The following is a 576,716-nucleotide window of genomic DNA, read 5'->3' as shown; positions in this document are numbered from 1 at the left end:
GCAAACATGGACAGTCCAAGCCTCTGCCTCACTTTGGTACTGACACAGAAGACCAGAAATGTTGCCCATTCTTGTTTCAGAAGAAAATTTCTTGGTATATAGTGGGTTTTTTTTTCTTAAAGCCCAAGAGCCTACTGTGATGTGATTATCTGAGAGCCTCTAGTTTCATTAAAACAAGAATAAGTTTCTAGAACTCATGGTTGCAGATGAAGTCTTGGAAACAGAAGGCAAATAAAGAATTCACACTGTTTTAATACTCTCATAATTTTTATGGCTGAGTTTGTGGTGAATGGTGATCAGACAATACCTGGAACAGGAGGTTAGAACATGGGCCTCAGATTTTACTGGCAGGGTTTTTTCCAGTTGTCTCTCCGTGCCTGGACAAGAGACCCCGAAGCCTTTGGGTGGAGGGTATGGAAAAGGAAAAAGGCAAATGCACTTAGACCCATGGACTGGTTCCATCCAGTTCCTCAAAGGTAATTTGAAAAAGGGAACTATCATTCTGGAGCCTTCTGGGAAACCGTGGCTAATATGCGAGGGCAGAGTGAGCAGCTGTAATCTAGATTAGGGTAAAACCTACAGAGGAGCAACAGGGAAAGCAACTTTTTCGCTCCTTCCCTTCCCTTTCCTCTCCCACAGTTTCAGCAGAAGGGCTGCCTTCCCCTCTGATCTGATCTCTTCCTCTTTCCCTTGCTACAGATGAAAAGGATCTAGAAATCTTCCTCAATGGGGTAGACGGCAATTCTCCTACAGTTCCCTCTCTTGCACTGCCCATCCCACAGCCTGGCATTGAGGACAAACCAGGGATATGAGCGGATGTGGCAGAACTCAGACATCTCCAGATTACACAGGGATTAACCTCTTGGCCTGTCCTGGGATTAGATTTGCACAAAGGTGACTTACCATCAGTGACCTCCATTAGCTGTGCACTTGGAAGGCCACCCAGGAGAGATTCAGGTGCTGCCCACCTGATTAGCAGAACGCTCCCTGCTGCCCATGGCGGCGCACATCCATACATGCCTTAGCGCACATAAAATTTATTCCACACGTGGAATATTAGGAGCTATTAGAAGATTATGGAACTATTGGTTTTATTGTAAACATAATTACTGAGTGGGGAGCATAGACTATGAACTTTTGAAATACTTTTCTATGAATAGTGTTGTTCCAGTGCTCATTGTATCAGTCATATGTGGTGAATTAAATGAATTCATAGTGAGCCCTAGATTTTTTCCCCAGTGGAAATATTTGCTTAGTTTCATTTTTACTTACTATGTTCAGGCCTATTTGGAAGTAAAGCAGAATGTGAGGGAGAACCAAACGTTTCAAACTTTGCACTTTGGCCTCAGGTACACAGTTCAGCTTTCACTACTGCCATCAGAGAATTATTTTGTGATGCTTTATAAATGAGGAAATCTGCCTTAGATCATTCAGTATGGCATTTTAGACTAAATAAATAAGAGAAGATTTCGAACAATGATTGTCGCTTGAGTATTGTTACTATCATAATATGGCTTTCCATGCCTTGTTCTGGGACAAGATTCAAGTCTTATATGATTTTGAAAATATCCCCTTAACCAAAACAAAAAGTAGGCCATGCAGTGAATAACTATCAGGATGCTGGCACAAGCATCATTTTTGACACATCTCTCAACTGCAGGGAGGCTGATCGAAGCCACAGTTGTCTCTGTTGTTTAGAAATGCTTAAGACATAATCCTAAAAGCTAGAGTTTAAGGCTCAAGCGTTTGGGAGAAGTGGGAAAACAGCTGTCACTCATGGTTTTCTTTGATGAGCATCATCTTGACAATGTCTAAACAGGATTCTTTCCAAAAAAACCCATCAAATTTAGTGAGTAAGATCAAACCCCAAATCAGAAAGAAACTGTGGTATAGGGATCATTTTATGGCTGTTGCCTAGGATTCCATGAACAATCCGGGGTGATATTTTCCATTGACTTCAACAGGACTGTGATTTCACTGCACTGAGATATATGCACATCATGACATTATTGCTCAGAAATATTATGTGGAATCCTCCAAATGCACTCTCAACCATTTGTGCCTACTTAATACTTACTGGGTTGTTCCTTATAATAAGCAATCCCATGTCTTACACAAGGATATCATAGCTGCTGCAAATATGGTAGCTTAAGCCAATTAATGGAGATTACCTATGCCCATGAATGGAAAGAGTATTTGATACAGGAATCAGGGAGAGTAAGTGGAACATTAGAAATAGGCAAATGAGGAACACACTGAAAAAAATGATCCAAGTTCTTCCAACCTCTGCATTTAAAAACGCATAAAATAATAAATTCCATTGGTTACTATTCAATTTTGAAAGGATAATAGCATGCAGTAGATCTGGTTTACCTACATAGGAAACTGCCACTAAAATCCATGTGGCAATTCATTTAATGTTTAACAAGAAATTTAACAGATGAATACCACATCTGCTTTATTTCACATCACACAGTATGCTAAAGATTTGTTTGTGCTCTCAAACTCAAGTGGCTTTAGAAAAAGATGCAAACTTCTCAAATTCCATCGTGGAACCTAGACAAAACTTCTGTATGAAAGAAAAATACTGCATAACATTTACTGAAATTGACACTCACATTCCTCTCCTTTCTATAATAACTTTTCGGAAGCTTGAAGCAGCAAACCAGTTTCCTGCTGAACTGTGTTCTGGAAATATAAATACTGGACTTTATTATTGCGTAAGCCTAAGAGCTGAGCTTTCAGCGTTTGATATTTGAACAGAAAAATACTGGAGGCCTATTTGTATGAGATTTTAAAGAGAGTTTGTAAGTGTTCCACCAGCAATCTAAAGTCTCATCCATTTACAAAGATTCACATCTAAATATTGCCACGTCCTGAGCAGCTGAGGACTAGGAAGAACAATCTACCTAAACACTTTGGGTAATGCTGCTATTCAGGGAAGTGGTGGCGTGGCAATGTGACTTACCAGTTGGTGAGCTACTTGTTAGCTATGAGTGGTGCTGTAGTGTTTTGTTGTCTAGTGCTGTCATGTGGTATTCCGCTTTTGACTTGCAACTTGGCTCTCTGGCCAAGTCACTTTTTATCTCACCTCTTCAGTGTAAATAAGGTTTGCGTTTAATAGTCCCAGGTTCTCAGGTCAGGTTGACAATCCTGGTTCAGGACCAGTACTTCTTCTGACCCCTTGTGTCTGAAGTCTTTCCACTAATCCTCCAAATGATGCTGTAAGGAATCCCAATCCCTTCCTCTACTCTGAGTCCCAGTGCCAGGACCTTGTAACGAAGGGCTAAAGTCTGTTTGTTCAGACCTACTGCTTCTTCCCTATCCACCTTCTCCTCAGGTAGCTCATAGTCTCAGCAGAGCTTTACCACAGAACCCAGACCCAGATCTCCACACTTACAGTAACAAAGAAAAAGAAACTAAATTAACAGGATTTAGTTTGTCCTGCCAGGATCCTCCAGCCTTGTCTTCTAATGCTCTGTGCTCACAGCCAGCTTAAGATAGTTTTGCTGTCTGCTGTGCTCGTCTCTGGGAGCTGAGGATGAGAAGTCTGTCCATATCCCCAGGCTGGGCCCTTCTGAGCTGAATTCCTCCCCCACTAGAGGGAACAAGCTTCACAAATAGGGTTCATTTAATGGGAAGATCCTTCAGGTAGCACTCAAGAGTCTACATCAAGGTTCTGTCAAAAAGAGTCACTGATGCCTTATAACAAATGATAACACCGGGGAATGTCACATTTCACAAATAACATGGTATAACACGACAGAAGACTTACTACAATCTTTGTACACATGCATGTATGAGCTATGAGCTCCGCCCTTTGATTTAATTTGCCCTCATTCTTAAGGATATGACTGGAAGTTTTGGATGCTGGTTCTAACCTAATTTCATTCCCAAAAACATGTGAATGTGACATGTCTTGCTGAACACTAAGCTCCAAGGAAACCCAAAAGGTACAAACCCACATAAACCAAAGACTGAAAAGAAGATTCTGAAAAACAATTTTCACACCTATACTACCACATCTTGGTTCATGACTCCACAAATTCTATTGTTAATTTTAGGCTTGAGGTAGTCCCCAAATTCCACACAGAATTTGAGTAATCCCTGGCAAAATTAGGTGCTGTGTTATTGAATTTAGATATTGAACTCGGCCCTGGCTGCTGCTGGCTCCACCTGGCAGGAGGGTTACAAGAGATTGGGGGTGATGAAGAATCTGAGGCATGGAAAAGAAGGTGCAGCCAAATATTGACAGGAGTTGCATATAAGCACCCAGTTGAAAGCTTGATGACAACAGCTAGAGCACACCCCACAAACCCCCAGATAGGCTCAGTGGTAGGTCCTTCTTGACCAGATCCATGAAAGAACCTGCAGAAAGGGAAACCACATCAGACAACATGGCCAACATATTTGTGCTCATACTCCATGGCCATGCTTGGGAGCTGTCTATACACTTCTCTACAGATTATGTGGCTTCATAACAAAATTAATCTCTGTATGGGGAGATTGTGTATGGGGCTGCTGCCCGCTACAATACAGGTACCCATGAACACTACATGTCTGTGGCTATATTGCCTGTAACGACCTTGGCCCACGGCAGCTGTCTGTTCCAGACAGCGCGGGCTGACACAGATTGCCCCTCCGTGTCCGGCCGACCCTGGGGCCTTGTCCCCTTTAAGGGATGGCTGGAGGCAAGCCTGCAGGTAGAAAGCCCCACCCTCAGTTCAGGGCAGGGCAGCAGTCAAACAGGTTGGAAGCCCAGCTCTTGGTTCAGGGCAGGGCCACAGGTAAGCAGCTATCCACAAAATGGGGTGGCTTTGGAAAGGCGAGGGGTTGCCCCTCCAGGTAGGTGGGGTAGGGGGACGCAGGCCCTCCCCCTCCACTGCATCCCAGCCCAGGGCCCTACTGATCACTCCCACCATCAGCTTGATAGTGGGGATCCAGACCACGACACACCACCATCGGCTCAGGGGGAGCATTCTCCGGGCCACTTCCTACCTCAGCCTTCATCGGCGCTGAGTCCCAGTCAGCTGGTGGGTGTCTTCTGGGTAGGTCGCCCTCGGTAGGTCTGGCCAGTGGGACATCTCAACGTCGTTCAGGTGGTCCACAGGTGGCAGGACCGTGGGCTCCAGGCGGTCGGAGGCCTCACTGCTGCGGGCATCAGGCAGGACTCCAGGACTGTGGTCCTCTGGAACACCAGGGTAACTGCCCACAGGCAGTGTCTCCGGCCCTGGCAGGACCTTGGGGAAATGAGCCCGCCACTGGTGTAAGGGCACCCATAGATCAGAGAAGTCAGGCACTGACCCAATGGCAGGCTTGGCTGCGGCTGCCCAGGCTGGTCTGGGCCACTGGGAAGCAGCTCTTGCCGGCTGGCTAGTCGGCGGTGGGACCCCTGGTCCTGGCGACCAGGAGCCTGGTCAGAGCCCTCCGCCCTGCTTGGAGGCCAGGCATTTAATGAGCCTTGAGCCCTGCCCCTGGCCCTTTTGGCTCCAGGCACTGCACTCTGAGGTGCAGGGGGCACAGGTGTTCCAACTCTGGGCCCTCCCACCGGAGTCTCTGAGTGGCCTTCTCCACTTCTGAGTCAGGGGGAGGCCACAGCACCTCGCTACACTGCCTCTCTTTTTTGGAAGGGACGTGCAAATGCAGTCGATCCGAAATACAAATGATGCATGTATTTAAATATCTCATGCTTCATTTGCATACTCACACATACTCACTCGATTCCTGATTTTGAAAACCCAAACATCCATGTAGACGGGGTTCACTCAAAAGGAAAACCCTCTCTTGAAAGCACCCGTCTGCCTGAAAAAATATCCTGTATAGAGTAAGTGCACATATTTGTGGGTCCAGCCTAACTGTCTCAGAAATCTGGCCCCATAACTCCTTTTAACTGTTTATTACATTTCCTGTGTACATCCATTTATCCAAAATGAATAAATAAATGTTATTCTGACATATGTAAATAAGAATTGAGTATTCTTAAAATAATATATTGAGCCAACAAATCATTTCTATCATCTTTACCCTTAATAGTATCCATAACATGGGTTGGGTAATGATTAGTGCTTGAATTGAGAACACAGATCTGTAAAAGCCTGTGTGCCAGTAGATTTTCAAGTGTACAATGAGTACCATATAAAAAAAACCATAAATCTTTATCACATTGAAGAATTTAATTTACTACAGTGTTTGTGGCATTCTCTTTACTTAACACAGGAAATTGTCTAATACCTCAACTACTTGCACCATTGAGGGTTGAAAACGCAGAGTTTTTAGCAGTGTCCTTTTGAATATGTGCAAAATTAACACATGTTCAGCAATGCTGGTTTCAAAACTTCCTCATTAAAACACATATGGTAATATATTCATGTGTAACCTAGATCAGCCAAGACCTTCATTTGTCTCACATCCAGCCATCCTGTTCCCCGTCAGAAATCATCTAACTCTAAGCAACACTGAACAACCAGCATCTACTGTGAGTAAGGGGAAAGAAGTCTGGGTCATTCTCCTTAGTAACCAAACCGAAGAGTGTGCGTTTGTTTGCGTGAGCACACACGTCTAGTCCCCTTGATATTTGCACTACTTAGATATATGCTCCCAAGCGCAAATGAAAATAAAAATGGAAAAGTCAGCGACTGGAAACAAGGAAGAATATTACATTTTTAAAAATCCAAGTACTGAGATGATTTTTTCATAATTTGGAGTGTATTACTTATCTTTCATATCTTACTAGACAGATTGTCTGATGAATTATCCTCCCTTCAATTCAAATCACACCAGATCTCTGTGCCAATTACAGCACTCACGATCTGGATAAATAACGGTTGGAAAATATTTAATGTATTTTTAACTTCTTCAGCACTATTTAGCAGCTCCAAACAAGGAAGTGAGTCAGCACTCTGTGACCTGCCAGCTTTCTGCAGAGTACCATCAACAAAACACACAGCGTGACAGTTTCTGTATTAGAAACCTCAATATGGTAGTGAGAATTAGTTAACTCATATAAACAGTAATCACATCTCTATAATATAGTATAAAACATAGCTTGTAATTTATGTGATACTTTACAGAATCAGATGTTGCATGGTAATATCTCTAAACAAGTAACGTCACCAATAGAACGTCATTCATACTTTCCCTTTCCTTGCTGTTAAGCTTGTTTACTTATGACCACATAGGGTTGGTTCACCTCCGATACAGTCTGAATAAGGAGCAGGTTCTTGAGTAAACACATTTAAAACACACATAAGCCATTCATATTTTCCATAAATGATACAAGCCAGCCTCCCTCCTGTTAAAAAAGCGAGGCACGTAAACAGAAATAACTGCTACTGCTAAAAACCTCAGCTGGCTTTTGGCTTCTTCGGCCACATATTTTGCAGTCGGAAAAGAAATGTGTATGGAGCACGGACACTGCTAGCTCCTGTTTGCTCAAAGTTAATTCATAGCCTAGTCTAGCTAGGTAGGATGGGGTCAAGCAGCTTGAAAGGACAGACAATAGACAGATGGGGAGCCTAGTCTAACACATATGAAAACAGGTTGTATAACAACAGTTAGTGTCTGGTTTCTGATTTTTATTTATTTATTCCCTGTGCCTGGTAAGTTATTTATGCACAGAAAGTACCCAGCAGTTGTGGAGGGGCCTGAAGTAAATGGGAGCTTATGTTTTGTTTGGGGTTTTTTTGTTTGGTTTTTTGGTTTTTTGGTTTGGCTTGGGTTTTGGGGTTTTTTTTTGTTTTTTTGGTTTTGGTTTTGGTTTTGCATGAGGGAGAGTTGTGGCCATGTAGGTAATTGCTTTTACTTTTGAAGTGTTTTTAAGGCCCTGAATAAAACATGTTTTATTTTTGTGGATGCCAGAATGTATTTTCCAGGCTTGTTTTCAGTCAAAGATCCCATGTGCCCGTGACACCTCAGTGCAAGTGTCTCACTGCAGTTGCACATGCAAACAGGGACATTTCAGAGAAATAGAAGAATGAGGCAATTATTGCTTTCCTGATGGTCATGTTCAAAGTCTGGGAGTGGGGCAAAAAGTGAATGCGGTCATCCACATACAGACCTATGACAGATAGGCATGGGATGCAAACAAAGGTCTGGGAGTGGTAATTGCCCCCATTCACCTCTTGCAAATGATGCCGTTGTGCACAAGGTATGAAGGCCATTCTGTGGGAGGCTCAGAGTTTTCTGTGAGGGCTCTGGGCAAGTGTACCTAAAAGCTTCTTTATAGTCAAAGGATAAAAAGAAAGAAAACCCCTACACGACGCAGAAAATGAAATACCACTCACTGCACTAAGGTGTCTCTGCCAAGATTTGGGGCTAGTTTATATTTGCATAGCTCCTCTGAGTACACAAAGTATGGGGCAACAAAGAACCAGGTCCCAGCAGCTAACCTAAACACGACGGCCAGATTTTCAAAGGTCAGCAGAAGCTGCTAAAGGCTGAACTGCTCTGCAAACCTGGCCACTTCAGTTGGTTGTCAGACGGAGAACTGAGCCCCTTCAGAAATCCCCCAACAATTACAGATACTAAGCATTTTTGAAATTCTTTCCTTTAATGTGCACAGCACTTTGATACTAACGTTGTAACACCATGAAGCATACTTAAACATTCTTCCAAACCATTATCTTCAAATCAGGGTGCTCAGACTTAGCTATTTTAAAAAAGAGGCCTGGTTTTCAGAGGTAGGCTGTGTCTACACGTGCCCCAAACTTCGAAATGGCCATGCAAATGGCCATTTCGAAGTTTACTAATGAAGCGCTGAAATGCATATTCAGCGCTTCATTAGCATGCGGGCGGCAGCGGCGCTTCGAAATTGACGAGCCTTGCCGCCGCGCGGCGCGTCCAGACGGGGCTCCTTTTCGAAAGGGCCCCGCCTACTTCGAAGTCCCCTTATTCCCATGGGAATAAGGGGACTTCGAAGAAGGTGGCGTCCTTTCGAAAAGGAGCCCCGTCTGGATGCGCCGCGCGGCTGCAAGGCTCGTCAATTTCGAAGCGCCGCTGCCGCCCGCATGCTAATGAAGCGCTGAATATGCATTTCAGCGCTTCATTAGTAAACTTCGAAATGGCCATTTGCATGGCCATTTCGAAGTTTGGGGCATGTGTAGACACAGCCGTACTGAGCATCTGAACAGCATTTTGACAGGAGCTGGGGCTGGTTTTAGTTATCTTTCAGAAGATGCTCAGATACTTCTGTTGTAAGCTGTAGTGAGACAGATAGCTGCTCAGTACTTTTCATAGCCACGCCATTTATGTGTGTAACCCTTCTGTTAACGCCAGATGCCTGCCAGAAGGGCCGGGTTCAACTTTTGTGGGGTTTTCCTATCAAGGGTGCAACCAACCGGCTTGAGCCCCCACCCAGTGGCCTGGGACAATTTTACCCCCATGCTGGGTGCCTGTAAGGCGGTTCTCCCCCACCTCGCAAGCACAGAGTCTGAGATAGAAATGGCTTGTTTAATGACCGTAACCTACCCCAAGGTTACAGCGACAGATGCAGTATATCTCAGCACAGAAGAGACAAAACCCCTTTTACCCAGATACCATCCCCATATGCAGTAGAACCCAGTCTCTTGCTGGGGCTCTTGGCCCTTTTCCACACATACACAGTTACAGGGTGTACCCTCTGCGGTGCAGTCCCAAACTTAAAGCCCACAGATACATCACTAGGGCAATACTAGCTGTCCACTTGTCTGTAGCCTCCCCTTGCTATCACCAGCCATCTGCCAGTCACTGTCGTCCGCCGCTGCTCCTACCGGCCACCCGCCGGTTGCCGTTGTCTACCCCCGCTCCACCGCCGCTACTTCTACTGGCCGCCCACGAGTTGCCGTCATCTGCCACCGCTCCTACCAGCCACCCAGCAGTCGCCACTGCCGCTCCTACCAGCCACCTGCTGTTGTCTGCCAGTCATAACCCCACTGCTTGGAATTGCCCAGTGATTTCAGCTCTTGGTATCTCTAGTGTGGGGTTTCACAAATACCCTAGTATCCAGCTCTATCTTTCAACAGGTGGGAAGGGTTAGTCCAGCCAGGTTTATAGCTATATAGCCAAGGCATAGGCAGGGCCAAGGCACTCAGCAAACTGGCTCAACCAGTACCCCTCCCCTTCTCTCTCACAATGCTTTAAACCAGGGAGCCCTGTGTAATCAATGTCTTACACAGCTAAGGCGACTGCCCTGTCCCCCACAACAACCCAGAACATTGGTGAGATCTCACAACTCCCGCATTAAGTGTCAGCTTAAATTGTGATTTTACAACTACATGTTCACAATAGACCAAATCTCATGGCTTACTTGCTACCCATTAGGCTTTGCCTGAAAAGGTATCACACATGCACACCTTTTGCATTCTTATGCAGATGACCTCTGGGAGACTCATTCCTCCCAGCCTTTAGCAGCACTGCATTCCTTCTGCCACATTCCCTACATGTGGTTAGGTGTCTAAATATGTAGTTAGATCTCTAACATTAGACAGCCAACTTTGAAAATATTGGCTCCGGTGTCTTAAGTAAAGGGAAGGCACTTTCTTCTTTTTCCTGATGTCAGCCAGGCAAAAATATGTATGCCAGACAGTTGCCTTTGGAGGCCCTTTCTGGCATATAATACCCACTTACAACAATATAAATCAAACCAAAGATATAATGAAAGAAGCACTAACCTGATTTAAAATGATGAAATCATTTACTCTCTGCATTTAAAGTTCCTATGTATGTGGGCCACAAAGGTATTCTCCCCCTAACACCACCACCACACCACCCTAACCTCATTCACAGTCTCATAGTGGAGTTCATCTGATTTACAAGTACAGGTTGAACCCCTCTATTCTGGCACACTTGGTACCTGACCAGTGCCGAACAAGAGAATTTGCTGGACCACAAGAGGTTAATATTGTTGAGCAAAATTACCAACACTTCCACACCTCTGGGTGCCAGCCATAGGGCTGCCACCCTACCTGAGGGATGGGGGCTCCCTGCCTATGGAGAACAGCTGTCCAGCACATGGGGCTCCTGGCTGCCTCATGCTACAGAAGCCCTGGGAACAGGGCTGCCTCCCTGCAGGTGCTGCTACCCAGCTGCCCCATGCCTCAACACACTGGTAACATGGCTGCTGCCCTGCACGGAGTGGGGGGCGCTCCCCAGATGCAGAGGGTGACTGCCCTGTGGGGAAGGTCCCCAGCTCCATGGGTGGCTGCACTGTGGTGGGGATGGGGCTGCCGCCCTGTAGGTGTTTCCCTGCTGCAGAGTTCACTGCCCCATGGAGGGGCTCCTTGGCTGTCCATCATTGCTGGGCACCAGGTCCCCCTTAGAGTCTTAGACAAGGGGGGGGCACACTAGACCCCCCCCAACATATCCTGCCTTATGCCTACGGTTGGACCCCTGGCTTCCTCTCCTGCTGCTGCCTGCACACCTGGTCGGTCAGTACTAGCTGAACGTGCTGTCCAGCTGGCAGCTGGTGGCTTTTTCCCTTCTACCTGGGAGAAGGGCCACTCAGCTGGCGGAGTGAATACGGGACAATGAGCCCCTTTGTAAAAAAAAAAAGTTGGGACACCTTCCGGTGCCTGAAATACAGGACTGAGCTGGTGAAAACAGGGTGGATGGGCAGCCTATTTCTGCATTGGTCTGACTTACCAATACAACAAAAAGCCCCACTCTACTTCCTTCAGTGGAAATGATGAAGAAGGTTCAAATTACATTCTGAAAGAAAATGCTTTAAGTGCAGAACACCAAGTTTTCAAATATTTTGCAGATTCTATACAAATCCTTCTTCAAAACAAAAAAAAGAAAGAGAGTAGAAAGGACACATTAACCTTAGTTCCTTCGGGATCTGAGATGACCTTATTTTACAACATAGACATTTGTGCCATACTTAGACGCATAGCAGTTGTGCTGAAAACATTTACAATTAAGAAGTATAAAGAATGACCTATTAAGAGAAAAGATCAGGATTTTGTACCATAGACTTTTTTAGAAAAACCTAAACATATGTTATCTAGAAAAAAATCATCTTTCTGTTTCTGTAATAATGAAGTTCTCTGCACAAAACAATTTAATGTCCAGCACATTTTCACTTCAATTGAAAAGTTGGAACTTCAAAGTCATTTTTTCACTTCAGTTTTTGCTGCCATGGGAAAGAACTCTCTGCACAACAAAGGCATTATAAGATGCAGCAAATGAATCTGGGACAGTGTTCCCCAGGTAAATGGCTTTTCAAAGAGAAAAATGCCTACAGACACATTATTTCACTAGCACTAAAAAAGGCAGAGTATGACTCAACGCTCCAGCCCAAGTACAACAGCTGATTCAAAAATCGGCAGATCTCTGAGAACCTGATTCTGCCACCCTTTCTACACTGTGTACTATATACCATTTGTTTTAGCCAGTTTCCCAAAATCATTTTAAGTTGGGAGAATGGGCAATCTCAAACGATAGATAAGCACGTATGGGGCCAATGTACAGGAAGACACATAGCAAAGAGGGAGTAAAGGTGATTGGAAAAAGCACATGATAATTCATTGAGAGACTCCTACAAATGAGGACATTCAAAATTAGTTTTATGACCCTTTCCATCAACATAGCACCAGCACCATCCTCTGAAAAAGCTTGACTCCATATCTTCCTGAGCTTCTACCTGTACTAAATTATAATGGCAGCACAGTCCAAGGTCAACCTATCTGTGATAAATATCAGTGGTAAAATTCAAAGTGGAAAACTTTTTCAACAACTTATTGACTGACTCTCAAGACATGCAGTTGTTTTGTATGGAAGTTGCTAAGAACCATCAGGAGTATGTCCTGCCAGCTTTCTTCACACAGTCACGCCTTGAAGTTAGTGGGGCTATATATGGTAAGGTCTTACTCTGTGTAAGTAAAGATGGCAAAATTCTAGCCCTAGACTTTATAGTTTTCTTTGTTAGCCACTTTGTGTTCAAAGCTGCTCAAATAGCATATTCCACTGACGTTGGGAACTACAGTTATGCCAATAAGGACTTCTTACTCCATATTTCTGAGAAGTTTGAAACTGATTTTTTCACTGAATATTGAACTGCAACCTAGTATAGACAATGATGATTTATTTGCATTTGAAAAGAAGACGTTTCTTATGGTCACTTTGGCACAGTAGAAACAAAATACAGTTTTGGGTTCAGTATTCCTTTTCAAAATCTTTCACCAGCTTGTCTTGTAACTTCAGTTTCTTTTCTTTTACTGTACCCAATCAATATAGTAACGAGAGCTGGAACTGAAGAGAAACTTGTATTCTTCTTGCTAAGCCAACTCAGTCAACTGAGACAGAGAACCAAAAGGAAGTAAAGTCTCTTTCAGTGTTAGATATTGATCATTCAAGCCATGATTGTGACTCTACCATTAATTCAGATGACATATTCTTACTTTTTAAAAGCAGATCTTGAATCTCTCTTCTCAAATGAATCATTATCTGAGTGAATGTTGTGCCATCTGCTTACAATCAAGAGCCAAAATCAGGGCAGACTGAAAAGCAGGTCAGATATCCCAGTCTGGTAGTATGTTGTACAAGTAGAATACACCAACCTTATATCAAAAGCGAGCTCTTTGATCACTGTAACAGTCTGACTATGGAATCACAGGCTTTCCCTGTTGGGCTCTCCAGTCTCTTTTACCATCCACCCAAGCTGGACTTAGAAATAGACACACCAAAAATCCCAAGATTTTCAACTTGCTCTCTGCCCCAAGTGACCAGTAGTTTAGTAGGTAGTAGGCATCCTTCAGTCTGCATAGGCTATGGATCGTGCCCCTTAAAGTTTCAATTGAGGACTTCATTTACAGCGTCTACTGTGACTATAAAGACTCACACGAGAGTGACAGTCCTTGCTGCATCTCTTGCAGATGTAGTGGATGTCTGGCAAGTCCTTATTGTGCTTTCTGTGCTCTCGCTTCTTCTTTGCTAGCTGTCTGATCTTCATCTCGCCCTTCTGAAGGCCCTTGTGTAACCCCTGCCTCCATCTGCTGCAGTCGTCTGCTAGCTCTTCCCAGTTGTCCAGCTCAATGTCTACCTCTCTGAGGTCTCTCTTGCAGACATCTTTGTAGCGCAACTGGGGGCGTCTGGAAAGTCTTTTGCCAGAGGCTAGCTCACCATACAGGATGTCTTTTGGAATCCTTCCATCATTCATCCTGTGGACGTGGCCAAGCCAGCGGAGTCGAGGCTGCCTGAGGAGGGCGTGCATGGTTGGGATTCCAGCTTGCTCGAGGACGGCGGTGTTGGTCACTCTGTCCTTCCATGATATTCCAAGGATGTGCCTGAGGCAGCACAAGTGGAAGACAATCAGCCTGTTTTCCTGGCGGGCATACAGGGTCCAACTCTTGCTGCCGTAAAGGAGGGTGCTGAGGATGCAGGCTCTGTAGACTTGCATTTTGGTGTGAGTGTACAGCTTGTTATTCCACAGTCTCTTGCTGAGTCTGGACAGAGTTGTGGCTGCTTTTCAGATCCTCCTATTTAGCTCAGACTCCGATGACAGGGTGTCAGTGATGGTGGACCCGAGGTAATCGAACTCGTGGATGACCTCTAACGTATAGTTGTCAATGCTGATTGATGGGGATTCAGCAACATCCTGACCGAGTACATTTGTCTTCTTTAGGCTGATGGTAAGCCCAAAGTTCTTGCACGTGTAGGGACATATTGGATGCTGGGGGAGTGAGCAGGCATAGCCTGCCCACGGCTACAAGGCTGCTCTCACGATGAGAGGGGACCCATTAAAAACAGACCAGTTCCAAGTAAATACGGGGGACAATGAAAGAAAAAAACAGGAGCGGGAGTGAGGGTCAAAGGTTTAAAATGAGGGAGCCAGAGGGGGACACCAAGCAGAGGACCCCGGACAGTGCCCACCGTTCCTCAAAGGCATCCAGGGAGTTAGTGGACGCCGCCCAGAGGAACTCTGCTCGAATTCGTGAGCGGAGGGAGGAACGGAAGTAGGCCCCAGAGTCGCAGGTCACCCCCCCTGCCAGCCTCCTCTCCCTGTATTTTTAAATGGCCATTTTGGCCGTGGCCAGGAGGAGGCTGACGAGGAGGTCCCGCGCCTTTGAGGGCCATGGATAGGGTGTGAGAGAATGAGAAGGTGTGGGGAGAAGTGCAGCCAGAACCTCAAGAGGAGGTTCTGGAGGAGCCGGAAGAGGGGCTGCAGCCTGGCGCACTCGATGTAGATGTGCGCCAGGTTCTCCCTCGTGCCGCAAAAGGTACAGGTGTCCGGGATGGGGGTGAACCGCGCCAGGTACACGCCCGTGCTCACCGCTCCGTGGAGGATTCTCCAGCTGATGTCCCCGGCGGGCCACGGGACCAAGGTGGAGTAGAGGCCGGCCCACTGGGGCTCTCCACCCTCCGATGACAGCAAGAGGTCCCGCCATTTGTGATCGGGGCGGGACACGAGGGTGGGGAAGTGGAGCGTGTGAAGCACGAGCGCGTGCAGAAGGTGTCGAGGCGCGGTTCGGAAGGGAACCGGCTGGAAGTGTGCAGCCGGCTGAGGTGATGCGGGGGAGAGGGGCGGGCAGGATCGCGAAGCCGGGGGCCCACGAAGAGGTCCGGAGGGCTAGGAGTGGGAGGGGGGCGGGGTTCACCCTCTCGCAGGACCCGGCCGAGGTAACTGTGAGCGGTGGAGGGCAGGGCAGCCTTCACCTCCCGGAGTACGAGACGGGGGGAGCGTAGGTCGGAGAGCCCCATGCGCCGGGCGAGCGCCGGGGCCTCCATCCAGTCCCCCCGCTCGTAGTACAGGCGGTCTCCGACCCTGGTGATTCCACCTAGGACCAGCGTCCGGCGCACCGTGCGAGACTCCGCCGCCTGCGCACGAAGGTGGGGGTTGTGTAGCAGGGGCTCCGCGAGGAGGTCTTCTCCCACGGTGGCCCCTAAGGACCTGGAGGCTGCGAGCAGCCGCCAAGTGCGGAGGAGGTCCTGGTAGAAGGCCGGTAGCTCCGAGAGGCCTCGCGGACGGTCTCTGCAGGATAAATAGAAGAGCTGCCGGTCGCATCGGAGCCCTCGGTAACGGTGGAGGAAAGCGTGCGCCAGCGTGCTCCACGCCGGACTATCTGCACTGTTGGTGTTGAGAAGCCTCTGCAGGGCCCAGAGGCGGAAGACATGGACCTGAGTGCGCATGCAGGTCAGGCCCTGTCCCCCCTCCTCCGGGGGGAGATGGAGTACCCCGCAGGGACCCAGTGCAGTCCTGGCCAGAAGAACTCCAGGATTAACCTCTGGAGCTTGTCCAGGAACCCGGGGGGTGGGACCAGGGTGCTGAGGCGGTGCCATAGCATGGACAGGACTAGTTGGTTCAACACCAGCGCTCTCCCTCGGAGGGAGAGACACTGGAGTAGCCCTGTCCACCTCCGCAACCGCTCAGTGACCCTGCTCTCTAGGCCTTGCCAGTTTTCCGGCGGAGAGGGATGCGTGGCGGAGAGAAAGACGCCTAGATAGAGCAGCGGACCCGCACTCCACCGGATGGCCTGAAGCGCGGGTGGGAGGGGGCTCGTCTGCCATCCGGTCCCGACCACCAGGCCAGAGCTCTTGACCCAGTTGACCCGGGCGGAGGAGGCTGCCGAGTAGATAGCTTGGCAGGCCTCCAGACGCGCCAGGTCTCCCGGGTCCTGGACCACGAGGAGCACGTCGTCGGCATACGCCGAAAGGACTAGCCACAGCCCTGCCTCTGGAAGCGCCAACCCCGTCAACCTTCGCCGAAGGAGGCAGAGGAAGGGCTCGATGGCCAGGGCGTACAGCTGTCCTGAGAGTGGGCAGCCTTGTCGTACTCCCCGTCCGAAGCTGACCGGAGCGGTCAGGGTCCAGTTGAGCTTGACCATGCACTCCGAGGCAGCGTACAGCACCCGGAGAAACCCGACGAAGCGGGGTCCGAACCCGAAGGCCTGCAGGGTGCCCAGGAGATACGCGTGGTCCACCCTGTCGAACGCCTTCTCCTGGTCCAGGGACAGGAGGGCGAACGACAGGCCGTCCCTACACCCAAGCTCTAAGAGATCCCGGACCAGGGACAAATTATGCAAGATGGTGCGGCCCGGGACGGTGTAGGTCTGGTCGGGGTGGACCACGTCCTGCAGCACGGACCCCAAGCGACGGGAGATGGCTTTGGCAATGATCTTGTAGTCCGTGCTGAGGAGCGAGATGGGATGCCAGTTCTTGAGGTCGCGGGGGTCCCCCTTCTTGGGTAGCAGGCTGAGGACTGTATGCCTGCATGAGAGGGGGAGCACCCCGCTTTGCAGGGCCTCGACCCAGACGCCGAGCAGGTCTGGGCCGAGGACGTCCCAAAACACGTGGTAAAACTCCACAGTCAGCCCGTCCATGCCCGGGGATTTATTGGTGGGCATGAGACGGAGGGCTTCCGAGAGCTCGGCCAGAGTGAGAGGAAGCTCCAGCCGGTCCCGGTCGTCCGTGCTGACCGACGGGAGTTGGTCCCAGAGCGCCCTGCGGGCGGCGGCGTAGAAGGCGCGAGCCCTCTCGCGCATCTCCACCGGATCCGTAAGAGGGGTGCCATCCTCCGCCAGAAGGCAGAGGATATGTTTTTTGGCACCCCTCTTTTTCTCCAGGGCGTAGAAGAAGCGGGAGCCGCGGTCCATCTCCCGGAGGAGTTGGATTCGCGACCTCACCAAGGCCCCCTGTGCCCGATGGGCGTCGAGGGTCCTGAGCTCGTCCCGCTTCTCCTGGTACGTGCCGCAGAGGGATGGATCTCCGTGGCTGGCGGCTAGATGCCTCTCCAGCTCAAGGACCTCCCGTTCCAGCTGCCCTATCAACGCATCCCGCCACCGGCTGGCCCCCCGAGTATAGTTGCGGCAGAAGAGCCGCGCGCGCACCTTTCCCAGGTCCCACCACCGCCGTGCCGAGGGAAAGGCGTGCCGCTGCTCGCGCCAGGCCAGCCAGAACTCCCGGAAGGACGCCACGAAGTCCACGTCCTCCAGCAGGCTGTTGTTAAAATGCCAGTAGGCCGACCCCCGCTTCCCCGGCAAGAGGGAAGGCTTCACAGCCACCAGATGGTGGTCCGAGAAGGGGGCCGGCCGTACGCTGGAGGCGTGGGCCTGGGAGAGATGGTGCCGCGAGATGTAAATGCGGTCCAACCGGGAGTGTGCAGATTTATGGCCCACCACCCGGACGTAGGTGAAACCGGCGTCTTCGTCCAGGTGGTGGCTGCGCCAGACATCCACCAGGGAGCGACGGTTAATGAGCTCCCTGAGGACGTCCGCAGCGACCTGGCACTTCTCGGTCCCCGTGCGGTCCCGCTCCTCGAGGGTGCAGTTGAAATCCCCGCCGAGGACCAGGCACTCACGAGGATCGATGGTGTCGAGGAAGGCCGCCGCCTTCCGGAAGAAGGCGATTCTCTCCGGGCCGAGTGTCGGGGAGTAGATGTTGACAAGGTGAAGAGGCAGCCCCTCCACCCGCACCCGGACATACAGCAGGCGGCCCGGCACGACCTCGACGCTCCCCAGCACCTCGGGCTGCAGGTCTGGGGAGAACAGGGTCGCTACCCCGGCCTGCTGGGCCTAGAGATGACTAAAGTGGACCCCGTCTCCCCACTCCAGCTGCCACTTGGCTTCGGCGGCCGGAGTAGTGTGGGTCTCCTGTAGAAAGGTGACCGAGTACCCGCCCTCTCGGAGGAAGGAGAGCACTCAGCACCTGCGGAGACCCGACGCGCAGCCCCTGACGTTTAGTGTGGCAAAGATGAACGGCGCCATTTGGAGGGCTGGGGAGGATCCTCGCCAGAGGGAGCGACGGCGGTTCCCGTGGGGCCACGCAGCAAGCCGTGAGCCACGCCAAAGGTGACGAGGGCGTCACGGAAGCCACGGGCCCGTTGGTAGACCGCGGCGTCCCTCTTCCCGGTCCCCTTGCCCTCCCTCAGAAGGGCCCTTGCGGACTCCAGGGCAGAGTGAAAGTCTCCCCAGCGCTGGAGGGCGAGAGTAACGTTGTTCTTGGAGCCACGAACGTCCTCCAAGAACTGGCGCATCTCGCCCGCCAGTGCGTGGGGTGCCGAGGTCTCGGGGTCTTGAGAACCCGTCAGCCTCGCGTTCTTTTGGGCCCCCCGGCCAGAGAAGAGGTTGGGGTAGGGACTGGGGCCTGAGTTTGGGAGGGATGAGGGCGGCGGGGGGAGAGCAGCCCCGGAAGTGCTGGGAGAGGGCAGTGCAAGAGGGGCCTCCTGAGGGGTTACGACCTCGGGGGCAGGTATGAGTGGGCAGGGGTAAAAAGGAGGGGGAGGGATGGGGGCAGGGGAGGTAGAGATCAGTGGGGGAAGAGAGGGGTCATGGGGGGGAGGGAAAGGAGGGAGTGGGGGGGGAGGAGGAAGGGGAGGGTTTAGAGTGGGGGGGATTGCGGGTTCTGGAGCGGGGCATTGGCCGGGAAGGGGTATGGCGGGGGTGGCAAGCAGTGAGGCCAAGGTGGGAGCAAGGGCGGAAACACGGGCCAAGGAGGTCTCCAGGAGGGGGGCTTCCTCAGGCAATGGCAGGGTAGAGGTTGAGGTGCCGGCACTCTCAGCGGGAGGCGCCGGCAGGTCGGGGGAGAGAGTATCGGGGTTTTCAGTTGTGGGGATGAAGGGGGGTGCAAGGGGAGCCCTAATTCCCCTGGGGCGTCCGGGGGCTGGCCGACCTCCACCGGTGGGTCGTCCCTAGTTGAGGGAGGGGTTGCCCCTTGGGACAGCTCAGGGCAGAAGGAGGTGGCAATTGAGGGATCACTGGTGGGAGGGGTGGGGGAAAGTGGGAGGGGTGGGGGAGAGTCCATAGGCGGCCCACAGGCCTGTAATAGTAGGCCTTCCATGTCCAGGGCCACCAGGGTGGGGCCCAGGGCCTCGACCTCCTGCGAGAGGAGGGCGAGGCCGGGAGCCACCTCCTCCGGGCGCTCCATTACAGCCACCTGGGTAGCAGCCGGAGGGGTGTCGGAGGAGGGCGTGGGCACAGGGAGGGCCGTCTCGGCCTCTTTTGGCTCTGGCCCCAGGGCCGAGGGGGTGTTAATCTCCTCGGCCGCCGCGGCGGCAACCTCCATCGCCCCCGGCAGGTGGTTGGTAGCTGGGGGTTCGGCGGGTGGAGCGGGGCTGGCGGATCTCTTGGGTGCCTTGCGCGGCACCTCCACCCCGTCCTCCGGCGGGGTGGGGTGCCGGACGTGCGCACCCCCTTTTTTCCTTTTCCCCTGCACCAATACCCAGACCTCCGAGGAGGCAGGCTGGGCAGTAGAGAAGGAGGGGCCAGGGGATAGGGCCGACAAGGAGGGAGGGAGGGAGGAGGGGGGTGGGGCGGCAGGGGAGAGGGGCGACCCGCCCTGGGGTGGGCCCTCTTTTGGTCCTGCCGCCGGCCCTGCCTCCTTCTCCTCCACGGGCCCGGCTTTTGTGCCCGCTCGGGCACCGGCGCCCGCTTCTTCTCTCCCGGCACCATGCTGCTGGGCGCCCTCCGACGCCCGAGCGGCGATGGATCCGTCCGGGCCTAAAAGAGGAGGGGCGGTCCCAGGGCCTGTCGCGGTCGGGGCGCCGCCGGTCTCGTGGCTGACGTCCCCCGGGTCGGAGGAGGTCCCGGGCTCCTCTTCTTCGTGCCGGTCCAGGGGCAATCCCTCTGGACATGCCCCGCCGCCCGGCACCCATAGCACCGGGCCTCCACCAGGGTGTAGAAGACCCAGTACTGGGCCCCTTGATAGGGCACCAGTATAGTCCCCTCCTGGGCCACCCCGCCCTGTGCTGCCGCCGGCGGCAGTTGGACTCGGGCCTGCCGGCGGAATGAGAGCACGTGCCGGAGGGCGGGGTCTTTACAGCCTAGGGGTAGGGGACTCAGGACCGTCAAAGGCCGGCCCAGGGTGGTGAGGAAAGGCAGAAGGGCGGCGTTGGGAAGGAAGGGCGGGATGGACGAAAACACCACCCGCACGCCCAGGTCCTCCAGCGGCTCCAGGGGCACGTGCACGCCCCCAACCACCAGGCCCCTCTCCACTGCCTCCTGGGCGGCGGCCTCTGAAGCCAGGAAGAAGACGATCTTCCCGAACATCCGGGAGGCCGCCACCACGGCCGCGGACCCCACCACCCGTGCCAACGCCCGCACGTAGGTTTCCACGTGGGGCGAGGCAGCCACCAGGAGGCAGCGGACCCCGTGCCTCCTGGTGAGCGCGGGGAAGGGGCCGCGACCGTCAGGGATGGTAGTCCTGGCGGAGGCGGAAGGAGCAGGGTGCGGGGCGGCGGCCACCACCTGGGTATACGACCTGGGGGCCGAGATGTCGGGGCCCCCAGGGGTGGTGGAGGGAGCAGGGGGAGGGGGAGAAGGGGAGGCTGCGGCGAGTGGTTGGGCAGCCGGGGGGAGAGTCCCCGCCGTTGGGGGTTTAGCCTTCTGGGCGGGTCTCTTGCCCTTTCTTTTCCCCTGGCCCTTCCTGCCCTTTTGGGGGGGTGGGTTCGGGGCCAGGTTGCTGGAGGACGCCGCGGCAGAGGTGGTGGGAGCCCCGGAGCCTGTGCCCGCACCCTCAGCCGACATGGCGGCAGAGTCTTGGGCGGCCCTGGATGAGTGGGCCGCCGTTTCAGGGGTGGGAGGGGTGACAGTGGAAGACGAGGGGAGGAGGGGGTCACTGGATGACTCTCCGGCGGGTGTGGGGGTCATGGTGGTGGGTTTGTAAGATGGGGGAAGTTTGTTGGGCGTGGGGCCTTTAAGAAAGAGCGGGGGAGGGGAGGAGAGTGGAGTGGAAGGAAGGGTGGAGGCGTGGCTGCCCTTCCCCCACCGGCCAGGCTGAGTACCCAGTCAGGTGGGGGAAGGGCAGAGCAAGGGCAGTGAGGTCAGGGGAAGGTGAGACCTAAGATGGCCGCTGCTCCCAGCACAAGATGGTAAGATGGCTCCTTTTCTGCACTGGGATGTGAGGGAGTACAGTTTATGCGTGTGTGGGGGGGACAGCCTCAGGCGCTTAGGTGAAGTGAAAAATAAAGGGGGGTGGGAGGGGGCGTTGGCACAGCCAACCTGGTGGAAATGGGGGGGTGGGGGTGCCCACGTGCACCTGAGGGTGGGGGGGGGCCCACAGCAGCTGCTGCAGAGCCCTCAGGAAACCAGGGGGAGAAGGAAGAGGCAGCTGGTTAGAAGGGGGCCTAGGTGGAGGAGGGGCCCCCAGCAGCGGCTGGGTGTGGGTGGGGGGGGGGCAGTAAGAGGGGGGTGGCTGCAGGGGTGGGGCAGGGGCACACCCTAACACCCCACCCCTGGCTATGCAGCCACCCCTCTGGAGCCCCGGTGGAAAGGAAGGGCTCTGCCCAAACTCACCCCTCCCAGGCCACTCCACAGGAGGAGGCCTGTGGAGGGGGCCCAACCGCTGCTTTCAGAAGCCCCTTACCTTTCCTGGGGGGTGAGGATGCAGCAGCTGCTGGATGAGGAGGTGGGCTGCTCAAGTAGGGGGCGGCAGCAGTTCCCCTGTCTTTGGTAGTGTGGGGAATGGGGAGCAGGAGAACGCAGTGCTGCTGAAGGCTGGGAGGAATGTGTCTCCCAGAGGTCATCTGCATAAGAATGCAAAAGGTGTGCATGTGTGATACCTTTTCAGGCAAAGCCTAATGGGTAGCAAGTAAGCCATGAGATTTGGTCTATTGTAAACATGTAGTTGTAAAATCACAATTTAAGCTGACACTTAAGGTGGGAGTTGTGAGATCTCACCAATGCTCTGGATTGTTGTGGGGGACAGGCAGTCGCCTTAGCTGTGTAAGACATTGATTACACAGGGCTCCCTGGTTTAAAGCATTGTGAGAGAAAAGGTGAGGGGTACTGGTTGAGCCAGCTTGCTGAGTGTCTTGGCTCTGCCGATGCTTTGGCTATATAGCTATAAGCCTGGCTTGACTAGCCCTCCCCACCTGTTAAAAGAAAGAGCTGGATACTAGGGTGTTTGTGAAACCCCACACTAGAGATACCAAGAGCTGAAATCACAGAGTAGCAGCTGAGGCCACACAGAGCTGAAATCACTGGGTTCTGCCTTAGGGCAGTCCCAAGCAGTGGGGTTAGGACAGGTGGAGAACAGCAGGACAAGTGGGCGGCTGGTAGGAGCGGCGGCAGACGACAGAGACTGGCAGAGGGCTGGTGACAGCAAGGGGAGGCTACAGACAAGTGGACAGCTAGTATTGCCCTGGTGATGTATCTGTGGGCTTTGAGTTTGGGACTGCACCGCAGAGGGTACACCCTGTAACTGTGTGTGTGTGGAAAAGGGCCAAGAGCCCCAGCAAGAGACTGGGTTCTACTGCATATGGGGATGGTATCTGGGTAAAAGGGGTTTTGTCTCTTCTGTGCTGAGATATACTGCATCTGTCGCTGTAACCTTGGGGTAGGTTACGGTCATTAAACAAGCCATTTCTATCTCAGACTCTGTGCTTGCAAGGCGGGGGGAGAACCGCCTTACAGGCACCTAGCACAAGGGTGAAATTGTCGCAGGCCACTGGGTGGGGGCTCGAGCCAGTTGGTTGTATCCTTGATAGGAAAACCCCACAAGAGTTGAACCCGGCCCTTCTGGCAGGCATCTAGCGTTAACAGAAGGGTTACACACACTTTGGAGAACTGATCCAGCAGTTTTTGAAGCTGGTCTTCTGTGTGAGACACTACAGCAGCATCGTCTGCGAACAGCATGTCTCTGATGAGGACTTCTCGCACCTTAGACTTAGCTTTCAGCCTTGCAAGGTTAAACAGTTTCTCATCAGATCTTGTGTGCAGCAAGATGCCCTCCGTTGAAGATCCAAAGGCATGCTTCAGGAGGAGTGCGAAGAAGATCCCAAACAATGTAGGAGCAAGCACGCATCCTTGTTTACCCTGGACCTATCCATACTTTAGATCTCACGCCAAAGGCAAAGCCTGCAGCCAATCCTGTAATACACAAACTAAAGATTTATTGACTAGGAGAAAGGATCAAGAGTTATTTACAGGTTAAAGAAAGCAAGCACACATGAGTTACAATCTAATTCCTAAAAGTGATCAATTTGTAATGATCCATCAACTGGAAATGTCTTCCAAGGTGAACTGGGTGGTAACACTGGGGATCTCTTCTTTAGACCAGAATCTCTATATCTGTGAGAGTTCAAACAGCAATAAAAGTTAAACAAATCTGTGTTTGTTATTTTTATTTCCTCATCCAGCGTTCAAATTGATGGGATGAGACCTTCTACATGTAATTTTCCATGGGTGAATGGGGCAATTAACAAAGCCCACTTAACTTTTGATAGTCTGCTTGAATAGACAGGGGAGCCACTTTTCATCTGAATTCTCAAGTTTAAAGCAGATATTTTAAAATTATAAAAAAAATTTAAAATTTTACCTTGCAGCATGGAATAGAGACATTACAAGTAAGATTAATATATGCAGCAGCTTACAAGTTTACAGTGCCTAAATATATCCTTACAAGTCTAACCACTACAGAGTTGGTAAAAGCTGGCACCAGGTTTACCAGTGTCACAGTAAGTGTTACTTCATTAGAAGGTTGACTGTATGGATGCTCTAAGAGGTACACTGCATTTGCAGTGCCTGAACTGAAATCGTACCCAGCCTCTTCTCAAGCTGTTCTACAGCTTTATCCCTCCCCTGCACTCTGTACTCCCATGAAGGGACTGTGCAGAATCTAGTCCTAAATAAACACGTTAATGGAAGGAGAAAAAGGAGCAATTTCTCTCTCTCTCACTCGCTCGCTCTCTCTGTTGCTCACACACACACACAAAATTTGATGCAATTATCAGCGCAAATAATTTGTGGATGCAATTCCATGCTGTTAAGGCTAAAACTCCTAGGTTTTTCTGTGAATATATGTTGATGGCAGAGATTCCATTTTGTGAAACAAAAGGGTCATTTAGTCCAGTGATCTTTAGGTTGACTGTTAAATCTTCCCACCTTTTTCTTGTGGTAAACAAATTCCAGTCATAACTGGATTCCAGTCAGAACTCCTATGGAGTTTCCCCTGTAGGGGCAAAATACATGAGGTTGCTAGCAGGGGTTTTCCTGCCTTAGAATGTTTAAAAGTTGAGCACAGAATCAATTCAATGCTGCCCATCCCAGTGGCAGAGCTGCGTGGGTCATCACTCCAGCACAACACACAGACTCCAGTTAACAAACCAGCCAGCCAACAACTCTGTTCCAGCCAGCAGCCTGTCACTCTTGGCACAACTCAAGGTCATAGAATCACTCAGCTTTCCTCTCTGAAGACTCCACATGAGCAGAGAGACTTGAGTCCTGAGCAACCTAGTGAAACTTAGAAGAAGGATTTTATGAACTGTTTTCTACTTACCTCAACGACTAGCTGCCACAGATGTGAGCGAGGGGATCTATGTTGCTAGGGGGTCCCTTACAGCCTTATCTTAAAATCCATAGCAGCCCAAAAACATCTACATTTAAAGACCTATGAATATCAACTGTCTGATTTGCAAGCAAATCCAGCACACTGCCTACGCACCAAGTGACAGTAAATACACGTGGAAGTAAATGTGGAAATAAAACTGTAACCCAAGTTATTTGCTGTTTGTGGGTGAAAAAAAAGGAAGGTCAGCTTTGTGCCACTACTGCAAGCATATATGGGGCATCTGTACAAAATGTGCCACATGGTTTGTATTGGATCTCATCATAAATCCACATAGCAACAGAAGAATAAATGAAAAGCATGTTTTGCATTTTTATTTTTAGAGATAAATGTTCATTTGCTCAGCAAAATTCTAAATAAATTTCATAACTGCAGAAAATTTGCAAGGTGTTCGTGACAGAAAACTCTAACTACAATTTTTTCCTTATTGCAGGACACGTGGGCACCTTTCTTATCTTCTCAGCTGATAGCATCAGCTGAATCCCTCCCAGATTCAGGAGCCTGGTTTTAATCTAGTTTAGGAAGAAAAAAGGTTCCCTTTAAGTTTTATTTTACCTGGCCTGACAAATACCAGGTATTGCTGAGGTGCCCTGTCATACACTGTAGCCTTTTCACATCCAGATAAACCAGCTCCTTGAAGAATGTTTTCATTTAAGAATTCAGCTACCACATTGCTGTGGTCCTGATTTTTCCTTCCCCACCAGAGCCCCCTCTTCTTTGTTCCAGTGGGTGGCTCAAACCCAGATACATTTTTCAGCATGTTCTACTATCAATCATTTATAAGCCCTATTGGCAGGGGGTAGCAAAGCTGAAAGAAAGGACCAGTCTCACCACCCTCCCCCCCCCACACACTTCCAACTGTTCTACTGTTTGCATTTTCTCTGGAGGGATAGCCTTTTAGCGCTCCGGTTTTCTCACATCTTTTTACCCTGCTTATTTGTCAGGCTTCAGGGGACATTTCCTTCTCTCCCTGCCACAACCCTTCTCACTCTCCCATCTTCAGATCTGAGGTGGAAGTAATTCCTGGACCCTGGGTCAATGGGAGGAGTTCTGTGCCTGTCCCCGCTTTACACTATGGCATTTCCTCCTGTCATGCTATGTGAAAATTCAGTGAAGTTATACACATGTCCCCATAACATGAGGTTTATGGATGTACATGTGCCTGCTTGGTTTGTGCATGTTTCCCCTATAATTTAAAGAGGTCTTTTTAAGGTAGACTAAAGTTACAGTTCACAGGCACCGCCTGGAGAAGAAGATGGCAGTTTTTAAAGGAAAGATTTTACCACGGTGAACTCAGGAAAATTCTTTAAAACCATGTCAGCATCACCTGCAGTTCAGCAGCAGTCTGATTATCTGGACCATCCTCAACTTCCTCTGAGGTAAACCAAGACTTTCAGGCACGTTTCAGCAGAAGGTGCTGCTTCAGCCTGCACCTCCAGTGAGTGACCGGCATGTATAGCAATTGAAACATTAACTGCAGGAGCTGAAGGCTTCTCTAAAAGGGAGTACTCTGATCATGCTTATCACAGGGTGCCCTTTTCCTGGAACAAAATAGAACTCTTACACATTGTAAAGCAAGGGCCATGCCCGCCAGGTATCCTCAAAATGTTTGGAAATATATTGGACTCATTTCATGCGGCGTGGTATAAATACCAGCAGCAGCCTCTGGGCTTGAAAATTCAGAACAAAATGAGAGAATTTTTGTTTCATATGTAGGAAGGAATGAATTATCCACTGCCAGATATCTCTGGCTCAGTCTAGAAAAAATTTCCAAAGTTGCTGGTAGGGAACAAATAACAGTTGCATTTTAGCATGTTAGCAGCAGTGACTGTGAAATTATGGAGAGGATCATCAATATGCAAGATACCTCCAGTACAACAGCTGAAGACATGTGTCATATTTTAGAGAATATACTTATTAAAAGGAACCTGTCTGTTAAGAGAACATGGCTGTGATGGGGCAAAACTGTAAGCATTCATGTACCAGGGTTACAAATGCTTGTTCGGAAACAAAGCCGCCCAAGTCCTGTTTACTCCCATTGCTATGCACATTGTCTAAATTTACTTGTTTTGCTGCTGTGAGCTCTAATACCATTTCAAAGAACTTTTTTGGACTTGTTCAGAATTGCTATGTCTGCACTAGAGCGATCTGTTGACGGAAGTTACTGTTAGAAGATATCCTCCGCCAAAACTTCTGTTGACAGATTGCAGCCACACACGAAAGCAGATCATTCTGTCGATCCACTCTGTCGACAGAAAGTGGTCAGACTGCCCGGCTGCTCTCTCGACAGAGCGGCCAACCAGAAGCACTGCAGACAGGGCTTCCTGGTGTCCGAGAAGCCCTGCCTGTTGACAGAGAACCACCTGGAGCGTCTACACTGGCTTTCTCTCGATGGAGTCTGTCAAGAAAAGAGTTCTGCCTCCTGGAGGAACAGCAGAACGCTGCCAAACAGAAGTGCCGCTTTCTGTCAATTTACTGTTGACAGAATGCTTTTGTAATGTGGATGCTCTGAGTTTTGTACACAAAAGGCCAGTTGTATCAACAAAACTCTCTGGTATAGACATAGCCAGTATGTATACATACATCCGTGCAAGCAGTCACCACAACACTGGTTGCATCTACACTATAGTGATTTGTCGACAGGAGTCACTGTCGGGAGAAATCTTCCAACAGAAGCCCTGTTGACAGAATGTGTCTACACCTAATAGAGGCTCGTTCTGTCAACCCACTCTGTTGACAGAGAGCATCCACACACCCCAACGGCTCTGTTGACAGAATGGTCCCTGGTGACCTGGAAGACAGGCTTTCATGGACATCAAGCCCTTCCTACAGCAACAGCCCTGCACACCCTTAAGGCCCCTTTATTTAATGGGAAGAAGGATTATTTCAAAGATGGGGTTTACTTTCAAAAGAGCAGCTTCTACACTGGCTTTTTATTTTCGAAAGAAGCTCTTTTGAAATGAGAATATGCAAATGAGGTAATGAATATGCAAATTTATACTTCATTTGCATTTTATTTACCTCATTTGCATACCCCTTTTGAAAGAGGAATGTGAGTGTACACACACCTAGGGAGTTGTTTAAAATTTTTGCACAACCTGAGGATGAATAGTTTGTAAAAGCTGAACGTCAGGCTACTGAGCTGAATCTTTAATTCCTCACTTTCCAGAAAAGGTAACAGCCAAAGAATAGTGGTTCACATGTATGGGAACCACACATAAGATCACCTTTATGAATTTTTGGGAAAGAAATATAAAATTAATTTCTTTCTCCCTGCAATTGGTGCTGCACTAAGTGAAATGGAGAGGCGATTTAATCAGAAAAGTAAATAAATATTCAACAACACATTCTATCTCCCTGCAAAAAGCCTGCAAACAGTTAATACGCCAAAAAGAAAAGAAGCACTTGCCAAACTAATTTGAAAAATTTCAGTGCAGAATTCCTGAAAGGTGGTATGACTCATTTGTGCACCACAGTGAGCCTGTTTCAAACAGTTCTTTTCCGGAACTCACAAAGGTCTGTAAAGAACATGACCTGGAGCTTTTGTATTGTGATGTGTTTGACTTATTTGTGTTTTTGGCAACATTGTGTGTTACAGTTGGAACAGCAGGAAGATGTTTTAGTGCTAAAACCAGCATCCTTAGTAGACTTTACAGCAGACTGATGAAGCACATCTTCAGCAACTGTTAATTCCTACAGTACAGAGTAACTTAATCACCAGTGTTAACACAGAAGAGACTGTGGGTACATTTATTCAGATGACACCATGGCACAATTACTTTCATGGGAAGGCTGCATATACTACTGTTTATTCCTTTGGCATATAATGTATATGCATGCGTTGATATGATTTTATGTGTTTAACGTGCCACCAAAAGACAGTAACATTTAAATTGTTTTTTGCACCCTAAATCAGGGATTTGGGGAGGGACCTTTCACAGACTGATGAGGCTTGTCAAAACAATTATTTTTATGGCTTTTTTTATACAGAGATATACAGATGGCCAGTTAAAGGAAGCCCTATTCTCAACCTGTAGCCTGGGGCATTGAAGAGTTTAATTGGATGAACAAAACAAGTACCCAGAGAGTTTTCCTTCAAAAACCTGTATAAAGAACTGCATCTTACTTGGATACATTTGACATGCCAGCATGGCAATCTGTGGTGTATCTTAGTAGTTGTTTTAAAATATACTTGGCATTTAAATTAATTGCACAGCTCTTTTTTTCTCCTGGCAAAGCACATTCTGTACAATGCTCATTATTTTTGGGTTCTTAGTAGGTACATATTTGGAAAAGGTTCTTGATTGCATGAGTTTTGGAGGCAGGCTTCATGAGGTCATCTACAATAACCATATGCCCCTTATTATAAAGAAATCTACATTCATTGTTAAGCATACCAAATAAGCCTTCCATACATTTGGTACAAGTAAATTTATGTAACAACACATTATATAACTGCTCCCAACAGCAACAGCAACAGCAACAGCAATATTTTTAGGCTTACACAATAACTATCCACTACTATTTTCTAGAAAGTACTTAGTAAAAAATGTATGTTCCTGAATCTGAAGAGCCACAAAGCAAAAAGGAAAAAAAGAATGCACAGACTGGGTATTTACCTAATATTCATTGAGGCTTGAACAAAAATCCTAGATAAGTTCTTTGAAAGTCTAAAAAATTTATTTCTTTCTATTCCCTGAGTTAAGCATGATCTCTTTAACCCTCACAAAAGTCTTAAGCTACATCCACACTACAAGATAAATTCAAATTTAAGGTAGTTAGCTCAATATTACCACGTGACTGTCTTCGCTGTAAATACCATTAGCTAGATTTAGGGATCACTAATATCAATATCATAATATCGTTGGTACCTACTGGATGTAGTGTCAAGTCTGAATTTAAAAGTTTCAATAAAGGCCAGTGTGGAAGGGCACATCTTAAAATTGAATTTATTAGCCTCCAGAGGTGTCCCATATGTAAACCACAATGCCCCACAGTGCTCTGCTCTGGTCACCGCTCTCCGGGTGTTCAGGAATTAGTCAACAGGAAGACTATGAATTTCAAAATCAGGACAAGAAAGGCTGTGGCTGTGGGGTCACGTTTGTATGAAAGGCTGAGACATGTCTTTCTTTCTTTGCTGTTAGCTCTGTGAGTGCATCTGCCCATTACAAATAGCCCCAGCACAGAGTGCGTGGTTGTGTCTCTACACTTTTTTTTTTTGCAATGCCTGGAGCCAGGCAGCGAGGCTGTTGTGGGGGTCGTGCTTGCATAAGAGGCCAAGAAACTTCTTCTCAACAGTTTATATTTGTGTGTGAACCCTGCATCCTTCCCCCACAGACACCACACAGTCAGGGTCTTTCCTGTGCTTAACCACACCACACTGCTAGCCCCCAACCCAATAAAAGGATGTGCCTGCCATTTGGTGCTGACCATGCTACCAGGCAGCCCCATGGCCTAACTTGCAAGAGATTAGGGGTCTGAGGGCAGGAAATTTTCAGGGGCTTGCAGCCGCTGGGGGTGGGGGGAAGTCTCTCCCAGTGACTAACATTTTCAAGGCCTTTTTGCTGCACAGGGGGGAGTATTTCAACTGCCCCCCCCCACTGAAATCTCCTCTCCCCCCATCCCAACAAGGACCAGGGGGCTAGTTGCCTTTGGTGGGAAGTCTCCCCCCAGTGGCTAAGATTTTGGGGGTCTTGCTGCCACACGGTGGGGGGCTACTTCAACTGGTCCCCCACTGAAAACTCCCCATCAGCCCACACCCCAAACAAGAACCAGGGGAGCTGCTGCAATTGAGGAAAGTCTCCCCCCAGCAGCAAAGGTTTGTGGGGTGTTGCTGCCCTTCCCTGTGCTGGCAATTTTTGTATAGTGAAGAGGGAAGACAATAATCTTTTTTCTTAGCCTTTCCTATCCTCTTTCTTCTAACTTTTCACTCCTTCTTGCAGGGAAGAGTGGGCAGAGGGCCAGCTAAGAGTATAGCGGGTGCACAGAAGCTGTATAGTGAGCTGGGAACCCAAAAACCCTCCCCTTAGCAACCCTCCTTTTCAAAAACTTTACTATCAACTCTCTCTTCATGCTTTTCATTGTCCCTGTGTTATTTTCAGAGATCAGATGCAACCAAGTGGGGAGGGACAGTCAGTGGATGGGTAGTTGAGAAGACACACACACACCTGCTGATTTTTATAAAATCCTTGATAATTCAATTACAGAAGAAAGAAATTTCTGTTAACTTTGACCTCTTTGTTGATGCCCTACTTTTCCTTCCTTCCGAATGGAAAAATGGATGTTTGCTTACCATGGGAGGGGAATGAGGGCAATGAAATGTGGGAAGATGATGTCAAATACCAGTGAACATACTCAGAATGCTATAGGGATTAGGGAACTTGGTGATAAGTTCCCACAATGCACTGCTGCAACAGTCATTTGTCAATTGAGTGCGGCAGCAATAAGTTGACCTTGTGAGAAGCACATGGGGAGGTGAAGATAGTCAAATTTAAATTTATAAAATCCAGCATTACAAAATCAATATTAATAAATTTGAATTTATCTTGTAGTGTAGACATAGCCTTACCGCCAACTACTAATTTCTACACATATGCGTTAGGACCTGCAGATACCAAGTCCATTGGATGTCCATCTGATGTGATCTTGCTGATCAGATACCCTTCATAATCACCAAGCAGTGGATAGCTTTTCTCTTCTTTACTGAGAAAGATCACAGAATCTAAACCATGTTGTGGACATAATTTCTGTAAGCGACTTAACAAACAATACAGCTATTGCATAATCAGTGGTGAAACATGCCATGGACTTATTAGTGCTACTGGAAACGTTTCAGTTCTTTTGCATGTGTCTAGTACACTGAGACCATATATTAATATAGTTGCACAATGATACTTCATAGTTAGGCACAAAGATGTATTAAGTAACTGTGTATCCAGAGAGGTTAAAGAGAGAGCACTTTGACCGCCCTAGTCACACAGTTACTGACTTGCAAGTTACCATCCTTAGACACAAAAAAGGGAGGGGCAACAAAACCCCAAAACCCAGAGTAGTGCAATGCAAAACTGCTGAACTGGAATTCATTTGCGAATTTGACACCTTGGCTATGTGTACACTACAGTGATCCTTTGAAAGAAGTTCTTCTGAAAGATCTCTTTGGAGAAAATCTTTTGAAAGAGTGAATCCACACACAAAAAATTAGATTGAAAACTGGATCTGCTCTTTCGATAGAGAGTGTCCACACAGCCCCCCACTCTTTCAAAAGCATGGGCCAGGGACCAAAAAATCTGGCACCATGAGGACTGCTCTTTTGAAAAAAGGTTCATGGGACATCTACACATTTTTTCTGAAAGTATCTTCCAGAAAAAGGCACTCTTCCTCATCAGGGAGACGAAGAGGGCTGCCGGGGAAGAAGTGCTGCATTCTTCCAATTTAATATTAAAAGAATACATTTTGTGTGTAGATGCTCCATGGGATTTTTCTAAAGAGACCCAGCTTTTTTGAAAGAAATCGCTATTGTAGCCGTATCCCATCAGAATGGGTTTGAATAGAGGTATGGAATGGGTCTCATCACAATAAGTTATTTCCCCTTCAGGTACTCTCACCTGCTTATCACTGCTGGTGGTGAGCCACATCCACCCTGATTTAATTAGCATGGATATTACATTCCCATCTCTGCCTTTCTTTCAGTTCAGGAGGTGAGTTGTATCTCATGAAAGCTTGTGTGCTAATAAATGTAAAAGCAGTTGTGTATGACTTTAAAGACCAACAAAATAATTTATTAGGTGATGAGCTTTCATGGGGCAGACCTGCTTCTTTGGATCTGGAGTGGATCTGCCCGAAGAAAGCTTATTATCTAATAAATTGTTAGTCTTTAAAGTACTACATGACTGCAGGTTTGTTTTGTTAGCGTACAGACTAACCTCCTGTCCTTAATAAATGTTTTAGTCTTAAAGGCGCCATTGGACTCCTTCTTGTTTTTGAAGAAGTATGGAAGTTGCATTTTCTGCAGACTAATTGTATTTCTAGAGATGGGCCTAAACTCTAAAATATAGAAACAGATTTCAAAGACTTCTGAAACTGTGGTTTGCCCCATTGTTGTGATTCTGACAGTCCATCCCTACGAACTTGAAAGGGTGGGTGACTGACCCCAGACTTCCAGATGGGTACACCTCTTGCTTATACTTAAAACAAACAACACCCCCCATCTACAAACAATACGTACTAAAGAATAGCATAACACCTCCGTGTATCATTATTAGGTGACAGGTTTGTACCTGTCCATGCGTACATGTACAGTTATGTTAAGGCAGACAGGTTCCTCCCTATGGTATAAGCTTTCTCCCTCCAAAGTTTCACTGATGTACCACATTTCATGCAATTGGTTTTACCACCAGCTTCTCTAGCCCTGCTTACTCTCTATGAGATTACAGAAGCAAGTGATGAGAGAGTCATCATTCAGAAAATTGTCCCACAAGATTATAAACAAATTGACCTTCAAATGCACAGATCATAAAGCCAATTCAGAAGGCTAAGAAATAGTTCATTTATTCTATCAAGGAGTGCAATCCTGAAATCTGTTCCACATGGAACAATGAAATTAGGTCAGTGAAATTAGGTATCTACAAAAATTTATCATCAAGGTAACATTTACTCTACAGCCAACAGAATATCCACTGTTATATTATTATCCAATTGATTAGAGAACTCTCCTTTTATTAACCCATTCATGACATTGTCTTCATTTCAAAAAAATAATGATTGCAGTGCCTGTAGTTAAGGCTGAGGGAAAGTTCCCATTCTAAGCCTGAAATTTCTGATGTTTAAGATCAGACAAATGGGGAGGTTATATTTTTTGAGAATTTAAATTCATTATAACAAGCTTTAATGTGGTATGACAATTAGAAGATTTCCGGGTTTCTTCCAACGTTGGAAATATGTGTTAGCCTTTGCCCATCTACTCGTAACCTAGTGCCATCAGGTTTGCTACAGAGTGTCCAGGCGCAGTGTGTTCTTGGTCTTACATAAGAACTTGTATTCAGAACTAGTTAAAAATATGCAAATGACATATAGAATTTTAAAATTAAGTGGTAAAACTGTAGCCTCCACAGAGCTGCAGCTAGGATTTGTAGGGCCCATTACAACATGTAGAAGTAGGCTGTCTGTGCTGTCTCTACCCTCTGCTACTGCTCCTCATCTCTGAACAAGTGGCTTCTCCAGCATTATTTCACAGACCCCCCCTCCACACACACACACACACACACACACACACACACACACACACACAGCCCCCATGGAAAATCTCAGTGCTAAAATGATCAGATTTTCAAAAATGAAAAGCTGGGACATGTGCCACATAGGCTGGAGGATGGGAAGGTGAAAACACATGAGCATATGGGTATAGCATTTTAGTGAACAAGGAAAAGTAGCTCTTTCCTGAAGATACTGATGTACTGAAAGTTTGGAAGCACGATAGGCAGTAGTGATTTCTATGAGTGAGCCACTGAGGAACTAAGACAGGAGAGGCAAAAAAATGCACATCGAAAATTTTCAATGTCAAGATAGAGGCCACAGAATCATATTAAACCAAATTTATCTGGCCAGGAGGAACTTTTGTCTGCAATGGGCAGGTGTGCAGGTAGTAGTACACATTTTCAAATTAAATATTTAGAGATAAAAGAGAAAAATTGGAATAAAGCCAAGAATAATTAAAATGAAAGCAAGAGATGTTTTTTTCCTGTACTAATGAGGGTTGCCAACCCTCTAGGATTGGCTTGGAGTTTCCCGGAATTGGCATTGATCTCCTGGTGACTGTTGAAAGCAAACCAGGAGATTTTAATAGGATATTTTAAGAAAATTATGTTACATCATGCTGTAAAGATAAATCTTCCAGAACGGTTTCAATCAGAGTTGACAAACCTAAAAGTAATTCAGGCAGTACCTTTAATTATATTGGATTGCGCTCCCTCTCTCTCTCTCTCTCTCTCTCTCTCTCGCTCTCGCTCTTCAACCAGGATGTCCTCTAGCTCAGAGGTGAGCAAACTTTTTACATTGGGCCCCACTTTTCATCCCTGCAGTTAGTAGCCCCTTTGTTAGATAGATAGATAGATAACAAATCTAAAGCATAGAATTATAAAAGATTAGGCTTGGAAGCGTCCTCAGGAGGTCACATAGTCCAATGTCCTGCTCAAAGCAGGATCAATACCAATTAAATCATCCCAGCCAGGGCTTCATCAAGCCTAATTTTAAAAACCTATGAGGAGGCAAATTTCACCCTGTCCCTAGCCATCCCATTCCAGTGTTTCTCCGTCCTTCTGGTGACATAAACTTAATTAAATAATTGTACAGAACTGTTTGTATAATGCTAAACAAATTAAATGCTTTCAAATAGCTTAGTAATAAAAGAGGAAAAGGAATATTTTATATACAGATACCTTATATGCATATATAATTGTCTTCATTTTAGAGACAATGTCTCTTATATGCAGCTAGTACAGGTCTAAAATTCAGTTAAATAGTTGCACAAAGGCTGAAAAGTATTAGTGTTAAAGAAAATATGAGTAAATTACACATATATAGACAACAGTTGTTCTAGAGCTTCCTTTCAAAGGTATCCTGGGCACATCCATAATATATATAAAAGGAAAAGAGGTTGATTGAAGAGAAAAGCAGCCAAAAGACAACCACAATTAGGATCCCACGGGGAGATCAGGGTATCTGAACCCAAAGCAAAAACAATAAAACAAGCTGATTTTACACATAGTAACAAATGTATGCACATCATGCAAGGTCTTTACGAAAACATGTATGGTTCTGAACTTGACAGTCAATAGGAGATACATTTTTAGGTTATGGTTATGCAGCAGGGACACATAATTGGAAGTGAGGGGACAGGAGACCTCCTAAAACCTTAGGTGGAAGGGACAAGGGGCTAGAGCCTCTAGGCAGCCTGGGGGACAAACAAGGGTCCTGGCATCAGCAGTAGGTGTTGCCTCCTCCTCCCCCACCCCACACACACAACGTTCAGTAGGAGAGCAGGTGGGGGAAAGCAGAGCAATGCAGCTTCACTCCCCTACCTCCCAATCATGTCCCTCAGAGGAGGGGCAGGACCGTCCCCACACCCACTAGTGGGAAGTGGAGTGACATGGCCAGGACTTGAGGGAGGAAGAGAGAGCAGGGGCCACGTCCCTCCACTTTTCTCCACTCTCAATGATGAATGTCCTGGCATCAGCTTGCCCCACTCAGCCTGGCTCTGCCATTTCACTCCTTCCCCCAAGCTCCCACCACCACCCTGCCTCTTTTCAGCTTCTGCCCCCTCTCATGAGAGATGCTGGGAGCCAACGGTGGTTGTTTCAGTCCATCTCATGGACAGGATAGCTCTGCTTGGACCCATTCGGGGCTTCACCAAAAATCATACAAGCCTGGTACCCGATGACTATGACCAGGCATTGTTTGAGCACTAGCTCTGATGGCATCTAGTAAGTGCCGTGAATGGTATGGCAGCAGCAGATTTCAGTCATTTGTCTCCACATGTTCATTGCAACAACAGAACAGTCAGTTTTCTGAAGTACCCATTAAACATTCTCCTTCCAGTAGCATATTGTATAGATTTGTTAATAGCAGGATGGTCTACTAACATTAAAAACATCTGTTGAGTAGGTGCTCTGTGCCCTTTAATTTGCCTTTGGTTTTGAGAAAGCTACAGCAACCACCCTTTTCCTCATACAAGAATGGTTTGCTCCATTAACCAGAACCTTCTCCTGCATAGTCACCAGTCTTAACAAAACACCATTAGAAAGTATAGCGGGTGCTCCCTTGTTTTGATGTATATCCTATCCCTTCAAGCATTTTGGAACAAACTCAAATGTTTCTTGTATGGAAGTTGGGGGTACCACTCAACAGCTGAAACCTCTCGGAATTTGTTTTGAAAAATCCCTCCTTGGGAGTCCTTCTTCCTTCTGAAAGCAACAGAAATGAGCATGGTTAATATATAGGGTTGGATATTTTGGATATTTTCTGATTCTACATTTTTCCATTGGAAAATAGCAATTCATTGAAGGTGAAATGTTTCACTGTCTTTAAGGAAAATTTTCTTGGAAATAAAAATTGTGAAAAAAGAATTCTGATAAGATTGAAACATTCCATGTCAATCTTTCTTGAATGGAGCATTTCAATTTGCTGTTTCCTTATTTTTTTCAATGTTATGATATCGTATAAAATTAAATTGTTAAAATGGGAATGCAACTTTTTGATTTTCTCAAAATAAAACAGATCAACAGAAATTTCATTGTTTCCAGAATTCAGCATGCGGCACATTTTGTAGATTGTTTTTATTCTTTGTCTGAAATGAAGACATTTCAAATTGTTAAATTTTCCCAAAACAAAACAAAATTAGTTCTAAAAATCACTACTCTAAGGATTAACAACAATGTTCTTCAGTTGTTATATACTCTCCATTTATTTTCTAGCTAGTGCGAAGTAGACTAAAGTGAGCCAGTTTTGTAACCATTACCCCCTTTCTGTCACATTTTGAAACTTTATACTGGGTATTATTCATATAATCACCAGCCTCTTTTAATAACTCAGCTGTAATTGCGTTGCCTTTCCCAACCTACTCTGTTTGTTTACTGAAGTTTTAAAACTCTTCCCACATAGGCTTGATGTTCTCTGGTGAAGATGATTATCTTACCACATTGAAATATGAGATCTCTTTTTGACTCACACTTTGTCACAAGATTTTCTCCAGCAATTACTTACTTGCAGTAGATTTTTTGTAAAAAATTGTAAAAAATTATAAAAAAATATAATAAAAAAAGAGGAGCTGGTACTCAGCCACCACCCCGCCACCACCTCCCAGCCAATCCTGCGTCTGGAGCTGCTGAGGTGGTGGTATTCAGTACTACCAAGTACCAGCACAGAAAAAGCACTTCATACTTGCCAGTTATTCATTTCTTGATTCTGAAGAAAGAAGGGAATGCTCAGGAGATTTAAAAATAAAAATTATTAAACAAATGAAATGTTATGCCCTTCTCACTGGGCTGCTCAAGTTCCAGACTTCATTCCTGAATGAATCTCTTCATAACTTATTCCACCACTTGTGCTATCTTTCAGTCTTCTTTCACTTACTTGACACATTTTCACTGAGAAGCCACCTCAGCGATTTAGTTTACACTGACCATGTTTACTATCACATATATTATCAACTGCTGCTCTTTTATCGACCTTCCTTAAGCTAATTTTAGCATATATTTTTCAGGGTAGGCTTGCCCATCACCAATAATGGCTGAGTTGAGCTTATCCCCCTGGAGAAGAAGCCTTATCCTACAGTAGTTTCATGCATAGGCCTTCCAGTCACAGAGGGGAAACACGGTGCCTTTGTTAGCACTCAAATCCTCTAGTTCATTTCTGCTTAGCAGCCATCCTTGACATTTGCCATGGCAAATCAGATGCATTGTGGTAGGAAAGAGTGGTGTTTTGAACCAGTCTGCCTGTGAGAGATGCAGCAAGTCAAGTGGATTAGACTTAGCTGCTAAAGTAAGTGCCACAGGATTTCTAAGAAATGTATGCATGCTTTAGTGCCACCGCAGAATAAAATGGCAACTCGAAATTCATTATTTAGATGGAACAATGATGCCCACGAAAGCTTATGCTCCAAAAGATCTTTTAGTCTACAAGGTGTTACAGGCCTTCTTGTTGTTTTTGTGGATACAGACTAACACAGCTACCCATCCGATTATTTAGACGGTTTACCCACATACATGGAGCAGCAGCATCAGCTGTTAAGATGAAGTTTCCAGTGACCCTATGAAAACTTAGCTTCTGAATTGGTTCAGTGGCATTCCATATTACATAAGCTGTTTTATCTCATATCATAGTCTTTTCAGCAGCTGGATTTCATTTACATTTTAATTTATTCACATCCTCTTGGTCAGTGTAGTTGCCTGGTTCCACTACAGTAGAATAAAAAAATAATTTTTAATATAGCAATTGGCTCTGATGGCATATTTGAGTATCATTCTTTCTTAGATTAAGAAGACTGCCAATATACAGGAGTGAAACAATCAGAGGGGGTCTTACCATCATCACATGCTTTATACCTGATAGTTTGCCAACTGTAAATTAACATTTGGGCCCAAAATCAAGTGGGCGCTTTGCCTGCATTAGGTCTGCAGAATAAGAACCCTTGTTTTAAAACCCTAGAGTTATTTTGTAAGCAACAGAGCAGTACAGTTGTGGGAAGCATACTATGTCTACAATGGGGTCTTGTACTTTTACTCCATCAGGGAATTTGAGGTATATGTTCTCAAGGCCATTTAAAATGTCATTTTCATTTTTCCTGTTGTTTCTACTGAATATTGTAGAGTAGCAAAAACTCACCTGACAGAATGAATAGTTGTTCTTCTGTTTCTTAGCAGGAAAGACGCTCGCATGGGCAGCCAAAGGTACTTCTTTAACAATTCAATATTAGATCATCTCTATCAAGCAAACTGATCAGACCCCAGTCTCCACAAGTCTTTGATCTAGAGCCACGGTGCCCAATACGTTCGCCACTCACCACATGTGGCTAACAGGACGCTGCGGTGTGGTGATTCTGGCTCTGGAGCTGTGTGCAACTCTTGGAGCCTGTAAATGAGGCTCCTCCTAGAGCCACATGTGGGGAGTGCCCTCCACCTGCTCTGCACATGTGCCCCAATGCTTGGTGCGAGAAGCAAGCAGCAGTGGCAGCCCCACCGGCGGCTGTGGCCCCAGCAGCGGCTGCAGCCCTGGCACCAGCGGCTCCAGGGGCAGCAGCCCCAGAGCTAGCAGCTCCAGTGATGGTGGCTCCAGTGAATCATTGGCCTTGATTTAGAATGGTGGGAGCTGGGGGAGCATGGCTCTGGGGGAGGGCATTTATTTAGAGCAGGGTGTTGGAGCTGTGGTAAGTGTGGAAGGACAACAACCACAAGTGTGGCAATTTTTGAACTCCTATTGTGCACCACTGATCTAGAGAGATTCTGAGGGCACTATTCTGCACAGTATGTTTAAATAAGTGGATGAGAAGGCGGAATAACTGAGAGATTCAAAGTCCACGACAGGAAGCTCTTACACGCACATATAGGCCTTCTGAGAATCATCTCTTTGGAAATAATGTGTCTTCTTTTAGGGCTAATTAGATAAGTAAAGTTTTTCAGGATAGGACCTTATGTGTATCTGATACAAGTGTAAACAACAGCCTTTATGAATCCACTATCTGAAGCCGTATTTGCAATGCTTCTTCCCCTTTGGTGTTCTTTTCCATCCATGCAAGGATTCCTGTTTTAAAAATCAGTAGGTGCCCCTTATTGTGTACTGTAATTAATGAGTATGTTGAACAAAAAATAATGCCAGAAACCCCTTAAAACAGGAACTTTATACTGTGGGAATAGAATTTTAACTTCCACCCAATCCTTTGAAATATTTCTACTGATAATTAGACTTTATTTTCCAAGTAGTTAATATTCAACCATTTCTCTTACATGGCATTTCATATAGTGCACTTAAATATTAGCTGCTGTGCTTACTTTTCTGGTGATTTTCTTATTTTGGTGCTTGAAAGCCTAAATCCTTTTGCAAAATTCCCAGGGATGAGGACAGAGATTCCAGCAAGAAAGGCTGAGATTACACACTTAAAAACATTCACTCTTAGTTTTTACTGTTTATGAATTTTCACAATCCTTGAGGAAAAATAAACAGAGAGACACAGGACACACTGTTAAGAGCTGAATTTAAATTGATTAATGTCCTCACTGATGTTTCCTGATGAAAGGCAATCATGCAAAGAAATCAAGCTTAACAATCACCAACAAATTTGGCTTATGGTGAAGAACAATAAACATGTAAAACCTTCAGACTATCAATACAAAGCCAACAGATGACAAATGAGGCTTTGTGAATGATGAATGAGGGAAGCTTTTGATGACAACATTCTATGGTCTAATTGTAAAGAAATAAAAGGACACTTGTAAATTGTAGCATTTCCCAAAATTGATTTTTCAGGAGTCTATAACTTAACCTCTTGACATTTCCCTTTGGACTAATATCTGCTTTAAAAAAAAGAGCTCAAATATAATTATAACTCAAAGAAATCACTATAGCAACTTTTTTGATGGTTTTATACATATATATGTAGACAAGAAGAAAAAATATATTTTAGAGCTAAAATATTCACCATATCACCATTCATTGTTAAATATCATAATTATAAATCAACAGAGATTGACTGTGATTTTAACACATTGATGGACTATCCAGAATGTGTTATGTTGTCTTCATAAATAATTATTTCTTTTGTATAAGTAGACCTTGAAAAATGTCTTCAATTCCTTTGCAGCTAAGGATAAAGACTATTAGCCCAGGTTAGACATACTTGAGCCAAGCTGATCCCTCTTCCCCCAAAATAGTTCTATGCACTCCCATTGTTGAGATTCATTTCAGTCAATGCCAATTTTGTGATCTTCATTTTCTGAAAAGAGATTATTTTACAATAAAATGTCTTTGTGCCAAAAATTCAACTACTAATCATCAGAGAGGCTGCCGTGTTAGTCTGTAGCTTCAAGAACAACAAGAAGTCTTGTGGCACCTTATAGACTAACAGATAGTTTGGAGCATAAACTTTCATGGGCAAAGACCTGCTTTGCATGAGTGAGGGGTGTGGTTTCATTGCGGTATTTAAAGAGTGGGTTCCCAGTAAGAGGGAGGGCCAGAGCTGACAAGATCTATTCAGCAAGGTGGAAATGGCCCAGTATCAAGAGTACTTATCAAAAGAGGAAAAAACAAGTCAGATCAGACAGGGGGATGTGCGCCTTTGTCAGAGTCTAATGGGGAGGTATTAGCACCCAGACCAGAGAAACTGCCTTTGTCAGCTGCGAGCCACTCCCAGTCTCTGTTTAATCCATGGTGAATGGACTCAAATTTGCAAATAAATTGCAGCTCAGAGATTTCTCTCTCCATTTGATTTCTGAAATTTTTTTGTTTCAGGACTGACACCCTTAAATCTGCTACTGAGTGTCCAGGGATATTGAAGTGTTCCCTCACAGGCTTCTGTACATTACCGTTCCTGATGTCTGATTTATGTCCATTTATTCTTTTACGGAGAGACTGTCCAGTTTGGCCAAAGTAAATTGCAGTGGGGCATTGCTGGCACATGATGGTATATATTATATTAGTAGATGTGCAGGTAAAGGAGCCCCTGATGGTATAGTTGGTGTGAGGTCCTGTGATGATGTCACTGGTGTAGATATGTGAGCAGAGTTGGCAGGGAGGACTGTTGCAGCGGCTAGTTCCAGGCCTAGAGTCACTGGTTTGTGATTTGTAGTGGCTGGTGAGGATTTGTTTAAGGTTGACAGGCTGTCTGTAGAAGAAGACAGGCCTGCCTCCCACGGTCTGTGAGAGTGAAAGATCATTGTTCAGGATGGGTTGCAGATCACTGATGATGTGCTGGAGAGGCCTTAGGTGGGGGCTGTATGTGATGGTCAGTGGTGTTCTCTTGTTTTCCTTGCAAGGCCTGTCTTGTAGCAGGTGGCTTCTGGGTACCACATCCCCCTGTCTGATCTGACTTATTTTTTCCTCTTTTGATAAGTACACTTGACACTGGGCCATTTCCACCTTGCTGAATAGACCTTGTCAGCTCTGGCCCTCCCCCTTTACTGGCACCCCACTCTTTATATACCTCAGTGAAACAAGCCTTCCACTCACGCATCTGATGAAGCAGGTCTTTGCCCACCAAAGCTTATGCTCTAAAATATCTGTTAGTTTATAAGGTGCCACAAGACTTCTTGTTGTTCTCGAAACTATTAATCATGACTTTCTCTTTATGCATATCTCACTGATTCATTGAAATATTATATTTCTCTGAAGCAGTTGTAAAATATCTACACTGTCAGATGTCAACAAGGTTCACCTCTCTTTTTGAAGATTGGAATTGTACCTTATTAACATTGTTTGATATTGCATTCTCGAAGGCTATTTTATCATAGATTTATTCTGCAATTTAATGCATCTTTCAGAAGGGTGTCAAGATCTACTGTACATGAAGATTTCTTTTAGCTCCTGATAGTACTCCTGGGCTCAGGTTACAACCATATAATGTGATAAGCTTACAAAGTTGGTTTGAGAAATTTTCTTTCCAATACCCTTTATCAATTTTATTTCTCTGTGGTTTGAACACAAAAAAAGAGACTCATGGATTTCAGATGTGTCACCTTTTAAGCTGTGATGTTTTTGATTGTTCACGAGCCTCCCGTGGCTATTAGTTTTACCTTATTATCCTTTTCTAGAGGGACCATGTCCTATGCAACCTTTCTTGCCATATCACTCAGCTAGTTCACGTAAGCACATATTTTCCATCTAAACAGGACTGTTTGCATGCGATATATCCAGGGAGTTTGTTAAATAAATTTTCACTTTCTGGATTAGCATCTGTAAACATTTCTACAGCCCATGTTAAAAAACTATATCAATTGTGTTTGAAACCTATATTAGTAAACCCTTGCCCTTCTGGTTTTCCATAGAGATTGGTTACAGTGAGATAATTAGTAGCCTCATACACTAGATATCAGTAAGTTTGTTTGTAAACCAGAAGTACAAAGTCTACTGGCAACAGTTAGCAGAGTAGACATTTCATTCTACAGATTGTATATTTGATTATATTCCGTACAAAGATGTGTACCTTGCTAATGCATTACCAGCTGTAAAAAGGGAATCATTGGTGGAGTTCCAACCTGAGAGGACAAGTGGCTTATAGTCATTTGTATAAGAGTCACTTTGGTAGCACAATGGTAGCCTTGTTTCATTGATTTTGTCTTTAAGCGCTAATAGCAGAAAAGGTCACTCATATCACCAGATGTTGTACTTTTGCAAGGAAACCCAACCTTACATGTAATATTGTACTATTAACTATTTGACAATGTATTGCATTTATGTCTTTGGAACAACTGTACCAATGCAGTGGGGGTAGCTCCCTTATATATATTTTGTAGAAGAAAAGAAGCAGCAGCATTTCATATTTCCATGTGGTTTCGTGAGTATTTTCACCTTGCAAGGTATATTTGCACCATGTCAAACCCATAAATATGTGATGTACTTCCTGTCCTACAGCACAATGACTTTTTTTCTCTCCTAATACAGGCCAATAAATAAACAGTAGGAAAAGGAGCATTTCTGATGGTGAAATATTCATCTGTTTTTTAACAAGCATATTTCTCCAGCAGACAGGTACTCACCTCTGCTCCAGCCCCTTTACACTGATTAAAACAGTCATAAAGAAATCCTGAATGTCCTATATCCAGCACAGGGGGAGGGGGAGTGGGGAGAGGGAGAATTTTCTTCTCAGATGCACAGTGGAACACAGGCATAAAGAAGGCCCTCATGGAAACTCATTCACAAGCTGTGGGCACACTAGAGGATGGGTATGGATGAATGTGTCAGTGGTGGAGCTACATCAGAGCAGTGTGGAAATTCAGGACTGAGCCATGGCCACAGCACAGCCCTGAGAAGCTCTCACAAATTAATAAGCCCCAGAGCCATCTCAGTATTCTAGGGGCCTCATCTGCTCATAGAGCACCCCAGGAACTGGAGGGTATGAGAATGATTTGACATTCCCTCAGCCTCGCCTTCCCTGGGCTATAAAGTGTGTGCTGCACCTTTGCTCCCTGCTGGTGTGTGACAGTCTGCATCAGAACTGGCCTGTCTTAGCAAATGTAAAAGGTCACCAGAGCTGTATTCAGCACAAGTAATAGTAGGAAACAATGCAGGAACCCCAGGGTGATTAAGCATATGCTGAACGGTAGAGTTTCATCTCCCCCAGTGCTCCCTTTTTTTGTGCCATATTGCTAAAACGCTTTCTTAACTCCTCCTGACTATTTTTACTTGGTAATTTAATAATTAAGGCTAGAGGTTTCTGTCATCACTCTAATTTCCATGACAAAAATTGTGCTTTGTTGGGTTTTTCCTCATGAACAGCCCTAGTCCTTTTTAGCCCCGGTGACTTCTGCTGAATAAGAAGCGTCCTTGAATTTATACACATTTATAACTCACTTATCTTGGCTTTTTGCTCACTTTTATATGCTTAAATTCATGACAGCTGATTAACACTTTCCTCATGGAAAATGAATGCAATTATAATTGAAATATTGCAGACCGTGCCTTTTGAAAACTAACATAATGCCTCTTGCTTCCCTCCTTTACTCCAGCCCCCAACAATTCGCAGTCTTGCTAAGCTGTAACGTTTACAAAAGGGGAGTTTAATGGCAGAGGATGACCTATCTTTCCTGACAGATACTCAATTCTTTGACCCCCATCACAGGAGCAACAACTGTGTTTTTCCCTAAATCTTGGATTTACGGAATAGAGACATCCAATATAGTAATACTTTTTGTTAATCATATTACCCAATCTTCTGTCTCTATGCTTTCTGTTTAACAGAGCTGGTAGGATGGAGAGCCTCAGGTGATATTTTTTCCCTACACACTGAGACATTTGCCAAAAATTTTTCCTACTTAATAGAAATCAACATAGATCTCTTACTGAATCCTCGTAATTCAGGGGATGAATTGCATATGGATCATACAACATGCTATCAGTGTTTCCATGTGCAATTTTTATCAGACTTGTTTTTCTGTAAAAGTTTCACCAGTGTCTGTAGTGGGGCAGAGTGGCTACCCCCCTACCCAGAAAAGGGAAGAGCCCCTCCAGGAGCCTTTTTGTGCAGAGCCTGACCCCTCCCAGTCACCTGACCAGAAATCAGGAGGCGGGGCCAGGACTATAACAGCCCAGCCTCCAGAGGACAGATCTGTCCTCCGATCCTGGGAGGCTAAGTCCTGAACTGGGGGTACCTGGGTACCTGCTGGTTCTAACACCCCATAGACCCCAGTAGAACCTGCTGGCAGAAGACTTGCCAGACCTAGAGGACTGGCCTGAGTGCTGGCCTCAGCCTGCATCCTGAGCCTGCAGGCCTGGACCAAGCTATCTGGACCCTAGCCAGACCTGGAACCCCATGAGCCCTCAGAAGTTGGCTGGACAGTGTGTGGGCTGTCGGGGAGACTGAGAGTGGCCCAGGGGATAAGAGGACAGTTAAAGGGCCTTGGGTCAGTGTGTTGCAGTGTGGATTCCCCCTGACCCACATAGCAGACTGTGCTGCTGCAACCAGTGCCCCTGGGCTGGGAAGTGGTGGAGTGGGTGGGCCTGTGTCCCCTCACCCGCTGAGTGGCAGTCTCCTCCCGCTCTGGCTAGCACAGCCCAAGTGTCTGTGCCCTTTGCGAACTGCAAACTGGGTTGGGTGCCCCACCTTGCAGCACGGCCCGGGCCTTTGAGACTGTTGGTTTGCTGCCCTGCCCTGAGCTAGGGCCTGGGTGCACTGGAAGTGTGTATGAGCTAGGGCTGGGGCTCGTTAACTGGTGCTTTGCTGCTGCACTGAGCTAGGGCCAGGCTTTTCTTAGACTGGGTGTTTTGCTGCCCAGCCCTGGGCTAGGACCTGTGTGCATTAGGAGTGTGTGTGCACTGCCCTATCCTGAGCTAATTTCCCTAGAGCCCACCTGAAGTAAGGCCAGGCTTTTGAACTGTCGCCTCTCACTCATCTGAGGCAAGGTAGGCTAAGAACTAATGACTTTGGGGTTGTGGGGGTACCTGTGGCAGTGGGGTGGTGTGGTCACCCACTGACCCAGAAGGGGAGGAAACCTTCTGGGAGCCCAAACCAGCTACAGCGTCCAATATGCAGTACTGTACAAAACCTTTTTCCTCTTATACAAATCATTTTCTTTACCTTGTAACTGGTGCCGTACAACATGGGTTTAGGATGGGAGTTCAGTTCATCAGGATATTTGTCTCTAAATTCTGGTGTTTTCTGATTGAATGATTCATGGTAATTGTTTTGTTTGGTTGGTTTTTTTTGATCCTGTTGACACACAAAATGTCCATAGTTTGATTTTTCTGAATAAACGTTTGAATTCTCACATTTTGAACCGTTTCTCAAAGCTTGTTTTTCATTTCACATCTAGGACATATTTCATTAATGTGCCAATAGCAATTTTGACAGTGTTCCAGATCACTTTCTGCTATGGAAGGGGTGTCCTGGGGAGGATATATCACAGAGGTCTTCCCCACAGTGGTCAGTCATTGGGTGTGATTTGTTTCCCTGAAGGAAAAGCTGTCAGCCCGACTCCAATAACAGACATTTTTCTCGCCCTCACCCCCAACATCTGTGGGATGCCAGTGGTATCTATATGCATTGCCTCCAGTTCTTCCTGTTAGTACAGCACCATTAAGCAGAACCTCCAGGGATGCTCTGCAGTCAATGTAGGCCCCAGCAGTCAGGTTCTATAGGAAAGATAATACAACCTCAAACTGCTTGTCTGCTGTAACAATTTCTTGGAACCTGAGGAGATGAGCACACATCTTAGCACCTCTCACTGCCTCCTTCCCTGCCAGCACACACACCCTCTTCCAACCCAGTCAGCCCTATGATCTGGCTCGGGGCAAACAAACTTTTTACATCACGCCCCACTTTTCAGCCGTGCAATTAGCTGGGCCCCCTCAACCTGTGGGAGGACCATGGGAAGGGATGTGGGTCGGACACGGTGGAAGAGGGTGCTGGGGGGGGCTTCAGGGGGTGCCCCAAAGGAGGAGGGGTTTCCAAAGGGAGGACCCCGAGGGCTCAGCTGCTTCCCCACCTCATATGTGTTGCCCTTGCTGCACTGCTGGGCACGGAACCTAGCGCTGCCGTAGAGCAGGGAGGTGGTGATCCTGGGCTGTGCCATGTTGATGGGTGGCAGCGACACCAGGCTGAAGGCAGCCCTGCACCCCCACAGGCAGGAGCACTTGCCCCACACCAGCATCTCAGTGGGTTCCTGGGGGCCAGCATGAGATGGGCTGTGGGAAACAATAAGGCAGCCTTACCAAGCCAGGAACTCAATGGCTGCTCCCACTGTTTGGCTCAGGGCCTCTAAACATTGTCATTGGCCTAGCAGCAGGGAGGGTGTTCCCTTGGTAACAGCGGGGTTGAAAGCCATGGGGGAGGCAGCAGAAGCCATGGGGGGGTGCCAATCATGCAGCACCCAATTAAAAATGTTATGCCCCCTTGGGGAGGCGCGCACCCCTGCTCTGGCCCACCATACCCCGCCACTATTTCTTCTCTAAGTCACTCAGAATTGCCTGATAGGGCCCAAAATTCATGAAGGATGATGGAGGTAGTCTTATCCCTGCAGAATCAGTGTTAATTGCACATGGAGCATTCCTTCCACAAGTGGAGCTGTGGAGGACTATAGAAGAGAAAATAAATAGTCCCATCAGTCTATAACAGATCGATGTCCATTCATATCAGGTACAGGGTATACATACATTTTTTCTCCTCACAGTTTTTGAGTTCTTGTTCATTGATTTCTAAAAACCTATATACATTGCTAGTTTTGACTTTTTCCACATTCTGCCAAGAAGCCTCATTGACCCTAGTGTGATCAAATAATCCTAACATGTATTCCTAGGTTGTATACACTGGTGCATTTGATACAATCCAGCTGCAACATATGCTTTCAAATTTCATTGGTCTTGTATTACAGAAATCAGCTCCTGAGAACTGGATGTTTTGAAATTTGGTTTTGTTTCAAATCAGAACCCTGACCTAGATTTGAGAAAAGTTAGTCAAACCCAACCCACTTTCATCAGAAAACTTCTGAACAGTTCTTTTTAGAAAGAATCTTTTTTTTTTATTCTGAGCAGATGTCTCGGCAAGAGTGTGGGGAAGTATGGAATACTGACACTGGCTGAATATTGTACTTGCACTGCTGCAAGTTTTGTTGCAAAAACCAAGTGACTGGACAAAAATTAACAATGCAATGAAACAAAACAGAAGAAACTCAAGGATTTTAAATGTCTGTTTTTCTGTTAAGACTTTCACTTGGGATGGGTGCAAACTTTTGCTGAGACTGTCTAAAAATACTTTGCTATGGAAAGTTTTCGGCTTAGCCTTCACCACCCAATACCCAAGTGCTACAGGGTATTGCCAGTCCATGCATTTAAACATCTTGGATATGTCTACAGTAGCGCCTGCCTTTCAAAAGGGGAATGCTAACGAGACACTTTGGGTTATGCTAATGAGGCACTGCCATGAATATGCAGCAACTCATCAGCATAATGGCAACCATAGCGATTCAAAAGTTCCGCTTTTGAATCACACGCCGCCTGTGTAGATGGGGGCCTTTCAAGAGGACCCCCTACTCTTTGAAAGCCCCTTATCCTATTTGGTTTTAGGAAGAAGGGGCTTTCAAGGACAAGAGGGTCCTTTTGAAAGGCCCCTGTCTACACAGGTGGCACATGATTCAAAAGTGGCACTTACGAATTGCCACGGCTGCCATTATGCTAATGAAGTGCTGCATATTCATGGCAGCACCTCATTAGCATCTCCTGAAGTGTTTCATTAGCATCCCCGATTCAAAAGACAGGGGCTAATGTAGACATAGCTCTAGAGACCAGCTTAAAAATTATGAGGTAGGTTAAACTAATAGGCTGTGGCCATACTTAGCCAAAATTTCGAAATGGCCATGCTAATGGCCAAATTGGAAAATACGAATGAGGCGCTGAAATAAATATTCAAAAGTGCCGCATTTCACTCGCGTGCGGCTCGACTACACAGCTGGCAACATGCTAATGAGGCACTGAATATTTATTTCAGCATCTCATTCATATTTTCCAATTTGGCAATTAGCTTGGCCATTTTGAAATTTTGGCCAAGTGTGACCACAACCGTAAATTTTTACTTTCTTCTTTTGGAGCCTTTAGAGTTCATGCTTTCCAGCCTTTCTCTACAACTCTGAGGGCTTAGTACTTTTTATAATTCTCATGAAAACCACCTGGCTCTAGGGGCTGAGGCTTTACGAAGAATACAATATATTCCAAGACTATCATATCAATTCTGAGAAGTGGCAACAATAACTGCAATATTGCTTGAGGTTAGGCATTAATTTTCTCTCTTTTAATTTGCTTGAAATCCACCCATCCAGGACTCTGAGCACATACACATACTTCAACAATAAAAAGTGAAGAATAATCAGACAAATATCCAACACTACAGTGACAGATTCCTCTAACATGGCCGTTATCCCATGCTACCCTCCTCCAATTCATCTCATCCAACTCCAGAAGTCCTCAGAAAATAATAAATTGGAGATCCTACAAGCCAAATATAATTACCCAGAAAATGGAAAAGCCTCAGATCTCTGGAAAGAGAATTATTTATAGCATAGTTGCTTTTTCTGCTATAGATACTATTACCAAACTGCTGCTGTAATATGTTTGGGTCTCCTTGTATGAGCCATATTACTTGTTTTATGTTCCATGGCCATTACCTAAAAACTATACTAAAAGAACTTTAAGGTTGCATAATCAAGGACGCATGGTCTGGTCAGTATGTAGATGCTGTGAAGGGAAGGAGCATGTTCAGCACAAATGGAAACTTCAGAAAACTAAACTGCCAAAATGCTAACAGTTCTCTGAGCATGCACAAAAAGATGATGAAACTGAGATGACTTTTCACAGCAATAACAAAACATGTCTCCCATGTTAAGGCGACACCTTCCCCTGATGTCAGACTTCTAAGTCTCTGCTCCATATCATGAAGGTAGTTGATCTTCTCAACAAGACAGCTGTAAGAATTTTTAAATGCATAGAAATCCCCCCACCACCCCCACCCCGCACGAACCATCTCCTCCAACCTTATTTGCTAAAACAGGTGAACCATTTTACTTGAAATTTCCCATCCCTGAAGGTTAGCTTCAAACGCATCCCAGTATGGAAAATTTCATCCTAAATTGCTTGGCAAAGTAATAATCAGCTAAAAACAGGATTATAATGGAACTTAAGTTGGCTCTACCAGCTCAGTCTGTAAGTATTAATACAGTGCTATGATGCAATAATGTCTGTTCCATGTAATTTACAGCACTTTATGATTGCAGCATTTATTCTGCTTGGATAATCACACTAACTTTACTTCTAAGGTAAAGGCCATTATTTTCAAAGGATGATTTGGGGCAGTGAAAGTATAGTGACAGTGTAGTTTAAGTATCCATTACACGCTCATGATATAGTTTTATTGAGAGGAAATATTAGCTATGGCATGGAATTTCTCTCACTATTTTTGAGAAGTATCATTGGAACAGACCCTTGTAACTTCAGAATGGACTTTAGTTTACATTTCATCTGAAGAAAAGACCCTCTCCTTGCAACGTTTACAGTATGGTGCATTCTTTGTACCATCCCAGAAGTGGTAATTAGCAGTGTGACAGCCAAGAAAAATACAAGGCCAGGGATGGTTATAATATGATGCATGATTATCCTTAAATAGTGTAGCCATAGAATTTGTACAGCAAATCAAGAACAGTACATGCTTAAAATTTATCTGCCCGGCAGAACCTTGCAGTTAATTCTCAATTCTCTAACGGTCCATCTACACTACAGCACAACATCAAAGTAGCAGGCACAACTTCGAAATAGCATGTGCCGCATCTACACACGCTGCATGTGACTTCGAAGTTGAAGTTGATGTAAGGTGTGGAGACGTTGCAACTGCTATCCCTATGAGACGATGGGAATAGCGCCCTCCTTCCATGTCTAACATGGAAGTAGGATGTGTGCAGACAATCCGCATCCTGCTACTTCGAAATAGCGGGGTCCGCCATGGTGGCAATCAGATGGGATGCGGAGACATGCAGTCCAGCCCCTGCAGGGCTATATGATCTCTGTGCCCAGCAACTCTTAAAATCGCATGGACCTGGAAACCCCATAACAGGAAGCTGAGACCATGCAGGCAGCAGCTGTGCCATGCATTGCCCCGCACAACCTAGAGGCAGACCATGGCAGCCAGCCAGCCAGCCCCCCAAGCACTCCCAGGGTTTCCCCTCTGTGCCATCCCAGGGCTCCCAGACCTCCAGCTGGCAAGGCAGGAATTGGGGCCCCTGTTGGACTGACGCCGAGCTCTGTGACCAGCTGGGGCTCTGGAATGAGGAGGAGGTGCTCCACATAATGTGAAGCAAGCGGCAGAATACAGATGTGTTCGCACAGCTGGCTGAGGGCCTGACTGCCCGGGGTCACCCTGCTCCCACTCCTGACCATGTAAGGAGTAAGGTAAAGGAGTTGCAGCAGGGTTATTCCTGGGCACAGGACTCGGACAGCCAGTTTGGGGCCAACCCCACTGCCTGCCCCTATTACCAGGAGCTCAGAGCCATCCTGGGTCCCCAGGACACTTTGTTTCCCCCAGCTGTTGCCAACCCCATGGCCGAGGAGCCCTAGAAGGACATGAAGCTGGAGTCAGGACCGGAGGCCAGCCCCGCACCCGCAGGGCCAGAGCCAGGACCATCCGCCCCACCATCTGACTGGTCCAATGAAGAGGGAGAGCTGGTGCTGGACCTCCCTTCCCAAAGTGCCAGCTGGGCATCTGTCCGACGGGCCTCCCCCGACCATGGGAGTGGACCGTCAGGTACATACACCACAGGGCACACACTCCTGGGGCATGGGGCAGGGGCACCATACGTGACCAGAGGATTCCCTTCCCCCTCAGCAGATCCTGGCTCACCAGGGCCCGGACAGACCATGGCCCTGGGATGGTGTCATGGCCGCCAGTGCCCATCAGCACCCTCACTCACAGATAGTGCTACACCCAGCCCCTGAGAGGTGGGGGCAGACCACACAAAGAGTCTGCCCACAGGGATACCACATGCACGGATGGGGGACAGGGGACGGACACATGATGCCCACAGAGGGATGGGGGGCATGGGCCATGGGGCAGGGCTTGGTACTCACGGCCTCCCTCTCTCTTCCCCCGTTTCCACAACCGCACCATCCGAGGGCCAGGACAGCATGGCGCCATCCATTATCCTGGACAGCCCTTCCAGATCCCCGGACTGCAACCACCCGGGGCCACTGTTGGTGCCAAGATGGGCCTGCCCCCACCAGGACTAGCCACTGACCACCATAAATCCAAAGGTTGCCACTGCCCTCCGGTACTAGGTGGACATCATGGAGCAGCAGCTACGGTTTGAGGAACAGGAGGCTGCCTGGCACCAGGAGGCCTGATGGGACTTTATGGCCACCTTTAACTGGGTGGCTGCCTCCTTTGAGGAGCTGATGGCCTGGCTGCTGCCCCCTGCCGCCCTCCCTGCTTCCACACCTGCTGCCCCACCCGCCAACCCCCCAGGGCAGGAGCCCAACGAGGCTGACAGCCAGGCTGAGGACCCACCCCACCCAGACCTCCCGCAGCCCAGCCAGCCTTGCTGGGGATCCCAGACAGTGGGATGGGGGCAGCAACTCAGGCCCAGCGGGGTCACTCCCATCCACCTCCACCCTGGAGTAATGGGCCAACAGCCGGCCCATCCATGGCCCCCCCCCATGTATATAGTCATCCCCCACATGTATATAGGTCTGATTTGTTGTGCAGAAATGATAGGCAAAAGTTGACCATTATCAACAATTTAAAGTTTTATTTTTCCCACACCCCTGTGTGACATGTGCTTGTTGGGGAGACAGTGTGCAGGTGGTGGGGGCGGTGCACAGGAGGCCCAACAGGGATGGCCAGGGAGGTGCTCACTGGGCTCCCAGATCAAAATATGCCCTCAAGACCTCTTCGACACAGACCCACTCTTGGTGGGCCTGGCGGCTACATGCAGCAGCTAGCTGGGGGTAGTCCATTCCAACCTCAACTGCCCATCCCTGCATGAAGGCTTCTTCCTTGCTTTCCACCAGGTTGCAGAGCATGCAGCAGGTGCCCACAACCTGAGGGATGTTCAGGAGGCCCACATCCAGGTGGGTGAGGAGGCAATACCACGAGCCCTTGAGGCGCCCAAAGGCCTACTCAACCACCTGCCAGGCGTGGTTCAGCCGGGCACTGTAGTGCTCCTGGCTAGCGTTGAGGTGGCCTGTGTAGGGGCGTATGAGCCAGGGCTAGAGCAGGTATGCCACATCTGCCATGAGGCAGAGGGGCATGGAGGTGTCCCCCAGTGGGATCTCCTTCTGGAGAATGTAGGTCCTCGCCTCCAGCCAGCGGCAAAGGCCCGAGTTCCGGAACATGCAGCCATTGTGGGTGCAGCCAGCCCAGTCCACATACATATCCTGGAACCAGCCCCAGCTATCCACCATGGACTGCAGGACCACTGAGTGGTAGCCCTTCCTATTTATAAAGCATCCACAACTGTGCTGTAGGGCATGGATAGGGATGTGGGTCCCATCGAGGGCCCTGAAGCAATTTGGGAGCCCCAAGGTGGCAAAACCCACAATGGCCATGTCCAGGTCCCTGACTTGGACAACCCTCTGGAGCAGAAGGGCATTTGAGCACACAGGCCACCTGCTGGGACAGGACATGGGCACCTGTGAGGGTGTGCAGAGTGCACCTGCCCCCCAACCTGGTCCCCCCCCAGCTCCTCCCTCTCTGTCCCCCAACCCCCAAGTATGTGTGTGCCCAGGCCTCCTTACCTCCATCATGACGGTCCCAAATGTGGCCTTGCCTACACCAAACTGGTGTCCCACAGAGCGGTAGCTGTCCAGAGTGGCCAGCTTGCAGACAGCAATTGCAACCCTCTTCTTGACAGTGAGGGTGCACCGCATTCGTGTGTCTTGGTGCCTCAGGATGGGGGTCAGGCACTGGCGAAGCTCCATAAAGTTATGCCGCTGCATGTGGTAGTTCTCCAGCCACTGGTCATTGTCCCGCTCCCCCATGACCAGGTGCTCCCACCACTCAGAGCTGGGGGGACAGCTCCAGAGCTGGCAGAGCACCCAGTTGGGGGGACCAGGAAGGCCTGATGGTCTGGGGCATCCCCTTCTGCCCCTGGGGAGGGCTTCCCTTCAGGAGCTGCTGGGCGGCCACCCGTGCAGCGTCTAGCAGTGTGCCTTCCCCATGGGTGAGGGCTTGAAGGTTTTCCAGCTGCTGCTGCTGGGCATCCATATCTGCCAGCACTGCATCTGCGAGGCTATTGTCACCAATGCACGACTCCTGCTGTGCAGACCGAGTGCGTTTGGGAGGGGCCCTTTAAAGGAGCAGCTAGCTGTTGCCCTGGAAGGGCTAGTCTGCCCTGTGACCCCGTCCGTGGACATTCCTGGTCCCTTATTTCAAAAGGGCCACTAGTGTGCACAGGCACTCCCTTTCTGCCTCCAGGGGGGCCCCTTTTGATGTACCACTTTGCTACTTCGACACTGAACATCGACAGCGCCAGGCCTGGCGGGCGTGTAGACACTATGCGTCGAAGTAGCCTATTTCAATGTCGCTACTTTGAAATACGCTACTTTGAAGTAGCACTCTAGTGTAGACATAGCCTATGTGACTACAGCCAAGAGTGTTCCGTAATTATCACATGTTCACAGCTGGCTCTAGTCCTCAGAGTGGAAGGCAGCTTCAGCACTTAGAAGCTAATTCAGCCCTATGGTAAGTGAAAACATGATATCTTTGAGACCATAGTACCTTGCTTACCCAATGGGAAGTAAGGGAGATAAGGACAACACAGGAAATTACAGACCAGTCAGCTTAACTTTAGTGCCAGGAAAGATAATGGAGCAAATAATTAAGGAATTCATCTGCAACCATCTGGAACATAACAAGGTGATAAGTAAGGGTCAACATGGATTTTTCAAGAACAAATCATGGATGAGGTATACGTAGACTTTAGTAAAGCATTTGATTTTCTTTTCAGTAAACTAGGAAAATGCAACCTAGATAGGGCCTCTGATGATAGGACAAGAAGCAATGGGTTTAAATTGCAGCAAGGGAGGTTTAGGTTGAACATCAGGAAAAAATTCCTAACTGTCAGGATGGTTAATTGACTTAATTACTGGGATAAATTGCCTAGGGGGGTTATAGAATCTCTGTGATTGGAGATATTTAAGAACAGGTTAGATAAATATCTAACAGAGTTGGTATAGGTAGTGCTTAATCCTGCGTGACAGCAGAGGACTTGACTTGATGACCTCTTGATGTCCCTTCCAGATCTTGTATTCGATGAGATAGGATGCTATGACCTCCCATTGACTTTCTTGCAACTTCTGCCTCTAACATCAGGTCCAAACTTGGGCCATCAGCAGGGCTCAGATTTATCTAAACACACCTGGAATTATATTTAAGTATGTCTTTAAAGTAACTCAGTATGGGTTCCACTTCTCTTTTAAAATAGAATTGGAATGAATATTATCTGAATTACTCACATGTATCTGCAGAAATCATATTTTAACCGTTATACTTAAAGATTCATCTACATTGTACTTCAATATTTACACGACACATCACAGAGTAGATGTTTTGTAACTCTTCTGCTGGGACTCCCTCACCCCATGTTTACTGTGCCCTCCATAGAATGTATGGTATCGGGATTTAGAATTCCTGGTGTTTCTATTCTGTTCAAACCACAGCTCTCTCTGGGTTTCAAGTGGCACCTGGGCCTTGTACTCAGGGCTGAGTTACCTGGGCCGAAGATTAGATGCAGACTAGTATTTTCTTCTCCTACTCCTTTTCATAAGGGCAAAGTAGCAGCACATCTTACTGCTGCTTTTATAGCTGCCAGACTGAGTGCCATGTTGCCATACTCACCTCTGCACAGCAAAAGAAACAGTAAAATAAACATTCTTGCCAACACAGAAATGTTTTCTTACATATACCGAGAGAAGGATGAAATGTTAAATTTGTGCAGTGGCTAAATCTCTTGAAAAGAGCTGAAACCCATTAGAACCATTCAAATATCAACCAGGATTAACCCCATGCATTAGATACAAGTAAGGGATTATTGTCAGAGACAGTGTGGTGTCTGCAATAAAACTGACACCATTACAGCTTTTGGTGGTGTATCTTGTATTGCCAGGAACCATATAGGAGTGATCCACATGAGGCCAGAGACTGTGGCAGCCACAGCTGTATTTATAAAGTTACTTTGCTTGTCAGGTTCTACAGTGGTTTTTACACCAACGCTTCTAGGATTTCAGTTCTGAAAAAACATGCTAGGCTATTATGGTGTAAGCTCCTATGCCTTACTGCTCCTTCCTGAAATGGAGATGCATCAAGTGCATGCAAAACAAAGGATGAGATCACTGACTACTGATGTGCCTTGACAAACAAGCATCTGCTACGAATTCATGAAGCATATGCCATACTTCTACTGAAAAAAAAACCTGGTATTTCTGTGGCATACTGCAGAATTGTTGGTATAAAGGTAACTCCTAATGAGGAACAATAAAATACAAATACAGCTGCTTTTCTGGCATCACATGTTTGTTCCTTTTCATTGCTGTTCTGCTTACAGAAATGAAATACAGCTGCAGGATTTATGTCATACTGTGGATGCCTGCTGAAGGCAGTATGCATCAACATTGAATTGATGTTTATGAAAGAAGTTTCATTTTTAATCAGTTTCCCTGTGTGGCTAAGTGGGTACATTTGCTGCAGAATCTTAAACTACATGACAGCTAAATATAACACAGCACCATTTTTACTTGTGGACAAGGTTTAGCCTGGTAATCTTAAGTGAACATTTTAAAATGCACATAAAACCTCTCTTCCCCCATACATACAGTTCTTGCCACAGAATGGGACAGTGCAACGTGTAAAGCTAATGCCTGTTAAATTAGCAGTATGTGCACTTTCAGCAGTTGTAAGGCCCAGCAATACTCAAAACTGGGCAAATGCTAAGCAACAAGCACCAGCCAGTCTGCCACCCAGTAGCAGCTGCAACTACTGCTACTTATGACCAGGTACAGACCACATGAAGTTCCAGCTGAAGAGGTTCTGTGCACCAAAATGTAGTAGCTTCTATGCACCAAAAATAACTCCCTGCCCTATGTAAACCCAAAATGCCTTTCAGGAAGCATCCAGGTAACATGAAGCTCTAGCTAGCTATCAAGAACATCCAGTACTCTTTGTTCTTGAACTGCTGGTATTGATCTTGGATCTGACTTGCTCCTTAACTCTTTCTTGAACCCTTGAACATGCATATTAGGTTTGCCAGATTTTTGGAAAACTTATGTGGGAAAGGCAGCCCCAGCTGCAGGAACCCTGGCCAGGCACAGAGTGTCCATGACAAGACCCATATCCTACATTTAAGTAGGATTGCCCCATGGGACATTTCTGCATAAATGCAGGACATTGGACTTGTCATGGAAATTCAGGACTGTTCTGCAGATTGCGAGACATCTGGCAACCCGAAGTGGACCTTGATACTTGGAACTGACTCTCAGCCTGATGTCTAACCTGTCTTCTCTCTGCCCTTCAGTCTGACCTTCAGCTTGACTATAGACTCTAATACTGCCTGCAAACTCCTGCCAATGTTCCTGCCTACTGACTGCCTGCCACAAGCCCCAGCTCTCTTCACCCAGGATCCTGGCAGTTAGTCTGAACTATTCTAACCTACAAGAAGTCTGGGCCTGTGGGCCTGTGGGATGTAGAGGCACTGGGGTATTCTTATTAAATATGTCACAAAAAGCATGCCTGAACAGCTTGCCAGCCCCAAGGAGGAACTTACCGTGTTGTGAGCCCAAGTGGTACATCTCTCATATAAGGACTAGGCACTGCAAGTACAGATCATTCAGTTATTTGAGAAAAACTCTTTGCCACGATCCCAAATAGCAGCTACCAAGACCCATCGTGAAAGCAGGCTGCCTGCACACTACGGCTACGTCTACACGTGCACCCAACTTCGAAATAGCTTATTTCGATGTTGCGACATCGAAATAGGCTATTTCGATGAATAACGTCTACACGTCCTCCAGGGCTGGCAACATCGATGTTCAACTTCGACGTTGCTCAGCCCAACATCGAAATAGGCACAGCGAGGGAACGTCTACACGCCAAAGTAGCACACATCGAAATAAGGGAGCCAGGCACAGCTGCAGACAGGGTCACGGGGCGGACTCAACAGCAAGTCGCTCCCTTAAAGGGCCCCTCCCAGACACACTTTCATTAAACAGTGCAAGATACACAGAGCCAACAACTAGTTGCAGACCTTGTATATGCAGCACGGATCCCCAGCTGCAGCAGCAGCAGCCAGAAGCCCTGGGCTAAGGGCTGCTGCCCACGGTGACCACAGAGCCCCGCAAGGGCTGGAGAGAGAGTATCTCTCAACCCCCCAGCTGATGGCCGCCATGGAGGACCCCGCTATTTCGATGTTGCGGGACGCGGATCGTCTACACGTCCCTACTTCGATGTTGAACGTCGAAGTAGGGCGCTATTCCCATCCCCTCATGGGGTTAGCGACTTCGACGTCTCGCCGCCTAACGTCGATTTCAACTTCGAAATAGCGCCCGACGCGTGTAGACGTGACGGGCGCTATTTCGAAGTTAGTGCCGCTACTTCGAAGTAGCGTGCACGTGTAGACGCAGCTTACATGTTCTAGGTACTTGCTGTGTCTCTGAAGTCTTCCTCCATAACATTTTCATGGCAACTGTGCTTTAGGAACTAGGAAATGCCTTGGCTGTGCTTTCCAATGCAGGGGCTGGTAAAAGAACCTGTGTGTATGTAGCTGCAGCTGGATGTGTCCCAACCCATCCCATAGGTGTGCTGGTGAAAATACAGGCTGAAGTCTGGAGGCCATGACAGTTTATCACAACTGTGCAGGGTGAGTGGAAACACAGTCTGACGGGTCAGGAGGGCTTGGTGGTATTCCAGTTCCATCTGGCAGCCAGTGGGGGGACCTGTCACAGGGACCACATGGGGAAGTCATGTGGTAGCCAATACCCATCTAGTTGTCTTCATTGCTTTCACTGTATGCTTTGACAACAGGCTGCACAAATGAAGCAAAGAGGGAAAGTTGGCTGCACCATCCCCTAGTTCCAATTGTTCCCTAGTACCTACCTCCAGCCAGTCCCAGAAGCTGTGAATTTCAGCCTGGTATGTCATCAGGTGGCCTCCAAGAAAAGGAGTGTAGCTGATATCATGGCCTGTGTTTCTCCTGTGCAGAATCTGACCACAGCTTTCAGGTGCCTGTTGCAGGCTGTCACTGAAAAAGTTGGGAAATGACTAAGTCCACGCCCAGTGAGTAGGAGCAGCCTGGACAGATGCTGGGGCATCCACATCTGCCTCCCACTTCCTACTGAAGTACATCCAAGATGTATTTACTGTCCATCGTGCATACAAGAACAAGGTTGCCAGCTCACCCCAGTGAAACCACAATAAAATATCGTTCAATGGGCATTTGTGATGGATTTTGTGGACAATTGCATGACATCTATATGGCACAAGCCTGGGACATCCTGCTACATCAAAAAAATAACTGACAACCTTACAGAGACTCTGATGGTTCACTCCTGTCTTCACACCCAATAACACTAGATGAAGCATTCATAAAAGTTGCTATCCGGGACTACAAATAAATCTTCCAGTACAGAGTGATCCACTTACCACAATCCCTCATAATTCTCAGCACAGCAAGTCTATTTCTGCTCTGAATTCCCTCAGCAAATTTGCCTGTATGTACCTCAGGATGAGACTTGGGTTCAGTATAAATCCCTCCAGCTGAGTCCATAATGCCATCAAGGAACCTGGGGTCCAGGCCATGCTCCATCTGGGACCTCAGTCAGTACCAGTTGCTGTTCTTCCAATCAAGTACAATGAGGGCATGGATGCTTCTGAGAAGAAGAATATGAGTGCCCTACCACTACACCATGACATGGTCATCCACTTGAGCTGGAACAAGAGGTACCTTTCAGCAGCGCCAGTACTACATCTGATCTGGACCTGGCTGCTTTGCAATCCTTTTTTCCAGGAGAATCTGCCCAAGGGATTTATCTGTCCCTCCAACTCTCCTGCTAGGGCACCAATTCTTTAAGTTAAAAGGAGAGACAGGACCCTATGCTTATATAGGGATTACAATGCAGACCATCATCATCAAGACCATGGCATATGATGTTGCAGTTGGACCAATGCTTTCCCAAAGATCTTGGCCCCAACATCACTGGTTTCCTTGTGCCCACTATTCTCAGAAGCACACCAAAACAGAAGAATATTATGAAGTTTTAGATAGGAAATTCCAGCCACCTGGAAATCAAAGCCACCTTTGTGGAATCATGTCATAATCTCAAAGATGCTCAAAGCTTGATAGGTGCACACCAAGCATTTTAAAAAAAAAAGGAAAGAAAGGAAGAGTACCTTCACAAGATAAAGGCATGGACAAATACATATTCAATGGATCATATTCTTCACACACTTTGATTTTACTATTATCTGTCACCCTGGACCCTGGAACAAGACAGCCTCTCCCTCCATCACCCACTCTCCCCCACCCTCATTCACTTTCCTCAGATGGGGAAGGGTTCTATGGTGCGGGAGGAGTTGAGGGCTCTGGCTGGGGGTTCAGACTCCAGATAGGGACAATAAATTAGAGGTTATGGCCTTGCAGAGGGGGTGCAGGTTCCAGGGGGTTATGGGTTCCAATGTGGGACAGGAGAGGAGGGGTTTGAGTTGCAGGAGGAATCTCAGGGCTGCCACAGGTAATTAGAGGTCTGATCTCTGGGAGAGATTTAGGATGTAAAAGAGGATTCTGACTTGAGGCTGAGAGTTGTGGGACATGAGAGAATTCAGGGTGCAACAGGGTGCAGGCTCCGGCTGGGTGGGTGGTGCTTAGTTCTGGGTGGGCAGCTCTCAGCCAAAAGCTCAGCAGAGCTAAAGCAAGCTCCTAGCCTGACCTGGCACTGCCTGGCTCCCAGAAGTGGCTGACCTGTCCATCTCCCAGACACAGGGGTAGCCAAGTGTTTCCATGACAGCAAGCACTGGTCCCACAGCAGTCATTGGCTGCAGTTCCCAGCCAATGGGATCTGTGCATCCAGCACTTGGGGCAGAACAGTGTGAGGAGCCTCCCTGGCTGCCCCTGTGCCGAGCGGCCCCTGGGACATGCCAGCTCTTTCCAGGAGCTGCACAGAGCCAGGGCATGTAGGAAATCTGCCCTAGCCCTGCCGCACAGCTGCAGGGACTTTTAACAGCATGATCAGCTATGCTGACCAGAGCTGCCAGGGCCCCTTTTCAACCCGGCATTTCCAGTCAAAAACCAGACACCCGGCAACCCTACACTGTACCTGCCCCTGAATTCTCACTATGGACCTTGGATGTAACTTGGACTTTGACTCTTGCTTGAGTTCTTGAACACCCACCTGGACCCCAGAACTTGCTATTTGAAGGTTGATCATCTCTGACCTTTGGCCTGACCATTAACCCTGATACTGACTCTTAATCCTGACTTTTGTTCTTCTCTACCACTAGTCCCACCTTCCTTTGCCCAAGATCCTGGTAGCAGTGGTATGGAACAAAATAATACCATAGCCTAGTAAACAGTATGAGAGCAATCCCCACATGTTATGATTACCCTATTTCCGGTGCCCTAAAACAATTGCATGGTATCTGGCATTTTACCAACCAGAAAGCTCTAGACACTGACACTTCTGAGTCGGCTTGTGCTGCCCACCCTCTCCTCCACTGACTGCTGTCAGCAGGCATGTTCACATTGCTCTGGCTGCTGAGCAGGCCCTGGGAAACCTGGAGAAAGTATGGGGGCCCGGCACCCTGGGGAGACCTTCTCAGGGGGTGGCCTCCAGCTGAGGGTCCCCAACTTTTAGTTATCCAGAACTTTACTAACCCAGCACCCCCGTTTCCCCCGACTTGCCACATAACAGCACTTTTACTGTATTTGCATAGTGACACAATTTTTAGGTACATGAGGAGACATGGCTATGTCTTGTATTTTATTTTCCTCTAGAGTTATAGAATTAATCTTTAAAGAAAACATCACATTTTGAGTCTTTTGGACTCAAAATTATATACATGGGGCCACTGTCTTAACGTACAGTTTAGACTTGATTTTGCCACATGTTGGAATAAAGTGCCACCCTTAATGCTTGACATCATAAATATGTAGGCTATGATTGAATATATATTAAATATGTTGCATAATAGATACACAGTATAAACAATTACATATTACAGAGCTGTGTGAATTATACTGTTGCCTCTTTAGACAATTTCTCCTTCCTGCCTCACAGTAGCAGATGTCCAGGGCTTTACAGGCTGGTTTCCCAATGTGCGGGGGAATAAGTAATGCAAGGTCTGGGCATATTCTAATGTAACCGGCTTTATTTACAGACATTAATCCTGAAATAAGATGAGCAGGTAGCATGCCAAGCAATCATTTCTTGCAGGGTTTTCAGAGCAACTCCAAAGGCTGGTTCCCTATCAATGGCTGACTCAAGAGTTCACTCTGATTCAAGCCCATGGGAGAAAGAAAACCTTCTTTCTATTTGCACAGCTTTCTTTCAAAGGAGATTCTACATTCACTTTTGCAAAATCCAAAGTGAACACCTCTCTGGCAGGATTTTCCCCAAGGTTCAGAACTCATTCACACATGCAGGGCTTGCCTACCCTGGCTGTTCCCATGCAGCAAGATTAAGTGTGAATCTACTTGCCATGCTGTCACATCCTCTGTGGACATTGCTGCAGTGCGGTGAAAGCTCTGTGATGTTCATGGCTTGGCGGGCTACCACCTCCACGCACAGTGTGCTAAGGCAGGAGTGAGCAACCTGTTTGTGTCGGGCCCCACTTTTCACCCTTGCAATAAGCAGGGCCCCCCATCCTGTCTCATGTCATCCCAACCGATGGAAATTTTGATTATGTTCATATGAAAAAAGCCACCTTTGGCACAGGTAAGAAAATAGGTCTGTAGAATGTAAAAACAGTATTAATCGGTGCGTAAGTGTGAACACACATGTATAAAACCAGTAACGTATGTCAACATTTTCAATTAGATGGATGAGCCTGAGACTCAGCATCAGATTGTGCTGTGCCCCCCTTAAGAAATTTCATGTCCCATTGAGGGGGTCTGCCCCCTACTTTGCTCGCCTCTGTGCTCAGGCACAGTCTGAGGCCTTTGGTCTGAAGTAGCAGTGTCCATATACGACATTACTATGCAGCAAGCTGTGTGCTGTGGGCTTGCACGCTGGCTTGTCATTGAAAACATGCTGTGCAGACAAGCCCTGAGGAAAAGAACCTAGAAGAGTACGTCACAGCACCCCCTGGTGAAACTTGCCATAAGAATATTTTAAAAGTGTGTACAAGCAGATATTGCCATACATCCTCAGAAGCCACTTGTTATGTCACAGATACAATTAGTAGAAATGTTACTGAGTTTTTCAGCCAAAACTTTTCTACTGTATAGCTTATTTTAGAGCTTCAGTGTTTAACTTGGATGCTAGCAAAATAAATAAGCTGTCATTTTTTGCACGCACCATATGATAAAGAGTTAGTTCCTTCCTGGAGCTGGCAGGCACATTTCATCTAGAAGACCAATTGCAGCCTCTAGAAATTACTGGAACATGTTTGGGGAAAAAAAAAACAGGAAAACGTCATCATCAGTAATGTCAGGGCTTTCAATCTCTGAATCAGTACAGTTATGGTTTAGTACTTAAAGACAAAATATTGCACACACATAAAAGATGTTTACCAGTAAATTTGAAAATATCTAATCCAATGAAGAAGATGCAGAAACAAAGATAACCAGTGCTGGTAGAGAGGCACAACTTGCAAAATATTTATATGGGAAGAGAGATCCTAGTATCTCCTGTGTGGGAGGGAGCAGTGTCAATATAATGCCAACACCACAGAAGTCAGTGGGCAATATATCATCGACTTCTGTGGTATCAGGAGTAAGTCCATAAAGAACAGGGGAAATAACATTTATTTACCTGAAAGCAGATCTTCAAAAGCCTGTCAAGTGAGAGTTGCATTCCTCAGGAGCTGGCGGAAGGGAAGATTTCCAATGCAAGAGACTTCAGTGCAGAGGAGATGAAAGGCTTCTTTGAGTTTCTGGAATTTGCTTGGAGGGAGCACAGTGTTTGGAAATAGACTGGAATACAGACAGGGAGAGCTCTTTGCTAGAAGGCATGAATGGAGTTTTGAGGAGAATTGTTTTCTTTTGCGTCTTAATTTGCCTGTACTATACACATACAGAAGAAAATAGAGTTACTATTACAAGGGCAAAAGAGTCAGGAAAATGCTGCTTGTTTATGTGCCTTCCACGCTCCAGATATGGATTATTACATAGCTCTTCTTTGGATTGTCTTTAGAATAAAACAGTGCTATCCCCTTTGTGGCAATTGTGCTCAGGCACTGAGCCCTTGAGCCTTCCTTTTAGGTATCCATATGACTACCATTGCCTTAATCTCCAAGTCCTTCATGCTTATTACAGAATGCATCCATGCTGAGCTTCTGACACTGTCTTCAGGACCTGATATACCAAGATGAAGTGGCTTGCCCCAAAGGTCACAACAAAGCCAGGAATTGCACCTGGATCCTCCTGCACCTCAGCCAGAAGGTCTAAAGTCTCTTAAAAGTATATATGTCTGGAGGTAGATTGTGTAAATCCCAAGGTTCTTTAAATGCTCGAATCTGCTGTTCCTTCTACAAGCAGTTACAAACAGCAGCTCACCAGTAAAAGAGTCTTGAGACCACCTAGCTTTCTTTGAGCTTTGCACAATTTAGAACTCTTTCCAGGTCTAGGAATGTGCCTTTTTTACCTAAATTACTTACTCCATTTTTTTACTGTTTTTAAACCTGAACTTATTTAATTGACTGTCACTGAGCCTTTACTGTCATCTGATTCACTCCGTCAATTGCTTATTTAGGCTGCCATGTAGTTCAGTTTTAGTTCGTGGTTTCCGGTTGTCTTATTCTGCAGAATTCAGTTTAGTGCACCTTCTTTCACTAACTCATTGTTATTATTTTACACCACTATTGATTTTCCTTCCCTGGGAAGTTAGTAACCCACATTAATCCTGCTTTTCTTGTTTTGATATGACCACACTTACAGGATAAGTAAACTGAACAGTTCATTTTTGGATCTTCATCTTTTAACTTTTCCTTCCATACTTCTTCCCATCTCCACCCTTCTTTAAATGTGGAATGCTTTGTAGACCTCACTGATACTTTGAAAAAAAAAATCAAACTGTTTCTGAAGCCTGTGTGTCCTGCACCATACCTGGTTGCATGTTAGGTTGTGTCAGAAATTCCTGTTTGTATTATTTTAATTTACAAATTGTTTCCAAAGATACTTTAAAATATGGTCTGACATTGTATAAAGCAGCATGTTGGCTTTTCATCCTTACATTTCCTGACTTTTTGTGTACTTGGTTAGTCACCGTTACTATTGCTTCAACTCTATTGTTTTCTCTATAAAAATACTACTTACTACTATTATTTAACCTTTGCACTCCACATGGAGCATAGGTCATCTACAAGTCTCCTCCACGTCACTGTGTCTTGGGACAAAACTTCTAGCTGGCTCCAGGAGTACCCCAGTTGTTATCCTTCAGTCTCAGTAGACCTTTTCCCTGTTGTCTGAGGTCTTCCTCTTGGGTGTTTTCCTTGTAGATTCCATGTGAGAGCTTGACAGACTATGCTGGATAATGGTTTCTGAGACTGTGGCCTAGTCATACCCACTTTCTTCTCTTGATTTCAATGTCAATTGGTTCTTGTCCTGCTCTGTTCCAAAGCTCCTCATTTATGATGAAGTCTTGCCATTTGATGTGAAGGATGTGCCTCAGGCATCTGTTTATGAATATCTGTAGCTTGTACTTTGAAGACTTTTTAGTATGCCAGGTCTCACATCCATACAAGAGCACACTCTTCACATTTGTGTTGAAGAATAAAAAATCTATAAAAATGCTAATAGTAAAATAAGTTAATCACGTCACCCACTTAAATACAATCACATCTGAGGTGAAGTATGGTAATTCTTTAAACAGACAGCAATACGACAAATGTGAAGAGCAAAAAACACATGGAGTGAAAACTGCTGTAAATCAATTGTACAAATAATAATTGTACAAGTAATCAGAGTTTATTTACCCAAACTGAAGCAAGGATACAAGTTGGAAATTCAGTTTGCACTTAAACGTCTAATTTGGGTTTACATGGGTTTTTGGCTAATTGAACCTGTAGGTTTTCCTCCCATGTTGTCAACATTCCCCAGCTTTGCTTTTAATTTCCAACATCTGAACACCTTAAAGTCAAAGTGAGAATGTGAAAACCCCGGAGTGTTAACAAATACAATTAAATGTGTCAACATTCTTTTCCTCTCCCCAAACACACAGGAGCACCCTGCACCCAACTACTTAAGTACCAACACCCCCACTCTTCAGGGACTGTTCCAGGTTTTTAAGCCACTGAAATTTTGAAGGGTGGTCCAACCTCTCCTACATATCTATTCATCTGACCTGGTTGGGAGATGGTTGTCAACAGGTAAGCTTGATGCTTACTCCTGCCTGTCACCCCTGGTCAATCAATTGCAGGATAGGGAAATTATTCAAGTCTTGTAGCTTCCTTACTAACGGCCCTTACTGTAATGCCACACACTGTGCTGCATTAATGGGCGTAATTTCCTACACACATTTGAAGATGTTCTGAGTGTGTGTGCAGACCAGTGCATTCAGAAAACCCTGGACTGACTGAGAACGTCTATCCATAATCTAAGTTGTAATTGTGGTGGTAAAGGGTGACAGTGTTGCCAATATAGGATCGTTTTGAAAATAGAAGTCCTGAGTGAGCTGTCTTGATTAAATGTATTTCATTCTGCTAATAGCCAGCATTCTTTAAAAGGCATAGCTGGGTGAGTAACCTGGGGAACTAGCCATGAGTGAGTTGAAGACCAGATTCTGACCTGGCTCTTCCTATAGCCATGAGAGAATCAATAAATTGCAAATAACAAGCAGTCCTGTGTCACCTTAAAGACTAACCAATCTATTCATTAGGTAAATCTGAAGAAGTGGGTCCTACCCATGAAAGTTCATTCGTTACCTAATAAATAAATGTGTTAGTCTTTAAGGTGCTACGGGACTACTTGTTATTTGTGAAACTACACACTAACACGGATACACCTCTGAGTCAATCTCAGTATGTTTTGTGTCCCCATCTGTTAAATGGGGCTGACTGTACTACTTTCCCTCCCTTGGGGTCTCTGGACATTAAGCGAATGTTTGTAAAACATTTTAATGCAACTGTGCACTGTATCATAAAAATATTATTCATGTCTGGAACTCCCTGAAGTGCCAGAATCTCACATGTCATGGGAAGATTATGCCCCTGTGTGGAATTTGCAGCTCTTAAATCACTCTGGAATGGCTAGGATCACAACAACAGCATGTTCTCATTTAGTGATCAAAATAGCCTTGTGTTCCATCCGGCCATGTAAAACGTTCCAGCGTTTTGAGCCAGTTCAGAGGAGCAACATTGTTTGCCAAAAAGACCTTTCTGGGGCAATCTCTTAGATGATGTTGAATACAGGACTCAAGCCAACTGAAAATTGTCCAAGCAGAAGGCATTTTTCCTGTCTGAAAACTGTGTATCCAAAGGAAAATAAAAGGCCAAATGAGAACATTTCAAAATAAAAGCCACTATATGCCCAATTCTTAGAGGAGCTGGACACCTTCAGTTCCCACTGAAGTAATATTTTGGTGGGAGCTGTGAGCACTGAGCACATTGACATCAAAATTCTCAGATCTCCTCTGATGGTATTTCTGCCATTTGAAGCAAAAATCTCACAGAAGAACATTTGACATACAATATCAAACTTCTGGCTTGCTTTGGCCTTGAATCAGAACTCTTGTTTAACTCTAATCCAGAGCCAGACAAAACCACCTCTGCCCATGTCTGACTAATGCAAATATATACCATATTAAAAAATAGGGAAATGTGTGAGACAAGTCCTTACCCCAAAGACCTTACAATTTAAAAAACAAAGAGAGTACAATGCAGAACAACATGTCATAAAACAACCAAAGTGTGAGGTATCATTGGCAGGGTTGAAATACTTCAAGGAACAAATGAGTTAACAAGAGGTTATTTTGGAGAAAAATAAGAGCATTTGAGTAAAAATAACTGGGAAGTTGTGACAAGCAAAAGTTGGGGCAATAAGGAGGGTGCAAACTTACATTTGGAAGAAGCCCTTCAAAGGAATATGTAAGAGAGGCTTAGAAATTGCTATGTAGTGCTCATTTTAAAAAGACCAAATACTCAAAGGCTGCGTCTCAACTAGCCCCGAACTTTGAAGGGGGCATGGGAATTAGGGTGTCGGGAGATTACTAATGAAGTGCTGCGGTGCATATGCAGCACTTCATTAGGCTAAATCTCCCACACGCCAACTTCAAAGTTTGAAGCTTCAAAGTACCAGCTTGCATGCAGCCACGGGTCAAAATTTTGAGGAGTAAAGGGACTTTGAAGTAGTGCAGACACTTCCAAGTACATGCAGTTGACCCGTGGCTACACACAAGCCGGCACTTCGAAGTTTCACGCTTTGAAGTTGCTGCGGGCAAGATTTAGCCTAATGAAGTGCTGCATATGCACTGCAGCACTTCATTAGTAATCTCCCGACACCCTCATTACCATGCCCCCTTCGAAGTTGTACACAGAGGCTACGTCTACACTAGCCAAAAACTTCGAAATGGCCATGCAAATTCCCATCTACTCATAAGAATAAGGGGACTTCAAAGTAGGCAGGGTCCTTTCGAAAAGGAGCCTCGTCGGGATAAGCCACGCAGCGGCGAGCCGCGTCAATTTCAAAGTGCCGCGGCCGTCCACATGCTAATGAGGCACTGAATATGTATTTCAGCGCTTCATTAATAAACTTTGAAATGGCCATTTGCATGGCCATTTCGAAGTTTTTGGCTAGTGTAGACATGACCGGAAAGTGCTAAAAGAGCCTCCCCTATTCTGCAGCCACTGCTGACGCTTAGGCTCTGATATCTTCCAGAAGATATATTCCAGCAAAACTTCTGTTGACGTATCATTCCCAGAGAGCAAAGTGGAACACTCTTTTGATCTGCTCTTTCGACAGAGAGCAGCCAGACTGCCTAGCCAGTCTCTCAACAGAACGGCCCCTGGAACCCAGTCGGAGAGGGTTGCATGGCTGGCAAGCCCTTCCAGGAGCCCTTGTGAGGCACACCCTTAAAGAACCTGACCCCCAACCCCCTACCCCAGTTCCTGTTCCCTGTCCATGCTGAGGCATGCCTACCTCATTGAGGGACAGCACTACTTCAACAATGGAGCTTACGTGCTTGCTGAGAGATGTTTTGCACTTTCTAGATAACAAGGGTGCCAGAACAGCCCTGGGCTTACGCTGGCCTCACTCAGAGATGCTTCAGCTTCTGCTGAATCTCTTCACAAGCATCCTTCTCCTGCTCCCCAGGGAGGATGACCCAGACACCGCCATCAAGGAGCATGCCCCGGCTGCCACTGGGGTCCACCTGTGCTCACCTCCCCAGATAACCAGGTGGGTGTGGAGGCACAGAATCAGTGCCGACTGGTGGGACCAGCTGGTTTTGGAGCAGTGGGACAACGAGCAGTGGCTCCACAACTTTTTGCATGCAGAAGGACACCTTCCTGGAGCCCTGTGCCTGGCTCACTTCTGCCCTCCAGGGACAGGACACATGGCTGTGGCATGCCATCCCTGTGGAGAAGTGGGTCACCATGACCATCACCCTCTGGAAGCTCACCACCCCCGACAGCTACCGCTCTATCAGTAACCAATTTGACATGAGGAAGTCCACCACTGGGGCCATCCTCAGGCAGGTAGGGCACTTTTGGGCTGCAGGCCCTGCACAGGGGGAGGGGGTTGTGCTGACCAAGAAGGACCCTCAGGAAGTGGGGTTGGGGGATACGAGGGATGGAGAGAGGGAGCCCCATCCCTGTGGGACTATGCCATCCTTCCCTCACACAGCCCTGCTGCTGCAGGGACAGCTCCATGGGGGGGGTGGTTGCCCAGAGAGCTTAGGAGGAAGGAATGGGAGGGGTCAGGCTGGCATCCTAGAGCCCAGGGGCTCCCTCCCTCAGTCCCTGATGTGTGAGTTTGGTCCCCTCCCCTTGCAGGCTGTGACAGCCAACAACACACTTCTACTGCTGAGGGTCATCCATCTTGCAGACAAGGATGCAGTCGTGGCCAGATTCACCGCCCTGGGGTTCCCCAAGTGCTTCAGGGTGATTGACAGGACCCACATCCCCATCCATGCCCTGGTCCACAGCTTGGCCAGGTTCAGCAACAGAAAAGGATGTTACTCCATTGTGCTGCAGGCTGTGGTCGACCACCATGGACAGTTACTTGATGTGTATGTCAGGTGGCTGGGCTGGGCACACAACGTGTGGGTGTTCCAAAACTCTGGCCTGTGCTGGAGGATGGAGGTGGGCACCTTTGTCCCCTGCTGGGAGCTAACAGTCAGGGATGTGCACGTGCCACTGTGCATTGTGGGGCACACCATCTACCCTCTCATGCCCTGGCTTGTGAAACCGTACACCAGGCAACTGGACCCGAGCCAGAAACTGTTTATGTTCAGCTCGACATGTCTGAACACGGGGGATCAGAACATCCCCCAAGTTATGTCAGCATGCTTTGCCCTCCACAACATTGTGGAGGAGAACTGGGAGTCCTTCCACCCAAGGTTGGGGGGCGGGAACAGATGCCAGCTGTGGCTATGAACAGCTGGGAGTGGCTCTGGTCTGTGGATCCAGAAGGCCCTAAGGGAGACCTTCTCCCAAGGACCCCAATGACCCTCCCCAGGGCACCCCTGGCAGGGGCCATGGTTCCACAGGCCTACCCCTTCCCCACCATGACTCCTCCCTTCACCCCCTCGCTCCTTCCCTCCCCCCCAGTAAAGATTAACGAGAGAGTTATGAACAAATAACTCGTTACTTTAACATAGATGCATATGTTCAAAATAAATGTTGTAATGAGCAACTATTTACAAGGTTCAATAAAATTAACTATATACAGTGGGGGGCTTGGACCAGGAGGGTGGGGGCATCATAACTTGGATGGGGGGCTTGGGACAGGAGGTGGGGGAGCTCAGTGAATGGAGGAGGTGGGGGCCATGACCCTGCAGGGGAGTGGAACCTCAAGCAGTGTCAGCCTTGGGATCCCATCCTGCCATAGGATGAGGGTCCCTGTTGGGGCAGGGTTGGAGCCAGGAGCATGGGGAGGTACAGAGGTGGTGGGGCTGCAGTGGGGACTGGGTTGGCAAGGGGCTCAGTGGGGACTGCGGTGTAGGGGCCCTGACCATCGCCCACTGGAGCAGGTCCAGGACATCCTGCAGGATAGCCAGTGGGGGCAGGAAGGTGGGGTCAGGGGGAACAAGGGTGGTGTGGGAACAGGGTTGGCAGCTATGGGTGGCTGGGCCAAGAGGTCTCAACAGATGCCAGTGGCAGCATCAAAGCAGGACATCAGTTGGTCCCATGCCCACGACCACCACTCCCGGTCTGTGCCTGCCACTCCAGTGGCCGCCACTTGAGGAGGTTGGTCATTCTCTAGCGGGCAGCAGTGTGGGCCCTCTGGAGGTTCTCTCCAGCCCACCAACACCCCCTCTAGCTGGGGGCCTGCCCTCTCTGGGGGTGTGTGTTGACTTGCTCCAGTGCCACCTCAGGGCTGGTTCACCCTAGCGTGCAGGTTGGGATGGTTCAGCCCTTGCTCAGTGTGGGTCCAGCTGTAAGGAAGACAAGGAGGGGAGATTTACTCAGCTCAGCCCCTAAGGATCTGCCCCACCACCATGAGCTGCAACTAATACCCCTGGGTCACAGGATGGGAACGTCCCAGGAGCACTGCCGTGTGTGGCCTGCACAGGGGAATGCACAGTGTCTCCAGGACTAGGCCAAACGTTATGGCCCCTCCCCGCTGCCCAAAAAGCTAGCTACCAAGGGGGATGTCTGACCATAGAGGCGTCCTCTCATGGGTGGCAGGTGATCTGGGTGCAGCCTGGCCATCCCTGGGGCCCCTACACATACATGCAACTTGCAGTGCTGTATGGGGGAGCAGGTGCTGACTGTCACCTGAGGGCTTGCCCATGTGCCAGGAGCCACACTCCTTGGTATGTACAGTGTCCAGCCAGCGCTCATGTGGCTGGCCTCCTTGGCTGCTTCCAGCCCTGGCAGGGGCTGACACAGCCTCTCCCACAGGGCCTGGGGCTTGTCCAGCCTCCCTTCAGGCGGGCAGCAGGATGAATCCCATGTCCAGGGCCAGCCTGCTGGGTCTGAGTGGGACACGCAGCCTTGCGCGTGGTTCCACATGCTGGGCCTGCAGAGTGAGGTCCTGCCCAAGCTGGCCTGGTGAGGCTAACAGCACATCCCACCTGCGCCTGTCCCGCACACCCTGGGGTGTGAGACGCACATGGTACTTACCAGAGGGGCCTTTGAACAGGTCTGGGGACACACTGGAGGTGACCTGGCTGGAGGGGCCTGAGTCCAGGGTGATGACCAAGGTGCTGCCCCTGTCCTTGGACCCTGTGTTCACCTCCAGCTCTGGTGAGTGTGAGGTGCTGCGATGCTCCAGGCCCTTCTTCTCCTCCTCAGGCTCCAGCTGTGAGGGGCCACCTCAGTCATGTCCATGGCAGAAGCTGGGGGGAGGTGTCGTTGCCCTCGGAGGAACCAGTGCATCTCCATGTGGTGCAGGCAGGTGTTCAGTCCTACCCCTGACCTGTGCAATGCGTTTCAGGCCCGAGTATACCCCTGGTGCAGCTTCTTTGCCTTATCCACACCTGTTCCATGGTGCAGGAGGGGTAGCCATGTGCAGCCAGGACGGTGGTAAGCTGAGCGTTCCTCCTTTTGGCTGAAAGGTCCAGGAGAGTGTGTTCCTTGCCCCATATGGCCAGGAGGTCCTGTACACTGGACCCTGTCTATGAGGGGGCCTGGCATTTTGTGACCCAGGGGGGTTCCTGGGACCCCTCCAACTGTTCCCTAGAGGGCCCCAGGGGGTCATGTGCTGGCTGTCTCACTGCCATCTCACTCGGATCAGCTGGGTGGAGTGCCTCAGGCATGGAGCAGACAGCGGACTGCTGGGTCACTTCCCCATTCTCAGCCATGAGGTTTCCGGGGCTTTGTGCACCTTTAAGAATGGCCAGAGGCAGGGACCATAGAGCTCTGCTTGCTGTGGTCAGGGCGTTCCCCAGGGCAGCTGGATGGTGTCATGGAGGACTTTTCTGTTGACAGAAGGCTCCTGGGAGTGTCCACACTGGCTTTCTGTTGACAGAGATCTGTTGAGGGAGGCATTCTGCCTCATGGGGGAATGGCAGAATGCTGTCAAGAGAATTGCTGCATTCTGTCGATTTACTGTTGATTTATTGTAATGTGGCTGCTCTGTGAGTTTTGTCAACAAAAGTCTCTAGTGTAGACATAGCCTTAGTTTAGAATGCTAATTCCATACAAAGTCTGATCTTCTGCATGACACAGGCCACAGAACTTTTCCTCGAGCACAGCTTTTAGAAAAAAAAATCCAATCTTGATGTAAAAACTGTCAGTGGTAGAAAACCTGAACCTTGGTATATTGTTCCACAGGTTAATTACTGTCACCATGAAAAAAATGTACATTTTATTTCCTGACTGAATTTGTCTAGTTTCAACTTCCAGCCCTTGGATTGTTATACCTCTCTCTGCTAAGTAGACTGAGCTTGTGAGTCAGTCATAATAAAGTAGGTGTTCTCATCTTTAATCATTTTCATCTCTCTTCTTTGAACCCCCCTCAATTTATCAACATCCTTCTTGAACTGTGGGCACCGCAATTGGAATTACCAGTAGTGATTGCCCCAGTGCTAAACAGAGGCAAAATAAAAGCTCAGCTACTACTCAAAGTTCCCTTTTTTATGCATCCCAGGATCTCATTAGCTGTTTTTGGTCACAGTGTCATGCTGGAACCTTATGTTCAGCACGACCCTCAAGTCTTTTTGAGAACAACTGCTTCTCAGGACAGAGTTCTTCCTCCTATAAATATGGCCTTGTAGTGGGATAGCTGCACCCACTCTGGCCAGAAGGGGTTAAAGCAGGCTAGAGGGAGCCTGTGCAGAGCTGGCCAATCAGAGACCATCTTGTAGGGAGCCAATGAGTTGTAGGGTTACTGAAGCAGCCCTACTATAAGTAGCCAGTCAGTGGAACAGCAAGCAGTTGTGTCCTGACCCAGGGGTATGCAGGACTGGTTCCCAAGAGGAAACACCTTGGAGGGAGCAGTGCTGGCCAGACTCAGGAGAGCGGGAGATAGGCTTCAGCCTGATACCTGCCAGGCTGCAGATCTTGATACAAGGGCCAGTAGTGTGGAAGGGTCACAGGGGAAGTGGACGAGGGACCAGGAGGCAGTTAAGGGAGAGTGATGGAGGACAGGACAAGACTGCTGCCCGAGGGTCCCTGGGCTGGAACTCAGAGTAGCTGGTGGGCCTGTGTCTCCCCACACACGCATTTCCCATTATACCGTACCTTGCCAACTGGGAGAGTGACCTATACAGGCTGTGACTTGCCTGGGAGATAAGGGGCTAGACTTTGGAGCTAGAGCTGGCCACGGTGGCAAGTGTACAGACAGATGACTGCTGATAACCCCGGAAGAGAGCAAGAGGTCAGAGTGGATGTCATGGTCCTGAGAGCAACATGGGCCACAGTCAGAGAAGAAGGGACTAGACAATGGACCAGATCAATGCTGGGAGAGACACCAGCCAGAAGAGGGTGCCCTGCTGAGGACTGGGCTAATTCCCAGTGTGACCAGCAGGAGATGGCACGGTGGTGAGCAGAACCCCACTACAGGCTTACATTCTTCATTATTAGAGATATACATTTAAACTTAGCTATGTTATAACATGTTGTTATCATTGAGTAGACTAATTATCTCCAGAATTCTTTGGAAAAGGTTCGTCGGCAATGAAACAAGAAATTCCAATATGAATTCATGTAATACAGTAGGACTGAAAAGTTCTCTGTTTACTCTCTCTGCTTGTATTTACCTCAAAAACATCAGGAAGGTTAAGCCTTGCCTTTCTGATTTTAAACAGTCTACAACAAAAAAAAAATTTTATTTAGATCGGATTGCACTTGTATAGTGGCTCTGAGGCTATAATCTGGATAGTTCTCCAAATATCTATGGCCTTGTGGGAAAATCCTGGTAGATAAGACTTCATTTTATGTACCTGACAGTCAGAAACACTTCCTCCCCACCCATGTCTTTAAAATTAAATAAAAATATTTCAAACATCTGTGGTACATCACAAGACAAGAAAAGAAGAGAGATTGATTCTTTTCCTTTTACAGAACTGTAAATTCCGGTTATGATAATGATTATGATGTATAAAGTCTGTGCCAGAAGTAATATTCATTGTGATTTACCATGTTGACTGCCATAGAGAAAACTCCAAAATATATAAGGTTTTATATGGCCCACATCATGAAGGTATTTAGAAAACATACAATGAACGGACATGCATTTTCCTTGAACGTATCACCCCTATAAATTTGCTGACTCTTATGAGTCTGTCTACAGACCTGAAACTTTATTTTCATTTCTATAACAGTGAAGCAATCACTTCCTAACAGCTCTATTATCTTTGATTTTACAGCTAGTTTAAGCTTAACTCCATCCTGCATAGACCATAATATGTTTTGCCTTCTCTCCTAATTTCAATGTTAAACAAAACAAAAAACAAAACAACAAGTAACTGAAGTTCCTCTTGTTTTAGTAAGTCTTGCAGAAACTGTCTCTAGATTTTTTTTATCTAGATTTCACTTTAAAAATGAAACATTGCACTCAAACATCTGGAATGTTTAAACTGAAGATTCCACCTGCAAACCTAATTTGATTCGCTTTTGTGTAGGCAATATTTAATTACAGCATTACGAACACAATATAATATATCATACATACATAGAAACTTGGAAACACATTTAAGCATCCTCTATCATGGATTTCTGTGTATGAAAGTCACTTATAAAGTTACTCATATACAAGCCTCTCAGTGAATCCCTCTGCACAAAACAACATCCAAAGTGAATTAGACATGGCCTCTGCAGAACTCAGCTTCATTCACATTCCAGCTTAAAAGACTGTAGGAAAAAAGTGTAGTCCATTATTTGAAACAATAGTATGATCATGTAATTAAATACATTATCATGAGGAATCTGCCAAAGATAAATAAGTTCTTTTAATTTAGAGAGAATAAATAGGCCAATGATGTTAACATATCCCAGTTGCTGTCCAACATTAACTGTTGTAAAGAAAGTCCAGGGTTTAGTATAGATGAAAATCAGCCTGATAAGCATCATCACAAACAGACCATTCAAAAAAAAAAAAACAGAAAAGCAGGAAGAATTTAAAATGTAAAGAATATCATAAGGCTTTCAATTTAACATTTTTTGACCCCTTTCTCTTTAGCAGGAGTGATTTTAAAAGGACAAAAACCCTGTTTGACAGCCCCTTGGATGGTATTAAAGAGGGTAGTAATTGACATCTCAGGTTTTATTTGGGATTCCCCTGAAGCCAATATGGGTAGAGATGTTATCTGGGTTCTTCTCACCCTGGCCCATTCTACCAGGACACCTCTCAAGATCAGGTGGAATGAGGAAATAATGCAGCCCTGATGATGAAAGCTTGTTTCAGGAGCCTTTGTCTGTTCTTTTGTATGTTCACCATAAAACTGCTTTATTTTAAGGACCCGAAAAGGATGTACTGGGTGAGGTAGCTAATCTCCTCATTATTTTGTCCACTAATTACCTAATGGACTACTATCCACCATGCCAATTTTCTCTTATTAGCTTCCCTCTCCTCACCTCTTGTTTAACAACCATAATTTCATCACAGTCCTTGAATCATATCAACTTGGCCTTTTTGATCTGATTAATTCAACTATTCTCCCTGTCATACCTCTTCCCCATCAACAACCACAATATCTGATGAAATTTTCACAACTGAGCTTTGCAATTAAGGTAATTTTTAGTCCCAGTTTACAACAGGGTATTCCCCATTACTGCATAATTGACAACATTAGAAGTTGAACTTAAAGCTTGCAATAGCAGTCAGCACCCCTTTTTTATTTAACAAGAACCCCCTCCAAAAAAAGATAAGAAGTTTGGGTGAAATCCTATGTATCCAAGGGCTTCAGCAGAGCCAATATTTTACCGTTATAGGTTCTTCTGTCATTATTCAGTCCACAAATCACTTGTAGCAACAAAGAATTTTGTGTGTGAGGATCATGGTAAGAAGCTATATAGAAGAGATTATTCCTCTCTAGCATGCCCCTTCATATCTGAGATAGAACAGCAACTCTTTCTTGATCCATCAGCCTCAGGTATTGCAATTCTAGGCTTTTGGTTGTCTTTCTTTGACTTGGCACTCTGGTCAATTCACTTTAAAGTCTCTCTCCTTTCAGGGTATCTGTAAGCTCAAATGGCAAGTGTCCCCTTGACACTGGCCATCAATGATGTTTTCCACCCTTTTGGATCTCATCTTCCATTCCCCTCTTCTGTGAGAGTAGTAACCCCAGGCTTTCTCCCTGAAGTCTCCTAACCCAGCTCAAAACAAAATACCAATTACAACAAAAGCACCTTGTTCTCCCTCTCATACCCTTCCCACAGACTTGTATATCATCTTCCCATCACCTTACTGCTGGGGGGTTCACACCACCTTCCCAGCAGCTGGTAGAGAAATCTAGATCCATCATCTACACTGGAATTTCTGCCCAGAGACCCTAGAATAAGCAATGTCTATTCTAATAGGAACCTTGCCACTGCAGCCATGGACTGCTTGTTCACTATAGAACTGAGACCAGTCCTCTCCACTCCAGTAACCTCCATGCTGGTCCCCTCTGTGCTGGTCCTCAAGCCCCCTGGACCAAGCTGTTTGGGTGAGTATTTATTCTGCATGGTAGAAGCAGGTAGTGGGTGGGTATAGGTGTAGGTTTGGGTACAGGTATGCTCTGGATCTGTGCCCCTCAAAACAGTGTGTTCAGGTTTGTTGGGATGGAGTGCCTCTCCTTTTTTGGATGCCTCTTTGAAGGCCTCATTCAGGCACTCTTGTATTTTTTTCATGAGGTTCTTTAGTGGGCCTGACTTGTTGCAGCTTCCATGGTAGCACACCTTGCCAGCCAGGCAACCAGATAGCAGCATGGCAATTTGCATCAGACTTTTTTTTATCCATGTATCCTGCCCTTTTAAATTTCCCTGGAGCAGAAAATGGGCACTCCATTCCCCACCCCCAACACAGTTTGCAGGCTCTGTGGGGCTTCTCCGCTTGCATGTCCCTTTCCACCTAGCATTTCTTTTTACTTTACAGGGATCCTCCCTGCCATGCAGCTGCTGGGCTCTGCAAGGCTTCCCCTAACCCATGTCCCTTTCCATCCAGCATTTCTTTTTTATGTTACAGGAATCCCCTGCCCCATGGCCCCCTGAAGGCTTCCTCTGCTTTGCAGCCTTTCTTCCCCTGAATCATGGACAATTGCTTATAGCTTACCATGTCCACAAAGAAATGTGCTGGATAAGTCATGGTAAATGATGTATGGTGAAATGCATGCTTAGAATCACATCCTTAATAAGCTTTTAGTGGCATTCCAAAAAGAAACTTTCCCTAGTAGTAGGCACAGAGACCCATTCATTTCATTTGAAAGCACATTGTATGAAATATATCTTTATTTTGACCTCCACTTTCCAGGTGCCATGCACAGCATAGGAGACAGGTCTAGAAAAAGAAAAAGGTGCAAGCAGGATCTCATCCTACAGTACAGGGGGTGGAATGAAGCAGAACACAGTAAGCTGACAAATGACAGTTCTCATTGGCGTCATAGTACAGCTCAGTGGCGTTAGAGTCAAGCTGAGTTTCAGCACAGAATGATTGATTTACAGCAACAGCAAGCTGCAAAGCAAAGTGAGGCCATGGCAAAGCACAGAGAGGCTGGGGCAAAGCTCATAACAGCAATGATGGAGCAAATTGAGGTACTGAGCTCTCTTCAGCTGCAGAGGGTCCCCCAAAACAGCACTGCAGGACCCGAGACCTGCTCCCCAGGAGTCCCCTGAAGAGAGGTTGTCCATCCCCCATTATTGCAGTCCCTGAACATGGGAAGGGAGGGCAAAGACAGCCTGCCAGTCCAACCCCAAGCACCGCTGCAAAAGACTATTCAAGAAACCTTGACAGTGCTTCCTTTCCCTGCCACTTAAACCTCTCCTCCTCCAAAAATAAAATCATTCCTTTTGTGCTTAGTGTGATCTTCTGGCACGCAGGAGGGGTAGGGAACAACATCATTGTGGGAAACTGGGCAGGTTAGAGCAGGGCTGAAAGCACAGCTGCACATGGCTACACCAAGGTCCACAGCAGAGGCACGGCACAGGGAACCCCAGTGGGTTGAGTGGGGCTGAAGGCACAGCTGCCCGCCACATGCATTCTACTTACTGTAACTTAACCCCCTCCCACCAAGTAAAAGCATGCATTCATTAAGACGCTATATGATTCATTGGCATTACAACAGCAAAATACATCGGTAGTATGTGTGTTACAGATTGTTCCTGAAGCTATGTTTTAAAGTGTCCCTTATTGCTGCTTCCTCAGTGTGGTTATGGGTGAATGGTTGTGCAGGTGGCTGTGAGTAAGCCCTGACCATAGCCTCAGATTTGGAATTCCAGATGAATGGGAAAGTCTCCTGCTTGGATTCACAAATGTTGTGCAAAATGACACACGCTGTAATCACAGTGGGGGTTAGTTTCAGAAAGGTACAGCTGAGCCAATAGACATCTGAACCTTGCTTTTAAATGGCCGAAGGCACATTCCACCACCATTCTGCACTTGTTGAGTCTGTGATTGAAGTTTTCCGTGCTGCAGTCCACAGCTCCTGTGTAGGGCTTCCTAAGGCAAGCGAGCAGAAGGTAAGCAGGGTCACCCAGTATTATAATAGGCATCTCCACATCACCAGTTGGGATTTTCTGGTCTGGAAAAAAGTCCCAGGAGCTTTCTGTATAGCTAGAATTTTGGAAAATGTGCATGTCGTGAACTGTCCCTGACTATCCAACTTTAAAGTTGATGAAACAACCTTTGTGATCTACCAACCCCTGCAAAACCATGGAGAAGTATGCCTTTCAGTTCATATACTCAGAGGTCATGTGGTCAGGGACCAGGATGGGGATGTGCATGCCATCTATTGCCCCATTGCAGTTAGGAAACCCATGGGCAGCAAAGCCATCCAATGTGGCCTGTACATCTCCCAGGGTCATGGTCTTCATGAGGAGATGCTGACAGATTGCATTGGCCATCTGCATCACCACAGACTCCACTGTAGATCTGCCCACCCCAAACTGATTTGCTATTGACCGGTATCTGTTGTGCACTGCAAACTTCCACACAGCAAATGTCACTCGCTTCTGAACTGTTAAAGCCAGCCTCATTCTTGTGTTTCTGAGCTTCAGGGAAGGTGCCAGCACATCACAAAGTTCCATAAAAGTGGACCTGAACATGCAAAAGTTCTGCAGCCACTGCTAGTCATCCCGGGACTCCAAAATGATGTGGTCCCACCAGTTTGTGCTGGTCTCATGAGTCCAAAACCACTGCTCCACTGTCAGCAGTGCATCCAGGGCAGCCAGCAGCTGTTTTTGGACCACAATTGTGAGATTTCCTCTCCAAAACCATCATCATCATCATGATACTGAACCATCACTGAGTTTTGTAACTGAAAGCAAAATTGCGCAACAGCCAGTGTGGTTGACAAAATGATGTGTGCTATGAATTCAAGCATTTGAGGATCCATGTTTGCGCTGGCTGAGAAAATGCCATAGGAAATGGAGCAATATCCAGTTCGGTTTTGTGTAGTTACTGGGTTCTGTGAATTCTGGGACAGTGCTTTGCATTCGAGGATTCAAACTTGAAATACTCACAAGCAGCTGCACAATGGGGATGTGCATGCCGTCTATTGCCCCACTGCAGTTAGGAAACCCATGGGCAGCAAAGTGGAAACTCGACATAGAAAAATGATGCGTCGAATTTCAAGAAACTTTGTGGACACTTGAATTTGAATTCATAAGAACGAGGTTTAAATCGAATTAATTGAATTTATCTTGTAGTGTAGACATAGCCTAACTGTGCTATCAAAGGCATGCTCCACAGAAGAAGAGTGAGGTGTGGAAGATAAAAAGGAAGGAGAGGGATTAACATGGGAAAGAATACAGCAGCAAATGAGGGTCTGAAGACTTTATGTCTACACTCAGGTCTTGCCTTTAGAAGGTGATTTCACTGCCAAATTTCCTCTTTCTAGCATAACCACTTCTATTTTGGAACCAATCAAAAGATGTAAGAATCTTTACATTGAGAAAAGCTTTTTTTTTTCCTGGGGGTGCTTTTTTTTTTTTAAATTCACCCTTGTATTAAAAGGGCCGAACCTTTTTACTTAGACCAAAAAAAAAACAAAAACAAAGCACATCAAAAAAAACCCAGCCCAACAAAAACCTCTTTCAGGCAGAGACCTGGCTTGGAACAATTTCAGCCTGAAAGATGAACATTCCATACAGCTGATAACAGAAAATCATAATGAAACGTAATGAAAACAGATAGGTTACCCTAACTGTAGCTGTCATTAACACTGTAGTTATAATAATTTTTATCTTACATTGGCTGTTTTTTCCCAAAAATATCTAAAAGCCCATAATTGCTTAGCTTAAGGATCATATCATCATCATCAACAATTGGCTCTCACTATTTCCTTCTATCTTTCCCTGTCCAGCATGGAGTGTCTTAGTTTCTGTAGACTAGCTCTGCACCAATCTACTATATCATCTACCCATTCTCTGTGGGGTCTGCCTCTCTTATTCAAATAATCCATTATGCCAAATACCAGGGTCTTGTTTTTTCTTTCATCATTCATTCTGCAAATATGCCTGAATAGCTGTAACTTCTGTTATATAACCTTCTGCAGTAGGTTCTCTTTTGGCTGTATCTTCCTGGCCGCGTCTACATGTGCAAACTACTTCGAAGTAGCGGCGCCGACTTCGAAATAGCGCCCGTCACGGCTACACATGTTGGGCGCTATTTTGAAGTTGAAATCGACGTTAGGCAGTGAGACGTCGAAGTCGCTAAACCCATGAGGGGATGGGAATAGCGCCCTACTTAGAAGTTCAACGTCGAAGTAGGGCACGTGTAGACGATCCGCGTCCCGCAACATTGAAATAGCGGGGTCCGCCATGGCGGCCATCAGCTGAGGGGTTGAGAGACGCTCTCTCTCCAGCCCCTGCGGGGCTCTATGGTCACCATGCGCAGCAGCCCTTAGCCCAGGGCTTCTGGCTGCTGCTGCTGCAGCTGGGGATCCATGCTGCATGCACAGGGTCTGCAACCAGTGGTCGGCTCTGTGGATTTTGTGTTGTTTAGTGCAACTGTGTCTGGGAGGGGCCCTTTAAGGGAGTGGCTTGCTGTTGAATCTCCCCTGTGACCCTGTCTGCAGCTGTTCCTGACACCCTTACTTCGATGTGTGCTACTTTGGTGTGTAGACGTTCCCTCGCAGTGCCTATTTCGATGTGGTGCTGCCCAACGTCAAAGTTGAACGTCGACGTTGCCAGCCCTGGAGGACGTGTAGACGTTATTCATCAAAATAAGCTATTTCGATGTAGCGTGAACGTGTAGACGTAGCCCCTATGTACTTCTTCATTGATGACTTTCTGTGTTCATCCTATTCTCAGGATCTTTCTATAACAACTCCTCTTGAACGCCAGTATTCTTCTCACTGAATCTTTTGTTATCACCCACATATTACATCTGTACAAGATGCTGCTGAATACACACACTTTCAAGCTGCTCAACTTTGTTCCTAAGCTAATCCCTTTGCTTTTCCAGATCTTATCCGTCGCCTTCAAACTTGCTCTTGCTTTCGCTATTCTAGTCACTATTTCCTCCTGACAGTCTAGATCAGACGTTATGTTGCTCTTCAGACACATGAAGTTCTCTACGTTCTCTAGTTCAATCCCACCTACACTGATCTTCCTACCTATTTCCTTATCTCCACATACCATTCTTTTTGTTTTATCAGTGTTCATAATCAGTCCATACCGCTTCCCCTCCTTGTTTAGCACCTGCACCATTTTTGCTAGCTTCTCCTTATCTTCCTCAATAACTATATCATCTACGAATCTCAAGTTGTTAATCCTTATCCCATGCATACATATCCCTTCTACCTCTTCCTTTATCTTGATCTTACTCTGTCTAGATGCATGACGAAGATACTCAGCAATATTGGATGTGCAGATGTGGTCTCCTCACCTCAAAAAAGATATACTGGCATTAGAAAAAGTTCAGAAAAGGGCAACTAAAATGATTAAGGGCTTGGAAAGGCTCCCATATGAGGAGAGGCTAGAGAGACTGGGACTTTTCAGTCCAGAAAAGAGGAGATTGAGGGGCAATATGATAGAGGTATATAAAATCATGAATGGTGTGGAGAAAGTGAATATTGAAAAGTTATTTACTTGTTCCCATACTATAAGAACTAGAGGACACCAAATGAAATTAAGGGGTAGTAGGTTCAAAACTAATAAAAGAAAATTTTTCTTCACACAGCACACAGTCAACCTGTGGAACTCCTTGCCAGAGGAGGCTGTGAAGGCCAGCACTCTAACAGAGTTTAAAAAAGAGCTTGATAAATTTTTGGAGGTTAGGTCCATAAATGGCTATTAGCCAAGGGTAAAGTATGGTGTCCCTAGCCTTTAGTCAAAGGCTGGAGACAGATGGCAGGAGACAAATCACTTGATCATTGTCTTCGGTTCACCTCCTCTGGGGCACCTGGCACTGGCCACTGTCAGCAGACAGGATACTGGGCTGGATGGACCTTTGGTCTGACCCAGTATGGCCGTTCTTATGTTGTTATGTTCTTTTCTCATTCCTCTACTTGTTCTAAACCAACTTCCCAACTCTCCGCACATTCTTACCACTGCTTCTGCATTGCCACTGATATCCTTCAAGAACAGTATCAGTCTGCTATCCACTCCATATGACTTCAACACTGCCTCCAACACAACACTGTAATTTTCTGATCTATACTTTCAAATGCCTTCTGAAAATCGACGAAGCAAGTGTAGATGTTCTTGTTCTTTCATCGAGATTTCTCTGCTATCACTCTTAAGCCACGTCTACACGTGCCGGCTACTTCAAAGTAGCCGTGCCAACTTCGAAATAGCGCCCACCACATCTACACGTGGCAAGCGCTATTTTGAAGTTGACATTGACGTAAGGCGGCAAGACGTCGAAGTCGCTATCCCCATCAGGGGATGGGAATAGCATCCTACTTCGACATTCAACGTCGAAGTAGGTCACGTGTAGCCGATCCGCGTCCCGCAACATTGAAAGAGCAGGGTCCGCCATGGCAGCCATCAGCTGAGGGGTTGAGAGACGCTCTCTCCAGCCCCTGAGCTCTATGGTCGCCGCGTGCAGCGGCCCCTTAAAGCTCCCTGCCCCCTGCCTTCCTGTGCAGGAAGCTGAGAGCACGTGCAGGCAGCAGCAGTAACACACGGCTAGCCTGCATGCCTCCTTGCAGCCCCAAGACACCCCCCCACTGTAATGGCCACCTGCCAGCCCCCCAAGTGCCCCCGGGCACCCCCCCCAAGGCGAGCCAGGGCTCCCAGCCAGGCAGCCAGCCCGGGAAGAGGCAGTGGGGCCCCCCTGGACAGAGGCCGAGATCCGGGACCTGTTGGGTCTCTGGGGCGAGGAGGAGGTGCTCCAGGTAATGGGGAGCAAGAGGCAGAACGCAGATGCGTTCGCTCGGCTGGCCAAGGGCCTGGCCGCCTGGGGTCACCCTGCCCGCACTCCTAACCACGTCAGGAGTAAGGTTAAGGAGCTGCAGCAGGGTTACGCCCGGGCCTGGGATGCGGCCAGCCGATCTGGGGCCGCCCCTGCCACTTTCCCCTTTTACAGGGAGCTCAGGGAAATCCTGGGCCCCCAGTACACTTCCTCCCCGCCGGCCACTCTTGACACCTCGGCCGACGAGCCCCAGCAGGACCCGGAGGTGGAGTCCGCCCCGGAGGCAAGCCCCGCACCCCAGGAACCCCCCCAGAAGCCCACCCCTGGGACACTGGAGGAGGAGGAGGGGGAATCCTCCTCCAGCGACGAGGGGCTCCAAATAATCCTGCCGTCCTGGAGCTCCATCAGGGCGTCCGCCCAGAGGGTGTCCCCCGACCATGGGAGTGGACCGTCAGGTATGTACCCCCCCGGTGCACACCCCCGGGGTTGAGGGGTGGGGGCAAAAGACGTGACCAGGGCCCTCCACATGCCCAGATGACCATGGCCCCAAGGACAGCAGTGGCATGTCCCTCAGAAGAGTGCATCAGCCCCTGCCCCCCCAGCACGACAGAGCCATGCCCCATCCCTGGGGATGGGGGGAGTGGAACCTAGGGTCCCCTGGTGGGGGTGGGACACCCATCAGCAGCAGCAGCATCTCCTGGGGACGGGGATGGGGAACTAGCAGCAGAGGGGTGGGGGGACAAGGGCCACGGCTCGGGAGCCACACTAACGGCTGTCTCCACTCTTTTTCCCCCCCGTGTTCCGCAGCTGCACCATCGGAGGGCCCAGAGAGCACCGGCGAGGTGTCAGTGGTCCTGGACAGCCCACCAGGGCCATCACTGCAGGCCAGCCCCTCGGCGGACCACTGACCAGCCCCAGGACGGGGCCGACGGCAGACCCAGCACCACCAGAGGATGGCGACGGACCCCCAGCTGCTCACGACCCTCCGGTGGCAGCTGGAGGTGTCAGAGCGGCGCCTGCAGGTGGACGAGCGGCGGCTGCAATTGCAGAAGCGGGTGCTGGCCTGGCGCCAGGAGGCTTGGGGGGCCTTTATGCACACTTTCGAATGTATCGTGGATTACCTGGCCCCCCCATGCCACGCCGCCCTCCACTCTGCCTGCCCTGCCTGCCCTGTCCGCTGCTCCATCCACTGCTCCACCCACCATCCCACTGCCGTCTGCCACCGCGGGGCCTTCCGCCGAGGGGGACCTAGGGCCTGCTGACACCTGCCGGTCGTATCTGCTGGTTCGCCTGGCCCCCAGCCAGCCTCGGCCAGGGCTGAGGCCAAGGCGAGGGTCGCACCCGCCAACCCCAGGCGCTGGACAGTAGGGGGTGCGGGGCCCAGGACATGGCCCCCCCCTTTGTACATATCCCCATTATATTTGTATATAGTTTGTGTTAGACCCCTGTTCTTTTATGATACCTGCCCCCCCATGTAAATAGTTCCCCCTTTTGTTCCACTATTTTTATATATATATATATATATATATATATAGTATTAATAAGAGAATTCACTGTTTTGTGGTTTCAAAAACAACAGGTCTATTTTTATTTGCAAGAAAAGTGTGGGGGGGTGCTCTTGGGTGCTCTGTGGTGTGGGCGTGGGGGCAGGGAGTGTTGTGGAGGATGGGGGGGTGCAGTGGGGGGCCTGCCAGTGTTCACCCCACGGCCTGGTCGAAATGGGCCCGCAGGGCCTCCTGGACCCTGATCCCCTCAGGGTCCACCTGGCAACTGGGGGCAGCGGGTGGCTGCACAACAGCCCTGCCAGCCTCCACAGCCCAGCCCTGAAAGAATGCCTCCCCCTTGCTCTCCACCAGGTTGTGGAGTGTGCTGCATGCACCCACAATCTGGGGGATGTTGGTGGGGCCTGCATCCAGGTGGGTGAGGAGACACCTCCAGCACCCTCTGAGGCAGCCAAAAGTGCGCTCAACCACCTGGCGCACATGGTTCAGGCACGTGTTGAAGCGCTCCTGGCTGGCTGACAGATGGCCCATGTAAGGGTGCATGAGCCAGGGCCGGAGGGGGTACGCCGCGTCTGCGACGATGCAGAGGGGCATGGTGGTGTCCCCCACAGGGATCTCCCGCTGGGGGATGTAGGTCCCCGCCTCCAGCCAGTGGCACAGGCCCGAATTCCTGAACACCCGGGTGTCATGGGTGCTGCCAGGCCAGCCAACATAAATGTCCAGGAAGCGGCCCCGGCTGTCCACCAAGGCCTGGAGGACCACCGAATGGTAGCCCTTCCTGTTCAGGAAGCGTCCTCCGCTGTGCTCTGGAGCTCGGACGGGGATATGGGTCCCATCCAGAGCCCCAAAGCAATTTGGGAAGCCCAGGGTGGCAAACCCCGCGATGGCAGCATCCAGGTCCTCGAGCCGCACGAGCCTGTGGAGGAGCAGGGCGTTGATGGCGTGGACGACCTGCAGGGGAAGGACATGGGAGACCACCAATGAGGGGTGTGCAGGGTGTGTCTGGCCCTCCCACCCCAGGGCTCCCCTCCACCCCCAGGGCTCCCCCCCCCGTGGATCCTCTTATCTCCATGAGGACAGCCCTGATGGTGGCCTTGCCCACGCCAAACTGCTGTCCCACAGATCGGTAGCTGTCTGGAGTGGCCAGCTTCCAGACAGCGATGACGACCCATTTCTCCATGCTGAGGGCACACCGCATGGCGGTGTCCTGGTGCCTTAGTGCGGGGGTGAGCCACTGGCAGAGCTCCAGGAATGTCTGCTGGCTCATGCAAAAGTTCTGGAGCCAGCGGTCGTTGTCCCACTCGCCGAGGACCAGCCGCTCCCACCAGTCAGTGCTCATGGGGTAGCTCCACAGCCGGTGGCGTGTGAGGCGGGGGGGGGGCGGAGGACAGTAGGGTCTGGGGCTGCTTCCTCCTCCCCTGGGGGCAGCTCCTCTTCTGTGACTAGAAGGTGATCAGCTGCCTCCTGCATGGTATTGTGCAGGGCAAGCCCTGCTCCTGCAGGGGCGGCTGTGTGGACCTCTGGCTGCTGCTGCTGCTGCTGCTGCTGCTGCTGCTGCTGGGGGTCCATACTGCTTCACCGAGGTGTGCGTGCCTATGGCTCTGCAGACCGCATGCTGTGCAGGCTGGGTGTGTCTGGGAGGGGCCCTTTAAGGGAGCGGCTAGATGTTGCCCCGGAAGTGCTAGTCTGCCCTGTGACCCTGTCTGCAGCTGTTCCTGGCACCCTTATTTTGATGTGGGCCACTTTGGTGTGTAGACGCTCCCCTGCAGCACCTACTTCGATGTGGTGCTGCCCAACGTCGACATTGAACGTCGACGGCGCCAGCCCTGGAGGAAGTGTGGATGCTGTTCATCGAAATAGCTTATTTCGATGTCACTACATTGAAATAAGCTATTTCGATGTAGCATTCACGTGTAGACGTAGCTTTAGTGCCAATATCTGCTGCATGGTTTTTCTATCTCTCCTGAACCCTGCTTGCTTACCCGCTAGATGTTCTTCTATCTGCAATCTTAGTCCGTCTGTCAGTATCATCAGCAGCACCTTGCCTAGATGACTCCTTAGGGCAATCGTTTGTAGTTCTTGCACTCCAATGCACTTCCTTTCTTGTGTACTGTCAGTAGCATGAATCTTGTCCATTCCTTAGGTTCCTTCCCTTCTTTCCATGCTGTATTACCTTGTTGGTGTATTTTCTGAGTCATACTTACTCTGCTGCATTTCATCATCTCTCCCGTGATCTTATTATTTCCAGGGCTCTTGTTGTTCTTTAGTCGTTTCACAGCTCTTTCTACTTCCTCCTTTGAAATATCAGTCTTGCTGTCAATGCTCTGGGGAGATATCTCTTTCAGTTCCTGGATCAGTCTCTCTAAGACACTTGGGTCCAACTGTGCTTTGTATAGATTGGTGCAACATCTTGTCCATTGCTGCGCAATCTTTTCCTTGTTCATGAGCACCTCTTAATTCTTGTCTTTGATTGCCATCTGCTTCAGCTGCCACCTCCTATTAATATTCCACCCCTCCCTGGTCTTACATTCGCCGTAATGCCTCTTCATATCTTCACACTGTTCCTCTAACCATCTTGCCTTATCCTTTCTGGCTGCTTTCTTTACCTCATTGCATTTCACTCTATATTGCTGTTCTGCCCTCTCGGAAAGATCCCTTCTGATCTTCAACACTCTCTTCTCTTGGACCAACTTCAGTATCTCCTGCATAATCCACTTCTTATTGGTCTTCTCTTCTTCTGGAACTGTCTGCTCAATTGCCTCTTCTATCACCATGGCTATCCCTTCAACTCTGTTATCTAGGTCCTTCTCTGTGGCCCCCTTCCTAATCTTCTCTTTGAATGTTGCTCTGTACACATTCCCTATGTCTTCCACACCCAGCCTTGCCAAGTCTGAGCTGGCATCTTTTATCATTTAGTTGTACTGGCATCAGATTTCATTCGTATTGTTGTTTCATGGTCAGAACATCATCACTCATCTGACCAACCATCCTCCTTTATCCAGGCTTGGGGCTGGTATGAAACCCTTACAGACTTCATGGTGTAGTTGATAATATTCTGTTTAGTATTATTACCTCAAAAGTAGTAAAAAGGTAATGCAGAAATCACAGGTGAAATGTTATTTTCATATTGTTTACAGTATGAAGCTATAACAACAATAACAGTTTGCCATACAACTTCCTCCTAGTTACCATTGCTTCCAGTGTAGTTTACTGTATGGTTATCTCAAATTAATGTGCAAGGTTTCTTGGTAACAGTGTAAATAATTGTTATGACCGGTATACACATGTCAACTACATATGGGATTTACAAAGCTTGTGTACAATAAGGCATCAGAATTATTTGTTTCTAAAATAATAAAGTTCATTTTTTGAATGTATCATTATTGCTAACAGACCTAACTCATTGTACTTTAGAATTAACTTAGTATCATTATATAAGTTGTCAAAGCTTGGATATTTAAAAAAACCATCTATTGTTAATGCACATAATTAGACAGTGTTAAATAAAGAAAAGGACATTATGTCACGGTCAGGTAATACCTGAAAGGCATCTTGCTACATTTATGGACTTAAAATAATACCTGAAACATGTAAGATTTAGCTTGTGCCCTGGATGTTGATAAAGAAATGTAAACATATCTTATAAGGAGAATTAATTTAATCGTTAATTATAGTGATATTATTAGGTGTTTTTTTAATTTGTTTTTTACTGAGCGTGACATCAACTTATATTTCTGTAGAGCATTTCATCCTGGAGGATCCCAGAGTATTGTACAAGTACAGGAATCATTTCACCAGTCATTATAGTGAAACGCAGTGCTTAACAGAGCAAAAATGCCATACAACATAGTTAAGAATATAAACTGGAGAAGGAAAAAAAGTATCTGAAATTGCAGTGAGACTGTGCATGTTATTATTTTATTTATTATTTGTATTATCGTAGTACTAAGAAATCTGAGCTGGATCTGGTCCATGCTCCAGAGAGCTTTCTATTCATTTAATACAGAATGCAAAAATTGGATGTGACATGTAGTCAGAGAGAATGGGAGAGTCTAAGGGTATGTCTGTCTTGCAATTAAAAACCCACAGCTAGCCCATGTCAGCTGATGTGGGCTCATGGAGCCTGGCTAAGGGGCTGTTTAATTACTGTATAGCTCTGTAGTGTCCCATATGCTCCCCGTTTGCCACATGTGGTGAATGGGGCAGCATAGTGTGGCGAAGCACAGTTCAGAAGAGGTGCACATGTGGGGTACCCCGCCAGCCACTCTGTGCATGTGCCCCACCACATGCACATGGCGGCAGAGGTGGAGGTGTCTCCTCCAGCCCCAGAGGGCTTCAGCCCCAGGGGCTTGTACAGCATTGTGTGGCTTCAAGTGAGTAATCTCAGGGAGTGTCTGAATGCAAGGGTGGTGCCTGGCTGGGGTGGGGTACCTGGTTTCGAGGGGCAGCACCTGGCTCGGGTGTGGGAGCTGCAGCAATTGATTAAATTTATCTTAGACACCACTGGTGTGCATGTTTGGTCATGAGCTGGAGCCCAACCAATGGGAAACTCCCCCTTCGCCTTTCTCTCCCCACTCCCCACCAGAGGATCCTAAGCCTGGGATCTAGCTTGAGCCCTTAGCATTGTTTCTTTCATAATTTTGGTCCCCTGACTCCCAACTGTGATGCAGTTCTAGAGTGACCTTTCCATCTGGTGCTTCAAGTGTCAGGCCTAAACCATGTATTCAGGAGAAATCCCCACAGCACATTGTGAAGGCTAATAGCCACTCAGAATACCTCATAATTTACTATTCAGCTTTTTTAAAACTACTAGAACCTCAAAACCCTGGAAAAAGAAGCTTTTAAAGTAGTGAATAATTGTAATACTTGGTAATTGTACAGAGACTTCCACCTGAGGATGTCACAATACTCTACAAACATCTATTAATCTCACAGAATCCTCATGAGCCAGACAACTATTATTATTGTCCCCATGGCAAGGATGAGGAAATTGAAACTGTGAAGATGTGTGAGTTGCCAATGGGCACTCAGGAAGACTATGGCAGAATCAGAAGTAGAACCTCTATCTTCCGACTCCACATCTTATGCCCTAATCACAGGACAATCCATATAAAGTACACGTACAGAATGGGTTAGACGGGCAAATCTGGAAACCAGTAGAACAGAAATTATGAGGTAAATCTACATTTTTCTTTCTCCATTATCCCACAAAAGATCTAGTCCCACAGTAGAATGTGCATGACAGTGGAGAAAATAACTGAATCATTTCTTCTTTCCTCTATGGCTACGTTTACACTAAGAGAAATCTTTGAAATGGCCGTGCAAATAGCCATTTTCAAGATTACTAACGAGGCACTGAAATGCATATGCAGCACCTCATTAGCATGCCACCAGCTGCAGTTCTTCAAAATTGCTACGTTTCGCTCCTGTGAGGCTTGTCCAGACATGGGTCCTTTTCAAAAGGACCCTGCCAACTTAGAAAACCCCTTATTCCTATCTGCTTAAGTTGATGAGGTCCTTTTGGAAAGAATCCCCATCTGGATGAGCCGCGTGGGAGCAAAACATAGCAACTTCGAAGAGCCGTAGCCAGCAGCATGCTAATGAGGTGCTGCATATGCATTTCAGCTCCCCATTAGTAATCTTGAAAAAGGCCATTTGCTTGGCCATTTCAAAGTTTTGTGCTAGTGTAGACACAGCCTATGGAAGTTATTCCTCATCGTCATATGCAGGGTAGTAGCCACAGAAATAGTGGCTGCTCTTTATACCTATTCATACAGCTGAGTCTATGGCAAACATAAAGGCTGTGCCTACAAGCACCTCAATTGCGTATTCTCCTTTCAAAAGAGCTTCTTTCAAAAGAAAAAAAGCAGAGTAGATGCAGCTCTTTCGAAAGTAAACCCCATCTTTGAAAGAACCTTTCTTCCCCTTCTTTTTCTATGCTGCCTTTTTTCTTTCAAAGGAAGAAGATGCACATCAGGTGCCAGATAAGTAAATCTGCACCTAATTTGCATTTTTGATTTCCCTCATTTGCATGCCTCTTTCAAAGGAGGAATGCAAGTATAGACACAGCCAAAATGTCTTTCAGATTCTAAATGGGTCTGTCACACCTACAAGGTAAAAAGGATGTTAGATCACAGCATAAGAGGACGTCAGCATTCCTGATGAAAGAAATAGTAATGTTGCTGATTCGTTCCTTGGGGCTCTTCTCCATGGTACAAATGACAGAACTCCCCCTGCTTAGGCTAATGGGGTCTGGGAGCAAACCTCAGCTTCTGGATCATGATTTTGTTTTCTTTGACATATCAACCATTTTCCCCAAAGCTGACAGCTTATCAGGAAAATGGTCCCATTTAACTACTTAGGCCATATCTACACTAGTCAAAAACTTCAAAATTGCCATGCAAATGGCCATTTTGAAGTTTACTAATGAAGCGCTGCAATACATATTCAGCGCCTCATTAGCATGCAGGCAGCTGCGGCACTTCGAAATTAACGCCGCTCGCCACCGCGCGGCTCGTCCTGACAGGGCTCCTTTTCAGAAGGACCCCAGCTACTTCGAAGTCCCCTTATTCCTATGAGCAGATAGGAATAAGGGGACTTCGAAGTAGCTGGGGTCCTTTCGAAAAGGACCCCCATCTGGACGAGTTGCGCGGCAGCGAGCCGTGTCAATTTCGAAGTGCTGCAGCCGTCTGCATGCTAATGAGACGCTGAATATGTATTTCAGCGCTTCATTAGTAAACTTCGAAATGGCCATTTGCATGGCCATTTCGAAGTTTTTGGCTAATGTAGATGTAGCCTTAGTGTAACTTCTTGAGCGTCCTCATTGATAATCAAATAACTCTTATTTTTGCAGATATAGAATAAATTATCCTAGGACTTTTTCTCTTCTTTCTGCAACCATCACATTGTAATAAAGCAGCGGTTCCCAAACTTTTCAGCGTCATGCCCCCTTTTTGATATTTGAGAGCCCCTCATGCCCCCCCACCTCTTCTTTATCATCATCCAACCCCCCTTAACAAAAAATTCAATTCATAATTTAAAATAAACACAACAACTTGATATGAAAATGTTATTTAAAATTAAAAACAAGCACAAATAGTTTTTCTTGGCTCAACAATTTAATAAAAATGTAATTTAACATCAAATAGCAGAAAGAAAATGAATTGAATGTGGGATGACACTGCGTTTTCTTCACAAGTTGGGAAATCCTAGGTTTGAAAGATGAAAGAGTGCAACACAAATCATTTTTGACATCCAGTCAATTGCTTTGTTTCATTTTTAATGTGAGTAAACTTGAAAAGCTTTTTTCACAGGGGTACTTTTACAAAAATGGAAGAATAATACGTAGCACTTCTTCCCCAGCTTTCAAGTACATTGGGAAATATTTTATCCAGAATTCCTCCACACCTGAGTTTTCAAAATTCTTTTGCACTTGAATCATGTTTTATTTCGAGTGCTTGTTCTTGCAATACTTCTGGCAATGTATCAACATCAATGCTGAATGGATTGCTTACTAATTGATGAATGGTGTTGCCAGAAAAGTTTGTCTGGAAAATAGTGGATAGCAGACTCAATGGAGCTGTGCTTCCCTGCCCTGAGCCACACGTTGCTGAAGCCTTAGCGTCCCCCTCAAGCCCTGGGACCCCTTACCTCCTCCTGGACCATGACCCCTGCTGGGCTGACACCAGCCCAGCCACAGTCTGTGATGGCTGGTTCCAGCCTCATGCTGGACATGGCCTGGGCCCTATGGGCACCAGCTCCACCTGAATGGGCTGCTGGCATGGCCCCAGAGCTGCAGGTGCAGCCCAGACCCTGCAGATGCCAGCTGCATCCCTGGCTGGAGTGCTGAGCACTGTGCTAGCCCCAGCTCAGCCCAGCCCAGAGGCCAACTATGGACCAGCCAGGCTAATGGCACAGCCCCTACCTTGCAGATGTCCGGTGCAGCCCCAGCTGGCCACCTGCCTGAGCTCTGTGCCAGCTGCTAGAGCTGCCCACACCAGCCACCCACCCACCTGATCCATGTGCTGCCAGAGCCACCTGTCCAGCCACCAGTGGCTGGGGCCAGCTGCCTGCTCACCCGCCAGCCACTGGGACCAACCGCCTGCCCACCAGCTGCCTGAGCTGCCCACCCAAACAACAGGTCAGCTGCCTGAGACACATGCTGCTAGGGCCAGCTGCCCACCCATCAGCCCAAGCCGGGGCCAGCCACCCGAGCCCCACAAGCCACCCACCCAAGTCCCTCCCCTCTCCCAAAGCCAGGCACTACTAGTCCCCTGCTCTTACCCCATCTCCCTCCCTTCCCCTGGAGCCAGGCTCCCAGAGCCCCCATCTAACCCCACGCTCCCCCTCCTCCCTCCCTCTCCAACCCACACATCGTTGCAGGATGCAGCTAGCTCCATGAGGGTCTTTGCCAGTATCCTGCTTTTTATAGCGGCTGCACCGGATCACCCATGTAAAATAGCAGGGGCTGAGAGCCGGAAGCAAAGGCCAGCTCTTTCTTGGAGTATGGGGAATGAAAGGAGGGGGGACTGGGTCGTCTCACATCCACCCTGGAATTTCTTCACACCCTCCAGGGGGGCAAGCCTTTCTCCAGCTTGGGAAACCATGTATTACAGGAAGCCAAAAATTGTATATTGCTTTTGTTGGTGCAATGTAGATCCCTAAGTGACAGATATGATAATGCCCCTTACTCCTACAGAGATAGAAAGCCCTGTAAGATTGATAGGCATAGGAATTATAGATAGACTTGCAAGTCAAGTTCAGAACTGGATCCAAACTTCTTCAAAATATGAGAATATTCAGATCTACGGTTCCGATAATAAAATGGTTCCCCGTAACTGAGGAAACTTTAGAAGGCCTCACTGGGAATCCACAGAGATTAGGGATCAGCTTTGTGTGATTTTTAAGAAGGCTTTTGAAACTGGCATATGTTTCTTTTGTCACTTTTATTTCACACACACACACACACACACACGATCTTAAAGTTACAATGTTAAAGTTGCAAAGTTGAACATTCAAAAGTTAGCAATTGCCAAAATTAAGGTTGTTCTATTCAACCTTAATTCAACCCCTTGTGTATGCATTATTATTTTGAAGAAGGAATCTTCAGAGAATTTAGGTGCCTAATTCTATCAGGTCTGTACTGAGCAGGTGTGAACTGAGATTTTTCAGAGGCTTATAACTCACTTGGCCAAAAATGGGTGATTTTTACAGGGATTTTTTATGTTAATGAGATGTCCCTTTTGTAAACCATGAAGGCTTTAGAGCAACCTTACAAGATTATGGAACATAATTCTTACAGTTTTTGTTGTTGTTGTTGTTAACATCTGAACTGTCTTGGCTAACACTTTCAAAACAACATAATTGATCTTTAGCAGACACACAGCATGGAAAATCCCAACTTAGTTAAAACTGAGAAAGTTATAAGCAAATAAACCCAAGATTTTATACCTGGATTTGTCAGACAATGTTGACAGCGAATGGTGCTACTCACCCCACCTGTAATAAAAAAAGAGTTTCTCAAGAGCTGAGGAATTAAAGATTTTGCAGTTTTATAAGGTCATTGCCCTTGTCAGAAAACAAAATGGGAGAAAATGTTTTTGTTATGTTTCCACAGAGTCGAAAACTCAGCTAAAACATGGCCTGATCATTTTCTGAAAAACTACATAAATGTTTTTTCCAGAAGTAGGCTGACTCTCCTGCTCACATAGGACAGTTTTAGCCACTTAAGAAGACAGGTTATGTCTTGTGACATATCTACATGAACAACTGTCAAACTCAGAATAACTTTTGAACAGCAACCTGGAAAGTTTCACACATAGATTGTAGAGAATGAATCCAGATCTTAACAAAATCAAGCAAATCATCACTGGCTTCAATTTGCAGTTCAATTTCAGGTGCAGTTTATTTTAAATGCATAGAGCAGTGATGGGATGTTAAAAAAATCTCATGGTTTCAAGTGTTTACATCTGAAATTTATCAGTGTTTTAACCATGAGATACCAACCCAAAAGCCTGTCATGGAGGAGTGGGGATGGTGTCACAAGACTCTTGTGGGGAGGTCATGGGATTGCCACCCTTACGTCTATGCTGCTGCTGCCAGGGGCACTGCATGCAGAGATGGGCAGCTGGAAAGCAGCAGCTGCTGGCTGAGCACCCAGCTCTAAAGCTGACACCACTGCCCACAGTAGTGCAGAAGTGAAGATTGAAGAGTATGGCAGGGTGCCATATATCTGGGTTATCCTAGCAGCCTCCCTTCGAGCAGCATGGGAAAAGGAAATCAGATTTCCTTGTGCATGATACTTTCTCCACAGCTGTGAATCTGGTAGGGCCATGATTCTCCATGTGCTTTATTACTTATTTATTATCTTTTAAGCCATTTTTTCTGCATATAAGGCTCATTGGTTCATAACTCCCTCAATCTCTCCTAGGACTTCTCTTAAACAGATGTGTGACAGGTGCCATACTCCAGTCCTTTGGATTAATCATCATCTGCAGTATGCCTAGGCTGTTAATGGTGTCACTAACCAAGTGGTGAGCCAGTAGCCCACTCTCAAAATAAATCAGTGAACACACAACAACTATGTGCAACATGGTATGAAGTTGATTGCATCTCCATGAGTCAATACAAAAGCCTCTTTTAAAGAGACTGACTACACAATTGCCTTGTCCTGTTCAAAAACAAATGGTTTCTGGCCCTATGTTTTTAACCAGAGTATGTATTTGTGTTGACAACTCAGTCACTTTCTATGTAAGCTCATTTAAAATGCTTAGAGGTACACCACCTAGGGCTGGGGGCTTGCTGCTTTTTAAATTATTTTCCCCTCTTCTTCTGATGCACCATCTCTGATATCACCTTCGCTGTGTCTACACTAGCAAGTTCTTTTGGAAAAAAGAGCCTTTTCCAAAAGAACCCATGGAGTGTCTACACACGAAATGCACTCTTTTGATCTGAAATTGGAAGAATGCAGCGCTTTTTCCAGTGGCCATCTTCTGCTCCCAGATGAAGAAGAGCACCTGTTTCCCAAAGATTTTTTCGAAAAAAAGCAAGCGTAGGTGTTCCGCGGGCCCTTCTTCGAAAGAGCAGTCCTCATGGCACTGGTCTTTTCAATCCCTGGCCCATTCTCTTAAAAGAGCAGGGGCTGTGTGGACACCATCGAAAGAGCAGATCAATCTTTTGATTCACTTTTTTATGTGCGGACATGCTCTTCTGAAAGAAGTTTTTTCGGAAGAGATCTTCTGGAAGAACTTCTTTCAAAAGATTGCTGTAGAGTACACGTAGCCCTTATGTATATCACCAGAAAAGACCAGGAGTGGTGTAGGATGCTTCCCAATATCCTCTGCAGTGAAGGAAAACACTGAGAAATTGTTTAGTTTCTCATCAATGGCATTTTCTTCCTTATAGACTCAATTTAATCTCTGATGAGCCAGCTGATCACCCATTCTTTCTCAGGTTTCCTGCTACTAGCAATCTTAACTAACCTTGTGTTTGCATTTATACCTATAGCTTTAATTTATTCTCCTGTTTGTCTGTGTTAGGATCAAAGCTGAAAATGTTGTGGGACTTCTATCTGTCTCAAATAGCTTTTTTAACACTGCCAGGCTACGTCTACACTAGCCCCAAAATTCGAAATGGCCATTCAAATGGCCATTTGGAAGTTTACTAATAAAGCACTGAAATGCATATTCAGTGCTTCATTAGCATGTGGGCGGTCGCGGCGCTTCGAAATTCCCATGAGCAGATGGGAATAAGGGGACTTCGAAGTAGGCGGGGTCCTTTCAAAAAAGAGCCCTGTCTGGATGAGCCGCGTGGCAGCAAGCCGCATCAATTTTGAAGCGCCGCGGCTGCCCGCATGCTAATGAAGCGCTGAATATGCATTTCAGTGCTTCATTAGTAAACTTCCAAATGGCCATTTGAATGGCCATTTTGAAGTTTGGGGCTAGTGTAGACACGGCCCCAGTGAGACATACTGCCATCCTAGGTTTTTGTTGTTATTCAGCACTATCTATCTGATTGTATTTATTGTTTTGAACTAGCACCAGACCAGCTCTAAGGAATTTACCTCCTTTACTTTTAAAGCCTGTGAATAACTTTTTCATTTTATCATAATCTTCCTTTCTACATTTAGTGTTACTTTGTTGCGTTTTGCCCCCAAGATTTTGAACATATTATGGTCACCACTATCCCAGCTCAGGTATTGTCATTTCTTAAATTAGCTCCTGTATGTTCCTTAAGACTAGGAACTTAACCACAGAATCATAGCATTAGAAGGGACCACAAGGCTTATCTAATCTAAGCCCCCACCAAGATGCTTACGTACACGGGAATGTTAAATTATATAAATTTTAGTTAGTTTGCCTTAAAATGCATTGTATTTCCAAACAACCTTTTCTAAAAGCAAATTATTTGCCTTAGATAACAGTGAGTAATCCTTCTTGAAACAAGATTAAATCCACTTCACAGTTCAGTTTGTTTGATTTAAAGTTTGGGTGGACACTTCTTTAACTTTTCCACAGCTCATCCAACAATTATCCCATGCTACTTGTGTGCTCTTCACTGCTCTGTGGCCATGTTGACCAGATGTGACCCTGCTATTTAAATGTTGGCAGGCAGCCAATAATACCTCTTTTCACACCAGGTAGCAGTGATTACATGCCCCCAAAAGTGAGATATCCCCTACAGCAGCCATGTCCCATCTCCTGGTCCCTTGCAGAGGTCCTGGACTTTATTGCCTTCTCTAGATAGCTGCATGTCTGGTCCCCTCTGGAGAAGAGCCACTGAAATGCAGCTAGCCACAAGACTTTGTCATTTCAAATAAAGAAGTGGGGGTAATCTTGGAGCTGTTCCAAGTGCCATGTTGGAGCAAAGAACACTGTAGATGTACTGGTACCTGAAAACCAGGGACCAAAACAGGATACCTGGTAACACTCCCACTTCCTGCTCACACATTGGGGAACTGGACCACACTGTTTGCAAGCACTTTACCGAAGAATGATGTGGTGGACAGTTATCCATAAAGCACTCACCGCACCATGGCATCACCAAAAACCCCACAGAAGGCTCATTTAACCCTCTGTCAATGTGTTCAGAGTGGGGGAGACTTATCAGGGCTGCCAAGAACTGTCCAACAAACTTGGAGATTACACAAAAGCTCCCAGAGCCATACTGAAACTGATGTGGAGGATAGCTCTACCAGCAGCCAGCCAAGAAATGATAAGGAGAACTGCACCAGTAAGTACTGTGTTTTGTATTACAAGGCAAATGCACTGGAAGTAGTAAACAGCTTTTTCTGAACACCAGGTATTCGCCATATTGGGCAGAGCCAGGAGTCTCTCTCCAGCTGCTTAGTATTTAACTTCTTCTCTCAGTATGCTCAAAAAGGCATCACCACTAGTGGCTTTAAATTAAAGCTTAAAGTATTATTTCCCATTGTGACCAGAGTCCCAGAAAGCTAACTGAAGTCACATAATTAGAGTGAACTGCAAAGAATAAGGTAGCCAGTTCCCAAAGCTGGTAGATATTCCAATACTTAGATTGACCGAATCAGCACAAAACAAGCTTTATGATACCCTAGGGACAACCCAGAAGCCAACAACACAGTTCCGTTAAAACAAGCCAGCCTTAGGCTTCCACCTAAAGAATTAAATCAAAAATGCTCAGGATCCCAGAAGATCTTATTCATTGTAAAGGAAAGTTCTGCCAATCCCAAATGATCAGACACAGCACCCAGATACACACTCAGAGCCAATTCTCATTAACTAAGTTAAATAATTAAAAAAAGAGAGAATTAAAAGATCAATATACATACGGACATGAGTACAATGCTGAGATTAGTTTAAAAGTAGAGATAGAGAACTTTGTTTTCAAAGAGTTCTTGAGGTTTTAGTCCATAGGTTATAGTCCAATGTCCATATTGAGGATGAATCCAGGCAGGCTTCAAGGTCTCAGTGTTGGGACTCATACATTCCCTGGTGAAACATAACTAGATGTGAAACAAATGTAAGGACCCAATGGTCTTTTATACAGATACCTGTCTTCTCTTGACAGGTCATGGTTCTCAGGCAAAGAAAAAGGGAGTCTGAAATAATTCTGTTTCCTTATGGATTAACCTAAGACAATTGCTGGTTTTCCACCATTCTCAGGTGATTTTTGTATATAATTCAAAGAGTCAAAACAATGATTTTTCAGTGTTTACAGTTTATCTAAATATTAATATGTTCTTTTGGACTCTGAATCAATAAATATAGTGACAGTCAGGAGCTTTCTTTACATGGCTACCATCAAACAAGATATGAGTACCCAAACACAATTAGTATTGCCTCTCATTTCTAACAGTTCAGGTTTGCGCTTCAGAGTTGTAGCCTGTCGCTATAAATGGCCCCAATTACCACTTACAGCCTTTTCTAACGTGTCTGTTCAAGTAGACTCTGAGTCGGCTACCCTGAAAGATGCTGAACCTTTCTCTGGCCATATGTCATGCCTGGTATAATATATGTTGCAATTATATAACAGTGATAGCAACAATGGTTTTTATGGCCATATGTTAATCAGATAATGTCTCACCTGTCGTTATTAAATCCTACATCCATTGGCCATGTTTTTCACCTCCATATCCTCTTTTCTGAGCTCCTTGTTTTCTCCTCCCCCACATCCTGCCTACTTACTTGGGCCTCTTTCCAGGGAGTGGGGCTGGGACACGATTTGGGTTGGCCTGGATGTTATGTGGTTGGCCTGCTGCCCATCCAGGCCCACCCATGGCTACACCCCTGCAATGCAGAGCAAAAATGCTCTGATGGAATGCTTCTGTTACAAATATCAAGTGCTATGAATTAACCTTCCAATGCCCTGCAAATTATAGGGAATGCACCACGCTAGGACAACCAGTTCAGTCAATGTAATTACAATTCCTTTATGCAATAATCAATCCCACTGGAGATGGTGAAGGAGAATGCTTCTGAGCTCATTAACAGCAAGACTTTTTGAGTACTCCATAGTTTGACCATGCCTAGGTAGCAACAGATCTTATATCTGAGCCAGGCTATTATTTAATTTTTGTTGTTGTTATTCTTATTCAACAAATGATGTTATTATGTCATTGGCTATCTCAGTACATTCATTTTGGTACATACTTGAAACAATTTCACTGAGATTCAAGCTCAGCCCATACCTGACACGGCACCCCTACCCCCTTGCTCCAGTAATGTTATCCCTTTTGTCCCAAATGGCTAGTCAAAGTTCAGGGACCTATGGCTTGTTCTACCTGGGAGAAGAAATTGAAGATGAAATGTGGTACCCTTGGTGCAACTGTAATTGTTAACTAAGAATGCACAGAACCCTGTTTGCCTGAACAAAGGAGCAATGAAAACAGCAATAGACAATACCCTCTCTCAAAGAACAAAAATCTTTCAACCAACCCCATTAAAAGCTCTGTCTCAGGGCTTTTCCCATATTTAAGCTTCCTCCCATCTGCTTATTCAGACTGTCTGGTTTTCTCTGTCAGTCTTGCATCTCCACACATTCTCTCACAGGCACCCTCTTACCCAAAGATAATACTTAAAACTCCTCCAATTACGTTGTTAGAATTCCTGATTGACCTTGGGCAAGCTTTTGTCTTCGAGATTGCAGACATTTCTTATATTTAACTGAATGGACGACAGCTGTTACACTCATCAACTTATTGGGTTTTAAACCAACCTATAAGTGTATCAATTCCTAATAAAATCAAAACATTAACACATTTATCTCATTTTCTTTGTTACAGTATATGTTACTTGCATCTACTCTATGGCTTCAAATGCTCAATGGATCCTTGACTTTATTTCCTTTATCACCTGTGACATTTTTAAGAGACACTCTCTGGCTGCATGTACTGTTCAGAAAGTTCCCGTACCTTCTGCTTCTGCCTATTCTCCCGGATTTCTCCATTCTTCTCCCAGATGTTGTGCAAATTACAGCAGGTATTTATCATAAGAAGTACACAGTCTTTTACCAAGGCACCTCCACCTATCCCTGAACTTTCAAAAATACACTCCAGACATTCTACAACTATTCAGGGTAAAGCTAAACTGCTTCTTTCTCTTGTCCAAGCATCCTGTGAAAGTCTTATGCCAAGGAAGCAGACTGTAACATGGGCTTCCCAGAAAGATACAAGGATTCACAACTTTATTAATGTCCATGAAGGTCTGGGATCACAAATTCCCTTGCTCATTCCAGCAAACAGACCTGAGTTTCTAAAGGCATTGTGGACTTTTTCAGTCCTGGCACTCAAGAGTGAGCCTTCCATGGTGATCATCCAAATCTTGCATTACCATTTCTATTGCTAAAAGTTTTTTGTACTGGTATAGGTAGCAAAGAACGGGTATATGTGTCCCATCAATAATTCCTGTACAGTTTGCAAGCCTGATCCTTCTATAGATTGCCAAATTTTATGACACTACACAACAGCACTCTTCTGACAGCATCATAGACCTCCAGGATAATGGCCCCAACAATTGATCTATGAACTTTAAGCTGGTAAGCTGCAGATGGCAACAATTTGGTGTGGCAAGCTTCCATGCGGTGATGGCAACACCTTCTTTATGGTGAAGGGAATTCTTATGTTGATGTTCTGTCTTGGCTTTCTAGGAAAGTGGTCTTTGTCATTCTGAAATTCTGTCACCAGTGCTGGTCATCCCAGTTCTGCATTACCATCCTCTCCCACAGGTCACTCCAGCTGAAACAGTCCAGAAGCAACATTCCAATAAATATAGCTGCTTCATCTAAATGGTCTTCATGAATAACTGCTTGATTTCATTCCCCTCAACCTGTTCCTCCTCCTCAGCAATATTGCTGCAGCATTAAAAATACTATACAGACACAGAATCCAATCCAACCACCTATGAGATGACGAATGTTTTGTATCATCGTGTTTGTTTTAACAAATTCTATTATCATGGTAGTCAGCAATGAGTCCACTACTCCGCTCAACACTTGTAGGCATATGGTGCTGGCCAAATTGATGGAGGCTGGGGAGAAGTGCTGGGTAGTGTACCTTGTAAACTGAATGCTTTGGTGGCCATTGAGGAGAGTTTCACAGGCTGGTCACCTGATTAGAGTACCCACCATGCCCAAATCCAGCAGCATGTGTTTCTCCTGGTGGTGCACATCCACACATGCCTCAATGCATGTAATAAAATGTATTCTGCACATGGATGGAAAACGTTAGAATCATAGAATGCTGGGACTGAAAGGGACCTTGAGAGGTCATCAAGTCCAGCCCCCTGCCCTGCCCTCATGGCAGGACCAAGTACTGTCTAGGGCATCCCTGATAGACATTTATCTAACCTGTTCTTAAATATCTCCAGAGATGGAGATTCCACAGTCTCCCCAGGCAACTTATTGCAGTGTTTGACCACCCTGACAGTTAGGAACTTTTTTCTAATATCCAACCTAAACCTCCCTTGCTGCAGTTTAAGCCCATTGCTTCTTGTCCTATCCTCAGAGGCTAAGAGGAACAAGTTTTCTCCCTCCTCCTTATGACACCCTTTTAGATACCTGAAAACCACTATCCTGTCCCCCATCAGTCTTCTTTTTTCCAAACTAAACAAGCCCAATTCTTTCAGCCTTTCTTCATAGATCATGTTTTCTAGACCTTTAATCATTCTTGTTGCTCTTTTCTGGACCATTTCCAAATTCTCCACATCTTTCTTGAAATGTGGCACCCAGAACTGGACACAATACTCCAACTGAGGCCTAACCAGTGCAGAGTAGAGCAGAAGAATGACTTTTCATGTCTTGTTCACAACACACCTGTTAATGCATCCCAGAATTGTGTTTGCTTTTTTTGCAACAGCATCACACTGTTGACTCATATCTAACTTGTGGTCCACTATAACCCCTAGATCCCTTTCTGTCATACTCCTTCCCAGACAGCCGCTTCCCATTCTGTAGGTGTGAAACTGATTGTTCCTTCCTAAGTGGAGCACTTTGCATTTGTCTTTATTTAACTTCATCCTGTTTACCTCAGACCATTTCTCCAATTTGTCCAGATCATTTTGAATTTTGACCCTATCCTCCAAAGCAGTTGCAACCCCTCCTTGCTTGGTATCATTTGCAAACTTAATAAGCATACTTTCTGTGCCAATATCTAAATTGTTGATGAAGACATTGAACAGAACCGGTCCCAATACAGACCCCTGTGGAACCCCACTTGTTATACCTTTCCAGCAGGATTGAGAACCATTAATAACTACTCTCTGAGTACGGTTATCCAGCCAGTTTTGCACTCACCTGACAGTAGCCCCATCTAAGTTGTGCTACCTAGTTTATTGATAAGAATATCATGCAAGACCGTATGAAATGTCTTATTAAAGTCTACACATCTACCACTTCTCCTTTATCCACAAGGCTCATTATCCTGTCAAAGAAAGCTATCAGATTGGTTTGATATGATTTGTTCTTTGCAAATCCATGCTGGCTGTTCCCTAACAGCTTACCGCCTTCCAAGTGTTTGCAGATGATTTCCTTAATTACTTGTTCATTATCTTTCCTGGCACAGAAGTTAAACTGACCAGTCTGTAGTTCCCTGCATTTTCTTATTCCCCTTTTTATGGATGGGCACAATATTTGCCTTTTTCCAGTCTTCTTGAATCTCTCCTGTCTCCCATGATGTTCCAAAGATGATAGCTAATGGCTCAGATACCTCCTCTATCAGCTCCTTGAGTATTCTATGATGCATTTCATCAGGCCCTGGTGACTTGCAGACATCTAACTTTTCTAAGTGATTTTTAACTTGATCTTTTTTTTATTTTATTTTCTAAACCTACCCCTTTCCCACTAGCATTCACTGTGTTAGGCATTCTTTCTTCAGACTTCTCGATGAAGACCGAAACAAAAAAGTCATGAAACCTCTCCTCCATTTCCAAGTTTCCAGTTACTGTATCTCCCTCCTCACTGAGCAATGGCTCCACCCTGTCCTTGGTCTTCCTCTTCCTTTTACTGTATTGATAAAAAGTCTTCTTGTTTCCCTGTATGCCTGTAGCTATTTGAGCTCATTTTGTGCCTTTGCCTTTCTAACCTTGCCCCTGCATTCCTGTGTTGTTTGCCTATATTCATCCTTTGTAATTTGTCCTAGTTTCCATTTTTATATGGTTTCTTTTTTATTTTGAGATAATGCAAGATCTCCTGGTTAAGCCAAGGCAGTCTTTTGCCATATTTCCTATCTTTCCAGTGCACCAGAATAGCTTGCTTTTTGGCCCTTAATAATGTCCCTTTGAAAAACTGCCAACTCTCCTCTGTTGTTTTCCCCTCAGTCTTGTTTCCCACAGGATCCTACCTACCAGCTGAGTTTACCACAATCTGCCTTCCTGAAATCCTTTGTCTCTATTTTGCTGTTCTCCCTTCTACCCTTCCTTAAAATTGTGAACTCTGTGATTTCATAATCACTTTCACCCAAGCTGCCTTCCACTTTCAGATTCTCAATCAGTTCCTCCCTATTTGTTAAAATCAGATCTAGGACAGCTTCCCCTGATAGGTTTTTCAACTTTCTGAAATAAGAAGTTGTCTCCAATGCAGTTCAAGAACTTATTGGGTAGCGTGTGTGTCACTGTGTTAGTTTCCCAAGATATATCCCCCCATCACCACCAAATCATGGGACCTGGATGATTTTGTTAGTTGTTTAAAAAAAGCCTCATCCACCTCTTGCACCTGGGTAGGCGGCCTGTAGTAGACTCCCAGCAGGACACCACCCGTGTTTTTTACCCCTTTTAGCTTAACCCAGAGACTCTCAACACATCCATTTCCTATGTCCATCTCCACCTCAGCCCAAGTGTGTACATTTTTAATATATAAGGCAACACCTCCTCCCTTTTTCCCCATCTATCCTTCCTAAGCAAGCTGTACCCTTCCATTCCAACATTCCAATCATGTGTATTATCCCACCAAGTTTCTGTGATGCCAACTATGTCATAGTTGTATTTATTTATTGGCACTTCCAGTTCTTCCTGCTTATTATCCATGCTTCTTGTATTTGTATATAGGCATCTAAGACATTGATTTGATCTTGCCTCCCAGTTTTGCCCTCACCCTCCTTTTGCTCTGCCATTATAGCCTGTGCTCCCTCCCATTTCTGACCCATCTCCCAGGTCTCCATCTTCTCTACTTACCCATGGGCTTTGTTCCCCATCCCCGGTGAACCTAGTTTAAAGCCCTCCTCACTAGGTTAGCCACTCTGTGTCCAAATAAGGTCTACCCTCTCCTCCAAAGGTGAATGCCATCTCTGCCTAGCAGTCCATCCTGGAATAGCATCCCGTGGTTGAGGAAGCCAAGGCCCTCCTGGCAACACCATTTACGTAGCCAGGCATTCACCTCCAGGATGCACCTGTCTCTGCCTGGGCCCCTACCTTTGACAGGAAGGATTGAAGAGAATACTGCCTGTGCCCCATACTCCTTCGCCTGTACTCCCAGAGCCCTGCAGTCACTCTTGATGTGCTCAGTGTCACACCTCGCAGTATCATTAGTGCCCACATGGATGAGTAGCAAGGGGTAGTAGTCAGAGGACTGCATAATCCTCAACAACACCTCTGTAATGTCTTGGATACGGGCCCCTGGCAGGCAGCAGACCTCCTCAGACAAAATGTCAGGGTGACAGATGGGCGCCTCTGTCCCCCTCAGAAGAGAATCGCCGACCACCACCACTCTGTTTCCTCCTCACAGTGGCGACACAGAGGGTACATATCTCTTGGGGCATTGTTCATATGACTTTTAGTCTCAGAATTCCTGTCATTTTCAGCAGGCATTCCACAATGCATCATGTAAAAAATCACAGATCATAGAGCTGAACAGAAGACAGGTGAATTGTTAATTTGAACAAGTGCAGAGCTGTATAATGCAATAATTAGCAAGGACAATGCCTTAAGTTGGCAAAACAAAGCCGTGTGGTTGGAGTTCAGTTTGTAATAGTTTGAGCATTGCACCTGGAGTGAACAAACTGATGTGCTGTAACATCCCTATGAACACATGGTTTAAACCAAGAGTGGCCTGTCATCTTCAAGAGTCAATAAATTGTCTGGATTTTGTTCTGTTGCGCTGTTTGACCAGTGTATGCATGCTTACTTGAGCCCCCCACATTATCAATTTAGTTAGATCTTGCTGCCTTTTTCATCTGCGTCAACACTGTTCTCTTCAATGCCTTTTTAATGCACAGCTTGGAACTATTGCCTTACTAATATATTTACATTGTTACACCTTGAAATTGCATCCATATAGAATCAACTGGCTAGTCCCCTCCATGCAGAATTTTTAATATGCTAGATTCTATAGAATCATTTACATATAGTGCTGTCCCCAGCTTTTCAGTGTAGTCTGTTTTTTCTGAATAATTTTCCCAGACATTACAATATCCATATTTGTCAATCTATTATGTCTAATACTTATTGTTACCAAAGTAATAATTACCAAATAATTACCAAAGTAACATTGCAAGGCATTATATATAGTTCACCTTTAGAACTTCCTGTATTTGAATATAAAGAGTTATAATTTTTTACTAGATGTCAGTTTCCATGGACTGTTTCAGGCTACAGTGCAAGAACATATTTCTCAGACCCCCTTACTATTGCATATTTATTATTCAAAAACCAAAATAAAAATAAACAAAAACAGAGTTTCATGACCATTACAGGTGGGGCACATAACAATGCCTATAGTTAAGGCTGCATGTCACTTTCCATCTTAAATTCCTGTTTTCAGTTGTAAACTTACAATGCTGTCAAATTTAAATGTCTGTGGCTGAAATTTCCCATGTGAGCTGTTGGCCTCAGGCTCAGTTTTGGTGGGAAAAGTTTCATCTAAAATTATTGTACCACTTCTGAGAATAAGGTTCAGGGGAAAATATGTTGTTTGGCTCAGATCAGATATGAAATCTTACAAAGGTTTGTTGACAAAGTTCACTGCTCCTGTGGTTTGAGGCAAGAACTTGACTTTTGGCAGCAGGAAGTGTCTCCTTGGTGACAGGGATGTGTCTTGTGCTATTCCTCTGTGAATCTGCCCCAATTTGGTCAAGTGATGACTGAAAAAAAAGATAAACAAACCAAGCTCAGTTTGGAATTGTTAAGAGTGTGACAGATAATTTTTCTGCAGATTTCATCTGCTCTTGGTCTTAGTACTGACCAGATTGCATGTACCATCCCACAGAATATCTGAGCTACTGGAGCTGAGAACAATTTTCCCTGAGGTTGCTCTCCTGTCTTACTGAGACTACCAGGGTGGTGGCACCAGACATTCACAGAATCACAGAGTTAGAAGGGGCCACAAAGGTCATAGTTTAACAACCTTCCAAGATGTGGGATCTGTTGTGTCTAAACCATCCAAGACAGATGGCTACTTGAGAGAAGGGAGACTGTGTCTTCTGTGCTCTGAATGCTACCTTAGCTAGCACTCAGGCAGTGAGGAGACGGCAGTTTAGCTCCTTGACTGGAATGTCCAGACAGAAGAATTGCAGACAGGGAGGAGATGCAGAGCAGTAGGGGACAAGTATAGCAAATACAGGCCTGCCAATAGCAAGGGGATGGGGGGACAGGTGTGTAGGCAGGTGGCAAAGGAGCAGTAGCCCCAGAGACCAGTGTTTCAAAGGGACCCAGTGCAACTTTGGCAGTGGCAGGAGCTGGAGCTCTGGGCCCCGTTGCAGTACTGCAGCAGTGCTGCTCCACCACTCTGCATGGCTGTGAGGCGGGGACAATCACCACCCCTTCTGCCCTTGGCCCCAGCCCTTCTGGGGGCACAGAGCACGGCCCTCCTCCTTCCTGGCCCCATGGTTGTTGTCAAGAAATCCTGTCAGAAAAGCCCCTGACAGGGTTTCAAGACGCCCCCAGCCTCTGGTGTATTGCAGGGTCTCCTTGGTGACAGGTCATGCTTGATACATCAACAAAGCACAAAGTTTTACCTCAGAAATTTCTTCAGAAAGTGATTTTAACTTAAATCAATACATAGCCATCCATTTAATCTGAGGGGGTAACTTTAGGTGGAAAAGCAACAGCCTATGAATATTAATGAACTGTAACTGCCACCTATGACCATAAAAGGAAAACTTCTGGAAAGGTCTGAAGTCTCCGGACCTGTTGGGGGTAGTTTTCTATCAGGTCTGCACCCAGCCCCCAGACTCATGAATCATTCATGAGCTGGGTGTATAAAAGAAAGTTGCTCAGCACAGAAAGGGCTCTTCGGGAAGGTCCTGTGTCTTGACCTGGACCAGTCCCTTTCAGTAGCCCTTTGGGGTAAAGCAGCTGAAACACCACTGGACAGACAAGCGGCACTGAGGGGACCTGGAATGCCGCACCAGGTGTCATCTGCAGCTCGCAGCCATACCATCGCAACAAAGCCCAGCAGTGACGGCAGTATACTATACCACCTGACACCGCTCCCTGGCAGGGGCCTACCGGGCCAGGGCCAGTCCTCGCTCCAATGAGACTTTTTTAATGGACTGGACAACTCATCAACTAAGCAGCTGTGAGCTGAGGCTACAAAAGAAAGGCCGCTCCAGCTGCTGTATCCTTCTAATATTGACTCTTTTCTTTCCCTTTACTCCTATTCACAGTTGCTGATATTATTGTTAATTATTGTTAATTATTACTGTTATTGTTATGGTTAAGTATTGGGTATAGTATTACTAGTAGAAGCTTATTGTTTAGTGTCTCTTAAAGACCTTTTATTGCTGTTAACTTAGTGCAATTATATGTATTTACAAATTCGTAATAAATCACTATTGATGTCAGGAATTAGCAACCCCTGGGCCGAACACTTATAAATAAGGGGTGTTAGGAAGCAGCAGCTCCACCCCACCTTTAGGTAAATGCAGGGGGTAGCAGGGCCCCCAAGCATATCATACCTGAACACAGTATTATATTTTATTTTTCGGTCCCTGGGGAGTAGTGCCCCCAGTGGACTTAATTGACAGCAGGGATTGTTGTCTGATTTAACAACACCCTGTCGGTCTTTAATACTTTTGCAAATAAGACATGGGATTGGCAATCGGATTCATCTTTTGTGTAAGTAAATGTAAATAACTGGATTAACTGTAATCAAAAGGTTTCTTTGGTGAACCCTTATAATAAACTTCCACTTTGTTTTCGTAACAGTTAATTACTCTCAGCCTCCATTTTCTCTGGGCCATACAGGGAACTGCAGGGACCTAACACCAGGGGACGCCCTCTAAGGAACTTTACTAGCTACTGCTGACACCGGTGTTTCTTTTAATCTGACCACCGTGCTAAATTGCCTTTGAGTCTTTCTAATTCAGTTAGGCATCACTATGTTTTATTTTTAAAGCAAATTGTTTTTTATTAAAAGAGGGAAACCCACGAGGGGTTGTGTAGCACATCCCGTGACGCCCAGCCCCTTGGTCTAGGGCGGGCGGCAACAAAAAAGGGGGTTAGGGCACCAGCCCGTACTCACTTCGGGCAGTCAGCGGCTCACCGCTACCACCGTACAGGCCCCCAGCCCTCCGTCTAGGGTGGGGCAGCAGTTCACAAGAGTTGTATAGTTCTGGGCCCAGCCCTCAGTCCAGGGCAGGGCAGCAGTCCCACGTAATAATACAGTTCTGGGCCCGGCCTTCAGTCCAGGGCGGGGCAGCAGTTCACAAGAGTTAAGCACCGGCCCAGCCCTCAGTTTGGGGCGGGGCAGCAACACAAGGGTTAAACACCGGCCCAGCCCCTCAGTTTGGGGCGGGGCAGCAACACAAGGGTTAAACACTGGCCCAGCCCTCAGTTTGGGGCGGGGCAGCAACACAAGGGTTTACAGACAGGCTCAGTGGGGGCTGGCCCTGTCAAGGAGTGGGTAGGGGGCCGCAGGCCCTCCCACTCCACTGCGACCCGGCCCGGGGCCCTGGGGATCACTCACATGCAACCCCGGCAGTGGGGATCCAGACCGCAACACACTGCCATTGGTTCGTGAGCGACGTTCCCCGGGCCACTTCCTACCTCACCCTCTGTTGGCGGCAGGTCCCAGTCCATCTGGTCGAGGGGTCCTCCTAAGTCGGTCTCCTCTGGGTCATCCACCTTTGGGGGCTCCGGCCAATCGTCCATAACAACGTCGTTAGGGTAGTCAGGCGGCGGCAATACAGGAGACGCAAGGCGGTCCTGGGTCTGAGTGCCATAAGGATCCGCCGGGACTCTGGGGCAGCCCGCTCCCGGGGCCTCTTCCAAGGCGGGGGGTCTCCGCCGGCGGGAAGGTCCTGGTAGGTCCGGGAAGTCCGGGTAGTCTCCTTGGGGCATACGGACCCGGGATTGCGTGGAGCCTCTGGGGGCCTGCTCCTCTGGCCTGGCCAGGCGGCCGCAGGCCCTCTCCCTTTGGCCCTGAGGAGCCTGTGCAGGCACGTCCTCCCTGCCCGGAGGCCCAGCCCCGAATGGTTCCTGAGTCCCGCCTTTGGCTCTTCTAGCCCTTGGCCCCGCCGTCTGAGGGGCGGGCCTCTGGTCTCCTGACTCCGGCCCCGCCCACCAGGGCTTCTGCATAGCTTCCCCTGCCTCCGGGTCTGCAGGAGGCCATACTGACTCACTACATTCCCCCCCCTCAAGTCCGTCTCCCATGCCATGGGGGCGGGCTCTTCCATTTCCCCCAGGCGGGACAGGAAGTCTGCATTTATGTGGTCCTTACCTGCCTGATGACGTATGTCGAAGGCATACGGTTGTAATGCCAAATACCACCGCATAATACGGGCATTCGTATCCCTCATTCGCGCCAGCCACTGTAAGGGTGCATGGTCTGTAACTAGGGTGAAGGGGGCACCCAGCAGGTAGTACCTAAGGGCGTCGCAGGCCCACTTCACCGCCAGAGCCTCCTTTTCTATCACGGCGTAGCGCTGTTCCCTGGGGAAGAGCTTCCAGCTGATGTAAACTACTGGGTGGTCCTCTCCGTCCACCTCCTGGGACAGGACAGCTCCCAGGCCTACCCCCGAGGCATCCATCTGCAGGATGAACGGACGGGTGAAGTCGGGGCTGTAGAGAACTGGTTCCCTTATTAGGCATTGTTTCAGTGCCCGGAATGGCTTGTCGGCAGCCGCAGTCCATACCACCCTTTGTGGCTGGGTTTTCGTTAACAGCTGCGTCAGGGGGGCTGCAACTGAGGCGAATTCAGGGATGAAGCGTCGATAATATCCTGCCAGTCCCAGGAACTGTCGTACCTGCCGCTTGGTACTGGGGGGGCGGGGCAGGCCACTAGGGCCTGTACCTTGCCCACGAGGGGCTTTACCCGGCCCCCTCCTATGGTATACCCAAGGTAGGTCGTCTCCTGCCATCCAATCCAGCACTCCTTTGGGTTCATTGTTAGGCCCGCAGCCCTCAGAGACCTAAGGACCGCGGCCACCCGGTCTAGATGTTCCTCCCAGTGACGACTGTATATAACGATGTCGTCAAGGTAGGCCGCAGCGTAGTCCCGGTGGGGCTGAAGGAAATGGTCCATAAGCCGCTGAAAAGTTGCCGGGGCACCATGGAGACCAAAAGGCATCCGGGTGAACTGATATAGGCCTGATGGGGTTGCAAAGGCGGTCTTCTCTCGTGAGGAAGGTGTCAGGGGGATCTGCCAGTACCCCTTGCTGAGATCCAGGGCACTAAAGTAGCGGGCGGCCCCCCGACGTCCCAGCAGCTCATCGACGCGGGGCATCGGGTATGCATCGAATTTGGAGACTGAATTCACCTGCCTGAAATCGATGCAGAACTGCTGGGTGCCGTCGGGCTTTGGGACGAGCACCACGGGGCTGCGCCACTCGCTTTGGGACGGCTCTATGACTCCCAGGGCCAGCATCGCCTGTACCTCCTCCTTTACTACCTCACGCATCCGAAAGGGTAGTGGGCGTGTGGCGTCGCAAACCACCTTCCCTGTCTCAGTGCAGATGACATGGCAGACCAGGGAGGTGTGTCCTGGGAGGGCCGTGAAGTTCTCTCGGAACGCCTGGAGGAGGCACTGGGACTGTTTCCGCTGCTCCCCCGTTAGCATTGCCCCAAGGGCCGGTTGTACAGGTTCCTCCCCATGAGGCACCTGGGATCCTAGTTCGGGTTCCGGGGGGCAGGGGTTTATCATGAAGCCCTCCCGGTCCCGCCATGGTTTTAAAAGGTTAATATGATACCGCTGTGTCTTCTTGCGGCGGTCGGGTTGGCGGACTTCGTAGGTGACCGGCCCTACGGCTCGAACAACCTCGTAGGGTCCCTGCCACCTAGCCAACAGCTTCGATTCACTGGACGGCAGTAGGACCAGGCCCGGTCACCTGGCTCAAAGCTGCGGCTCCGTGCCTCCTGATCATACGATCGAGCCTGGGACACCTGCACAGTTCTCAAATTTTCCTCTGTGAGGGTCCCTACCTGTTCCAGGTGCTTCTGGAGCTGGAGGACGTATTGCAGCAGTCCTTTCGAGGGAGACGCGGTTTGTTCCCAGACCTCTCGCACCAGGTCAAGAACTCCCCGGGGACGCCGTCCATATAACAGTTCAAATGGCGAAAACCGCGTAGAGGACTGGGGAACCTCGCGGATGGCCAAAAGCAAGGGGGGCAACAACTGATCCCACCGTCGCAGGTCTTCTGGGGGGAATTTGCGCATCATTTCTTTTAGCGTGCGGTTGAATCGCTCGACCAGGCCATCTGTCTGAGGGTGGTACACGGAGGTGTGTAACTGTTTGATCCCCAGGAGGGCACAGACCTGTTTCGTCAGGCGTGATGTGAAGTTAGTTCCCTGGTCCGTGAGCAGTTCCCGTGGTAATCCTACCCGGGCAAAGATCTTCATTAGTTCCCCCGCGATGGTGCGGGCCGTGATATTGCGCAGTGGGATTGCCTCTGGGAAGCGACTGGCATAGTCCACGAGGACTAGCATGAACTTATAGCCAGCTACGCTCTTGGGGAGCGGGCCCACTAGGTCCATAGCCACCCGCTCGAATGGGGTCCCCACCACTGGCATTGGAATCAGAGGGGCCCTAGGGACCCGCGGGGGCGCAGCAAGCTGGCACGCGGGGCAAGAACTACAATAGTCCTTCACATCTTGGTAGACCCCGGGCCAGAAGAATCGGGACAGTATTCGGGCCACGGTTTTTTCTTGGCCCAGATGGCCTGCAGCAGGGATGTCATGGGCCAGCTTCATCACGGCCTGTCGGTGGCACTTCGGCACCAAAAGCTGTGCCCATTGGCCCTGGGTCTGGGGGTCCCGATTCACCCAGTTGAGCCGATCCTGGCGTAGCTCAAAGTGGGGCCACTGTGTCATGAGCTGGGGGTTTGTCGCCACCCCGTCAATGGCCGCCACCTGAGTATAGGCCCGACTTAGTGTGGGGTCGTCTTTTTGATCTCGACAGAAGTCCGAGGTTGCCCCATCGTCGGGGCTGGTCCCTTTTGGGCCTTCAGCAGGTCTTTCTGCTGGGGACTCCAGGCTCGGCTCCACACTCTCCTCGGGTGGGTCCTTGGGCGTGTCCCCTTCTAGAACAGGGGCCGCCTCTTCGCTGGGTCCTGTGGCCGGCCGGAAGATGTCTGTGAAGCCTGGCCAGTCCCGACCCAACACCACAGGGTACGCTAGTTGGGGGGCTAGGCCGACAACCAGATAATGGGTCACCCCTGCCACTGTCAGGGGCACTCGTGCGCTGGGGTAAGGGCGCACATCGCCATGGATACATTGGAGCCGGATAGTCCCTAGAGCGGGGTCAGCCTCCAGGCCGGCACGTTGTCGTATTAGAGTCTGGCTGCACCCTGAGTCCACTAAAGCGATCATGGCTTTGTTTCCCACGAGGACTGGGACTGTAATTGTGGGTGCCTGAGGGGGTCGCGCCCTCTTTTCAGCCGCCCACACTCGGCCAAAACTACAGATGCCTTCCAGGCAGTCCTGTTGGAGGTGCCCCCATTGACCGCAACTGAAGCAGGGTCCTACCGCTGGTTGGGCCCGCCCCTGGGTTTGGCGCCCCTTAGGACCTGGTGGTCGCGTGCTAGTAGCCCCCTCCATTCGCCCCTGGGGTTTACCGGGGTCCTGCTTCAGGGGTGTCGTCCGACACGGATTGGGTGGGTCCTGCAGCTGGCCGGACGATTTGGAGCGGGGCTCCTCCGGCTTCCCAGCTCCCCGACGCGGGGGCCAGGACGATGGGACCAGGCCCGTGGGTGCCTCTGGCTCCTCCGCCACTAGGAAGTCTTCCATGAGGCCCACAGCAACTTGCACGGTGGCAGGGCAGTGGCGCCGCACCCAAGCCCGTCCTCGAGGTGGGAGGATGCAGAGGAGTTGTTCGAGCACAACCTGCTCCATGACCTCTGCGGAGGTTCTCACCTCCGGCTGCAGCCACCGCCGGCACGCGTCCCTCAACTCCTGTGCCACGCACCGTGGCCGGGCTCCCGGGGGCGTAGGTCAGGGACCGGAAGCGCTGGAGAAAGGTCTCCGGGCTGACGTCCAATGCGTCTAGGACGGCTGCCTTTACCCGGTCATAATCTCGGGCGTCTTCCACCGACAAAGCCCGGTAGGCTCTCTGGGCCCCCCCGGTCAAATAAGGGGCCAGTAATGTGGCCCACTGGCTCCGGGGCCACCTGGCCACCACTGGGCCCTCCCCTGGAGCTTCTTGCCGTGGCTCGGTGGGTAACGGCACCAGGGCTGCCAGCTGCTGCAGGCACCGTTGCTGGTGCTCCTGGCTCTGTGCCATCAGTTCCGTCAGGAGCTGCTGCTGCTGGGCTCCCAGCTGCTGGAGTAATTGCTGCTGCTGCTGTAGTCGGGCAGTTTGCTGTTTTTGCTGGCTTTCCGCCAGATACTGCAGTAGCCTGTCCATCTCCATTGGGGAAGCAGAGTTAGCAGCAATACAAGAACCCACAAAACAAGCACCAGAGGAAAAGAGGAGAGAGAAAAAAAAAAAGATAGCGGACAGTTGCCCTCCCTGTCCAGGGACCTTCCCCTCCGTGGGTCTGCGCCCACTTCCTCACCCCTTACGTCAGGGGTGGGGACCAGGTACCCACGTTCTCCACCACGTGTAGCACGTCCCGTGATGCCCAGCCCCTTGGTCTAAGGCGGGTGGCAACAAAAAAGGGGGTTAGGGCACCAGCCCGTACTCAGTTCGGGCAGTCAGCGGCTCACCGCTACCACCGTACAGGCCCCCAGCCCTCCGTCTAGGGCGGGGCAGCAGTTCACAAGAGTTGTATAGTTCTGGGCCCAGCCCTCAGTCCAGGGCAGGGCAGCAGTCCCACGTAATAATACAGTTCTGGGCCCGGCCCTCAGTCCAGGGCGGGGCAGCAGCTCACAAGAGTTAAGCACCGGCCCAGCCCTCAGTTTGGGGCGGGGCAGCAACACAAGGGTTAAACACTGGCCCAGCCCTCAGTTTGGGGCGGGGCAGCAACACAAGGGTTTACAGACAGGCTCAGCGGGGGCTGGCCCTGTCAAGGAGGGGGTAGGGGGTCGCAGGCCCTCCCACTCCACTGCGACCCGGCCCGGGGCCCTGGGGGTCACTCACATGCAACCCCAGCAGTAGGGATCCAGACCGCAACACACTGCCATTGGTTCGTGAGCGACGTTCCCCGGGCCACTTCCTACCTCACCCTCTGTTGGCGGCAGGTCCCAGTCCATCTGGTCGAGGGGTCCTCCTAGGTCGGTCTCCTCTGGGTCATCCACCTTTGGGGGCTCCGGCCAATCGTCCATAACAACGTCGTTAGGGTAGTCAGGCGGCGGCAATACAGGAGACGCAAGGCGGTCCTGGGTCTGAGTGCCATAAGGATCCGCCGGGACTCTGGGGCAGCCCGCTCCCGGGGCCTCTTCCAAGGCGGGAGGTCTCCGCCGGCGGGAAGGTCCTGGTAGGTCCGGGAAGTCTGGGTAGTCTCCTTGGGGCATACGGACCCGGGATTGCGTGGAGCCTCTGGGGGCCTGCTCCTCCGGCCTGGCCGGGCGGCCACAGGCCCTCTCCCTTTGGCCCCGAGGAGCCTGTGCAGGCACGTCCTCCCTGCCCAGAGGCCCAGCCCCGAATGGTTCCTGAGTCCCGCCGTTGGCTCTTCTAGCCCTTGGCCCCGCCCTCTGAGGGGCGGGCCTCTGGTCTCCTGACTCCGGCCCCGCCCACCAGGGCCTCTGCATAGCTTCCCCTGCCTCCAGGTCTGCAGGAGGCCATACTGACTCACTACAGGTTGTTACACCACAGACCTAGAGCCATTGTTAGAGCCTAGGTCTGATAGAACTTGGCATTTTTGGTCAGCTCTCGCTGCTCACACAGCACCCTCGTCTTGCAATTGCTTGCCATATTCGGTGTCTCGGCAGTGGCTGTGACAGTTGTCATCCCGCCTGAGCAGTTACAGGGACTTGAGTGGCAGAGGAAGAAGAGAAATAGTCTGAACAGCGGTAAAGATTCAGTAGCCACAGATGGCAGAAGACAGGAGCAGAGGAGGGAAGGGGAAAGAGGCAGGGCAGAAACCAGGTTGGAGAGAGCAGGAGCAGGCAGACTGAGGCAGGAGTTAGGCAGGAGAAAAACCAGCTGGGTGAGGATGGGGACAGGGTCAAGGGAGAGGTGGGAGAGAAGCAGATGTGTGGTACAGGGCAGAAAATGGAGGGATAGCAGCAGAAGACATGGGAGGATGTAAGGACAGGGAAGCAGAAGTAGAGGTAGGAGGGGACTGGGGGAGCCTAGGGAAACATGAGTATAAAGGTCTGAAGGCACTAACATATCCTGCTTATAACAGGCTGGCTTGCTGTTTAAAGGCTACAGGCATAGGTTCAGTCAAGTTTAGTTATTCAAGAGGCTCACCTGAACAGGGATTAACTGACTCCCCTGAAAAGAGCAGCAGAAAGCTGCAGAGATGTTACAGACTCAGAGGGACCAGGGTGAAGTACAGCTGGGAGCAAGTCAGATCCTGTGGAGAAAACTGGGATTTGGGAGTGAGATAACAGGCAAGTGATGCTTCAGGTGGGAAAGACCCAGGAATGAGTAAAAGAATGAGCTTCAGAAGACTTGATTTTTGAATTATTTTCTTGATAAAACCCAACCCCAAATAAAGGTGGCACTGTACGCTGAATGGAGTTTATCTAAAGAGCTACTTGAAGGGATAAAATTGAGGCAGGCTGCTTGTAGAGCAACCTCAAGTCAGGATGGAACAGAAGTGAAGACGATTCATAAGGAGGCTGTCTGCCCTATGATGCTCTTGCCTATAGAACTGGGAACTGAATCCATGATTCCTGAGTCTTAGTATATCAATAGTATAGCCATGAAACTCACTGGGAAAAAAAGTATGTGTTCTTTCCTGTCTGGTAGCATGTTCACAGAGAAGACAGCTTTTACAGCTGCCAGTTACTCCACTACCTCCTTTCTCCTTTTGCAGTCCCTGGCTTATTACTTCATACCTTCCAACTGCTGCAAAAGATGAAGCAGGGACCCCACATGCAACAGCCTCCTTCTCTATGTCTGTAACACTCATTTAGCCCCACAGTAGCTCCACTCTCTGTACTGAATGACATGGGGTTTTAGTGAAAAAGAACTGCATACGATCATGTGAGTGCATCCTAATGAACAGCCACAACATGGTCAAATGAAGTTTGCAAAATTGCATGAAATTAGTGTAACGAGGACCTAGCTGGTTCAGTCATTCATGTCACTCGGAATCAAATCAATGACCTCATTGCCATAATAGTAAATTGTTTTGTGGACTGTACCCACACACATATTCTCTCCTCTGTTCAAGTCTGGAGTGGTAGAAAGTAGCAAAAAATCCACTAAAACATCTAAAATTAACCAGTAACAGAGGTAGCTGTGTTAGTCTGTATCTTTGAGAACCACAAGAAGTCCTGTGGCACTTTATAGACTAACAGATATTTGGTATCTATCTGTTAGTGTATAAGGTGACACAGGGCTACTTGTGGTTCTCTAAAATTAACGAGCATTTTTTGAGGAGAGCACATCCAATCCAGCATCATCACTCTGGCTCTTTCCTCCAACCAGATGGCTATGAAGTAGACTTTATCAACAGATTAAATAGATCGTAGTTGCATAAACTATATGAGATGATGAAAATAATTCTGTGCAGGGTCCACCACCATCCTTTGTATTGCTCCTGCTGTGCTGTGTATTATTAGCTGGATCACACAAGTACTACAATCAATACAATGAATACATTCTACAGAAATATTGCAGGGCACTTTATGTATCAGCCACAGACTACCCCCATGCACCACGTGGCATGTGTAATTGACATTTGCTGTTAGGTGTGATATGTGCCCAAGTGTTCAATGCAGATTGAGTTAGGGGAGCGGCTGCACGTTTAGCTCCGGGAGTAGCTGATTAGGAGTCAACTTTACCTCGAATTCACGAGTCGTTAAATATGATGGCAGGGATAGGCAGGTAACATATTTGGGAACACGTGTTTTACTGTGTACTGTATGTGTATGCCACTGCCTTCTACTGGATATTAGGATGGACCTTATATAACAGTGGTTTCTGCCTTTAAAGGATCTCATGCTGTTCCCCACGTCCTCCTGCAGGAGAAAAGAGAGGCAGGTCTCAATGTTTTCAGAAAAACCCACTCATTTATACCTGCGGGAAAGGCTCGAACTGAGAGGAGGTGGAGGGAGCTAGTACTTCAGTGTCTTTCTTCCCTTTCCTTGACGTTCTTATACATACTGCATGTATGGTAGGCAGTGACACCAATCATAAACTCAGTAAACCAATCTGTCAAGTAATCTTTACAGCATTCGTGGTCCGTATTTGCACTCGGGTTAGCACCTTTCCGCCAAAGTTAATAGCGAGCTCTTCCATGATGGCCACTCTTCTTGTTTTTAATTTTCATCGCTTTCGAAACCGGTGGAAAAGACACGCGATCTGTCCGCCGCTTCTCACGGGTACGACAGCCGCAGGTTTGAGAAGCACCCTTGAAACAACCCCGGATACAGTTTCCTAGTTTGTTAGGACTTGCCCAGCCGTCCAACCAACGCAAGCCGGTTACATGACAAAAAATAAAAAGGCCACTGGCTTCATATCCCTCAAGAAATGAGCGTGATAAAAACGAGGACGCGATTGAGAGGAGACGACCTAATTAAAAGGGAAAGAAAAAAAAAGCAACGGAGCGAGCCCAGGCTGCCAAGCCCCCCCGCCTCCGCAATCGTTTGGGGGCGAGCGGGGCAGTACCTCCCTCCCGCGCGAGGAGTCGTTTTGCAGTGCGGAACTTGGTCAATTGCAAGTGTTTTCGCTGCAAGTGCCCCGCCTGGCCCCAGCCCCCAAGCGCTGCCACGCGCCTTCCCTTCTTGCATAAGTGGGGACAGGTGTGTGTGGGGGGTTAATCTTGTCACCCCCCCTTCCCCGCGTGTCACGACGCTGCACTTCGCAGAACACACGGCGGGGCGGGGGCGCTATTGGGGTGTGAGGACACCCCCAAACGCGGCTGGGGCGCGGCCGTCTCCCTCAAAGAGGCCGCTGGTTGTGTGCTGTACCCGGGGGACCCCTGCCCCGCAGCTGAGGGTTAGGACTGAGCGGGAGCCGGGACTCGTTCACACCCGCTTGCCAACTAGCCGTGCGTGCCCCGCTGGCCCGAGCGCGCAGGGGGCTGCCCGGGCTCCCCTCTGGCGGGGAGGCGGGCGCAGCGCTCCGGGCTGGCAACGTGCGCGCAGCGGGGGGAGCGTGTGTGTGCGTGTGTGTGAATGAATGAGGCGGGTGTGTGTGTGAGAGAGAGAGAGAAAGAGAGAGAGAGAGAGAGAGAAAGAGAGTGAGGTGAGGCGGGGCGGGGCGGGGCGGAGCGGGCAGAAAAGCGAGGCGCTCCCCCACTCCAGCCGCCCCGCGGGCGAGCAGCCGCTCTGGTGCATTGGGGACCCCTGGCTGTGCTGGCGGGCAGCAGGCGCCCAGCCGGCTCCGGGGCTGCCCTGGCTGCGGGCCCCGCCCCTCCGCGAGGAGGAGCCGCTCCACCGCCCCGCTCAGGCGGAGCCGGGCCGGGCATGTGCGCTCGGGGTGGCGCCCGCCGCTGCTGAGCCACAGCCCGCTGCAAGCCGGCGCACCATGCTGCTCCTGCCGGGGGCCGGCGCTCCCCAGCCCGCCGGCCGGCTGCAGCGCTGAGGGGGAACCGGCGCCGGCCACCTGCGCGGGGCCCCGGGCGGCGCGATGATGCGGCGCCGCCGTTACTTGCTGGAGCGGGCGGAGCAGGCGGGCGGCGGCTGCGGGAGCAGCGAGCAGCCCCGGGCCCGGGACTGGCTCTACGAGTCCTACTACTGCATGAGCCAGCAGCACCCGCTGCTGGTCTTCCTGCTGCTCATCGTCATGGGCGCTTGCCTGGCGCTGCTCGTCGTCTTCTTCGCCTCGCGGCTGGTAAGCGCCCGCCTGCCGCCCTACGGGGCCGGCTTCTGCCACTTGCTGACCTCGTTCCGCTCTGCAGCGCGGGCGGGGACGGGGGGCAGGTACCGCGCTATAGAAAGATGTCCGGGAGAGTCGTGGCCAGGAGCTGGGGGCCACCCCCTACCCCCGCTGCAAACTTCGCTCTTGCACTTAGCTGGAAGTTTGGGCTCCCACCCCCCAGCTGCATCCCCAGTGAAGCGGGGCTTACCCGGGAAAGCTCAAGGCCTTTGCGGCTCTGTAAGGTGCTACGGGGCCGTTTGCTTTTTGGGGGGCGCTGCAGACTGCTACGGCCACCGCGCTGAGACTTCCCCCGTAGCGCCCTGCCTCCGATTCCTTCCCACTGGCAGATTAGCCGTATCGATCCCCCCAATGTTTTTTAGTGGCAGGATTGAAATTTACAAAAGCCACGAGTCCCCCCGCAGAAGCCCGTTACAACAACCCCTTTCGTGGCCTGGGAGAGAGGCGGGGGATCCTTTTCTTCTTCTTTGTAGTCCCAGCGATTTCAGAGACTTACCCAATTTCTAGCGAGAGGTTCTGCTGCCGAGTGCAGCCTTTGACTCTTCAGGGGGATAAAAGTTTCTTGTGCTCGCTCGCTTTCCGGCGTGCTGACTGCAGGGCTTCCACGAGTTGGGAAATAAAATGTCACCACAGTGGTCTTAGTCTTACCCAGTTGACGATTTCATTCCAAAAGCTGTGGATTTTTCCCCCATTGAATTGCAGAGAGAGGAAAAGCTGTAGAGGGCAGTAAAATTCCTATTCGTTATGGCGTCTTTCCACATTTCACGTGCAGGTTTTCACACTATATACTGAGGAATGGTGCTTACAGATCTTAAAAAAATGGGAATGTGTGGGTTTGTTTGTATGGTTTGTCTGAGCGACCTCTTACAATTTCCTGGTCGTAATTAATAGCCGCCAAGTGAGGACGAAGTCGAACAGCTTTTTATCTCCTCTGTCACCAGCTAAAGAAGTGAATCCTGTAGGTACTCTTTTTTCTTACCTACTGTGTGCAGATAACTAGCACTCGTAGCATCTGAAGACTTTTCCCTTGACAGCTCAAGAAAGTGTCTTTGGGGGGAGGGGGGCCTCAGACTAGGTGAAGAAATTAATTGAAGTCTGGTGTTTCTGGTTTGTTTGTTTTGTTGTTTTAAGCTAAGTTCACAACCTGTCAAATGGAGGGTAGACACAAAAACAACACAACAGGAGCATAAAAAGCTAGCAGCAGCAGAAGTGGCTAGTGATACAGTGGGTTAATGCACTAGTGCTTCATTTCAGGGAACCATGTGTTCACACCACAGAATAAATTGATACTCTCATTCTGGTGTGTTAAAGACATTTTTGCACAGTTCAGTGTATCTTTAACAATTAGTGCTGAAGAGACCCATGACTTCAGAAACAGGTGTGTGTGTCTTGGATGCCAATGCTAAGATGTGCTTGCGTAGCTAGGTTTCCAGAATACTTATATGCAGGTTACTTGGGTCAAGGCAGTGCCATGAGGACCTCACGATCATTAGTACTAAAATTCACATTTTTAAAATAAAAACAAGCATTCATTTCTCTAATTCACTGTGTGATTCACAATTTGTTGTAATAGACTGGTCATGTTCAGTTTCATAACACCATTTCTGAAGTACTGTAAATCATCTGCAATAGTAGGAATGGCTAAACAGCAAGTCTAAACTGAAAGACTATTGAGTGTTATGGAAACAGAGCTATATGACTTGCAAAGGCTCACCGGGAGTTACAACCTCAGAAGCACTCTGAATTTTATAGTTCAGTCTGTCATTGGAATTCCAGACATACCACAGAGAAAAAGGTGCTTTTAGAAGTTTTTTTCCAAGGTTTCATTTTCCAGTGGTTGACAATGAAATGACTGAGTGAGGAGGGAGACAGAGGATTCTTCTTTGATGTTTTCAGTTGTGAGATGAAAGTAATTTAATTTTCTAGACGGAGTGAAAGTTTGTCATTGGAGACTACAGCCACTGTGCATTGAACAAAATTATTTGGATTATTGCCTAAATGTCCACGTACAAATGTTTTATTAGAATAATCTAGCCCTGATTTATTCGCAGTTAAGGAATTTTTGAAGGCTTAAATCTGTTCGTTTTAGATCTGATTTAGAATTTTCATCTTCCTTACCTAAATATAGAACTATAGGCATTTTTTGTGGGTAGAAATATGAAGGGATCTGAGCGATTTTATAAAAATTATTCCAAGCTTATCTGGAAAAGCCTTTCTGAAATACCTCCACCTGAGACTTTATTTTGAACATGCAGTATGTGGTGGTTTTATGTGCAATATTTAATTAGGTCAGAGAGTAACAGAATAGAAATGAAGTCATCTTTCAGTCCAATGCAATGCTATTTTTGAACTTTTATGTACCAGGTTTTGAATTTAAGGAAAATCTTTTAGCAATCACACCTTTAAATGTATGAGTATGCAGTAAAGATTATTTGGAAAGAATTGTAGTTGCATTGTCAAGACAAATTCCAGTTTGAAATTTCACAACGTAGTTGATTCATTTTATTTTAACTTCCAGTTCCAATATGGGAAGTGTATGATAGAGTAAAGTACCTGTTGAGTAAATAGAAGACCATGAATTACTAAATATTTTTATATTTTAGACATTCCCTAAGAAAATCTGAGTTTGCCATTCATAAGATTCCCGTTTTCATTTATTTTGTACTTGTCTTTATTTTGTTAAAATAGTTTACCATGCCTTATTGTTGACTTATTTCATATATGATTCAGATTTACTCTTTCTTTTCTGGTAATACAGTCTCAACAAGTTACAAAATATGCCCAGACTTACAGGGAGTGTTGCACTTAGTCATTTGTTTTGACCCGTCAGACTATCAGTTACAAGACGAAAAATTCATAGAAGCTCTACCAGAATTATATTATATAAGGTGGTTTGAATTTCAAATTGCCATTTGAAATCTAATTCTCTTAACTGTGCAGTACACTGTTTTTTATTTAAATTGTTTCTTTGGTGATTGTGTTCTGCAGCTTAAGAATACTGTGTTTTCAACCTTTGAAATTAAAGTTTAGAACCTCGTACACATTATATACATAATTCCTGGTATAGTGGTAGAAGAATGCTCAAAGTAGAAGCTCTGAATGATAGCTGTACATTTTCTTTCCTGCTCTGTATCAGCTTTTTAAATGTCCTATCAAATAGCCCCCTTTGTCTCTCTGAACCTTACATATTTATGTTTTATAAATCAAAGACTGGGGAAAAAGGTTGGGCTCCCGTCTTTGGCTGCTGTTTAAAAAGATGGAGAGCAAATTACTTATTCCCAGGTCCCTAAGAGGTTACCAGTACTAAGAAAGCAGTACCAGATGTCAATGTTATTTTCAGTAGCTACTTAACTCTCTTTTTGTTTCCTTATTCCATATTCAAGGAGCAGAAGGAACCTGTTTCCCACCTCCTTTTCAGTATAGAACATATTCAGTATTGTCAGCAATACACTGAATAATTCTGGCCATTTTTTTGTAGAAATAAAAAAGAGTTAATTTTGGGCTTGACTGTCACTGACGTATAATTGTGAAGGAATATGTCTGAAATATGTACAGCTGTGACATTCTGTTCCTATTTTAACTAAATGAAAAATTTTGGGGGACACTTTTGGAGGTGAGATGCTGCATATATGTAAACATTTAACCTTAGAATTACCTTTTAAAGAGCTTATGTATTTGGATGACAGTTTTGTCAGCCACATCATGGTAGAAATACCACATGAATACTCGTGGTAGAAATCCACCAACCTGTTAGATTAATCACATCTATTGTAAGTAGTAGAATGTTTTGCTTCCTTTTTTTTAAATAATAATAACAAAAAGCAGATGATGGTGTTCCATTATTACAGAGGCAGAATCTGCATCTGATCCTGTAGCCTAAATGGAGTAAAAATCTTTCATTTGAAATCATTTTGGTTCACAGGCATAAAAGAGGGCAGAATGTGTCTTTATGGGGTGAATGTTAAGAATTTTTCTGTGATATTCACTGCATTTTATAACTTTATAAAGATCTGTAGTTAGGACATGTTTGAAACGCGGTTCAGTAGTCACTGTTCTGTGTTAAATAATTTGACTGTTATTTAATTACACTGATTTTTCAAGTTTCTAGAGTAATTCTTTACTTTTTAAAAAAGTTTTAATATGGTTACCCAGTAATAGTTTGGTTTATTGCCTTTACGAAAACCCCCCCCAAAAAACAAATTAAGCATCATTTTCTTCTCCCTCAAAATAAATTTTTCATGTACTCAGTCTCAAATTTTGTTACTGCAGTAAACTCCCTCATATTCGCCATTCTATTATCCAGAACTCTCAAATAACTGGCATTTTAACCATACGTAATTTTAGTTATGTTTTCCCTAAGTACAGTATAGTGATTGTAAATACAAATACATACAGCAAATACACTCTGGCTGTGTCTACAGTACAAAAATAACTTTGAAGCAACTTTAAAGTTGAGCATCTACACACACCCTACTTCAGAGTTAAACTTCAAAGTAGGGCACTACTCCATTCTCAGGAGTTAACTTCAAAGTAAGGGAAAAATATGTGTAGGGACTCTGCTGGCTATTTTGATGTAGTGCCTAACTTCAAAGTTAGTTCCCAGTGTAGATGCACCCTATACATTTAATGTACAATGCTACTGCAGTTGGTAAAGTACTCTGCATACATTTTTGTTTGTTTCTTAATATCCATTCTTGCTTTTCTTTAGTGTTATTCATTGATAGGTATACCTCTCTGTTATCCAGAATAGCTGAATATTCAGCAACCTTCTGGACCTAGGGCTGCCACGTATGAAAGAATTTACTGTATAAACAGGTAAAACAGTTCCTGACGTCAGCAAGAACTGTACTTGATTAAGGACTGCATTTGGTTCTATATTAGGAGCAGAATTATAGACGAAAACTGCCTATTAGCAGCTGATTTGAAAGTGGGAGTCAAAGTGCAAAGTTACCATTATGGTATTTAACGGTTCAGTACTTGGATATTCATTGCTTCAGTGGTCCTGTCTTCAGTTGGTCTGCATGGATGTAAAAAAACTAATATTTGAACTTTCATATATGTAGTGAGTATTGTTAATCATAAAACCATAGCTTTGACTTTTGTGACTATCATTGGTATTTTAACTGCATGAGAATGGTGAATCACTGAACATTTTTTGTACTAAATTCATTATTGTTTAAAGTACAGAAAATTGAAAAAATATAGTTTTGTAAGTATGTCTTCAGCAATGTATTTACATGTATCAGTGTTTTGATTTCAAATACATAAAACATATGATGAATTTAATTGAAAATTTGATCTGAGAATACACAAAATTACTGGACTGGTTGGAATATGGAAACTTTGGAGGAACTCCAGAAGGATTTACCTAAACTAAGTAATTAGACAATGCACAAGGGCTTTGTCTACACTTGCTCCCAACTTTGAAGGGGCACGGTAGTCAGGGTGATGGGAGAATACTAGTGAAGTGCTGCATTGAATACGCAGCACTTCATTATGCTAATTCTCCCCCATGGCAACGTCGAAGCTTCAAACTTCGAAGTGCCAGCATTTTGAGGAGTAAAGGGACTTTGAAGTAGCACAGGCTACACACATGCCCGCACTTCGAAGTTTGATGCTTCAAAGTTGCTGCGGGGGAAAATCAGACTAATGGAGTGCTGCATATTCACTGCAGCACTTCATCAGTAATCTCCCATGGCCCTGATTACCATGCCCCCTTTGAAGCTGGGGGCAAATGTAGACAAGCCCAAGGAGATTAATTCAAAATAGACGTGTATAGTGCAATAGAAGCTAGAAAGAAGACTAATTTTGTCTGAATTCCTTTAAAATGGAATGTAATGTCCAGAAAGGGTGCTAGATTGCTTGCCTTGGACATTAAAGTACTTTGTTTAACCAAAGGGTAGGCACAGCACTTGCTTTATGTGCTTCTCTGCTAATATTCCTTTTTAGAGGAGGTGTCGGCAACGTTTCTGAGGCGGAGTGCCGAAAATTGACCTTTTGTCCTCTATGTACAGTCCGAGCGCTGGTGATACTTTTTAAAGTCACTAATAGTTCTCCTTACAACAGCTTCCTTAATAAATACATTTAGATGCAGAGCTCTACCATTTAGCTATGGCTGGTGGCAGGAGGGAGAGCTCTGGTGTGCAGAGGTGGGGCTGGCGTGTGCTGGGGGCGAGTGAGTTGAGGGGGAGGAACTGGGGAGCCCTGGGGAAGCAGGAGCTCCAAACAGCTTTCTGGAATTAACTGTCTGCCTGAAGGATGGTGGTAATGATTGATGAGGTAGAAGGACAGGGCTGAAATGGGAAGCAAAAGGGCAGTGGGGCTCAATCCCTGTCTCGGACGGGTGGGAGGGGGAAGAGGGGCTCAGTCCCTGTCCGTGGGAGAGGTGGGGGCAGATGGCAGAGTTGGGGGAAAGGGCACAGAGTGGCTCAGTCCCTATCCCCAAAGGAGGTAGGGGCAGATGGTGTAAGTGGTGGGAGGGGGTAGAGTGGCTCAGTCCCTGTCCCTGGGGGAGGTAGGGGCAGATGGCAGAGGTGGGGGGCAGAGAGCTCAGTCCCCTTCCCGAGCGTAGGGCAGATGGCAGGGGACAGGGATGGCATTAGCGGCAGGGGGAGCAGATCCACCCGTGCCCCACCTTTAACCTAAAGGGCCCAGCCTTGCGCTTCCAGCAACTCCACGCTGCCCCATCTTGCCCTGCCCCTCTGCCAGCCAGCTCATGGGCGTGGCTCACATGTCCCTACCTTCCTATGGTGGCTCTGCTCACACCAGTATGCAACTGGGAGAACTGAGCGGCACCTGTGGATTTCTGCACCCCTGCAGCATGGGAGGGAAGGGGCGGGGCTAAGCCCCACCTCACGTGCCAATGAAAATCAGTTGGCGTGCTGTGGGTTGCTGACCCTGATACAGTGAACAGTTACTGGCCCTCCAGTGACTGGCTTCTCTCTGAGACCCACCCAGCTGCAAATATAAATGTAGACACCAGTCTTTTAGAAATTGGTCTGAGATCACTTACTCATTTCCCATAGGCAATTAAATATCTTCAGATGTGAGCCACTCTTGGTTACTGCCATGCTGGCTGGATTTCGAATACTATTGTGTAAGTGAAAGACTTTGTATTCCATTACCAGTCCCCTGAGCTCCATCCAGTCCCTTCAAACCACAATGATGAATTATTTAATGTGCACTAACAGATATTATTTTATATAACATTAACAAAGTCAGGTGGTGCAAATCAATGAAGAAGAATTCCAGATATTTCTAGCTGCCAAAACATGGAACATTTACAGAATGAAAAAGAAATAGCAGGAAGAATGGATTTATAACTGGAGGCAGAAGAGTTTTGGTTGGGGATTGCCCAAGCTGTCATTAAGCACAGATCACTTTCATCAGCAAATAGAGCATAATTCATATCTCTTACACCATTGTTATGGTACTGTAACTGCATTGACTCCCATGAGGTTACTTCTACTTTGTATAAAACCAGTTTACAGAAATCACCCTGTTATTGAGGGTCATATATAGCATAGGATCAAACCACATTCCTCTGACATCTAAGCTATCAGTGGTTTGTCTCTTTTGCATCCAAAAGAATTGCAGTGGAGCTGAATTTTAACTCATGTTTTCTGTTATTTAGGAAGAAAGCAAAATACTAGTAACATGATTATATAGTTGTAAAAATAAGTTGCATTTTAATGCTGTAATTAATTCCTGCAAAATCAATTTTTAACATATCAGATATTAAATATGGATTAATCATACTCTGAAAAGTGAATAGGAAAAAATGGTATCTTATGGAGTAGATCCCTTAGTTTATTGACAGTTGCATCAGCTCACTTTAGTGACAAATACATTTTCCACTTTTCACGACTGCTAACCCTGCAGAGCCAAGACTGCTAACGTTAAGTGAGCTTAACTGTTCAGTTCTGAAACAAAGAAATTTCAAAAATCAAATGGAGAGAGAAATCTCTGAGCTGCAATTCATTTGCAAATTTGACTCCATTAGCCAAGGACTAAAGAGAGACTGGGAGTGGCTAGCAGTTTACAAAACCAGCTTCTCTGCCCTGGGCATTAGTATCGCTCCATTGGACTCTGACAAAGGCTCACATCCCCTTGTCTGATCTAACTAGTTTTTTCTCTTTTGATAAGTACTATTGATAGCGGGCCATTTCCACCTTGCTGAATAGAGCTTGTCAGCTCTGGCCCTCCCTCTTACTGGGACCCCACTCTTTAGATACCCCTCTGAAACCACCCTCCCATGCATCTGATGAAGTGGGCCTTTGCCCACGAAAGCTTATGCTCCAAAATATCTGTTAGTCTATAAGGTGCAACAAGACTTCTTGTTGTTCTCAAAGGTACAGACTAACACGGCTACCTCTCTGATATTCTGTTCCAAATTGTGCATCATTGAACATAGTTGTCCAAATAATTTATACCTTGGCCTTTCCATGGGTACCAAAAATCCCACTAAGGTCATTGTTTGTCCTGAAGACTGTTTGGTTGCTGGTGATGGTGATGCATGATGGGAGATAACCCAGTTTTGCTTCCAGATCTCCTAAATTTGCTAGCCTGGAAGTTAGAAAAAAACATCATATTAAATTTTGAATTAGTCATTCTTGATACAAGAATAATTGAATCATTTAGGGCTGATAATCCTTGAGCCGTAAAGTGCCAATTTTGTTAGTCACTTTTCAGAATAGAGCCATGTTTAATAATAAGTATGTGGAGACTAATGTACTTCACTGTTTTGGTTGAAGAACCATTTTAAAATTCTCCTACTGTGTTTACATTTAAATTTAGAAAACTTTTCATAACATTCAGCTATGGACATAATAAGCTGTTCAAGTTAGTTCAGCTTCAGCGTACACAAGGTTGATAAAACTATAGGGAGCCCAGCACCAGTCTGCTACACATAGATTGGAAGCAAATTACATTAGCAATACAGAATCCATCATAAAGTTCTAAAGGATTAAAGTAGCTGATGGAGACATATTATTTTCTAAAATTGAAAATATTAAATTTCTATGATTTTATAGAGACACTTCATTAAAATGTATTATTTACCATAAAATAGTTCAGTGCCGTACAGTAGTTCTAGTTTTTAAAATCTAAACTGAGGCCATGCCATTTATTTGGACAAAGAAATAATTGTGTAAAGAATGATACGAGCTGTAGCTTCTTAAAAAGACCTCTCAGAGTGACTCTGCAGTTTCCACCTGAGATAACAGGATTATTGCATATTACATAAAAGCTCAGAATTCTGTCCAGAACAATGGTAGACACTTAATTAGTTTAGTAATTAAAAGACAGCAAGGGAGAAAACGTTTAGAAAGATAAAGAGCTGATCAAAGAAGAACCGTATAATGTAGGCTAGGCCATTATGTTAGAAGGCACCATGCTGTCAGATTAATTCCAATACCTTCAGTGTACTTTAATCTCTGACATCAATAATAGAACAGGCGAAAATACTTTTCTTTATTTTTCGGAAAAGAGCTAAGGGAACATGACAGTCCGATTTCCAGGGTTTCATCTCTGCGCTTGTCTGCTGACTTTAGCCTTCTGATCATGGTAATATTTGTAACTTTTAATCAGTGTTTTTTGCAGGTTGTAAATATTCAGCTTTGGAATTTATGTCACTGGTCGCCCTTAATTCTCGTGAAGTGATACATCCCAAATTAAAATTGTGGGCCAAATTCTCTACCCTGAGTGACATTAAATTAACATTTATTTCTGCGTGCAGAGTTGTGAAAAAACTGAGCTTTTTCTTTTTTTTTAAAAGGAAAAAAAATCCCAATTTAATGATTTGTGTATTTTCTGGACTATTTTATTGTTTTGAATTTCTTTGATGCTGACCTGTATTTACAAAATCATAATATTTGAAAGGTATGGATATTAAATTGGTGTAACTTATTTGAAATCAATGTTGTTTTCATTTTCCTAAACAAGGATCTGTCCCATTATGTTGTAAGGGTTCTTGTTCTTCTTATTTGGACACAGCCTGTGTGGGGGCATAGCTGGTGGGTTGAATCAATTTTAATTGTCTGTTTGAAAAGAGGAGAATTGGTAGTGTTTTGAATTGCTAGTGATGCCTGGTTTGCCAATAATCTATAGAAAAACAACAGAATATAATGAAATAATGAAAACAAATATTTTCAATATTGTTCTCATTATTGAGCTGTAGCCTCAGCAAACTTCTAAGTCCCTGTTCCTCTTCGATGTTAGTTTCATTCATAAATAGCCTGTTCATCTTTACTGCTATTAATATAACCTTCTGTGAGGCACAAAGCATGCAAGTTAATGTTAATATGTAATAATCTAGTGAAATTACACTCTTGAATATACCACACTGTTTTGGTCTCAGATCTATGCAGTTCCAGAGCACAAACGTAAAAGTGAAAAATTAGCTGAAATTCTTTTTTGTATGGCTTTGATTGAGACAGTAATACACTCATCCCTTGCTATATGAGCACAGTTGGGTCCCAAATTTCTGCTCATAGGTGAAAACTCATGGGTGACACTAAATTTCCATTATCGGAGGGGTAGCCGTGTTAGTCTGGATCTGTAACAGCAACTAAGGGTCCTGTGGCACCTGATAGACTAACAGAAAAGTTTTGAGCATGAGCTTTCGTGAGCACAGACTCACTTCATCAGATGCTGGTCTTGGAAATCTGCAGGGCCAGGTATAAATAAGCCAGAGCAAAGGTGGGGATAACAAGGTTAGCTCAGTCAGCAAGGGTGAGGCTTACTAACAGCAGTTGATCTGGAGGTGTGAACACCAAGGGAGGCTGCTTTTGTATTTAGCCAGCCATTCACAGTCTTTGTTTAAGCCTGAGCTGAGGGCATCGCATTTGCAGATGAATTGTAGCTCAGAAATTTCTCTTTTGAGTCTGGTCCTGAAATTTCTTTGCTGTAGGATAGCTACTTTTAAGTCTGCTACTGTGTGTTCTGGGAGATTGAAGTGCTTTCCTATGGGTTTTTGTATATTGCCATTTCTGATATCTGATTTGTGTGCGTTTATTCTTTTACGTAGAGACTGTCCAGTTTGTCTGATGTACATAGCAGAGGGGCATTTCCATTAAAATACACGTAAAGAGTCTCCAGTTCATTCCAAGTGCTTGTAACTTGACATAAACCAGTTGAGTTTAGGTACTTTTCTGATGTATTTGAGTGGTTTGGCACCAGAAATAGGATGTAGTGTATGTACGTAGAGCAGGGATTCCCAACCTGTGGGTTGGGATCCAAACATGGGTCCCATTAGATTTGTTAAAGGCCACTCGCTGGGCAGTTCCCAGCTGCAAGTAGCTGTTAAAGAAGCTATTTGCAGTTTCTTAACACTGCTGCCTCAGGCAGATATCTATCCATAGTGATAACTCCTGGAGATGGCAGCTATCTCTATCACTAGGGATAGCAATTACTTTATGCCTAGGTGCTGAAACCTTAACACTTGAGTTAATTGCTGGGAGCAGAAGAGCTGACGGAGCCACCCAGTTTAGCACCTGTGGTGAAGAGGCTGCTGGAGGACTGTCTAAGGCTGGGGCTGTGGAGGGATGCAAGGAGGGCCTAAAGCTGGGGGCAGTGTGGGGCTACAGGGACAGTCTAATATTGGGGGTGGTTTGGGGCTGCTGGGGGCGGTGTAAAGCTGGGGGCAGTTTGTGGCTGCTGGGGGGCTCTAAGGCTGGAGGTGATTTGTGGCTGCTGGGGGCTCTAAGGCTGGGGGTGGTTTGGGGCTGTGGACGGGGGTTAAGTCAGGGGGCAGTTTGGGACCTTATGGGGGTTAAAACCTGGCTGAAGGTGAGGATTGCGGGGTCAACAGGAGGAGTTAACCGGGGGTTGTTCCTGCAACCCCTGCATAACTTGAATTTTCCTGTGAGGGGAGAGGAGCCAGGAACCATCAGAGACGGTCAGTTTCCTGGCTCCCAGAGTGGCAGAAGCTGGGAACCAGGGGAAGGCTGGTTCCAGTCTCCCCATGGCTTGGAGGGCCATGAAACTGATCAGCTCATGGCTGGTCAGTTTCACATTCCTGCCAGTGCAGGGGAGAGAACATGTCAACAGCTTTCTCCCTCTCTTCCCCCAGACGCAGGGCTGTCAGACGGCTGCATGTCTGAGGGAAGAAAGGGAGAAGGCTCCATCCATGGGGCTGTGGGTCTCTCCACCCCCTGTTCAGGGACCCCGCTCATACAAGCAGGGGAAGTTCACTCATATAGTGAATAAAGGTAGGTATATATGTTTCTCGTTTTAGCGAGTACTCATTAATAAAGTACTTGTTAAATGAGGGATGAGTGTAATTAAATGCAGTGAGGTGTACATCCAGATCAGGAATTCAGGTGCACTAAACTCAAGAAATTCAAAGAGAGCTCAGCATTAGTAATTGTACTACATTACCCATATGTAATATTTCTGCATTCAATGGACTGGTTTTTTTGTTTTGATAGAACATAGACTAACACAGCTATCTCTCAGTTATTATGCTGCATTCAGTATGTGTGATTATATTTGCGTTAGTGTTTGACCCTACTGCTGCACATGCTTAATTTTAAGCAACCGTCTTTGTTTTCTTCAGAAATGCTACTCAGATACTTAAAGGTGAACACAGGCACAAAAGTAGAGTCCAGCAAATCCACAGATGTCTGTTCCAAATCCACAGATATTGGACTGGATACAGATACTACAAAGAGAGCTCTACAGGGTGTCTTCTTCCTGCTTACCCTGCCTGGTGCTTATTGGGGAGCAGAGTCGGGGCACTACTTTGGCGGCTTATCCTGACCATGCTCTTCCACAAGAGCGCTCCAGTCCCATTCCCTGGTAGGAGCGTCTTAGCAGAGCAGGACAAACACCCTAGGACACACACTTTCCCTCCTGAGAATGAGGCACTGTGATACTGCTCTCTGCAGCTGAGGTGTAGATGAACATGCAGTGCCTTCACTAGCTAATTTTGCACCTGAGGCAAGAATATAAAATTGTGCCCCCTCGTTTATATATTCATAGTAGTTATTTCATAGAAAAAAGGGAAATACATATATATCTCAATGCATATAATTATAATATAATCTATACATATAACCTATATATTAATACGTATAATTATAAAATATCACTGCGTCAGGCACCATTACTTATTTGTTTATAATTGAACTTTGCATGCTTTTAATGAGGTAAACTCATGAATAATTGCACTGAAATTAATATTGTTTTCTACCTCATGTTCTATTGATAAGATGGACATGTTTGATAATCTCTCCTGACCCATGGATGCTCGAAGGTGGTCCCTAATTCATTTTAGTTTACTAAAATTTCTTTCTTAATTGACACAGATTTGAATACAGTAGAACTTTCAGAGAAATGTGATTAGTACATTTCTGTTTTACCCACACATTCTTTGATGCTATTCTGGTCTAAGTAATAAGGAATTAAGTCCACATTTTTAAAGGTATTTAGGCTTTGTTCCACTAAGCATTGCAATCCTCAGTGATTTATATGGTTAAGTCCTCCTTCAGTATGTGTAGTGATTTTCTTGATTCTACTTCATAATGCTCATTTCCTTCTTTTTTATGGGAAGCACAGTGCACATAGTTAATATTTTTATATCACAGCCCAACATATAATATTAAAAGTGAAAAAATTGTTCTGTGTATTCAACATTATGCCTTTGTGAGATTTAGACTCAGTGGGCTACCAATTTAGACAAAGTGATTGTTTTAATCAAATATATACGTGAGGAAGAACAGCATGTTTTAGTTGTGAGTGCAAGTGCTTTCAATTTTAACATCTTTTTTCACTTCTCTCTCTTTCCAGGAAATTGACGATCATGTGGCATTTTTAATAACCATTCCAACAGCCCTAGCAATCTTCTTTGCCATATTTATCCTTGTCTGCATAGAATCTGTGTTCAAGAAGCTTCTCCGTATTTTCTCGTTGGTGGTGTGGGTGTGTCTTGTTGCCATGGGATATCTCTTCATGTGTTTTGGAGGTATCATCTGTCCCTGGGACCAGGTAAGGTTGGGTTCTTTTGTTATGCTTTTCTTTAGGATTTTTGAGTCAGATCCTGAGAACGCTTTCATGTACAAGAATTCTCATTCCTGCCAGTGGAATAATTTATGTGAAATTCTTGCATAAGTGTTTGCACTCTCAGACTGCACCTAAATATATTTCTGTCTGACACAGGAAAAAAATAAGCTTGTGCCCGCTTTTGATCTTTCTGTTATATAAAGAAGATCTGTAATGTATCTTTTCTTTTTGCCTGCTTGTTTAGATATTGAATATACTGTTTTTCTCTGTCATGGGAGATTCTTTGGTGACTGGAAAACTAGTGCAGTTGTGGTATCAGCAAAAAGGCTAAAAGCTGAGATGTGGAAAAGGAAATACTTTTTAAAGCTTTGTTTTTTGTTAACACCTGTTTATTTCCAATGAATTCCAACTCCAATCCATTGAAGAAAAGGTGTATGTGCTAAAGATTCAATAGTCCCATCCTCCAGCTAAATCTGAAAAGCATCCAATACAAAGGTACTGAGCTCTCCAAAAGTTCTCTACAAAAACAAAATTTCCTGGACACTCCCTATAGTTCTGAGTTAATAAACAAGTAAGGAGGGAAAAGTACTTTGCTCCACAGTCTTCCAGATAAGCCAGAATTTAGAAGAAAACTATGACTTTTGGAGGCTGCACCTCCTGTTTTTTTTGTACTATCCCAAGGGTCGGCAACCGAAATATCAAGAAGAGCCATTTATTCCCAATTGGCAAAAAACTCAATAATTCAAGAGCCACAACGCATGTTAATATGAGACAGTCTTTAATAAATAACATCGAACCATACTTTTTGTAACCCTTATTTTAATAACAGTGCACACATCAAGATTCGTAATGCGACCTGTGTTTGATAAAGGGCAGGCACAGACTTTTTACATATTCTATTTCCTCACACTTTGCGTGTGTGTTTGTACCACTGTCTTCCTACCGCACCTTCTCTCTCTCGTTCTGGAGGATGCTAAGGGGAGTTATCCAATGTTTCGAGATAACATATCATTTTCTATTTTGATATGAGTAGTTCATTTTTGGGATTTTAGACATTCACCTTTTATTGAAAATAGTCAGTTTTTTTTTTAATTTGCAATTACAGTGTCGGGAGTGACAGAGAATTCCTTAAAGAGCTGCAGGTTGCAGACCCCTGCACTACGCCAATACTTCCTCACAGAGGGGAGGGTTTGAGCAATATGAAGTAATAGTATGGATAATCACAGAGATGTAGCTGTGTTAGTCTGTATCTTCACAAAACGAAAATGCAGTAATGTAGCACTTTAAAGACTAATAAAATAATAAATATAGACTAACACCCAATATGTTATTTTGTTAGTCTTTAGAGTGCTATATGACTACTTTGTTTTAATTTAATGGAGTCCTTTGCCTTATTCCATGCCAGTGTCATTCTCATGAATATCATGGCAGCTATGTATGACCTACTCCATTTGTCAAAATACTCTGTAAATCCATTTGGCACAGAACTGACACCAAAATTGATAAATCTACTGTGGTGTATTTTCATATTTTTAATATACTTCTTATTAGACCATGGAATTGTAGAGTTACATTTTGCTACTTTTATTTTCTTGCCTTTTCCCCATTGTATTGTAACAAGGATTTTATCAGGTATATCAAATTCTAGTTGACTGAACGTTTGGTAGAGTATTTACAATTTTAGTGCTATGCATATAGTGGTTTCTAATCCTTAAAGATAAACAGTAACTGCAAAAGCGCTCTGCCTTATTACTTAGGCCCTGACACTGCAGACACATAGGCACATGCTAAATTTGAAACAGATGGGCTATGTCAACACTACAAGATAAATTCGAATTTATTAATATTGATTTTGTAACGCTGGATTTTATAAAATTGAATTTGACTGTCCTCATCTCCCCACGTACTCCTAAGAGAGTCGATTTATTGTTGCCACACTCAATCAGCAAACATCAACTGTTGCAACAGTGCATTGTTGGAACCTATCCCACAGTTCCCTCATCCCCATAACATTCTGGGTCTTTTTGCTGGTATTTGACATCATCTTTCCACATGGCATTGCCATCATTCCCCTCCTGTGGTAAGCAAATGTCCATTTTTCCAGGAGGAAGGAAGGAAAAATAGGCGTCAACAAAGATCACCAAATTAACAGATATCTCTTTCTTACATAACTGAATTGCTTCTTAAAACTGTAGCTGCAACTGAATTATCAAAGATTTTGTAGAAATCAGCAGGTGTGTGTCTTCTTAACTGGCCATCCACTCACTGATTGTCCCTCCTCCCTTGATTGTCTCTGATCCCTGAAAATAACACAGGGACAATGAAAACCATGAAGAAAGAGTTGTTAGTAAAGTTTCTGAAAAAGGGTTCCCAGTCCATTATACAGCTTCTGTGCAAAGTCTGTATTCTCAATTGTCCCTCTGCCCACACTTCCCTGCATGAGGGGGTCCAAAGTTAGAAGAAAGCGGATAGAAAAATCTAGTAGAAAAGATATTTGGCTTCCCTCTTCACTACACAGACATTGCCAACATGGGGAATAGGGGATGGGACTTGCCAAATTTCATTGCCATTGTGGGGTGGTTTGAGTATTTGGGAGGTTGAATGGTAAATTGATATGGTCCCTGAAAATATGTTTTGGCTGTGGTGTGTGGCGTCTGTGGCTCGAGTGACACTTTAACCATTCCCCCAGGACAGTAGCCAGGCCCCGCAATTTGGAGAGGCCGGGGAGACTTCCCCCCCATGGCAGCTAGCCCCCTGGGTCCTTGTTGGGGCATGGAGGGGGCTGTTTCAGTGTGGGGCCAGTTGAGGTGGTCCCCCCAGGTGGCTGCAAGCCCCCACAATTCATAGCTGCCGGGGGAAACTTTCTCTGGTGGCAGCTAGCCCCTGGGTCCTTGTTGGGGCTTGCGGGTATTTTGGTGGGGGCCCAGTTCAAGCTAGGTTTATATTCTAGAATTTAAATGGAGTATATTAACTGTTAATCCAGTAAAAGGAGGATTTTCCTTAAACCTGTGTTCAGTTTGTGGGCCTATTTTTAAGCATGCTTTTATCTAGTATAACTTCAGAGTGAAGTAGATAAAAAAGGTATTTTTGTATGATCTGAAGTAGTAGAATTAATCCTCCCTATGATTTTTGGAAAGTAATTAGTAAAATCCTCATAGGTATTTAAATACCCTGATGTCGTGTGTTCTTAGAAGACATTCAGCAAAATTAATTCAAATTAAGGGAAGGTATGGCTATGAAGTGGATTTGTTAAATTATATGAAATCCTTACATGGACATTGCTATTCAGATGTAAAGGCCGTGTCTACACTAGCCAAAAACTTCGAAGTGGCCATGCAAATGGCCATTTTGAAGTTGACTAATGAAGTGCTGAAATACATATTCAGCGCCTCATTAGCTTGCGGGCGGCCGCAGCACTTCGAAATTGACGTGGCTCGCCGTTGCGCGGCTCGTCCAGACGGGGCTCCTTTTCGAAAGGACCACGGCTACTTCAAAGTCCCCTTATTCCTATGAGCAGATATGAGCAGGTAGGAATAAGGGGACTTTGAAGTAGCCGGGGTCCTTTTGAAAAGGAGCCCCATCTGGACGAGCTGCATGGTGGTGAGCCGCGTCAATTTCGAAGTGCTGCGGCCGCCCGCATGCTAATGAGGCACTGAATATGTATTTCAGCACTTCATTAGTAAACTTCAAAATGGCCATTTGCATGGCCATTTCAAAGTTTTTGGCTAGTGTAGACGTAGCCAAAGAGTCCTAACACAGTTTGGTTTGATTCAGTTAGAAAATGAAGTAAACTAAACTGAATTAAAGACATGAGTTATGATTTGGAGTGCTCCCACAGGGATTTAATATATTTTATCTAATCCACTTCACATTCATATCTTTAGTTAATGTGGATTAATTTTCTTTGATGTCTCCGTGTAGACAAGCTTTAGTGTTTACTGCCTCTTAAACTACGTCACTAATACAGTAATTCAGAAGCTAGGTGATGGAGAATATAATTTACATAACAGCAAACCCATAAAAGCATTAGGTATATTTCTTTTCAAAGCTGATTTTGTTATAAAGAAATGACTCACTGAGTTTCAGAGAGAAATTTTTCAAATGTGCTCTGAATTGGTGGGGCGTGATTTTCCTAAGGGCAAGATTATGCTGCAGTGCTACTTCAGTGCAGTTGCACTGATGCAGCTGTGCCACTGTAGGTTGGGGATGAAACACTTTTTAGGGTCAGGGGTCTCTGACCCACTGAAAAATTAGTTGGGGGCCATACACAAGTGAAAAGCAAAAAAAAAAAAAAAAAAAAAAAGGATAACTGTAAACCATAGAACCCTCACTGGCCTGGCCACCAAATGAGGAGGAGAAAATAAAAAATAATCCTCACAGATATGGCTCCCAACTGAGAAACAGGGAAAACAGGACAATCCCCTCAGACTCAAGCCTGTGGGGGATGTGGAGGAGGTGCTGAGGCTCAGGGCTTACCCCCAGGGCCAGATTGTCATCTTGGGGTCTGGGCTAGTAGAATTTGTGGAGGCTCCCTATAGGCTCTGTGATGGGGCCAAAAATGAGAAGCTGATGGGGTGTGGGGTGGAGGTGCAGGGTCTGAGCAAGTGGCAGGATGCAGGATTGCGTTAGGGTGGGTATCTGGGCAAGAGAAAGGGTGCGGGGGCAGGATGAGTGTGAGGTCTGTTTGCAGGAGCAGGCAAAGGGTGAGGCAGTGGAGTCTGGGTAAGAGGGAAGGTGCAGAAGGGAGCTGGGACAAAGAGTATGGGATCTAGGTGGGAGGGAGTGTGCTGGAGCGGAAAGGGAATGTGGGGTCTGGGCAGGGAATTGAGGCGTCTACCTTGAGCAGCTCTTGGTGCGGGGGTGGGCAGGGAGGGGCAGAAGCAAAGGTTTCTCAGTATGGCTTATTTGAGGACTAGCATTTATATCAAGACCATGTAATCAGCTTCCAGCAGCCTGACTGCCATAACTTGCAGTGGGGTGAGACAGGCGTTACCACAGGCCCCTCTGTTGGAGAAGTCGGAGCTTGGTGATTGGGTGCTTTTTTTCTCCTTTCAATGACAGTTTAGTTTTTAGAAAACAGCCAAGTTTTTACATAGTCTTGTGACATATTTAATAGTGGTCAGTCTTTTGTACAGGAAGTATGTCAGTGTGCTTGCATATGTTAAATCTGTACAAGCCATTCATTGTGCACTGAAATATGGTGTGGGGGTGTGAGTGTACGAAAAGTGCTGTTTATGTGGTTCTTGAGAAGGGAGCAATACAGACAGTATTCCTGTCATGATGCCGTAATTTCAGAATTTTTGGTATTTATCTCAGTTTAATTATAAATATGTGTGCACAGCCCTGCCACCATCATGAACATGTGTTCTTTTTGTCTCCTCGTGTATGCTAAATTATGGTGCATAAGGTAAGGTTTGATACTTCTGATTCCCAAAAATATTGGAGATTAACCTCTTTTGAATATTTGAGCATAAATGCTTTTTGTTTCTGTTAACCCTAAACTACAGTATTTTTCAATGTGTTCTGCAATCGTGGAAACAATGCTAGTTTGCAGGTGGCATGCTGGGTTTACTTTGATGTATCATACCATTTAGAATAATTTTTAGATGCTTTTTATGCATGTGAGGACGGCGTGCAATTTCCATCATACCTTCTGTGAAATAGGTTGATTTTGCTGATTATTTGAAAAAAAATATTTTAAGTGTTTTGTGGTTATGATTTCTTTAAAATGTAGCTAGATCACACAAACCCTTAGGATCATTTAATAGGGCAGCAGAGTTAGAAGTATGAATGAGATTAACTTTAATATGAGAACATTCCCTGCAGGAGGTGGCATTTATTTTCACCTAGGGATGAGTGAACTAGTTCTGAAACAACATGAATCACTGCCTGAAACTGAAATCAAAATCACATGAAACCTTTTCAGACTTATATTTCAGTTTATGTTTTTAGTTTTGAATGCTTCCATATTTACAGAGTTCTGCATCAGAAAGCTGAATTTTCTGAAATTATATTCTAGCGATATTTCTGATCCTTTCAAGTACAATAATTATTAATAATCTTGTAAGGCATATGTCTAAACCAGAGAAGATTTAATGTGATTTATTCTAAAATTATCTCTTAACGCTTCACCTAAGCAAGCTTTTGAAGCCTCTGAGATTTTTTTTTATCATTTTCTTTTTCGTTAGTAAATTGTGTATACTATAGGAGTTTCCTTTATAGGACTGAGTACATGTAAATGCAGATTCAATCAATACTGTATTTTATGGGGATTATTGCGCAGCTGTATTCACTGTGACGTTTTCCATGGAAGGATACATGTGCATTTTGCTGAGGAGACTATTATAATAATTCCATAGAAATTCACTACAAATGTAAACCTGAAATAGCCATAATACAAAACCAAAGGTTTCTGGTAGTTGGATTCACTAGACTTGATCCTGGTATACCATTCTTGATCACTATGGTAGGTCACAGGGTAGTCTGAGGACAGCTTCCATTTAAAACAGTGAAGGGTTTTGCCTAGAACAGTAACACTTTTTAGCCAGTGTAAACTGTAAAAGAAATTACACTATCAATCAAATTTATTAACTCAAAATATTTTTGCCAAGGTTTGAACAAAACAGAGACTCTCATCCCATATAATATCACACAATATTGTTTTGTCTGACTTGCTTCTAGACTGCTGACCTGAAAGTCCACTTCCACTGCAATGTTTTAAAGCTACTTCATAATTAAAGGTGGAATTGTAAGCTTCACATGCATTAAATAGTTGATTTCATGCTAAAAAGTAACTGCTTTTGTAATAACAGATATTAGCGTCAATTGCTTGAATTATGAGAGTTCAGAGAATTGTTCCAAGTTTTATCCAGCAAAAGTTCTTTTTATGAAAGTGTCATCTGGGATGCTCAGGAAAACTTTGCTGTTGTTAACTGTTGATGTCTGTCTCTGAGAAATGGGATAAAAGTTTGTTTGAGAGAATTTCAGTTAGACAGCAAAAATATGATACTATCCTTTGTGTTTGTTTGTTTTTTCTTTGTTGTGCATTTTTAATGTATTGTCTGTCTTCCATGTGTTTCTGCAATAAGATGTTGACTGGGCACACAGTGTTATATTTGTGATTTCAGCCATTATGCAATGAAACAGCACTTAACTGCAGATTTTAATTACTGCTTAGATATCTTCACAGAGTGGACGTAAGCAATCAAAAAGACATTTCTGTAAGTAAGTTTCTAATATGTCAGTAATTTAAGCTTGCAAGATTTTGCCCCGGCTACAATAAAATACAGAAGGAAAATTGATCAGAAGTCACTAAAATTACACTGCAATCACTCCGGGGAGTGACCCCCGTTTTTCTTTGTGTTTTATGGCACTGCAGGTACATCTTGAACGCTTATATAAGTAAGCTAAAGTTAAATCAATACAGTAATTCAGAATAAAACTGTAACTAAGCCAAGATACAGTATTGATACTCAGTTTAAAACATCTGTTTGCCACTTAGAAAATGAATAATAGTTAGCCATAGTTACTGAAGGATGCACACTCTATCAACAGAGTTCAGATTTCCATTTAACTGGAATCTCAGCTATTTTTAAGCGTAAGGAGATGACAGGATTTGCTTTGGAGTAAGTGTGACCTGTAATGGGTTGCTTTAAAATGAATGGATTTCAGCAAATGTCAGTCTCTTGGAGTCTGTAAAATTATATCAATATTGGGATAAGTGCTGTTTACTGTATGTTGATGTGAATTCACATGCAAGAAAGTATTGATGTGTCAAACTTGTTGAATAGCCAAACAGATCTACATATATATGTCCTTTATTATCCTAGCAATGATGTGAATAAGGATGGGTAAGTATAATGCCCATTGGAAATGAAATATATGACCAAGATTCATAGTCAGCAAGGGTTGGAGTTTTATAATGAACTTTCATTTCCTATGTTACTGAAGCTATATACTAAACTTTTAGTACTGAAAATTATTCCCATTTTATGGGTTTGATATCTTTTAACTCTACTTTTATCTGTCTAACCGGTGCGTCAGAAAAGTTTTATGGTACAGGAAATGCCATAAACTTTCAAAGGCATTTACTATTGATTCATCAGTGCAATAAAATGCTCTAAATTCTCTGTAAAATTCGGAGAAAATAGGAAGCAGAGAAGAGTCACAGCTCACTAGATACAAATAATGGCAGTTGTGTGAAAATGTGTTTGTCCCAGCTAGACTATGGTATGATACATACTTTCCAGGATGAATAGTATTCATTTTGACTTCATATCTGATGCCTCATTTACTAAGTGGCAAACAGATGTTTTTAACTGAGTATAAATACTGTATGTTGCCTTAGTTATTGGGATTTATTCTGAATGACTGTATTGATTTAACTTAACAGGAGTCTTCCTGGAAAAACAAGCAGGAATGACTCAAAAGAACCACCTCTCAGCAAACATTTATGTGTTGTTGGGGGATCATGCTAGTACTAGGTTAGCTGTGATTTTTGCTTTCTGTCAAGCTACCTGCCAATATTGATTCTAACTCTGGAGGGCTTAAAGGGACCCTCTCTCAAGAGATAGGCAGTAAGTGTTAAGGGAAACCAAGTGAAATACCTGACACTTGAATTATTTGGAGAAGTTTGGCTTGTTTAGGTCACTAGCACAGAATGGCAGGGCTTAAGGTTAGATAGCCATGTGTAGACGGTTGTTTTTAAAATCCTTTCTTCCATAAAACTTTTTTCCTACTGCTAGAAGAATAACACATTTGTTTTAAGAAAGCTGGAACGATGGATACCACTGGTCACGTACTCCCAAAAGAAAGAACAGCAGGTGCTCAACATTAGGCAGATCTGCAGGATGAGAATGGTGGACATATATAATACTGTGACACAGGGGCTGGGTCTGAGTGTGAGAAATGGAGAAAATTCATTTCTGGAACAAAGGCCGGGATCTGGGATTCACACAGGGAGACCAGAAAGGGGACAAGAGTTGCAGTTATCCCTGTGAATGTGACAGTGATAAATCTATTTTTCATAGATACAGATTTCAGAATCAAATTTGTGATGCTAGATAGAGATTTTAATAAACAACAGTTCTGTACTATGGGTTCTGTGCAGCATGCTGCATGTTGCCAAGTAGGAGGGTAGGAGCTTCCATTATTTTAATAGTATTTCTGTCTCTTAATTTTTGTGGCTTAAAACAAACAACCTGATACGTTACTTTATGACAAAGTAATATTTGTCTAATATCTTATTATAATACCTTGAATAATGCTATTCTGACATAGGTAATTATAATTGAAGATAATTTTAATACCTAATAATCATGTCTCCATATAACTTACATCTTTCCTATTTGTTTCTTGCATGTACCATCTTATTTAAGTAATATCAGAATGTAAGTAATGGGCATTTGAATAAAATAAGACAATAACCATTGTCGAACTGAGGTTTAAATTTTTCCATCACTGTAGTGCAGAAGTGTTTTATTAATATCTGATTCACATGAACTATTCAGAGAAAATTGTATGAATGCTCTCAGAATGTAAGCTTAGCAAGAAGTTTTTGTGGGTAGCAAATGAGTTTGTGGATTAAGCACTGGTTGAATCTCTCTGGTCTGGCACACTCTTGTCTGGCAACATCAGTCATTCAGCGTGATTTTAGTTAGCCGGATGTCCACATATCGTGGGCGTGGCCACATTTCCTGTGGTCCCATAAAGATTAATTATAACCACCCTGGCTCTCGGCGTTCTGTGCTGGTATTTAGCTCTAATTTATTCCACATGTCTTCTAAGAACCCAGTAAGCTGTGGAGGTGTTAGCGAAGTGCTACACAATGTTGACCTCTTACAGTCTGGCATATCCTCTCATTCAGCACCAGTCAGGTCCTGAGAAAGCCGGACGAGAGGGGTTCAACATGTATTAGAAATAGAAAAGCAGTTACAGAAGAGCTCTGAAGTCTAACATCAGGTTTTAGTTCCATATCTTTCTTTTGAGTTCTTTATTTTCATGTAAGAGCTTGAGAACTGCCACATGGGTTCAGATCAATGGTCCACCACGCCCAGTACCCGGCCTTCTGAAAGTGGCTAATGAAAGGTTCTTCAGATTGAACAAATCAGGGCAATTAGCAAGTTTATTAGCTCTGCATGAATTTATCTAATTCTTTTTTTGAACACTGTTATACTTTTCACCTCAACAACATCCCCTGGTAATGAGTTCCATGGGTTGACTGTGCATTGTGTGAAATATTACTGTATATGTTTTAAACCTGCTGCATCCTTTTAATTTCATTGGATGTCCCCAGGTTCTTATTTTATGTGAAGGGGAAAATAAAATGTCAACTGGCATATTTAGCACTTTCCTGCTTTCAGTTTAAGAAGCCTACAATGAAACAACAGAAATAAGAAGCCTGGGAGGAATCTCAAGTAGTCACCTAGTCAGCCTCCTGCACTAAGGCATGACTAAATACACTTAAATCATTTCTAGACAGGGGCTTACCCAGCCTGTTAACTTGATACTCTTTTGGAGTGAGAGTAAAAGGAACAAGAAGGACAGCGATCGGTTGTTATCCCTGTCACCAAAAGTAGGATAAAAAGTATTGGACATAATCTGCAGCAAGGGAGATTTTGGTTTAATATCAGGAAAAACTCTCCACCGATAAAGAAAGTTACACTCTGCTAAACCTGGGGTTGTGAGTTCAGTCTTTGAGGAGGCCATTTAGGGACTGGGGCAAATAGATGTCAGGGATGGTGCTTGGTCCTGCCAAGAGGGCAGGGGATTGGACTAGATGACCTTTAAAGGTCCCTTCCAGTTCTAGGAGATGTATATCTCCATATAAAAATCCACCAGTGAATTTATTACAGGGGGAGGGATAGCTCATTGGTTTGAGCATTGATCTGCTAAATCCACAGTTGTGGGTTCAGTCCTCAAAGAGCCCATTTAGGGATTGTGGTAAATAGATGCCAGGGGTGGTGCTTAGTCCTGCCAAGAAGGCAGAAGACTGGACAAGATGACCTCCCAAGGTTCCTTCCAGTCCCAGGCAAAATGTATCTCTGCAACCACTACCTAATAAAGGCATGAAATCCCTGCAATGTGGAGCTTTTCAATAAAGGGTTGGATAAGCACTGGCCCAGGGTTGATATAGGCATCTTTGGCTGTGCCTTAGTGCAGGAGGCTGGACAAGATGACCTCTTCAGATCCCTTTTTGTTTCTACAATTTTACAAAAAGATCTGGCTGACAGCCTTGCTAGACCATTGATGCTGATTTTCATTAAGCCTTGGAAAACAGGGAAGTTCCAGGAGACTAATATGCCACTAATTCAAAAATGTTAAATAAGATGACATGGGTAATTATAGGCTGGTCAGTCAGACATCAGTCTGAAATAGTGGGTAGGTGATGGCCTTAGAGTTCCTAGTGTAGTGTGATTTTTCTTTACATGTAAACAGTCTAGTATTAAATTCTAGAACCAGTAAAATATTTGCATTAAATGTTACTAATTTTCCCTTCCCTTCTCTCTGTGTATTCTAGGTTCCTAATTTAAATGTATCTGGGCCTTATTAGTTTAGTAAGATTTCAAGTTTTAGTTTTGTTTTTGAAAAATTATACTAAAAAACCCCTATTTCTTGTCTCATTGCTCAGAGCATGAATCAAAAGAAGCTCTTTGGAGCAGGAACTTTTATTTACTATGTGTCCATACAATGTCTTTAACACACTGTTCTCAAATTGTTTGAGGCTTCTCGTAGGTATGTAAAAACCCATTTAATAATTTACTGATTAAATGGGAGGGAGGGTGCGGGGAAGGCTATGTAACCAGGCTGGAGCAGCCCCCCAACCATGGAAAGAGGCTGCATTGGCCGGGCTGGTGCACCCCAGCCTGTGGCATGCTTTGAGGCTCAGTGGACTGGGACTGCTCCAGCCCTGCCCATGGTGTGGCCACGGCTGCAGCAGATGAGGACTGCTACTCCTGGGCTGGGCCTTGTGCAGCTGGAGCAAACCCACTGCACACGGGGCCTGGGTGACAGGGGTGAAGCTTACCTGTGCAGTACCCTGGGATGCTCATGGATCTGCAACTCCTCTTTCCCCTCCACTCCCAGACACCATCTTCCACTGTTTTGGTTGGCTGGAGTTCTGGCCAGTTAGCAGCAGGATAAAGCCTCCAGGTAGCGCTGCTGCTGCTCCTCCTTCTCCTCTTTGCCTAGCTGGGGATACAGCAGTGAGCAGCAGCAACACCATGCGGAGCTGCTCCCTGCTCCCTTGATTTTTGGCAGAGCCTGTGGGCTGGATGCAGCCCCACTTGCCTGGCTCTAGCTTGTGAGTCTTGGACCTCCCCAGCCCCTTCCCAGCTCCCCATTGTGGGCTGGAAGCTGGGGAGGAAAGTCCTGAGTCTCAGGGGCTGGATCCAAGCAAGCCAAGACCATGGGCTGGGGGTTCCTCACCCCTGATGTAGGGTGAGGCTTAACAGTTAATCAATTAAACATTAACATTCCTAGCCTCTAGGTACAAGTGCAATATAAAAGTTAAATTATTATCATATCAGAGCCTTTAATGGAATATACGGTATATAGTATGGCAAGTTAATTATTACAGTGTCTTCCTGTCTTTTCTGAAATTTTTACAGTCAGATTATTGCTGATGTTTTAGGTATATTACTTCATTTCATCTCCATGTTGGTTTGATAATTGTGATTGATGACAGTCAGTTATTACTGACAGCAAGAATGTGTTAGTTATGAAGTACACATTGACTTTCAAGACGTTAAAAGAAGTTCCATTAAACGTTTAATAAGAAAAGATCTTCTAGGAGAGCCTCCGTCCCTCCCTGTGAACAGATTCTTTGTTACAGTTTTATTGCTGGGAATAATATTGACGGGAAAAATATATTGGGGTTAGCACAGATAGGGCTTATGCCATGGCTTGTCAAGACTGTGGAGCTTTCACTCATATTAAACCAGTCACTTGATATGCCACAAGCATTCTGCGTAGTGTTCACGGGGAGGCCCTAGCCACTGGTGTCCAAAAGAAATTCAACGATTGTCACGGGTGCTCCCCACCAGCCAGGCTCTCTCACCCCCCCCTCCCCCCCGAGGCAGGCACCTGTCCCCCCCATGCAAACTGCCAGTGACTTATTGGAGCCAAGCGAGCTGCCCCACGGGCTGTCCCTGCACCTGGGGCTGTGCCGGGCCGCCGAAGACACAGGAGGAGCTGCCTCTGCTGCAATACGCTTGTTCCACCAAGTAGTGGGGCACATGCACAGAGCAGGCGAAAGGTGCGCCGTGTGTGACTCTGATAAGCCGCTTAACCACACCGTTTCTGCCCTGTCTTGCTACCTTACCAGTTGCTGCCACCATCCTTTTGGCAGGAGGTTAACTGGAAGCTCCGGCTTCCCCAGCGCTGCCCAGTTCCTTCCCCTCAGCTCGCTCGCCCCCAGCGCACACTAGCGCCACTTGTGCAAGCCAGGGCTCGCCCTCCTGCCACCAGCCACAGCTAAATGGTAGAGCTCTGCATCTAAATATATTGATTAGTGTAGGTGTTATAGGGAGGACTATTAGCAACTTTAAAAGTATCACCAGCGCTTGGACTGTGGGTACATGTCAAAAGGTCAAATTTCAGAACTCTGCCTCAGAAAAGTTTCTGACCCCTGCTCTAAACACTGGGCTATTGGTGTAGGAACACCACCATCTTTTTCTTTGCCCAGTCCTCCAGAATTGACCTGGAGTCTCCCAGAATCACCATCAGTCTCCTGGTGACTGCTGAAACCAAGCCGGGTGATTTTAATGCGATATTTTAAGAAAATGTCATTATATCATAGAGGGTGGGGATGGGGGCGGGGGAAATCACCTGCAATAACTTCAGTCAAAGTTAGGAACCCTACTGGGCAGGATAGTTACCTTTCCTCTCAGGGTGGGTACCAGCCAGCTTCTGCGTCTTTGCCATACAGCCACAACCTGGGCCAGGTTCTCTTCTTCACTTCCCCAACCCCAGCCCTTCAGATCTGGCATTGACTGGAGGTATAGCAGGGTGGGGCTGGTCAAGCCCAAAGGCTCTCTTTAAACCCTGCTATGCAGGTGGACAGTTTCTCCACTTCATCTCAGGCTTCTTTTCTAATCGGATATTTTTTGCACACCATTGGATGTATTTTATATTTCAAGAATGTATTAAGAACACATTAGAAGAGACAAAATATTTTTGATGCACACTGTTGGATGGTGCTGAGGGCATCTTGAAGAAATCGGTTTAGCTCTGAAGTAATTTCATGGCAATTTCAAAGTATGCTGAGCTTGTCTGTCTGAGCTGTTGAATAACTGGTGTTAGGATATATGAACACTTTATCAAGTTTGCATTATTTGAAGTCATGTGAACTGTATAAATCTTTAGATTCCATTTACAGTGACAAGTGTGACAGGGAACATTCATTTGCAAAACCTTTTTCCTTCAGTCTGTGTAACTCACTCTTTTGTATATTAAATAAAAGGAAATTTTAGAATTAATGGTGCAATTCAGGTGCATGCTTTTCTACACTTGAGTTATTAAATGTAGTTCTCATGATAACTGTTAGCTCTTAACTTTTGAAAATGTTTCAGAGGATAGCTTTATTATTGAACCACCTCTCCAAAACCAATGCAATTGTATTTGCATTATTTTAAACTTCCTTTGTTTAAATTTAATTCAGTTTAATTTAATTTTAATCATGAAGTACAGTATACATTGTATTTGAATGTTATATTGTTGCATATCAAATCATATTCAGGCAGGTGTATTTAGGTAACAAATTGCATTTAAAAGAGCTTTGAGACAGCAAAATTGTGCTTTTTCAAAATTTGTGACTTCTTTTTTACATTTGGTTAAATAACTGAATCCAAATTCTGCTCTCAGTTACACCAATAGAAGCACAGATCACCTCCATTGGTTTTTATGGAGACACGATGAATTTTCACCATTGTGATTAAGAAAAAAAAATTTCTCCCTTCTGTGACTTAGGAATCTCTTTGTGCCAGAGGGCACAGCGGAATCTAGTTTTGCAGGGATTCCCTGAGTGAAGCAGCCAGACAATAATTCATTAAAGTAACAGTGGACATAAGGTATCTACCAAGAGGAAATAGCATAATAGTTGTCATAATTAGTGCAGAATGTATGTGTGGATATTTAAGAAGTTAAGTAGCTGTGTTTGAAATTGCGTTGTTAGGGCACTAAAGGCATGTCACCAGGAGGCTTTCCTTCTCTTGTTCCTAACTTGACTGATTTTTTGTCTGCTTGCTCTCTTTTATAAATTGTTTGGCCTGTTCTGATTTGCTTGTTTCCCAATCCTAGCGTTAGCATATCTATCGTCCAGTCACCTCCAAACCCTTTCAGTCTCTCACTGATTGGTCCATACCTACAGACCATAACTGCTAAGCCTAATTGGCAATCAAATGTGATCTACAATTCTTGATTTCTTGGGATATCTACTATTATGGTTTGGGAGGACAAAGATACCAACTACATGGGTGCGCCAGTCCCACTGGCATCTAACTCCCACTTTCCCTCCTCATCTTACCTAGCCCATGTGCCCAGCTAGTCCCATTGTGTTACACATGAAGCCAGGCCATGAGTGAGAAGAAAATGAAAAAGCCTGGGTCAGTTTGGGGCTGACTGGCAAAGGGGCAAGAACTATCCAACTTTCTAATTTAGGAGAAGAGCATTAACTTGTCTGATAAGGCAGCCAGCCAAGAGAAAGCACTGTCTCCAAGGCCTGGGGTGTCTCTGGAAGAGACCTAAGAGCTTCCATCTTTAGAGGCAACTGAGTGCATGAAGCCCAAGAACACTGTGGGGCTCAGCCTCCCAAACTCACAGCCACCTGCCGAACGGAGCTGGGACCATGACTAAGTGCCACTCAGGGCTTGCTAAATGGACTCTACAGGAAGCAGGCATCTAGCTGCATGCAGTGGGTAAGGGGCATGCCCCAAACTGCACGGACTGGTAGGAAGTAATCTAGGGAGTGAATATAAACTCCTTGCCAGAAAGACTGTCCCCTGTTCAGGGGCTGAGACCCGGTGGCAAGGGAGGGTCTGGCTTTCCTTACCTTTCCCCCCCAGTCTTAAATAACGAGAACCCACAAATGAGCAGGTGGTCAGGAACCATATACTGTAACCACAGGCTGTGTGGACCTCCTGACAGCCCATTACAACTCTCTCTCTATGAAAATACAGGGTTGATGTTATTCATGGGGGTGGGGGTGGGGTTTGCTGGTACAGTTTGCGATCGCAGGTGATCATCAGGTAACAGTTTTGCATGCAACTTGGACTGTGTCCTCAACTGCTTCATCACAAATATTGAATTTGGCATTTCAGGGAGCAGCACCTAATCAGGCACTAATGTGGAAAAGGCTTAGCAAGATGGTTATTTATTTTTAAATGACATGAATATCTTGGGAGTACCAGAGCACGGTAGGATCAGTGAGAATGGTTCAGATATCTGGAAGCAAAAGCAAAGTCCATCATTTATTACGCTAACAGTAGTATTGATTCATTACTCGTTGAACTATTAATAATGCCAAAAAGGCACAAGTGTTGAATACATATTTCTGTTTCACACTGGGGGAAAAACAGATGGTGTAGTTATGTCATAAGATGATAGTAACTCTTTCCGTTTGACCGGTGTCTCAGGAGTATGTTAAGCATCCACTAAACAGCAGATCCAGATACATTACATCCAAGAGTTTTACATATTCAATATTTTCTTGCCTAATGGAGTGGAAAATATGATTATAACATTTGTAGATGAAAGCAAGCTGGGAAGGGTTGCTAGCACTTTGGAGGACAAGTTTAGAATTCAAAGTAACCTGGGCAAATGGAAGAATTGTTCTGAAATCAACAAGATGAAATTCAGTAAGCAGATGTGCAAAGTACTTTCATTTAGGAATGAAAAATCAAAGAGACAGCTACAAAAGGGCAGATAACTTGCTAGGTGGTAGAAATGCTGACAAGGATCTGGGGGTCAAAGTGAATCGCAAATTTGAATATGAACCAACAATATGATGCAGTTGCAGAAAAGGCTCGTATAATTCTGGGGTGTATTAACAGCACTGTCATATTTAAGATATGGAAGGTAATTGTACTGCTCTATTTGGCTATGGTGAGGTTTCAGTGTGAGTATTGTATCCAGTTCTAAGTGCCACACTTCAGGAAAGATGAGACCAAATTGGAGAAAGTTCAGAGGAAAGCGACAAAAATGATTAAAGATTTAGAAAATGTGACCTATGAGATTATATTAAAAATAACTGGGCACATTTTGTCTTAAGAATCCAAGGTGAAGGAGGTCCTAACAACAGTCTCCAAATCTCTGGTCCAGCAACATCCTGGGCCTGATATTTCCATAAAATAATAGAAATAAGAAGCCTGGGAGGAATCTCAAGTAGTCACCTAGTCAGCCTCCTGCACTAAGGCATGACTAAATACACTTAAATAATTTCTAGACAGGGGCTTACCCAGCCTGTTAACTTGATACTCTTTTGGAGTGAGAGTAAAAGGAACAAGAAGGACAGCGATCGGTTGTTATCCCTGTCACCAAAAGTAGGATAAAAAGTATTGGACATAATCTGCAGCAAGGGAGATTTTGGTTTAATATCAGGAAAAACTCTCCACCGATAAAGAAAGTTACGCTCTGCTAAACCTGGGGTTGTGAGTTCAGTCTTTGAGGAGGCCATTTAGGGACTGGGGCAAATAGATGTCAGGGATGGTGCTTGGTCCTGCCAAGAGGGCAGGGGATTGGACTAGATGACCTTTAAAGGTCCCTTCCAGTTCTAGGAGATGTATATCTCCATATAAAAATCCACCAGTGAATTTATTACAGGGGGAGGGATAGCTCATTGGTTTGAGCATTGATCTGTTAAACCCACAGTTGTGGGTTCAGTCCTCAAAGAGCCCATTTAGGGATTGTGGTAAATAGATGCCAGGGATGGTGCTTAGTCCTGCCAAGAAGGCAGAAGACTGGACAAGATGACCTCCCAAGGTTCCTTCCAGTCCCAGGCAAAATGTATCTCTGCAACCACTACCTAATAAAGGCATGAAATCCCTGCAATGTGGAGCTTTTCAATAAAGGGTTGGATAAGCACTGGCCCAGGGTTGATATAGGCATCTTTGGCTGTGCCTTAGTGCAGGAGGCTGGACAAGATGACCTCTTCAGATCCCTTCCAGTCTTCTTGTTTCTACAATTTTACAAAAAGATCTGGCTGACAGCCTTGCTAGACCATTGATGCTGATTTTCATTAAGCCTTGGAAAACAGGGAAGTTCCAGGAGACTAATATGCCACTAGTTCAAAAATGTTAAATAAGATGACATGGGTAATTATAGGCTGGTCAGTCAGACATTAATCTGAAATAAGATAATGGAATGGCTATTGTGGAACTTTATTAATAATCAAAGGGGCATAATGTAATATGGGTTTATGAAAAATAGATGCTGTCCAATTAACTTGATTTCTTTTTTTTTTATATTAAAAGTTTGGTTGATGAACACGATGCATGCATATAATATATTTAGATTTAGGGTGTTTAAATTGGTACAACATAATATTTCAATTGAAAAAACTAGAACAGTATAAATGGCCTATATTAGATGGATTAAAAGCTGATTCATAGGTTTCAAAATAAATAGGGAATCATCAACAGCTTTTTAAAATTTTTGGGGGTCCCACAGGGAGCTATTCATGTCCCTTTTCTGTTTAACTTTTTCATCAATCTCCTGGAAGATCGCATGAAATTTTGACTGACGCAGTTTTCAGTTGACCCACAAATTGTGGGAGTGGTAAATAACAAAGAGGATGAGGCACTTAGAGAGAGCTATTTGGATTTTGTGGTAAATTGGGTAACGCAAACCATATGCATTTTAATACAACTACTAACAAGGAAAAAGAATGGAGGCCATACAGGAGGGGGAACTCTCCTGGGAAGCAGTGAACCCTGTAAATATCTGAGAGTCCTGGTGAATAATCAGCTGAATTTGAGATCCCCCATGAGATGCTAATAAGATCCTTGAATGAACAAATAAAGGAATCTCAAAGTGGAGAAGAGAGGTTATTTTATCTCTTTTTTGGCACTGGTGTGGTGCTTGCTTGAATACTGTGTCCATTTCTGGTGTTCACAATTCAAGAAAGATGTAAATTGGATAGGGTTCAGAGCAGAGTCATTAAAATGATTAAATTATTGGAAAACATGCTTTACAATGATAGGAGCTCAGTTTATTTAGCATAAAAAAGGCTAAGGGATGACTTGATCACAGTTTGTAAGTACTAACATGTGAAACAAATATTTAGTAACAGGCTCTTCAGTCTAGGAGAGGAAGGCTGTTCTCCATGTCCACTGAAGGAAGGACAAAAATTAATGGGCTTAATTGCATCATCAGAGTTTCTAAGTACTAATAAGGGGTCTAAAGGCTGGATACTGAACCGAGACAAACTCAAATAGGAAAAAGGCATAATTTTTTAACTGTGAGAATAATTAACAATTGGAACACTTTACCAGTGGTTGTGGTGGCTTCTTCATCACTGACAGTGTTTTTTAATCAGTATTGGAGGATTTTTACAAGTTATGTATTAAGAACTTCTGAGGCCTGTGTTATATAGAAGGTTGGATTAGATAATCTTTGTGGATGCTTTGGGCCTTTGAATATGTGAATCTACATGGCAGTGTTTACCATGTGCTTTCCGTGTTGCTTGAACTGCTCTGATGATCCCTTATCTCCAATCAGTATCCTGACAGATTGAGCATGCCAGTTTTTTCATCCAGGAGGAAGGAGCTTCTGAAAAAAAAATGGAAGACTTATCTTATTTCTTGGGATCCAGCAACGTATATTGGTGATTAAAAGATTTGGAAGGATTTCATCTGGTATCATGCTTAAGTCCTTGCTGTGCCTCTTGAATGTAAAAACCTTGATTTTTTTTTTTTAGTTGTATTTAATTTGAGTCTGTCTGCCTGCAGTCAGAAAAGCTTTAGCTGTCAGTGCTGTTTGGGTTTGCTTGTTTCTCTTTACTTTTTCTTTTTCTTGAAACTTTTTCAAACTTCGGCTTTTTGCAGAAATATTGTTATCAAGTAGAAACTGAATCTGCTTGAAAGCCCTTCTGAGCCTATGATCTTTGTTCCTTATAATTACTTACTTGCATTACCACACATCTTATGGGCTCTTGCATTTTCTTCTTCCCATGCAAGTATTTTGATTTCAATTAAATTGAACAGTTGTTTGACTCTTCTTTTTCCCCTCCCTCTATAAAGAGATAAGCATTGAACATCCCATGAAAATTCCAGCCATAATGCTCATTATTCAGCTTTTGAGTGTGATTTGTTCTTTCCTTTCTTTCACCCTTCAGCTTAGAACATGAAGAAATAACACTTTCAAATCTTCAAAGTGCTGTACAAGTACTGATAATTATTCGGTTCCAGCATTAGGTGTATTCCCTCTAACCCGTCTTATATCTAAATGGTTAATAAGACCTACACAGACTGTTCTGCTTCTGTCGAGAGTTTGGTTCAAATATGCACAAGTGAGTTGAATGAGGGAGGAGAATACATTAGCACATTCCTTCCCTTCTCTGGAATACTGCAGGATTGTTTCTTTGGCTATGTCCACACTTGGGAATAAAGTTGAATTTTGTATAGCCAACATTGTGGCCCTGCAGGGACAGCGTAGGAAACTGTTTTTAACCAAAGAACGTGTTGGGTTGGAGTTACTTTTTGAAATGGACAGAAGACAACGCTCTTTAGAAAATATCCAGTGAAGCACAGTCACTTAAAAATGCAACAGCCACATGGCTCATTGGGGAGGTGTAGCCCTGTAAAATATACAGTGCACAAAACAAGTTTCTCGGCCTCTCCTGCTAAATCCTATGCAGGGAAAAAGCCCTCTTAAGCACTGAAACCCTGCACAAGATAGGGCATGCTGCTGTCTGCAAGCATAGTCTGCTTTGCCTGGCAGTCATGTGGTGTGAGGGGGCGTAGGATAGTCCACCAGCTGCATGGTATCTTGGAAAGGGCTGCCCCATAAAATGTACATTGTTAAATGTCGTAGAGAGTCATCTCTTTTTGGCTCAGCATGGTAACTGTAGTATTTCTTGCTAGCCCTGGCACAGGGGTCTGCAACCGAAATAGCGAGAAGAGCCATTTTTTTCAAATTCTGTTCCAAAATCAATCCTTCAGGAGCCGCAAAGCACATGAATATGAGAGAGTTCTTAATAAATAACGTCAAACTGTACTTTTTGTCACCCCTGTTTTAAGAACAGTGCACACAATGATTTGTATCAGTTAGAAAGTTGTAACCCACATCTACAGGCTTTACCCTCCATCTTGCAACCCTGTCCTCCTCCCCCACATTTAACCCTTCTCAGCCCCACCCCCTAATCCGATGTTTAACCCTTTCAGCCTCAATCCTGGGTATAACTCCATCAGCCACAGTATTTACCTGACTCAGCTGATGAGTTCCTACGGGGCTCCCCACCTTGCCCCGCTGCTCCTCCCTGCCGTACCTTCTGTGCACGACTTCACAGCTCTGGCTGGGCTGGCTTGCCATCACTTCTGCCAGTTCTTCTGCAGGCTGACTTCCCCCCACATGGAGCCCTGCCGGCTTTCACTTCTGGGGTTCCCTGCCCTGCTGGTTTCCCCGCTCCCGCAGCTGACTGCTCAAACAAAAAGCCTAAATGCAGTTGTAACAGTGGGCTTTGTTTAAGCGGCATCAGCCTCTGGAGCCACATCTGGAGTCAGCAGCGGCAGTGCTCAGAGCCGCAAGAGGCTCCTTAAAGAGCTGCATGTGGTTCCAGAGCCACAGGTTGCTGACCCCTGCCCTGGGAGGGAACCGCAAGGGTATACCCTTTCACCCACTGAAGCCCTATGTGGGATAAGACATGCCACTGTCTGCAAACATGGTTCACGCTGCCTGGCAGCCACGTGGTGTGAGAGGGTGGGGACTAGTGGTTTGGGAGGAGCAGCCCCATAAAATGTGAAGCACAGGGCACAAATTTCTCAGCCTCTCCTGCTAAATTCTGTTCAGGGAAGAAGTCTTCTCAAGCACCGAAACCCCACTCAGGGCAGGACGTGCCACTGTCTGGAAGCAGGGTCTGCACAGCCCAGCAGCCACAAGGTATCTGAGAGGGGCTTGATTTTTCACTCAGCACTGCTGAGCGTCCCTTTTGTTTACTCAGCACAGATTCATCTGTTCACACAGAAATGAGATTCTGGATCTCCTGATGGCTCCAAGCTGGAGCTCTTTTGTGCCCCTGAGAAATCATGGCTAGATACGATTGCTCCTGAGGGCTGTGTCTACACGTGCTTTTTAAGGTATTCATGGAATAAGGGGACTTCGAAGTAGGCGGGGCCCTTTCGAAAAGGAGCCCCGTCTGGAAGCGATGCGCGGCGGCAAGGCGCGGCAATTTCGAAGCGCCGCTGCCGCCCGCATGCTAATGAAGCGCTGAATATGCATTTCAGCACTTCATTAGTAAACTTCGAAATGGCCATTTGGATGGCCATTTCGAAGTTTGGGGCACGTGTAGACACAGCCGAGGTGTGCTAGACACGGTGGACAGAAAGAAAATGAATTTAAATTCCCAGGCTTCCTTTTACCTACTTCCTGTGCACCTGGAGAGCCACAGAGGTGAAAGTGGGCAGAGTGGACACATTTGGAACATTGTGGGATACCTCTGGAGACCAATAAAATAAATTTAAAGTATCGCTATTTCCACACTAGCATTAATTGGACCTTTTAAATGTGAACTTGTCATTATGCTGCCTGGGAGGGCCAGTGCGAGAAAGTTGACCTTAGCACCCTTAAAATTGAACTAATAGTATTTGCAGTAAAGACAGTCACATTGTAAAGTCGAGCTAAGTACCTTAAAACTGACTTTATGCTCTAGTGTACAAAAAGCCTTTGTGATGCTTCATGGAGACATCTTGCTTTAGAGTTTTGGGATAGTGATGGACGTCAATAAAAGAAATGCTGTCTGGGAAACTAAGTGGACCTGAACCTCTCCTCCTTCTCCCTTGTTCTTTGAGTTTTTCTGGTGAGAGTTGTGGGGCCATACTGTTACCACTGGTTTTACAGTTTGTAACATGACAGTACTGGCTTTTGAACAACCAAAGAAAAAAGGGATGGTGCAAATATTTTGTTCTAGTTCGCTATTGTGTGTGTGTGTGTGTGTGTGTGTAGTGATGTGGATGACAATCTAGTAAATATAGACTGATGCAAAACACATCAGAGATATAACAAGTTAAAAGTGAATAAAAAATTTTGTTTTTTCTTCTCCTCAGACTAGGTCTACACTGAAATAAATTCAAATTTATTGATATCGATTTTGTAATTCTGGAATTTGTAAGTTCAGATTTGACCATCCTCACCTCTCCAGGTGTTCCTCCCAAAATTGACTCATTGCTGCCACACTCAATTGGCAAACATTGATTGTTGCAGTAGTGAGTGCATTGTGGGAACCTATCCCACAGTTTCCCTCATTCCCATTGCATTCTGGGTATGCTCGCTGGTCTTTGAGATCATCTTCCCACATTGCATTTTCCTCATTCCCCTCCCGTGGTAAACAAACATCCATTTTTCCTGTTGGAAGGAAGGAAGAAAGGAAAAATAGGGCATCAACAGAGGTGGCAAAAATGTTTACAGAAGCGTCTTTCTTCTTTAGCTGAATTCTCAACGTCCCCCCTTCCGTTATTGCATCCAATCCCTGACAATAATACAGGGATCCTGAAAAGCTTGAAGAAAGGAAAGCTAGGGAAGTTTTTGCAAGAGAGCTGTTGAAAGGAGAGTTCTTGGCTTTCTAGTGCCCTACAAGGTTTCTATGCACAGGCTGTTCTGTTCTCAGCTGGCCATCCACCGAGTGTCACCCCTCCCGCGATTGTATCCGATCCCTGAAGATAATACAGGGACCCATACTGTAATCTCAAAATTAGCAGAAAGGGGATAGAAAAGTCTAGGAAAAAAGATTTTTGACTTCCCTCTTCATTACTCAGACATTGGGAACATGGGTGATGGCAACGAAATACCATACACTGAACTTATAATGGAAACAGAAATCTCAGCTAGTCTTCTCCCCCCGCCCCCGTGTTTCTGAGGGGGTCAAAGCATGAAGACAGATAGGAGATGTTAGCAAAAAGCCTTTGTAACCAAAATATCAAACCAGCAGGTGTCTGCAATGGACAGCAAGTTCCTGAAAATATTTTTGGTGGGGTGTGGGGGGATGCTGTGGTCTGCAGCTGCAAAGCTGCTTGGAAGGTTGAAGTACTTCCCTTGACTATCTTAGCTTCCAGGGGAGACCTCGCCCCCGGTGGCTGCAAGCTCCAGCAATCCCTTGCTCAGGGTGTGGGAGAGTTCAGTGGAGAGCCAGCTGAAGAGGTCCCCCCAAACTGTCTTAGCCACTGGGAGAGACTTCCCCCCGCAGCGGCAGCAAGCCCCTGAATATCTTAGTCACCGAGGGAGACTTTCCCCTGGTGGCTGCAAGTCCCCGAAATTCTTTCCCATCCTTGAAGCCTTAAATGTGTGCAAGCCAGGACATGGGACTGCCTGGCAGCATGGTCAGCACCAAATGGCAGGCATGTCCTTTTATTGGGTTGGGGGCTCCCCGCATGATGCAGCTGAGTATGGGAAATGCGCTGCTTGCATGGTACCTGTGAGGGAGGAAGGCGAGTTTGTGCACAAATGTAAACCACTGAGAAAAAGTTTCTTGGCATCTTATGCAAGCACAACCCCCACCACAGCCTTGCTGCCACCTAGTGTGGTGGGGCAGAGGCTAGTGCTGGGCAGCACAGAAAAAAATACTAAGTGTAGAGACAGAACCACAAACTCCCTGCAGGGGCTATTTGTAATAGGTAGATGATCTCACAGCACTAATTGCAAACGAAGAAAGACACTTCTTGGGATCTAATACAAACATGAGCCCACAGCCACAGGCTTGCTACGCCAGCTTTGAAATTCATGGTCTTCCTGTTGCCTAATTCTGGTGCACCTGGAGAGCAGCAGCCAGAGCAGAACGCTGAGATGCATTGTGGGTTGCATACGGGACAACTCTGGCAGCTAATAAATTCAATTTTAAAGCATGGCATTTCTGCACCAGCCTTTATTTCAACTTTTAAATTCAAACTCAACACTACACCCAGCAGGTACCAACAATATTATGATGTTGATATTAGTGCTCCCTAAATTGAGCTAATGGTATTTATATGAAGACAGTCACTGGGTAATATTGAGCTAACTGCCTGAAATTCGAATTTATCTCAGAGTGTAGATGCAGCCTCAGCTACCAGCTGAAAGTAGATCTTTTTAAAATCGACTACTTCTGTGTTCTACCCGTATATCCTCTTTCTCTTTTAGTTATAAGCACGCAGTTGTTAACGTAAATTTAACAACATATGAAAAGTGTGGAAGTTCTTATCTTAACCTGTGTTCCCTAGTATTTAACTCCATAATTTATTAATAAATTTAAATTTCTTTTCTCCCCAACATCCTTTAAATACTCTTTTACTTCTGTCACTGTTGAATTCTAAGGTGTATAGAAGTATGGTGAACTGGTACACATAGCTTCAATACTCCTGTCAGTTTTACTGTTCCATATCTAACAATAAAACATAATGTAAACACTAAGTTTCTAAAAGTCAATCAAATAATGTGCCAAATTGACTCCTATCTCAGATTAATTAAAATGTTTTAAAAGTACTTCTAATTTGAGATTATAACCATGGCTGTTGACAAAACAATGCAATACAATATTCTGTCTGTTGGTGAAGGAAGGTTATTTGTTAGGTTACTGACTTGATTAGAGTTGATTATGTGCCCTCTACAAACAAACAAAAAAGTTTGTTTAATGTAATATACAATAATTTCCTTCTACAACAAAAAACATTAGTAGAACATTAGTTAATACAGATATCAGTGCAAAAATATTAGAAAAATTTCACATGAGGTTATAAAGGAAACAAGCACTTCCAGGTAGCATTGGCTTTTAGTTGATTTGAGACTGAAGATTAGAAAATTTAACTTAAGTCAGTGGGTAATGTCCACTAGCAGAAACAGAAATGTCCTGGGGCGTCCCTGACAGACTGGTGGATGGTATTAATGTGGTTCTGGTTTATGATGTGCACCTTCTCATTTTCAAATGAGGATATAGTTTTTATTTTGTTTTAAAAAGGCTATTTCTGTAAGGCTGTGTGTACACTTGCACTTGCCCCCTTCTTCAAAGGGGGCGTGGTAATCAGGGTGATGGAAAATTACTAATGAAGTGTTGTGATGCATATGTGGCACTTTCTTAGGGAAATTCTCCCCTATGGCAACTTCGAAGTGCCAAACTTTGAAGTGCCGGTGTGCTGTGTAGCCACGGGCACTTCAGAGTGCCCGCACTAGTTGGAAGTATCTTTAGTCCTCAACATTTTGGGGAATAAAGGCATTTTGAAGTTCCCACGGCTGCACAGCATGCGAGTGCTTCTAAGTGTGACACTTCAGAGTTGCTGTGGAGGAGAATTAGCCTAATGAAGTGCTGCGTATACATCCCAGCATTTCATTAGTAATCTCCCATCACCCTGATTATCATGCCCTCTTTGAAGAAGGGAGCAAGTGTAGACATAGCCTAAGTGGCAATTTTAAAATGATTTTTCTTTTTGTAAAGAGTCATAACGTGTCCACAAATATTTCATTCTCTTAGAATGAAAGGAATTGACTTTTTCCGAAGGGCTATACTATTCGGAACCAGTTTGTTTTGCTGGTAAATGGAACTACTGTACTGTATCATGGTTTGAATTGTATTAATCAGATAGGAGGTTGGTCTTAATTTTGGGGAGATGACTGGTTTTCACTAGGGGTCTATTTAGTTCCTGAGCAGCAGTGTGACCAAAAAAATCAAAATATCTGGTACAAAATGTTGCTGTTAATTTGATTATTTCTTGATGAAAATTAATACTATAATTAACATAATAAACTAGTGTTTTAGATTTCTTCTAATTTTCTTTTAGGTTTTTCTTTTTTGTTAATTTCTAATGACAGAAAAATAGTAACCAGGAGAGCAAAATAAGTTGCTGCCTGGATTCAATTTTTTTCTTTTTTTTTTTTTTGAATCCACTGCCTAGATTCTGCTGCTGTAACTGATTTGCTGTGTAACCTTGAGCAAGCTACCCCATTGACTGTTTTCTCATCTGCAAAACGAGAATAATAATTTTTACAGCTTTGTAAAAGTCACTGAGCTATTTGACTGAAAGTTTCTGTATAACTGGTATGCATTTTTGTGTCTTAGTGATATAGCACAAGTAGTACAGTTTGAACCTCTCTTGCGTGGCACCCTTGGGATCTGACTGGTTCCAAACGAGAGAATTTGCTGGACCACAGGAGGTCAATATTGTCTAGTGCATAACCAACACTTCACTACTTACTGGGCTCCTAGAAGACATTTAAGGTAAATTACAGCTAAATAGCACAGAACACTGACAGCCAGAACTGGTGACTATAAACAAACCCTATGGGACCACAGGAATCTTGTCCAGCTAGCTAAAATCATACTGGATTATGATGTTGTCTGATGACAGGGTGCTGGACTAGAGGGGTTCAATCTGTATTCCCTTAAGACAGGTGTGTATGGGTATATATAAGTGTATGCTAATAGACCCCCCCCCCAACATATGCACACAGAGTTTGTGAATGAGAAAGAAACAGTGATGGTGTACAGGCTTTGAATATGAGAGCAAGGGATTAAGGAACAGCTCTGTGGCCAGGTGGCCCTGCCCAGCTACACCTGCAAAAGCTTGTACAAGCTGGAGGTAGGGCTATAAAAAGCAGAGCAGGGCAGTTTAGGGGCAGGCATTTAAAGGGAGCCACTGGCTGCTCTGAGGCCTGGGATCTCACAACACAAGTCTGTGCAAATCTGGAAAGGAGATGTTGGTGATTCAACATGCGGGTCATAGACTAGGTTGAAGTAATTTATTCTGTAAAGCTGAAAGTGTTGTGATTGGAAGTCCAGGGGGTTGTTGCTTAGTACTCCAAAGTGCTCAGAGGAGCTTCAGCTCATTAGGTCTTGAACCAGAGCCCCGTGGAGAAGGTAAGTCTGGACTCTGCTGCCCACAGTGAGAGGCCAGCTGGAAAAGACTGTGACTGTTTAGAAGTCCAGTTTGCAGAATTCTTAGGGTAAAGGGAAGGGTTGAAAGCCACTGGGACAGGAGCACTAGGGAGAGGACTGTGTTTCAATGGAGAGATGACCTGTCAAAACCTGCCTGACCACTAAGTAGGGCTGTTATTGGTTGTGCATCTTCTTCAGAGGCTAAGGGCATGTCCTCACTGCCTGGAAGATTGACCTGGTCAGGGTTGATCTTCCGGGGATCGATTTCACACACCTCAGAGGAACGCATGAAGTCGAACCATCAGGGATTGACAGTCGAAGCCTGTACTCCTCAATATCATGAGGAGTAAGGGAGGTCAACAGGAGAGTTTCTCCCCTTGACCTCCTCTGATAACACCAAGATAGGTCACTTGTAGATAACTCAATTCCAGCTATGCAGTTGCCGTAACTGGGATTGCGTATCTACGGTTGACTTTAAGGTCTAGTGTAGATCTGGCCACAGTCATCAATAATGTTTTCAATCCCAGGTTTCAGTTTAAAATTAAGGCTGATGGAGTGTTCTGCATTTGGTTTTAGATCAGAAAGGAGACTCTTTTCCAGGTGTAATTCAGATGTGGCTGACATTACATAAAACCAACTAAGTTCATGATATTTGACCCACGCCAGGAAAATTATAAAATCTCCATCAGTTGAAAAGAAGTCTTGTGAGAGCAGAACTCCCAAAACATTTGTCAGTTTCTCTAACATATCAAGAGAAATACATAACATTTGATACTGTTGAGCCTCAGACAGAATCCTAGCCTCAAATAGGGTGACCATATTTTCAAAAGGTGAACACAAGCAGGATCCCTGTCCATGGCCTTGTCCTCTGATCCTCCTCTTCCCTTAAGTTCCTCCTGTCCCAGAGTCATGTAGTTTGACACTGTGATTTGAACTCTGCATTTCAGGACTTTTCCACACAATTGAAGAGAGGTAACCACCTGAGTCTCAGTCTAACCATACCTGGAGTCTAATATTGAATGAAATTGCAATTGCGTTATTCTCAAGTGGCAAAGCAGTGCTTTGAAATAATTTGGCACAATATAACATAACTCACCTTACTCTAAACCTACAGAATGCCTTCTTTTTTTGGACATCTAAAAATACATTTGCTGTATTAAAATATTATAAACACCCCCTATTTCATGCATTTTGGAAATTCTATCATCTTGTGAAAGACTGATTTCTTTAGTAGCTCATCATGCAAATAATACCAATTAGTTTTTAGTAAGACTTTTCACTCAACTTTCAGCAGTTGTTTTTAACTGAAGGAAAATGTCTTCTTTTCTATCCTCTGTTCCCCGAAGGACAAAAATTATTCATTTAATTTCATGTAAGGCAAAGCCATTAAAACGCAAATGCAGTCTGTTACCAATTCACCCACACTTCTGGTGAATCCCTCATAGCATGGCATTTGTATGAACAAACAGATTGCAGATGTAGAAATGTGAAGTGTTGTCAGTAATACTAATTGTATTCAGACCGTGCTAAGTATTTCGCCCAAGTAACACATTTTGCATTTTGGGGTGAATAGCATGCTACAGTTCTTTTGTTTGTTGAGAGTAGGAAGCTAATGATTCCAAATCGGGAAGACACTTGGTCAGAGAGTTAAATATGGGAAAAAAATTTACAAGGCAAGTTCCCTGCGTACTGACCAATTTAATCAGTTAAATTCTGGAAACATATACCTTGTAGTTAAACAGTCTCTCTAACTTGAACTGTGAGAGAAGATCTGAACAAATGAAAGCATGTTACTTTCCTGAAATAGGCAAACTTACCGTTTTATAATGTAACCTTCTGCATATAAACTTTTATTTCTTACTCCAGTCTTTCATTGTACTTGCTTATGTGAATTAAAAGTTTATGTAGCTTGCACTTACATTCTAAGAAACCTTATACAAGTCTTGGTTTGACAAAGGCAAGAAGACTGGAGACCAAGGGTTCTTGTATTTGTGCACCTTTGGCTGCGTCTACACGTGCACGCTACTTCAAAGTAGCGGCAGTAACTTCGAAATAGCGCCCGTCACGTCTACACGTGTTGGGCGCTATTTCGAAGTTGAAATCGACGTTAGGCGGCGAGACGTCAAAGTCGCTAACCCCATGAGCGGATGGGAATAGCGCCCTACTTCGACGTTCAACATCGAAGTAGGGACGTGTAGACGATCCGCGTCCCGCAACATCGAAATAGCGGGGTCCTCCATGGCGGCCATCAGCTGGGGGGTTGAGAGATACTCTCTCTCCAGCCCTTGCGGGGCTCTGTGGTCACCGTGGGCAGCAGCCCTTAGCCCAGGGCCTCTGGCTGCTGCTGCTGCAGCTGGGGGTCCGTGCTGCATATACAGGGTCTGCAACTAGTTGTTGGCTCTGTGTATCTTGCACTGTTTAATGAAAGTGTGTCTGGGAGGGGCCCTTTAAGGGAGCGACTTGCTGTTGAGTCCGCCCCGTGACCCTGTCTGCAGCTGTGCCTGGCTCCCTTATTTCGATGTGTGCTACTTTGCCGTGTAGACGTTCCCTCGCTGTGCCTATTTCGATGTTGGGCTGAGCAACGTCGAAGTTGAACATCGACGTTGCCAGCCCTGGAGGACGTGTAGACGTTATTCATCGAAATAGCCTATTTCGATGTCGCAACATCGAAATAAGCTATTTCGAAGTTGGGTGCACGTGTAGACGTAGCCTTTGTGTCCATGCTCCTGCCTGAGATATTTGGAGTAAGAGAAAAGGAACTTACCACTTTTAAGAAAAACAAATCCAATAAAGATACACAATAAATGCTTTCATATCCAGCATTTTATCATCTGGAACTCTCCAATAACAGGCATTTTAACCATAAGTAAATGTTAGTTATGTTTTCCATAAGTACAGAATAGTGAAAGTGAATACAAATAAACACAGCATAAGTTTACTACTGTTGTTGGCAAATAAGGGGTAAATAAAGTACTCTGCATACAAATTGCTTTTCTTTAGTTTTTCTGTTATCCAGAATTTTTGAATATCTGGCAACCTCCCAGTCCCAGGGCTGCTGGATATGAAAGAGTTTACTGTAATTGTATTATGAGAACACGAAATATGTTAATGGATTTACCTGAATCTTTTGTTTCCTAAAAAGACCATTGGCAGAGGCAAAAAACTGCTCTTTTGTCTTTCATGAAAATTAGATTTTATCCAAGATGAAATTCTGCTTTTTCAGGAAGAGTTTGTAGATATTAGTGGAAGTGGCAAAATTATGCACTGGATTACATTTCTGAATTCATTGCTTAAATCTCAGATTTTACAAAAAACTACTTGAGAAATCCAATCAGTAGTTTGGCACAGTGATTTTTGTGCCTTCCTTCTTAATCACTGCCTGATGGAGGCAGAAAATCCACAAGGACTAAACCATGCAATGATATGAAGAATATTATAATAAATTCATAGAATCATAGAATCCTGGTGCTGGAAGGAACCTTAGGAGGTCATCTAGTGCAGCCACCTGCCTAAAGCAGGATCAACCCCAACTAAATCATCCCAGCCAGGGCTTTGTCAAGCTGGGATTTAAAAACCTCTAGGGATGGAGATTCCATCACTTCTCTGGGGAACACATTCCAGTGCTTCACCACTCTCCTGGTGAAGTAGTTTTTCCTAATATCTAACTTACACCTCTCCCTCTTCATCTTCAGACCATTGCTCCTTGCTCTGCCATCCGTCACTACTGCCATCAGCCTCTCTTCATTCTCTGTAGAGCCCCACTTCAGGAAGTTGAAGGCTGCTATCAAATCCCCCCTCACTCTTCTCTTCTGCAAATTAAATATGCTCAAGTCCCTCAGCTTCTCCTTGAAGGTCATTTGCTCTAGCTCCCTCATCATTTTCGTTGCCATCCACTGAACCTGCTCCAGTGCATCCACGTCCTTTATATACTGGGGAGCCCAGAACTGGACACACTACTCCAGATGAAGCCTTGCCAGTGCAGAGTAGAGGGGAAGAATAAGTATCTCTAGATCTGCTGGAAGTGCTTCTCCTGATGCACCCCAATATGCTGTTAGCCTTCTTGGCTACAAGGGCACAGTGTTGACTCATATCCAGCCTCTCATCCACTGTAATCGCCAGGTCCTTTTCTGCTGTTCTGCTACTTAGCCAGTCAGTCCTCAGCCTGTAACAATGCTTGGGATTCTTCTAATCCAAATTCAGGATTCTGTACTTGTCCTTGTTGAACCTCATTAGATTTCTTTTGGCCCAGTCCTCCAATTTATCTTGGTCACTCTGGACACTATCCCTACCCTCCAACATGTCCCCCTAGCTTAGTGTCGTCTGCAGATTTTCTGAGGGTGCAATCCATCCCCTCATCCAGGTCATTAATAAATATGGTGAACATGTTGGGGCTGGAGGAAGTGTCTGGCTATTGATATTGCCTTCCTATATTGTAGTGTCATGGTGCTTGTGGCCCCTTGTGGTGCTAGATCTATCTTCTGCTCTCTAAACCATATAGCAGACTCCAAGGCTGTGGCTATGCTGCATTCCGCTTTCAGAAGCAGAATGCAAATGAGCAAGATCAGAAATGCAAATGAGGTGTGGATTTAAACATCTCATGCCTCATTTGCATAGTTTCCTGTGATCTCTGTTCCAGAACAGCCTTTTCTGGAAGGAAAAGCAGCTGTGTAGACGGTGTTTGTTTGAAAACAAGCCCCGTTTTTGAAAGAACCATTCTTCCTGAAACAAAATAGTCAAATACCTTTGTTTTATGGTATTGGTTACTATTTCCGGTAGAAGGCACTTCTATTTGGCCTCTTCATGGTGCTGAGAATTTATGCCAGGTACATCTCTGTTGCAGCAGCACAGCTGAGAAATCATGGTGTTTTCATTCATTCCTATTTGGCTGATTGCTAGCGAATGCCTTTATGTGTGAAGACTTATGTCATATTGCATTGACAATAAATCTCTTTTTACATACCAGATTCCTTGTTATTTGGCTAAAGTCAATTTTAACCTAATTAACACTTTATATTGCTGGTGGGCAGCATGTGGCCACATTTTGTTTACTGTAGCCCATTCACATGAGATTCTGCTGGATTTTATCCATGTAATTTTTTCCTAGTGGTATTACAAAAGTGACACACACAAAGCAAGGGCACGTGAAGTGAGACGTGTGCTGACAGACACAATGTTGACTGTGAGAGCCATTCACTCCCTCTGCATCCAGTCAAAGCACTGCTATTCAGTCAACACACCTTCAAATTATAGATACGCAAGTGCGGTTAGCAAAACTACCTTATCCTGGAAGACCATCTTGGTTACGACAATCTTATGGCCAACTGAGTTAAAGGACGGTCACTCACCAGGCCAGTTCACTAGCCTAGGTTGTCCCTCACTACTTTTAAAGCTCAATATTGGACTCTGTGGAAAGGAGACACTTATCGGAAGATATATTTATCAAGATGAGCCAGCATTTATTATAAATTCAACAGTATCCAACTGAGGGAGTAAAAATACTTTTCAGGTCTTATAGTAGTCCCTACTCATGGAACTCCAATGTCAGAGAATGAGACTGACGTAGCATTGGATATCTCTGGTCAGTAGGCCAAGTTGCAAAAACTTTTCATATGGATCAGAGCAATATAGTCTTCCTAGAGCGGTTGTCAGAGTGAATGTGTTGACAGGTGTACAGCACAGTTCCCTGGATCCATCTCTGATAGTAACTTTAGATGCCTCTGAATCATCTGACAGTTCAAAGGAGTTGGTTTTGTTGGGAGACTACATGCACATAAATATGTCAGAATTCAGAGCTGTTCGTCTGGCCCTCAAGCTGTTACCTGCAGAGGGAGGGATTGTCTAGACCAAGGGTCAGCAACCAAAATAGCAAGAAGAGCAATTTTTTCGAATTTGGTAAAAAAAACTCAGTAATTCAAGAGTTGCAGTACATGTAAATACCAGATGGTCCTTAATAAATAATGTCTAAACATACTATTTGTAACCCCTATTTTAAAAACATGTTTCCTGCAGGATGTTCACTAACGTCTTACATATTCTATTTCCTCACACTTTACATGTGTGTTTGTATTACTCTCTTCCTCACTTTCACCCCTGAACAATCTCTTTCTCTGGAGGATGCTAGATTCTGAACAATTTCGTTTTTGGTTTTAAAATCACTGTAGAGTTGCTCTGATACTTTGATGAAGCACTCTTTTATATATTTGCCATCTGTGAATGGCTTTCCTTATTTCACAGTCTATTGAGTTACCACAAAACTTAGCCACAGTTGTGCTACTTGGGGATTTCCCTCCTTTTAACAAATGTGTTCTTACTTTGCTCTGCTTTGTGTAGCAGCTCCTCTACGGCTTTTTTTTTCTGGCATCTCCAGCTGGATACTGTTTGGCAAAAGTAGCGTTTTTTTTTGAGAAAATGCCTCTCGAGGTTGCACTTTTTGTTGTTGGCGAATTTCTCATTGCAAATGAGGCATAAAGGGAAACCAGCCAAACTCGATATAAACGCGAAGGATTGGGTCCATTCAATTTGAAATTCCAGTTTCCTCTTAGATTTTCTTCCTTTTTGAAGCCTTTCCAAGCCCACTTTAATTATGCCAGTTTTACCTCAAGTTTAAATTTCAATTTTTTTCTTAAAATGCATGTTGCCCTTCAAAGCACTAATGCCCCAAGCTTCCTTTTCATCTTCAAAATCAAGACTTTATTAGGAACAGGATCAAAACAGAAATACAATATAATATCCCATGATGCACTGCACACACATTAAAGAGGGAGTTAATCAACGTTTTGAGATCATGTATTGTTTGCTATTTAGATATGAGTAATTCATTGTTGAGATTTTAGATGTTTACTGTTTGTTGAAAATAATCAGGAATTTTTTTTTCGTCTAGATGGTGATGGGTATAATTCATTGAGAATGTATTCTGTCAAGAAGCAGCAGGTGCACACTTTAGTCTCTTATCTGAAGAGACTCTAAGTCTATGGGATTGGCATATCTGTCATGATGTTGATGCCATGGCTCTGTGTTTGGTTGGGGAAAAATGTAGCTGCAGATTGTCTCTGCAGAGAGAGTTAACTGATGGATGAATGGCCCCTAAAGGATCAGTTGGTTCAGACCATGAATGATCCAAAGGATCAGTTGATTCAGGGGTGGCCAAACTCTGGTTTGAGAGCCACATGCTGTTCTTTTACTGTTAACGTGTGGCTTGTGGAGCCTCCTAACTCTCCCCCCACCATTCTTTATCCACCAAACTTGTGGTGGGGGAGGGAGTGAGTGTGGGACCTCTGCCTTGCAGCAGGATGATGTGGAGTAGGGGCTTCTGCCAGTGGGAGGGGAGTATTTGGGGGCTTCATCCCTGTGAGGAATGCTTGCTGGGGTTTGGAACTCCAGGGGGAGTGGGGTTGAAGCCCTGATCTGTGTCAGGTGCATCGTATGGGGCAGAAGCCTTGAGCCCCAGCAGACATGCCTCAGCTGTTGAAGTTCTGAAGATTGCCATACGCGGCTCAGAGAATCAGTAAATCTGGACACCCCTGCCATATCTTCCTGCTGTGGTTGACCCAAGGGCAGCCTCTTTGCAATGAGTGTCAATAGATAGTGTAACATCTTCTGTTCTCGAGTTGGCAGGAATGCTCTATTCCCATTTAATGCTTTCCTTCTGTCCTGGGAAAGGTTTGACACATTACTTTTCACCCATTCCATTGATCCCTGAAGGTAGTTGGAAAGATACATCAGGACAGGGAGAGAATGATTCTCATGCCCCTGTTTAACTGCATCTACAATTTTTTTTTACTAATCTCTGCAGCTGTCTGGAAGAATCTTGGTATGTTTTCCTCTTGTCTCCTCATTTACTGTCTCAGCGGGGCTGTGTGTGTGTGTGTAAGATTTCAAACATGGTCTTATCTCCTCATTTACTGTCTCTGCGGGCCTGTGTGTGTGTATGTATGTGTGTGTGTGTGTGTAAGATTTCAAACCTGGTCTCCAGTCTCTTCACCTGATGGTGCAGGCTATTGGTCTTTGATTCTGATTCTAGCTCAGGAGCAGTTATGTTTTTTGCTTGTGCAGGACATAGTAAGTGACTCCAGAAAAGAGTGCCGTAAACTCTTTTAAAGTGAGCCTGATTTCAGACATGAATGAAGGAAAAACCTGATTTCCCTGTATCTTCTTCCATTTATTTTCTTCTGGAATATTTAATGCACTTAAAGTCTCAAGGATAATCTAACTCATTGTTAAAAGTTCATGTGGCCACCAGTGTTTCCTCTAATTTTTCCCATCCTTATGCAGAATAAATTTTGTTATGTGCATGCAAGAATGTGTGGACATGCATCAGCAATAGAAACACATGCTGCTAGCTGTGGGTGCTGTAGGCTCTCTGCTAATCAGCTGGGTGGCATTTGAATCTCTCCTGGGTGGCCACCCAAGCACTCATTGTTTGGTCAAAAGGTTGATAGGTTTATCAAATGTATATCTCCCTCTTAGCAATCCTGTCCATTCTTGGGCTGTCAATTCGGTGTTCTCCATTCTGGTGAAATTACCTTTTGACCCCTTTTCTGATTGTTCTTTTTATTATTTATCTGTCAAAATGGTTTTCATTATTACTATAATGTTGGCCAAGTGAGTGGATTAATTGAATGCCCTTATGTGCGATGCATCTTTCACTTCTTTGCCTAAGGACAAAGTAGTTCTCTGACCTCAGCTCTGGATTTTAGCCAAGGCGGTATCTGTTTTTCTTATCAGAAAATTAATTTGATGGTTGATTTCCTCAACCCTCATTCTAATAAGGAGGAACTTGTCTTACACACTATGGCTGCCAGGAGGCCCTCACTTAGTACTTAAATAGAATTAAAAGTTGTTTTTGTTTTTTTATAAATCATCTAGATTGTTTGTTTGCATCTTATGCTAACCATGGCAAGCATTGCACAGTTTCTTCTCCAACTCTCTCATGATGGAATAAGCTCTATATTGCTGACTGTTGCATGGCAGCAAAGGTTTCTATAGCAGCTTTAGTTGGACCACATTCCACTAGAGCTGTGGTTACCTCTTTTGTCATAGGTATATGCCAGCTGCTGAAATTTGCAGAGCTGGGACCTGGACTTAAGTTCCGCTAAGCACTGTGCAGATGCTGAATTTGATAAAATGATGCATCTATCCCGGTTTACTTAGGACTTTGTTTCTTCCTGCCTCCAGGTTACTTTCATCAGAACTTACCAGCCTGTCCCCTAAGTAGGAATATGCAGCACCATTTGAAGAAAAAACGGAGGGTTCTTGTTTATTACCAGAGTTCTTTGAGATGACTGTCTATATGCACACTTTGGACCTGCCAACCCCTTTCTGGCATTGTCTTTGTTTTGTTTCTCTGGCTTTGCAGTGGAAGGAAGTGAGGAGTTGAGGGCACTCTGCCTCCTGTGGAGCCTTACCTTCAGAAGATTGGTGATGCTGCAGTGAAGGGTGAGGAACATGACAGCATAATAGTATCGGCTAGTAAAGGTTTTACTTCAAGGCATCACAAGGCTGTACAGTATCTGTAAGTGTGACTACAGAAAGCCACCTTGAAGAACTCTGGTTAAAAATATGTAATCTTCATTGGCAGTATAGCAATATAAACATAATTGCATATTTTAATAGAAATATATATATCTATATTCACGTCAAATTCTATGTACTCTGTAGCATGTAAAAATGTAATACATGAAGAAAAATAACATGCAAGCAGAAAAAATGATGAGACTTCTGTGATACAGAACATAGATTTTGGTTTCTGACTTGCAGTCACATTTTTATGCTGAATCTGAAGTTGGGCCAATAATATTCTAGATAATGTAATAAACAGCAAAATGGAAATACTGAGAAAGAAATTCAGGTATATTTTTCTTAAGTGGGACAGGAAGAATTCATGTTCAGTAAACCCCCAACATGCGCAACTTCGAGTTAATGCAAGTTAAGCACAACTCAAAGCCGCTCTGCAGCTGTCTGCCGCTTGGCTTCCCCCAGCTGGGGGAAGCCAGGTGGGCAGACAGCTGCCATTGCTGGGGGAAGCCAGGGAGAAGCGGTGCCTGGCTCCCAGAGTGGTGGGGAGTGGGGAGCCAGGGGGCAGCTCTTTGCCACTCTGGGAGACAGGGAACTGACCCACCCTACTTGGCTCCTGCCAGCAGCGGGGAGATGGAAATCAGGCTGCCGCTTAGTTCCCAGCTCCTCCCCCATCCGCTTGTGGGACCTGGGATACAGACCAGCACATGGTGGCAGCTTGGTTCCCGGTTCCCCTGTGCTGGTAGGACCTGGGAAAATGACCAGCCATATCCTGGTCAGTTTCACAGATCCCATAAGTGATGGGGAGCAGGAACCAGGGAGTACTACTTTGAACCCACTCTGGGAGACAGGTGGGATGGCCAGTTTCCTGGCTCCTGCAAGCCCAGGGAAACTGCCTAGTTCACATCTCCGTAGCTGCTGCCTGGTTCCCATCTCTCCTGACTTGCATGAAATTTGAGTTATGCGGAGGTTGTGAGGAATGCAAAACCCACGTAACTCGGGGGTCTACTGTATTTTCTTTGGCTACATCTACACTACCACATATCTTCAAAATGGCCATGCAAATGGCCATTTCGAAGATTAATAGTGAGGCGCTGAAATGCACATCCAGTGCCTCATTAGCATGCCACTGGCCGTGGCTCTTCGAAATTGCTGTGTTTTGCTCCTGCGTGGCTCATCCAGTAGTATGCAATTATTTTTGAAAGGACCCCCTCTGGATGAGCCATGTGGGAGCGAAATGTGGGAATTTAGAAGAGCCATGGCTGGCAGCATGCTAATGAGGCATTGAATATGCATTTCAGTGCCTCATTAGTAATCTTCGAAATAGCCATTTACGTGGCCATTTCGAAGATATGTACTAGTGTAGTACACTAGTGTACACTAGTGGCCTGTGTGTATAGTAACATGCCAGAGCTCATTGCAGGATTGGAGCATTAAACACTGTCCTTGCCCTGCCTGTATATAAACGTACATTCACTGGTTAATGTTTTGACTTGAATGGAATTACATTGGTATAAATGAGTGCAAAATGAATGTTTTGACAAAAGTGTTTGAATTACAGTACTCTTTGGCTACGTCTACACGTGCAGCCAACATCGAAATAGTCTATTTCGACGAATAACGTCTACACGTCCTCCAGGGCCGGCAACGTCGATGTTCAACTTCGACGTTGCTCAGCCCAACATCGAAATAGGCGCAGCGAGAGAACGTCTACACGTCAAAGTAGCACACATCGAAATAGGGATGCCAGGCACAGCTGCAGACAGGGTCAACGGGCGGACTAGCGCTTCCGGGGCAGCAGCTAGCTGCTCCCTTAAAGGGCCCCTCCCACATACACTCAGCCTGCACAGCACGCGGTCTGAGGAGCCATATAGGCACACAGACCCCGAGCGCCGCGGTCATGGACCCCCAGCAGCAGCAGCAGAAGCAGCAGCAGCAGCAGCAGCTAGAGGTCCACCCAGCCCTCCCGGCAGGAGCAGGGCTTGCCCTGGCTCATGCCATGTTGGGGGCAGCTGAGCACCTTCTTGCCCCAGGGGAGGAGATGCCCCCAGGGCAGCGGGGCTCAGCCCCTACCCCTGCAGCACCCCGCCCCACCCCCCCGCCTCACACGCCGGCGGCTGTGGAGCTACCCCACCAGCACCGACTGGTGGGAGCGGCTGGTGCTTGGGGAGTGGGACGACGACCACTGGCTCCGGAACTTCAGGATGACCCGCCAGACATTCCTGGAGCTGTGCCAGTGGCTCACCCCCGCACTCAGGCACCGGGACACTGCCATGCGGCGTGCCCTCCCTGTGGAGAAACGGGTCGGCATTGCTGTCTGGAAGCTGGCCACTCCGGACAGCTACCGATCCGTGGGGCAGCAGTTTGGTGTCGGAAAGGCCACCGTCGGGGCTGTCTTCATGGAGGTAAGAGAACCCACAGGGGGAGGCCAGGCCAAGGCAGGGGGCCCAGAGCAGGCCAGGGTAGGGCAGGGCAGGGCAGGGGGGCCAGGGTAGGGCAGGGCAGGGCAGGGGGGCCAGGGCAGGCCAGGGCAGGGCAGGGCAGGGCAGGGCAGGGGGGCCAGGGCAGGCCAGGGCAGGGGGGCCAGAGCAGGGCAGGGCAGGGCAAAGCAGGGCAGGGGGGCCAGGGCAGGGCAGGGCAGGGGGGCCAGGGCAGGCCAGGGCAGGGGGGCCAGAGCAGGGCAGGGCAGGGCAGGGCAGGGCCGGGCAGGGGGGCCAGGGCAGGGCAGGGCAGGGCAGAGCAGGGCAGGCCAGGGCAGGGCAGGCCAGGGCAGGGGGGCCAGGGCAGGGCAGGGCCACGCACACCCTGCTCACCCCTCATTGGGGCTGTCCCATGTGCTTTCTCTGCAGGTCGTGCGTGCCATCAACTCCATGCTCCTGCACAGGCTCGTGAGGCTGGGGGACCCACATGCCACTGTCGCCGCCTTTGCCACCCTGGGCTTCCCCAACTGCTTCGGGGCTCTGGATGGGACTCACATCCCCATCCGCGCCCCGGACCACAGTGGAGGCCGATACCTCAATCGGAAGGGCTACCATTCAGTCGTCCTGCAGGCCTTGGTGGACAGCCGGGGACGTTTCCAGGACATTTACGTGGGCTGGCCTGGCAGCACCCACGACGCCCGGGTTTTCCGGAACTCGGGCCTGTGCCGCCGGCTGGAGGCGGGGACCTACATTCCCCAGCGGGAGATCCCTCTGGGGGACACCACCATGCCCTTCTGCATCCTCGCGGATGCGGCCTACCCCCTCCGGCCGTGGCTCATGCACCCCTACACGGGCCACCTCTCCGCCAGCCAGGAGCGCTTCAACGAGCGCCTGAACCGTGCGCGCCAGGTGGTGGAGCGCTCATTTGGCCGCCTCAAGGGACGCTGGCGATGTCTCCTGACCCGCCTGGATGCCAGCCCCAACAACATCCCCCAGATTGTGGGTGCCTGCTGCGCCCTGCACAACCTCGTGGAGAGCAAGGGGGAGAGCTTTCTTCAGGGCTGGGCCGCCGAGGCCGGCAGGGCACACGTGCAGCCACCTGCTGCCCCCAGTCGGCAGGCGGACCCAGAGGGGACCCGGGTCCGGGAGGCCCTGCGGGCCCACTTCGAGCAACAGGCTGCGGGGTGAACTCTGCCCAGGCCCCCTACTGCCCGCCCCTTCCTCCCCCACACTCCTGCCCCAACGCCCACACCATGGAGCACCCCCCCGCCCCCCCCCGCCACTTGTCCAGGAGAAATGACAGCATGAACTTGTGGGTGAACGTAAATGTTTTTTTTGTCTTAACGAATTTTTTTTTTTTGGTAAATAAATAAATATGTGAAACAGAAACCAAAAAGGAGGGACAAACGTTCAACAAAAGCAAGATGTGCACAAATAAAACAATATACAACAACAAAGCAGAGAACTGTGCGCCATCAACAAAAAAGAAAAGCAGGGAGGAGAACGGGGAGAACTATTTACAGGGGGGGACAGGGCAAACAGGGGCAGTAACATAAAGCAGTCCCCAAAGTCTGTCCAACAAGGGGGGGGCCACGTCCCGGGCCCCTCGCCCCTACAGCCCAGCAGTGGGCGTGCCCGGCCGGGAGCTCCGCCGGGCCTGCAGTCTGGTCCGCGGCTGGGTGGGAGCGGGCTCCACCGGAAGGTAGCGGTGCCGGCGAGTCTCGGGTGGCTCCAGGGGTCCCTTGGTGCGGTGGCCCTCGCGGGGAGGTGGTGGGGCGACGGCGGACGGCCCGGCGACGGCTGGAGCAGCTGGTGGTGGGGCTGCAGGAGCGGGCATGGCGGGCGGTGGCTCGGCCGGCGCGGCATGGGGGGCCAGGTAGTCAACCAGCCGGTTGATGGTCTCCATATAGGCCCCCAATGCCTCCCTGCGCCAGGCCAGCGCCTGCTCCTGCAGCCGGAGGTGCTGCTCCGACACCTCCAGCTGCCGGCGGAGGATGGCCAGCAGCTGGGGGTCCGTGGCCGCCACCGGTAGCAGGCGTGGGGTCCGCCGTCTGGCTCTCCGCGGGGCCGGTGGTTCCTCGGCTGAGGGGCTGCCCTGGAGCGAGGGTCCCGGAGGGCTCTCCGGGACAACCGAGGCCTCGCCGGCGCTCTCTTCCGGTCCTTCGGATGGTGCAGGTGCAGGTGCAGGACACAGGAGAGGAGGGGGGAAAGAAGAATGGAGACAGGCGTTAGTGTGGGCCCCGAGCCGTGGCCTCTGTCCCCCCCGCCCTGTGCTGCAGGTTCCCCATCCCCGTCCCCGGGAGATGCTGCTGTGATGGATGGGGTTCAGGGGTCCCCCTGCCCTGCACCCCGTCCCCTGGTGGGAGCGACTCTCACTTCACCCCGCAGGGTCTGACAGCAGGAGAGGTTTCTTAGGCCACAGATGGCCAGTTTCTGGCAGGAGTGACAGCACCAGCTGTCGGAAGAGACAGTCCTTCCAACCCGTCGTGGGGAGAAGACCCCAAGGGGGGCCCCTCTGGGATGCAGCTTTCCCCCTCCTCTGGCTGGCTGCCTACCAGCTCTCCCTTCCCCTAGCCTCTACCTGTGGCCCCCGCCCTCGCCCCCCAATTCCAAGCCAGCTCGGCTCCTCCCTCCTGTTTGCTCAGGGCAGAGGTGTCACCTGCCAGCTGTAGCGCCAGGATCCTCCTTTGGCCCTGGGAGCTCCTCGGCTCTGGTGGCTCATATGTAGGCTGAGTCTCCCTTTGGCACTCCCCCCACTCCATCACATGCTGCTGCTGCGGGGTCTCCCACCCCCTCCGCCCGGGGGCCCCTCGAGGTTCCGCTCCCCCCTGGCCCGGGGATGGGGCATGGCACTGTCATGCAGGGTGGCGGGGGGCAGGGGCTGATGGCTGCAGTGCTGTGAGGGCCATGGCCCTAGTGTCCTTGGGGCCATGGCCATGTGAGCGTGTGGGGGGCCCTGGACACATCTCTGTTCCCCCCGCCCCTCAAGCCCCGGGGTGTCCACCAGAGAGGGGTACCTACCTGTGGGTCCGCTCCCACGGTCCGGAGATCCCCGGGGGTCGGAGGCCCTGCTGCTGCTCCGGGATGGCAGGAGGAGGATCTGCAGGCTGGATTCTGCGGAGGAGGAGCCCCCCTCCTCCTCCTCCTCCTCCTCCTGCCGCGATGTCCCAGGGATGGCCTCCGGGGGGGGGGCCCCGGGGTGCGGGGCTTGCCTCCGGGGCGGAGTCCGTCTGCAGGGCCTGCTCGGGCTCGTCAGCCGAGGTGTCAAGGGTGGCCGGAGGGGAGGAGGTGTGCCGGGAGCCCAGGATGTCCCTGAGCTCCCTGTAAAAGGGGCAAGTGACGGGGGCGGCCCCAGATCGGCTGGCCGTATCCCGGGCCCGGGCATAACCCTGCCGCAGCTCCTTGACCTTACTGCGGACATGGTGAGGAGTGCGGGCAGGGTGACCCCGGGCAGCCAGGCCGTCGGCCAGCCAAGCGAACGCATCTGTGTTCCGCCTCTTGCTCCCCATTACCTGGAGCACCTCCTCCTCGCTCCAGAGCCCCAGCAGGTCCCGCATCTCGGCCTCCGTCCAAGAGGGGCCCTGCTGCCGCTTCCCAGACTGCGTGGCCCTCTGGCTGCCCTGGCTGCTCTGGCTGCCCTTGGGGGGGGTCCCCTGGGGGCGCTGGGGGGGCTGCTGGGCAGCCATGGCCGGTGTCAGGGGCTGAGGGCTGTGCAGGCTCGCCGCGGGTGCAGGCAGGAGCCTGCACGTTGCCTCAGCCTCCTGCAGTCAGGGCGGGGGAGGGGACCTTTAAGGGGCCGCTGCACGCGGCCACCAGTGAGCTGAGGGGCTGGAGAGAGCGTCTCTCAACCCCCCAGCTGATGGCCGCCATGGAGGACACGGCAATTTCGACGTTGCGGGACGCGGATCGTCTACACTGTCCCTACTTCGACGTTGAACGTCGAAGTAGGGTGCTATTCCTATCTCCTCATAAGGTTAGCGACTTCGACGTCTCGCCGCCTAATGTCGAAGTTAACTTCGAAATAGCGCCCAACGCGTGTAGACGTGACGGGCGCTATTTTGAAGTTGGTGCCGCTACTTCGAAGTAGTGTGCACGTGTAGACGCAGCCTTTGCTGTCTTGAGCCAGAAACAGAAAATGCGCTGTCATCACATAAGATAGCTCATTCGTGTGTGCTTTCTGAGCTGCAAAGAACCCCACAGTAAACACACAGTTAATCCCTTCATAGATTTGACATGAAGTTAAGTGTAAACATTACATTGATCGTTACTTCAATTCTTGTAATTAAAAAAACTTAATTTTAAAAGGTGTGACTTACGTATTTCATGTAGAAGAGGGAGTAGGGTAGGACAGGTTAGAGTGAAACAAAGTTGGAAGTATCAGAGAGGTAGCCATGTTAGTCTGTATCTTCGAGAACAGCAAGAAGTCCTGTGGCACCTTTTAGACCAACAGATATTTTGGAGCATAAGCTTTCGTGGGCAAAGACCTGCTTCATCAGATGAATGGGCAGGGGGTGGGATTCAGAGGAGGATTTAAAGAGGGGGTCTTAGTAAAGGGGAGGGCCAGAGCTGACAAGGTCTATTCAGTCAGGGTGGAAATGGCCAATTATCGGCAGTTAATGTGGAGTAATGAACATCAAGAGAGGAGAAAACAAATCAGTTCAGTCAGGGGGGATGTGGCCCATTGTCAGATGGAAATGTGGAGCGATATGAACATCAAGAGCGGAGAAACTGGTTTTGTAATGGGCCAGCCACTCCAAGTTTCTGTTCAGTCCTTGGTTGATGGAGTCAAATTTGCAAATGAATTGCAGCTCAGAAATTTCTCTTTCAATTTTATTTTTGAATTTTTTTTTGTTGTAAGGACTGCTACTTTTAAATCTGTTCAGAGTGTCCAGGGAGATTGAAGTGTTCTCCACAGGTTTTTGTGTGTTACCATTCCTGCTGTCTGATTTATGTCCATTTGAAAGAATATTAAGAACTCAAAATCATCAAAAGATAAGCAACACTTGTATGCACAACTTTAATTTTGGAAGCTTCTTGTGTTTGGGGCTTAATTATATGCAGCCTTAACTTTTTCTTCCATATATTTGAAATGGAATTTCACGTGTATGTTTGTGGGTCCTGAAAGATGCACACTAATGTATATTCTTTATAAGGGGTTCTGAGACTGATGAACACTTATCAAATGCTTAGAGAATGAAACAAGGCACATTGCCATCCTACTGATGTTAAGAATTATTGAGAAAACAAATTCCATCAAATGTGGAACTGTTAAGGTGTATAGGGATGCAGAGACCTTATGATGCTATGGCCAAATTGGGGGCTTGTTGGCTAGGCTTCATTTTTAAATAAAATATTCCCAATACAAATGCTTTGTCTTTTTTTTTATGGGAGGGGTGCTGCTCCTCATGTATGCAGTTCTCTGCCCTGCAGCTGAAATGGTTCTCAATTTAATTGATGGCTTAACTGCCTGACAGCTGTGAATCCAATTAAGAAGTTGAGAACCACTTTAGGAGTGTGAATGGCTTCTTAAGAGCCACCTGTGGAGCTGCCAAGCCCAGCCTGTGACCCTTTTGAACTGTAATCACGATCAGTGTTTGGGTTCTGACCCATGGGTTGGGAAACCCTGGTCTAAACAGGCTATAAAAGCTTTCAGCAACAACTAGAGAAAGATTGTAAGCTATGGCATAGAGCAGGGTGGAGGGTGGTGTATGGGGGCAGAGTTTTGGAACACCAAATATATGACATTTTCTATCCATCCACACAGCTAAAATTCTCTTCCAAACTCTCAACATCTTGAATCTCAGTTGCTTCAACATTCTTCTTTGTGGCTGTGACAGTCTGAGGTGGCTCGTATCCATTCAAAAGCTGTTGAAAGATCATTTTCCTAGCCCTTTGCTTGGACCATGTCACTCCTCTCTTTGAATACTCCACTGTCTCTAACTTCTCTATCACTAACCAAGACACCGCTTGTCTTGATTTTCAAAGCCCTTCATAGCCCTTCACCACCCTACCAATCATCTCCCTTTCAGTATTGAGATGTTGGTGCTCCAGTACACCTGTGAAGCCAGAATGAATCACCCAGTTGTTACAAGGAATCCACTCGGTGCATTCTCTCATGCGGCCCCTCGTGCTTGGGAGATGTTCCTTCCAAAGCTAACCCATCATCCCTCTTCAAATGCCTTTTCAAAGCTCTCCTGTGACGCCTACAAAATATTTTGTTAGATTTTTTAGCTGAGGCCTTGCTGACTAATACTCATTGTTCACTTGTACTATCCTGTCTGTAGCCATCTGCTTCCTTTAGTTTTAGACTTAGATTGTGAACTCTTTAGGGGATAAATCAGATCTCTTTCTGTTATTGTACAGTGCCTAGCATGGTGGAATCTTGTTGTTGGACACTGCGGGTAACAAAAATAATACAAACTCTAAGGAGTGTCATTGTTATGCTGGGGGCTTTTCCAGCCCTTGGAGTGGCCCAAAATTAAGAGAGTATAAAGGCATCTTAAAGCCACCATAGTCCTCCATCACCCAGAGATTATGGATTTCATGCTGTGCCTCTGCTTTAGTGACAATCATCAGGTATTGGTTCTGAGCACTCAAATCTAGAACTGTGAATTCAGTAAGATATGTAATTGGCATGAATGGATAACTTTAGCCCTGATTATTTCAGTTTATAAATTTTGGCTGCTACAAATTCTAATGACAGTAACCAAACGTTTAGGAAGCATAAGCACATTGAATCAGTTTCTTCATTGGTAGTACCAAGTAGCAGAAATACCAGTTACAGGGGGTACTAGAAGCAGAAAAAAAAATTTCAGGGTGGAATTCTGCTCCATTACCTTGTGGACTCCACTGGGGCCTGCAGTTCTCCCAGTATGTAAATGTAGTGTTTATATCATAACCAATTTTCCAGCTGTCAAGAGCTGAGATAAATCGTACACGTTTTGCAGTTTTCATGGACAGTGCATAGATACGTGATTTATTTCCATACTTGTTAGGAGGATCTGAACAGTGAGCTATAGTTTTCATTCCTTTTTCTGAGTGAAAGAAATCCTATTGTATGTTTAATTATGAGAAACTATTTGTTGACTCTCAATTTATTAATCAAGGCCATGAAAGCGTGTTATACATCAGTGTTTTTTTTAGATAGAAAAGGCAGAGAAAAGTTGCACGTGTTTAATATTTTATTGCTCAAAAGCAGGCTGATAACTCTGAAAAAGAAACCACAGTAATTCTGGCTGTGGTGAGAAGACTGATTATTTAAATAGAGATTGAACCTCTCTTGTCTGGCACCCTCAGGATCTGACTGGTGCCGAATGAGAGAATTTCCTGGACCACAGGAGGTAAATGTTGTTTGGCAGCATTACCAATACTTCCACTGCTTACTGGGCTTTTAGAAGATATTTAGGGATAAATTACAGCTAAATATCAGCACAGAACAGGCAAGAGAGTTCCAGATGGGAGAGGTTCAATCTGTAGTACTTGAGTAATGCGTTTATTTGCTTCTTATAGAAGTAATTCTAACTGAATAATGGCAAAGTAGCATTAACCGGTAGTAAGTCCAATGAAGTTAGTTTCTTTCATGTAAAATTTTGTGTAAAGAAAATCAGAATCGAGTTCTATGTCTCTTCCAAGTTACATCTGGCTAATTAAATCTGACCAAATAATTTGTATTGGGCTTCAGCCAGTATGTACTAATACCTCTACTATAATTATGCCAGTGAACTGCAGTTTGCTGCCCCATGTATCATCAGCAGAATTACCATCTAAATTCTGACTATACAGAACAGAAACTCAGCTCGATTTTTAGATACCAAATTGTTCATATATTGCCAGCTGGTAGAAAAATCTCTTTTTAAAGCTCAATATGAAATTTCTAGTAAATTTATATATGGAAAACTCCCAAATCTTAATAGCATAGTCACCATTCTGATCAGTGCCACTCTCAGAACTGTATCTTCAGCTGATTAAAAATATTTGGTTTTTTTGTTCTAAATGTAACTCTAAAAATAAAACAAAGTAGAATGATAAATGCTAAAAATAAACTAGTTGACGCTTTTAGTACTTTGCATTATCAAGTAACAAAATCAGCTAAAATGTATTTGAGTACTCATTACTGTACAGACACAATTATATAATTTAAAATGGAAATTTAGATGAAATGCAGTTATTTAGGAGACGTAAAAAGAGTACTTGGAGATCCTTCTGCATCCGTCTGATGCACAGACATCATTGAAATCACACATGCTTCTGACACTTTTTAAGTATTTTTTTTTCCAAAAAAGGAACTTTCTCCATGTAAAACATCACCATCACAACTAACCAAAACAAGAGACTCTGTACGAAGGGCTTTTCTAATTAAAAAAAGTGTCATTAGTTTCTTTCATTGCACTTTTAAGACCTCCAAGACACAACAAGGTTTAACCAGGAAATGCTTTTATGGAACATTTGATCAGACCACATACTGTGTCACGGTAGACATTGTCATCCAAAAGTTTAATGGGATGTGTGAGATACGAGCGTTACGGGAGTCCTGGCGATATATGTTTCTCCTTATACAAATTCCATTTTTACGTTGTCTCCTTTAAAGCCTCATTCCCTGCCCCTAGAAAATATATGAACAATTATGTGACTTAATTGCTCATTTATTTACTTTTGTAGGTAGAGGTTGAACCTCCCTAATTCAGACTTTCCTAGTTCAGCAACACTTCCAGTTTGGCACAGTCACTGGGAAAAAACAGCTGGCTGCGGCCAGGAGCGTGGCATGACCAGGGAGGAGCAGAGCCTAAAGGGGTGGGAGAGTGGAGGCTGGGGGTCCAACGACAGAGACCCAGCACTCTGGGGGCTGGCAGCCTGGCACAGAGTTCTGGAATTCTGGGATCCTGCAGTGGACCATCGACAGGCCAATGGAGGTAGTCCCGGTGCTCCTGGAGCTGGCTGGGTAGGCCTGAGGCTCCTGAGGAGAGAAGGAGACAGTGCCCTGGCAGAGTCAGCAGTCTGGAGCGGGTGGGCTAGCATTGATCTCCCTTCATCCTGCAAGTTCCCTGGTTTGGTTCTAGTCAGGTTCCAAGGGTGCTAGACCAGGGAGGTTGAGCCTGTATATGTTAGCTGTGGGGTGTCAGTATGTAGCAAACCTAAGTGCTTCGTAACAAAGTTCTGTGTGCATCACTCTCTTAGGGTCAACTGGAGATGTGGATTGCAGACCTTTGAGGGCAAAAGTGCAGCTGATGACAGAGCATATTTTATCAGTCAGCAGTGGTGCATGTGGCAGTAACAGGACATGCAACCTGTTCTGTTGAAGGAGAAAATCTGACAGAAAAGTGTAGCTCATTATGAGGTTTACTTTTACTCAGCTCCACAGTCAAGTTCAATTGTGACCTCCTTATATGTCAGTCTGAATTGCATATGCTCAGTCCTCATCAGCCAGTCAGGTTTCTATGCAAAGTGCATAAACTTTCTGTTATTATATGAATAATGCTAAAAAGGACTGTCAGTTCAACATACACATTGCCTGTCTAGCTATAGCTGTAGATATATAAGTATCTATAGACTGATACATTCATATTGTACTCATCTACTTTTGTTGCGTCTCTTCACTAAATTTTGTGAACTGGCCAGTGTTTTATAGGAAACAGTGATCAACACTTGAAAGTAGAACTATCAAGGAAAAATTTCAACCAGAGCCCATATTTAGAGACTTCTTGTTAAACATTTATGAAGAAAAATCAAACTGACTGCACAGAAAATTCAAGTCATAAAAACTGGAATGTGAAATTTCTAACTGGCTAGAAACCCACTTATATAGAAAACCAGGAAACAAAGTTGTATTTGAAGCCAACTTCAGAATATAAATCCTAAGCATAGGGTTGCTGTCAGGTGCCTCTGTAATGAATAGTGTTAAACACTGAAAGAATCCTTGTGTGCAGAAGCGTTGCCTGTCAGAATTTTAGCTGCATTTGGCAAAATCAAGAACGTAAATCATCTTAGAGAAAAACAAAATAAGTAAACTATCCCAGTGCAAATTGTACTCTTTTCTGTGTACCAGTTTAAATCCGGAGTGATTCTGTCAGTTGGAATTTGGCCATGGAAATTTTTTCCATATATTTAAACTCACATATTTCATGCACAACAAGGTCCAAATATGAAGTACATCTACTAGTGACAGTCTTTAGGGCACTGTTTTAACTTTACTGAATGAATATAGTATTGAAAGAAGCAGCGCTAGAAACGAAAGTCGCTAGTTATGAAAACAGGGTCAGTGAGATGTGTTATGCTAACAGAACACATTTGTGAGAGACAGACCTCTTTTCTTTAACCCTGGGCAGCTGCACTCCAGAGAGCAGAAGAAACAAAGGGAACTTTATTAACTCACCAGACATCTCTGGACAAAACACTGTGCCACCAGTAAATATTGACTTAAATACAGATATCTGTGAAGGATAATAACCCATTCATAACAAAGCTCTTCTAGAACCCATTATAAATAAGCTAAATAATTATCAAAATGTTTTCATATCTAATCACTAACTGTCCAACAGAACTGTTAATAAACACATTTTCTGTAGAAATGTTATGTACTGAGTTCCTCTCTTTAACCAGATGTCCAAATCTAATATTCCTTTAGTTAATTTTTTTGTTTCTTGAATTTTGTGGGTAATTGGTATACATTTCTGAAACCTTCAGGGGATTAATCCTTGAAAATGTTTATTATAGATTACAAATAGACAGTGTTAAATTGAGCCAGGCTGGTACAAAAGACCAAAAAAAATTAGTAACAGAGAGTAAGCTGCTCTAGTCTATACACTATCAAAACAAAAAGCAGTCAAGTAGCACTTTAAAGACTAGCAAAATAGTTTATTAGGTGAGCTTTCGTGGGACAGACCCACTTCCTCAGACCATAGCCAGACCAGAACAGACTCAATATTTAAGACACAGAGAAGCAAAAACAGTAAGCAAGGAGGACAAATCAGAAAAAGATAATCAAGGTGAGCAAATCAGAGAGTGGAGGGGTGGGGGGGAAGGTCAAGAATTAGACTGAGTAAAAAAAAATTACTTATTTCTGTGCTGGTTTGGACACCTGCATCAGAGTTTGATTCATCTTTAAGATAAGGCAGGCAGCATTGCCCTTGCCTATCCCCCACCCCTGGTTTTTGAATGGACAAGGGCAACATGTAGTTGTAGTTGGAACTTATAAAGGAATGCATTTTCAAAGCAATGCTGTTAAACTTTGTTAAACATGTTGACTTCTCCTTTTCAGCTGGCTCTGCCAAAGTTCTAAAGCAGCAGTTCCCAAACTGGTTCTCAGGTTGCTCGATGTTCATAGTGTACTTGCTGGTGGTATGTAGAAAGCTGGTTGGTTGCATTATGCCAGTTCTGCTGCTTGTTTAAAATTGAGAGAAGAACTATAGGTGTGAATGAGATGAAGAAAAAATGAATGAAATAAGTCTTGTGATCAGCTTTTCTAGGAAAAGGACAAAACACTGCACTAAACTGACAATTTTTCTCTCATGTATATACAGTAAGCCCACAAAATGCATGAGTTCGAGTTGCACTTAACTTGTGTTAATGTGAGTTAAGTAATACATGAAGCCACTCTGTGGCTGTCTGCTACCTGGTCGCTGGCTCCCCCCGCTTGCTGGAGCCAGGAAGCTGACTAGTGCTGGTGCCCTCATCAATTTTCTGGCTCCTCCACATTGTGGGGGAAATTTGATTTATGCAGAGATTGCAAGAACGCAACCCCCACATAGTTTGGGGGTCTACTGTACATAACTTCCTGGTGTTATTTGTCACATATTTCAGAAATTCTTGAAATTGCCACAAATATGTTTTACAGTTGTGAATGTGAGAAGTGGTCTGTGCAATGGTATATAGAAGAGAAGGCACATATCCTGGAAAATATAGGCCACACGATAAATTTTGGAACTGCTCTCATAAGAGTTAGACTTTCCCATCATTTCCCTTTTTAGGAGGCCTGTGAATGCGATTCCCTCCATTCAGATCAGTTTTGCTTTATTTTACCCTATTAATATATCTGGAAAGTGTTTCTCATGGAACTTGATGTATATTTTAATGAATTATTAGTTCATTTCCATGCCAACTTTTGCAAAGAGACAAAACATCACTCACCTCTAAAGGAGTACATCAGCCCAAGGAAAGAGTACCTATTATTTATAGAAACAACTGTACAATTTTGTTAACTTACATATATTAAAGAAAACACTGAGATTTGCCTTGGTTTTATCTGACAACCATAGAATTTTTTAATTGATTTAGCTTTATAGAGTTTGCTATCTGATTTTTGATACTTTCTGTGTTAGTTAAATCTTATGCAGAATTGACAAATAAATGTGTTAATTTGTGGAAGTGAGGACACGCTATATGTATTGCGCTGTATTGCTGCTTTACTGTCCTAATTTTTATAGTGACATTCAAAGACGGTAAAGTTTTGCATTTTCAGTGTGTGACGGGTGCAATCACGAAGACCTCTTTGGATGTTCCCTGGTGTGCTCATCATGCCACTGACAACCTCCTTCTTGTGCTCTGGGGCTCCCCACCACCCTGTGCTTTTGGGTCAGATCCTCAGATCTCCCCCAGCCCAGGTTGGCTGAGTTACTTCCTTCCCCCTCTTCCCCCACCCCCGGCCACAGAGCAATTCAGTCATTGATTTACTTTAGCTGTGGGAGGGTGCAGTTCTAGGGCATAGCACCCAGGAAGACAACTACCAAAAGGGATCAAAACTCCAGATAAATCCATCTCTGTGCAAAAGATTTGCACTGGGAAGGCTTATTAGGTAAGCGCCCTTTATTTATGAAAGGTAGAGATATGCACAGTGGTAGCTCTCCCCAGGTTATAACTATTTACACTGGGTTTTATTATAAACAGGAGAGCTTTTATTAGGCAAAACAGTAGGATTTAAGTGATGATAAGAAAAAAACAGGCAGATCAAAGTGAGTTATCAAATTTAAATAAAGTAAAAGGCATAGCTGTTTCTGTTCCACTAAGAATCTATCAAAATAAAAAAGCAGTAAAGTAGCACTTTGAAGACTAACAAAATAATTTATTAGGTGAGCTTTCATGGGTCAGACCCACTTCTTCAGACCATAGCCATACGAGAACAGACTCAATATTTAAGGCACAGAACCAAATATAGTAATCAAGGTTGACAAATCAGAAAAAAAAATTATCAAGGTGAACAAATCAGAGGGCAGAGGGACGGGGTCAGGAAAGGAGTCAAGAATTAGGTTAAGCCAATTATGCAAAAGAGCCCCTATAATAAGAATGTAGTTACATATGAGTTCCCATTGCTTAAATAGCAGTTCCCCCTTAGCAGGAACCCTTTGTTTCAGTGTTCACCTAGATGGAAAAACACTGAATTCCAAAATGGAGGCCTGTGCCAGTTACCTGGCTTTCTAGGGCAAACAAGGCCATCCACAAGTCATTAAGATGACTGCTCACTCATTAGGTTCGGTAACACAGTTTTTTGGGTTGCTCTGAGAGCACCAGATATGGCTGTCGCTAGCTCCTTTAAAACTATAAACAGACATACTCCCTATTTCCAACTTCACGCAGAAGAATCAGGCATGCACAAAAATAAGATATACAGATTCAGTGGCTTATAACATTAAAATGGTAGGCTACAAGAGGCATTTTGTCCAAAGTATCTCTGAGTTATACATGTTTATATTCATAACCCGTTTCCACAAACATGGTGAGGAGTTGTCACACAGTGGATGCAGACTTCGGGTGTTTAGGATTTCAGTGGTGCAAGTTAGCATTCTCAATGGAGGGAGTTATTTCTACGGAGGAGGTTTGATTTATGATTGGAGGTTTAATTGTAACTGAGAGTGTAAGTAGGAGGTTTTATACAGTACAATGCTGTATAGTGTGGCTCTGTTCTGTAGTCTGTGGGGAATCTTGTAAAAAAGTGCTTATATAGTTTCTGTTCTTTAATTAGCCTTATTATTAGTGGGTAAAAATCCTCTATTGTTTAAACTGCTCACTATTTTTTGTAGAAACTGAGAAACAATGTTCTTTAAAACAATTCCCACCCCCATCCCCAACTATGGAGACATTTTGTGGTACATCCTGCAGATTGGACATAGGATGTAGCTGCTGGCCAGCTGAGCCTGTCTTGATTGCATGAGCACCTCAAAGTTCAATTTCCACGAGACCCATCACATAATGGCAACAGTTCTTCTACAGCAAAGTGTCTGAGTGAGCCCCCTTTGTGTGAGACAGCTCTTCTGAGGTATATCTACAAGGCAGCAGAGACTTATTCATACTCTTGGCAGTTCTGACAGAGATGAGCCAACAGGAAGCTCAGCGGGATTGCCAAATAAAGTGTTCAGAAATTACCAGTCAGCCCCCAAAATAAAGAGATTTGCTTAAAAATCACAATTGGTGGATCTTCTTTTGTCAGCTTTCGGCTGCATTTAGATCAGATTTCTCTCTACCACCATAATGGTTAGAAACTATTTTCAAGTGAAGGCTGAGCTTATTATGTAATCATATGAATCCAGGAACTGGGCTCTTTAGAAGAGTGCTGAATATCATGAGGCTAGAAACACAACCATTCAAGTTGGCAGCACAGAACTAATATATGCAAGCGGTTACTGACTTCTGCCTTTCTGGGTGTGCCTCCCTTTCAGCAGAAGAAAGCCCTTTAGGCTCCTGTCCCTCCCTGTGCCCCACTGAAGTCTAGGGCTGAATATGAATGAGAGAATTTTGCAGAATTAGGGAGGGAATAGATAGAAGGATTGAGAGAGAGAAGACAGATGAAGAGACGAAAGTAAGGAAAAGGGAAAGATATAAATTGGTGTAAATTAGAAAGAGTGACTCCTTGCAGGAAAAGAATTTTTCACTCCTCACATTCTCTGTATACTGCTTTAATAGTGTACAGGAACTCTAAAAAGTCTATAGCTGTCAGGAGCAGAGTTTCTGCAGCAGAGGCATTGGTTTGGGGTGGTTATAAAGAGTTGCTACTCTTGTGCAAGCATTGGCATGGGGCATAGTGGGGGACAGTCTTGGACTTGAAAGTTCCAAGCACAATGAAGACTCCATGCTGCTCCATTGGCAGCTCTTGGGAAGCTGCTCTAAATTAGATGAGCCTATGGCTGCTCTCATTTGCCTTGCTGACATCTTTATCATTTGGACCAATGGTAAAGAGACTCTGGAAGAATTCCACTGAGATTTTAGCAACCTGCACCCCGGCATCAATATCAGCCTCAATTATTCCACACAAGAGAGACATTTCCTGGACACCACAGATCACTGATGGCAACATCGACACCAGTCTCTAACGGAAACCCTCTGACTGCTACACTTACCTACATGCCTCCAGCTTTCATCCAGCACGTACCATGCCATCCATCATTCATAGTCAAGCACTTACATACAATTGCATCTGCTCTGATCCTACTGACAAAGACCGAAAACTTCAAGATCTCTACCAAGCATTCGTAAAACTTAATTACCCACAAGGAGAAGTTAAAAAAAAATTGACAGGCCCAGAAAAATACCCATAAACCAGCTGCTTCAAAATAGGCCCAAGAAGATCAATAACAGACCACCAATTGTCATTACCTATAGCCCCCAGCTCAAGCCACTGCAACACGTCATTAAAAACCTACAACCTATTCTAGATCATGATGCTACACCCTGGAAGACCCTAGGTGACATGCCCATTTTCTCCTATAGACAATCTCCTAACCTAAGAAGAATTCTCACTAGCAATCACAGACTACACCACAGCAATACTAATCCTGGAATTTTTCCTCGCAACAAACCCCGTTGCCAACTTTGTCCACATATTTATTCTGGAGATACCATCACTGGACCTAACAACATTAATTACAAGATCAGGGCTCATTCTCTTGTACCTCAACCAATATTATATATGCCATCACGTGCCAGCAATGCCCCTCTACAATGTACACCAGACAAACCTGGCAAACACCTCACCAAAGAATGAATGGACACAGAGCAGACATTAGGAATCTCGGTACACAAAAGCCTGTCAGAGAGTGTTTCAATGGAGTGGTCCATTCTGTTAAAGACCTGAGCATATGTGTCCTACAACAAAAAGACTTTAAAAGCAGATTACATAGGAAGGTTTGTGAACTGGTGTTCATACTCAACTTTGACACATTAACACTTGGTATGAACAAAGTCAGTAATTATCTCATGCATTACAAGGACTGCTTCCCTTCCTTTGTTGTTCATAATTATCTCACCCCCCACCCACTTCCTTAAATTCTATATATTTGATTTGTCACTTTTTATTGCAATTTTTTTTTGGACCTCTGTGCTATATAACTGGGTCTGTACTGGAAATTCTATAGATCTGAAGAAGTGGGTCTGTCCCACGAAAGCTCATCACCTAATAAATCATTTTGTTAGTCTTTAAAGTACTGCATGACTGCTGTTTTGTTTCATGCAAGGATGATTGACATACAGTTTAATTCCACCATGTGTATTATTTCAGGCACTCTTAAATCTACTCGTCTACCATGGGTGCTGATTCTCTGCAATATTGCTCCACCCAGTGTTTGCAAAGTAGAAAGTGAAGCAAAGCATGTGATGACATTGCATGGTATATCGCAGGTGCTGTTAACTAAAGCCTTTCTTAATCCTCTACATGGTCATCTGCCTTTATGGCACTCACTGTGCATAAGATTACTGGGTGAAGGATTTATGGTAGAAACTTCATGCTCCACAGAAAAAGTAACAAATAAGTGTTTGTTTGTTTTTTTGACTCCTGTCAGCATCAACCCAAATTTGACTTACCACCAAGACAATAGAGTCTTCTTACCCAGTTTTATATTGGACATCGAATTTGCACTGCAGCAGAATTTTGATAACATTTTAAAGACAGTACTCTAATTACTTGTTTATTTTCACTTGCAGTTGAAAATTATTTTTCATTTGTGATACAATTTTTATTTAAATGTTTATTTAAACTTTTTAATTGTGTACTGATTTCTGATTTTTAAATTTAATTTTTTCAATTGATATTTTTAACATTTTTATGTGTCCATTCTATTATATCACTTTTTTGAACCATTTCATGATAATGGAAGTGACATGAAGTGAATTACTTAAATCCCTTAAACTTGATTATAAGGGTGGAAAAAAATACTATAAACACAATATTGTCTGCCTGAATTCAAATATAGACTCTACCCAATAAACCTTATCTTGACCTCACACTGCTACATTTCAGGATCAACTCCCATGAAGTCAGGAAAGTAAAATCAACCTCACCATTCAAACCACACTGAGTTTTTCCTCTTTCTTGCTGTGTTAATGTGTGTATATACATTCATGCACATGTTTGTGCACACGCATGCAGACTTATTAATGTTGTATAAGTTGTTTGGCAGTTAATGATGAAAACTAAGAACTTCTGTGGACCTCAGATTTGCATATTCATCAGTGAACAGCTTGTGTTAGGATGTAAAAGGGGCTGGGGCCCTTATCTTCCCAAAGGTTTTTCTAGCCCCACGTGATCTGATCAAACGTCAATATTTTTCATATGGAATATGTAAACATCTGTCAGGGCAGAAGCAAAAGTAGAAGAGTGATTAGTTCTCCATGTTAAGGAGTTGTCTGTATTAAGTTCCAGCTTTCTTTCCTCTATTCTACATTGTCAGTCTGACATTTTGGTAATGTTTTACTGATGCAAGAAAGAACTGTTCACCTCCCTTTCAAACAAGAGATAAAATATATACTACGATAATAACTGTCAGTGTGAGGGATGGGATTACTGAGAAACAGTCAATTGGTATTTTCTGTTAAATGATAATATAAGATCCTTTAGTCTCTTGGGACCTGATCCTTAGAAATATTTATCTAGTTCAAGGCACATGTAGGATCAGAGCCTTCAGGTCATGATCCCTTAAAGTAATTTATAGGCAGACTTCTGCACATATGTGGGACCAGTAAGTATCTGTTTAGGCATGGGACTTTGTCTCATTCTCCGCAAGGATTGAGGCCACACTGCCTGTGGTTGGGAAAGGTTTTATTTTTTACTGAAGTAATACTAATTTACCAGAGAAGAGCTTCTCAAACTTATTCATCAATTAAAAAGCCCTGATTTAGAAAGAGAAAAATTCGATCAATTGCAAACTTAAAAAAAAGGGCTCCTGAATAAAAATAGGTGTTGCAATTTTTCTGGTATAGGATGCAAATAATTAGGATGATGATGATGATGATGATCTTCAACAGAGGGCATCTTTTTGCACACAAGATCTGATGGGAAACTGTTTAATCCTGCAAGGCTGAAAGCTAAATCCAAGGTGCGGGAAGTCCTCATCAGAGATTTGCTGTTCGCAGGTGACGCTGCTGTATTGTCACACACAGAAGACCAGCTTCAGAAACTGCTGGATCGGTTCTGCAAAGTATGCGAGGACTTCGGGCTTTCCATCAGCCTAAAGAAGACAAATGTCCTTGCTCAGGACGTTGCTGACCCTCTATCAATCAGCATTGACAACTATTCGTTTACCTCGGGTCCACCATCACTGACACCCTGTCATCGGAGTCTGAGCTAAATAGGAGGATTGGAAAAGCAGCCACAACTCTGTCCAGACTCAGCGAGAGAGTGTGGAATAACATCAAGTTGTACACCCACACCAAAATGCAAGTCTACAGAGCCTGTATCCTCGGCACCCTCCTTTATGGCAGCGAGTCTTGGACCCTGTACGCCTGCCAGGAAAAGAGGCTGATCGTCTTCCACTTGCACTGCCTCAGGCGCATCCTTGGAATATCGTGGAAGAACAGAGTGTCCAACACCTCCGTCCTGGAGCAAACTGGAATCCCAACCATGCACACCCTCCTCAGGCAGTGTCGGCTCCGCTGGCTTGGCCACGTCCACAGGATGAATGATGGAAGGATCCCAAAAGACGTCTTGTATGGCGAGGTAGCCTCTGGCAAAAGACCTCCCAGATGCCCCCAGTTGCGCTACAAAGATGTTTGCAAGAGGGACCTCAGGGAGGTAGACATCGAGCCGGACAGTTGGGAGGAGCTGGCAGATGATCGCAGCAGATGGAGTCAGGAACTACACAAGGGCCTTCAGAAGGGCGAGATGAGGATCAGACAGCTAGCAGCAGAGGAGAAGCGAGCCCACAGAAAGCACAGTAACTGGACCTGCCAGACACCCATTACCCATGCAACAGATGTAGCAAGGACTGTCACTCTCGTGTGGGCCTTCACAGTCACAGTTGACGCTGCAAATGATGATCCCAAATGGAACTACAAAGGGTGCGATCCATAGTCTATGTAGACTGAAGGATGCTACTACTACTGATAGTGCATTTTTGAAATATATTGGTGAGTGCAGTACCAAAATTATCTACACAGTCAACTTTGGCATAGTTATCACAAGTGCTGCCTACATTGTCAGTTTAGTAGGCTGTCTCATTTAAAATTTGTTCTTTCTAGAGTGTCAGTGACTGCAAAAATTGCTGCAGAGTGTCACTTTTTATGCTGTCCTATTTTTAAATTTTAAACCCTTTATCTTTAATTCACACTTTTTACCATTTTTAGTTCAAGCATTCACTAAGCAACTCCTGTAGGAATAGGTAGTTTGCAGAAATGGACTGGATGCAGAATTATCACCAGATTTAGCCACAGGTATCTCAAACAGCTGAAAACTATGACTGATGACTCCAGAATTTCATTCCTAGGTCTGTCACAGACTTTGTGTGTCACTTAGGAGTATCTGTTTAATAGTTCCATGTCTTCCAATTTCAACATTTGTAAAATGAACATAATTGTATTTATCTCACAGTTGTATTCTAAGGCTCAGGCATTTATTTACCAGATAAATATTTCTGATTCTTGGGGAAGGGTGCTAAAGAAGTGAAACAATCATTGGACTGAGCATACCATTTAATGCAGTCAGAATCCTGAGGCAGCCATTTTCTGTTATTAAAATGGGTAACACTCCTAAAAGTTTGAGACATTGGTCATTGAGAACTGGTTAATACATACATCTCAGTGTTATATCATTGTTTTTTCCAGTTAGCTTACCTAAGACAGCTGTATCACTTCCATTGACATTGTTTCCACTGATGGCACTTTTAGGTGTGAAGTACCATTCTGGGTGTGAGGAAGCATTGTAGGTTTAAACTGGAGCAGAGGAAATAATTTGGTATGATTCATATTCCTTTCTTCCCCCCAGGAAAAGGATAAATATAGGTATGAAAAGTTTTGATTAGTGGTACTGGGTGGGTGGTTTTTCCTTTTTCCTTTGCAAAAAAGGAAATATCTCTGTGATAGGATTCAGAACAGAATGCTGATCATTCTTTCATAAGCTTCAGAATAACTTCCTGAAACTTTGGTAGAGGCTAAGGAAATGTATGATCTACAATAAGATTTTGTTTAATTTCCATCTTTCTGTTCACCATTAGAGTGGGAGGGAAATTCAAGAAGCCTATTCTTGGGTGATGCCCAAGAAGAGGGTAGATGCATAAACCTAGGCTAATTAAGGCATGGTGCTCTGTAGTCTAGGGAAGATGACTACAAGTTAATTGAAGCACCTGTAGCCAATTAAGACTGTGAGGAACCTAACAAAACCTCTTGCTTCATGCATACTGGGTGGAGTGAGGAAGAAGAGAAGAGTTCATGCACAGGGTTGAGAATAGTGGGGCTCAGGCCCAAATCCCTTCCCCATTTCCTTCTCTTTTACACCAGGGCATGAGCAGAGTCTGAAAAGTCTAGGAACAGGGCAAGGGGTGGTACCAGGATGCACATCACCCAGGGGAAGCAAGGTATGTGGCAGAGCCATGCTGACTCTTTGGAGATAGACATGCATCTTATAGAACTGGAAGGAACTGCAGGTGGTCATTGAGTCCAGTCCCCTGCCCTCTCAGTAGGACAAAGCACAATCCCTGACAGTTTTTTTTTTTTAAACATCTGCCCCAGACCCCTAAATGACCTCTTCAAGGATTGAAGTCACAGCCCTGGGTTTTGCAGGCTAATGCTCAAACCACTGAGCCATTCCACCCCCAAGCATGTGCTACCCATGGCTAGCAGAGAATGGTTTGCCACACTTAACACAATTCACTATCCTCTCCATATAATTAGGCTTGCTGTATTCTGGGACACTAAGAATGTAATAGTGAAGTAGCTTTGGAAGTTACCAGTGTCCTCATGTTTCTAGGGCATCATTTAATCTGACTTTGAGACCTGAGTGGCTCAGAAAAAGGCCTGCTATTATTGGTTGAGGATCACCTGGCCCTGGATAAAAACTAAGTGTCCTTGCAGCACTTTCAGAGCAATTAGCTACCTTGATACCAATAATCGTAAGGTTTTGTTGGCATCCTTGTGGACCCTGGCAAGCATAGATGGAGTTGAATTTGAGTGATTCCATTCTTTTCTGTCATAGAAGACCCAGAGTACTGGATGGTGTCTTCTGTCCTGAAGATCCGCTTGTGCCAGATGCTGTAACCTTCTATTCTGTCAGCCTTCTGTTTGACATACGAGAAGCCTCCGAAAGAGGGAGGGATGGATCAGTTCATGTTCAGAGTAAATATTGGGATGCTATTATAGGAATGACAGTGTTAATCCCCTGAGCAGGCCAGACAAGAACCATGTGCATGGCATAAAGTGGCTCGAGATTAGGTCTGTTCTTGGTCAACTCCTGTGCACTCTTCATTTAAGGGTTTTTTGCTCACTGAATCTTCCATGCATCCAAAGTCCTTTTACATATTTGCCAGCATGGAATTGGTGTGGAACCCGTCTCCATCTAACATAAGGCCTGATGCAGTGAAGGTGAAAGAAGATTTCCCACTGACTACATTTGTCCTGGTCAGCCCAGTGCATTTAAAGTCCCCACTGCATGACATTCTTCACAAACTGGAAATGGTGTATTTCTGCTGTATTCTTTCATGGTTCTTAAACTGCTGGGGGAAATTTCATCCCTTGATTCTGTTGTATCATAATGACATCGTTATCACTATGCCTAATCCCAAGAAAAGAGCTGCATATTTTCCTACAGTGCATATTCATGGCTCCAATTGACTTCCTCAATATGAGCTGTACCCTTACATTGAAGGCAGTATTTAGTCCTAAATTCATAATGCAGTTGACTGTATCTGTGTCTATACCTGTGTACGTGACCAATCTGACAGCAAAATACCTGAATATTTTACATGAAATAATTTTCCGATGGTGAATGTAACAGCAAGACCCACTTTTATCTGGGGTTGTCTTCTTACCGTTCCATCAGAACTTTGAGCATTGCTATCTTGTTGCTTCGATATTTGGTTTTCTGTCTATTTCCCCTGCTTCTCATCTTGGGGCTAGATTCTGCAGTCCTTTTTGAAACAAAGTATCTCTTGCTTGCAGTAGAGTTTTGCTTGATTTAAGGACCACAGAATGTGGCCTTCATCATGAATAACCGTGGGCTGAGCACCCAGGCCTTGATGTCCTTTTAAGCCTCTCTCAATCAGAATTTGCCATTTGTAATCTTTTGCAGCCCCAACAGTGGTTTCCTTACAGTTGTGTCTTCTAGGACCAAGGGTTTTATTTTACGTGTCTTGGGTTTCTTTTCTGTACTTTCTGGAACAGAGGCTGAATCTACACTAGCATTTCTCTTTTGAAAGAGGCATGCAAATGAAGGAAATTGAAAATGCAAATGAGGTGCAGATTTACATATTTGGCACTTCATTTGCACTTTTGAAAGAAGAAAAATAGTGTAGGCATGGCTCTTTCGAGATCAATTTCCATCTTCAAAAGAACCCTTCTTCCTATTATTTTTAGGAAGAAGGGTTCTTTCGAAGATGGGGTTTACTTGCAAAAGAGTCACGTCTACACTGCTTTTCTTCTTTTGAAAGAAGAATATGCAAATGAAGTGTCTGATATGTAAATATGTGCCTCATTTGCATGTTCTGTTTCCCTCATTTGCATACCTCTTTCGAAAGAGGAATACTAGTGTAGACACAGCCTGAATGTGTGATATTTTCTCATATGGGATATTAAATACAACTTAGATGGGGCTACTATAGGGTGGGTGAACAACTGGCTGGATAACCATACCCAGAGAGTAGTTATTAATGGTTTTCAATCCTTCTGGAAAAGTATAACTAGTGGGGTTCTGCAGGGGTCTGTTTTAGGACCGGTTCTGTTCAATATCTTCATTAATGATTTAGATATTGACATAGAAAGTACACTTATTAAGTTTGCAGATGATACCAAGCTGGGAGGGGTTGCAACTTCTTTGGAGGATAGGGTCATAATTCAAAAGGATCTGGATAAATTGGAGAAATGGGCTGAGGTAAACAGGATGAAGTTTAATAAGGACAAATGCAAAGTGCTCCACTTAGGAAGGAACAATCAGTGTCACACATACAGAATGGGAAAGGACTGCCTAGGAATGAGTACAGCAGAAAGGGATCTAGGGGGTATAGAGGACCACAAGCTAAATATGAGTCAACAGTGTGATGCTGTTGCAAAAAAAAGCAAACGTGATTCTAGGATGCATTAACAGGTGTGTTGTGAGCAAAACACGAGAAGTCATTCTCCCACTCTACTCTACACTGGTTAGGCCTCAGCTGGAGTATTGTATCCAGTTCTGGGCACCGCAGTTCAGGAAGGATGTGGAGAAATTGGAGAGGGTCCAGAGGAGAGCAACGAGAATGATCAAAGGTTTAGAGAACATGACCTATGAAGAAAGGCTGAAAGAAATGGGCTTGTTTAGTTTGGAAAAGAGAAGATTGAGGGGGGACACGATAGCAGTTTTCAGGTATCTAAAAGGGTGTCATAAGGCAGAGGGAGGGAACTTGTTCTTCCTTGCCTCTGAGGATAGAACAAGAGGCAATGGACTTAAATTGCAGCAGGGGAGGTTCAGGTTGGACATTAGGAGAAAGTTCCTAACTGTCAGGGTGATCAAACACTGGAACGAATTGCCAAGGGAGGTGGTAGAATCTCCATCACTGGAGATATTTAAGAAGAAGTTAGATAGATGGCTTTCAGGGATGGTCTAGAAAGTGCTTGGTCCTGCCATGAGGGCAGGGGGCTGGACTCGATGGCCTCTCGAGGTCCCTTCCAGTCCTACTCTTCTATGATTCTATGATTTATTCTGCTTAATACCAAAAAAACTATAGGTCTTGATTTAAAATAAAAATGAAACTTCCTAACATGGAAAACTGGAAGAAACATTTGAATATTTCTTTTAGTTAGTGGAATACTTTTCTTTTAAATCTTTTTTCTCACTTACATCAGTGTTGCATTACATCATTGTTTCTTAAACTTTTTGAGATGCCCCAGAACACCAAACAGTAGTATTTTTTATGTGGAACACCTAGGAAAGTTTTCTTCAAAAAATGTTTTCACACCAAAAAAAACCAAACAAACAAACAAAAAAAAAACCAATGAACAAACCCACAAACAGTAACATATACAGCAAAAACTAAATAAAGTAATTTAGTCAGGTATCATAGCAATGAAGAGGTAACATTGTATCTGGTTTCAATAACAGAAAATATATACCATCAGTGTATGATACCAAAAAAGTGTCAGATGCTTGCGGCATACCTGTAAGTTGTTCATGGAACACCTGTGTTCTGTGAAACATTGTTGAAGAAGCACTGCATTAGATTACTTATTGTAGCAATAAGAGAGCTTTAGGTTCTATTTCTGATGATTAGCTGAAGTGCAGGAGGAGGGCCTGATTGCCTTGTGCAAAGAACATTTTTCTGTGAAGTATACAGTACACATTCTCTAGACGCATTTTGTTTAAAAAAAACCCAAACTATTCTGATTCCCAAGAACACGCTTAGGGAACTTCTCATATGGTTCCTGAAATACTGAATAGTTGTAGTTTGCTGGGGTGTACATAAGTCTGTCAAGTACTTTGTGCAAAAGCTTCAGAGATTGAAAAGAACTGGATGCTAACAATCATTTTAATAAAATGCTGGCTGGAACCTCCTATGAAATATGCAAATTATTTGGTAGGTGGTCTAAAAAAATTTGAAACATAATTACAGGAACGGTAAAACTTGCTAAAATGTACTGGAACAAATTTTCCTCTACATACATTCCCTAGGGCTGAATTTAGTTCACCATATTTAAATAATGCTGTAGTTACATAATTCATCTTTATGGCTTTATTTTTATGCAGTAAGGTTCCCACATTCGTGAACTTCAGGTTCACGAATTCAATTATTCGTGAGCCTGGGGCTCCAGAGCGGGGAGCACCAGTTGCTGCCACTTCCTGCAGCTCCGGGGTGACAAGCGCCTGCATCCAAAGCCCCAGGTGGGGAGCATCAGCAGCCGGGGCTTGGGTGGGGAGCGCTGGTGGCTGCAGCTTCCCCGTATTCACGAAATTCAACATTCGCAAGGGTTCGCAACACCAAACCCTTGCAAATGTTGAGACCCTACTGTATACCTTAATATTGCTAAGTAACTAATATTTTGTATCTGTCACATACTGTTTTTTTTTTAGATAATGATTCTTCACATTAACATAGCTTATCCAGTCACGAAAGAAGTATTATTGGCCAAGGTAAAAGCACAAGAAGTTTTTTCTGTAATTTTTGGAATAAAGTTTGCAAAATAATTTCATTTGATTAACAGCATTCCCTATTGTGGATCTGAGAGAAAAAAGAACCAAGCAGCTGTAATTCATTTCTGCCTGCCTCCCACAGTATGATATCAGACACTTTCATTGTAATGTGTATTCTGATATTACGGAAAGAGCATGATATATGACTAGCATGCTGATGTTATGGAATATAAGGATATCCACAAATCTTTTGGAACTGAGAAAAACACCGATGAAATCTCTTTGCCTTAATATAGTGTATTTTGTAGTATTATTGCATACTATAAATAAAGGAGGAAGTCATGCATATTTATTAATGTGGAATACAATTACATACCCTAATAAAAAATATTTTGCACTTCTATGGCTACGTCTACACGTGCAGCCAACATCGAAATAGTCTATTTCGATGAATAACGTCTACACGTCCTCCAGGGCCGGCAACGTCGATGTTCAACTTCGACGTTGCTCAGCCCAACATCGAAATAGGCGCAGCGAGGGAACGTCTACACGTCAAAGTAGCACACATCGAAATAGGGATGCCAGGCACAGCTGCAGACAGGGTCACAGGGCGGACTCAACAGCCAGCCGCTCCCTTAAAGGGCCCCTCCCAGACACAGTTGCACTAAACAACACAAGATACACAGAGCCGACAACTGGTTGCAGACCCTGTGCCTGCAGCATAGATCCCCAGCTGCCGCAGAAGCAGCCAGAAGCCCTGGGCTAAGGGCTGCTGCCCACGGTGACCATAGAGCCCTTGCGGGACGCGGATCGTCTACACGGTCCCTACTTCGACGTTGAACGTCGAAGTAGGGCGCTATTCCTATCTCCTCATGAGGTTAGCAACTTCGACGTCTCGCCGCCTAACGTCGAAGTTAACTTCGAAATAGCGCCCGACGCGTGTAGATGCGACGGGCGCTATTTCGAAGTTGGTGCCGCTACTTCGAAGTAGCGTGCACGTGTAGACGCAGCTTATATGTCCTTCCAGCTGAGCCTCAGAAAGCATCTCACAAACATTAATGAACTAACCTTCCAACTTCCCTGTTACTAGGTAATAGTATTTATTATTATCTCTGTTTTACAAATGTAGAAATGGAGATTCAAAGAAGTGAAGTGACTTAGGCAAGGTCCTGCAGAAAACATTAAAGATGGGAATAAAATCTAGGTCTTCTCAGTATTAGTTCATGCATTCAATTTGGTAAAAGGTGTTAGGAAACAGAAAATAGTGGGGGGGATAGGGGGTGGAATTTTTGTTTAATTTTGTTTATTAGCAGAAGGCTATTTTAGGTTATTTGGGTTGTATTTAGGCACCACTAAGAACTACCAAAATACCCAAAACCCATGATCATGTGCCAACTGAGGCCTTTAAATTATTTTTAGTGATTTAAATACAAAGTCACATGGCTGTTTTTTTAAACTGAAAATAAATCATTTGGGACTTGTCTAGACTTACCAGTATATCGACATGCTGGCAGTCAGTCTTCTGGGATTCAATTTACTTTCCCCATCCGTGCCTTATAGTAGAATCTTATAGATCTGACTCCTGTGTCCTTGAAGGCAAGAGGTTCTGTGTACGTGTGCCTGAGATGAAATTGTCAGCTAATAGAAATTACAGTTTATTTTCAGACTTTCTCCTGAGGGCAGATTAAAGAGCTTGGGAGTGCCCAAGTGCATCTTCCTGGTTTTTAAAGGGGAGCTTTGCATTTGGGTGGTGGTGGTATCATTCATCCAAGGTCAGGAAATCTGTGGCTTTGGAAAGATTTTTTAGCAGAAGCCTTTATTGGCTACTTTAAAGTCTATTGTGGGTCCCCATCTTCGGCACTTAAAGTGCCACTGTGAGGAACAGCCTTGACAACCACTGTGGATCTTTTTGGCAGTGTTGATGAACTTCCAGGCACAGCATCCAATCTTATTAGCCGCTCAGAAACCTGACAAACTTGTTGTTTCCAGCTGCTTAAGGTTTTGTTTTTAACTATTCTTATTGTGAGCCTGAGTGTTGCAGAAGATGGTGTTGTCTTGCGTGGCTATGCCAAACTCTACATAGAGGGCAAAAGGGGGAAGAAAGGGAAAGAGAAAATAGGTGAGAAGGAAAATGACACACTAGGGAGGAGGCGGCAGCAAGACCTTCATCTACACATTCTAGTGGTTGTTCATGATTTAGCTGAAGCTAGTCAAGGTGGCAGTGTCATTGGTTCCCTCTCTGGTTAGGATGCCTATTAGGATCAGGGCAACAAAGGCCCAGTGATGTCATGTGGCTCACACAGTCCCTGAGGATTGAGAGGTGGCAGGCATGGTAGTAAAGGGTGCTGCTTCTAACTCATGCACTCCCTGTCAGCAACGAAGGGTCCTGTGGCACCTTATAGACTAACAGAAAAGTTTTGAGCATGAGCTTTCGTGAGCACAGACTCAGTTCATCAGATGCTGGTCTTGGAAATCTGCAGGGCCAGGTATAAATAAGCCACAGCAAGGGTGGGGAAAACAAGGTTAGGGAACAGATCAAAGTTCTGGCTTCTACACAACAGTAATTACACTATGAGTTCTGCTGAGTGGCAGGGCCAAAGAGGGCAATTGTCCCAGAGCACAGCAATTCAAAGGGGTCAGGGGCTCCTGGCTGCTGCCACTGTTGCTACTGCAGCAGCAGCCACTGCAGCCCCAGACCCTTTATTGCTGGAGCCCTGTATGGTGCACTGCAGAGTGCCTGGCGAATTGCTCCGTATGGTGCTTGTGGGGGAGGTGGGATCTGAGCATTGTGGAGGCCTGACTAACCTGGTCCTGCCCCTTCTACTCAAGGCCTCCCTTCTTCTGGGAGCGTGGAGCCCCCCCTGCCACCTTGGTCAGGGACTGGTGAATCTGTCAGCTCACCTGATTCTCCCTCAGTAAAGCTACTATGATTTATGGGGCTATGTATATATTTTTCTCACGTCTACTATTAAAATCTTAAAACAAAGTAATGTTCAATTATCTTAAACTAGGAAAGTCATAATACATAAATATGTAAATAGACGTGTAAGCTACTGGAGTGGAACACCTGTTCTAATGACAGTCTTGCAAATAGCAAATTATGCCCTCTAGGCTTTATTCTTGAACTGTGGCATGTATTTTCTACAGCAAGATAGCTACAGTAAACTCTTTCATATCCAGCAGCCCCAGGAACGGGAGGTTGCCAGAGTCCATTTAACTATTCTGGATAATAGAGAGATATACCTATCAATCCATAACACTAAAGAAAACAAGATTAGACATTAAGAAACAGACAAAAATGTATGCGGAGTACTTTATTTACCAACAGCAGTAGTATTGCACACTGTAAACTTATAGTGCATTTGATGTATTTATTTGTATTTACTTCCACTAGACTGTATTTATGGAAAATGTAATTAAAATTTACTTAGGGTTACATTGCTGGTTATTTGAGAATTCCTGATAATAGAATGCTGGATACAAAAGAGTTTACTATAACAGTTTTTTTACATAACTCCTACTGAAGTTTTTTTGTGTATGACTAGTCCTCTAATATCTGAGAACAGGGCCCCCCATCTTAAGAGCCTTTTCTTGTCCATACATCAACCCCCTTTTTTATTGGTAGATGTTTGTATGGAATTCTCTGTGAACTGTGATGTCTTTTTGGACCTTTTAGTTCCCAGCCCTTTCCATTACTGCTCCCCGTGTTAAAGGAGCTATCTTGCCTGCTTGCTGAAAATCAGGTTGGCCACTATATTGCATTTGTTTTTCTTTTTGGTCCTCTATGAGTTACATATAGGTTCCTCATTTTGATAGCTGGGAAGAGCAGTAAATCCTAACATGAAGTGACCCTTGTTTGGGAAGCATGACCTTAGTTTTGCACCATGGTCAGGGATCTGCAACTTGCGACTCCTGAGCCAACATGTGGCGCTTTAAGGACTTCTTTGTGGCTCCTGATGCTGTAATTGCAAAGTAAAAACAAAAACAAGAAAACCCTCCTGATTATTTTTGATATTTTTGTGAATATCTAAAAGCCAAACTATGAATAACTCATATGTAAATATCAAATGAGATGTGACATCAAAATGTTGGACAACTCCCCCTTAGTATGTGCAGTGCATTGTGGTGTGTGTGTGTGTGCGCTGTTCTTAAAATAGGGGTTACAGAAAGTACGGTTCTTCAAGGGTTGAAGCTTTTTTGTAGCAGTGCCCCTCAGCCAGCTGCCCGTGCATGCACAGAGCCTCTTTTGTGCCTGCGAGGGCAACCTGTCACCTCAGTTCTTCTCTTCTCACTGAGGGCTCCAGTTGCACTTCCCTCACTCCCTCAGCCACCTCAGACCGGAAAAACAAACAGGCAGGCAGTCAAACAGAGGCAAGAAAAAGTCTTTAAGCAGATTCTGTAAACATCAAACTGACTTTGAAAGCTCTAACAAGAAAAAGAAGAGGTGGAAAGAAACTGACAACATGGAGAGCCGCTGACACAACTTCTCAAGCAGCTCCAGCCGTTTGCTGGCTCCAGTTTAAAGCACAGGCAGCCACTCACTCATGCCTGGTTTCCTGGGCTTTAAAAAGTGCCCCGCCTCTGGCATCTCAGTCCCTCTGTCAGACGGCTGTTCTTGCTGTGTCCAGTGTTTGGGAAACCAGCACAAAACTGAAGGTTGTCAGCGCTGCAGGAGCCTTTCAAAACGGTCTTGCAGAGCCAGAGAGCAGCAGCTCCACATCTGGCTGATGGAGCAGGCTTCGGCTTCTGCAGAGCAAACAGACGCCCCCCATGAGGTGCAGCCCATGGGGGTCAAGAGCACTGACAGGGATCTGCCATGGGCAAGCCCTACACAAAGAGGGGAAATCCCCCAGAGGCCAGAAGAGGTTACAGGCCTCGTAGGGCTCTGTGTCCCAGAGAGCACAAGGGACTGCCTCGAAACACTGCGCTGCCTCCCTCCCTGCAGTTAAGGGGACAGTTGAGGTGTCCTCACCCAAGAGGTGAAAGAAGGAGAGGTCCGAACCCTCCTTATCTAAAGTGGTGAGGCTCTTTGATAAGCCCTCCACCTCAACTCAGCATACCGAGCCGGTAGTTGACTAGAGCACACAGGCATCTACTATCACTTCTCCAGCCTGTGCCGGGAGAAGCGCCGAGAAGCCGGTAGTGGAGAAGCGTGCCAAAACTCTGCTGGCCACTACTGCTGCTTCTTTCCTCTCGGTACCAATGGTGCACAGGGCTCTGGTAGCCATGCTCCCCACCCCCACCATTCTTGCCTTACACTTCGACGGAGGAGCTGTTTATTACCTCTGCTCCAGGCACTCCTTTACTAAGTGAGAGCTCTTTACACAACCATAGGCTCTCCTGTCCTGACACCCCGGCAACTAGATTTTCTAGTTCCGCAGATTTGGAGGAGAACATTCCTCCTCAGAAAAATACAAGGAGGCACCCTAACCTACCACAGCCACAACACTGGCAACACCAGTTGGCACCCCCACCTATACCACCCACTGGCTATATTGGGAACCATGGGTGACATTCAGACAACAGCCTTTGCCACAGCCCATGCCACAACGATACCTGGTGCCGAGGGGCAGACTAGCAAGCATTCATCTACCAAGTCAAGGCTATCTGATATTGCAGAATGTGCCTCACATTTAAGATGGGAGGATTGCTCGCCCTCTCCCCTTCTTTCACACCTGTTCTCTCCATCTTCAACTGCTTCAGTGGTGCAACCTGCCACCTCAGCTGACAACTCCCAGTCCTTTCAGGACCTCTTTCGAAGAGTCACAGACAGACTCAAAATATCCTTTTCAACATTAGGGGACTTCAAACACAAATTGACAAACAGACATCTGCACATAACAGATTGGCAATACCAATTAATGAGGATCTGCTAGATCCAGCCAAAGTCCTCTGGAATGCCCCAGCCTCCTTCCTGCCCACTTCGAAGAGGCTAGAGCACAAATACTTCATTGCACCCTCGGCTGCAGAATTCCTGTTCTCTCACCCACACTGCAAGTCATTGATAGTGGATGCAGTAAATCAGAGGGGAAAGCAAAACAATTACAGGATCAACCCTGGGGACAAAGACTGGAAAAGGCTCAACACGATGGAGAAGAAAGCAAACTCCTCAGCCAGCCTACAGTTTCAAATTGCCAATTATATAGCCCTGCTAGCCAAATACACTCATCATGTTTTTGACCAGCTCAGTACCTCCTCTGATGCAGTTCCTGATGACAAAGCAGAGCAATACAATGCACTCATGAGCAAAGGCTCCCTGATCGCGAAAACAGCCCTGCAATCTGCATTAGACTCAGCAGGTACTGTGGCCAGGTCCCTAGCCTTTGCAGTAATCATGAGGCAAATGTCCTGACTACAACTGTCCAAGTTTCCCAAAGAGGTTCAGGCCACGGTGGAAGTCCTGCCCTTTGAGATGTCTCTACTCTTTGCCGAGAGTACTAATGAGACTTTGCACTCCCATCAAAGAATCAAGGGTAACCTTGTGTACTCTTGGCTTTCATTCAACCACTTCAGAGCACCCTCAAAACAGACAGTCCAACTACAGATATAAGCTACCGGCCTTTAATAACAGGCAGTTTGATAATCGGCGACGCCAGAAGCAGCCTAGGAGGAGGCAATCTTCAACCCAGTCCCTGGCTCACCAGGCCCCATCAAGCCAGTCATTTTGAAGTTTTGGTTGAGAGTTGGACAGCCCCCTTAAATCGCTGGCCCCAGATAAAGCCACACACCATCTTTGGCTTGAGGCTAGCAGCATTCTACTCTGCATGGCGAACCATCACAAATGACCAATGGGTCCTGGAGATTGTGCAAACAGGCTATGTGATCCCATTTACCTCCAAGCTCCAACCCCATTCCCCTTCCTTGTCCCTTTTTAGGGACTCCTCTTGCGAGTTGGTGATCATGTAAGAGGTGCACTTTGGTTGGGAGCCACAGAAGAAGTAGGCACCAAGAACAGGAGAATGGGACTTTATTCAAGATACTTTCTCACAGAAAAGAAATTACGGGGCTGGAGCCCATATGAGAACTCAGGTACCTGAAACGGCATATTATCTGTCAAAAATTCAAGATGGTAATGCTAGCTTCGATTATCCCCGCTCTGCAAAGAGGGGACTGGCTATCCACTCTCGACCTGCAAGTTGCACATTTCCATATATCCATTCAACCAGCACACAGGAGGTTCCTCAGATTCACCATAACAAATTATTATCAATTCAGGGTGCTCCCCTTCAGCCTATGTTCAGCAGTGAGGGTCTTTTCAAAGGTCCTGGCAGTGGTCACTGCATTCCTGAGAACAAAGGGAGTAGCCATCTTTCCCTATCTAGATGATTGCCTGATAAAGGGTTCATCCCAATTGCAGAAGGAGCAAACAGTGTCATTTACCAGGACTCTTTTCTCCAACCTCAGCCTGTGCATAAACCTTCAAAAGTTCACCCTTACAACGCCCACAAGACTCGTATTCATAGGGGCACTCCTAGACTGCAAGACTGCTACAGCCTTGCTTCTACCACACAAGTTGAAGACAATTCAAGACCTTGTCACTGGTCTGCCTCTTTCACCGACTGTACCTGCCAGGCAATGCCTATGCCTCTGTGGTCACATGGCAGCAGTGATATTGGTGGTGCCACATGCACATTTACAAATGAGAACCATACAGGCATGGTTCAGAGCAGTATTCATGTCCTTCCCTACACTGGATGAACAAGACACTGAGCATCCCAGCCAAGGTCAGGAGCTCCCTCACCTTGCAATGTGTGCCTCTCCAGGTAACTTCTCCCACACTCATGATCACATTGGGCACCTCCCAATTGGGATGGGGTACTCATCTTGGGGACCAAGTAGTCCAAGGTGCATGGTCCCCAAATGAACAACTGCAACACATCAATCTCTTAGAATTGAGAGCAGTTCGGTATGGGTGCATGCACTTCTCTGCCAGATCTCCAACTCTACAGTACGCATACTAACAGACAATACGACAGCCGTACATTCCATAAACAAGGAGGGCAGGGTATGCTTGAAACAAATCTGCCAGGAAGCATTACTTCTCTGGGGCTACGTCTACACCAGCCCCAAACTTCAAAATGGCCATTCATATTGGCCATTTTGAAGTTTACTAATGAAGCGCTGAAATGCATATTCAGCGCTTCATTAGCATGCGGGCGGCCGCGGCGCTTCAAAATTGATGCGGCTCACCGCCGCACGGCTCGTCCCGATGGGGCTCCTTTTCAAAAGGACCCCGCCTTCTTTGAAGTCCCCTTATTCCTATCTGCTCATGGGAATAAGGGGACTTCGAAGTAGGCAGAGTCCTTTCGAAAAGGAGCCCCATCGGGATGAACCATGCAGCAGCAAGCCACGTCAACTTTGAAGTGCTGCGGCCGCCGGCATGCTAGTGAGGCGCTGAATATGCATTTCAGTGCTTCATTAGTAAACTTTGAAATGGCCATTTGCGTGGCCATTTCAAAGTTTGGGGCTAGTGTAGACACAGCCTGAGAGTGGTGCGTCCCCCGTCAAATCCACATTGTCATGGCTTAGATCCCGGGCAAGAGCAAAATACTGGCAGCAATCTCAGTTGCATTTTCTCAACAGACCACAAGTGGGAAATCAACAAGTCCTCCATCTGCCACATTTTCTGCAAGTGGGGCTTCCTGATGATAGATCTGTTTGCCACAGTTGCCAACACTTTTCCCCCTGGTTGGCTCCAGACATGGATTAGGTCACAACTCTCTAGGGGATGCATTCAACATCACATGGAATGCACCTTTAAAGTATGCATTCCCACCGACACCCCTCATTCAGAGGGTGATAACCAAGATAAGGTGGGATGGAGCTTGGGTCATTCTCCCACTACCCAGATGGGTCAGACAAACTTGGTTCTCCTACCTGCTGCTCCCCTTCAGGCATCGTCGTCACTTCTTCCCTCCTGTTCTGACACTCCTCACTCAGCAGAATGGCTCAGTTCACCACCCAGCCATTCACTGTCTCCACCTGCACGTGTGGTACCTGGTTGGTTGCTGGACCTGGAGCTCCTGTGCTGACTGCAGGTTTGTATGATCCTAGAAAACAGCAGAAGACTGACAACAAGAAAGACTTATTCTCAGAAGTTTTATATTATGGTGCCAATCATAATCATGTGACCCTGTGCAATCAGGGGTTCCACAAATACTCACTTACCTGACCCACCTCCAACAAATAAACCTATCAATAAGCACCGTCAGGGTCCACCTAGCGCCATATTGGCATTCTGCTCACTGATTCAGGACTGTTCAGTCTTTACTCACCCTTTGGTCAAATGATTCCTGAGTGGCCTTCAAAACCTTTTCCCCCAGTTAAGGACCCGACACCAGCATAGGTCCTTAATTTAGTTCTCACATCTCTCACAGGGAAACCCTTCGAACCATTGGCCACCTGCTCCCTGCTACATCTCTCTATGAAGGTAGCTTTCCTTGTGGCAATAACATCAGCATGCAGGGTAGGAGAGATCAGTGCTCTCATGTCAGAACCTCCCTACACAACCTTTTACAAAGACAAACTGTTACTATGTATGCACCCTAAGTTTCTCCAAAAAGTGCTCATGTCGTTCCATTCTAAAGAGCCAGTCTACCTACCAGTATTCTTCCCCAAACCACAAGCCAGTGACGAGCACAGGTCCCTACATACCCTGGATGTCCAGTGAGCACTTGACTTTTACCTGCAAAGAATACAAGATTTCTGTAAGACAACTTGACTGTTCATCTCCACGGCCGACAGGTCCCAGGGCATGCCCCTTTCCAAGGAGAGACTCTCTAAGTGGATTTCTGGCTGCATGAGACTCGCCTATGGTAATAAACAGCCTCCTGCAAATCTTTGGGCACATTCCGGGCGGGCAGTGGCTGCATCTACGATCTTTCTCCAGGACATATGCACGGACGAAATGTGCAGAGCAGCAACATGGGCCTCTGCACATACTTTTACACATCACTATGCCATACAATCCTACTTTGACTCCCAAATGAAGTTTGGCCACTCCATGCTATTATTGGCTGACACATACCATTCAAAGGTCCCACCTCCAAACCTTGAAACTGCTCTGTAATCCCCTACGGTAACCCTTGAAGAAGCAGGAGAGGTTACACACCCTGTGCAGGAACTGGAGTTCTTTGAGATGGGTGTCCCCATGGGAGCTCCACCACCCATCCACCTCCCCTCTGCTTCAGATTTCTACCTAGGTGTCTGGATCAGAGAAGAACAGAGGCGATAGGTTGCCTGCGCATGCGCAGTAGCTGTCATAGGTGTCACGAGCCTGTGCTCTGTGTGCGTGGGCAGCCAGCTGAAGGGTACTGCTACAAAAACCTTTGGCCCATGGGCGCAGTGGTGCTGACGCAGCTAAGGTGGAGCACCACTGGGGACAACTATCTCACACAACTCCAGTTACTGCACAGGGCGAGTAACCTCTCCTTTGGTGTTCATTATTAAGGACGATCTCATATTCATATGCGTTGCAGCTCTTGAATTATTGAGTTTTTTACCAAATTAGAAAAAAAATGGCTCTTCTTGCTCTTGTAGTTGCTGACCCCTGGCCGTGGTTTTTAGATGTTTGAAAATTTAAACTCTTACATACAGGAATTACAAAGGGAATGTGAAGCAGTTACAACATTTCCTCTTTGTGTAGGAATAGAGATTGTAACTTACACACACACACACACACACACACACTCTCTCTCTCTCTCCCCCATACCTAAAAAAATACATCTTATTTAATATGTATAAGCACCCTTGTATGCTCTATATACGTAAAAAAATGGAATATAAACTTAAATTTTGTGTATGGTTTTTGTAGAGAGCTACCTTTTGCTTCCTATGAAATCAATAGCTGTTGTCAAATATCTCTTTTTAAGGGAATAACTCTTCAGGAATGTCTGCTCCTTTTCCTTCTACAGTAAAAAGAATCTGGATCTGGATAAATACTTTGAGAATTATCCTTTAATGTATCAGTCAACTTAGTGAATGTATTTGCAGATGGCAACAAAGTGTTTCTAGGGGACAAAACATAAAGCTATAATTATTCTCCCAATGAAATGTTGCTGTCACTATATCTACAATAAAATATGGTCCTGTGTAACTACAAATGTTTTATTGGCATATGCCTCGTTGCTACCATCTGTCCAGAGCAATGCTTTCTTCTTGTTCACTGTAACAGTGTACAGTATTTGGGTCTGCATGACTGCCTTAGTGCTCATATGTTTCTCTTTAGAGAAATTGCTCTGGGGAAACTCTGACAGTAACATTTTAAATTGCATGACTTTTACATAATTCCAGACTAGTTAAGATTAACCCTTTACCAATAGTTCAAAAATGGCATACAGCTGGAGAGATCCTGAGTCATTTTTTGGAATGTAATTGACATAGAAAGCACATCTAACATCTCTTTTCCTCAATTGGCTTTTGGTGTCAAAAATCAATATATCCTTCTCCTAAATATTTGTGGAGCAGGTCATCTAAAATTGATCTGAGGAACAGATTCTGAGAATTTTTCCCTCCCAGTGTTCATAAAAATAAACAAAAGAAAAAGAGGAATTAAGGCCTTATGGATAGGAGATGGGAAGAGTGGATCTGGGTTTAGTTCCCGGCTCTTCTGCAGTCTTCTTAGGTATCCTTCAGCAAGTCTCTTAATCTCTGAGCCTGTGTCTTCCTTTCAGTAAAATGATACAGTGCTTCCTTTTCTCATCCTTTTAGTTGCCTATTTTATTCAGACTGTCATTTGAGATCACTATAAATAAATTAAACTATAAATATTAATTTTGCAAGAAACCCTTACAATAACAGCACATGGAAGATTAGAGCAAATGTTTTACAAATGTTAAAACTGAAGTGAGGCTTGAACCAAAATTAATATTGCTCACATCTGTTACTCTTCATGCCTTGAAGAAATGTTAGTAATCTACTGCTGACTGGTAGAGCCTCTACCACTTTTGCTTGAGATTTGTGATTTCTCTTGTGATATGCTTCCCTTCAGAGATTGAACAGCAGTTGAATTGTGCTTGTTATCCAACACTAGGAACACATGGTAAAATTCACCCTAGCATGGGGAACTAGGGCAAAATCCCATGCACCATTTAAACCTCTGTGTATACTTATGCAGAAGAGAGAGGCTGGGTTATGTCAAAAGATCTACTGGATCTACAACTAGTAGGGAGAGACTGCAGTGATTACTATATCCCAGTGATCTTTATGGGAAGTGAGAAAAGATATTAACACCACTGGCAACCATCACTTTGCAGCCCATTACCCTGTCTCTGCAGGTGGGGCTAGATTTCACCTCTCCAAACACTCTTGCTCACAGTGAACATAATAAATCCTTTTTTAATTTTTGTGGAGCTTGTGTACTTATCTCTCTTGCATCTTAATTACTCCTGTCCATGCAATGCACAAAATGTGGGATGACTGAGCCCCCAGATGTTTTGAAATATATCTTGATTGTAAAGCTGTCTGAAGCTTTTCTTAATTTTTTCCAAATCAGTTAGAGCTCATTTTTATAAGAAAAATGAACCGAAACAAAATTCTGAGCTAAAAAGCAGGTGGAATATAAACAAGGGAGGAAGAGGAGAGAAAAGTATGCTAATCTACAGCACCAACAAAAGAAATCACTCTTGGTAGGTTTTAAATTCTGCTGTCCAAATTACAGCTCCCTTGTAAATTTCCAAATAGATGCATTATTTTGTCAGTGAAATGCCACAAACACTTCCAGTCATCACTATCTTCTATTGTGTAGCAGTATCTCTGACCCACTTTTCAAGATCACCAAACAGCCGCTGAATGAAGCCCATTAAGCCTCAAACACTATCTTGACAAAGAAAAAAATCACAAGGAGAAACCATTTGAAAATGGAAATAGTCTGAATGAACCAGTCAGCTGCACAAACATTGTCAAGTCTTCTTTGCCTTGCATTTAATGTATGTAAGTCAATTGTGCTACTGTATATTTCTAGTGCTTTATGTGGTTTGTTTGTAACTTCAAAAAGAAATTCATAGATCTGACTTCTAGAGTGGAAGGGGAAGTCAAATATACTCTAATGATTGTTTGTGGTGGCAGCATTTAAATGTGATATTTATGGTTCTGCTGCTGCTCTTGAGACCCACATGTTGCATCTAAGACTGATTTTATAGGCGGGAATGAGTAAATGAAATGCAAATTTAATAACACAGAAGGGAACTTAGGGGTGGAAGCATGAGGGAAGAACACAATGTTGAGAGCTGTTGTGGTCCGTGAGGTTTCTGTTTAAATAAATCAGTTTTATTTCTACTAGATTACTTCCATCATTGTGCAACTAAACTGAAAGAATAGTGTTATCAGTATGGGCCAAACTGTGACTGTTCTGAGGCAGAGAACATGCAGGTGACCCAAATGCTCTCCTCTATCAGCATTGCTTCTGCAGAGAGATATTCAACAGGAGTCAGGAATTTAGTGTTTGCAAGAGTGGTCAGAGGCACACAGGGCTATATCTTGGTGGCCTTGGAGTGTGACCATCAACTTGCTTCCTATACACAGAAGTAGTTACAGCTGGAAGGCTGTACTAGCTAGGATATCGTGATACACAATTCATTAATTTGACAAAAAATTTTCTCAGTGCTCCTGTAATATTTGCTACTGACCTCTCTGGACATGTTTCTGCCACTGCTACATGTATGATGTAACTTCTTTTTTTCCTTTTCAGTTCAGTTAAGGTCTATAACTTAAGTCCTCTGTGTGTGTGTAATGTGTATGCACACATGTACACATATGAATGTGTATGTATAATTATTTATCTATAAAATGAATTTAAGCAGTCTTGCTGTATGGTCGAAATAGACATCTCTAACATTAAAATCCTTCTCTTTTCAGAAAGATTAGAACATAGCCATCAGTGGAGCTCTTTTTCCCACAACCAGGATCTAGAAAAACCTACATTAGTATTATAGTGAGCACATAGTACACTGACCCACAGCAGGATGTGTTGCTCTTAAATCCTTTTAGATGCTTATCAAGATGCTGTGTGCTGTAGACCAAGAAGCAACCATTGCAGGGACTCCAGATAAGCTTTATTTGCAATTCCATTGACTTAATGGACACTAACCCTGCATACACAAAGTCAGAGTGTTTTGATTAATTATATACCGAATGATTGCTGGGCCACATCCACCCTCAAATAATTATTTATCTTGGAGTATTTTCAGTTTACAAAGATTTGAATAATGTTAGTTCTATCAAATTTCAGTGCAAATGCATTTTTATCAAAATGTCTTTCCTTTATTATATACAGTTGGGTCTCAACATTTGCAAAGGTTCTGTGTTGAGAAAGCTCGTGAATGTTGAATTCCATGAGTATGGCAGCTGCTCCCCGCCTGGGGCGCGCTTGCCAGGGCTGCTGCCCAGAGCCCTGGTGAGATGTAGGCTGCTGGCACTCCCCACCCTGGAGCCCCGGAAAGCAACGGTTGCTGGTGCTCTCTGCCCTGGGGCCCCGGGAAGCAGCAGCTGCTAGTGCTCCTGCCCAGAGCCCTGGGGGAAGCGGCGGCTGCTGGCGCTTCCTGCCCCGGAGCCCTGGGGAAGTGGCCACCTGCAAATCATTGAATTCGTGAACCTGAAGTTCATGAATGTGAGGGCCCTACTGTACTGACTCTAAACCTTAAATATTTAAAAAAATACTTTTGTTAGTTTTAGACAGTCTGGAATTAGTTATTAGAATTTGGGGACATCCCTTCCTATTAGAGAAACCCATCCCACCCCTTCCCACTACAGGACTCAGCTTATGTCCAGGATTCTGGGTTTTAAGAACTGGTCAGCAGTGACCTCCAACTGTGCCATCAGTTCCTTTGAAAAGCCCCATCTCTGCAAAGGTGCTGCATATGCTGCTTCTTTCCTAGATGAATTTGGCAGCAGGAATTAGATGTAGGAAATAGCAATAAAGCTCCGTTCTGATCCTGGCTAGGCAGACTATTGTCACCATTGGAAAGAAGCACTGAGAAGTGTAATTCCTAGCAGGGCAATATCTGACTTGGTCTGACTTGGATAAATACAAAGTTCTCTGTTTCGGAAGGAGCAATCAATTGCATGCATATGAAATAGGAAATGATTGCCTAGCAAGGAGTGCTGTGGAAAGGGATCAGGGAGTTTATGTTGGATCACCAACTAAATGTCAACAGTGTAACACTGTTGCACAAAAAAAACACCCAAAAACGGTGGGGATGAGGAAGCAAGCATTCTGAGATATGTTAGGAGACATGTTGCAAGATATAACAGATAGTTTTTCTGTTCTATTCCATGCTCATTAGGCCTCAGTTAGAGTATTATGTCCCAGTCTGGGTGCTATATTTTGGGAAAAATGTAGACAAATTGGAGAAAGTGCAGAAGAGAAACAAATATGATCAACAGTCTAGAAGATACTACCTGTGAGGGGAGGAAAAAAGAAGAAGAAATTGGATTTGTTTAAGAGGAATACTGAGGGGAACATAAGTTTACAAATACGGAAGAGGTTAAAAGTAGCAGGTTAACAATTGTTCTTGTTAACCCTTTGAGGATAGGTGAAGAAGCAATCAGTTTAAATTGCAGCAAGGGAGACTCCCAAATGCACACAGAAGTTCAGGATTCCCAGAATAAGACCTTAAATATTTTACAAACTTCAAGATTATCATTTTACAAACCTATCAGACTATCATTACTCATAGAGGAGGGCACTGTAGAACGGCTTAGAACATAACATATTCCAGTAACAGAGGTGCTTACTTGGAAAAGAGGGACTTAATTTAGCCTAAGGGAACAGAGTTTTTGTTTGTCCGTCCTGCCCTGAATTCATTGGTGGTGCAAGTAGCAAAAGAGGAGCAACACCCAAGATCTACTCCTGCATATGAGCTGGCCAAAAATTTGACCTTCTGGGAAGAAAAGTGTTGATGTCTGTCAGCCTCAAATTCAGAATCTCTAACTACCGTGCAGAACTTTCAAAGTACACTTCCTTGCATTAATTGAACTTCTAGAAAGGATAATTCTCTAAGGAGCTGTGGCAGATCACAGTCTGCAGCTGGCAGGTGCCTGAGGGAGAGGAAACATTTTGGGCATTGGAGGAATCCCTTTTTGCTCCCCCTGTACGTTCCCAGAGAGTGCAGTCCTGCAGGTTGCATAGGCAGCTGGGACTCATCAAAGGTCAGCCATCATCAGGCCTTAATTAAAGCACCTGGGACCAATAAAGGCCTTCAGGCTTTTCTATAAAAGGCTTTCCCCAGGCAGCACGAAGGGAGAGGTGTGGTGCCCAGAGAGAATGAGGCTGGAGGTGTGAAGACCAGCACAGTACTGGGGGGAGGGGATGAAAGACCCCAGAAGTAGTGTTGGAGTGAAAAGACACAGGGAATTAGAGTTGTTGTGGGGCAGGGGCAAAAATCTCCACTGGCTCCCTCTCTGCCTAGGGTCCCTGGGCCAGACTCCAGGGTAGTGGCTGGGACTGGACTCTCCCTCCATCCTTCCTGGTAGGGTTGACCAACTGGGGTAGGGCCATAACAGCTCAAGGCAGGAGGAGAAGGGAACCTCCTCCACCCCAAATTCAGACTGGCCTGTGGTGAACATGGCTCAGTAGAGGGAAACCCTTGCCTTTGGGGAGTCCCAGGGCAATGAGGGGGGGGGTCTCTCTGAGGCTGGCAAGGAGCTGCCTGGAAGTGCAGGACCCTTTAGGGATGGTCAAGGGGTCTCTTACAGAGGGTGGGACGTAATGTCAGGGCATTGTCAGTGAAGGCGAGTTGGTGGCTAGATCACCATTGTAGGCTTCTGTTGATGCTGCCCGTATCACATCAAGGTCAAAGACAACCACAGTATTCAGCAGTCAGTCTGTGAAACTAGGGTAATATGCACACCTGCTGACTGCATGTGGGTGGGATTCAAAGGGGTCAGCTGTTCACGGGCCTGGCCTTTCCAAGGGGCCCAGAGCTCTGGCTGCCACTGCTGCTACTTTGGCAGCAGCAGCGACCAGAGATGCAGGCTGCTTTGAAGTGCTGCTGCATTCCAGGTGGCACTGGGGCCTGAGTGCCCTAGACCTTGCCCTATCCACCCCTCACCTTCTGGGCATGGAGCTGAGCCCTGCTCCCATCATCAGTGTACCTCTCACGTGTGCACAGTTAAGTAGCAGATAGCCTCAGCAGGCATTTCTTTACCAACTATGAGTAGAAGCTGCACAATCCCATGGTGAACAAGGTACTCACTTACTGGGGATTCTCTTCACATCTCAGGAAATGCAAAAATTACTTCTCCAGAGGGGCTGTGGGTTAGGACTCTAGGACCTGGTACCTTTTTTACACTCATGGAGAAGTCTTTTACGCTACTCGTATCTCAAGTTCGCTGAAAGATCCAACAGAATGGCGTCCTAGGTGCAGAGGGTGCTGCAATACCCTCAGGCTCTACTGTGAAAAGTTTGCTAGTGCTGTCAGAATGCAGATAGTATTATTTTGTGATCCTTGAGAATCTAGAAGCTGTGCTGTACCTGAGTGGTCTCAGCAGGAATTGTGTTTTTTTCTTCATATTGCTTTTGAACACACATGGGTTAGTTACATGAACTGGCTTTCAGCAACCTCACTTTAAAAAGCGTTCCAGTGCCATTGCATGGAGTGATAATCCTTCTGTTCCCTCCTTGATGGCCCTGGCCATTTTGATTTCTTGACCTGCTTCACATGTCAGCCTGTCAGTCTAGCAGTGTGCAATTCATAGGTGACCGATGACTGTGGGGTGGGCTGAAGGAGTGCAGAGAGTGAAACAGGGAGGGAGTACAAGGGGACAATCTACTTATCAGTTAAAGGTTTGTTAGGTCATGGGGGCCCTCCATCCCCTGTGCTTCAGTTTCTTTCCTTAATTTATGTTAGACAAGGAACTGGAAAGGTGATTGGTCTGTGCTACACTGTATACCTTTGGCTCAGTGCACAGGGAGGAGATGCAGACCAACTAACTCTATATAGATAGGAATCTCACAAAACTGTAGTTGCTGTAAGGTCAATAGCTTTTGTTTCCGAGAAAATCTCCCTTCAGATGTGAGCACGATACTATGAAACTCTAATTTTGTTTTTATAATGACAAATGCGAATGAATTTGTGAAACATCTGGGAAACTATGCAACTTTGAAATTGTGATGTTTAAACTGTAATTTATTACTCTTGTTCATGGCATCTGTATGAAAAATTTAAATTTCCTCGCTATCTTGACATAGGTTGAAATAAAGAAAATTTGCTTGTAGTTTCAGTTTACTGTTGAGTGGTAACTTTTATTTATTCCAAAGTGAATTTGACAGGTTTCTTTTTTTTGTTTGTTTGTTTTGTTTTGTTTTTTTCTGCTCTTCTGCACAGGTGTCATTTTTCTTGTTCATTATATTTGTGGTATATACCATGCTGCCCTTCAACATGAGAGATGCTATAATTGCCAGCATCTTGACTTCATCATCCCACACCATTGTGCTGAGCGTCTGTCTATCAGCTACAGCCATCGTAAAGGAACACTTGGTTTGGCAGGTAGGTGATTAGTAGCATTAAATAATTGATTATGCACTGAATTGCCAGGTAACGTGACAGCAGATGCTGTGGTTCATGCTCAGGAGCATGAATTTATTTCTTTGCATTTTTGTATTGCCAGCCAACCTAAATCATAGGTGCATATTTTCTTATGTTAAGGTTCAGCGTCAGTAATGCTAGTGGATAGGTGAACGCACACTCCACCGGTAGAATCAGCAGCTTCTCTGTATTTATCAATAGAGAAGCTAAAGTTAGCATAACCTTTGTATGTGGAATATTGGTTTTCCTGATTGTGGAATTGCAATATCATTTGTACAAGTAAAGACTATTTCTGATATTTAACTCGGTTCTGTTATTTTGTATGAAGACATTGTGTACAATTGAATTTGTAGATTTCTTTAAAATTTCCAATTATCAGAATTTTAAATCGTTTGTCGCAATATGAATCTCAGCCTTGATTTTAAAACACATTTTGAGAAGAAAATTCATATTTCATGTGGAAGACCCTTTTCATGTTATCAGTGTTTGTATAACTTTACTATTGATTTTCTTGTTTTGGAATTGGTTATTTTTCTTTTGCAGTGACATAGCATTCTTTAAAAATAATTTGCTTAATTTTTTGGAAATGTTTATGTGAAACAGGCAAGAAAATTAACATCACCACCACCAAACAATGCGTTATAAAGGAATGAAGAATGAAACAACTCGTGTTGGAACTTTGATTAGAAAAAATTAGAGGGTCTAATTCTAAGTATATCTTGTGCATAACATGTTCCAAATCACAAGTGAATGTCAATAAAGTCGATTATATATCTTGAAACATATACTTGGAGGGAAGTAGATTTTCAGGTTTAGTTCCGGTTCAGAATTCAGGGTTGTGTTACCAAGGGCATCAGAAGAACAAATTCTGAGGTTTATATCTTTGTAGGAGATTCAGGTGGGTGAGGAATATGATCTCATTTTCTTCCTGCCCATTGGGGGTGATTTTTGATCCGAAGTTTGGGGGAACACAAAGAAGATGCAGTTGTCTGGGAACTTTTTTCAAGGACAGTGTCACTTTAGGCCACAATGTTGTATGAAACATTCAACTACATTTTTTAAAATGATTGATAGAGTTGTAGTGGCTACCACTTAGGTGCGTGTGACTGTATCTGAGAAACAGAAGGAAAATGGATTCTGCTTACAGCATTCATGTGTGATTGTAATGGCAGCGACAAGATTTACTCTGAGATTTTTGTCTGCATGCTTTTCTAGCTCTTGCAAATTTAGACAAACAAATGGCTACATCCCTGAGGGGGCCACTTTGCAAATGGTGGGTGCCTACTGCTGGCTGGCAAAGTGCTAGTTATGTTTTCCTTCACTTTTTGCTCTTTATGGATGAGGAGATGGCACAGTCTCACACTCCATTCTGGTAACAGTTGTTGCGGTCACTTTCCTCAAATGACTTGTGTGTTACTTGTTAGGGAGACAAATGTTTCTACAGTCTTTAAAGGAAATTGCTTGTTCTACAAAAAAAATGTTTTTTCATGAAATATAAAGGTATCTTCTTCTTTGGTATGGAGAGTGGAAGAGTTTTTGCAGCCAGTGAATTTGTAGAGAAGTCAAATTTTCAGGGTAGTATTCCACTTCTGTTTTTTGGTAGTTTGCAGAACCGTGTGCCTTTACTGTAGTGCATTGTAATCACCAGGTTGTTTAGGTTTCTAATCTTTGTAACTGGGTACATAATTCTAGGCCAGTGTTTGCTAAGGAGGAATAAAGACAAAGTTCAACGCTGCATATCCATAGGTGAAGAAAAACTGGATCTGATACTCAGTTAAATAGGAGAAAAAATAAAGTGGATACCAGTGATATACCTCAAGCTGGATTTCATAACTTAATTTTGCTCTGATTGTAATTCATCAGTGCACTTCATTACATGAAAATACTGAAGCACAGTGAAGTAAATTTATGATTGCATATGTTGGAAGAAATCCTGCCTCCCTCTGTATGACAATAGGTATATTTTATGATTTGCTGCTGTTAATATGTAATGTTCAATCCATGCAACATACCGTTCAGGCTGCGGCGGATTCGTTGGAAATCAGTTTAATCCTTATGAACAGATCTTTAGATGTTTCATTGTATTGCACAGGTCTATAATAGCTCAGAGTTAGAATAACTCTTGTCAATTACATAACAAGACCATGCTATGAAGACTTTCCTTAAACAAAGAGTGATTGTCTAGTGAGGGAAACGTAAGGGTTTGGAATTAAGTTGTTTCACAAAGATTAGTAGTTAAAATCTGGAGAAAGGCAAGCTACTAGCAAACTGAATTTCTAGACCAGCAGAGTCCAATAGAAATTCAAGGATCACCAAACTTGTGGTTTTCGTCCTTTGATATTTCCCACAGCCCTCCCCCTCCCTCCGACTCTAATTGAATGCCCTCCCCTCCTCAAGAGCCAGGCTCCCCTAGTCTACCCCCTCTAAATAAATGTCCTCCTCCTCCCCTCAGAGACAGGCACCCTTAGCCCCTCCCTCTCCCCACAGACAGGCACCCCCCTATGCAAACTGAATGCCTGTGACTCACCAGAACCAGGGCTTAGAACCACGTGAGCCATGCCATGGCCAGGGCCACAGGAGCTGCTGCCATGTGCTTGTCCCACCAAGTGGTGGGGCGCATGCAAAGAGTGGGCAGAGGGCAACCCATGTGTGCAGCTCTGAGGAGCTGCATTTAAATGCTCCAAGAGCTGCATGTGGCTTCAGAACTGTATTTGCCACACTGCGGTGTCCTGTTCGCCACGTGTGTTGAGTGGAGAATGTATTGGACACCACGGTTCTAGACTTTGATCTCTTTTAGGGCTGAATTGGACATACTGTAGTCATAGAGGTAAATTTGGCTGATTTAAAATAAACAAGTCACTTAACTTTGGTAACAATGGATCACAATGTAGATTGACTCCATAAAGAAGACAGCAGGTTTTATTTCCAGCCTTTAATTATGTTTGCTTCTGAGGTCCCTTCCAGCCCTATGATTCTATGATACTTTATCTGATAGCAAAGCAATACATGTTTTTTTTGTAGAAAACTCTAGCTGCAAATACATAATAATATGCTCTAATTTATGTAATTGCATATTGTTGCTATTTGTATTATTTACTTACCTTACACAATAATTAGAAATGGGATGGTAGCAGCATAGCCAATTTTCCTGCAGGTAAATTTCAAATGCCTGGATTGCCATTTTCTATTAAATTATTTCTCAGAGAAGAATTCAGTTGAAGAAATGACATTTATGTGGTTTAGTGTGTAATTTCCCAGGGTATTTTTTTCAGGTGCATTATTGTCTTGTAACAGTATTCAAAATTGCATTGTGTAGTATTTTGCAAGTTATTCTGTTTCTGCACTCATCAACAGAAAGGGATCAAAGTTCAAAAATCATTTTTGGTCTACGTTGTATATTAGTGTCTTTGAGTAATCTTCAGAATAGACTACCTAACGGGCTGAAAATAAAACTTAGAATATTCCAGGTTTAACATTAAGCCCGTGTCTACACTAGCTCCCCCATTTCAAAATGGGGATGCTAATGAGGCGCATCAGGATATGCTAATGAATATGCAGTGCCTCATTAGCATAATGGTGGCTGGTGATAGGATCAAGGGGATTTCGATGTCTGCAGGGTCCTTTCAAAAAGGGCCCTGTGTAGATGAGCCACACCCGATTTAAAAATAGCACTTTTGAAGTGCTGCGGCCACCATTATGCTAATGAGGCACTGCATATTGTTTGCAGAGCCTCATTAACATATCCCAATGTCTCATTAGAATCCCCCTGTCAAAAAGGAGGTGCTAGTGTAGATGTAGCTTAAGTGCTGATCACTAACAATATAATCTGTAATGAACATGTTTTTCACTCCTTCGGTCCTGTCTCCCTCTTTTTTTTTATATAATTAGGTAAAGTAGAAAAAACACAAACTGTAGGGAAAGAAAATGACATCAGATACATTTTAGTTAGCTACTATTAGATGTCTCTTCTTGTTCCTTTTCGGGGGGAGTGGGGTTTTGTTTGTTTCTGAACCTACAGAAACACCCTGAGCCCCTAAAATAAATGTTAGTTAACATTTTTACTGAAAAAGGTAACCTTAGTATGGGTGAAAATTTAAAGTCAAGACAGATCTAATCTGATCTCTTGTATAATGCAGGCCATAGCACTTGTGTGAATTAATTTGTTTGAAATAGAATATATCTTTCAAGGGGAAAAAATCAGCCTTGATTGTAATAATTACCAGAGAGAGAATCACCACAACCACTGATAAATTACTCCATTCCTTAGCTAACCTCACTGTTAAAAAATCTTGGTCTTATTTCTGGTCTAATTTTTGACAAGCATCTGCCATTGGATCTTGTTATACTTTGGTCAGATTTAAAAACCCAGTATTAAATATTTGTTCATTATTAAGCAACTTACAGTCTGTAAATAAGTCATCCGTTACCCTTCTCTTTGATAAGATTAATAAATTGAGCTTTGTAAATTCTTCATTATAATTATCTTCTGTTTGTTCTTGGGATTCTCCTATGAATGCTCTTCAGTTCATCAGCATCCTTCTTGAATTGTAGACATGAGCATTAAACATGGTATTCCAGTAGCAGTCATACAAGTAACAAATACAGAAATAAAATAATCTCTCTATCCTTCCTATTATATATATAGCTACTTGTACATCCAAGGATGGCTTCTGCTCTTTTGGCCAATTTCACGCTGGGATCTCTCATTCAGTTAATTACTCACCATGACTCAAGTGTTTTTTTCCAGCATTACTGCTTCCCAGGGTAGAGCCCTCAAACTGTAAGTATGACCTCTGAGTAAGGTGTTTTCCTAGCTCTTTATTTTAGGTGTATTTAAGATGCACAATGGCTTACTAAGCAATCCTGATTGTTCTTCATGCATGATTTGTCCTCTTCAGTATTAATCACGCCCCTAATTTTTGTCTTACCTACAAACTTTCATTGATTCTTATGTTTTCTTCAGGGTTATTAATAAAAAAGGTTAAAGAGTGTTGTACCAAGAACAGATCCTTGCAGGACCCCACTAGAAACTCAGCTGTCCATAGGTATCCCGCCACATGTCCTGCTGACTTGTAGGTGTAGCCCCTGGTTTCTCTCAGTGGGTTCTTAATAAAGTTGATTGTCCTTGATAGACCATCAAGCAGGTTGGAAAGAGCTGATGCCATTCTGCCTGGGGGCGTGACCCCAATCCATGGCACAAGTTTGAGATAACAATATACCATACATCAGTATAAATCAGGACACATAGATGATACGTACAAACAAGTTTATCACATTTAGCAAATCATACCTTTAACGCTGATGTCTTACATGGCATATCTTGTATAACATTCATTGCTATTTCATAATACTGGTATTGATGATATTATAAATGGTCCCCTATATTTAATACAGCATCCCGTCTGGATCAGGAAACTGTTACCTGACCAACTTTTCCTCATTATGGATTTTTAGCACAATGTTGTCAGCACAGATCAACCTTCTGTTGATACTTGTTTTACTTGTGAAGACCATTACAATTACCAATAATAAAGAACTAAGCATTGGAGCCAAATTTTCACCCCAGTACCCTCTACTACACTGAATGGAATCCACCAGTTTGTCATAGAACTATCATACAAAATCTGTCATCAATTGGAGAAGATCCCTCAGTACCTCACAGAATCATAGGAGAGGCACAGTGTTACCTGTAGGCTGAGCTCTTGGGCAGGAGAGATTCAGGTGCAGCCCAGCTCATTAGCAGAGCACCCACAGCAGGCAACCTGTGTTTCTATTGGTGGTGTACATCCGCACATGGCTTGATGCACATAATACAATTTTTGCCCATGGATGGAAAAAATAAGAGTGAACAGTGGGCATAAGTAGTCACGTAGGTACTTTTATCTAATGTTGTTTCTAAAGCAAATAAAGCCTAGCCATGCTCAGTCTTTCCCTCCAGTTTTTTTCCTCCCTACTCTGTAGCAATGCCAGTACCATCTGACATGCCCTTTCCTCTTCTAAATTGCTCTCCTTTCCTAAATTGGGCTCCACCATTTGATGAATGGAATTATCTGCGATACTCTATTTCTGCAGAAGGATAATTTTTTGGTACTTTGAAGAGTCATGTATGTCATCAGTTTTGTTTGCCTATTGTTACTAGTGTAGGTTTTGTACATTCTTTTTCAATCGTCTTCCCGTTCCAAACTGTACCCCGGACTCATGCTGGATACTAGCCTAGTTCAAGGCTTTGATCTGCTATTACTTTCTCTTGCATCTTTTTTTTAATTGTCATTTTCAGCGATTGTTACATACTATGCCCCCTGTCTCAAGCTGTTGTCCTCCTGCATCTGTTACAAATCGCATATTCACTTCCTTCTTTTTGTTTTTTGTCTGGGCAATTGCATATGATTTTTTTTTTTGGAAAAAGTTGAGGGCTGTTGGTTCAACTCAGTGTACAGCTTACTTGACATTAGAGTTCTTGCTTTTCTGATTGATTGCTTTGTTGTTTGTTTTGGAAATACTATCATAAACATGTCCACCCACTTCTTTTTCTGAAGGTTTATTTTCTATCACCTTGCTGGCTTCTCTCATATTCTTTGTTTTACCATCATTCTTCATGAGACTGGGGGAAAGCCAATGGATGCAGAGGAGCACATGGATCAGACACAAACATCCTTTAGGGGAAGGTCCATTAATAGGGAGTCTATGTTCTAGTAAGGAGGAGAGGATTGAAGATGATAAGATATAGGTAAGATCAGATGAGGAAATTAAATGAAAATGAAAGAGTCTAACACATCAGGAAATGGTAGACAGATAAATAGTGACAAATTTATGAAGTCTTATACACAAATGCTAGAAGTCTAAATAATAAGATGTGTACTAGAGTGCCTCATATTAAAGATGGACATTGATTTCACGGGCATCACAGAAACTTGGTGGAATGGAGACAAATCAGTAGGACATAGTCATATCAGGGCACAAAATATATTGGAAGGACAGAACAGGCCATGCTGTTGGGAGACTGACACTATACATGAGAAAAAATGTAGACTGAAATGAAGTAAAAATCTTAAATAAACAAAATGTTCCATGGAATCTCTATGGATAGTAATTCCATGCTCTAATAATAAAAATATAGCAGTGGGGATGGGTATGATACCAATCACCTGACCAGGATAGTGATAGCAACTATGAAAAGCCAGGGGAGATTAGAAGGGCTATCAAAATGAAAAAAAACCTCAAAAGTAATGAGGAATTTCCACTATCCCCATACTGACTGGGTGCACATCACCTCAGGATAGGATGCAGAAATAAAATTTCTAGATATCTTAAATGACTGCTTCTTGAAACCACTGGTTCTGGAACCCACAAGGGGAGAGGCAATTCTTGATTTAGTCCTAACCCTTGTGTCGGATCTGGCCCAAGAGGTGAATATAACTGGACCTCTTAGAAATAGTGAGCACAATGCCATAAATTTAATATCCCTGTGGTGGGGAAAACACCTCAGTAGCCCAACACTGTGGCATTTGATTTCAGAAAGGGGAACTACACAAAAATGTGGTTAGACTAAATAGAAATTAAAAGTACAGTGCCAAAAGTAAAGTCTCTGCAAGCTGCATGGAAACTTTTCAAAAACACCATAATAGAGGCCAAACTTAAGTGTATACCTCCAAATTAAAAACACAGTAAGCGTATCACAAAGTGCTACCATGGCCTAACAATCAGGTAGAAGAAGCAGTGAGAGATAAAAAGGCATCATTTAAAAATGGAAGTTAAATCCAAAAGAGGGAAAAAAGGTGCATAAACTCTCAAGTTATGTCTAAAAACATAATAAGAAAAGCCAAAAACGAGTTTGAAAAACAGCTAGCAAAAAGCTGAAAAAGTAATAGCAAAATGTTTTTTTATCAGAAACAGGAAGCCTGGTAAACAACTGTGGGTGGGGGGCACTGGGGCTGGGTCTACATGGTGTGGCTTTCCTGGCAGGTCCATGCTAACAAGCAGCCTCGAAATTGCAAATGGCTGCTCGTTAGCATGGTACCATGGCTCATTAGCATAGCCGCACGAGAGTTCAGTCTGGGCAGAGGCAGGTGCTGTCAGTAAAGAGGCCATGTGGACATGTCCCTGCCGGCAAAGAGCCCCTCTGTTGCCAGACCCTTATGACTTCTGCCTCTTCCAGATGAGGAAGAGTGCCTTTGTCGACAGATTCTGTTAACAAAAAAGCTGTGTGGATGCTCTCAGGGCCATCTGTCAATAGACAGGGCTTCTAGGACACATTGGTAGCCCTGTCTGCTGTGCTTCTGGCTGGCCATTTTCAATCCACTTATGGCCACGCTCTGTTGACAGACATTTTGTCGGAAAATTTCTTGCAACAGAAACATCTGCTGACAGATGCTTCTAGTGTAGCTGTAACCTTGATGATGACCTGTTCTGTTCACTCCTTCTGGGGCATCTGGCATTGGCTGCTGTCAGAAGACAGGATACTGGGGCAGATGGACCTTTGGTCTAACCCATTATGGCTGTTCATATGTTCTTATTGGTTATCCAGATTAACACGTGCATAGCATCTCAGCTTCTAATGTGAATACATTTTTGAAGATTAAACCCTTCCTCTTATTTTGTTCTAGTTTGTGTGTGTCTGATCTCAGACCTTATATCTCCATCTAAATATTTCTGTAATTGCACTGTGCATTCTTCACATCATGATAGTGTGAGTTTTGTTCCAAGACACACAAGCCCATTGGTCAGTTGCAGCAGTTCCCATCAGTGGCTTTTGTTGTGCTGTGATCATCTCATTTTGGCTTCTTCTGGTCCATTAAAATGAGGAAGAAATCTATTTGCATGCCTACTCAATTTACTGAGTGATCCAGGTTCCTTTGTTTCAATGGCCACTCCCCCATTTTTGTATCCTCTGCAAAATTTCATCATTGATTTTTGTCAAGTAATTTTGTCCAAGTCATTAATAAAAAATGTTAAATAGGTGAGCACTAAGAAGCAGTCTGAGGAACCTCACTTGAAACAAACCCATTTGATAAAGATTCCTGTTCATAATTACATTTTGAGACCTTTCAGCTTTAAATCCACCCAAAGTTTGCCATATTAATTTTGTCATTAATCAAAAGTCATGCATTTACTAAGTTCACTATGTTATAGAAGTCTAAGTACATTACATCAACACTATTATCTTTGTTGACCAAACATTTAATCTCATCCAAAAATATATCAAATGAGTTTGGCAGGATGTTTTCCATAAAACCATGATGAGTGGAATTAATTACTTTAATTCTTCATTAATTGCCTCTGTATGAGCTGGTACATTATGGTGACTGGGATCAGTGGCAGTGTGGCAGGCCTTTACTTAGTTGGGTAATTTTAGAGTATTAGCACATTAGTTTTTTATTCCCTAGTCTTCTGGAACTTCTTGGGTATCCCAAGATAGAAAATCAGATTTAATGGCCAGAGGGCTCCCCACCAGCTCTTTTAAAACTCTTGTATGCAATTTATCTGGACCTGCTTACTTCAGAATGTCTGACTTTAATATCTGCTATTTAACATCCTACTGAGATACTACTGGAATGGAAAGAGTATTATTATGAGTGGCATGTAAATGAACTTCTGCTTTTTTCGCATTATTATTGATAATTCTGCCTAGTAATATACCAGTGCCATCATTAGGATTCTTTTTGGGCCCTAGTGTACTTTAAAAACTCCTTATTATCTTAACTCCGATAGCCATGGAGATCTCCTTGTGTTCCTTTTCTTCCCTTTTCTGTTTTCTACCATTCCTAATTTCTGAATTGTATTCATTAGTACCACCTTGTCCACTCTTCCATTTGTTATATATTTTCATTTTTCATAGTTGCCTCCACTTCCTGTCTAAATAAAGTTGTGTTCATAGCCACCTTCTTCAGTTGCGGGATTGTGGTCTTTGGGACATCTAGTGAAGGTTTATTAAACAATTCTGAATTATCATTCACATTTTCTGATTAAATTGTGCCTTCCATCTGATTTTGGTCATAATTGTTTTCATCTTCAGGAAACTGGCCCTTTAAAAGGACAGAGTTCATACCTCATTGGTCTGGACTTTATTTTGTTTGTACATTATAAATGTGATCAAATCATGCTCAGTTGTGCCTAAGCTACGATCAATTTTTAGTTCTACAATCAGGTCTTCTGTATGTGTCAAGACAAGGTTAAATCCAGAATCTTCCCATATTGATGTAAAACTTTGGGACTTAGGAAATTGTCATTTTTAGTAATATTTAGAAATTCCAAGGGTGCTTTCTTTAGTACTGGAACATTCGATCTATAGTACTTTACATGTCACTCAAGTCGATGTTCCCTGTTGTCATGCAGCTTTTTTCCCCTATACATTACCAATTGGTATATTAGAAGCCTGTCATACTGTTCCCGACTGTGATTTGGTGGTCAATAGCAGACACAAACTCATACCGTGCCTTGTGCTCTGTGTCCTAATATTTATACATAAGAATTCTAAATAATTGTTTTTCTTCAGTTGTCAGTGACTTGGAAGCAGTTAATGATATTTTCACACTGAGTGCCAAACTGCCTTCCCTTTTTCTCCACTTGATTCTTCCCGGTAGGTTACAGTGATACCAAATAGACCAAATTATGCTCATAAATAAACAACTCCAATTCCTGTTGTTTAGTAACAGAGAGGTAGCTGTGTCAGTCTGCATTCTAACAAAACAAAACAGCAGTCATGTAGCGCTTTAAAGACTAACAAAATGATTTATTAGGTGATGAGCTTTCATGTGACGGACAGGATCCTGGCATTACATAAGAACATAAGAACATAAGAATGGCCATACTGGGTCAGACCAAAGGTCCATCAAGCCCAGCATCCCATCTGCCGACGGTGGCCAATGCCAGGTGCCCCAGAGAAGGAGAACAGAAGACAAGTGATTTATCTCCTGCCATCCATCTCCTGCCCTTGTTATGAAGGCTAGGGCACCATACTTTATCCCTGGCTAATAGCCATTTATGGACCTGACCTGCAAAAATTTATCAAGCTCTTTTTTAAACCCTAATAGAGTCCTGGCCTTCACAGCCTCCTCGGGCAAGGAGTTCCACAGGTTGACTGTGCGCTGTGTGAAGAAAAATTTCCTTTTATTAGTTTTGAACCTACTACCCATCAATTTCATTTGGTGTCCCCTAGTTCTTGTATTATGGGAAAAGGTAAATAATTTTTCTATATTCACTTTCTCCACACCATTCATGATTTTATATACCTCTATCATATCGCCCCTCAATCGCCTCTTTTCCAAACTGAAAAGTCCCAGTCTCTCTAGCCTCTCCCCATATGGGACCCTTTCCAAGCCCCTAATCATCTTAGTCGCCCTTTTCTGAACCTTTTCTAATGCCAATATATCTTTTTTGAGGTGAGGAGACCACATCTGCACGCAGTACTCGAGATGTGGGCGTACCATAGTTTTATATAGGGGAAGTATGATATCTTTTGTCTTATTATCGATCCCTTTTTTAATAATTCCTAACATCCTATTTGCCTTACTAACTGCCGCTGCACACTGCGTGGATGTCTTCAGAGAACTATCCACTATAACTCCAAGATCCCTTTCCTGATCTGTCATAGCTAAATTTGACCCCATCATGTAGTACGTGTAATTTGGGTTATTTTTTCCAACATGCATTACCTTACACTTACCCACATTAAATTTCATTTGCCATTTTGCTGCCCAATCACTCAGTTTGCTGAGATCTCCTTGTAGTTCTTCACAATCCCTTTTGCTTTTGACTGTCCTGAACAACTTGGTGTCATCTGCAAACTTTGCCACCTCACTGCTTACCTCATTTTCTAGATCATTGATGAACAAGTTGAACAGGATCGGTCCCAGGACTGAGCCCTGGGGAACACCACTAGTTACCCCCCTCCATTGTGAAAATTTACCATTTATTCCAACCCTTTGTTTTCTGTCTTTTAACCAATTTCCGATCCATGAAAGGACCTTTCCTCCTATCCCATGACCACCTAATTTACATAAAAGCCTTTGGTGTGGGACCGTGTCAAAGGCTTTCTGGAAATCTAGGTATATTATGTCCACTGGGTGCCCCTTGTCCGCATGTTTATTAACCCCTTCAAAGAATTCTAATAGATTAGACAGACACGACTTCCCTCTGCAGAAACCATGCTGACTTTTGCCCAACAATTCGTGCTCTTCTATGTGCCTTGCAATTTTACTCTTTACTAGTGTTTCTACTAATTTACCTGGTACTGATGTTAAACTTATCGGTCTATAATTGCCAGGATCTCCTCTAGAGCCTTTTTTAAATATTGGTGTTATATTGGCCGTCTTCCAGTCATTTGGTACCAAAGTGGATTTAAAGGATAGGTTACAAACCACTGTTAATAACTCCGCAATTTCACATTTGAGTTCTTTCAGAACCCTTGGGTGAATGCCATCTGGTCCTGGAGACTTGTTACTATTCAGCTTATCAATTAATTCCAAAACCTCCTCTAATGTCACTTCAATCTGAGTGAGTTCCTCAGATTTGTCGCCTAAAAAGGCTGGCTCAGATTTAGGAACCTCTGTAACATCTTCAGCCGTGAAGACTGAAGCAAAGAAATCATTTAATCGCTCCGCAATGGCACTGTCTTCCTTGATCGCTCCTTTTATATCTTTATCATCCAAGGGCCCCACTGCTTTTTTAGCAGGCTTCCTGCTTCTAATGTATTTAAAAAACATTTTACTATTGTTTTTTGAATTTTTGGCTAGCTGTTCCTCAAACTCTTTTTTGGCTTTTCTTACTACATTATGACAGTTAATTTGGGAGTGTTTATGTTCCTTTCTATTTTCCTCACTAGGATTTGACTTCCACTTTTTAAAAGCTGCCCTTTTCTCTCTCACTGCCTTTTTAACATGGCTGTTTAGCCATGGTGGTTCTTTGTTAGGTCTCTTACTGTGTTTTTTTATTTGGGGTATACATTTAAGTTGGGCCTCTAGTATGGTGTCTTTAAACAGTTTCCATGCAGCTTCCAGGGATTTTAGTTTAATTACTCTACCTTTTAGTTTCTGTTTAACTAGCTTCCTCATTTTAGTGTAATTCCCCTTTTTGAAATTAAATGCCAGAGTGTTTGACCGCTGCGGTGTTCTTCCCAACACAGGAATATTAAAAGTTATTATATTGTGGTCACTATTTCCAAGCGGTCCAGTAACAGTTACCTCTTGGACCAGATCCTGCGTTCCAGTTAAGACTAGATCGAGAACCGACTCTCCCCTTGTGGGTTCCTGTACTAGCTGCTCCAAGAAGCAGTCATTTAAGGCATCAAGAAATTTAATCTCTGAATCCCGTCCTGAGGTGACATGCACCCAATCAATATGGGGATAATTGAAATCTCCTATTATTACTGTGTTTTTTATTTTGATAGCCTCTCTAATCTCCCTTAACATTTCAGCATCACTATCACTGTCCTGGTTAGGTGGTCGGTAATATATTCCTAATGCCATATTCATATTAGAGAAATGAATTGTTATCCATAATGATTCTATGGAACATTTTGATTCCTTTAGGATTTTTACTTCATTTGATTCTATATTATCCTTCACATATAGTACCACTCCGCCACCCGCACGACCTGTTCTGTCTTTCCGATATAATTTATATCCCGGTATGATAGTGTCCCACTGATTGTCCTCATTCCACCATGTTTCTGAGATGCCTATTATGTCAACTTCCTCCTTTGATATGAGGTACTCCAGTTCACCCATCTTATTAGACAGACTCCTAGCATTAGTGTAAAAGCATGTTAGAAAACTACCACTATTTATATGTCCGCCTTTCACAGACACGGTGGATTTTTTTATGCATGATTGTTTTACATCTGATCTTGCCCATATATTATTTCCCACGTTCCCTATCTGACTAACTTCTAGGGAATCCCTGTCTATGGAGCCTCGTGTAAGAGAAGTCTCCGTCCGATCCAGGTGCTCCCCCGCACCAATCGGCTTTCCCCCACCTCTTAGTTTAAAAACTGCTCTATGTCCTTTTTAATGTTTAATGCCAGCAGTCTGGATCCACCTTGATTTAGGTGGAGCCCATCCTTCCTGTATAGGCTCCCCCTACCCCAAAAGTGTCCCCAGTTCCTAATAAATCTAAACCCCTCTTCCCTACACCATCGTCTCATCCACGCATTGAGACTCTGAAGTTCTGCCTGTCTATCTGGCCCTGCGCGTGGAACTGGAAGCATTTCAGAGAATGCCACCAAAGATGTTCTGGATTTCAGTCTCTTTCCTAGTAACCTAAATTTGGCCTCCAGAACATCTCTTCTACCCTTCCCTATGTCATTGGTACCAACATGTACCACGACGACCGGCTCCTCCCCAGCACTGCCCATAAGTCTGTCTAGATGCCTCGAGAGATCCGCAACCTTCGCACCAGGCAGGCAAGTCACCATACGGTTCTCCCGGTCATCACAAACCCAACTATCTATATTTCTAATGATCGAATCCCCCACTACTAAAACCTGCTTCTTCCTAACAGCTGGCGCTCCCTCCCCCGGAGAAGTATCCTCGGCACGAGAGGATACAACATCACCCTCTGGAAGGAGGGTCCCAACTACGGGATGGTTTCCCTCTGCTCCCCTTGACTGCTCTCCTTCCCTGAGCCTTTCATCCTCCGTAACAGCCTCAGGACTGTCAGATTGGAGGTGGGACAGCCCTACTATGTCCCGGAAAGTCTCATCCACAAACACCTCTGCCTTCCTTAGCTCCTCCAGTTCAGCCACCCTGGCCTCCAAAGCACGCACTCGGTCTCTGAGGGCCAGGAGCTCCTTGCATCGAGCGCACACATACGCCACCCGCCCACAGGGTAGGTAGTCATACATACTGCACTCGACACAATAAACAGGATAGCCCCCACTCTGCTGCTGGGCTTCTGCCTCCATTTCCTACTCTAGTTATATATGAGGGTTAATTAAATGTTTCAGATAGAGGTTGTTATAAAGGATTTAGTTTAAGGGCAACAGAAGTCACTGGCTCCCTCCAAGCTCCCCCTCTCAACTCCCCTCTCCAAACTCCCTCCTGTTAGCACACACCCTGTTTGCCAGCACCCGGTCGCAAAGCTCCCTGGTCGCTTACTAGCAGGGTTTAAGTGCTCGGCCTCCCTGATAGCTCCTCCCTCTGCCTACAGCTCAGCCAATCAGCACACGGTGTTTCAATTCAAACCTAATCAGCTTCCAACTGCCTGCCTGCCTGCCTGCCTGCCTGAGCACACGGCCTTTCAAACAAACAAACACACACACTCAGCTCAGCACTCCAAACAAACAAACTCCAAACTCCAAACAAACACACAAGCCCAAAACCTCCAAATATAAGCAGCCACTTACCCCAAGGTGCTTTAGTTTGCTCCTTCCTTCTCCTCCTCCAGGAGAGCCTCTCCAAACTCCCTCCTGTTAGCACACACCCTGTTTCCAGCTCCCTGTCTGCTTTGGTGTACAGGTAGTTTAAAGAACTTGTGTTCTTTGATTTTTTTGAATAATTTTGTTTTCAGCATCTTGATTTTGTGCTGAGTGCTCCATTTTTGTTATTTATTGGGTGCCTTGCTGACTACTCCAGCTAGCATGTCCCAGAGAATATGGGTCCCCTCTCTGTTGAGATGAAGCCTATCCAACCTACAGCACTCTTTCCAGGTAGATGGTGGAGCAGTGCTCCACAAAATCAAAGCCCACCAATCAGTGCTATTTATGTAGCCAGTTCATATCTAGAACTGACTGGTTTTCTGTCTTCCTTTGCTTGTGGGACAGGAAGGATGTCAGTTCCTGGAAGTCATATACTATTTGTGCGGTATCCTGTGACACAATGTCATTAATGCCAGTATGAACCATTGCTAATGGTTACTTTCCTGTCTGCTTCAAGTGCCCTGTTGTCCATCTGTCCCTTGCAAAATATTAGCTATGTCTACACGTGAAGCCTACATCGAAGTAGCTTATTTTGATGTAGCGACATCGAAATAGGCTATTTCGATGAATAACGTCTACATGTCCTCCAGGGCTGGCAACGTTGATGTTCAACATCGACATTGCGCAGCACCACATCGAAATAGGCGCAGCGAGGGAACGTCTACACTCCAAAGTAGCACACATCTAAATAAGGGTGCCGGGCACAGCTGCAGACAGGGTCACAGGGTGGACTAGCGCTTCCGGGGCAACAGCTAGCCGCTCTCTTAAAGGGCCCCTCTCAGACACACTCAGCCTGCACAGCACGCAGTCTGCAGAGCCATAGGCACGCACACCTCAGGCGACGCAGTCATGATGGACCCCCAGCAGCAGCAGCAGCAGCAGCCAGAAGTTCACCCAGCTGCCCCTGCAGGAGCAGTGCTCGCCCTGCTCCATGCCATGCAGGAGGCAGCTGAGCACCTCATTGCCACAGAGGAGGAGCTGCCTGCAGGGGAGGAGGACACAACCCCCAACCCTGCAGCACCCTGACCCCCCTGCCGCCTCATACGCCACCGGCTGTGGAGCTACCCCACCAGCACCGACTGGTGGGAGCGGCTGGTGCTTGGGGATGGGATGACGACTGCTGGCTCAGGAACTTTCGCATGAGCCGGCAGACATTTATGGAGCTATGCCAGTGGCTCACCCCCGCATTCAGGCACCAGGACACTGCCATGCGGTGTACCCTCCCTGTGGAGAAACGGGTCGGCATCGCTGTCTGGAAGCTGGCCACTCCAGACAGCTACCGATCCGTGGGCCAGCAGTTTGGCGTCGGCAAGGCCACCGTCGGGGCTGTCCTCATGGAGGTAAGAGGACCCATGGGGGGAGGTGGGGGAGGCAGCCCTGGCAGGGCAGGGGGGCCCTGGCAGGGGAGGGCCACACACACCCTGCTCACCCCTCATTGGTGCTCTCCCATGTGCTTCCCCTGCAGGTCATCCGCGCCATCAATGCCATGCTCCTCCACAGGCCCGTGAGGCTGGGGGACCCAGATGCCACCATCGCGGGTTTTGCCACCCTGGGCTTCCCCAATTGCTTTGGGGCTCTGGATGGGACTCACATCCCCATCCACGCCCTGGAGCACAGTGGAGGATGCTACATCAACGGAAGGGCTACCACTCAGTGGTCCTCCAGGCCTTGGTGGACAGCCGGGGCCGTTTCCAGGACATTTATGTGGGCTGGCCTGGCAGCACCCACGACGCCCGGGTATTCTGGAACTTGGGCCTGTGCCACCGGCTGGAGGCAGGGACCTACATCCCCCAGTGGGAGATCCCTCTGGGGGACACCACCATGCCCCTCTGTGTCATCGCAGATGCGGCATACCCCCTCCGGCCCTGGCTCATGCACCCGTACACGGGCCATCTGTCTGCCAGCCAGGAGCACTTCAACCATGCACGCCAGGTGGTGGAGCGCTCATTTGGCTGCCTCAAAGGGCGCTGGAGGTGTCTCCTGACCCGCCTGGATGCGGGCCCCACCAACATCCCCCAGATTGTGGGTGCGTGCAGCGCCCTACACAATCTGGTAGAGAGCAAGGGGGAGGCCTTCTTTCAGGGCTGGGCTGTGGAGGCCGGCAGGGCCGATGTGCAGCCATCCGCTGCCTCAAGTCGCCAGGTGGACCCCGAAGGGACCCGGGTCTGGGAGGCCCTGCGGGCCCACTTCGATGAGGCCACGGGGTGAACGCTGGCAGGCCCCCCACCGCCCCCCCAATCCCCCACAACACTCACTGCCCCATGCCCACACCACGGAGCACCCAACAGCACCCCCCCCCACACTTTTCTTGTACAAATAAAGGCAGACACTTGTTTGTGAAATCAAACATCTTTACTGCAACTCTTCTTACTAATAATAACTATAGGAACTTCTAACTAACTTAATATTATACATGTATGTATATTAACAAAAAAAACCAGGGATAACAAGGAAGGGGAGAACTATTTACATGGGGGGGGGAAGGATCAGACAGTGAAAACGGGGGTCACAAATAAATAAATGCAAACTATATACAAGGCCGAAAACCAAAAAAGTGGGGGGAATATATACAAAGGGAGGGGGGCCACGTGCTGGGCCCCACGCCCCTACAGTCCAGCACTGGGGGTGGGCGGCCGGGATCCCTGCGTCGGCCGCAGCCCTGTCCGAGGCTGGCTGGGGGCCGGGCGGACTGGAAGATACGGCCGTCGAGTGTCAGCTGGCCCCAGGTCTCCCTCGGCGGAATGGCCCTCGGTGGTGGGTGGCGGGGCGACGGCGGACGGCGCAGCGACAGGAGCAGCGGGTGGCACGGTGGGTGGAGCACGCAGGGCGGGCGCAGCGGCGGCCGGCACAGCATGGGGGGCCAGGTAATCTGCTATGCGGTTGAATGTCTCCATGTAGGCCCCCCATGCCTCTTGGCGCCAGGCCAGCGCCCGCTCCTGTAGGTGAAGGCGGCGTTGCTCCACCTACAGCTGCTGCTCTGCGACCTCCACCTGCCGGTGGTGGAGGGCCAGCAGCTGGGGGTCCATCACTGGCGGCTGCTGCTGCTGGGTCCGCCGTCCTGCCCGCCGTGGGACCGGTCGTTGCTCCGTCGAGGGGCTGGCCTGGAGCGATGGGCCTGGAGGGGATTCTGGGACCACTGACACCTCGCCGGTGCTCTCCGGTCCTTCCGATGGTGCAGCTGCGGAACACAGGACGGGGGGAAGAAGAGTGGAGACAGCTGGTAGTGTGGGCCCCGAGCTGTGGCCCTTGTCCCCCCACCCCTCTGCTGCAGGTTCCCCATCCCCGGGAGATGCTGCTGTGATGGGGTTCAAGGGTCCCCCTGCACTGCACCCCGTCCCCTGGCGGGAGTGACTCTCACTTCACTCAGCAGGTATGACAGGAGAGGTTTCTTAGGCAACAGATTCCCAGTTTCTCCCAGAAGTGACATTACAGCAGTCAGAGACAGTCCTTCCAACCCGTCCTGGGGAGAAGACCCCGAGGGGTGCCCCTCTGGGGTGTAGCTTTCCCCCTCCTCAGGCAGGCAGCCTTCTAGCTCTCCCTTCCCCTAGCCTCTAACTGCGGCCCCTGATTCAAACCCTGCTCGGCTCCTCCCTCCTCTTTGTTCAGGGCAGAGGTGTAACCTGCCAGTTGTAGCCCCAGGATCATCCTTAGCCACTGGGAGCTATTCAGCTTGTTGCTCATATGTAGCCTGAGTCTCGCATTTGCATTCCCCCCACTCCATCACATGCTGCTGCTGCTGCTGCTGCTGGGTGTCGCACCCCCTCCTCCCGGGGGACCCTAGAGGTTCCACTCCCCCCTGTCCCGGGGATCGGGCATGGCACTGTCATGCTGGGGGGGGCAGGGGCTGATGCACTCCTGTGAGGGACATGCCACTGCTGTCCTTGGGGCCATGGTCATCTGGGCATGTGGAGGGCCCTGGCCACATATCTATTACCCCCATCCCTCAACCCCGGGGGTGTGCACGGGGGGGGGTGTCCATACCTGACGGTCCACTCCCACGGTTGGGGGACACCCAGGGGGCGGACGCCCAGCTGCTGCTCCTCGATGGCAGGAGGAGGATGTGGAGCCCAGTGTCGGTGGAGGAGGAGTCCCCCTCCTCCTCCTCCTCTGGTGCCCCGGGGGTGGGCTCCAGGGGGGGCCCCCGGGGTGTGGGGCTTGCCTTCGGGGCGGACTCCGGCTCCGGGGCGTGCTGGGGCTCCTCAGCCGAGGTGTCAAGCGTGGCCAGAGGGGAGGAGGTGTGCCGGGGGCCCAGGATGTCCCTGAGCTCCCTGTAAAAGGGGCAAGTGATGGGGGCAGCCCCAGATCAGCCGGCCGCATCCCGGGCCCGGGCGTAACCCTGCCGCAGCTCCTTCACTTTACTCCGGACCATGGGCAGGGTGACCCCGGGCGGCCAGGCCCTCGGCCAGCCGAGCGAACGCATCCGCGTTCCGCCTCTTGCTCCCCATTACCTGGAGCACCTCCTCCTCGCTCCAGAGCCCCAGCAGGTCCCGAAGCTCGGCCTCCGTCCAGGAGGGGCCCCGCTGCTGCTTCCTGGCCTGGCTTCTGCCCTGGGAACCCTGGCTCCCCTTCTGGGGGGGTTCCCTGAGGGCGCTGGGGGGGCTGACGGGCAGCCATCAGGTCGTTTGGGGGTCTGGGTGGCTGAAGAAGAGCATGCAGGCGAGCCGCGTGTTATTGCTGCTGCCTGCACGCGCTCTCAGCTTCCTGCACAGAAAGGGAGGGGGTGGGGACCTTTAAGGGGCCGCTCCATGTGGCCACCATTGAGCTGAGGGGCTGGAGAGAGCGTCTCTCAACCCCTCAGCTGATGGCTGCCATGGAGGACCCCGCAATTTCGAAGTTGCGGGACGCGCAACGACTACACATTCCCTACGTTGAACGTCGAAGTAGGGCGCTATTCCCATCTCCTCATGGGGTTAGCGGCTTTGACGTCTCGCCGCGTAACGTCGATGTTAACATCGAAATAACGCCCAACACGTGTAGCCGTGATGGGCGCTATTTCGAAGTTAGTGCCGCTACTTCGAAGTAGCATGCACGTGTAGACACGGCTATTATTTCAGTTTATCTGAATACTGTCTCCCCAACAAAGACTATCTTGTTTTTCTTGGATGGTTGGAGAAGTCTTTGTGGACAAGCTTCATTTTCTTACGTGTTTTGCCAAACTGATATCCTATACATCTCTCCATTCCGTTGCACAAGCTGAATCTTGAGTGATATCTTCCGTGGTTTGTGTGCTGACAGCCTGGTATCAGTTGGAAACTTTTTGGTGTATGGAATTTCTCCCTGTCTCCTTCTGTCTGGTGACCATGGTCAGTTTACCCTTATCTTTCTCCAGAGGAAGGGAGGGAATACAACTGAAATTAGTAGTATAAAGGAAAGGAATGGAACATAAAATCTGAAAATCAGGAAGAACGTTATAGTGAAATTAAATTACAGGAGTAGTCCTGCAATAGAACTGTTGGAAGCTTTGTAACTTGAAATACTAGCAATGAATGGGGCTGGGCAGTCTCGTAGGTCTTTCACTTCTTTGTCTCTAGATATATATACATTATTGAAACAAGTCTCTGGAGTAATAAACAGTGTCCCATGAGGTACTGTGCCTGGGGCATAAGTCTGCTTTTAAATGGTGATGCATCCTTTCAGAACTTAATTCAAAGCTGGCCCATCAGCCTTAGTATTAACATTTTTGCGCTTTTAAAGGACAATCTTAGCATTATTTGAACTTTTATTTCTATTTCTTTATGTAGCAAAGACTAAGTTTCAGTGAGTAGAATGAAACTTAGCTAGGACTGTTTTGAGTGTATTCTTGGCACAAGAAAAGCTCCTCAGCTGGCCAGGATATCTCAAAATAGACAGAGATGCTGCACATCCCACTTTGCTGTTTTCCTGAGCAGCAAAATATGCACCCTTTTCTGCTAATTGCTGTTAACACCAATCTATACCTATCGAATTGAAGAGTGGTGAGGGAATCTAGACATGCCTCCAATCTTTGTCTTGGTATGTGGCAGATAAATCTGTTAATTTTTTACCTGGGATGGAGAGACCCTATCTTCATGCTTCTTTGGGGACCAGGGAGGAGAATAGGGAAAGCCCTCTATCCACTTTATCCTCTATTGTGCGCCAACATGGCATAGGCAAGATTTAGCCATGACTGTTTCCTCCTGAAGGCAGAATATGCAAAGTACCTTAAACTGCACTAGCGCTGCAATTTTTAATTAAAATAGCTTTGAAAATCATTTCTATGAGCTGCTAAACTTCATGACCTGCACTGTTAATTTTGGGACTTTTTAATAAGGATCCAGGGATATATTTTTAATTTTACAAGTAGCACACCATGAGCAATAAAATATTTCATTACTTTTCACAAATTAGATTTAATTTTGAAGTTCATGATCCCTAGAGAAAGCTCTGTTCAGCCTTTACATTGTATAGGTGTTAATATTAATTTTTCCCAGTAAGGTGAGATTATTGGTATTCAGCTGTTTTATTTTCAGTTAAAGAGTTCTTAATAGATGACTTTTTTTTCCCTCTGTGGTTGAGAAACAGCAATAGTTTTAGAGTAAACTCTTTTAAATCTCAAATCCCAATGGAGGAACTAAGGCAGCCACACGACATACCACAGAAATATTAACCACAGAATCTTTCCTTGCAACAAACCCTATTGCTAGCTCTGTCCACATATGTATACTAGCGACACCATCACTGGACCTAACCACATCAGCCACACCATCAGTGGCTCATACACCTGCACATCCACTAATGGGATATATCTCATTAGCCGTGTCTACACGTGCACGCTACTTCGAAGTAGCGGCACTAACTTCGAAATAGTGCCCGTCACGGCTACACGCTCCAGGCGCTATTTCGAAGTTAACTTCGATGTTAGACGGCGAGACGTCGAAGTCGGTAACCCCATGAGGGGATAGGAATAGCGCCCTACTTCGACGTTCAACGTCGAAGTAGGGACCGTGTAGTTGTTGCGCGTCCCACAACTTCGAAATAGCGGGGTCCGCCATGGCGACCATCAGCTGAGGGGTTGAGAGACGCTCTCTCTCAAGCCCCTGCCGGGCTCTTTGGCCACCGTGGGCAGCAGCCCTTAGCCCAGGGCTTGTGGCTGCTGCTGCGGCAGCTGGGGATCCATGCTGCAGGCACAGGGTCTGCAACCAGTTGTCAGCTCTGTGTATTTTGTGTTGTTTAGTGCAACTGTGTCTGGGAGGGGCCCTTTAAGGGAGCAGCTTGCTGTTGAGTCCGCCCTGTGACCCTGTCTGCAGCTGTGCCTGGCACCCTTATTTCGATGTGTGCTACTTTGGCATGTAGACGTTCCCTTGCAGCGCCTATTTCGATGTGGTGCCGCGCAACGTCGAAGTTGAACATCGACGTTGCCAGCCCTGGAGGACGTGTAGACGTTATTCATCGAAATAAGCTATTTCGATGTAGGCTTCACGTGTAGACGTAGCCATTATGTGCCAGCAGTGCCCCCCTGCTCTGTACCCTGGACAAACTGGACAGTCCCTATGCCAAAGGATGAATGGACACAGAGCAGAAATCAGGAATTGTAATACACATAAACCTGTAGCAGAACACTTTAATCGCACAGGGCATACTGTAATGGACCTTAGGGTAACAGTATTCCTACAAAGAGATTATAACACCAGACTACAAAGAGAGACATCTGAATTGGAATTCATTTTCAAGTTTGACATGTTTAACCTTGGGCTCAACTGGGATCTCAACTATCCGAGCATCACAAGGACAATTTCCTTCTCTTAGATATTTGCAAGAATGGCAGCCATCTTGCTTTGTTTACTCATCCCAGAGGTCCTCTTGATGATAGGTGACTCCCCTCCTCTTCCCCCTTTTTTCTCTATTTTTAACTCTTTCTCCCCTCTGCTTGCTTGTTTTTACTTCAGAATCTGAAAATTGCATCTTATCCACAAAAGCTCATTACCGAATAATTAAAATGTTACTGCTACAGGACTGCTTTTTTAAATATAATAATATGAAGCTACAGACTAATATGGCCATCCCTCTGAGACTATGCTTTTTTAGGGCCAGATTGAGTCTCCCTTACTCACCTTGAGCAGAACTTACTCTACAAGCAGCCTTGTTCATTTCAGTGGCACCTCTTGCAGAATAAATTGCAACTTAGGCTATATGTGGCAGAATTTGGCCCGTCTGCCATTCACTCTGACAAAGATGTGACCCTGCCACGAGAAGTTTATGGACAAAGAGCCAGATAATAAACTGCTTAGTCACTCACCCTGGCGATCATTTACTCATGCATACAGTCATACATGAGTCAATGGGAAATATTTGTGAGTAACCACTCATCAGTGAAAGAAAGTGCTCACAACCCAGCCCTACTTCATTTTACCTCTCATACACACACACTCCCAAAATTCACTTTCTGTTGATGAAGCACATGCGGGTGCATGGCAGTGTCTAAACAGCTTGGAGGGTTTCATGGGTTTTGCTGATTGCCTTCTGGTTGCTGCAGTTTTTTCTCATTTACTCTCTGTGTGAATGGTTTTGGTGCTTTTCCGCTGTTGAACCATTTGAAAGGAAACACAATTGTTATATCACTGTTATAACAATTGTGGCAAACTGCCATTTTATGTGTGATTTTGTCTGCACCTCTTCTTGCCCCAACCTGAGTCCCAGGGACAGAAGCAATGGAGATTGTAATAGAGAAATGGAATGGAAAAATCCCCATTGTGACACTCTAATGAAGCCAGTGCCATTGTGGCTGCAGCTGTGAACTGCAGCTGAGCAAAGAAGTGGCTGTATTTTGACTGGTCTTGACTTCCCCCGAAAAGCTTATTTGGGTCCATTCATTGTCATCTAGGTTGGGTCCTTACTCTCATACCTAGATGCTGTTGGCTTGCTTTAAGGGAATTGATGTAATATAATCAGACACAGTGGTGCTGGAAGGACCACACAGGGGTTTATTTGATTATTTTCCAAATACAAATGTTTTAGCTCTTCATTTACATGCGTTAATAGGGCATGAATGGATCATGACAAGAAGATGCATGAAGCAAAATAGACTAGAGAGAAACAGGAACAAAGAAGGGACTCTGGAAATTAACTTTGCAAAAAGGTGGCAAAAAACATAAAATCAGTAGGGACAAGAGAAATGTTTGCTAGTTTATTCCACTGAACAATTGCTTTTACTGTGATTGTTTCCCCTAGTGTTCCAGCTGTTACCCTCCTTGGCTTTATAAAGTTTCCCATATTGTGTCACAGTACGCTCAAAGGCTGTGAATAATTCTTTTTTCTGGCTGCTATAACTTGGTACGTACTTAATGGCATAAAACCTGCCCCTGTCACTCTCAGGTCTTTGCTACATTATTGATGTGTAGTACCCTACTTTCTACTCATTTATTTTCTGTTTCTTCATTTCAGGCTCCGTTGAGCCATACTGGCAAGAGATGGGCCTGTATTAAATTCCCAGATAGCATACAAATAGAAGCAGCAAGCCCAGGACAACTGGAGAATCAACTGACATCTCCACTAGCCCCCTCCTGAATGAATTCAGAAAACTCTTTGGACTCACTTTTGGGGGTCTTGAATTTTGATGATGATCTGCATGCCCTGTTTTGTTGGTGATGAACACAAAACAAAATCCTTTTTCCCAATACGCCACTTAGTGAGAGAATTTGTGCCAAATACAGATCTTGATCCAAGTTGTTTTTTCTGTGGCTTGGGCCCATATGTAATAGTGATAGATCCTGTCTGGAAAAACCCTGGCAGAGCTGGGGAACTGAAATAAAACACATCCCATTCAAATAAGCTGTAGCTGAGTGAAGAGACCAAAACTGCGACTGCGATGGGGAGATCAGTTGAAATGGAACATTATTGGTCGCAAGCAGTTCAGTGAAGGTGGAATTTTTCAATGTGCTGTCACAATACTAGTGATTTCATCACTCCAGCTGGTTCTGTCAGAACCCATCTCTGTCTTCCAGTATCAGAGTGTAGCAGAGCTTAGCCCAGCTAAAATCTGCTTCCTCTGGTTTGTTTAAAGGCAATTTAGAAGCTTTCCTTGGAATAGCAGACTCCTGGTTTCAGTGCTTGGACCGTTCGAGCCCCTACAAATAAAAATAAGCACTTTATAAAAATAAATCAGATGCAGACTGCTGACTGGGTCATTATCCGACAGTCAGTGAGGGAGATTCACTTCTCCCTCATTTATAGGAATTGCTTTTTCTCTGTAAGGAAATCTGTATAAGCATGAAAAATGCCTGACTTCTATTATTTTCTTTTATTAGAAATGGAGCATTTAGATACCTTACCACCCCATTTTTGCTCACCATAACAAGTAATGGGGCATGGAACTTTCTTCCAGGTTTAGCACAAATGAAATATTATACCGCAGATTAGATCTGTTCTATGCAGTTGCTTTCCTAGAATGCTTGTGAGCTTATAGCATTGTTATGGCTTTTTTTTTTTAAGACCCACCTGCCCCCTTCCAATACTCTGTTTTTTCTGGGGAAAAAGACAATGGATTAAAAAAATCAGTAAGCCCTGCTTATATTGACGACATTCCTTTGAGGCTGTAATTAATATTTCCATACTACTGAGTCGTATTACTAGAGGTTGTGCACTGAGCACAGGTTGGAATGTGACTGCCCTACCCAGAAGTTATGTGGCTAGGATTTAATAAGGTTATTTAGCAAAAAGTTAAGGTATGTAAGTTTCTGCAACAGTACATAACATGTCCTCTGGGGCACTTCTAGGTTCTTGTTAACCATCTGAAGAGTGGCTACATATTCCTTCAGTCCTTACTAGACATAATCAAAAATGCTTCCTAAAATGATAAAACAAATCTCTATTTCAGTGTCTTTAAAAGTCTTCCATATATATATCCAGAAAATGAAAGTGACCCACTCCTATCTGTCTATTAAAAGGAGACACTCAATGTCCTATAATACCTCCTTCCATTAGAGTTGTGTTTTTATTGAAAGAGAGTGTTCATCTACCCAGGGTTTACTGACGGGAGAGTAAAAGAGACACCGAGAAAGAATCAGACCCAGATGATCCACATATAAAAGGCCCAAAATCCAGGCTCACGGAAAACCCCAAGGTTAAAAATATGTGTATGAAGAAATGGTAGACAGTTCATAAACATTTCCCGTGACAGAATGATTGCACTGATTCTTGGCTTTTGCTGTTCAAAATGTCACAGTCTCAAGTTAGTCCAGAGTTCAGGAATTAACACTAGTTGTAATGATGACCTCACTGGAAAGAGTGTATGTCACATTTTGAGGTAGAATTCAGATCACTGTAGGGTAATATTATTGCCTGACCTGCAGCCCTGGGTTCCTTAAATGTACTGTTGTGATAGTTTACAGCCTGGACACCAAGAGCCAGCAAACAAGCATTCACTGAGTGTCTCTGTTTTGCAATCTAGACTCAGCAACTCCTAATTCCAGCAGCCTGCTTGTTACATTTCAGTCACACTCTGGCGTGGACCAGCTCTTGTTTCATCTGACACAATGACTTTAGAAATCCCAGTCCCAGATTTTCCCCAAGCCATGTGCTCTGCAAAAGTCCAGGTCTTTCTTAGCCAGCTAGAAAAACGATATGGTTTTTCCACCTATAGAGGGACAAAATCTACAGCCTCTCACTTTAACTGGTGCTAACACAGCACTGACTTGATTTAGATTAAAAGTACAAGTTTGTTAAGAAAAGAAGACAGGATTTTAGGTGGACTAAAGTATGAAGGATAGAATTAGAAATGGTTACAAGCAAATGTAAATGGAAAAACAAAACTTTCTAGTATCTCAGCATTAACACAAGTTACCACCTTTCTTCAAATCAGTTTTCTTGCCAGTCTACCTTCCAGCAAAATGGATGACGACTTCTCTAGTCAGGATTTTCCACAAAGTCCAAAGTGCTGATTCCTTTATCTTCTAAAGTTCAAGAACAGTTGGAGTTCTTTTTCCTTGTCTTTTGTAGACCAGCGACTCTTTGAAATGGATTACTCTGAAAGTCAGTCTCCTAAACAAAGTTCATTCTAGCTGTGAGGAAAGGCAACATGGAGTGTTCTGGGAAAGAAAGTTTCATGCGGGTTTCTTCTCCTGCAGGTGTTTGCTAAAATGCAGATTGATTTGTTTCCCAGTATCTCCCCTCCTTCTGCCCTGCTGAATTGTTATCTTCTCCTCCTGCTGTCTCTGTTTACCTTCTGCATAATTTGCATTCCCATTGTCTCGTGATGTACCTTGGAACTACCTTCAAGATGGCAGATCCACATTGCTGAAGTGGGGTAACTTCTGCCCTGCCTTGGATAAATATTTGAATAACAGTTCCTAAAATGTTCATACTTTTTATTTCATCCACTGCACATACACTACACAATAACGTCAATGGTCAGCCTATGACGAGCTTTCTGTTGGTCTCTTACATGACATCTCGTTAGATGCAGGCTAAGACGTGAGGGAGTTGGGGTACACAGAACTGGTCAGGGCAGCTGAAATTCACCATGAGATGATGATAATCTCCCTGCCCTTTCACACAGGGGTGCTCTTAGTAGGGCAACCATATCTCCCTGTCCCAAATACAGGAGGGGAGATACGGGTGTGAGGGGCAGCTCCTCCTGGCTCCACAAAGCCCCAGGGAGCCAGGAAGGAGGTGGCAGCCACCGGCCCTCCTTAAGCCTTGGGGCAGCGGCAGCCTCCAGTGTTCTCTGGCAGCCTTGGGGAAGTGGCACGGATGGTGCAGCTGCCCATGTTCCCCCTGCTTTCTTGAGGCTCAGGGAACTGACTCCTGCCAGCAGCTGCAGGTGGAAAAGGTCAGTGGGGAGAGGGCCCAAATACATCACAATTAGTCCTTTTTTGGCATCCCAAATACAGGACTGTCCCGCCTAATACGGGAGGGATGGTCACCTTAGCTTTTAGGCTACATCTACATGGCACCCCAAACACAAAATCAGGTACACGAATTGCGTGTCTTATTTCAAGTTTATTATGAAATTTCAGCATTTGGCACTGTCTAAATGGTGCCAAAGTTCAAAATAATTCCCTGTTTCAGGGCATCCCTTACTCCTCCTGCAATGAGTACAGGGGTGCCGAGATGGGACGCCTGTTGTTTTGAAAAATATTTTGAAATAACAGGTGCGTTTCAAAGATGTGGAGCAGCTATTTCAGGATACCGAGCTCTGCCATTTACACACATCCTTGAGTCACAAAGAGCATCATCTAAAAAAGCCACTCAGCAACAGGCAGATACAGATGTTATGGTAAAGTGCGTGTGCCATGCCTCAAACTGATCTTTCTCTGAGAATGGGGAAAACCCAAGTTCTGTGCATGAGACGAGAGACGTTTTCCTTTCATACTCCCAAGGAGAAAGGATTTGTGACCATGGAGAGAGAGTGTTCAAGGAGGGCTGCATGTGGATTTTATTCCCTTCGTGACCACAGGAGTTGCTCTCTGCCTTTTTTGCCCAGAGTTGGATAGACTTATACATGCATTACTTGAAACTCAAGCAGGCAAGAGCCTTGTGCGCTAAGCTTCCAAGAGCCTCAAGAGCTGCTCCCTCCACCCTATGACTGAGGCAGTTTTCTCTCTTCCACTAAACACCAGAGCTGCGTCTACACGTGCACGCTACTTCGAAGTAGCGGCACCAACTTCGACGTTAGGCGGCGAGACGTCGAAGTCGCTAACCTCATGAGGAGATAGGAATAGCGCCCTACTTCGACGTTCAACGTCGAAGTAGGGACCATGTAGACGATCCGCGTCCCGCAACGTCGAAATTGCAGGGTCCTCCATGGCGGCCATCAGCTGGGGGGTTGAGAGATGCTCTCTCTCCAGCCCCTGCGGGGCTCTATGGTCACCGTGGGCAGCAGCCCTTAGCCCAGGGCTTCTGGCTGCTTCTGCGGCAGCTGGGGATCTATGCTGCAGGCACAGGGTCTGCAACCAGTTGTCGGCTCTGTGTATCTTGTGTTGTTTAGTGCAACTGTGTCTGGGAGGGGCCCTTTAAGGGAGCGGCTTGCTGTTGAGTCCGCCCTGTGACCCTGTCTGCAGCTGTGCCTGGCATCCCTATTTCGATGTGTGCTACTTTGACGTGTAGACGTTCCCTCGCTACGCCTATTTCGATGTCAGGCTGAGCAACGTCGAAGTTGAACATCGACGTTGCCGGCCCTGGAGGACGTGTAGACGTTATTCATCGAAATAGCCTATTTCGATGTTGGCTGCACGTGTAGACGTAGCCCAGGTTTGTCTGTTGGTCATTCCAGGAGCACGGTCCCAAAAGAAATGTAGTCTTGATCCTCCTGATCTCAGGATCAGCTCAACTGATTTAAGGGGAACTGTCTCTGAGAGGTATGAAAAGACAGGTGGTGGGAGAGGAGGGTAAAAACCGTGACTCTTAATCTACGGAAAGATTCTGCAACCATAATCAAGAGAAGCGTCTCTGTTGGTTTACTCTGTGTTTTAGGGTAGTGCCCACCATACAGCTCGGATATACATACAGCTGCAGTTACTTAAATGCTACCAATCTGTTACACCAAAAGAAACTGGAGCCTCCTGCCTAAAGACAAGTGAAGGCCTATGAAAGACCATCTTATTTTACTTTTCTAAATGTGATGTTTTCCTTGTAATGGCTGAGGGATTTTTGCCTTTATTCTTCTTGGCTTTTGTCATTGTGCATGTGCTTGGCAATGTTTTTTACTTTACTCCCTGTAATTTCCCACATTCTTACATATAGCTAGTTGACACTTTCACATGTGTTTTTTAATGTGGCTATGTAGAGTGGTTTGTTTCATTTCAGGAGGGTTTTTTTTTATTATTTGTTTGAAGCACATGTTATTGGACTTCTAATAACTGCTATTTCTAATTCTTTTGCTTGTAGGTTTGTCTTTGGCTTTTAATTTGTTGTCAAGTCTCAGCATAGGCTCGTTAGATTTTCAGGTGAGGATTTTTTCCCAAAGTTTTTCACGTTGTTTTCTAAGATTGCCTAGGTTTCCTACAATACTAGTGTTTATTTAAATAATCACTGCATGAACTTATCAATATTTAAAAAAAAAAAAGAAGGGTAATTGCATTTGGCGACATAGTCCATGTGCCTGAGTCATGTGGAAATGGAGGCCAGGGAACTGGAAAATTAATACTTCATTTTCCATTAAAACAAAATCTGTGTCCTTTTACTTACTGTCATCATTTAGAACTTTGTAGAATGAGTATAAAATGCTACTGTAACAGAAAAGTAACTTCTTGTACAAGTGCAAGGCAGCTTAGAATCACTGTGTCACATGACAGTCAGACCACGTAACAGATATGGCATTTTCTTGCATTATCTTTGCAACTCTTGTTATATTTGATTAATATAACAATGTGGGAAAATAATACCTGCTGCTCCCATGACTGAGATTAGTGGGGAGTGATTAGGCAAATTTTCTTGAGTTTTAACACCTCCAAGCCGTGTCTACACGTGCACGCTACTTCGAAGTAGCGGCACTAACTTCGAAATAGCGCCTGTCACAGCTACACATGTTGGGCGCTATTTCGATGTTAACATCAACGTTAGGCGGCGAGACGTCGAAGCCGCTAACCCCATGAGGGGATGGGAATAGCGTCTTACTTCGAAGTTGAACGTCGAAGTAGGGCACGTGTAGATGATCCGCATCCCGCAACATAGAAATAGCGGGGTCCGCCATGGTGGCCATCAGCTGAGGGGTTGAGAGACGCTCTCTCTCCAGCCCCTGCCGGGCTCTATGGTCACCGTGCGCAGCAGCCCTTAGCCCAGGGCTTCTGGCTGCTGCTGCTGCAGCTGGGGATCCATGCTGCATGCACAGGGTCTGCAACCAGTTGTCGGCTCTGTGGATCTTGTGTTGTTTAGTGCAACTGTGTCTGGGAGGGGCCCTTTAAGGGAGCGGCTTGCTGTTGAGTCCGCCCTGTGACCCTGTCTGCAGCTGTTCCTGGCACCCTTATTTCAATGTGTGCTACTGTGGCGTGTAGATGTTCCCTCGCAGCGCCTATTTCGATGTGGTGCTGCGCAACGTCGAAGTTGAACGTCGACGTTGCCAGCCCTGGAGGACGTGTAGATGTTGTCGCTACATCAAAATAAGCTATTTCGATGTAGGCTTCACGTGTAGACGTAGCTCCAGAGAGGTACTAAAAGCTTGAGATATAGCAGTTCAAACTGGATGCTTTAGATACCAATTAACAAAGGACTTTTGGATAGATAGTCTGAGCTTGAAATGATTCAGGGCCTTTTTTTCATCCAGCAAGTGGACAGGCCCCTTTGTCCCAGTGTACCCCAATCCTTCCTTAGAAAGTTTGGACCTATTGTGGCCTTCTGAGGGTGGGGTAAGACTGACGCGTGACCTCGGGTAAGTTTTTGGCATATAGGAAGTTTTATTTTTCTTATATATTTTCTCTGTAATCCTTTTGCTTTAAGAAAAAAGCGTACTTTCTTACAAAGAGCAGTATGGTTCATTGCTATTGCTGGCAATATACTGTTATAAGCTCTGAGGAGAGAGCAAAGTACAGGTGCTCTCCTGTGGTATCTTAGTTTAAGCAGAGAACTGTGCAGCATAGAAAAACCCCGATCAGGAAGGAGAGAGATAAGAATCCCCATGCAAGAGATGTGATGGCTGAGAGACAAGGAGTCTACAGCAGCTGCCCTTGAGGGATGACAGAGGTGACTACAGGTCTCCTGAACTGTGATAAGCCCGCTGAGTGTGAACTGTAAGTTAGTGCTTTTACTGACATCATCTATGCTATGCTTGTACAGGATGTATGAATTGATATTTCTGCACATTATTCATGTAACCCTTCTATTAATAGCAGGTGACCCCCAGAAGGGCCTGGTTCAGCTCCTAGGGGATTCTGTCAATAACACAAACAAACTGGTTTGAGCCCTGACCCAGTAACCTGGAACAATCTCACCCTATCGGGTAGTGTCCCCATGGGTGCTCCACTCTGGGTGTCGGTGCGTCCTTGCACTAGTGCTCAGAGATTCTTCTATAGCCATGGTTTCTAGTGACATGTGCAGAAGTGCCTCTTCATGCTGTCTGGCACAAGTGCAGCGCAGGACCCCTCAGCTCCTTCTCTACCATCCTCTGCTGTAGATGGAGCTTTGTCCACTCTGACAAACAACCAAGTTAGTTATTAATCCAATTTATTCACCCTGTTAGAGTTCAAAGTTAGTTTAAAAAAATAAACAAAAACAGTTTTAGTAGCGTTAGAATTTTTGCTGCATCACACCATGCCTGGTTCCCGGGCCTTATGTGGTGCACCACAGGCAGGGAAGTCATGCCAGCCTCTGATGGCCAGGCTTGCTGCATTAAATGTCTGGGTAAAAGACATCAGACTTAGTCCTGCACCCACTGTTCCAGCCTTGTGGTGAGAGATTGAGCCAATGCTCAAAACGTACTTGTACGAAAAGTCCCTCCAAGCACCAGCCCTGGAGTAGCCAGCTGCTAAAGACTTGGCGCAGGAGACAAAGATAAAGACTCTAAACATCCTCCGCCTCAGTCGGCACCCCTCCTGTGGTGGTGGACCCATCTCCAGCATGTTCCTGGCCTCCAGCACTGTCTTCATTGGCCATGCCAACAGAAAAATCTGCCACGGCCTCCCCACCACTGTCCCTGCTGGCACTGCCAAAGAGAGTGCTCTCGGAACTGAGCCCTAAGCACTCATCACCTCCGACGCTGTTGACGCCTCTGGCTTGGGTGCCTCAACCCCACGGCACAAAAGGTCTCCAAAGACCAAGACCCTGCCCTTTGTGCCAGACACAGAGCATGAGCAGCACCATTCTAAATCGCCACAATGCCCACAGCGGTCCTGGGACACGGTACCGCATAACACCAGGGCCGACACATCACCCCACTCCTGTGGAGCGTTGAAAGCAGCACTGAAACAGCACCAGGACACGGCACTGCTGGAACTGCTGGCACCTAATCATGGCATGGCGTCGAAGCAGTGATGAATCAATTTGCTGCCAAAGGCGTTTCTGGCGCTGCTCAGCTCTCTGCACTGGGTCTCCCAACTACTATGTACGTCCCCATGCCTGCCCCTCTGACCCTGGGAAGGGGTGGTTCCAACTGTCTGAGTCTATTTTCCTCCCAACGTTCCAGTACCATGCACTCCACCTGGCAAAATGTGCCCCCCACTCTGGTGTACCCACAACCGCCTCCACTTTGGTTTTTGTACCATTATTCCGTTCAGCAGAGAGGTCTACCGTTGACATGGTTTTCTCTCTAAGGCAGCTGCAGGAGAAGTGCAGGGAGCAGAGGAAGCCACTCTACATAGCCTCCACTTTGGCTTTTTGTGCCATTATTCCCTTCAGCAGAGAGGTCTACCGTTGACATGGTCTTCTCTCTAAGGCAGCTGCAGGAGAAGTGCAGGGAGCAGAGGAAGCCACTCTACATAGCCTTCATCGACCTGACCAAGGCCTTTGACTTGGTCAGCAGGGATGGCCTGTTCAAACTGCTCCACAAGATAGGCTGTCCTCCATGGTTACTCAAGATGATCCAGTCGTTCCACGAAGACATGAGAGGAGCCATCCAATATGATGGTGCATTATCAGATGCTTTCAGAATCAGGAGCGGCATCAAACAAGGATGCGTGCTTGCTCCGACATTGTTCAGGATCTTCTTTGCTCTCCTCCTGAAGCATGCCGTTGGATCTTCAACAGAGGGCATCTTGCTGCACACAAGATCTGATGGGAAACTGTTTAATCTTGCAAGGCTGAAAGCTAAGTCTAAGGTGCGAGAAGTCCTCATCAGAGACATGCTGTTCGCAGACGATGCTGCTGTAGTGTCTCACACAGAAGACCAGCTTCAAAAACTGCTGGATCAGTTCTCCAAAGCGTGCAAAGACTTTGGGCTTACCATCAGCCTAAAGAAGACAAACGTACTCGGTCAGGATGTTGCTGAATCCCCATCAATGAGCATTGACAACTATACGTTCGAGGTCGTCCATGAGTTTGTTTACCTCGGGTCCACCATCACTGACACCCTGTCGTTGGACACTGAGCTAAATAGGAGGATTGGAAAGTACACTCACACCAAAATGTATGTCTACAGAGCCTGCATCCTCAGCACTCTCCTTTATGGCAGCGAGACTTGGACCCTGTATGCCCACCAGGAAAAGAGGCTGAATGTCTTCCACTTGTGCTGCCTCAGGCGCATCTTTGGAATATCATGGAAGGACAGAGTGACCAACACCGCCGTCCTGGAGCAAGCTGGAATCCCAACCATGCACACCCTCCTCAGGCAGCGTCGACTCCGCTGGCTTGGCCACGTCCACAGGATGAATGATGGAAGGATTCCAAAAGACATCCTGTATGGTGAGCTAGCCTCTGGCAAAAGACCTCCCGGACGCCCCCAGTTGCGCTACAAAGATGTCTGCAAGAGAGACCTCAGAGAGGTAGACATCGAGCTGGACAACTGGGAAGAACTAGCAGACGATCGCAGCAGATGGAGGCAGAGGTTACACAAGGGCCTTCAGAAGGGCGAGATGAGGATCAGACAGCTAGCAGAGGAGAAGCGAGCGCACAGAAAGCACACTAAGGACTTGCCAGACACCCACCACGTCTGCAAGGGATTCAGCAAGGAGTGTCACTCTCGTGTGGGTCTTCATAGTCACAGTAGACACTGTAAACGAAGTCCTCAGTTGAAACTATAAAGGGCGCGATCCATAGTCTATGCAGACTGAAGGATGCCTACTACTACTATTCCCTTCACCAATGACTTGGCACCACAGTGGTCATGATGGCAGGTGTGACCACCTTGCTCTCATGTCCCATTTGCACCATCTAGGGCTTCTGGGGATCGTCCCCCCTTGCCACATCCTTCTACATGAGCACCATGTCCACCATCTCAATGTTCCGGCACTGAGGACTCCTTTTCCGAGGGTGGACAGGAATCCTCTTTGCACCCCTCCTTGTCCTTGCCAGATGATGTTTCGGTGTCATCCCCACCTGCGGATGATGCCAAAGCCTTTCAGGACCTCTTTCATTGTGTGGCCTTGGCTCAGGAAAGGGATTTGCAGTAGGTGCTGGTCTGCTGGTCAAACAGTACAGTCTCCTTCACATCTGCATCTTCCTTCTTTTTCTAGGCCGTGTCTACACGTGCACGCTACTTCAAAGTAGCGGCGCCAACTTCAAAATAGTGCCCGTCACGGCTACACGTGTTGGGCACTATTTCGAAGTTGAAATCGATGGTAGGCAGCGAGACATCGAAGTCGCTAACCCCATGAGGGGATAGGAATAGCGCCCTACTTCAAAGCTGAACGTCGAAGTAGGGCACGTGTAGACGATCCGCGTCCCACAACATCGAAATAGCGGGGTCCGCCATGGTGGCCATCAGCTGAGGGGTTGAGAGACGCTCTCTCTCCAGCCCCTGCCGGGCTCTATGGTCACCGTGTGCAGCAGCCCTTACCCCAGGGCTTCTGGCTGCTGCTGCTGCAGCTGGGGATCCATGCTGCATGCACAGGGTCTGCAACCAGTTGTCGGCTCTGTGGATCTTGTGTTGTTTAGTGCAACTGTGTCTGGGAGGGGCCCTTTAAGGGAGCAGCTTGCTGTTGAGTCTGCCCTGTGACCCTGTCTGCAGCTGTTCCTGGCACCCTTATTTCGATGTGTGCTACTTTGGCGTGTAGACGTTCCCTCGCAGCACCTATTTCGATGTGGTGCTGCCCAACGTCGAAGCTGAACGTCGATGTTGCCAGCCCTGGAGGACGTGTAGACGTTATTCATCGATATAGCTTATTTCTATGTCGCTACATCGAAATAAGCTATTTTGATGTAGCGTGCACGTGTAGACGTAGCCCTAGAGTGGCAACAGACGAGGACATCATGGACCTCAGCAACGTCATTTGGCAAATGCCAGCTTCCATTCCCCCTACAAATAAAAGGGCTGATAAGAAGTACTTTGTCATTTCCAAGGATGCAGAGTTTCTCTTTACTCACCTGCAGTCAAACTTGCTAGTTGTGGATGCTGGCTGAAACAAAACCGAATTGTTCCATTCTACCTCCCAGGATAAATCAAACAAAAAATGGGATATTATGGGTGTAAATTTTTTTGGTCTGGCATGCTGTTGCTGTGGACAGCCAACTACACGGCCATGCTGGCTGACTACGACCACCTGAATTACTCTAAACTTCAAGCTTTGGTTCTGGCCTTGCCAGAAGAACCACGCCTGGTCCTTGTCAGTCTTATCTGCAAGGGGCATATCATTGTGAGCACGGCCCTACTGTCTGCAGTGGACGTCATAGACATGGCAGACCGGGTCACAGCATCCGCTGTGGTTACGAGGCACATTTCATGGCTTCAACTCTTGGGGGTCCCTCAGGAATTACAACAGAAGGTGGAAGACATCACCTTTGCTAGCTAGTACCTGTTTGCCAAAAAGACTGATGAGGCCCTTCATTGTCTACCAAGGATGGTCTAGACAGTACTTGGTCCTGCCATGAGGTCAGAGGGTTGGACTCGATGATCTCTCGAGGCCCCTTCCAGTCCTAGTATTCTATGATTCTATTATTCTATGAAGGATTCTCACACCACGCTTCATGTGTTGGGCATGTATATTTCTCTGGTCAAGCAGGCTACCTACACCCCCTACCAAAGGCCACAGGAGCATTTCTAGCAGAAACATCAGCAGCAACATTTTGTGCCCTGCCAATGGCACAGGTGCCAGAGGCGCCAAGCCAGTAAACACCCCCAACAGCACTCCTTGGCATCTCACCCTCAGCTACCCACACAGCGGTTTTGATGGTGTGATTGAGAGTCCGAGAAGTCTTTCTGGTCCAACCAACATGCAGTCTACCCTTCCCCATGGAGTTTCGGGGCAAGGGGTTCTGTTCCACGTAGTTCTTAACCTAGAAACAAAATAGAGGATGGAGACCCATTCTTGACCTCAGGAGGCTCAACAAATGCATTGTCTATTGACCGTTCAAGATAGTGAGTCTTGAGACCATTGTGCCAGCTTTGGACATAAATGATTGGCTCTCAGCTCTCGATCTACAAGGCGTCTGCTTTCACATCATCATCTACCCAGCGCACAGGTGCTTTCTTCACTTCATAATGGGCCCCACCATTATCAGTGTCGGGTCCTGCCATTCAAGCTCTCCATCGTGCCTACGGTGTTTTCCAGGATTCTGCCAGTTATAGCTGCCCACCTGCGAATTTCTGCACAATTACCTTCTAAAGGTAAACCTTCTAACCGTTTATGGAGGCCCTTTGCATGGTAAGGGTCACCATGGACCTCTTTTTGAGCCTCAGCTTTCACATAAACTATGAGAAGTCTACACTTCAGCCCATGCAATCCCTAGAGTTCATCAGGGCTCACACAGACACCACCATTGTCAGGGCCACACTGCTTCTGCAAAAATTTCAGGCCCTGCACGATGTCATCTTGGTGCATATTTGCCTCAAGCTACTGGGGCACATGGCCACTACCACATATGTAGTCAAACCATCCAGACTTTGCATGGGCTGTCCTCAGTCCTGGATGGCCACATACTATACTCCAGCCAGGGACCCACTGTACAAAACTGTGGCCATCCTATCACACATTCTGGCCTCTCTGCAGTGGTAGACGTGTCTGGGCAACATTCTTGCTGGAGTGCCGTTCCAGCAGCTGCCCCCGTTGGTCACCCTTGCTATGGACGCCACCATTATGGGCTAGGGGAGCCCATTTGGGCTCTTGCGCCATTCAGGGCAAATAGTCCTTCAATGAACAGGCGCTCCACATCAACCTCCTGGAGGTTTGGGTGGTCTGTTATGCTTTTAAGCACTTGTCAGGGCACCTAGTGAACATGTCCGTAAGGATGTTGACTGACAACACCTGTGTTGCTATTTATGCCAAGTGTTTACATTTCTAATTGAGCAATGAAAATAGTTCACTCAATTTCATTTTTGTATGTGGTAAGTTTAGTTACACTACTTATGCTAGTTATGCTAACGCATTTATGATAGTAGGAGTTTTGCTATTTCAGTGAGACCACAGTTTCACTCAAGGCCTGTACAGGAGCTCTTTCCATGTATTGTATCTGAAGACGCAATGGAGAGCCAGACAGTCTGGGAGAAGTCGATAGACTGAAATTTCATTGTTATTTCAGATCAACCTTACCTAGCCAGTAACTTGGTAGTTACAGATTTTAATAGCCACAAACGTACAAAAAGAAAAGAAAACTTGTGATTCCTGAACTCATTTTATAAACATGAACTTGATAGTAAGAGCAAATTAACTGGAATGGTACTCTAGACTGAATTAACACTCTCTGACAAGACATAAGAAGAGTGATAAATTTGCATGAGGAATTTCTACTGGAAAATAAACCATGTATGTGCTTCTTTGCAATATATGAAGAAGGCTCAACAGACTTGTCAGAAATTCAGCTCTTTTCTGCTTGTTTTTCATGTTAGAAATTTAAGTATGGGTTGTCTGGTTTTGCTGAAGACATTTTGGGGGACTGCAGATTATTTGGGAATGTGATATTCTATGAGACTGAAGGGTGAGCGGTTGAGTGGTGTTTTTATTAGACTGACATTCCTTACTTTTATTTATTGGTGGTTAATTCTAATGATGAATTCAAGCTGTTGAAGTGCTGTATTTCTAAAAAAGACATCCACTTTCTTATCCTCTGTCTTATTTCTTATGTTGAATAGTAAGAGAGAGAAAGCCATGCTAGTGTATATACTATCAAAACAAAAAAGCTCTGGTCTGAAGAAGTGGGTCTGTCCCACAAAAGCTCGCCTAATAAATTACTTTTTTTATTTCTTGTGATGTAAGAATTCTGGAAATCCTGCCAGACTTTGTTTTAAAAGCCTTAAGGGTATCTTTAGTCACCAAGCAAACAAACAGCACAAGGCCAATATGAAAACACAAATCCCTGCAGGCTTCTTTTGGTTTTTTCAAAATTTGGTGATGTCAATCCATGTTTTAGTACACAGGTAGGTACTTCACTTATACTACTACTACTTAAACCTTGTACTCCGCATGGAGCATAGGTCATCTACAAGTCTCCTCCATTTCACTCTGTTTTGGGATGAAACGTCTAGCTGGCTCTGGGATTACCCCAGGATTACCCTTCATGCTCAGTAGGCCTTCTCCACATTGTCCAAGGTCTTTCTCTTTTGTGTTTTCCTTGCAGGTTCCACGTGAGGCTGACAAACAATGCTGGGTGATGGTTTTCTGAAAGTGTGGCCTAGTCATCCCCACTTTCTTCTCTTGATTTCAGTGTCAATTGGTTCTTGTCCTGCTCTGTTCCAAAGCTCCTCATTTGTGACAAAGCCTTACCATTTGATGTGAAGGATGTACTTCAGGTATCTGTTTATGAATGTCTATAGCTTGTGATATGAAGACTTTTTAGTATGCCAGGTCTCACATCCATACAAGAGCACACTCTTCACATTTGTGTTGAAGATCCACAGTTTCATCTTCGCAAATATTACTTGTGAACTCCATATGGGATGGAGAGTCCTGAATGCAGCTGTTGCTTTCCCTATTCTGGCACTGATATCCTTGTCTGTTCCTCCAGCTATGCCCATAATACTCCCCAAGTAGGTGAACTGCTCCACATCTTCCAGGTCATTCCCTCCCAGTGTGATGGTAGTGTTGTTGGACTGTTTGATTTTCACTGTCTTGGGCTTTCCCTTGTAAATGCTCAGTCCGGCCATTGAGGCAGTTTTGTCCAGTGTTGTGACCTTTTCTTTCAAGCATTCACGTTGGTGTGAAAGGAGGACAACATCATCAGCAAAATCCATGTCCTCTAGCTGTTTGAAAACTCCATTGAATGCCTCATTGATGGCCACCTGTTGTCCTATTTATAATCCAGTCCATTGTGAGCAAGAACAGGAAAGGTGCCAATTAGCATCCTTGTTGCACTCCCAACAGTAAGCTGAAGGATTCTGTCAAGGCACCATTGTGAACAGTTTGGCATGTCAAGGGTTCTTAGGTTGAACTATTCAAGACAGTAATTTTGGATGGGATGCCATAGTGTGGCAGCACTTTCTTCAGAGTGTCTCTCTTAACACTGTCAAAGGCTTTTTCAAAGTCTATGAAGGGTATGTACAGGGTGGAGTTCCACTGCAGCAACTGTTCTGTGGTCACTGAGAGTTGCTATTTTGTCAGTACAGGATCTCTTGCTCAAGAAGCTAGCCTGTTCTTCCCTGAGCTATCAATTTGTCTCTTCATTCTCTCTAAGAGAATCCTGTTGAACACTTTTCCTGGCATAGACGGTAACGTGATGCCCCTTCAGTTCTTGCATTCCTTCAGGTTGCGTTTCTTGTGAAGCTTGATATGGGAGCCATGTTTACAGTCTTGTGGGATCTCTTCAGTGTCCAAAATTTTCCCAAAGACATATACATTGTTTTGACTGATGTCTCACTACCTGCCTTGATTGCTTCTCTGGGGATGTTGTCTGGACCAGATGATTTTCTGCTTTTCAGATGGGCAATGGATTTTCTGATTTCTTCTTTTGTAGGTCTGCTGCTGTTAATTTGCAGAGGTAGATTTGCAGGTGGTAACTTGGGAGGTTCCATGTAGTCAGAGCAGTTCAGTAGCTCTTCAAAGTGTTTCTTTCATCTACTGAGCTGCTCACTTGGGCTCGTTAGCACACACCCCTCCTTATTCTGTACTGGCTGATCCACTATATGCTGTGACTCAGCTAACTTCCATGTTATGTTATAGAGCTCTTTCAAGTTTCTCTGTCCTGCAGCTTATTCTGCATGTTGTGCCAGGTTTTCCAAGGTTTTTACTTGTACCATCATCTGATTTGAAGTTAATTGTCACCCTAGGTGGCAGAAGAGGACCACGATTAACACTTTGATTATCTATGTTGTTACGTAGACAGTGAGAGGCAGTAATCAATCCCACCCCAATTTGCAAGTTCGACCCCGCCCCACCATTTCTTATTCACTGGGCAATGATCAATTCACATAACTATAGATGAACAAACAACAGTAAACCATGTTAAATAATCAATATAGTTAAAATTCCAGGTGTCAAAACTATGTACACAAACCCAGGTAAATGTTATCCCTGTCCCTTTCTACACTGTACCACGGTCCACGCTGGCTGATAGGTGGTGATGACACACGGTGAGAGGGACTCAGGACACACACAGGCAGAATAAATGAATAGGAACCACAATCAGAGATGACATCACACTCAGGAATGGATGCCTCCACTCTTATTTCTTCTATTCTTGACACACAGTCCTGTGTGTTGAACGCCTAAATAAAAATTATCTGTATGGGTGAATGTCTGTGTGATTTATCCTTTAAGATTTAAGCTGGCCTACTTAGCCTGACAGCTGTTACCGTAGCCACTAGCTAGCTCCTCACCCTTCCACTAACTATGAGGCCTCCAAAACCTAACAGCTTGCTGTTGCCCTAGCTACTTCCATCGAAGACCCAAGAGTGAGAGCCCTGAGAAGCGGGCTCCACCCTCTTTTATAGATTCCTGTCTCTGGGCAGAGTAGGATCAGGTGACAACATTTTCCCACCCATACCTTTCCGCTTAATTTTGCTGCCTTAACAGGGGAAGAAGAAGGTGACTCAGCATTCTGTCACCATATTGATTCTTTAGACTTTATTTTAAAAACAAGATAGAATGCATATCTTCCCAACATATCCCCTCCTTGGCAACTTGAAACAACCCCTGCAGCCTTCAAAACAGGAAAGTATACGGTGGTACATTTGGTTTGGTCTTCCTGATGACCTAACTTTTTCCCTTTACCCACAGTACTATAAGTATTAAAGCTATGGTAGTAATCACTTGGATAAACAATATTATAATGAAAAGATGAAACAGAATATCCCACATGCTTCTTTCTGATGGACTGGCAAATATAGTTTCCCTCCAGTGGGCAAACCTTGGATATATGCTGAACTGTCTTTAATACTTGCTCAATTTGTTCTGTTGAATGGTGAACCAAAATCATAAACCCAACCCTTGTTTCTCTAAATCTTGAAGATGTCTTTTAAGCTCTGGGTGGGACACCATTTGTTTTATCACATTTATATGAGCTCCTAATTTGTTGGGTTGAGCATCATTATATAAATTATAAGCCAGACTCAGATCTCCTATATTCAGTTTCTCTGATTGAAACTTAATATTACACCCTTCTATAGCTAATAAAAAGCATAAACACAAATTAATGTGAGCATCATTATTTACAGGGTTCAGGAAATTAACAATAAATTGTTTACAGAAACTTTGAACACATACACAATGATTATTTAATACAACTATTTCTGATTGTGAGATATTCCTTGGAGCATATGATTATGACATCTCCCTTCATTCTTATCTAAACAAATATGTGGACCTCTATACACCAGTACAGGGATTTCCCAGCTATGGGTTGGGACCCAAACATGGGTCGCGATTAAATTTGTTAAGGGTGGCCAGCAGCTTGGAGCTGCATGTGGCTCTTAAAGGAGCCATTTGCAGCCCCTTAACATTGCCACATCCAGGAACTATCTCTATCAATAGGGAAGCAGTTATGCATTACAAAGACAGCTTCTCCGCCTTTGATACTCGTAGTCATCCCAGGCAAGCCACTTAATAGACTCTTGCAGTAAGTGATTTTCGCTCCCCCTTCCCTTCTTTTGCTCCCCCCTTCTGTTCTATGAAGCTGATTTGTCAGTTTTCAGTTTTTTGTTTGTATCTCCCTGTGGCCCGTGAGTGTGACTCACACAGCCCCAGCAGCCTCTGATGTGACCCTCCCAGCCCCGCTGCCTGAGTGTGATTTCCCCCAAGCCCCTGAGTGTGACTACCCGAGCCCCTCCAGACTTTGAGTGTGGGGTTTAAGCTGAAGGAGCAGGAGGGAGCAGTTTGGGGATGAGGATCTTTCCCACACCACAGCTCAGACCAACTATAATAATAAAATAATTAACTATAATAATGTTTTGTTATTATTTTATTATTAATTTATCTTCCCTTTTTCTATGAAATAAGTACTACGAATATATAAACATGAGAGGGAGCAATTTTATATTCTTGCCTCCAGCTCAAAATTAGCTAGTTAAGGCACTGTTCTTCCCTAACACCCACACCCCCATTTTAGAATTGCCTGGGGTCACCAAACCTTCCTGAATTGTCAAAATGGGTCTCTGTTGGGAAAAGGTTGGGAACCACTGCCTTAGTGGGACATAAGTATCCAATGTTTTGTTCCCACAGACAAGAAGATGGATCTACTCCATAATAGTCTCTTAATTCAAATACTACCCACTTAGGCAAATCTGTTGGGGTAAGTATGGTTTGGTTTATATTTATTCCTGAAGGCATCAAGAGAAACACCTATTCAGTTTCCACTTTTGTTATGGTGAGGGTAAATGTGGTTATTTTTGTAGACTCTGGTTCATAGTCAAAACTCAACATTTTCCATAAGGACTGATAGTCTTTTTCAAATGGGGTTACATCCTTTAAGACCAAATCCTTAATTTTGACAGGTAAGAGTCCCTGGAGTCCTGTCTGAATAATGCTCTGTGTAATCCCTTGTATCCAAGTCTGTATCTGTACACAGCTTAAAGCCCAAGATGTATTGTGTTGGAACACATTAATTAATCCAATACTATTTGAAAATCAGTTTTCTGATTTTAATACCAGGAGATCAGTGTTGAAATGGAATCATAATTGAATGCTAAGATCTTAAGAGAATCAGTTAGTGGTTGATATAATGAAGCCAGTTCATGACCCACGTAGGTGATATGTCAAGCCGGAGAACTTGCATTGACAGAATTCATTACTCTGAATCCCGTACCCACACCTAATACCTCAGCTGCAAGGTCTCTCTTTTGTCTGGAGGGACTTTGCACCCAGAGATCCCATCCCTATAAAAGAGGACCAGTAACAGGGCCTGGGTTGGACTTTTTCAACTGAGATTTGCAAGTCCATGTTAACCTTGCTATCGCTGAGGGCAGTGCTATAAAACACCCTGAAGAATTTACGTGCACTAGGGGAAACTGAGGCACGACACAAAATTTAAATTTTCTTAATTTTTTATGCCCTCGAGACACTCAACCACACACCCTAAAGATGTTAGCAAAGTGTCTCACTGGGTTTTACCCCGCAACCCAGCGCGGTATGCACAGTGGTCAATCGCAACGGGGTTTACAGGGTTGTGGTAAAGATCCGCAGAAATGGTGCGATAAACTGTCTGACCCTGAAAGAACAAATGAGGCCCTTTAGGGTAGAAAACATGAGAGAAGTTTATTAGAGGGCAAAGGAAACACATGCAGGGATAAACCTAAAGTGACAAACTAAGGAGTTCCCTTTTCACCACTAGCTTTTAGCACAGGGTTTATCTATTTACAACACTAGCCCTTGACTTGTGTAAAGCTGCAATGGGCAGCACCCTCAGAATGTCCCATTACTTACAGCGCGTCCCAGGAATCCCATGTCGTCTTCGCTGAGTGCTGTAAAGGGGAAGATTATTAATACGCAATACCTCACAATCCTCTTTTCACAGAGGTGCCAGTTAAACGGCTAAATAAGTAATATATGACCCGCTGCAGGGTGTTATTCCCACACAAGCAGGTTGGGGAGAGCCACGAGGCTCTCAACCCTACTCCCAGAATCAGCTCTTACGATACTTCTGGATGCTCAACCTCCCTCTCGATTGGGGGGAGCAGATGGTTTGGGATCACCTCTTACGACAATTCCCTTTTTAGGATTGCCTCCTACGACGATTCCTGGTCTGGACCTCGAGTTAAACAGCGGATCCAAGTTTTTGGGACTACCTGTTACAGTAGTTTCCCAAATACAAAGTCTATGCCTCTTGCTGGCAGAGGAAATTATGCTTCTACCATGCTATGAGGGTTGAATAATATCTCGGGCTAGCTATAAATAGCGCCCCCTGTGCTTTACATTAACTAGTGGGACAAAGGGTTACACAATATTTAATTATGTTAGTAGAACTGGGGCAATCCCAGCCTACCACCTATAATATGCTGCTATTGCTTGACAATCCTATTATTTAACACATCCAGTAGCAAGCGAAAAGGCAACAGCAAGCATAAAACATACACATTAACCAACTCATTACAAATACACCCTGTGGTTACCTCTCTCCTTAGATCTGTGTCCAGGCGCTGGGCCTGCAATCACTTTGTTAAGATGCTAGGAAGTTATGGCTGCACAGGCGCGTTTTTACAGCGCTGCGCTAGGCCTGACAGGAAAGAGGAGTAAAAAGAAAAAACAGGAGGAAAAGAACTGACGTGGGAACACAAAAACCTCCTACAAAAGCAGCCTTTAATTCTCGTCACCGGCCACTGGCAATGGTCGGTGAAGAGAAGGGCAGGACTGCTGCTGCGGTTTGCCCCCTCACAAGGCACACGCTCGTTTGGTCGCGGCGCCTGTGGTGGGCAAACCCTCCAGTAAAAACTGGAGCCTTTGGTGATTTCTTTAAAAAGCTCTTTTTGTGATCTTCGATCTGGAGCTCTTCTTTCTTCGGTGTCCCTCGATGACTATAGTAGCCAAAGGAGTTCCTGTAGCCATCCCTCGATGGGTTCGACGTCCCTCGATGGCTAGGGCACAATGATTGACACGACGGTCTAGCAGGTCTTTGCCAACTTCTTCTCTTCTTCTTCTTCTTCTCTATCCGGACGGGTCCGCTGCTGCGACCTGACCGACTGACACTCTTCGCAGGGGCCTCAGACTCCTAACTTTATAGAGCCAGTGAGGATCTGGTTGAAAACCTTATTGCATTTTGGTTGCTACGGCAACCAAGGAAAGTTCTATGTTACATATTTATAAGGTATCGAAAACTAACCAATCAGTTGTTAGAATTTCATACCTAAACTTATACATATTAATTACTTTGTATGAATATTAATACCAACTGTCATTTCCAACTGTCATTCATGTTTACTTTGCATTACACAACCCTATACAGTATTTTTAAAGGGGATTTTAAAGTAAACCTTTTACAAAGCACTTCTATGGGTTTGATAGGGAATAAGGTCACAAATTAAACAGCATAGATGTTTAAATGCCCAGTTCCTAAGGCTTTTGGTTAAGATGCAGGAAGAAACACACAGACACCTCAGCCCATGGCCAGGGACATATCAAGCACCTCAAGTGAGGATATTTCAACACTTTCTTAGTGCATATTGGGGGTGTGATGATATCAAGCATCCAAGGTTTTGGTTTGCTACCACAGGACCCACATGACTGACATATGGTTTGGAATTACCAATACTTGTTTAGTCATTTTCAATCCAAAAATGCCAGTTAGGGTCTACAACCCAGAATCATTAACAGTTAGTGTTACATTTAACCAACCAGTACAACTTACTTTATTGGTAGAGAGACCTGTACTAGAACAAATACTATTTGTCCCTGCATTAGCATTGCACAACTGCCTCGGTCTTGCTGTATATTTTAAGTCTATGAAGAATTGGGTTGAGGGGGGAATGTAGTTGAAGTGTAGAATTGCCCATTAGAATGTACAATGAGATTCATAATTCCCTCTTCAACCTGAAATTTCAAATAAGATATAATGCAAGAACATTTTGAGGGATTCCTTGTTACCATACCTCTGACACATCCTGTAATTCTTGAGTCCAGCAGGCTCCAGCTACACAGATTATGAATTTTTGTTCCTGAGAGGAGGAGTATTCCGGATTCATACCTCTGGGGTATAAGCTTGAATCATACTTATTCTATTTCACAATTCCTCTTTCCAATGTAGAACACAATTTCCCAGACTGATAAAAGCAAAATTGACACCAGACCCACTGGGTCTTCATTTTTAAGTATGAGAAACATATTCCATTTACTGTAATCATTTATATGTGAGCCTGCAGATCCTGCGTTTGTTTCTATTGTACAAAAGTAACTGTCCCTGTCATTTACAACAATTGTGGTTCCCAGCCTCTACAGAGGAAAACTATATACAAGAAAACACAGCATTTTTAAATGGTGATTGATGCTCCACATTGTCTAGGGTATACAGACACAAGAAACAATTCGGTACAAGTAGTGAGTTTTCAATTATCTTTCCATTCTTTCAATTGACTAGAATGAAACCATTTATTTTGATTTTTCTTTCCTCCATTTCCCATCAATTCCACTTCCATATGTTGCAGGGCTTGCTTTGTGAGTGATGCACATAGGACCTACCCATCTAGGACTGAATTAACTATTTTTCTCCAAAGAGAACTTATATAGGATGTGGCAGGGCCAGGGGGAAGGAAGCCCAAACAAGCAGAAGGGCCTGCAAGGCAATCAGAGGCAGCTGGGTGGGAGATGGCTCAGCCTAATTAAAGCCAGCCGGCCCCAATGACTGGGCCAGTGAGAGGCCTTTAAAACCCTCCATAGTGAAAGGGCAGGGGGAGAGTGTGAGAGGTGAGCAGAGAGACTCAAGGAGACAGGAGTAGCAAGAGAGAACAGGTTTGAGAGGAGCAGAGGAGAGCAGCAGGAACGCCGGAGATCACAGAGGGAGAGTGGGAGCTTCTGCAGATCAAGAGTGAGGACCTGTGATTACTACGGCCTGGAGAAGGTGCCGGGGGAATCGTCTAGGGAAGTGGCCCAGGGAGGAGAGTTGCTGCACCAAGGGCGAAGGGAGTCAGCTCCTCCCACTGGCAGCTGTACAGGGTCCCTGGGCTGGAACCTGGCCCGAGTGGGCAGAGGCCAGGTTCTTCCCAGACCACCCCTTGCCCAAGCGAGGGTAACAGGACCCTTAAGGGAGTCCTAATGGACTGACCAGAGGACAAAGGCCCAGGAATTGGACTGACTTTGTCACAAGGACTTCATCTTCCACATTCCATTCCTTAGGTTTGAATGATTCACCTAAGCTGTGTCTACACGTGCACACTACTTCGAAGTAGCGGCACTAACTTCGAAATAGCGCCCGTTGCGGCTACACGCGTCGGGCGCTATTTCGAAGTTAACTTCGACGTTAGGCGGCGAGACGTCGAAGTCGCTAACCTCATGAGGGGATCGGAATAGCGCCCTACTTCGACGTTCAACATCGAAGTAGGGACCGTGTAGACGATCCGCGTCCCGCAACGTCGAAATTGCGGGGTCCTCCATGGCGGCCATCAGCTGGGGGGTTGAGAGATGCTCTCTCTCCAGCCCCTGCGGGGCTCTATGGTCACCGTGGGCAGCAGCCCTTAGCCCAGGGCTTCTGGCTGCTGCTGCTGCAGCTGGGGATCCATGCTGCAGGCACAGGGTCTGCAACCAGTTGTCAGCTCTGTGTATCTTGTGTTGTTTAGTGCAACTGTGTCTGGGAGGGGCCCTTTAAGGGAGCGGCTTGCTGTTGAGTCCGCCCTGTGACCCTGTCTGCAGCTGTTCCTGGCACCCTTATTTCGATGTGTGCTACTTTGGCGTGTAGACGTACCCTCGCAGCGCCTATTTCGATGTGGTGCCGCGCAACGTCGAAGTTGAACATCGACGTTGCCAGCCCTGGAGGATGTGTAGACGTTATTGATCGAAATAGCCTATTTCGATGTTGGCTTCACGTGTAGACGTAGCCCTAGTCTTTTATTCATGACCTTAATACTGGTTTTTAACTGTACCACTACCTGATGCTGAATTTTACTGATGTCATTAATGATCTTATGAATTAATTGATCTAAGTGCAATCTAGGCTGATGCTTATCTGGAGGAACTCCTCCCAACCACCGATGTTCTGGTAACCACATTGGTCTACCTGTCATGACCTCGTGAGGAGTGAATCCGTGAGAGTCTACTGCAGACCTTAGGACTATTAATACCAAATGGAGCTTCTTGTCCCAATCTTTTTCTTGGTCATCAACTACTTTTCTGAGGGCTGTTTTCAAAGTCCTGCTGTATGCTCTACTAATCTTGAACTTTCAGGATGGCCTACAATATGGAATTTTTGTTGAATTCCCAATGCTTGGCATATGGCATTCATGAACTCTCCAGTAAAGTGCAAACCTTGGTCAGAATCTATTACCTCCAGGAGACCAAACCTTGAAAAGGTTTCTTCTAAAAGAATCCGAGCTGTTACGTTCGCCGTGTTGGATTTAGTAGGATACGCCTCTACCCACTTGGTAAAAATATCTAGAACTACTAAACAGTATTTTTTACCCCTAGCACTTTTTGACAATGGGCCAATATAATCTACTTGGATCAACGACCATAGTCCTCCCACAGGCTGGGGCCAAAGCTGGCCCGTAATCACCTGAGAATTCAAGTTATTCTCTGCACATGTTAAACAATTGTTTATACAAGAAGCCACATCTTGTGTCAAGCTCGGTCACTGCACTACAGTGGCTATCCTCTGTGCTGTTTTCTAAATTCCAAAGTGCCCTTGATTGTGTACTATGGTGCTACACAAGGTCTTGTCTTAAACAGTTGGGAAGTAGCAAAATGGGAAAGCCTTCTGAATTGTTTTGCTTAATTACTGTTATTAAACTATTCTTGTTTTTGAAGATTTTATAACCTCTGTGCATCCCTTTTTGCAATAGCTTTTGGAGTTCCTTATCCTTCTCTAGCAATTCCTTCAGATCAGGTTGAATCGGAGAGTTAATTTGGGATAGACTTGAACTCAGCTACTTTATCTTCAGATGAGGTCTATAAATACTTGTCCCCCGCAATGCTGCTTTCTTCGCCAGTAGGTCCACTTGATTATTCCAGCATGAAACGTCTGTTAGATCTTTCCTATGTTCCCTAACCTTTAAAAAGCATACTCTTCCAGCATGATTTTTATCCAACTCCCATGCATGGTGTAGAAATTTGGCATGAACTGTGGTTTTCCATTGGCTGAGGTAATGTCTCGTTGTTTCCACACAGGCATCCCATCACTTAAGGCCCTAATTACCCAAACTGAATCTGAGCAAATGCAGATACTCACTGCAGATTCTCATAAGGTAGCACAGCTAATACTGCAACTCTTTCAGTCACCTGGGCTGACAGGGGTTTCATGGTTCTTTGTAAGTTTCTTCCCAGAACTTGAGCAAAATGCGGCATATCCTGCATATGGATGACCTTCTTTGTGAAAGCAGCTACCATCTGTTACCCATACCATTAATCCAGATTGGTTCACTGTCTGATAGCTAAATTCTTCCTGGAATGGGGATTTTTCCATCTCAGATTTGATTGGGGGAAGAGGATAAATGTGGTGTTCTCCTGCCATCAATAATACATAAGGGAGGAAAGTCATACGTGGACATTTTTCCACCTTCACATCCTGACTGTTTAAGTTAAGAGTCCATGAAGCTAATCTTGGGCTGGATACCTGACCCTCATTAATTTTTGCTGATAGTACATATATTATAGGTGTATGGGATGTCTTAAGGATAACTGGGGATAATCCAGTAATGTACTCCCAGTGTCCTATAGCATAAACCAGCACAAATACTTCTTTCTCACAGGGGCTAAACTGTTTTTCTAGAACTATAAGATACAGGTCACAATCCAGTTCCATGATCCTGCAACAATGCAGCACTAATGGCTTTATTCGAAGTGCCTGATTGCAGGTAAAAGATTTCTCCAGGCTTAGGGAACGCTAGAGCTGGGGCTGGTGCCAAAGCTCGTTTCAGGGTAACAAATGAATTTTGTCATTCTTCTGACCATAGCCAATCCTGACCCTTCTTCAGTGCATTGTGTAAAGGCTTTGCCATTTCTGCATACCCCTCAATAAATTCTTAACCCCAAAATGTCCTGGGGTACTGGGATCTTACAAATTAATTTGACCCTTTGGCTATTATCTCCCATCAGGGCTTAGGTAAGTACCTAAATAAGTCACCTGTGTCAGAGCAAGCTGTGCTTTCACCGGATTAACAACAAAACCTGTGGACTTCACAAGACCTAATATAACCTCCAGCACATTTAAATTCTCTTCTCTAGTGGTTGATGTTATAAAAATATCTACATAACTAATCACAGATTTTATTTTTATTTTCCAGTGATTTCCACAATTTTGAAACCTGTTTGTGACAGATGGAGGGTGTGTTGTGAAATCTTTGGGGCACTCGAGTAAATGTATATTTTCAGCGTTTATAAGTAAAAGCAAATTTATGCTGTGAAGAAGGATGTAAAGGGACGAAGAAGAAGGCATTTGAAAGATCAATGACACTAAAATACTTAGCTTCTGCTATTACAGCTGACATTATCTCGTTGAATTTCACCAGTATGGGAGCCATCTGAGTGGTAACTTTATTTACTTCCCGATGATCAGTCGTAAGGCTCAAAGTCTTTCCATCTGCCTTCATCTCTGTCCAGATAGGTGAATAGCAGAGGCTTTCAGTGTTTATCAACACTCCTTGTTGAAGAAGAGCATCGATGGTATCCTTAATGCCTTCCTCCGCAATGGAGGGATACTTTTACTGCTTTTGTGGTTTTGGATAGGGTCCATGTACTCTGATTTCACAACCTAGCTTCCTACATTGAAGTTTACTTTTTGCAAACACTTCTTGATGGATCATGACTCCTTGCTTCATATCCGAAGGCCATTCTGGGATGATCAATTCCTCAGGTGTCTTGATTGCTGCTACCCTGTGTGAGGCTGGAATGATATTGGTCCTCATTTGCATTCTGTATCAGTCTTCTATTGGGAAGGTCTCCTGTCAATGTCAGCTTGGAAATAATATCACTTCCCCAAATGCCCTGTCTCTTCAAAGGACAAAGACCAAAAGAAATCTTTCCTACAATTTTATGCAACCAAAAAGTCATTGGAACTGAAAAAGGCACCACAGAGACTTCTCCATTAAAACCCTCTAAAACTCTAGAATCCACAATCACAATGTCCCTTAACTCTGGATTACTATCTATACAAAGCAATGATACTGCAGCACCTGTGCCGATTAATGCTCATTGATTTTAACTGGCAAACTCCACGTTAAGCTTCATCATTGTTGAGGGCCTTCCCCAGTTGTCATTTTCAATAGGATCTTTGGAAGGGGAAGCAAGAGGAGCTTGGTCCTGTCATAACAGGTTCCAATTCTTCTCTTGAGATGGGTTCGTCCTTTCGTGCTGCACTGAGTTTTGCAGCAGCTCCTCCATGGGTAATCCATTGATTGCTTCCTTGGTCTCATAATTTAACAATCTCTTCCAAATTTTGTTTCTGAAAATCCTTTGTTCGTTAGCACTAGAATTTCCCATGCAATTGTCTCTTCTAAATTGTCCGGGGTCTTCCTTCTTCGTTTTGGAGAAAAGGGATCTCTTGATTCTGCTGTGGCTTCCATGCCTTGGGTGGTCCTTTGTTTCCATGGTTACGGTTGTCATTGCTGCTGGATTTTTTCAGTGACCACTGCCACTTGCTTCCTAACTCCAGTGGCAGGGGATGCTTCCTTTTGAAGTTCATAAGCTTCTCTCACCTGGTCTTCTATTTAATTCAGGGCATTTTCTATTTCTGTTTCATTCATCTGTTTTGCCTAAAGCTATTTTTAAAGCAAGTGACAATCCTTGTAAAGCTGCCTCCCTGAATCCTGTGACATCGCAGTCAGCAGCTCCTGCTATTAACTACAGCAGCTTCTTCCTATTCAGATATCTTCCGGGATGCTCTGAAGGTAATAGTCTTTCTAAATAATATGTTCCTATTAAGTTTTGACTTGGAGAGCAAAATTTCACAAGCCCCTCATGCATGCTTAAGGGAGTAATAGCGTTCCCCATTTGTAACTGCATAGGCAGAAAACTGAAGTCATCTCCTGCTGTGCATTCCCGTGTTAGGGATGAGATGTTTTCTGTCCCTGTTCCCTGCATATCTGAAACTCATGCTGCCCATTCCAGTACAGTGTCCCTGTTCAGAGGGCCCAGTGTTTTTCTGGTGGCCGTAGCCTGTTCTGGTGTAAATGATTTTATTTGTTGATGCACCTTAGGGCACCTTATGAAATTAGGTCCAAAACCCACTACTGATGTGGTTACCGGAGCCTTGGTAAGGCCTCTGCCTACCCCAACACATTCATAAGGGGTGCTAGGTTTCTTTATCCAAGCCCTCACTATGGCTTTTTAGAATAATTCTCACGATTTTCCTGGCCTCAGGATCTGAAGAGTCAATTGAACTACTTGAACTGTCAGATCCTGAACCTTCCCTTAAGGGGTCTCTGTGGGTCGCTCGTAAAAGACCTCTCATGCGTGATAGTTTCCCCTTTAAATTGCGAATCTCCTGGTAACACTCTGTATGGCCCATTTCTCCCATATGGCCGTTATTTCTCTAATTAATTCCCTAATAGCTGCTTGGGGTTCTTCTTGGCTCATGGCAGCATGACTTATTTCCTTATCTCATCTGGACGCAATGCTGAGTTGTTTGGCCAGCTGTGTGTCCAGACAGCTTATCTGTGCACGGTACCTGCCATTTTGGGATTCTAAACTCTCCACCTTGCCCTTGTACTTATCCAAACCTGCTTCTTACTCTTTAAAATTTAGTTTTAATGTGTCTGTCGTCTTGTCTGTGCGTAGGAGAAGTCGTGCAATTCTCTGGGTGCTAGATATAAACCATCCATCAAGGCTCTTTTTTTCTGCTTTTTGTTGAGAGCTGGTTTCCCCAACGAAGAGTCCTCCCAGCATTTAGACAGAGTGTTAAAAGCTTCTCCTCCCTTGAACAACCCTCTTACCCAAAGGTTGTTTTTTTCTTTCCTTCCCCTTTTCCAAATAACTCCGCATAATGATTTAAGGAGTTTTTCTTTTCCACTGGCAGCCATCCAGCTTCACCAGTGATCCGGGTATTCATGCTGGGCGATCTCTCCCAGCTGGACCTGGAGCTTGACAGCCTTCCTGCTGTGCTTTGTGTGAGCGCTGCACTTACTGACACTCAGCAATCCCAGCAAATGCAGAGGAGTGTCTCCGGTAGCAGCTGGCTGCTTAACCGTGAACAGGCTCTGCCCGCTAAAGACAAGAGTTGCTCACTCCGACCCATCTGCACCAAACGAAAACCTGCTGCCCTATACTCAGGACCGATACAGCCCTTAGAGATGCTCTTTCAGACCGGTGGCCTTGGGTGATCCTTTGGACTACCAATTACACCTGCTGGTGGTGCATCCACTGCCCAGCAATCCCAACCTGTGGCACTGAGACTGTCCCACAGCACCAAGGCCGCTCTCAGTTTGAGTTACCAAAATGGTTACATGACACTGAGGCCATTGGCCCTCCAGCAGTCTTCCCGCCTAGGACTCTGGAAGGAGGCCAACGCTTCGGAATTCCTCCCTGGAGCCTTCACAGGGAAGCACCCCTCCTTGATCCCCGACCAGAGGGCGAGGATTTGCCTGGTGGTCAACCCACCTTCACAGGATGCATGGCACACCAGCCACAGCACATTGCCTTGTGCCACAGATGCTGTTCCAGCACCCTCGGACACAGCTTACCCTATGGCTCGCTAGGCCACAACTTAAATGACAGAGCCAGAAAATAAACTCAGTGAAATGATCATTGCCAGGGGTCCTGCCACAGTTGCCATACTGTTACATAGACAGTGAGGGGCAGTAATTAATCCCACCCCAATTTACAAGTTTGACACCCCACCCCATTTCTTATTCACTGAGCGATGATCAATTCACACAACTATAGATGAACAAACAACAGTAAATTTAGTAAGCACCAGGTTAAATAATCAATATTGTTAAAATTCTGGTTGTCAAAACTATGTACACAAACTCAGGTAAATGTTATTGCTGTCCCTTCCCACACTGTACTACAGTCCACGCTGGTTCACAGGCGATGATGACACATGGTGAGAGGGACTCAGGACACAGAGGCAGAATACATGAAGAGGAATCACGATTGGAGATGACATCACACTCAGGAATGGATCTTTCTGCTCTTCTTTCTTCTATTCTCCACACACAGCCCTGTGTGCTGAATGCCTAAATGAGATTTAAGCTGGCCCAGAAAGCCTGACGGAACTCCAACTGTCGTCCTAGCCACCAGCTAGCTCCTCACGCTTCCTCTACCTAGGAGGCCTCCACAGCCTAACGGCTTGCTGTTGTCCTAGCTGCCTCCATAGAAGATCCAAGAGTGAGAGCCCTGAGAGGCGGCTTTGGCCCTCTTTTATAGATTCCTGTCTCTAGGCAGAGTAGAATCAGGTGATAGCATTTTCCTGCCCTTACCTTCCTGCTTAATTTTGCCTCCTTAACAGGAGAAGGAGAAGGTAACTCAGCATTCTGTCACCATGTTGATTCTTTAGACTCCCTTTTAAAAACAAGATGGAGTCCATATAGAGTCCATTTTGACTAGTAAATTTCAAATCATCCCAACAGTGTCAAACCAACGCTCCTGGCGACTTAGGCATGATGCATTGGAGATGCATAGAATGGGGAGTAGGAGTCGCCCGTGTCTAAGGCTGTGTCTACACTAGCTCCCAACTTCGAAGGGAGCTTGGTAAGTAGGGTGTTGGGAGATTACTAATGACATGCTGTGGTGCACATGCAGCACTTCATTAAGCTAATTCTTCCCCACGGCAACTTCAAAGCGGCAAACTTCGAAGTGCCGGCTTGCGTGTAGCTGCAGCTAACCCGCTGGTACTTCAAAGTGCTTGAGGTTTCCGTCTTGACACAGGCTCTGACCTTCCATCCTCACAGAGTCCTGGTACCCAGGAGACCTCAGGAAGAGCAACATGTAGAGAGAAAGCACAGGCTGAGGTTTATGTATTGTTTCTTTTAAAGTTAACAATAAAAGCAATATTTGGGAAAGAAGTTTAATTTGAATTTATACCAGGTACAAGTTGCAAATCTGACCTGCTTACAGAGACCTGGCCTTTTGCTGTACTGAAAACTGGGAAGTGGCATCTGACATAGGAAATGTGTCTTCTCTGCACAAAGGAGGACAGGATGATATCACTGTGCTCAAGTAGTGCTCAAGCAACCTCATGGACTGTTTGTAGCCCTCCATGGTGCATAGCACTCTCCTGTCCTCACAATAATCTGTTCTAGGGCAGGGTTTAGGCCTGAATGTTTCATTAATAAAATGTTACTGCCTTTTTACAAAGTGGCGGTGTTTGAAGGAATATTTGTATAGCCCACACTTGCCACTGTGAGGACAAAGAGTTGATCTGCTTGTGCTTTGACCTCTAGATTTGATTGTTTCTGTGTACACAAAGGAACTTGATTTTTATCTTGTGAACATATTTGGGGGTCTGAATTACTCTGAAGATGTTCAATGTGATCTAGGAGGTCATGTTGACCTTAATTAAATACCCAATTTGTCACGTTTCAGGTCATGTTGCATGCTATTGTAACTGCATCTTTCCCATGACATTTCTTCAAGAAACTAGCATATAAGCACTGAATAGAGAAACTAAAAGAATCCCAGAGTCATTTGTTTACAAAACATCTTCTGTCAAATCGCCCCTTAACTGATAGAACAGTTAAAGCATTTACTGTATAGTTTTTTTCTCCAGGATTACTCAGTAATTTCTGTACAGGTTGTGATGGGAGGTAATCTGGAGTAGTTTGCTGTATTGTTAGCAACAATACTTTACCAATACTTTCTATCAGCTTTCTGTTACTTTTCCCTGTTGATCTAATGCACTTAAAGCATACTGTGTTTTGCAATATTTTTAATAATCACACCCTCTTTTGAAGACATCAAATACATTAAAAATTTATTATATCAACACAAACTGATGTGAGCAAATTATATATTACTTTTTAAATTAAATGCTCCATATTATCTTAGAATGTGTCAATTTTTATGTGATAAATATTTAATAAAACCTTTTAAATAACGTTCATTGGTCTGCTAATTTCTTCTCCATCAGTATTCTTGTAGAGATATATTTGTTCACTAGTTTCTTGAGTAGCATGTGTACCTCCATGTCAGATTTAGGATACTATGCTCACAACCTCATTGTGGCATTTTAATATATTTTTAAGCAAAAAAAAAAAGGGAAATATTTGCAATCTCTGTTGTTCAGTGCCTTTCATCTGCAGTTTTGTTTCTATACTGCAGCTGTATGGCAAACTGACTCTGGGACAGCTGAATGCTGCAGTTAAGTCTTTAGAGTCTTCAGTTTTACTAGCACAGAGGATATAGTACAACAAATGTGCTTTAAATAAAATAATTTTGTGTAGATTATATTTCAGTCTCAGGATTTACATATTTTAGGTAATGTGGATGACCAATTTATTCTTATTGGTTTTGTTTTTCGCTCACTTTCTCCCATTCAGTATATTTGAATTTTTTGCAGAGGTGTTATATTAAAATAACACAATATAGTTTAACATTGGTAATATAACTTCACCACAAGCTTCTTATACAGAAATGAAGATAAGATGATGTATTTACACTATGAATTTATTTTCATTTTTCTGTATTTACCTGATTTGCTCAAGCATTTGGTATGTGCTTACGCTACTTAAAAAAGTAATATAAGCCAACAACATATTTCTCCAGATTGACCAGGATTCTTGCCCATAGTATCTTGTTGAGTAATTTTCCAAGTCTTGTTTTAAGTACCACAAACTATATAGATTCAACCACTTTCCTTCTGTTTTATGACAAGCATTGCTGGGAAGTTTCACTATTTGTCTAATTTGTATCCAACTAATCCTAGTTATACCACTTCAAACGTGCTCTCCCTGCTACTGAATATTCCTAGACACTAACCAGATTCCCCTGTCTTTATTCATTTTATGCATATTCACCCTGCCATTGAATATTTGTAGATGCTAAGCAAGTTCTCCTGTATTTATTCATGCTGTCCATATTCATGAGCAAAGGAAGAGTAAAACATTGGTCCCTCCATCGCTTAATTGATGTTTTCCTTTGAACAGTATTTCTTGACCCATCTGTTTTCAATATTGGTTGTCTGGTGGTGGCAGGGTTATAGTTTCTCCATAATGCACAATACAAAATGCTAATGAGTTTTGAACCATTTGTGGGGTGTTGGTTTTTTAATGTATTTCTCATGGTGAAAAACAACATTGAGGTATAGCTATCTTCCTCTCTCTCTGTGGTGTCTGATACACTAGTGGTTGTTCTTTTGATTTATTTTTCAGATACTTTTAGATTGCATATATGTATGTTTTCATGGATGGAATATTAAGCTTTAGTTGGAATATTAAGCATAAGCCACACAGTTCAACAGGGGAGTATTTAAACATACATTTGCAATGGCTCAGAGGGCATATGAAGGAATAGAGTGCTACTTAAATCTAAATGTATTTCTTCTTTTGAAATGCTTTTAAAATCAATTACAATTTATTCTTAATCAAGCTAGTCATTAAATACATGAATAAACTAGTCTGTCTTTATTTTTCATTTAATTCTTGCTAAGCTTTCCATCTATTTCTGTATGTTTGTTTTATTTGTCTCCTTTTTCTTTAAGAAACATTTTATTTTTATCTGCATCTGTTGAGTACCTTTTGCATTACAAACATAGATATCAGTAATTTGCAGTCCAGAAATGTTGGAAAAACACAGATAAGCCCATGACATTTAAAAAAAAATAACTGGCTAGTTTTACAGTAAGCTAGGTTTGATTACTAACTTACAGAATTTCTAAGAGGCCAGACTGGATATAATTATTAGGATTCTTTGTTTTCAGTGGGAATTAGATCTGGACTCTGGTATAGTACTTGGATATCATTATGTTTTGTGGTTCAAGCCTGAAGCATGATTTACTAATGCCATGTTATAAAAAATAATATACATTAAATATATTTACATATCTAGAAACAGAACAGCAGTTTAGTTTGTCAAGCACTTATTTCAAGGACCGTGAGCCAAGAAAGTGTGCATCTAATTTTTCAAACTGTTTGTGAGCATGGTGCTGTTTTTCTGGTATACTGGAAAGGAAACCCAGGATCTAAATGACTTAAACCAGAACTTCACTTTGCTCTCTAGACCAAAGTTTTCAAGACAGCCTTGAACTCACTTCCTGTCACACGTTGTGGACAAGTCAGCCTTGTATTGTCTGTGCTAGTTGGTCACAATTCCTCATTAAAATTTTCAGATGGACCTGTTCAGTTTTGCTAAGTTTAAAATGGGACAGGTGTCTCTTTCTGCTTCTGGACATGTACACTGCTCTCCCCATCCAGGGGTACATCTACACAGCAAATTTATTTCAAAATAATGGCCGCTATTTTGCAATAACTTTGAGTGTCTACAGAATGCAAGCATAGTTTGGAAATAGTTTTGAAATAGCCATCCGCTTATGCTGAAATTGGTAAACCTCATTCCACGAGGAATATGGCTTATTTCAAAATAGGTATTTCAACAGAGAGTCTGCATAGACAGGGAATAGCGGCTATTTTGATGGAAGATATTCCGGAATAGCTTATTTCAAAATAAAGTTGCTGTGTTAGAGCCCCTGGAATCTGTTCTTCCAGGGTCTCTAATCTGAAATAGGCTTTATTGTGTGTGGATACACCATTTCAGAATAAGGTTTTATTTTGGGGCTTGCCTGTAGTTTAGATGTGTTATCATGGAATAGCTTATTTTAGAATAACAACTCCAGAATAAGCTATTCCAGAATAACTCTGTAGTGTAGACGTACCCCCGGGCTAAGGCTAAGCTGTTGTTTCTATTTTGGGATACATTTCTATTTCAGGGTACATTTGCTACTGGAGCTCATCCCACATGTGACTTTGGTGGCTGAATTCCTGTCTTTCCCCCCACTTTGTATCTGCTTTGGGACTTAGGGGAGAGCTATGTGCCCAGACACTGAGGGTAGCGCTACGTGGTAGCCCTAGCTCAAAATAAGTTAAACAATTTGTGCAGCACAAATTGCATAATTTTTTTCAAGGCATCTTATTTTGAACCCAGTGCAGGCTATATTGCACTGATTTTTGAATAAGTGCTTATTTTGAACTTTCCAGTAAACCTGCTATTTTGAGTGTGGTGTTTGGCTGCATGGTTTCTATTTCAGGATACATTTGTGCAGTCAAACACCGCACTCAAAATATCAGGGTTACTGGAAAGTTCAAAATAAGCACATACTTCAAAACTCAGGGCAATATAGCCTGCACTGGGTTCGAAATAAGATGCCTTGAAACAAATTATGCAATTTGTGCAGCGCAAATTGTTTAACTTATTTTGAGCTAGGGCTACAATGTAGCGCTAGCCTCAGTGTCTGGGCACATAGCTCTCCCCTAAGCCCCAAAGCAGATATGAAGTGGGGGAAAGACAGGAATTCAGCCACCAAAATCACATGTGGGATGAGATCCAGTAGCACCCCTTGAGTAAGCCTGATGGAATGAGCCACTCAGCGAAGTTCATACCAAACAGCTGTGAGGAGAGGGGCTGAAGAGTTCCTTCATATCATTTAACAGGATTCTGGCACCTATCCGTAGACTAGTTGAAGGCTGTGTCTACATTACCACCTTCCTTCGAAGGAAGGATGGTAATGAGGGTGTTCGGAGTTTACTAATGGAGTGCTGCCTATGCACTTGAGGAGTAAGGGAACTTCAAAGATGCCCTGGCACTTTGAAGTACCGGCGGGTGCACCACGTCTAGACATGTTCCAGCACTTCGAAGTTTAAAACTTCAGAGTTGCCGCGGGGGGGGGAGTTTTCTTAATGAAGTGCTGCCTATGCACGGCAGCGCTTCATCAGTAAACTCCGAACAGCCTCATTACCATCCTTCCTTCAAAGGGAGGTGGTAATGTAGACACAGCCTTTAACTAGTCTACGGATAGGTGCCAGAATCCTGTTAAATGATATGAAGCAACTCTTCAGCCCCTCTCCTCACAGCTGTTTGGTATGAACTTCGCTGAGTGGCTCATTCCATCATATCTAATTTTGTTTTCCTTTAGTGTTATGCATTGCTAGGTATACCTCTCTGTTATCCAGAATATTTGAATATCTGGCAATCTCCCAGTCCCCAGGTTACTGGATATGAAAGCGTTCACTGTGTCGTGTGTGAGTGCTATATACAGCCAATTATGAATTTTGTTGCTGGGGAGAGCAGTGCATTGGCAGATTGACTCCTCGGGGACAGTTCTAAGACACACGGATAATACCAGTCAGATCAAGTGGTACAGGAGATTTTCACTAACAAAAGGTTTAGCAAAGAGCAGAAAGAGGTAATTAACCATCTTGGCTTGTTTCTTAGTGCTTTGGGAGAAGGGCCTTCTGTGTGCTCTGCTTCACCTTCCTTTAATTCAGAAAGTGAAAAAAGGAGAGAGGGTAAAGGTTACCTTGAATGGCTGAGACAGCAATGCAGCCCAGACAAGCTTCAGCTGTTGGATGGAGTCTGCAGGCATCTCCCTTTGTCTCCAGATGGGTTGTTGTAGGAGGAGGCAGGATCATTCATTTGGTTCTTTGTTCTCTCCATGGCTGCATCTATACTGCCCGTGCCTTTTGGAAGGGGCATGTAAATGTAACAGTTTGAAAATGCAAATGATGTGCTAATTTGCATACTCAGTGCTCCATTTGCATAATGGCAGTCACTCACTGTTCTGGAAGAGCTGCTTTCAAAAAGCAAAATGGCCCTGTAGACGGGATTCCTTTGAAAGGAAGCCATGCTTTCAAAAGCACCCTTCTTCCTAACTTTTTTTTTCTTCTGGAACAGCGAGCAGTTGCCATTATGCAAATGAGGCACTGAATACGCCAATTAACACATCTTTTGAATTTTCAGTCGGCTGTATTTACATGTCTTTTCCAAAAGGAAGGGGGAGGGTAGACGCAGCTCATATGACAGTCAGGACTGTCAGACTTTGATATTAAACAAACCTGTTTTTCAGTGCTTCGGAACATATCAGTCAGTGCTAGAAAAGCAGTCTGAAAGGAATCATTCTTTGATATTGACTGTTTCTAGGATGTAAGCAAATCTGACTTTACAATTACGGTTTTTATTCCCTGTGATCCCGTATTTAGTGTACTGAAAGTCTGAGGGATTACCTAACTTTTCTTCACAGCTCTGTCAGTTTAGCATGGTTTGACTTAGAGTATATCACTGTTTGCCCATGATACAGTTAAAATATTTGTGAAGGGGTGGTCCAGTATGTGTCTTCTTTCCTGGGATCTGGTTACAAAGCCTGTTGAGAGCGGGGTGACCGTATTTCACTATGCCAAATACAGGATACCCTGGCAATGGTGATGCCACCCTCCAAGAGAGCTCTGTGTCTGCCCCATACATTGGGGTGCTGGCCACAGTGCTACTGCCCTGTGGGGGAGATCACTGCAATGGGGATTGGTCGACATCCCTGCAGTTGCCTCCCCAGCTGCAGGGGCAGCAGCCCCACAGATGGGCTGCCGAGCCCTGCTGGGGCACCAGGTCCCCCTTAAAATCTTAGGGGACAGGGACAAAACACACTCCCCTACCTCCCTATATACCCTGCCTTACCTCTATGGCAGGGCCCTGTGGCACCCTCTCCTGCAGCTGCCTGTGTGGGATGGTTAATACTTGTTGCACATGTTGTTGTCCGGCCAGCTCCTAACTGATTTTACCTGCAGCAGTTCTTACTTGGGGAAAGAGCAGCTCAGCAGGGGGCGTGAATATATGGGGCAATTAACATTTTTGTGGGAAAAAAGGAGGGATGCTTGCCTAAAATATGGAACTCCCTTTGTGAAAATGGGGTGGACAGTCACCCTAGTGGAGAATGCCTTGTACCCAGCACCATGATGAGCGCAGATCAGATGTAACATACACAAATGTGGGCTTAGAGCATGTCTGGGCAACTAACGGTTTTCAGGTGTGCATAAGTTCCCTGAGGGTGGGCTTAGGTGCACTTGATGGTTCAGTGCACACTTGGCATGTTCAAAAGCACTCAGAAACCACCACTGACTCAGCAAGGTGTTCGTACCTTCGTGCACTCCAAGAGGAACATGGGAGATTATGCATGCACCAGACATGCTTTCATTTCTTCTCGCACACCTACCCAGGGCTTCCACTTCACACCAATTTGTCATAAGGGTAAACGCACGGGAATGTGACTGGGAGGACTGTGTGATTCATGCAGACAGAGAAAAGAAGCAACAACACCAGGGGGCAGCAAGAGATTTGTAGGGAACAGGAGAGGGGAAAGAGCGCACAACCAGGGCATTGAACTTTTGCCCCTCATATGAAAGCAGCTTACGTGGCTTTTGGTATGTTCTCTCATTCCTAGTTATTTTAGATGTGCTTTACCCACTTTTTGATTAAATAAGAGCACATTCCTTAAGATATTTGGTCTTAAATCTAAATTCCATGGGTGTATTTTTTTTCTGTCCCTTGTACTATTAATTAAAGCAGAAGTACTCATTCTACCATGAACTTTCCAAAGCATTTTGCAATATTAACTCCATACCAACTCATCTGACTGCATCATACAAGGTGGGGGGAAATTATCTGGCTTTTATATTTAAGCTAATAGGTATGCAGAAAAACATTGCTATATGGCAAATATTACTGTATTTCCTAAGGGAGCATTCCCACTGCAAGCATCTAATTACTTATTAAAGTTCATTGGCTATCAGCAGGCTTAGGAATAAAAGCCTGTTCCTTGTGATAATTACCTGATATTTCAGGCAAGTGTGTTCTGTAAACAGAAGGGGCCAAATGTGTGCTGTCATCTACAATAGTGTAAACTTGTAAAGTTACTCCAGCATAATTTAGACTAGAATTTGGTTCGGGACAGTGGGGTTACAGTCAAAACAAAACAAAGTCAATAACCTGGACTAAACTGTGTATTTCCCAAACGAGAAGTGGATAAATTCTGTTTACCCTTGTCTACATTACTATTTGCATGCTTCTAATTAGTCCTGTAGTCATGGTGCTTTATAGTAGGACTACATATCTCAAATAACACCTTGGCCGTCTTGTAACATGGAGGAAAGAAACTGGTATCTCTTGATAGAAAGATTAATGAGTTGTTATCAGCATACAGAGGCTTTAATGTGCAGTTTGCTCCTTCCTGAATATAAAAACAATTTTAATGGTCAATCCTAAGCAGCTTTTGGAATTCCTGACACTATCTGATGGTGCTTATCTCATACCAGAAAAATCTTGCTTCCGGGGTTGGTAAGAATAACTTTCCTCATTAGAAATTTTCCAGTTATATATTGATGTGAATGTTGATGTGGCATCCCATCTGAGTAAAATTGTGATAATGAAAAATATTATGTATTATAAATATTAAGGACTGTTTCAGTCTACCATATAAATAATATTAGTATTAAGTATTACAAATATTAAACACATTCTTGCTGTGGGAGCTTTCAGGGTTTGGTATAATGCAGATTTGTGTTTCCAAATTTTCTACTTTTAGGCCCATAAAATTCTTATTTTTCCCTTCTGATGTAGATCATCTCTCCTGAGTTAGTGTTTCAAGAAATATCTTTTTCTTGACATATGAAAGATGTACAACTCTAACAATAATTCTAATAAGCATGTCCATTTAGTCACCAAACTCATGGATGACTTGAGGACTATTTTTCAGATTGGTAGACAACATAGACAGTATGATTGCTGTGGGAAATTCATGAAGAAAAAAAATTAATGGAAAAACATTGATTCTGTGAATCATACTTTTATTTAGACATGGCAGATGACAATGTTCATTTAAAAAGGCATTTTGTAAGCTGTCTTTGTTCTGCATTACTGTAAAATGAAAAATCACAGAATATAAGCAAACACTAGAGAAAGATGTTAACATGAAAGCAGTTTCTATTAGATTATGTATATAAAACAGATTCTGTTACCAGTTTAGTGAAGGAAGTGTAGAAGGTTGCAGAAATGATCTTCATTACAGTTTAAAGATAATCCTGTCTCCAATTACACCCCCAGTAATTAGCAGATTATTACAAACTCAGAAATATTAACACATTTTGCCAACTGCAAAGTATGTTTGCCAGTGAATCCAAGGATTAACCTTTTAAATGCATTTCTACTTTTACATCAGTGATAAAAGGAGAACAATATTTGAACACACTAAATATCGAAAGATAATTAAATTAAGCATCCCTTAATGGTTTCCTGAGATTTAGAATTCTAGAATAAGTATGTTTAAAGTAATTTAATTTGGAAAGTTCACCAGTAGATGGTATTGAATTCATTTCTTAACATCTTGGTAATCCATTAATGTTTTCCATCTAATTTTAAATGTGCATATAAGTTTTTATAGAAAGTGTTGTGGCCAGATCACCTCCTTCACCTTGCTGGGCCCAGCATTTCATTGGGGATCATGGGGATCACAGGGCTTGGAGTGAATCAGTGACTCTCTGGAGAGTTTTTATTTCTCACTTCCCTCAGAAAAAGCAAGTGAGAAATAATATTATGGTGTTTGCAGATGATACCAAGCTGGGAGGAGTTGCAACTGCTTTGGAGGATAGGGTCATAATGCAAAATGATCTGCATACGTTGGAGAAATGGTCTGAGGTAAACAGGATGAAGTTTAATAAGGACGAATGCAAAGTGCTCCACTTGGGAAGGAACAATCAGTTTCACACATACAGAATGGGGAGAGACTGTCTAGGAATGACTACAGCAGAAAAGCATCTAGGGGTTATAGTGGACCACAAGCTAACTATGAGTCAACAGTGTGATGCTGTTGCAAAAAAAAGCAGACATGATTCTGGGATGCATTAACAGGTGTGTTGTGAACAAGACACAAGAAGTCATTCTTACGCTCTACTCTGCACTGGTTAGGCCTCAGTTGGAGTATTGTGTCCAGTTCTGGGCACCGCAGTTCAAGAAGGATGTTGGAGAAATTAGAGAGGGTCCAGAAAAGAGCGACAAGAATGATTAAAGGTCTAGAGAATGTGACCTGTAAAGAGAGGCTGAAAGAATTGGGCCTGTTTAGTTTGGAAAAGAGAAGATTGAGGGGAGACACGATAGCGGTTTTCAGGTATCTAAAAGGGTGTCATAAAGAGGAGGGAGAAAACTTGTTCTTTTTGGCCTCTGAGGATAGAACAAGGGGCAATGGACTTAAACTGCAGCAAGGGAGGTTTAGGTTGGACATTAGCAAAAAGTTCCTCACTGTCAGAGTGGTCAAACAGTGGAATAAATTGCCAAGGGGGATTGTGGAATCTACATCTCTAGAGATACTTAAGAACAGGTTAGATAGATGTCTATCAGGAATGGTTTAGATAGTACTTGGTCCTGCCATTGGGGCAGGGGTGTGGACTCGATGGCCTCTCAAGGTCCCTTCCAGTTCTAGCATTCTATGATTTGCCAGGGCAGGCCCTAAAAGTACTTCATCTTCAGCCAAACACAAGAAAAAGTCATAACATAAAAAGAAAATGCCTTTCCCTGCCCTCTCTGAGGCGTTTTCTTGTTATTTTGACTTTCGGATGGCAGTCCTTCCCCGAAGAGTTAACTTGATTATTCGTCCTGCAGGATCTAAGGTCAGAGGCAGATGACGGTCCCTTAGGCTATGTCTGCACTAGAGCAATCTGTTGACAAAAGTTACTGTTGGAAGATACCTTCCAACAAAACTTCTTTTGACAGATTGCAGCCAAATTGCCAAGCGGATATCAAGATCAATCTGCTCTGTTGACAGAGTGGCCAGGCCGCCCGGCCATGTACTTGACAGAATGGCCAACTAGAAGCACAGCAGACAGGGCTGTGCAGTGTCCCAGAAGCCTTGTCTGTCAACTGAAGGCCCCATGGAACACCCAGACTGGCTTTTTGTCAACAGATCTCTGGTGACAGAAGCGTTCTGCCTCGTGGGGGACCAGCAGAATGCTGTCGACAAAAATGCCGTGTTCTGTTGTTTTACTGTTGACAGAACACCTTGGGAATCTGGATGCTCTGTGGATTTTGTTGACAGTAAGCCAGTTTTGTCAACAAAACTCTCTAGTGTAGAGATAGCCGTAGTGTCTGGGGGAACTGGGCATACAGGTGGTTTTCACTTCTGCCCTGCCCTTCCTTCCCAATTCTGCCCTTTTGCTATCCCTTCCTACCCTTGGGAAACCCCATCAGTGATGAGCCCTGCTCTGCTTGGCTGCAAGGATCCCACCCTGTTCCAGTTCCTCTTGCAGGTTCAGACTTTGCTGCTAGTGGTGTATGATGGGGAGGCACTCAGGGATGGGCCTTTTTATTGTCCCACCAGGGGCCTCGTACTGAGTGTACTACTCTTTGAGGGATACCTGATGTTACCTCTGCCAGGCAATGGGGCACATCCAGAGGGACTGCCTCTTGGCCTGGCACAAAGGTTATGCCTGGGACCCCCAAGCCAGTGGAAAGCGTGACTCTTGTCACCACCCACAACCCTGGTTGCTCAGCTCCCATAGTCACCCCTCCGCTTCCCCAACCTTCCGTCACTTCTACTCCAGCTCTGAGAGTGACACACATGGTGTGCCCAGACAAACAGGTTGGCACCGGTTCCATTATGTGCGTTTTGGTAGAGCCCATGGCGGAGAGATGGTAGAACCGCTGCTAGGAATGAGAGAGAGCCTGCGCCGGGGGGAGCTTTCCCTTTTCTGTGTTATCCACCCTGCCACGTTAGTTTCCTGACCTTTGATGCCATCACCCTTGCCTCGTAACCCTGGCTTTGCTGGCGAACCCTCCACTAACACTTTGGAGGGCAGGGTTCTAATCCAGGGGAAGCAGGCCAAGAAGGAGGAGGTTGGGGTGCTGGCGATTGCCCAGGTTTTGCCAGGCTGCCTGCTGTAGCTTCAGGCTCTAGGCTCACATGGAGGAGCTGGCACTGAACCTTTTTTTAAAGTCTGTGCCCCAACATCAGATCCAGACTGGGTGTGCTGTTTTCTGGCAACACCTCCCTCCCTTGATGGGGAGGGCCCCCCCCACCCCAAACCAGAAGAAGGTTACTGCTGCCAAGCTTCCGTCACACCACCTGATAAGGCACGACTACTAGAGCTGGCTAAGGAAATCATGACAGCAAGAGGGGAAGTACTGCCCCCTTCTGGAACCCCTTTTTGAAGTGCCTTGGATGAACTGCTGCCCACCCCCTTGTTATCTGACACCAACCATCAGCATCGAGGGGAGCGCTGCCTCAGTCACTGTCAGGGAGGACTGTGAAGTAGCAGGCAGGGACTTGTGCATCAGACCCAAGGATATGAGAAGGCCCTAAAAATATTCACAGTTCTCTGCTACGAGCAAAATATATTTGTCTTGACTTTTTCTGGGTATGTCTACCGTACAGATTTATTCTGGAATAGTTTATTCCAGGGTTGTTATTCCAAAATATTCTATTCCAGAATAACACATCTACACTACAGGGAAGCCCCAAAATAATCAAACCTTATTCCAAAAGAGTGTGTCCACACAGAGCAGAGCCTGTTTTGGATTAGACCCTCCTTTGAAACACTATGTCTACATGGCATCTTTATTTGAAATAAGCTATTCCAGAGTAGTTTATATAGAAATAGCCCCTATTCCCTGTTTATACAGCCCCTGTTTTGAAGTGTCTGTTTTGAATTTCCAAGACCAGCATCTGATGAAGTGAGTCTGTGCTCACGAAAGCTCATGCTCAAAACTTTTCTGTTAGTCTGTAAGGTGCCACAGGACCCTTCGTTGCTGTTTTGAAATAGGCACTATTCCCTGACAGTGAGGTTTACCAAATTCAGAATAAGGTGCCCATTGTTTCAAGATTATTTCAAAATAGTGGTTGCATTTGGGTAGATGCTTGCAAGGTTATTTCAAAATAGTGACCATTATTTTGAATTAACTTCGCTGTGTAGAGATACCCTCACTGGCCTCCATTCTGATTGCGACTGGGTATATGAATGCTAGCAGGAAAATCTTCAGTTATGACTTTGTTTTCAAATGATACAAACAGAATAATATATATATAAATACGCATTTTTCATCTAATCACAGATGCACAGCTCATTCGTTTCTACAAGAGCATTGAAATGACGTAAGACCAACATGTAGTCTGAGAATTTTTAGCATGCATGTGTTTTGTGTTTTAGCACTGAAAATGTGATGCATTCTCCTGACTGCTGGAGTAATAAAACATCACTATAATTGAAACCATCGTTCTTTCCCCATGTTAATTCTGAATTGTTTTGCATAAATTATGACCACTTTCTTTTTAATTGAGACTAATAACTTGTCAAACTGCTAATTGTTAATCTAATTGTCAACAAGTTTGAAAGCCAATCCAGAATCTTCCTCACACTGAGTCTTACTGATTTCCTGTTTCCTCTTGTATCCATTATGGCTTTTTTTACTACTTTTTATTGGTAATCTTCATTGCATAAAATTTACAATATAAAAGGACTGAAAGAATTTTTTACTTTCAGAATATTTAAGACTGCTGTGGTCATTCTAAATAAGCAAGATAATAACATGTTATGTTTCTTTGGGTACAAGCTAAACTATTGAACAGCTGTGTCCTCTCAGTTGTCTAACCTGGGGTGCTTTTTACAGTGCTTCACTGTGACAACTTTCATTTCTGCTTTAGGTCCTTTAGTATCTAAATTACTCTCAGCTATACTATGTGAGAACTATGGCCAGCTTCCCATGAATTATACCAGCAGGGAACCAACAACAAACTTCCAGTCTCAGACTTTCCTTAAATGAGCATCTTTTACTGCCCAGCCCTCTCCTGGACAATACAAGATCATATGAAATGTGTCATCATTTTCTATTAATATGCACAAATACTGTTATTTGAAATGCAGTTTTCCAACCACTTCAATCCAAACACACACTGGTATAGATAAAATAATAAAGCATGTTTATTAACTGTGGGAAAAGAGATCTTACGTTATTAGAAGTAATCAGGCACAATAGTCAGACTTGGTTACAAGATAATAAAGTGTAAAACACATTTTCATGTCTTACTTAACAGCCTAAGTTAACTCAAAACAATGGTGTCTCTGACCACGTGCTTCTGCAGTCTTACTGGTTGGATTTCTTTCAGCCAGGACTCCTCCTCTATTTAAGTTTTACTTTCCTTGCCCTTCAGGTTTTTGTTGATGGCTGTGGGCAGAGAGAAAGGGGATTGCATTTTGGGGGTTCTGTTATCCTTTCTTATGGTTCTCTTTTTCTTAAAAAATCATTTCCAGCTAAAGCTCAGACGACATTTGTAAAGATGGGAACTTCTAGCTGTTTCTTTGCCATATGGTTAGTTTCTAATTCACACTTTTTTTTTCTGCTAAAGAGTGGTCACTTGACCAGGCAATAGTCCATTTGATCCTGTTGACACCAGGATGAGTCATCGCTTTGCCTTTTGTCTCCGAGGAATTGGTTTGTGGATCTTTTTGCAGACTTGGAGTATATCTCAGTAATTTTATGTAGTAGTGTCTTATAATTTTACATTCCATGTTTCCACGCACATTTTACCGGATCAGAATAATATGATTTTTTAAGTGATGACTCAAGCCATATTTTATACAAAATTTGCCCCTTGTGAGAGGGCTGAACATAAGCTTACAATACTGTCCCATCGGTAAGGGGACCTCCAATTTTTGTATACCATTACTGCATTTAATAGACCATTTGTCTTGTAGACACTTTTTCTTCCATTCAGTTTGATTGACCATTCTTCTATTTCTTATCTCACAGCTACAAATATTGCTTACATGAAATGTAATATTGGAAATGTCTTCAGCTTTTCTGATGCAGTTTAGTCACTTCAAATGGGAAGGGGAATGGCCAGTATCATGTGACTATCATCTAGCTAGTGTGCACTGGCTCTAGCTAGTGTGTGACGTGGAGTGGTTTGAGTACTAGTGCAATAGATGTTAAATTTGTTTGTTTTTTCAATATAGGTTGAATACAATGAGGAAAACATTTTTGAAACAATAGTTTATATTATGTAATACTTGGCATCATGGAGATAGCTACAGCTAAGGTTGCCTAAGTAATTCCATTTTAAATCCTCCTTTTCAGTTGCTTATTGAGGAGTGCAATGAAATCTCTATCGCTGTCAATTTTTAAATCAAGATGGAATGATTTTCTAAATTAAATGGTCTAGTTCAAGCAAAGGTATTGAAGCAAGAATTAATACTTGGAAGTCCTTATGGCCTGTGTTATACAGGATGCAGACTAGATTATCACGTGGTTCCTTCTGTCCTTAAAATCAGTGGCTCTGTGAATCTGTGCATTTCATTTTCCCAGCAATAATTGTCATTATTCAGCATTAGTAGTAAACATTACCTATAACCCCAAGAATAAAAAATGATAGCTTTTAGCCTCTTCCTTAACTGAGCCAGTCTTGTGTAGGGCATAGAAAGGGAGACAAAATTGACAGAGTCCTCTTTGGCCTTCCACATGCCAGAAAAGGCTGAACTCTGGTAGTAACTTTGCAGCCAGGTTTCCCCAATTGATTTTCATGAGGAGATCACATGCTCTTAATTTCTCCCCACCTACATCCACACATGCACATTTCCCAACCCCTCCTCCAACTTTCTTTTCCTTAGCCTGTAAGGACCTGAAATCTGGCCATTTACTTTTCCCCAATTCTAGAGCAGTGGGTTTATTTTCTTTCTTTATTTGATCTATACTTTTAAAGTTCGCTGGTCATTTGTGGGGTGAAGTGTGGGCAGGTTCTACTATTGGCAACTGTTTCTGCATAATGCATTGTTTCATGTGTCCTTTGTGTATTTTCTCATGGTCCAGTGGATAAGATTAAGGGCTACTTGTGCTGGCACATAGACCTTACAAGACAGTTCATAAATTGTTTTGGATTATTAAGTGTAGTGGAAATAATGATTAAATAGAAGCTAGACATTGGGCTCTAATGAAGTTTTGACTACAGGAAGACCCAGTCTGTTAGCACACATAATGGGCTGCTTTCACACTTCTGTGTCTAATGATCTACTGGATGGCTGCTTGGCTACAGCACTCTGGGGTGGTAAGCAAGACTGTATAAAAACTCTTGGTGTTTGAAAGCTTTTGTGTTTCACACTGCCTCTTTTCCAGCTACCTCAAAGTCCAGTTCTTCTGAACTGTGGTCAGCTTGTTCAGTGGCTTTTTGGAGGGAGCAACCTATAATCTTGGAAATAGGGTAATGATGTTCTGATTGGTTCTGAACAGCTGAGGGACTCTACAATCCATTTTTGTTAGACAGGAGTAACTGCGGATTTCACCTCTAAAATTTTGCCTACTCTAGAATTCTCAAGTGTTTCTGAAAATGTTTTCCAGCAAGGGGTCCTCATCAGCTGAATGAAAATGGCTTAATTACCAGTATAGGCTGATCTTAACTGTTTTCGTTACTAGTATCAATCATGCTTTATGAAATCATCATCATCAATAACTGTGGGCTCAGCGCCCTTTGGTGTCTGATGCCTCTCTCACTATTTCCTTCCATTTTTCCCTATCCAGTGCAGAGTGGCTTAGTTTCTGTAGACTAGTTCCGCAGCAGTGTACTACATCATCTATCCATTCATCATCATCTTATCAAAATCATATGTATCGTGTTCTTGGACTTCCCCTCATTCGATCACCATGTCCACATCCTACAGTCCTTTTGTTGGAATCTCGTGTTGTAAATCACCATCTCATGCTCAGTAGCAAACTCTAACAGTATCTCGCCTCATTTGTTTCTTTCTCCTTATCCAAACCATCCCATAACTCTCTCCCAACCTTCATTATCTGTTCCAACCTTCACATTCCAATCTCCTCTAATGATCAACACATCTTTCTTTGATATCTCCTCCACCATCTTTGTCAAGTCTTTATAAAATACCTCAATCTCTTCCTCCGTACTGTCCGACGTGGGTGCATAAACCTGAATGATTGAGATGTTGAATGGTTTTGCTTTGAATCACGTAACCATCATTCTTGCACTCACCGGTTTGTATCCTAATAATGCTCTTCTAGCTGTTTTGCTAAGAAGAAATCCAACTCCTGCTTCATGTTTGTTTCGTTTCCTGACCAAATGACTTTGCAACCGCATATTTCTCCTGATCCCGTGCAACGCATCTCTGCCAGTCTAAGTATATCACATTGGTATCTCTCCATCTCCTTCCGAAGCAGCTCTAATTTTTCAGTTGCCCACAGTGTTCGGACGTTCCATGTTCCAATGGATAGCATATGTTAGGTGTATACTTACCTTCTCTGTATCATTTCAATTTTAGTATATGTGCTGCCAAAGCGAGCACTTTATAAAATGATATCATAAAAAGTTCTGTCTAGTCTGATTACTAGTGGAATTTCCAAAAGTGCGTGCAGATGGCCTACCTCTGTTCCCACCCATCTTATAGAGCTTTTTACCAATCTACACATGTTACTGAAAACCAATTTAATCAATTGTTCAGTTTCACATAATAGCCAACACTCAGGAGTCGAAGTATTTCTCATCTCTATTCCTTCCTAGTCCAGCTGCACCATTTCGTAGTGCATACTAATTATCCATTTCAAGTGAAAGTTGACAGTAAGAGGATAACAGGAATCAGGCTGACAGTTTTGAGTCCTAGTTCGTTCTAATAAGGAGCTAATTGCTATTTTCAATGAGTATAAATTGTATCTATTCAGTCCTTTGAGAGCTTTTTTTTAAATTACAAGCAAGCATGTAAGATCTTCAGAAATTTAGTGCTGAGAAAATGTACTACCTCGATTACCACTTTGCCTTCAACTTCAGAAAAGGCTTTATTTTTGTAAGAACTCTGTTCATGCACAAATTACATGTGGGAGCAAAGTAGAGTGATATTGAAGAAAAATGGATGCAAAGTGCCACCCTAAGTAGGAACAGGCTCTGAATCTCTAGAGAGCACTGAATTTTCCCTTCAGTTGTTTAGCAGCATGGGCTTATATATTTTGCAAATTTCTTCAGAATCAACATTCTCTTTTAAAATTTACAATTGCTCTCTTTGGCAATATCATAGTACTTCATTGTACAGTGAATGCACATTCCTCTTTGGCTGGCTTAAGTGGCTGAAGAATTAATAAAATACAGCATCAGTGAGTGATCAAAATGGCACTGCTGTCAGAATTATTCCAGCATTTCTTCAGATCACCTCATTGTCTTCTATGACACTAGTGAGAGCAAAGTCAGCTCTACTTAAATTTATCTTGTCTGTAAACCCATCCAACTAGTAACTTATCCAACCTCTAAGATAGTAAGCAATATTTCACCGATATTAGTGTTTATTTACTGTAGACCCACCGTCCAACTTATGTGGGGGCTGTGTTCTCGCAATCCCCACGTAAGTCAAATTTCCCGTGCAATGCAAGGGAGCCAGGAGACTGATGAGGGCACCAGCCCTGGTCAGTTTCCTGGCTCCAGGGAGTGGAGAGAAGCCGGGGATGAAGTGACTTCCTGGCTCCTTCCCTCCCCTCTGGGAAACTGACTAACACCAGTGCTGGGCAGTTCCCTGGCTCCCACAATAAAGTGGGGAGCCAGGAAACTGACTAACACATTGCTGGTCAGTTTCCTGGCTCCCCGCCACTCATGGGAGCCAGGCGTGGCTTCTCCCCAGTTTCTCCCAGCTGGGGGAAGCCAGGGAGAAGCCTCAGCTGTGTGATTGTCTGTATGCCTGGCTTCCACTAGCTGGGGGAGCCAGGCAGGCAGACAGCTACAGAGTGGCTTTGGGTTACATTTAACTTGCATTAAAGCAAGTTAAGCGCAACTCGAAGTCACACATTTTGGGCGTTTACTCTAAGTATCTTACTCTATATTTTAGAAATGTGTGTCAGTGCATCTGTCTGTGAGTCTGTTCAAGAACGCCTCCTAAACTGTAAAAGCTAGGCCCATCAAATTTGGTGTGCAGTTCCCTCTAATAACTTAAAGCAAGGTCTGCGTTTGAATGTGTCAGGAGAAGAGAATGCTCATGGAATGTGATTCTTTCATATCAAGTAGAAAATGAGGGATGTGCTTACAGGGGCAGTTATACTCACTCATGATCACAGGGGTGCAGCAAGCATAGTGACAGACATGACCACATGGGGGCAGCAAGTGCCCCAGCAAGCAGACACTGGCCAGCAGCACCCACCAACGCTGTCTATCCCAGGGAGGAGCTGCTGGCTGCTGTGCAGCCCCTGCTGCCATGAGCTGGCTCCAGGGAGTGCTGGAGGGTGGCTTGTGTGGTCCTCTCTTCACCTTATGTCTGTCCAGGGAAGAAGCTGAAGGGTGAGGTGTGTGGCTACCACCAGCCTTGGGAGAAGCCAGTGGGCTGGGTGCAGGGCCCCCACCCCCATGGCTCAGTCCTGGGGAGGGGATGGCATCGATCGCCTCTCCATCCTCCATCCCTGCTCTGGACCCCTCCTGCACCATTCACACCTGCAGCCTCTTGCCCTGAGCCCCCTACTTCCCCACACACACACACACACACACACACACACACACACACACACACACACACACACACACACACACACACACACACACACACACACACACACACACTCCCTCCCTCTCTCTCTCTCCCCTGAAGGACCTGAGCAATGTCAGGTAAGTGTTCTAGTGTTCTGCTCAAGTCCCAACTCTGCTCCAGACGTCCTGCATGGTCTTGGATACATATGTGCCTGTGCTTCGGTTCTCGACCTGTACGTTGGGTGCTTATATGTTACGATACTGTCACTTTGCTGTTTTGAATCACTCAGTGGCTTTAAAAACTGTCAAACAACTTTTTTTTCAGACCTTCGGAGTCCACGTAGCTCTGACTGGTACAGGCCTGAGACAGCTTGTCGTATTTCATACACTCCTGAAGCAACATCTCCTGGTTCTTACAGATAACCACTAGAACCCTTTATTTTTTCAGTCACTTAGCAGATCTGTTCTGGGACTCTTCACTTTAACATTTACCTGCTTCTGTTGATTGAGCCGTAGGAACTACAATCTATTTTATTATAGCTGTGCAGATGATCCTGGTATAATTTATGCTTTCATCCAACTTTCACAGTGAGGGCTTGACTTTGGCTATTTATATGCAGGTTATTTTGCAGTGGATACCTCATGACTTTATGAAGGTGAAATTGAACAAAATAGAAGTAGTGATTAATGGCTCTAAGCAGCCAGTAAGCAGTGATCCCTCCCGGAGGTTTCCATTTGAGGGTATATTATTTATTCCATCTTTAAACTTAAAAAGTATGAGTGATAGATTATCTTCAGATCTATGTTGTGTGTCCATTTCATACAATACAGTATTTTCATTTTATTGGTAAAACTTTTTACTGTCTGGATAATACTATCAACCTGAGGCTGTAGTTGAGCAAATTAGAATTCCTGCAAAATGCCTTCTTAGTTTTTCTGCTGTGATTTTTTTTTATTTTCAGGCACTCCTGCTTATATCACATTTAGAATGAGGCTCATGCAGAATATAGCAGCTCTCATAGTTACTGGCATATGTCAGTCTGAACATATTACCGTTGTTATGGTTTACCTACATGTGTCTATCAGTGGCAGGAATAACTCCGATTCTTGCTTTTGTAACCATATTTATGTTGTTTACTGTGCTCTAAATACTATATAATAGAAGTTGCAACTGGAGTATTTTAAAGATGATGGGTATAGTGTAACATTAGGCAGATAATCTATATTAGGCAGATAATTTATAGGAATCAAGTTTATTTTTGGATGCATAGAATGACTTGTTTTGATGTTATTTCAGCAAATGACATCTAAACAATAATGCATATCATAGATGTACCTGCATTATTGAATGAATTACATATGAGGATACAGAGTAGTTGTTCTTCAAGTTGTGTCCCTGTGAGTGTTTCACTTTTGGGTGTGTGTATGCCAATGCACTATTCATAAGAGACTTTTATCAGCGGTATCCTCAGGTCTGCACCTGTGGGCATATAGGGAGGGCTGGCTCTGCCAGCACTATAATTCCTTCTCAGCTGCCTGTAGTTTGAGACAGAGCATCACAGCATCCATTAGTCAGCATCATGGGTTGCTGCATCTCTTGCCAAAATTATTTTTATACTTTTTTTTGTATTTTTCTTTCCTTTTGTTTAGCACAATTTAGGCTTTTAAAAGTTTTGTCCCTTTCAGTATGGCACCTGATTTGGGCCTTTGATCCACCACACTGAATGCAAGTTTTTGCCCAAGACCCTGGACTTCAAACTCCGCTAGACCTGCTACAGGTCCTTCCCTGCAAACTGCCTCTGCTGTATTGTGGAATCTCATATCCCTTCTAGATAAGGTTTGCTCAGCTTTAAGAACACATAAAGGACAGGCTCAGACTTCTGTTAACAGGGCACATACACAGAAATCCACAGCATCTGAGTCATTGCCCTGTACAATGGGTCCACAGAAGATAACGCCATCTGTCTTTACTACAACAGTAAGAAGACCTTAGGGGCTCTTCAGAACCATCTAAAGCATAGAACAGGCGAACATCCTTTTCCCCACAACAGAAGAAGGATAGAAAGTCACTCCCTAAATCTGTATCTTAAGAAACCTAGTGTTCCATTACAGGTATGACTGAGGCAACCCATTCCATCCAGTACCAGCACCATGGCAGTGGCTATGAAGACCATACCACAATTCCAGGAAATTGTCTGGACAGCTACTTAAAGTAGCACCCGTATAGCACCAAATCTGTGCTTCTGAAACATGAGGACTCCAGAACCAAGCTGAAATTGTCCTCAGTTCCTCTTCTATCAACCACATATGAAAGAGACACTAAACATCGCTCAGTACTGTCTCTGGTCCCACGTGTTATTCTGATTACCAATATATTGTCCAGTCTGTTAATCCATGCAGGCATTTAGCTCCTCAGAAGCCTGAGACACTGTTGATGGGGATATGAAGAGTGACTCCCTGCTGGTACCATCGCATCTCCTGGAGCTTGCTTACTCTCCACTACCATCTTCAGTGACATCATAACCTCTGGCACTGTCATGGGCCTCCAGTCCCTCATAAACTCTTTGAGGATACAGAGATGCAAGTCAATACCACCTTGATACCACGTGATACCTTGATATCAACATGCCCAATGACAAATGCAATTAAAGCTCCCTTTCCTATTCTGGTATTAATTTGACCACCTGTACCAACCCTATTTGCCACCCCCAATCAGCATAGGAGATGTCAGATTTGTGACTCTCTATACAGGGTTCCCCTTTTCAACCTCCTTTGTTTGGAGTGCATCCTGAGGTTGTAAATTGTAATGGGAACACATCCAGCATTGACAAGGACAACAGTGATGTTTTGCCTTTTTCCTTTGCATCCCACCACGATCGGTGATAGATATCCCAGCCCTACTTTCTTTTTATATGGCCCTCTGACAGGTGTATCTACTCTGCTACACTTGATGCAGAAAGTGGGCAGCAGTCAGGACTTGCTGAGAAAGCTGCATAAGGAGGAACAGAAGGTGAAATTCTTTTCCTGCCAGGTGCTGTGGAGACAGAGGAGGCCCTGAAATGGCTACTGTAGAGTCAGCAGCAGCAGGCAATGCAGCAACAACACCAGGCTCCACTGCTGCAACAGACTGCACCCAGCAGCAGCTCCAAGTGGCTTGCCAAGGTGGGGCCCAGAGATCTCCCTTGTGACATATGAGCAGGTTGCCACTGCTGTTTGGTGGCAGCCAGAGCACTGGGCCACGCTGGTTGTCCTACCTTCCATCAGCCTGCTGGAACTTAGACCCCTGTAAGAAACCCCCACCTGGGCGACCGTGATGTTGAGGCCATAGTTGCAGACTGGAGTGCCCCAGGGCAGATGATATATGTGTGTCCAGGAGGGACACTTCTGACACAATTGTCCATTCATGGACTGCAGCTGCAGCCAGAAGTAGCTGACAGGCTCCTGGACCAGTAAAAAGCATCCAGCAAAACTCCTGTTCCTCTTGCAGGTGACCAGCACCCCAGTGACAGCCCTGATCGACTTAGGGTGCTGGTAAATGCTTGTCCAGGCCAGCCAAAAGGAATCCCTTGTCCTGGCAGGGGCCCTCATCCACTTGCAGGGCATCCCCAGAGATGTACAGATATATCTGTCTGCCAGGTCATGACTGGAGGGCAAGGAAAGGAAAATGCTGTGTTGGCTTGGCCACAAGACTGGCCTACTCCGTGATCCTGGGGTGTGACTAGTGGTCTTCTCATATAGCTATGCAAGAGTGGAGCAGTTGACCCTCAGAAGAAGGGAACTCAGGGCCAGTGAGGGGGAGTCCTGAACTGTGGGGTACCACAGGAAAGTCCCTTCAGCTGGCCAGAGACACCAGTTTGTTGCCCTCCCCTCACCCTGGTACTGAGTTGTCAGTTACAGCCAGAGAGGAGTGACTGGCAATCAGTGGGGCTTCCTGAACCAAACATGGCAGCTAGTGGCAAACCCAGAATTGGAGGGAGACACTGACCAACGGCTACCCCAAAGGCAGCAATTTGAGCTACAAGACAACTTCCTCTACTGTCTGGCTAAAGACCTCCAAACATGAGAGGCATTCCTGCTGTCATGGGTGGTGGAATAATAGGCCAGGGGAGGCTCTGCCTCTCCCGGTGCTACTGCAGCCACTGGAATTCTTGTTGCAAGATTTTGCGGGGAAGGTTTTGATTTATTGTGCCCCAAGCAAGTTCTGTGGCAGCTGAGGATGCGATATGTGCTTTTCAGATTCCAAGGTTCCTCAGTAATCTTCCTGGACTCCAAAGAGATTAGTCATAAACCTCAGGAAATTGCCCCACGTACATTCCAGGGTATGTCAAAAACTTTTTTTCATAGGAGAGTCTGACAGACACCTGGCAGCTTAGGGTCTGGTGAGGGGAGGCTGCAGCTGACCAGGGACTCCTCTGGGCAGGTCAGGTGGGGAGACTCATGGCTTCAGCTGGCTTGAGGATCTCCTAGCCAGGAGGAATGCTTGGGACTCCTCTCTGGTGGGGTGGGGGCTTTGGGCTCTGACATGGGGGAAATGAGGGACTTGGGGCTCTGTCTGGGGGGCACAAATGGAAGGGGTGGAACAAGCCAGCCTTCCCAAATGGGTGCTCTGTCCACTGCCTATGCTGATAATTTTGATGCTGTGAAAGCTCTGACGAGGCTCTCCCTGCCTTGCCTGCTTGATGCCCCAACATTACAGTGGGTGACATTGAGATTGTTTTGGCCCAGTATATAGCTGGAGGTTGAGAACCACTGCTTTAGACCCCAGCTTTTCTGTACGTCAGGTCTCTCTGTTACTTTCCTACTTCATAGAGGTACTCTGAGGAGGATAACTACCTTAAAGATTGTGAGGTGAACAGCCACTATGCTTATGTGGGGGCCACAATAAATCCAATAGTTCACAACATCTTATCAAAGCTCCGGGTTTTTGTTTTTTTTATTTTAACCACCCCTGTTTTTCCCATACTACCCTACACCCAGAAATACTTATGCCAGGGGAATTTTAAGCAAAATATGTGGTCTTAAATCTCTTTTGTCTACCAAATCCTGCTGCCTTGAAAGCACAAAGTTACTTTCAGCCAAGAAACAAGTCACACTATGGTATCGGAGAGATAATTCTATATTTATATTCTTTTCTTCATGAGAAGGGAAAACTTCCTGTTCTTCCCCCTTTCCTTCATATAAAAGCAAAACAAAACTGGCTTCTCCTGATTCTCCCGTTCCTTTCAGAAAGATATCTAGGCTATGTCTGCACTTACCCCCAACTTAGAAGAGGCCTGGTAATCAGGGTGATGGGAGATTACTAATGAAGTGTTGCAGTGAATATGCAGCACTTTATTAGGCAAATTCTCCCCCGCGGCAACTTCAAAGTGTCAAACTTTGAAGTGCCGGCATGCGTGTAGCCGCGGGCACTTTAAAGTTGCGCGGGCACTTCGCAGTGCGTGCAGCTGCATGCATGCCGGCCCTTCAGAGTTGCCGCAGGGGAAAATTAGCCTAACAAAGTGCTGCATATTGACTGCAGCACTTTCTTAGTAATCTCCCATCACCCTGATTACCATGCCCCTTTGAAGCTGGGGTCAAGCGTAGACCCAGCCCAGCTGTTTAAGGGACTTTATCAGAAGAAACTTAGGTGAGAGTAAAGGCATTTCAAAGTAGCTCAGGCACTTTGAAGTGCCTGCAGCCTGATGGCATACCGGCACTTTGAAGTTTGACACTTAGAGGCCGCGTCTACACGTGCACGCTACTTCGAAGTAGCGGCGCCAACTTCGAAATAGCACCCGTCACGGCTACACGTGTTGGGCGCTATTTCGAAGTTGAAATCGACGCTAGGCGGCGACATTTCGAAGTCGCTAACCCCATGAGGGGATGGGAATAGCGCCCTACTTCGAAGCTGAACGTCGAAGTAGGGCACGTGTAGCCAATCCGCGTCCCGCAACATCGAAATAGCGGGGTCCGCCATGGCAGCCATCAGCTGAGGGGTTGAGAGACGCTCTCTCTCCAGCCCCTGCGGGGCTCTATGGTCACCGTGTGCAGCAACCCTTAGCCTAGGGCTTCTGGCTGCTGCTGCTGCAGCTGGGGATCCATGCTGCATGCACAGGGTCTGCAACCAGTTGTCGGCTCTGTGGATCTTGTGTTGTTTAGTGCAAGTGTGTCTGGGAGGGGCCCTTTAAGGGAGCAGCTTACTGTTGAGTCCGCCCTGTGACCCTGTCTGCAGCTGTTCCTGGCACCCTTATTTCGATGCGTGCTACTTTGGTGTGTAGACGTTCCCTCGCAGCGCCTATTTCGATGTGGTGCTGCCCAACGTCGAAGTTGAACGTCGACGTTGCCAGCCCTGGAGGACGTGTAGACGTTATTCATAGAAATAGCTTATTTCGATGTCGCTACATCGAAATAAGCTATTTCAATGTAGCGTGCACGTGTAGACGTAGCCAGAAGTTGCCATGGGGGAGAATTTGCCTAATGAAGTGCTGCATATTCATTGCAGCACTTCATTAGGAATCTCCCATCACCCTGATTATCATGCCCCCTTCGAAGTTGTGGGCAAGTGTAGACATAGCCTTATAGTACGATAAAGGAGATTGCCTGTGTAGAAATTGAAATAACTGGATCAGTTGAATTTCACGCTTAATTATTTCAGTGCGGAATTGTATGTGGACACTACTTTTTGTTTAAGCCTGCCTGCCTTGGGGTTGGTACACCCTGCTGTGGGGTGCAAGGCTGTATAAAGAAAGCAAGAGTAGGGGGCTAGTAGTCTGTTGCTTTGTTGGCTCTCAGATTCTGGGGCCTGAGCCAATTCAGCTACCCTGGTCTCTTCATGGCTGTGTGGTCTAGTGGCCAGAGTCAATACAGCTGCTATGGCCTTTGTCACAGTGGGGCTGAGAGACTGCGACCTGATTCTTCAAGTGGTGATTGCATTCAGTTTAGGGTTAGTTCTAGCTGGGGCAGTACAGTTTTTATACACCCCATTACACATCTACCCTTTTAGGATAAGACCTAATGTGAGCTCTTGCTCTTCCCCCCACCTCCCCCCAAGATAAGAATTTTGCATTAGCATGGGCCCCACCTGGGTGATGTAGTAGGCAAAATATTCGTAGAGCTGGAGGAAGAGGAATCACAACATACTCTGGGCATTGGTGTTGTTCATGCTGGTGATCCAGTGGAGGGATGCAGAACTGGTTTTGCCTGAAATGATAGTTGGCAGGGTTCACGATCAGCCCTGCTCCTCTGAGTGTTTGCAGAGTGGTATTGAGGTGCTGCAGATATTTCTCCCATCTGGAACTAACTGTACATCACAGTGGTGGTGATGTATGCAGCTGCACATTCGTTGTGTGTCTCAGTTGTTGGTCCATCATGTGCTGGATGGTGCCTGCTGCTCGCCCTGCCCAAATGGCATGATGGGAAGTTGGTACAAGACAAATAGTGTTGGGGAAAGTAATATTTCCCTGGGATGTTTGGGTCAGGATATACATCAATATCCAAGTTCAATGCTGAGATAAACAATTCCCTAGCTGCTGAAGGAACTCATCTACCCAGGTCACTGGGTGGGCATCGAAACATAATAACGCTAACCTTCTTGTAATTCATGCAAAGCTGTATCAGCTGGTTTTGGGACCAGGACAGTAGGATTTCACCACACACTCCAGGATTCCTCTGACTTCCAGGGCAAGCATTGCTTCAAGTTCTTTCTGGGCTATGTCCCACATCCTCTGTGGAAACAGCCCAGGGTGTTCTTGGTCTTCTTCCCTGGGTAGATAGCTGTATGGTGTCTTGTCATGTCCATCATCCCGGGTAAGCTGACAGTAAGATGGGGGAAGCCCTTAGCAAATTGTTGTGCCTATTCCTGTTCCTTTGCGTGGGTGAGCACATGTTCAGTTGAAATGGATGTTGTGTCTGATGGCTTGACTGCTGGTGACCACGCCTCTGGAAAAGAAGAGGAGTCGGCAGACCTTCATTGGCCTTGCATGCTTCTAGGAGGTTAATGTGAGGTGTCTGGACATCGCTTCACTGCCTGGGTAAGTGGATTTCATAACGTGCTCGTCTAACATTCTGGATTACCTCAGATGGCCCTCAGCACTTGTCAAGAACTCGGACTTTGAGGATGATAAAGGGAGTGGGACCCATTGCCCAGATTCAGAAGTCTGTAGCTTACCTTGTCAATTACACTGGAGTTCTTAGGTTTGCTGTGCCCAAAATGAATTCTTGTGGGTCACTCCTCTGCACCACCCAGAGCCTCTGGAGACAGTCCTGAAGTTGTAAGGGGACCGACCCCATGACTCCGGACTGTTGGTCTTTCATCCTGTGTGGGTGTGCCAACTTCTGGGCTACAAGAGGAATCGGCTATTTTCACCACCTTCTCTTGGGGGGGCCCAGTTTGTCAGGCACGCTATTCGGCAGCTGTTGCGCATGACTGCAGGTGGGAAGTGGATGAATGCCTCGTTTGTGAATTCTGCTGAGGCTTCAGTTTGATTGAGACACAAGTGTCAGGAATTAAGTGGCTGTGCACATGCCTTGCCACAGAAATTTAGGTACATTACTAATGGGAATTTAGGAGTCATCTGAGTGATAGTTTTATGAATATCAGTGATTCCTAAATGTTGGACCTGGGCATGTAAACTGGCAGTTATATGCGTATGTCCACACTGTGAACGCAGCAGTTAATGGCTTGCCCACAACAGACTAGGTAATGAGACCTAGACTTTCAAAGTTCTAGATTAGCACCTTGATCATCTTTTTTCTCCTACCGATGTTTTTTAATTCTACAAAGATGAAATTGGTGATATCATCACACTTACATATTCAACTTACACAGATAGAAATACAGGATTATCAAAATACTGATTTCATTTGTTAAATTTTAATATTCTGTTTCTTTTAGCATGCCAAAGTTTGTTATAGATCTCCTTTATAATGACGTGTGTACAAATCCCAGATCCTTTTACAGAAAATTGGTAATATTTAAAAAGCATTCAACTTGCTGTGTGTTTAAATCCAGTACCAATATGAAGACTATATGGAGGTTTTGACTGGTTAGTACATTTTCATTGCTATGGTTGTTTTATCAAATTGAGTGGCTTAAGTGGGTTATCTAGCTGTCTTGATAATGTTTAAGAGCAGATGAATTTATGGTGGGGTTTTCAAAAAGGCTCTGAATTAGCAAGTTCTCCTCCTATGATACAGGAACTGATATAGGAATTTTATAATGCTTAGCACTTCTGAAAATTTTATTCTCAAAGTATTTCTTTGGGGGTGTGTCTATTTCTTTTCCTTTTGAGCCAAATCGTGAAAGCATTTTAATCAGTGCAGGACTTTTCTTAGGATTTATGGGGCCTTATGGAGAATTATTAAGCTGATGTCTCACTGACCCTAATGTGTGGAAGGAGCACAGCTGCTGCACAAAACCTTCTTAGATTCCAATGGTGCACCACACCGGCCTGCCCAATCAGCAGAACTCCTAATGTGAACTAACACAGCTTGAATTAAATTTGTGTGAAACTGGGACAAATTAAAAGAAAAAAACTGTTTAAAATTAAATATATGAAAAAACTTTAATATATTTTATTTGCGGTGTGATTATTCGTCCCGTGAACAGAACCTGCCCCATATCCCTCCCTTGACTATGGGTGCTGGTGGAGGGAGACAGGGTGGGGGGAACTGGGTCTTCCCTAGGGTGCAGGTGGGGGGAATGGAGCTGAGATGACTGAGACTCTGCCCAGGGGTCCTGGGTGAGGGGGATGGGATCAGGGGAGCTGCTCCTCCCCCTGGGCTGCTGGTGGGTGGAAAAGGGCAGGAAACTGGGGCTGTCCCAGTTGTGCTGTGGTGGGGAATGGGGCATGGTGAACCCCCATGGTGGGGACAGAAGCTGAGCCAGCCTGTGTGCTGACTCAGCCTTTTAAACGCAGAACAGGAGGATGGGGGAGAGGGAGGATTAACTGAGGAATCGACAGGAATTTTGTCAGTGACTCACTTACTAAATTACTCTTTAACATCACCACTAAATATATACACACACAACTAGTTTTTATACAGGAGAATTATTTATTTATTTGGTATCTTAAGACTACAGCCACAATGTCTCCTTGACTCTTTGTGTTACGTAAACTTCCACAGACATGTCCAACCAAAATTGGCCACCCTACTTCTAACATGTCAGTCCCCAGTCCAGGTCGCTGTTGGTGGTGCACCAGTATCTGCAGTAGGCACTCTTCCTGCCGTGTCTGTCCTGTCTGGGGGTATCTGTTGCTCTTGAGAACTTTCAGGGACTCAGAAATAGCTTTCCAGCTCCATGGGGTGGTCTGAATCCTCCTCACGCTGTGTTAACAAGCTTTGATACAAGCTTTTTGCTCTTCCTCCTGGCTGAAGGAACTGTCAGTTATTAGGCTGTAGGCGATGACACCTGCAGCAGCCAGCTGCACTGTCAGTGGGGCTGCTGCTGCTTTTTTCACAATGGTGTGACAGGCCCGAGGGGAACTGCAGTCAGTGGAATTTCCCAACAGGGGATTGGGAACATTGTGCAAATAATCAGTTTGTGAGGGGAGCTGAATGCTATCTCGCTTTCTGGCTCACTTCACTTCTTTCCCTTTTTCTTTCCTCTCAGCTGACACCCCAGGAAGAGAAGCTACATCCTCTTTCTCAGGCATTTGGTCTCAAGGGTTTCTGGCCAGTACTGGGCTGGCGAGGCTGGTACTTTTAATGCAGAGGTGTTCAATATGTTTGCCACTCACCACATGTGGCAAATAGGAGTCCACGGTGTGGTGAATATGGCTGTTGAGTCCCATGCGGCTCTTGGAGCCTTTAAAACGGCTCCTCCGGAGAGCCTCACGCAGGGTGTACCATCTGCCCACTCCACGCACGCGCCCCCCCCACTTGGTGGGAGAAGCGTGTGGTGGCAGCAGCCCCACCAGCAGATCTGGCAGGGCTGGTGAGTCTCCAGCATTGAATTAGAATGGGGGAGAGGCTGGGGGTGCCTGGCTTTGGGGGAGTGGGAGGGCATTTGTTTATGGGGGGGAATGTGGTGAATATGGAAAGATGACAACCACACGTGTGGCAATTTTTGAATTCCTGTTGTGCGCCGCTCTTTAATCGATTTACAAATTGGCAGAAAAATCATGTAGTCTGTCAGGGTTTTATATTTTAAAAGATTTTTATGATTTTGAAGATTTGAATTATTATCACAATACACTGGGATAGCTAATGTTAAAAGTTTCTCTGTCCAGCTAAAGGTACTGCAGTTTTCCCACTTCCACTGTTTAAGGAATAATAAATCAGTAGAGCCCTGATTTGTACTCATAGACATAGATTGAAGCTGGTATCTGTTCATTTGTGTGGATCTAATCACGAAATAGTCCAATGCCAAGGAAGAGGAATGCGGTACCATCACTCCTAAGAGTCAGCTCCACACGCTGGCTGCTCCTTCTGGCAGTGTGGCTACAGTCCCCAGCCCTGCCTCTTGTCTGGGCTCATGCAGCCCCACTCTAAAAAAATTGGATGTCAAATCCTAGCGAAGAAAATAGAGACAAGCATGATCTCTGGCAAGAAAAGTGTAAAAATATAATTAGACTTAAAAAAAAGTCAAAGAATAACTGGCAAAAGACTCGAAAACCAGCCAAAATATTTTTAAGTACATCAGAAGCAGGAAGCCTGCAAAACAGTCACTGAGGCTGCTGGACTGTTGAGGTGCTAAAGAAGCGCTTGTGGAAGACAAGGTCATCGTGGAGAATCTAAATGAATTATTTGCACTGGTCCCTATTGCAGAGGATGTGAGTGAGATTCCTTGTCCTGACCCATTCTTGTTAGATGACAAATCCAAGGAATTGTCCCAGCTAGAGGTGTCTGTACAGGAGGTTTTCTATTAAATGGGTGAATTAAAACAGTAATAAGTCAGCAGAGCCAGATGGTATTTACTGAAGAGTTCTGAAGGAACTCAGGTATGAAATTGCAGAACTACAAACTGTGCAGTCAGACCTGTCACTTAAGTCAGAGTTTGTACCATATGACAGGAGGATAGCTAAGGTGACATCATTTTTTCTAAAGGCTGCAGAGGCAATTCTGGCGATTGCAAGATAGTAAACATAACTTCAGTACCAGGCAAAATGGTCAAAATTGTAGCAAAGAACAGAATTATAAAACCATAGATTACTATATATGGGAAAACAACCAGTGAGGTGGCAAATTGCAGATGATACAAAATTATTCAAGGCCGTTAAGTCCAGAGCATACTGAGAAGAGTTATAAAGGCGTCTCGCAAAACTGGGTGACTGTGCAAAAAATTAGCAAATGAAATTTAGAGTTGCCAAGTGCAAAGTAATGCATATTAGAAAATAGAATTCCAACTATATATACAAAATGATGGGATCTAAATTTTAGCTGTCACCGCTAAAGACAGAGATCTTGGAGTTACTGAAATAAATTCTTTGAAAACATTCTCTGAATGTGCAGCAGCAGTAAAACAACAACAACAACAACAAACTCTGTAACCGACTATTATGAGCCATTAGGAAAAGGATAGGTAATAATGTAGGAAATATCAAAACACCACTTTATAAATCTATGGTTCACCCATACCTTGAGAACTGCATTTCAGGTCTGATCACGCACCTCAAAAAAGATATTAGAATTGAAAAATGTGAAGAGAATTTAACAAAAAGTGTTAAGGATAAGGAACAATTTCCATATGAGAAGAGATTAAAATGATTGGGACTGTTCATCTTGAAAGAGACAATAAAGGAGGGATAAGATAGAGATCTATAAAATCAGAAATGGTGTGGAGAAAGTGTATAAGGAAGTTCACATAAAATAAGAACCAGGGTTCTCAGAATTCAAAGAACAGGTGGCAGGTTTAAAACTAACATACAGAAGTACTTCTTCACACAACCTACAGTCAGCCTTATTAGCAGGAGATACCAAAAGTATGAATGGATGTAAGATGAGTTAGGTAAGTTCTTGGAGGATAGGTTCCTCAGTGCTGTAAGTCAAGATGCTCAAGGATGCAAACCTACGCTCTGCATGTCCCTAAGTCTCTGACTGCCAGATGCTGTGGTTTGATAACAGGGAATGGATCTCTTTAGTTACCCTGTTCTATTCATTCCCTCTAAATCATCTGCTATGGGTCACTGTGGGAAGGCCGGGTATTAGGCTAGATGGACTATTGGTTCTACCCAGTATACCAGAATAGCAGAAACCAGCTGGCACATTCTGGTGAATCTGTCCATAAAAGCTAAACACAAAACATAATTAATATTTTAACTAAATATTTAAGTAAAATACCAAATGATAGCATGCTCTTTGACATTTCTAGTTTAATGTTCAAGTGTGAATTTTTTTAATATAAAAAAAATCATGGTATGAACATAGAGGAGAGCTAATGCAAAAGTATTATTTAGTTGTTTCTGCCTTGTAGCAAAACTGTGAAAGAGGCGGGCAGAGAATGTGATATGTCTTTTAAAAATCAATTTAATCTGTCATCACAAAAACAGAAATGCTTGAATCTTAATTATGCATGGTGTCACTACAGGGTAAAGATAAGGTCCGAGTTTCCTAACATGAGGGGAGAAGGGAAGAAAGAGAGTAAGCCACATGAGAGTGGCAGTGTAGCCTGATGGTTTCAGCACACTGGTCCACGATGTGATAGACCAAGTATGTAGTCCCCCTGCGCCAATGACTTTTTAATTATTATCTACAATTCAACAACTTCAACGGGAGAGGCTGAGAGAGCCCCACAAAACCCAGTGGTTAGAGCATTCATGAGAGAGGAGGCAGATCCCTGTCCAAATTGCTTCTCCCACTCCAGTGGGGTGGGATTTGAATTGGGAATGTCCTACATCCCAGGGGAGTATCTTAACCATTGCACTAAAAGTTATGTGGGAGTTCCTTCTTGACTCTTGTGTATGAACTCAGCTGAGGGGTTCATTTCAGTAGGTGTGTTCACAGGGTACCTACTGGATCAGGCCCCACATGCAATTTAGAAAGACAAATGTGTACTTTCCCCTGGGTTTGTGACTTACTCTGGGGCATGGGCATGAGAGAGGTGTCTGCATGCCTGGCAGGCCGCAGCAGAATGCACGTATTCAGAAGCAGAAACACAAGGGCCTATGGAACTTTTACTGCAAAAAAGTGTAGGTGCAAAGTGAGCTCAGGCACCAGCAGGTACAGTGTAATTTTTGTGGCACTCAGTGGATTTTAAAACTGGGACAGAGTCATGTAACTTCTTTTGTGCATCAAGCCTTAGCGCTTGGCTTTTGTGAAATAGCTCCAGGATAGTAATGGTTAGTAACAACCATTGTTAGTAACAATGGATAGTAACAAGAAATACCTGTCAGCCTTCTATTTTACTGATTTTTTTTTACTGTTAGCACTTCATGTTACTAAAGAAAGTGGTTTATTGAAAGACTTAATAATAACATAGTTTGAATCAATGTTGTTAGTAGCAGAGACTGTCACTTAGCAGTAGTAAAGCATGCCAGCACCTAGTTAATGCTCAACCATGCACATAGAAATGAACTGATTTGTATTTTCAGTAGATCATAAAGCAGGTAAACACTGTTCACTGGAGCTCAGTTTTTCAGTTATAAGTTTAAAAAAAAAAGGGGTGGGTAATTTCTTGGAATTTTGCAGCTGGAAATGTTAGGGGTTTTTGCAAGGAGAAGTTGCATTAAATGTAAACTTCAAATAGGGATAAAACACATTAACTACAAAAATCTTTGCTGCTGCTTGTGATTATTTCCTGATAACTCCTTTAAAGAAGTTCACTGATTTGTCTGGTTATATCTCCTTAGATATTGGCAAATGTTATCATTTTTATCTGTGGAAACCTGGCGGGAGCATACCATAAGCACCTCATGGAACTTGCTCTGCAGCAGACGTATCAGGACACCTGCAACTGCATCAAGTCCCGCATCAAGTTGGAATTTGAGAAGCGTCAGCAGGTAAAGTTACTCCCGTATTGGTCCACTCCGTTGCTTTTCTAAAAAACCAGTGTATCAGAACACAATCAATTTTATAAGTGCAAGAAAGTTTATTGATTAATTCACTGGAAGCTTTTGCGATAAATTCCATGGAAATCTGTTTAATAATTGTCATATTTTATCTAAATGTAAAATGACTTATTATTATTATTTCATTTACCATCTAAGCCTTTTCTCTTGAGTAACAATGAAAAATATTTTATGGTAATGAAAGGGGAGGGTGTTATATAGAGGCTGTATTCAAGACTGTGAGTTGTTTTCTTCTGATTAGATCAGCCATGTGATGTTGAGCTTTGCCTTTGGGAAATGTCAGTTCTCCCTTTCCAACAGCACTGCTCTAAAATCTTGCTATGTTGTCCTAAAAATCTACAGTATGGATGAGTCAGGTGACATTGTTTAAGTTTCAAATAGGATAGCAAAAAATGACCTGAGGAATATTGTAATAGGAGTATCAGTCACTTACTGTAATAGTTAAATAAAAAGCCAATTCTGTCTTTGATTTTCCTTAGTGCTTGTCACCCTGAGAATTAAAAATTTTTAAAGCACAAAATAGCTCATCAGATATAAATAAGATTTGCCTAAATGTCACTAGATTCAGACTCTTGTGAACTATTAAAAGATAAGAAATTCAAAATCAGGGGACCCTGAGGCTGAAAAATCCTTGCAGCCAGAATTGTAATGTCCAAATGAACGTTCCAATACTTAATGTTTTCCAGCTGATTTTAATTTTTATGACAGGATGGCAGGGAAGAGGAGAGTCTCACAAATACCTGAGTGTATGACAATTGTGGTCTTTAAAGATCATTACTGACATTTTAAATTGAATCTAGATATGAATAAGAAGTTGGTATGAAGACTTGTGAAGAGGTTCACCATGTTCACCATGGCCAGCCTTGCTCTGGTGGACAATTACATTTTATACAACTGAAATTTCCAGGGTGTACATCCGGGGCAGCCTTAATTAGGTCATACTACAGTAGTAGAGCCTAAGAAATAAGAAAAGCCTCGATGGCAGTTGTAAAGTCTTCATCAGCTGCTGTTGTGTCTGTGGTTGTGTAGGAGCAAATATATATGTACTGTTCTACTAGCAGTATAGCGAACTGGCTAAAAAAGTTTTGTTGCTGGCACTATTGTAATAAACGTACATGTTTTACTGCGGGTATTTTCTCTCATACATTTTTCATGTGATAATGACACAAACTGTCCCTGGTTTAGACTTGTTTTGGGTCATGCTGTGAGAGCAAGGCAACCCTAGACAGGTAGTGGAGTCCTCTAGTGGTGTAGTACTGTTATGCTGGCTGCTGTAAGAGTCCTCTCCCTGCAGCTAACATTGTTAGGGAAGTGGGTATGGGTCTCTCTTGTGCTCTGGCATGTCTAATTAGTACCAGAAAGGGACTTTGTCAATACAAGTCTGTAGATACAAAGGGTCAAGTAGCACACAGAAAGATAGAAAAAATATTTAAAAAACTCATTGATGTAGGACAAGATGGAGTTTTAGCCTGAGGTTTCCTTCAGTGACCATTGTTTGGTGACGGATATCAATAGCTCTGAGAAGGTGTCAGTAAGCAATTTTTGATTTCTCAAAAGTTCCACAAAGGTATCAGCCACAAATGGTTGGAGTTGTGATGGTAGAGGAGGAGCAGATGTGCACATTCACAACTTTAAGCTAGGTGTTTGACCTATATTGCCTTTAAGAGTTATTTTGACAGTAGTCCCAACACTGGAGCACGATAGAATGTAGAAGTGTAACTAAAAAACATCATCTGCTTTTCATTAATGTCGTTGTATACCAATGGTGGAAAATTCACTGTCTTTATTTATACAGGTCGAACTTCTCTTGTTCAGCATCCTTGGGACCTAACCAGTGCTGAATGAGAGAATTTGCTGGACTACTGGTCAGTATTGTCTAGCACGTTGCCAACACTTCCACTGCTTACTGGGTTCTTAGAAGATGTTTAGGGGTAAATTACACCTACATAACGGCACAGAACTTTGAGATCCAGGACTGGTGCCTGTAAACAAACTTTATGGGACTGTGGGAAACTTAGCTGGATGTCCACTTATCATGGGTCTGGCCAACTAAAATCATGCTGGACAATGGATGTTGCCGGACCAGAGAGTGCTGGGCTAGAGAGGTTCAACCTGTAGTAAGCTAAGGCTTTATTTTCATGTTTGTTTTCGGTAGAAATAAGCATGAAGTATAACTAATTAAGAAATTTGTTATTAATGATCAACCTTGGTTCATATATATATCTAGGAGTAATCCTGCAATTCTAGTTTTCCACGTTTTGTAGATAATTTGAGGTGGGTCAGTGGCATGGGTAAAATGGAATGGGACTGAAGAACTGCTTGAAACATATTATTGTTTGTATCCTCCCTATGACTACCAGTACACCTTTCCCCTGAAGATCTCTCTTCTTTCTCCCCCACACTTAAATTATTTGTGTCACACCTGCCGGTATTCCATCTGGGAAGGGAAGAAGTGTAAATCATTGAAATTCCATTGCGCCTGCTTATTGTGATGCTGAAGGCTGTATGAATGACTAGATAGGTAAAATGAAGAATGATATGTAGCTTCAGAACTATGTGAATTTTTCCCTCGCAGAGTAGCTGGGGAAGCTGTGTCTGCAACATTTTTAGCTCAGGAGTATGGTACTGATTTATTTTTGTCTTTCATTGCTACTTCTGTTGAGGAGCGAGTACAAAAGTGGCTGTGCAATGTTACACTTCAATGAGGAAAATTAAATTCTAGCGTGGCCTAATGTTAATGTTTTGCTGCTGTAGGAGAAAGGCACATTAAACAGCAGGAGAGGGTAAGCATTTAAAAATGCCCAATTAAATTTGATCAAGGCCACACATTAGAACCACAAGGTACATTGCACGACAATTAAAGGGCTCCATCGTGCACGCCTTGCTCAGGAAAAATTCTAATTGAGTTGACTTGGTGTTTTGGTTGAATAAAGGGTATAGGAAGTGGTGTGCTTTTCAGTGCCTTGAGAACTGCATCATATTTGCACTAATGGACAATATGGCTACGTCTACACGTGAAGCCTACATCGAAATAGGCTATTTCGATGAATAACGTCTACACATCCTCCAGGGCTGGCAACGTCGATTTTCAACTTCGATGTTGCGCAGCACAACATCTAAATAGGCGCAGCGAGGGAACGTCTACACGCCAAAGTAGCACACATCGAAATAGGGATGCCAGGCACAGCTGCAGACAGGGTCACAGGGCGGACTAGCGCTTCCGGGGCAACAGCTAGCCGCTCCCTTAAAGGGCCCCTCCCAGACACACTCAGCCTGCACAGCACGCGGTCTGAGGAGCCATAGGCACACAGACCCCGGGCGACGCAGGCATGGACCCCCAGCAGCAGCAGCAGCAGCAGCAGCAGCAGCAGCCAGAGGTCCACCCAGCCCTCCCGGCAGGAGCAGGGCTTGCCCTGTTCCATGACATGCGGGAGGCAGCTGAGCACCTCCTTGCTGCACCGGAGGAGGAACTGCCCCCAGAGCAGCAGGGCTCAACCCCCACCCCTGCAGCACCCCGCCCCCACCCCTGCCTCACACGCCGGCGGCTGTGGAGCTACCCCACCAGCACCGACTGGTGGGAGCGGCTGGTGCTTGGGGAGTGGGACGACGACTGCTGGCTCAGGAACTTCAGGATGAGCCAGCAGACATTTATGCAGCTGTGCCAGTGGCTCACCCCCGCACTCAGGCACCAGGACACCGCCATGCCGCGTGCCCTCACAGTGGAGAAACAGGTCGGCATCGCTGTCTGGAAGCTGGCCACTCCCGACAGCTACCGATCCGTGGGGCAGCAGTTTGGTGTCGGCAAGGCCACCGTCAGGGCTGTCCTCATGGAGGTAAGAGAACCCATGGGGGGAGGGCAGGGGAGGGGAGGGGGGCCCGGGCAGAGGAGGGGAGGGTAGGGGAGGGGAGGCCAGGGTAGGGGAGGGGTAGGGAGGGGAGGGCAGGGCAGGGCAGAGAAGGGGAGGGGAGGGCAGGGCAGGGCAGAGGAGGGCAGGGCAGGGCAGGGCCACGCACACCCTGCTCACCCCTCATTGGTGCTGTCCCATGTGCTTTCCCTGCAGGTTGTGCGTGCCATCAATGCCATGCTCCTGCACAGGCTCGTGAAGCTGGGGGACCCAGATGCCACCATCGCGGCCTTTGCCACCCTGGGCTTCCCCAATTGCTTCGGGGCTCTGGATGGGACTCACATCCCCATCTGCACACCGCATCACAGTGGAGAACGCTACATCAATCGCAAGGGCTACCATTCTGTGGTCTTCCAGGCCTTGGTGGACAGCAGGGGCCGTTTCCGGGACATTTATGTGGGCTGGCCTGGCAGCACCCATGATGCCTGGGTTTTCCGGAACTCAGGCCTGTGCTGCCGGCTGGAGGCGGGGACCTACATCCCCCAGCGGGAGATCCCTGTGGGGGACACCACCATGCCCCTCTACATCATCGCAGATGCGGCATACCCCCTCCGGCCCCGGCTCATGCACCCATACACGGGCCATCTCTCCGCTAGCCAGGAGCGCTTCAACCAGCGCCTGAACCACGCGCGCCAGGTGGTGGAGCGCTCATTTGGCCGCCTGAAGGGACGCTGGAGATGTCTCCTGACCCGCCTGGATGCGGGCCCCACCAACATCCCCCTGATTGTGGGTGCCTGCTGCGCCCTGCACAATTTGGTGGAGAGCAAGGGGGAGGCCTTCTTCCAGGGCTGGGCTGTGGAGGCCGGCAGGGCCGACGTGCAGCCACCCGCTGCCCCCAGTCGGCAGGTGGACCCCGGAGGGACCCGGGTCCGGGAGGCCCTGCGGGCCCACTTCGATGATGAGGCCGCGGGGTGAACTCTGCCAGGACCCCCACTGCCCGCCCCTTCCTCCACCACACTCCCTGCCCCAACGTCCACACCATGGAGCACCCAACCGCACCCCCCTCCCACTTTTCCTGGACAAATGACAGCACGCACTTGTGGCTGAACTTAAACTGCTTTTTCTTTTAGAACTTTTTTTTTTAACTATAAATAAAACAAGAACAAACTATATACAACGTGTGGAACCAAAGTAATATGTACAAATAAAACAATAGTAATAAAAAAAAAACAGGGATGATAAAGGGGAGAACTATTTACATGGGGGGGACGGGGCAAACGGGGGGCACAAAATAATAAGTCCCAACTATATACAAGGCGGGGGCCACGTCCCGGGCCCCTCGCCCCTACAGTCCGGCACTGGGCGTTGGCGGCCGGGAGCCCTGCCGTGGCCGCAGCCCTGTCCGGGGCTGGCTGGGGGCGGGGCGGACCGGAAGATATGCCCGGCGAGTCTCAGCTGGCTCCAGGGGTCCCTCGGCGCTCCAGCCCTTGGCGGTGGGTGGCGGGGTGACGGCGGACAGGACGGCGACGTGCGGAGCAGCTGTGGTGCGGCGGGTGGAGCAGGCACGTCGGGCGCTGTGGCGGCCGGCACAGCATGAGGGGCCAGGTAGTCCACCAGGCAGTTGAAAGTCTCCATGTAGGCCCCCCATGCCTCTTGGTGCCAGGCCAGCGCCCGCTCCTGCAGCTGCAGGTGCTGCTCCGCAACCTCCAGCTGCCGACGGTGGATGGCCAGCAGCTGGGGGTCCATCGCCGTCGGCTGGTGGTGGCGCGGGGTCCGCCGTCTAGCCCGCCATGGGGCCGGTCGGTCCTCGGCCGAGGGGCTTGCCTGGAGTGATGGCCCCGGAGGGGTCTCCGGGACCACTGATGCCTCGCCGGCGCTCTCTTCCGGTCCTTCCAATGGTGCAGGTGCGGGACACAGGAGAGGAGGGGGGGAAGAAGAATGGAGGCAGGCGTGAGTGTGGGCCCCGAGCCGTGGCCTTTGTCCCCCCAGCCCTGTGCTGCAGGTTCCCCATCCCTGTCCCCGGGAGATGCTGCTGTGATGGATGGGGTTCAGGGGTCCCCCTGCACTGCACCCCGTCCCCTGGTGGGAGCGACTCTCACTTCACTCCGCAGGGTCTGACAGGAGAGGTTTCTTAGGCCACAGATGCCCAGTTTCTCCCAGGAGTGACAGCACCAGCTGTCGGAAGAGACAGTCCTTCCAACCCGTCCTGGGGAGAAGACCCCAAGGGGTGCCCCTCTGGGATGCAGCTTTCCCCCTCCTCAGGCTGGCTGCCTTGCAGCTCTCCCTTCCCCTAGCCTCCACCTGTGGCCCCCGCCCTCCCCCCCAATTCAAAGCCAGCTCAGCTCCTCCCTCCTGTTTGTTCAGGGCAGAGGTGTCACCTGCCAGCTGTAGCCCCACTATCATCCTTTGCCCCTGGGAGCTATTTGGCTCTTGTTGCTCATATCTAGCCTGAGTCTCCCTTTGGCACGCCCCCCACTCCATCACATGCTGCTGCTGCTGCTGTTGCTGCTGCTGCTGCTGCAGGGTGTCCCACCCCCTCCTCCTGGGGGCCCCTCGAGGTTCCGCTCCCCCCTGGCCCGGGGATGGGGCATGGCACTGTCGTGCGGGGTCGGGGGGAGGCAGGGGCTGATGCACTGCTGTGAGGGACATGGCCCTGCTGTCCTTGGGGCCATGGCCATGTGAGTATGTGGGGGGCCCTGGACACATATCTATTACCGCCCGCCCCTCAAGCCCAGGGGTGTACACCAGAGGCGGGTACATACCTGTCGGTCCACTCCCATGGTCCGGAGATCCCCGCGGGGTGGAGGCCCGGCTGCTGCTCCGGGAGGGCAGGAGGAGGATCTGCAGCCCGGATTCTGCGGAGGAGGAGCCCCCCTCCTCCTCCTCCTCCTCCTCCTGCCGCGATGTCCCGGGGGTGGGGTCCGGGGGGGGCGCCTCCGGGGTGCGGGGCTTACCTCCGGGGCGGACTCCAGCTGAAGGGCCTGCTGGGGCTCGTTGGCCAAAGTATCAAGGGTGGCCGGAGGGGAGGAGGTGTGCCGGGGGCCCAGGATGTCCCTGAGCTCCCTGTAAAAGGGGCAAGTGACGGGGGTGGCCCCAGATCGGCCAGCCGCATCCCGGGCCCGGGAGTAACCCTGCCGCAGCTCCTTCACCTTACTCCTGACGTGATCAGGAGTGCGGGCAGGGTGACTCCGGGCAGTCAGGCCGTCGGCCAGCCGAGCGAACGCATCCGCGTTCCGCCTCTTGCTCCCCATTACCTAGAGCACCTCTTCCTCGCTCCAGAGCCCCAGCTGGTCCCGCAGCTCGGCCTCCGTCCAGGAGGGGCCCCGCTGCCGGTTGCCAGCCTGGCTTCCCGCCTGGCTGGGCTGGCTGCCCTGGCTCCCCTCTGGGGGGGTCCCCTGGGGGCGCTGGGGGGGCTGCTGGGCAGCCATCGCAGCTGGGGTGGCTGTCTGTGCTGGCTGAGGGACATGCAGGCTGGCCGCGTGTCTGGTCTGCCGCCTGCACGTTCTCTCAGCTTCCTGCACAGGAAGGGAGGGGGAGGGGACCTTTAAGGGGCCGCTCCATGCGGCCACCATTGAGCTGAGGGGGCTGCAGAGAGCGTCTCTCAACCCCTCAGCTGATGGCCACCATGGAGGACCCCGCAATTTCGACGTTGCGGGACGCGCAATGACTACACGGTCCTTACTTCGACGTCGAAGTAGGGCGCTATTCCTATCCCCTCATGGGGTTAGCGACTTCGACGTCTCGCCGCCTAACGTCGAAGTTAACTTCAAAATAGCGCCCGACGTGTGTAGCCGTGACGGGCGCTATTTCGAAGTTAGTGCCGCTACTTCGAAGTAGCGTGCACGCGTAGACACGGCTTATGTGATTTGTAATTGCTGCTGAAAAATATGCTGACCTGTAATTCTTCTTATAAATCATGTGATTGTTTTCACTTTACTTTCAAGAAAATATAAGGAGCTAAAGTATTTCTTGTATTTTTTACTGTTTGAATTGCTTTTGAGACTGTAAATAGGTTTCTGTTCTAAATAAATTAATTGAAGGGGCGTTCTGAAAAATCACCACAGAACTTTAACTGGCAAAGCACAATGAGTTGTTTAGACAAAGAAAGGTATTCCCAGAATGCATTAATAATTGGAGAAATACATGTGAATATATTCAGTCAAATACCTGTGTAAGAAATATTATACATACACGTATACCTAACTATTTTATTCAACTTACTATGGACGATTCATAGCTGAGTTTGAGTTAAATTTTGCATTGTATTTATAACTTATGTATATACACATTTGTGTAGATTGGTTTGGTTTGGATATTTTGTCTTCTTGGCTAGATGGTGAGGCACCAGCTGGAATACTGTACTTTTGGGCATTATACTTTCAGAAAGGTGTGAATAATTTGGAGACAGTCCAGGGGAAATGAACAAAAATGATGAAATGTTCAGAAGACCTAACTTATGTGAAAAGGTTTAAAGAACTGAGGAAATGAGTTCTTTTGTGGTAACCCATTAACAGTTTTCAAATATATTAAGAGTTGTTATAAAAATATCAGTGATAAATTGTTTTCCATGTCCACTGAAGGTAGGACAAGTAATAATTGATGTAATCTGCAACAAAGGAGATTTAGTTCAGATATTGGGGGAAAAAAACCTTTCAAATTCCAAAGACAGTTAACAATACATTATAATAGGCTTTCAGGGGAGATTGGAAAATCCCAGGGGCTAGGTGGCTCTTAAGAATAGGTTGGATAAACACCTTTCAGAGATGGTGTAGGTCAGTGGTGTCCAAAAGCAATTGACGGGATCGCTACATGCCCCCTCTCAGACAGGCGCTGCTCCTCCCACACCAGGTATTCTTCCCCCAGCAGCCAGGCTCTCTGTTCAGCTCCCCCCTGCAAACAGCTGGTGAGTCGCCCCAGTCAGAGGAGGAGCTGCCTCCGCTGCTGCCACCATGCTTGTCCCGCCAAATGGTGCGCGGAGGGGTGGAGGGTGCTCCATGTGTCCAGCTCTGATGAGCCGCTTTGCCACACCGCATGTCCAGTTGGCCACATGTGACAGACAGACAGTGTATTGGACACTGCGGGTCTAGGTTTACTACCTCAGTAAAGAGGGCTGGATTAGATGGCCTGCCTTTCTGTGATTCTGTTATCCACACCACTCAAACAAGTATCCGTACACTTAACAGCTGTATTGTGAGACTGTGTTATGTTTGTAAAATGCCAATCACAAAGTGTTTTTCAGAGGAGTCAATGGCTGGGGTGGCAATATATTTAAGGTATCCTGGAGACTGTTTTATTGTGGTTCCACTGTATGTAATGTGCCCCTTTGGGAGCACATCCGCCATTATTATTATAATTGTAAAACTTCATAAAACTTAACTGGATTTTTAAAGTCCTTATCAATGTGAAGTAAGTTGTATAAGCGTCTTCATGGTGCCCCCACGCTGAGTTTGCTTTAGATTTACGGGAGGAGGGGAAAACACTGCCAAGTCAACTGTCCATTCTGAAATGTAAGTTGAGGAGAGCAAATCTAGCTAATGAAAACCCTTCAGGTCATAGGTGACAAAATATCTCGACTTAAACTCCTTTGCATATTGTTCACCTTCACGTGCTTCTCTACCTTTGATCCTCATGAGATCCATCAGGTGTTACAGTGTGGGCTGAACACTTCTGAACATCCTTAACAGTAGAGGGTAGAAGTGAGAAGAGAGGGGCAGAAAATGAAGCTGTGCAGTGGGAATGGGTGTGCTAAATACAGCCCCTGGGGCCCTGAAATTCTCTTGGCAGCATTGATGGCATCCTTCTGAAGTCTCTTATTAGCACGTTTTGCACTTTGTCAGTCATGGTTATGTTAACAGTGGATTTTAGTTACACTGATACAGTATGTCATCATTATTATTACACTTCCCTGCTTAAAGATATCATTCACAATACAGATTTTATCCCTGTTTATTTCTTCCTGTTCCATCTTTTCTTTCCTTCTTGTTACAAAATGTGAAATTAAATGTGAAATTACCCTGACCTTCTAATACATGCAACTTCTCAGCAGGCTATGCATTTCAAATTTCTCTTTATAAAAATTATTTATCTCACTGATACACCCTTGCTGACAGTTATCTGGGGTAATCAATCTCTAAAGCAATGTTAGACTTTGACATTGACAAGTAGTTAGCATAATTACACGTCTAACTCTTTGCTGGTGCTTTACATTACAAGACAGAAAAAATATTTTGAGAAATTGTTACAGTGTAGTAGAGGAAGTACATAGAGATGGTGACATTCACTGGGCTCTCTCAGATATCCTTTTTGAAAAGGAGGCAATGTGGTAATGGGCTTAGAAACAGAGCTTGCAAGCTAAAACAGATTAAAATGAAAGGGATTTCAAAGAATAAAGCAGGCTTTAACTGTCTCAGTGGAACATTGGTATATTTGTTGCAAGACTTCATGCACTATCTTATAATGAATCCAAAATGAAGGTATTTCACTCAAAATTACTGAGATGTTGAAACTGTTAACCATGATTGGAAGATTTTGAAAGATATTTTAATAATTAACTAATAAATAAAATGAATACATAAAAGCTTATTTAATGCCTAAAACAGATAACATACCATTTGTGTTTGAATTAAAAAAAAGAATTTTCCCTGTGAATTTCTGTTTTTGCTTTTACAGTATAGCTTCCTCTTTCTCCAAATTATCATCCTCTGATTAGGACATGACAGTTCACTAGAGATCATTAAATCATCAGATCAGGAATAAATAGTAGGAGGAAATTAAACCTTAAGTCCTGATTTGAATCACATTATAAGCAATTAGAAATAAAGTTTGCTTTGGGTCTTTTTAAATCTCTACCTGTGTGGTGACATAGCCACGTACCCAGAGCAGAAGTTTGGAAATCATCTCACCATCTTTCATCACATGTGATAAAGATAACAGGTGATACATGGCTGTGAGACATCATTGCTTATGCCTAGCCCATCCACATTCATTCCTTTCCCCTTGCATGCTCTTACCTCATCACTCTACAAACCTATTACAACAGGAACTTGCCTTTTTAAGGGCATCTAGAAGGCTGCTACAAGTCGAGGGAATAAGCTTCTACTCCTATTATTTCCTTATTCTGAAGAAGAAAGGGGTTATTTTTCCTATCCTGTGCCGGAGGAGACTGCACAAATATATATACTGCCTCCGATTCAGGATGATATCATTTAAGACCATGATTTCATCTCTTCTGGCTCAGGGCTGGTTTGTGGCTTGACTTACAGGACAACTACTTGCACATTGCCACCCGCCTGATCCACAGGAAGTGGTTGAGTTTTACAGTTGGGCCAATCCAATGTCAGTACAAAATAGATTCTGCACTGCAGTGAGAATCCTTACAAAATGTCTTACGTGATGGCAGCACACCTAAAAAAGAAGGAATCCATATTTAACCCAGTCTAGACACCTCTTTGGAGCTGATCATATAACAAAATGATGGCAAGCCTCAACTGTACCTTCTCTCTCTCTGTTCCACTGACCATCCTGATGATCAGTGAAAAATGGTTACTGATCTCATCACAGATGATAGTTTGTAGGGGCCAGAAAAGATCCATGACAACAAGGCCTTATTTGCCAGAGGACAGCTTCTTCCAACTTCATTGAGACTGAACAGTGTTAAAATGCACCTGGTTACAGCAATGCAAATTTGTCTCTCATTATTAGGCCATATGGTTTGCCTGGGCATGTCTGCCACAGTTGCTAGACCTCGCTCAAAGCCACAACAATTCTGGTTCGGGTTAGTTTGCTTCCTTGCAAAGCGCCATGTGAGCAAGAAAGTCCTAATGCTATGGGATGTCCTCTCAGTTCTAGACTGGTGGCTAAATCCCAGCAGTGTCCAACATTGGCATTACTTTTAGCAATCCCTTCCCAGATCTTGGCATTACTCGTGAATGTATCACGTAAGTCTGGGAAGCCCTGGGCCATTTAGAGATGCAAGAGGCATGGTTTGCAGAGGACATGTCTCTGCAAATGGCATTCCTCGCTAGTGTAGTGTGATGGGCAGCCTATCAGCTATGTACTACATCCTTTCATGACATGACACAATTCCAGCATCTTCTGGAGTCAGAGACAACTTGCAGACTTTCTAAGCACCCAGTCACCAGCTGAAGGTGGTCACTGTCGAAGTCTGTTACCAAACTGATATTTTGTCACTGGAGGGGGTTCCACTGTTGGACCTATTTGTCACCAGGGACACTACTAAGTGTCTGAACATCTCTCCTGGAAGTGACATGAGCCTGATCTCAGTGCCAGATACTTTCTTCTGCAGTGGAATCAAGAATTGCGATATATGCTTTTCCACTCATTCTGTTTGTCTTCAGAGTGATTTCCAAAGCCTGACAAGATTAGGCTATGCTCATCTTCATAGCTTGCTGCTGACTGAAACAGTTCTTACAGATGTCCACACAACTATTAGTCATGGTCCTAGACTACCCAGTCCTGTTGTCACAAGATCAGGTGAAGTTTTTTTACCTGGACCTGAAGTCCCTACAATTGATAGAGTGGGTGAGAGCTGGTTAAGCTCCACGGAAAGATACTGTTCCTAACAGGATAAAGAAACCCTAGTACAGAGCAGGAAAATGTACCTGTCCAAATGGAACAGATTCTCAGTGTGGGCTACCCATTATGGTCTAGATCTCATGCATTCCTTAATATCAAAGGTCATTGACTATTTGATGCAGTTATAACACTCTTGACTTTCTTTTGCCTCAGTAAGCATCTAACTGACATCAATGTTGGTATATCATCCACCAGTACAATTGGTCTCTGTCTTCTCTCATCTGACAGAGTGCAAGTTTCTCAAGGGCCCTATGCATGCTTTATCCACCACTCAGAGAACCTGCTCCAACATAGAACCTCACCATACTTTTTTCTAAAGTGTATTCCATCCATCTCAAAATAATGGTCATGATAGTCATCACCTTGTTCAGGTGAACAGTCTCAGAGGGGTATTCATGTTAGTCTGTAGTTTCATAGAAAGCAAGCAGTCTTGTAGCACCTTAAAGATTTAACAAATGTATTTATTAGGTAATGAGCCTTTGTGGGCAAGACCCACTTCTTCAGATTGGTCAGGAGCACGAGTGAACTTCAGGTGCTCCTGGCAGAATCCTTCTATACTGCATTACAGACTTCATGGCAAATTCATTCAAAGGTATTTTTGGAGTTTCATTTAAACCTCTAATGCCTGAGTTCTTCCCAAAACCTCATTCCACGCAAGAAGAGAAGGAACTCCATACTCAGCATGCTTCTAGAACTTTGTGGTACTACACTGGCGTCCAAAATGGGTAGTGTTGTGTGTCTGAATCGGTATGACCAACTAGCTGGCATATCTCTCCCCCACAGATGATTAAGGCTCCATCCTCCAGGCCCAAACAATGTTCTGTGCCTGCTTCTGAAGTCTATTATTATTCAAAAACTGCAGGGCAGCTGTGTGGAACCACTTGCTCATGTTTGCCAAGCATTAGGTGCTGGAATTAGCTGTTAGATAAGAAGCAAATTTGGAAAAGTGATACTTTCTTCAGCTCATATTCCTCATTCCCACCATCCTCAAATGATACAGCTTGCCAGTCACATACAGTGCACGCTGATGCTTACTCAAAGAAGAAAGACCAATTACTTAGCCTACAGAAACCATGGTTCTTCAAGATACTCAGATTGTGTGTCCTGCTATTCATCCCCTCTCTCAGAGCCTTAGCCAATGTGGATTTTGAATTGCAAGAGGACCAAAGGTGTGTTATGGTCACTCCACCTTTTAAGCCCATGCATAGGAGCATTAGAAAGAGCAGGGTGCATGTGTGGCCCTGAGAGAGACTGCCATACAGAAGAGATTCCGAGTTTACGTGTATGAAGTTCATGAGCACCTACAGAGGGATCTTCGGTGACTCAGTCTTGGGAAAAAACTAGAATTTTGTAGACTAAGTCACTGTTCCTTTCTTAAGCCACACTGAGGTCTTAGCCAGCTGGTTTAGCTAGAAATTTGAATGAGGGAGTTGCCCAGAAAACTCTTATGGTATCTGAAGAATAGAGATGGTTGAGACAATAGTGGCTGGTCAAAAAGCTGGTTTCCTAGATCCGGATAAAGACATTACAGATACAATTCTTTGCATCAGCTGCAATGAGGCTGAGCATTATGAAACAGTTGACAGAAAATCAGCCAGTGGTACCAAGCAGTTGATTTCCTTGCAAAACCAAGAATAGACAAGGAGAAGCATGGAGAAGTTCAGCAATGCTCAGTGCCATCAATCAGACATAGAACCAGAAATTAAAAGGAAGTGCCTTCCTCTCTCATTCTGCTAGATGAGAGACAGCCGCAGGGTAGTTCTGTAACACTACACTTTCTGCTCATCTACATCTGTATAAAACACTGCATCAATGGAGGTTTTGGCTAATATTCACCTAAGGGGCATTGGCACTAAATATTAGAATATTAAAGGGAGAACTGGCAGCAAACCCTGTATTTGTCTGCTGAGCGGGGAAAAAGGTGGTCTAGTCAGGTGATCAGAGGAGCAGGCATCAAGCCTAATGACTGAGTTCGAAGCCATAGTCTGGAGCCAAAGCCAAGATTCAAACTAACACTCAGAAACCTGTTACTATAGCCATGGGTGACACCAGGGTCCGTAGTCAGGAGCTGCAGCGAGGATGAAATGTGAGGGCAGGGACTGGAGGGAGCGGAGTATTGAGTGGGCAGTTGGAGGTGAGGGTTTCAAGGCAGGGACAGGCCAGGCCAAGGCTGGGTGCAAGACAGAGTAGCAGGAAGAAGATAGTACAGGAGAAGGCTCAGTGGTGGGCCCAGGTGTTGTGAAGCCAATAAGCTACTGCTGCTACTGGCAGAAGAGCCATCCTGTTGGCCTCAGCAGCCAGTCAGGTGTCAGGGCTAATCAGGTAGTCTTCTACTAGCCAGATGTACTGCTGAGGCAGCCTGAAGACTAGTGCTGTGGCAGGCCCTGGTTCCTGACAAGGTTTAGGTTGCCTTAACATTTTACGTTATAAATAAAATTCTTGAATAAAACCTTTGGAAAACTATCGTTTTCCTGCTGTAGCAGGAATTGCCACTGCTTGATTTTGGCACCAGACCAACCTCCCTGAACATTCTAAGGGTCAGTCCCTGTAGTGTATGCGGTTCTGGGAAACCACAGGGTCAGCAACTCAGCTCAGCCTCTGGAGCAGCTGTAATGGTGGAGAGCAGGTAAGGGAAAGATAAATTGCTTCCTCTGCCTACCTCCTCAACCAGCATTTTACGCCAGCACTCCATCTTCCTTTCTGATGGACAAGAACTCCTGGAGTAGCTACAGATACAATTAATAACAGCTGGAAAGCAGACATCCAGGAGTTCTAGAATCACCTCTTCTACTAGCCAGTGTGATTCTGTACCCTTTACAACTCACTGATAAATACCTAAAGCCCCAGTGAGAGGTCACACAAGCTTGGAAAGGGAGCATGTTTTTCTAGGTTGAAAGACTCATCCATTATGTCATGCTGCTTCACAGCAAGAATCTGCTATATATTTGTTGGCTATGCTGTCTGTAAAAGGGAGCTAGATAATCCATTTTTTCAGAGTTCTATGCTCCTCTTGGTAATTAACCTAGGATAATAGTCTTCTCCTGCTGACAGTTTAGGGCCTGATCCCGTAGTACTGGAGACAATGGAGGTTTTATAGTTGACATCAGTGACAGCAGGATCAGGACCTAATGTAATTAATTATGTTGCTCAACTAGTAAAAGTCTGCACTGAAGGCTCAAGATTAAAATACGAGAGGATTGTTAGTATTGCATGAGTCTGGTGTCCCATTATGGAGCTCACTTACCCAGCTGGTTCAATATAGCTCCTTTACTGTGTGGCTGGGTCTACACAGAGACGTCTTGCCGGCAGCTTCGTGCTAATGAGCAGTCTCACAATTGCAAATGGCTGCTCATTAGCATAGTCCCACAGCTCATTAGCATAGCCATGCGAGATCTCGCTACCAGCAGAGAGTGCTGTCGGCAGTAAACAGACTGTGTAGACGTGCCTCTGCTGGCAAAAACCCCCTCTGTTGCCAGCTCCTCATGCCTGTTCATTAGCATGAAGCTGCCAGCAGGACATCTCTGTGTAGACCCAGCCTGCGTGTGTTTGGGGCAAGGGGGTAGTCATTATTGATATGATCCTCCATCTCCTGTCTTGCATGAGTTCATGAGCAGTGAAATAGTTAACGAAGATGACATTTAGATGTCAGATTCTGGAGCAGAAGAACGCAGCAAACACGCAAGGAGGGCAGATCTGCTATACCATTGTGTACCAAACTCTGATTTATGAAAAAATTCCGACTCTTCAGCACCAACTGATTTTGAATTGGTAGGGGCTTAAATAGATGCATTATTAATACTTTAAAATGTAACGTTTTCAGAGCCCTAAAATGAACAATCGAGCTAGCCTAATTCTCTCTCAAAATCGTTTTAGCCTAAAACCAAAGATGAGCAATTTCAGAGCCAGTGGTGGGTGTTTTTTAAGATAGAATGAGATGCTAAATAGAGCTAATGGAAGTACAGTAGGGACTTGCAAGCACAACTGTGATTCTGGAGTAAATGTGTTATTAGTTAAAGTGTTCTTAACAATCAAAACTATTCATTCATGTGCACTTTGCCTTTTGAGAAAATGGCACTTTAAAAAAATTCTCCATCCTCCACCCCCCACCACCATTCCTCTTGTATAAGATTCAATTAATAGGTGACTCAGGCCTTTGGTAAACCCTATAAGATCCAGATAGTAGAACCTATACCATTTCTGCTGCATATGGTGCATGATGGTGTGCATTCAAATCAGCTAATAGGTTAGTTTACAGAATAGTTGAATTCTCAATAGGTAACTGCACGTGCTGGTTCAGCAATAGGGAAACAGAAGCAAACAGAATTATTGTCATACGTTTTAGTATGCCTGTCCTCTTAGATCACTCTTCTTTAGCTGTCAGCGGGTATGTAATTCAGATCAGTCAAGATACAAAACTTACTCTTGTGTAGGCATCCTTCAGTTTGCATAGACTATGGATCGCGCCCTTTATAGTTTCAATTGAGGACTCCATTTACAGCGTCTGCTGTGACTATGAAGACCCACACGAGAGTGACAGTCCTTGCTGCATCTCTTGCAGATGTGGTGGGTGTCTGGCAATTCCTTAGTGTGCTTTCTGTGTGCTCGCTTCTCCTCTGCTAGCTGTCTGATCCTCATCTCGCCCTTCTGAAGGCCCTTGTGTAACCCCTGCCTCCATCTGTTGCGGTCGTCTGCTAGTTCTTCCCAGTTGTCCAGCTCGATGTCTACCTCTCTGAGGTCTCTCTTGCAGACATCTTTGTAGTGCAACTGGGGGCGTCCGGGAGGTCTTTTGCCAGAGGCTAGCTCACCATACAGGATGTCTTTTGGAATCCTTCCATCATTCATCCTGTGGACGTGGCTAAGCCAGTGGAGCCGACGCTGCCTGAGGAGGGCGTGCATGGTTGGGATTCCAGCTTGCTCAAGGACGGCGGTGTTGGTCACTCTGTCCTTCCATGATATTCCAAGGATGCGCCTGAGGCAGTGCAAGTGGAAAACATTCAGCTTCTTTTCCTGGCGGACATACAAGGTCCAAGTGTCGCTGCCATAAAGGAGGGTGCTGAGAATGCGGGCTCTGTAGACTTGCATTTTGCTGTGAGTGTACAGCTTGTTGTTATTCTACACTCTCTTGCTGAGTGTGGACAAAGTTGTGGCTGCTTTTCCGATCCTCCTATTTAGCTCAGACTCCAATGACAGGGTGTCAGTGATGGTGGACCCAAGGTAAACGAACTCGTGGACGACCTCTAACGTATAGTTTTCAGTGCTGATTGATGGGGATTCAGCAACATCCTGACCAAGTACGTTTGTCTTCTTTAGGCTGATGGTAAGCCCAAAGTCCTTGCACGCTTTGGAGAACTGATCCAGCAGTTTTTGAAGCTGGTCTTCTGTGTGAGACACTACAGCAGCATTGTCTGCGAACAGCATGTCTCTGATGAGGACTTCCCGCACCTTAGACTTAGCTTTCAGCCTTGCAAGGTTAAACAGTTTCCCATCAGATCTTGTGTGCAGCAAGATGCCCTCTGTTGAAGATCCAAAGGCATGCTTCAGGAGGAGTGCAAAGAAGATCCCGAACAACGTTGGAGCAAGCACACATCCTTGTTTGACGGTGCTCCTGATTCTGAAAGCATCTGATAATGCACCGTCATATTGGATGGTTCCTCTCATGTCTTCGTGGAATGACTGGATCATCTTGAGTAACCGTGGAGGACAGCCTATCTTGTGGAGCAGTTTGAACAGACCATCCCTGCTGACCAAGTCAAAGGCCTTGGTCAAGTCGATGAAGGCTATGTAGAGTGGCTTCCTCTGCTCCCTGCACTTCTCCTGCAGCTGCCTTAAAGAGAAGACCATGTCAACGGTAGACCTCTTTGCACGGAATCTGCACTGCGATTCAGGGTACACCCTCTCAGCAATCTTCTGGAGTCTGCTGAGGATGACGCGAGCGAACAGTTTACCAGTGACGCTTAGGAGGGAGATTCCATGGTAGTTGTTGCAGTCGCTTCTGTCTCCTTTGTTCTTATACAACGTTACAATGTTAACATCGCGCATATCCTGTGGAACCTCACCCTCTTTCCAGCACAGGCACAGTAGCTCATGTAGGGGTTCCAGGAGTGTGTCCGCGGCACACTTGATTACCTCTGGTGGTATACCATCCTGGCCAGGGGCCTTTCCTGCTGCAATGCTGTCGATGGCTCTCTTCAGTTCATCCACAGTCAGTTCTTGATCCAGTTCGTCCATTACTGGTAGGAGCTCGATGGCATCGAGGGCTGCGTCAACTACAACGTTCTCGCGTGAGTACAGCTCAGAGTAGTGCTCAACCCAGTGCTCCATCTGTTTGGCTTTGTCAGCGATGACTTCACCAGATATGGATTTCAGAGGTGCCATCTTGTTCTGGGTGGGTCCTAAAGCCTTCTTCATACCCTCGTACATTCCTCTCACATTACCAAAGTCAGCACAGGTCTGGATGCTGCTGCATAGCTGGAGCCAGTGGTTGCTGGCACAGCGCCTGGCTGTCTGTTGTACTGTTCTTCTGGCCACTCTAAGTGCTTGCTGGGTACTCTGGCTCGGTGAGCGTTTGTACTTCAGGAGTGCAGCACTCTTCTTTTCAATAACTGGAATCATCTCATCGGAGTTAGCTTCGAACCAGTCGTTCATGTTTCTAGTTCTTCTTCCAAACACCGACAAGGCCATGTTGTAAACCGTATCCCTCAGATGTTGCCATTTGGATGTCACATCGGCGCCCTCAGGGCCGCAGCGCAGATTTTCCTGGAGGGTCTCTCTGAACTTTTCAGCTTTCTCCAAGTTTGCCGTCGTTCTGGCGTCAGTGCGGGGCCTTCCAGCAGGTTTAGAGCGGTACAGCTTCTTGGGTCTCAGCTTGAGTTTGGAGCAAACTAGCAAGTGATCTGTATCACAGTCAGCACTATGATAGCTGCGTGTCAGAAGGACGTTTTTGAGGTTATTACACCTAGTGATGACCACGTCTAGTTGATGCCAGTGCTTCGAGCGTGGGTGTCTCCACAACACTCTGTGCTGTGGCTTCGTTTGGAAGAATGTGTTTGTGATGCACAGATCGTGGTACATGCACAGTTCAAGGAGACGCTGTCCATTGTCATTCATTTTTCCCACACGGAAGTGTCCTAAGCAGGAAGGCCATGAGGCCCAATCAGCTCCAACTCTTGCACTGAAGTCACCCAAGATGTACAGTTGTTCACGAGCAGGTATTTGCACTACAGCAGCACTAAGCATGTCGTAGAACTTGTCTTTTACTTCTGGTGTGGCGTACAGGGTTGGAGCATAAGCGCTGATCAGGTGGACGGGACCAGCACAAGTTTGAAGCGTGATCCGAAGAAGTCTTTCTGATCCGCCTATGACTAATTCCACCATTTGTAGAAGGGTGTTTCTGACAGCAAAGCCAACACCATGCTCTCTGGGTTCTTCTTGTGCTTTACCCTGCCAGAAAAAGGTGTAGTCCTTTTCCTTTAGAGATCCCGAATCTGTGAGTCGCGTCTGTTGCAGTGCAGCGATATCAACTCAGAGCCTCTTCAGTTCCTTGTTGATGACAGTGGTCTTTCGGGTGTCACTGATGGCCTGAAGATCTTCAGTCAAGCCGGTCAGCATGGTCCACACATTCCAGCAAGGAAGCTTAAATTGTTGATGTTTCTCATTTCTTGTTGATTTTCTTATTGGTTTGACTGGTGCCCAAATTTCAGTCTCTTGTCAGGTTCAGGAACCTTAAGCCTCACGCACCCAGCGAGGCAGGTGAACTGTGGCGGGACAGTACCCTATTGGCTGGGGGCTGCCCAGCTTGAGGCGGGTGGTGACTGTCCAGTGAGATGCGAGGATCTCTCCCACCGTCGAAGGCAACCCCTGGCGCTCGTTCTCTACGCCAATCGAGGAAGAGCTTATAACCGGTATCTGTTGCCTCCCGTGTTGATGCAGCGCTGTTCAGCGATGCTGGAGTACCTCTCTGGGCGCGAGCCTGGGCACTTATTGTGGAGACTCTGGGCTGCCCAGACACCAGCGTCCCCCTCTCGGCTTTACTGATATAGTCCAAAGGAGAGGATAATCTCCATGTCTGGTACCAGCTCAGCTGCAGGAGTTGCCGGGACAGTGCCAGAAGTTGACACCGAACCGCCTTCAGACTCCACTCCGGATTTTCTGTCAGGGTTTACTCCCTTAGCCTTTCTCCTTCCCAGGATAACCCACAAGGCAGTGGGGTATGGAGAATATGGTTCAGGATCCCACTACTTCATACCTCCCTGTCACCACGAGTCACCATAGCTCCCTGTGGAGCGATGACCTCATATCCCCGGGACCCTCCTCCCCACCTTTCGTCCCCCCCCAGCTACCATCACCATAGGACCCTCCCCAACCCACTACCCCCATCTGCTCCCATGTCCGCCCTCCTCACTGCACTGGCCCCTCTCCCCCCAGCTGCTCTCAGTCCCCCAGATCCACCTTCCCCCATCTTCTCTTCAGAGACTCCTTTTCCTGATAGTGCTGCCTTGCAGTTAACCCTTGATTTTATGGACCCTGATTTAGCAGAATTCAAGAACAGATGTCTGGCCCCCCGTTGTTCCCACTGTCAACTGGGGTCCGTAAAATCATCCCTTCCTCCCCCCAAAGAAAGAAAAAACAAAGTTAAGAGGCTTGTCACTGCCGCAGCCTGGAGGAGCTGCCACCTCCTCCGTCAGAGCCTTCATGCGCTTCTCCCACCAGGGCCAGGGCCCGTATATGGGCAGACTGGCACTCAAGTATGAGCCCCACCCTTGGTGGGAGAAGCATCTGGTGGCTCTGGCAGATCCAGCTGCTGCTCCTCCTCCAGCAGCAGCAGTAGTTCTGGTGAGTGGCAGTTTTGGTTTGGTTTGGTTTGGTTTGGGGTTTTTTGGGGGGGAGGAGGGGATTGGGTGGGCAGTAAACTCTTGCATTTAATGGACTTTTGGGAAGAGTGGACATACCCCTATTAGTCTGTTAAATTGAGGGTTTACTGTAGTACCAATTCCCTACTACATCAGCAAAACTGATCAACAAAGAACATGAGGTCTAAATGAAGCCATATTCCTTCACTGGGTACACAGATGAGAGCAGAAGAAACAGCAGGACTGACAGCCACCACAGGCCACGGAAAAAAGGGTGAGACCTCTGGCAGGAGGGGTGGTCCTGGGGCAGCGCTGCCCAGATAGCACCCCTCTCGTCCTTACTGTTGCATGGAAACATGAGGACCAGCACTCTGGTGGCAATTTAAAGGGGCCTGGAGCTCTGGCTGCCACTGCTGCCACACAAGCAGCAGCAGCTGCCAAGAGTCCAGAGGCAGGGGGCCACTGCTCTCCTCCCCGCAGCCCTAGTCAGCAGGGCTGAGGACAGACATCAGTACTTGCCAAACTAAACAAAAACAAATCAGTAGGGAAAGTCATATCTGTATCCACAGCTCTGTATTTTAGATATTAATTATGAGGCTATAAAAGGTTCTCTCAATGACAATAAGTTAAAAAAAAAAAAAAAGTCTTCATGAAACCCTGGAAAATTTGAAAAGGCTCTGATAAACTTCTATAAAAATTACTCTGAAAACCAATAAAACAGAGAATGAGACATGTTCTATAGATTTCTTGAAATAACCCTGCAGAAAAGAGCTATTTTCTATTAAAATTTATAGGGTGGCTTAAAAAACAAAAAAAAAATCATTTTCTTTTAAACTCTGGTACTTTCCCATAAGAGAGAACTTGGTATTGTTTGCCCTTTAACTTAGATTCACAATCACAGGAAATCACTACAACTGCATAAACAGTTCCTTCTAATCTCCCCTGTGAGGAAAAAGCATTGGAAATTAGTTAAGAGGAACAGTTTGTCCACACTGATAAGTACATTATTTCTCCTCTTAATAGGTTTCCTTTTGCAATAATCCATGTTGACCATTCACTAAAAAGAACTTATTCCTTGCTAATGATACTTCAGGTTTCTGCTCAGTTCACTTTTTTCAAAACAGCAGCATTTTTAAAAAATATGTATGCTACATAAAACAATTTACCTGCTAAACTAAGTCTGTAACTGAAAGCAGCTTCTGATTTCTTGTTTCTGAATACCTCGCAATTCAAAATCCCCGCAAACTGGAGATTAAGGTGTATAAACAGATTTTGCCCCCACTCCAAAAGTTACTCTTGTGAAGCACAGTTTATTCATTGCTTCTTAAAAGACTGATGTCTTGAAATACAAAAATACTTGTGATTCCAGAGAGAATTAGGTAAAAAAAGGAAATAGTGTCTCCCTTTTAATAATCTCTTTTCTTCTTCCTCTTATTAAATAAAGTAGATTCTCATCCGTAAAAATCCTCCCAGCCTTTGCAAAACAATACAACCTTTTTGTTAATCCTTGCTGTGTGTACAGGATACAGTTTATGGAAGCACAATGCCAGAAAAAGTGATGATGGTCAGTTTAACTTGGAAAAGTCATTTTATTTTTGCCAATGGTCATAACTAATTTTTGGAAGTATGTGTAGTCTGTATTTGTACACAAATACATTATTACATTATTAATTATGCATTTATTGATAATTTCCCTCAAGGTAAGAGTTCAGACTTAAAATTAATAATCATTGTAATATTAAGGGAAAATGTAGTGATTCTGATTTTATGACTGAGTATGAGATTAATTTTTTCCAAAGATTCGGGATTATGAAAAATGTAATTTTTATATTCTGAGACCAACCTAATTTTTGTTATCTGATTTTACTTGGTGGTTAAAAGAAGGAAGGCTGATTGTACAAATTATAATTGCTTCTTTGTCACTTTCATGTTATGCCAATTTATGTAAATACGTATCCGTTGCTGGTAGAGTAGTAGACATCTGTGTTGATTTAAAATGAAAGTCTATAATACAAAAATCAGCACAAGATAAAAACTATGTAATTGCAAAGTGTGCATTTGTTCAAATTCTTTAAATCATTTTTTCAGACATCTCTAGAAAGTTTAATGAATACTTACAACAGACAAAAACTGTAGTCCCCCTGTCTGCCACTGAGTCTGAGGAATGGGGAGAGGGTTTGAGGTTGGGGAACACTTACCCTGTCTAGTGGCTGCCAGGGTCAAGAGCCCCGTTCCCAGGTGGCCACTGTTTTCTTTCTGTGGCTGCCCAAGTGGTCACTGTGCAGTATCACTGTTCATTGCTCTTGTTACCTCCAATGATGAGTCTGAGGTATGTCATCCCCCCTCTGTGCCATTCCATTTTCATGTTCTGGAAAACTATGGGATTCCAGTTGCTTTCCATTTTCCTGGCATAACCAAACCCTGGCTTAGCGTTAATTTTGCGTAGGAGGACACTGCATATCAAATTTGGTAGTCGTGGCTCTGACGGTTTAAGAGGGGTTCTTGAAGAAATGGAATAACAGACACACAATCAGGTACACTCTAAAATATACACAGGTTGAACCTCTCTAGTCCAGCACACTCTTGTGGGGTATCATCTGTAATCTGACATGATTATATTTAGCCAGATGACCACTTATCATAGGCATGGCCAAGTTTCCTGTGGTCTCACAATGTTTGTTTACAGCCACCAGTCCTGGCTCTCGGTGTTTTGGGCTGTCATTTATCTGTAACTTACATCTGAATGTCTTCTAAGAGCCCAGAAAGCAGTGGAAGTGTTGGTAGTGCTGCTAGAGGATATTGACCTCCCTTGGTCCAGCAAATTCTCTCATTTGAAACCAGTCAAGTCCTGAGGGTGCTGAACTAGAGAAGGTCTGCCTGTGTATAGACAATCATATACGTCTGTATAGTGATGACCTCAGAAGTTAAGCTATTCTGCTTTATATAGCTTAACAACACATTTAGTTTGTAAATTTAGTCTGATGTACTGAGAACATAGTTCAGTTGGCCCAGATGCTTCTGGTTTCTGAATCTCCTGTGACTGTCAACACATCCTCTTATCTGCATCTGACGCTTCCTGTTCTGTTAACTCAGGAAAATGACAGAATGAGAAATCCCAACCCAGATGCTCTGGATCTTACAGCCTGGTACTTAGATGGGTGGCAGACCTAGGGCCTTCATGTTTGGAGGTCAATCAAACAATTTTGTATCCTTTCAGAAAAGATGCAGCCAGAAAATGTTGTTTAGCTAAACTAAGACATTTCTTTACTTGGTGTGTGTGTGTGAAACAGAATAGTTTTCCCCAGAAACAGTGGCTATTCCTGCAATTTTACACTATGTTCTCACCATCAAGATGTCAGGACTTTTTATTAGTTCACAGCAGATCCACCTCTGAGCAGTTACTGCCTTCTGTCTTCTGGAAAAGGACTGTTCTAGTTTTACGCTACCGAGTAACAATCAGATTCCTGAAAGCTCTTTCTAGGAGCTTTCTACCAGTAGTGAAGCCCACATCACAATGGGCTTCAGTCTTACTTTCTGTGCATACCAGGCCATTGTTTGAACCTTTAGTCAGATGATTGATTTCCCAAATGTCATGTAAGTTACCTTCCTCATTGCCATCACCTCAGCCAGAAGGAGGAGTGACCTGGGAGTGCTCATGATGAGCTGGTCATGTATTTCTTAAAGAAATTTCCCTGTTCCTCACTTGCCCCTATTCATCTCTAAGGTAATTTCCAAGTTTCACGTGTCTGCTCACTTACTGCTGTTCTTTACAAAGCCTTATTTTTCAGTGGGTAGGAGGGGAGCAAGCATTCATTCCCTCAACATCAGGCTGGCTTTGGTGTTTTACTTTCAAATAACAAAACCGGTTTAAAAAAAGCCTAGATTCTTTATGTCTGTAGCAGAGTGATAAGAACAAATACTGTCTGGTCAGAGATATCTCAAAGTGGATCTCCTGCTGTATCACTCTTTGCTATCATTTAGTGTGTCTCTCTCCCTGGGACTGGGCAAGGGCCCATGCCATAGAACATCTCCTTGATTAGTGCCTAGAAGGGAAATCTGTAAAGTGGCAATCTGGAGGTCTAGCCACACCTTCACCAAGTCTTATGTCTGGGCCTTTTCTGCAGATTAAGCTGTTGGGACAGCAGTATTACATACCTGGCACAAACATTCAAAGAAGAAATTGAGGTGATTTACATGTGAATGGAGTTTCTTTCAAATATTTTCTGTATTCCGCTACCCATCCCAAATTCCTTCTGCTTCAGATTATGACTTCGTTCACTAGAGAGATGGAATTGGATAAGTTTCAGTCCACACCTCTCCTTATATTTCTGTACTGTGTATATGAAACATCATGATGCAGGCATGAATGAACAGGCACTGAAAGCACATTCCCTGATCTCAAGCATGTGGCACACATTTATACCCATGTGCAGATTACAGACAAGGGCTACACATCTCAAAGTAGAACTCGTTACTGGTATGTAACCTCTATATGGCTGTGGCCACACTACTCCTCCCTTTTGGAAGGGGCATGTTAATGAGAGAGTTCAGAAGATGCTAATTAGATAGTGATATGAATGTTAATATCAGGGCCTCATTAGCATCTTCTCAACTCTCTCATTAACATGCCCCTTCCAAAAGGGAAGGGTAGTATGGCCACAGCCTAAGTGTTCCTGTGTCTGTGCAATACCATCTTCTATGGAAGTGTGCTCATGAATTGGTTTAGTCACAATCAATAGGCTATGCACTCTGTTATTCAAAGAGTAAATCTTTATTCAGGAAGTAAATATGTATTAGAGAAAATGAAAGAGTATCATGTTACTGTAATTATACTACAGGGGAATGTTTTTTATCCATTATCTCTTTCTCTTTCTCTGACCCAACAATGCCAATGGTTCAGTGTTATTCATTCTGGGAACAACATATTACCTTTAACATACTGTTCTTTCTTTACTCTCATCTAGCCATCTGCTTATATTTATGTTGAAATGTAATGCTGTGCTGCTTTTCCCACATGATTGCTATGGCTTCTAGTTTTAAACATTTTTTTTTCAAATAACATCTTTTAGATTATACTGGTTTTTAAAGTCATTCTCTCTGCATTTTTTTTCCCTGTTGAATTTGGCTCCATCTACAGTGTTTACATCAGAAAGAGAATGTACCTTGCTGAAATATGGGAGTCTTTAGCAACGTTCCTTCTAATTTTTCCCATACATTTGGCTATATGCACCAAGGCCTGTGTGATTGTACACCACCAACAGAAACACATGCTGCCAGCTGTGGGCATTCTGCTGATTAGCTCATTTGAATATCTCCTGATTGGCTGCCCCCTAGCGCCCAGCTTACAGGGAACGCTGGTCATGAGCCCCTTTTGAAAATGGAACATATGCAACCATTTCACAAAGATTTAGCATTTTAGCTAAAATCTTCTAAACCTGCCTAGAATGACTTATTTAAAATAGCAGATTTTTTTTCCATAGTAGTTAAATGAGAAAAAGAGATTATAGAATTCAAAATGCTGGCTTGCAGTACAGCTGCTGTGAAATGATGTTTTTCTTCTCAGTTTCTGCAAAAGGAATTTGCTTTCCGTATATTTCTGAATGTAAGCTCTAGATCATTTTTATGTTCAGCTGAAGAATATAGTAAACAAGCTTGGGGCTCTATTGGCCACATCATTTGAGTAACAGAGGCTTTAAATATCTTGTGGCAGTGACGGTGCACTAGTTATTCCATTATCCAAGAGATTTTTTCCACCCCTTTAAGGCTACGTCTACACATGCACGCTACATCGAAATAGCTTATGTAACCCTTCTGTTAACGCCAGATGCCTGCCAGAAGGGACGGGTTCAACTCGTGTGGGGTTTTCCTATCAAGGATACAATCAACCGGCTCGAGCCCCCACCCAGTGGCCTGGGACAATTTCACCCCCGTGCTGGGTGCCTGTAAGGCGGTTCTCCCCCGCATCGCAAGCACAGAGTCTGAGATAGAAATGGCTTGTTTAATGACCGTAACCTACCCCAAGGTTACAGCGACAGATGCAGTATATCTCAGCACAGAAGAGACAAAACCCCTTTTACCCAGATACCATCCCCATATGCAGTAGAACCCAGTCTCTTGCTGAGGCTCTTGGCCCTTTTCCACACACACACAGTTACAGGGTGTACCCTCTGTGGTGCAGTCCCAAACTCAAAGCCCACAGATACATCACCAGGGCAATACTAGCTGTCCACTTGTCTGTAGCCTCCCCTTGCTGTCACCAGCCATCTGCCAGTTGCCGTCGTCCGCCGCCGCTCCTACCGGCCGCCCGCCAGTCGCCGTCGTCTACCACCGCCGCTCCTACCAGCCGCCCGCCGTCGTCTACCGCCGCCGCTCCTACCGGCCGCCCGCCGTCGTCTACCGCCGCCGCTCCTACCGGCCGCCCGCCGTCGTCTACTGCCGCCGCCGCTCCTACCGGCCACCCGCCATCGTCTACCACTGCTCCTACCGGCCGCCCGCCAGTGTCTACCGCCACTGCCGCTCGTACCAGCCACCCGCTGGTCCTGCTGTTGTCCGCCGGTCCTAACCCCACTGCTTGGGATTCCCCTAAGGCAGAACCCAGTGATTTCAGCTCTGTGTGGCCTCAGCTGCCACTCTGTGATTTCAGCTCTTGGTATCTCTAGCGTAGGGTTTCACAAACACCCTAGTATCCAGCTCTATCTTTTAACAGGTGGGGAGGGTTAGTGAAGCCAGGCTTATAGCTATATGGCCAAGGCATAGGCAGGGCCAAGGCACTCAGCAAGCTGGCTCAACCCATACCCTCCCCTTGCTCTCTCACAATGCTTTAAACCAGGGAGCCCTGTGTAATCAGTGTCTTACACAGCTAAGGCAACTGCCCTGTCCCCCACAACAACCCAGAGCATTGGTGAGATCTCACAACTCCCACCTTAAGTGTCAGCTTAAATTGTGATTTTACAACTACATGTTTACAATAGACCAAATCTCATGTCTTACTTGCTACCCATTAGGCTTTGCCTGAAAAGGTATCACACATGCACACCTTTTGCATTCTCATGCAGATGACCTCTGGGAGACTCATTCCTCCCAGCCTTCAGCAGCATTGCGTTCTCCTGCTCCCCATTCCCCACAGAAGCAAAGATGGGGAAACTCCTGCTGCCCCCCACTTGAGCAGCCCACCTCCTCATCCAGCAGCTGCTGCATCCTCACCCCCCAGGAAAGGTAAGGGGCTTCTGAAAGCGGCGGTTGGGCCCCCTCCACAGGCCTCTTCCTGTGGAGTGGCCTGGGAGGGGTGAGTTTGGGCAGAGCCCTTCCTTTCCACCGGGGCTCCAGAGGGGTGGATGCATAGCCAGGGGTGGGGTGTTAGGGTGTGCCCCTGCCCCACCCCTGCAGCCACCCGCCCCTTACTGCCCCCCCACCCACACCCAGCCGCCGCTGGGGGCCCCTCCTCCACCTAGGCCCCCTTCTAACCAGCTGCCCCTTCCTTCTCCCCCTGGTTTCCTGAGGGCTCTGCAGCAGCTGCTGTGGGCCCCCCCCCACCCCCCTATTTCCACCAGGTTGGCTGTGCCCACGCCCCCTCCCACCCCCCTTTATTTTTCACTTCACCTAAGCCCCACCCCCCCCCCACCACACACGCATAAACTTTACTCCCTCACATCCCAGTGCAGAAAAGGAGCCATCTTACCATCTTGTGCTGGGAGCAGCGGCCATCTTAGGTCTCACCTTCCCCTGACCTCACCGCCCTTGCTCTGCCCTTCCCCCACCTGACTGGGTCCTCAGCCTGGCCGGTGGGGGAGGGACAGCCACGCCTCCACCCTTCCTTCCACTCCACTCTCCTCCCCTCCCCCGCTCTCTCTTAAAGGCCCCACGCCCAACAAACTTCCCCCATCTTACAAACCCACCACCATGACCCCCACACCCGCCGGAGGGTCATCCAGTGACCCCCTCCTCCCCTCGTCTTCCACTGTCACCCCTCCCACCCCCGAAACGGCGGCCCACTCATCCAGGGCCGCCAAAGACTCTGCCGCCATGTCAGCTGAGGGCGCGGGCACAGGCTCCGGGGCTCCCACCACGTCCGCCGCGGCATCCTCCAGCAACCCGGCCCCGAACCCACCCCCCCAAAAGGGCAGGAAGGGTCAGGGGAAAAGGAAGGGCAAGAGCCCCGCCCGGAATGCTAAACCCCCCGTGGCGGGGACTCTCCCCCCGGCTGCCCAAGCACTCGCCGCAGCCTCCCCTTCTCCCCCTCCTCCTGCTCCCTCCACCACCCCGGGGGGCCCCGACAGTTCGGCCCCCAGGTCGTACGCCCAGGCGGCAGCCGCCGCCTTGCACCCTGCTCCTTCCGCCTCCGCCACGACTACCATCCCCGACGGTCGTGGCCCCTTCCCCGCGCTCACCAGGAGGCACGGGGTCCGCTGCCTCCTGGTGGCTGCCTCGCCCCACGTGGAAACCTATGTGCGGGCGTTGTCACGGGTTTCGGGATCCGCGGCCGTGGTGGCGGCCTCCCGGATGTTCGGGAAGATCGTCTTCTTCCTGGCTTCGGAGGCCGCCGTCCAGGAGGCGGTGGGGAGGGGCCTGGCGGTTGGGGGCGTGCACGTGCCCCTGGAGCCGCTGGAAGACCTGGGCGTGCGGGTGGTGTTCTCGTCCATCCCGCCCTTCCTTCCCAACGCCCCCCTTCTGCCTTTCCTCACCGCCCTGGGCCGGCCTTTGACGGTCCTGAGTCCCCTCCCCCTAGGCTGCAAAGACCCCGCCCTCCGGCACGTGCTCTCATTCCGCTGGCAGGCCCGAGTCCAACTGCCACCGGCGGCAGCACAGGGCGGGGTGGTCCAGGAGGGGACTATACTGGTGCCCTATCAAGGGGCCCAGTACCGGGTCTTCTACACCCTGGGGGAGGCCCGGTGCTTTGGGTGCCGGGCGGCGGGGCATGTCCGGAGGGATTGCCCCCTGGCCCGGCACGAAGAAGAGGAGCCCGGGACCTCCTCCGACCCGGGGGGCGTCAGCCACGAGACCGGCGGCACCCCGACCGCAACAGGCCCTGGGACCGCCCCTCCTCTTTTAGGCCCGGACGGATCCATCGCCGCTCGGGCGTCGGAGGGCGCCCGGCAGCATGGTGCCGGGAGAGAAGAAGCGGGCACCGGCGCCCGAGTGGGCACAAAAGCCGGACCTGTGGAGGAGAGGGAGGCAGGGCCGGCGGCAGGACCAAAAGAGGGCCCACCACAGGGCGGGTCGCCCCTCTCCCTCGCCGCCCCACCCCCCTCCTCCCTTCCTCCCTCCTTGTCGGCCCTATCCCCTGGCCCCTCCTCCTCTGCCGCCCAGCCCGCCTCCTCGGAGGGCTGGGTATTGGTGGGGGGGAAAAGGAAAAAAGGGGGTGCGCGCGTCCGGCACCCCACCCCGCCGGAGGATGGGGTGGAGGTGCCGCGCAAGGCACCCAAGAGATCCGCCAGCCCCGCTCCACCCACCGAACCCCCGGCTACCAACCACCTGCGGGGGGCGACGGAGGTTGCCGCCGCGGCGGCAGAGGAGATTAACACCCCCTCGGCCCCGGAGCCAGAGCCAAAAGAGGCCGAGACGGCCTTCCCTGTGCCCGCGCCCTCCTCCGACACCCCTCCGGCCGCTATCCAGGTGGCTGTAATGGAGCGCCCGGAGGAGGTGGCTCCCGGCCTCGCCCTCCTCTCACAGGAGGTCGAAGCCCTGGGCCTCACCCCGGTGGCCCTGGACATGGAAGGCCTCCTATTAGAGGCCTGTGGGCCGCCTATGGACTCTCCCTCACCCCTCCCACTTTCCCCCATCCCTCCCACCAGCGATCCCTCAATTGCCACCTCCTTCTGCCCTGAGCTGTCCCAAAGTGCAACCCCTCCCTCAACTAGAGACGACCCCCCGGCGGAGGTCGGCCAGCCCCCGGACGCCCCAGGGGAATTAGGGCTCCCCTTGCCCCCCCCCTTCGTCCCCGCAACTGAAAACCCCGATACCCTCTCCCCCGACCTGCCGGCGCCTCCCGCTGAGAGTGCCGGCACTTCAACCTCTACCCTGCCATTGCCTGAGGAAGCCCCCCCTCCTGGAGACCTCCTTGGCCCGTGTTTCCGCCCTTGCTCCCACCTTGGCCTCACTGCTTGCCAACCCCGCCATATCCCTTCCCGGCCAATGCCCCGCTTCAGAACCCACAATCCCCCCCACTCTAAACCCTCCCCTTCCTCCTCCCCCCCCACTCCCTCCCTTCCCTGCCCCCCATGACCCCTCTCTTCCCCCTCTGATCTCTACCTCCCGTGCCCCCATCCCTACCCCTCCTTTTTACCCCTGCCCACTCATACCTGCCTCCGAGGTCGTAACCCCTCAGGAGGCCCCTCTTGCACTGCCCTCTCCCAGCACTTCCGGGGCTGCTCTCCCCCCGCCGCCCTCATCCCTCCCAAACTCAGGCGCCAGTCCCTCCCCCAACCTCTTCTCTGGCCGGGGGGCCCAAAAGAATGCGAGGCCGACGGGTTCTCAAGACCCCGAGACCTCGGCACCCCACGCGCTGGCGGGCGAGATGCGCCAGTTCTTGGAGGACGTTCGCGGCTCCAAGAACAAGGTTACTCTTGCCCTCCAGCGCTGGGGAGACTTTCACTCTGCCCTGGAGTCCGCGAAGGCCCTTCTGAGGGAAGGCAAGGGGACCGGGAAGAGGGACGCCGCGGTCTACCAACGGGCCCGTGGCTTCCGTGACGCCCTCGTCACCTTTGGCGTGGCTCACGGCTTGCTGCGTGGCCCCACGGGAATCGCCGGCACTCCCTCTGGCAAGGATCCTCCCCAGCCCTCCAAATGGCGCCGTTCATCCTTGCCACACTAAACGTCAGGGGCTGCGGGTCGGGTCTCCGCAGGTGCCGAGTGCTCTCCTTCCTCTGAGAGGGCGGGTACTCGGTCACCTTTCTACAGGAGACCCACACTACTCCGGCCGCCGAAGCCAAGTGGCGGCTGGAGTGGGGAGACGGGGTCCACTTTAGTCAACTCTCGGCCCAGCGGGCCGGGGTAGCAACCCTGTTCTCCCCAGACCTGCAGCCCGAGGTGCTGGGGAGCGTCGAGGTCGTGCCGGGCCGCCTGCTGTATCTCCGGGTGCGGGTGGAGGGGCTGCCTCTTCACCTTGTCAACATCTACGCCCCGACACTCAGCCCGGAGAGAACCCCCTTCTTCCGGCAGGCGGCGGCCTTCCTCGACACCATCGATCCTCGCGAGTGCCTGGTCCTCGGCAGGGATTTCAACTGCACCCTCGAGGAGCGGGACCGCACGGGGACCGAGAAGTGCCAGGCCGCTGCGGACGTCCTCAGGGAGCTCATTAACCGTCGCTCCCTGGTGGACGTCTGGCGCAGCCACCACCTGGACGAGGACACCGGTTTCACTTACGTCCGGGTGGTGGGCCATAAATCTGCACACTCCCAGTTGGACCGCATTTACATCTCGCGGCACCATCTCTCCCAGGCCCACGCCTCCAGCGTACGGCCGGCCCCCTTCTCGGACCACCATCTGGTGGCCGTGAAGGCTTCCCTCCCGCCGGGGAAGCGGGGGTCGGCCTACTGGCATTTTAACAACAGCCTGCTGGAGGACGTGGGCTTCGTGGCGTCCTTCCGGGAGTTCTGGCTGGCCTGGCGCGAGCAGCGGCACGCCTTTCCTTCGGCACGGCGGTGGTGGAACCTGGGAAAGGTGCGCGCGTGGCTCTTCTGCCGCGACTATACTCGGGGGGCCAGCCGGCGGCGGGATGCGTTGATAGGGCAGCTGGAACGGGAGGTCCTTGAGCTGGAGAGGCGTCTACCCGCCAGCCCCGGAGATCCATCCCTCTGCGGCACGTACCAGGAGAAGGGGGACGAGCTCAGGACCCTCGACGCCCATCGGGCACAGGGGGCCTTGGTGAGGTCGCGAATCCAACTCCTCCGGGAGATGGACCGCGGCTCCCGCTTCTTCTACGCCCTGGAGAAAAAGAGGGGCGCCCAAAAACATATCCTCTGCCTTTTGGCGGAGGATGGCACCCCTCTTATGGATCCGGTGGAGATGCGCCTTCTACGCCGCCCTTTTCTCCCCGGATCCGACCGATGCCGAAGCCCGCAAGGCGCTCTGGGACCAACTCCCGTCGGTGAGCATGGGCGACCGGGACCGGCTGGAGCTTCCTCTCACTCTGGCCGAGCTCTCGGAAGCCCTCCGTCTCATGCCCACCAATAAATCCCCGGGCATGGACGGGCTGACCGTGGAGTTTTACTGCGTGTTTTGGGACGTCCTCGGCCCAGACCTGCTCGGCGTCTGGGCCGAGGCCCTGCAAAGCGGGGTGCTCTCCCTCTCGTGCAGGAGTGCAGTCCTCAGCCTGCTACCCAAGAAGGGGGACCCCCGCGACCTCAAGAACTGGCGTCCCATCTCGCTCCTCAGCACGGACTACAAGATCATTGCCAAAGCCATCTCCCTTCGCTTGGGGTCCGTGCTGCAGGACGTGGTCCACCCCGACCAGACCTACACCGTCCCGGGCCGCACCATCTTGCAGAATTTGTCCCTGGTCCGGGATCTCTTAGAGCTTGGGTGCAGGGACGGCCTGTCGTTCGCCCTCCTGTCCCTGGACCAGGAGAAGGCATTCGACAGGGTGGACCACGGGTATCTCCTGGGCACCCTGCAGGCCTTCGGCTTCGGACCCCGCTTCGTCGGGTTTCTCCGGGTGCTGTACGCTGCCTCGGAGTGCATGGTCAAGCTCAACTGGACCCTGACCGCTCCGGTCAGCTTCGGACGGGAAGTATGACAAGTCTGCCCGCTCTCAGGACAGCTGTACTCTCTGGCCATAGAGCCCTTCCTCTGCCTCCTTCGGCGAAGGTTGACGGGGTTGGCGCTTCCAGAGGCAGGGCTGCGGCTAGTCCTGTCGGCGTACGCCGACGACGTGCTCCTCGTGGTCCAGGACCCGGGAGACCTGGCGCGTCTGGAGGCCTGCCAAGCTATCTACTCGGCAGCCTCCTCCGCCCGGGTCAACTGGGTCAAGAGCTCTGGCCTGGTGGTCGGGACCGGATGGCAGACGAGCCGCCTTCCACCCGCGCTTCAGGCCATCCGGTGGAGCGCGGGTCCGCTGCTCTATCTAGGCGTCTTTCTCTCCGCCACGCATCCCACTCAGCCGGAAAACTGGCAAGGCCTAGAGAGCAGGGTCGCTGAGCGGTTGCGGAGGTGGACAGGGCTACTCCAGTGTCTCTCCCTCCGAGGGAGAGCGCTGGTGTTGAACCAACTAGTCCTGTCCATGCTCTGGCACCGCCTCAGCACCCTGGTCCCACCCCCCGTGTTCCTGGACCAGCTCCAGAGGTTAATCCTGGAGTTCTTCTGGCCAGGACTGCACTGGGTCCCTGCAGGGGTACTCCATCTCCCCCTGGAGGAGGGGGGACAGGGCCTGACCTGCACGCGCACTCAGGTCCATGTCTTCCGCCTCTGGGCCCTGCAGAGGCTTCTCAATACCAACAGTGCAGATAGTCTGGCGTGGAGCACGCTGGCGCAGGCTTTCCTCCGCTGTTACTGAGGGCTCCGTTGCGACCGGCAGCTCCTCTATTTATCCTGCAGAGACCGTCCGCGAGGCCTCTCGGAGCTGCCGGCCTTCTACCAGGACCTCCTCCGCACTTGGCGGCTGCTCACAGCCTCCAGGTCCTTAGGGGCCACCGTGGGAGAAGACCTCCTCGCGGAGCCCCTGTTACACAACCCCCACCTTCGTGTGCAGGCGGCGGAGTCTCGCACGGTGCGCCGGAGGCTGGTCCTAAGTGGAATCACCAGGGTCGGAGACCTCCTGGACTACGAGCGGGGGGACTGGCGCATGGGGTCTCCGACCTACGCTCCCCCCGTCTCGTACTCCGGGAGGTGAAGGCTGCCCTGCCCTTCACCGCTCACAGTTACCTCGGCCGGGTCCTGCGAGAGGGTGCACCCCGCCCCCCTCCCACTCCTAGCCCTCCGGACCTCTTCTTGGGCCCCCGGCTTCGCGATCCTGCCCGCCCCCCTCCCCACCATCACCTCAGCCGGCTGCACACTTTCCAGCCGGTCCCCTTCCGAACCGCGCCTCGACACCTTCTGTGCGCGCTCGTGCTTCACACGCTCCACTTCCCCACCCTCGTGTCCCGCCCCGATCACAAATGGCGGGACCTCTTGCCGTCATCGGAGGGTGGGGAGCCCCGGTGGGCCGGCCTCTACTACACCTTGGTCCCGCGGCCTGCCGGGGACATCAGCTGGAGAATCCTCCACGGAGCGGTGAGCATGGGCGTGTACCTGGCATGGTTCAATCCCATCCCGGACACCTGTACCTTTTGCGGCATGAGGGAGAACCTGGCGCACATCTACATCGAGTGCGCCAGGCTGCAGCCCCTCTTCCGGCTCCTCCAGAACCTCCTCTTGAGGTTCTGGCTGCACTTCTCCCCACACCTTCTCATCCTCTCACACCCTATCCGTGGCCCCACAAAGTCGCGGGACCTCCTCGTCAGCCTCCTCCTGGCCACGGCCAAAATGGCCATTTACAAAACCAGGGAGAGGAGGCTGGCGGGGGGGCGACCTGCGACTGTGGGGCCTACTTCCGTTCCTCCCTCCGCTCACGAATCCGAGCAGAGTTCCTCTGGGTGGCGTGCACCAACTTCCTGGATGCCTTTGCGGAACGGTGGGCGCTGTCCGGGGTCCTCTGCTCGGTGTCCCCCTCTGGCTCCCTCATTTTAAACCTTTGACCCTCACTCCCGCTCCTGGTTTTTCTTTCGTTGTCCCCCATATTTACTTGGAACCAGGCTGTTTTTAATGGGTCCCCTCTCATCATGAGAGGGGCCTTGTAGCCGTGGGCAGGCTACGCCTGCCCACTCCCCCGTCATCCAATAGGTACATCCTCCCCCCAGCTGAGAATTTGACGTCCCGCCAAAACACTGTTTCGATTATAATATACACATGAATTCCCCTCTAATGGCCTGAGAAAGCTCACTATGGCTTTTACAAGTCTGTGTGCCAGATGTATTACATCCTACCCAACTACTCCAGGTGCCTCATAAATTAGTCTGTTTATGGGCTTTATGGCTCTATCTCGCCTATTGAGGATGGGGATAACAGGGGCAGGGTCCTCCTCTGGCAACAGGGACAAGGGGCATCCACCCGGGGACTCCTCCTCCACCCGCCTTGGTCCTTGTGTCTCTTGCTCACAGACTGGGATATCCTGGACAAAAATGTCTCTGTCAGCTAATGGGGGCGTATCTGCACATGCCTGGTTCTCCTCCAAACTGTCGGCAGTTGGGGCAAGCTCATCATCTAGTCTTGTTGTGGAAGGAGGGTCCCCAGGCCGGGGCCTAAACACTTCTGCTCTGGGATTCAGTGCCAAAGGTGTTGCCCTTTCCCCAGGTTCCTGCAATAGACTCTGGGATGTGGTTCCCACTCTAGGGTGTTCCATGGGAATCTCATTCTCTTCAGAATCACTCTCGAAGGTGCTGTATAAGGGAAGATCATCTCCACTGCACCCACTGCCTGTGTTGGGTAATGGATGTGACCTTGCACCTGGTCGTATGTCATAGTCCATCTCTGCAGATGCACCAACCAACTCTCCCACAGGCAGTAGGAGATTCCTATGTACGGTCTTCATTGGCCCTGATCCGCTCTCAGGTTTAATCTTGTAAACAGGTAGGTCCTTAAGTCTTTCCACCACCAGGTAGGGTGTTGCCTTCCATCTATCGGCAATCTTGTGTTTACCAGCAACCCCTAGATTCCGCAGAAGAACTCGGTCCCCAGGTTGGAGCTCCTGAGGGCGCACTCTTGCATCATACCACTGTTTGTTACAATCTGTGTTCCTGCCGGCAGCTGCCGTAGCCAAACGATAGGCATCCCGCAGCTTTTCCTTTAGTCGGGAAACATACTGCAAATGTGTCGCATAGCCTTCCCCATCCCCTGACACCCCGAAACACAAGTCTATTGGTAGTCTGGGCTCTCGTCCAAACATTAGCAAATACGGGGTGGTTCCTGTAGCATCATTCTTTGTGGCATTGTAGGCATGCACCAAAAAAGCAACATGTTGACTCCAGGCCGCTTTCTGCTCCGGGTGCAATGTCCCCAGCATATCCAATAAGGTTTGGTTAAACTGTTCTGGCTGAGGGTCCCCTTGCGGGTGGTAAGGGGTTGTCCTGGACTTCTTTATTCCTGCCACTCTTAGCACTTCCTTTAAGAGTTGACTTTCAAAGTCTCGCTCTTGGTCAGAGTGTATCCGAGTTGGGAGTCCAAACACTGAGAAGTACATTTCCCACAATACCCGTGCTACAGTGGTGGCTCTCTGGTCCCGTGTGGGGTAGGCCTGAGCATACCAGGTAAAGTGATCAGTTACCACTAAGATGTTTCTAATATTCTTCCTATCCAGCTCCAGAGACAAGAAGTCAATGCATACCAGTTCCAAGGGTTTACTGGTCGCGATGCTCTTCAGATAGGCTGCTCTAGTGGGCAGAGTTTTGCGTTGAACACATCGAGCACACGTCTCACATTTCCTGCGTACATCCTCAGCCATCCGGGGCCAATAGAACCTATTACGGAGAAGCTCAAGTGTTCTTTCCATACCCAAATGTCCGAAATCATCATGCAGAGCCCTCATGGCCAGAACCCTGTACTCGGTCGGTAGTACCAGTTGTGTTCGTCGATTTTGCAATGGATCTACGGTGACCCGGTGCAGCACGCCTTGTATCAGTCTCAGTTTGTTCCACTCCCTTAGTAGTATTTTACTTCCCGGAGTGGAGGGAACAATGGTTCGAGGGTCTTGCCCCTCTCTTTTTGCGAGTAGGGTGTCACGGATGTCGGCATCTTGCAACTGGGCTTTTTGCCAGTCCGCTGCATTGAGCCTAGGCAATGGCGATTGATCCAACACAATATAGTTCACAGAGGCCGACGGCACACTCTCGGGTGGTAAACCTAGAGTTTCAGCAATGCAACTTTCAGGGGCCTGGGGCTTGTGATAACTTCCATTGCAAATGGCTCTTACTCCATCTAGAGGAATCTCAGCAATCTCTGGTGGCTGTGGGCGTCGTGACAATGCATCGGCGTCAGTGTTGCTTCTGCACGATCGGTACTGTAGGCTGAACTCGTAGCTGGCCAAGGCAGCCACCCATCTCTGCCCAGTGGCATCCAGCTTAGCACTTGTCAATACATATGTCAATGGATTGTTGTCTGTCCATACTTGGAACTTAGCACCATATAGGTAGTCACGAAACTTCTCAGTGATGGCCCACTTCAAGGCCAAGAACTCCAGCTTGTGGATCGGGTAACGGGTCTCACTGTCAGACAATCCTCGGCTAGCGAAGGCCACAGGCCTATGTTTGCCGTTCACTTCGTATAACACCGCCCCTAACCCTTCCAAACTGGCATCCGTATGCAAGATAAAGGGTTTGTTTGGGTCAGCAAACACGAGGACTGGAGCATGAATTAGGCAGTTAATGATCTCTCGGAAAGCTTTCTCACACCTCTCATCCCATTGTGATCCAAAAGGCTCTAGAGGGCCACGGCACTTCTGCCCTGGCAGTCTTGAGGGTCCCCCCTTACCCTTGGTCTTAGCCTTGCTCTTGTTGAGCGGGTATCCGCGAGTGAGATCATTCAAAGGCTTGATAATGGACGCATAATGTTCCACAAATCTACGGTAATATCCACTAAATCCAAGAAAGGTTTTAAGCTCTCGGTAATTGTTGGGACGTGGCCATGTGACCAGTGCCTCTATTTTGTCTGGATCAGTACTCACACCTTCCTGGAACACAATGTGACCCACATACTTCACCGATGTTCTACAAAACTGGCATTTGTCAATAGAAAGTTTCAACCCATAGGCCTCCAACCGGTCGAGGACCTTAAGAAGTCTTTCTTTATGCTCCTCCAATGTTCTTCCGAATACGATCAGGTCATCCAAGTAAACCAAGACTTGCAGTAGGTTCATGTCTCCTACAACTTTCTCCATAAGACGCTGGAATGTGGCTGGTGCCCCGGAAATCCCTTGCGGCATGCGTTCGAACTGGTAGAACCCTAATGGGCAGATGAAGGCTGTCTTCTCTTTATCTTCTTCCCCCAAAGGAATCTGATAGTATCCACTTCGAAGGTCTAAAACTGAGAACCACTGGCTTCCTAGCAGGCAGTCTAAGGCATCTTGGATCCGAGGCATAGTGTACTGGTCAGTCACCGTACGGCTGTTTAGGGTGCAGTAATCAATACACATCCGGATTTTTCCATTCTTTTTACGGACCACAACAATGAGTGAAGCATATGGGCTGCGGGACTCTGTAATGATGCCATTCTCTGCCAGCTCTTGAAGATGCTGTCGCACATCTTCCATCTCAGAAAGGGCGATCTTCCTAGATCTCTCCCGGGAGGGTCGAGAATCATGCAGCCTGATGTTATGTTCAACCCCTTTTGCACATCCCACATATGCAGTGAGAATACCTTTGTTGTCTTGCAAAGCTTTTCCCTTAACCGCGTCTTCCATTCCTCAGACAGTGGTGAATCTCCAAAGTCGAATTTTTCTGGATCTATCTTTGGGGCCAGAGTACCACACTGGGGCTTTACCACTGCATCGGGCTCAAAAAGGTCTGCTATCTTTTGCCCTCGCTTTACAACAATATCACAACTCGTCTCATTAGCGATTAGTATAGTCACCTCTTCCTGGGCTTCAGCGGGTAAGGCTATAACTCCACTGGGAACCAGCACTCCTTCAGGAAGGCCTCCATCAGCTGGTTGCTCTACCATAGCTAGAGTCCCTCCGCTGCTCTTTAGCCAGGTACTCCTAGGCTGCGTCTACACGTGCACGCTACTTCGAAGTAGCGGCAGTAACTTCGAAATAGCGCCCGTCACGTCTACACGTGTTGGGCGCTATTTCGAAGTTGAAATCGACGTTAGGCGGCGAGACGTCGAAGTCGCTAACCCCATGAGGGGATGGGAATAGCGCCCTACTTCGACGTTCAACATCGAAGTAGGGACGTGTAGACGATCCGCGTCCCGCAACATCGAAATAGCGGGGTCCTCCATGGCGGCCATCAGCTGGGGGGTTGAGAGATACTCTCTCTCCAGCCCTTGCGGGGCTCTGTGGTCACCGTGGGCAGCAGCCCTTAGCCCAGGGCTTCTGGCTGCTGCTGCTGCAGCTGGGGGTCCGTGCTGCATATACAGGGTCTGCAACTAGTTGTTGGCTCTGTGTATCTTGCACTGTTTAATGAAAGTGTGTCTGGGAGGGGCCCTTTAAGGGAGCGACTTGCTGTTGAGTCCGCCCCGTGACCCTGTCTGCAGCTGTTCCTGGCTCCCTTATTTCGATGTGTGCTACTTTGGCATGTAGACGTTCCCTCGCTGTGCCTATTTCGATGTTGGGCTGAGCAACGTCGAAGTTGAACATCGACGTTGCCAGCCCTGGAGGACGTGTAGACGTTATTCATCGAAATAGCCTATTTCGATGTCGCAACATCGAAATAAGCTATTTCGAAGTTGGGTGCACGTGTAGACGTAGCCCTAGTGAGCACCTCTTGCTCTGTCCTTGCAGGCACTACTATGGGAGTTGTGCCCGCATACCTCAGGGTACCCATTGGTAGTTCAGGCAACTCCTGTTTAGAATCCTCAAATTTTTTGTAGGCTTCAGCACAAAGTGCATGAATCATCAGGGTGCTCAGGTACTGGTCCCCGGCCCGTCGTCTGCAATATTCTGCCAGTACTTTAAAGAGACTGGAGTTGGTCCCTATGAGCACCGACACGTCAGAGATCCCCTTGGGGTCAGGGCATATTAAGGCAACTGTGTCCACCTCCTCTCTTACGCCCGCCACATCTTCTGGGAACTCTAGGTGCACGATGATATACCCCGCATAGGGGTATTCATTCAAGCTGAGTCCACACAGGCCGAGACCTGTCAATGGCTGGATAGGCAGGTGCCGAAGCCTTTGTTGATAGAATGACTGGAATATGATCGTCACTTGAGACCCTGTATCAAGGACGGCTGTACATTCCACCCCTTCTATTTTCACATTGACTTCTGCTCTAGGTCCTATTAGTCCTCGTGGGAAAGCCGTGGATCTGTCTCTTCTAGGGGAGCCCTCGCTTCCCGAGGGTGTGGGCGGCTCCTTTCCCAGACCCTGTAGCCATTTCCTGACTTTTCCCAGGTGGCCCTCAGCTTTTGGTACACCAGTGTTGGATTTTCCTTATTTCAACATCTTGCTGCAGTGTGTCCTTCCTGACCACATTTGTAGCAGAAGAAGGATCCTTTACTTGGCCGGCCTGCAGAAGTAGCTGTCCTGAGCCCAGTCTTATGGACCGCTGCTGCTAGCTGTTCACCACTCCCTGGTGCCCGGGCTGAACCTACAGCACCCCTCAGTTCGTCCACCTGCACCATCAGGTCTTGCTCTCTTTGGGCAAGCTCCTCTCCACCCTTCACCATCAATGTTTTGGGGAGTTGCAAGGGGGCCGTGCTGCCTTGTTTGGATGGTTGAGTGTCCCCGCTCTCACTGGTGGCCTGACTTTCTTCCTCTTCTCGGATCTCTTTAATCAATTGCGAATAGCTGGGTGGGGCCGCCCGTCGTTCCCTTAACCGAAGGTGGAATAGGATTGGGTGCTGGTATTGCGCTCCCCTCACAATTTGGGACACTCGAGTTCGATCCATTTGCTCCGCTGTGATGGCTCCATGCAAGACAACTCTCTGCAGTAGTTTCTCCAACCTCTGAACATAGGTTGATAACTTTTTGCCTCTCTGTTGTCTGGTGCTCAAGAATTTGCAATAAACTTCCTCCTAATCTTCAGTCCTCTCAAAGGCAAGATTGAGAGCTTCTAAGCAGTCATTTGCACTAGCCTCCGGATTACCCAGCTTCAACGTGAGAATGACATCCAGCGCGGGACCCCGGAGACTCTCTATCAGTCACCTTCTCTTCTCAGCTTCAGGTACTGCCCACTCTCGGAGCATTTCAGTGGTATGTTCTAACCAGGGTTCAAACGCTTCTTCCCCGGGTATTGGGACCGCACCACCCGAAAATAAGTGTAACTTACGGTATGAACTAGATTCATGATGAGGTTGCAGGACCTTCTCCAATGCTTGTCCCAAAGCTTTGGCCCATACATCCATAGAAGGGCCAGGGGCCGATGGTTCAGCACTCAGTAGACTTCACACGTCAGCCATAGTCTTTCCTTCCTGTGCCAAAAAGGCTGTCATCTTCTCCTCAAATACAGCATGTGAAGCAGGGCCTGTTGCAAAGGCCTTGGCGATCACAACTTTCAAAGTGCCAGTGGGAATCTTTATCTCACTTGGGATCTGCAAAGCGTCCACAGCTACTGGCAATTCACATAGCACCACAAATGCTTTGTCGTCTACTTGAGGTCTACGCCCCCGTATGCGACACCTCGTTAGAGAATCAATGGCTTTTGTTAGAAGGGCCTCAATCGGGCCATCTTCCATACCCTCAGGTATCCCTAAAACTAATAGAGAATTTCTAGGGTCAATACCCAACTCCTCACACCACTCTTCTAGCATACGGCCAGCCATGGTATAAACTCTAACTTATCCCGCAACAACAACTGCTTCTTACAATGTTATATATATATATGTGTGCTTGCGAGGGGTACTACCCAGCAAAAGAGATTCCGGATGAGCCCCCACTTATGTAACCCTTCTGTTAACGCCAGATGCCTGCCAGAAGGGACGGGTTCAACTCTTGTGGGGTTTTCCTATCAAGGATACAATCAACCGGCTCGAGCCCCCACCCAGTGGCCTGGGACAATTTCACCCCCGTGCTGGGTGCCTGTAAGGCGGTTCTCCCCCGCATCGCAAGCACAGAGTCTGAGATAGAAATGGCTTGTTTAATGACCGTAACCTACCCCAAGGTTACAGCAACAGATGCAGTATATCTCAGCACAGAAAAGACAAAACCCCTTTTACCCAGATACCATCCCCATATGCAGTAGAACCCAGTCTCTTGCTGGGGCTCTTGGCCCTTTTCCACACACACATAGTTACAGGGTGTACCCTCTGTGGTGCAGTCCCAAACTCAAAGCCCACAGATACATCACCAGGGCAATACTAGCTGTCCACTTGTCTGTAGCCTCTCCTTGCTGTCACCAGCCATCTGCCAGTTGCCGTCGTCCGCCGCCGCTCCTACTGGCTGCCCGCCGTCATCTACCGCCGCCACTCCTACCGGCCGCCCGCCAGTGTCTACCGCCGCCGCCGCTCCTACCGGCTGCCCGCCGGTCACCTTCGTCTACCGCCGCTCCTACCTGTCGCCCGCCGGTGTCTACCGCCGCCACTCCTACCAACCTCCCGCCCGTCGCTGTCTTCTACCGCCGCCGCCGCTGCTCCTACGAGCCGCCCGCTGGTCCTGCTGTTGTCCGCCGGTCCTAACCCCACTGCTTGGGATTCCCCCTCTAAGGCAGAACCCAGTGATGTCAGCTCTGTGTGGCCTCAGCTGCCACTCTGTGATTTCAGCTCTTGGTATTTCTAGTGTGGGGTTTCACAAACATCCTAGTATCCAGCTCTATTTTTTAACAGGTGGGGAGGGTTAGTCAAGCCAGGCTTATAACTATATGGCCAAGGCATAGGCAGGGCCAAGACACTCAGCAAGCTAGCTCAACCCATATCCTCCCCTTGCTTTCTCACAATGCTTTAAACCAGGGAGCCCTGTGTAATCAATGTCTTACACAGCTAAGGCGACTACCCTGTCCCCCACAACAACCCAGAGCATTGGTGAGATCTCACAACTCCCACCTTAAGTGTCAGCTTAAATTATGATTTTACAACTACATGTTTACAATAGACCAAATCTCATGGCTTACTTGCTACCCATTAGGCTTTGCCTGAAAAGGTATCACACATGCACACCTTTTGCATTCTCATGCAGATGACCTCTGGGAGACTCATTCCTCCCAGCCTTGAGCAGCACTGCATTCCTTCTGCCACATTCCCTGCACTTATTTCTATGAATAACGTCTACACGTCCTCCAGGGCTGGCAATGTCGACGTTCAACTTCGACGTTGGGCAGCACCACATCAAAATAGGCGCTGCGAGGAAACGTCTACACGCCAAAGTAGCACACATCGAAATAAGGGTGCCAGGAACAGCTGCAGACAGGGTCACAGGGCGGACTCAACAGCAAGCCGCTCCCTTAAAGGGCCCCTCCCAGACACAGTTGCACTAAACAACACAAGATCCACACAGCCGACAACTGGTTGCAGACCCTGTGCATGCAGCATGGATCCCCAGCTGCAGTAGCAGCAGCCAGAAGCCCTGGGCTAAGGGCTGCTGCCCACGGTGACCATAGAGCCCTGCCGGGGCTGGAGAGAGAGCGTCTCTCGACCCCTCAGCTGATGGCCGCCATGGTGGACCCCGCTATTTCGATGTTGCGGGACACGGATCGTCTACACGTGCCCTACTTCGACGTTCAACTTCGAAGTAGGGCGCTATTCCCATCCCCTCATGGGGTTAGCGACTTCGACGTCTCGCCGCCTAACGTCAATTTCAACTTCGAAATAGCGCCCAACATGTGTAGCTGTGAGGGGCGCTATTTCGAAGTTGTCGCCACTACTTTGAAGTATCGTGCACGTGTAGACGCGGCCTAAATGTCCTTACTTTCTTGATAGCCTCATGATACAGAATATATTTGCATCTCTGTTTTTTATTTCTGTGTAATTCTGACTGTACTGTTCGTTGATTTCAGTGATGGTGGTGTGTCTGTGTACTACATCTGATACTGGCTTTTACCACCACTCTGGGAAATTACAAAAAAAACAGCATTTAATAGCTATTTTTATTTCAGTCGTAAAGTTCAAGCACTTACACATTATGCTTTCAGTCTCAGCAAATAAAATTATTTCACTTTAATATGATCAAATAATTATTAGGCATTTGTGGGCAAAAGAAAGTTGACATTGAAAGTGAGATGCAACTGTGAAACATTAAGATGATGGACTTATTATTTATTATCAACTCTGATGTGCCTTGAGAATAAACATGCCCTGTTACATTTGCCAGATTCCACTATAGTTAATTCTCAGACTTTGGTGTTACAGTAAATATTTCAAATATTCTCTTTGCTTTATCACTTTGGCTGGACGTGATCTATATGTACATATACATGTGATGTTTATTACTGGTAAATACTGACTCTTGCCACCCCTGACAGGAGCGGTTTCACACCTTCTGTCAGGGGCAGCGGCCTGACTCTTGGCTGCCGCTGCTGACTGGAGCTGGGAAACTGAGTAGCACAGCAGCACTGATCATTTTCTTGTCCCCTGTGAGCGGCAGGCAGCTGGTCAGCCCTGGTAAGTTTCCCTGCTCCTGTGAGCGGTGGGGAGCTGGAGCCTGGCTCCCAGCTCTGCACCGCTCACAGGAGACAGGAAACTGCCCAGCTCTGCTGCACTGGTCAGTTGCCTGGCTCCCCCAAGTAACGTGAAATTTGACTTATGCAGGGTTGCGCAGCAACGTAATCTCCATGTAAGCTGGGGGTCTACTGTATTTATCCGTGGTTGTCTGGTCTGCTGAGTGGTTGGTGCCAGTTCCAAAGTACATTATAGAAAGAGGGCTTGTAAACATCTTGAAATGCTAGGTACGTGTCCTGTGACAGGGTGTGGTGGGGGGGCGGTAAGCAGGGCTGGCAAACAAGCAGAGTGTGGGTACCTGGGGAGGAAGCTGCTCTGGGTCAGATGGGGCCAGCTGGCTGCACTTAAGACTCCCTTTAAAAGAACCCTTTGCCCAGTGGGAGGGGTGAGGGTGGTAGAGGAGAGTATAGGAGGTGAGAGGAGAGAAGCAAGGGGAGTTTTTGGAGACAGCAGAGGAGGAGAGGAGTACTCAGCAACAAAGGGCTAAGACCCCAACCCAAGCAGCCCTGAGATTCGTTGGGTGACTGGAATGGACTGATTGCACAGGGGGACCTGACCCGGGGGGGAACATGCTTCTGCTACTGCTGCTGCCACTACCTGGAGGAAGTATGGGGGTGGGGGAGGGATCCTCTGGGGAAGAGGCCCAGGGAGGAGAGCTGTGGTGTCCATGGTGAGGGGAGCCCTTCTGCACCAGTAGCAGCCACACAGGGTCCCTGGGCCAGAACCTGGAATGAGTGGGTGGGGCCCAGGTTCCCCCCAGACCACCATCCCCCCCAATCTCAAGAAGGGCAACGGTGTCCTGGCCGAGGGACTAGTGGACTGAACTGAGGCCTGGACCCCACAAACGAGGTTAACTGTACCACAGTCCTCATATATCAAAGTGTACAGTATTTGATTGTTAGAGGTAGAAATACAATCCTCAGATGTCAGTAATTAACATGGAATAGTGATTTCCAGTATTTCAGTGCAAATGATTTATCAAATATACTATACCGAGATCTCTATCATACAGAGCAAAAGAAACACCCAGAATGTTCTGAATAACAATTCTTTCCCACTTGAGGTCATCATAGAGGAAATGAGTCACTGTACTGCTTTCCAGCCAAGCTGGGAATTACACCTTCTTCTCTGTCTGTAGGTCACACACCCCTGATTTACCACATCTCACATTCTGAGGTAAAACTGATGATACACTAGTTTAAAAAATAGCAAAGCATAAAGTATATCGTATCTTCGTAAAGTACTTGTAGTAGCACATCAATGGATGTGCTGGTACATCCACAGAGCAATATGGTCAATCATGGAAACTTAAAAGATCTTCATAATCCTTTTGTAATTCTGTTTATCAAGCATAGCAACAGGATAACATCTGACAAGTGCAGACCCACAGTACTGTTTTAGCTCAGCGATTCTGTTCACTTGGGGCTGCCATAAGCATGTTATATGGGACTACACCTTTCTTGCTTTTATTTTTTTTGTGCGTAGACTTTAAGGCCAAAAGTGATCACTGTGATTCTTTGTGTGACTTCTTCTGTAATGCAGTCCATAAAATTTCTCTTAAAGATTCCTACAAATTTAGCAGTGCCTATAATGTCTGATTGAGATTGAAATATTGTTTAAAACAATATGGGCACGTCTACCCTAGCACTCTATTTCAAAATCAATTTCAAAAGTGGCCCCAATTTCAAAAGAGGCTGTGGAGCGTCTACACGCTCAATAGCTTCTTTCGAAATTGTTTTTGGCGAAAATGGGTCCGAATTTCGAAATCACTCTTCCCATCCAGGATTGGGAAGAGCGGCCCGTTTCGAAATAAAATTTTGAAATAGTGCGCATGTAGGTGCTCTGCGGCCCACAATTTTGAAATTGCAGGTCTGCCATGGCGGCGGCTCCAGGGAGCGTGGGAGACACGCTAGCAAGCCCCGGCGGGGCTCTATGGTCCCTGGGCCAGCCCCTTAAAGCCGCAAGGCTCCGGAAACCCCGTGCAGGAAGCTGAGAGCGTGCCTAAGGCTCGAGAAGCATGAGTTCAGCCCTGTACATGCTCCAGCAGCCACACAGACGTGCCATGCAACCCATCAGCAGGATGGCGAGCCCCCCGCACTCTGGGGCACCCCAGGAGGCCCCCTCTTCCCCGCCCGAGGGGTCGCCGAAGTAGAGCCAGGGCCAGAGAAGGAGGGGCCTGTCCTGGACGGAGGCTGAGGTAAAAGACCTCCTCGGCCTCTGGGCGGAGGAGGAGGTGCTGCTCCACAGCACAGGGAGGCCCCGCAATGCAGCTGCCTTTGAGCGGCTGTCCCTGGGGCTGCAGAAGCAGGGACAACCCGGGCGTACGGCTGCTCAGGTCCGCTCCAAAGTTAAGGAGTGCAGGCAGGCCTACAACCGGGCCAAGGATGCCCGCAGCCGATCGGGGGCCGGGGCCGGCCCGAGGTGCCCACACTACCAGGCACTGCAACAGCTCCTCAGGGTGAAGGATGTCCCAGAGCCGTCGGTGCTGGTGGACACAGGCGGCCCAGACTGCGACTGGGAGATAGACCTGCTGGAGCAGCCAGGACCCTCCAGCCAGACCACACCTGCGGGGTCTGGGAGTGACTCAGAGAAGGGGGGCCCATTACTCATCACAGTGAGCTCTGGGACCTCCAGCCAGGTGCCCTCGAGGGTGGTGTCCCCGGACCTGTTCTTCGGAGGCCCAGGTAGGTGACAGGTGGATCGGGTGGCCTGGGTGGGGGGGCCTATCCCACGGTACCCTGCCCCGTCCCAGACCCAACCACGGCACCAGCCAGCACCTGCACCCATGGACAGCACCCTAGCCTGCCCGACCGGGGAAGGATGCGGGGGCCAGGCTGCAGCCAGCAATTGCCCCACAGACGAGGTCCTGGCAGGCACACGGGAGCCGCAAGATGGGTCAGCAGGGGAGACACCACCTCAGGAGATGGCCCGGGGATGGCGCGGGTGGAGACCCCAGTCCCGGCCGACAGCACTGATGGATGGCCATTCTCCCTTGTGTCTCCACAGCATCATCCTCTGAGGGCCAGACCACACCCGTGCCATCCTTGGTTGCAGCCGGAGAGCCCTCCTCCCATTGCCCTGAGTGCCGCCTGTCAATACCCGGACGGCCTGACGCCGGCGGCGCTATGGCCTCCAGGAGGCAGCGGAGGCCTACACCGCAGTCATCCGGGAGCAGACCGCCGTGCTCCGGGAGTGGCTGCTCATGGAGCAGGAGGACAGGGCCTGGTGGAGGGAGGTCTGGTCTGAGGCGGTCGCATCCCTCCAACGGCTGGCCCCCCAGCCGGCCCCCCTGCTGCCCCTGAACCCGCCCCCCCCCGGCTACCCCCGAACAAATCGCCCTTATCCCATCCACCGTCAGCCCATCCGCCCGTCTTGCCCTGGCCAACTGGCTGGTCGCCAGTGCCAGCCAGGAGTGGGATCCCCGCCCCACCTCAACCAGCCCACCCTGTTCTTCAGCCCCTGAACAACTCTACCTCCCCATCCTTCCAGCCCCCTCCCAGCCTCAACAGGGCCCCCGCACCAGGGGCAGCAGGGGCACCTGTACCCGCTGGGGATCTCGCCCCTCCACCCCTATGGGGGACTAGGCCTGCCAATGCCTGTGGCCCCGGCCATAGGGGCATGCCCCTCCCCCATTGGATATAGTTCTCCCCCTGCTCCCTCCATATTTAGCCCCAATAGGAAGACCCCACGCCATTGTTTAACAGCCATTTATTTACATAGTTAGTCCCCAGTTATTAAACCCTTTCATGCACCCCAGTATCCCTTATGTGTGTGGGGGGGGCCGTGCTGCAGGATGGGTGTGAGCCATGTGCCAGGTGGAGGTCAGCATGGCTCCCACTCAAAGGCCTCCCGGAGGGCTTCCTGGACCCTAAGTCCTTCATGCTGTGCCTGGCGGCATGAGGCCATGGGCGGCTGCTCATAGCCAGGGCCGCTGTCCACAGCCCACCTGGGCATGTAGCGCTCCTGCTTGCCCTCCACCACATTGTGCAGCACACAACAGGCTGCGACCACCCTGGGGACATTGCACAGGCTGACGTCCAGCTGCGTGTTGAAGCATCGGAAATGCCCCTTGAGGCGTCCGAAGGCCCGCTCAACAGTGTTGCGAGCCTGGTTCAAGCAGGTGTTAAAAACGTCCTGGCTGGCGGTGGTGTGCCCAGTGTAGGGGCACATCACCCACGGCTTTAATGGGTACGTCCCATCGGCCACTATACAGGGTGGCATTGTTGTGTTCCCCACGGGGAGCTCCCAGGCAGGGATGTAGGTGCCCTCCTACATGCGCCACCTGCGCCAGGAGTTGTGGAATACCCGCGCATCATGGGCTCGACCGGACCAGCCAACGCATATGTCAGTAAACTGGCCTTAGGCATCAATGAGCGCTTGGAGCACCACCGAGTGGTACCCCTTGTGGTTGATATAGCATCCTGCACTATGGTCTGGGGTGCAGATAGCAATGTGCATGCCATCGAGCATGCCAAAGCAGTTCGGGAATCTGAGGGCTGTGAATCCCGCCATGGCATCGTCCAGGTTGCCGAGGCGGACAACCCTCCGCAGGAGGGAGGCGGTTGATGGCCTGGACCACCTGTAGGGAGGCACCGACATGTGGGCCTGAGCATCGGGGAGGGCCCTCTGCCCCTGCAGGCCCCCCACCCACGGGCCCCTGCGCCTACAGGCCTCTCACCCAGGAGCCCCCTGCCCCTTCCTGGGGAGGGTGTGGGGCCCTTGTCTGACTTACCTCCAGGAAGACGGCTCCCACGGTGGCCTTGCCCACCCTGAATTGGTGTCCCACTGACTGATGGCTGTCCAGGGTGGCCAGCTTCCACAGGGCGATCCCCACATGCTTCTCGACTGGGAGCACGGGCCGCATGCGGGTGTCCATGTGCTGCAGGGCGGGTGAGAGCCACTGACAGAGCCCCATAAATGTCTGCCTCGTCATTCTAAAGTTTGCAAGCCACCTTTCATCGTCCCACTGGCCCAGGACCAGCCTGTCCCACCAGTCCCCACTACTGGGGTGGCTCCAGAGAAGCCGTGGGGGACGGGGGATGGGGAGCGGCGGTTGTCCCCTTGGCAGGGCCTGCAGGACACGTGTGGGTGGGAAGGTGGGCTCCAGGGCATCCACCACGCCCAGGATGGCGATGATTGCCTGGGTCCCAGTGACGGTACCAGCAATGGACTCTGGCAGCTGCTGCTGCTCCATTCTCCTCTTGGTTCTGGGTGCACAGTCCACGCAGTGCTGTGTCTTGCTCTGCTGGGCTCTGTGGCCGTGTCTACACATGCAAATGGCCATTTCGAAGTTTACTAATGAAGCACTGAAATGCATATTCAGCGCTTCATTAGCATGCGGGTGGCAGCCGTGCTTCGAAATTGACGCTCCTTGCCACCGCGCGGCGCGTCCAGACGGGGCTCCTTTTCGAAAGGATGCTGCCTACTTCGAAGTCCCCTTATTCCCATGAGCTCATGGGATGTGTTTGGGAGGGGCCCTTCAAGGGCACTGCTGGCTGTGTGACCCGGAAGGGCTTGTCAGCCATGTGACCCCATGAGTGATGTTTTCCGGCTGCTTATTTTGAAATAGCCTGTTTTCCAGTGTGGACGCTCTGTTTCGAAAAATGGAGGGTGTTCTTTCGAAATAGCAGATGGGTACAGCGATCCATTTTGTGTGTGTAGCCACGCTATTTTGAAATCCCTTATTTCGATTTTCTTTTTCGATGTTCCCCCTTTCAAAATTTCTTTGTGGTATAGACACACCCTACGTGTGATGAAGCCAAGAAGCTGCCTGCCAGCACAGCAGGCGATAGAGAGCTTCGGACCCTGCTATCCTCACCTTGTATACCTGAAGCTAATGCCAGGCTTGGATGAAAGAGAAAGGAGAGAACCTGGCTCAGACTGGGGCTGACGAGTGAAGAGGCAGGAGGTAGCTAGTACGCTGCCCCAGAGGAAGGGTCGCTAATCTGCCAGCTGAGGCAGCCACCGGGAGAAAGTGCAGTCTTCCCAGTTAAGGGAGACTATGGAAGAGACCTGGGAACATCTGGAACCTGACCTAACTGGGTGAGCAAAACACGGAGATACTGGGGGTGGTTCGGCCTCACCAACTTCTGGCTGACCTGCCCAAAGGAGCCTGGAACAGTGGCAGAGTGACACCAGGATCTAGCAGAGGGACATATGGGAGCAGGCTATGCAGTGCATGGGCTATAGGGGCTACACCCTAGACTGTAGGGAAAATGGCAGGACGTAGTCCATGGTATTGGCTTTAGATTTCCACTAAGAGAGCTCCCACTCTTCAGGGTTTGACACACAGGGCCAGTTGAGAGGAAGATCCAGTATCCCCTAAATGCAGGGGTGGGGAACCTTTTTTGGATCAAGGGCTACTGACCTGTAGACAAATCAGTTGTGGGGCCACACAAGTGAGAAGCACAAAAACCAAACAAACAAAAAACAACCCCCCCAAAAACAAAACAAAAAAACCGTCAATGATGTGGTCCATAAATGTAGGGGGGCCAGGATGGTAGAGTCTGGGTGGGAGGGAGGGTGCAGGAGCAGGCTGGGGATAGGCAATCTGGGCAGGAGTGGGGTGTAGGAGTGGGCTGGCGTGGGTGATCTGGGCTGGAGCTCGATGAGGGTGGGACTCTGAGCTGGAGATGGGTACAGGAACAGGCTGGGGATGTGGGTCTAGGTGGGAAGAAGTGTGCAGGAGGGTTTGACGTGCAGGGTCTGGAGGGTTCTGGGTGGGGGTGGGGGTGGGGGGTCCGGGAGGGAGGGAGGGGGCAGGCTTTCTGTTCTCCCAGCCCTTCTGTTACAATGTCCCGTTTTTATTTAAATACCTCAAGTGACAGAGAGTCCGTCACATCTGTGGGAAGTTGTCCTCATAGATAAATATCATTGTTGAAACTGGAAATAAAAATACAGGTTGGACCTCTCTGATCTGTAACTCACTGGTCTAGCAACATCCATGGTGCAGAAGTGTTCTTTCCACATAGGTACCAGCATGCCGTGTTCAGTCATTTCATAATCTCTTTGAAAAGCTTAATGGAAGCATTCACACTGCAGCTAGGAATGTGCCTCCCAGCCAGGTTAGACAGATCGTTTAGTTTTGCTCAAGCTAGCGTTCTGAAAAGAGCATTGGGGATGTTCCAACGTGTGCAGCAGCTCGGGCTAGCCACCCTATTTCACCCTACCTACTTTATGTAAGTTGCCAACTGTCTCACAAGCATGCACATAATTGTTTAGTAGTTCCTAGTGACCTTGATTTTGAAAAACATGTTAGCAGAAATAACTCGCTGACCTTACAACAACTGGTGATTCTGTTGACTCCACTTCTAGAATATCTCCTAGAATATTAAATGAGTTTGTCAGCAGCATGGTTCTTGTTAAGTAGGGTATCATATTTCAGAGACCCCTTAAATATGCCGTGCTCTGTTCTTTTACCTTTGCATTCTTAATAGACTGTTTAAAAATCACATTAATGAGGATCTGCTGTAATTAGTGGCTAACTACATTCTGTACTGGACCATAACTGAACCCCTTGAATGGTTCATGAACCCACTGAACGGTCTATCACCATTCCATTCTACACCATGCTTTGAAAAAAATCAGAGTTCAGCCACATAAATCACTATGGATGCAAATGAAATATATATATGATCTCAACCCTGAGACAAATGCTTTTTATTCATTAACCTCACCCAGCATTGGTTGGAATGTATTTCCTCCTCTTCTGTTCTTTTCATCTCTACCATTGGTGAATTAAAATAGAAAATGGGCTTGGGGTGCTGATGATACTTCTTCGGGTGCTTGCTCAGGTCCATTCCACAAGAGGTGTGCGCCCTCGTTGCATGCACTGGTCCTGGAAGCTTTTCCCTCAGCAGCATGTGTAGGGGAGCAGCCCTGGTGACACTTGGAGTGGCAGGGGCCCTCCTGCCCCAGACAGATTCCAAGTCGTGACAGCTCTTATGGGAGAGGTGTCCAAGTTTCCCTGGACCATAGTCAGTATTTGCTTGTGCATGCTCGTCCACATGGCAGCATGTATGTATGTGGTTTGCCATGCCAGACTTTGTATGCAGCTGCCTCAGAAATGGTTATTCCCAAGACTGCTTGGACAAGGTGGTCATGGCTCACCGGCAAGTGCTTATCACCCTGCAGTGGTGGACAGTTCCACAAAGTGCTCTGGGGGGCGTCTGATTTGATGCCTTTTCTCCCTCCCTCAGGCTAAATTCAGGTGGCTTGACACTCGTCTGGGGAGTCCATCTTGGTGCTCTCCAAACCGAAGGAAAGTGGATCTTGGAGGAGATGAGGCTTCACAGAAATGCCAAAGAACTAAGGGCAATTTATCTAGTCCCTGAGGTCTTTCTGCCCCATGTGTCTGGCAGAGTAGTGAGAGTCCTCACAGACAATACGGCCTCCATGTTCTACATCAACAGGTGGAGCGAGGCATGCTTGTTGGCTCTATGCCAGGAAGGAGTCCTCCTCGGGGACTTCTGCAATATCCATCTGAAGATCTGCCATCTTTCAGGAATCAACAATGCTCTGGCAGATTGCCTCAGCCAGGGCTTTGCATCTTGCCTTGAGTGGTCCCTCCACACAGACGTGGGTGGCACGATCTTCCAAATGTGGATTCTTCACTTTTTAAATCTATTTGCCATCAAACAAACAAACAAACAAAATGCCACCAGCTTTGCTCCCATGGGGGGTGAGGGGCTGGAAAGGGGCTCCCTCTCTGATGCATTTTGCTGATTGGGGTCTGAAGTCCTGCTGAATGTACTCCTCCCAGTTTTAGCATCAGTCATGTCTTATATCAGCTCAAACAAGATAAGACGTAAGTGACGCTCACATGTCAGAAATGTTGATGTGCTTTGAACTGAACTGCTAGGTCAGCTGCCAAATCTGGGAGAGCAGTATTGCAATCACTGTTCGATGGCTGCAGACAAAACTCATTCCCACCATCCAGAGGGTCACTTGTAGTGGGATCCACATTGACACATATCCAAAGAAATAATAATAGGTGCTTCTTCTGTAACATCTGTGTTCTTTGAGACACTCTATTTGGTGTGGAACTAGTAGGCTTCCATCCATTGCTATGTTTAAAATTCTCAGCTAACGTGCTTGAACTGTGAGCAATCTACAGGAGTGTGAAGAGAGCATTGTCACAGCTGCTGTGCCCTTTATGGCAGTGGTGAGCAACCTGCAGCTCATGGACTCCCTGGCTCCCCTCCGCCCCCCATGTCCCTCTCATGCACTGGGGCACTGGAGCCCTGCACTTCCCCACAATATGCTAATGTATTTATGACTGACCTGGAACAATTCCTCAGCTCTCATCCCCTATTACGCCTTCTCTACTTACGATACATAGATGACATCTCTATGATTTGGACCCATGGAATAGAGACTCTAGAACAGGGGTTCTTAACCTGTGGGGTGTGCCTCCCAAAGGGAGGTGCAGAGGGGATACAAGGGAGGTGTGAGGTGCCTCCCAGAATGTTTATCACAGTTGCTTTCTCATTGTATAAAGTTCTGAAGTTTTGAATTCTTAATAATTAATATTATGAATTAAAATTATTAACATTAAGTATAGAGCAACTTGGGGAGAGATGGGATACTTAAGAGAATAATGTCTGCTTTCACCATTAGAGCTATTCGACCGTATTCCACCAAACTGTTTTAAACTGGTTATGACAGAAACTAACATCTTGCTAACAGTGTTACATTTTGATTGGCTGATGCAACAAGAGTTGATGTTTTTTTCCTCGAGGCTGACACTTTTAAAAAAAATGAGGTCAGATGCAATATTGTGCCTTTGTAGAATTACTGCAATCTTCACACACATCCTGGGCCTCGATTACACCTGTTCAAGGTCACGCGTGCCTCTTTCTCTTGCATCGTGCCATATTGTCCTGTACTTTGCCCACACACACTGGTTCAGTTAGCAGTTTGTCTTCGGTGTGGGTGGTTGTTTTTGCGTTTAACTCTACCACAATCGATAGTTTAGTTTACATTTTTGTGTCCCCTCAAGAAGACGAGAAAATGTCAAAGAAAAGGAAATACAGTGACGATTATGTAAAATTTGGGTTCATGTGCTGTCTTGACCGTGGTGGAACCAAAAAACCTCAGTGCTTTTTATGTGCAAAAGTTCTCTGTAATGATAACATGAGGCCTGCCAAACTCCGAGAGCATTTCACAAATGTACACCCAGGAAATTCTGGAGACTCGCTGGAGTTGCTGAAGCAGAAGAAAACTCGATTCCACTCATCAGGCATTTTACCTAAGTTGGGTTTTGGATCTACTCAAAAGCCACTCCTTGAGGCCTCCTACAAAGTGGCATATCTCATCACAGAGAACAAAAAGCCTCACACAATCAGTGAGACTCTGATCAAGCCTTGTGCCCTTCAAATGGTCAAAGTAGTTCTTGGAAAGCAACGGAGGAAACTTGCTGAAATACCTCTGTCAAATGACATCATCAGTTGTTGAATTTTGGATAGGTCATCGGATATTTTGGATCAACTCATGGAAGAGCACAGGAAAGTGACTCTGCCCTTTGGACTTTAGTTGGATGAAAGTACTGATGAGGCTCAATGCAGTCAACTCTTGGCTTTTGTGAGATACACCACCGAAACATGCATCAAAGAAGAGTTTTTGCTCTGTGAACCCCTGTTGGTTACCACAAAAGCTGCTGATGTGTACTAGCTAATCGACAAGTTCTTTTCAAAAAATGGGCTGGACTGGAAGGCAAAATTTGGGTTTTTATGCACTGATGGTGCACCTTCCATGCTGGGGAAACAATCTGGCTTTGGAACTTTGGTGGAGGTCCCACAGGTGCAGGTCATCCACTGTTCTCTACATCATCATGCATTGGCGTCAAAAACTTTTTCTCCAAGACTGAAATCAGCCATGGATACCGCTATTCAAGCAGTGAAGTTCATCTGGTCTCAAGCATTGAACCACGGGCTCTTCAAAACATTCTTCCAAGAAGTTGGAGCTGCTCATGAAGTATTGTTATAGCACACAGAAATACTCTGGCTTTCACATGGAAGAGTCTTCACTCATGTTATGGAAGTTAGAACTGAGATAGCCATGTTTCTTCGAGAAAAGGAAAACAAATTGTATGAAGAGTTTGAAACCCAAGGTTTCATTGTGTTGTTGGCCTATCTTGCAGATATATTCTCGCAATTGAATGACCTCAACATTTCACTTCAAGGGTGAGAAGTGACTGTTCTGGATGCAAATGAGAAGATTGCTGCCTTCCAGCAAAAACTGTATCTTTGGGAGAGACACATGGCAAAGAACAATTATGCAAATTTTCCTACTCTGGAAAATGTTCTTTTCTCTGGAGAGGGTTTGTTAGAGACGGTCCCAGATTGGATTCAAGATGATATTTTGAAGCATCTGGAAAATCGCATGAACTCTTTAGATAATTACTTTGTTGAAGACAAATTGAAAAATGACGAGTGGATTTGAAGTCCTTTTACCTTTAATTTGGACTCAATGGACGATGCTAACATGCAGAAGGATGACCTCATCGATTTGCAGAGTAAAGCTTTGCTGAAGCAAGGATTCTCCAATCAAAATCTTGATGAATTTTGGTGCCCTCAAATAGCTGTCTACCCAGTTTTGGCAAAGAAGGCTCTTTCAGACTTGATCCCATTTGCTACAACCTATCTTTGTAAATCTGGATTTTCAACAGTGGTCAGTGTGAAGACAAAGGCTAGAAATCGATTGGATGCCAGGCATGACATGCATCTAGCATTGTTCAAGACTGTCCCTCGAATTTCTGTCCTTACTGACCGAAAGCAGCAATTGTCATCTCATTAAGGTGGCCCTGAAGAACGTTTTATTTATTTATTTTTGTATTTTTTGTGTCTGTAAGGAATTGGCTAGAAATAAAATCCCTTTATCATCTTAATTATGTCTTGATTGGTTCATTGATTGGTTTGTTGATTAATTTGGGCAAGGACTGGAGGTGTAAACATTAAGTTCACTTTCAGGGGAAGTGTGAGGGCAAAAAGGTTAAGAACCCCTGCTTTAGAAGAATTCCATAGAGACTTTAACAATCTGCACCCCACCATCAACTTACACCTCAACTACTCCACGCGAGAGAGACATTTCCTGGACACTACAGTGCAAAGCAGGATGGCCTTGTCAGTACCACACTGTACTGGAAACCCACTGATCGCTATATTTACCTACACACTTCTAGTTTCCATCCTGCACACACAACTAGATTTACTGTTTACAGTTAAGCCTTTGGGTACAATCTCATTTGCTCTGATCCTACCAACAGAGACCGAAAACTACAAGATCTCTACCAAATATTCATAAACCTGAATTACCCACCAGGAGAAATAAAAAAACAAATCGACAGGGCCAGACGAATACCCAGAGACCAGCTGCTCCAAGATAGGCCCAAACAAGCCAAGAACAGAACACCACTGATCGTTACCTACAGCCCCCAACTCAAACCACTGCAATGCATTATTAAAGACCTACAACCTATCCTTAATCAGGATGCCACACTCCAGAAGGCCCTAGGTGACAGCCCTGTTCTTTCCTACAGACAACCTCCCAACTTTATGAGGATTCTCACTAACAACAATTGATATCACAGGAACACCAATCCTGGAACTTTTCCTTGCAACAAGTCCCGTTGCCAATGTTGTCCACATATCTATTCTGGCGATACCATCGCTGTACTAATCAGGTTATTCACAGAATCACGGGCACATTCTCATATTCCTCAAGTAACATATATGCCATCATGTGCCAACAATGCCCAGATGCTTTGCATATTGGATAGACTTCAAACTCTCTTAGACAAAGAATTAATGGGCATAAAACAGACATAAAAACACTCCTCATTCACAAACCTGTCAGCCAGCACTTTAATAGAGTGGGCCATTCTGTTAATGACCTGAAAGTCTGTGTTTTACTGAAGAGGGCTTTTCACAGCCATTTGGAGAGAGAGGCTGCTGAACTCTCTCTTATATTTGAATTCGACACATTAGCACATGGTTTGAACTGGGATGGCAATTTTCTACCTTATTATAGAGGCTGTTTTACGTTCTTGGCTTTATCTAATTCTTGACACCCCTCCCCACCCTTCTGCCCCTCTACTCTCTGATTTGTTCACCTTGATAATATTCTTCTGATTTGTCAACCTTGATTACTATTTTTGGTTCTCTGTGCCTTAAATATTGAGTCTGTTCTGATATGACTATGATCTGAGGAAGTGGGTCTGTCCCATGGAAGCTGATCACCTAATAAATTATTTTGTTAGTCTTTAAAGTGCTACTGGACTGCTTTTTTGTTTTGATAGTATATAGACTAGCACGGCTATCTCTCTGTTACTTTCCTTCCCGGCATTTTCGGAGAAGCTGTGAATCACCTAATTTGCACTCTGTTCCTGCTCCTCACCCTCTCTACCAAAGCTGGAATGCTACAAACAGCTGGTTCTTGGCCTTTCTTTTTTTTGAGTGTGTGGACTGAATTGGTCTTCCATCAGCTGATGTAGGTACAGTAGATCGTTGAGTCAAAATAACAACAAAAGCACCTATATTTCCATTTCAGATTTAAATATTAATATCTGCGTTTCGATTTGTCATATGCCTATGTGGTCAACGTACAGACTCCGCAGTAAATACTGAGGTGATGCACGTCTATAGTATCCAGCCCTCCCCAGGAGTGCTTCGACTGACCTAAAGGGGCACTGTAGGGAGCTGAGAGCCCAGCTTCTTTTCCTTTATCCCATCGGGGAGCAGGATCCAGGCACCCAGGCTTCTTTCCTCAGCTCTGAGCCAGGAATGGAGTCTTGCTCTCTGTGGCTTCCCTGTTAGGTGTGGAGTTCATTTTGGCTCTTAGCTCAGAGTGAGGAGTGGAGCCCAACCTTCAAGGAGAGACGGTACAACTGGTCTCTAAGGAGAACAGTCAATGTAAATTAATATATTGTTTGCAAAGACAAGGTTTCCCCCTAACAATGCTGACATGAGCCTTATGCCCCTGGTAGACATGAAGTTAGGGTGGTGGTGTCACAGCAGTTACATTGGTGGAAGTAAAGTTGTTGTGTAGACTCTGATATAATTCGGTTGGCTTAATTCTGTAGTGTAGACCAAGCCTTCAACAGGTGTCTGATTTTCTGTGAACCTCAGATTGTACTTTCCTGTCAACTATTTGCATATTAGACATGAAAACTTAGACCATGAAATATTTTGTATAAATTCTACCTTTTCATGTTCATTTCACTTGACATTTTTAGTTGACATTTAAAAATAGTGCGTATGTACAGATGTTTACATATGCTAGTTGCTGAAAGCCTATGCTATGACACCCGTGTAATTTTTAAGCTTGTGTGTAATAAATAAATAAATAAATAAAGCACCGGATATGTCAAATTTGAAAATTGGAGCACAAATCCCAACAATGACTAAACCTGTTGGTGATCTGCAGCTGTGGTTTTGTTGTTAGTATGAATGAGCATGGATGAATGTGTATGTTGTGCTGGGAGAGTTGTGTTGATTTTGGTGTGAATTGCTTTGTGTGGGGAGGTTTGTGTTGATTTGTTCAGGTAAGGTAATGAGGGAGGGTCTGGCTCTGAGACGCTGTATGTGATTGGGGTTATTATGTGTCCTGGCTGAATTATTGTATGGCCAGTGGCATTGTGCTTCAAAAGATGTGTGTACACATTTTTGCAGCTGGTGAATAAGTTGTATGTACAGTGATGAAGGGCTATACAGGAATGGGGGAGGAGGACAGATGCAATGAGGCTGAGAAAATAGCTGAGTAAAGAGCAAAGACAAGAACCTAAGTAGGGGTTGAGGGTGGGGGAACAAATTTGGTGAGGAGCCAGGGAAGAGAGACTGGAACTGGGAGTGGAACCTGAGAAGTAGAGTCTGGAATTGGCTACATCAGGAGAAGACGGCTATAATGAAGAGCAAAGAGTAAGGTAGAGATCACACTGGGACATATTGGAGTGCATGGGGCAGAAGTGGTGTAAGCTTTAGGGAAACTGTGGGCTCATGGGTCTGTGCCCACTTAGACTCTGGAAATACAGACCAGAATTTGAATTTTGTTATTCCTCTGGTGTCAGCAAATAGCTGTTGTAAACCCACTGACAAAATATGCGTGTCCTCTCCTTCTAGTTCCCACAGAGCATCACAACGTGCTAATGCTATCAATTACTTGGTTGGCTCAAACAGCCAAGGTCTGTGCATTTGATCTAAAAACTTCAAGATTGTTGATGTCACAGGTAGGTGTCAGTATGATAAAATTTCTGGTTTTTCACTTTACTTTCTTCAAAACCTAGGAAATTATATGCAGACCTCCTATATTAAAAGAACATTAAGGCTGCTGGGTTGAGCACTCAAATTGGAAATGTCAGAATTAAGATTCTCTGTGCAACCTTTATGATTGCTTAATTAAATTAGTGCCCACCCAATGCCATTTACAAAGTCGGTTCTTGGTGACTTTCCTGACAACAAACACCACCCAGCTGTGATTTGCATAGGTCTACAAGTTCTACTCCTTGAGTCTCTATCAAAATTGAACTGAAGTTAACAGTTTGCTCACTGTTCTCCTATGCAGTGATCATAGGGGATGCAATAAACTTGATCCAACAGATGTGGCTCATTTACCACTGCTTTATAGGCTTACTAATGTCAGCTGCCAAATCAAGCGTTTGAAAGGGCTTCAGAAGAGTATTCGGTCTTTGCTGGAGAGAAGGGAGTGAGCCATTCTTCAGGTAGTATCTAGCCAGTAAAAGTCCAAAACACTGCAATGGCATTTCTTGAGTTTTCGAATGTAGCAAGGAAAAGGTGGTTCATAGCTGACAGCTCTTGACTTCACAAGGTCAAGCCATAAAACCTGGATTCTCATCCATCTTTTAGGCAGTGCAGCTCCAGAAGCTTACCAATTACCTCGAGTAAGTGGAGATGCCAGTGCTGCCACAGTTAATTGTCAGCTCTCATGCGGCGATAGATAAAAACAAGGTGGCAAGCCCACAAACAATTTTTTAATTTACTAAATCAGTGAGTTGTCTTCACTCTTTTCTGTCTCCTACATGGTCAATAAAGTGAACAAGTGACTGTCCGAAACTAAATCCAGGACAATGGGAATGAACAGAAGATTTCCTTAGTTTTTTGAAGAACCTTGGTCCAAAATCAAGAAGGTTGCTGGCAGAATTTTTCACAACATCCACTCTTTTGTTACCAAAAAAGTGGAAGGCAGCTAAGATCATAGCCATTTTGAAGTCTAACACTAAAAGCTGCTAGTCCATTTATGAAATGTTGGAGCTCCTCCTGCTTCAAAAGCTGCAGCCGATACTGGAGCAGATGGATCCCAAAGGGCAGCCTGGATTTAGAGCTGGTTGAAACTGCTATAAAACCAGATCTCATCCTTAACCAGATACATGTAATCTGGCTACCAGTGAAAATTAAAAACAGCAGAATCATTCATTCTTCTTTCTCCCAGGTATTATACTGTATGGTGCACAGGTGGTCTGATGAAGTTATTGTTAGCTTTCCCATGCCATTCAACCATCAGAATCCTCGCTGAGATGCTGAGTTACAGAATACTCACTGTACACCTTGATGAATCCGTTAGCAAATCACAGAGACTGAAGGAAAGTCTCCAACTGGGATCTGTGTTGGCACCTGCAGGTTCAGTCTCTGTACCATGACATTCCAGTCACAACACACCTTAAATTCACCTATACAGGTGATATTGCCACAGAAAAAGTAATGAACTATTAAGTCCAAATGTTTCAGACAAAATTCAAAGCCTGGCACCTGAAATCCATTGCTATAAAAACACTTTGCTCTGTCATACACTTGAATAATTATGAGGCCAAAATGTCAACAAAAGTGGACTTTCATGACCTGCCTCTATCACATGCCCACAATCCATAGTGCCATTGGAGGTACCTTTCGTTGGACAATGAGCCGACTCCAACATCTTGACAAAACCGCAAAGAGAGAAAGTTAACATCATCCAGACATTTTCTGACACATTCTGGGGGTGAGGTGCACACATGCTTCAAATGTCAGTACAATCCCTCATCTTGCCAGCAGTGGAGTTTGGTGCAACAGTCCCACGTCAGTCTTATTAACACTTAAATCTGTGCTTCTCTCAGGAGTGTTAATGGCTCTGTCAAATGAGTGCCACTACTGTAGCTCCCGATTTTGGAGGTCGTTATACCACCCAACATCAGGCAAGATGCTGCTATGGTTTGGAAGTACATAAAGTTCCTGGCATCTCTAGACTGTGTTAATACATCAATATTTCAATTCACTGGCACTCTCCCAACACAAATCCAGAAATCCTTTCTGTATCCAATTATCAGTACTACAGGCCAACAGAAAATTATGCCAGCGCTCACTGGCTCAAATTGAGAGCCATTTGTGACATCCCAGACCTGACGGATGACATAATGAAAGAAATCCAAGAATTCTGCACCCAACCCACATTTGTACAACACATGGAAGATGAGGATATTTCCTCCACAAAGAGAAAATTAGAGTCACCAAATGATGACAGTGAGTACAAGCCATGCAACACATAACTGCCCTATTCATGCTTAGAGTAGCAATGTAATGCTTTTCAAATTTTAAGATTTTACTGTAATTCCAACTTGCCATGTGGAATAATAAGTATTATGTGATCACATTATTTTTTCCACAGACCGTTTTCTCATTCAGTGCACAGAAATGGACCCACTTTAGGACTGAATCTGGGTTGTGCTGTGAAGGAAGTTGCTGTCTTTGGAACCACAAGAGGCATCTCTTTTGAGAAAGGAATAAAACTGTCGCTAACTTCTGAGTTCTTAACATTGCAACCTAATTGTTTTTAATGGTGTTGTTGAGTGTATTTTACTTTGTGACTATTGTTTTCCTTTTTCTGTGGTTTATACGGAACATAGAAGTAGCTACAGAGAGACTCCAGTTTTTAAAATACATTATATGTATTTGGTGCAGACAGACCTTTGGCAACGGAGATTCTTTTTCACATTCCCAGAAAAGAGAAGAATTATAAGCAAGGTGCATAGATGCTTATATTGTAGTTCAGAATTTTATAAACAGGGTTGATTTCTTAGGTAGTTAGGAAAGATCTATAAAACTACCTTAATGCCAACATGTCTGTTTATTGTATGGCACTGCATGCAATTAGATGTCTTGAAAAATGAGTTATTGCCACAGCCTTTTCATCACTTCTTTACATGTAGAGCCTTATCAGAGTAAGAATCTGTACAGACCCTTTCCATTTCTTCTCAATTTTTGCTTTCTTTCCAAAAGTAATTTCTTCAACTTTTTTTTTATGACCGGGATGCTTTCTGCTATAAATTATGTTTACAGATTATCAATTCCCTTCCATAGTATTATGAGTAGGTTCCTACCAAATTCACAGCCATGAAAAATGTCACAGGCCATCAAATCTGGTCTCCCCCTATGAAATCTGATCTCTCTCACTTTCTTTCCTCTTTCTTTTTTTTTTCTTTTAACCTATGCTATACAGATATCACAGTGGAGACCAGCTTTTCTCAAATTTGGGTTTCAAATCTAAAAGAGATTTGCAGAGGGGCCAGAAATTTATTTTCAAGGGGTCATGGTATTGCCACCTGTACTTATGCACTGCCTTCAGAGCTGGTCAGCAGGAGAGCAACATCTGTTGGCCAGACGCACAGTTCTGAATGCAGCACTCCACCAGGAGCAGTGCAAAAGTAGGAACAGCAATACCATGCCATGCCACCCTTACTTTTGTGTTGCTGCCTTCAGAGTGGAAGCTGCTGAATGCGAGCCAAGCTTGATAGGCATCACAGCACACAAGGATGGCAAGATGTGGTGCTGCTAGGGGTGCCAGGTGTCCCGCAATCTGCAGGACAGTCCTACATTTCAGTGGGCAGTTCTGCGTCCCACATTTACACAAAAATGTCCCTCCAGGCTGTCAAGGTCCCCCCACCCAGGGCTGCTGTCAGGACTGTATGCCCCAGCCAGCTCCCAGCCATAGAGCTGCCAGGGTCTCCCTGCCCTTGGCTAGGCATCCTGTGGCTGGGGCTGACAGCAGGCTTCTGCGTGTCCCACATAAGCATTGTGAAAATCTGGCAACCCTAGGTGTTGCCATAGCAACTTAATTCTTTCTTATTTCTGTGCTCTGCTTGTGGCAACTCTGCCTTGAGAGCTGGGCTTCTGGCCAGCAGCCATCACTCTCCACCTGCCCAGCTCTGAAGGCAGCTCTGCTGCCAGTAGCAGTGAAAAAATAAGGGTATCTGTACCATAACCTACCCTACAATAATCTTGCCACCACTTATGCAACTCCTTTTTAAGTCAGGGTCCCTACAATTACAACACTGATATTGAGATTTAAATAGCTGAAATAATGCAATTTATGAGTGTTAAAATCCTGTTACTATGAAATTAACCAAAATGGACCATAAACTTGGTAGCGCCCTAATTGTAATCATTTAGATATGATATATCCAAAATGTAATTTTCAAGAAAAGGCTAGCATCAATAAATATTTTGTTATTATTATTACTTCTGTGATACAATAGTTTGCACTTTTCTTCATGGAGTAATTTGAATAAAAAGGAGGATATATTGAGGAAGAAAAGTAAAATTCACAAGTTTTATGTTATCTAAAGCCATCATTTAGCAAAATATTCAAACATTTGGCTTACATTAAACCAGTGAGTTGTCCTCTTGAATTCAATGGCTCTATTAATGTTCTTAAAGTTAGGCATGCTATGGGCTATTGCATTGCTATACATAAATAATGTTGTAATTTTTAAAAATGTAATGCACATAGGAACAACTCATATTCACCGGTAATTTTTACCTGAGAAGGAAAAGCATTTTGAGATACTTCATTTGCAAGAGAATGGATGGTTCCCTGGACTGAAAGATTTTTGAGATATCAGATCTGATACCTGGTCTTTAAAATGGCTGTGCTGGGCAGGAGAGCTCTTGTGAGTATCCAGCTGTCACCTATAGTGGACACATTGTGATAATAACACAATATTTCCAGTCTGCTTCCTCAGATACATGTGAATCTCTTTTTATGCATAGTATGCTGCCTGATTTTCATAGATGTTCAGCGCTCTCTTCTCCCATTGAAGTAAATATGCCATTAAAATTGTCCTTCCTTGTTTTGTCGTTATTGACGGCATTGTTCCTGAAGAGTTAGTCATATCCATGCAAGTAAGCTTTCTAGCCAGCTTTTTGCACTCACAGCAGGACAATTGCTATCTTACTTGCCTAAAATCATTAAAAATATCAAAGCTGTCTTTGCAAAGCAAAAGGTAATTGCTGTCTCTATTAAGATCACATCTCAAAGTGTCAAATTTGAGAATAAATTTCAGTTCAGATGTCTCCCTTTGCAATCTGGTGTTAAAGTCTCTGTTGTAAGGTGTGGTTTCTCAGATATTTAATACTATGGCATACTCCATTGAAATGCGTATTGACAGGTTTATGTTTATTAAGATTCCTTGTGTCTGATTTGTGTCCATTCATTTTTTGGCAACGTTAGTGTCCAGTCTGTCCAATATACATAGCAGAGCAGCATTGCTGGCACATGAAGGCATATGTAACATTAGTGGAGATACAAGAATATGAGCCCCTGATCACGTAACTGATGTGGTTAGGTCTAGTGATGGTGCCTCCACAGTAAATATGTGGGAAAAGTTGGCAGTGGGGTTTGTTGCAAGGAAAAGTCTCAGGACTAGTATTTCTATGGTGTGGCGTGTGGATGTGAGTGAGAATTTTCCTGAGGTTAGGTTGCTGTCTGTAGGACAGCACAGGTCTCTCATGATACTTTGTTTTGCTGGCTGTTTGTGAAAGATCAGCTGGGATAACTTGTATTCAAACATTTCTTAACATCCCTTATTGAAGGATATTGCTTAAAATGTTATGTACAGGTGTTTTAAAGTTTCACATAATTTAATTACTTAAATCCCAAAATACAAAGAACATACGGCAGGGCTGAAAGAAGTTGTGATATGCTTGATTTTCTGAAAGGTAGATTCAGCTTTCAGAAGTTTGGGGAGCACTGATTTTGGGATCAGTTCTCACATCTGGCGTCCTATATAGATTTTGCATTTTTGTATATAATAATTTAGTATTTTTTAATAAAATATACAAATACTGGCAACTAAGGTTCCAATTTGATGAAAACATTTCTTTGTGGAAATCACTGACCTGACACTGACCCTGTTTAACATTCAGCACATACTTAAGTCCCATTCATGTTAAATACATACTGAGGCTACATCTACAGTGCGAGGTAAATTTATTAATATCTATTTTGTAACGCTGGATTTTATTAGTTTGAATTTGACTATCCTCACGTTTGTGCTTCTCATAAAGTCAACTTATTGCTGCCTCACTCAATTGACAAACATCGACTATTGTGGCAGTGCACTGTGGAAAATTATCCCACAGTGGCCTCATCACCAGAGCATTTTGGGCGTTTTTGCTGGTATTTGACATCATCTTCGCACATTGCATTCCCCTCATTCCCCTCCCATGTTAAGCAAATGTCCATTTTTTCCAGGTGGAAGGAAGGAAAACTAGTGCATCAACAAAGATCACCAAATGCACAAAAATCTTTCTTTTATAACTGAATTGCTTTTTAAAACTGTAGCTGTAGCAGAATTATGAAAGATTTTACAAAAACTGTCAGGTGTGTGTCTTCTCAACTGGCCCTCCACCGACTGTTCTCACCCTCACTTGATTACGTCTGATCCCTGAAAATAATACAGGGACAATGAAAAGCATGAAGAAAGAGTAGACAGTAAAGATTTGGAAAAAAGAGAGTTGCTGATTAGAGGGTATTTGGCTTCCCAGTTTGTTGTACAGTTTCTGTGCCCAGTCTGTATTCTCAACTGACCCTCCACCCACTCTTTCTTGAGCAAAAGGGTCCAAAGTTAGAAGAAGGAGGATAGAAAAGGCTAGTAAAAAAGATTTTTGGCCTTCCTCTTCACTACACGAGCATTGCCAACACAGGGGATGGGCTTACCAAATTTCATTGCCATAGTGGTATTTGTGATGTTGAATGGCCAGTTGACATGGTCTCTGAAAATCCTTTTTGGCTGTGGGGTCCAGTGATCGTGGCTCACGAGCCACTTGAACCATTCCCCCTGGGCAGCTGCAAGCCCCCACAATTCGTAGCCACTGGCAGACTTTCCTCGGCAGCAGAATGGCCCCAAAAATCTTAGCCGCTTGGGGACATTTCCCCACAGTGGCAGAAAGGTCCTGAAAATGTTATTGGTGGGGGAGCCAGTTGAAGCATTTCCCCAGATGGCTGCAAGCCCCCGAAAATCTTTCCCACTGTTGGAGTCCTAACCGCTTGCAAGCCAGGGCTTGGTGCTGCCTGGCAGCATGGTCAGCACTAAATGTCAGGCACGTCCTTTTATTGGGTTGGGGGCTTCCCATGTGATGTGGAAGAGCACGGGAGAGACCCTGACTGCGTGGTGCCTGTGGGGGAGGGAGCGGGGGTTGCACACAAATGTTAACCACTGAGAAGAAGTTTCTCGGTGTCTTATGCAAGCACGACCCCCACAAACAGTCTAGCTGCCGCGTGGTGCAGTGAAGCAGCAGCTGGTGCTCGGCAGCACAGAAAAAAATGCTAAGTGTAGAGACAGAACCACAAACTCTGTGCTGGGGCTTTTTGTAATAAGTAGATGCGCTCACAGTGCAAATAGCAAAGAAAGAAAGATGTTTCTCAGCTTCTCAGAGAAATAAGAGCCCACAGCCACAGGCGTCCTGGTCCCGAATTGAAATTCACCGTCTTCCAGTTGCTTAATTCCTGCACACCTGAGCCGTGTCTACACGTGCACGCTACTTCGAAGTAGCGGCACTAACTTCAAAATAGCGCCCGTCACGGCTACACGTGCTGGGCGCTATTTCGAAGTTAACTTCGACGTTAGGCGGCGAGACGTCGAAGTCGCTAACCCCATGAGGGGATAGGAATAGCGCCCTACTTCGACATTCAATGTCGAAGTAGGGACCATGTAGTCGTTGCGCGTCCCGCAACTTCGAAATAGCGGGGTCCGCCATGGCGACCATCAGCTGAGGGGTTGAGAGACGCTCTCTCTCGAGCCCCTGCGGGGCTCTATGGTCACCGTGGGCAGCAGCCCTTAGCCCAGGGCTTCTGGCTGCTGCTGCGGCAGCTGGGGATCCATGCTGCAGGCACAGGGTCTGCAACCAGTTGTCGGCTCTGTGTATTTTGTGTTGTTTAGTGCAACTGTGTCTGGGAGGGGCCCTTTAAGGGAGCGGCTTGCTGTTGAGTCCGCCCTGTGACCCTGTCTGCAGCTGTGCCTGGCACCCTTATTTCGATGTGTGCTACTTTGGCGTGTAGACGTTCCCTCGCAGCGCCTATTTCGATGTGGTGCTGCGCAACGTCGAAGTTGAACATCAACATTGCCAGCCTGGAGGACGTGTAGACGTTACTCATTGAAATAGCCTATTTCGATGTTGCTACATCTTCATGTGTAGACGTAGCCCTGGAGAGCAGCGGCCAGATGGGAGCACTGATGTGCATCGAAGTTTACATATGGGACACCTCTGGGGGCTAATAAATTCAATTTTAAGATGTGCTGCTTCAAGACTGGCCTTTAATTGAACTTTTAAATTCAAACTTAATGCTACACTTGGCAGGTTCTGACAATATCATGATATTGGTATTAATGCTTCCTAAAACAAATTAATGGTATTTACAGTGAAGAGAGTCACATGGTAATATTGAGCTAACTGCCTTAAATTCGAATTTATCACGTAGGGTAGATGTAACCTTAAAGTTAAGTGTGTGCTTGGGTACCTTGGGTCCTAATTACATGTAGACCAAACTACCAGAATTTTGGGGGGAATAGAGAGGTGGGTTGTGTTGTAAAATTTGTTTTTTCTTTATCCATATAGAAATACTTAAAATATTTTAACTCAAGAGAAAAATAAGGTCCCCTAGTTACTATTGAAACTAAACTATCAAACAGGTACTTTTGGAAGACAGTAGCCTACTCCCGAATGTGTAGAGAGTGAAGGCATTACATTAATAAGACTCCATTCTTGTGTGACGCTTTTTGAATTCATAAATGCAAATCAATAACTGGTATCAAGTTACACAACGTCAAGAATGGCTGGATTAGTTGAAAAGGTATTTTGAATACCTTAAAATTGTTGACATTATTCCACCAATACAGCTTCATTTTGGTTGTTTTAACTTTTTAAATGAAATTAGTTTCATTAGAACAAATATATCTTCAAGTTCGGCAACAATAAATTCAGAAGGAAACAGAAAGTATTTTTTCTTTGTTCAATTTAATGTTAAATTAACTTAGTCATCATAAGTGAGGTTTACCTTCAGAATGTATAGCCACATATTTTTATCCTAAATATATGCAAAATTAAAACTGTCATTTTAAAATCAACAGCAAAGTAAATGGCAATACACTGGAACTGTTTCTGCACTGGCCTTGACAACTATGGTCCTTATTTGGTAAATCACTTAAGCTTGTTCTGACATACCATTGAAGTTCATGATAAGCTGATAATTAAGTGATGTAGTCCTAAACTAAAAAAAAGTTGGTGTATTTAAGCGGGAGGGATAGTTCAGTGCTTTGAGCACTGGCCTGCTAAACACCCCCGGTTGTGAGTTCAAAAGATGACTGGGGAGGTGGAGGAGAACATTTTTTCTTTTCACTTGATGACTTCAGTTTTATTTTTTCTTTGCAACGGAATTAGTTTTTGCATGCATACAATTAGCTGAGCGCTGAAGATCTTTACTATGATTGCAATTGATTATTCAGCACTGGAGTAACCATTATAATATAAGAAAAGTATTTCAGCACTTAGAAGCTGGATGAAAATCAGAGAACTTTATTTCCTTAATAGAGTAGCCTACACAGCTGAACAATTTTTTAAATACTTTCTTATCTCGCTTTTTCATGATTCATGTAAACGGTAAAGGTTTTGTCTGTTTGTAGGACTCAGTTGGATTAATGATTATTACAAAAAGTAATTTTCTCACTATAATGGTGCAGCTTACCTAAATGAATATTTAAATGTAAGCCTAAACATTGTCACTTTGTGTTGGGGGTCGGGGGTTGATTTGGAAATCTTACTTAAACTATTTCTGTGTGCATTTGTTTAATTTGTTTGTATATTTTCTTTGGGTTTGTTTGATATTGTCTTGTTTGATCTTTTTATTTCAAAGAAGGGGTTCTACAATGTTATTTATACTAGTTGGGATAGGAACATATATTCAGAAGATAAAGGGTGAACATGAGTGAAATTTGCTTTTAGACTAAAAGTGCTTAGAAGCCTATATAGACCAACTTATCTCTGGGATATACGTGAATCAGAATTCGTCTGTTCAGTAGCATGTTTTACAGTTGTTTAATGCTTCATGGCACTACAGTCTTTCAGAAAGGCTGCATCTACACTGAGCTGTGGTGCTGGCAGCTTGATGTAAATGAGCAGCCTTGAAAATGCAAATGGCCACTAATTTGTATATTTGTGTAGCTAATTTGCGTATTCATGTGAGATCACTCTGCCGGCAGAGTCTGATTTTTTTCCAGGCATAAGGGGATACCAGCAAAGGGTGTTTTTTCTGGCAGAACTATGTGTACACTGCTTCTTTTCTGCCGGCAGCAGTCTCTGCCAGCAGAGGGATCTTGGTCAAATATGCAGATTAGCCATGTGAACATGCAAATGAGTGTGTATTTGCATTTTCAAGAACACTCAGTTACATCAACTTGCCTGCACCATGGCTCAGTGTAGACTCAGTCAATGTGAAGTGTGTAACAGAACTCCCCGCACCCCATGCTTAATGAAAAATGGGTTATCAATATAAATGTGTATAACTCAGAAATGCTTTCAGGAAAAAGTGGCTTGTGACTTATAATTTTTAACATTATAACCTGCTGGATCTGTAAATCCTATTTCTATGACTGTAGCATTTTTGCAGATGAAGTTACAAGTATGTTTTGCGTATTTGTATTACAAATGTTGGTTTCTGTGAGGACCTCAGTAGGAAGTGTAGCCACCCAGTTGTGAGTATGGCTTGGGAGGGGATAGAAGTACTTGGACAACTTAAGGAGTGTCAATCTGCCTCTGAGGAGCTTGTCTATTAACATGTGATCCAGCAGACAGGCAGTGGCTGATTGCCTAGAAAGGAATTGAGCATGTGAGCGACTCCATCTTAGAGTATACTGTTACACTGAAAAAGCAATGGAATTCGCTCCACAGGGGAAAGGTATAAAGGGACTCGTGGGTGGAAGGGGAGAAGTGTGGGTGTTTCTCCTCCTTTTGTTTGCAGCCTGTTCCATCTTTATCTTGTGTCTGCCTTGGAAAATGCTGACAATATTCTAAGGAAAACAGTAAAGTTTACTGGAGGACCAAGTCAGAATAACATCATTTCTGACCCTAAGATTTCACCTGATATCAAAGCAACATTTCAGAGTGAGATCTTACAAGTAACTAGATTTTTAGGGGAATAGAATTAGATTTGCGTTTTCTCTTTTGTTTGATTTGGTAACTTGTTTTTGGTCTGTTTGTCTTTATATATATAAAATCACTTAAATTCTACTGTTTTGCATAATAAAAACTCTTTCTTTTAATAGTCAAACCCAGTGTAAATTGTTCTCACCTGGGGATAGCTTCCCTTATGCGTATCTCCCATTCATTGATAAATGGAGCTAACCTAATGAGCCCTCCCTGTGAAAATCCTTTGCACACAGAGAAACAATGTGCCCTAGATTTGCTTCCACCCAGAGCTGCTGTTAAACAGTGTCTGTGTTGCTCTGCAGAGAGGGTCATAGCTCCAACTCCTTGCTTTAGCTGGGGGAGACCAGAGGGTCTGGCTCAGCAGGACAGAGTGCTGGGGGAGCTCCAGAGGCCAAGAAGGTGGATGTCAGTGACATGATCACCACACTGGGGAACAGCCCAAGGGGTCTTCTGTGACTGCAACTTGTCACAAAGTGTGTTCAGTGATATCAGGGATATTTATATAATTAAACTGTGTAAAAAGTAATCATAATGTTCAGTCTCACTTTTCATATGAAAATAGCATTTATTTGCAAGAACACAGATTCATTTTCATGGAAATTATTAAAACAGGGTGCAGTACTGTACAAAACATTATAGTGATACTGAGTGATTGCAAAGTTTCTAAAATTTTTGCTTGTTGTATATTTGTGAAACTACCTAGGCTGAAGTCTGGACTGTTGAACAGCTGCATTCCCTCCATTCTCCAGCCATCTGCGCCTTTTATCCCTGAGCTATTCACACTCAGCTACCAGCATGTAAATTTCTCCCTGCTATATTGTGTGAGTGCCATAGCCAGCAACCCCTGAATTACACTGCAGAGCTCCACTAGCAAACTCACAGCCTTTCACTTTCCCCAGAAATGTGTGTCTTGGACTGCCAGTCATTTTCCTGGACAAGGCAAGCTCATATAAAGTCCATAATTTTATTAGTAGAAAATGAGTGATATGCACAAATCCTGTTATCTCAAATGGAGTTTCCCAAACACTTCAGTCCAAGTACACTGGTTTAGATAAAACAATAGAAAAAATTTATTAACTGCAGAAAGACTGACTGTAAGTGATTATAAATAATGCAGCATAAACGTCAGAATTGGTTGCAAAGAAATAAAAGATAAAATGCAATTAATGCCTAACTTAACAAACTACGTGAATTAAAAACAAAAGGCCCTATTGCCGTTGTGGCAGGATCCTCTCCCATTCCCATGATGCTTCCTCTATCCTTCAATGTTGTGTATGCTGTGAGTAGATATGAAGGGGAAGATTATTTGGGGCATTGATTTCCCTTTCTTATAGCTCTCTCTCTCCCTTTTTTTTCTTTGAAAATCTTCTCCAGCTGCAGCTCAGGAGACAAAACGTTTGGAAACAGGAACCTCCTTATATTTTCTTTGCCAAAATATAGATTTTTCATCAACACCCATTTTCCTGCCAAAGAAAGGCGGTTAATTAGGTTCATTTGATTTTTGTTGACCCCTGGCAGAGGTATTCATTTGCCTTTTGTTTTTGAGGAACTGGTTTGTTTGCTTTTCTAAACTTAGAACATGTCTTAGCAATTTATACAGTAGAATTTTATAACTTTATATACAATGTTGCCACATATATTTAACCAAAACAATCACTATCAGCAAATTGTGAGTTTTCAAGTCACAAATCATACTTTAAATAAAATTTATCATATTTGGAAAAAAAACAAACTGAACATAGGGATACAAACTGTCGCAATAGTGGTCTGATGTAATGTTTAAGTAGCACAGTGTCCTGAGAGCATTGATTGAAGAGCTGATCTATACATTTAGCAGAGGGTATTTTGCATCCTATTTACTAAAGAATTAGTTGCTGAGTGTTTGCAGGTAAATGATGTACTCTTAGGATATATCTTCAGTACATACTATTCTGGTCTTAAGCAGGAAATTGACCCTAACCCTTCTGCTGTTCTCTCTCTGTCTCACTCTCTCTCTCACACACACACCCCCCCCCTCAGTGAGGCGCTACACCTGCCCAGAGAGTGCAAGACACTGTGCTACTTGTGATGCTCTCCCATACTCTGCTCCTTATGCCTTTCACCACAGCTGCCACCAGCTCTGCTACCTGAGCAGCCTGTATATCCAGGAAGGGAGGTGTGGATTTAGTATCAGGTATTATGTGAGAGGTTCCTGTTCTTTTTTTTTTTTAAAAGGTATTAGCTGTTGATTCATCAGCAGGTCTTACCTGTTTAGTCCTTTGGAACTGCTTTAGAAGTATTTAAATGAATTGGAGAGAGGAATGGACCCTTATAAACAGGGCCATGACATCATCAACATATTTTGTTTTCTGTCTTCTTCTGCTGGCTAGGAGGAGCTATTGTCTGGGTGTTGGGCCTGGTATAGGACATGTGCAAGAAAGATGTATATGATACTAATACACTGGTCAACTTTTGCATGACCCATAACAACTTAACAAAGGCACTGAAATATAATATGTATGTGAATTATGAAGAGGTGTGTTAGACAAGCAATCATTGACCATTGACCCGTATATTTCCAGTAATAGAAATCAGTGGTAGATGCTAAGTATATCTGTATTTATTTAGAAGTTTAACAATGTAACTAGATTAGGTTGTAGATGGTAGTTGACTTTCGTTTTTTAATGGCCTTCTATTATGCATGCCAATGATTCAGTTAACCTTAAGGTCAAAGATGGAAGATACTGTGTTGCACTAATACTATATATGTTGTCTTCAGATTCATTGGTTATGCTACACTGAACTGCTGGCTAATTGCTTCATGGGACTGAATACAGCTAGTTTACCTGTGTGTGCCTAGGAAATAGATTATTAGCTTCAAAGTAACATTCTACATTGACTTTTCTTCATCAGGGCAGGTCCTGCTGTGACAGTTGCTGTCAAGAGGCTTATCGGCTTGCTAGAGTACTATAAAGGACAGTCTCAGGCCTGATCCTGCCTTCTCTAGTCTGCTTAAACTTTGAACATGGAAAGTAATAATAATTTGGAATAATCTGGAAAATGCTTGGAGAGACTCAAGCAGATGCGGCACCTGGACTGTCTGTTGGGTTATAACCTTTTAAATGGCTTCCAGCAAGACACTTACAAATCACCAGCCTCACCATTTCTGCTATGAAACTGCCCTAAGGACTTGACTCATATCTGTGTGCACACTGATATCTTAACCACCGCAAATCTTGTCCTTCCTTTTCCTTTCTTATTAAAACTTGAGTCTAAATGATCGGCATCTTCACACTTACTGGGTAAGCTCTGAGACACATTAACCTGTGGATCAATGTCTGGTCCATTGGGACTGCTTAAAACTGAGGTGACTCAAGACTTTAATAACTCACTGTATTATCTACGGCTGTTGGGATGGGGGCCAAGGACTGGAGCACCTACAGGGTATATATCTTTTTGAGTATAAATGTAGCATTACAGAAGCTTTTCAGTTACTGGCTCAGTGGATCTTATTACGACCACCAGTTTTAGGGATTGTCTGCCCCTTTCCTTGCAGGCTGTCCTGAGTATAGCATTGTCAGTGTGGTCAACCCAGTCACCAGTCCCAACAAGCATAAGGTATAAGATAGCTTCCTTTATTATTCTTTTTGCAGGTTTGCTGTAACCAGTTGTGTAGGAGCTGTGCTGAGAGCCATTGAACCAACCTGTAAACCCATATAATGTAAATCACTTCAAGCTTGGCGGTGCTGGAGCACTCCCAGACCCGTGGTTCCATCACCATTGACCTGCTGGTGATTTGCATGATCACACTGATTAGATGGAACATTTTTAAATGATGATCAAAATAAAAAAAGTGATACCGCGCAGTTTGCTTAATAATGATGCACTTAGTCTGGAAGTCACCCCGGTAGATTGTATCATGGGGGGAACAAATTTAAACTCGCTGATACCTAAAGGCAATAGCTGCAGCTTACAGGAAGTGCTTTCAGGCGTTGCAGTGGTGCTTATATCCACTGTGCGTGTTTCTCACTAGCAATGCTTTTTTAGTGAGGCTTGTGGGAAGTGTGTTTTGTGTCACCACTGCCTGCTTCTTAGCTTATGTCTACATTACCCGATAGATTCGATTTTATTAAATTTGATTTTATAATGCTGGGTTTTATACGTTTGATGTTAAGTATCCTCACCTCCCAACAAAATCCACGCAAAGTCGAGTCAGTGCTGCCACACTGAATGGCCAAACATTGAGTGTTGTAGCAGTGCATGACGGGTACCTATTCCACAGTTCCCTCAGCCCACTTTCTGGGCCCTTTCCTTCAGGCCCTGCTGTGCCCCTGGCTGCCACCAATGCTCACCCTCGTTCCTGGGTCCCAGCATCTTGGGGGACCAGGGAACTGGCCAGTGCTGCTGCGCCTGGCTCACCGGAGCTGGGAGCCAGATGCAGCAGCACCAGTCAGTTTCCTGGCTCCCGCGAGTGGCATGGAGCCGGGAGCCAGGTGCAGCAGCACCACTCAGCCTCTGGAGGCTAATGAATTCCATTCAAAGACATGGCGCTTCCATACCAGCCTTCATTTGAGCTTTTAAATTCGAACCTGACGCTGCGCCCACCCAGTTTCATTGATGTTATGATGTCGGTATTAGTGTTGCCTAGATCGAGCTAATGGTATTTACAGTGAAGGCAGTCACTTGGTATGCTTGAGCTAACTGCCTTAAATTACAATGTTTCTGGTAGTGTAGACATAGCCTGAACTGTAGCTCTTCCTGATGAACAGCACGTGCCCAATGACTCTGCTGTGCCTACTATTTGCTAGCTTTCTATGCCTCCTTTGGGGTAAGTTCTTGTAACTGGGTAGCAATCAGTGTTTCCTGTAAGCTGTGTGCTTGGGCAGCCACCCAGGAGAGATTCAGTTGCTGCTCAGCTGATTGCCAGAGTGCCCAAAACTGCTCACAGCGGGCAGCATGTATGGCGGTGCACATCTGCACGTCTTGCTTCACATAACAAAATTTATTCTGCACGTGAATTCAAAAGAATTAGGAGTGTCATTGGTAGCAATAATGGTATTTGGGGATTTCTCTAAATGGGGTGAAAGCCCATTCACTATCATGTGCAGTTGCAGAGATTTCTTTTTTAAATTCATACCCCCCTTTTCAATTTTCAAGTGGTTCTATTTAATTCAGTCAAAACCAAAACAAATGCCACTGTTCCAAAAATATTGACTGTTAAGAGTCAGGACACCCATATTGCATAGTCTAGCATAATCTAGCAAGTGCTATGTCATGGCACTGGACAGTGGAAAGAACATCTAGGTATGGCGAATGTAGCATGTTGTTATACACATCTCAATTTATTTACTGTTATTTTATATGTCTGCATGGAGTTAAAGGAGGTTGGCAAAGAGAAAGAAATAGGAAATGGGAAAAAACAACAGAGATAAGATAATAGGTTCGATGCCAGTGTAAATACCTTTCTTTTGTAGCAGTGTCACTTACAGATCTCTAAAAGTTTAAACTGTAGAGGGAAACATATGAATGAAGAGGGAAAATACATGATTTACATGTCAAAATATTGTTAGCCCTGAACACATCACTTAGTTTAATATCCAAATTAGGGGTTTACTAAGTCTTTTCTTGGAATTTTAAGTCAGAGAGCTTTCCTATTAGTTTATCTGCATTAAACTCACCACTTGTCCAGATGGTTGCTTATAAGTTACTTAAACATTTCCTCACTTGTTTTATTTATAGACCTCAGCTGTAAAAATAATATTATGTATTCTACTATGTTGTGTTATTACAGTTTCCTTGGGAGGAGACCAGCCTACTTAGGTAAGGATTGCAAAAAGATATTGATCTTATGCCAGAATTTTGGTATCAGATTAATTTTAGAATGGAGCAAAATATTTAATGAGAAAAGTTTATGGGTTTTAAGATCATAGTCATTTAGCTGATCACTTTTTGCTGATTACAAATGAAACTTAGGAGAATCATCTTGTGGTTCAGTGGGACAATATCCACTCAATATCAGCTCTTGTCCTTATCCCTTTTGTTGCTGTTTCTGCATCCAAGAAGGCAACTGAAAAAGTTGTTACCAAAGTCAATGCCGCTTCTCACTGTTTTATGTATGTAAAGAGATTTATATATGTAAAGAGCAGCAGATTCTTTAACATTATCTATATCTGCATTGTTCAAACAGAATTGTGTTAGGCTGGCAGTTGGGAACTTCCTTCAGTTTACTGCCTAATAGATCTCCCCCTTTCACTGCACTAATGGTAGTAAAAAGGTGCAATCATTTTGCTCAATTTTGGGTTATAGAAGTGATGTGAAGTCTATCCCATCAACACATGAAAAGGGCTGTTTTTTGAAGTTACAGGGCTGCATTGTTTTTGCTTTTTAAGAGGAAAATGAGAACTACCATTCTGCAGAAAGGTGAGAAGTGAGAGAACATGAGAAACTGGCAAAAACAATGGCAAGTCCTGTGGCAGCTTGAAAAAACCCAAGTGCATCTGATGAACTGGGTTTTACCCACACAAACTTATGCCCAAATAATCTGTCAGTTTTTCAGCCTGCCACAGGGCTCCTTGATTGTTTTTTTGCAGATACAGCTACCCTGCAGAAACTGGCAGTATTTTGCATTATTGTGGCATTAATAACGCACAGGGTGCTCCTCTCCACAGTATCGGAACTCACCATGTTCAAACAATATTAATAAATCAGCTCTCATCAGGCTTCAGGTGTCAGAATCAATTATTAAGGCTAAGATTTTGTCATGGGTATTTTTAGTAAAAGTCCCAGGCAGATGATAGGCAAGGCACGAGAATTCACAGACACCCACGACGTGGCTGTGTGACAGGATAGGACTGGCCGCTGGAGAGGAGAGTGGTTGAAGAGCAAGTTCCACTGCCTGGGTCTGCCAGCCAGAGTTTCACTTGGGGGCTGAATGCCTGAGCCCTACGTCAGGGTGTGGAGAAGGAGAGACTATCTGTTCAAGTTGCACTCCATGGGGCTGAAGTCATGGACATCATGAAAATCACAGGCTCCATGACCAACTCATATTCTTTCTAATTACTAGTGTTCAAGCAGATAAGCCATATATGTTGGGGGCAAGGAATGTGATCTGGATTTGTGTTTGTACAGCATCCAAACACAGTGTGCTCCTACCATGTATTTCCATGGTCCAGTGAAGTTAGACATAGGTTACTGCATGTACACAATCTGTGCATAGAAATCAAATATCAAAAAAGGTTTCTTCAAGGAATTTGCCTTGCCACCATAAGTACTTGAGAGCCAATGCAGTGCAAGAGAGATTTAGGTCTCCTGTACTGAAATTAGTGGCCATAATTTATTATTCATAGCACACTACGCACTGGGCCAGATCCTCAGTGGGCAAAAATTGGCCAAAGAGTTGCAGTGATTAATGCTAGTTGAAGCGTTTACTGTATTTGATGAGAGTGGATGATGCATTTTTATCTAATTGATATGAAAAGGTAAAACAAATATAAGAATTAATTGCACAGTGCACTTTTACCTGCATAATTACTAGGGCTTTTGATTCATCACCGTTAACTCATGGGATTAGTTAAAAATCATGGTTAGTAACAGATTTAATTGTTATGCTTGTAAAAAGCACATGAGATATTTTTAGAGGAAAAGGCAATGTGCTGTGTTTATTAAGGACATAATACAGAGATAAGCATATGCATGCGTGTGCACACACACTCACAGAGTCACAACAAGCATAGGCTTGACCAACATAATGAGCTTTTAGGTTGGATGTGAGAAGGAAGACAAGCCTTATTGGTCACGATTCTGATGCTCTGAGGCTGTTGCTTGGCAGGAAGAAACTCTGAGAACTGTGGCAGAGCTGACAACTTTTAGTTGCCAGATCCCATTTGAGCCTATGGGTCTTGCAAAATTGTGTTGCAACCAGTCGTAGTTACATATGTTTATCATCAATTTGTTTTCTGTTCTTTGAACATTTGCCCTTTCAGGGAGTTGCCACATGTGGATTTCAGCTTATCTGTTTGTTCTCAAGAGTCGGGGAGTGCTTGGTGCATCTCTAAGGTCTTCAGTTTGCTCTCATTATGATGGGCGTGTTGATGTGACCTTCTGGTTCCTTTGGGAGATTAGTTCCCCTGACTTTGGTATATCTTCTTCTAGAGATGACCTTCAAATATACCAAACTATCACAGGCATTCTTCCCCAAAGCCAGAATATTATCACTGCAAAGAACAGAACTCTTTGTAATGCACTGTCTGGGGGATTACCATCCCCAACCAAAACCAATTAAGAAAACAGGAACCATGCTACCTTTATAGGCAGCCTCAGTACCATGCTAAGGAAAGATTGATGTGCAATACAGGTGTCGGCTTTCTTCCTCCTCAGCAGTTCATCCCTCTCCTACAAATTTGATTGTGTTGTTAGTATCTTTGTGAGATCCAGTCCTGAGAGCAACACATTCAGAAACCACCAATTACCATTCCACCTGTAATGATCTTCCATAACATCAATCAGGTGGATGCCTAAAATCATCATTCTGCTTTTGACCACCTATATAACCCTTCTGAGGCCCTCTTCAGGGACCATTTTCATGAGAAATCATTAGAAGTAGAAGTGGCCTTTCTGCTTTATCTTAGGGCCATAGATTTGGTTCCAGCAGAATTAAGGGAAGAGGCTTCTACATTAGTTGTTTCGTCATTCAGAAGTAGAAAACATATCTTCATCTTGTCCTAGATCAGAGGAAACTCAACAAATACACATGTTGTCACAGGCTCAGGAGAGTAGTATTACCTTCACTATTCCATCTCTCCATGTTCAAGACTGGGCCATAGGTCTCAGCTTATGGAATGCATACTACCATGTCACTATGCATCTACAATAGAGATACATAATGGGACCCAACTGTTACTAGTACAGGGTTCTGCCTTTCAGACTCACCAGGCACCAAGAGTTGTCATTATAATACCTGGCAAAAGTGGAATACACATTTAGCTGTATCTAGATGACTGACTGATCAGAATCAGATCTCAAGAGGAGACTGTATCAGCTTTTTCCTTTTCTCTCAACTGGGGCTGCTTGTGAACCATGAGAAGTCATCACTCTTACCAGAGGCACCAGCGTCAGGGATTGGGGGATGCTTAACCCTCCTCTCATCCCGTGGCTCCACCTCTTTCTGACCCCCTTCCTCCAAGCCCCAAACCCTGTCCTGCCTCTCTCAAACCCTGACTGTGCGCCAGGCCTGCCAGTGGACAGGAGTCTCCTGCCCCATAGCACCAATTGAATTGGCATCTATGACAACATTATCACAGATGGCAAAGTTCGTAGGAGCTGTGATCAACTTCCAGTTGGAAAAAGCTTCTTTCCCAGAGATAGATTTTATCCTCTATATAGATAGCACATGACCTAAAATCAAATCCAGTGACAATTGTATACACATCTGGGACTCTTAGACCACGTTGCCATAGCCTTTATAACTGTCGTTAAGCTAGACCTATTCTCCAATCAGACATCACATGAACAAGAGAGCCCTGCTTCAAATTATGTGAAAGTTCGGTTGGTGACTAAATCCAGTCTGCCTAGTAACACAGGCGCCAGTCTCAAACCCTGGTCCATTAATGACACTTATCACAAAAAAAGTCAGGGACAGACTGTGGTACCAAGCTGAACCACCTGTAAGTGCAAGGAATGTCTTCCTGGGAACTATGTAAAACTACAAATGGATGGCCTGGAGCGGAGCGATATCAGAGCAGCATATGGAGCGTACTTGTCTGTTCTGCGAAATTCCATGCTGGTAGTGGACAACGTATCCACTACATGATACACAAACAAGCAAGGAGGTTTTTTACCCTCCTATCTCTGCCAGAAAGCCACTTCACTCTGCATATGTCATCATCAACACGGGGTAACCCTACAGTAGGGGTCTGCAACTGAAATAGTGAGAAGAGGCATTTTTTCAAATTGTTACAAAATCAATACTTCAAGAGCTGCCATACGTGTGAATACGAGACAGTCCTTAGTAAATAACATCAAACTGTACTTTTTGTCACCCCTTTTTTAAGAACAGTACACACACAGTGATTTGTACCAGTTAGAAAGTTGTTAACCCCATCTCCAGGCTGTACCTGCCTGAACCCCCAAACCTGCCCCCTCCAATGCCAGACTTAACCCCTTCAGCCCCAAACCTTCCCCCCCGACCACAAATCTTTGGATTTAACTCTTTCAGCCCCAAACTGCCATGCCACCCTCAGAATTTACCTGCCTCAGATGACAAGCTCCGCACGCTGCTGCTGCCCTCCCCTGCTGCCGCCTCCTCAGTGTGGCTACAGAGCTCTGGCAGGTGGGGGCAGACTTAGCTGCCCCTTTCCTCAGCTCTCCTGCAGGCTGCCTTTCCCCAGGTAGAGCATGCGGAGGGCTCCCTGCCCTGCCGGCTTCCCCCTTGTCGCCTCTGACTGCTCAGTGGCTCTGGAGGCTGCGGCTGCTTAAGCAAAAAGACCTAAATTCCATTTTAACTGTGAGCATTGTTTAAGTTGTGGCAGCCTCCAGAACCACCAGTAGAGTCATCAGCAGCAGTACTTGGAGCCGCAAGTGGCTCCTTAAAGAGCCGCATGTGGCTCCAGAGCCTCAGGTTGCCAACCCCTGCCTTACAGTCTCTATACTTTCCCGGGTCTGCAAACATATAGGTGTCTTGAGGGTACATGGTAATCAATGATGCATGGTTGCTGTAGAAGTCCATTCTAGAGTCAGTATTCCATCACTGGGGGGACTTCAGTAATAGACTTGTTTCATACGGAGGACAGCAGGAAATGCCTAAACTTCAGCTTGAGAAAGGACTTTAGTCCATGCTCATTATCAGATGCCTTCCTCCTTCTGAGATCTCAAGGATTCCTATATGCCTTTTAATTGACTCCACATTCCAGAATAATTTCAAACATCAGCTGGGGCCAGGCTATGGTCACTGTGATAGTTGAAATTGTCCAAGACAGTAGGTGTTATCAGACCTATTGCAACAAAAACTTTGCACTTCCAATATAATCTCTAAGACCAGACTCCAATTTCAACCCAAATATGGCCCCAGGATTTCACCTGAACTAGTTAGTCACCTTGCCAGACTCTTTTCCAATGCCACATTTGACACCAGGAGACAAGAAACTGGACCCTTTGGATATGTCCAGGGCCTTGCTCTATTCACTGAACAAGACCACTCCATTTGGTCTATCCCTCCACTTCATTGTGACCATTGAGTGATGGAGTTGTCTTGTCACAGAAAGTCTTTGAATGGATCACACTTTTCAAGTGCTATCCCAGCAAGCAGTTCTCTCTCTCTGACTGTATCATTTCACCAGGAAGTTGGCAGTATTTTCTGCCAGCTTCAGTAATGTTCCAGTCTTGTGATGTGAAAGGCTGCAATATAGTAACTTGTGTTAACACTATGCCCTTGGCATGGCAGCAAGGTTAAATGCCAAATTCAGGAGAGCAGTAATTCAATCACTGTTTCACTTATAACCAGAAGTCCTCGCTTCCACTGTCCAGAGAAGATGCTGCTGTCACTTCAAATGGGATCCACAGTGGCATATTCCTGAAGGAAAACAATGTTGCTTATCCTATAGTAACTGTGGTTCTTCGAGATTTGTTTAGCACAGCTCCCACAACCAACTCTTCATCTTTTAAAGACCTCGATTAACACAGTTTTGAAGTGCAAAGCTGTGTCTACATGTGCACTCTTCTTTTGAAAGAGCTATGCAAATGAGGTAAATCAAAAATGCAAATGAGGTGCATATTTGGCACACCGTTTGTATATTCTTATTTTGAAATAGCCTCTTTCGAAGGAAGAAAGCCAGTGTAGACACTGCTCTTTTGAAAGTAAATCCCATCTTCAAAAGAATACTTCCTTTTATTTAATGGGCAGAACGATTCTTTCAAAGATGTGGTTTTCTTCTTTCGAAAGAGGCTATTTCAAAATAAGAATATGCAAATGAGGTGCCAGATATGCGAATATGCACCTCATTTGCGTTTTGACTTACCTAATTTGCATACCTCTTTCAAAAGAGGAATGCAAATGTAGACGCACCCCAACCCTGTGTCTGCATGAGCCCCTTACTTTCGGAAGGGGCATGTTAATGAGCCGATTTGAAAGGTGCTAATGAGGTGCTGCCATGAATATGCAGCACCTCATTAGTATAACGGCGGCTGCGGGGATTCGAAAGTGCAGCTTTTCTAATTGTGGCGCCCATGGAGACAGGGTCCTTTCGAAAGGACCCCCCGGTTTTCGAGAGCCCCTCTTCCTAACACCACACCAGATAGGAAGGAGCTTTCGAAAACTGGGGGTGTCCTTTCGGAAGGTCCCCGTCTCCATGGGCGGCGCGTGATTAGAAAAGCCGCACTTTCGAATCGCCGTGGCTGCCATTATGCTAATGAGCACTGCATATTCATGTAAGTGCCTCATTAGCATATTTTGAACCCACTCATTAACATGCCCCTTCCGAAAGGAAGGGGCTCATGTAGACCCAGCCCAAGAGAATAGGAGAGGGAAGGGAAAATGACGTGGCTGCTCTGCAGTTTTTGCCCTCATATGGGAGCATGAGGAGACATGCATATACCTCCAACGGACATTGCTATCTTACAAAAAAATCCAGTATCATAGCCATGAGATGCATGCACACTGACGGTGAGATCCACATTGGGTGCAACGTCACATGGAGCCAGTTTCTGCAGGGTAAGTAACCTTTCTTTTTAGCACAGAAATACCTGAATTCCTCCATATGTTGATTGCCGCACTGTAGGTTTTAATCTGAACAAGCTTTCAGGTGAATTGTCTTCCTCTTCCTCTTCATTCAGAGTTTCCTCTGAATTTTCATTTTGAGTTGTGGCTCTGAGAAATATCTTTTCTTTCCAGTCTCCTTCAAACTCCTTAGAAACCGACAGATCATCTTCATCTGTCAGATCACCTGCAGCTGGCATGTCATCTAATGTGTAACCAGTCAGACTCTCAAATGGTGCAGTGCAGATTTCCCATGATCACCCGAGAGAGCAGTATTCTGTATAGTGCCAAATTGTTTTAAAAAAGTAAATGACATTTTTGAATTTTCCCGGTCTTCACTACATTTCGGTTTGCAAACAGCACAATATCAAGCAGGGTGATTGTTTAGAAAGCATGGTTGTGTTGTCATCTGTTTCCTTTGCAACAATCAGAGACCTCACTAAACACTGAGGCATATGTAATTTTTTTTTTAAAATGTGGAGTTTGCCAGCATCCCTTAGTTGCAGACAGAAGCTGCAATTTACTTTTCCTGTTTGACAAATTGATAGCAACAGACTGGAAATGTTGTCTGTAAACATTAAGATGTGGTATGATGCCTTTTCAAGTGTCATTTTTTTATTAAAAGAAAAGAAAAGTTAACCCTTTGTGCCAAATGCGATTCAGGTTTTCATATTGTGTCCCCACATAATGGAGTATTTTGGATTTAACTATTATGTAGCTTTCCCACTCAGTGGCCGTGTCTACACGAGCCCTAAACTTCGAAATGGCCACACAAATGGCCATTTCGAAGTTTACTAATGAAGTGCTGAAATGCATATTCAGAGCCTCATTAGCATGCGGGCGGCTGTGGCACTTCGAAATTGATGCGGCTCGCAGCCACGTGGCTCGTCCAGATGGGGCTCCTTTTCAAAAGGACCCCGGCTACTTTGAAGTCCCCTTATTCCTATCTGCTCATGGGAATAAGGGGACTTCGAAGTAGGCAGAGTCCTTTCGAGAAAGAGCCCCGTCTGGATGAGCCGCATGGCTGCGAACCGCGTCAATTTCGAAGTGCCACAGCCGCTCGCATGCTAATGAAGCTCTGAATATGTATTTCAGTGCTTCATTAGTAAACTTTGAAATGGCCATTTGCATGGCCATTTCGAAGTTTTTGGCTAGTGTAGACACGGCCAATATGTCATTAGCCTTCTTGACTACAAGGGCACACTGTTGACCCATGGCCTCTCATGCACTGTAAACCCTAGGTTATTTTTAACCAAACTGCTGCTTAACCAGTGGGTCCCCAGCCTGTAGCAGTGTTTTGGGATTCCTCTGTCCCAAGTGCAGTCGAACCTCATCAGATTTCTTTTGGCCCAATCCTCCAATTTGTCTAGGTCACTCTGGGCGCTATCTCTGACCTCCAGTGTATCTACCTTCCCCCTGTCTTTATACCGACTGCCAACCAGACATTGAGCCACTGACCCCAATGACCTAGCCAGCTTTCTTTCGACCGTACAGTCTGTTTATCTAATCCATACTTCCTTAACTTGCTGTCAAGAATACAATGGAAGACCATATCAAAGGTTTTGCTAAAGTCAAGGTATATCATGTCCTCTGCCTTCCCCATAGCCACAGAGCCAGTTACCTCATCATAGAAGACTATCATGTTGGTCAGAATTGTTTAAAAGGGATTGTTTGAGTATGCCCTCCATGATTTTTTTCAGGTACTGATATAAAACTGAACAGTCTGTAGTTCCCCAAATTCTCGTCTTCCCTTTTTAAAAGATGAGCACTATATTTGCCACTTTCCAATTGTCTAGGACCTCTTCCAATTGCTAAGTGTTTTCAAAGATAATGGCCAATGTCTCTGCAATCACATCAGCCAGCTCCCTCAGCCAACTCTTCCTCCCTTGGATGCACTTGATCCTGCCCCCCTGGATTTGTGTATGTCCAGTTTTTCTAAATAGCTTTTAACCTGTCCTTTCTCCACTGAGGGTTGCCCACCTCCGTCCCAAACTGTGCTGCCTAGTGCAGCAGTCTGGGAGATGACCTGTCTATAAATTTAGAGGTAGAAAAAGCATTAAGTACTTCAGTTTTTCCCATACCTGAATGAGGTTACCTCTCTCATTCAGTAAAAGCCCACACCTTCTCTGTCCACCTTCTTATTGCTAACGTGCCTGTAGAAACCTTTCTTGTTACCTGTTACATCCCATCCTAGCTGCAGTTCCAATTTTTCTTTGGCCTTCCTGATAATACCCTTGCATGCTTGAGCTGTATATTTATTTCTTCTCTAGTCACCTGTCCAAGTTTCCGGTTCTTTTTGCTTGTGTTTTGTGTTTGTCACCAAAGATTTCACTGTTAAGCCAAGCTGATCACCTACCATATTTGTTTTTCTTACTGAATGTCAGGATGTTTTGGTTTTATTTTTCCTGTCTCTTCAATGAAGCTTCTTTAAAATATAGCCTGCTCTCCTGGACTTCTTTCACCACTTATGTTAGCATCCCAAGGTATTCAGCCCATCAGTTCCCTCAGGTAATCAAAATCCATTTTTTGTTTTTCTTTTTAACTCCAGAGTATGTATTTTGCTGCTCTCCTTTCTTCCTTTGGTCTGGATCCTGAAGTCAATCATCTCATAATCACTGTTGCCCAGGATGACACCCACAGCTTCCTCCCCTATCTGAGCGAAGGTCAAAAGAAGCATGGCCCCTGGTTGGTTCTTTCAGCACTTGTACCAGGAAGTTGACCCCAGCATTCTCCAAAAACTTCCTGAATTTAAAGCAATCCCTTCTAGGCACATCCCATTTTCCTGGCACAACCAAACCTTTACCTTGCTTTAAGCTCTTTTAAGAGGAAGCTGAATAGTGATTTTGATCATCCTAGCTCTGACTGTTTATGAGGAGTTCCTGAAGAAATAGACAGACATATAGACAAACAAACTCTCTCAAATGTCCAGTAGATATACAAAATGTACCCACCTACCACTATGAGCTTGTGGCTGGCTGTTCAGTGCACCTGTTGGTCATTTCTGTCTCTGACAACCTTTGACACCTCCTCCCTTTTTATTCCTTCCAGGTTTGATGTTTGTGGCAAATGTTGCAGAATGATATAATTTCACCTTTTTCTCCAGGCCAGGCTGCTAACCCTTACGGCAGGGTGTCAGATGTAGGATTTATCTACAATATCACATCTCCCCTCTGAAAAAAGTGCTCTCTTGCCTTTATTCTCCACTATGCAGGAGTTACAATATGATAAGTTTCTAATTTTCCTTTTCCTATTACCTGTTTAGCACTCATGGCTGATTTTTTCTCTGCCTCACAAACTCACAACTTTAGCTACTCCTTTCTCAATGCCTTTTCCTTCTCTTTTGTCCAGTTTTAAACCAGTGTCAGTATCTATTGATGCTTCTTCCTTTATATGGTTACGGTGAAACCTAGCCATAAGAACAAGTGACAGCCTGTACCTGCAGCAGACAAGAATGTCACCGTGTGACTAGAATCATGTCATATGCAAGGGTGCTCTGTTAGAGGGAATTTAAAGCAAGCATTGCTTTGTTCTCTATCAAATTGATTGTCTGCTGCATAGGCATATTTTCATGTTTACCTTGGATAGCTTGCACTGGATTACTTTGCATATAGTTTCATTCTTCTAAAACATCTAAAGAAAACATATGTTAAAAATTATCCAAAGGGAAGCTAGCAAACAAGGCTGCAGTAATTGGGATAATTGCTTAGAAATGTCTGGCAAAGAGTCTGATAGAAACATATCATCACCTAACTTAGCATTAACAGCAGGTCATGAGTAATGAAGTGGTAACTCTTTCTGACCTGTACCTTAAGTCACAGACTGTGTACACAGTCGCTCTTTGGAAAATAGAACCTCATGCTCTGGGTCTTAATGCCCATTCATTTTATGGATATTGTGGTTGTCAAAATAATCTCATCCAAGAAAATGAAGGTCATTTTCCAAGTCTCCAGTATGATAACTGAAACTGTGGATGTTTTGGAGAAATTCTTGTAAATGTCTTCCTTTTCACTGTTTTTTCTTTCATCCAGAGAAATACAACCACATTCCCATTTTAATGAAAACCTTTTATACTGATATTCTTGCTTCATGTCCTACACTAGCTGTTTGTGAGAGAGTGTCAAACTTGAGGCCTACGGGGACCAGCGCATCTCTGAATAAAACATGCAAGTATTAAGTAAAACAAGTGACAGATATATCTTTGTGTATAATATTTACCTCATGACAATGCCTGTCAAGCATCTGATATGCAGCCGTATGTACATCAGAAGAGCTGCAGAAGAACATGATCGAAGTTACAGACTGAAACGAAAAAGCAAAACAACAGAGATCAGTTTGAGTGCAAGTTAGTATCGAACCTGAGTCTGTACCAGAGCTGTGAGCCTAGGGGCAAAGTGGGAGGAGGGCCTGGCTTCCCGCCTCACAAATGGGGGGGTGCGGGTGAAAAGTGGGGGACGGGGCTTATGGCAGTCAGACTGGGTCCACCCCATGCTCCCTCAGAGCTGTGTGCAGAGTGGCAGTGGAGTGCTTTCATGGTGTTTCAGAGGGGCCCGGATCTCTGGACCCCTTTGAAATTATGGGGCCTGGGGCAACTGCCCTCTTCTGCACCCTGCCCTCCTCCCTAGCTCCACCCGCCTCCATTGGCACTGGGAGTTTTCTGTCGACTTTGGTGGGTGCCGGGTTAGTCTCATGGTGATTCTGTTTCAGGAGACCTTGCCTTCACGGATGTCTGCTCTTTGATTAGAAAGGCAAACCATGTGAAGGGTTTTCTGTTTCATCAGTGCATGTGTGTTGCTATGAACCATTATGTTGTCACACAGATGATCACAGAGAAGCATATTTGTAAAGAAGAAAGCATGGTTAAAGTATAGTGTTGCAGGTAGCCATGGTTCCAGGTGTGGGTACTTCACACCCTGAATCCTGGCCAGGCCTTTCTCCCTTCTGCTTCCCACCTTCTATCCCACCTCCTACGCAGCCATTCTGTCTCCCCCTCGATTCTTTGTCTGATCTCAGTTTTCTCCCATTTGCTTCCTTTGCTCCACCAGGCCTGACCTCTCTCCATAGCAACTCTCTCCACCAGTTTCTCTCCTCTGTGGCACCTGAGTGCCCTGGGGCAGGGGGGACGGGACACTGAGAGCACAAGAGAGATTGTGCTCCCTGTTTTCCATTCAGGTGCTCAGACGTGGACCTGCTTCAGTTTACAATAGCCCAACAGTACAATTGCTACTCCTGGGGGAATTCCGTACCTCTGTGTGTGTGCCTAATTTATGAGTTACACATACTTTTTAAATATTTTGCCCAGCAAAAAAGCTGCTGCTGGAAAGTTGCTGCTGTTCTGCCTTTTGACTACCAGAAGGCACTGTAGTGCTAGAACAGAGCAGTACAGCCTGGTAGGAAAAAGAGAGAGCCTGCCTTCTTCACAGTGCCTGCCAGGCCAGGAGATGGGGAATATGGGGAAACAGACAGCATGAAGCTGCTGAGTGGTCAGACAGGCTCGTTACAGCTGGATGGGAAGGTATGCGGTCACAGTGGGGAAACAGGGCCACGTGGTAATGGGGAATGGGGGTGCAGAGCTCTATAGGGACAGGGGATGGCTAAGTGTGAGCAGAGACACATGGGTATGTGGGGAGGAGGTGTTTAAAAGAGGGTGGAGGGAAGCATGTGGGTGGCTGGGTGGGGGTGAAGGGACACATGAGGTTAAGGGCAGGTGTGCCTGGCTGAATGGGGGAGGTTAGGAATCAGCCACAGTCTGCAGGGTGGGGAGCTCCCTAACAATTCCTCCTTGCCCTACCCAGGCTTCCCTCTCCCTCAGCTCCTACGTTTACCCCTCATTTCCACAAGCCTTTCCACTGCTTCTGAGGGGTGTGGGGCTTTGGTTATGTAGTGTAGTATAAAGGTATTATTTCTTGGAATTCTGTATCAAATATGCCTTGTAAAAAATCCTGTTCCATGGTGGTTGTTGTCTGTATTACAGACATACTTGCTGACAGATATTTTGAAATAAATGACCACAATAATGGAAACTGGTGTGATTGTATTGTGTTAATTGACAAATAAAATGCACAGAATTTTGGAGAATTTGAAAATATCGTGCACAGAATTTTTAATATTTTGTTACAGAATTTTTAATTTTTGGGGCACAAGAATTCCACTAAGTGTAAGTTACATTGGAAATTCTGCACATCCTCATGTTGCAGCATTATCAGTTTGGAGGGAATCTTCAGAAAACGTAGCTGTGAAACCCGAGGTAGTCTCTACTGAGTGTTTCTGAACTGTGATTTTTTTTTCATAGACTTAGAATTTGGCCTAATTTGCGGTGGATTTTCATGGGCACAGCAACATTCACATCTGACATGTAGACCCACCAACCTGCAAAATTTCATGTTGCTCAGAAGATTTTAACAGGGAAAAAGCAGCCAAACTGTTTTAAAAAGAATCAACCTTAGGTGGACAAATTATATGGAAATTTTCAGTCCAAGTGGCTAAAGTTTTGTCAAAGTTATAAGCAGTTGAAAACAGGGTTTTCTAATGGGAAGTGTTGAGTAACAGCAAAGCATTTGATTAAAGTACTCTTTTTGCTAAATTGTCATTCCAAGTTTTCTTCACCCCCCCCGCCCATCCCCTGCCCAACCAATTTCTATATCCTTTATCTCTGGGTATCCTATAATCTGTCTGCAGTAAACTCTTTCATATCTGGCAACCTCAGGACTGGGAGGTTGCTGGATATTCAGAAATGCTGCTTGAGAGTGAGGTGGCCGCAGAATCCCTGGAAGGGGGCAGGGGACCCCACCAGCCCTGTGGCAGGGAGCTGGCTGGGGGAGGAGCCATGCTGGCAGCTCCAGCCCTGGGGAGCCTGCTGGGGTGCCAGGGTTGGGGGAAATCCAGCAGCCCTGGGGGTGGGAGAACTCCACAGGTGCGCCGGGCAATGCTGGTGGTGCCGGGCACATGAGGAAATGCACAGAGCCCGGGCTGTGTGGGGGAACTCCACCAGGGCCAGGAGAACCTGGGCAGCTCCAGCTCTGAGAGCCGGAAGCTCCAGTCCCAGGACCGGATGAGTTAATCACAGCATCCTGGGGCTGAGGGAGCTCTAGAGATGGAAGGGGATAGAGCCCCTCTGGCAGCTCCAGCCCCGACTTGGCTGTGCGGGGAACCTTGGCAGCCCAGGGTCTGAGAGCAGGCAGCTTCAGCCCCAGGCTGAGGGCAGGTCCAGCCAGGAGAACCCAGGGTGGAGCTGGCGGGGCTGGTGCCTGACATTTGAGAGTTCCAGTTTAACAAATGCGAGAAAACAGAGTTTACTGTAGGTACTAAATAAATCATTGGAAGTATAATGGTCCTCATTTGGTTAATAATGTTTCTGATCTACCCTAAGTCTTTGAATTTTGATATTGTTTGGATATATGTGTGCGTTCATCCATCAACTATTTGAAGTTGTTAGTAACCTTTCTAGTCAATCCAAAACAAGCGTAGAAACCACTTAGTTATTCAAAGCACACTTGCAATAGTGAACAGGTATCAGAGATATGCTTTTCACACTCTTCTAATTTTGTATATGGAAATACTGGACCATTTTAATATTATTTTTTTAAATCCAGGAACGCCTTCTACTTTCTTTACTGCCTGCTCACATTGCCATGGAAATGAAAGCTGAGATTATTCAGAGGTTACAAGGCCCCAAAGCCGGCCAACTGGAAAATACAAACAACTTTCACAATTTGTATGTCAAGAGGCACACCAACGTGAGGTATTGTACTTAACTAACATTTATCAGCTAGGTCAGCAAATCATTCTGAAGAATTTCAAGGGTGGGAGGAAGGTCGTTTTACTACGCTTTCTAGCCATTTAAGTTCTGGGACAAAAATATTGTATATTAATTTGCTCAAACTCTAACAACAGGTTTGTTGTAGCCACGCTTAGTTATATTTGGAGTCAAATGAGAGAACTTTATAGAAGTAATCCTCCAATTTACATTAGAATGGGCTTTCCTCGTTGATCCTGATGTCTACCTAAAGTTTCCTGTTCTGTCGCCTTTTAAGTTGAAGGGCCAAATTCAGCTTCCCTTTGTAACACTCTAAGGTTACATCTACGCTAAGAGCTACAATCGCCTTTATTAAAATCCATTTATTAATGCTGGGTTTTATCAATTCGATTTTGAGCCGCCTCAGCTTCCCACAGGCTCCCCACACGATTGACTTATTGTTGCCACACACAAGTTATCAAAATCGACAGTTGCCGGAGCGTATTGTGCGCGCCTATCCCACAGTTCCCTGAGCCCTGTAGCATTCTGGCTATTTTCACTGGTGCAGCATGGGAAAAAATGTCACGCTAGTGGCTGTGGGTATCTGACAACATCTTCCCACATTTCATTCCCCTCTTTCCCCTGCCATATTAAACAAACAACCCTCTTTCCAGGAGGAATCTGGCTTGTCTGTGTAAGAGCTGTGCTTCTTATAATTGAGGGGAGGGGTACTAAAGTACCTAGGAAAGGTTAGAAAATAAAGATTTCAGTTTCCCAGCCAGCAGGTTGTCAAAATGGGATGCAAAAGCACTGGATCTTTGGAGGCCTGGATCTGGATTTAGACCTCCTGGCAAAGAAGATCCTTAGATCAATAATTTTGTCTGAAAGGCCAGCCACTCTAGTGACAAATTTCTGAGTGTGTGCAAACAGCAGAGCTACAAACTGCTGTGCAAACACCCTGGCACCCACTCCTTTCCAGCCAGAGTTCTACATGGCACAGAAGGAGGGAGTCTGAGACTCCCTGAGCCCTCATGGAATCATCCAGAGGGATCTCAGAAGCCAGCCCAGGGCACCGAGCTGGGTCCCTTCCAGACTGGGCCACAGATGGAGACCCTCCTGGATCTGGGGAGCAAGGAGGATGTATTCCAAGACCCCAGGGTGAAGCACTGTAATGCCCAAGCCTATGGCGAATGGCCACCACCCTGGCAGAATGAAGCCACCCCCTGGCTTCAGCTTGGAGGAAGTCGAGGCAAAGGTAAAGGAGGTCCAGCAGAGCTACATCTGGGCCCAGGATGCTGACCGACACTCCGTGGCAGGACCTATCACCTGCCCCTATTATCAGCGGGCCAGGCTGGGATCTGGGTTTAGGTCTCCTGGCAAAGGAGATCCTCAGAACAAGAATTTTCATCCTTGCACCACTCCAAAATTTGGAAGTGTATGTGTAAGTAGTGGACACTGGTGTTACACTGAAAATGCAATGGACTATCAAATCTGTTATGACTCGATTGGTCGCTGCAAGCCTTACTTGGAGAACTGTGGTAATTGTAGAGCTACTACATTGCCTTCAATGGCCTTTGGATCAGGCCCATACAAAAATTTGGTCTCAAAGGACAGTCGCTCTAGTGACAAAGTTTTTTCTTCTGTGGTCTGAAAAGGCCTCCAGTGCTCCAGGGACACCCTGTCCACATTAATTAGTGCTATGTGGTGCTTGCCTCTGGCACTTAAAGCCTCTGGGAGCCCAGGAAACCTTGTGGCAGGACCCACCACCTGCTCCTATGCCCAGTGGGCCCTGAGGAGTGTCTTGGCTCTGTATTTAGACATCCTGGCAAAGAAGATCCTCAGAGCAACAATTTTCACCCTTGCACACAGTCCGTAATCTAGAAGTGTACATCTGAACTACTCACAGGCATTACGCTGAATGTCCACCCGATCAACTTCCGATGGCACTTCCTGTGCCTATCCTAATGGGGAACCAGGGATTAATCATGGAGGGAGAGCCTGAGAAATGGCTGCCACATTGGACTGAGTACAGTTTTCATCCTTTAACAATGAGCCATTGTCGGGCAAGTCTGGAACCAGCCTCTGCTTCTGGACACTTGATGCTCTTAAGCCAGCCCCCAAGTATCTTTAGCCACTGAGGGGACTTTCCCCTGGGTGACTGAAAGGCCCCCGAATAGACACCAGCCCTCCCTCCACCCTGAGTATCTTTAGCCACTGATGGAAACTTCCCCAGGCTGCTGTAAGACCCCAAATATCACAGCCACCGGAGTATTTCCCCAGGTAGCTGTCAGCCCTCACATATTTTAGCTGCCGAGGGAGACTTCCCCTGGGCGGCTGCGAGGCACCTGAGTAGATGCCAGCCCCTGAGTATCTTTAGCTGCCAAGGGAGATTTCCCCTGGGCAGCTCCGGGACCCTCACCATGTGCCAGCTGCCTGGCGGCATGTTTAGCACATCCTTTTATTGCTTCAGGGTCAAGCCAAGTGATATGGCTGAGCGCGAGAAAGTTCCAGACTGCCTGGTGCCTGCCAGGGAGGGAAAGGAGGGGACGTGGGGGTCAGGACAAAATGTAAATGGCTGAAAAGAAGTGTCTCGTCCTATCATACAAGCACAATCCCACCCACAGCCCAGCTGCCATGTGGTGCCTGGGGGCGTGGTGGGGGCGAGCACAGCGACTGGCACCAGTCAGCGCAGGAGTAAAAAGACAGTTGGCAGAGGTAGACACAGAACCACAGACCCCACACCCGTGCTAATAGCAAAGAAAGAGAAGATTTTTCAGCCTCTCACACAAGCATGTTTCAAAAGACACGGGCTTCCGGGTGCCGAATTGAAACAGTCTTCCTGTTGCCTAATTCTTGTGCACCTGAGAGTGGTGGAGATGGAAGAGGCCAGAGCAGAGAACTGTGGGGCACATGCAGGACATCTCTGGAGGCAAATGGATTTGATTTAAAGACATAAAGCTTCCTCACTACCTTTCATTCAGAATTTTAGATTCAAACTGAATCCTGCACCTGTCAGGCTACTACGATATTATGATTTTGGTATTATGTCCATTTTAGTGCTCCATAAATTGAGCTAATGGAATTTATAGTGAAGACAGGCACTTGGAAAAATCGGGTTAAATGCCTTAAAATGTATATTATCTCTAAGTGTAGACATAGCCTTGGTCTCCAAAAACTCCACTGATGTTAGTGAATTTACTCTAAATTTCAAGTTATCACAATTAGAACATAATTCAATTAAATCTTTTAGCAGAGAATAAATAGAAATTACTTTAACTTACATGACATATTTGACATATTTGTAGATTCTGTTGCAAAATCTGATTATTTATCAATCTCATCATTTCTAGAAGTTGCCTCATAACCCTTTTTCAGATTAAAGGGATTGAACTATTGCTCTCATTTCTGGAGATAAAAACAATAACACAAAGAATTGTGCGAATAATACAAGAAATCAGGAATTTATTTAGATGCCTGAAGGTGAATTTTGGAGCCTGACTTCAGGTTTCTATTTGTGAACTAGTTAATTTATATGATACGCTTTCTTCTTAGCAATTCTTTAAAACATTCAGATAAGATTAGATAATGTCGGTTTTAATACCCTGGATTGCTTGCAAGAAATGGGTAATAAACCCTTAATACATATCTAAAACTGATGAGTGTTCAATAGACACAAAATACAAAATCTATTGGGTTTGTATAAAGTAATAACTTTCTTTCAAAATTACAGTAAAATAGACTTTCTTATGAACCATCCGGTAGGTCCTCAGTTTTTAAGAGTCAGTACTGTCATAACTCAAAAGGAGTTAATTCCTTTAACTTTTAAGTTAACTTTGTAAAAATTCAAATCCCTAACATAAATCTACCCAGTGAAATTAAGCTTTTTTGTTTATTATAGTAATTTTATGGATGATATGAGAAACCTGAAATATATTGGAAATAAAATTCTGAATACCATTTATTTTGAAAGCTCATGTTGGAAAGATCTAGGTCTTCTAATTAGACACAACAAAGTGTGCCCCTGAAGGGAGCATAGTACGAATATGAACTAAGGTATAAATCGGTGAAGAATGTGTTGATTGTCTCAGAGCAATGACATATCATTAACTTGTCACACAAAGTTGGAAAAAAAGAAGATTTTTAAGAAGCTGAAAATACTGAATATGGCTGTGAATACCTTGGTTAATTCTTATGGGCTTGACTCTGCAATGAGCTTTTTTTGTGGGGGGAAGGAGCATTTTACTTAGGAGTAAATACTTTATTCTAAAGCCAGGGAAACTGATAGTCATGTTGTTTTCCTTTCCTTTTAGTATTTTATATGCTGATATCGTGGGATTCACTCGCCTGGCTAGTGACTGCTCTCCTGGAGAACTGGTACATATGCTTAATGAGCTCTTTGGCAAGTTTGATCAAATTGCAAAGGTAATTATGTGCTATGACTTTTTTCCTACTATACTTAGTTTATTATTACTGTGAAGTACTTTTTTCATAGAGACTCTACACTCTGCCCTCTTGGCCAGGGAATACTCTTTTTGGCATCAATCCTCAGACTTTTAAGAAGGACAGCATACTAGAACTATGTGGAGATTCTCCAAGAAGATAAATCTTGTTCCAGTATGGAGACTGTTCAGTGATTCAGCTTCAGGAATTCAGGGGCTAATGTCCCCTGAAACTTTGCAGAGAAATCCAGTGTAGCCTTCTAGCACTAATGAGAACAATGTTGATTCTTTGAGTGTGTGTGTGGTGCATTTCGATTTGTGCATATGTGCCATGCACTGAACAGTTTTTCTTTGGCAGTGCCTGTGTGGTTTGTACATGTCTCTGTTCTCCTTGTGCTTTGCAATGAGGGAATAAATGAAGCTACTGGACCACCGCCATCTTAGTTTATCTTTACCCCTTGTGAACTAGCACGTTTTGTAAGTGTTTGCAGTGTTTATTGTTACTCTAGTTGGCTAGGAATGAATTTACCAGGTCTGGTTCCTTCCAGATGTAGTATTTGCAGGTTGTTCCTAGGTACAACTCAGGAGCCTAGGGAGTTTCAGCTCCGAAAGTTCCTCGTGGAGTAAAGGAGGAAGGTCTGTAAAATCTTTTACTGTGGAAATCCAGATAAACTAGGGAAATACAACCTAGATGGGCTAGTATAAGGTAGGTACATAAATAGCTGGATAACCCTTCCTGAGAGTAGTTATTAATGGTTCATAGTTATGCTGGAAGGCATGACAAGTGGAGTTCCATAGGGATCAGTTCTGGGACTGGTTCTGTTCAGTGTCTTCATCAGTGATTTAGATAATGGCATAGAAAGTATGCTTATAAAGTTTGTGGATGTTATGAAGGTAGGAGGGGTTGCAGGTGCTTTGGAAGATAGGATTAAGATCCAGAATTATCTGGACAAACTGAAAAAATGGTCAGAGATAACGAAGATGAAATTCAATAAAGGCAAATGCAAAGTACTCCACTTAGGAAGGAGCAATCAGTTTCACACATACAAAATGCAAAGTAACTGTCTAGGAAGAATTACTGCAGAAGGGGATCTAGGGATCCTGGTGGACAACAAGCTAAATACGAGTCAACAGTGTGATACTGTTACAAAAAAGCAAACATCCTTCTGGGAGCATTGTCAGCAACACATAAGTAGAGGTCTGGGGCAAATAGCTAGTACACAGGTATAGCTTGCTGGTTTGAGCATTGGCCTGCTAAACCCAAGGTTGTGAGCTCAGTCCTTGAGGAGGCCATTTAGGGACTGGGGTAAATAGATATTAAGTAATTCTTCTGCATTACTCTCTGCTGACTAGGCCTCGAGTACTGCCTCCAGTTCTGCATGCTACATTTCAGAAAAGAAGTGGATGAATTGGAGGAGGTGCAGAGAAGATCAACAAAAATGATTAAAGATCTGTGAAATATGACCTGTAAGAGAAAATTGTAAGAATTAGGTTTGTTTAATCTAGAAAAGAGAAGACTGAGAGGGGACATGATAACGGCTTTCAAGTACCTGAAAGGTTGTTACGAGTAGGAAGCAGAAAAATTAAACTATTCTCCTTAACTTCTGATAATAGGATGGAGAAGCAATGGGCTTACATTGCAGCCAGGAGGTTTAGGTTGGACATAAGGGAAAGCTTCCTAACTGTCAGAGCGGTTAAACACTGGAATAAATTGCTTCAGGAGGCTGTGTAATCTCCATCATTGGGATTTTGAGATTTTTGAGATTTGAAAGGGCTGATTAGATAAACACCTGTCAGGGATGGTCTAGATAAACGGTCTGCAACCAAAATAGCAAGAAGAGGCATTTTTTTCAAATTCAGTTACAACATCAATCCTTCAGGAGCTGCAGTGCGCGTGCATACGAGACAGTCCTTAATAAATAATGTCAAACTGTACTTTTGTCACCCCTATTTTAAGAAAAGCATGCACACAATGATTTGCACCTGTTAGAAGGTTCCACCTCAGCCCCCAAATCCACCCTTCTATTCCCAGCTTTACCCTCAAGCCCACTAACCTGCCCCCGATTCCCAGGCTTAACCCCTATCAGCCCCAAGCCCTCTGTCTGCCATATCCCCAGGATTTACCTGTCTGAGATGAGGAGCTCTGTTTGCTGGCGCTGCTCCTCCATGACCACCGCCTCCCCTCGCTGGTCCCCCCCACCCCCCCCGAGCACAGCTCTGGCAGAGCAAGCTTGATGCTCAGTCCTGCCATGAGTGCAGGGGACTGGCTGTGATGATCTCTTGAAGCTTTCCTAGTGCTAGTATTTTTTGATTATTTTACTATATAGTTTAAGGTACGATTATTTGTTTCCTTACCATGCCATTGGGTGACTACAAGGTATTCAAAAGTGTAGGATATTGGGCTGTGTTTTGTGTAATGACCTGATAAGAGCAGACAAAATTCAAGTCAATGCCTTGCTTTCCCATTTTATAAACCAAGACTATTTTTCCCAATACTTCTTTATGAGGACTTTCAACTCCTCCTCTTCTGTTCAGCTCACCAGTTAAGAAGGTGATGCCTTTGTTTTGTATTTGAATAAGTGTCACTTCAAACTATTCATAGAAGTCAGCAACCACATCAGCAGTGGGTGCTATCATGGAGCATAAACTGCTACAATCTGCACATTTAACTCATTTGATCTGAAGGCAAATTTTAATGATTCTATCTCTGCTTGACTATATCCATGCATACTTTCTGATGTCTCTTTGGATAAGATAAATGCAACCTTGTTTTCTCTCAATTCCTGGTATCCTGAGTAGTGTACTCTATACCCATCCATTGCCATTAAATGACTCCGTTTCACTGGAGCCCAGAGATTCCAGGTACATCTTCCACCTTTCCAATTCTTCAGCCACACTGGTGAGCTTTCCTTCATATGTGTTTTTCTTATTCCATGTTCCTACTGAGATGATTTATTTATAAAGATTCAGATCATTCTTTTCCTTCCAACAGGCACTACACTTTGTGAAAGATTTGGTACAGTGCCATCATAACCTCAACCAGAACTCTTAGGCTACATCTACACTAGCATTCCTCTTTTGAAAGAGGCATGCAAATGAAGGAAATCGAAAATACAAGTGAGGCACAGATTTACATATCTGGCACCTCGTTTGCATGTTCTTCTTTTGAAGGAGCTTGTTTCGAAAGAAAAGAGCGGTATAGATGTGGCTCTTTCAAAAGTAATCCCCATCTTCAAAAGAACCCTTTTTCCCATTTTTTTTAAGAAGATGGGTTCTTTCAAAGATGGGGATTACTTTCGAAAGAACCACATCTACACTGCTTTCTTCTTTTGAAAGAAGTGCTTTCAAAAGAATATGCAAATGAGGTGCCAGATATGTAAATCTGCATGTTATTTGCACCATTTATTTCCTTCATTTGCTTGCCTCTTTTGAAAGAAGAATGCTAGTGTAGACATAACCTTAATGCTGGAACCTCCTGCCTCCTGTTGGACCTTCTGGCCTCAGAGTCTGACTATTCAGTATCCCACATTGCTTTTGTTTTGCCATCAACATTCTTGTGGAAGAAAATACAGAGGAGCTTATAATTGCTTTCCCTCCGGTTTATGGCTGCCATTGGTTCAATCATGATTTAACTACTCCACTTTTTAATGGCAATTCTTCAGTTGAAGATTCCAATATTCTTTTCAGGCATTTATCCATCTAAAGCTTTTGGCAGTTCCTGCCATTTCAGCAAGTCACAGCTGGAATTGTTGCTGTTTATGGGAGAAGGCTGCAACATATCCTATCCTGACCTGACCTCATCCACTACCTAAAGTGCAGACAGAAAACTTTCACATCCTTTATGCCATTGCTAGTGCCAGACAATTAGTTCATGATTCTTGGTCTCAAAGATGCCTGTTTTCATATAAACATTCATTTGGCCCAGAAAAGATTCCTAAGATTTGTGGCCTTTGAAGAGCATCATTATAGAATCGCACTCTTTGACTTATCAGTGACACCAAGGAAGTTTACTTAAGGTACTGTCAGTAGTAGCAGTTCACCTTCATCAGCAAGGAACAACAGTTAACCTAGAGGCTGCCAATCAAAATATCAAGAAGAGCCATTTTTTCCCCCCAAATTTGGTAAAAACACAATAATTCAAGAGTTGCAATGTATGTAAACATGAGGGTCCTTAATAAATAACATCCAATCATACTTTTTTAACCCTTATTTTAAGAACAGTGCACACACAATGATTAGTAATTTGACAGATGTTTACTGCAGGACATTCACGAACTTTGTACATATTCTATTTCCTCACACTTTACAAGTGTGTGATTTTAATACTATCTTCCTGACCTTCACCCCTGAACTCACTCTAATTAAGCCAATTTTACTTCATGTTTAATTTCAGTTTTCGTACTTAAAATGTGTGTTGCCCTTCACAGCAGGAATGCCGCAAGCTTCCTTTTCCTTTTCAAAGGGACTTCAGAGCAGCGTGGGCACTTCGAAGTACCCGTGGCTGACCAATGGCTACACGCAAGCCAGTACTTCGAAGTTTCACACCGCACAACTTCATTAGTAATCTCCCGACGCCCTAATGACCATGCCCCCTTTGAAGTTTGGGGCTAGTCTAGACACAGACTTTGTGTCCCACGAATACAAGTGCAAGCAGTTTCACTCCAGAGGGAGGTTGCAGTGTGGGCACATTGCGAGGCATATTTTAAATACAGTGGTCAGATGCCCTGAGATACACGTTCCCTCTAATTTTTCTTTTATCTCCAGTGTCGAGCAAATTCTGACAGAATAAGACAAAAATCACCTTTATAACATCAAGTTGAGCACCACAATTCTGGTTCCCAGTGCTGCTATAACTATTCATGTAACCTCTTCTCTCTCTGCCCCACGTACGCCAGTTACTATTCCAGAATGCAAGACAGCCTTGCCACTTCAACACAGATGTGCTTCACCTAGGGCATGGTATTTGGATGGATGTCATAGTTAGAGAAGGCCAGTTTGATGGCTCTCTTCACCATCCTGAGTAGCAATAGAAAAGACTGCATGAAATATGATCAATTAAAGTGGAAAAAGTTTACATTTGGTGTAACTGACTGGGAGTTTCCATTTCATAAACTAAGATTCTAGATGTTCTGGGCTACGTTTTGTCCTTAAAATCCTTAAGACTATTTCTTAGCTCCCTCAAAGTACGTCTTACAGTCATCACCTCATTTCATCCATTGGTAGACACTTACTCTGACTTCTCACACCAGATGACTGTCCATTTCCTGAATGATATGATTCAAGTTTTTCCTATGGTGGCAATTTTTTATCTGCCCGCACGAAGTCACCATTTGAGCCATTGGCAGTCTTTTCTCTACTTCCTTTTTATATGAAGGTATCATTTCTGGTTGCTGTCTTGTTTGCCAGAAGAGTTGGAGAGCTAGGAGCACTTTTGGCCGAGCCTTATATAGTTCTGTGCAGGAATTAGGAACCCATGAGACTACATCTAAAATTTGTCCTTAAGATTTTATTAAACTTTCGCATTAACCACTATATCTATTTACCTATGTTTTGCCCAAACCCTTATTCCACCAGAGAGGAGGCGGTCAAGTGGCATGCCTCTTGCCTTTTGCCTGAAAAGAGCAAAAGTATTTTGAAAGATGCGTAATATCTCACTTGAAGGCAGTCTGAGAACTCAGTCAACTTGGAACTCAGGCATTGTCAGTAGCTTCCCTTAGAGACACACTTAACGCTGGTATCTGCACAGCAGCAACTTGGAATTGCATGCACATCTCCTCCATATGCTATATGCTGGAGCAACAGCTGCTTCTGATTCCTCTCTAGGTAGAATATTTCTGTAATATGTTGTATCCTAGAACTCCAGACACCCATCTCCTTACAGAGACACTGCTTATTACACATATGGATGATCACTTAAAGAAGGATGGATTACTCATCTTGTAATAAATTGAGATTTTGCAGATCAGTTATCCTTACATACAGTGTACTACTCACCTTCCTTCACCATTGTCTGGTTGCTACTACAGGGGACTAAGATGGTGTCAGTCTGGCAGCACTCTTCATTCCCCTGGTTCAGAGCATGAGGAGTGTAGGGAGGTATGAACAAAGCTGTTGCTGAAGAAAAATTCTCTGGTGCTTTGTTTATGGAATGCACACACAACCTGAAGTTCACTAGTCAGAGTGACAACGTAGCTTAAAAGATCTGGGTTGCTGTGAGGTAAATAAACCATTCTTACAATTGGAGGATGCGCTAAAGGACACATAAGTAGAAAATAAAAATAGAATGTTGACAGTCCTACAAGAATGGCTTTATTTAAATTAACAAAGAGTAAGAAACTGAAAATAGAAAACAAAAAACAAAACAAAACAGAAGACTGTTGTAACTGACCTAATAGTACAAAACACTGCAAGCCAACCTCACTTCCAAGTACTCACACTGAATGATTCCCCATTACACAAAGACTAACGGCCAGTAGTGTAGAGTGAAGACTCATCCTTTGTTTTGCGTTTGCTCAACATCTAATATAGCATGGTCCGAATCCGTGTTTGGCCACTAGGCACTACATCAGTACACAGACGTGTCCCAACTGAGATATTGAGTACTCAGTTACAAAAAACTGGAGCTGTAGGCCAGCTTGTACATGGGAGAGCCTGGAGCTGGGGTAAGAGGTTCCAAGAATGTGAAGAGAGCTCCTCATACTGTTGCTGCTTGTGCACTATCTGTATCTAATAGCTTCCTGTGTAAGAAAGAGACACTAAATCACGCCAAGAGGTTCCACGGATCTTCTCATTGTTTCCATCTTCTTGGCTAGGGGCAGAAATTCAGATGCTTCTGAAGACAGCAAAATCTATCATTCTAAGACTTTCTCTTTTCTTGGTTTGTGGCCTGGCATTTTATCAATATTCAACTCATCCCGCAAGTTATTTGAGAGACTTGTTAGTAAAAGAGCCAAAATGACTTAAGTAAAAATAAATATACCACAGAATTACCACATCATCATATTTTCTGCTTAAAAAAAAGTGAAAAGAATTTTCCTTTCACTGTATTTTCAGGATTTATTTTATTGCACTTTTATAAGCGTTCAAACCAGACTGGGCTCTCGTTCACTATTTTGAAAGTGTCTTACTAATGTGGCAGATTGCTTTATGAATGGATTAATGTTAATGCTGTCTAGTATTTTTAGAACGATTCTTTATATTGCCTTAAAGGTAGTTCAGAGGGATGCGAATATAATTTTGTTTATTAAACTAAGGAAGTATTTTGAAACATTTCCCCAAGGTCTCACATATAGAAGGCCACATATCTTGGGTTTCTAATTACAGACATGTCCCTGAAAGGTTACACTAATTTAGATTGTGGAGATTTATTTTTTTAATTTAATTTTATAGCTCTCAGGAGCCAAATAATACTGTATGTACATGTTATAGACTATGCCTTTTTAGGGTTTCACATGCAAAGGAAAGTGAGTGAGAGAAAAGGTTGCACGTTATTTTCTAACAGCCCTTTGTAACCCATGCAGTGAGATCCTATTCTTCCTTAACAAGATTTTTCCATTTTGGTTGTATCATTAGTTATAACATACATCATGATATAGCAACAACCAGTCACTAGTCATTTTTTATGTCATTTGCCATGTGACTATCTTCTGATTGATTTTTGCTGTTTCCTTCAGGAAAATGAATGTATGAGAATCAAAATTTTAGGTGATTGCTACTACTGTGTGTCTGGGCTACCCATCTCTCTTCAAAATCATGCCAAGAACTGTGTGAAAATGGGATTGGACATGTGTGAAGCCATAAAGTAAGTGCAGTGGTTTTGTAACTGAACGGAATTTTTCTGTAGACGGTAAAAAGGCCATCAATTTGCATCAGCAGTTCTGCTTTTGATCTGTATGTGTCAATACTGCTGTGTTTGTGTTTCAAGTCCAGATCCAGCAGGATAATCTCCACTCCGGTTGTTGAAATATATTTTGTCAGGCTAAGGATATTGTCCCATCATTTTATAAAGTGTTACTTTGACCACATTTGGGTACAGTCTCCTTTTGGATCCCTTTATTGGAGGAATGATTTAGTTGTTTGGCCAGGATGCAGTGTATTTCAACAAGCAGGATGATGAGAATGAAGGGATTACGAGGAAGGCGAGATGTAGTGACAAATCCATGAAGATAGTGCCTTCATGGCAGGCATTATTATTCTTGTTATTAAACAATTGCTATTAAATATTGCTGTTATCAGTTATTCACAATCCAGCTTTTCTAGATTGCTTAAAATGAACAAATTATTTTCGTGCTTAGAGTTGTAAACTAAGGGCCTGATTCACAGATTCAATCCAACAATTGAAAACATCTGCAAAAAACACCTACTTTGGCAGTTTACGTTAAGTTCAAATCTGTTCCATTTAACGTCTGTGCTCAGGTGGTTTTAATGAATCCAGTTCAGATGAGATTTCTAGTCTGATAGTAAAGCTTTTTTTTTAAATTTGTGTGTGACAGGAGACTAAGCAAAGTCATGCCTCTACCTAAGGAAGAGGGAGAAAATTGATCTGTGCAACTTTAGACACATTAGTCTGCTCTAAATAGTACACAGAGCATTAGAATGCATTTTGGAGGATGTGATAGTGAAATTCCTGGATATAAACTGAAAAAAAGCGATGAATTGTAATGTGTGTTTGGGAGGGGCCCTTTAAGGGAGCTGCTGGCTGTGCGACCTGGAAGGGCTTGTCGGCCATGGGACCCCATGCGTGGTGTTTCCTGGCTGATTATTTTGAAAGGGCTCGCGTTCCTGTGTGGCCACTCCCTTTCAAAGCACGGGGTGGGGGTGCTTTCGAAATAGCGGATCAGTACAGCAATCAGCTTTGTGTGTGTAGTTGCGCTATTTCGAATTCTCTTATTTCGATTTTGATTTTCCACGTTCTCCCTTTCAAAGTTTCTTTGTAGCGTAAACAGAGCCTTACTGCCCTGGGTATAATAGTAATAATCATGTCTAATGATTTGATTTACTAAACTGTATTTTTTGAATTCTTAATAAGTCATGCCTTATTTTCTTTATCATATTCTGTAGGCTGCTTTGTGGTCTGAGTATCAACATAATTGATTTAATCTAAGCCTTTTCTGAGTCAGGTGTTTGTTTGCATCATTCTGATGACTTCTGCTCCACATATATAAAGTACTTTTTACTTCTGTATGGGAAAACATTTTGCTGTCTAGTCCATATCTTTGGAAATCATATTATTAAGAAGAAACTGTGTGATCCCTGGGTAGGGAAGCATGGGGTTTGATTTGAGAAGCCGGGAGAGGGCATATAGGGCCTCTGCAAATGACAAAGTTGATGGGCTCTGAAGGAATGCTGTGCTCCACACTCGAATTTTTGCTGACTAGATCAATAGGCCATCTGTGAAGCAGGCCCACCACTGGAGGTAAGGGGTCAGCAAAGGGGACAGTTGCCCCAGGGCCTGGAAATTCTGAAGGGGCCTGGGGCTCCTGGCCACCACCACTGCTACTACAGCAGTGGTGGTGGGTGAAGCCTCAGCCTCCATTGAGTCGTTGGTGGAGTGCCACTTCAGACACTCCGCGGGCCTCTGAGGGTTGGGCATGGGGGGCAGGGGCCAGCACTATAGTATAGGTGGTACTGAGGCCTGGCTGCTCCTAGCCCCACCCCTTCCAGGGACATGGAGCCAGTCCCCCTCAACACCTTGCCCAAGGGCCCGTAGTGGCTGCCATCCCTGCTGCTGTGAAGTAAGGATGTGGCAGTAACAGACAACTGTAGCCTTTGACCTGCGGTGAGCAACTGCTGCCTCAGTAATGAGTATTCCCTGGTGCTCCCACTTCTCTTTGAAATATTGTGTGTCAAGAATGAAAACCAACAAACCAGAGAAAAGTGTGACCATGAAACCTGATTTAAACCAATTAAAATCCTCAATTTTCGTGTAAGATTTGTCAACTTTATGCAAATGAAATTCAGAGGCCCATTTAGCTCTTTACTTTTGGTCAGTGTGTCACTGGAAAAGATTTAAGGTCTAAATTTCAACTGCCTTTTACCCTTGTGTTAGCCACTTGTACAAAGCACTTGCTAAATGCTGCTATTCTGATTTGGTAGCATTTTATACATGCTTTACACCAATGATTACCTCAGTGCACAGATGTAAATAACTATCCAGGGATGTCAAGGCAAAGCAGAAAATAAATAATACTGGAGAACTTTGTTCTCCATTCTGAAGCACGTAAAACACCTACGGCTTGTCTATACTAGCTCCCTACTTCAAGGGGAGCATGGTAAGTAAGGTGTCGGGAGAAGTTTTTGAGGAGTAAAGGGACTTCGAAGTTGCCCAGGCACTTTGAAGTACTGGTGGGTTATCCGCGGCTACACACGAGCCGACACTTCGAAGTTTAACACTTTGGAGTTTCTGCGTGGGAGAATTAACTTAATTAAGTGCTGCATATGCAGCTCAGCACTTCATTAATAATCTCCCGACACCTTACTTACCATTCTCCCTTCAAAGTAGGGAGCTAGTGTAGACAAGGTCCTAAAGATGTTGATCTTCTGTGTTCTTCTTCTTCTTCTTAAACCCTTGTATGCCAAAGGGAGGATAGGTCATCTACAAGTCTCCTCCACTTCACCCTGTCTCGAGACATAACTTCTAGCTGGCTCTAGGAGTGCCCTAGTTCTTGTCTATCAATCTCAGTAGATCTTCCGAGATCTTCCTCTTTTGTGTTTTCTTTTCAAGTTTCATGTGAGAACTTGACATACTGTGCTGGATGATGGTTTTCTGAGTGTGACCTAGCCATCCCTGCTTTCTTCTCTTGATTTGAGCGTCAAGTGGCTCTTGTCCTGCTCTGTTCGAAAGCTCCTCTTTTGTGACAAAGTCTTCCTATTTGATGAGAAGGATGTACCTTAGGCATCTGTTTATGAATATATGTAGCTTGTGATTTGAAGACTTTTTAGTAGGCCGGGTCTTGCACCCATACAAGAGTACACTCTTATTAGCCTGTTAAAAAGATGTATTGCACTACAGGCCTGCAGAATAAGGCTGCATTTATCTTATGCTAACTGCTTAGGGAGGTCTTTACAAACAGTGTGGCCAGCTACAGAAGCACAGTGTGAGAGAGTAGTAGTTCTAAGAAAAGATGCTACTGAACATGTATTATCAAGTGAATGAGGCCTAGTGCATCTGAGATCTCCCACCCCACATTTAATAAAAATAACTGTGAAGCATGATTGATCTCTTACATTGACAGTCTAGTAAACTTCCACCTATTTTCATCTTCTAGGCCAAAGACCGTTTCAGAAGTGTCACAGGAAGATAGGATTTGCCGTACCATATTAAGCCAGTCACTTGTTAGGTGCAAGTGCTCCATTCTTGGTGCTTCATTGGCATATTTGTTCCATAATTCACCTTCCCTTAGATTGATTGTGTGATCAACGGCATGTTCTGACCCCCACAATAACTCCTGTATAGGGGTCTTGTTATAACAATGTTTCATATTGCCACTCTGGCCCACCAAAATCAGAAGTTTTCCGATGCATAGTATCTTCCAAGTATGGTACATGGGGATCTGAAGAAGTGGGTCCATCCCACAAAAGCTCATCACCGAATAAATAATTTCATTAGTCTTTAAAATGCTACATTTCTGCTGCTGTTCTTTTTTCCCCCATTTGTTTTTTTTTTTTTTACATGGGTATCACAATTACTTTGAATGTTATCTGCCTCCGAACAAAATATTCTGAAGGTTAGGTTTGTGAGTGTGCTTCAGTTGCTTTGCACTGTTTAACTGATCACATATAAGGGATTACAGCTGCTTTGAGTCACTGGAGTGGAAGGGAGCACCTTCATTCCATGGCGTTAAAATTTCTTTGCAAACATTCTTTACAAACATTAATTACGCTTTCTTTGAGACAGGTAAGTAATAGGTTAACTGAGGTACAAAGGAGCTATGTGATTTGTCCAAGGTCTCACGCAAGCCAACCAAGGCTATGTCTACACAGTCCTTTAGCACAGTGCTGCTGTTGGCAGCACTAGGCTAATGACGGTTCTAGAAATTGCAAATGGAGGTCCATTTGCAAACTCGTGGCCAATTAGCATAGCCGCATGAGATTTCGCTGTTGGTAGAGTGGGGTGCTGGCAGTGCCGAGGCCGTGTGGATGTGTCTTTGCTGGCTAAGCCCCCCTCTGTTGCCGCTCCCTTATCCCTATTCAGTTCTGTTGAGGCATAAGGGACTGGTGACAGTGGGGTTTAGCCAGCAGAGGCAGAGCCTGCCCCCCCCGCTGACAGTAAAATCTCGTGTGACTATGCTAATTAGCCGCACAAGTTTGTAAATAGTCCTCCATTTGCAACTTCTCGAACCGTCATTAGCACAGTGCTGCTGGCAGTGGCGCTATGCTGAAGGGCTGTATAGCCATGGCCCAAGAGAGCTGGGATAGAACAAACATCTTCCGAAGAGTTGCAGTTCAAACTTAATCTTAATCTTAAACCAAGTCTTTCCTCTTTATGGCTTACTATTCCTAAAGTAATTAACGGGTATAAAAAATTGAATTCTACTTTGGATTTTACAATGAGTATTTGTTGCAAACAGATTATTCAAAAATGTGATGATAGTGATAATGTATAAAAGCTAAATCTTTCAGCAAAAGAAAGCATCTGACTAATCTGGTATTAGACATAAATGAGAGCAGATGCCACGACCACTTTTCTTCAGCTTTTTTGAAAATTCAAAATTGTGGACCTATATTGCATCCTAACATGAAAATTCTTCTTAACTATAGGAAGGTCAGAGATGCAACTGGAGTTGATATAAATATGCGTGTAGGAGTGCATTCTGGGAATGTCCTTTGTGGTGTTATTGGGCTACAGAAGTGGCAGTATGATGTATGGTCACATGATGTTACATTGGCCAACCACATGGAAGCTGGAGGAGTCCCAGGGTAAGGCACCTCTATGTTTACCTTCGTACATAGGAACTTCAGTGCATTTGTCCTATCAAATAATACTCTGTATGTAATTGGTGATAGACCTTAATGAAGAAATCTTAACCCAGACTTAGAGCTACTTACCAATATTATCAATACATTTGTTGTTTTCCTGAGGGAACATTTGATTTGAGCTGATACTTTTTTATGAAAAACTGCAGATTTGTTGATTTCTACCTTACATGTGCACAAAAGCTTTTGAAAAAGTCACCCTTAGATATCATATCTTTCATTACAAAAATCTGTATAAAAATTGTTGAAAAATTGTTGCTTTTCAGTTAAAATAAATGTAATAAATTAATATTTTGATATTCCCTAATAATAATTCATTTAACAAACATAATTTCAGACGTGTTCACATTACTTCAGTCACCTTGGCACATTTGAATGGAGCATACAAAGTGGAAGAAGGGTATGGAGATATAAGGGACCCATACCTGAAGGAGCATAATGTTAAAACCTACTTTGTAATCAATCCAAAGGTTAGTAGTAATTACATTATGCTGTCAACCATACTTACATTTTTAAAGAGAATATTATCCTCCTCTTTTACACATTTCCACACAAAATGTTACTGAAGAAAGAAGAATCATGTTGACTAAGCTTTGCAAGAAGTACTTTGCAAATATTAGCTTGACTGGAAAAGAAATGTTCAGTTTGACACATACAGTCATGGCCAGACATGCAGAAGAAATGAGCATCTGCAACGCCCACTGGAGCCACTGGGAATTGTGTGTTCTCAGCACCTCCCTGTTACAAACACTAAACTTATGCATATAGAGTACCACACAAAATCATTAAAGGGTGTGTGTGTTTGCATATGCACGTGCACAAACATGCATTCTACAACAGGATTTGGGCATGTATGATATTAAATGATCTCCAGTTATTCATCTCTTTTCCCCCTCAGGGAGAAAAGCGGAGTCCACAGCACCACTTTAGACCCCGGCATACACTAGATGGAGCTAAGATGAGAGCCTCTGTCCGCATGACTCGGTACCTGGAATCTTGGGGTGCCGCCAAGCCGTTCGCACACTTACACCACAGGGACAGCATGACCACTGAAAATGGCAAGATTAGTACCACAGTATGGGCATATTTATGTCATTTCCAACAATTTAGCTATTTTGAAAGAGGAGTTAAATGCTTGATATTAAATGATGTATTGTCTTCTGAGACAAGGTGGGTGAGGTAATGCTTTTAGGGGACCAGCTTCTGTTGGTGAAGGAGACAAGCTTTTGAGCTTACACGGACCTCCTCTTCAGGCAAAGTAGCACAATAAAAATATTATTTCACCCACCTTGTCTCTCTAATATGCTGGGACAGACAAGGTTGTAGCAACACTGGGGAAAAAAATGAAAAAATATTCCCTGGTAAACAAAAATTTATACCTCTGTGTTTTGTTTCTCTTTCGAAATCTAGTTTTAAAGGCCTGATTCAACTCCCACCGAAGACAATGGCAGTCTTTCCATTGACTGAATGGGTTTTGGATCAGATTCTAAGTGCCAAATTCTGCTCTCAGTGCATGTTTGAAATCCCACTGAAATCAACAGGAGTTGCATGTGGACACTGGAGAGCAAACTTCGGCCTTCTGTGCTTATGGCCATAACCTCAGGGTTTAGTATAATTACTTTGCACCACTGTGCAGTCAATCTCTGAGCTAAAAGCCAGAGGTAGACAGTCACAGGAGGTCAACCCCATGACAGACAGATTCTCTGAGAGGCATACTCTCTCACTGCAGTATAGGCATAATTGTGGAAGAGACAAGGTGGCCAGGAATTTCCTCTGCTCTTTGACTGCTCAAAATTCTCCTGGAGTACTGGCGCCAACAGCTTTATTGTGGGCTCCTCAACCCTAGATGAACATTTGGATCAATAGTTCTGTAGTACACCAGTAAATTCTGCACCCTTAATAGATAAAAGATTATTTATTCTCATCATTCAATCCCAATGATCTCTGTCATCACTGCATATTGCTATCATCTGCCAGCGAAAAAGCAAACAAAAAATAACAAGGAAGTACTGATTTTACTCAACATTTGAATTCAGTACTGCATTCCTTTCACAGAGAATCCAGGGTAGAACCTCTCTAACGTCTCATAAACTCAGTATGTACTATTTTTCAAAGCAAAAATATAAAGTGAATGCAACATATTAACCATAAAAAATTAACTATTATTTAGTTACAGAATAACGGTTGCTATCAGGAATCATCATCATTTAAAAATAATGGCCATAGTCCATATTTGGGTACCTAATCAGATGATGTACAATTCTCAAAGGTACTGAATACCCTAGCTCTTATTGAAAGCAATGGGAACTTTGGCGTTGATTTCAGTGAGATCATGATTATGTTCTGATGTAGTGATATGACAATTTTGGAACCAACCAATCATATTAATAATTTAATATTTACATTGAAGCTTGTTGCTTACTCATATTTTCCAAATAATTTTCTTTTTCTGCTTCATTAGAACTTATTGTGTGAAAAAACTTTTAATTTATTAACACCTGTTTGAAAACTTCATATACGGTTTGAACCGCTCTGGTCCAGCAATATCTGTGGTATAGCATGAATTTAGTTAGCTGGATGTCCACTTACCATGGGTGTGGCCAAGTTTCCAGTAGTCCCATCAAGTTTGCTTACAGCCAACACTTCTGGCTGTCAAGATTCTGTGCTGTTGCTTAGCTGTAATTTACATGCAAAAGCTCATGACCAATAAATTTGTTAATCTCTAATGTGCCACAGGAATGTCTGTTGTTTTTAAGGTTACAGACTAACATGGCTACCCCTCTGATAATTTCTAAGAGCCCAGTAGGGAGTGGATGTTTTGATAATGCTACTAGACAATATTGACTACCCGTCTCCTTTGGTTCACTAAATTTTCTGCTTCCGCATCAGTCAGATCCCGAGGTTGCCAGACCAGAGAGGTTCAACCTATGTTGAGCTAAGCAATTAGCACTAATGTATTTCCAAGGTTTATTTTGTTTTCTTCTTGGCAAATTTTGTGTTGTAATAATCTAACAAATATTTTCAAAACATGGAATATTTTCAGAAATTTCTTCCGTTGATACAGGATTTTTTTTTCAGGATGTACCAATGGGTCAGTATCATTTCCAGCGCTGCAGAGAAAGGTATGTATAAATTTATTCACATATTAAGCGCAATAGTTATAGCGTTTCTACCATTAAATCACTGATAACAATTTTGTTTCCAAAATTTGATTTGTAGAATAACTCTTAACAACAAAGAAATTAGATGTAAAAATAGATATATTTCAAAATGGTCCTTATCAATTATGGCTACAGTTCAGCCAACCAGCAGCATTAATTTCAAGTAGTCTCAATATGTTGATGTATGTACAATGTATGTCCTGTACCAGTCCTATAGAAAGTTGTATTACATCACAGTGTAGGTCATTTTAAAGTGAGGCCTCCTTATTGTGCGGGATATTTGTTATCTTGTTTAATCTAGTGAGATGTTTAGTAAGGTGTTTTTTCCTCCAATTGTTATGTTTTTGAGTGTTGCTGACTTAAAAAAGTAGCTTCAGAAAATAGTATTGTGGGTCACATGCTGCCATATTCTGTGTAATATTTAGAAAGCCATGTTAACTTTATTAATAAACATATAAATGTTTAGAAATTATTTATTTAGAAATTAACATGAACTTTTTAAAAAAACATAATAAAGTTCTTCCTGTCATTTTTGGTGACTGGACTCTCCATTACTAGGAAAGAACAAGAAGAAATTGGTGCAAATGTACTCCAGAAGTTCTTTAAAAACCCCACAGTTGTTTTGAAATCTTTGAAAATGAGAAGAGTATGGCTGTTCTTTGAAATTCACATTAGCCCTATATTGCGAGACATTTAGAGCTGAATACCATCTTTATTAAGAACCTGAGGAAGCTAAACTGTAAATAACATATTTCTTCTTTGCCATACGTGATCTCCTAAGTATCTTAAATTGGTTTGAAATAACCATTCCATTCAAAACTAACATTTTCATTCCTTTAGTTTCCAGTGGTAATTCATCCTATCTATGGTCTGTCTTTAATATACCCCCACAGCCTCACTCTGTAAATATACCCTTTACTATCCAAAAGTTGACAAGGATCCAGATACTCCCTTTTAACTTCAGTTCCTGGTCACAGAAGACCAACTCTTGGCTAATCCTACAACCTGACAAACATATCCTGGCTTTAAATCCAAAATAGATGAGTTACATTTCAGTTACACAATTTTCACATTCTGTGCAACGTCAACACTATAGTGAGTGGACCATTATACTGGGGTATTTTCACAGAATAGAATTCTTTCAGATACTGGGAGTGCTTTTGTTTTCTTATTCTTTCATTACCCTCTGAAATAGACCTGAAAGATTAAACACAAACAAACAGAAACCTGTGATTGTATAGGAACCTAAAATCAGGCTCCTGTGTTCCTATTAAGGCACTTGGATAAGTAGGGTAATTTTCAACACCCAACAGCTTAGCGAGGACGAAGGGAAGAGTTGGATCAGTACTCAGCACTTTTGAAATCCAATCTTAGTTATTTGGCTAGGTAGGGTCAGATTGGACAAATGTTTGTTATTCAGGACTACTTGGCTACGTCTACACGTGAAGCCTACATCGAAATAGCTTATTTCGATGTAGCAACATCGAAATAGGCTATTTCAATGAATAACGTCTACACGTCCTCCAGGGCTGGCAACGTCGACATTCAACATCGACGTTGCGCAGCACCACATCGAAATAGGCGCTGCGAGGGAACGTCTACACGCCACAGTAGCACACATCGAAATAAGGGTGCCAGGCACAGCTGCAGACAGGGTCACAGGGCGGACTCAACAGCAAGCCGCTCCCTTAAAGGGCCCCTCCCAGACACAGTTGCACTAAACAACACAAGATACACAGAGCTGACAACTGGTTGCAGACCCTGTGCCTGCAGCATGGATCCCCAGCTGCCGCAGCAGCAGCCGGAAGCCCTGGGCTAAGGGCTGCTGCACACGATGACCATAGAGCCCCGCAGGGGCTGGAGAGAGAGCGTCTCTCAACCCCTCAGCTGATGGCCACCATGGCGGACCCCGCTATTTCGAAGTTGCGGGACGCGCAATGACTACACGGTCCCTACTTCGACGTTGAACATCGAAGTAGGGTGCTATCCCCATCTCCTGATGAGGATAGCGACTTCGACATCTCGCCGCCTAATGTCGAAGTTAACTTCGAAATAGCGCCCGACGCGTGTAGCCGTGACGGGCGCTATTTCGAAGTTAGTGCCTCTACTTCGAAGTAGCATGCACGTGTAGACACAGCTCTTGTAAGAAAAAGGTCACGGACACTTGATACAGACCTAATAGTCATTAAATCAGTTGTGTTCGGTAGAAAAATAATAGATTTGGTAGAAACTGCTCCACAAATCTATAATATCTTATCTCTTGAACCATCCTGTAGATTTGTCATTTTTAAGAAGTAATCTAAATGTGATGGCGCAGAAGGAGAAAGTTAACTTTGCCAACATTCAAATCGGTGTGTTGTCACAAACCCTAGCAGTTCAGGTAGTTCAAATCTGAGATACTACTTGCAACTTAAGTTTTGGAGATTAGTCTTGAAAGGGAGGAGACAAGTTCTGGAGATATTTCAGGTGTCCAGGCGTTAGGAGAGCACAACGTCTGATATTAACAAGAGTGAAGTAACAAGACAATCTCGCCCACCCAAACACTATGTTCGTTCCAGGCCCAGCTAACTTAAAGTAAAATGAACCTTTTGAAACCTTGATAAAAGTTATTTTCAACTCTGTTGCTGGAAATGTGTAGATCCTCTAATCAGACCATACCAAGTGCTCCTGTGAATGTGTAAATGGCTTGTTATTACATTGTCACACTGTACAGACAAATATTACCAAAAATAGCTGCAGCAAGCTTGGATATTTTTAAGAAGCCAAGAATATCTTTTTTTTAATAAATTAATTATGCTACTAAGGTGAATTCTCTCCTTTAACAGAAGTTTCCTCAACTCTAATCTTCTACAAGTGTATTTTTTGTTTTTTTAAGTTACCACCTTATATTTTCCTTTTAAACCGGATGTTCTTTGGGGGACAGATTGTCATAGAATCATAGGGTTAGAAGAACTGCATGTGTCATCTGGGCTATCCTCCTGTCGAGATGCAGGATGTGTTGTGTCTGAGCCATCTAAGATAGGTGGCTATCCAGCCTCTGCTGGAAAACCCATAAGCTGTGTCTATACGTGCACAGAACATCAAAATAAGCGGCCCTTTTTTGAAAGAGCAGGAGGAGTGTCCACACGTATAAACCCGTGTTTTGAAAGGAAATTGAAAGAACAGGGCGCAGACATCAAAATCCAAACCCCAATCCAGTCTCAGGAAGATCAGCCTCTTTCAAAATACTAAATTGAAAGAGGATACATGAAGAGGCTGCACAGTCCTCTTTTTTGAAATACGGGTCTGCCATGGTGCCAGTCAGCTGGAGCGCAGGGCCGCTCCAGCCAGCAGCAGTGGGGCTCTATGGTCCCTGCGTTCGGCTGCCTTAGAGCTGCACGCACACGGGAAAGCCGTGGCAGGAAGCTGAGAGCATGCTAGGAGCAGCCTCTACATGTGCTCCAGCCCCATGCTCCAGCGCTGCAGCATGGCCAGCAGCCAGCCCTGCCGCAAGCCCCATGACCACCACCCCCCGCCCTCCAAGCCCCTGCAGGGCTCCCAGGGGGGAACGAAAAAAAAGGCTCCCCTCCCAGATGGAATGGGAGCTGCAGGACTTCCTCAGCCTGTGGGAGGAGGAGGTCCTGCATGAGATGGGTGTCAAGCGGCGCAATGCCGCTGCCTTCAGCCACCTGACTCAGAGCCTCCAGACCAGGGACCACCCAGAGCGTACCATGGAGTAGGTATGCTCCAGGGTAAAGGAGCTGCAACAGGGCTATGCCCAGGCCAGAGACCAGGCTGGCTGCTCTGGGGCAGCTCCCGCCACATCCCCTTCTTCCGGGAGCTCTGGGGCATCGTGGGGCCCCAGGATAGCTCCCCACCCCGTCATTCCTGGACACCTCGGTTGAGGAGCTGCAGCCGGAGGAGGAGGAGAAGCCCAGACCAGGGACCCAGGAGGGCGATGGGACCACGGAGTGGTCAAGTGAGGAGGGGGACGTCACCATCGACCTCCCCTCCCACTCCTCCAGCTGGGTGACAGGGAGCCGGACATTGCCAAGGGACCCTCCAGTACGTACAGGGAGGGGTGCACACCTGCTCCACAGGGTGGGGGCGATGCAACGACTAGCCACCTGCACACAGGACTGAGGGTCCTGGGCCACACACAGGCTACCCCCCACGAGGGATGCGGCACACCGTGGTGGCCCACCAGTGATGCCCAGCACCTGCCTTCAGTGGACAGTGCTGCAAGCTGCACAGGGGTGGCAGCCGGTCAGTGCTGGACAGCACCTGAGGCCTGCATGCCACAGGCCAGGAAGGGCCACCTGCATGAGAGACCCCTGGATGCACACCCAGGCCAGGAGGCCCAGCCCAAGGGGGGCGGGGCGGTGACCCTTAGAGGGTCAGTGTCCCTTGGGAGGATGGGAGCCCCATGGGGTGGGCTCGCGTGGGTGGGCCACAGCCAGGTTCCCTCCATACGGGCCACATTACTGACATGCTGTCCTCCTCTCCACACAGCCACCCCATCTGTGGGTGGGGAGAGCCCTGCGCTGTCACTCGTCCCTGATAGCCCCACCACAGCCCTCGGAGGTGCCCGGATGCCACCCCACACACTGCGCCGTTGGGGCTGTGGCAGGAGGGCCCCCCGCCAGGCCGAGGAGGACCCAGCCAGCCAGCGCCAGGCCAAGGTGGCTGAACAGCACCTGCAGCTCGCCCAGGCTGAGATGGAGTGGTAGAGGGCAGCCTGGGAGAGGCTGCTGACCACACTTGAGGGCACTGGCCACACCCTCTGGGACCATGTGACCAACATTGCCTGCCTCCTGGCCCCCACAGCAGCTCCCCCTGCTGAGTCTGCACCCTCTGCCCCCACCAGGCCCACTCTCTGGCATTACGTGCTGGTGCTACCCACACCCTCTGCTCCCTGTCGCGGACCCCACACCCAGCGAGGCAGGGACTCCAGGGGCTGATGGGTCTCATGGACCATAACCGCTGCCCTGGAATGAGTGCCCCACCCTCTCCAGGATAGGTTCCCCCTGCCACCCTCCAAGTTAGGTTCCCACCCCCTGTACATGGTTAACAGGAATAGTGTAGATAAATGATTATTTTAATTTTCACCACTCCATGCTGTGCTCCTCAGGGGGATGGTGGGTGGTGGATGTGTGGGTGTGGTGCTGGTGGGGGTGGCGGGGATGATGGGTGGCAGATGTGCATGGGATGTGGGTGTGCATGTGGGTCAGAGGTGCCCGTCATCAAAGGCCTGCCTGAGGGCCTCTCTGATGTGGTGGCCATCCCGGTGGGCCTGGTGGATGGGGGCGGTGCCTGGCTGCTCATAGCTAGCACCAGCCGGAGGGCCCCCACCTGGGGACATAAGTGTCCCCCTTTCTCTCCACAACATTGTGGAGGACGCAACAGGCACCCACTACCTGGTGCATGTTGAGGACCCCGATCTCCAGCCACATGTGGAGGCACTTCCACCCCCCCCTTTAGGCACCCGAAGGCCCTCTCCACGACATTGCGGGCATGGTTGAGGTGCTGACTGAATGCCTTCCTGGTGGGGTTGAGGTGTCCTGTGTACAGCCTCATGAACCATGGCTGCAGGGGGTACGCCGCATCTGTCACCATGTAGAGTGGCATGGTGACGTCCTCCACCACCAGGATGTCCCACTGGGGGAGGAAAGTGCCAGCCCCCATGTGGCTGGCTCAGCCCACATATATGTTGGTGAACTGGCCCCTTGCCTCCACCAGGGCCTGGAGCACCACCGAATGGTAGCCCTTCCTATTGACGTACTGGCTGGTGCTGTGTGGCGGGGCACGGATGGGGATGTATGCGCCATCCAAAGCACCAATGCAGTTCGGAAAGCCCAGGTCCTGGAAGTGGGCAAGAGTGTTGTCCAGATCCCCCAGGCAGACGACCCTATAGAGCAGCATCGCGTTGATGGCTCTGACGACGTGCCGGGGGGTGGGAGGGGAGGGGGACACATGCTGTAGTGCAGGTGGCAGGCTACCTCCCCCACCGCCTAGGGCCCATTCTGCCCCCTTCCTATCTGGCCTCTTGCAGCGGTGGGTTCCCCTCACCCCAGCCCCCCAACCCACCCATGAGGGACGCATGACCCAGCCCCACCTTACCTCCATAAGTACAGCCGCGACAGTGACCTTGCCCACCCCGAACTGCTGTCCAATGGAGCGATAGGTCTGGGGTGGCCAGCTTTCAGATGGTGATCACGACCCATTTCTCCAGGGTGAGGGCTGGCCGCATGCAGGTGTTGTGGTGCCAGAGTGCAGGGGTGAGCCAATGGCAGATCTCCTCGAAGGTCTGCCTTGACATGTGGAAGTTCCGCAGCCACCTTTCCTTGCCCCACTCCCCCAGGACCAGGCGCTCCCACCAGTTGGTGCTGCTGGGGTGGGTCCAGAGGCATCGGGGTGTCCGGGGGGGTGCCCAGCTGTGCTCCGGGTGGGGGAGCCCCACGGCCCCAGGGGCCGATGAGATGGGGTGCAGCTGCGGCGATGCTGCACAGCACTGCCAGCAGGGTGTCCATAATGAGGATGTCCTCCTGCAGGAGCTGTCGCTGAGCCTCCATCATCGGCACGAGTGGGCTCTGCAGGGTTGGGAAAGGCTGAGCAGCACTTGGCTCATGCAGAGAGGAGGGTGGAGGGAGGGGCCCTTTCAAGGAAGGGCTTGTTGGCCATGGGACCCCGTCCGCAGCATTTCCTGCCTCCCTTCTTTCAAAAGAGGGCTTGGAGCCATGTGGATGCTCTCTTTTGAAAGACCGTGGGAGCACTTCGAAAGAGCGGATGGAAAGGCTGATCTCACAATGGCAGCAGGTTATTCCTTTCGATGGATGCTATTTTGACTGCCGAACTTTGATTTTCGCCCTTTCGAAAGTGTGTTCACATGTAGACCCAGCTGTAGTGAAGTAACTACCACAGCCGCTGGACACTTTGTCCTACTATCTGACAGGAAATACTTCACGAAATTTAATCTAAATCTGCTATGCTGTAGTTTGAATCCATTTCCTCTTGGTAGCAAAAGAGAATGACATTTTCCACCTTTTCTGTGGCAGCCTTTCAAGTATCTGAAGTCCATTATATAGACCCCCTTAATCTCCTCTTTTCCAAACTAACCATACCCAGTTCCTTCAGCTTTTGTTCAAATGGCTTTGCCTTCCATCCCATTGATAATCTTTGCAGCTCGCCACTGGATTCTTTCCAGTTTCTCTACGTCTTTTCTAAACATTGTTAACCGAAATCAGACGTAGTACTTCATCTGAGGCATAACCGGCTTCAGAGGGAGTGGTACTGTCATCTCCTGGGACTTGCATGCTGGGCCTCTGTTCCTGCAACCTAAAATTGCATTTGCTTCTTTTGAAGCAGCGTTGCCTTGCTGGCCCGTGATGAGGTTGTGGATCCAGCACACTCCAGGCCCTTTGCAGCAGTGCTGCTGCCACACTGGTTTTCCTACATTCTGTTTCTGTGTATTTAGTTTTTACTTCTTTAACTTTTGCACCTTATGTTTGTATTTGTTGATTTCATTTTGTTTTCTAGTGCTCAGTTTTCCATTCAAGAGCCTTCTGAAATTTAGCTCTGTCCTTCATATACCTTCGTTCAGGTCATTAATAAAATGTGAAACTACACTGGACTGAAAAGAGATCACTTAAAACCACCTTCCAAACCAATCTAATTCCATTAATAGTTACTCTTTGTTTGAGATTGTTTAACCAGTTCTGTAACCCCTGAATGGTAGTTCTGTTGTGCCTGCATTTCTCCAGCTTACCCATCTGAATGTGACATGGTACTCTGTCAAAAGCCTTGCTGAATTCCAGGCATATTATGTCCAGTGCATTCTCCCTGTACGCCAAACCGCTTATCCCATCAAAGAAGGAAATCAAGTTGGTTTGTCATGATTTGGTCTTGGTAAATTCATGCTGGTTGCTAGTTATCACTACTTAATCCTTCAGGTATTTGTGAGTGGACTGTTTTATACATAGCTGTAGTAGCTTCCCAGGTATTGAAGTCACGCTGATTGTTCTGTAGTTTTCTGGCTTCTCCCTTTTCTTCCTTTCTCCTTTTCCCCGTCATCGCCTACATGTGCGCTAACTGCATAGCAGAAGGAGGCCCATTTACATGTTACTGCTATGTAAGTGTTAAATAAGTATTATTTTTATTTATTATTCCCTTCCATTTAATGTCATATATAGGTAGTTGACTTGAAGTTAAAAGCTAATATTAACAATTTAATACTTTTCCACAATACTTTCCCTTTTTTTTTCCTTACAGAACAAAATCACAGAAGAAAAGATTCGAAGAGGAATTGAATGAGAGGATGATTCAGGCCATTGATGGAATCAATGCTCAAAAGTATGTTTACATCTCCTCTCTTTAACATTTGTGTGATTGTAGAGCTGGTGGTAAATTTTGTAGCCTCTCTTCCATCGGCATGCAGAACCAAAAATCAGTGGCGCATCCACCATTCTGCTTCATAAAGCAGAACAGGCCACTCTGAGAGACTTTATTGAGGAACAACACACAGCAGAAACATTTTTAAAGTCATTGTTCTGATGGCTGCTGCACTTGTGATTCATGCAGTGGGGGAAAGGAGGTTTTGTTTACCCCTTGACGTTCTCCTGCTCAAAACTTGATTTCTTAGGCCTTCCACAAGAATCTGTGATTTGGCCTTAAGTCTCTATGTCTAGGACATCTCTTCAAGTCCTCCTGAAAACTGGTACAAAGCCTTAATACATCTGGGAAATTAAATTTAGTTATGTACTTAATTAATGAGATTGTTAGTGAAATGTTTAGGTTTGTTCTTTTACTTCTTGATTTCATAGATAAAATCACCTTAAAATAGTAATTGAAAGGACAGAAGGAGCAAGGAGAAAGAATGAAGGAACTTAGCATTAAGGAGTGAAAGTGGAAATAATTAATGATCCAGGTAAAAATAGATGGGGGTAGACCTGGAAAAAGGGAATGAAGCATTAGGCTCCTGTAGCCACCTTCCATGTCTTTTTGCTGTGGCTCAGTAGAACGATCTGTCACAGAAGAATCGTAAGAGAGATGAAGAAACAGTAACCAGGGCTTTTCTTACTCTGAAATCAGAGCGACAGAAGCAGATTCACAGAACTAGATGTGCCTCTTGTTTCTCCTTTGATAAGCATTGTTTCAGTTTTTCCATTGTTTCCTTAGAATATAATGTGGCTAATATGTACATGTAAATTTTTCTCAAAGGCAGAGGGTCATACATTGAGTATATGTCCTTGGAGGAGCCAGAGGCAACACTTACTGAGCCTGTTAGTAAACAGATAAGAGCAAGGTCAATATAACTTTAATTGTAACAGACAAGCTCCTTTAAATATTAACTATCACTGCAGGGTGAACTAGGGGTTAGTATTTATGAACTGTATTCTCCACTGCAAGAGGCCAACATTTAGCTCAATTGAAAAAGGTATACTGCACCTAATTTCTAGAAACCAAAGGACCATGCTTAATTTTCTTGTGTAATAATCCCATCAGACTGTCTGTTTTGATCAGACAATTTTGAGTAAGTTGTCATTAAACTGTATGTTGACGGTCATGTCAAACACAAATACTAAAATGATAGGAAGCAAGTCCTCAGGCAAATAAGTTTGTTTTCACTGTATTAGTATAAGCATGGGTTGCAGTACACAATCCGTATAGCTTTAAGTGTGGTGTAAAGTAGAAGAGCTCTGAAAAGCAACACTGCAAAATGGCACTGTGGGTTTCCAAAATGTGTCATTTATCAATGATTTCCATAACATGTTCTTAATTTATATGTAAAAAGTTTTCAATCCTAAAGTTTCAACCTGTGATGAGAGACATAAGCAGAGTTTTCTTCCTTCTGATACATTGTTATTAGTAAGCACGACATGCAAAAACTCCATGTAGAGAACAGTAAAACTGTAAAGTGAAGTGCTCAGAATTAAGAAATATCAGAAATATGGCTGAGAGTGCAAGTGCATTCACACAGTAATAATTTTATATTCACATAATGCAGTAGGACTCATACCATGTTTAACACACACAATTGACTGCACTCAGGATGAATCAGGACTGTCTCTTGAATGAGGCTCTTGTTTACAGGAGCACATGCCTCATATGGAGGGCTTCAGGTTTGTCATGATGCAGAAAAAGACGTGGGCATTGTGATTTCTCTGTTTATGATTTCTTTGTCTATGATTTCCTCCTGGAAGGCCAAGGAGGGTCACTGGTCCACTGCAGGAAAGGATGCCTGGGGGAGAGTGTTTTGGTGAGCAAGAGCCTGCCTTACAATGGCAGCTCCTGGCCCAGCTCCCTTTTCAGACATTTCACCCTGAAATACAGGGTTGCAGCTACACTCACTCAAATTTGGCCCTATTGCCCCACCAGTCAAGACCTGCCACTGCTTGTGCCCAGGGTGAATGCACAGTGGGCTTGCTTTCAATGCCTACCTCTTCCCCATGGGACACAGAATGCCAGAGTGAGTCCAGGGTGGACTTGCTCCCCAGGCCCCCAAACCCTCCCTCCTCACCACACAGGATTTAGGATTGCAGTACTGAGGGGAAGGAGCTGTTACAAGTGGCTTGTGTTCCCTCACCTTTTGGAGCGTTTATTATCACAAATCACAGAACACAGCTTCTACTAAATTTACTACGACTGCTCTATGACTTTAGATTAAAAAATGCCCTAACAAATCCAAATCCAACTCAGATGTTACAGAAGATAGTGTGTAGTGAGTTAGGCAAGGGGCTTCAGAAAGAGAAACAATAGCCTCATTGTTACAGAAATTGATTGCTAGTATAGAGTTGTGCTCTCTCCTGTAGAGTTGCTGTGTAATTCTGGGCAAGTCACTTAAAACAAAAGGTTTATAATTGGCCATGTAATTGTGAAGCACTCAGATATGCTGATGACTGCATCTGTGAGGTAATAAATAATTTTGTATTCAGAAAGCCTAGGGCCACACATTGAACAGGAAGCGGGGAAAGTTGAATTACCATGTCTTCAGGGCATGGACAATCTTACTTCTGGAATTTCCTTAATTTCAAGTGCTTGACTTTGAAACTTTCATAATTTTTTTCAAGTAAGTTCTTTTATGTAATTTGCTATTTTTTAAGAAAACTCTGAACAAAGACACATCAGGTGGAAACTTACTGGCCACTAGCTTAGGTAATCTGCAGGGTCTGAACTTTGAAGTCCAGAGCTTAAACCCTTGCCCTTTGTATTCTTTACCAGATTATTTTATACCAGTAGTAGACTATCTGTGTAAATCAGAGATTTGTGGAATTTGAGACACTCACTTTCCTAGGTGGTTTCAGAGCTGTTTGCTGAGAGCCGGAGGAGTGCAGAGCCTGAGAACTCCTGATCTGAGTTCAAGGTTCTGGAGGGTTAGGTACTTAGAGGATTATAGACCTTTCTGCTCCTGTTTACCATAACCTTATACCTGTTTTTCTTAATTCACGTTCTACCTGCCCCATGCATTTGCTTCTCTTCCTCTGTTCCAATTTTCCATCTTTAATTATTCCCCAGCCGCCTCCCTTCCCTATCTTCCTATTCAGCTTGCTTCCCAGCTCTTGTCCCCCTCCCTACCTGCTCCCCCACTCCCATGCCTCTTGTCTCCTATGGATGCCCCACTCACTGCTGGCTGCTCCCACTCTGCCTCCTGCAACCTCCACGTCCTGCTTCCCTCCCCTTCCTTACCCTTCTGCATTCTAAGTTGGGCTGCTTCTTCCTTCTCTTCATTACTTGGGCACCAGAGTGAGGAACGTTGAAAACACAGGAGAGGCTGTCTCCTTGTTTTCAGTTCTGGTACCTGATCACAGTTTCAGGGGGACTGCACATGTATGCCCCTTCTTTGGTCCCTCCAGGGCACCCTCCTAAGGTTTCAGGCTCCCAGCAGTCACCTGGTGATGGCAGTTACCCATACGTCTCCCTCCTGATCAGGTTTTTAGGATCCTAGCCATACATTGTGAAATCTCCAGCAAACCAGTCTGCCTAAGTGCCAGCACCCAGGTTCTGCTTTCTCTTTAACAACAAATAGTATGACAAAAAGTGGAGTATTGAGTCCCATCCTCTTTGTCTTTGGAATACCCTCTTTAGGTAGTTGAAGGCTGCTATCAAATCCTCCCACGTGGTTTTCTTCTTAAGGCTAAAAAAGCCCAGTTCCCTCAGCCTCTGCTAATAAGTCACGTGCACTAGCCACCAATAGTATGTAATCTCCTGTGGGGTTAGTGTCATCCACAAATTTGCTTCGCGTGCAAACCAACCCATCATCGAAATCGTTAACGAAGATGTTCAACAAAAGCCCCAGGACTGACCTCTGGGGTACTCCACTTGATATCAGTTGCAAACAAGATATTGAGCCATTGATCGCTACTCGTTGAGCCCAACAATCTAGCTAGCTTTCTGTTTACCTTACAGTCCCATTTATCCAATCCATACTTCTTTAACTTGCAGTTATGGGAGGCTGTATGAAAAGCTTGACTAAGGTTGAGGTATACTGCATCCACTGCTTTCCCCATATCTGCAGCACCTTCTATCATAGAAGGCAGTCAGGTTGGTCAGGCATGACTGGCCCTTGGTGAATCTATGTTCACTGTTCCTGATCACCTTCCTGTCCTTCAGGTGTTTCAAAACTGATTCCTTGAGGACCTGCTTCATGATATTTTCAAGGACTAAAATCTATATTTCCCCATATTCTTTTCCTTCCTCTTTTTGAAGATGAGTACTACATTTGCATTTTTCCTGTCATCTGAGACCTCCTCTGCTCACCAAGGCTACGTCTACACGTGCAGCCAACATCGAAATAGCTTATTTCGATGTTGCGACATCGAAATAGTCTATTTCGATGAATAACGTCTACACGTCCTCCAGGGCCGGCAACGTCGATGTTCAACTTCGACGTTGCTCAGCCCAACATCGAAATAGGCGCAGCGAGGGAACGTCTACACGTCAAAGTAGCACACATCGAAATAGGGATGCCAGGCACAGCTGCAGACAGGGTCACAGGGCGGACTCAACAGCCAGCCGCTCCCTTAAAGGGCCCCTCCCAGACACAGTTGCACTAAACAACACAAGATCCACAGAGCTGACAACTGGTTGCAGACCCTGTGCCTGCAGCATAGATCCCCAGCTGCCGCAGAAGCAGCCAGAAGCCCTGGGCTAAGGGCTGCTGCCCACGGTGACCATAGAGCCCCGCAGGGGCTGGAGAGAGAGCATCTCTCAACCCCCCAGCTGATGGCCGCCATGGAGGACCCAGCAATTTCGACGTTGCGGGACGCGGATCGTCTACACGGTCCCTACTTCGATGTTGAACGTCGAAGTAGGGCACTATTCCTATCTCCTCATGAGGTTAGCGACTTCGATGTCTCGCCGCGTAACGTCGAAGTTAACTTCGAAATAGCGCCCGACGCGTGTAGACGCGACGGGCGCTATTTCGAAGTTGGTGCCGCTACTTCGAAGTAGCGTGCACGTGTAGACGCAGCTCAAAAGAGTTTTCAGAGATGATGTTCAGTCTAATCATGAGGTCACCGACAGTCCCCATGGGCACTTCAGTCTATCTGGCAACCCAAGCAAGCTGGAATAAGTGATAGGTGGTTGCTGTACAGTAAAGTTCACAAAGTTACTTATAGTACCAAAGGACCAGTCACTTACCTGAGGTCATTATGTGCCTTGGATTTCACATAAAGAAAATTGCATGTAAACAATCCTACAGTAAACTAAGGATTTATTAAGTAAGAAAAGAGTTATATTTATCCAAGTGAGGTGCAGTCTATGGTTTTAGAAGGTGACAAGGTTATAGCAACATGTTAGCTACAAATGTCTTTTGGGGTAACCCAGGTTAATACTGGGGAGCTCTGCTTCTGTTTTGTAACTGCAGTTCTATCAGCCGCAAAACACATCAACAAATAATCTTGTCAGCTATTTTTATTTCCTCCTCCTAGAATTTAAGCCAGTGGGAAGTGCCTTTTCATACATAGCTTGTTTGTGGTCCTGAGGGGCAGTTAACAAAATCTTTGTATTCTGATGTCCCACAGTGGCCCTTTTAGTTTAGATAGCCCTTTCTGATGGGCAGGAGATGATCCTTCCTAGCTAGGTTCACAGTTTCGGAACAAACATTTTTACAGGTACACAGCAAAAGCTTAAGTAGTATCTTATAATGCGTGTTCAAGAAATTATAAATGAGATTAATGAAAGAAACACCTTAGAAGCAGTTCATACAGACTAAACACATAGTTATAAGTCCAATAACTATTGTAACCATGCAAACACACAGGTGAAACACACCAGTTTCTGGCATTAAATTTGTCAGTACTCAGCAGCGGCCTAAAATCTTGGCAAAATTTGCAGCTTGTCTTCCAGCTTCACGGATACTAGAAAAGCTGGAGTCATGGAAAATGTATGAATTCCAGTGGATTTAGTTTATATTTGTTTGGTTTATATCCAAAAGAAAAAGAATGTTGACATACTTTAAAAATGCAATGACAAAAAAGGGGGGAGGGGGGCTAAAATCTGACAATAATCCATGAGAGAGAATTATCATATCCAAAATATTGCCTGCCAGTAACCTGTTGTAGGCACAAATACCAGTTTTCTTCATACCTCTGCCATCTCAAAATGCAAGGTAAGGAGATGGCCCTCTGCAGTATGTCCTGAATGTCATTAGGTTGAGGCTTTTTTGGACCAAAGTAGGGAATGAATTCCAAAGCTGACTGAATAATACGTTGACATCGTCCTTCTTTTCTATGGAGGAGACTCCAGCGTAAGCAGCACTGCTGCACACAGCAACGTTGCACAGGTGGAGAGGCAGCTTCTCAAGTGCGTAGTTGAGTATTTGAGACAGACCTTCTGATGGGGGGCTGGGGAGAACCAAGGTGCAGTCGCACCTGAGCCCGGCATTTCAGAGGGGCCTGGAGCTCTAACTGCCACCTCTTCCAAAGTAGCAGTGGCAGTGTCCAGAGCACTAGGCCCCTTTGAAACACTGCAGAGCACTGTGCTGCAGCAGCTCTGAGGGACTATGGGAAGGGGACAGGGCTGACTGCCCTAAGCCACACCCCTTAGGCTGGTGGGAAGTCAGACCCCCCTGCCACCTTGCCCCTCTGGCCTGCGGCAACTGTCAGCTCTGCTGATTTGGGGCTCTATGGGTTAAAAACAACACTTTAAACTTCAACCAGTGTGAAAGTCCTGTTCTTCTGCTACCATCTACATTAGAGTCAGTTTCGGAATTATTTTAAGGTGAATCTCATATAGGATACATTGTGGTTGTATCAGCGTAAGTATGAGGGCCCAAATCTTCACAGATAATGAGATGCCCAGCTGCCATTGAGCATTTTGACTAAGGTGACCAAACCATTTATTGCACTAGCAAGCTCCACACCCAAAAAAAACATTTGCAAACCGTAGGCCAGAAAAAGAAGGGGAAAAGTTTGTTGCTAGTGCACATGAAATAAGAGATTCTAAATTCATTTGTCTTCAATGGAATGCCTTTGTAGAATTAACAGGAGTGACAGTGAAAACTTATTTTTATTGGTAGTGTTATCAGAACTGTGTACGACTCTGGATACCTAAAAGAAACAGATCAGTTGAATTAGAAGGTGCAGTTCTTTTGGTTTTTGGTTTTTTTTTCAGAGTCACTTTTCAAAGAGAAACAACCTTTAAAGATTATGGTGAAGGTGCTGCCTGCTCACACTCCTCTGCATTCACCTTCCCTAAATGTTTCTGCCAAATGTAGTAACTGGACAATTTAATAAATGTACCTTTATTAATCAGTTGGTTCCTTTTGCTTCCCATGAAAATTACCTTCACTTGCCCTTCCTTGTAATTTCATTTAAGATGATAGTGCATTCCAGCAAACACTTGTAACTAAAATGTTTTTTTTTCTAAATCTATAAAGGGACCTTTAATGTGGAAAAATACTTATGCTACAAATTCTAAATTAACTCCCATTAATTGGAGAGCAAGATGAGTAGCCCCAGTAGCAGAGTGGCATGAGTGAAAAAAGGAATATTTTGCCCACAGAAGTGTTTTAATAAGATTGTTTTCAGGTAGAAATACTGACCCTAAATCTGTTAGTTCTCATGAATCGTAATGTCTAATACCCGTATATTATCTTGCATCATGAAGGTTCTTAAGTCACATTGTAAACAGCAATTTTAATTAAAGTACAACAATGTACATTTTTTGTGTGATCCTTCTGCCAGCTGGAGCCAGCAGCAGCTGGGGCTGGGTTCAGTATCTAAGGCTATATCTATGCTAGACGTGGAAGTCAATCACAGAATCACAATCTTACCTAAGCCAATTGTGTAGCTAAAATCGATGTATCTCTGCTCAGCTAATTTGTCTGCCATAAGAGGGGAAGGTCGACAGAAGCGTTTCTCCCTTCGACCTTCCTTACTCCTTGCCTATCGCAAGGAGTACAAGGATTGACTTTGACCCCTGAAAGCGTCATTTCACACATTCCTGAAATCAAACCCCAGAAGATCGACCCTCAGCAGGTCGATCTTCCGTGGTAGTGTAGATTAAGCCGAAAGGTTACTTTCCATTGGTCCAACACAGAACTGGCTCAAGCCCCCACCACTTACCTGGGAAATTCACACACCATCCCTGGGCACTTCTACAAGGCAGTACTTCCCCATTCTCAAGCATAGAATCTGAGAGTTGAAAGAGACTTTTTAATAAAAGGAAGGAAAGTTACATGGCATTAATTAGGGAAAACATTACAAACAGGGCTCGTAAACATTTCAGTTAAAAAAAAATAGCCCACACAAAGTAAGCTGAGCAGTGTCCTTTCCCTCTAAGGCTCTTATGTCCAGCAACCTACATGTTTCCTTCTCATGCTCAACCCTTTTCTGCACCCCTATGGGGGAAGCACTGCTTCAGATCCTGCTTGTAACTGTACAACTAACGTTGCTGTCTAAGTCTCCAAAGATAGTAAAAGAGCTAATGTGTGAAATTCTGGCCCCATTAAATTAATATTTTTGTTTAACCCCTCCCTCAGCATTCCCTAGTGGCTTAGGTGGCTCCCTGCTTAGCATGCTGGCATCTACAAATCCAGTTCTTAGGTGCCTGAGTACTAAAGATTCCAATGAGTGTCAGGGTGCCTAAAGTTAGGTGTTGCAAAGCTGAGCACATGCTCGCAACTGAGCACTTTTAACACTTTTTTTTTATTATTTACAGATCAGCAGACTCGTCCTCATTAAGTCTAGCCAGTTGGAAAGAGACAAAATTAAAATTGTACATTATTCCAAAACAATAAAATCACCCAGTGAATTAAATGTGGACTTTCAGAGATAGACCTCTTTATTTTGAAATGGTGTTATTTCAGTAATCCGTTAACTAGAACTTTCATAACTTCTACATATAGCTACAAAAAAAGCATACTGTGCAACCTCCTTGCAGCTGTTTGCATTTTTACATATTTTTGGTCTGTAAGTAGGAAACTGTGGTTCAATAACTAATAAAAGGCCTATGTGAAAGAGGTTCACATGTAACAGATGAGTGCATCTCAAACACAGAACCATCCAAACTTTCTAAATGACCTTTTTTTTTTTTTTCCCCGCTTTTTGCATATGGTGTAAAATAGCCATGAAATGGCATGGCTATGTGTTCTGACATGCTAGTTACAGAACGTTATGTTGGACAGAATGAACTCAAGTTCTGCCCCACCTGCCGGGTATGAACATCTGTAGAATGGATCATTAGTACAGAGTGAAGGGCCAGCAGCGAGGCCATTTACATGAAGCACTTTGTAATGCAAATCTCCCTCTGGAATGTTTTCATGAACCATCCACATACAGCTCATTCATTGAAATATACGGGGTGCAGGTGAGTGGGGGATGCAAGCCAAGTAGAAGAGTGGAAGTGCATAAACATCTATTACAGTCAATGTGATTTAGTTGATCCATTCTGAAGCAAAATAACTGACTTTCTTCAAAATACATAAACTGACATCTTACTTTACATTGCTCTTTGCAGTGTTTTGGACCCAAGATATCAGAGAGACAAGGTGGATGAAATATCTTTTTTTTTTTTTTTTTGGAATTAACAAAGCAACTTTTGTTGGGGTGAGCAGGTCTGGATCAATCTTACAGTGGGGGTGCTAAGAGTCTTTGAACCAAACTGGAAACCATGTATGTAATGGAAATACTTCATCAGGCAGTGCTGCAGCAACCTCCCCCTCCCCTCAGTTGCAGAATCTATGAGTGAAAGAGACAAACTTTCAAGTTACACACAGCTGTTAAGGTCTGGGAAGGGCACTCAGAGTGTCACTAAACAATTGCAGCCCACACTTCAAGTCTATGTCTACACTACACTGATCCTTCAAAGAAGTTCTTCCAGAACAGACCTTCCAAAAAGCTTTTGAAAGATCGCATCCGGGCACAAAAAAGGGGATCGAAAAATCGATCTGCTCTTCTGGTAGAGAACATCTACACAGCCCCAGCTCAGTCAGAAGAATGGACCAGAGACAGAAAAATCCAGCATTTTAAGCACTGCTCTTTCAAAAGAAGGGACACAGAGTGTCTACACACCCCTTTTTTTTTTTTGAAAGAATCTTTCAGAAAAGAGGCGCTCTTTCTGATCCGGGAGCAGAAAAGGGCCTCTGGAAAAAGGGCTGCACTCTTTTGATTTTTGGATCAAAAGAGTGCATTTTGCATGTAGATGTGTTGCCTGTTCTTTCGAAAAAGGGCTGGATTTTCTGAAAGAACTTGCTAACGTAGACACAGCCCATAGGGACCACACCCGAAAAGAACTCTTTCCCAAATCCCCTCTTCTGAGTTTCAAACCACCCATCTCCAACTTAACCATATTCATCACTAGAAGCAAGCTCCCCACAGACCAGAACGTCCCCACTCATGCAAAACCTGCCAATGTATCTCCATAGCTACCAACTAATACCCCCAGCAACACACTTTTCAGGATCCATAGTTCATACACATGCCTACTAAAGGTGTATCTCATACAGTGTGCTACATGCCCCAATCATCACTGTCTGGGTAAAATCAGACAATCACTGTAGTCCCCAGTGAACTCACACAAAAAATATGATAAAAGACAAAAATACTGGTTTACTTGTGGGAAAACACTTTCTCACAATGATAATTTCAGATTTGACCTCTCAGTCGTGATCCTCAAAAGAGACATGCACAGCACCTTCAAAAGACGAGTGTTGGCAATTAAATTCATAACTCTGCTAGACACTAAAACTCATAGACTTAATAACGATGCTGGATTTATGGTTTAGTACAACAATCTGTAATGCACTAACCCCCACCTCTTGCAATGTCTTATCTATTTATGCTAAACAATCTGTTCCACCTAGTCTTTAGCTGTGACACTAAGTACCTTTTCTAGTCCTAAATAAGAGTTCTCCCACGAACAGAAAATACTACTTCATCCTCCTTGTTTTTCATACTTCACAGCTTTCCAGTGATAGGAAATAAAAAAAGTAGTCCGCTTTGGAGCCCTTTATAATGTTTTGTGTGTCTTTTTTTTTTTCTTCCAGGCAGTGGCTTAAATCTGAAGACATTCAAAGAATATCACTACTTTTCTATAACAAAACTCTGGAAAAGGAAGTAAGTTTTCACCTCAGAACCAGTGATTTTTGTATTTCAATTCAAATAAGACAAGACATTTGTTAGGGAATTAACATGTTTTGTTCTTAAAATGCTAACTCTTGTCACCTGCTTCTTTTATGTTTATATTGGCTTGGAGAAAAAGAAATGAAGCCTGTAAAAGTCCCTGACTCTTAAATAAGCTATTTCTGAATGTCTCTACATAGTTTCAATAACAACTGATGCTAATGCAGGAGACTTGAGACTACACAATTCAGTGCATGCCATGGTGCTCATCATAGCGAATATTTATGTTAGTGGCTAATATTAGTACAAAGTGCTGCATATGGTGTGGTAAAGTTTGAGAGTAGATAAGGGTGTGAATCTGATTTTCTTTCCTAAAGGTTGTTGTTAAAATAGAGTATGATAAAAAATAAGTAAAAACCTGATTTCTGAACAGATTAGAAAGCATGAGTGTTATGTAGGTAAATGAGAGTGTTTTCAATATAAAAAATGCATATTTCATCACATTTCAGTTTTTGTTTTTAATGAAAAGTAATTTTATAACACTTTATTCCTATTTCACAACTTTGTAGATATTGTTGTAAATGTTTTTCTTTTTTGTTTGCTAAATTACACCATTTGAGGCTATAACATGGTGTGTATTGGCGAAAGGATGATAGTGAAGAGTACCATAATTCATCATGCTCTTCAGGATGCTGAGCCATGTTCCCCATAGGTGCTATTCTTCAGTTGCTGGGTTCCCTGTTGCCAGGGCACATAGATAAGTGTTCCACAGCAGCGTTCTCCGATGCAGCTGGGGACCTGAAGTGAGACAAAGAAAGAAGCTTCTTTCTCATCCACAGCAAAATTACAAAAGGGGCCACAGAAAGTTTTTTCTTTACCATCATATGTTCATCTCCTCCAGCACTCTCCTTTCCTCTGGCTTTTATAGTCTTAGGGAGGAGGGAGCCATTCCTCTATCCCCCAGCAATGTTTTGTACTCCTTTTACTGGGGGAAACATGCTTCGAGTGCCTCATGTAAAAAAATGGGAGTCTTGAGTAGGAATAGGCAGGTTATTATGCCTCTATATTTGAAGGTGATGTAACTGCTGCTGCAATACTGTGTCCAGTTCTGGTGTCCATGATATGAAAATGTTGATAAATCGGAGGGAGCTCCAAGAAGGAATGATTAAAGCATTAAAAAACCTCTCTAATATTAGTAGTAATTATAGTGGTATTTTCTAAGAGCTCAATCTATTTAAGTTAACAAAGAGAAGGGGAAACTTGAATACTGTGTTTAATTACCTACATGGAGAACAAATATTTGATAGAGGGCTATTCGGTGTATCAGAGAAAAGTATAATGCAATCCAGTGCGGTGGAAGCTAAAGTGCAACAAATTCACACTGGAATTAATATGTACATTTTTAACACTGAATTTAATTAACCACTAGAACAATTTACCAAGGGTTGTTGTGGATTCTCCATCTCTTATCATACTAGAGGATCACTGTGGTCCCTTCTGACCTTGGAATATATACGAATCTTTCTGCTGGAGAGAAAGTAATGAGTCCTGGTGATTAGAGAGTGAGCAACCACACGCTGTCTTATATTCTGTCTTTTATCTCCCTTTCTCTGTTCTCTTCTGCGATCTCTCTCTCCCCCCGCCCCCTCATTCTTCACATGGATAGTGAAAGTGAATGAGTTGTGTGTGGGATGGGAGAGGAAGAGAAGGAGGGAAAGTGCAAGTCATTTTGAGTGTTGGAGAGAGCATTGTATGCTAGGCTTCAGTTCTACAAACACTTATGCATGAGTTTAACTGCTGGAGTAGACCTGTTAATGGGAATACTCTGTACTTCAAGTGTGCAAGCCTTTGCAGGGTCCAAACTGCTCAGGGCAGGGACTTTATAAAATATATATATATATATATAAACCCTCGATTTTACAGACCCCAATTTAGTGGACTGCGGGAACAACAGACATCCTCCCCAGTTCCCAAGCTTTGCTGGGGTCTGTAAAGCCATCTGCCCCCTAAAAAAAAAAAGTTAAGACACTTACCACTGCCACAGCCTGGAGGAGCCGCCATCTCCTCCACCAGAGCCACCGTGCCCTCTTCCCACAAAAGGTGGGGCACGTACATGGGCTGACTGGTGCGGCATGTACATGCCGCACCATCATACTGATGATTTACTATATCTGTTCAGTGCTGAGTGTAATGAAGCCCCAGTCACTGAATGGAGTGCTGCTTGGTTACAAATAATGATCCTTTTCATATCCAGCTTTTTTAAATATCTTTCTTCACTTTTATTGCCAATGGGATCATCTTGCTTCCTCCACTGAACTCAGTGAGAGATTTGTCACTGACATCAGTAAGAGAAAGATTGGGCCCTACTTGACCTGAAAGAAATGAATAGTAATGAGAGAAACAGTTAATGTAATTGAAGAAGCTAACCACATTATATTTTGCAAGCCTGTAGAAGTATGAAATATTAGAACAATGTGTCAGGGAGATCCAAATTTTACTGTGAGTTTATAACAACAGCTCAAAGCCTTAACTGTTCAGTGGTTCTATTAAAATACTACAGACTTCTTCAACAGCTGCAACAACCGAGTCTATCGCAAATATATTCAGACATATGCCTTAAAGTTCCTTTAAATCTTCTCATAGAAATTGTATTTAATGTGCCACTGAATTCAAGAGTGCCTTGGGAAGAAAGTCGGCTAATGCAAATTGTGGGCTAAATTCTATTCATAGGCATGCACTCTGAATTCTGTGCATTTATTTTAGGGTTGAATTTGACGTTTATTATAAAGGCACAGCTGTGTGCTTGCAGTTATAAAGCACAACTCATCCACTTTTAATTTATAAGGTTTGCCTTTTGAGCACTTTTGAACTGACTTATTGAACCATTTTGCTTTAATTACATTTATCCTGAATTCCTAGACCCTGAAAAATATTAATACTTAAAGCACTTATTTTTAGAGTACTTTGTGGTATATACTTGAGATATTTTTATTTCTACCTTGCAAATAGTACATTTCCTGGGACAAATATTTTACTTCTTATTTATATGTTTTCTGCACACATTTGTAAATAAAAGAATGGGATTGCTTGCACATAATTCGATGACATCACATTATTTAGCATAACTCTGCCAAATTTCAAAGACTTACTGAAAACAATGGGCACGTGAGAGCTTGCAGGAAAAAAGATCACAAAAATCTTTCCTAATGAAAAGTGCTAGGCAACCTGACTGTCGAGGTCATTGCTTATTCCTTCTTTCGGCTTAAGGTTACTTCTAGACAAATTGTCAAGTGTGTTGTAACACCTTTGCCATTAGCTATAGTTGCACAGAAATTTGAATTGATTGGTAATTTCCCATCCATTACTTTTATTTATGGCTGAAGTTTGGCACACTTGTTTTTATTCAAAGGAATTAATTGTTTTGGAAATTTAGAGTCAAAATAGTTCAGCCATTTTCAAGAAAGAAAAGAATGAAAATTTGAAAATTAATTTAAAAATTGAAAGTTTCTAGAGAACTTTATTCTCTCCCCTAGGATGTTTAATTATAATTATGTTATATGAGTAGGTACAATATATGGTCATGAATTTGACAGAAGCACTCTCTAAGGTTTTGGGAGGGTGGGGGCAGAAAGCAAAAGTTTCAGTGCTATGAATGGCTGTTTCTGGCTCCAAATATGTCATATTGTTTTGTGAGTGAGGAGAATTGCTGAAGAGAAAATAAATTTGAGTTTTGCCGAAAGATTTTCGTGTATATCTGCCTGCTTAAAAAGTATTCTAGGCTAATGGGCAATTTTGTCTATATTGGAAACTGCAGTTCTAACAATTTGTCATTTATTTTGTAGTACCGAACAACTACGCTGCCAGCATTCAAGTATTATGTGACTTGTGCTTGTCTCATATTCTTCTGCATTTTTATCGTGCAGATTCTGGTATTACCAAAGTAAGTAAATATCATTAAAATGGTCTAGCTTGTATCCAGTTCGTTTGTATTGCTACATATTGGATTATAAATAAAAATTATATTATCCTTCAACTATAGGTTGCTAATTTAGCGTTTGCAAGGATACACATGCTAATTCATGGAGAGTGGAGTGAAAGAGATATGAATGAGACTTCCAGGTTACTTCAGAGCTTTCTCTTTTTAAATATAATATTTAGATGCTGTAATACTTGCATCACTTTTGATTTATTTTAATTAAACCTTTAAAGGGGAGTAAGGATAAACTACAAATGAATGTTGGAAAAATAGTCAATACATACATAAATAATTGTAACTATACATGAACCTGTAGAATTTATCGTGATAAAATTGTTGTGGGCAAAGAATGCAGCATCAAGGTCTCTTAATGAAAGATACTTCACGTATATGCTATTGTGGTAAAACTGCGTCATTCTCTGTACTCCCTAATTATACCTTTGTGGTAGCATATAGTAAGATAATTTTTTTAAAAAAAGGTATTTTAAAATTACTAGATAATACTTATAACCACTGTCCCTGAATAATTAATATTATTTTTGTGATTGTTGATATGACAACATAAGAATGTTTATCTGACATTTATTTTATGTATCTGTAGGAATTTTTAAAGCTACATTTTAAGTAGCCACCATTCAATGCATACTGTACAAGGCATGAGAAAATATGCTTTTTTTGCTTGATTTTTAGCAAGAAAATCTGAGTAAAATTGTATTTGAGATTGTAAGTTGTTAGTTTTTAAAATGGAATACCGCTATCTAATGGTGCTGTATTTGGTTTAAATGAGCATCAGTGACAAAATTACCACTATTCGCTTACTACAACTACTCCTTATTTCTAGTACTCCGCGTGGAACATAGGTTATCTACAAGTCTTCTCCATTTCACTCTGTCCTGGGACAAAACTTGTAGCTGGCTCCAGGAGTCCCCCAGCTGTCCTTCAGTCTCAGTACACCTTCTCCATGTTGTCTGAGGTCTTCCTCTTTTGTGTTTTCCTTGCGGGTTCCATGTGAGAGCTTGATGGACTATGCTGGATGACGGTTTTCTGAGAGTGTGGCCTAGCCATCCCCACTTTCTTCTCTTCATTTCAGTGTCAGCTGGTTCTTGTCTTGCTCTGTTTCAAAGCTTCTTGCTTGTGACAAAATCTTGCCATTTAATGTGAAGAGTGTCCCTCAGGCATCTGAATGTCTGTAGCTTGTGATCTGAACACCTTTTAGTACACCAGGTCTAACATCCATAGAAAAGCACACTCTTCACATTTGTGTTGAAGATCAGTAGTTTCATCTTCACAGATATTATTTGTGAACTCCATATGGGACAGAGAGTCTTGAATGCAGCTGTTGCTTTCCCTATCCCGGCATAGATATGCTTATCTGTTCCTCCACATATGCCCATAATACTCCCCAAGTAGGTAAACTACTCCACATCTTCCAGACCATCCCCTCCCAGTGTGATGGTGGTGGTGTTTGACTGGTTGATCCTCATTGTCTTGGTCTTTCCCTTGATAATGCTCATTCCGGTCATTGAGACAGTTTTGTCTAGTGCTGTGATCTTTTCTTTTCATGCTTTCATGTTAAAGGTGAGAGGATGAGAGGGCCAACTTCACACCTTTGTTGAAACAATTAAAAAAACCAATACAAAGCTCTCACAAGAGAGGGTTCCCTCATTTGAGCTTTCCAGACAGCTCTGCATACAGCAGACACTACCACTAGATTCCTAGTGTCTGTAGTGGTAATGCAGCGTGAACCTGTCAACAACCATCTGGGTTTTCCCAGAGAGGTCCCAACCATCATCGAAGACCTTCCTCCAGAATGTCTCGATCCTTCACAGAAAATACTAACGTGAACTTCACTCCCTCAAAGATTCATGTGTCACCTTGTGTACTCTGAGCATCCAAACCATGTGTGCAAAACATAAATGAAACAGACAATTTGGTCACACAGGCTGCCTTGTAAATGGTTTTGAACATTTGTTCTCATAGTGGGACAGCCCCACAGCTGACAGGTTCCAGGACGAGCCACATACCACCTTCAGCTCATGGCTAGCAGTATTCTGCCCTCCATGGCGAGCCATCACCCCAATAAGTGGGTCTTAGTGACTGTACATCACCGATACTTCTCATGAGTCCACCTCACGCAAGACACACAACTTCTTCAACAGCTAGGAGCTATAGAACAGATACCTTCCGAGCACAGGAGAAGAGGCTTCTATTCCTGCTATTTCCTCATGTAGAAGAGAACAGAGGATTGGAGACCCATACTAGATCTCAGAAATCTAAAACGATCAGTTCTTTGTGAAAGATTCAGGATTGTAACATCAGCCACGATCATCCCTGCACTACAGAAAGAGGGTTGGCTGTCCACTCTCAAACTACAAAATGCTTATTTTCACGTTGCTATCCATCCATTGCACAGATTCGTGATAGTGAAATGACACTTCCAATATCGGGTGCTGTCCTTTGTGCTACGCACAGCTCCAATAGTTTTCTCGAAGGTCTTGGCACCAGTCACTGTATATCTAAGAACACAGGGAGTATCCTTTCCCCACCTAGATGACTGCCTAATAAGGGGCTACTCTTTAGCTCAGAACTAACAGACAACACCTGTGACCAAAACACCATTCTTCAATCTGGGTCTATACATAAACCTGTCAAATTGCACCCTCACACCATCTTGCACACTCAAGTTCATCGGGACACTTTTGGATTGCCAGACAGCCACAGCCTCACTACCTCTACACAGACTACAGGCGATCGAAGACCTTGTCATCACATTGCAGGTAGTCTCAGCATATCCACCAGACAATGTCTATGTCTCCTAGCCACATGGCAGCAGCGATCTTGGTCATGCACCATGCACTCCACTGCATGAGACCAATGCAGGCCTCATTCAGAGCAGATTTCAAGCCCTGTCCATCCACCTAGCAAAACACTGAGCCTCCCTGCTACAGTCAGTAGCTCCCTCAGCTGGTGGACTCAGCCTCAGAATGTATGCACAGGGGTTTCCTTCCATAAACCCTCTCCAACTATCTTGCAGATCACCAGCAACACAGTCTTCATAATGATGGACAGTACAGCAATAGTGCTCTGCATTAACAAATAGGGCAGAGTACACTCGAGACAACTATGCCAAGAAGCAGTGCAATTGTGGGAGTGGTGTGTCCCTGGACAAATGCGCCAGGTGGAAGCCTACATACCAGGCAAGAACAGTGTACTTGTGGATGACCTCAGCTGCAATTTTTCCTCCAAATCATGAGTGAGAAATGAATAAAGCCACCGTCTGCCACATCTTCCACAGATGGGGGGGTTCCAGCCATGGCTATGTTTGCTACAAGGGCCAATGCATGCTGCCTCCACCATTGCTCCAGACATGGATTTGGATTTGGCTGCAGTTTTAACAACACATGGAATGCACCTTCAAGCTGTGTCTACACGTGCACGCTACTTCGAAGTAGCGGCACCAACTTCGACGTTAGGCGGCGAGACGTCGAAGTCGCTAACCTCATGAGGGGATCGGAATAGCGCCCTACTTCGACGTTCAACGTCGAAGTAGGGACCGTGTAGACGATCCGCGTCCCGCAACGTCGAAATTGCCGGGTCCTCCATGGCGGCCATCAGCTGGGGGGTTGAGAGATGCTCTCTCTCCAGCCCCTGTGGGGCTCTATGGTCACCGTGGGCAGCAGCCCTTAGCCCAGGGCTTCTGGCTGCTTCTGCGGCAGCTGGGGATCTATGCTGCAGGCACAGGGTCTGCAACCAGTTGTCAGCTCTGTGGATCTTGTGTTGTTTAGTGCAACTGTGTCTGGGAGGGGCCCTTTAAGGGAGCGGCTTGCTGTTGAGTCCGCCCTGTGACCCTGTCTGCAGCTGTGCCTGGCACCCTTATTTCGATGTGTGCTACTTTGGTGTGTAGACGTACCCTCGCAGCGCCTATTTCGATGTGGTGCCGCGCAACGTCGAAGTTGAACATCGACGTTGCCAGCCCTGGAGGACGTGTAGACGTTATTCATCGAAATAGCCTATTTCGATGTTGGCTTCACGTGTAGACGTAGCCTCAGTGTATGCACCCCCACCGACCCCTCTGATTCACAGGATCATGGTCAAGATAAAGTGGGACAGGGCCCGGGTTATGCTACTAGCACCCAGATGGCCCAAAAAGACCTGGTTCTCTGAATCTCTACAGCTGTCCAGATGTCCCTCATATTGTCTCCCTCCTGTCTTCTCACTCTCAGCTCAACAGAACGGGTCTATCTGCCACCCAGCCATCTGTTGTGTTGTTCCTGGTGAGCTGGCTGATTCAGAGCTGCACTGCCCACCTCAGGTCCCAATGATCCTTGTAAACAATAGGCAACCTGCAGCAATGTACACTTACTCAAAAAAAAAATTGGCAACACTTCATAATATGGTGTCTTCCTCTCATAACAACACCTTCCTGCCAATCAAATAATGAATGCCTGCATAGGACCTCAATTTGGTCTTCAGGGCACCAACTGGCAAACCCTTCAAGCCCATAGCCACCTGCTCTTTGTTGGACTTGCCCATGAAAGTAGCTTTCTTTGTGGCAATCACCTCAGCACGAAGCATGGGAGACTTTGATGCACTCGTGTTCAAACCACTGTGTTCAACCTTTTATCAGGGCAAGCTAGTCCTCTGCACCCACCCAATAATTCCTCCCGAAAGTACTTACCTCTTTCCATAGTAATAAGCCGTTGTACTTACTTGTCTTCTTTCCCAAGACATGTACCAACTATAGGGACAGAGCCTTGCATACCCTTGACATCCGTTGAGCCTTGGTCTTCTACTGACACGAACACAGCCATTTTGGAAGTCTCCTCTGCCGAAAGGTCCCATGGCATAACTGTCTCCAGACAGAGGTTGTCCAAATTGATCTCAAGCTGTAGAAGACTCAACCACAATAAGTATAACAAAGAACCTCCGGTGGGCATTTGTACCCACTCCATGCATGCAGTGGACACCCCTACAGCCTTCCTCAGAGGTGTGTCCACTGATGACAGTTGCAGAGCAGTGACATGGGCATCCACCCAGATTTTTCACTCAGTGTTATGCCATACAAACCTATGCTGACTCTCAGACTGCATTCGGACAGTCTGTATGGTTATCGGCCGATGTACACCATGCCGAAGAACCCACCTCCAAGCAGTGATGCTGCTTTGTAGTCATCTAAGGGCGGAGCACCCACGTGGACACTCAAAGAAGGAGAAGAGGTTACTCAACCTGTGAAGTAACTGGAGTTCTTTAAGATGTTATCCCTATGGATGCTCCACCCTCCGCCTCTTCCACTCTGCTACAAATTCCTGCTTGGCTTCTGGGTCAGAGAAGAATTGAGGAGCTGGCTGCCTGCGCACGCGCAGTAAGTGCTACAGGCGTCTCGTGCCTGTGCCCCGCGTGTGCAGGCAGCCAGGGGAGGGACATTGCTACCTACAAATTTAGGGCCAGTGGGCACAGCAGCACGGATGCACCTAAAGGGGGAGCACCCACGAGGACAACATCTCAAAGAACTCCAGTTACTGCATCAGCAACGAGGGGTCCTGTGGCATCTTATAGACTAACAGAAATGTATGAGCATAAGCTTCCGTGGGCAAAGACCCGCTTCATCAGATGCAGGTCAGATGCCCACGAAAGCTTATGCTCATACATTTATGTTGGTCTATAAGGTGCCACAGGACCCCTCGTTGCTTATGCAGATCCAGACTAACACGCCTACCCCTCTGATACTAGTTACTGCACAGGGTGAGTTACCTCTCCTGCACCCCACCCTGGAAACAGCCCTGAATACTCAACTGTTGTTGGGTTACAGGGACCAGGTTCTTTATATCCAATGAGTCGTTATTACGAAGGGAATTATAGCAAGGGTGCGTTGCATTTTATTGGAAAGGCTCTTTTCTATCGCTTCAAGGGTGGGGGGACTGGAGCTGTTGTTAGAGCCCTGCTTGGTCCGTGGTGTGAGTAACTGGCTAACCATTCAAAGTCTTGTCCTAGATTCACCTTTGAATGACCGAACGAATTGTGACTGCTTAACTAAATAAGAACTAAAGAATTAGACCCCTTGTTATTGCAAAGCACTTGAAACATAGGGAAGTGTTAATATTATTCACATATTTTATCTCAGAGATCTAAGACAGTAAAAATAGACAATGCAGTTTAACTCGTTGTTGTTTCTGCTTGTGACTTGTTACGATGACTGGATAAAGTATAATAATGGCTTCCAGTGGATGATATGTAAATTATACAAATCCTAGTACTAGTGATAGAAAATTCTTCTTTCATTCCTGTTAGGAGCATTTAGCTGAAATTCTGATAATCAAGTTTAATTGCCTGTACTTCTCGTGTGCAATCTCAAACTTGCCAGAGGGTCTGCTAAGCCTCTAGTTCTGCAACAGAATCCCTATTACCAGACATTTTTTCCCACGTGAGAAGATATTGAAGTCAGTGTTACTCCACATATGTGTAGCAGTGTCAGAACACCGTTGAACAATAGGACACTAGAAATATACAAATCTGTTACTGTTTTTCTGTCACTTTTGTATGATGGATTATTTTTTTTCCTAAAAGATACACTGTGGTTTAAAGAATTGATTTGAGGCAGTTCTGTAGCCTGCATGGGGTCAGACTAAATGGTCACAATGGACCATTTCTGGCAGCTTTACATTCCTTAAATATTTCTTTTCTGTGAAGTTTCTGTTTTAAAATTTACAAAAGCATGACCATCTACATTTGAACATCTCTAGTATATGTCCAGCAAACACAGGGACTGCATGTGACCTTTCCTTTAGATATTTATTCCTTTCCTCTCTTGCATACTCCCCTTCAGACCCAGGGACAGTCTGAACCTTTCACAGTTTGCTAGAATATTGTTCATCCAACCAAATGAAAAGAAAGGTTATTGACATTTTATCTTATGCAGTTCCAATAAATCTCTACAACACTACACCATCTGGCACATTAACTTTTGTTTGATTGCAAAGGTTAAATTCACTTATAGGTCACTAGGTTACCAGTATTTAATACCGCTTTTATTTGCCCTTTTCTGTGTCTTAAATTGAATCATTTAAACACATTATTTGAACTAGAAGTCAAAAATATTTATAATTTCTCACAGGTGCTGTATTCAACATGGAACACTGAGAACCTGTATTTATAGTTCTCTGTTGGTGTAATCTCATATTCTCACCTTCGTGCCACAGAAAATGAAAAACATGTTATGATTTATCTTTTCCCCATGAAGCAACTGTAAAATATGTTTTCCTCTCCATAAGGGTACATTTTAAGTTGTAAAATCAGCTACATAACCCTTTATAAAATGGAAAAATTTCAAGAATAAAATTCATTACTTTGTAGAGTAAAATATTTGCTTCTGACTCATGTTAGATTAAACCTTTTGCATTGCACATTACAAAAATACAACGGAACAGAAAATAATACAGGAAAAATCTCAACATAAAAGACAAATTACTTTATAATATTTGGATCAAATGCTTCCCATATATGCATATGTCTAGAGTTACATGTATGTGTATATAGGAGGGCAAATTCTGACCTTTTTATCTTTGTTTATATTTCTGGATTGTGTTTATAATTTTTGTTGCAGTTTCAAAAATGGTTAAAGTTTAGTATTGGCCTGCATCCTGTTTTTTTGGAAAGGGAAAAAAACTGACTTTGAATCATTAGGAGATAGTATCACAGAGCTTAACAGGCCATCCCAATCATTAAATCATCCAGTCCTAGAGAATGCAGATGCAGTTTCAGTTCTCACTGTATATTTGTTAGTGATTTGCCAAATCTGGTTGTAAAAGTCCAAAGCACTTCCCTTTGGATTGTGTTCTACAGATGAATACCTGTCACTGCAAGAAAGCCTACATTTACCCTTTCTTCATTTTATCCTTTTACTCCTGGTTATATTATCATGGATCACCCTAAAAATTTCTTTTTTCGGGGGTTATAACAGCCTTCAAATATTTATGAACTGATGTGCCAGATGGTTGTAATCACTTTGACAAGCCATACATTTTTAGCTTTTTTTAATCTTTCCTCATAATAAAATCCCTCTATCCCATCATCGTTTTGTTCACCTTTGGACTCTTCCAATTTGTCAATCTCCAATGAAGTGCCAGAACCGAATGAAAATTTCCAGGTCTGATGGCAACAGCAGCATCGGGAGTAAATACTTCTTTCTGACTCTTGTTGTGTGAGTTCTTCCACAGAAACTCCAAATTGCTCTTTTTGTAGAATTACCAAATTGTTGTTTTATTAAATCACTGTCCACTATTTGCCTGTAATTAATTCAGCATTATCCCTTCATAGATTTCTCTCCCCAATATACTTATTTGCAGTTATATTTGCTCAGATGTATTCATTTCAAAGTGGTATGTCTGTAATGCTGCAGATCTCTTTGAACTACTCCTCGCTGCTTTTCAAACCCATAACAGTTTCATATGATCTGAAGTCCAGGTCCACAAAGGAACTTAAGAGCTTCAAAGATCTAGAATACCTAACTTCTGCACAGCTAAAAAAATTCATCGGAGTAACACTGTGATTCACAAAGCCTAAAGTTGGCATTCACGGTCTCTGTACAATGCATGGGGAGAGACAGGCAACTTAGAATGTGGCCCAAAAGAGCCAGCACACTAGACATGGAGCTGACTGAGATAGCCAATAAGAGATGTTTATAAGAGGGATGTGTCCCAAGTCTCATTCCTCTCACAGCATTCTGTACCAACATCTGGGCTGGAGGGAGACACCTTTCTCTGCCTGTGATCCCTGAGGTAAGGAAGATAGTTGCTTTCCTGCCTAGTCTAGTTGCGTAGGTGTGTTTAGAGGCCATCTAACTGCATCCAGAACCTCTGTAGTGAGGAGGAGACAGCAATAGTATTCCCTTGTAACCTTCAGCCTAGTGGTTGGACTACGAACCTGGAATGTGGAAGTTCCCCAGGTTAAAATTCTCCCTTCACCTGATTCACAAGGATCTGTCACCTTTCAGATGAATGTCATAATCCACTGGGTCATGTGATATTCTCATGTGAGGCTCCCACAATCTATCCTATTGAAATTCATCCCATTTATTACTAAACAAATCTGCGCAAGATACACTGGATACATAAATTATGTTTATAAAATCATCTAAGTTCTGTTTTCAGCTCAAGCACAGACTTCCTGTGTGACCCTGGAGAAGTCATCTGACTTTTCTCTGCCTCAGTTTTCTCATCTGTAAAATGAGGATAATGCTATACTATGATTATATACTATAATTGAGCAATATTTCTTAAACAATCAGTTTGAAGATGTAGAAGTTCATTATATAAAGTAACCATTACAAATAGCAGGCATTATTCCTCTGACTGGGTATTTTCTGCAGAAAGCAGACTTTGAGCAAAGCAAAGGAGGGTACTTCATCTGCAGTTCATACTGTACTTTAGGATGAATGGATTCAGTGCAACTTCTTGGCAGCCTCCGCCAATGAAGATCTTTTTGGAACTCAGGCTAGCAACTCGTGAGAGTGCCCCTGTTTATGTAAATTCAGAAGGAAACTCCTTTAAGTCTGTGACAGTGAATTGAATTCTTTTATTCTATTTCCACCACCCTACTGTTTAACTTGGAAGACTCTAGTGAAAATGAGTTACATAGAGAAAGCAAAATTGTTCCAATCATGATTCTGCAATTGCTATTTTTGCAGTTCCCAACCTAAATAGCTAATCCAGAGCTACACATGACTAGTTACAAAGACAATTTTTACTTTTCTGTCTTGCTTAAAATTTAACATATTCTTCATAAATTTAGGTCAGATAGCAAATTGACATGCTTATAAAATTATGGCATTTGTGAAGATCCTGTTAGAATTAATTCTATTTAATAAAAAAATGAATTAATGCCTTATTTAATGGGTATTTTTCTGGCTCTCAGTAAATATTTAAAAGCTTCACATTCTGTACCTTTATAAGTGAAGCAGGCACATGGATTTTCACCTGTCATAATCAAAAGATAATGGCAGAGGTGTACACAAAGCAGCTAACAGCTTTTGTGGACAGTTAAGTACTAAAGCATTGCATTGGCAAATGGGTTGTGTTTGGTAATAACAAAAGTCATTTGCAATAAATTTACTCTAGTACAAGGGAAATATATTCAGTAAACTAGATGATAACAGAAGAATATTTTTTTTGTCCTCACCCATAACTATTTTGGATTTGAAGACAATCTATACCTTGAAATCAGTGGCACCACTATGGGCACCCGCATAGCCCCTCAGTATACCAACATTTTTATGGCTGACGTGGAACAACACTTCCTCAGCTCTTGTCCCTAGCGCCCCTCCTCTACTTGCGCTACATTGATGACATCTTCATCATCTGGACCCATGGAAAGGAGGCTCTTGAAGAGTTCTACCATGATTTCAACAGTTTGCACCCCACTATCAACCTCAGTCCACACGAGAGATTCACTTCCTGGACACAAATAAGTTATGGTCACAATAACACCACCCTATACCAGAAACTCACAGATCTCTGTGCTTACCTACATGCACCCAGCTTCTAGCCACATGATCTATTGTATACAGCCAAGCACTAAGGTACAACCACATTTGCTCCAATCCCTCAGACAGAGACAAACACCTACAAGACCTTTACCAAGCTTTCCTGAAACTACAGTACCCACCGGAAAAAGTGAAGAAACAGATTGACAGAGCCAGATGTGTACTCAGAAGCCACCGGCTACAAGACAGGCCCAACAAGGAAGACAAGAGTACGCCACTGGCCATCACATACAGCCCCCAGTGAAAGCCTCTCCAGCGCATCATCAGTGATCTACAACCCATCCTGGACAATGATCCCGCACTCTCACAGACGTTGGGAGGCAGGCCTGTCCTCACCTACAGACAGCTTGCCAACGTTAAACAAATTCTCACCAGCAGCTATAGGTCAACCACAGTAACTCTAACCCAGGAACCAATCACTGCAACAAACCTCAGTGCCAACTCTGCTCACATATCTACACCAGTGACACCATCACAGGGCCTAACCACATCAACCACATCATCAGAGGCTCATTCACCTGCACATCTACTAATATAATATGTGCCATCCATGCCAGCAATGCCCCTCTGCAATATGCATTGGCCAAACTTGTCAGTCTCTAAGTAAAAGAATAAGTGGACACAAATCAGACATCAGGAATGGTAACATAACAAAAACCTGTAGAACACTTCAGTCTCCCTAGCACTAAGTAACAGATTTAAAAATAGCCATCCTGCAACAATAAAATTTCAAAAACAGATTCCAAAGAGAAACTGCAGAGCTGCAATTCATTTGCAAATTTGACACCATCAACCGAGGACTGAACAGAGACTGGAAGTTTGTAAGGCATGGGATGTGCAGTCCTAGGGTTGGGGATTCTACAACGACTACCTCTAAGAGAAGAATACGGGTGGTGGTGGTCAGAGACTCCCTTCTAAGAGTGACAGAGTCATTCATCTGCCATCCAGACCTAGAATCCCAGCAAGTTTGTTGCTTGCCAGGAGCTAGAATCTGGGATGTTACTGAGTCTCCACCACAAATCATTAAACCTACAGACTATTACCCCTTCTTACTTCTCCATGTAGGAGCCAGTGATACAGCCAAGAGCGACCTTGACGAGATCATGGCACATTACGTAAGCCTAGGAAGAAAGATCAAGTCATATGGATCACAAGTGGTGTTCTCGTCCATCCTCCCTGTGGAAGGAAGGGGTCTGGGTAGGGATCATCGAATCGCAGAGGTAACTGCATGGTTGCGTAGGTGTTGTCACAGGGAAGGATTTGGCTTCTTTAACCACAGGATTCTCTTTCATGAACAAGGACTGGTAGGAAGATATGGGATCCACCTAATGAAGAGAGGAAAGAGTATCTTTGCGGGCAGGCTTGCAAACATAGTAAGGAGGGCTTTAAACTAGGTTCATTGGGATGGTGACACAAGCCCTGAGGTAAGCGGGGAAGGAGTAAGGAACAGCCAAGTAGGTTTCCTGGGTGGACAAGAGAAAGTGGGCCAATCAGCCACTTCTCTAAGGTGCATATACACAAATGCCAGAAGCCTAGGGAACAAACAGGAAGAATTAGAGGCCCTAGCACAGTCAAAGAAATATGAGGTGGTTGGAATAACAGAGACTTGGTGGGATGATTCGCATAACTGGAGCACAGTAGTGAAAGGCTATAAACTGTTTAGGAAGGACAGACAGGGGAGAAGAGGAGGAGGAGTTGCTCTGTGTGGGAGGGAGCAGTATGATTGCTCAGAGCTCCAGTATAAGGAGGAAGAAAAACCAGTTGAGTGTCTTTGGATTAGGCTTAGAAGCAGAATAATACAATTAGGAATATTAATAGGAAATGGCAACCAAAGCAGATGGCGATCAAAGATGAGAAGGAAGAAGTGCTCATGAACAGGGAGAAGATTGTGCAGCGATGGACAAGATATTGCACAGATCTATACAAAGCACATATCTATACAAAGCACAGTTGGACCCGAGTGTCTCAGAGAGACTGATTGAAGAATTGAAAGAGATATCTCCCCAGAGCATCGAGAGCAAGACTGATATTTCAAAGGAGAAAGTAGAAAAAGCAGTGAAACGACTAAAGAACAAGAGCCCTGGAAATGATAAGATCACGGGAGAGATGATCAAATACGGCGGAGAAGGCAAGATTCAGGAAATACACCGACTATGTAATATAGCATGGAAAGAGGGGAGGCACCTAAGGGATGGACAAGATCTGTGCTAGTGACAATATCCAAAAAAGGAAGTACATTGGAGTGCAAGAACTACAGAATGATTGCCCTAACGAGTCATCTAGGTAAGGTGCTGATGATGATACTGACTGAGAGATTAAGATCACAGGTAGAATAACATATAGCAGACAAGCAAGAAGAGTTCAGAAAAGATAGAAGTACCATACAGCAGATATTGGCACTAAGACTGATAGTGGAGAAACCTCGCCGAAAGAACAAAAACGTATACGCTTGCTTCGTTGATATTCAAAAGGCATTTGACAGTATAGATGAGGAAGTGACTTGGGCGGTGTTGGAGTCATATGGGCTACGTCTACACGTGAAGCCTACATCGAAGTAGCCTATTTCGATGTGGCGACATCGAAATAGGCTATTTCGATGAATAACGTCTACACGTCCTCCAGGGCTGGCAATGTTGATGTTCAACTTCGACATTGCGAGGCACCACATCGAAATAGGCGCTGCGAGGGAATGTCTACACGCCACAGTAGCACACATCAAAATAAAGGTGCCAGGCACAGCTGCAGACAGGGTCACAGGGCGGACTCAACAGCAAGCCGCTCCCTTAAAGGGCCCCTCCCAGACACAGTTGCACTAAACAACACAAGATACACAGAGCTGACAACTGGTTGCAGACCCTGTGCCTGCAGCATGGATCCCCAGCTGCCGCAGCAGCAGCCAGAAGCCCTGGGCTAAGGGCTGCTGCCCACGGTGACCATAGAGCCCCGCAGGGGCTGGAGAGAGAGCATCTCTCAACCCCCCAGCTGATGGCCGCCATGGAGGACCCAGTAATTTCGACGTTGCGGGACGCGGATCGTCTACACGGTCCCTACTTCGACGTTGAACGTCGAAGTAGGGCGCTATTCCGATCCCCTCATGAGGTTAGGGACTTCAACGTCTCGCCGCCTAACGTCAAAGTTAACTTCGAAATAGCGCCCGACGCGTGTAGCCACGACGGGCGCTATTTTGAAGTTAGTGCCGCTACTTCGAAGTAGCGTGCACGTGTAGACACAGCTATGGAGTGGATAGCAGACTAATATGGTTGCTGAAAGAGATCAATGATAATGCGGAGGCAGTGGTGAGAACATGTGGGGAGTTGGGAAGTTGGTTTAAAACAAGTAGAGGTACAAGACAAGGAGATCCAATATCGCCAAGTATCTTCATCACACACCTGGAGAGAGCGATTTACAAGGTCAAGGAAGAGGTAGAAGGGATATCTGTGCACGGGAACAGAATTAACAACTTGAGGTTTGCGGATGATATACTTATCATTGAGGAAGATGAGGAGAAGCTAGTGAAAACAGTGTGGGTGTTAAATAAAGAAGGGAAGCGGCATGGACTGATTATGAACATCGATAAAACAATGGTATTTGGAGATAAGGAAAGAGGAAGGAAGGTCAGTGTGGATGGTATTGAACTAGAAAATGTAGAGAAGTTCATATATCTGGGGAGCAACATAACGTATGATCTAGACTGTAAGAAGAAAATAGTGACTAGAATAGTGAAAGCAAGAGCGAGTTTGAAGGCAATGGATAAGATCTGGAAAAGCAAAGCAATTAGCTTAAGAACAAAGCTGGGCATCTTGAAAACGTGTGTATTCAGCAGCGTTGTATGGATGTGAGACATGGGTGATAATGAAAGATTCGAAAAGAAGAATATTGATATTCGAAAGGAGTTGTTATAGAAAGATTCTGAGAATAGGATGGATGCAGAAGGTCACCAATGAGGAATTATATTGGAAAATACAGCCGAAAGAGAACCTGCTGCAGAAGGTTATAAAATGGAAGCTACAACTATTTGGACATATTTGCAGAATGAACAACTAACGAAAAATCAAGACCCTAGTATTCGGCATAATGGATGGTTCGAATAGGAGAGGCAGACCCCACAGAGAATGGATAGATGATGTAGTAGATTGGTGTGGAGCTGGTCTACAGAAACTAAGCCACTCTGCACTGGATAGGGAAAGATGGAAGGAAATAGTGAGAGAGGCATCAGACACCAACGGGTGCTGAGCCCATGGTTATTGATGATGATGAGAAACAACAGAGGTGATGTTGTAGTTGGTGTCTGCTGTAGACCGCTGGATAAGGGAAATGAGGTAGATAAGGATTTCTTCAGACAGCTAAGAGAAGCTTCCAAATCACAGGCCCTGGTTCTCATGGGAGACTTTAATCATCTGGACATTTGTTGGGAGACCAATACAGCAGCACACAGACAATCCAGGAAGTTCTTGGAGAAAGTTGGGGATAACTTCTTGGTACAAATGCTGAAGGACCTGACCAGTGGCTGTGTGCAACTTGACCTCCTGCTCACAAACAGGGAACAACTAGCGGGAGAAATAGAAGTGGGTGGCAACCTGGGCTGCAGCAACCACGAGATAGTAGATTTCAGGATCCTGACAAGAGGATGAAGGGTGAGGAGTAACATACAGACCCTTGATTTCAAAAGAGCAGTCCCACTGAGCAAGAATGAAATTCACAAGCAACAAAAACAGCACATCTCTGAGAGCAAAGCTTGCAAAATAGAATAGAATACAAGAGGAAAAAGCTACACCATTGTGAGCTGTTTTCTAGTGCACCTGATAAAGGACTAAAAATGAGTTCTAATATTTAATGGATTCTTTTCAACAATGAAGCAATTGTATTGTTCAAGTATTTGAACTGATTAAATCTATGGAAGGCTCGGTGAACGCATCAGCCAAATCCCCAAGGATGTAGCTACTGTTAGATTACAAAACCAAACTTAAATTTAGTGTTGTCTTATCAAACCTCCACTTTGTTAAAATATTTATTTACGGCTTTTACATGAAGAATAGAATTTGCAAACAATTATGAACATGAAAATTAGTTCCCTGCCAAGAAGAAACAGATGCATGAATTACCAAAGTATGTACTGAATTCTTAAAGATATATTCAGTAATGCAGATAACATTGGGTTGTAGCAATAGGCGTAGGGGGACAAGGAAAATCAGTCCCACCCTGTCTTTTAATATCTCTCTCTTTACAGTGAATCATTATTTTCAATATAATATTACTAAGAAGGCAGTTGGAAGTAATAGTTGTCCATAATAATGATGTGTTTTTCAATTTGAAACAATCTCATAAATGAATAGTTGATCAAAATACCTTTATCCTGAGGGAGTAATGAGAATAAGAGAAGGCGGTTAATAATGCAGATGCTCTGGATCATCAGTTACTCATCCTTATAGGTGTTGTGACAGCAAGGGAGTTCCTAAACATTTTCCTCACACTTCAAAAAACCACCAAAACAAAAAGTAGTCAAGTAGCACTTTACAGACTAGCAAAATAGTTTATTAGGTGAGCTTTCATGGGACAGACCCACTTCTTCAGACCATAGCCAGACCAGAACAGACTCAATATTTAAGACACAGAGAACCAAAAACAGTAAGCAAGGAAGACAAATCAGAAATAGATAATCCAGGTGAGCAAATCAGAGAGTGGAGGGGTGGTGGGGAAGATCAAGAATTAGATTGAGTCAAGTATGCAGACGAGCCCCTATAGTGACTCAGAAAGTTCCCATCACGATTTAAACCATGTGTTAATGTTCCGAATTTGAATATAAATGTCAGTTTGTCCACTTCTCTTTCTAAAACAGAGCGATAATTTCTCTTCAGTAACACACATACCTTGAGGTCATTGACAGAATGCCTCATCCCATTCCACTAAAATGTTGACTAATTGGTTTGTGGATCTGGAGTGTTTTGATGTCTGTTTTGTGCCCGTTGACCCTTTGTCTAAGGGAGTTAGAAGTCTGTCCAATATACAAAAAATCTGGGCATATATGATGTTAGTAGAGGAGCATGAGAAAGTGCCCGTGATTCTGTGAGTAACCTGGTTAGGTCCAGTGATGGTGTTTCCAGAGAAGATAGCTTTGTCCACATATCTTCTCTGGAAATACCATCACTGGACCTAATGCTCCTCTACTAACATCATATATGCCATAATGTGCCAACAATGCCCAGATGCTTTGTATATTGGACAGACTTCTAACTCCCTTAGACAAAGGGTCAACGGGCACAAAACAGACATCAAAACACTCCAGATCCACAAACCAGTTAGTCAACATTTTAATGGAATGGGATGAGGCATTCTGTCAATGACCTCAAGGTATGTGTGTTACTGAAGAGAAATTATCACTCCGTTTTAGAAAGAGAAGTGGATGAACTGACATTTATATTCAAATTCGGAACATTAACACATGGTTTAAATCGTGATGGGAACTTTCTGAGTCACTATAGGGGCTTGTCTGCATACTTGACTCAATCTAATTCTTGATCTTCCCCACCACCCCTCCACTCTGATTTGCTCACCTGGATTATCTTTTTCTGATTTGTCCTCCTTGCTTACTGTTTTTGGTTCTCTGTGTCTTAAATATTGAGTCTGTTCTGGTCTGGCTGTGGTCTGAAGAAGTGGGTCTGTCCCACGAAAGCTCACCTAATAAACTATTTTGCTAGTCTTTAAAGTGCTGCTTGACTGCTTTTTGTTTTGATAGTGTATAGACTAGCACGGCTTACCCTCTGTTACTATTCAAAAAACGAGTCCCTCCACAGGTGTATCGTACAGTCTTGGCCAATCCCAGAGTTCGGTGAGGTAAATAATGATAAAGTTTTGGGACTGGGACATTAGGAAATAAGGGCATTCAAATGGGTATGGTAAAACACTTACCTGAAGGCTTCTCAATACTCTTTTGCCAAAATGGTTTGTCTAAAACAAGCAGATAAAAAGAATCTGAATATTTGCTCCAGTACAGGTGGAAAACTTGCACAATAGACCTTTACTCTGCAGACTTGGCCCAAGAATTTCAAATCTGGAGTGCAATTCAATAAGTGGTCTGATTTTCAGAGGCAATATAGCTCCCATTGACTTCAGTAGGAAGTGCCACAAGAAAAATATGACCATATCGAAATCATTTACCCACATAGTCTGGTATCCTGCTTCATGCAGTATTTGGTACATAATATTGTGTGATATTCCTGAAAACTTAAAATATATCAGTGACAGAAGTTTTCCCATGTGTTTTAAAATGTTGGTATTTCATTCTTCTGTAGTTAGCGTCTCATTTGTGCTGCGCTCTGGTAGTTACAGGAGCAAAGTGAAAATATTTAAACTCAGTGTAACTAAACCAGAATACTGATCTTTCTTCAAAAAACCTTTAAAAGCCTCTTCCCACACAAGACCACCATCTTCCCTGTCAGTCAGGCCTGTAGCCTAGAAGGTCACCTTTGCCCACTCCCTCTCTCTTCGCAATACATTGTCTATCCAAACCTTTCCACTTCTTTTGCCACATTTCTGAGATCTGTCCTTTTCTCTCTGTCCAGAGAATCAAAATTCTTATCCCTGCTCTCACTGTCTGTCATAGGACTACTGAAACCTCTTTGGCTTTGGCTATACTCACACTGGGTTAGTGCCTTTCAGCACATACAAAACATAGATGTTTAGATTGTCTTTTCTCAGCTGTTACTTAGATCACATCAGCCTGCTCTCTGCATGCCACACTGCCCCCCCACCCGCCTGCCCACCCGAGTACAAACTTCTTATCCTAATCCTGAAGCCCCTACAGAAATGTGCCAGCAGTGCCTTTTTAGTGTGCCTACGTGTCACTTACTCAGGCCTTCTTTCACATTGTTCATCCATCCAGAACGGCCCTAAAAAAACAGTCTGTAAGGTCACTGCCTTCTCGTCTATTAAATCTTTCCTCAATACCCACTTCTATTGTGACTCCTAGAAGTCAGACAAGGAGTCCTTGCTTGAGAGGCAGAAGGGGTGAGCTGGCACTTATTCAATAGCTTTATTATTATTTAACTATTGAAAGTGTTAACATATTTTTAAAAAGTATGTATTTTGTTGCATCCCTCTCCTCCCAGACTTTGTGTGTCCCTTGTCTTTTTATGTTTTGAACTTTTCAGTGAGGGCATTATGGAAAATGTCTCAAATTTAACTTTTGTTCAGCTGTTCACACCAACTTGGATTTTTACTGATTCTCTGAGTTGAAAGTGGGTATTTGGTTAGAAAGCTTGTATTATAAAATGCTTTACTTGCTTGTTTATTTTTCTGTGTTTGTATTACTCTGTCACTCAGGGGTCCCAGCTATGGAACTGTGGGGGAAAATATTTTAATGGCAAGAGTATGGCATAAAATGGAAAAATCTGCAGGAGTAGAAAGCTTATTTTGAAAACTCCATCCAGCTGTTGCCAGTGTATTGTGCTTGGCAAAGAAATGGGTTTGATGATGCATAGTGAAGCCAAGGAGTATAACTTTTAAATTCTGCAGGTGCCTCAGGATCTGTAGGTAAAACTGCAGATAGGTGTGAATTCCTAGGTCTTGAGTGCTGCTGCTGCTGCTCCTCCCACCTCAATTCCTAGGAGGAAAGCTGACTTGGTCTACTTTGCCACTGGTGGTAGGGCCATGACTGCACCTGCATCTCCTCATTCCTAGTCCTAAAGCACAGAACAGGAGTCAATATTTCCTTAAGCACAATTAGCTCTAGTGTATTTTCTCTGGGAAAATCTGCCGGGTGACCATCATAGATTACTTCCTGGAGTAATAGCTCTCCCTTCTCCAGCTGGTCTGGTTCATCTTAGCTCAGCTTGGCGCTTACACAGAAGGACTTCCAGTACGTTAGGGGAGAGAACAAAATGGAATGGTAGCCATGCTCCCTCATTGCTATGTTTAGTGGGTCTGTATGAACCATGTTTGCATTGGTTTCCCCCCCCCGCCCACAGGTACCAAACAGGAAAGGGTGGATTTGGGTGCTGATTATCAGATAAACTATAGTTTATTAATTGTTTTTTTTAATATAGATTTTTTTCTTCATTGTTATGTTGGATGAGTCAAGTGCATTTTAATTTTGTGTTATTTTGTATTTATATGTTCCTTTTTACTGTTTTTGCTTTGTTTCCTTTTTATGACACCTTTATTATGACTATTAATTTTGGAATTTAAATAGACTCTAAAATAATTAAACAGCAGTAGGTTAACAATAAAAATCTCTTTTAATACACAGAGTTTCTACAGAAGATCATGCTACAGATGTCTTCTGCCATTTAAGAATTTGTAAAGACAGCTGGTGTTTATTATCCTACATTATGCCTACAGGAGAGGAGAAATCAGTTGCCATTGCTTCAGTAACATTAAACAATGCAGAAATCACTATCAGCAGCTATGTTTAAGATATACATATCAGCAGATAGGAATAAGGAGATTTCAAAGTTGCTGGGGTCCTTTCAAAAAGGAACCCCATCTGGACAAGCCATGTAGTGGCGAGCCGTGGCAATTTCGAAGTGCCGCGGCCGCCCACATTCTAATGAGGGCGCTGAATATGTATTTCAGCGGTTCATTAGTAAACTTCGAAATGGTCATTTGCATGGCCATTTTGAAGTTTTGGGCTAGTGTAGACATGGCCATAATGTTTAAGTCACTGTTTTCAGTCATTCATAACTTTTGGAAGTTCGTAATGGGTCAAAATTTTCTAGGCCTGTACTCTGTTCAAGGTATCACCTTTTGGAAAACATGAGCAGAAGGTGGTTCAGCCATTGTTGAGAAGGAAGAAAATGGCAACAGGGCAGGAACATAGCTATCATATTTTAAAAAGTATGCTTTAAAAAGTGCAGCTGTGTTGACATGGTTGTACTAAGAAAATTGAAATTTTTTTTTTTTTTAAAAAGTAGGCTCTTACTAAGAAGTAGTGGTTATTAGCCTTATGGTAAAAGACTGGTTTTATTTCCCTGAATCACTGTTTGAAAATTACATTTTAGACAAGATTAGTGCCAGGATTATTATTTTAATAGTCTTTACCAGCATTCTGAAATAAAGAAAAGCTCCTCTGTAAATATGTGTATATTATTTGCCTAATGTCTAACAGACTTTTTTTTCTTATTGTCTTATAGAACATCTGTCCTTGGAATTTCCTTTGGGGTGGCATTTCTCTTACTTTCCTTCATTCTTTTTATCTGTTTCGCTGGACAGCTTTTGGTAGGTAATCAGAAAATGTTAACTTAGTGGTGTATAATTTGTCATATATAAAAAGCCAGGTCATATCACCTCCTGTTTTTTCCAAATCCACTGACCTTTGAAAATGGCAATTTAGTAAGGATCTGTTCCTTCCATAGGTTTTAGTGGTATTTTTCCCTTAGTAAAGCATGGAGGTCCTGGTCTCTGGAGACTTTGTTCTGCAAGGTTAACTTACTTTCAGCCTCTTGAATGATCTGAAAAACAGAAAATCTCATACTGAAAACAATCTTTGCATACAATGATTGCAGTTGGGGGCAGATTCTCTGACAGGCTGACGTTCTAAATAGCCTGATTTGCTTTGTTTTCTAAGATGCAGAGTTGTTTTGGTTTTGCACTGAGGTGGGCTGGAGTTTATTTATTTATAGTGATTACCTGGTAAATACTTTCATGTTCTAATGGAATTTGTTTTTATTTTTAAATTAAATAGTAAACTACTTGTAATCTGTACTTATAAAACATGTAAATATTAATTTTGTTATTATTTATTATGAGACTGTATACTGTATACTGAAATTTTATATCAGCATACTGTTGCCCTATGAGTTGTTAGTTACTATCTGCATATTAGTCATAAGAACATAAGAATGGCCGTTACTGGGTCAGACCAAAGGTCCATCTATCCCAGTATCCCATCTGCCGACAATGGCCAGTGCCAGTTGACCAGAGGGGATGGACCAAAGGCAATGATCAAGCGACTCGACTCCTGCCATCCATCTCCAGCCTTTGACAAATAGAGGCCAGGGACACCATTCCTACCGTCTGGACCTAACCTCCATGAATTTATCTAGCTCTTTTTTGAACTCTATTATATTCCTAGCCTTCACAGCCTCCTCTGGCAAGGAGTTCCACAGGTTGACTGTTGAAAAAGAACTTGCTTTTATTAGTTTTAAACCTGCTGCCCATCAATTTCATTTGGTGTCCTTTAGTTCTTATATAAGGGGAACAAATAAATAACTTTTCTTATTCACCCTCTCCACGCCGCTCATGTTTTTATGTATCTCTATCATATTCCCCCTCGGTCTCCTCTTTTCTAAACTGAAAAGTCCCAGTCTCTTTAGCATGTCCTCATATGGAACCCGTTCCAAACACCTCATCATTTTAGTTGCCCTTTTCTGAACCTTTTCTAATGCCAAAATATCTTTTTTGAGGTGAAGAGACCACATCTGTACACAGTATTCAAGATGTGGGCATAGCACAGTTTTATACAGGGACAGTAAGATATTCTTTGTCTTATTCTTTATGCCTTTTTCATAATTCCTAACATCCTGTTTGCTTTTTTGACTGTAGCTGCACACTGTATGGATGCTTTCAGAGAACTATCCATGATAGAATTCAAGTATTTCACATATTAAAAGCAGGATATTGGTACATATCTTCTCTGTACATTCCATAAAAGATCACTTAAATTATTTGCAGTTGAACAGGATAGTAACATATTTTGTTGAATCCTAAGAAAATGCTTAACAAATATTTGTTGATTTAAGCCAAAATACTTCTTTTGATCACACTGGGGTAGAGACAGAGTAACTCCTGTGGCAGCCAGGAAATAGTTGCAGCTTTACAAACGTGTAAATTAAAGCTGAAGTTCAGGTATGCACATATGGGAAGAGTCAAAGCTTGAACTTCCAAGTCTTAACAAAAGAATATCAGAAGCATACTGTTTTAGGTGTAAGCAGAGCACTGTGACGCAAATAAAATGGACGACATCCATCTTCCTTAGAAAAATCAGGAAGCACCTATAAATGAAAAAAGGACTCTACAGCCGTGTCTACACGTGCACGCTACTTCGAAGTAGCGGCACTAACTTCGAAATAGCACCCGTCACGGCTACATGTGTCGGGCGCTATTTCGAAGTTAACTTGGACGTTAGGCGGCGAGACGTCGAAGTCGCTAACCCCATGAGGGGATAGGAATAGTGCCCTACTTCGACGTTCAACGTCGAAGTAGGGACCGTGTAGTCGTTGCGCGAAATTGTAGTCGTTGCGCAACGTCGAAATTGCAGGGTCCTCCATGGCGGTGATCAGCTGAGGGGTTGAGAGACGCTCTCTGCAGCCCCTCAGCTCAATGGTGGCCGCGTGGAGCGGCCCCTTAAAGGTCCCCTCCCCCTCCCTTCCTGTGCAGCAAGCTGAGAGCACGTGCAGGCGGCAGCCCAGACACACGGCCAGCCTGCACGTTCCTCAGCCAGCACAGAGAGCCACCCCAGCTGCGATGGCTGCCCGGCAGCGCCCCCAGGGGACCCCCGCCAAGGGGAGCCAGGGCAGCCAGCCCAGCCAGTCGGGCAGCCAGGCTGGCAACCGGCAGCCGGGCCCCTCCTGGACGGAGGCCGAGCTGCGGGACCTGCTGGGGCTCTGGAGCGAGGAGGAGGTGCTCCAGGTAATGGGGAGCAAGAGGCGGAACGCAGATGTGTTCGCTCGGCTGGCCGACGGCCTGGCTACCCGGGGTCACCCTGCCTGCACTCCTGATCACGTCAGGAGTAAGGTGAAGGAGCTGCGGCAGGGTTACACCCGGGCCCGGGATGCGGCTGGCCGATCTGGGGCCGCCCCCGTCACTTGCCCCTTTTACAGGGAGCTCAGGGACATCCTGGGCCCCCGGCACACCTCCTCCCCTCCGGCCACCCTTGATACTTTGGCTGACGAGGCCCAGCAGGCCCTTCAGCCGGAGTCCGCCCCGGAGGTAAGCCCCGCACCCCGGGGGCCCCCCCCGGAGCCCACCCCCGGGCCATCGCGGCAGGAGGAGAAGGAGGAGGAGGAGGGGGGCTCCTCCTCCGCAGAATCCGGGCTGCAAATCCTCCTCCTGCCATCCCGGAGCAGCAGCCAGGCCTCCACCCCCCGGGGATCTCCGGACCGTGGGAGTGGACCGACAGGTATGTACCCCGCTCTGGTGTACACCCCTGGGCTTGAGGGGCGGGGGGTAATAGATATGTGTCCAGGGCCCCCCACATGCTCACATGGCCATGGCCCCAAGGACAGCAGGGCCATGTCCCTCGCAGAAGTGCATCAGCCCCTGCCCCCCCCCCACCCCGCACGACAGTGCCATGCCCCATCCCCGGGGCAGGGGGGAGCGGAACCTCGAGGGGCCCCCGGGAGGAGGGGGTGGGACACCCCGCAGCAGCAGCAACAGCAGCAGCAGCAGCATGTGATGGAGTGGGGGGAGTGCAAAAGGGAGACTTAGGCTAGATATGAGCAACAAGAGCCGAATAGCTCCCAGGGGCAAAGGATGATCATGGGGCTACAGCTGGCAGGTGACACCTCTGCCCTGAACAAACAGGAGGGAGGAGCCGAGCTGGCTTTGAATTGGGGGGGGAGAGCGGGGGCCACAGGTAGAGGCTAGGGGAAGGGAGAGCTGGAAGGCAGCCAGCCTGAGGAGGGGGAAAGCTGCATCCCAGAGGGGCACCCCTTGGGGTCTTCTCCCCAGGACGGGTTGGAAGGACTGTCTCTTCCGACAGCTGGTGCTGTCACTCCTGGGAGAAACTGGGCATCTGTGGCCTAAGAAACGTCTCCTGTCAGACCCTGCGGAGTGAAGTGAGAGTCGCTTCCACCAGGGGACAGGGTGCAGTGCAGGGGGACCCCTGAACCCCATCCATCACAGCAGCATCTCCCGGGGACAGGGATGGGGAACCTGCAGCACAGGGCTGGGGGGACAAAGGCCACGGCTCGGGGCCCACACTAACGCCTGTCTCCATTCTTCTCCCCCCCCCCACTCTCCTGTGTCCCACACCTGCACCATCAGAAGGACCGGAAGAGAGCGCCAGTGAGGCATCAGTGGTCCCGGAGACCCCTCCGGGGCCATCGCTCCAGGCAAGCCCCTCAGCCGAGGACCGACCGGCCCCACGGCGGGCTAGACGGTGGACCCCGCACCACCACCAGCCGACGGCGATGGACCCCCAGCTGCTGGCCATCCACCGTCGGCAGCTGGAGGTCGCGGAGCAGCACCTGCAGCTGCAGGAGTGGGCGCTAGCCTGGCGCCAAGAGGCATGGGGGGCCTACATGGAGACTTTCAACCGCCTGGTGGACTACCTGGCCCCCCATGCCGCGCCGGCCGCCACAGAGCCCGACGTGCCCGCTCCACCCGAAGCACCACCAGCTGCTCCACCCATCGCTGTCCCGTCCGCCGTCGCCCCGCCACCCACCGCCAAGGGCCGGAGCGCCGAGGGACCCCTGGAGCCAGCTGAGACTCGCCGGGCATATCTTCCGGTCCGCCCCACCCCCAGCCAGCCCCGGACAGGGCTGCGGCCGCGGCGGGGCTCCCGGCCACCCACACCCAGCGCCAGACTTTAGGGGCGAGGGGCCTGGGACGTGCCCCCCCCCCCTGTATATAGTTGGGACTTATTATTTTGTGCCCCCCATTTGCCCCGTCTCCCCCATGTAAATATTTCTCCCCTTTATCATCCCTGGTTTTCTTTTTATTACTGAGCACACTTTTTTATTACTGTTGTTTTATTTGTACATATTACTTTGGTTCCACACGTTGTATATAGTTTGTTCTTGTTTTATATTTATAGTTCTAAAAGAAAAAGCAGTTTAAGTTCAGCCACAAGTGCGTGCTGTCATTTGTCCAGGAAAAGTGGGAGAGGGGTGCGGTTGGGTGCTCCATGGTGTGGGCATTGGGGCAGGGAGTGTGGTGGAGGAAGGGGCGGGCAGTGGGGGGCCTGGCAGAGTTCACCCCGCGGCCTCATCATCGAAGTGGGCCCGCAGGGCCTCCCGGACCCGGGTCCCTTCGGGGTCCACCTGCCGACTGGGGGCAGCGGGCGGCTGCACGTCGGCCCTGCCAGCCTCCACAGCCCAGCCCTGGAAAAAGGCCTCCCCCTTGCTCTCCACCAAATTGTGCAGGGCGCAGCAGGCACCCACAATCAGGAGGATGTTGTTGGGGCCCGCATCCAGGCGGGTCAGGAGACATCTCCAGCGTCCCTTCAGGCGGCCAAATGAGCGCTCCACCACCTGGCGCGCGTGGTTCAGGCGCTGGTTGAAGCGCTCCTGGCTAGCGGAGAGATGGCCCGTGTATGGGTGCATGAGCCAGGGCTGGAGTGGGTATGCCGCATCTGCGATGACGCAGAGGGGCATGGTGGTGTCCCCCAGAGGGATCTTCCACTGGGGGATGTAGGTTCCCACCTCCAGCCGGCGGCACAGGCCCGAGTTCCAGAAAACCCGGGCGTCATGGGTGCTGCCAGGCCAGCCCACATAAATGTCCTGGAAACGGCCCCGGCTGTCCACCAAGGCCTGGAGGACCACAGAATGGTAGCCCTTGCGATTGATGTAGCGTCCTCCACTGTGATGCGGGGCGCGGATGGGGATGTGAGTCCCATCCGGAGCCCCAAAGCAATTGGGGAAGCCCAGGGTGGCAAAGGCGGCGATGGTGGCATCTGGGTCCCCCAGCCTCACGAGCCTGTGCAGGAGCATGGCATTGATGGCACGCACAACCTGCAGGGAAAGCACATGGGACAGCACCAATGAGGGGTGAGAAGGGTGTGCGTGGCCCTGCCCTGCCCTCCCCTCCCCTCCCCTGCCCTGCCCTCCTCTGCCCTGCCCTCGCCCGCCCTCCCCTCCCCTCCCCTCCTCTGCCCTGCCCTGCCCAGCCCTGCCCTCCCCCGACCTCCCCTCCCCTCCCCTCCTCTGCCCTGCCCTGGCCTCCCCTGCCCTCCTCTGCCCGGGCCCCCCTCCCCTGCCCTGCCCTCCCCCCATGGGTTCTCTTACCTCCATGAGGACAGCCCCGACGGTGGCCTTGCCGACACCAAACTGCTGCCCCACGGATCGGTAGCTGTCGGGAGTGGCCAGCTTCCAGACAGCGATGCCGACCTGTTTCTCCACTGTGAGGGCACGCGGCATGGCGGTGTCCTGGTGCCTGAGTGTGGGGTTGAGCCACTGGCACAGCTCCATAAATGTCTGCCGGCTCATCCTGAAGTTCCTGAGCCAGCGGTCATCGTCCCACTCCCCAAGCACCAGCCGCTCCCACCAGTCGGTGCTGGTGGGGTAGCTCCACAGCCACCGGCGTGTGAGGCGGGGGTGGGGGCGGGGTGCTGCAGGGTTGGGGGTTGAGCCCTGCTGCCCTGGGGGCAGCTCCTCCTCCGGTGTAGCAAGGAGGTGCTCAGCTGCCTCCCGCATGGCATGGAGCAGGGCAAGCCCTGCTCCTGCCAGGAGGGCTGGGTGGACCTCTGGCTGCTGCTGCTGCTGCTGCTGCGGGTCCATGCCTGCGTCGCCGCAGGGTCTGTGTGCCTATGGCTCCTCAGACCGCGTGCTGTGCAGGCTGAGTGTGTCTGGGAGGGGCCCTTTAAGGGAGCGGCTAGCTGTTGCCCCGGAAGCGCTAGTCCGCCCTGTGACCCTGTCTGCAGCTGTGCCTGGCATCCCTATTTCGATGTGTGCTACTTTGGCGTGTAGACGTTCCCTCGCTGCGCCTATTTAGATGTTGTGCTGCGCAACATCGAAGTTGAAAATCGACATTGCCAGCCCTGGAGGATGTGTAGACATTATTCATCGAAATAGCCTATTTCGATGTAGGCTTCACGTGTAGACGTAGCCTATATGTGAGATAAACTGCTAATAAGATTGTTTGAAAATTTATTTTGGGTAAGCTTCCCAAGAAGAGAGATGTTCTGTGGGTAGACACCAACCCAAAACTTTTGTGAGATTGCTCTCAAGGGAAGGAAACTAGGACACAGTAAAGATCACTGCTATTATACATGAGATCAGATCCTGTACTCATGTATATTAGGTTTTTAAAAAACATGTTGTATGCCCGGTAGCAAATTTCTTAAATAAGTAGTTTAAATGATGGCACGTCTGAGGTTAGAGTGTGGTCATTACCATCAGCTGGCCTGGAAACTCTGGTTCTAAATGCAAGTGACACATATTGCTCCATATTCTCCCCCTAACTATTAGGAGAGTTCTTTTAACAGCACAGAATTTAATGTTTTGTAAGCGAAACCTGATTCGCACAGCTGCAAATGCGAACAGTCTCATTCCTGCTAAACTGAACATTCAGTATCATAAAACAGTAATTGATATATTACATGGTATTAACCTCTGTTACACAAAGCTTCAGAGCAGTGCTTGCATTATGACAACAAAGATCTGCCTCAAATGTCACCCTCTTAATTGGTGATTAACTCTGTGCATAGCCTGTACGTATGTTCACAGGGAGTAAAGTTGTAAAACTAGAGACGCTTTTTCATTTATTTTCCCTATTTAAATAAACACTTTAATGTAACCCTAAGGAGAGAAACAATACACCTTGGCAAGCAAACCTTCTTTGAAGTACACCCAACTCTAAATGTTTTTATTGGTAGTTGTTTTATGAAAAAATATTGTGGTGAAGTCAGGCTCCATTGAAGTCAGCCCTGGATGTAATCTAATGCATTTGAAGGTCACAGTACCACCTCCCACACATAGTCCAAACCTTAAATCAGCATTTGTAAAGTGCTTTGAGAGTCTTACGTAAAGCTACTAGATTACAACTGAATATTGTTTTTACTTTTTAGCACAGCTTAGTTCTTATACACAAACCTAGTATTTCATTTGTATTACTATCTGTAAATGACATGAGGAAAAATATGATGCAGTAGAATGTACCAGTGAATGGTAAATAATGGAGCGCAAAGAAGGAAATGTAGGTAGTCCGCCGTGTCCGATGATGATGTCTTGCGCTTGCCCAGGCTCATCAGTTGTGGACTCGCATGTGGCTGAGGAGTCCAAGCTTTGAACGGCATGGGCGTTCACAGTGGGGGCAAGGAAATTGTCCTGGCTCTGTCGGTGTGGCTGCTGCTGTTGCTTTCTTCCTCTCACGAGCATCAATGAGGTGTATGTGTCACTGCTCTTCAAACTTGTCATACGCGTGTCGTGCAAGAGCATGCCAGCCTGTTCGGTCTTTTGCATGCTGCTCTAGCTGATGTGGTTTTAAACCAGCATAAGTAATGTTGGACTTCACGCAGTCTTTATGTCTCTTGCGAGGCCCACCTTGGTTCCTTTTGCCCTGGGAGAGTTCACCGTAGAGGAGTTGCTTAGGGATTCTTGACTCTTCCATTCATATGACGTGCCCTGTTCAGCGAGCCTGGGCTTTCAGAATCATGGCTTCGATGCTCGTGGTTCCTGCTTTGTCTAGGACTTCCAGGTTTGTAATTCTGTCCTACCATCACATGTGCAGCATTGACCTCAGGCTGCGTGTGTGGAAGCGCTCCAGCAATTTTATATGTTTTCTGTACAAGGTCCAGTTTTCACAGCCATACAGGGGACTGGTCAGAACTACAGCCTTGTACACTTTCAGCTTAGGGACTGTTGGATATTGTGCTGATTCAACACTCGCGCTCTCAGACGTCCTAGTGCCCAGCTGGCCTGGCAGATTCTGGCATTGATTTCTTTGTCAAGGGAGCCATCATTGGCTATCACACTGCCAAGGTACTTGAACTCCTCTACTGTTTTTAATTCTGTTCCTTCAACAAAGATTGAAGTGGGGAGAACAGCAGATCCTGGAGCAGGTTGAAACAGTACCTCGGTGTTTCCTAGGCTGATGGTCAAACCAAAGAGGCGAGAGGCATCAGCAAATTTGTTGACGATGAGCTGGAGCTCAGATTCCTTGTGTGCCATAAGTGCACCGTCATCAGCAAAAAGGGCTTCAAGGATGAGCCTCTCAAGCGTCTTGGTTTTAGCATTCAGACGGCGAAGGTGGAAAAGTGACCCATCAAGTCTGTATTTTATGTAGACTCCATGGTCGAGGTACCTAACTGCGGGGCTGAGGACGCACATGAAAAAGAGGTTGAATAAAAACTGAGGCCAGCACGCACCTTTGCTTCACACCATTGGATATCTCAAATGGATCTGAGGACTCGCAATTTGAAAGAACAAAGCCAGTCATGTCATCGTGGAACAGGCATAGGAGGTTAATGAATCTTCTCGGGCAGCCAAGTTTTGACAGGATAATCCACAGGGCTTCTCTGTTGACGGTGTCAAATGCCTTGGTCAAGTCCATAAAGACAGGGTACAGATCCAAGTTCTGCTCTATGCACTTTTCCTGGACCTGACAAACAGCAAAGATCATGTCAATGGTGCTGTGGCCTGGGCAAAAAGCACACTGTGCCTCTGGTAGGTTCTTTTCTGAGAGGCTGGTGATCAGACGGTTGAGGATGACTTGAGCCAAGATTTTCCCAGCAGTACAGAGAAGGGAGATGCCCTGGTAATTGCCACAGTCAGCTTTGTTGCACTTGTTCTTGAAGAGCGAGATGACTGTGGTATTCTTAAAGTCTTTTGGGTATGTCGTCTTCTTCCCAGATAATTGATCAGACGCTCGCTGATGCAAGTTGGTAGATCAGGAAGCTGGCACAGAAGTGATGTCTTGATGGCAAGTCCCACTCCATGGATTCTGTCTTCATTTTCTGGCCTGCCTTACCAGAAGAATGTAACCTCCTTTTGGTTCGCAGATGGATCCTTCCTCTGCCAGTCTGGTCTTGCTCAGGGCGGCTATGTCAGTGTTCTTCTTCGAGTGGTCCCTGTGGGTGCTCCACCGTAGGTGTCGGGCTCACCCCGGTGCCGCAGCTCGGAAAATCTTCAGCAGTCTCCGTCGGGTCGCGCATGCACCTATGTGCATTGGCTCTTCACGCACTTACAGTCACGTGCGTGATCTGGTCCCCTCCAGTTCCTTCTCAACCGCCAATGGCTGCAGACGGAATCCTCTCCGGCTCCAACGCCTGAGACAGATAAACTCTGTTTTTATTCGTTTTTACTAGTTATAGTTATAGTTAATAGTCACTTAGTTATTATAATATTAGTTCTACTGTGTATATAGTTTTATTCTAAAAGCAAAAGACTGTGTTAAGGATCAGAGCGGCCGCCTTCAGGCGGGCCCGCTATTTTTGACAAGCCTTCAACGGTCAACGGTTGCTATTGTCTGGTAAATAGACTGCTAAGTGCGCTGTTAGCACGTAAGGATTCAAGGACTTAAAGTCTAACAATGTCATCTCCCAGTTTTAAAAACTGTGAATCCTGCCGGGAGACCATGCCTGCCTTGGACACGTAAATGTATCCGGTGCCTTGGGGAGACCCACGTCCCCCAGAAGTGCTCTCATTGCTCTAAATTAACAACTAGAGCTCGGAAAGATAGAGAGATGAGGCTCAAAATGCTTCTCTTTGACAAAGCCCTTCAGCCTGCCACGTCGGAAAAGCCCCATAAGGAGGGCTCTTCAGGTTTGCACAAGAGGAAGGCTGCCTCTTTGACCTCCTCTGTGCAGAAGAAGAGAAAGGCTTCTCCAGCTCGATCCCTGCCCGTCACCTCTGGGAGTGGGACGAGCGAAGCAAGGGGCCCGGGCCCACTGGCCTCTTCTGCTGGGAAGGCCACGGCGCATGTACCCTCACAGTACAACTAATAACATACAGCCCCCTTGTTTCAGTCCTAACGTGCTTACAGTTACTGGGGCACATGGCGACCACCACGTTTGTGGTACAAAACGCCAGACTACACATGCGAGGATTGCAGCATTGGCTGGCGACTGTATACAAACCATCAACCCATACCGTTCACAGAATGGTATCACTCACAACGGAGGCGCAAAGGTCACTAACATGGTGGGCAAACCCCAAGAATCTACTAAGAGGAGTGCCTTTCCGCCAACCACAAATTACTGTTTTCATTACAACAGATGCATCCCATACGGGATGGGGGGCACACATGGACAACAAAGCCGCTCAAGGTTTATGGTCCCCTGTAGAGAAGACACTGCATATAAACATACTAGAACTCAGAGCAGTGTTCAATGCATGCAGGCATTTTCGGAATTATCTGTGCGGGAAAGTAGTCGGCGTAAATACCAACAACACCACCACCATGTTTTATATAAACCAACTGGGGGTGGGGCAGATCACGTGCACTCTGTGCGGAGGCGGTCCGGTTGTGGAACTGGTGCATTGCCAACAATATAACCCTAAGAGCTTCATACTTACCGGGTGTCCACAACGTGAAGGCGGACCAACTCAGCAGACACTTTGCACCCGCACACGAGTGGCAGATCCATTCAGACCTGCTTCACCAAGTGTTCCGCAGATGGGGGTTTCCCCAAATCGATCTGTTCGCCACTCACGACAACAAGAAATGTCACCGATACTGCTCCAGAGCGGGCATAGGACAGGGATCCTTGGGGGACGCCTTCATGATCCCATGGAAGGGCCCTCTACTCTATGCGTTCCCTCCCACAACACTCATACACAAGGTCTTGGAGAAAGCCAAAAGGGAGACAGCACGCATGATACTCATAGTCCCGACCTGGGATCGGCAACAACGGTTCCCTCTGCTTCTACGCATGGCACAGCGCCGGCCGTTTCCCCTACTGACAGTACCAGACCTTCTCACACAGGCTCGAGGGTCAATACTGCATCCGCACCCGCAGGGACTTTGGCTACAAGCATGGTTAATCCATGGCTCAGCGCCCTAGAGACTACATGTTCAGAGGGAGTGCAGCAAGTCCTGGAGTGTAGTCGGAGGACTTCCACCAAAAGGACTTATGAGCACAAATGGACGCATTTTCCGCTTGGTGCTCTTCCAAGCAGTTGACACCTCTGGACGCCCCTATACCCATGATTCTGGACTACCTGCTACAACTCAAACAAAAGAGGCTCTCTCTGTCTTCCATAAAGGTTCATCTTGCGGCTATATCAGCTTTTTGACATGAAGAGGAGGGATCAACCATATTCGCCCATCCTGTTGTCACGCACTTCCTAAAGGGGTTGGTAAACTTGTACCCCCCTCGGAAACCAATACCGCCATCATGGAGTTTGGAGTTGGTTCTCCACACGCTCTCGTGACCGCCCTTTGAGCCATTGGCTACAGTTCCCCTTCAGCTACTTACCATGAAAACAACTTTCCTCTTGGCAATCACGTCAGCTCGCAGCGTGAGCGAGCTCGCAGCCATAATGTCCACACCACCTTGCACGATATTCTCAAAGGAGGCGGTGGTCTTACGTTTGCACCCAGCCTTCGTTCCAAAGGTCTCTTCAGATTTCCACATTAATGAACCCATAGTATTGCCCTCGTTTTATCCTAAGCCTCACAATTCGAGTAAAGAGGCACAGTTGCACTTATTAGACGTGAGAAGGGTGCTGGCCTTCTACATCGATAGAACTAAGCCTTTCCAGAAAATGGACAGACTCCTGGTGTCCATTGCATCCAGGTCAAAAGGGGAAGCCCTATCTTCGCAGAGGATTTCAAATCACATTGTGTCATGTGTAAGGCTGTGCTACGAGCTTCGCAAGACTCCTCTGCCAGTTCCGCCCAGGGCCCACTCCACTAGGGCAATGGCGGCGGCGACGGCCTTCTTCAAGGGAATCGCGCTGAGAGACATCTGCAGAGTGGTGACGTGGTCTTCCTATGACACCTTCGCCAAGCACTACACCATGCACAGGATGCTTGATGAGGATACACGCCTGTCGACAGCAGTCCTTTCAAGGGCAAGCTGCGCATGAATCGGGTACCCACCTCCTTTTTCAGGGGGGGTTACTGCTGGGTAGTCACCTACGGTGGAGCACCTGCGGGGACCACTCGAAGAAGAAAGAGAAGTTACTCACCTGTGTAGTAACGATGGTTCTTCGAGATGTGTCCCCGTGGGTGCTCCACTACCCACCCGTTCCTCCCCACTTCGGAGCTCTGTTTTGTGTTTTTCAGAGACATTCGGAGCGGTTGATCAGGAACTGGCAGGGACCGGATCGCGCATGTGACCGTAAGCGTGCGAAGAGCCAACACGCATCGGAGCATGTGCGACCCAACGGAGACTGCTGAAGATTTTCCGAGCTGCGGCGCCAGGGCGAGCCAGACACCTGCGGTGGAGCACCCACGGGGACACATCTCGAAGAACGATCGTTACTACACAGGTGAGTAACTTCTCTTTATAACATGCCAGTTCTCTTGCTATGAGGACTGTACTTTTCTCAGGCCTTATAGCATTCTCCCTGTCCAAGAGGGTGCGAACGTTCCATGCTGCAAATATCGTCTTTCTTTTCACTGTTTTTCAACCGCTGTGAGGGTAAAACTGCCAGCTGCAGCACGCTGGCCATTTTGGTTGGGACAAGCAATTTTTGGGACACCTTTTCGATTCCCCTCCCTCATTTTGAAGGTGAGCAGTCCTGTTGCTAAAACAGCCTGCTCAGTCGCCTGGGATGCTGGCAAACTCCTCTGTCATCCCAGGGTCAGAGTCGAGCAACCGAAGTCCACAGGCCACCTATATGCAGGTTTGGAGCTACAATTCCCAGTGGTCACCTCCACCTGTCACTTTGCCCCTCCACCATCGCTGCAAGACTTTGAGGTAAACAGAAGTGATGAGAATGTGCAAAGAACCTGTGCAGGAGAATGTTTAAAGTGGAAAAGCCGTTGCACGGGGCAATTCCACTCTCTCGACCTCAGAAGCCTGGTTCCAGTGGTATGAAAAGTCATCACGGCTGGGACTTCCTAGGCTGCAGTGGATGGCCCTGCCGTCTCTGGGGCCTTGTCATGCCCTTCGCTCTCCACAGAGCGTTGCAGAACCGCCTTCCTGGTCGTTGGATCTTGCTGTTGATCTCATCTGTCCAATCCAGCGGGGCCAGCTTTGCATGGTGGGATCGGCAATTCCCTATCTCACCACAGGTTTCAAACTTGACGGCTACCCTCACCAGGTTTCGCCCGCCTGTCGAAGCAGGTTATCAGGGTGTGGCCGCTGCATCTACTGCTTCTTGGAGCCACAAATGAGAGCTGAGTGCCAGGTGGGGACCAAAGGTGCACGAACTGCCCCGAAGAGACGACAAGTCCTCACACCAGAGGTGCTACCCCTCTCTGGACACCCCCCACACCCCAATGTTAAGGAAAGTATTTATGCTGACCCCCCTTAAACTGGGACAGATGTTCATGTCAAAGTGTCATGCAGTCTGGGGTCCCCCACCCCGTCTTGACTCACCACCGCAGGAGTTTCTGTAGCTCTCAGTTCTGCCATCAGCCTGTTCGTGCTGCTGTTGTCTTTCTCAGTCTTCCAGCTCTCTTTGCTGCAGTTCAATTTCCAGACACAGAGGAGGTGCTGAACCATGCTGAGCTGCTGCCTGGCAAATGGATTCTAGTAGCCCTCGGGTTTGGCTGGTTGCCTCCAGCCCCTTCCTGGTCCTCAGCTAGGTGGGTGCCTGCAGTGCTGTCAGGGGATGTCTGATGGCTCCCTATGGGGACAGGACGCGGCTCTATGGAGCGATCATTCTCTTCTTTGGTGGATTTGCCACTGGGCAGCCCTCTCAGTTTGCATAGCTGGACTATGTCCTTTTTAAGGCAATGGTTTTAGAACATCTCCCCACTGTTCCCAGGGGTTGCAGACTCACAGGGTGATGCTCGCAGCTCCCCATGGTTCCCAGAAGAACCCCTTCAGTGTGCCAGTCTCCTTGTGGGTCACACCCTCGCCGAGGGGTTAGGTCCCTCCACCTTCTGGGATCAAGTCCAACAGACTCCAAGAGTAACGCCTTCTGGGGTGTGACATCCCCTCTGGAGGACCACAGCCACACACTCTTAGGTTAATCCATGGGCACGTCCAACTCCAAGAACCACACCTTACTGCCCTTGAGTGTGCCTAGATCTCACTAGCCCCCCTTCTTTCTCCAGCACCCCTGTCACTTACTGCCAGAGGCGCCATTTGCGGTTGCTCCAGCAGAGCTACATGGAAGTCTGCAGCACTGTAGACAGAGCAGAAATGTATGTGGGTGGCACTGGTCTTAATGGGACAGCTCAGTTCTGAAAACAGGATACAGGGTCCTGACTCACTGAATTCAAATGATATTGACAGACCTGCTTTGCTAGAGCCTTTGCTTGTTTGTCCATCTTAGGTTGCTGCTACACTACCATTGGAGGTGCTGTGGTAATGAGGCAATTCAAAGCAGGCTAATGAAGCTCTGACGTGCATATTCAGCGCCTTATTAGCATAATAGCGGCCGCATGAACAGACTTCGAATTGAAGATTGACAGTGAAGATGGGGGCAGCTTTGAAGTAAGTGCCCCGCTTTGACATTCCCTTACTCCAACCTAGTTCTGCGGGAATAAGGGAATGTTGAAGCGGGATGCTTACTTCAAAGCTGCCCCCATCTACACTGTCAATCTGCAATTTGAAGTCTGTTCCTGTGACCACCATTAGGCTAATGAGGTGCTAAATATGCACGTCAGCACCTCATCAGCCTGCTTTGAATTGCCTCATTACCGTTGCACCTCCAACAGGACACTGGTAGTGTAGCAGCAGCCTTAGGGGGGAATACAAACCTACTTTTCTGGGGCTTTTGTCTTAAAGGAGCAGCCCCAAGTGGTTCCAAGAAGCGTAGGCAGTATCCAGAAATTATCTTTAATAATATCTAATATTTATTTCAATGGTCACCCAATAGAGTTGTCATATGTTTTCTAATATAGAGAGAGAGGAGGATCCGGAATTGCATCTTTGTGACCTGTGAAATATCTTGCTGACCTGAGCAGCTGCAGGTCGTGTGGGGGCACTAATTTTTGTTGCGCTTATGGGTTTGGCTGTCAGTAAGCTATTGACGTCTGCAAAGTAGGCTGTTATATTTTAGCTGTGAATAATTAAAATCATTCCTTTTAGCACCATTTTTATTATGTATTCCGCACCATAATTGTGTGCCTGTTACAGTGAGTCAAAGGAAAAAAGACACCCTCAAACAATTGGAGCATCATTCATATCTCTTTTCCATTCCCCGCGCATGTGTCCTACTTGTCTCTTCTGCACTGCGGAATCCCAGCTCTCCTCACTGCAACCCGGTTATGTGTATGAGCTCAAGCTACACTCTTTTGCATCTGCCATTGCAGTGTTGGAATCTGACTCACCAGCCATAAATGCTCTGCCATTGAGAAGAGCACCCTGAAATGCTCAAGCCAACGCAGATTCTCTTATTTGGTTTTTGTGGTTTTAGAGAAGGAACCTTGCTATAATCGTGATGGTTTGTTGTTATTTTCTTTTCAACTGGTCCGAAAAAAGAAAAAAAAACAGTATGTGCAGTTGTTCAGCAAGATGGGTCCTGCCATCCCTGATCTAGAGAAGGTTCTGAAAAAGCATGTGAGGCAGCAGCTGCAACCCCAGTTATTCTTTTAATAAGACCCAATAACACAATTTTAAACAACATGTTCAAGGCCACATTCTGCTTTTAGATAACTTGCATGCGTTTATGTCAACAGGAGACGTACACACAACTGATGGCAATATTTGTCCTGTTTTGTGTGTGTGTGTGTGTGTGTGTGTAAATATGTTCATATAACTTGAGTTGCCTATTGACTTCATTTTAAAATGTGCAGAAATAAATAACTAATTGGTTTCCTGACCTTGTCAAGCCTTGGCATGACAAATTTCAATCCTGGGCAAATATGTAAGAGAAATGCTGTAATTCCCTTGTGGACTTAAAGTGGTAATAACATTTTTATCATATCAACGCTCCTGGGTTCTGCTTGGTTGAAATTAAGGACATCTGGCTGTCATCACGCTGTGCACTCATCTTACTTAAATGGCATCTGTTTGCCCCCTCAATCTGTTCTGGTTTCAAATGGTTGTCATCCTCCCAAAAAGAATAAGATGTGAAATGAATGGCAGTCTTTTAACAGTTCTTGTGCATTTCCTTTTCTTTTCATTTGAAAGAGAACATAAAAATAGTGTTCACCTTATTCTGCTCTGTGGAGGGTATTTCATTTAAAGATGCTAAGAATTGTTTGTCTAGATCTTTTGAGGACTCAGTTAATACATCATAAGTTAGGAGATTTGTACTTGATATTCACTTTACTAACATCATAATAAGTTAACAGTCCATTGATCATACTATTCCAGAACACTGCAGTTCAGCCCCTGAGATTATTGATCAAGTATGCCTCTGTTGAAAATATAGCCATACTGAAGTGTCCAACAGATTGCATCCACAAGTTAGACTTGTTTCCTTTTGGAAAATATTACACTGCATCAAGCCATTAGCCTCCCTAGATCACTAACTCGTGTCTGACAGTAACAGAGAGGAAGCCGTGCTAGTCTATACACTATCAAAACAAAAAGCAGTCAAGCAGCACTTTAAAGACTAGCAAAATAGTTTATTAGGTGAGCTTTCGTGGGACAGACCCACTTCTTCAGACCATAGCCAGACCAGAACAGACTCAATATTTAATTTGAATATTCAAATTCGGCACATTAACACATGGTTTAAATCGTGATGGGAACTTTCTGAGTCACTATAGGGGCTCATCTGCATACTTGGCTCAATCTAATTCTTGACCTTCCCCCGCACCCCTCCACTCTCTGATTTGCTCACCTTGATTATCTTTTTCTGATTTGTCCTCCTTGCTTACTGTTTTTGGTTCTCTGTGTCTTAAATATTGAGTCTGTTCTGGTCTGGCTATGGTCTGAAGAAGTGGGTCTGTCCCACGAAAGCTCACCTAATAAACTATTTTGCTAGTCTTTAAAGTGCTGCTTGACTGCTTTTTGTTTTGATCGTGTCTGACAGGGAATAGTATCAGATGCCTCAGAGGCATGTGGCAGAGTAAATAATTATATAATAACTTGCCCAGTTTGGAACATTTCTTGTGAACTCTCATTAGTTAGAGATGAGCTTATACCCTGAGGCATGAGGATTTATAGTCTGCCTGAACTTCAGTTCCTTTGTTAATACTGCAAATTTTTGGCTTCAAAGAGATTCTATGGGAAAATGAAAACAAAAAGCAGTCAAGTAGCACTTTAAAGACTAGCAAAATAGTTTATTAGGTGAGCTTTGGGTCTGTCCCACGAAAGCTCACCTAATAAGCTATTTTGCTAGTCTTTAAAGTGCTACTTAACTGCTTTTTGTTTTGATAGTGTATAGACTAGCACGGCTTCCTCTCTGTTACTATTCTATGGCAAAGAGTTTCACATTCAAACTGTGCATTGCGTGCACAAAGTGTATGTTCTCGTATTTATTTTTAAAGTTCAGCCTTTCAGTTTTGTTGTTCGTAATAAGTGTCCCATATTACGAACAAGGATAAATAAATGCTGTACCTACCTTCTCTTTCCCAGTCCTAGTTTTTTCATATTTATCATGCTCCTTTCTGTTCATCTAGTCTATACATAATTGCTGGTTCATAAGAATTCTTTCCAATACCTATTAATGCATTGTCTGAACTTTGAAACGTCTATGTTGTACTCTAGTTGTAAAGAGAAATTATTGACTTGTATGAAGGTAGTAGTGAGTTCAGATTTCCATGTTTGGTCATCTCTCTAGTGGTTTTGCACAGCCTTTACATCTATTTATCTAGAGTTTATATTTTAATCAGAAATAATTTATTTCAAGGTATTTGCAGTTTGCTAATGTGAATAGTGTTGTCAGTGTGCACACCACATACAGAACCCATAGAAACACAAAGTATATTTCAGAGTGCTACAGATGAAATAATATTAGTGTGAGGCACTGCTGGCGTCAAACTGTTTTCTTGATTTCATATTTTACTTCTGAAGTGGCTGCACACATTGGCTATGTCTACCCTACACTGATTTGTCAACAGAAGTTAGTGTTGGAAGAGATCTTCCGGCAAAATGTATGTCAATAGATCATGTCCACACACAAAAGCCAAATAAAAGAGCACTCAGCTCTGTCAAGAGAGCAGCCGGACTACCCAGATAGTCTTTTGACAGAACAGCTAGCCAGAAGCTCAGCAAACAGAGCTGCCCCCTGGACTGCAAGCCCTGTCTGTCAACAGAGGCCCCCCCGCAGAGCATCTACAAGGTGTTTTTGTCAACAGAAACTGTTGACAAAGACATTATTCTTCATTGCAGAGAGGCAGACTGCTTTTAGTGAAAGTGCCAAGTTTTGTCAACAGGTTGTCAACAAAATGCATTTAGTGTGTAGATGCGCCAGGAGTTTTGTCAGCAAAACTCTCTAGTGTAGATGTAGCCATTGTGTGAATGGGTTTTGAAGTGTGAGGTTGCTAGAAGGATGCAATGTTTTGATTAGTTTGGATTCTTAATTACAAGGCTTTGTTTACAAGTATTTAGCAGAAAGGATGGCACAAACAATAGCTTGGTTACATAACTGAATATCTATTTCTCTGTCATTTAGTCAACAAAGCCACAATCCTGTAAAGACTTACATAGGTGCTTAATTTTAAGTACCAGAGTAGTCCTATAGTAGTGGGACTACTCACATGCTCTGAGTAAGTAAGTGCATTCATTCTCTTTACAGGATCAAAGTGCTATTTCCCTTCACAATACTTAGACTGAGATTTTAGCTGAACTTTGGCCTTTTATTTGGGTTTGACTGAAAATAAGCCAAACTTTATTTTTGTGTTTTAGTTACTTGATCATCCAGTGGCCCCACTTCCTGCTTCTGTTGTACTTTAAAAACATTGCTGTTAATTTTTGAGTCTTCTGCATAGTCTTGGCACCAACTTGTTGCTCTCTTCAAAGAGAGTAGCTTTTGTTTTGTTATTTTCCTGTAACTAAATGGTAACCCCTAATTTCAGTTTAAAACATTGGATCAGATTCTTCTTTTTTCAGATTGAGTAGTCCCTTACCCCAAATAAATACCATTAAGACCAATGGGACTGTTCATGGAGTAAAGGATATGGAAAGAGAATTTGTCTGAAGTTTTATTAAGGTTGAGGACATATGCACAGCTACAATGATCTTATTACCTTCTAAATACAAAGTATGTTTCTTTGACCTTGCATTGCTTAATATATAATTGGATTTTTCTTTGACCTTACATTGTTTGATACACTGGGGGTTTTTCTATATGTAAAACAATTTTCTTTCGTACACCCATCCCTTGTTTAGCGAGTACTTTACTTACAAGTACTCGCTCAAACAAGGGACACATATACCCACCTATGTTCACTAAATGAGTGAACTTCCCCCGCTAATTTGAGCAAGCTGTGGAGTCCCTGGCCGGGAAGCAGGGAGACCAGCAGCCCCACGGCTGGCTCTGCTCCAGCTTCAGGGTCTCTGGCCGGGGGACAGGGACACCCATACCCCCCACCCCAGCAGCCCCAAACTGCCCCCAGCCTTACACACACCCCCAGTAACCCCAAACTGCCCCCAGTCTTAGACCCCCCCACATCCCTAAACAGCCCCCAGACTTAGATTCTCCCCCCGTCTCACTGCAGCCCTAAACGGCCCCAGCCTTAGACACTCCTCCTCCTCCTCCCGCAACCTCTTCCCTGGGGCTGCTAGGCTGGATGTCTCCTCCAGCCCTCCTGCTCCCAGCAAGTAACAGTTGTTTAAACTAATTAACTCCCGTGTTAAGCTTTCAACACCTAGGCATGAGGTAATTGCTATCTCTATCCCTGCTCTACATACATACACTGTATCCTATTTCTGGTGCAACTATTCAAATACATCAGAAAACTACCTAAACTCAACTGGTTTATGTCAAGTTACAAGCACTTGGAACAAACCAGAGACTTTTCCATGTATTTTAATGAAAATTTGGTGTTGCTTTTGTGAGTTTCCACCAATGAGCAGAAATTTGGGAGCCAATTATGCTCCTATAGCAAGGGATGAATGTATTTATTTGGAGTTCTTCAGAATCATTTGACCAGTCACCATATGGGCTAGTTGTTTGTGGAAGCTGCTAATGTCAGGTGTTTTTGCATCACATCTTTTCAAGAAACTCACTCCCTCTCTTTCAACTCATTCTTGTTTCATGCAAGTGAGAGAGATAGTGTTAACAAGAAGCATATAAAGATATTGAATCAGACAAATACAGTAGAACTCAATTTAGGCAAGGGTTACATTCCCATATGCCCTTGTGTAACCCAAATTTCGCGTAAGTCGGGTGGCTTTTTTCCCCGGTGGAACGCATGTTTTGCATCGGGGAAGCAGCAGGAGCACCTGGAGCTCCTTTTTGAATGCTGAGTCCTGGGATTGGGGGAGTAGTGGAGGAGGCTTAAGCCTGGCAGTTGGCTGGGGCCGAGGGATGGGAGGCAGGAGAGTTAAGTCTAGGGTAAGTGTTAGGGCTGCAGGGGGGCAGGGAGAAGTTGAACCAGAGTCACATGCGGAGGGTTTGAACCAGGCAGGGAGCGCCCCTGGCTGATGCTTCCCTGGGGCTTGGTTGCAGCTGGGAGGAGCTGCCTCACTAGTGCGGGGTGAGTCAGAGCCATGAGTGGGGTGCGGGGAGGGGCAGCTGAGCTGGGGCCGGGGAGGTTGAGCCAGGGTTGCGGGGGCAATGGGATTTTGAGTTGCGCTTTACTTGCGTTAATGCGAGTTAAGCACAACTCAAAATCGCACATCTCGAGGGTTTACTGCGTGCATAATTACAGTCTTTCTTTGAGTGATGCACTTTTATTCAGGTATGTCTGTGAAGTATGGCGTTTCATGCTGAAATGTAAAGACATGCTGGCAGAAGAGGCTAGGCAGGAGTTCTCTTCGCTAGTGGGTGAGAGAAAAGCTGTAGCAAGGGCCTTGTTTTAAGCAGCTTGGGCTGCAGCTGACTCTGCTGCCCAGTCCATGGCTTTGGCATTGGCCTTGCAGAGGAGCCCACTGCCGTGCTCTGGGCTCCTGCAGGAGGAGCAGCAACTGCAGGACCTACCTCCGACGTTTCTGTGCTTTTTTCAGAGCAGACTGATACTTAGATGCCTGGGTTAAAGGGCTCATGGGAAACTATAAAGTCTTGTGGTTTGTACACATCCAGAAGCATCGCATACCTCAGCAAGTTCTCTGGTATCCTGCCCCAGCTCTCTGACAGGACCTGCAGAGAAAAAAACACCAGCAGTTATAGGTGCAGATCGCCTTCCCCTGCTGTTTCTATGTCAGTGTCTGCCCCACCTGGAGACATCAAAGGATTTCTAATCAGGTAGTGTATGAGATGCTCAAGGAGGCCATGCCATGCATTTTCTTTTTTTTTCAAACTTCCTTTCCCGTTTCCTCAGTTATTTGCCTGATCATTGGGTGTTGATCAGTTTACATCGTGCATTTTATTTTTACGCTTTCTCCCCACCCTGTCTCTCTCCGTCTCTTCAGGAACCCGTTTCACAAAGTACTTTTGGTCCAGGAGGGTCAATCTGGTATTCAGTTGGGAGCCATAGAGGAGATTCCACCAAAATTATGGGGGGCGGGTTCTTATTCTCATTATTTCTTAATCCCAAATATAAAGGGTGCTCTCACACCTATCTTAGTACACTTGTGGGTATTACAAACAGCCCATTCAACCAGCCTTGAGGCCTCTTAACCTTTTAGCGGTATAGAACAACATTGGAGATGACCTAAGCAGCTGATTTTTGAGTTACTACATGTGGGTCTATAGTTGGATGAATTTTCCAGCAGAGTGAGACCCCCCAGATAGAAAATATCACTAACAGGGAGAGACTTACAGCCAAGGCATCTCCTCCTGGTCATGTTTGAATTATCTCTTCCAGCCTCCAGTGTGCCCTCTGCTGGCCAGTGTCTTGCCTGCTGTTACTTGCTTGTTCTCCACCACTCATGTCAGCATCCACACCCCTGCCAGACCCCAGAGAACTACGGCAGGCTACTGCTCTGCCACAGTGCCCCACACTGTGGCATGCTCCCCTCCCAGAGAACCCTCAACCCCAATAACTACCTTGCCTCAGTGACCCACTGCCAGTCTTCATATAGCTCCTTACCTCAGGGGTAAACTGTAGTCTGAAATGGCCACTCATCATTGACAAGGGAGTTTTGCACCTGCTGCCCTGGCTGCCTTCCTGCAGCCCTACTACACTCAGGCCTTTTCCCCAGCCCTGTTCTGTGTTAGGAAGCCTCTGGCTTGCCTGGCAGCTAGGTCCCTCCTGCTCCATAGCAGGAGCAAGAGTCTACTCTCTCCTCCTCTAAAGGAGCCCTCTATTTATAAAGCCCGAGCTGGGCCCTAGTTAGCTGTAGCCCTGATTGGCAGCTAATAGCCCCAGCCGTTGGCTCTCTCAGACTCAGCCCTCTTGCAGGGCTGAGTTTTGCCCTTTCTCCTCCTGGATGTAACTACTACTTACACTCACATCCAAGTTTTCTCTTTCAGTTACTTTCGAATTCCCATATCAATCAATGTATTTATCTGTTTTTACTCAGAACCACATGCAAGTAAGGATGAGCCATGACTATACACATTGGACATTAGGGCTACGTCTACACGTGAAGCCAACATCGAAATAGCTTATTTCAATGTAGAAACATCGAAATAGGCTATTTCGATGAATAACGTCTACACGTCCTCCAGGGCTGGCAACGTTGATGTTCAACTTCGACGTTGCGCGGCACCACATCGAAATAGGCGCTGCGAGGGTACGTCTACACGCCAAAGTAGCACACATCGAAATAAGGGTGCCAGGCACAGCTGCAGACAGGGTCACAGGGTGGACTCAACAGCAAGCCGCTCCCTTAAAGGGCCCCTCCCAGACACAGTTGCACTAAACAACGCAAGATACACAGAGCCGACAACTGGTTGCAGACCCTGTGCCTGCAGCATGGATCCCCAGCTGCCGCAGCAGCAGCCAGAAGCCCTGGGCTAAGGGCTGCTGCCCACGGTGACCATAGAGCCCCGCAGGGGCTGGAGAGAGAGCATCTCTCAACCCCCCAGCTGATGGCCGCCATGGAGGACCCGGCAATTTCGACGTTGCGGGACGCGGATCGTCTACACGGTCCCTACTTCGACGTTGAACGTCGAAGTAGGGCGCTATTCCGATCCCCTCATGAGGTTAGCGACTTCGACGTCTCGCCGCCTAACGTCGAAGTTAACTTCGAAATAGCGCCCGACGCGTGTAGCCGCGACGGGCACTATTTCGAAGTTAGTGCTGCTACTTGGAAGTAGCGTGCACGTGTAGACACAGCTTAGATGAGCACTGCCATTGTACATAGGTGGGATCAAACCATTTAATCAGTCCATCCAAACTGTTTGTGACTATAGCAGACAGAAAGTTCTTCCAGTCTCCTCCCAGGGAAACTCATCTGGGGCAACTTCTTGGGTCTGATCTCATTATCATCTGGCAGGTCACCACCGGACCAGCTGCTCAGTCTAAAAGAATGCAGACATCCCCGGTGGCATTCCAAGTGCAGATTCCTTTCCAGGGCATTCAGAACACATCCTGGTTATTTGCGAACATTTGTTCACTTCCTATTATGCCACCACCCAATATCCTAGAGATGATGCCAGATTTCTTTGTGTACTTGAGCTCTGGTCCCTCTTATGTTCCTGCCTGGGAGGGGATTGCATGTGTGCAATCACTTGAAGAAGACATGGTTACTAACTTTCTGTAACTCATCACGTGTGGCATATATCCATTGCACAATCACCTTCCTATCTTCAGCATCAGAGTTTCCAGAAATAAGGAACTGAAGAAGCTCTGTGTCTGCTAGGCCACTGACATCACTACCAGTGGTGTGTGACAGCACAGGCCCTTGAACCACCCTGTCAGGTTCCATTTGGAGGAAGAAAAAAATTCGACGACTGTGTTTGCAGTGTACATACTAGAAGAGTGGAATGGATGTGTGCAGCGTGTCTAGAGACTAACAGATGTGAAAGGTTAGTAACTGATTTTTGTGCAACTCAGTCATGAAATTCAGTGATCCCATTTTATTGGGCTTCCCGGAATCAGACTTGTGCCTAATTTTCCAGCAGTACTGAACTGGGGTGATTGTGTACTTGTTTAGACTGGATTCAGGCTACTCAGATGTTTTCACTTGTGTTCTGACATAGTTTCAGGTAACAAAATATTAGTCACGGCATTCGTATTCACATTCTTTCAACTTTGTCAGGGCACTTTTTGAGAGAAGAATGATCTGTGAAGGTATATAAGCTAAAACCTGGGGACCAGTCCTAAAGATTTCAAACAAGGGAATGGAGTGAAATCACACTGATGCCGTCATTCCCAAAGCTAAGTGGTCCCTGGAGCATCCTGCTTAAAAGACTTTAGTCAATACAAAGGAAAGATGATTACACATCCTTATCCACTTGTGAGTTAAAACTGCCTTCAAAGTGATTTGTTACCTGTGTCAGTAGGCACATACTCCTACAATATGGCTCAGTGAAGCAACAGATTTAGTGTATGTCTATACTTATGTGGGGAGTTCGCCCGCTGCGATCGATCTTCCAGGGATCAGTTTTGCCACGTGTGTGAAGATGAGGCAAAGTCGACCTCTCTAGGCTCAGCCATCAACTCTGGTACTCCACACTGATGGACAGAGTAAGGGACATAGGTGCAAGCCTGAACATCCCTGATCTACACCCAATAAGAGAGTCAATCCTGATATGTCGATTCTAACTATGCAAATGGCATGGCTAGAATGGCATATCTGGGACTGACTTTGGTCCATAGTGTAGACCAGGACTGAGCGAACAAAAACATCCGTGATTAAGTTATGCTTTTACATAATTAGTGTTGGTTACATTTGTGCATTGAGAGAAAACTAGTCCCATATAAATATTAAGGATTCATACGTTTTGAATTTTTCCCTTTATAATTTGTACGCTGTGTCTTAATTAGCCTAACGGTTGTATATTAAAAGGTGTTCTGAGAAATCTAAGCAAGAATGTGTTCAAATTACATATTTACTATTTGACTATATTACTTACGTAAAGCAAAGTTACATTAGGAGAGCTAGTGTGGACCCATGTTTTAATTTGTGCATTTTTGTTCCTAGCCTTTTCAGAAAAAAACAGCATTTTTCTAGCTTCCTTTGTAGTGTTGGAAGAGGGAATTAAGGTGTTCAGAGAGTTATTTCAGCACTTTGAATTCTTCTATCTTAAAACCAATATTGGAACTGACTGATACATCTTCCAAAATCAAGATTGCAATTTGCTTTTCTTCCATGGACAGATAGATCTTCCAGGCTAAATTTTCATATCTTCTTGAAGGAAGTTTTCTGAAAATATCTTGGTTTTATGTACTGTACAAAGTGAAAGTGTGAGACTTTTGATATGCTCCTAAAAGGTATTTGGGGACTTGAAATAGCCACCTAGAACATGATTTTTCAAGTCAGGAAGTGGCTGTGTGCACATTTTTTCTTCAGTTCAAAGATAGCAGTATATGTAGATTCAGCAGTATCAATATGGCACTAACCACAACAAAAAGAGAGGAACCTGATAAAAGCAACAAAACAAATTTTGGTTGATCAGTTTTATTTGCTACACTATGTATTCCTGAAATGTAATTTAGTTTCCAGGATTTTTTCCTTGGCATAAAATACATCTTAGGCTTCTTCATGTAGTAATAAATACTAGTAATATCAAGAGTAATGGTAACAATATCTACTGCTATAATAGCAAAACAAAAAAGTATGTTTTAAAAGAAATTACAAAATTCAGTCCATCAGCCTTTTAAAAATATATAAAATGTGGATTGCTAGCCTCAGAAGTAAGAGCCTTGTAGACACATGAGAGGCTGTAGATTGTTCACAATATTCCTGACACATGAATGTATTAATAGCTTGATTCAGTTTGACAATTGATTTTAACAAATGAAACTCAGAGTCTCTGCACAGAACTGTGGTACTGCTCTTTTATAATCCTCTCCATCTAATAAAGACAGTGGGTACCATACATGTATCTACCAAACAATAAAGCTATATGCAGACATCAACAGATACACTTGCTATAGCATGCAAAGTGCCAAAATCGTACTCTTGATATTTAAATGCTATGAATTCTAAATATTTCAGCTGTGAATAAGATGCATATTTTAAATAGTAAGGCTCATTAATAAATGGAATGGTTACGCTGGGGTGTGACTCATTTGGAAGATCTTTTATGTGCTCAAGCACGTATGTTTGTATTCAATATTGGAATCATTGGGTGAAATTTTATGGATTGTGGCACTCAGGAAGTCAGAGCAGATTATGTCAGTCCCTTCTTGCTTCACTCTCTATACACTGGAGGCTTATAAAATGTATATTTTTCTCATTGAATTTATCTTCAGACTCGGGTAGAGAAAGGCTTTTTTGGTTTCCTTCTGTGGATGTAAGTCACCATTCAATACAAAGATGTGGTTCATTGGCATCTGTGCAGAATAAGAAACCAGGAATAAATAATTCTGTGTTGCTTGTCCCTAGATACGCAAAATGGATTTTCTTTTTATGACATTGCATCGCCCATATCTTTATTGGCCAGCATATTTCTTTTTACAAAATATGAAATTAAAACAAAAAATATCATATAAAACATAGTCTATTATATTCATATTAAAGATTTTTTTTCACCAAGTAGTCATGTTTCTCCATAGCTTATGGCACATTTCTCTATAGTGCAATGGTGGTGAGACTGGTTCACTATTGCCTCAAGAGAATGCTACTTCTGAATCACCAATATTACTTCTCTGACCTTTTTAGTTTTAGTACTTCCTCCATTATCCTTAGAAGCCTCTTGCTCAAGTATTAACCAGCTCCAATTATCTTAGCTTGTGAGCTTGGAGATCCATGGCCAGTATGGTAAAACTTCAAGGACTGTAGCAGAGCACCATCTCTGGTACAAAGTTGAGAGTCACTTGCTGTTTAAAAGACAAATGTTCTAACTGTTTTAAAATCCATGTGCTGAGTCACATTGTTTTGAAATTTGATGTGCACTCTGGGGTTGAGGGGTGCACCTCATCCTCCAAAACTGGGTTCATTTTAGCAAGGAGATCCTGAGATACCATCACCTAAAAGCCCCTGGAGCTGGAGCTCAGATTGTCTCTGATCCTCCCCAAATTGACCTCATCCGCTCAGGATTGATCTCCGTTACTCCATGGTACCCACTGCCTCTTCGGGGAACAATTGTGGAAAAGTTGTGTGGGTCAAGTTTACTATTCCACCAATAAATTCAAGTAAAAAGGGCATGTGGACCAAAACTAGGGCTGATTTCCAAAGCAGAGGGTTTCTGGGATGCTCTTGTCCAAGAAATTGGATATCAATAGGTGGATTGTGTGGCCATTAAGCTTGTGCTGTATCTGTTAACTGGGGCTGCGTCTATGCTATGAGATAACATTGACTTAAAGTCAGTTAGCCCAATTTTTCCAAGTGCCTGTCTTCACTGTAAATTCCATTAGCTCAATTTATGGAGCACTAAAATGCACATAATATCAAAAATCCGAAAATCGTGATAACCTGATGCATGTAGCGTTCAGTTCGATTTTAAAATTCCAAATGAAGGGTAGTGAGGATGTGCCATGTCTCTAAATCAAATTCATTAGTCTACAGAGATGTCCTGTATGTCCCCCACAATGCACCACAGTTCTCTGCTCGGTTCTCCACTGCTCTCAGGTGCAGAGGAATTAGGCAACCAGAAGACAGTTACAATTTGGCACCTGGAAGCCTGTGGCAGTAGGGTCATGAGAGGCTGAAAAATCTTTTTTCTTTGCTAGTAATGCAGTTGTGGGGTCTGTGGTTCCTTGTATACAGCTGCTACCTGCCTTTTTTCTGTGCTGCCTGGTGCCAGACCCCCACCCCCCGGAACAGTGAGTCAGCTAGTCTGTGGGTGGGGGTTGTGCTTGTCTGGTAGGACAAGAAACCTTCTTTTCAGCCATTTATATGTTGACCTGACCTCCACATCCCCTCCCTTCCCTCCCCACAGAGGTGCCACACAGTCTGAAACATTTCCTGTGCCCAGCCGCATCATGTGACTTGACCCCAAACCAACAACAGGGTATGCTGTGCAAGGTGCCAGGCAGCTTGCACGCGGTGAGGGTCTTTTTCAGAGGATGGCTGAAGCCGGGGGTCTTTTAGCTGTCAGGGGACATCTCCCTCAGAGGTCACAATTTTGGGGGCTGGCTGTAGCCTGGGGTCTTTTAGCTGCCCAAGGGAAGTCTCCCTTGGCCTCTGTGGGTAGTTACATTTTTCGTGGCTGTCAAAAGTCTACTGTCTTTTAGCCATCCTGAGTCATTACTGAGGATTGATTTGAGTTTCAGTGTAGCACCTGTGTCGACTTAGAGGTCTCTTTCCCAGGAGGCGTAAATCAATATCCAAGCCAAAAATAAAGGCTGGGCACACTGTTCGTAGGGGGAGGTGGTGGGTCTCCCTGGGCAGTCATGGTTGTTGGGGCTGTCAAATGTCACAATTTTCATGTGCTGGCTGTAGCCAGGGGTCTTTCAGCTGTCCCAAGCCATACCTATTTCAATGAAGGTAATGTAGTAGCTATACAGTTACCACAGTTCTCAAAGTAAAGCTTGCAGTGAGGAATATTCTTGTTCTGAGGGTCTTTTTTTTGCAGGTCCAAACCTGGCTGTAGTCTGGAGTCTTTTAGCTGCCCAAGCTGTAAATGTGAATGGTTCATTTGAATTTCAGTGTAGCACCCATGTCTACTTAAACATACTTAACATGGCAGGGGAAAAAGGGGAATGAAAAGTGGGAACATGTCATATACCCACATCTACTTGTGGGGCCAGAATGCAATGGAGTTCAGGGAACTGTGGGATAGCTTCCCACAATACACTGCTCTAGCACTCAATTTAACTTGATTTAAGCTACTTGTGTGTGGCAGCAGTAAGTCAGTTTTGTAGGGAGCATGTGGGAAAGTGAAGATGCTCAAAATCAAATGGATAAAACCCAGCATTAAGAAATGAATTTTAATAAAATCAGTTTTATATTATAGTGCAGACAGGCTGGAAGTTTTGGCTCTGCTCTTGGGAACTTCAGAAAAAGTGCATTGCATGTGTTCCTGTTCTCTGCCTGTGTTCTGCACATGCTTCCTGTAGTATTTTTGTTCTGAGACTAAAATTTCTGGTATAAGAGCAACAATTTTAAAGTGGTCTGAAATCTACAGGGAGACTCAGATTTTATGCCATATATCATCCAGGTAATTAGTTAAATAGAGGGAAGGGAAAAGACACTAATAAGCAATTGGAGTAAAGTAATATGACTCATGTTCTTCACCTGAATAATAGTGCAGATTGTGCTCTAAGGAAGGCAACATGCAAGGTTATTTTTTGTAAGTGTAGAATGGTAGTATTTGTATTACTGGTACGTTGAGACAGAGTTAAGGTTGTGTCATGGATTGCTGTATACCTCAACTCTGAATTTCCCAACATCCAGAGTTTTGAGAGTAGCTAAATTATACACTTCAGAAGGGCCTGAAATACTATTGGGCAATTTAATGCTGTGTTAATGAGGTCTTTGGGCAGTTAATATTGGTTTCCTAGGCCACAGAATGTTGTGGATGTTACATAGCTGTGTTGTGCCCACATGGTTGGGGACATAAGGAAAATTTTTTAAGCTGCAGACTGAGGCAGGTGGAGGTAGCTGCAATAGTATTTTTGCCTTATGTGTGAGTGCGAAATTGTGCCCTCAGTTGCATCGTGTCCACCCGTGAAACGTTCTGCAATACACATCAAATTTACTTCACTTCTCAACTGGGACTGTTACCTGACTGTTACCTGTTACCTGTTTCTTTAATTTGGCTGTAGAGAGAGGACTTCAGTTTCCTAAAATATTATTCCTTTCTTTTTAATAATCAGCTAAAAAAATCTTCAAAACTAAAAAAAATCAAAACTATTCTTTGAATGTATACTAAAAAGTAAACATAATATTTATATTGTTATATAAAGGAATGAATGTTGGGAATTCTTTGTTCTTTTCTGTTTGATCCACTTTGTGATGCTTTTTTGGACAACTTGAAACATATCCATCTAAAAGGTCTCAGTCTTGCAAACAGCTTTGTGTGGCCAATTTCCTGACTTTGCATTGAAGAGTTTAGTTTTGTCTTTACTGTACGATCAACCTGGGTAATGGGCCCCTGTGTCTGAATACCCATGTTAGCCTAGTTTGGATGTGAACAACCCCACAGCAAAGCTCTACCTGCATTACTATGGCCTTATTGTTTCCACATGTGCCCAGGAGGAAGGGAGGAAAGAAAAAGCATGTGGGGGAGTGGACGACAGACATCCCTGGTTCATTGTGATAAAACTTTCTCAGTCATTTGTGTTAGCTGCGGGAAAACTTGCCTGTCCTGCAGAGGAAGTTGCAGGAAGGCCATTAGAGGACTATCAGCATTGAAGTGGCATTTCCCTGCATCCTTACAGTAAAGCAAGTGGGCTATAATCTATATCCCCATTTGTGTAAACTAGCCTGGGCTTAATGCATCTCCAGACCAAGGTCTTAGGTTTTTCTGTGTGGATGACAGAGACAAACACAGGGTTAAAAAGAGCCTGAGTTAACTGTGCAGTGAAAACATATCCTTTGTTGTTGCTTTAAATTAAATGCCCAGAGGCCTCGGAGCACTGATGATGTTTTTAAAAGTTTCTTAATAGGGATGATGATGGTGGTATTGGTGTTAATTTTTTATTCTTTGTTGTGCTTTATTATTTAGTAATATTGTATTGAGGGTGTTTATGTAGTTTTCAGTCTGAATCTCAGAACTGATCTTATGTCAAGAATTTTCTTAATTTATAAGAAAGATAATTAACCATTGTCACAAGAGAGCAGTTGAACACATCTGTACAATGTTCTTTTGAGTTAATTGACCGACATATTAATGCCATTTAGAATTGTGATCATTCTTAATTATAACCCAAAGAAACTAAGAATGCTCATGCTTTTATGCGTTTCATATTTTCTATACTCAGCAATGCAGCAAGAAAGCTTCAGCTTCACTGTTGTGGATTTTGAAGTCATCTGGAATAATTGCAAACCGGCCGTGGCCACGAATCACACTCACATTGACAACTACTACTATAACATTAACTATGGCCATATTCAATATGGTAAGCAGAACGATGTTTTTTTTTTCTCTTTATATACGAGTGAAGACTACTTTTATTTTTACTATCTACTTGGGTGACGTTTTAAAGTTGTAGCCTGAAGTTTTGTCATTAAGGTGAATGGTAGTAATGGCCTTGTGGTGACTCAGAAATTCAAAGCAAAGAAACATAAAACATACAATATAGTAGAGTGATTAATTCCGACCTTTGTGTATGAGATATTCTCAACAATAATTCAGCCCTTGCTTTAAGAAATTTTTAATTTAAAAGGTTTTAGGGTAAATCTCAAAACATCTTGGCTACGTCTACACTTACAGAAAACTTTGAAATGGCCATGCTAATGGCCAAATCAAAGACTACTAATGAGGCGCTGAAATGAATATTCATTAGCATGCCACCAGCTGTGCCATGTTTCACTTGCACGTGGTTCATCTATATGGGGGTCCTTTTCAAAAGAACTGTGCAAATTCGAAATACCCTTATTCCTATCAGCTGGTAGGAATAAGGGGATTTCGATGTTTGCAGGGTCCTTTCGAAAAGGACCCCGTGTAGACAAACTGAGCACGACCGAAACGTGACACTTTTGAAGTGCTGTGCCTGGCGGCATGCTAAATGAGGTGCTGAATATTCATTTCAGTGTCTCATTAGTATTCCTTGATTTGACCATTAGCATGGCCATTTCAAAGTTTTTCATAAGTGTAGACATGGCCGTTGAGTGTAAAATTCAATTCAAATATGCATGGTCAGAAAAAAAGCAAAATATTTGCTCATAACAATCTACCGATCAGTTCAGTGGAGTATGATGATAGCAGAATGTCTGCAAAATGCTGTACGAAGAATTTGAATTTCATTCTGATATTTTGGCACCTGTCTGTTCCCCACCACATGTTCGTAATTTGTACACCATTTGATTTCAAATTCTTCCTTGTTTAAAAAAAACGTGTTTTAAAATGACAAAGGTTAAAACGTTTGAAAGTGCCTTGGTGAATTGAGAGCTTAAATTAGTGGCATGAATGCTAAATCACTAAGTGCTTTTAAATGTGCTACTTAAAATTTCTCTTATAGAACCATAGAACACTAGAACTGGAAGGGACCTCAAGAGGTCATCGAGTCCAGTTCCCTGCCCTCTTGGCAGGGCCAAACATGCTCTACACCATGCCTGATAGGTGTCTCCGTAACCTGCTCTTAAGTATCTCCACCGATGGAGATTCCACAACCTCCGTAGTTAACTTATTCCATTGTTTAGCCACCCTGAGAGTTAGGAAGTTTTTCCTAATGTCTAACCTAAACCTCCCTTGCTGCAGTTTAAACCCATTGCTTCTTGTCCTATGCTCAGAGGCCAAAGAGAAAATTTTGTCTCCTTCCTCCTTATAACCCTCTTTGAAGTTCTTGAAATCCATTATCCTGTCCCCTCTAAGTCTTCTCTTTTCTAAACTAAACAAGCCCATTTCTTTCAGTCTTCCCTCATAGCTCATGTCCTCTAGACCTTTAATCATTGTTGTTGCTCTTCTCTGGACTTTCTCCAATTTCTCCACATCTTTCTTGATATGTGATGCCCAGAACTGAAGACAGTACTGCAATTGAGGCCCAATGAGCGTTGAGTAGAGCAGAAGAATGACTTCTCGTGTCTTGCTCACAACACTCCTGATAATGCATACCAGAATCATGTTTGCTTTTTTTGCAACAGCATCACACTGTTGACTCATATTTAAATCGGAGAGAGAGAGTGGTAGTGAGACAGGGTAAAAGTACAAGGTAAAGTAATTTTAATGAACACAGAAAGAACATGTGAGGGGTTAAATTCTGTCTTGCCCTATGGCCATGCTTTAGTGGGGACAAGCGTAAAAAGATACTCAGTCTACTTCTCCCTTCTAGGCAGAATGATGATATAGCTCTTCTTATAAGGTGGACAGTCAGGCAAACCTACCCCATGACACTTCATAGCACTAAGAAGAGGAAGGTGAGATACTCAGCTGAGTAAGTGAGATGTGTCAGGCCTGCCGATGTGGGGGCAAAGAGGACAGTTTTGTCGGACGGCGCTGGAGGAGGCACAATCTGGCCAGTGCTGAAGGCTGGCTGCTCTAGTTTCCCCCATCCCCATCTTCCCAAAGCCCCACCTTTTCCAGAGGTGCCGAGTCCACCCCACAATATGCTCAGATGCCCAACAAGTCTATTGGCTCTCGTGGTGTGGCTGATTTCTTAGCGTTCATTAAACCAGGTGGTGAGCCTCCAGTCCTGTGGTTGCATAGCATTGGGAAACACTGGCCACTTTTAGTCTGATGGACACTTGGTTTAGTGGCATGATGAGGCAGAGGAGTCAAGCACTACTGCTTATTTTCTCAGCCCCATGTCATATTCCCTGTTTAAATATGAGAAAGTCTTGTAACATGTCTGCCTCCATTGCCCATTTAAAATGAGAATAGTGCTATTTACTCAGCACGCACTTACAAAAATTATTTCTCTCGGAAGTTTAAAGTAGATTGGCATTGCTGCACTCATCGTTGGTACTCTTAACTTATTTAGGAGCCTAAATCACATTTGCAAAAGGAATTTAGGCACTTAAGAGATAAAATTCCATGGATGGTCATTGGGACTTGGGCTTCTTAGTGCCAAAATCCCTTCTGAACAATTAAATGCCTTAACAGTCTGGGGTTAGGGCACTTTGGAGTCTTAGGTACATCTACACTGCACTTTGGTTAAGAAAACATTTTTAGTTGGACAAGGGTATGAAAAAGCACCCCAGCTGACAAAAGTTTTACTGACATAAAGTGTCACTGTATACAGTGCTATGTCAGTGGGAGACACTCCTCTGCCGACAAAACTATGCCTCCTCTTTGGGTGAGGGAAGGGAGATTTTATTTTGCCAGCAAGAGAGCTCTTCTACCTGGCTACACTGAAGACCTTACAGCTGTGTTGCTGTAAGCTTTGCAGTGTACACATAGCCATAGTTTCACTGAAAGGAGCCAACAGCCATCGCAATCCCCAGGGCAAGGTGGGAATGGGGCCTAGCTCTGCACCACAGAAGGGGGGTGGCCTAGGGCAGTAAACCCTTAGTGCTGTCCAGACCGTAGCACCCTCTACCTCCCTCAGAGCCATGCAGACTGACAAAGCAGCACTGTCCTCACTCTTTAAAGGGGCCCAAAGCTCCAGGCCCCAGGGCAACTGCCTCCTTTGGTCCCCATCAGCAGGCCTGGTACTTAGGAAAGGCTCTTTTGACAATTGTACCCTTCATTCTTTGGCGTGGTAGTTAATAGACTGCTCCAAGGAGGAGTGCTGAAATTTGACTTTTCAACCTCTGTGTAAGGAGTGAGAGCTGGTGATGCTTTTTAAAGTCACTAATAGTCCTACTTATAACAGTGTCATTAATAAACAAATAAAGATGCAGAGCTTTACTGTTTAGGTGGTGGTTGGCACCATTAGCTGGTCTTTTGTTAATCCACAGGCATCATAGGTTTGAGCAAGCTCCTGGTGGCAGGGGGAGGAGAAATGGGGCTGAGCTCCTGCCTCACACGCTGAATAAATCATCTTGCGTGCAAGGTCTTGGCACCTGTGCCAGGGATTGTTGACCCTTGACATAGAGTTTTTAAAAATACTTTAGAAATGGTAAGTGTCCCTCAGTTAATGACATACATTTTTTTCTTTCACAATGCACTTATTCAGGAGACTTTTAGTTAGTCATTCGTCATAGTTACACATGAGATGTTTGAATGATGCAATCAACTTGTCCGAGTTCCTAAAAAGTGAAGTGTGAGACCTGCGAAATGTGCAAGGTCTGTTAGAACTCTCTCATTTCAGTCCATGAAGATAACCAAAGGTTGGTTGTGGGATTTGCTTTTAGAGCATGACAGGTTACCCTCACATTCTCCACCCTATCTGATAAGAAGAGATGGGCTCCAAACACACCTCAGATCCAAACATTCTCAAAATTCTACTAAGTTCCATTCCCAGTTGGGATTCAAAGATTGCATTGCTTCTTTCTGGTTATTGTAAGTAGAAATGGAACAAAGGCATTTAGTTTTGGGTTTTCTGTTTAAATTAAACTAGTGTATGATTGTTTATAAAATTAAAATTGTTACTAAAATGAACAAGGTCAAAATTATGCTTTTTCCAACAAATTGGCTGTAATTAGTTCAAGTTCTTTTTATTAGAATATAATTTACCTTAGAGGTTCAAAACTGTACTTTAAAACCTTAGGATCTTGTAGAATTGGCAATTTTGACTGCAATGTAATAAATAACCATGTTCTGTGATAGTCATGAGATGATCATTTAGATACAGTTCCCATCTTGGCACTAAATCTTAGCTCCAATTAGCACAAATGACTTCAAAATTTTATTGCAAAATTTGTATTGGCTCAATATTAATAGCAAATTATAGGCGAGATGCACGTCATGATTCTATCTCTAAGCAACATATTCTTATGAACAGAGTCTATCAACTGCATTTATTTCTATGAACTCTTTCATTAGGAAAAGGCAAAATGTAGCCAGTAAGGTACAATAGATGTCTGCCTGTTCTGCGTCTAATACATCATAAAATCAAACCCGAAAGGCTAACTAAAACTCAACCTTCATATTGCAATGGACAGTTGTAGCAAACAATGATTCAAAGTATTTTTACTGCATATTTGAATCAAGCTTTAATGTTGTTACAGTAATATAGCCAGGCCTAATGCGATGAAATTAAAACCCCCAGAAAATATAATCTATGTATCAGAAACACTTTTAAACTGTAGTGGGTAGGAGACAAATTCTAGCCCCATTGGAGATTAGACATAATGCATCTTGTTAGAGTGTGCAGTAATCATTCTGAGGAAAAGGGAGATGCCCCTTCCATTGGGAATTTTAACTGGAAGGAACAAAGCAGAAGAAAATGTACTGTAGGGAATTATCCTGAACTCTCTGGGAGACAGATATAGAAAAGACTTATAACGTCTAGATAATAAATGCGTGAGCTCTTTGAGGCTGGGACTTACCTTTGCTGTGTATTTGTAGAGCATCTAAAATGCTGTTTCTACTGTAATACATATAATGCCTAACTGAAAAAAAATTAGAGACCTTTTATATATTTAAAGTATATTATTATTAGAAGGTTATTTTGTATCTTCTCTTTGGACCAAGTTCTAACCAGTCTCTGTGGGGATCTGAAAAGTGGGCAAGGAGAAAATAGCTGTTAAAATCCCTTCTATTACACCCTTGAATATTAGATTCTTTAAAAGATTTGGGATAAAGTTTGGGCCGTGGCTGACAAGGCAAACACAGGCGAGTCTTTGAAAGGAACCACCGTCTGCTGTCTCATTAGAAGACTGAGGTGTTCCATTCTAGCTAACAGGCGTGAATTCCTCTTCTCACATCTTCCCCAGAATGTCTTGGTTGTCCAAGAAGTGACTGAATGAGCCAGGCAACAGCATCCTCTCTGGACACCATCAGACAAGAACAGCAAGTGTTTGTACCTTTTAAAGCATAAGGTCTTTTCTTCATCAACTCTGCAGTTCAGGATCAGCAATTTTCAGGCACTTCTAGCTACATACAACTTTCTGAATGACAGCTAACTTGAGGAAGTGACTTACAGCCTCCCTTCATGTGACAGGCTTAGGTTTTGGGCAGCTGTTGAGAAAGGAAAGCTGGTTGCCAGTGCAACACTCCAATAATTAGTGGATGCAACAGATCAAGCTTCCTAGCTCTGCACCACAGAAGGGGCGTGGCCTAGGGCAGCTAGCCCTTAGTGCTGTCCAGACTATAGCACCCTCTACCTCCCTCAGAACCACGTAGAGTGACAAAGCAGCACTGCCCTGGCGCTTTGGCTATGGCCATAGTTATGTGTAGGGCATCTTGGCTCCATTCCTCTGGCTTCCCTAGAGAGATGCAAAACACAAATGAAGATTCCCCATCAGTTAGTCCCATCTTTTCAATAAAAAATGGATGGTTTGATTTGCTATATACCCCTCCAAAGATCCCAGAGCCACCCTTCACTCAGAGGGCATCTGTGCTCCTGTAAATTCCACCACCCAACATCCACGCAACACTACAGGTCCCTCTAGTTGTATCCTCAGATACCTTAATGAGCCACCAAGGAAACAAGTAAAAAGCCAGATTCCACGCCCTGGGTGTACCTTCCTGCACCTTTACAGGATTCCTCCTTGCAGATATAAGCTCTGACAAAGAGCTATTTGTGAGGCAACATTGAGAGCCAACAGCCATGTTGCCTACCACCTCATGGCCTCTTACCCCATTTGGGGTGTCATTTAATACTCTTTTCCCAAGCCTGAAGTGCAATTACAACAGACAAGTGGGTGCTGAACATCATCCACCATAGCTAAACTATCAAATTCATCCTACTGCCTCCTCCAAAGCCCCCTCCCTATCTCTCTCACAACAGCATTCTCATTCAAGAGATGAACTACTTACTACAAGAGGGAGTGGTAGAATGCATACCAAGGGATGGCATTCTTTTTGACTTACTTCCTGGCACCCAGGAAGAAAGGCACATGGAGATCAGTCTTCTATCTCTGTCATCTCTCTTATATCATCCAGACTCAGGTTTCATACCATCACATTAGCAGTGATTATCCCATCATCAGAAAAATTCACAGGGTTTAAAGCTTTTGATATACAGGATGCTTAAATTCCACATCAGTATCCATGTGGCTCACATCTAAGAGTCACAGCCAGCACCCCAGTCCAGTCCAGTGTGCTTCTCATCAGAATAGCCACCACTGCCAGAGTCTTCACCAACGTTTTCTTCATCTAAGAGTGACATATATCAGACATTATGGGATACTTGTATTTCCATATCTTGACGAATGGTTTCAACCTGCACTGTCCAGGCATCAACCTCCATGTTACTTGGCCTTCTTTCATCTCTCAGAATTAGCATCTGTGTTGAGAAATCACTCCTAGACCTCCTTGAACATTATAAGGCCTACTGTCAGGCTACCTGCCTGTGGACAGGTTCCAAGCAATGAGATAAATCATAATTCACTTTATCAGCAGTGCCCACATACCAGACAGCACTTGCCTGTCCCTTCTGGGACACATGGCTTTGTGTACATACATGACTCCCTTCATTGGACTGAGTTTACACTTCTTCCAAACATCACTTCAGTTTACTTGCCAAAATGTCATACTGTGGATCTCATGCTGACAGTCACTCCAGGTACTGTCATCCCTTCATTGGTGGGTAGACCAATATCAGAATGATATTGGGATTCCCTTTCTCCACTCTTCCTCAGACAAGTAGATCACCAGTAGATCTCTCCTCCTAGGCTGGGGAGAGCACATGGATGGTCACATGGTCTTCCCAAGTATCCAAGATGCATATCTGTATTCTGGAACTCCAACCTGCATGGATGGCACACCAATTCTTTCTCCTGTTCATCTATTCCTAGCATGTTCTTGTCTTGCCAGGCAACCAGCACTGCTTTCTATATCAACAAAGAAGAGGGCACGAGACTGATTGGTCTCTGGAATTGAAGCATCAATCACCAGATCCTCTTGTATGCAGCCTTTCTTCCTGGGACACAGAATGTGCTTGTAGACACGTTCAGTGGACATTTTGTAATCAACCACGAGTAGAAACTTTGTGATTCCGTAGTACATGACATCTTCACTTGATGGGGGATTCCAACCAGAGGCCTATTTGGCTGACATATAAACAGCAAATGCACCATGTAATGCTCCAGGGTAGGTCTCAGCCACCACTCTGAGTGATACCATCTGACTCTCCTGATCAGATAAATCAACAATGACTTCTCTCCTCTACTCCACACCTCCTTTAGGTACTCCAGAAGATCCAACAAAACAAAGGGATGCCTCCTACTGGCCCAGACAGTTCTGGTTTCCCAGTGTCCTTCACCAATTCCTGTCCTCACCATCCCTGATCTACAGACACAGTGCAATGGCAAGGTCAGGTTTCCCAGTTCACTGGCCTTCCACCTCAGAGTATGGTATTTGGAGGGGCATTTGTTTTAGAATGGACCTGTTCTTCAGCTGTACAAGATGGCCAAAGAACAAGTCCATTTTTAAACAGATGCAGCAGGAAGGAATCCTGTAGACACTGTTACTGAGGTTTAGTGGAAAATTCTATTTATTGGGCCTATGAAAAGGGCGTTTTACTAGAATCGGTGATGCTCTTCCACCCCCTGGACTACATTCTATACTTCAAAGCATTAGGTCTCACCATCAGCTCTGGGAGTGCACCTGGTGGCAGTTAGTGTGTTCCACCCTCCTGTGGAAGGTTACTCTGTCTTTACAAACTCACTAACCACTAGATTTTTGAAGGTCCCCCCTCAGAACCGTCCCAAGACACCCAACCAATCCTACTGTAATACCCAGAGGTACTGAGACCTCATCTGGGGTGAGTGAAGTCTCTGCTCTACAACCTTGGCTGAGAGCCAGCTGGCCTTTAGCTCCTGTGGTATAGTGCAGGGCTTTAGACCCTCTACTTGCAGGTTCTATCCCGGGGGCTGGCAACCCGGGTCTGTCAGCATTACGATACAGTAATGGGACCTGAACCTTATTTGATTCATAATGGAGAAGAAACTAGAGATGCAGTCAGTCCATCCTGCACTTAGGACTTTTGAGTGGAAGCATGAGGCAAAGAGGGCTCATGTACATATCCACAGGTACCACTTTCAAATTGTCCAACTTTTGGTGCACAGTGCACATGTATAAACCTCAGTGGCATGCAGACAGGGTGCACACATCTTCACAAGCCTCCAGTTACATGTAAGAAATCTCTCTTCCTGTTTCAGTGGTCCCTTCTGTAGTATGTGAGATGGTTTCTCAGTTTTTCTGAAGTCCTGCTGCAGAGCTGTTCAGCATATTTGGATTTGTAGGTAGTGGTCAGAGCGCTGTAGATGGTGAGTTCTCTGAGATGAGGTTTTGTTTCTTGCATTTTGTCGGGAAGTAGATGTCAATAAGTTTTACTCAAATTTGTGGAATGAAAGACTTGAAAAGTTCAATCTATTTATCTTAACAAGATTAAGGTGAAGGGGTAATTTCCCTCAGTCTGTCAACGTGTACATGAGGAGCATAAATTTGAAAATAGAGATCTGTTCATTCTTGCAGACTAAGATGTAACAGGATCCAGTGGTTGGAAGTTGAATTCAGATAAATTCCAACTAAAAGTAAGGCACATGACAATAATTAAACATTGGAACAACACCTGAAAAATTGTTTGATTTGCCATTACAAGCAAATTTTAAATCATGATTGGATTTGTTTTCTAAAAGACATGTTCTAATTCAGCCACATCAATTGGATTTGATGCAGGATTTAATTTTGAGACATTCTATGACCTATGATTTGCAGGAGATGATTAAACATTCACAATTGCCCTTTTGGTCTTGGAATCTATAAATATGTGAATTTATACCCACAGATAATTTGGCATTGTATGTTATTTTCTAAGGTTATTTTCTAAGGTGAAATGCTTTTTAAAGTCTTGACGTGCACAAAAAGGTATGTCTGCACAGAGAGCTTTGTAGACAAAACTGGGGTTTTGTAGACAAAACTTATGGAACGTCTACACACAAAATTGCATTTTGTTGACAGAAACTGTTGACCAAAAAAGCTGTGTAGACGCTTTAAGGGGCCCTTTTGTCGACAGAGTGGATCAAAAGATCAATCTGCTTTTATGCGTAGATGCCACCTGTCGACAGAAGTTTTGTCAAAACATCTCTTCTGACAGTAACTTCTGTAGACAGATGCTTCTAGTGTAGATGTAGCCATAGTGTGTATTTAAATAAGTACAGGTTGTTTCTCCAATAGATACACTTATATTTCAGTGAAGAAATCTGTGTGCCTTTGCAGATATTCCTGTTTGATATCATGGTAATATAATACAAGGATTGCAAAGAAAAATTTGAGTTCAATTTAGTTTATGTATGGTGATTTATTACACTGGGTGGTTTTGATTAAGGCTACATAAAACACAGTTCCCAGTACTTATCAATTAAATGCATTATGGTGTCAGAGATCTGAAGAAGGGGAGGATTTTATTTCTGTGATTTCTGTTTCTGCATGACTGTGCATCATTTGTATTCAGTTATTTTAAATCTGACAAGTCTGTGACATTTACCTTAGACAACTAAGTAGAGGCGGGAAGTTAATAATTCTTTGTTTGCTTTGTTAATATTTGAAATACTTTTCCTTTTTGTCAACATATCTAGAATTGGCTGAAACCTGTTTTTAAAATCCAAAAATAAACTAAGGTAGAAATTTACAGATTTTAAAGGGGTACTTTTTACCAGTACATTTCCTTGTTAGTAACGAAATTTTAAATTCACTATGGGTACCTCCGGGTTTTCTTTAAAATGTTAAGAGCAGAGAAGTTGCCATACAAGATCAGATCATGAGTCCAGTGTTGTTTTCTGTGTCTGTGCCAGGTGTGACCAATATCTGTGCTTTAAAAATAGATAAAGCAAGACAGCGCCTACTTGCCTAGGTTAGGATTGGTCCTGCTTTGATTAGATGACCTTCTGAGAGGTCTTCCAACCCTTATCTTCTATGGGGCAAAAAGATTTTTGTTTCTTCCCTGATTCTTTAGCCTTGATTTCTTCATCATAACTTTCTAGCTAATAATAATAATAATAATAAAAATAATCCTAAATCTTTCTCTTTTGTCTGGCCAGACCTACAGTAGGAGGTAAAATTAATTTTTAGTAGGGCTGTCAAGCAATTAAAATTAATTGTGATTAACTGTGTGATTTAAAAAAATTATCACAATTAATTGCACTGTTAAACAATATTTTTTAAATGTTGGCTTTATGGTTGTAGAGAAAAAAGCTTGGAGATGGGACCACTAAGGGACCAGAACCCAGAAAGCAAACAGAAACCAAGTTTTATTTTTCTGCAAATTTCCTGATTTGCAGATCAAATCTCGTGTTTTTTGAATACTTGGGGTCAGCAATACGGTGGGAGTTAGTGCATGCAGTTTTGCCCATTGTGCACATGATTTCTTATAGGTGCTAATTCTACAATGAGGTCTGCTAACATAGACCCATGCAGAGCCCTAGGATGGAAAAAGTCATCCACAAGAGCTGTTCTTATGGCAGGACCAGGATTTTCTTTGGTATTGTGCCTCTGGGAGACACCAGTTTCTGACACAGCAAAGTGAACCAGCCAGCATGAACCTGGCCCAAGTGTGGGGACAGGAGTTAGGAGAGTTCCTACCTGAGATGTGGGAGCTGTCAGCCTGTGACTTGAAGCATAACGTTCTGTTACCTTCATTAGAAAGGATATTAGTATGCTCCAGGCCTTTTGAAAAAATTCACTACAACCTTCAAGTTTAATGAGAGCTCTCGCTAGCTCCCGAGACAATATATTGCACCTTCACTGAAGTGTTCACATGGCTAACATTCCACGGGCCAGCAGTTTCCTGAGAGTTAATTCCAGCACCTCCACCTTTTCACCCTCTGCCCCTCCCCCAGTACCCAGTAAATTACTTTCTAATGAACACACACATTTTTATGACTGGTAAAGTGCAGCTGAGTTGAGCAAACCTACTGCAAGTCAGGGCAAAATTAGCATTTAAATAGTGTAAGGGAATCCAAAACAATCGCTGCTGCAGTACAAAACAAAGCAAGCATTCATGTAGTACCATGTCTCTGGTTTGGATTACAACAGCCTCAGGTGCTGGGAAATGTAAAGTGAGGCTATTAACGTGCATTAATTTTTTAACATGTTAATTCTGCCTTGCATTAATCGCAGGTATTTATTCATGTCAGTTGACATCCCAAATTTTTAGATATGCAAATCCAGCTGTGAGAATTGCAATCAACGCATCTAAAATTGATTTTTGCCACTGTCCACATGGGGGGAGGGTGACAGGAGAAACTGTTTCTTTTCCCTCATGCCTCACAATTGCCAGGAGTACCAGAGTCAACAGCAGCACTATGACTCTTCAATTTATTGCATCCCCACGAGGCACGTTAAATCAAACCCTGGGAGATCGACCACCAGCGCACCAATCTTCCCATTTGTGTAGGTGTATCCTCTATCTATAGTGCAAAGTCTGCAAGACAGGGACTCTCTCTTACTATGTGTACAGTACCTGGCACAATGAGATGCCTACCTCAGTTAGGGCTTGTAGACGCTAATGTAATACAAATAGTGTAGGCAACTTAATGATAAAAATGCAATAAAAAGCAACGTCATCCTAGGGAAATATTACTTTTGGTTCAGCACAAGTAGGTAAGACTTGCCAATTAGCTCTTGCGCTCAGCACGCACTGCACAATAGCCATGCTTACGGAAGCCCTGATCTGCTAAAACAGTGTGCAGAGAGAGAAATATTAGGTCCTACCTCCCGCTGTATTCTGCTGCAAAAGTGGCCTTACCCAGGAAGGGAATGTACTCTGCACCTCTTCAAAAGCTGCAGCAGTGACTACACTTCCTCAGCTCTCTCAGACTTGCATATGCCATGCACATTGACTCTGGGAAGTACACATGGGAGAGTGTCCTTCTGAAGTGGCCACAGAGTTAGTCTGTGCTTTAAAGGTGCAAGAAAAGCCTAATTTTAACCTTGCATTTTTGTGAAAATGTTAGTTTTAATTAGTGGTAGATGTATATTTTCAACAATTTGGTTTTGGTTTTGTTAGATTCGATTGTAATGCTACTTCACTCTAAACACCTCAGTTCACACACACCTAAGAAGCTAACACAGTAGTTATAATGCTTGAAAGAACCATCACTATCTTGCCTTTGTACCATCTTCTGGTCAGATAAATTAGAAAAGCACAAAACTGCTCATCCTATCTGCCTCTTCAAAGGTGCATCAGTGCAGCAAGCAGTATTAGCCTGCACTGCACGTGGTCCACAACAGAGGATAGGTGAGTACAGGAATGTGAGAGAGAAATTTGCTTGGAATATAAATTAAAGGTGAAAATAAAAGGCAAAAATGGAAACCTAACAGTATGCTGAAATACTGGCAAACATTGGGACTAATAAAAAATACAGCTCTCTTTCCTTTCCACGCACCCCGCGCCCCAGAATGTGAATGGAGAGACTAAGCGAGAATGGAGAGAACATACAGTGCTACGTTAAAATACTGGGTATACCGGCACTACAGCGTCTCCAAAGCAATGCAAGTGAGACAGCAGGAGGAGATAGTTTGACAAAATAGAAAAAAATACAGACCCAGACTTCAAAAGTAATTGCTGTTTGATTCATGGAAAATTACATTTCTATGCGTTTTTAGCATTCTGGTATTTTTGGTACGCCAGTATTTTGTACATGTTCGTAGCTGGGGGGATCAATAGAGGCATCAGGCCCCTGGGCACGGCAGGGGGTGAAAGGGACAAGAGCCCCCACCATGCATCCAGAATGAGCGAGGCCTCAGGCAGAAGGGGAGGGGCTGGGGGCACACCACACCATTCCTCTCCCTCTTCCCCTCTCACCCCGCCCCCAGTACTACCAGCCCTTATCACTGTCCAGATCATGCTGCCCAACCTTCTGGCAGTGATTTAAAGGGCTCCAGCTCTGGCCACTGAATCTGCTGCAGTAGTTACAACAGCAGCCAAGAGCCTGTGCCCTTTTGGATTGCTGGGCCCCAGGGCAATAGCCCTCTTTGACCCCCAGCCATGTCAGTGAGCCCAGTATGTAGTATAATAAAATTTGCATTTCTAATACCATAGATCATTGTAGACTCTTCAGAGGCAGTGCTTGAAGATAGATTAATGTAGGTTGGAATGATAGGGTTGAGGGAGGGGCATTTTTGTTTGTTTTTGTTTTTGTAAATATTAATGTCACCACCCAAGCACAAGTTGACAAAATATTTCCATCAGCGACAATAGAAATTCACAGATAGACAAAGTAACAAAAATGCTGTTTTTGAGGATGTGTTAATATTGCTTGAGGATATTTACTTTGCACATATTGATGTGGTGTTGACTATTTGTGTTTTAACTGTTACAAAGCTTTAACTTTTTGAATCTCAGTGTCTGTTGTCATTAAATAATTGTTGTCTGACCCCATCATAAGTTTGCACAATTTCTGAAAATTTGAATAAATAAAAATGCTTTAAAATAAGCATATAATGCTGCCAAGCCTACATATAATTTTACATGAAAGTACTTCATTGTGTCTATTTCTTTCTGCTGAGGCCACGCCTGATGGTAATTTGAAAGTAAAGCCCACTGTGTTCCATTCAAAAAAGAACTTTGGACCTCTGATTCTGCTCCCATCAAAATAAATAGTTTGGCTCTCTGTTTCAGTGGGAGCGGGTCTGGGCCATTAAAACTGAACAGCAATACAAAATTAAAGAGAGTTTTCTGGAAGTCTTCCCGTGCCTAAATAAAAGATAAGGCTGAGATGTTTATATGGAATATTGTATGGCTTAAGCTCACTTATTTGTGTCACCTGGTTGTTAAAGCTGCTGATTAGAACTTATAATAGCTTTTCATCTCTTATGCAAATGGAAAGCTTTAGATGTAGGTGAATAAGTTCTTTTTTTTTTCTGAAGCGTGCAGGCCTGAGGTAATAAACTGAATACTGTTTCCCTTTGTTTTTTCAATTTACAATGAAAAACTAATGATAAGTAATTAATGACTGAGCTTTCCCCTCTCATGTCCTTACATCTTTGATCTGTCACTCGTGAAGGCACTAATGGACTTAATATTATTTCCTCCTAGTTTTTCCTGGATGGTCCCGTGCTGACTTACAACTCGTCAAATGCAAGTTTTTCCAATTCAAGTAATCAAACGCTGTGGTATATACAAAAGAATTATTTTTACCTACCAGTAAGTTCATTTACATTTCTTTATTTGTTTACAATTTGCACTGGCTATATTAAACCTACAGTTATTGGACCTTATGAAAACTAGTGGCTCAGAGGATTTCTCAGGAAGCCTCCAAAGGACTCCTATTTTTTCTTTTTCTCTGAGGCATTGAACACTTACAACTTCATTTGAAGTCAAGGAAAGGTGCATGCAGGGCCTCAGTACTTCTGAAAAGCAGACCCTAACTTTGAATTTCAGTGAATTTCAGATTAAGAAAGAGTCCTTGAGGAAGGTTGAGTAGCCAACAACTCAGAGCTTTAACTCTAAAAAAAAATGCTTCTGTACTATGAATAGAGCACACCTTAAGTGGATTCTCTTGGTGGTCACTCAACGATGAATACGCCATCTTCATGTTACCCTCCTATTTGTAAATTTGTTGATGTCTGCTCAGCCCGATTCTGAAGCTGCAGGTCTTAGCACAGAAGGATTAGGATCTGACTGGCTGCCACAGATCTCAAAGTAACTGTCAGTGAGAAATTTTGATTGAACGGGGAGATTTCTATGCATTTCCAGAAGGTGCTGGTTCTAGATCTTGGCCTGATGCTGTTCATTACTTGCATCAGTTATCTGAAGGTAAATATAAAATCTGCAGATGAAACAAAGATTGGTGAAGTGGTAAATAATGAGAACAGGGTAGTCATACAGGGCAATCTGGATCACTTAGTGAATTCAGCCTATTCTAAACAATTTTACTTTTAATACAGCTAAAATTCAAGGTCACATACTTAGGAACAAGGAGGTATGTCTATACCTACATAATGGAGGACTGTATCCTGGAAGGCAGTGATTCTGAAAAGAAATTGTGGGGTGAGGGGTGTCATCATGGACAAACAATTCAACATGAGCTTCCAGTTCAATGTCACAGTAAAGGGGAAAAAACAGAAGCTAATGTGATCCTTGGATACAGAAAATTTGGAGAGGATCCATAACAGAGGCATTAAAATGATATGAGTGCTGGAGAATGTGCATTACATTGAGTCTTACAGAACTCCATCCATTTAATGAATTTATGGGGGAAATACCCAGTACTAAAGGGCTTTCTACTGGAGAAAAGCATCACAGGATCCAGTGACTGGAAGAAGAAGCAAGACACATTCACATTAGGCATAGTATTGTAACAATGAGGATGATTAAATATTGAAACAAACTGCAAAGAGGACTGGTGGAATCTGTCTCGTGATGTGTGCAGACCAAGACTGGATGCCTTTCTGAAAAATATCCTTTCACCAGCACAAGTTATTGGCCTCAGTACAGGAGTTAAGTGGATGAAATTTAATGGTGTGTGATAAGTGGGAAGCTAGGTTAAATGACTTATAAGTCCCTCCTGGTTTAACTTCTCTGTGTTACGTCTCCCAAGCTGTGTCTACACGTGCACGCTACTTCGAAGTAGCGGCACTAACTTCGACGTTAGGCAGCGAGACGTCGAAGTCGCTAACCTCATGAGGGGATCGGAATAGCGCCCTACTTCGACGTTCAACGTCGAAGTAGGGACCGTGTAGACGATCTGCGTCCCGCAACATCGAAATTGCTGGGTCCTCCATGGCGGCCATCAGCTGGGGGGTTGAGAGATGCTCTCTCTCCAGCCCCTGCGGGGCTCTATGGTCACTGTGGGCAGCAGCCCTTAGCCCAGGGCTTCTGGCTGCTGCTGCGGCAGCTGGGGATCCATGCTGCAGGCACAGGGTCTGCAACCAGTTGTCGGCTCTGTGTATCTTGTGTTGTTTAGTGCAACTGTGTCTGGGAGGGGCCCTTTAAGGGAGCGGCTTGCTGTTGAGTCCGCCCTGTGACCCTGTCTGCAGCTGTGCCTGGCACCCTTATTTCGATGTGTGCTACTTTGGCGTGTAGACGTACCCTCGCACCGCCTATTTCGATGTGGTGCCGCGCAACGTCGAAGTTGAACGTCGACGTTGCCAGCCCTGGAGGACGTGTAGACGTTATTCATCGAAATAGCCTATTTCTATGTTGCTACATCGAAATAAGCTATTTCGATGTTGGCTTCGCGTGTAGACGTAGCCCCACTGTGGCCTCAGGCAAAACATCTTTGGCAATGTTTTTCAATGTATAAAATGAAAATTGAGGGCAGTGTAAAGATTAGCTAATTTAACATTAACATGTTAATTATAAACATTTTCATTAATGTTGAAAGAAATGTTTAGTCACCAGGGCCTCTTAGAACTCTCCCCAGTTTTCACTTTGTCAGTGTGAAAGCAGCTAATCTAAACGGGGATAAACTTTATTCACAATTTTATTTCTAGGTCAGTGGGCCTAAAGAGGGGGCTTTTTTTTTTTTGCAAAGAAATTAATAAAAGTAATCTCTCTTTAATTGAAACATTTTGGAATTTGATATTCTACAAGAAGTTCTAGAATCCAAGAAGATTTAAAGAGGCATCAAACATTTATTTCCTGATCTGTTAGTGTGAGCTGATGGCTTATTGGTAACACATTTCTTTAATATGAACGAATATTAAGAGCTTTTGTTGTAAATAAGCTGATCTTAACAGTCCTCTGTATGTACATACATGGAAAAAGTCAATACACTAATTTATTTTCATCTTATTTTAGAGAGAAATTTTTTATATTTACTTTTGTCAAGTTATTTTATTGTGCTTTTATATTTCTTTGATGGGTTTTTTCCACAAAACAAAGGATATGGTTAACATTTTTGACACTATCCAGTGTCTTCTAAGATACCAGGTCTTTATGGTATTGAAACTATTTTATAGTAACTGCTCCTTGATATGTTTTAAAAAATTTAATAATATCAAAATCCATTCTTTACACATTGAAACTATTATTTTCTGTCACTTCACGAATGGGTTTAGGATTTATGACAGAGACAAAATATTGTCACTGCTTTGTTAATAATTCAGGTGCAGTGAATAATTTATGGTGGAATAAAGGTTTTAACACTCCTCTTTCCTATTTATTTATTAAACACCTCCTAATTATGCAGTAGTTCCATCCTAAACCACACAAAGCATTTTAGAGCTCATCATTTCTGACTTGATAAGACAGCAAGAGAACAAGGCAAAATCCTTGTGAATTATTAATCAATCACTGATTTTTAAAAATTAAAAATCTATACATAAAACTATTCCATGGTTGTGGAATGATATTTTGAACACTCATGGTGGCAAATCATTCTTTTTTAAATTTAGTCTTTTGTATATTTGTGTATAATGGCATCAAACATTACTCCCACAGAGAAACCGCCTGTGACATACAAAAATGAAACTGACAGATCTGTTGAGTAGGTAGACTAAAATGAACGGATAAGAAATTTTTTTTAAATTGCTTTGATCCCAGAAGAATTGAGCCCTATTTGGAAGCAAGCTAATTAATATTTTTTGCTGCAATCTGAGATAGTCTTAGTACTGTGCATCCTGCTGTTATACAAGACTTGTCAGGGAATACTTAATCAATGGCAAAGGGATAGCTTGTCTTTTTTTTTTGTTGGGAGGCTGCAAAATTGTTTCCAAATGCTAGAAGTTATGCAAAATTTATGTCTTTTAGACCCACATGATTTCCTTGTGTGAGAGAGAAAATACAATCACAGTTCCAGTACTGCAAGCCTCAAATGTTCAGAATGTATTAATCAGCTCCCAGAATGTCATGAGATTTTTTTATAATACATTTGGAATTCTTTCTATGTGCCTCTGGTCGAGCCCTTTGAATTCATGTTTTCAAGCTGTCGTCCACAACCATATAGGCTACCAACTTATTTTTTTCTTTTTGAATAATGCAGAAAATCTCAGAACTGTAGGACTCCAGGGTCTAAAGCTTTAGGAAAAATAACAAATTCAAACTCCAACCATAAAATCACAGTGGTTGGCAACAATGCACTTCTGTGGCTTTTGAAATAGTTGCTGTCTAGGTATCCTGTACCCTGCAGGGTTTGAAGGAGAAGACTAGCGGTGAGGTACAAATACATTGCAAAGAAAATCAGTCTTTGATATAAAATCCCCCAGACATGTATACGCTGGACATCTCTGCATATGAACTCTCCTATGCTGACTCTTCCTATGCAGAAGATGGCTCGCCGAAACCCATGCTGCCACTGGTTTGCTCAACTTCTCTTTTGTGTCCAGAGGGACCAGAAAGCTCACTCTATGCATTAATAGCAATTCCAGCAGTATTGGCTTTTACGCTTTGATGTTCCTTCCTCAGACCTTCTCTCTGCTCTTTCCTGTCTGTTCTATTGGCTGCATGAATCTTTTGCAAGAATTAAATGGCCACATTCCTTCATGTTTCGACACTGTATATTTTTGCATAGTTTTATACTCTGAACTGAGCTGGGCATGTTCCTTGGCTCTAAGCAGTGGAGGGGAAGGAAGGGTCCAAAACACAGTACTTCAGTAGTAGCTTGAATCCAGAGTTCAGTTTCCTACAAATACAAATGGTTCCATTGCTTTAATGTTTGTTTTACCGAAAATGTGATTGGCGAGGGATTAAAACATTCCCTTGCAGTGTTGGGAACTCTGACAGAAGAGCTTTAGTCGTGCTCATGTCTGTACATACAGCACTGCAGCAGTGCATCTGGTGAACGTGTTCTTTGCCATCCCTGCAAGTGGCAGAAGCTATGTTCGGAGGAGAAGCTCAGCCACCAGCACACATTGTGTATACCTGGGCCTATGTCCGTGTACCTTATGTTACTTGGGGGGTAGATTATTCACACCCCAAGTGACTTTAAAGTTATAGATATTTTGTTATAGATATTTTTAGTAGAGTGAACAGTTTACCAGTGACGCTTAGGAGGGAGATTCCACGGCAGTTGTTGCAGTCGCTTCTGTCTCCTTTGTTCTTATATAACGTTACAATGTTAACGTCGCACATATCCTGTGGAACCTCACCCTCTTTCCAGCACAGGCACAGTAGCTCATGTAGGGGTTCCAGGAGTGTGTCCATGGCACATTTGATTACCTCTGGTGGTATACCATCCTGGCCAGGAGCCTTTCCTGCTGCAATGCTGTCGATGGCTCTCTTCAGTTCATCCACAGTCGGTTCTTGATCCAGTTCATCCATTACTGGTAGGAGCTCAACGGCATCGAGGTCTGCGTCAACCACAACGTTCTCGCGTGAGTACAGCTCGGAGTAGTGCTCAACCCAGCGCTCCATCTGTTTGGCTTTGTCAGCAATGACTTCACCAGATTTGGATTTCAGAGGTGCCATCTTGTTCTGGGTGGGTCCTAATGCCTTCTTCATACCCTCGTACATTCCTCTGAGATTACCAAAGTCAGCACAGGTCTGGATGCTGCTGCATAGCTGGAGCCAGTGGTTGTTGGCACAGCGCCTGGCTGTCTGCTGTACTGTTCTTCTGGCCTCTCTAAGTGCTTGCTGGGTACTCTGGCTCGGTGAGCGTTTGTACTCCAGGAGTGCAGCACGCTTCTTTTCAATGACTGGAATCATTTCATCGGAGTTAGCTTCAAACCAGTCGTTCGTGTTTCTAGCTCTTCTTCCAAACACCGACAAGGCCGTGTTGTAAACTGTATCCCTCAGATGTTGCCATTTGGATGTCGTATCGGCGCCCCCAGGGCCGCTGTGCAGATTTTCCTGGAGGGTCTCTCTGAACTTTTCAGCTTTCTCCGAGTTTGCCGTCTTTCTGGCGTCAATGTGGGGCCTTCCAGCAGGTTTAGAGCAGTACAGCTTCTTGGGTCTCAGCTTGAGCTTGGAGCAAACTAGCGAGTGATCTGTATCACAGTCAGCACTATGATAGCTGCATGTCAGAAGGACGTTTTTGAGGTTATTACGCCTAGTGATGACCACATCTAGTTGATGCCAGTGCTTCGAGCGTGGATGTCTCCACGACACTCTGTGCTGTGGCTTCGTTTGGAAGAATGTGTTTGTGATGCACAGATTGTGGTACGTGCACAGTTCAAGGAGACACTGTCCATTGTCATTCATTTTTCCCACACCGAAGTGTCCTAAGCAGGAAGGCCATGAGGCCCAATAAGCTCCAACTCTTGCATTGAAGTCACCCAAGATGTACAGTTGTTCACGAGCAGGTATTTGCACTACAGCAGCACTAAGCACGTCATAGAACTTGTCTTTTACTTCTGGTGTGGCGTACAGGCTTGGAGCATAAGCGCTGATCAGGTGGACAGGACCGGCGCAAGTTTGAAGCGTGATCCGAAGAAGTCTTTCTGATCGGCCCATGACTAAATCAACCATTTGTAGAAGGGTGTTTCTGACAGCAAAGCCAACACCATGCTCTCTGGGTTCTTCTTGGGCTTTACCCTGCCAGAAAAAGGTGTAGTCCTTTTTCTTTAGAGATCCCGAATCAGCGAGTCGTGTCTCTTGCAGTGCAGTGATATCAACTCTGAGCCTCCTCAGTTCCTCATTGATGACAGCGGTCTTGCGGGTGTCACTGATGGCCTGAAGATCTTCAGTCAAGCCGGTCAGCATGGTCCACGCATTCCAGCAAGCAAGCTTAAGTTGTTGATGTTTCTCATTTTTTGTTGATTTTCTTATTGGTTTGCCTGGTGCCCAAATTTCAGTCACTTGTCAGGTTCAGGAACCTTAAGCCTCACGCACCCAGCAAGGCAGGTGAACTGCGTCATCCTTGGCAGACTCCAGAAGATTGCTGAGAGGGTGTACCCCGAATCGCAGTGTGGATTCCGCGCAGAGAGATCTACCATTGACATGGTCTTCTCTCTAAGGCAGCTGCAGGAGAAGTGCAGGGAGCAGAGAAAGCCACTCCACATAGCCTTCATCGACCTGACTAAGGCCTTTGACTTGGTTAGCAGGGATGGTCTGTTCAAACTGCTCCACAAGATAGGCTGTCCTCCACGGTTACTCAGGATGATCCAGTCATTCCACGAAGACATGAGAGGAACCATCCAATATGACGGCGCATTATCGGATGCTTTCAGAATCAGGAGCAGCGTCAAACAAGGATGCGTGCTTGCTCCGACATTGTTCGGGATCTTCTTCGCACTCCTCCTGAAGCATGCCTTTGGATCTTCAACAGAGGGCATCTTGCTGCACTCAAGATCTGATGGGAAACTGTTTAACCTTGCAAGGCTGAAAGCTAAGTCTAAGGTGCGAGAAGTCCTCATCAGAGACATGCTGTTCGCAGACGATGCTGCTGTAGTGTCTCACACAGAAGACCAGCTTCAAAAACTGCTGGATCAGTTCTCCAAAGCGTGCAAGGACTTCGGGCTTACCATCAGCCTAAAGGAGACAAGCGTACTCGGTCAGGATGTTGCTGAATCCCCATCAATCAGCATTGACAACTATACGTTAGAGGTCGTCCACGAGTTCGTTTACCTCGGGCCCACCATCACTGACACCCTGTCGTCGGAGTCTGAGCTAAATAGGAGGATCGGAAAAGCAGCCACAACTCTGTCCAGACTCAGCAAGAGAGTGTAGAATAACAACAAGCTGTACACTCACACCAAAATGCAAGTCTACAGAGCCTGCATCCTCAGCACCCTCCTTTATGGCAGCGACACTTGGACCCTGTATGCCCACCAGGAAAAGAGGCTGAACGTCTTCCACTTGCTCTGCCTCAGGCGCATTCTTGGAATATCATGGAAGCACAGAGTGACCAACACCGCCGTCCTCAAGCAAGCTGGAATCCCAACCATGCACACCCTCCTCAGGCAGCGTCGACTCCGCTGGCTTGGCCACATCCACAGGATGAATGATGGAAGGATTCCAAAAGACATCCTGTATGGTGAGCTAGCCTCTGGCAAAAGACCTCCGGGACTCCCCCAGTTGCGCTACAAAGATGTCTGCAAGAGAGACCTCAGAGAGGTAGACATTGAGCTGGACAACTGGGAAGAACTAGCAGACGACCGCAGCAGATGGAGGCAGGGGTTACGCAAGGGCCTTGAGAAAGGCGAGATGAGGATCAGACAGCTAGCAGAGGAGAAGCGAGCACACAGAAAGCACAATAAGGACTTGCCAGACACCCACCACATCTGCAAGAGATGCAGCAAGGACTGTCACTCTCGTGTGGGTCTTCATAGTCACAATAGACGCTGTAAATGAAGTCCTCAATTGAAACTTTAAAGGGTGCGATCCATAGTATATGCAGACTGAAGGATGCCTACTACTATTACTATTTTTAGTAGAAGTCATGGGTGGTGGGCAATAAAGAAAAATTCACGGAAATCCATGACTTCTACTTATACTAAAAACAGCCAGGACAAAATGTGGAAGTTCAGCTGTGAGGTTCCTACATCACCTGCAGAAGCTGGACAGTTATGGGGGCCCATTCGTAGCTCTGGGTGCCCCCCTCCCTGCCAGTGAGGACCTCCCCCTAAAGTCCCCCACTGCCCCTGGTGGGTCCAAGCTCTAAAGTATCCCTGCTGTCCATGGCAGCCAAGAGCTCCAGGGTGCCATTGCCATCTGCAGAAGCTTGGCGCTCCAGTGGGCCCTGCCACCCATAGTTCCTGGCTTCTGGGGTTGAATTCACAGAGGTCCTGGATTCTGTGACCTCTGTGAAAAAATCATAGCTTTAGACGTGTTATGCTGACATGGGCCGTAACCTAGACATACCCAAAGAAATCAAAGAGACAAATTTAGGGCTACCTTTTTGAAAAATGAACATCAATCTAAGGTACTTACATTTTTGGCTTCTGAATCAGACGCATCCATGGAGGCAGCAGTTGTAAACTGGGCTCAATATTTCTAAATGATCTTTTCTTTACAAGTTTCATTACCTTTTAGGCAGCCAAAGCATTAACATTTTTTTCCTATATGAAAACCAATTTCAAAAGTACTAATGCTTTTATAGTACAAAAGTGAAATCTGTTACCTTATATATACATTGAATTCACAGGAGATAATCGGCACCATTGAAAAGAATGAAATAATGAAGATTCTGAATAAGAGTTACTTTTTTCCTTTTTTTCTATACAGTAATTCATAAGAAACATTGGTGAAAAATTAAAATCACAAGATAACTATAGCAAACTGTACTGTGTAAAGCTCTCATAGAGAGTTCCCAAAATGAGAATATGCTGATTCAGTTTCAGTTAAACATACTTCTTTCAGTCCTGTTCCAGAAATATTTTAATTAGAAGTAAAATGTACTTGTCCTAAGAAAAGTTCCCTTAACCTTCTTTTTTGATATAAATCCATAATATTCATGTACTCTGTGACTTCTCCTTTTGGAGAATGTGATATGGACACCATCAAGGATAATATAGTGTAATTGTCTTTCCATTTTAGTACTCATTCTGACCGCCCTGTCCCACTTCCACTAGGGGAAAAAAAAGGTAGGGGGTTGGGGGGACAAAAGACCTGAAGTTTTGCATGCTTAGTCTTAGGCCGAAGAAAAATGTTTCAGAAAAGTTTCACCTCAGTCACAACAATCATGTTTTGATGTATTAGTCCTAGAAAAAATAGCAACAAGCATCACCCTGCCACTGAGCAGTGTTGAGTCTGGTGCCCTGTGTCCTGTTACTTGGACATATGCAGGCTAAATTAAGTGGCAATGAGTTGATGAACAATATGCATGAAATAAAGATGTGGGTTAAGTGAGCTCTTCATGTGATGTGAGTCTGAACCAAATGACAACAGCATTGGTTTGTTATAATTTTACCAAAGACATCCTTGTCATATGTTTAGTGACTCAACGCCATGTCCTCAGGGCTTGGTTTGATTATTTAATGATAAAGAGCGATTTCATATTTAATTTATATGCATTTGTAATCATTTTTGTAAAGCTAATATAACCATTTCATTACAAGTTCCTTTCTTCTCGCTGGTTAATATTCACTAGGTCAAATCCTAAATGGTTGTCTTGTTTGGTTTCTCTATGCCAGTATTTTATCTACAGCTGCATTCTGGGGCTGATATCCTGTTCTGTTTTCTTGCGGATAAATTATGAGTTGAAAATGGTGATAATGCTTATTGCATTAGTGGGCTACCATATCATCCTCCTGAACACTCATGGCTCCAAGCTTGATGAATACATCAGATTCCTGTATGCAATGAAAAGGTATGTCTTTTTTATAGCATGCTACGAAGGCAAGGGCAATTAAAATATTGTGTGTGTAGTGGAGCAGAACAAAGCTTGCAGATTTAGGAAATATGTTTCTACATCTACAAATCCCAAATCAAGATAACTGACTCCTGTGTGCTAAATATATGATGTGATTATATATGTAGCAGTATTATAATAAAAGAAATAAACATGTTCAGACTGCATAAATCATCTAGTGTTTGCACGAGAGTATGGCTTCATTTGCATTGTCATAAAAAGAATGCAGTATTAGTTCTTTGTTACCTGAACCATGTTAAAATGTGTTTTTGCTAGCAGCCAGAGCATCTTTTTTTCACCAGCATTAGAGCATTTGTGTTCAATTGTTAGTGCTATAATCTGTGCATGACAGATTTTAAAAACTGTTTGTAGACCTACAGTTCATTTTAACAGTTTTTCCTTGTCTTGCCGTGCTAACAAGAGAGGTTCTTCTATTCAGAAAACTCTTTTGTGGGCACAAAGGAATAGGTGTAAGTGGGAATGATTTTTTAAGTCAATGAACATATAACTTCCATTTTGTTAGTTGGATGTTTGATGTGGTCAATATAATGACTGGTCTGTAACTTCACTGTTACAGTATAGAAAAGGCATGTTTTTAAACCTTTAAACAATACTAGTCTCCTGAAGATAGCATATGTAGCAGTGTGTATGCAATGGTAGAAATTCATGACTGCTTTGAGTAGAATTCGTCCCTTCACTGATCCAGGTCTTAAGACAATAGGATACCGTGGAATAAGAATCTGAATAGAACAGTACTACTTGTAGTTTATTAGGTGAGCTTTCGTGGGACAGACTCTGTCCCACGAAAGCTCATCTAATAAACTATTTTGCTAGTGTTTAAAGTGCTACTTGACTGCTTTTTGTTTTGATAGTGTCTAGACTAGCACAGCTTCCTCTCTGTTACAGTACTACTTGTGTTTCTGTTTCTTTGAAAATACAAACCTTAGCACACAAACGGGATGGGAAGGGGATGGGTTCATATACATAATAGAATACACACACCACACGTGTACTTGACATACCTGTGATATATTTGGAGAAATATTTGTTATTTTGCATTTCTCATACACCTTTGATTACCTGCATAACAGCCCAAAGTTTGTGACTATTCTAGCATATTTCTTAATACTTTCTGACCGGGGCAGCCACAGTGGGCAGCTTCTGATATTGTAGCTTCCAAAGAACTGAGGTTTTGATAAGCTGTCCAGGCAGAGTGGTTAATATGGTTCCTGCCTTGTGTGGTCCTGAGCCTGACAGGCCTCTTGATGCCTTGATTTCATTTCACTTCTTCACAGTCATGAGGTGTGGTTAGTCACATATGGAAACAAAATAAAGCACTGTTGTCACACATTCTCACTTCCATCTGCTTAAACCAACAGTCTGAGAAGCAATGGGAAGCTCTCCTTTAGTATGCAAAGAAAAACATTAAATATATTAATTGAATAGCATTCTCCAGGCTTACATTATACATTCAGAAAGCAGGGGCCCATAATATTACTAAATGCAGTATAGTTTTGACATTCCAGAAAAAAATAGAACTTTATATTAAAAGGTCTTAATTTGATTATTAAAAAGTTGTGCAAGGAGTTTACATAACAGAAATGCAGAGCGGGAGGGGAATTGTGATTAAGTTGACAGATGATTCCCCCACACCACCACACACACAAGCACCTTTTTGAGCAATTCATTTTAGCTGTGTTTCTGTTTTACAGGCCAGGCATATTGAAAGACCTGAAGACAATGGGTTCAGTGTCTCTCTGTATATTCTTTGTGACGTTACTAGTTCTTGGTAGACAGGTAAGAAGCATGCTCTTTTCATCTGCCTTACTATATATGATTGCATATGTGTGTGTTTACATATACATTTAGAGTGGTATTACCTAAAAAATCGATAAAATTGCAACCAGCTTCCATAATAAATCCCCTGTAATTTTATCTCAGCAAATTGTTTTTCTACAAGATTGCTATACCACTCTGAAGAAAGGTGTAAGATCAATCTTTTGGCAAAGTGGAATTTATAGACCATTTTAAAAATTGCCTTGATCTGGAATTTTGCATTTTATTTAACACTTCTTTGTCTTCATATTACTCACACACTGCTTGATACTGCCTCTTCGACCTTCCCATTTAATTATTACCTGGATAACTCACTGGCAGGTGTTGCTTAATTACAATCTATTTTCTTCACAATTATTACTCATTAATGCAGATACAATGAGACATGTATGCCATAAAGGTGGAAGCCACAACTTTATTTCAACTATTAACCAGCAGGGAACTACTCCCAAAATACCGAGCAGGGTTGTTCCACTGGGGATTTTAACTGGTTCCCATGACACTGTGTAACCTCAGGCCTGCCTCTGGATTTGGGCTGGAAGCTGTAGTCTCAGTCCGTTCCTTTCCTCCCCTCATGAGATAAGAGAGATGAGCTGTAGGGAGCTACTGGATGTGTGAGACATGGAGGCATACCACCTCACTGTACAGTGTGATGCTCAGACCCCATACTCAAACAAGCCATCGGGCTATAAGGATCTCATATCAGACACATTTTGAACCACGTGCTCTGCTGGAGTCCACCAAAGTTGCAATAAGTGTAATTTAAACCATTCCTCCCCCAAAGCAGGATGCTGGTTAGAATGTGAAAAAAATCCACTCAGCAGTTTACCCATCATGCCATTTGGGGGAAAATCCCTGCCAGGCCCCAGAGAAAACTGGGAGATCGTCCTAGTCGCTGGCATCATCAGAGGTCAAGCTCACTAGATAAGGGTGGGGAAAGGAGAGGCAGGAACAAAGCCAAAAATGGCTCCTTGTCATCAGAAACAACATCCCTTTTCCCTGCCACTGCACGTCAGAGCCTGTTGATCGCTCCCTCCTGACAATGCTGTCCAATGGCAGTAGGTGGGAATGGGACAGTTTGCCGTACTTGGATGCTATGTGAGAGCCTGCCTTCTCACACTGCAGCAGCCAAGAGAGCAGAGGAGTGGAAAAAAGAAAGAAGGAGCACCCTTCCCCTATCCCATATACACACCTAGCACTGCCCCACCCACTCCCAGTTGAGATCTCCCTCACCCCCACCCCAGCATGGTGAGGTGGAAAGATATGGGGTGCCTCCATTGTTCCCTGTCCCATCAAAGACACAGTCATGCTAGTAAGGGGAAGTCTGCCTCCCATTTTGGTGATTTGGAATTTTTGTACACGGCCATTGAGCAATGTAACTGTATATGCATTTGCTCCTCTATTAACTGCCTGTAGCTTAAGCATTGTCTGCACTGCCCACTTCTATCAGCACATGCATAGTAGATACAGGTCTGCCAACAGGGGAGCAAAGAAGGCAACTTCCCCTGGACCTGGTGATTCAAAGGGACTCAGGGCTCCCGGACCTTTAAATCACCCCTGGAGCCCCAGGTGGCACACTCTGGATGGTACTGGAGGGAAGCATGGTCCAGGTGGGACTGTGGAATGCCACACCTTTTCCACAAGCATGGAACCCACCCATACACACCTTGGCCAAGGGCCCAGCAAGGCTCTCAGCTCACCTGGTTCTGTGGTTCCCTGGGTTTAAGCCATACTGTAGACTGTGAAGCACAGGTCAGATGAATAGAGACATATTTATTGGATGCTGATACGTACCTGAGTATGTACCTTGTGGACTCTCTACTTGCTGAAGCCATGCCTTCCGTCTGCACTGTTATTTTTAGGCATGTATTGACTTGCTGCCTCCCAGCTACAGGAGCCTTTCCCTGCTGCAGAAAATGTCTATGGTAGCAAGTAAGAGGCAGTAAAGGTTGAACCTGTCTAATACAGAACTCTCTCATTAGGCAAACTCCATAATCAGGCATGATTTCAGTTAGCCAGGCAATCACTTACGGGTACAGCCAAGTTTCCCAGGGTCCAATAAAGTTTGTTTCAAACCATCAGTTCTCTGAGTTTGCGTTGTTACTTAGCTGTAATTTACCCCTAAATGTCTTCTAAGAGCCCAGTAAGCAGTGAAAGTGTTGGTAATGCGGCTAGACAATATGACCTCCCGTGGTCTGGCACATTCTCTTGTCTGGCACCAGTCAGGTCCTAAGGGTGCCGAGCAACAGAGGTTCAACCTGTACCTCTCTGCTGACCATCCTTTTAACTCATTCTCCCCATGGCCTCCAAAACAAGAGAAGAAATTATTCTTCACACTTGTAAACTTTTTAGAGTTAAGCCTAACTGACTCTTATGAAATTGTCAAAATGTAGTCTATGCATCAACTACATAATTTTAAAATTGTTCCTCTTCACACTTTTCTCCAAGTGTCTGTTGTTTCTGTCTGCACAGTTAAATTACATTGGCTACATCTACACTATGAGATAAAACAGAATGTAAAGGAGTTAGTGATGTTTTAATACCAAGCTGCCTTCACTGTAAATACCATTAGCTCGATTTAGTGAGACCAAATACCGATAACAAAATGTCAATATTACCAGATGGGGATAGTGTCACTTTCAAATTTAAAATTGCAAATAAAGGCTAGTGTGGAAGTGCCATGTCTTTAATTTGAATTTATTAGCCTCCAGAAGTTTCCCATATGTATCCCAAAAAGCTATGTGGTGACCCTCCATGAATGACTACTTCCTTCTCCACTGCTCTCCATCCAGATGTGCAGGAGGTTACAGGAAGCCTGTGAATTTTTGATTGCAGAGGATGCACGGCACAGGGAACCTAGGCGGGTTTAGGGGAGGGCTGAAGGCACAGCTGTAGGCCGCTACACCAACAGCTGACAGCCATAGAGCTCTGGCTGCTGGTGGGAGGGGCTGGCTCTGTGGAGGACTTTTAATTTCGAAATGGCAGCCAGGGAGCAGCTACACACATTTAATTTCAAAATTAACATCAAAAGGAGGCGTTATTCCTAACACAGGAGTGGAATAACCATTTAGAAATGAACTCCTTTTAATTTCTAAATTAGTTTTGAAATGAACAATTGCTGTGTATCCGCTCTCCTGCTCATTTTGAAATTGCTCCTCATTTCGAAATGAGCTGCTAGGGTGGCCACAGCCTTAGTGAGCTGCTTGTATAGAGCAGTCTTCTTCAAACATAAAGGCAGCACTTTCTCTTCTCAACAAGGTCCAGAGTTTCAGCCAGTAAAGGAGCTGATCCCTTTAACAGAAAAGCTGGGTCTCTTCAGTACTCAGAGAATACTGTACCTGCAGGGACCCATCTGATGAAGTTTGCAAGACATTTACAAATCCCTGCGTAGGTACATTCAGGAGATACCTCTGTCTAAGAGGTGAAAGTAGGAAACTATCTTATGCTACGTCTACACTACAAGATAAATTCGAATGTAAGGCAGTTAGCGTGATATTATCACGACTCTCTTCATTGTAAATACCATTAGCACAATTTAGAGAGCACTCATATCGATATCATAATATCATCGGTACCTGACAGGTGTAGTGTCAAATTTGAATTTAAAAGATTGAATAAAGGCCTGCGTGGAAGCACCACATCTTAAAATCGACTTTATTAGCCTCTGGAGGTATCCTGTATGTAACCCACAGTGCTGCACTCTGGCTGCTGCTCTCCAGGTGTGCAGGAATTAGGTATCAGGAAGACCATGAATTTCAAACTGGGACCAGGAAGCCTATGGATGTGCGGGGTCATGTTTGTAGGAGAGGCTCAGAAATGTCCTCCTTTCTTTGCTATTAGTACTGTGAGCGCATCCACTCATTAGAAATAGCCCCAGCATGGAGTTTTTGGTTCTGTCTCCACCTCTGCTAGATTAGCACTTGGTATTTTTTTCTGCACTGCCTGGCACCAGCTGCTGCCTCACTGCACCATGTGGCAGCAAGGCTGTTGTAGGGGGTCGTGCTTGCATAAAAAGCAGAGAAACTTCTCAGTGGTTTACATTTGTAGAACCCCCACCAACAATATTTTCAGGGCCTTTCTGCCACTGGGGGGAAGTCTCCCCGGGTGGCTAAGATTTTTGGGGGCTTGCAGCCATGCAGGAGGACTGCTTCAACTGGCCCTGCACGAAAAATATTTTCAGAGCCTTTCTGCCGCCCGGGGGAGGTCTCCCATGGTGGCTAAGATTTTCAGGGTATTGCTGCTGCTGAGGGGAAGCCTTCCCCATTGACTAATAATTTTGGGGACTTGCAGCTGCCCGGGCCATCTATCTCAACTGGCCCCCCTGAACCCCCCCCATGCCCCACACCCCAACAAGGCCCCAGGGGTCTAGCTGTCGTTGAGAGGGAAGTCTTCCCCAGCTGCCACCTAGGGGGAACGGTTCAAATAACCCTCCAGCCACAGACCCCTCAACTGGCCGTTCGGCCTCCGAAATAGCGCCCCACAGTGGCCCCATCCCCCGTGTTGGCAATGTCTGCGTCGTGAAGAGGGAAGACAAATTGTTTTTCACGAGCCTTTTCTATCCTCTTTCTTCTAACTTTGGACCCCTTCATGCAGGGAAGAGAGGGTGAAGGGGCCAGTTGAAAACACAGACTGCACAGAAACTGTATAATGAACTGGGAACCCAAAAACCCTCCCCCAAGCAGCTCTCTTGTTTTCCAAAACTTTACTGTCAACTCTTTTGTCATGCTTTTCATTATCCCTGTATTATTGTCAGGGATCGGATGTAATCAAGGGAGGGGAGACAGTCTGTGGAGGGCCGGTTGAGAAGACACACGTGGTTATTTTTATAAAATCGTTCATAATTCAGTCACAGACAGCTACAGTTTTAAAAAGCAATTCAGTTATAGAAGAAAGAGATTTCTGTGCATTTGACGATCATTGTTGATGCACTAGTTTTCCTTCTTCCACCTGGAAAAATGGACATTTGCTTAACATGGGAGGGGAATGAAAGCAATGCAATGTGGGAAGATGATGTCAAATACCAGCAAAAATAAGCAGAATGCTATGGCAATGAGGGAACTGTGGGATAGCTTCACACAATGCATAGCTGCAGCAGTCTATGTTTGCCAATTGAGTGTGGCAGCAATGTTGACTTTGTGAGGAACAGTTGAGGAGGTAAGGAACCAAATTTGAATTTATAAAATCCAGCGTTACAAAATAAATATTAATAAATTCAAATTTATCTCATAGTGTAGATATAGCCTTAGTTTTTACATTGTCTATAAAAATAAGATTTAACAGCAGTTTTACCTTGTTATATATCAGACTGTTTTAAACTGTGGAAATGCTAATAAAAATAAACAATAAAAACAAGTCAGTACAAATAAACCATCTGAGAGTAAGTAGGCCTTTGTTTCTAAAATTCACTAATAAATCCAAGTAGATAGGGAAAGATGGCTAAATTCGCAAAAAAGACATAAGCATTGGAACACCCAGCCCGTCGGCAGCCACCCAGTGAAATTCACAGCCCTACAGTAGTCAGGCTCCCCTGCATTATCCTGGGGCAGTTCAGATAGATCAGGAAGAGACATTTCTCTCTGCTCAGTATTCGTCACAGCTGTCAGCCTTTCTTTGATCCACGCTACTAAACCGGGTCAGTCCTTTCTCACCAAAAAATGAGAATGGGAGAGAGAGAGACCTGCTCCTATAAATATTTATACAAAGTAGAACACCTTTAAGAAGGGAGAGACAGACAATAATAGGCTAGCAGTCAGGGTACTCACCTAGGAGATGGAAAACTTAGATATAAGTACCTGCTCCAAATCAATTTGACATGGGATTCAAAACTGGATCTTCCTTGTCTTAGAGATGTGCCCTGGCTACTTGGTGAACTAGGGATGGACACATACTCTCCCTCCTGACCTTTTTGCTTCTACCTGTCTTTCATGTGTGTTGGGTATGCTCTGAGCACAGTTACCGGATTGGGTCCCCCACATGAGATGGATGAGGGAGAAGATTTAAGAAGCCAACTGGGGCTAAAACATGAGCAAGAGCTTTGAACAGCTGGTTATCTGTGAAGCAGCATCAGGGTTCATTGGCTTTACACATGTCCACCAGTGGACACATGGACTTGTGTGGTGATAGGCAGAAGCTCAGTAATGCCTTTGAGTGTCTCTGGTGTCTACATTTTGGACTTAGGCCTACCTGTTCAGATGTTCTTCGTATATCTGTCCTTGAGAGAATGCAGTTTTTAGTGTATACTACTTCAGCAATATTTTTTAATGCTTTTTGTTAAATTCACAGCTAATTTTGATGGTGTATCTTTGTTCATGGTGTTGACGCTCTCTTTGCAATATTACTAAGGCATCTTAGGTTTAAAGAGAAAGTAATAAAGCAGTAAAATAATTTATTTTAAGCAAACCTTAAACAAACTGAATAGTAACAGAGAGAAAGCCGTGCTAGTCTATATACTATCAAAACAAAAGAGCAGTCCAGTAGCACTTTAAAGACTAAAAAAATAATATATTAGGCGATGAGCTTTCATGGGACATAGATGCATGGTTTGAACCAGGATGGGAATTTTTTAGTTCATTCTAGGGGGTCTTTAGCATACTTGGCTTAATCTAATTCTTGACCTGCCCCCCACACCCTGTGCCTCTCTACTCTCTGATTTGCTCACCTTGATAATATTTTTCTGATTTGTCAACCTTGATTACTATTTTTGGTTCTCTGTGACTTAAATATTGAGTCTGTTCTGATACAGCTATGGTCTGAAGAAGTGGGTCTGTCCCATGAAAGTTTAAACAAACTAGTAGCCTTTTTGAATCCTACAGTTCATGTAGCGCCCAGTTTTACACAGTCGTTTCAACATAGATGTTTGACACCATTAAAATTGAAAGTTGACAGGATATTTAGAATTAATGACTTCAAAATTGTATTTCAGCTTTCCCATTTACTTTTGCCAATATTATGGCAATCACTTTGGCATTTCTGTTTTTAATAGACTTATTTTGCATGATCATACTTGGTGGCATTTTACTTCATCATCCTTATTAGGAACTTGGGAAGAAAAGCCTGTTTGTTTTTCACTGTAAACTGACACTTCTTTACTATGATTGCAATAAGGAGTTGAAAGATAACTTCTCTTAATTGGGCAGTAAAATAGGTATTCTAGAAAAGTGACTGTTGCCTTTTTGCATAACAAGGTCAATTTTATAACAAGATTGTTCATAACCTGGTTCTTTGTAATAAGGAATTGTCATTTAGCGGAAAGACTGACTGCAGAGGTCAACAATAGAATCCCAGCAAAGATGAATTGTGTATAGATTCTCTGTTCCTTCAAAATATGCCTCTGTAAACATTTGATTCTTCCCACTCTGGTTTCCTTTGTTTACCACTTGAAAACATACTGTTGTGATGCATATAGCTCCCCGGAAGGTGCAGATTCTTGGCTTGTTCACATCGTCATATTGCTAGTTTCAGGTTTAGCTTTGGCAGCATGATCCTGCTGAAATTCTAAGCCTCATTTTACTTTCATAAATAAAACCGTTCTTTTGATTTCAGTGGCATTATACTTTGAGTGCCCACCTTAATTTAAACCTACATTCTCCCCCTAACCCCAGGAGATAGATCAATGTGGATAAGGTAATTAATTCTACAAAAGATTTAATGCATCCAGTTTCTGTTTTTGCTTTATAACGAAAATATGTGCGTTGCACTCAGACCTCACGATCCAGCCTGTCATTGGCATTGGGATCTAAAGCCAGCTTCAGTGCGTTGATCAATACATTTTAAACTCAGGCAAAGTTTTCTTCTGATATTTCATTTTAGAGTTTGTATTCACATGGGCCATGTCTACACTAGTTTTGCAGACAAAACTGGGGTTTTGTCAACAAAACTCATGGAGCATCTACACACAAAATGCATTTTGTTGCTGTCAATAGAGCAGGTCAAAATATCGATCCTCTTTTGCATGTAGACGTGATCTGTCAGCAGAAGTTTTGTTGGAATATCTTCTGGCAGTAACTTATGCTTTTAGTGTAGACATAGCCGTATACCCTTTTCATTCCACTCTCTTTTATCTTCATTTCATTTGGAGCCGCATAAAATCATTGCAACAATGTTTTGGTGTCTTGTTCTATTGTTTTAACATCTTAGATTGTAGCCTCAGAAAACAACTATGCACCAGTACATACTGTGATAGCAGTCTTCTATCCAGGATAAAAGAATCCAGTCTTCTATACAGAATAACATTTTTGTATGAAAGCTTATTAAGACTACTAAGTAGCAGTTGAAGATTGCAGTAAATTATTTCCAGTCTTATTCTTTAGTGCAATGTCTAGGGGTCATTTTCAGACCTCAGGACAGTTTTACACTGCTAGAATTCCACTGAATAGAGTACACTGGATTTGCTGTTGACTTATGCTGATCTAAATTAGATTACAATCAGGCCTAGGAGGCCTTAAATACTGTATAGAAATAATACATTGGATTTATTCTAAAATATGCTAATCTAATGGAAGAGCTGGCAAACATCCCCAAAAAGGATAAAAGCTCCAGCTTCAAAATCTGTACAGTAACGTTACTCTGATGAATGGCCAGCTGTGCAACATACTACAATAACTGATACAACAATCTTAATTCCATGAGTATTATGAATGGTCTAGATTTAGGAATTTCTGCTATCCGTGTCTATCAAGGTAGATGCCATTGTGCAGGGGTCTTGGTATAACAGAATAATTCCCTTCTCAGGGCATGACACTGCAAGAGTCAGGAAGCCACTAAATAAAATGCAGTTTCTCAGCTATATATATGATTATTGCAGAGTCACAAGAAATTGGAAAGCAATGAGAAGACTTAGGAAACGAGATTGGAAAAGCTATGTTGGAGAGAAAACAATACTTATAATCTCCAGTCTACTCTTATGGTGAGGTTTAAGACAACAAAGCATCACAAAAAGAAACCTCCCAAAATCATTTAAATAAAGATTTACTGCCACTTCTGCTACTGAACATAAATGGTATTTGGCAAGACTGCGCTACTCCTTGTGTCGCTAGGGCTACGTCTACACGTGCAGCCAACATCGAAATAGCTTATTTCGATGTTGCGACATCGAAATAGTCTATTTCGATGAATAACGTCTACACGTCCTCCAGGGCCAGCAACGTCGATGTTCAACTTCGACGTTGCTCAGCCCAACATCGAAATAGGCGCAGCGAGGGAACGTCTACACGTCAAAGTAGCACACATCGAAATAGGGATGCCAGGCACAGCTGCAGACAGGGTCACAGGGCGGACTCAACAGCAAGCCGCTCCCTTAAAGGGCCCCTCCCAGACACACTTGCACTAAACAACACAAGATACACAGAGCTGACAACTGGTTGCAGACCCTGTGCCTGCAGCATAGATCCCCAGCTGCCGCAGAAGCAGCCAGAAGCCCTGGGCTAAGGGCTGCTGCCCACGGTGACCATAGAGCCCCGCAGGGGCTGGAGAGAGAGCATCTCTCAACCCCCCAGCTGATGGCCACCATGGAGGACCCGGCAATTTCGACGTTGCGGGACGCGGATCGTCTACACGGTCCCTACTTCGACGTTGAACGTCGAAGTAGGGCGCTATTCCTATCTCCTCATGAGGTTAGCGACTTCGACGTCTCGCCGCCTAACGTCGAAGTTAACTTCGAAATAGCGCCCGACGCGTGTAGACGTGACGGGCGCTATTTCGAAGTTGGTGCCGCTACTTCGAAGAAGCGTGCACGTGTAGGCGCAGCTTAGGGTAGCAGGCAAATTAATTTGTTGTATAAGCCTCATCATTTTATATATTGTTCTTGGGGCTGCCCAAAAATCTTAATAAACACTGCATGGAAGAAGTAAAACTCTGATATGCATCTTTTTTAAAGTGATGTAAAAATAAAAAAGTTAGGATATACTTTTTATGGGCAGTTTAATTACAAAGATTTAAAATGTATCTAATTAAAAAAACAGGTTAACTGTATCCATTTAGTATTTTCACTTGTTGTTCTTTTGCTTTATGAAACTGTCAATATTCAACGCAGACAAAGATTAATATTATGCTACACTGTTAGTCTTATTTGTACTGAATAACTGTCGGCTTTTTGCTATAGTACACCCTCTTTATCAGGCTGATTGCGTGAACCAAGGGAGGTGAATATTGGTGTGGTGTATACGGAGAGTTCTTCTTAACTGTCCCATGTTACAAAGCGTAGAGGTAGCTGTGGTGGTCCCAGGCTACTAGAGAGACAAGGTGGGTCAGGGTAATATCTGCCATTGCACCAATTTCTGCTCATGACAGAGATACTGTAGCTTGAATGGTCTCTTAGAATACATGCTACTGCTTGTGCTAAATAATCTGTCCCACCTTGCATTTAGCTGTGGTGCTTGGAGTATATTCCCCAGACCTCAAAAAGAGCTTTGTGTAGCTTAAAATCTTGCCTCTCTCAACGACAGACGTTGATCCAATAAAAGTGATTTCCTCACCTACCTTTTCTCCAATGTTACAAAAGAAATCCTGTGTTTTAGATTCTTAGTTTGTCTCCATCCCAAACAAGGTGGAAGTTACTTTACTTCATAATTCCAACTTTTTCTATCAAATTTTGATTTGTGGAATGAAAGGCACAGGAAATGTGGTTGGATAAATAAAAAGTAAATTCCCTGTCTCTTAAGGCATTCTCTCTGTGGGATTTGTTGTTAGTGTCCCATATTTTGGCATTATTAAGATAAGCGATAAAAACATAGGAGTATGGGGCCACCATAAAGAGAAGCCTGAAAACAGGGAGCCTCTTAAGGAAGGTGTACTGTGCTTATTTTGTCTCTTAAAACCTGTACTCAAGCAGGACAAGATGCCTATTGTTTCTTTACTTCTGTGTCCTCTTGTAACAGAATGAATATTACTGTAGGTTAGACTTCCTGTGGAAGAACAAGTTCAAAAAAGAGCGTGAGGAGATTGAGACCATGGAGAACCTGAATCGGGTGCTGCTGGAGAATGTGCTTCCTGCACACGTGGCCGAACACTTCTTGGCAAGGAACTTGAAGAATGAGGTCAGACACTACTCAATATCAGCTATTCTGTGATGAACCTAGATGGGCACTCCAAACAGTTTTTAAAGCAATAGGTCCCTATTGATAGGACTATAAAATTTACTAATTATTATTTTTCATTATGATAATTTAAAGGTCAGTTTTACAACACTGTGGCTGCATCAGCGCTACAGTGATTTTTTTTGAAAGAAGCTCTTCCGGCAGATCTCTTCTGAAAAAACTTTTAGCAAAAGAGCATGTCCGCACACAAAAATGCGGATTGAAAGCTCGATCCACTTTTTTGATAGAGAGCGGCCACAGAGCCCCTGCTCTTTCAAAAGAATGGGCCAGGGATTGAAAAATCTGGCACCATGAGGACTGCCCTGTTGAAAAAAGGGCCCCTGGGTGTCCACGCACTTCGTTTTGTGAAAGCATCTTCTGGAGAGAGGCACCCTTCCTCATCTGGGAGAGGAAAAGGGCCACTGGAATAAGTGCTGTGTTCTGATTTCAGAGCTCATTTTGTGTGTAGACGCTCTGCAGGTTCTTTTGAAAAAGGCCTAGTTTTTTCCAAAGAACTTGCTAGTGCAGACACAGCCAGACTGTGGCACAGTACCTTACAATAGAAGTGGGAAATAATTTAAGTGACAGAGTTTTTTGTCATCCAGGAAGCAAGATACAGGCTTGGAAGTAGGAAAAAGGAGAGGGAGGGAGAAAGAAGGTGATTGAATTTATGTTGACATTGATGGTTTTCCTCTAATGGCAATACGATGCTGTATTTGAGTATTGCATTTGCTGTTGGTCTCAGGAAAGCCTCGCTATCATGGTGACAGTCTTTAACAGTAAGACTGAGGGAATGCATGCATTCTAAAAAGAATCTCTAACTGACTCAGTATTCTTCTCTTCTCTGCTTGATGAAAAGTCCATGGAAGTCAATTGAAAGAGTCCCATTGTCTTCAGTAAGCTGTAGACCAGCCCCTAAAGAATCCTAAAGGTGTAGTAAGGAAGAAAATGCTTATAGAGGGTGAAATTCTTCAGGGATATGAACTGTGCTAAAATAACTCTAGTTAGCAGATTAATTATTTTACAACAAATCAAAATGGGTACTTAGCTGCAGTGTTTCATCTGTGATGGCAAGGCTATCCCTAGCAGTTCTGGTGCCCTGTGCAGCCGAAGCACCTGCATGCCCCCGCTCCCCCTCCCCACCGGTGGAGCAGACACTCTGCGGGTGGCAGGGATCATTTCAGCTTGCACTAAGATCTAATAGTAGAGTACTGCACCTCAATTGTTTTCTGATTTTCACTATCCATTAGCTGTTGTCCAATCATAAATAAATAAGTAAAAAGGCAGAAGATACCTGTGAACCACAGATGTTTTTGGCCATTTCACAGCTCAGATGATAGACAGCAAGCAAAGGAGTCTACTTTCTCATACATGCTATTGCGAAGTTCTCTTGCAGTGTTGCACCATCTGCTCACCTAACTGTTGACAATCAGATTTGTATTCTCTCCCTCAAGCTTATCACAATTGAAATTCACTTTAGATAGATTTCCTGATGATCACCAACTGTGATGTGCTAAGCCTTCCAAGGTATCGTCAAGCAAAGTTTTAACAGAATGATTTGGCATGCTTTAAGGGACCTCCCTTTTAAAAAAAGATTGAAGTGATATTTCTGTTAGTTATTTTTCTCTTCAGCTAGCTTCAAACCCCTAGCTTCAAACCCCCTTCAAACCCCAAACAAAAGATCCACTCTCCATGTGTATTTACACACTTAACATGTTGTAGGCTAAAGATCTCTGTCCCCTGTCAAATGGACAGGTTACGGCTATTGATCTTTAGAAACGCTTAGAAATATTAGCATACTATTGCTTTATGTGTGCTGTGTTCTAAAGGTCAGCTGTTTCCTCATATTTGTTTTAATTAATGCCATTAAGAATATGAAAAAGAAAAACATTTTAAAGCTTACTGGCTTGCTGATTTCTTGCATCTATGCTTACTACAAGATTTTTTTTTAACATTGAGGACAGACGTAGTAAATAGATTGGTAAAGTATATAAAGAAAGACAGAATAGAGTGAAAAGAAATTATTTTTCAAATGGCTTTATTTCAGTTTTTGGGACTAGAGAGATCGGTCAGGGGAATGTGTGCATATGCATGTATATTACAGTTGGATAAAGAGAAATTTCTACATTTTAAATTATTCAATTTAAATTTGCTATCAACCCATTATTTGTCTGTTACAAACATTTATAGAAACACAAGTTTAAGATTATGTTTTGTGGGAAACAGTTGACCCAATTCTAAAATTCACTTAATAATTACACAAAATTTGTTTCAAAGCTAGTAATGGAGGAACCACTCTAGAATTTAATTTATGAGATTTATGTTAAAGACAAACAAAGCAAGTAGGATAGGGGAGAAGAATATCTTGTGGGTAGAATGAAGGATTGAAAAAGGTGATAGATGGAGAATGAGTTGAATCAGATAGTGGTCTGTATGAAACCCAGCAATGGTCCACGTGAGAAGGTAAACGTTTGGAACCTCCTGAACTTTGTACCAGACAGCAAACTGGGAACATTGTCATCAAGAAAGGATGAAAGCAAAGGTTAAGAGACAAAGTTGGGAATGGAAAGATCCACTCTCCATGTGTATTTACACACTTAACATGTTGTAGGCTAAAGATCTCTGTCCCACTCAATTTCTACGACAGGCAAAGTACCCAGGAAACATGGGCACCTCACTATTATGAGATCACCTTCAGGCCCACAACTGAGTCCATTAGCTGTTCCTCCTCTGCAGCCACCACCCTGGATTTACCCCACCCAGAAGTCTGTCCCACAAGGAAAAGGGGAAAGAAAGAAAGCAGTGCCATGTCTTTGCCATAAACAGTGCAAAGCAGGACCTGATTTGTTCTAGAGATCTTGCAAAGGGTGAAGGAAAACGCAAGTCAGCAAGTGGGCTAGAGAGAAGGAAAAGATAGGAGGGCGTGGTACAAGAGTCAGAGAGTCAGTAGCAGAGGTAAGGGGAGTTGCTGGAGGGCATAACATTTACTTTTGGTGAGCAATGGAAGCCATTCATTCCTAGGGTCTTTCTCTTCCCTTCTCCCATCAATACCTCTTTGCCCTCTGGAAGATGCTGCCTTCCAAGTTCTCGGAACTTCCTTCTTTCAGAGGTAATTCCCATCTCCTTGGCCCTTGCAAAGTTTGGAAAATGGGCTAAAGATCTTTCTCCAGGACTTTTGCTTCAGAATCAAATGTGCAAGCTGCATTCACTGTTTTTCTTTTCAATTCAAAAACATATATTCTTTAAATCATAGCTTATTTTAATATATGTTGAAATTATATGGAATAAAATTGTCCTTTGAGTTATTTACAGCTATTCAGCTTGTCTGGGTGACAGATAAGGAAAGCATTAGTGTCTAATTCATTTGATTTTCAAGTGTATAGGAGCTTTTACTTAACATTTTGAAGGGCTCTGCTTTACAGAGAAATGCTTTTCGCTTGTAAAAGAAATCTGATGGGTGAAGCCCTTATTATATCAACAAGCCAAATAGCTTTGTTGATGTGGAGTTCCTGGTTGAAATCCTCTCATCACCTTTGTAAGAGCCATGCTGACTGATTGGCTTTGTGCAAGCCCCACCCACTGGTGTTTGAGCCCTGGTCTACACTACCAACTGATGTAAGCAAAATTAGGACATTCGGGGGCAAGGGAAATCCACGTGCAATGCGGTTTTAGTGACCCAAATGCCAGTAAAGGCAGCACTTTGTCAGCAGACAGTTTTCTGCTGTCCCACTTGCAACCCTTTCTCCTCAGCTATTTGTCCTCTTCTTGGTGTACAACCAGCAGTACTAAAATGTAATATATATTGATCCTTCCATCTTCACAGCAGCACGTCTGTGGCTGTACAATGCACATTCTCACAACAATGCCTTATCCTTTCCGTTATCGCTGCACACAACAGAAGTCCCACCACTGCTTCTGGGTAATGAATCTTCTCCACAGGGAAAAACCACAAACACTCTTCCATAACAGCAAGGGTTATGTGGGCTCCCTGCATGATGTCTGTATGCCAGATAACCCAGAGGTGAAGCTTCAAAAGTATACAGGAATCACTGCTCTGTAGGTGGCCCACCAGGCCATCTAGCACTGTCCTGTCTGTGACAGTGACCAGTACCAGATGCTTCAAAGGAAGATACAGTAAACCCTCGATTTACGCAGAGAGCAACCTCCATGTAAATCAAATTTTGTGTAAATTGGGGAGAGGAGCTGGGGAGATTCCCAGAATTCCCCTGGCTGGGGGGAAGCGGGAGGCTGGAGCCTCTGCTCCAGCTGGCAGCTCCAGCTCACCCTGCGGTTGGGGGGCCAAGTTAGGGGCAGGGCGGGGTGCCTCCTGCTCCAGCCACCGGCCATATGGTGCAGCCATGGCACCCCTGCCACCCACCCAGCCACAGTGTGGCTTGGCCCTGGGGCTGCTTGGGCAGCAGCAGCTCCGGCTGCGGCAGTGGAGTGCTGGGCAGCTCCAGGGAAGGAGTCTGAGCAAACAACTGCACCCAGCAGAGGAAGGACAATGCCCAGCCCACTTTGGCCCAAGTGCCTCCAGCTCCTGGGGGAGGGGGCTCTTTTCCCAGGGCCTGGGTCTCCAGTAAGTGCCCCCATCCCTTCTCCTTCCCTGGGGGCAGTGGCGGCTTGCCACAGCCTGCCCCACATTGAAGCAGCCCTGGGGCCCACCTGCCAGCAGAAACTTTGCTGGGAGCTGGCCCAGGGCTGGGGAGAGGGTGCTGCTGTGGGCAGATCGAAGGCAGGCACGCCGGGCAGGAACCTATCCTTTGCACCTTGGGAGGTGTTTCCAGCGGGTGGCAGCCTCGTCTTCTGTCTGGCTGCCGTTTGCCAGCGCTCTCCCACCTGTGGTGGGCGGCTCTTGCCCCTCTCCAGTGCCCAGGGTCAGGGGTGGGATGGCTCACGGATCTGTAGCCACGGAGTAGCAGCGGCACTGGGGGACTTTTCTCCAGCTGTGCGGCTGGGCTCCCCGTATCTCCCTCTCGGATCTGGACTGGTGGCGGCCCCAGAGGTAGGTGCGACCAGGCTGCTGGGTCTCACCTGTTGTGTTTCAGTTCCAGCCCGCCCCACGTTGCCACAAGCCACTCACGAGTGCTACTCTCCAGGACACAGCTGGAGCAATCTCTGCAGGTGCAGAACTCTACCGTTTTCACCTGCGCTCACCTGCTTTTTGCCCCAAGCTGGCCGGCAGCGTGGGGGTAGCGGAGAACCGGGATACAGGAAAGTAGGGTCCCCCCAGACTCAACTCACATTCATATGAAAATGCATGTCAAGTCCACACAAAGCGAGGGTCTGCTGTACATGAAACACTGCAGTGAGCAATTAAAGAATAATTGTTCTCAGGAAGCACCTCTTCCTCACCCCTATCGGATACTGGTTGGCTCTTGACATGAGGTTTTATTTCTTAAAATATTTTTATCTTAACTAATATATCTATAGATGTTATTCTAGTAACTTTTACAAAAGGCTAATCCTTTTTTAACCCTGCTAGGCACTCAGTCTTAACGTGATCTTATAACAGTGACTCTTCAAGTTTACTGCTCCTTGGGTGAGAAAGTATTCCTTTTGTTAATCGGTTGCAGTTTAAATTTGTTGCATTTCAGTTTCTTTCACTGTCCCCTGGTTCCTGTATGCGATTGGGGGTTAGGGTAGGTGCACCTGCTTTATCTTCTCTACATCAATATCTATTTATGTGACAGCCCTTCAGCGTTATATACCCAGTATCCTTTTCCTGACCAGAGTCTAATAGTCTAATGATACCGTCACATTACCCTAATAGTCTTGTAGATTCTACTGTGTAGTTCTCAGCATTTTCCTTCCATTAGATCCTATGTAATCTCCTAGCGGTGATGTTGCATGTCGTCCTCTGTGACCTGCTTTCTCTTTACTTTGTTGTTTATAGACAGGTATGACCGTATCCTGTTGATTTTTGTTGCTTCACCAAGTTTTACTCCCACAGAATGCAAGATCAACGGAGTTCTAACACCTCTAATACTTATACCTGGTTCTTTACTAGAGCTACCTATTGATCACAATTAACACATGTGCTTAATTAAAAAATTAATGTTGAGTTAAAATTCATCTCAATGAATCACAATTCTAATCATACTTAAACAAAATATTTAATAAATTTTAATTGGTATTTTATTGATGTTTCTCTGATTTTTCAAATATCTTATTTTCTGTTACAACACTGAATACAAAGCGTACAGTTCTTTATATTATTTCATTATGAATGTTTGCATTGTAAAAGTGATTAAAATAAATAGTATTTTTCAGTTTACCTCATACAAGGACTGTAGTGCAATCTCGTTGTGAAAGTGCAGTTTACCATTTTCTGTTACATAACTGCACTAAAAATGAGACATTACACTTAGGCGCCTGAAAGCCAACTCAGTCGTACCGCTTGTTCAGCCAGTCACTAGGACAAACAAGTTAATTTGTGTTCACAGGAGATAACACTGCATACTTCCTATATATAATCTCACCAGCAAGTGAGGGTAGGCATTTGTGGGGGATTTTTTTTTTTATGCAGCATTGCATAGTTACAGGCCAGATATGCTAAATATTCATATGTCCCTTCAGCACCATTCCATGCTGATGATGCGCATTTAAAAAAATGCATTAATTCAATTTGTGACTGAACTCACTTCTTGGGGTGGAAATACTCACAGAGAGATAGCCGTGTTGGTTTGGAAATGTATGGGCTCCAGCTCTCTTTTACCCACATTCTGCCATAGATTTGATGTGGCAATCACAGAAGATGATTGTGCATATATTTTTCCTTTTAAAAGCACTTTTGCTTCTGATTTGACCCAATACAAAGAGGGTACCAATGTGAGATCGCTAAAGATATCTAGAGCACTAAACCCCGAGTTTAAGAATCTGAACTGCGTCTAAAATCGGAGAGGGATAATGTGCACAGCAAACTTTCAGAAGTCTTTCGAGCACATCTCTGATGTAGAACCTACAGAATCTGAACCATCAAAAAAGAAATTCAGTCTTCTGCTGGTGGCATCCTACTCAGATGAGGAAAATAAACATGTGCCAGGCTTCACTGCTTAGAACGGTTACAGAGCATAAACTGTCATCAGCACGGACACATCCTCTGGAATGGTGTTTGAAGCATGAAGAAATATATGCAGTTTTAGTGCATCTGACATGTAAATAACTTGGCTGAATACAAAATAGGACTGAATGGACATCTTGTCTCCAAAGTGTGCCATTGTTCTATTACTGAAAGCAGTTATTTTTGTACCTAATTCTACATTTATAAGATAAAAAGCAGTCAAGTAGCACTTTAAAGACTAGCAAAATAGTTCATTAGGTGAGCTTTCGTGGGACAGACCCACTTCTTCAGACCATAACCAGACCAGAACAGACTCAATATTTAAGGCACAGAGAAGCAAAAACAGTAAGCAAGGAGGACAAATCAGAAAACGATAATCAAGGTGAGCATTATCTTATCATTTCTTTTGCTTTTTACAGTGCAAATATTTGTAATCAAAAATAAATAGAAAGTGAATACTGTATCCTCAGTATTCTATGCTGTAATCAAAATAAATATTTGAAAATGTAAAAAATCTCCAAAATGTTCAAATGGTATTCTGTTATTCTTTTAAGAGTATAATTAATCATGATTAATTTTAAATTGCTTCACAGCCCTATTATTTAATAAACAAAGCTTATCTAGTGATTTCAGCATAATTTCAGGCTCTGTAGAATTTAGCCCAGTATATCTACTGCATAAATAAACTGTTTCAACTTAAAATGGTATGCAGACTCAACTACAATAGAACTTTGCTAATTCAGAGTAATTAAGGCCCAGGAGGTACTTTGTGAATTATTACATCTTTTAAATTAGCAAGTAGGAGAACAAACACCAACTTATAAGCTGGATAAATGGATCACATTTTATTATGATGTGTAGTTTATGCTAATATTTATAATATAGTAGTACCTTCTCTTTTTAACAAACGTCAGTAATAATTAAAACCTCCTGTAATAGTTTAACAGGCAAAGAAAAGCAGCATTAGCTAGATCCTGCCAGAAATACTTTCCTCACCCCTCTTTATAAAGATTTTTAATAGTTTCTCCACTATCTGCTCACACCAAACACAGTTTGAGCAGTCTCTTGTACCTTTGAACTCCCAGCACTGTATGGGTGGGTCAGATGATTTTAGTTTAAAAAAACAAATGAAGTAAAGATGAAAGTGCTGTGAGAAAGCAAAATGAAAATTGAGCTGATCACAGAAAAATATGCTGTCTGACCTGCACTAACTAAGCAATGGAGTGCAATCAGCACATAAATAAGGCTAAACTAAACTTTGGCTAAAACCCCGTAAGTCTGGCTGCATGCCTCTAGAGACGTTCACTGTGTCTTTCTGGGATATGAATGACATTAGACTCGACTTTAACACCACGCCAACCCACAAGGGCGCAGAAAAGTCACTTGGGATCCAAACCGGTAAGTCCCCAAAGCCTGTTGACTACAGTGGGACAGTTATGTTGGTCACTGTCTTGGAGAATCAGGCCCCTTCCCCCATTATTTTAGCATGTGTTTTAGACTTGTAATTTTGAAACATTAACTTGAAAAACATGTCAAAGTTGAAATAATGTGACAGAACTCCAGAGTCTGGATGGCTCCTTGTGACAATAAGCCAATTAGCATGTGTCATATCCCAGAAAAGCACATTCAGTGTGGTCTCTGTTGAGTAAGATACTTGCCATAGGACTTTGTGGGACGTGATGATTTTCTATGACAGTTGCTTGAGACCTACTTGTGTAGTGCCTATTCCCCCACAGACTGTTTTGTGGCACATATTTTTTTTTTTCATTTCACCATGTCAAGTAAATTATACTGGTTTTGTATAACTAGTGAAAATAGAACTTCAGACACAGGCAGTGTTGCTGGTCCTAGCTACTGGGGCACATCAAAGAAGAATGAATTACTGATGAATTCCGACCCTACCACCTTGCACAGTGGCACTTCACATATGAACCATTAATCTGTTTATGTTTTTATCTTCAAAGCAAAAGGAGAAGAATATTAAGCTTCAGTAATAGCTCTCTGAATGCTGTTGTAATTTAATTCTTAGCACATGAACAGAAAATATAGTAATATTCGGAGCCATCTAAATGCCTCTGACTGGAGATGTGCTATCCAACCTGCTCTTATTCTCTTTCCCTCCAGAAAACAGTACGCATCTATATTGAGATGGAATTGAAGCCAGTAGGACTAAACATGTAAATATGATTAACAGGATTTGGCCTTATAACATCATTATAATGCCATCATACATATCCTGCGCAGTCTGTTCTTGTATAATAGATTTTGGCACATCTTAAAGTTTTGTATTGGCCGCCATGCATATGAAGCTGCTAGTATCAGAAATTTCCTACAAGTGTCTTAAATTTATCCCGTATGAAGGGATGGACTTGTGATTAAGGCAGTAAACAGGGCCTGACTTCAGTTCTTGGATGTGCCACAGACTTCCTCTGTGATCTTGGGGGATGGGCAGGCTCCCACTGCTCACCTCTCAGAAGAGCTAGGGTCTCAGGCAGAAGAGGCAGGATTGGAGACAGCTGGTGACCCCTCCCTCCAGGCCTGGAGAGTGTGGCATAGTATTTCCATCCCCCAAGCAGCCCTAAGAGCCACCTGGGGCTCTGGTGGTGATTTAAAGTGCCTGGGGCCGTGGCAGCAGCTGAGAGATCTGGGCTCCTTTGTATGGCAGAGCTCTAGGGCAACTGCCACCTTCCCCTCCCCCACAGACAGGCCCCCCCCTGTAAAAAGGGGATAATGCTTACTCTCCCCCATCTTGTCTCTTTGGATCGTAAACTATTTGGGCGTTTCTTACTAGGCATTGGTACATGTTCGAGACCAGTGCAGGCCTGATCTTGGCTGTGTCCTCCAGGTGTTAATATAGGTAATAATACACCCCTGAGGTCAGTCCCATTCAAGCCAGAGGTAGTTATCTTATTTTCCAAGGTCTGTATTAATGGGAAAAATCCAGTCACTTTGCAATATTTTGAATGTTTCTAATTTTGTACATTAAATAATATTTTTTGTTAAAGAAACTTTCAGTTGATTTTTAATTACCCACTGTAGACTAGACAAACTCCAGCTAATAAGTATAAGAAACAGATGGGAAGAAGTTGTTTCTGTGTACCAGAACATAGGACTTCTAGGGAGGACTTCTACTCCCACTCACATTGCTCTTCACCATTTCTCTCCCTTTATGCTGTACTGTAGGCTGTGGATCAATCTTTCATGTGTTCTTTTCTTTTGGGCAGGACCTGTATCACCAATCATATGACTGCGTCTGCGTCATGTTTGCGTCTATTCCGGATTTCAAAGAATTTTACACAGAATCCGATGTAAATAAAGAAGGCTTGGAATGTCTCAGACTGCTGAATGAGATCATTGCTGACTTTGATGATGTAGGTACTCATCTAACAGCAACTATTTCCCAAATTATAACTTGGGAACCCCAATTTCCAAAACAGTGAATGAGAATGTTTGGGAAAGTGAGAGGAGAGCTTGGCGGGACATTTTTAAATGGTCATGTCATATGGCTGTTTGGATACAGGTTTGGGACTAAGAAAAGATTTGTATATGCAATGGAGCAGATCATATTCTGTCAGATGTACCTTATTGCCAATGATCCTCTTCAGTAAAAGCCTTGCACGTGTGTTGGAGAGGGAATATTGGCCCTTTATTCAACCTGGCACACACATATCAGAAACTAACCACAGCTTTTGAACTGCAGTGCCTAAAACTTGACACCTAAATTTGTTTCTCTTGAAATTAATCTGTATTAGTCCATGTTTTTCTCTATTAGTTAGGACACGATTTTCACATGACTAATAAGAAGGTGAAGGTTTTAAACCCACCATTTTCCTACACTAAAGGCAGATGCCAAGTGGGGAACCCCTGGCAGAATTTGAAGACAGTTAGAGCTGTGCAATACACTGAAGGCAGCTTTTGACCTGCACAGGCACACAGAGAAATTGAAATGCATGACACGATAAATATGGAGCCCCAGGTCCCCTTTTTTTTTTTAAATACAAAGTCTCATATCCAAAACTGGGGGGGGGGGCAACAGAATCGGCAGACCCCTGGGGAAAGTGTGGGGGAGGGCAGCTCTGCACTCTCAGAAGGGGTGGGGCAGAAAGGGTGGGCTATGGGCTAACTTCCCCACCTGTTCCCGCCCCCAGCCAGCTCTTCAGCCCTCGCCTGGAGCATGCCACCCGGCACTCCAGTGGCAATTTAGAGGGCCCAGGACTCTGGCCACCACCACTTCCACAGTAGCAGTGGTGGCAGCTTGGAACCCTGACCCCTTTTAATCAGTGGGGCAACTCTGCTCTTTGCCCTGCTCAGCTCCCCCCACCTCCCCAGTGGTGGGCCTGCTCAAAGTGCAGAAAAAGGCATACCTGTTGGTGCACGTCACACAAGCAGAAACCTTTTATGTCCTCAGATGCATGCTGCACATGTAAAAGGGAAGAGTTTGGCCCATGTTTAACAGCAGCAATCATATTCTAGATTACATACACTGAACATGCTTTTTATTGATCCTACAATACTGAAAAGATGTTTTGCATAAACACGAAATGGACTGTTGCACTTTAAGGTCATTCTAAACAAGAACAAAATTCCTTAAGTATTGAGCATCCCGTCAGACACTGAGAGTCTGAGTAACGGAATTATTATTGTTTCTTCACAGTTGTTGTCTAAGCCAAAATTTAGTGGAGTTGAAAAGATCAAGACCATTGGAAGCACTTACATGGCAGCTACAGGACTGAGTGCTACGCCCAGCCAAGAACACAGTCAGGTACAGCAAAGACATAAACAGCTTGCTAGGTAAAAGTTGTGTTCCCATGACATTCAAAGTACATTAATAGGAATTCAGTGTACTGCAGGACTAGCAGAGATTTCATCATATTGGACAAGATTGTGTATATTTTATTCACGAAATTCTTCAGATTCTTGTGATCTGTTATTCTTCAGAGTGTAAAATGACAGGGTGTCTGTAATTTTTCTCAGCCTAAATCTGGCTTTTGAGTTCACAAACACTTTTCTCTATTATAGTGCAACAGTTTTCAGAAGCACTTCCCTGGGATAGATTTAGAGCTTTCTATGAAAGATTTCAAAAATTAGTATTTCATTACAGGTGCAATCAGTTGTGTACTTTGCGTTTCTTTACACAACCCTGCTGTTTGGACTATGGAAGCTTAGATTGCAGCACGCACTAGCATGCTGCTTTGTGAACGCACCTCGTAGACCCTGTAAGCATGAACAAAAAAAATGCATTTAAGTTCACATTAAACTAGTTCTGTTTGTTATAATAAAATAAAAGTATTTTATTATAACTAAAATAATAGCTATATAACTATAATAATAATAATAACTATTTGATTCCACACAAAGTTCTATACTTTAATCCTGCATTGCAATGGGGATTGACAAGATGAGTCTGACAGGTCTTTCCTATTTCTAATTTACACAATTCTATGAACAGTCACACAGAAAAGCCATATTGCCTAGTTGTCTGGTGGTGACAGTTTAAATTAGGATTGAAATATAGTGTGACAGAGCAGAGAGTATCTCTATAACCTGCCACATTCTCCACACACACACACGAGAGCTGAGGTCATGTGAATAACTTTTGCTAAAACATTCTTGGACATTTATGGGTTGAGATTGGAACACCCTAAGTGGGGAGCAGGTGGCTGTAGATTTCGCTTTTCCCTGGATCTGCAGTGCCCCAGCCTGTTGATCCCCAGTGAATGTTGTACGAAAAAATTTTATGGAAATGAGTTTGGTTTTGCAGGGGGCAAGAATGCGTTACTGAGCAGTAAATCTGCATTCTCATTACCCAGAGATGTGAACATTTGTCTAACCTGAAAATGGAATAAATATATCATCACAACATCTATCAACACACAGTGATTCATTTTCGTACTAGGATTCTAAGCTCCTTGAGGCATGGCTCATCTCGATGTTCGCTTTGTGCAGTGGTTAGCACAGTAGGGTCCCAATCAGTCCCTTAACCACCAACACATTAGTAATAATATGTCGTCTTTTCCAGCATATTGCCAACTGCAAAAGTGACTGAATATGGTGTGCATTGCAAACACGGAGAAGCTGCTACCGGAAGTTTTGCAGACTTTACTTTAATTTTCAGTTATGGCAGGTTAAGCGTAGTGCTATTCTCATGCCCATGTACACACGGTTCTTTCCTAAGAATTTTAAATATCAAAAGTAAGGAATCTCCAAATTAAAAATCCTTCATTATCTAGCTTCTCCAAAATTATGCTCATGAATGGTAATCAGAGTGGGTAATCGTAGCAAGTCACACCGTGAAGGAAGAAAAGTTATTTGTATACATAAAATAATGTCATCTGGACATCAACCTTTCACTGTGTTGTTTCAGGAATATATGGTCTGCCATTAGCCGCAAATCACCCAGCCACACAGAATTTCCAGCCAATTTCAATATTAGGTACCAATGCAATAAGCTAACACTGAGAGAGCCAGAAGGAAAAAGCAGTCATAACATATCTTTTTCCCCCCCTTGCTTAATTGTACTGTACTGTGCAGGAGTTGTCAGATTTCATTACACTGCAACCCCCTTCTGACAACAAAAATTGTGACACAACCCCAGCACAGGGGAAATGAAGGCAGAACCTGCCTGATCCCCGCCATTACACAGGCAGTGGGGGACCAAAAATGAAACCAGAGCTCACCCCGGTTCTTAAGGAAAAGGCAAAGCTCAAGGATCTCAAGGCTCAGCATGGAGCCTGTAACCTGAGCTCCCGCCCATTCACGGGAGTCCTGATACCATCCATGTCATCAGCAGGAGGGAATGAAGCAGAGACCTTAGGGGCTAAAGCCCTGTGCTCTACGACATGAGCTAAAGGCCATCTGGCTTTCAGTCAAGGCTGTAGAGCAGAGCCTTCGCTCTTCCTAGTACGTGGTCTCAGTGCTTCTGGGGTTACACAGGGCTGAAGCCGAAAGCTGGGCTCTAACAAGTCTAAAACCTTCCCTGGCAACCCCACTAAAATGATGCCATGATTCATTTTGGGGTCATAACCCACAGCTTGTGAAACCCTAGCATAGTGTATAATAATACGTTTTAGCCATAGTAGGCTAAGTCATCGTTTCAACCAATTCTCAGTTCAGTTCATTGATTTAGCTTCCAGGAATAACCAGCATTTCACATTCCCTGCTCATTCAGTACGGGTCTTCTCCCGATCACACAAAAAGGCTACGTCTACAGCAATCTGTCAACCAAAGTTACTGTCAGAAGATATCTTCCGACAAAACTTCTGTCAACAGATTGCGGCCAGACACAAAAACAAATCGCTCTGTCGATCCACTCCATTGACAGAGAGTAGGCAGACTGTCCGGCTTCTCTCTCGACAGTGGCCAACCGGAAGCACAGCAGACAGGGCTGCCCAGTGTCCCAGAAGCCCTGTCTGTTGACAGAGGGCACCCCAGAGCATCCGCACTGGCTTTCTCTCGACAGATTCTGTTGAGAAAGGCGTTCTGCCTCCTGGGGGAGTGGCAGAACGCTGTCGATAGAAGTGGCGTGTTCTGTTGATTTACTGTTGACAGAATGCCTTTGCAATGTGGACGCTCTGCGAGTTTTGTCGACAAAGCTCTCTCATGCAGTCGTAGCCAAAAGGTCGCTCTTTCCTCTGACCTTTAGTGGTATAATTTGGGATTAGCTCCATTTAAATCAATGGGATAACAGCAGAGAATAGGGTTGCTTCAAACAGTTAAGTCTTTTTAAACTGCTTTGGAATGTTATTTATCACTGAACATTAAATTGAGACGTCAGTGGTGCATTGAAAGCAACATCCTCATTGTGAAGATGTTACTTTATCAATCCAGGCGCACAGCCTCCTAAAATATATTTACCATATTAATCAAATGTTATATTCCAGATCGTTTGCTGTAGCATGAGTGGCATAAAGCAAATTCAGGGGCTCCTATTTAAATTGTTTTTTTTCTATCATCTAATTAGAATCTTTCTGCTAAATACTAAGCACTTTATGCAAAATATTTATGTACATTCCAATTATTTGTTTAGTAGTTTGTGTTCCTACTTAAATTGCCTATTAGTAAATCAGTGTATGTAATTTTTATGGCTTGACTATAACCGACTGCTGCTGTAATGATTTTCCATTACAATTTGAAACAGTATTTGGTTTGTATATATTTGATTTACTAAAACCAGTTGCACTCATAAAACTGAAAGCAGAAGAAAATAGATCAAGCTCACCATGTTTTTATACCTAGCTTAATATGTTTGAAGTTATTTATAAGTATCTGAAAAAGGAAAGGATTTCATTGACACATGCATGTGCGTGTACCCATTCTGGACCTTCTGTGCATACACTAAGTAGAAGAGGCAATACATTATTATGCCCTGGTTGAACCTAGCTGAAGCTGAGCACTTTGCAGTTTCTACCGCCAGGTATTGTCTAACACAGAACTTTTGTTCCTCGTGTAATGTATTCTCATATCACGATACGTTGAAGATTGAGTATTTTGTGTGTATTCTTGCAGCAACTGAATTTACAGAAAACATTGTGATGATTCTGGTTATATGAATTCCTTTTTGTCTGCTTATTCATATTTAGGAACCTGAACGACAGTATATGCACATAGGAACTATGGTGGAGTTTGCATTTGCCCTAGTGGCAAAACTGGATGTAATAAACAAGCATTCATTCAATGACTTCAAGTTACGAATAGGTATGTGGCACAACATGCTTAAGAATATTTTGTAAGGGAGAATTCAGTGTGAAATACTAACACATTTAAAAGCTTGGTAAAAGGACAGCTTTTCTCTGTTATAAGGGACAATAAATGACATTGCCAGCGACTTCCTCTGCAATGTGGCCCTAGGTGTGTCTCAGCAAGTGCACCCAAACACACAGGCATTCAGAAGTACTGGCTCTCTTGAGAATGTTGGCCTTCACATCTGAAATGATTTGATGGCAACTCTTCAGTCTTAGCCTAAATATTTTTAAAACATTTTTAAAAAGTTAATGGGAGAGGAGGCCAAAAGAATGCAGAGTGGGGTTTTTTAAAGCAGCTAAGTCACCTGGTGCTGAATATCTGAGCCACATTGCCCAATCTTAAGTAAAGAAGTTGTATGTTCTATTCTCTAGTACACTGGCTGCTGAGCCTTTTTACCTGATCTCATATTTTTCAAGTGATTAAAAATAGCAAAATTATGCTTTTTTTTTCTTTTCAAAAAAAGTACAGTTCCAATCCTGTCCATTTAAATCAAATCTGCCTACGTACAAGAAAGTCAGATCCCTCCCTTTTCTTCAGAAACAGCTGGGACTCATACAGATGAGAGCCACATCATTTTATATAACTGGCAGAACTGATTTTATATTGTCTGCTTCTTCTTTCCACTGCATGCTTACAAGTATTGGAGTACAGCAGCCTCAAACACAAAGATTTTTTCAGTCAGTTCTGTTTAAGGCTATCACTTATCATTCAATTGCTAAAGCTTCTTCTCCTAGAGTGTCATGACATTGTCCAAAAGAAATGTGTGGTTGATATCAGTAAGCCAGGAAAAGGAGACCAAATGAGTTTCTAACTGGCAGAAGTCCTTATGTCCCAAGATTTAATTTCCCAGTAAGAGCATGTTACAGTTTTTGAATATAACATGCAATGTAGAAAGTGTAAAATGCAAGCAGTGAGTAACAACTGGAACCCTGGTCACAGAGAGGTAGCCGTGTTAGCCTATATCCTCACAAAACAAAAAAGCAGTCATGTAGCGCCTTAAAGACTAACAAAATAATTTATTAGGTGATGAGCTTTTGTTGGGGCAGGCCCACTTCTTCAGATCTGGAATAGTGCTGAAAATGAACTGGCACAACAAATATAATAGAGTGTCACACACACTCTAAAAAACTGAGGAACCACCTGATCAGTATCCTGTATAATAAGCAGGAGAGGACCAAGAATGACCTCTCTAACCTTGAAACTCTCATCAATAAACAAATGTCCACACAAGATGCTACATTGCAGAACTTTAATAATATAAAGAAATTTATAATGCACACTTCTACTCCCTACAAAAAAAGAAAGGACAGTAAGCTACCTGAACTACTTCAGTATTACAGGATACTACAACTGTGACAACCTCAGCTCGCCAGATAATATTGTTAACCTATCCAGCTACAAACTTAGCCCAGCAGAAGAATCTGTCTTATCCCAGGGACTTTCTTTCTGCTCCACCTCCTCCATGAACCTGATACAACTTTGTAGTGACCTCAAAGCCTTTTTTCTCTGTCTCCATCGAAGGGAATACTTCCAGCACACCAATGAACAGCAATCTGATTCGCTCAATCCCCCCTACCAATACCAAAAGAAAAAGAATTCTGTTGACTATCCCCATAGTCTAGTGACAGTTTAGATTTCTGTATTAAATGCTTTCGCAACCATGCACAGACTAACATAAGCAAACAACACCAGGTGACACAGTCTCAACCATGGTGAACGCTGTGCTTCCAGAGTCTCAAAAATAACTCACATATTATAATCAAGCTGGATGACAAAGAGGGTGCTGTAGTCATCCTGAATAAGTCAAACTATGAAGAGGAGGCAGCTAGACAACTCTCCAACACCACATTTTACAGACCTCATTTCTCTGATTCCACTGTCGAATACCAAAAGAAATTACACCATCTTCTTAAGGAACTCTCGACTTCTACTCAGGACCAAATTCACACAGGCACACCTTCAGAGATCTGGCCAGGATTATTCTATTTCCTTCCCAAAATCCATAAACTTAGAAACCCTGGACACCCTATCATTTCAGGTATTGGCACCATTACTACTGGACTATCCAGCTATGTAGACTCCCTCTTCAAACCCTACACTACCAGCACTCCTAGCTATCTTCAAGATGCCACTGACTTCCTGAGGAAATTACAAAACATCTGAAACCTTCCTGATAATGCCATCCTTGCAACTATGGATGTAGAAGCTCTCTACACCAATATTCCACATGAAAATGGACTGCAAGCATTTTGGAACCCTATCCCAGACGTTCCCCTGGCAAATCTGATGGCTGACTTATGTAACTTTTTTCTCACCCACACCTGTTTCCAATTTGGGGACAATTTATACCTCCAGATCAGCAGTACTGCTATGAGCACCTGCATGGCCCCATTGTATGCTAACATTTTTATGGCTGACTTAGAACAATGTTTCCTCAGCTCTTGTCCCCTACTATCCCTCCTTTAATTATGCTACATTTGGATCCAGCGTCAAGAGACTCTTTAAGAATTCCACAGAGATTTTAACAACTTGCAAACCACGAAAGATCTATTTCCTGGACACCACAGTACAAATCACCGATGGCCAACTCAATACCACTCTCTGCCGGAAACCCACTGACTGCTACTCTTGCCTAGATGCCTCCAGCTTCCATCCAGGACACATTACATGATCCATCATTTCTAGTCAAGCCCTTAGATACAACCGCATATGCTCCAATCCTACTGACAGAGACCAAAAACTTCCAAGATCTCTATCAGGCATCCGTAAAACTTAATTACCCACTGGGAGAATTAAAAAAAAAAAAAACAGATTGACAGGGCCAGACAAATACCCAGAAACCAGCTACTTCTAGATAGGCCCAAGAAGGTCAATAACAGAACACCACTTGTCATCACCTATTGCCTCTAGCTCAAACTCCTCCAGCACATGATCAGTGACCTACAACCTGTACTGGAACATGATGCTACACTTTGAGAGGCTGTGGGTGAGAGGTCTGTTCTCTTCTGCAGACAACCATCTAACCTCAGGAAAATTCTCACTTGCAACCACATGCCATATCACAGAAATACTAATCCTGGAATTTTTCCTTGCAACAAACCCCGTTGCCAACTTTGCCCACACATTTACTCTGGAGATACCATCACTGGACCAAACCATGTCATTTACATGATTGGGGCTCGTATTCCTGTGCCTCCACAAATGTCATATATGCCAACGTGTGCTGGCAATGCCCCTCTGCTATGTATATTGGGCAGACTGGACAATTGCTTCACCAAAGAATGAATGGACACAAATCAGACTTTAGGAAACGGCATACACATAAATGTGTCAGTGTGCATTTCAACAGAGTAGACCATAGTATTAAAGACCTGAGAATCTGCATCCTACAACAAAGAGACTTTAACACCAGATTGAAAAGGGAGACATCTGAACTGGAATTTATTCTCAAATTTGACACGTTGTGTCTTGGCCTTTATGGAGATAGCAATTACCTTACACATTACAAAAGATAGCTTCTCCAGCTTTGATATTCATAGTGAACTAGGCATGTCACAACTTAAAAAACACTTGCAGTAAATAATTTCCTCCCTACCTTTCGTCCCACCCCCAGCTTTGTCCGTTTGCATTTCATTTTTGTTTTGTTTTGTTTTCTATCTCTCTGCCAGTTCATTTTCATCGCTACTCCAGATCTGAAGTGGGTCAGACCCATGAAAGCTCATCTCCTAATAAATTATTTTGTTGGTCTCTAAAGTGCTACCTGACTGCTGGTTCATTACTAGAACCCTACACATCCATCCTGTAAACATGCCTGAAGTATTTAGTTTCTAATTAAACAGCAGTTAGTCACCTTTAGTCTGTTTTGCAATGTAACTCCCATTTATTGTGCTTGTTACTTTAGCTCATGGTGCCACCCAGTGGCAAGAGTTTGGTATTAGTTTCATATTGATTATTCATATCCTCGAGTCACAATGGTTGGGGGTGGGGTGGTTTTGCCCTTGCTAGCAATTTAAAAATTTAAAAACAAGACGAAATATTTTTGTAAAAGCTATGCTCTAGGGGTTATTGCAGAGAACGCTCTATGGCCTGTGTTATAGGGGAGGTCAGATCAGATGATCACAATGGACCCCTTCTGACCTTGGAATCTCTTAATCCTTGGGGAGTATTCTTGGGAGCATGAGCCACAGTTAAGAAAATAGCAAAGCAAAGCTAAGTATCTCCCTCCCGCTTCCAGTTCAAAGTGAGTACAACTCAGTGGGTTTATCAGGAGCAATGGAGTTATAATCCTGTAGGAAATGGAAAGTCTCTTATTGCCGTCAATGATTTAATTCAGTCACCACAAACTGCAAGGCAGCCGCATCGGCAGTGGCAGCGTTCTGTGATGAAAAAGTGCTGGTGAACGTCAATGGTTAAACCCACAAACTAACCACACCATAAGGCTTGGCAAGCAAAAATAGGAGTGGCAGGAAGCAGTGTGGACTGGCATGCCACTTCTCGCAGCCCGTATTGGCCGAGAACAGTAATACATACCCAATGAGACTTGCAATAACCAAATACCTGTGGCAGCACAGACGAATACAGTGGTGGGGACCCACCATGGATTAACCATGGCAGATTGGCTCTGGCCCATGGAACTGGCAGACTGGATCTGGCCCAGTGTTTGCCCACCACTACTGCACCACACAAGATTATAGCATTCACAATACAAACATCGCTGTTGACCTAAAACTTCTAATGGGAGTTTACTGTATAGTCTATAAAGGTTGTACAGTGCTCCTTTGCTTAGTGAAGTTAGGAGAGAGAGAAAATGTTAAAGACTGCTCAAGTAACAATCAACAAGGACATAGTTAGGGTGCAGTCGTAGTTTTCTGTTGTGTTTGCACATGAATACACAACATGTGCAATTATGGCACTCTTGCAGCTGAATTAAAGAGGGATTATAGTTTTGCTGATTTTTGAGCTGCCCTAGTGATTATTTTGTGTTGCAGTAACTGCAGAGTATACACTCCCTCATTTTTCTAAATGGTCTATCTCAGGCCTAGTCTATGCTATACCTCCCCATCTACCTAAGATATGCAACTTCAGTTACATTAATTGTGTCGTTGAAGTCGATATACTTAAACTTACTTACAGCAGTGTCTTCTATGCTGCAAGTTCAGCAGGTGATGCTCTCCTGTTGACTCCACCAATTCTTCTTGTCCCAGTGAAGTACCAGAGTGGACAGGAAAGAGCTTGGAGGCTGATTTATCGCATAAGTTGACCACCCATGCATTGATCGGTGTCGTGTCAAACGGCCATATAGCAGAGACAAGCCCTAAGCTATTTTAGATATTTCTCAAGTGCTGGTCATCATAATATCTCCTCCACGCACAGTCTGACCAGGCAGATCAAAAGTAATAAAAACAGATAGAGAGCAAGTCTCCTCTGGCCATGCAGTGCCATGAGCTCATAGGCAAAAACTGTTTATCAGGCCTATCCAAATTAATCTAGTGAAAGCCTTTAAAAAGTTATTAAAGGAATTAATATAGTCAGAAGCTAAGGAGCCAAGTGCTCAGATAAACATTCATAGCCCTCTACCTAGTATCACATGGGTGCTGCACCTTTTTCCCTTTGTCCATATTTAGCTGCAGCCACTTCCTCCAGTGTTGGTGAGCCCTGTAGTGCCACTGTCATCATTCCCTACCAGGGGTGATTAATTCAGTCAAGAACTAATGCACCTGATAAGTAGAAGCATTTGAAAAGGAGTTGTAAAATTCTTCATAAAACCCCATCAAGACATCATTGCTACTCTTTTTGTGGACATGCGCATTCACTTTGTGGAAGCACCCTTCCATTATTTTTAAGCATGGTGAGTTTAAGCACAGGCTGAGCCACAATGTTTGGATGACATGCTGCTATTCTCAATCCCCATCCCATTAAACTTCCCACTGTTGTCAAGTGCATGTTTACATGAAGCTCCAAGAAGAAGAACATTGTGTTCTAGTTTTCATTTCTGCTGGTTAATGAAAATTGAATCTATTTCCCATCCTGCTTTCCTTCCCTTAATCATCCCCCTCCCCATCTCCAAAATGACTGCAGGATGGAACTGCTTCCAGGCTCTTGAATGAGCTTATTATTCCCTCCTAGCAGTCTGTGTCACAGCTAATGTTTTATTATCATAACATGCTGCCTAAGTGGCAGATATCATTGTAATTTATGTAGACTTCTGTATTAGCCCCAACTTTCTTGACCCATGCTAATGGCAAAAAATGGTCCGATGAGTGAGAACTCACCTTTTCTAAGTCCATTAGTGTACTTTGTACATCAGAAAAAAAAATGTTGTAAAAGTAATTGGATGTGGTAGTCATCATTTCAATATTAAACGTTATTCCCGTTCTCTGTGGTGACGAAAGAGATTCTGATGCATCTGTTTAATTGAAAGAAGAGGCTCTCTCTGCAGATGGCACTAGCAAGTTATTAAGAAATCATAAAAGGACAATATTTTTTGTTAAATTGAGATGGACTAACCTGGCATTTTTATTACAAGTATTCTGCTATAGTAAGCGATCAAATACGCTTGCAGCCATGCCATTTATTGCTGTGCCCGCCATCCAGCATAGGCCAAATACCACGTTCATTGACTTTATATTTGGATTAAATACGCTACTTGTCCTTATTTGTAAATCATCACTAACAGAAGGTCAATCAATGTTTTACAGGCATTAACCATGGACCTGTAATAGCTGGAGTAATTGGAGCGCAGAAACCACAGTATGACATCTGGGGCAACACAGTGAATGTGGCTAGCAGGATGGACAGCACTGGTGTCTTAGATAAGATACAGGTATCTTTTTTCATGGTACTGTTCAAGTGACTTACTCCTTCAGAAAGACGTCATCTTACTGACAGATGAAAGCAATCATTAGTGTTCTCAGTGATGAACCAAGGAGATTGACAGTTCTGGAGTGGGAGCCTCCAGGCATCTGCAGTCCCTAATGCTCACAGAGAATGCGGGCCAACAGTCACAGATCCACAGTGCAGAAGCATCAGATCCAGAAAAGGGAGAACAAAGATTTCAAAGAAATGTAGTCAGTCAGGAAAAGCCGCAGTGGCAAAATGACTGTTGTTGGCCTACCAGAGAGACAAGATGGGTGAGGTAATATCTTTTATTGGACCAACTTTTCGTGGTGAGAGAGACAAGCTTTTGAGCCACACAGAGCTCTTTATCAGGTGGGAAAGGTTCTCCTAGCATCATAACTAAATGCAAGGCAGAACAGGTTGTTTAGCATAAGTAAGTGGCACATATGCTTAAGGGACCATTCAAGGTAGAGCGTCCCATTGACATCTCTGCAGTCACAGGGCAAAAAGAGGAAGTTAGTGTGTTACAGAGTGTTGCACTAAGCCATACATCCACTTCTCTGTTCAGTGTGGGGGCTCTGCGGGAATGCTACACAGCTCTTGAAGATCAGAAATGCTTTTTGGAATGCCATATGACAGGTCAGACAAATGCTGATTTTAGTGATAATTGTGCATCTGCAGGCCCTGGGTTTATAAACCTGAGCACATAAGGTAGGTGCCTGAAACAGGTGTTGATCAGCTAAACACAGATTATTTGATGGCCTGCATATGGAACTCCTGAGTGACTCGATATAGCTGCTGAAGATTGAAAAATGACACTCCAACATTTAGGTGACTTTTAAAGATCTTTCAGGCATCATGACAGTAACACTGAGAGACTGACTTCTGTCCTAGATGCAAAAGCGAGATTATTTGTCTTTTTGTGTTCATCTTCTTTTTTTTAAATAAAATATTATATTATGTTTCAGGTTACAGAGGAGACAAACAACATCTTACAAACGCTGGGGTATATGTGCACTTGCAGAGGAATAATAAATGTAAAAGGAAAAGGAGAACTGAAAACATACTTTGTACATACTGAAATGACAAGGTCCCTTTCACAAGGGAATGTGGCATCCTGAAGGATATTTTTAGGTGTCAACGATACCATCTTTTCAGGAAAGTATCACACACTTTTTAACTCCATTTTGGCCCTTAACATGAATGTGCGTGTTATTTTCCAGTATTACGGAACAGTTATTTTAGTAGAGCTGCAGAATAGTCCGATGATCCAGCAGTACGCACCTTGCTATTCTTATAGTCCAGGGCAGTTGAGTGGTGTGCTATAGGACTGGAAGACTACTGCAACTTGCACTGTTAGTTCAAGACAAGAAAGAAGACACAGAGATTGAGAAAGAGACTAAAATGAAGAGGCTTATACCAAAGGGACTAAGATGATGTTGGTGTTAAACAAAAAAAAAAACTTAAGGCAATAAAGCTAGGGGTGCATAATATTTTTAGGTGCATGATGTTTCCTGGAAAATATGGTAGCTCCCCAATAGCATCTACTAGTCTGACATTAAAATATATAGTATTTGTAAATAAACTGAGTCTGTCCTTCCACACCCAGTTTGGATATGTTCACCAGTTGTGTCTCATAGCCAGTGATATGTTGGGGGCACCTGGTTGGCATTCTTTCCTGGCGATGGTCCTAACAATAGAGGAGCAGTTTTGTACAAACATGTCAGCTGTTTTAATGCCAGTGTCTTTTGTAAGGTAATTCATTAAAAGTTTCTATGTACTTTGTCTTACGCTTTGTCTCTTAATTTTGCTTCTTTCCATGTGGTGGTTCTTCCTCTAAGTCTCCTTTCAGCTTTTGTCAATATGAAGCATTAGCACCAGCTAAGATAGTTATAACCAACATTCCTGCTACCAAGTCAGCACTGGCAGATGGTCATATTACTTTTTTTAATAACCCCCCTCCCTACCCCCACTCCCAAGGAGAGTCTCCTCACATGTAGTATCAGTCCTCACTGGCCCAGGAGATCTAACCCCTTTCTAAACTCTGGTTTCCACACTGTGACAAAGTATTGCGTCAGCTGGAGAAGACAGCCAACATGCAAGGGAATAGAATTGCGCGTGTCAGGCGTAGTATTCTTTCTGCTCCACGCAAAACTAAATTACACTGCTTTGTGCAATACACAGACTGGGACAATTTTTAAAAGTTGGAATGCTTTTTACACATTGATGCCTGTGCTGCACATGTTTGGTATGCTCTGAAAGCCCCTGAACCTCACAGGTGTCCTTCAAGCTGTAACAGCATAGTCATGACTGGAGATTTCTTAACTGAGCCTGTTAAACTGAAGTGAAGCAAATATGCTGTAATATGCTCAGTACAGTCCCTTGAAGGACAGTGAAAACTGTAATTTTACAGATTGCTCTAGTGACCAGCTGTCCCAATATTTTGGGCTTTGTTTTGTATAGGCACCTATGACCCACCACTCGCAGTCCTGATTTTTCACCCTTGATATCTGTTTACCCTACACCAGGGGTCAGCAACCTTTCCGAGGTGAAGTGCTGAAATTTGATCTTTAGACTTCTATGTATGGTCTGAGTGCCGGTGATACGCTTTGACGTCACTAATAGTCATACTTACAACAGCTTAATTAATGAATAAACAGTACATCTTAGCATCTTAATTTAGGTGGTGGTTGTGTTTTATTAATCCACAGGCAGTATGGCTTTAAGCAAGCTCCCGCTGCATGGGGCAGGAGGGGCGGGGCTGAGCTCCCACCTCACGTGACAATGAAAATTGGCTCACGTGCCACTCTTAGCACCTGTGGTAGGGGTTCCTGACACCTGTCCCCACCTTTCAGTCAACCTGCCATGCTGTATTCCTTCAGGAAACCAACTGCATGGTACAGGTAGCACAGAAGGGGATTGCATGTCTACCTCTGTAGCAACAAACATCATGAAAGGGAGCTGTTGCTTGATATTTGGTAATGGAAAAGAACGGTTTAATTGAGCAAGCTTATGGGGACACAGATCGCTATTAGGGCCTTACTACTTTGGTTCTCCAATGAGAGTCAGTGTCTTAATATTAAAACAACCAACTTGTAAAGTGAGAAGAACAATACTTGCAAAACTAAATTAACCAGACACTATACAAGATGGCAGTGCTACTAGTTGGCCTTTTTTCCTTCTTACACCATTTTAAAATGTATGCAATTTTTTGTTATGTCTGAAAACAAATGCTGTAAATTTGAAAAAAAAAATTGCAGTCAACAGTTGTGTCATCCCTGATCTATAACAAGATGGGAGGTGAAAATAAAAGCAAAAAAATGATTTGGAAGTAAACTGTGGCCAATGGGACCTATGGGTGCAGTGCCTGCAGACAACAGCAATGGAGGCCACATGCACCCTCCCCCCAAACATCTAAGAGCTGCTGCAAGGGGGTGTGTGGGTCTCTTAGGAGCTTCCTGGGGTACAGCTACGCTGCGCCCTAGCTCAGAGCCCACACCAAACACTCTCCCCAAGTATGCACCCTACATTCCCACACCCAAATACCCACCCAGAGCCTGCACCTTCAGGTCCAGCCTGGTGACAGAGATGGAGGTGAAGAAGAGCAATTAATGGCAGGAGAAGAACAGAGTGAGCACGGCACTGGAGGGAGAGCTGAGAGAAGGGAAGGAGCAGGGCAAGCAAACCCATACCTGCCAATATGCAAAATACACAACTATGTTGGGTACCATATTGCCCCAGACTTCATGGTGCCCTGTGCAGCTCCATCCTGCTGTATGTGGCACTGCGGGCTCTGGTGGCCAGCCCCTCCTCCCATCCACTTGCACTCCACCTCTGCTCCATCTCTCCCCGAGCCCATATGCCTTCCCTTCTCCTGAGCTTCCACTCTGCCCCCCTCTTCCTAACCCTGCTCAGCTCTTTCCCTGCTTCCATTACACCCATTCCCTTCCCTGAGCAAAATGACCCCAGGGACTAGCAGGGAGCCTGGCGCTGGCAGCAGGAGTTGGGCTTGCCCCTGCAGCATTCAAACGTGGTGGCAGGAAGCAGAGTGACCCAGAAAGAGCCCACTCTGCTCTCTGTCACGTCGCTCCATTTCCCGCAGCCAATGAATGTGGAGGGTGGTTCCACCTCGTCTCTCAACCTGTCTCCCCCAAGTAACGCAGCCAGGAGCTGGGGGAACAGAGTGGGCTGGGGTCCACTCTCTCCTTTTCCTGCCACTGCTGAGTGCAGAGGCAAACCCGATCCCTGATGCCTCCCTGCCCAGCTCCTGCCCCTCTGGGCCTTCCCCCCACAGCTCCTGCCCATGCAGCCCACAGCCCTGAGCCCAACTCCCAACCCCCACCAGATATGAATTATGACACTCTTGGGGAAACTACAGTACCTGTTACCTTGAATGAGCAAGTTCGTACACAGTCTCACACATTTGGGGAACTTGTAGTATACGTAGTATTCAATCTGCAGAGCAAAAATATCCCCAGGTAAAAAGCTGCTCTTAGGCTTCACGATTTTTTTTAAAGAAGTCAAAGTTCAGTATTGCGATTCTCTACTACTGCATAACATTTGACAAGGTTGAACCAACAACGCAGCACGGAGATGATGAGCATGTCACTATTCTGAGAGTTTATTGTACCAATGTAGCTGTTGGTTTAAAAATTAATGGAAATCTGTGCAACCGCTAGTGTGGCAGCTTTTATCTTGATATAAAAATGTTTCTAATGGGAAAACCTACTTTGGGAACCTTCTCAGCCAATATAATTAATGGCACAGAAGCTGTATCAACTGCTCTTAATATCCATGTGCTATTCTGACATTTTGGTGACGTATAAATGTTTGCAATGAATGAGCTAAATCGTGTCCCTGAGAGTGGCTGTTTCAACACATGCCACTTTCCTCCAAAAGTGGTATGCTAATAAACAGCCCAAATATGCTAATGAGGAGCAGATGCAAATTCCTGGCACCTCATTAGCATAAGGTCACTTGACTTGGAGTCCAGAAGACATTCTTCTGGACTCCGAAACAATGTGTAGACGCGTGGCCCTTGGGGAGGGTCTTCCAGAAGAAGGACTTTTGGGAAGCAGGGGCCTCCGGAAGAAGGACTTTCTTCCGGAACACCACCCCAGGGGCCGCGCTTCTACATGTTGTTTTGGAGTCCAGAAGAACATCTTCTGGACTCCAAATCATGTGACCTTATGCTAATGAGGCACCAGGAATTTGCATCTGCTCCTCATTAGCATATTTTGGGCTGTTTATTAGCATGCCACTTTTGGAGGAAAGTGGCATGTGTAGAAACAGCCAATAAGAAAATGTTACACTGAAATTTGTCACTTGCCTGTTGTTAAAACACTAGGATTGATACCATCATCATTACAGTGGTCAAAAGGCCTGGATAAAGGACCATGTGCACCAAAAGCAGAGGGAAGTCCTGCTGCTTTCCTAGAGCTCTGTTGCAGGTACAGGCTCCAAATAAGAAAATGCATCAGAGCTTATCTTGTTTGTAGCGTTAGACTCATCATTACCCTCCCTGGCAGTTCCCAGCTCCCCAGTGCCAGAGCCAGTTGCGGATGAAAAGAGGGGGCGTGGGGAAAAATCCAGTGTATAGACACATCATTTTACTTGTTAACTATAAATCTAGGTCGTGATCGAGAATACAGGTAGTTAATATGATTTCAATTCTATTTCCAGAGACAGACAGAGTCTTAGACTTTGCAAAGATCACCCTGCATCCCATTTTTGGCTTTTGTATCATACTCTGAGGATTTAAAATTAAAGTTATCAGTGCCTCTTTCCCTGATGTACAGAGACAGCCTGCTCGCTGAAGAAAAAACAAACAGCTCTGCTAATTTGGAAGACACCACTTAAAAGTCTCCATCTCATTTTGTATTCAAACCCTTATGTCACAACAGTCAAGTAGGTACATCAACAAACTCTTTCACATACCATGAGTCTCACTGTTCAAGTAGGTGTTTAGCTGTTCCTCTGAGGAGCAGTTTGTCTCTTACATGTCACCTAAAAACATCACACACTCTGTAGATTTATTTGTTGTTTATTTAGAAAGACATTTAATTACACATTTCCTTTCACCATTTCCCCCCTTACTTTTCATCTTGGTCCCAGTCTTTCAAAGGATTGTGCATTGGTCTCCCCACAGTCAGTTGCAGACTTGAGGTTCTATTGCAGTAGGTTCTCAAGCTTCCCCTCTCCTCCCCACAGACAGTTTGAAAACTGCTGAGGGTCTTGACAGACCACTTAATGATCTTTCCAAATGTTTCCTAGAAGGATCTAGGAAACTGGCAGATAACACATAGCATTGGACATCGTTTTTATCTGCCTGTGAAGGGGTGTGCATATCCTGCACTGGAACAGAAGGGATTAAAACCCTGTGGGCGGATGAAGTCCTGCCCCTCCAGCCAAACTGGGCATGCTCCAAATGCTGGCCCAGAATAAAAGGCAGTACCTCTGCAGTCTGGGCTAGATGCTGGAGATGAAGGACCTGCCACAGAACCGCCAGAGGTAACCCAACTAGAAACCAGGAAGCCTGCATTGAACCTCCAGAGCTGGGGCAGCCTGAGGACCGCAAAAGTACAGATCACCACACTGCTGCAACTGGTTGGAAATGACCAAGGGAGGATGCACAAGTGGTATCTCCCCCCCACGTGAGCTCAAAGCATCGTGGCTGGATTCCCTGCGGAGCAAGAGGTGCATCTTTTCCCCACTGACAAGGCTCTGGATCAGGCCCTGGTGGAGTAGGGTGGACCTGGGCCTCCCTACCAGTACTGCTTTTCCCCAACTCCCTTGGACTCTGACCATTAGAACATGCTGCCATGTAGTTCAAGGGCTGTGCTACTGGTTCTGGCCTTTGGGCCATATTGTCTCAGGAGCATGGACTGATTCAAGCCACCCAGGGAGCAACAGCAACACAAGTGGCATCCCTACACTCCTGTGCCATTGTCCTCATGGGACAGAGTGTGTCTGTGACACACCACTGCCTGACAAAGGGATGTTTAGATTGGGAGGTGGGAATTTGACAGGCTCTATTGTCAAACAATGGAGATTTTCATGATTGTCATGCTGTTTGGAGTAGCTCGTGCCCATGAGTGCTAATCTTAAGGCAGACTGTCATAGGCAGGGCAGAGACCCCAAACTGGGGGCAAGTTCTATAATTAGATTTCACCAAGCCAGTACCAAATGTCAGCTCCCAAAGTACTACAACAGTCACCTAATGTGGTCACAGGCAGTCCTCTGGGACATTCCAATCCATCCTGCCACCCGGAAAATCACAAAATTACACAAAAGTCACACACATTCCAGGCTATCCCCAGTCCCAAGACACCAACCACCCACTGCAGGCTGATAGGCATCCGAGATCTCACAAAAGGCAACCCTGGTAGCCAATTCTCTAGTAAACTAACAAGAGGTTTATTAGCGAAAAAAGAGGAATAAGAGTTATTGAGAGGTTAACACTGGTAAAATATAAATAAGTGAGTTAAAATATAGAATATCAAATGGTACCTGACATGAAATAATATACCCACTTCCCAAGTCTCTCCAGGCTACACAGAGTTAACCTGGGTATCTTGGGTCTTCTCATTCACTTATTCTGCCCTGTTAGAATCCAAGCAATCCAGAGATGAAGGATCTCTCCCTACTTCTCTCACAATACAAACAGGCCAGGGTCACCATTTTATAGGCTCTTTCTTTGGTATGGGGAGGGGGGGCGTGTTTTTAGATTCTCTGACCTCTGATCTACATACAATATAATCACTTGGTTTCAAATACACAAGAATTAGCACGTTCCTGTTCAAGTGTCTCATTCACATTACACAAGGTTTCTTCCACATATGATGGATTATGTGGCCACAGGGGTATTTGCAATGAAGATGCCTGCAGCGGAGACCAGTGCAGGGATTGCAGGAGGAGCACTGGCCACGTGCCTGTTCCCCTTTCCCTTCTGCCCCTTTTTCGCCAATGCCCCTCCCACTCATAGCTCTGCTCTGCCCACGCCCCACCTATTCCTGCAAACAGTATAAGTTTACAGTGTACAATAATACTGCTGCTGGTAAATAAAGTACTCTGCATACATTTATGTTTGTTTCTTACTATCTCATCTTGTTTTTCTTTCGTGTGATGCATTGCTAGGTATACTTCTCTATTATCTAGAATACTGGCAGCAACCTCCCAGTCCCAGGGCTGCTGGATGTGAAAGAGTTTACTGTACTAAGTCAGAATTTCACTCTTCGACTCACTTTTAAGGGTCACTTTCTAAGGATTAGGTGTTCTAGATGTGTCATTTTGGATTCCCCAAATAACCAGTCACTTTTGAAAATCTTGCCTTCCCAGCTCAGACGCATTTGCATTTGGAAATTGAGTGTTTGAAATAAAATAACATTCTGCTGTTGCTCTCAGACTTTCTCCCTATTTTCACACCCACTTAACACAAATGAACAAGAAAGCCACCACTCTTTAGATGGTCCAGTTATTTCTAGCACTGCTCCAAACTGACTTCCCTCCATTCTAAGGGACTTTAAAACAAAGCTATTACAAGCACCCATCAATGTTTATGACAGTCTGTCAGACCAGCTTAGAGAACTGAATTAGCTCAGCCTTGGAGATGAAGAAAAGTGATGTAGGTGTAAACCTGAGAAGAGAACAGAGAGCCAGACAAAAAATGAAGTTCGCCTTCTGGCTTCTAACAAGTTAATAAGAATGCTTTAAAAGAGCTTTTGCACCTAATCTATGATCATCTGAATTATGGTGTGACTCAAAGGGCATCTGTTTTGCATTTCAATCATTTGTCAGACATTTGGGTTTTGTACTCTACCGCCTGCATTTATGGTTCACATGCCCCACTGGGTCCAGTCTACCCAGGACGTAAAACCTGTCACAATGGAATCTGGCTCTTAAACACAATACTGTATGTAAAGATGTATGCATTTAACCGTGGAGTTGGAGTCACTAGTGTTTGCCAACCTGGCAGCTATCACACTGCCAATCTGCCCATGTTAGCTGTGAGAAGGATGAGAGGGAAGTGCCATACTGGCAAAAAAGGAGGAATGTAATTAGTGCTAGCGTAACACAAACATGCACACTCCACCTCTGCAGACGCTCCTGGTTGTATCAGTTCCAGCAGTTGATGAGAGATTAGGGGGTATGTTGCAAAACGATTTATTGCACAATATACATCTCAGCTCCATCAAACGTACACTCTACCACCACCAAAGCATCCGCTTCTCTATAACTGCTTTACTCTCTGCAAGTTACAGTATCTCAGCCAACTTTAATGAATGCATATTGCAGAGACTTTACAAGCTAGATTTTGGTACCAGTTCCCAATTTTATAGTTTATGGAATATGAGGTTGTTGGTTGTAAAAAAGTATTATAATTACTCAAATTGTTTTTAGCAATGTGTGTGTTTATAGAGGCACTTGTGTGCCAGCAGGCATATGTGATGTAAGCCACTGCATCCACTCACAACTGCTGGTTTCCTGGGGGCAACATTTCCTAATGGGAGTATCAGAGTTCTCTTTCCCCTTTGCTGGACATTTTGACAATAGACTGATAACAGGCACAATAAAATGTTAGCAATCCCAGAGTACAGTAGATGCCTGACTTATGTGGAGGATGCATTCTCGCAAGCGGAGTGGAGGGGAGCCAAGTACCAAGCAGCAGCCTGGCTCCCATTCACTGGTAGGAGCCAGGAAACTGACCAGTGCAGCTGCCACCTGATTCCTGGCTCCCGCACCACTCTGGGAGCCAGGTGTGGCTTCTCCCTGGCTTCCCCCAGCTGGAGGAACCAGGTCTGGAGCAGGGAGCTGACAGAGCAGCTGTGCTCTCCAGCCCCTGGGAACCTCACGATTTTGACTTCCACTTGCCTTGTGTTAATGAAAGTTAAGTGCAAGTCAAAATCATGCATATCAGGGCCAGGGGAGGTGGGGTTGCTGTACAGCTTTAGCATTTAGGTATTATGGTGATAAGTGCAACAGAAATATCTCAAACAAACAGATAAGTAGAGCTAATGGGATTGTGAGGCAATAGGAAAACTGTGTGGCAGATAACGTATTTTAGCACATCAGACAATTTGGAAATTGCAGAACCTCTTCATCTAGTTTGAATCTCTGTGATATTTTTTAAAAAAGGCTGGAGGACAGGACAACACTGAATATCATGTTTATATCTCACTGGTTATGCCAATTTATTTTCACAGCAAGCCTGTTGTTATTGTTTACCTTGGTCCTGGCACCTCAGAGAATGTTATAAGAGTGCAAACGCTCTAGTTCTCAAGTTGTTTGGTACACCGTCTTCTGAAGCCATTCCCTTTGCCAAGTAAGGGAGAATAGAACACAAGCTAGAGAACAAAGAATTTAGAGCCAGATTCTCATATCTAACAGGGCATGTTGCTCTTGCAGGGCAGCAGGGATTTAACCATGGGTTTAAATGGAACTTTCACTTCCTTTATGGCCTTGTAAGGATGGATTCTACTGCTTTGGCAGTGTATTCTAACTGATGAAGCCTATACCTTGTCAGAGGTCCCCAGAGAGGACGATTAGGCACTGAGGAAAAAGCAGGGTGGTGTAGGAATTTCCCTTATTCAGTGTCACAAGTGTAACCCTTCTGTTAACGCCAGATGCCTGCCAGAAGGGCCGGGTTCAACTCTTGTGGGGTTTTCCTATCAAGGATACAACCAACCGGCTCGAGCCCTCACCCAGTGGCCTGGGACAATTTCACCCCCGTGCTGGGTGCCTGTAAGGCGGTTCTCCCCCCCTCGCAAGCACAGAGTCTGAGATAGAAATGGCTTGTTTAATGACCATAACCTACCCCAAGGTTACAGCGACAGATGCAGTATATCTCAGCACAGAAGAGACAAAACCCCTTTTACCTAGATACCATCCCCATATGCAGTAGAACCCAGTCTCTTGCTGGGGCTCTTGGCCCTTTTTCACACACACACAGTTACAGGGTGTACCCTCTGCGGTGCAGTCCCAAACTCAAAGCCCACAGATACATCACCAGGGCAATACTAGCTGTCCACTTGTCTGTAGCCTCCCCTTCCTGTCACCAGCCGTCTGCCAGTTGCCGTTGTCTGCCGCTGCTTCTACCGGCCACTCCGCCGCCGCCGCGCATACCAGCCGCCCGCCAGTCGCCGTCAGACGCCGCTGCTCCTACCAGCCACCCGCTGGTCCTGCTGTTGTCCGCCAGTCCTAACCCCACTGCTTGGGACTGCCCTAAGGCAGAACCCAGTGATTTTAGCTCTGTGTGGCCTCAGCTGCCACTCTGTGATTTCAACTCTTGGTATCTCTAGTGTGGGGTTTCACAAACACCCTAGTATCCAGCTCAATCTTTCAACAGGTGAGAAGGATTAGTCAAGCCAGGCTTATAGCTATATGGCCAAGCCATAGGCAGGGCCAAGGCACTCAGCAAACTGGCTCAACCAGTACCCCTCCCCTTCTCTCTCACAATGCTTTAAAACCAGGTCTCTCTCACAATGCTTTAAACCAGGGAGCCCTGTGTAATCAATGTCTTACACAGCTAAGGCGACTGCCCTGTCCCCCACAACAACCCAGAGCATTGGTGAGATCTCACAACTCCCGCATTAAGTGTCAGCTTAAATTGTGATTTTACAACTACATGTTCACAATAGACCAAATCTCATGGCTTACTTGCTACCCATTAGGCTTTGCCTGAAAAGGTATCACACATGCACACCTTTTGCATTCTTATGCAGATGACCTCTGGGAGACTCATTCCTCCCAGCCTTCAGCAGCACTGCATTCCTTCTGCCACATTCCCTACATCCTCCCCCCAGCTGAGAATTTGACGTCCCGGCAAAACACTGTTTTGATTATAACATCCACATGAATTTCCCTCTAATGGCCTGAGAAAGCTCACTATGGCTTCTACAAGTCTGTGTACCAGATGTATTACATCCTCCCCAACTACTCCAGGTGCCTTATAAGTTAGTCTGTTTATGGGCTTTATGGCTCTATCTTGTCTATTGAGGATGGGGATAACAGGGGCAGGGTCCTCCTCTGGCAACAGGGGCAAGGGGCATCCACCCGGGGACTCCCCCTCCACCCGCGTTGGTCCTTGTGTCTCTCGCTCACAGACTGGGATATCCTGGACAAAAACGTCTCCGTCAGCTAATGGGGGTGTATCTGCACATGCCTGGTTCTCCTCCAAACTGTCGGCAGTTGGGGCAGGTTCATCACCCCAGACTAGTCTTGTTGTGGAAGGAGGGTCCCCAGGCCGGGGCCTAAACACTTCTGCTCTGGGATTCAGTGCCAAAGGTGTTGCCCTTTCCCCAGGTTCCTGCAATAGACTCTGGGATGTGGTTCCCACTCTAGGGTGTTCCACAGGAATCTTATTCTCTTCAGAATCACTCTTGAAGGTGCTGTATAAGGGAAGATGATCTTCACTGCACCCACTGCCTGTGTTGGGTAATGGATGTGACCTTGCACCTGGTTGTATGTCATAGTCCATTTCTGCAGATGCACCAACCAACTCTCCCACAGGCAGTAGGAGATTCCTATGTACAGTCTTTACTGGCCCTGATCCGCTCTCAGGTTTAATCTTGTAAACAGGTAGGTCCTTAAGTCTTTCCACCACCAGGTAGGGTGTTGCCTTCTATCTATCGGCAATCTTGTGTTTACGAGCAACCCCTAGATTCCGCAGGAGAACTCGGTCCCCAGGTTGGAGCTCCTGAGGGCGCACTCTTGCATCATACCGGTGTTTGTTACAATCTGTGTTCCTGCGGGGAGCTGCCGTAGCCAAACAGTAGGCATCCCGCAGCTTTTCCTTTAGTTGGGAAACATACTGCAAGTGTGTCTTATAGCCTTCCCCATCCCCTGACACCCCAAAACATAAGTCTATTGGTAGTCTGGGCTCTTGTCCAAACATTAGCAAATACGGGGTGGTTCCCGTAGCATCATTCTTTGTGGCATTGTAGGCATGCACCAAAAAAGCAACATGTTGACTCCAGGCCGCTTTCTGCTCCGGGTGCAATGTTCCCAGCATATCCAATAAGGTTCGGTTAAACCGTTCTGGCTGAGGGTCCCCTTGTGGGTGGTAAGGGGTTGTTCTGGACTTCTTTATTCCTGCCACTCTTAGCACCTCCTTTAAGAGCTGACTTTCAAAGTCTCGCCCTTGGTCAGAGTGTATCCGAGTTGGGAGTCCAAACACTGAGAAGTACTTTTCCCACAATACCTGTGCCACAGTGGTGGCTCTCTGGTCCCGTGTGGGGTAGGCCTGAGCGTATTGGGTAAAGTGATCAGTTACCACTAAGATGTTTCCAATATTCTTCCTATCCAGTTCCAGAGACAAAAAGTCAATGCATACCAGTTCCAAGGGTTTGCTGGTCATGATGCTCTGCAGATAGGCTGCTCTAGTGGGCAGAGTTTTGCGTTGAACACATTGAGCACACGTCTCACATTTCCTGCTTACATCCTCAGCCATCCGGGGCCAATAGAACCTATTACGGAGAAGCTCAAGTGTTCTTTCCATACCCAAATGTCCGAAATCATCATGCAGAGCCCTTATGGCCAGAACCCTGTACTTGGTCGGTAGTACCAGTTGTGTTCGTCGATTTTGCAATGGATCTACGGTGACCCTGTGCAGCACTCCTTGTATCAGTCTCAGTTTGTTCCACTCCCTTAGTAGTATTTTACTTCCCGGAGTGGAGGGAACAATGGTTCGAGGGTCTTGCCCCTCTCTTTTTGCGAGTAGGGTGTCACAGATGTCGGCATCTTACAACTGGGTCTTTTTGCCAGTCTGCTGCATTGAGCCTAGGCAATGGCAATTGATCCAACGCAATATAGTTCACAGAGGCCGACGGCACACTCTCGGGTGGTAAACCTAGAGTTTCAGCAATGCAACTCTCAGGGGCCTGGGACTAGTGATAACTTCCATTGCAAATGGCTCTTACTCCATCTAGAGGAATCTCAGCAATCTCTGGTGGCTGTGGGCGTCGTGACAATGCATCGGCGTCAATGTTGCTTCTGCTCGATTGGTACTGTAGGCTGAACTCGTAGCTGGCGAAGGTAGCCACCCATCTCTGCCCAGTGGCGTCCAGCTTAGCACTTGTCAATACATATGTCAATGGATTGTTGTCTGTCCATACTTGGATCTTAGCACCATATAGGTAGTCACGAAACTTCTCAGTGATGGCCCACTTCAAGGCCAAGAACTCCAGCTTGTGGATCGGGTAACGGGTCTCACTGTCAGACAATCCTCAGCTAGCGAAGGCCACAGGCCTATGTTTGCCGTCCACGTCTTGGTATAACACCGCCCCTAACCCTTCCAAACTGGCATTCGTATGCAAGATAAAGGGTTTGTTTGGGTCAGCAAACACGAGGACTGGAGCATGAATTAGGCAGTTAATGATCTCTCGGAAAGCTCTCACACACCTCTCATCCCATTGTGATCCAAAAGGCTCTAGAGGGCCACGGCACTTCTGCCCTGGCAGTCTTGAGGGCCCCCCCTTACCCTTGGTCTTAGCCTTGCTCTTGTTGAGCGGGTATCCACGAGTGAGATCATTCAAAGGCTTGATAATGGACGCATAATGTTCCACAAATCTACGGTAATATCCACTAAATCCAAGAAAGGTTTTAAGCTCTCGGTAATTGTTGGGACGTGGCCATGTGACCAGTGCCTCTATTTTGTCTGGATCAGTACTCACACCTTCCTGGAACACAACGTGACCCACATACTTCACCGATGTTCTACAAAACTGGCATTTGTCAACAGAAAGTTTCAACCCATAGGCCTCCAACCGGTCGAGGACTTTAAGAAGTCTTTGTTTATGCTCCTCCAATGTTCTTCCGAATACGATCAGGTCATCCAAGTAAACCAAGACTTGCAGTAGGTTCATGTCTCCTACAACTTTCTCCATAAGATGCTGGAATGTGGCTGGTGCCCCGGAAATCCCTTGCGACATGCGTTCGAACTGGTAGAACCCTAATGGGCAGATGAAGGCAGTCTTCTCTTTATCTTCTGCCCCCAAAGGAATCTGATAGTATCCACTTCGAAGGTCTAAAACTGAGAACCACTGGCTTCCTAGCAGGCAGTCTAAGGCATCTTGGATCCGAGGCATAGTGTACTGGTCAGTCACCGTACGGCTGTTTAGGGTGCAGTAATCAATACACATCCGGATTTTTCCATTTTTTTTACGGACCACAACAATGGGTGAAGCATATGGGCTGTGGGACTCTGTAATGATGCCATTCTCTGCCAGCTCTTGAAGATGCTGTCACACATCTTCCATCTCAGAAAGGGCGATCTTCCTAGATCTCTCCCGGGAGGGTCGAGAATCATGCAGCCTGATGTTATGTTCAACCCCTTTTGCACATCCCACATCCCACTCATGCAATGAGAATACCTTTGTTCTCTTGCAAAGCTTTTCCCTTAACCGCGTCTTCCATTCCTCAGACAGTGGTGAATTTCCAAAGTCGAATTTTTCTGGATCTATCGTTGGGGCCGGAGTACCACACTGGGGCTTTACCACTGCATTGGGCTCAAAAAGGTCTGCTATTTTTTGCCCTCGCTTTACAACAATATCACGACTCGTCTCATTAGCGATTAGTATAGTCACCTCTTCCTGGGCTTCAGCGGGTAAGGCTATAACTTCACTGGGAACCAGCACTCCTTCAGGAAGGCCTCCATCAGCTGGTTGCTCTACCATAGCTAGAGTCCCTCCGCTGCTCTTTAGCCAGGTACTCCTAGTGAGCACCTCTTGCTCTGTCCTTGCAGGCACTACTATGGGAGTTGTGCCCGCATACCTCAGGGTACCCATTGGTAGTTCAGGCAACTCCTGTTTAGAATTCTCAAATTTTTTGTAGGCTTCAGCACCAAGTGCATGAATCATCAGGGTGCTCAGGTATTGGTCCCCGGCCCATCGTCTGCAATATTCTGCCAGTATTTTAAAGAGACTGGAGTTGGTCCCTATGAGCACCGACACGTCAGAGATCCCCTTGGGGTCAGGGCATATTAAGGCAACTGTGTCCACCTCCTCTCTTACCCCCGCCACACCTTCTGGGAACTCTAGGTGCACGATGATATACCCCGCATAGGGGTATTCATTCAGGCTGAGTCCACACAGGCCGAGACCTGTCAATGGCTGGAAAGGCAGGTGTGCAAGCCTTTGTTGATAGAATGACTGGAATATGATCGTCACTTGAGACCCTGTATCAAGGACGGCTGTACATTCCACCCCTTCTATTTTCACATTGACTTCTGCTCTAGGTCCTATTAGTCCTTGTGGGAAAGCCGTGGGTCTGTCTCTTCTAGGGGAGCCCTCGCTTTTCGAGGGTGTGGGCGGCTCCTTTCCCAGACCCTGTAGCCGTTTCCCGACTTTTCCCAGGTGGCCCTCAGCTTTTGGTACACCAGTGTTCGATTTTCCTTATTTTGACATCTTGCTGCAGTGTGTCCTTCCTGACCACATTTGTAGCAGAAGGATCCTTTACTTGGCCGGCCTGCAGAAGTAGGTGTCCTGAGCCCAGTCTTACGGACCGCTGCTGCTAGCTGTTCACCACTCCCTGGTGCCCGGGCTGAACCTACAGCACCCCTCAGTTCGTCCACCTGCACCATCAGGTCTTGCACTCTTTGGGCAAGCTCCTCCTCACCGTTCACCATCAA

The 576,716-nt window shown here is 45.0% G+C and overlaps 1 protein-coding gene across 1 annotated transcript; it reads left to right on the top strand.

Moving 5' to 3' along the window:
* The first annotated feature begins 121,965 nt into the window (after positions 1–121,965).
* ADCY2 (adenylate cyclase 2) lies at positions 121,966–562,004 on the top strand. Its single transcript, XM_074987859.1, has 25 exons — positions 121,966–122,455; positions 136,289–136,486; positions 220,304–220,465; positions 310,619–310,768; positions 403,179–403,327; positions 407,632–407,743; positions 415,434–415,561; positions 420,520–420,678; positions 421,073–421,205; positions 421,634–421,810; positions 423,814–423,857; positions 432,144–432,224; positions 443,359–443,428; positions 447,277–447,374; positions 468,075–468,159; positions 499,642–499,779; positions 514,408–514,515; positions 524,325–524,500; positions 526,255–526,339; positions 537,253–537,411; positions 547,738–547,884; positions 549,168–549,275; positions 553,093–553,207; positions 559,954–560,078; positions 561,061–562,004. Exons 1-25 carry the CDS (start codon positions 122,252–122,254, stop codon positions 561,211–561,213), a joined length of 3,264 nt encoding a protein of 1,087 aa, XP_074843960.1. The 5' UTR covers positions 121,966–122,251; the 3' UTR covers positions 561,214–562,004.
* Positions 562,005–576,716: the final 14,712 nt, after the last annotated feature.

This window comes from Carettochelys insculpta, chromosome 2, assembly GCF_033958435.1.
Source record: "Carettochelys insculpta isolate YL-2023 chromosome 2, ASM3395843v1, whole genome shotgun sequence".
Taxonomy (NCBI): domain Eukaryota; kingdom Metazoa; phylum Chordata; order Testudines; family Carettochelyidae; genus Carettochelys; species Carettochelys insculpta.
Note: the sequence above shows the minus strand (reverse complement) of the source record. Positions and strands in the feature narration are given on the sequence as shown.

Excerpts from the sequence above, each read along its gene's own strand:
- ADCY2 (XM_074987859.1), top strand. The coding sequence starts at position 122,252 with ATGATGCGGCGCCGCCGTTACTTGCTGGAGCGGGCGGAGCAGGCGGGC. Across the intron at positions 407,744-415,433 it reads AGTTTGATCAAATTGCAAAG|GAAAATGAATGTATGAGAAT; the intron begins GTAATTATGTGC and ends TGTTTCCTTCAG. Across the intron at positions 560,079-561,060 it reads GTGTCTTAGATAAGATACAG|GTTACAGAGGAGACAAACAA; the intron begins GTATCTTTTTTC and ends ATTATGTTTCAG.